Here is a 523,983-nt window from a genome sequence, read left to right as displayed (position 1 = left end):
TTCATTTCATTCAGCTTCTGTTCATGTAAGTCTCTCCAGGCCTCTCTCAAATGATCCTGCTGGTCATTTCTTACAGAATAATAATATTCATATACCACAATTTACCCAGCCATTCTTCAATTGATGGGCATCCACTCAGTTTCCAGTTTCTAGCCACTACAAAAAGGGCTGCAACAAAAATTTTTGCACATACAGGTCCCTTTCCCTCCTTTAATATCTCTCTGGGATATAAGCCCAGTAGTAACTTTGCTGGATCAAAGGGTATGCACAGTTTGATAACTTTTTGAGCATAGTTTCTAATTGCTCTCCAGAATGGTTGGATGTATTCACAATTCCACCAACAATGTATCAGTGTCCCAGTTTTCCCACAACCCTCCAACATTTGTCATTATCTTTTCTTGTCCTCTTAGCCAATCTGACAGGTGTGTAGTGGTATCTCAGAGTTGTCTTAATTTGAATTTCTCTGATCAATAGTGATTTGGAGCACCTCATCATATGGGTAGAAATAGTTTCAGTTTCATCATCTGAAAATTATCTGTTCATATCCTTTGACCATTTATCAATTGGAGAATGTCTTGAAGTCTTATAAATTTGAGTTAATTCTCTATATATTTTAGAAATGAGGCCTCTATCAGAACTTTTGAACTTACAAATCACTTTGTAATGAGTCATAGGACTTTACTAACGTTCTTCTGCTTCATCATGGCATAGATGATGACCCTGATTCTTGAAGATTGTGGCAGGAGAGTATCAAATTATACTGAGCTGCCAAGTCTTTGAGATGTATTAAGCTAGATTGTGTAGCTGGCATTTAAGGGCTATTTAAACTTCTTTTGCAGGAGTTCCATCATCAGAGTATTGACTATTGGTTTTTTGATTGCATCAACTCATGTATAGAGAAGGTTTGATCTGTATTGGTGAAATGGGTGTCTTCCCTGATGATATCATAATCAAAAGCATTTGAAGTAAATAATCACTTTTATAACCAAGAGATTTGGTGTAAATTTTTTTTCTAAAACAGATGAAAATTTACTTGAACTATTCTGATACTGTTCATTACTTGAAAATTTGGCCTTGCTCCTGTAATACACATGTAAGATTTTATTTTCTTAATATGAGAGTATATGATTTTACTTTCTATATGAAACTCCCACGTATTCTTTTATCTTCTATTATCTCTGCTCATTGGCTTGTGCTCTATTCCAGAACAGTTGTGCTCTACCACTATGTATTTCCTTTTAAATGATATACTTTATTTTTAATACCTGTTTAAGACAGAAAAAAACAGTTTGCCAAAGGAGAGGTAAGTCCGATTGTGAATTTAACTAATAGTTTTGTGATGTTTTGATTTGGCATGATAGAAAGGGCACTTCTTAAAGTATAGATAAATTATATGTCACAACAGCATAGCATTAAGAAGAAAATAGAAGTTTTACGAATCCTTTAATAAAGTTACTGATGTTGGCATTATGGGAAGGGAATAAGTGAATTCCAAAAGTATAATTTTATACTTGGGTTGTATTTTTGATGCATTTTTTAAACTTTATAATTTAATGCTAGTGACTCATGTAGTCATTTTCACTTCTTTTACAATCTACCAAAATTCCCTAATTTTTAAATGTCTTGTAAATTTTTTTTATAATTTAGCAATTTTCAAATCAATTTTTTCACCTTGAATATAGAGTAATATTTCATATCTACTATAAACCTGCATGCTAAATAGCCAGTCAGAATAATCAGAAGCAGTTCACCATAGTAATAATAATCTGGATTTACAGATCCAGATCTGTATTAAAATTAGTATTTTAAAACTAATAAAGCTCTTCTCTTTATAACAACCTTCTGAGGTATTTATGTTATCTCCATTTTGTAGATCAGGAAATAGATTCACAGAACTTGAATGCTTTATCTTAGACTACACAATTGTACGATCTTGAGCACATAATCAGGTTGGTGACGTAGTGGATAGAAGACTGGCCCTGAAATCAAGAAGACCTGAGTTCAAATTTGGCCTCCGACACAATAGATATGTGACTCTGGATGAATCACTTCAGCTCTTTGCCCTAATTATTTCCTCTCTAAAATGGGGGTGATAATATCTATCTCCTATAGTTACTGTAAAGGATCAAATGAGAAAATAATTATAAAGTGCTTAGGACAGTGCCTTACAAAGGCAAGTGCTATAAAATTGTTAAATATAATTATGACCTGTTGCTCTTTCTCTAAATCATTCTTCCTTCTGTGTAGAAATCTACTTGCCTCCATGGCTACTCATTCACTAAAATACTTCCTATTCTCTTTTTTTCACTTTCTACCCTCCGGGAGTTGTGCTTTTCTTTTTTAGCATTAGATATGGAAGTCTCAGAAAAAAAGGAGAATGTTCTTTAAAGAATAAGTCACCCAATATTACACAAGTTTCCATCTAGAGACATATTCATTTTCCTAATTATTGTATGTGATGAACTTTTAAAAATCATTTTTATTCTGCACTTACAAAAAAGTATTACCATGTTACAAAACAAAGGTTTGCAAATGAAACTGAATAAATAGTATATCATAAACTCCATATTACTTTTAAAAGTATCCTGTTTTTGCATGCTTTCATCTGAACTTCCTTCTTTTCCTTTTGTGCATTAAAAAAGTATTTCAGGGGCCTTCTTTTCACTACCTCTCATCCCTTCATTAAAACTAAGGAAAGAAAGGAAAGGGGGAAAAAAATCAAACATAATCAAGCAAAGGATGGAGGAAGTCACTACATAAATCTATGTGGTGACTTCATTCAAAAAAAGAAAAAAAATCTTTTTCTTCACTCTGAGTCTATTACCTCTTGGGAAATGGGTAACATTCTTCAACAAGTTCCTCAGGGTACATAGTTACTGCATTAATTAAAGTTAAAATCTTTTGGTTTTGGTTTTTTAAAATAGTGTTGTGCATATATCAATTATTCTGGTTCTGCTTATTTCACTGAGTCAGTTCATGCTACCTAGGATTCTATATAATTATCTCTTTTACTTTTTTATAGCATAATAACATTATATTACATGAATATAGCACTATTCAACTATTCCTCGATTGAAGGATACCACCTTATGTTTCCCCCCATTTAGTATCCCTTTAGCATCAGAAATTTTTTTTGGTTTATGATTATTCCTTTTCTGTTATTATACCCTGTCACCTTTCTTCATTTCTCTGATGATTTTCATGCATTTTTATATAGCAAACTCTTTGCTAACCCTCCTTTGTTTCAGATAAGAATGATTCTTCTGATGCCTTCTTCATGTTTCTATACTTTTCTGCAGTTCTAATATGAGAGATAATAAATTCTGTTCCTCCTTCTTTTCTATACTATTTCTTTTTATTTTCCTTTTCTCAATCTTAAAACCCTCACAATGGAACCATTCTATCCCAAATCTTGTCTTTTTCTTATTTGACTCCCTAAAAATAGTCTTTGAGGATTGTAAAGTCATTAAGGTTCCAAAGGGATGTTTGTTTCTTCTCACCTTTTAAAATGTTACTACTATATTATCTGGCCACTTTAAATTAATTAATCTTTCTCTGTTTCTCTTAATTTGGGTTTGTATTTCAAAAATTTGTATTCAGCCCTGGTCTTTTAGTCAGACATGCTTGAATGTTTTCTATTTCATTAAAGATCCATTGGTTTTTTTTTTTTTCTATAGGATTATGCTCAGCATTTAAAGGTAAATAATTTTTCATTATGAGCCTATAGCTTTTGCTTTTGGGGATATTGTATTCCTAAACCTCCTCCAGGTTTTAGTAGAAGCTGTCAAGCAAGTCTTGTGTGAACCTGACTGGTTCCTTGGTATTTAAACTGCCCCTTTCTAGTTTTTGGCAATATTATTTTTCTTTGATATAAGAACTTTGGGTTTTGGCCATAATGTTTCTGGAACTTAGGGGAGATCATCTGTAGATTCTATTTTTGTTTTGCTCTCTGGTTCTAATAGATATAAGTGACATCATTCATTTATGATTTCTCAAAAAGTAGTGGCTAGATCCCTTTTTTCACATTTTTTTTAGAAGTCCAATTATTTTTAAATAATCTCTCCTTAGTCTGTTTTCTCAGGTCAGTTTTTAAAAGTAGATAGCTTACATTTTATTTTCTTTTATTGTTCTTGTTTTAATATTTCTGTCTTGTGGAGTCACCCATTTCTGTTTTTTCCCCCTCTAGTTTTCAGAGAATCTATTACTTTTTTATCTCCATTTCTTTAAGACATTTGTATGATCCTTGCAGGAAATCAAAATGTTTTCTTTACAATTGTTAGTTATTAGCTCCTTGGTAGTTGGTGTCTTCTTTGTTTTTTTAGAAGCTTTCCAGCTTTGGTTCCTCAATTGGGACTTTGTTCCATGGTCAGATTTTGCCCTCTGTGCCTTAAGAGTGGTGCAGCCAGTTCCTGGGTCCTTCACTGACTTCCATCTCCCTTTCCTTTAGGTCCCCCTAAGTCTTTGAGGTTCAGATCTCTGGGTCTTCAGGGCCCTCTCTGGCATCTCAGGAAATCTTAGGAATCTTGGGAGTCCTGGATCGTCTTAATCTGAGTCCTACTACTGATAGTTTTTTACTCCCAAAGGCTTCAAAGGTTCTATTTTTTTTTTTAAACTCAGGATTTCTAAACATTCCTAGGGCTTTCTAAGGAAAACATTCAACTTTAATTGCCACCAGACACCAAATGTTGCAAGCTATACATGTCTGGCTATGGTGAGAGGCTTTTGACTTGTTCACTTATGCTGGCACTAGCTTTCTTGGTGGCAGATGCCTTTTTCTATTATCCCTAAACTGCTAACTTCTTGGTTAATTCTATAGTGTTTCCACTTTTTTTTTTTACATTTACAATATATAAATACAATACAAACAAAAATACATAAATTACATCATTTAATGTAGATTCTCATTGGATTTCTTGGTCATTATTTAAGTTAGTGCAAATTTCAAGTTTCTGCTTAAATAGTAGGCATAGGGAAGTTTCACAGCCTGTATTCAAGCAGCCACACTGGCCCTAAGTGCTCATTGATAGTGAATAGTGTTGCCTTTCCATAAGACTTTTGTTTGCTTGAATATTTGACCTTTTCCTTTCCTTATAATAAGTCTAAACCACTCCTTTGATTTCTAATTTAATATTTTCAAATTACTTTAAACATATCTAATAAGAGTAATTTTAATTTGTGGAAGAACAATATAGAAATTCTAATCTGACTGATGGTCATTGTGCTAGCATGGCACTGTGTTTATTGAGGGAGACAACGTGTAACATCTAAGTATATACAGTTTACATGGCAAAATAAGGAAAGCTTAAGGAGAAAGAGCACTAGCATTTGCAATCAGAAAGGGACCTAGTATTGGAGATTGTGTTTAAGCTGAGTCTTGAAAGTAACAGATTTTTAGAAACAGGTGAAGAGGGAGGGTTCTACTAGTTTAGAAAGGCTTCAATATAAAAAAAATAATATTTGGACTTTGATGGGAACTGGAGATTCCATGAACAGTGAGGTGGGACAGTTAGCACAATGGCTCGGAGTTCCAAGATAGAAAGTTGTATTTTAGTAAAGCTAAAAGGTCAATTTAGCTGGATGGACCCTCACATGTATAAAAGGGGGAATCATGAGAGAAACAGCATGATACAGAGCATAAGACTCAGATTGAGGAGGCCTTAATTCAGGTTCCATTTGGCACAAGCCCTGTGATCCATCTCTATTTCTGAAACAAAATATTTTATTCATTATCTATATAAGCATATTTGCCAAATTGAGTTAGATTCAGCTGGCCTAAGATTCTGATAATGGCACTATAAAATTCTAATGTAAGGTTGTGTTTGTCATTCTTGATATCGTCTTCAAAGTTAACCCACAGGATGTTATGATGTGTCCTAAAATACCCTAATTTCTAGCATGGTTCTCTCATCTACAAGTTAATGTTAACCTTTTGAGAGCATGATATAGTGGATATTCAACAACATTAAATTCCTGCCTTAGCAAGGGCACTTCTAGGCATTGAAATGGAAAACCATCTGTCCTTAAGAAACTTATATTTTTGAACATGTTTAACCTAAATTAGATTGCTTGCTGTCTTGGGGGAAAGGACAGAAGGGAGAGAGGGAGAAAAAATTGAAATACAAAAGTTTTGCAAAGGTGAATGTTGAAAACTGTCTTTGCATGTATATGGGAAATTAAAGTATTACTAAAAAAAGAAACTTCTATTTTGCTGGGGAATAAGTATGTAAAGAAGTATAAATACAAAACAGTTCGAGGAGGAAGGCAGCATTGGCAGTTATGGAGAATCAGGAAAGACTTGGTTCATGAAACTATAATTGAACTTTGAAAGAAGCTAAGGATTCTAAGATATTGAGGTTAGAAGAGAGTGATCAGGCAAGGGAGATAGGCTGTGTGAAAACAGAAAGAGGAACAGTTGAGTTCTGGTCCAATTTTATTGGAATGCAGATTATATAAAGAGGATTAATATAAAATAAATCTGGAAAGGTAGATTGGAGCCTGACAGGAGGGCTAAATGTGGCTGAAGAATTTGTACTTTACTCAGTGATAGGGAGAAACTGAAGTTTTTTGTTTTTTGTACAAATTGACTTAATTGACTTGCACTTTAGAACTTTTTGGTGGAAAGGAGAATGATGAGTGTGGAGACTAGAAAGGGGGAGACTAGTTAAAAAGCTATTACAGTAGTTGAGCAGAAAAATAATGAAGCTTCTTCTAGGAGGACATAAACTGTGAGTAAAAGGAAAGAGATTGTAGTGGGAGAATCAACAAGAGCTAGAGCTAATTGATATGGGGAGAGAGAGAAAAATCAAAGATGACTTCAAAGATAAGTGGAAAGATGATGGTAGTGTTTGAAGGTTTGGAAACAATAGTAGTTCTGCCTGTCCAATGAATTTGATATGTGACATTGAGTGAGTTACTGAATCTTCTGGTTTCCAGTTTCTTCATTGATAAAACTGATGAATGAAGTGATTAGATAAGTTTGAAGGTCCCATCTACTTTACAATTATATAATTCCTTGAATCTGTATTTTGAGACTTCACCATCTCAAAGCTAATGACTTATCTATTTCGGATCTACTGTGTAGAAAAAGTATTTCTTTTGTTGTAAATTGAGCTCTCAAATTGTAAGGCTTCCCTTCCTCATTGTAGAGGACCTGATAAGACAGTGTTTGTTCTATTTATATAATTCAACATATATTAAAGCTTATAGAGTTTAATAATGTTTCATCTTTGCCATCATCTTTTGGGGGGGGGAAGGTTTTGTCTCTAAAAAAATATTTTAAAATTCCATTTGTGGGATGTGTTGCTACTTATAACAATCATTTATGTCCATTATTTGAAATAGGGTTGCTAATTGTGCTGTACATGAAATTTAATAGGATCTTAATAGTGAGGATCAAGCTTCCTTCCAGTTCTTAAACTCTCTGTATGTGTGCACATTTGACTTATACTTCATTTCTAGATTATATTTCACCTATCCCCAGAAGAACTTGAAATAGTTTAAAGAAACCAGACAAAATACAGTGATAGAATATAAGAGGGTCTTGCTGAAAGAAGAGCTGTTTTAAGGCACTTTATTTGAATGGATGACTTCATCTGACTCTAAGTTTTCTAGCAGGAAAAATAAAAAGGGACATACTGGGTTATAGGATTCTTACTTTCTGACAGTAGAAAGCATACAAATTTGTCTATAGAAGAATTTTTTCCTGGAACTAAGGTAAAGATTTATCTTGTGATTCTTTTATGTATAAAAGACATTCAACAACTTAGCAGATAATCTCTTCAGCATAGTTTTACAACTTATACAGAGATGGTTAACCAGATGGTTCTCATATTGACTTCATATAAAAGTAAAGAATTGACATTAATTTGTGACTATTAATAAAGACTTTTCTTTGAGGGGAGGGGGTCAAGATGATGTTACACAGGTACCTTGCTTTCCTATGTTCAACTATGTAGGAACAGAATTTATAAAATGTTCATGGAAGGATCATTAAAAATGTCCATTAAATAATCTTTGTGAAGTGTCAGATTCTTAAGTGAGCTTTGAACAAGTGTTCATTTAAATTATAGACATTCTAATTAAAAACCTTATCCATACTCTATTTTTATATGTTTTAACTAACAGAAGCAGGACTTAAAGCTGATTTACAGTTGTGTAAATTAGACATGTACAGATAGTGGAAATATTAATATTTCAAGGCTCAGTATGATTTTGTTGGTGTTGATTGATACTCCATTAAGAGAATTAATTACCAAGTTCAAAATTATTATATTTGAAAATATTAAAATAAAAAAGAGATATAATATTGTATTTTATTGGGCCAAGCTAAATGGTGCAGTTGGATAGAGCCTAGGCCTGGAGTCCCAGTGATCTGAATTTAAATCTGGCTTCAAACATTTTTCATGATCCCAGGCAAATCACTTAATCTCTGCCTCATTCCCCTCTTCTATTAAAATGAGAATAATAAGATTATTGTGAGGGTCAAATGAGATGACATAAACTGCTTGACACATAGTAAGTGCAATGCAAATGCTAACTACTATCATTAAATTGCACCTCTTATAAAAAAAAAAAGATCAAAACCCTTTTTCACAGAATAGTTGATTTAGAGAATCTGAAAATTGGTGGGGATATCAATGGCATTTAGTCAGACCTATACAAGAAAGTAATTTCCACTATGACAGACTTGAGTATTTGTCAAGTCGCTGTTTGGAAGATCTCCAAGGAGAGGAAACCCACCACCTCTCAAAGTAACTCATTACTGTTTTGGACAGTTCAAATTTTTAGAAAGTTTTTTGTGTTTTCTGATAATTACCTCTTGCCTCTTAAGTTACTTCCTGATGCTTCTGGTTCTGCCCTCTGAGGCCAAAAGAATAAATTCAATCCTTCTTCCACAATCCATCAAATTCTTGTGATGGCTATTGTATGCACCTTAAATTGTCTCTAGAAAGGTGATAAATTCCTCATATGACATCGGCTCAAGGTCTTTCACCATTCCAATTCCTCTCTTTCAGACAATCTCCATCCTGTCAGTGACCTTGAATTTCAGTCCCCAGAACTGAAGGCAATACTTCAGATGATACCTAATGAGGACAGACTATGATAAGACTATCACTTCCCTCTTCCTAGGAAGCTCTGTTTTTCTTAGGTATTGCTCAATAATACTTTGGTTTTTGGCTGCCACATTATACCGCTGACTTGTATTGAGATTGTAATCTACTAAGCCCAACAGATCTATCATACAAGCAAGCATTTATCAACTTGTACTTGTGAAGTTGATTTTTGTGCCTAAGTGTGCCAAGGAACATCTAGTTGGTACAGTGGGTAGAGCACTCAGCTTGGAATCAAAAAGATTCATCTTCATGATTTCAAATCTAGCCTCAGAAACAAATTGTGGGAGCCTGGGCAAATTACTTACTCCTAATTGCTTCAGTTCCTTCTTTGTAAAATGAGCTGGAAGAGGAAATGGCAAAACAGATCTTTGCCATGAAATCCCAAAAGGAGTCACAAAGTAAGAAACAATTAAATAGCAGTAATGGTAAAACTTTTCATTTATTCCTATTAAATTTCAAATTATGAGATTCAAGATGATTATTAAATCTGTCAAGATCTTCTGTATGTCAACCAGTATGTTAAATATATCTCCTAGCTTTGTATCTTTCATAAATCTGACAAACATATTATCCAAGCACTTATCCAAGTTATTATTAAATAGCATAGTCACACACAGATCTGTGAGGTGCTTCACTGGAGACTTCCTGCCACAATGATGGTAAGCCATTAAGTAATTACTCTTTGAATCTTGCCATCTATCTAGTTCTGAATCCATTTAATTATTATCTAATCCACTTTCTCCACAGGAATAGTATGAATTATTTTGTCAAAAGCTTTGATTAAAATCTAGGTAACTCTCATCCTGTTACTTTAGTAATTCTGTCAGAAAAGTAAATGAGGTTAATCTGGCATGACCTGTTCATGATGAAATTTTGTTGATCCTTAGATCTTCATTAACCATGTCTTTAATTACATATTCTAGAATTTTCCCAGGAACCAAAGTCTCTCCCAACATTCTATTCCAAATAACTTTAAAATGATGCTTCAAATCAACTTTTGGAGTGGCAGAACCAACAAAGGTCAGAGTGAGAAACTTTTTTGGTCTAAGAAAACAGAAGAAGTCAGCAAAACAAGTCTGTGGGATGAGGGCAAGGGTCTGTCCAGAGACCACAAAAGCTATGACAGCAAGAGTAGCAGCAGCAGCAGATTTGAAAGATTTCAGCCCAGAGATGGTGAGAGGTTGGACAAATGGTCAAAAAATTACAGGGGATCCTCTACTGTCACTGGATACAGCTGGTGCTGATTGGCAACTCTATTGCCCATATGGCATTCTGAATTGCAATTCCAGGGCAAAAAGGAGTGCTAGTGGTCAGTCAAAAGGGAGATGGGACCTTGGTTACAATTCCAAGGTAAAGAGGACTACTAGGGTTTGTGGCTGCAGGAGACCTGGGTAAAGACCAAAGTGCAGACTCAAAAAGCGGTAATCATATCTCCTCCAGGATCATATCATCTTGGAAGTACCAAAAACTTGAAGACCCTCAGAACTAGCTCTGAAACAGCAGTATGAAAAAGCCTAAAGCTTGGCACAGAACCTCTACATCTCCCAGGTGAACAGAGCTGAACTTTAATATAAAGTTCAAAGATCAAGAAATAGACTGGAGGAAAGGAGCAAACAACAAAAATGAAAGAGAATTTGACCATAAAATTCTACAATGGTGGCAGGGAAGACTAAGACATAAACTTACAAGAAGAGAATAATGTAAAAAGAAACCAAAAAGCCTCAGAGAAATATTTCTTCCTGTAACTGGTTTATATCTTCTCTAGGATTTTGGATTCTCTACCACTTGGTACATATACATTTAGTAGCCTTACCACTTCAATGTTCATGGTACCTTTCAAATAGATATAATCTCTTTATTTATTTTTAATTAGACATATTTTTACTTTTGCTTCATCTCAGATCAGAATTCCTACGCTTTTTAAAAAAATTTTAATGTTAATTAAATTAAAAAATTAAAATGTTAATTTGATCCCAAATCAATAAGAATTAATGAAAGAGATAAAAAGTGGCAAAAAGAAAAATTTGAAACAGAAATGAGAATGATGTAAGAAAATTATGAAAAGAGAATTATCACCTTGGTAAAAGAGGCACAAAAATACTAAAGAAAATAACACCTTAAAGACATAATTGGTCAAATGGTAAAATAGAAATTCACTGAAGAACTCTTTGAAAAGCAGAATAAGCCAAATTGAAAAGGAGGTACAAAAATTTACTGAAGAGAGGAATGCCTTAAAAAAGCAGAATTAGAAAATGGAAAAAAGTGATACAAAAATTTACAGAAGAAAATAATTCCTTAAAAATTAAAACTGGACAAATAAAAGCTAATGACTCCATGAGACATCAAGAAATAATAAGAAATAGTTGAAAGAATGAAAAAAATAGAAGAAAAATATGAAATATCAGAAAAACAACTGACCTGGAAAATAGATCCAGAAGAGATAATTTAAAGAATTTTTGGATTCCCCAATTTTTGTGGGCAAAGAAAGAACCAAGACATTATCTTTCAAGAAATTATCAAAGAAAATTTCCCTGATACCCTAGAATCAGATGGTAAAACAAAATTTTTTGATTATCTCCTGAAAGAGATCCAATAATGAAAACTCCCAGAAATATAGTCAAATTCCAGAGTTTCCTGATTAAAAAGAAAATACTTCAAGCAGGGGCAGCTAGGTGGTGCAGTGGATAGAGCACCAGCCCTAAAGTCAGGAGAACCCGAGTTAAAATGTGAACTCAGACAATTAACACTTCTTAGCTGTGTGACCTTGGGCAAGTCAATTAACTCCTATTGCCTCAACAACAACAATAACAAAAAGCTGCTGTTAATATTTATTTTAAAAAATACTTCAAGCAGCGAGAATATCATGGAATCACAGTTAGGATCACTCAAAGTACCTTCTATGTTAAAAGAATTGGAGGGCTTGTAATATGATATTCTGGAAGGCAAAGGAGCTAGATACAACCAACAATCACCTCTCCAGCAAAGCTAAATATAATCCTTCAAGAGGAAAAATGGATATTTAGTAAAATATAGAACTTTCAACTATTCCTGATGAAAAGACCACAGCTGAAGAGAAAATTTGACATTCAAACAGAAGACTCAAAAGAAGCATTAAAAAAGTAAACAAGAAAGAGTAATTATAAGGGACTTAGTAAAGTTAAACTCTTTACATTCCTGTATGAGAAGATGATACACATGGGTCTTAAGAATTTCATCATTATTAAGATAGCTAAAGGGAATTTATGTAGAGAGAAGACATAGGAGTTGATTATATTTGAATGATGTAAAAAAAATGAAGAGGTAAGAAACAGATGAATTGTGAGAGGTGGGAGGAGAGAAATAAAATGGAGAAAATTTTCTTATATAAGACAGGTGTGCAAGGAAGAACTTTAACAATAGAGTAATAGTCAGTGCTTAACCTGACTCATAAGATTTGGTTCAAAGAGGGAATAGTACACACACACACACACACACACACACACACATGTTCAGGAATATGGAAAAGGAGAGAAAAGCAGTGATTAAAAGTAAAATAGATTTTTGAGAAAAGATGGTAGAGGGGAACAGAACCAAGGTGGCAGAGAGGAGACACATTTTTTACTGAGCTCTCCCTATGTGCCTCAAACTAACAGCAAATCCAGCTTCTGAACTGGTTTTGGAGTGATAGAACCCACCAATATTGGGAGTGTAACAAATTTCCAGCAGAAGACAATTTCAAATATCTCCAGAAAAGGTTTGTTTCAATTGAGCAATTTAATGGAGGCGGGCCGAGCACAAGCAGGCTGAGCACAGGAAGGCAGTGCACAGTCCCGGGGTGGGGCTCTACATGCTAGAGAATCTACCAGAAGGAATCTACAGCAGTGTTGATTAATCTGTCCTGGTTGCAAGCCAGTAGATCTACAGATTAGCTATAAGACATCCAATGCAAATCCAAAAGGCAAACAATGAAACCCTAAATGCCAGAATTTCATGAGACCTGGTCACACTCATCCAGCATTGGAAGTTAGTCAGCACTGATCAAGTGCAGCCACTGTTGCCTGTAGAGGAAGCTTGGACAATCTCCTCTTTGTCCTAAAAGCAGACCTCAACTTAAAAAAAAAAAAAAGCAAAAAGCAAAAAGAACTTTGACCATAGATAGCTTTTATGGAGAAAGAGAAGAACAGATTTCAAACCCTGAGAGCACTGAAAGCAGATTGTCTCCAGATGAAGCCACAAAATGTGTTATAAATTCTCCATCTCACAAAGCTTTCTTGGAATAATTCAAAAAGAATCTTAAAAGAGAGCTAGAAGAAAAATGGGAAAAGGAAATGAGAACTTTGCCAGATGGTTTGGAAAAGGAAACACAGAAATTATCTGAAGAAAACTCCTTACAAAATTGATTTAGTGAAATGCAAAAAGCAAATAACTCCTTGACAAAATGGAAAAAGAAAACAACTCCTTAAAAAACTGAATTTGTGAAATGGAAAAAAAATCCATAGAACAAAACAACTCATTTAAAATTTAATTGGCCAACTACAAGAACTAAAAAGGTAACTGAAGAAAATAATTCACTAAAAATTAGAATTGAACAAATGGAAATGACTGACTCAATGAGACATCAAGAATCAGTCAAGCAAACCAAAAAAAGTGAAAAATAGAAGAAAATGTAAAACACCTCCTTGAAAAACAACTAATCTGGAAAATAAATCTAGAAAAAACAATCTAAGCCTTATTGGACTCTTGAAAACCATGATAAAAAAAATAACCTAGACACTCACTATCAGGAAAGCATCAAGGAAAACTGCCTTCATGTTCTAGAATCAGAAGATAAAATAGTTATTGAAAGAATTCACCAATTACCTCCTGAAAGAAACCCCAAAATGAAAACTCCAAGAAATATCATAGCTAAATTTCAGAATTATCAGACCAGGAAAAAAATACTGGAAGCAGCCAGAAAGAAACAATGTAAATATCAAGGAGCCACAATTAGGATTATCCAGGTCCTAGCAGCTTCCACCTTAAAGGACTGAACGGCCTGAAATATAATATTCCAAAAGCCAAAAGGCAAAAGGCAGCCAAGAGTAAACTATCCAGCTAAAATGAGCATTATCTTTCAGGGAAGAAGATGGGCATTCAATGATATAGGTGAATTGCATTTATTTCTGATGAAAAGACTAGAGCTGAACAAAAATTTTGACCCCCAAATATAGAATTCAAGAGAAGAATAAAAAGGTAAAAAAGGTAAGAGTTCTTGAGAACTATATCTCTGTTATGGGTATACATAGAGAATGCAGGTATAATTTGATTTTATTGTTATAATATAAAAGAGAAACTCGAGGTGGAAAGGGGATTATACTGGAAAAAGGGGAAAATGGAGGTAAAATGAAGGAAATTACATCTCAGGCGGAGGCAAAGAAAACCTATTATAATTGAGGGAAAAAGGGAGGGCTATGAACATTGTGCGAATTTTACTCTCATCAGATTTGACTCAAAGAGAACATGTTAGATATATTTGGCATCACAGAGAACTTCTCTTGCCTGGTAGAAAAGTGGGAAGGGAAAGGGGAAAGAAAAGGGGGAGGCTACTAGAAATGAAAATAGAAATAGTAGGGGAAAGGTATGAGAAAGGGGGAAGGGTTATAAAGGGGAAGGAGTGCTTGAGGGAAATGGTGTTCAAAGCAAAATACTGGGGAGGAGGAAAAGGGGGAAAGGAAAGAGAAAAGCATAATTTGGGGTAAATAAGATGGTGGGAAATACAGAATTAGTCATTTTTATTGTAAATGTGAATGGGATGAACTCTCCCATAAAAACAGAAGTGGATAGCTGACTGCATCAAAAGACAGAATCCTACAATATGTTGTTTACAAGAAACACATTTAAAGCAGAGTGATATATGTAGAGGAAAAAAGGCTAGAGCCTTTTATGATTCAGGTGAAGTTAAAAAAAAAAAAAAGCTGGGGTATAGATCCTGAACTTAGATCAAGCAAAAGCAAAAATAGATCTAATAAAAAGAAATAAGAAAGGATCTTATCTTGCTAAAGAGTACCATAGATAATGAAGTAATATCAATACTAAACATATATGCAACACATGGCATAACATCTAAATTCCTAAAGGAGAAGTTAAGAAATCTGCAAGAAGAAATAGACAACAAAATTTTCTCCAAAGATCTATCATACCTAACTTTTCTAAAATTCTATTTACCTCCTTAACTCCTTTCTTATTTATTTTGTGGTTTGATTTATCTATTTCTGAGAGAGCAAGATTAAGATCCCCGAATATTATAATTTTGTTGTCTATTTCTTCTTGCAGATTTCTTAACTTCTTTTTTTCCTCACTTTTTTCATGGAACCTATACAAAAATAGACCATATAATAGGACATAAAGACCTCAAAATCAAATGCAGAAAGGCAGAAATAGTAAATGCATTTTTTCAGATAATGATGCAATAAAAATTATATGTAATAAAAGCCAGAGGAAAATAGAACAAAAATTAATTGGAAACTAAATAATCTAATCCTAAAGAATGAATGGTGTTGGAATCTTTACAAACTGCTAACTCATTAGAGTTGATGTTTTGGGCCAGAACCTGAAACAAGGTACTAAGTAGAACTAATTGATACAATGCTTGTGTTCACGAACTTTGTAACTCTGTGAATTCACATCTCCCTTGAAGTTCTTAGGGCCAGAGAGCACTCTGGGAAGAAACCCATAATCCCTCTCTCTCATATCCCACAATTCCTCTCTCTCATTTTTAAGAAACAGACAGAAGCTCTCGGACAGAATTCAGCTGAATACACGGGGAGTGGAGCTGAATTTAGATTGAGAGGGGACTGTCAAGTGAATTCAGCCAGAAGCCCTCTCTGAGAGAGGAGTTTTACTTTGGAACATTGACTGGAGTTGGAGAGGAGCACCTGGGGAGACTGAGAGCCAGAAGCCCCCTCTCAGAGGCAAGACAGATTCAACTTGGTGCTGGCTCTGGAGGCTGAAGAAAGCAGAGGCAGAAGCAAAAGACAAAGCTGCAAGAGGTCTTAGAACGAAGGAGAGAGAGAGATCTCGAAGAAAAGCTAACCAGACTATATTGGAGATTGAGAGCCAGAAGCCCTCTCTCCGAGGCAAGAGAGATCCATTCCATTTTCCACTTGGCTGGCTGGAGGACTGAAGGACAAACCTTTGGATTTGGAGACATTCGGAGGGAGCTCTTGGAACCAAGCAGAGATTTAGGCCTCTAAGCTAACCAGGCTATATTGGAGACAATAAAAGATCTGAACTTTCAGCACCTGGCTGTGTTTGGAGTAATTATTGATCTGAACTGATACTAAGCCTGTCTCCAGAAAACTTCCCCGAGAAACCTGCTTTCTCCCCCAGAGAGAATGATGATTATTATAAGGAAGAACAAGAACACCACAGAATGGGTGAAATTTTCCACTGGGAAAATCAGAAACTAGTATGGAAGAAACTAAGCATTGGTCCACACTTCACACTGCATACCAAGATAAGGTCGAAATGGGTTCGTGATTTAGACATAAAAAGTGATATTATAAGCAAATTAGAAAAACATAGGATAGTTTACCTCTCAGATCTGTGATGGAGAAAGGAATTTGTGACCAAAGAACCAGATATCATTAATGATCACAAAATAAGTAATTTTGATTGTATTAAGCTAAAAAGTTTTTGTACAAACAAAACTAATACAGACAAGATTAGAAGGGATGCAATAAACTGGAAAAACATTTTTATATTCAAAGGTACTGATAAAGGCCTCATTTCTTTTTTTTTTCTTTTTTTTCTTTTTTAATAATTATAACTTTTTATTGACAGAACCTATGCCAGGGTAAATTTTTACATTATCCCTTGCACTCACTTCTGTTCCGATTTTTCCCCTCCCTCCCTCCACTCCCTTCCCCAGATGGCAAGCAGTCCTATACATGTTAAATATGTCACAGTGTATCCTAGATACAATATATGTGTGCAGAATCAAACAGTTCTCTTGTTGCACAGGTAGAATTGGATTCAGAAGGTAAAAATAACCCAGGAAGAAAAAAATGCAAACAATTTACATTCATTTCCTAGTGTTCTTTCTTTGGATATAACTGCTTCTGTCCATCATTGATCAATTGAAACTGAGTTAGATCTTCTCTTTGTCAAAGAAATCCATTTCCATCAGAATACATCCTCATACAGTATCATTGTGGAAGTATATAATGATCTCTTGGTTCTGCTCATTTCACTTAGCTATAGTTCACGTAAGTCTCTCAAAGCCTCTCTGTATTCATCCTGCTGGTCATTTCTTACAGAACAATAATATTCCATAACATTCATATACCACAATTTATCCAACCATTCTCCAATTGATGGGCATCCATTCATTTTCCAGTTTCTAGCCACTACAAACAGGGCTGCTACAAACATTTGGTCACATTCAGGTCCCTTTCCCTTTTTTAGTATTTCTTTGGGATATAAGCCCAGAAGTAACACTGCTGGATCAAAGGGTATGCACAGTTTGATAACTTTTTGGGCATAATTCCAGATTGCTCTCCAGAATGGTTGGATTCATTCACAATTCCACCAACAATGCATTAGTGTCCTAGTTTTCCCGCATCCCCTCCAACATTCATCATTATTTTTTCCTGTCATCTTAACCAATCTGACAGGTGTGTAGTGGTATCTCAGAGTTGTCTTAATTTGCATTTCTCTGATCAATAGTGATTTGGAACACTCTTTCATATGAGTAGAAATAGTTTCAATTTCATCATCTGAAAATTGTTTGTTCATATCCTTTGACCATTTATCAATTGGAGAATGGCAATTCTCTATTAAAGGCCTCATTTCTAAAACACATAGAGAATTGACTCAAATTTATAAGAATTCAGACCATTTTCCAATTGTTAAATGGTCAAAGAATATAAACAGACAATTTTCAGATGAATAATTCAAACCATTTCTAGTCATATGAAAAAGTGCTCTAAATCACTACTGATCAGAGAAATACAAATTAAGACAACTCTGATATACCACTCTACACCCTACAATTGGCTAAGATGACAGGAAAGGATAATAACGAATGTTAGAGGAGAATGTAAGAACTCTTTTTGTTGTTTGCTTGCATTTTATGTGGGAAAACTGGGACACTAATACATTGTTAGTGGAATTGTGAATGGATCCAATCATTCTGGAGAGTAATTTGGAACTATGCCCAAATGGGTATCAAACTGTGCATACCCTTTGATCCAGCAGTGTTTCTACTGGGCTTATATCCCAAAGAGATCTTAAAGGAGAGAAAGGGATCCACATGTGCAAAAATGTTTGTGGCAGCCCTTTTAACAGAGGCAAGAAACTGGAAACTGAATGGATGCCCATTAGTTGGAGAATGGCTGAATAAGTTATGGTATGTGAATGTTAGAAAATATTATTGTTCTATAAGAAATGATCAGCAAGATAATTTCAGAAAGGCCTGGAGAGACTTACATGAACTAATATTAAGTGAAAGTTGCTGAACCAGGAGATCATGCTTCATGAAAAGAGCAAGATTATATGATGATCAATTCTGATGGATATGGTACTTCTCAACAATGATATGATTCAGATCAGTTCCTTGTGATAAAGCGAGGCATCTGTACCCAGAGAGAAGACTGTGGGAACTAAATGTGGATCATAACATAGTATTCTCACTCTTTTTGTTGTTTGCTTGCATTTTATTTTTTCTCTTTTTTTTTCCTTTTTTGATTTGATTTTTCTTGTGTAGCAAGATAATTGTATAAATATGTATGCATATATTGGACTTAACATATTTTTACTATGTTTAACCACATATTGGATTACTTGCTATCTAGGTGAGGGGGTAGGAAGAAGGAGGGGGGAATTGGAACATAGGGTTTTGCAAGGGCAAATGTTGAAAAATTATCCATGCTTATCTTTCAAAAATTAAAAAACTTTAACAAAAAAAATAAAGTACCCTTTTTCTCCCAATATAATTAAAATTGTTGTTGTTTCCTTGAATTATCTTGCCTGCTTCAGCTCATTATATGTGTTATTATCATTGATATAATTTTTCCAGGGTTATGCCATATTCTTAGATTTATCTTCTGTTATATGATCTTACCATATTTAATTGTTGGCGAGCTCCCTGTGTAGCCACTTTAGTTTCCAGACAAATCCCATTTTCCTTTTATAACTTAGTTGTTTTTATGAATTGTTCTTGCTGGAAAATTCATAATACTGTAACCAAATAGATGGCTGAGTAATTCTAGATTTTGCTATGCTTGTTCTCTGACACCAGATAAGTTTTCTTGCTAGTTTTTTTTTTTTTTTTTTTTAAGGACACTTCAGTATTTCCTTATTCCATTGAGTGAAAGACAAAGTAGGAGATGAACAGAACCAGCAAATATTTTCCCTTACTATCAATGAGAATAGTATATTTTAAGGAGGTAGAAAAGTTAATTAGCAATAAAGTATTATATTTTATTATATTTTTATTTTGAATCCATATTTAGTGGATTCTAACATGACACCAAGATAGGTAGATGAAGTTAGAACAGCATTGCTGTTTTAATAGGAGGAAACTATGGTTCACTATGTTGGTTGGAACCAACCACTGTACAAAGAAAGCCTGAGAGAGGGGAAATACTCATAAAGGTTTTTTGTCTCTGAGGGATGTTTGTGGTTAAGTACTGTGGCACGTGTGAAAACTCAGAACATTTCTGAAATGAGGAATCTAAGGACAGCAGACATTTACATATACAGGTGTGAATGTGAGAGATCTGAATTAATCTTATCACTTTGGTTGATTGCCCATGTAGAAATGTCTGAAACTGACTTTATATTTGAGAATAAATGACTTCTACCTTTCTCCTCCTATAAAGAATATTGGAATGAATGTAAGAAAAGGGGCTTTAGAGATCATCTACCATCTCTCTTCTTCTTCTTCTTTTTTTTTTTTTTTTAACAGAGAATAAAACTGAAACTTAGAGAGTTTAAATGGCCTGCCTGAAATTTCACAAATTAATTAGATGTGGAGTTGCCACTGGAACCCAACCAATTAACAAACACTAAAAAGTGCCTGTTATAAGCCATACCCCATAGGAGATACTGCAGATCTAAGTCTGATGCTCAGACCATTTTTTTTTTCCATTTCATCAGATTGTTTTCAAATATGTCCCTAACTTTTTGTGCTTTGTGGAAGAGTTCTATTCAATTTAGAGGAGCTATTTGAGTTGTATCAAGGAGAAAAAAAAGTAAAAGTCCTGATGGTGGAAACAAGTTAAAAATGAGGGAGTCTAGTCAGATCAGTATAGGGAAAAACCAAAAGGGGAACAGGAGAAAAAAATGGTCTATCTCAAATACATAAGCAGCCAAAAGCCATTGGAAAATGAAAGTTAAAAGTTTGTTGTTGCGTAACTTTGTTATATCCTTCATTATTAAAATAGCTTCTATGAGGGCATGTCACAAATTATTACTATTATCATTGTCAACTGCAAGTATCTTTAGCTGTAGGGGCTGTATGATTACACTGTTTTGGAGGAACAGATGTGAAGTGTATGAGACTGGGGAATAGTTAAAGCCTTGGTTTAGAGGAGTTTAAAATATAAAATTGCTTCCATAGAAGAATAGGCATTAAATCATTGTAATGGGCACTCATAGGAAACACACACACACACACACACACACACAAACAAACACAATTTTTTAAAGGCAGATATAAACAATTTCTTTTCCCATTTGGTTGTTTAATAATGCTAGAAATGTCACTGCTCTTCTCTAACCTTAAACCCCAGCACCTCTTTTTTAAAAAGCTAGAATTTTAGAGGTTGAGTTTAGTTGTATTTATTTTCTGTTTTGCATGGTACTGTACAACTCAGCAGTGTTCTCGGAGGAAGGGGTCTTCCTTTAAACGATTGCAAACTTTATTTGCTTTAGGAGCAGGGGAAAAAGGAATCAGAATAAATTTTGCAGAACTATTAGTGTTAAGAAACATCCATTGACAACTGATGGAAAATGAATGATTGAAGCCAGTTAAGTAAGAGGCTCATTTTTTATAATAACATTTTTAAAGCCTTAAATCTGAGTTGGTTTATGTTAGATGCATATAACCTCCACACAGATTTTTATCTTACTTTGTTGCTTTACATTTTTATAGCTGCATCCAGATTGAACAAAATGAAACTCAACCAGCACTATATGGAAACCATACCTATGAAATGTGTCTGCTCTAGCGTAAAAAGCAGCAGTGAAAGGGACTTTGGGGAATTAGGGAAAGAACAAGGATTTCTTGTTTTTCCTTTTATATAGACCAAGAGCAAAATCCATGATATAGCTAAGGGGTCTGAAGACTTTTAAAATATATGCTAGAGAGCAGACACTTAAAAAAAACCACATATTATTTCAGCTTTCTTCTGTCATGTATATGTTGAGACAGTTTGAAAAAAGAGCAAGAATTCATATCAGAAGATTTGGGTTCTGGTCCTAACTTTGCCAACTAATTAGCTGAAGGGAACTTGATCAAAACAGGTAATGTCTTCAAACTTCGCTTTCATCCTTTATAAAAGGAAAGAGATAAGGGGATAAGATGATCTTTGAGATTTCTTCTGGCCTTTAATATTCTGGTGACTTACCATATTCACATAAGTACTTTGTAACACCCAGATTTCCTGATTCATAATTCAGGAACACATCAATTATTGTAGCCTTTCTTCATTCTGAATTGAAACAATCCTGTATAGTCATTCCATCATAGATTTGGAGCTAATCTAACCTCATTTTATAGATGTGAAACTAAGAGTTAGAAAGAGAATGTGACTTGCCTAGTGTCATAGATATAGGATATAGAAGAAATAAGATTGGAGTCCAGATCCTCTGACTCAAAAGAGAATTCTCTTTCTCTATGCCACACTTTTGGGTGTTATTTCAAAACCCAAATCTTGGCTTTATACTTTTTATTTTTTAATTAAGATAAGTAAATACAATAAATAATAAAAATACAAGATAATCTTTTATGCATGATAGGAGTGAATTTTATTTTATTTTATTATTATTATTTTTAATATCTTTTTATTGATAGAATGCCAGGGTAATTTTTTACAGCATTATCCCTTGCATTCATTTCTGTTCCGATTTTTCCCCTCCCTCCCTCCACCCTTTCCCCCAGATGGCAAGCAGTCCTTTATATGTTGAATAGGTTACAGTATATCCTGGATACAATATATTTGTGCAAAACCGGACAGTTTTCTTGTTGCACAGGGAGAATTGAATTCAGAAGGTATAAATAACCCGGGAAGAAAAACAAAAATGCAAGCAGTTTATATTTATTTCCCAGTGTTCTTTCTCTGGGTGTAGCTGCTTCTATCCATCTTTGATCAATTAAGGCTCTCTTTATCGAAGAGATCCACTTCCATCAGAATACATCATCAAACAGTATTGTTGTTAAGGTATATAATGATCTCCTGGTTCTGCTCATTTCACTCAGCATCAGTTCATGTAAGTCTCGCCAGTCCTCTCTGTATTCATCCTGCTGGTCATTCCTTACAGAACAATAATATTCCATAACGTTCATATACCACAATTTACCGAACCATTCTCCAATTGATGGACATCCTTTCATTTTCCAGCTTCTAGCCACTACAAACAGGGCTGCCACAAACATTTTGGCACATACAGGTCCCTTTCCTTTCTTTAGTATCTCTTTGGGGTATAAGCCCAGTAGAAACACTGCTGGATCAAAGGGTATGCACAGTTTGATAACTTTTTGAGCATAGTTCCAAATTGCTCTCCAGAATGGCTGGATGTGTTCACAATTCCACCAACAATGTATCAGTGTCCCTGTTTTCCCACATCTCCTCCAACATTCCCCATTATCTTTCCCTGTCATTCTAGCCAATCTGACAGGTGTGTAGTGGTATCTCAGAGTTGTCTTAATTTGCATTTCTCTGATTAATAATGATTTGGAGCATATTTTCATATGTCTGTAAATAGTTTCAATTTCTTCGTCTGATAATTGTCTGTTCATATTCTTTGACCATTTATCAATTGGAGAATGGTTTGATTTCTTATAGATTAGAGTCAATTCTCTATATATTTTGGAAATGAGGCCTTTATCAGAACCTTTGATTGTAAAAATGTTTTCCCAGTTTATTGTTTAGGAGTTAATTTTAAATGCCTTTATAACAATGTGTGCCTTGAGGATTTTCTTAGATTTCTAGAGAATTTTCACTAGCATTTTATAATAGATTTCCTTGAGGTTGAAGGAAGAGGCCATAATTACCCAATACGTAAGGGAAGACATCATTTCAAATTAAGCAATATTGGAAAGAAACTATTAGCTGAGATTTCAAATTTCATAAGTCTCTAAGCCTCCCTAGTTTGACTTTGCACTTTTTTTCTGTGTGTAATAAAAACAACAACAAACAGTTCATTTTGAGCTGGCTTAAATAAAAGTGTGCATTGTTAGAAAAGACCACTGGATGTCGCTATGGTTTTGAAGATTGAAACATGAATTGCCCAAGTCATCAATAAGTATTTCAAACCCTGTGTAAAAGATTGTTTGGGGATTTCTGTCACATATTGACCAGTTGGGGATTGGGCTTATTTCCCCAAATTCAGTACTAAAAACTCTTTAAAATTATACACATTAAGAAGTAGATAGAAACCTAATTTTGCTTTACTATTAGTCAAGAATACTGGATATTAGCAATTTACACACTGGCTAATTTTATGATTGATCAAATCATTTTAATTTTCTGGGCATTAGTTTTCTTATCTGACTGACCTTGATGAACTCTATTGGAACCACAGGGAGCTGGGGTTCCACTCCATTTACTGTGCCACTCCATTCTGCGTTAAGGAGTCCTTCTCTAGACACAGACATGAAGTTTGATAGGGTTCAGTTCTGGGGAAGCTTGACTTCTAATGAGAAAGGTTAGATTTCCTTTCCCCCACTTTTCAACTCATTCACCATGCGCCTTCTAATTCCTCAGGGACAAATTTGTTTGTAGTTTGTAGTTTGTTTCATGTCTGGAGTTTCTCCCCAAAAAAAGGAAGTAAAAAGACTGTGAGCAATATGAATCCAAGATAAAACACAGATAATTTATTTCCACACACTAAGGAAGTGCTAAGCATAAAAGACAGTGGTCATTAATTGAATGACTTAATACAAGATTTAGTGATTTAACATAACTATTATTTTCTGCTGGAAAACTGATCTTCAAACTTCATCAGAATTTAAAGCAGGTTGCAGGATTGATAATCAGGCATTTTACACTTTACCTCAGTTCTGCACTGACTACCTAAACAATCTCTAGTACATGTTTGCTAGCAAAACTGGGAGTCTTTCTTAGGCTGATCTTCTTGTTGGTAGCTGTCCCTCTCCAAGAGCGCTGGAATAGTTGCTTTAGATTCTTGCTATCACTCAGCTCCCTCCCAATGAAAACTAGCACCTTGACCTTTCAAACTCACAAGGTTACCTCAAAGCTTGGATGGACATGTCCATCTTGGAATAAATATTCATTTACCTAAGATCAGGAGAGGACAAACATAAAAAGAAATAAAGCAGCAAGGGTTACAGGCATAAGCTCACCTAATTCTCATTTCCATTATTAACAATTATATGGGTGAAATCACCATAATACTAGAGTGTAGAGAACCAGCCCTTCCTTGCCCTTCACTGGAAGTCTTGATGCTACTAGATGCTACCTGCATTGTCAAGGCAAGAGTTCAAGTGGTACAGTATGGAGAGGAACAAAAAGTCACTTAGCATTTTCCACATCATACAAAAACACCAATCCTTTTAGTGTTAGTCATTATATGGCCAGAAGTTGGATGCCAAAAGTTCCTACATGGTTGACCAGAACCAGAAAGGGCAAACCTGAGTAGAATTCACAAGCTGGCCCTTGGTTGCTATATGTGTAAAAAAAAATGGGGGTAGACTAGGGAATCTCTTAGCTCCCTTCCAATTTTTAAAATTTCTATAGTACCATCATTTTAAATGATAACTACCATTAATATCTATTATTATTGTGTGAGGCAGCATGATATAGTAGAAATAGCACTTTGGAGTCAGAAGGCCATGAGTTGAAATCCCAGTTTTGCCATTTACTATACCTGCATGACCATTGGTAAAGCATAGAGCTCTCAATTTCTTTATCTGTAAAATGAGATAATCTTTAAAGCCCTTTTTTTATCTCTAAATAAATGGTCCTATAATTCTTTTTATTTTCTGAATTCTTAGAATTGTAAACAGAAACAAACAGCATTATTTTAGTTCTTAGTTATTGCTAACAATTCAGGAACAGTATAAATTGAAATATTAAATCAATTTGAATTTGTTTTAATAATTTCAATTTTAAAAATACAGAAATGATTTAAAATTCAGTCTTTACTCTTCTGTTTCAAGCACTTTTTTTTTAAATAAGGAAAATGATGACGTATACCTCTCTGCTGTCAATGTCGAAGCAATTATAAGCCACCAAATGGCCCATTATTAGGTATGTCTTAGTGATAAAGGTTTCTGATAGATATGATACGACAAAGGTCAAGAATTCTGCCGAGTATAACCTGAGGGGATTTTTTGCATTGCTTGAGTTCTATCCAAGTCCCTCAGGACACAATCAGCAAACTGTTCCCCTTCAATTTTGGTTCAGGGCTTTTTTCTTCATTCTTCAGAGAGGTTCACAGCGAAGACATGCAAGAGAGAATCGTGCATCCCCATCTAATTGTAGCCTCTACTGCATAACACTTGCTATTTTATTCTGCATTCTCTTTGGGTAATTTGTTATAATTACTCATTTGCCTGCTGCAATTAGCATAGGGGCTTTTTTATAGGCACAAATTGAATTTCTTAGCTACCTAATTTTACTAAATGATTTCGAAGGAGGAAGACAAAGAGTTTCCATCTGCATGTCTCTGGTTTTCTTCAGACCAAGGTTACCCATTAAAGAAAACTGTATCTTTGACAATATAATATAGAAGATTTGTGAAAACCCTTTCAAAAGTCAATTTCCAAATTATGTAGTCTTTTTTTTCTCCTGGGGGTGGAGTGGATTTTATTTGCAATTAATTACCAGCTAAAAAGCTGAAAAAACTAAAAAAAAAAAAAAAAAAAAAAAGTAACAATTCTGAAGTGGCACTATCTTATGTTGATTTGCTTTGCATTCATGCTTTTTTCACAGGCTGCATCCCATACCTAAAAGTAGACTGACACCACATTTTTGCATATTGATATTTTTCTTTTCCTTTGAGGCCTCTATCAAGTACCAGTATCATTCCCTGAATCTCTCCTTTTGTGCCTTCCCAGACATTAGGAATCATTTCTCCTTTGAATTGCTTGTGCCTGGACATTTTCATCTCCATTTAAACTTTTATTGTGTATATATCTTATCTCTTCCTTGTCTCAATTCCACAGAAATACAAACTTCTTGAGGCCAGGGAACAGCGTGTGCTTATGTGTATGTGTATTTTTGTGTTGTTTTCCTTTCTGTACTCTCAGCAAATGATCAATGGTGCATCTTAAATGCTAAATTAATTTCCTTGGAATTGAACTGATTATGGAACCTAATTGAAAATTAGAAAAGCCTTTACACATCATCCAATTCAACCTTCTCATTTTACAGATGAGAAAACTGAGGCCTATAGAGATGACAGGAAATGCTTTTAATCACAAATAAGGTCAGTATAAAAGCAGAGGAATTGAAAACCCCATATTATTTATCTATTATCAAAGCTGTCAATTACTAGACTGGTATTAGATACCAGAACCAATTTTAATAAATAAATGATTTTTTCTAATACCAAAAAAAACCCCAACTTATACTGTCAGAGAAAGCCCTCATAATTAGGATCAAATTATAGGGTGTTTAGAAACCCAGAAAACATATTGTTATTGTTGCTGCTTTAAGAAAAATTATACAGTAGGGCAATAATCACACTGGGGCATCTGAGGGCATTACCCCATTTGGGAATGCCTGGGCCCCATTGAAAATTCCCTCAGAATCTTTCCCACTTGAGTTACTTAAATTTTTATATGCCCCATAACCATTTCTGGGGCTCCATTAGTTTAGAATTGCTGCATATAATCTTGATTCACACCAAATTATAAAGGTTCATTTCCTCTCTTGCCCCCATCAAGTATGTATTGCTTTCAAAGCACAAACAATAAAACAAAAAGCTATTTTTAGTCACTTTTCAATCCCTGGAACTGTGTTCCCATTAAAACTTAGTTTGAACGGATTTTTTTTTACAGGATTTCATAAAATATATCAAATGCTCCATTAAAAAGCCATAATAAAATACTGATTGTATTCTATTTAGCCACTTATTCAGTGCTCTTTTAAAGAATCCTTCAGGTTTATCTAGAATAGTATGTTCCTTATTCAGATCAATGTTTATTATTCCATTAGCCTCTCCTGTTTATAGAATTCCCCTCTGAACATTTGTTTCATTGTTACATTACATGCTGACATCAGAATTAATAGTGGATGATGTTCCTGGCACATATATGCACCTACCCTTTTCAGAATAGTTTTACAAAGTTTATTTTATGTCAAAATCTAGATTATATCCCCAAACTGCAAATTATATTTAATATACTATTAAAGATAGCATCGTCAGGGAAAAAAAAACAGTTTGAGATACTGATCCAAATGTTATATCCTAATGCCTAATATTTCTCCAATTGTTGATTACTTAGGAAGAAAGCATGAATATAGTTGTGGTTCAATTCTAATTATACTTATATGTATAACTATGTAGAAGCATTATGTGAAAATATCAGGCTATAGATTGGTACATAGAAAAACTAAAACAATTAAATTCAGTAAATATTTATTAAACATCTGCTATGTTCTAGGCACAGTGGAAAGATTAAAAAGCAAAAAAAACACAAACAAAAAATGAGTGTAGTTCCTACCTTCACTTCCAGGGCCAAAGGATAAGTGTATGCACGATATAGACAAAACAAATACAAAATAACTTAGGGAAAAGGAAGTAGCATCAGAAGTATGATGATAAATGTTTAACACCTGGCTCTCAAAAAATATATATATATGTATATATAATATATATATATCTACAAAACATTTTAGAATTTAATCTACATTAACATTTTCCCTATCATTTTCTTAAGTCTAGAAAAAAACAACAACAACAAAAAAATCAAACCTTAATTTGTAGTATTTGTTGGTCTCTGAGATGTAAATGCTCACACTGAAAATTTAACAATTAGCTGCCAAGGAGAATTAGGTTTAACTAGTTCTGAACCACCCCTAAATCGCATGTCACTGAGAATATCAAGAATGACCCTTTATTCTCAATACTTCCTAACTGTATGATCCTGGGCATGTCATTTAACCCCAATTGCCAGAAAGAAAGAAGAAAAGAGAGAGAGAGAGAGAGAGAGAGAGAGAGAGAGAGAGAGAGAGAGAGAGAGAGAGAGAGAGAGAGAGAAATAAAAAAACAAAGAAACAAAGAAAGACAAAGAGTCAAAACGTAAAGGGTGCAAGATATCACAACAGAAAGTATTCCAGACTTGGGATGTAGCCTATACAAAGATGTAGAGAAAAAAATAATTTGGATAGATTAGTTCTCTCAGCAAACATTGAATATATCTTGTGTGTAGGGTCATACAAAGATGAATGATGGGGACACTACCTTTGAGGGTCTTAGAGTCTGATAAAGGAGCTTTTCAGGTTGTCTGGAGTTTTCAGTGCCAGATGTTAATGGTTCAAATGGTTAATATGCAATTTAAGTAACAGCAGAACCAAAGAATATTCTGCTGTAGTTGCTGCTAGAACAAAATAGTTCTTTACTATACAAAAGAGGCAGACAGGGTCGCATACTCCTTGGACACTGCAGTCATCCAATTCTAGCCCCCTCCCCCCCCCCCCCCCAGCACCTCTTAACTCTGGTATCCACAGCAGCATAACTGTCAGTGATGTGTTTAGTAACTGGGGAATGAACAGGTCAAGTTCAGGGCTGTTGCCTTTGTAGGACAGTTAAGAATGATTGCAGGGATATGAGCTTTCTATATACTAAGTACCATGATTGAGTGCAAATCAATCAATCAATTCAAATGCACTAAGAAACAAACCCAAATGGAGTAGGAAGGGAATAAGCATTTATATAGCACCCTCTATGTGTCAGGCACTGTGCTAAGCAATTTTTACAAATATTATATCTTGATTTTCACATCAACTCTGTCGAAAAGGTACATACAATTCCTGCTTTATGTAAATTTGCATTATACAAATTCAATTGTATGTAAAGAAGTCTGAAAGAAATCCACATTAAAAAAAAAAAAAACCTATGTTAACTTTATTGTACAATACTGTGCACTCTCAGCTCCTACCTCTCTTCTAGGTTCTCTTCCACTTTTCCCCTCCAAAAAAAATCCCTAGGAAAAAAATTCATAAAAACCCTTCAAGTGAATTTGTGGAGAGACCTCCACCTGGCACTGCCCCCATTAAAGCCAGGATTGGGGGCTTGAGATCTCCAGTGGGATAGCAGAAACCTTTGCTCCACTTTATCTGATTGTCTTCTGACTGTCTCAGTGTGTTGCCTGTCCTCTGTCCACTCTACATGTTTGTCCCAATTCTCCATTCCTTGTGTTTCTCCTCATTTTCTCACTTTTCTGTCCCCGTGCCTTAAATATCCTTGAACTATGTGCTGACCCCCTTCCTTCATAGGTTGGCTTTCTTTCTACCCACTTCCTTCCACTCCCCACTTCCTCAGGCCAATGCAAAGTGAGAATTGTCTATTCTATAATTATCCTCATTTTGCAATTGAGGAAACTGAGGCAAATAAAGTTAAATTACTTATCCAGGATGATACAGCTAGTAATTATCTGACACTGGTCTTTCTAACTTTAGGTGCATTGCTTCTCCCACTATACTACCAGCTGCCTTGTTAAAAGGCAAGCATTGCAATGTTTGTATTAGGGCCATTAGGATATTTGGATTTGAGTAGTCACAGCTCTGAAATCAAATCCTGTAGTTTTTTATCTCGTAAACATAAGAGATATACAAGGTAAATGATTATGAAACAAGTTTCCTGATTAATCTGTTATGAATGATTCACATAGTCCTCCAAAGTCTGTGCTAGTTAGGTACCTTGGATAATTACAAGGGTACAAGAAAGATATGTTCAAAAATAAATATAAGATAGCTCCTATTTCTGACAGCTCCTTGTGTACCACCCTTGTGAGTCTGTGGCTATCCACATTTTTAATGTGGACAAAGATGAGCAGTTTGAAGATCTTTAATGGACTGCTTAAGATTATCATATCTATGCTATGGAGGTCATGTCAATGGGCATTCCTTTTATGTCTTCTTAATTGATTCACTATGCCTCTTATTTAAAGAGCTTTCCCAAACCTTTTTATGTCTCCTGTATCTTCTCATATAATTCCCCCACCCCCCCACCCCCGTCTTGCCTGAAGATCTTGACTAAAACTTCATTAAAAAAATGAGCCTTCTACTTTTCTCCTTTTCCTCATTTAATATCACTCAAAAGCCTTCCTTAACTATTTTCTCTTTCACCCCATCAGACATGAAGGCTATTCTTTGTATCAAGGCAAAAGGCATGCACATACACATGAAATTCTAACCCATCCTATATTATTCAGGAGATTGTCTCCTCTTTCAAACCTACCTCTTACCAATATTTTCCCTATCTACTGACTATTTCCCTTCTTCCTCAAATATGTCCATGTCTCTTCCCCCTCACATCTTTCAAAAATCCTTTTGATCTGACATTCCTCTGGCTTTCCTACCCTCTATAGCTAAACTCTTTAAAGAAAGTCATCTCTACTAGGTGCTTCTACTTCCCCCCTCTTGCTTTTGTCTACATTGTCTACAATGTCTACAATTGAGAGCTATGGAGATTGAATATGGATTAAATGATAGTATTTTTATCATTTTGCTGTCGTTTGCTTGCTTGTTTTTTCCTTTTCTCATTTTTTTTGCACTTTTGATCTGATTTTTTCTTGCTCAGCATGATGAATACAGTAATATATTTAGAGCGATTGAATGTTTAATCTATATTCGATTGCTTGCTGTCTAAAGGAAAGGGGAAAGGGAGGAAGAAAAATTTGGAACACAAGATTTCCCGAAGGTGAATGTGGAAAACTATCTTTGCATATATTTGGGGGGAAAATAAAAAAAACTATTACAAAGTTAAAAATAAATAAATTTCTGCAATCTAGACTCCAACCTCATCATCTAACTGAAACTGCTACCTCAAAAGATGCAAAAAATCTTTTAATTGCGGTCTAATTGTCTTTTCTCAATCTTTACTATTCTTGATTCTCTTTGAAGCCTTTGAGACTGTTGATCATCTTTTTTTCTTGGATACATTCTCTTCTCTAAGTTTTCCTGATTATTATTCTATTCTAGTTCTCCCCCAACCTGTCTAAACTTTTCTTTTTTACTCTCCCTTATTAAATCTTCATTTCTACTCCCTATGATGTCCCCTAAGGCTCTGTACTTCTCTGCTTCCTCTATCTCATCTCACTTGGTGATATCAGAACCTATTGATTCAATTATCATCTTTTTGCAAATGACTCCAAGATTTACATATTCAGCCCTAATCTATTTCCTACCCCCTAGACTTGTATCACCATCTGATCCCTAGACATCTCAGGGTTGATGTCCTGTAAACAATTCAAACTCAACATGTTCAAAAGAAAACTGATCGATCATCTTTCCTCTCAAAGTCTCCACTCTTCTGAACTTCCTTCTCTCAAGGTTTCCATCTTCCTTCCAGTTATCCAGGTTTACAACCTCAGAGCCATATTCAACCCCCAAGTCATACTTGCCACAAATATCTGATCTGTTGCCAAGTTCTTCACAACATATATTGCATATGTTTCCTCTCTATTCACGCAGCTACCCCCTAGCTTGCCCTAGCAAGCCTCATTGCCTCTCACCCAAATTATTGTAACAACCTGACCCATCTCTTTTTAGTCCAGTATATCCTACATATAACTTCCAAAATTATTTTCCTATGTCATTCCTCCCCCTCCTCTATTATTCAATTAATCCAGTAATTCTCTGTTATCTTCAGAATCAAATATAAAGTCCTCTGTTATTTAACAACCTTCAAAACTTCCCCCCTTCCAACCTTTACAATTTTGTTACTTTTTACTCTACTCTGAGTACTTTACAATTGATCTACATTACTCTATTTTCAATTCCTCAAACATGAGATTTCATCTCAAGACTCAGTTATTTTTCATTGGCTATCTTCTATGTCTGGAAAGCAGTCTCTCCTCATTTTATTGTCTTCCTTCAAGACTGAACTCAAACCTTATCTTTTTCCTAGTTTCCCTCACAATACTAGTACTCCCCCACACCTCCAAGATCACTTTCCATTTATTCTGTATGTATTTTATATATATATATATGTATATGTACATATATGTATATGTATATGTATATATATAATTATGTGCACATTGAATCCCTCATTAAAATGTTTGATCTTTGAAGATATGGTTCATCTTTTGCTTCTTTGGCATCCTCAGTATTTAAAACAGTGATTAGTACATAACAAATGTTCAATAAATGCTTATCAGCTTACTGACTGTAGTCAGTCTAAGGAATTTGAGAGCTCAGATTATGCCCAGAATTGATCCGTTGATTCCAGAACTCTCATGCTGTACATTGTTAATTTCCTTTCTGATTTAATAGTATGCTGTCTGCCTCTATCTAGAATATCTTATTAAACATAACACACAAACATTTGCATATGTACACACAATATACAAATACATATGTAAATATATGTATTAGATCATGAGATTTAATTGCCAAAGGGAACTTACTGATATGGAAACTCCCTCTAATGATACAAGTTAACAACATGTCCATAAATTACAGTCTTAGAGAATTACCTGAGGTATTGAAGGGCTAACACTTACACACTATTATGTGTCACAGACTAGACTTAAACCTAAGTGCTTCTGACTATAAGATTAGCTACAGAGCCACATTGCTTCTCTAAATATATGTGTGTGGTGTGAGTAATTTTTTTTTAAGTTAGATAAAATTGGGAAAAAGAATAGAAACCTAAGGATGGGGATCAAGCCATAAGATATTTATGAATTATTATGCAATCATCATTTATTTCCCTAAATAGAAAACCAGACTGAGGCATTAAAAGAAAAACCTATCTAAAATCCCCATAATCTTTATTATAAAGATTCTACTGTAAGACATATAACCCAAGGAGACATGGAAAAGAAAAAAAAAACACTTCTATATAGACCAAAATATTTATAATGGCACTTTTTAAATGACAATGAAGAACTGAAAATGGGTAGATGCCACTGATTTGGGGAAAAAATTGGTGGTATATAAATATAATATTATTGTGCTATAAGAAACAATGGATATAATGGATACAGAGAACTATGGGAAGACATAAGAACTGAAGCTGAGTGAAGTAAGCAGAAACAGGATGATAACATATACAACATTCTGCAACAATGTAAAATGAAAGAACAACCACAACAAAACAACTGAGAATGAATGTTGCAAAATTGTGAAGAACAATTTTGTCCCCATAGTAAAGCTATCTCTCATCACTCCTTCACAGAAGTAGTGGTAAAAAGAGCAAAGATATAGAACAGGATAAATATGATATCAAGTTTTTTCATTGTATTGATGATTTTTGCAGAATGTTTATATGCCTTTTTGCCTTTAAAAAAAATTTGTTATTAAAGGATGACTCTCTGAGGGAGGACTCTAGGCAGTGCAAAAACCAGAAGATATGAATAAAAATTTATTCTCCTTTAAAAAAGGAATACCAGTCCCTTTCCTCTATGTTTGTATATTCTTGTGATGTACCTCAGTTATGAGAAAATACAAGTTCTATTCCCTACTTTATCCTTTTTACACTAATGTATTCTTATTTTTTCTCTCCCTTCTCTTTCCATTTTTAAAACCCTCAGAAGAGTACCAATCTACCTGCCCCCCCCAACTCCACTCTGTTTTTCTTAACTTCGTAAAATACCATTTTAAGACTTTAAAGTTATGAAGGAACACTTGTTTCTTTTCCCTCCATATAATATAACCATTACATCATCATATAGTTCTTTCCAGTTGCTCAAATAAATTTACTTCTCTAAGTTTCTCTGAATTCTGTGTTTCTATTTCAGAATTCCTACTCAGCTCAGATCTTTTCATCAGAAATGATTAAAGAGGGGGAGGAGATGGCTCAGTGGGTAGAGCACCAGCCCTGAAGTCAGGAGGACCTGAGTTCAAATCCAGCCTCAGACATTTAACAATTCCTGGTTGTGTGACCATGGGCAAGTCACTTAACCCCAACTGCCTCAGCAAAAAGCAAAAAGAAGAAGAGAAACAAACAGAAATGATTAAAGAGTCCTCTATTCCATTAAAAATCCATTGTTTCCCCTGGAGCATTATACTAAAATTTGGAGAGTAAGTTATTTTTGTTTTTTGGGAACAATGTTGTAATGGGCTGAGGCTTGAGTTGATGCACTGAGGTCCCAAGCACATGAGGCTAAATAGTAATTGGACCATACTCTATTAATATGTAAGCTTGGAGAAAGAATTGCCCCCACCCACTCTTTGTGCAAGTCCTGATGTGTTGTATAGGAAATGACGATTTTGGTGGGTGGAGGCAGGGGAGTGGAAAAGGAAGGGGAGGAGATGGCTCAGTGGGTAGAGCACCAGCCCTGAAGTCAGGAGGACCTGAGTTCAAATCCAGCCTTAGACACTTAACAATTCCTGGTGGTGTGACCATGGGCAAGTCACTTAACCCCAACTGCCTCAGCAAAAGCAAAAAGAAGAAGAGAAACAAACAGCAAGGTCGTCGCAATGGCAGTCCCAAAAGTCTCTCCTCCCCTTCCTTTTCCACTCCCCTGCCTCCACCCACCAAAATCGTCATTTCCTATACAACACATCAGGACTTGCACAAAGAGTGGGTGGGGGCCATTCTTTCTCCAAGCTTACATATTAATAGAGTATGGTCCAATTACTATTTAGCCTCATGTGCTTGGGACCTCAGTGCATCAACTTAAGCCTCAGCCCATTACATCTCCCGCTTTCTTTTGTTTTAGAACACAGGTGATCATGCCATCCCTGACTCTTCAGGGAGGTCAGAGCCCCCAAGGGGAGGTGATCACACCCTCCCTGATTTCTCAGGAAAGGAGGTGAAAGCACCGAAAAGGAAGTGATCACGACCCCCCTGACTTCTCAGGAAGGGAGGTGAAAGCACTAAAAAGGAGATAATCACGACCCCCCTGACATCTCAGGAAGGGAGATGAAAAGCACCAAAGGGAAGTGGGGGTTGCTAGCAGGTTTCTGGGCTCAAGGGTCTTATTATGCACAAACCCATCAGCATGGGAACACATAGCCCATAGCAACAACGCAGAGACTATTAGTGATGACTCTCCCCACAGTCAGTGCAGGCTTGATGTGTTATAACAAACATGAATTATGCACCCAAGTAACGGTATAACAAACAATATAAATCAACAGTATGATGTAAAAGATTGCCAGAAGTCCTAGAAGGAGAGTATGTAAACAGCAGTCACACATACACCTCTTCAGCAGCCAAGAGATAGTCCAAAACCAGTCTATTGTCCATTGCTTCACATATCAGGGAATCCAATGATCCCCCCAAGTTTTTGAAGTCCAGCAAAAGTCTTTTTATGTCTTAGGGAATCCAATGATTCCAGCAGATTTTGAAGTCCTGTAACACAATGTATTGTAAAATTTGTTTTTTAAAAGTAGAAAGTACCAGATCTTGTATAATCCTGACCACAGCATCTTGGTACTTGAACAATTTCTTTCTGGATGCTTGTAGAATTTTTTGCTTTGATATGAGAGATTTTTTTCCCCCCTGACATTCCTGTCCCATTCCTGGGTCTTTTCATTTTGTGCTTCCTTTCAGGTTATTATAGAATTTTCCTATATTCTGGTTCTATTAGAATCCTCTGGTTCTAATAAATCTTACTAGTTTTAATATAGGATTTCTTGAAATATAACATCCAAGCTTTTAAAAAATTTAAATCATGTTTTTTTGGGGAGTCCAGTGATTCTTAAATTGTCTCTCCTTAACCTTTTTCCAGGCCACTTATTTTTGATATCATATATACAGTTTTCTATTTTTCAGTCTTTTAATTTTGTTCTAAAACTTCTTGCAGTTTCACAAAGCTACTGATTTCTCCTTGGTCTATTCTAGTTTTTAGGGATTCTAGTTTCTGGCTAAATCAGACCACTTTCTCTTCTAAAATATTTATACTCTCTTCAATTCCTTTCTCTAGAGCTTTTATTAATGTCTATCTCTTGCTTCATTATTCTAGGTATTTATATGACCTTTGTGGAAAATTAGGGTTTTTTTTCTTTAAAGTTCTACTTGCAGTAGTTAGTTGTTTCAGTTAGGTGTGTAATGGGTTTTTTTTATCCTGATTGGTATTCGGCGTGCTCATCCCTTCAGCTCACTTCCTGAATTAGGACTTTATATCAGAATGAGGTTATGTTGTTTGATCAGAGGCATGCTGATAAGTTTCTAAAAATCATATATCAACAACAATTTCAGAGGACTAATAAACTTTGCTATCCACCTCCTAACAGAGGAGAATTCGATATATAGAATGAGGCACACATTTTTGGATATGGATAATATGGGAATGGGTTTTGCTTGACTATACATATTAGTTACAAAGATTTTGTTTTTCTATTAAATGGAGAGGGGATAAGTAAGAGGGAGAGAGAGAAAATGAACACCTGTTAATTAAAAAAAATTTTAAAAAGCTCTCCATCAACATGGTGTATTGTCATGTCAAAATTATACAAAATTCATGGAAATGTGCAACAACAATTTAGCTTTGTTCAATGACCATGTAATCATTAACAAATAAAGCATAAAACAGGAAGATATATATTTGCCAAAGGTATTCACCATTATGACAGAGGACATACAACATTAAATATAATGGAAATACAGAGTTCCTTACTGTCCTGAAGGAAAATTCAAGATGAAGAAAGATTCCTCATAGATAGTGATGATGAATCTCAATTAAAAGCCTATGTCATGCTATAAAATTTTATCCAATTTACAAGATGTCATACAGAAATAGGAGTATCTGAAAAACCTTATCATCCATAAGGAATCTTTCTTCATCTTGTGAGTGCATGTGGATATATACACAAACATATATACACATTAACATAAATCCTTAATATAATATTTGCAAATGAATTGCTGGATCCAGAATTGAACAGGATGAGAAGAATGGGCTTTTAGAAATAGTGAGATGAAGCAGCTTAGATGGCTCAATAGAGCACCAGCCCTGAAGTCAGAAGGATTTGAGTTCAAATCGGGTCTCAAACACCTAGCACTTCCTAGCTGTGTGACCCTGGGCAAGTCACTAAACCCCAATTGCCTCAGGAAAAAAAAATACATATACACACACATATATATTAAGAGTTCTTTCAATTACCCTAACTTTTTCTTTGAAACAGAGGCCTATCTTTTTAATCTTAATTTTATTGCAGTGATCTTGTATGGGTGAAGATCATGGGACACTGCATTCTCCAAAGAATGATTACTGAGGATCACCCAGAGGGTAGTGAAGAAGCTCATGTTAAGTGTGAGCAGGATGTAACACATTGCAAACAAGGAACTATGAAGAAGCATAGTGGTGGTGTGCTAGCTAGAGTAGGAGTAAGGAAGATTTGATTTCCTCTTCTGGCCATGTAATTTGTTAATGGCACAATTCTGGGCAAGTCACTTACCTATTTCCCCACCTAAAAAAAGAGGAGGATATTTGAACAAATTATGTCATATAAATATACTAGAATACTACTGTGCTGTAATAAATGAAAAAAAAAAAGATAGTTTAGAAGAAGACTAATTGATGTAGAGTGAAATGAGCAAAACCCAAATTTATGCTAAAATATCCATATGCTGCAATGTCCATATAGGGCACTAGGTGGTACAGGTCAAAATGTTTGTAGCAGCTCCTTTTATAGTGGCAAAGACCTGGAAATTGAGTGAATACCCATTAATTGGGAGATGGTTGAATAAGTTATAGTATATAAATATAATGGAATATTATTGTTTTATAAGAAAAAGTGAGCAAGCTGATTTCAAAAAAGCCTGGAAAGGCTTATATGAATTGATGCTGAGTGAAATGAGCAGAACCAGGAGGACATTGTACACAGTAACAACTAGATTATGTGATGGTCCACTATAATGGACTTGTCTCTTCTCAGTAATGTAGTAATGCAATCACTTCTAATAAACTTGGAATGGAAGGTTAAATATGGATTAAAACAGTATTTTCACCTTTTTGGGGGGTTTGTTTGTTTGCTTGTTTTTTCTTTCTTGTGTTCTTTTCCCTTTTGGTCTGAATACTATTATGCAATGAAAAATGATAAACAGATTTCAGAAAATCTGGAAAGACTTATATGAAATGATGCTGAGTGAAGTGAGCAGAACCATGAGAACATTGTACATAGTAACAGCAATATTGTTCAATGACCACCTTTGATAGACTGCTCTTTTCAGCATTACAATAATCTAAGACTATTCTAAAAGACTAATGATGGAAAATGCTATCCAAACCCAGAGAAAGAAGTATGGAATCTGAATGCATATTGAAGCATATTATTTTCGTTTTTTTTTTCTTTTTTGTGGTTTTTTTCCTTTGTTCTGATTCTTCTTTCACAACATGAATAATATGGAAATATGTTTAATATAATTGTATGTATATGACCTATATCAGATTGCTTGCTATCGTTGGGAAAAGAGAGGTAAGAGGGGAGGGAGGGAAGAAGGAAGAAAAAAAGGAAATCAAAATCTTTTAAAAGTATATGTTGGAAATGAGATGAACCAAATCAGTTCCATTTGTTCAATAATGAATAGTACCAGCTACACCCAGTGAAAGAACTCTGAGAAATGAGTGTGAACCACTACATAGCATTTCCAATCCTTCTATTTTTGTCCACTTGCATTTTTGATTTCCTTTTCAGGTTAATTTTACATTATTTCAAAGTCTGATTCTTCTTGTGCAGCAAAATAACTGTATGGATATGTACACATATATTGTATTTAACATATACTTTAACATATTTAACATATATTTGTCTACCTGCCATCTGGGGGAGGAGGTGAAAAGTTTTGCAAGGGTCAATGCTAAAAAATTATCCATGCATTTATCTTGTAAATAAAAAGCTATAATAAAAAGTATATGTTGAAAACTATATTTATATGTAATTGGAAAAATAAATACTAAGTGGGGAAAAGATAGTGCTTTCCCTCCATTGATTACCTCCATTTTAACCAATTTATATTTTGTTTTTACATAGTTGATTATATATTATCTCTCTTATTGGACTATGAACTTGAGTTCAGGGGCATTTTTTCTTTTTTGCCTTTCTTTGAATCCTCAGTGCTTAACATAGTATCTGGAACTAGGATGTTAGTAAATACTTCTTGACTTGATTTGTTTGGGAGGAACAGAAGTTTGGTTCAATTCTGTGACATAATATGGAGACAATTATCTTATACCTTCCATCTGGAACCATATAGTGTTCCTGTAGAAATAGTCCCTGTAACACTTAAGGGCTCCTGGAATCCAGCCTCTGCTTTAAAGAATAAGTGGGGAAAAGGAGAAGTATGGGAATAGAAGGTTTGAAAAATATAGGCACAGATTATTTCTGAATACATGCCTTTTTTCTTCCTTATTCCACTTCAAAGTGGAGGCTAATTATTTAGGATGGAGTTGGGAGTGGATGAAACTCAGATGAGGAAAAGATAGCACCAATGGTGTGCTGTAAATATTTAAGACCAGCTCTTGGGGGGAAAATGTTGGGCAAGTAATACTTTTAAATTTAATTTGCTTTATTTAGATTTTCTCCATCACTTTTTTTAAAAGCCTAAACAATAAAAAAATACTATATCAATCTTTGATTTGTAATGTTTGCTGATTTTCAAGTTGTAAATGCTCATATTGAGAATTTCAAACTATTATGAGCTTACTTCAGTACACTACTGTTGAGTATTCCCTCTAGGAATGCTTAACCTGGTAAAGGAAAAACTTGGAGAAGGAAAATTCATGGAAGTGAAGTGAAGTAAGCCACGACTGCCACCTTCAAGTGTCTGAAAGGCAGTTATAAAGAAACTTATTCTGTTAGGTGTCTCATATGAACTGGGGACAACGAGTGGATCAATTGCAGAAAGTGTGGGTATGATGAAAAATTTGTAACTATTACAGAAGATTAAAAATAGTATGGCTTTATCTTGGTATGATATTGAGTTCTCCTTTGTGGAAGACCTTAAATAGGGGGACGGGTTAATAGCTAGTTTGTCATAGTTGTAAAGTAGTAGTGATAAACTCAAATAGAAACTGATGTCTGCAGGTAATGATTAGAAAACCATAAATTAATATTATCTCTATTATACTGATTAACCACCAGGTAGTGCAGTGGACGGTGTGCTGGGCCTGTAGTCAGCAATATTCATCTTCTTGAGTTCAAATCTGTCCTCAGCTGTGTGACCTGAAAAGCCACTTAATCCTATTTGCCTCAGTTTCCTCATCTGTCAAATGAGCTGGAGGAGGAAACAGCAAACCATTCCAGTATTTTTGTCAACAAAACCCCAAATGGGGCCACAAATGAGTTGGATACAACTTAAATGTTATATCATTCTTTTGTTTACTTTATTCATTTTAAATTTGTTTCAACCAACTTTAGGCAGGTCAATTAATGGGTATGAATTTGATAGGTCTGTTGTGAAGGACAGATCTGCTTAAACTGAAGTTGCACTGTATAGTTTGTGAGTAGGGAGGATAAGGAATTCTTTACTTGAGGTGAAGAAAAATTTCCAAAAATGAGTCTCTCTCTCTCTCTCTCTCTCTCTCTCTCTCTCCTCTCTCTCCCCTCCCTCCCTTCTTTTCCTTTCCTTCTCTTCCCTCTTCTTTCCCTCCCCCTTCTCTCTCTCTTCCTGTCTCTCTCCCCCTCTGTCTCCCTGTTTCATATTTCACAATGCCTGAATTTACCACCATTAGAATTATTCCTTAAGGGATAGAAAAGGATAGGGTATTACTGTAGCTAGGAGGGGAAACAATTAGCAACCTAATGTTTTAGCAGTGTAAGGGATTGTAATGAGAAAATAAATCCCTTTGCACTCAGTGGATAGCATAAGCATATCAAATTTCTAGGAGAAAAGCCCTAAGAAGGATTTGAAAATGATAGAAACCAGAAGAGTTGCAATTAGATTAAGGCAAAGCCTTGTATGGTACAATGCTCTTTCCATAATTTGGTGAACTCTATTGTTCTACCACCTAGTATTAGGGTTCCCACTCTAGCTAATTATTCTGATTCCCACCTGCAAAGTGTATTTGTAAACCTAGTCAAGCTATTTCACAATTGTGTCCATAGGGAATAATTGTATGGTTTAGTACACATCTATTTTCGCTATTGCAACAATAACTCAGAGGTACATGGCAAGGCAGTATCACCATAAATCCTTAAGATGGCATACTCATTTAGTTCTTTGTAGCACAGACTTAATAACATGTAAAAGGGGGACTGAAAGCAATTTCAATTAAACACAATGGCAAAACATTTTGCAAGTAGATTGTAAAAAATTACAGATTGTCTTATTCTAGGGCTTTTTGCCCTAAGAGACAGCAAAATATCAAGATGGCTAGAATGAAGGACCTTGGAGTCAGAAAGACCTGAATTGGATTTAACCTTGGGCACCAGACACTTAGACAAGTCACTTACTCTATTCCCACCTTTGCTTCCTCATCTGTAAAATGGGGATCACAATTGTTATGAGGATCCAATGAGATAATAATTACAAAATATTTGGCACAGTGCCTGGAAAATAGTACATACTTCATAAAAATGTTTATTATCAATGACAAATGCCCCAGGAGTTACCTTATCTTCAGAACAATCATAGCCATCAACTAAAAAAAAAAATACTGTGAAAAGCAGCAATTGGCTGTGGTATGTCCCAAATTCATCAATTTAGATTTGTAAGGGATGTTTGGGGTCATATATTCTAATTCCCTCATTTTACAAATGAGCAAATGGGCCCAGAAAAAATATGTGGCAAGTTCAAAGTTGCATAACTAACAAGTGGTATGGCTGGTATTCAATATCAGGTTTCATAGCAATTAATTTGTAGTCTCAAGTACAATTTTGTTTCTAGACCACTGTGAAGTTCTTAAAAACAAATAAACAGACCCAAACCCCTAAAGTCTTCAAATAATAACAATTAACATTTGTATAGTGCTAACTATGGGCAAGGCCCTTTATAAATATTATCTCATTTGCTTCTCACAACTATCCTAGGAGGTCAGTGCTATTGTTACCCCCATTTTAAAAGTGAGAAAACTAAGATAAAGAGAGGTTAGATGACTTGCCCAGGATCACACAAATAGTAGGTATCTGAGGCTGGATTTAAGTTTTGATTGTCAACCAGTGAGCTCTTATCTGTGCTCATAGGACTCATTTGTGACAACTTGCCTTTGCTCTGGACATGTCCATTCTTCTAGATTTTTCTTTCTTTTTCTTTTCTCTTTCTTTTTTCTTCCTTTCTTCCTTCCTTCCTTTCTTCCTTCCTTCCTTTCTTCTTTCTTTCTTTTTCTTCCTTTCTTCCTTCCTTCCTTTCTTCCTTCCTTCCTTTCTTCCTTTCTTCCTTTCTTCCTTCCTTCCTTCCTTTCTTCTTTCTTTCTTTTTTTTCTTTCTTTCCTTTCTTTCTTTTCTTTCTTTCTTTCTTTCTTTCTTTCTTTTTCTTTCTTTCTTTCTTTCTTTTCTTTCTTTCTTTCTTTCTTTCTTTCTTTCTTTCTTTCTTTCTTTCCTTTCTTTCTTTTCCTGAGGCAATTGGGGTTAAATGACTTGCCCAGGGTCACACAGCTAGTGTGTTAAGTGTTAAGTGTCTGAGGCTGGATTGGAACTCAATTTCTCCTGACTTCAGTATTCTACCTACTGTACCATCTAGCTGCCCTCAGATTGTTCTTGAAATTTCCTTATCTTCCAAGGCAATCCCAATAGATTTTGGATAGAAAAGAATTATGGAGGCTGAATGTAAATCAACAAATGCTATGTTCCCTTCTTTTTTCTGTTTTTTTCTCTTCCATAGTTTCCCCCTTTTGTTCTGATTTTTCTCTCCCAACATGATTCATAAAGCAATGTGTGTTAAAAAATAAATAAATATTAAAAAAAAGAAATTTCCTTATCTAAGCTTGTGCAGCCTCACAGGTTGTGTAGCAAGTTGGGACTGATAAAAAGTCTAGTTTTTCTCAGTTGGAAAGAAAGATCACAAGAGATGAAAGTTGATTGAAAACAGGCAGAGATGAGAGAGGCCCAGGGCCTATGGGTCTCAGCAGTGAGCTGATGTCAAGTGGTGCAGTACTCTGCCAAACTGAATGTCATTGACAGCAGTTGGAAGTTTCTCTGGCTTATTGATCCACTTAAGGAGTGATCTGCCCGCACAGGATTTGCTGTTTACCTGTTTGCCACTCTGTGGGGCAAGGGGAACTTATTCCTTTCTTTCCCTGGCCTCATTGCTGCCTGGCTAACCTGGCATCTCTGTCTTTGGGGGTTTGCTACTCTATTTAAACTTAGTTTATTTGTTCCTATATTTTTAAAAGGGGTTTCTGTTACATTCTTGGTATGTCTTTTCTATAAAGGAGTGGAATATGCAAGGGAGGAAAGGTCAAAAGGGAACTTGAAATTATTTACCTCAAATTTTCCTAAGAGTCAAATTTAACACTGGGTCTCTCTCAAGCAATGCACAAAGAAGTTTCATTTATTTTTCCTGTTTGATTTACAGGATGGTCCCTAACATTCCATTTTATCTGTATTATAAGACACAACATACTAGTTAGTTTCACTTGACTAGGAACCCACCTATTTTACAGAAAAAACTATATCTTTATATGCATCAACAAGCTACCTTGATATGGAATAAAGGATTCAGACGTCTCACATACCAATTATAATAAAATTTGGGAAAATCAAATCTAGCAAGTCCAAAATAGCCTTTTGAATGCCATCACCCACCTCTGAATCTCTAATGCAGAGGTTCTTAACTCTTTGTGTGTAATGGACCCTTTAGCAATCTGGTGAACTTATGGGCCCCTTTCTCAGAATAGTTTTTACATGAATAAAATAAATGGAAGGATATGATAAATTTCCATTTGAGATGAATGAAAATAAAGATGCATCCACTGAAATCGATATACAAAACCTTTGGAAGTCCATCGATTATAGATTAAGAATCCTTATTTTATTGACTGAGCCCCAGGGATATATTTCTTTTTATTTGCCTCTATACCTATGCCTCTGTGTATCTCATATGAAGTCTTGCACCTTCTCTAGTGTGAGTTAAAATGCTCAGCAACAAATACCTATTGTCTGACTTTTTTGTGCTATTTCCTCTAATTCTAAATTAACTAAGAACAAAATGGGACACCACCCAACATCAGATGCCATTTGATACAAACACAAATCTGTGTGTGTCTCTTTCTGTCTCTGTCATCTGCCTTTCTCTATCTCTATTTCTGTGTGTGTGTGTGTGTGTGTATGCGTCTGTCTGTCTGCCTCTCTTTCTCTGCCACTCTCTGTCTCTCTGTCTCTGTCACACACACACACACACACACACACACACATCCCTGCAGAGATTTGCATTGATGAACTTCAGTAACAAAAAACTTGGGGAAATCAATCTTTAATGTCTTTCAAAAAATAATAGGGCAAATATTGTTGTATCCTGCTTTCTAGAGCCCCCAAGTTGGGGTGACAAAATGTGTTGTGCTTTCTAGAGCCCCTATGCTGGGGTGATTAAAAATATTGTGTCCTGCTTTCTAGAGCTCCCATGACAAAATGTACTGTGCTTTCTAGACCCCCATAATTGGGGTGGTTAAAATATACTATTTTAGTAGAGAAGTGATGAGGCAAGACTCCCAAGGATGGTGGAAATATGGAGTCCATTTATTCCCGGTTCTTTCTCCTTTTTATACCCTCATATCCTTATGTAACTAAAATAACACTGGGCATGTGCTAAGTATATACTGTTCACGTGGGACCACATAAACAACTTGCTGTTGTATGTAGTTTGCCAGGTGGTATCACTCTTTGCCACCTGATATCACTCTGCTTCAATCACAACACAGATTGTCACTGCCTCCTGACTTCTCAGGAAGGTTGAAAGCCCTTAGGGGAAATAAGGAACTGAACCTGACATTATTAGCAGGTTCCCTCTGGGCTGAAGGGTCTTATACCTCACCCAGAGTTTCCCCACTGTCTATGACCCTCTACATATAGTCAAAATTTTGTAAATGAATCTAAAATGATGTGATCTGTGTTTCTTATGTCTTATTAAAAATAATTTAGAAAAAAATCAATCAGATGTATAAAGTCCTTAAGATATAGAGGATATTCTGCTGGGTACTGGGATATAAAGACACGGACGAAATATTCCTGGACCTCATGAAGTTTAAATTCTATGTGTGGAAGCAATACACATATAAATAGATAAATGCAAGTCATGTGGTAGGGGTTAGTACATTAGAAATCTGAGGGTCAAGAAAATTTAGATGTAGAAAGGGGAACTGGAGATTAGTTTTGAAGGTGACTTAAGATGCTAAGAGGTAGTGTTGAGGAAGGACTATGTTCTGGGTCTGGGAGGCAGCCTGTACATAGGTACAAAGGTGAGAATTTGAGTGTTCTAAAACAGCAAGTAGACCAATTAGTATGAAACATAGGATGAGTGAATTGGAAAAATATAAAATCTGCCTAGAAAGGTATTTTGGAGACAGATTTGGAAGAACTTAAGTTGCCAGATGAATTTCGTATGTGTTTTATGTCAGAGGCAAGGAAACCAAAGGGAGATTTTTAAACACTATTCATTCTACTACAAAATTATTGGTGCAATTAAGAGGGATCCATCTAAATCTATCTCTATCCTCTAAATAATAATGATGACTGAAATATTCCTTTCACTTGAGGGTTAAGAGTAGTACTTGTTGGAAAAGTAGTAAAGGTGATTCCTGTTCCATATAAAGAAAAGAATAGGTGACAAAGAGGTCTATTTCAACTCTATGGTTCTGTGGAATTCTTCCCCCAGACTAAGAACCACTCCCTATCAACCAAAATCAATATTCACATAAAAATGTTGGATCTGAAAGAGTCTTTAGAAATCATTTAAGTTATCTTTTTGTCTTATAGAACAGGAAATAGATTTAGGAAGCTGAAATACCTTTCTCTCTCTCTCTCTCTCTCTCTTTTTTTTTTTTTTTTTTTTTTTTGCCAAATTGCTCATAGTCTTTATTTTTTTTTAATTTTTTTAAATTTTAATTTAATTTTATTTTATTTAATAATTACTTTATATTGACAGAATCCATACCAGGGTAATTTTTTTTTACAACATTATCCCTTGCACTTGTTTCTGTTCCAATTTTTCCCCTCCCTCCCTCCACCCCCTCCCCTAGATGGCAAGCAGTCTTATATATGTTAGATATGTTGCAGTATATCCTAGATACAATATATGTTTGCAGAACCGAACAGTTCTCTTGTTGCACAGGGAGAATTGGATTCAAAAGGTAAAAATAACCTGGGAAGAAAAACAAAAATGCAAGCAGTTTGTATTCATTTCCCAGTGTTCTTTCTTTGGGTGTAGCTGCTTCTGTCCATCATTTATCAATTGAAACTCAGTTAGGTCTCTTTGTCAAAGAAATCCACTTCCATCAGAATATGTCATCATACAATATTGTTGTCAAAGTGTATAATGATCTCCTGGTTCTGTTCATGAAATACCTTTCTCAAAGCTAAGTGCAATCAAAAAAGCACACTGGGTTTCAAGACCTGAGTTCAAATTCAGCCTCACATAATTAGTAGCCACGCGATTCTGGACAAATCATTAATATCTGTCTGCCTCAGTCTCCTCATCTGTAAAATACGGATAATGATAGAGTCTCCTTTTAGGATTATCGTGAGGATACAATGAAAAAATCAATAATGAATTTTACAAACCATAAAGCACTACATAAATGCTAGCTATTATTATTATGATACATTTAATACTGGATTCTTCCTCACTGTACCAGTGAGGAAACTGAGTCCCAGATTGGGAAATAGATGATAACATCTGTATGTTAAGGACATGGTCCTTAACATACAGATGAATACCTGAAGCAGCATTTCAACTCAGGTCTTCCTGACTCTAGAACTAAAGCCTAACTGTGCCAACAGTTATTATGATCTTAAAACTCTAGTTCAAACAGCAAGTGACTGAAAGTAAAAGCCACAATTATGTCAAGCCTTCTGAATTTTAGATCAGATCTCTTGCCTTTTCACTGGATTTTGAGAGTAAAATATCATGTAGTCAAATCTTTAAGTAGATGACAATCAAATTCTATCCATGCCTGCCCCTCCTGTATGACTCTTTTCTATGCTATTCCATAATGATCATAGTTGGTGGAGAAATAAACCTTTTAATTCACATATGGCTTCTTAACAATGTTGTGTCAATTCATGCTGTGTGGAAATCTCCCTACTGTGTAATCTGCAAGCTTCCGGATGGCATATCTGCCAGCTGCTTGTGAGGTCCAGCAAGGATTTTGAGGTTCCTGTCAATCATTGATGAAATTCAGTTGTGTCAATCAGTTCTGAGTTTACTAAATCATGTTTTGACCCTATGGAAGTGTGTGTGTGTGTGTGTGTGTGTGTGTGTGTGTGTGTGTGTGTGTGTGTGTGTGTGTGTTTAGGAAAAAGAAAGATAAAGAAGAAGGAGGAGGGGAGACAGAGACAGAGAAACTGTAAGAGATACAAAGACAGAGATAGGAGAAAAGACTGAAATATTTGATCCATTTTTGAAAGTTTTATTGTGGAGGAAGGAATGTTAAATCGATACTCAGAAAGAAGAAATATAACTTTGTTCAAAAAAATTTACATTAAATTAATTTCCTAGGCATGAAAAGAAAAAAGGGAAACCAAAAAACAGACACTGAAATATTCAGAATTAAATGGTTGGTGGCTTGCACCTTCCTTATGAATAAAGTTTTCAAAAAGGGATAATAAAACATCTGTCAGTTTTATAATGAAATCTGCTTAACATACAAATTTGTACAGAAAAAGAGTTCACTGAAGTTATGCCTTTATCTTCTTTCACAAGTAAGTGTTCTATGAAATGAGAATTAGATTCTAGAGACCTAAACAGAAGAGATTGAGGGGGAGAGTTTCTTGAAAGGGATGGGGGGGGGGTGGCAGCTGGGAAGAGGGACATTTATGGTAGCTTTGTTTGTATGAGAGTCTCTGGATAGGAATGACCCTGATGATATTACTTTATTAGTCATTGGAGTCTACCTGAAAGTCAATGACAGAAATGAGACGTTCAAGACCAGCCCCATAGAAAAGTTCATTTTGACTTAAATAGTCTTTTAGGCTATTTAGGAGCCACAAGAGTAATATTTTAATGTACAATCCAAGGTAGGGGCCCCTTCTCTTAAAAAACAGCACTTTTTTTTAAAGGTTTGAAGGTCTCTAAACAGACTCCATTTGTTCCTTTCATTTTGGAACAATCATTGTTTATAGATTCATCCCCCCCAAGACACTTTCAAGCTAATAGTAGCAAGCAGGATTCTTAAGGTAAACAGAACACAAATCAGATCAGATTCCTCCAACCCCCAAACAGATCTTTGGGCAGACTAAGCAGCATTTTTATTTCTTCTGTTAACTTTCCCTTAAAAAAACAAGAAAAAAAGGATAGAGTAGCAAAATATATTAATTTAAGTTTTTTTTTTTCCCTAAGAGTGATGGTAGGCTTATTATTCACATTCTAACTAAGAACACCTAGATATATTTTTATACATTTTTTGTATGATGAAGCTAAAGGTTATTGAAAAATATAAAATAGTCCTGGACATTTTCTAAAGATAGAATCCAGAGGAATATGGAATTTTTAGATATAGGAGAGACTTTTATGACTTCAGTTTCCTTATTTGTAAGATAAGGGATATATATGCCTAACCTGAGCCCCAAAACTCCTATTGGCAAAGCTCAGTGTCCTATGTTGGCATGAGGAGCAAAGTGGAGTTGTCAAGAGTGGAAAATGAGTATAATCAAGAGAACATTGTATATAGTAATATTGTTTTAAGAATGCCTTTGATTGAATAAATTATTCTGACTACCATAAATATTCAATTTAACTATAAAGGATACATGAAGAAAAATGCTATCTACATCCAGAGAAAGAACTGACAAATAGAAGTATGTATAGAATAATTTTATATACACATATATGCATACATGCATTCATATAAAATGTGTGTATGTATGGACACACCTATTTGTGTCTAATGGTAGCCATTTCTAGGGAAGAGCTAGGGAAGAAAGAAAAAGAAAAAAAATAAATTTATTTGATAATTTTGTTGCATATTTCAAAGGAATATTGAATTGTACATAGTAGAGCTGCAATTTCATGTGCAATTATCTTTTTTATTGTACTGTGTTATGAAAATGTTTATTTTGTTTCATAAAATAAAAATAAAATATTTTTTGAAGAATCCAGTCTCTTCATTCTCTTTGGGTTATCTGGTTTCTTTAAAGGCTTCTGCTTTATAGCATCCAGAGAGAAGAGGGATTGTATTCCAACCCTCTATTCAAAGACACGAAAGGAGAAAGATCCTGGGAAGAAACTGACGTAACAGGAGTTAGAAATCTCCATCATGTTTTTGTCCTCTGTTTGTCATACTAGACTTGAGGAAATTCTCCCCTTGGATAATCTCTAGGACTCTCTCTATTGGCCAAGAGTATCTCAGTACTTTGTTCCTAATGGAAGAGATCCTTTCTTCTGTGCTGTCAAAGTATATATTCTCATATGCATATCTTCTCTGACTTCTGTTTTATTATTGATTTAGATAGATAACTTCTTGGCTCTATTCTATTTGTGTGATCATTGTGGAACTGGTATTTGGTGAGAAGACTTTGGAGTCTTATAAAACTTGAGGTCCTTTCCTCATTAATGAATATTGAGCAGTAGTTTAACTTGAATGTGAAAACTATATCCCCTGGATTAATATTTAAAATAGCAAATAATAATATTTAAAATAGAATGGCTTTCATTTGGCCTCAATGTCTTGCTTCCTCTCCTGGAAGGAACTGAAGGTTCCTTTAGAGAAAAATGAGGGGGGAAAAGCTAGAGATATGTTGATTTCTGTTTCTCTTCAAGTCACATATTGAGGCAGCCTCATTATATGTGAGATGATTTCTAATGTCTTTTGCAGCTCTAGATTTATGATCCTATGATTCTTATGATTTTTGAAGATGAGGAAACTAGGCCCAACAAGATGAAATGATGTACTCCAAATCACTCAACTATTTAAAGCAGTCATTGGATAATAGATTATAATATAAATGTAGAATTGGAAAAGGTTTTACATATCATATAGTCCAACTGACTCATTTTAAGGATGAGATCCTGAGTGGATGAGTCTAAGGGATTATTCTATGTATCCCTGGTAGTGACTTTGTAGGTTAGTATTACTTTAATTACTTGAAGTTATAAGAGAAGTCACTATGATAGTGTTGTCATCAAACTAAACCAAGAATGCTACATCTATTTGATTCCAATTTAGGAAGTATTTGTAGTCTTCAAAGGACTGGACTAGATCAATGGTTCTTAAGTCTTTTGGTCTTAGGTTCCTTTTATACTTTTTGGTCTTTTTGTGAGGTAATTGAATCAAGTGACTTGTCCAGGGTCACACAACTAGTGATTGTTAAGTGTCTGAGGTTGCATTTGAAGTTAGGTCCTTCTGACTTCAGGACAAGCGCTCTATCCACTGAAGCATCTAGTTGCTCCTCCCTTTATACTTTTAAAGAGTTATTGAAGTCCCCCAAAAGCTTTTGTTGTGTGGCTTATAACTAGGGGTTTTCAAAAATGTATGACACACTTTAAAGTTTAACTTGAATTATTAAAAATATTCAGGGAGAGGAGGAAAGATAGGGCCAAGACGCTGGAGAAAAGGCAAAGATTCACATGAATTCTCCCAAATTCCCTCCAAATTTAAATTAATGTCCTGAAATGAATTCTGAAGTGAATCAACAACATCAACAAAAGGATGAGGTGAAACAATTTTCCAGTTCAAGACAACTTAGAAGGTTGGCAGGAAAGGTCTGTAACACCAGGGTAAGAGTGGAGTGTAGTTCAAAGTAACAGCAGACTTTGTGGCAACTGAATCAGCAACTGCTTCCAGAGTTCTCAACCTTTAGATAGAAGGGGCATTGGACAATTGATCAAAAGGAGATTATAGGGATTCCCTTTGCTGTCACTGGTTATAGGACTTTCTTGAATTGCCAATAAATGGATCAGAATTGCAGTCTGAGGTGATATCTTAGGTCATAGTCTCAGGGCAAAGTGAAGCACTAGCACACTAGAGCTTGCAGCTGCAGGGAATGGGGATTCTGGTCATAGTTTCAGGGTGGAAAAGAGTACTTTGTGGTACTCATAGACCAGAATACAGAATATGAGGGCAGTGACCACACTTCCTTTTAGATCATACCATCTTGGAAGAATTAAAAACCTACAGATCCTCAGAATTAGTCGGAAAGCAGTTGCAAAAACAACAATAACTACAAAAAACCTGAAGCTTGGGATAGTACTTCATCCCAGGAAAAGTGCCTAGCTTTAATATAAATGTAAAAGTTAATAAGTAGACTGAGAAAATGAACAAACAACAAAAACAACAAACCAAACTTAACCACAGAAAGTTACTATGGTGACAGGGAAAGTCCAACATAAACTCAGAAAAAAGACAAGTAAACAATGCTTCAATCAAAGCTTCAAAGAAAAATATGAACTGGTCTCAGGTGCAAAAAAAAAATTCCTGGAAGAGCTCAAAAAAGATTTTAAAAATCAAATAAGAACTATTTGGAAACATAGGTGAAGGAGTTCTTGCCAAATTTCTTTTGTGAGACAAATATGGTGCTGATACCTAAACCAGGAAGAGCTAAAACAGAAAGAAAATTGTAAACCTATTTCCCTAATGAATATTGATACAAAATTTTAAAATAAAACCGTCAAGGAGATTGCAACACAATATAGCACAAGAATATTACACAAGAATCATATCCTATGATCAGATGGGATTTATACAAGAGATGCAAAGTTGGTTTAATATTAGGATAATTAATCATATCAATAATAAAAACAACAGAAAGCATATGATTATCTCAATAGATACAGAGAAAAGTCTTTGACAAAGTACATCACCAATTCCTACTAAAAATAATAGTGAAAGGGGCAGCTAGGTGGCACAGCCCTGAAGTCAGAAGGACCTAAGTTCAAATCTGGTCTCAGACACTTAACACTTCCTTGGCTCTGTGACTCTGGGCAAGTCAATTAATCCCCATTGCCTTAGCAAATAATAATGATAATTATAGAAATAAATGGACCTTTTCTAAAATCTGTTAACAAGTATTATCTATAATAGGGATAAGCTAAAAGTCTTCCCAATAAGATCAGAGTTGAGGCAGGGATGTCCATTGTCATCACTATTATTCAATATTATGCAAGAAATGCTAGATAGAAAAAATAAAAGAAATAGAAATGGAAGGAATTAGAATAGGCAATGAAAAAACAAAACTATATACTCTTTACACATGATATGTTGGTATAGATAGAGAATCCACTAAAAAAACTATTGAAATGATAATTTTAGCAAAATTTCAGGATATAAAATAAAGCCACATAAATCACTAATAAAAATCTAGAAGCAAAAAATAGAAAGAGAAATTCCAGTTAAAATAACTTTAGACAATATAGAAATCTTGGGAATCTACCTTCCAAGAGAAACCCAGGAACTATATAAATTTGAAAAACATTTTTCACACAAATAAAGTCAGATCTAAACAATAGGAAAAATAATAATTTGCTCATGGATAGTAGGTCAAGCCAATATAATAAAAATTACAATTCTACCTAAATTAACCTGCTTATTCAGTGTCATGCCAATCAAACTACCAAAAACTAGTTTATGGAGCTAATAATATTAATAAGATTCATCTGAAGGAACAAAATGTTAAGAACATCAAGAAAATCAATGAAAAAAATAAAGAAAAAGTTATACCTGATCACAAACTGTATTATAAAACAATCTGGTACTGGCAAAGAAATAGAGATGGATCCAAGGAATAGATTAGGTACACAGTACATTGTAACATCACCATAGTAATTTAGTGTTAGATAAATTCAAAGATTCAAGCTTTTAGGACAAAAACTGCTAGAAAAACTGGAAAACAATATGGCAGAAACTAGGTATAGACCAACATCTGTATAGCAAGGTAAGATAAAAATGGGTAAATGATTTAGACATAAAAGATGGAACCTGTCAGATTTATGAATACGGAAAGAATTTTGAATTTAAAGAGATAGAGAATATTACAAAATTTAAAATGAATAATTTTGATTATATTAAATTAAAAAAAACTTTTTACCCAAACAAATCCAATATAGGTTATATATAGACCCAAGAATAGAAGGAAAGCAGAAATCTGGGAAATAATTCTTACAATGAATATATCTGACAAAGGCTTTATTTCTCAAATATATAGAGAAATTAGTCAAATTTAAAGGAATGCAAGTCATTGTATTGATAATGGCCAAAAGATATGAACATACATTTTTCAGACAAAGAAATCAAAGCCATCTATAGTCATATGAAGAAATGCTCTAAATAACTATCAATTAAGAGAAATACAAATTAAAATAACTTGAGGTACCCACCTCACAGTTATCAGATTTCTAATATGTCAGAAAAGGAAAATGGTGGATGTTGGAGGAGATGTGGGAAAACTGAGACATTAATGCAATGTTGGTGAAGTTTTGAACTGATTCAACAGTTTTAGAGAACAATAAGTTAAAACTACCACATACAAAGCCTCAAAGAAAAAATGTGAATTGGACTTAAGCCATGGAAGAGCTCAATTTTTTTTTTTCCTGAGGCTCAGGGTCACACAACTAGGAAGTATAAGTGTCTGAGGCCAGATTTAAACTTAGCTCCTCCATGTATACATATATTGTAATTAACTTACACTTTAACATATTTAACATGTATTGGTCAACCTGCCATTTGGGGGAAGGGGTGAGGGGAAGGAGGGGAAAAGTTGGAACAAAAGGTTTTGCAATTGTCAATGCTGAAAAATTACCCATGCATATATCTTGTAAATAAAAAGCTATAATAAAAAAATAATAAATTAAAAAAATAAAATAAAATAAACTTAGCTCCTCCTGGCTTCAGGGCTGGTGCTCTATCTACTGTGCCACCTAACTGCCCCAGTTCAATTTTTTCTTAATCATATAAGAGGGATACAGGAAAAGTTGATAAAAGAGATGAGAGTGATATAAGACAATCATGAAAACAAGAGTCAACAGCTTGGTAAGCAGGGCACAAAAATACTGAAGAAAATAACACATTAAAAACTAGAATATGCCAAGTGGCAAAAGAAAGCACAAAATTGCACCGAAAACACCTTTTTTTTTTTTAAAGCAGAATTAGCCAAATGGAAAAATATATACAAAAATTCACCAAAAAGAAGAACTTAAAAAAAAAAGCAGAACATGGAAAAGAAAATTCACTGAAGAAACTATTTAAAAAGTAGAATTGCAAGGGTGAATGCTGAAAACTATTTTGAAAATTAAAAAGCTATTATTAAAAAGTTTTTAAAAAGAAAATTGAAAAAGAAGAAAAAGTAGAATTGGTCAAATATAATAGGAGTCATAAAAACTCACTGAAGAAAATAATTCCTTAAAAATTAGAATTGAGCAAGTAGAAGCAAATGACTCTTTGAGGCAAAAAGAAATAAAGAAACAACAACAACAACAACAAAATCAAAACAATGAAAAAAATAGAAGACAATGTGAAATATTTCAGTGGAAAAACAATTGACTTGGAAAATAAATTGAGGAGAGATAGCTTAACAATTATTGAACTATGTGGAAGCCATGATTTTTAAAAAAGAGCCCAGATATTGTCTTTCAAGAAATTATCAAGAAAAACTGTCCTGTTATTCTAGAACTAGAGAGTAAAGTAGAAATGGAAAGAATCCACTGATTACTTCTTGAAAGAGATCTGAAAACTAACTAAAAAAAAAAGAATAAAAGCTGATTCAACTTCACTCTTGGCTTTCAATATTTACCATGTTAGAAATAGAAACTGATAGTTTAAAATATTTATTAATTCATTTAATATGGCAATAACAAAACTATTCTATATCAATATGTAAAATTTATTTCATGAAAATCAAGTACATTTTCCAAAATAAAAAAAAATAGTGAAAAGAATGACATAGCTTTATATATTTTTACAAATCTCTTTTTAATATCTGGCTTAATGGATGATAGCTGGGTTTTCATATCTACTTCTTCATTCAATCTATTGTGATATGCTGTTTAGATTAAAGTGTATGAAAAAACACAGTAAGTTGGAAAAGGGTAAAGTATTTTGATAATCATACAACATTGTTATGAAAATAGTTTTGACCTTATAGACTCTGAAATAGTCTTTTGAGAGCTACATTTCCAGTGAGAGCATTTAATATCTTGGAAATCAGCAAATGTTATAAATCGGGATTTTGTTGTTTTATTTATTATCTGAACTTAAGAAAGTGATGAAGAAAATGGTAATAATGAAGGTTAAACTTGAAAATGTGCCCTGTGTACATTTCCTTCCTCCCTCCCCTCCACTCTTTGTTAAATTTTAGCTTGGGTGTTCTCAATGCAAATTTTGTGATCTGATGAGCTAAATGTTCTCTGAGATTTCATTCCAGCTCCAATAATGTAATTGAAACTGCTTTACTAGGAAAGTCAAAATGCCCCATTGCTGGTCCAAAGCTACTGAATATTGGATATAATACACTACAAACATATTAAAGGTGACCTTATTTTGGGCTGGGGATCACTTGTCTCCAGTAAGTAGGTAGAAAAATAACTGTGACTGGCCCTGGATGCACTGGTGGGTATGAATTCTTGCATAAATCAGGGAAATTCTTGCATTAATCAGGAAAGATGAATCAGTCTGCACTGAATTAAGGGTCTTCAGAGCTCAGCAGAATCTAGTGTCCTCAAGAAAAAGTAGCACCATGCCTCTGGGGTATATAAACAGCTCAGATTCAAGGAGAATGATAAGTAATTGCGAGTTAAAGAAGTGAGTGGGTTGAAAAAGATGGCCAGCAAGTTGATATAATGGTAAGAGCATTTGGATGCCAAGTGAAAAAAGTAATTTCAGTCCTATACACTAGCTATACACTTAATCTCTATATATTAAATCCAATTTATTCACTATACTTCAAAGATCTGTGATTTCCTTATTGGAAGTATTTCTGATGCAAATCCAACCCCTATCTATTTTTCTTATTGACATAGCTTTTGAGAACATATATTTATTTCCATGTCATGATGAGGCATTTAGTAGTGGTCTTTCTCTCTAAATAGGGATAGAAATATTTGTGCTACCTTCTGTGTTGTGAAGATCAAAAGACAGGCTGTTATGGAAAACATTTTGTAAACTGAAAAGTATTATATAAATACCAGGTGGCATTATTGTGTGGGGAGTTAGATCTTTTTGAGCGCCTATGTTCCAACTTGTGGATCAAATTAGATTTAGGATTAGAATTCAGGTCTTCTGATTTTTCAGGTACCTTGAAGCTATTAGAATAATAGCAGCTTTGTATGGAAACATTTTACATAATTTTTTTTATCTCATCTTAGTGTCTAGCCCCATTATCCCCAGTTATCACATAAAATGTTCAAATAAATGAACAAATTCATATAGTGCTTTCATTATTATGTAGCTAGGGGAGTCAGTGGACAGTTTAGGACTTGGAGTCAGGCTTTGAGTTCAAAATCTGCCTCAAACACTTAACTAGCTGTGTGATCCTGGGCAAATGTTTTCTCTCCCCCTTTTTCTTCTTCATCTCTCTCAATTTCCTCTTTGTAAAATGAGGATAAAAATAGCACCTACTTTAAAGAATTGTTGTGAAAATCAAATCAACATTTAAAACTCAAATTCTATGTAAATGCTAGCGATCATCATCCTCATCCTCACCATCAACTGCCAACTCTGAAGTACAACAAGGATTGTGAGCCTCCTATCAATTAGTCTTGAAATTGTGTCAACCAACTCATCTTACTAAACGTTGTTTTGATCTGGGGGAATATTTCATCCCCTTTAATAGAGTGTTCTCAGAGAATAAAAGGCCAAAATAACTGGTAGCAATCCTTCAAGGCTTGGGATGGAGAATGGAAGGCACAAAGAGGGTGAGGAATTACTACGATCCACGAGGTGTCGCTGTGGTTCTACGCAAATAAGATCCTTCACCCATTTCCCCACTTAAGTTTTTGGATTGGAAAAGCTGACTCTGAAAGAAGGTTTCTGGGGACTGATCATTTCAGTGGCCTGGCACGGTTTTAATTGCGATTCCGAAAATAAATAAATAAACAAACAAGTTACCCAAGAAAGCTTTCCTTTAGGAAGCATAGCATCAATAATCAGAAACTGTCCGGGAGGAACAATTAATAGCCCGGAACTGTCCAGCAGGGACGATTATAAGCACATTCAGCATAATATATTAAAGGCAAAGAAGGGGCTTTTAGAAAGGGAAAGCTACGGAGCCCGCGCGAGGGGCGAGTCCTATGCCTTCCGGGCTCCGTTCTGGCGGCTGCCCCTGGCCGAGCGGACGCCTCTCGCTACGCCTGCATTCCTCGAGGCTGGGCTGGGGCCAGGAAGAACGTGACCTTGCAGCACCTTGCCAGCCCCGATCCTTGGTCTCTTCTGGATTCCCTCTTCGCGTGCCTTGCCTTTGGCCCATTAGTTTCCTTCAAATCTGAATATTTCTTTTCATTTTAAAAATTAATGTACAGGACGCCTCGTACAATAAATCGTTTTACATCCGATTGGGTTTAGAGGGCTAATAATTGCCCACCTTTCTTTAGTTCAGATACCTCGGATCTTCTGAACTTTCCACTCATTTTGCTTAGCCCTGAACGAAGGTATCCGAAGATAGACCTGTTAGTAAGCTTCCAAGATGCCCACATCCCGAGACCCGGGACCTGGTTTCTCCTTGTGTTGTAGGGTGATGTATCGCTTTTCAAGTCTGAAACTCAATTAGCGTGGGGAGATAGCAATCTTCACAGACAAATTCGGGACATCTATTGTAGCCCATGGATCCAATTCTTAGCTGGGCTCTCCTTTCTATTCCTTGTCCACATCCTTGAATTTTTTGTCGCCTTAGTGGGACTGTTTCGTGGTTCGCCCTCCAGCCTCCCTACCCTAGGAGGACTCTGGGTGCCACCTGCCCCCCTTTTTCTGATTAATTCCCATAGGGTGTCCAACTCCGAATGCAAACACAATCACTTTCTAAATAAGGACACGGGAAACAAATCCAATTAGCGCTCTCGCTAATGACTACGCTTTGCGTGACGGCAGGGTCACTCGACAATGACTCTCGAAGCCCGGTGGGCGGTGGCGGGTGGGCGATTGGCGGGGCTCTTTATTTATGGTGATTATATGCCCAGCGCCCCAAGAACTAAGACCTCTTGCTATTGGTTTGGGTCAAGGCAACTGAGCTATTGAGATAAAAAACATTAACTTGAGTAAAACGCTAAGAGACCGTGCTATTGTTCCTCTCCCTGGAAGTCACCCAGAGCTTTGGAAAAACTCATTTGGAAAAAATAACTCCTTGCTTGGCCTCTCTTTCCTGCTTTCTTTTTCTTTTTTTTCCTTCTTTCCTTCTTTCCTTCCTTCCTTCCTTCTTTCCTTCCTTCCTTCCTCCTTCCTTCCTTCCTCCTTCCTTCCTTCCTTCTTCCTTCTTTCCTTCCTTCCTTCCTTCCTTCCTTCCTTCCTTCCTTCCTTCCTTCCTTCCTTCCTTCCTTCCTTCCTTCCTTCCTTCCTTCCTTCCTTCCTTCCTTCCTTCCTTCCTTCCTTCCTTCCTTCTTTCCTTCTTTTTTCCCCCGAAAGCATCCATACTCGTATTTCTTCCATATAAAGAATGTGTGGGCCTGGAGGTTTCTTACACAGATGAGTATCATAAGTACCTTTTCCCCCATATTAAATACAGTGCTCTTGTAGAATTCTCCTTTGCTTATTTCAAGCAAATAAATAAATTACACATTAGGAAACTAATTCAAGAAGGGGGAACATTTTCTAGATGTGGACACACAATTGTATTCTCCTACTCATATTTGTGAATACGTGTCTATGTGAGATACCCCCTTAGAAAATAAGCTTCTTTACTCCATATTGTCTTCTCTGAACTAATAATACAACATAAGTTGCTTGACAGATTTTTACTCAGCAGCTCTGTGAAGGAGGCAATAGACACTAACTTTATCATTTTATAGATTGAGGAAAGTGAAGCTTTCAGAGTTGAAGAAACTGAAAAGGTTCAAAGGCTAATAAAGAAATCAAAGCAAATTGGAACCTTGTCTTCTGATTCTAGACTTCTAGGGCTCTTCCTAGTAATGCACAGGGCTGCTCCTTCGTTTCAACTTTTTCCTGCACTCCAGTTTCTTACCCCCGGCACTGACTTTTTGTGTCTGTACACTCTCGCAGTCTCTACTTGCCGAGGTCACCAGCGGTCCCCTTCACTTTCTAACCTCAAAATCTTTCCTGCGCTAGAGAGCGACCTTATTATCCACACCCTTCCAGTGAGTCACTTTTCCTGAGTGGAGTAACCAGCTCGTCTTTGTTGCTTGCTTGGTGGGATGTGGGGTGGAATGGGGCGGTGCAGAGTTTGATTCTGTCAGAAACTGCTAGGTGCTGTCCTCACCTAGGTGATAAATGTATCATAACCCTCTTCCCATCTTATATTCAAAACCATGATTCATTCTTTTTTCTATGAAAGGAATAGCGGCGCTGTTGCAAGACCGTTACTTTGCACTTTTAAAAAGAATGCCTACTACCCCAAACCTTTGCCCTGCCACCTTTGCAAGTCCAGAAAGACTTCTCTGTATTGACCAGTTTTGGTTGAGCGAAGGGTTTGGTTTCGTGTAGTTAGAGACAAAGATCCCTTCTAACCAGAAGATTGAAGTAGTCCCATCTAAAGGAATTAGATTGAGCGCACCCACAGGATTTGGGATGGGATGGAAGCGGGAAGAGGGTTGAGAGGGACTGCAAGTAGCCAGCCACTTTGTTTCAGAGAAATGCAACAAATTGAACTAGTTTGGGGACCAGTCACTTCTTGGGGGAAAAAAGTAAACTCTGAGAATTATTTCCCCCAGTTTTCTCCTTTCCAAACTCTCAATCTCAGGGAAAACCGGAAGAAAAAAAAAACAGACATATTTAGAATCACAGAATATTAAAGCTGGAATAAATTTTAGAAATCAGCCTGTTTAGTCCCCTCACTTTGTATACGGGGAAACTGGGGCCCACCCAGATGTAAAATAACTTGCTAGAATCCACACAGCTGTTTTATAAAACAAACAAAAACATGTTACTTTTTGGGTTGAAACGTCTAACAGTTGAAGGTAGAAGTTGGGGAATCGGAAAGGAACACTGAAGGGGAATTCCTTTTAAGTTTTGAAAGCTGGGGTTTGAGTTCAGGAAGCGAGAGGCCGATCGATATATGAATTTCTAAGACTTATGTACATATCTTGGGAGGAAGGATTAGGAGCGGTGTTCTAGGGACTAAAGTCTCTTGAAACCGGGTCTCCGTGATGAATTATGAATGTGAACGATTGTGTTTGCTTCCAAATATTTCATGAAATGCTCCAGAGTGGGAAAGATGGCCTGGGATGAGGGGTCCCAGGATGAATCGAGGCCTCTTTCCCTGGGGAGTTGATAACTCGGACCAGTAATAGTTTTATGGGTTCATTTCCCCCGTTGGTGGAAGTCGGGTAGAGGAGAGGTTACTATTTCTCCTCTGTAATTCTCTTCGGAATTTGGACGCCTTAGAGGATGCTATAAGTGATGACTTGAATTTGTCCTATCGTGGGAGCTTCGTTTCTTTTTCTTTTCCTTAGGGAAAGACGCTACAAGGCGCTCTGTCTGCTCCTGGGAGAAGTTCCGAAAGACTCCGAGAACTCATCTTAGATTTGGTTAGGCACCTAGTTCTGGTCCCCGCGATCAGCGCTTTCGGATTTCTGGACTGCGGGCACTTCCAGGAGCCCAGCGGCGGATTTAAGTTCATCGCTCACTTGACATAGAGCCCCGGGGGAAATTCTGCTAGTAGTTGAGAAGCAGCCAGTGAAACTGCCCCGCATCCCCCAGGGTCCCAGAAAAGGCGTGGCACCTAGAACCCCTAGCCACCCCCCGCCTCCCCGCCCCTGGGGACCAGTTCACAGTCCTGTAGTTGTAGACTGGCTTTTTTCCACTCTTATTCAGATCTCTTTCCCAGTCCCAGTCTTCACTTTCTCCTTTCCCCCCTCTCTTCTAGATTAGAGGAACATAAGCAAGGAGATTCTGTCCCTAGGTTGCTTAATTTCTCCTCCCTCTTATGAGTATTATTTTTATATAGACTTTGGATAGCTCTAGATTGATGGGTTGAGTCTTGTGTATTTCCTTTTCTTCTTCAGTCCCTGAAATCCCGATATGCCTACTTTCTTCCTCTTCCTTTTCCTTCTTTCCCTTGCTCCGATTCCCTTTAAGCCTTAAAGAAAGGATCGTCACCTCACCCAAAATATTTCCTTTGTCATGCTCAATTCTCCAGAAGTACTCATTCCCCAGAAACAGACTCCTAACATTATATTTCATCCTATACACACTCTCCCCTGGAATAAGGAAAAGAGAATAGGATTCACTATGGACTTGACTTTCACTGCTGAAGTTTCAATAGGAGTAAAAATAATAAGTGAAGATTTTTAGTTAAAAGAGCTGGTCTTTGAATGGGCAGGAATAGATAAGTAAGGGGATTCTTCCCTTCAGCAGAACATTTTTGTTTGTTTCTGTCCGACTTTATTTACTTACTATTGAGGTTAGATATGGCTTAGAAAGTGGCCCAGAGACCAATTTGGTGGGTGTGAAATAAAGGCAATTTAACATAAGGTATACAGTTTGAAAGGAGGTAGAGACTGATGATTTCAAAATAGTGCTTCCCTGAGGGAAGGTGACCAGTTTCCTCCAGGGTACTAGTGACCTGGGAATACTCTCACAACTCAACAAGGCAGGCCAGCTCTGCTCAGCTCAGCTCTACTTTGCTCAGTCATCCCCAGAGAATTCTGGGCTATTGTATGTGTCAGTTGTGGGGGAAGTGCTAATTTACCTATAACTTCTGAAGAAACTCCAAAGGGAAGATTCACAACTTATCAGAGATCAGGCCTTTCCTACATACTGACTTACTCAGGTTGTTCTCCCCTCTTCCCCCCAGGGTTCTTGTCCTTCCTCCTTCTCTCCCTCTCTTTTTTCCTCCCTCCCTCCCTCTCCTCTCTTTCTCCCTCTCTCCCCCTATTTCTCCCTCTCTCCTCCCTCTCTTTCTCCTCACCCTCTTATTGTCATAGATAAAATATTCTCTATGTACATATATATACATATCATACATTTATGTAGACACAGTAAATATCAGTAATTTCATTTTATGGATGCTCTCCGCATCAGTGCAGACTGAAACTTGTCCATATCTTCTCATTCTGTGTGATTCTTGGACGAATATTTTCATAAATCCTCATTAAAAGATCTCTCCAGCATTGCCAGAAGCCTTCTCTATAATTTCTAACATTCTATGGGTATTATGGTAATATCTGGGCAATTCATAAATATCATTCTACATAATTATTTCACCTTTTTTTCCTGTTATATTTCTTGTGTGTGTGTATGCATGTGTACATATACACATATACATATATATTTAGCATATAACATCTTTTATGTATTACAAAAGTACCTATTATACTTTAAAATTTAGAAATTAATTCTACTAAAGCAAATCAGAAACTAGTTTGCAATTTATAGTTTTATTTATAGTTTTAGACAGTTGCCTGAAGAGCACTAAGAGATTTTGTCAGAAGTAGGATCTGAACTCTAAGGTAGAAAATGGGACTTGAAGTTAGAAAGATTAGTGTTCAAACATAGGTTCAAAATCTCAGATTCTTACTGGTTGGCAAATCACTTCAATTCTAAGAGTCTCAGTTTCCTTCTTGGTCAAATAATACTTGAATAACATACTTCACAGATAATTTGTGTACAAGGAAAATACTTGGTAAACCTTAAAACATCATGCAAATGAGTTATCATTACTAACCATACAAGTAAAGTACAATTAATAACTTTCAAACATATTTATTATAATTATTATAAGTAAAGCTGCAGTTGGTGGTTCAATAACCTGTTAAAATTCACAGTAAACAAAGCAATATTTAAAGGTCTTTGAGATTTAAGTCTGTCATAGAAACACTCAGTTTTCTGTCTTTTTGAGTCCCCTTTAGATACTTATTTACAGGGAGAAGCAATCCAGGTTAAAGGCACAAATACCCAGAAGCAAAGCTGTGAATAAATTTGGCAGTCAAGTCTTCTCTGATTGGGGAAAAAAAAAAAAAAGCTTATGAGAGTAAGCTTCTTTCTGTATTAAAAAAAGTAATTTTTCAGGAATTTCTATTATAAAGTAAGAAAATTCCTTTCTCCCTATGAAATTATACAAATAATCACCTCCAAGTTTATCTCTTAAGTTTACATGGGCAGACTGAAGTAAAGAGGACTAGGGTGGTAAAGATTATATCTCCTTGCTTTTTTCTCTCTTATTTCTAGATTGCTGGAGATTTCTTGAGAGCCAATAGAATGTAAGGGTATTGAGAGCAGAAACTGTTTTTTTCTTTGTATCCTCAACCCCAAGATCTTAACAATAGAATTTGCTTAAGAAATAAATACTGACTTGAATTGAGAAACAAAAGGGATATTCTCTGCTGCCTGCCTCCTTCAGGATTGTCCTTCTCCCAAGATTTTGGCATGCTGTCTGACTGAGTCTCAGTCCTGTTCTTGTCGCTTATCCTACGGATCTGGCAAAGGCTTAGAACCTTTGAGTCTTTTCTCCTGGAGTGGCTCCTTTCCCCTAGTGTTAATCATTCAGCCTCAGCAAGATGTCTCTTCTGAGACTCCAGCTGAGAAAGAAAAACAATGCCCTAGCCAGTTCTTGGTATGGTTATAGCCTGGAGAGGAAAAGAAAGCCTAGATAGTCCAGAGCCCTGGGAGCTGTGCAGTAAAGAGACCCAGGTCAATGTTTGCCTGCAGTTAGGACACCAGCAACTAAAAGTCAAGACAATGGGTACTGAACATTGAAACAGCTCCTGGGAGCAATTATTTCCCATACATTCCTGTTTCCCAGGGTCTCAGGTGGATCTGAAAACTCTGGTCTAGGTAATACAATAAGGAGGGGGGAGGGGTATGCCCCTCCTCTCAAGCTGGATAAGTATTCCCAAACTCTGCTCTAGGACTCCCCTGGGGCATGAGAAGAGAAGAAAGAGAGAGGGAAAGAGACCTAGAGACAGAGAGAAAAGGAGACACAGATGGACAGAGAGAAGAGGAAGAAAAAAGGAGACATACAGAGAGAAAAAAGAGAGAACTGCTCAATACTTCTAAAGATGTATATAAATTCTTTTTTAAATTGTAGCCAGCTTATTTATTTATTTAATACTCATTGCTTTATGAATCATGTTGGGAGAGAAAAATCAGAGCGAAAGGGAAAAACCATGGGAGAGATTTAAAAAACAACAACAACCCAGAAATAAGAAATGAACATAGCATGTGTAGATTTACATTCATTCTCCTTAGATCTTTTTTCTGGATGCAGATGGCATTTTCTATCCAATATAAGTCCTTTAATAAAGTTCTATTCTGATGCCTCATCATGTTGGCTGGTAACCCTGGGTTCTAGAATGCAGGCTATTACAGGTGCAATGAAGCAGAAAAGAATCTTAACACAATTATTGACTTTGTATTGTTAAATTCACAATTACATAGTTAGCATAGTTACATTCAGATGAGCTTATTATGAGTTTGGCCATGGAGTGATGAATTCTTGGACCTTTGTGAATGTCAAATACCACTGATTTTGATTGATGGAAGGTGTGTGCATACTAAAGTAACTATAGCTCTTTGAAGTATGAGATTCTTACACCTTCAAACACTCCCCTTAGTGAGTTTCCAGACCAAAAGTTGAAGGAAAAGGAAGTGAACTTGGATTTCAGATCTCCCATTTTATTCTCCAGAAACCAGCAAGGGATGGAATTATTTTTGAAGAAATAATGAAACTCCTGTAAGTCTTCATTGTTCATTTGAAGTTACTCTTTAAATATTTCCCTCTACCACCTGCACCAAGAAAAGATTTTTAACATGACTAAGCTAAATTTAAGTAGAATGTCTTCAAATTAGAGAGGCCAAAAGCAATCCTTAATTGGTGACCACCTTTCTAGGCTGGTCATCAGAGAACAGACGTCTGGTCATCAGAGAACAGACGTCTAGTCCCTTGCCACATGGCCCAACTGGAAGCCTTTCCAGCTTAATGGAACCTGCCAGAAATTGTGCTCTGGTGGCACAACATACTTTGAAAATTCAGGGTCACCTCCAGAGGTCAATGAGGCATAGGGTGAGGGAGGATTTGAGTGGCATATTAGAAATTATATACAACTAACAAAAAATCATGGAGAACATTACAGGGGAATAAAACATTTTACTGCACTAATACTTTTCTCATTCTACTTATCAGTCCCATACATTCGGAAGACTCATTTAGGAGACAATGAACCTCACACTCTTTTTGACATATGGCAGGAGCAGGAGTTGGCGTGGGTTTGTTTATTTTTCTCTTTTAAGGATGGGGGAGGGGGGGGAAATCCATCCACCAAATAAACAAACAATGAAGGCTCATTGTTATGGTTGTTATACTCCAGAACAGTTAACAGGAGTGGGGAATGCTAGGGAGGGGGGAGAGAGAGAGAGAGAGAAAGAGGGGAGGAGCAGAGAGGAGGGGAGAGCAGAGGGTGGGAATGGACCTGAAGAAATAAACTCTCTCCAGCATTTCATGATTCATAAACGCTGGAGATTGCTCAACAGAAGTGTGTGTGTGTGTGTGTGTGTGTGTGTGTGTGTGTGTGTGTGCGCGCGCGCGCGCGCTCGAGTTAGATGTGTGAAATACGCCGGGGGCCAAGAACCCGAAAAACGTGACCGTAAGCCTGGAGAGCAGGCGGCTTTCTTTACCGGGTTTAAAGGAAGCAGCCTCCACGGTTCCTGATACGGTCTAACCACACCACATTCATCACTCCCAGAATTTGCTTAAATAGAAAAGAGTTTTATTTCCAAGAGCATTCAGCTTCGCCAGAGGAGAGAGAGGCAGATTTGACTCACCAAACCCCTTTCCGGCCCCATCGTAGATTCCCCTCCTTCAGTCTCTCTTCTCCTTTGCTCCATCCTCCCCAAACGAGAATACCCTCCATCACCCCCACCATCACCACAGAAAGGACAAGGGGAGAAAGGGTAGGAGACAGGGGAGGGAAGAGGGAGCACGAGGGGTGCGCACAGTCAACTTCGGGAAGGGCAGGCAGGCCAGCAGACAGGCTTGCGCTCTATGCTCCTGTTTACTTTGCACCCGATCCCCCGGTATAGCCAAAGCACAAACCAGCACCCACCGAAGAAAGATGCAGTTTCTCCGCCTCCGAGCGAATCTTCACGGTTACATCGCGAGGGGTGGGCGAGAAGAGAGGGGACTGTGCATATTAAGCATATTTTAGCTAATGGCCCTGATGGGCTTTTCCATGGCAAAGGAAACAGTGTTGTAATTATACCCTTTCTCCTCCCTGAACCCCCTCCTGAACCCTCCCTGGCTTCACTCCCTTACCCCCCCATCCCCACCTCGCTGCACTGCCTTCGTCCCCACCCCCTCCCGCTTGCGGTCACCGGCCTAGCAGCCAGCGCGGTTCGCTCGGCACTTTGGGTGCAACTTTCGCAGATCTCCCCCGAGGTCCAGAGGAGATGTTAATGAGGGGGGTGTTACCCGGCGTGGCGTCAAAGCGGAGCCAGGAACTGCGATTGGCTATGACCGGGCGGAAGGATGACGCTATGCAAATAGAGAGGCGGTTCTGTGAAGCTGGAACCACGCCTCCTCCCCATTGGGGTTAGTGTGCTTGTGTTTAGCTCTGGGGAGAGTCAAACTGGATTCCATAGGGAAAGACTGCAAATCACTTCTATTTTAGCAAGGAAAAAACAGAATCTCCATCCACCAGGGTCCACCCCTCTCTTTCTTTCTCTCTCTCTCTCTTTCTCCTTTCTTTTCTCTCCCTCTCTCCCTCTCTGTCTTTCTCCCTCTCTCTCTTCTTCCCTCCCCCTTTCTCTATCCTTCTTTCTCTCTCTTTCTCTGGTGTCTCTCGCTGTCTCTAGCAACCGGCGTCCTCCTTACCCACACGCTTTGAAAGGAGAGAAAGATCTTTGGTTGGGAGAGGAGAGGAAAAAAAAAAGAAAAGAGAGAGAGAAAAAAACTTGCCTGTTGTCTGTGGAAAATGACACTTGATGTAGCCAAGCCTGCAGCAGCTCCAGTTCAGCCTATTGTTTCTTAAACTGCCATCAGAGGGTTTTTTTTTTTTTTTTTTGCCTGCTTCTTCAAGTGAAGGGTACCTCTACAAAAGGAAACTCCAGCCCCTCAAGTGCTCCACCGTCTTGTGATCACTACAAAAAAAGCAAAACAAACAAACAAATCAAAAAACCAAAAAATTCACTCCTAACCAAAACCAACCGACCCAACAACAACACCCCCAACAATCAAACGTACATCTCGGTTTTTTTTTTTTTTTTTTTTGTCTTTGCATTTTCGTTGGAATTTTTCCTTTTTTTTTTTTTTGTTATTGCTGTTGTTGTATTATATATATAATTTTTAATTTAAAATTTGCTTTCAACTCGCCTTGATCCGGTGTGAGTTCATCTTCTCAGAAAAAAAAAAAATCTCTGGCTGGCGATTTTCTTTCTTTTTTTTTTCTTCCCCTCCCCCTTAATTTTTTTTCTGACGGGAGAGGAGATTTCCCCCCAAAAAAGATTGTTTTCATGTTTGGGATCCAGGAAAGCATCCAAAGGAGTGGAAGCAGTATGAAGGAAGAACCGCTAGGCAGTGGAATGAACGCTGTGCGGACGTGGATGCAGGGAGCCGGGGTCCTGGATGCAAACACAGCCGCTCAGAGGTAGGTAGAAGCTTTTGCAGCAGCATCCGTGGCTTTCTTTCCTCTCCCCTTTCCCTCCGGCGTAGTTTATCTCGCTGTTCTGCGGTGGGCAAAATGATAGCTTCTCCGAAGGGTCCAATTCGGGCACTTTGACCCTCTACCTCTGTTTTTATTTTTATTTTGCTTTGGTACCTAAGAGAAATTTCACCAGAATGTGAGATGCCTGGTTCTTTCTTTCTTTCTTTCTTTCTTTCTTTCTTTCTTTCTTTCTTTCTTTCTTTCTTTCTTTCTTTCTTTCTTTCTTTCTTTCTTTCTTTCTTTCTTTCTCTCTCTCTCTTCTCTCTCTCTCTCTTTCTTTTTCTTTCTTTTTTCTCTTTCTCTCTCTCTTTCTTCCTTTCTCGTCTTTTTTTTTTACTCTTTTTGCTATTTTTCTTTCCCTTGCTCTTTCTTCTTTTTCCTTCCCTTTTTCTGTCTTGCTTCTCCCTTTCACATTTTCCTTTTTTTCTATTTCTTAATTCCCTCCCCTTTTTTCCATCTATCTTCTTTTTCTGTTTTCTTTCTTTTCTCCCTTTCTATTTCCTTCCTTCCCTCCATTCCTTCCTTCCTTCCTTCCTTCTTTCCTTCCTTCCTTCCTTCCTTTCTTCCTTCCTTCCTTCCTTCCTTTCTTCCTTCCTTCCTTCATTCCTTCTTTCCTTCCTTCCTCCCTCCCCCCAATTCTGGACAGTACCAGTTCCCAATCTGAATTTTGACATCTTCTAATTGTCTCCGCACTGTTCTCTTTCAAATCAGTCTGGTCCCCTCTTCCTATTTCCACCCCCAGCTCAGAGGGATGAGAAGCAATGCTTGCAGGCTGGGACCCAAACATAGCTAAAACACAAGCGAAGTTTCCCCATGTCCTTTCTTTGGGATGTTGGTCTCAAGTGAGAAGTGGCCTGCCTTTCCTTTTTTTCTCATTTTTTCATTTTTTCCTCTTTCTTTATCTTTCTTTCTTTCTTTTTAAGGCCCCCAGCCCAGCTCAGAAGGACCTGGCAGGCCTAAGCAGAGTCCAAGGGTGGAGAGGGAGGGGGGATGAAGGGAAGAAGGAGATGGCAAAAGGTAGTTATGCCTAGTCCTGGGAACTTTGTCTTACAAAGCTGTTCCCATTATCTAAGAGGAGTAGATGAGTAGGAAAGGATCTAGAAAAGCTCAGTGAGAGTATGAGTAATCAAGGTAAATTGAATAGGAAACGAAAGTATATTTGTTTATGTATGGGGAGGTGGGGTGAACGAGGTGAAGCTAGAGATACAGAATGCACTCTCCCATATCTCCCGTGTCTTTTAAGGTCTAGTACACAGGAACCTTTTGCTTATGTCTAGGTGTTCCTGAAGGAATCTGAAATTTTATTACTTCAGGAATGTGGGTGTGTGTATTGCAATGGAATAAACTTTGGCAGGACAGCAGTACTAGGGCTCCACAGTCACTTTCCAAATCCTGTAACTTTCTGGGGGTCTATTTTTGGAGACAATTTAATTTGTGTTTCGTGACGGCTCTAGAGAATCAGAATTGGGGGTATGGGGAGAGGAATCACAATTGGATATTAAAAGGGATATCTGTCAAAAGGTAGGCTGATCGGAAATCTGATGTTGGTGAAGTCTACCTTTCTCTTCATCCATTCCCATCTTCTATCAGAGAGGGAAATGGAATGAATGTAGAGTCTAAAGAGAAGGGGAGAAAAAGACATATATTTAAACTTCCAATCTTACCCACAATTTGAGATATGTTCCAAAAAGCTTGACATAAGCCTTCCACTTTTACTTCTTTTTCTACCCCAATTTACATTGAAAGAAGAGTTTTAAAATAACTTTTCATTACAAACATGTACACACACACACACACACACACCCCTTTCATTCCCCTTTGACAAGTTCAGGAAAGATTTCTGAGCCGGCAGAAAACCTGTAGCCAAAAAATAATGCCGAACTCCCCAAGATAAATCCAGGGCGGAGGGAAACTCCGTTTGCAGTCAGTCCTAGGTTTTGGAAGAGGGAGACTGTTTTAGGGATGATGGTACTTATTTCTTCCCTAAGGGGTAAAAGTGGGTAGGTTGCGGGGCATTCACTTGGGCATGTCATCGTGTGAATGTTGGGGGACAATTTTCTAGTGGGCTGTGGGTGAAGATTGCGGTTGTGTCAGACTTGGCTTCGTTCTCTAATCTCTCGGTCTCTTTGGCCACAGTGGGGTGGGGCTGGCCCGGGCTCACTTTGAGAAGCAGCCGCCCTCCAATCTGAGGAAATCCAACTTCTTCCACTTTGTCCTGGCCCTCTATGACAGACAGGGGCAACCCGTGGAGATCGAGAGAACCGCCTTTGTGGGGTTCGTGGAGAAGGAAAAAGTAAGTGGGGCGCAGAGTCGCATACCTAGCCCGACTGGTTGCGTTAATCCTTTTCCTGCCGCATCCCTTATCCCCGTGCCGGAGGGAGCGCCTCCTTCGGTTCCAGAAGCCCCAGTCCAGGAGCCCTCGGAGGTTATATTCAATCCCTCAATGCATAACAGAGTAAGGCCCACAAAGTCTTCCTTCCCACTGTGACACTGTTCCTATGCGAAATTATAAGTCCCGGTAATTTAGTTAAGCGTTCCTTTCAACAAAGTTATCTATCACTTACTCCAAAAGGAGGAACGCGATGTTCTGTTAAAAGGCGATGTCACCTAGTGTATCCTCTGCCTCCCAATACTGGCCAGTTCTGAAACTGTCCAAATAGCCCGAGAAAAAGGGAAAAGGAAAGAAAGAAACGATTTTAGGAAGTCCTCTTTCATTTCCAGCTTCTGAGTAGGACAATTTTGTGCCCTCGAGGCTCATCATTTATCTAGCAGCCTGACCCTTGAGACCTTTACCCTGTTTTGGAAGGTAGAAGAAAAGCTGAAGATGGTGGAGGCTGAAAGTGTGGAGACCCTTGTGTTTGTACCTCGCTTCCCTTCCTTTAGTTCCCCTCGGGTATCTCTCGATACCTTCTCCCGGGTTGACCTAAGAGAGGAAAAAATACAGCAAACGTCCTGGAGTTAGGCAAATGGTTCTTAGTTGTGGTCTCTCACCCCCAACCCCAATTTTTTCCCCCTGTTTGTGCGTCTTGTGGAAATCTAGGAAGCCAACAGCGAAAAGACCAATAATGGGATCCATTACCGACTCCAGCTCCTCTACAGCAACGGTGAGGCCCTCAGCACGTTTCGGGCATCCTCCCTCCCTCCTGTCATTCTCTTCCACCCCCTTCACAAGGTTTCATATTCAGGTCAGGAACCCCTTGGAGCCTGGGAGCCCCAGGAGTAGGGTAGCTGGCCAGAGAAAGTCCCAACCATCCATCAGGTTCATCCATTTAGCTTTCTTTTCTGTTGTAGTTTGCTAAACTGGCCTTTTCTCCTCAACCCCACCTCCATTCATCCCTAGGTCTTTTTACCTAGCTCCAGAGGAGCTTAAGTAAGCAGGTAGAGCTGGCAGTCTGCGGCCAGCCTCTAATTCCCTCCAATCATGCTGGTCAATGAGAGCATTTTCTCTGGAGCAGTTCAACTAAGAGATTACCGAGGTCCGGAAGGGTCCTAGTTTGTCACTCCCTCTGAGCCACACTTCCCTTCCATTTCTCACACCCTGGGGCGCTCCATCCCCCCCAAATCCAAAAAGGGATTCCAGCTTGGGAACCAAGATAATCTCTCTAGCTGCTGGGTCCAGTAGCTCCTCGGGTCTCCAGCCCACCTCTGATAGTCCAGGGCCTGGAACTCTGGTTTTAAAGTCCTATGGGGACTATCTTTCAACTCTCTTTCTTGGTACCAGGTCTTTGACGCCTTGGTTTCCTAGGGGGAATCAGTGGAAAGGAATGAAGATGAACAGTCCTGGGTTTGGGGGAGGCAACAGAGGGGTTTCATGCCCAAACTCTCAATGAGGGAAAGGTTAAGGAAAGATCTCAAACCATTCAGAATAATTCCTAAATCCTTTCTTGAGTTAAAAAGGATAATTTACAGACAAACAAACTTAATTCTGTCTCTTCCCGACCCGCTTCCCCCACTCCCCCATTCCTCTTTTTGGATGTTTCAGGTATAAGAACAGAGCAGGATTTTTACGTCCGTCTTATTGACTCCATGACTAAACAGGTAAGTTGGCTTCTTAATTTTTTGATGCAGGCCCCCTCTCTATACCGCATGCCTCACTACTAAACCGCCGCCTGCTCCTTGATGAGGTCTTGGGCTGAACAGTAGGAAGCCGTGGTTGGAGGGGAGGATGGAGGGATGGAGATGATGGTGATGATTAGGAGATTTCTGGTTAAATTTTGCACCGAGGAGCAATTTATACTTAGCAAAGACAGGCAAGAGGGAGTGAGTAACCTGCTTCTTTCTCTTTCGTCAGAGATCCAGATCTTTCCCTTCAGAAAGGTCACAAAGCTAGATACCTAAGGACTTGAACTTTCCAGCTCTATGTTCCGTCGCCACTTCTCGAATCCCTTACCCCGCAATCGGGGGAGAAAGCTAGCTAGCTAGAGGCGGGGCCACCTGCGGCCACTCGGAGTATCCCACCTGTGGGGAGTGGGGGAGGAGGGCTACGGCAGCTTGAGGGGCAAATGCCAGGTGCAGGTGATGAGGGGGGCGGCAATCTCTAGGGACGTCCAGAGCCCCTCCCCAGAAAGCGCGTCTCAACCGCTTTTAATTAGGTGCCATTAGTTGCCGAACTAGGGCAGCGGGGGGAACGAAAGGATTGAACTTTTTCTGACCCAGCCTGGGCATAGTTGGGGAGCAAAGCAGGGGTTCATCCGAGGGGGACCTGAGGGCCATGTGATCCTAGCTCTCCTTCCGGTTTTGAAGAGAGTGACAGAAAGACATCCCGAGATGAGGGCAGGCATTAGGTTCTTCTCTGCAAGTTGAGATGGGGGAGGCCTGGGAGCCTCAATTGTTCGGGGATATTCAAGGAAAAAAAAAAATCCTTCAGCTCCACGATTGGCAGGAAGCCAGGCAGCATGAGAGAGCTTGTGGTCTTAAAGGTGCATAAGCTGCATTTCTTTAAGTTTCCCAACACGCGAGTGTCAAACAGTCTACATTAAGGCTGAGTTATGGTTTAAAAGGTACAATTATGAGCAGAATCACAAAAGGAGGCCTGGTGTTTTAATTAGACACGGGAGCTTTCTCGTTAGAGAAAAAGTTTTAGTTTCAGAATTAAGCAGCTGGTTCGGTACCAGAGAAGGAGGTTTGGTATCAGAAAAGAAAAGAGAGGGAAGAAAAGCTTTATTTATTTGGAATGGGGCGGGGGGAGCAAAAGGACAAAGAAGAAAGTTATCCAGCTTACATCAGTCACTAGTGTAGTGGGATATTTATCATTTATTTACAGTACTGGTGGTTTCTTTATGGTAGCCTTCTTAAGAGGGAATGTGGATTGCCTTATTCTGTATCCAAGAGTTTCAGATCGTTGTAGGTATGTTTGATGGAGATTGTGTTTTAGACAGAGTACATACCTTGCATGTGTGTTTTATTTTTAGTCTGGTAAGATGTTGAAATGAATTTCAATTATTATCAAGAATCAATTTAATAACATTTTATTTGCTTGACATCCTTTCCCACATAGAAAACATGAGTATAATGTTCTTATCTACACAGTGAATTATTTTGCATTTGAAGCTTTTGTTCATACTTATTAAAATTTATTTAGCTTTTGTAAAATAAATAGATTTATTGAAAATTCAGCTATTACTTGGCTTAGCATAGTAAATTCAACTTATATACTTTTAAACTTGGACCCTATATTCTTTAATTAATTCAAGTTTTTTCATTACATAGGATAAGATGATTTCTTTTTGGAATTGTTTTGTTTTCTCCCCCATAAAAGACAAAAATGTACGCCTAAAAAAAAAAAAAGAAAAGAAAAAAACTCCTCCAAATCCCAAAGCTGCCTTTCAACCATTTAAATTATTTCAATTTTTTCTGACGAAAAAATGATCTCTTTTGAAGTTTTGTTTTTGAAAACTGTCTTTGATACGCCTGAATATCTTTTTCTGACATTCTAACTGCAGGGGCAAAAGAAGGGAAACATGAGACATCAAACATAAGCTAGATATATTCATTAGAAATTAATTAATTACTGACTTAAAAAACTAGTGAGTATAAGGCCTACTTATGAAGCTATGAGCTCACAAATATTAAGCAATATTCAGTGTGACCCTGAGGATCTTGCTTTTTTTATTTCTTCCTTCTGGAAAATAATTTTCTTTGACTCAGAAATAACCAAAACAATAAATAGCATTCTATTCCCCCATTATAGTGTATGACAAACTGCAAATATAAAAAAGTCATTAAGAATTTACCTACATATGATTTTTAGAAATATTATAGCAACAGTTAACTTTGAAACTAGTTTTAAAATGAAACTTTTGATATCTATAGAACAATGAGCCCAAATTCATTTCTTGGCAAGGTTGTGGTGATTAAGAAAAGTCTCTACTAAGGTACTGTTTGACCTCTTGATCTTTCATCTCTAATCTCTAGCCTATTGGGAGAAAGTTAGAGTTTCTTTTGAAAAACTCATAACATGCATATGATGAAGTACTCCTGATAGAAAAATATTCACATGACATTAGAGCTACGAATTAAAATTAAATAAGCTTTTTTTTGGGAGAAACAACAAAAAACTGTAAAATTAATTGTGAACACTTATATTAATTTTCTGAATTTAGTTTATCAAGAAAAAGGCAATTTATAGTAGGGCACCTGTTTGCTTTCACATTGGATACATAAACAACAGTATACTCTTTGAAATTTTCTTCTTAAAAGATAATATCGGCACAGTATCTGGTGGATTGTTCTTTGATTTATATTATAAGAGCAACTATCTTGGAAGCATTTTAAGAATAACAGTTAATGTAATTAGTCTCTAGAAAGTACAATATAATGATGAAGTATAACCTTTCACAAATGTGACAATATAATTTATATTTTAGCTTTAATGAATAATACAGTAAATTTTCATTTACCTTCAAACTATCCAATTGTAATTAAACACCAAGTCTGATTTGATATTTGTTAAATTTTAATTCAAGTTAAATATACAATGGCCCTCCAGTCAGATATTCCATATTCTAATAGCAGACTTTAAATAAGCTGGCTAATTAAATGATTACATTTAAGTTAAGCTCTTTTAAATAGTTTTTTTTTTGATGTTAGAAGCACATATTTGCATACATGATAATATAATTATAATAATATGAGGAATTCTGGTAACATCACAAAGTATCAGTGATCAGGATGACATTCTGACCATCCTCATGTACCTTAATAATTGCCTTGTTTCTCTTGACACTTGTTCACTTCACAGTCGCATTTTTTACGTGTGTGAAGTCATATTCTTGATTCACAAAGTTAAAATGAACTCAAAGAGACATTTTTTAGGAAATTAAATCCATCATTAATCATGCTCTTTTCACATTCACATAGAATGCTTTAGAGCTAGTCTGCTTCCTTGGAGGGATGAAATCAAGAATAAATTCAACCATCCAAGAAGTACTGATATGACACAATAATTCACACCTTTCAAAGTGTCTCATTAAGCTACTTGGGGGCAGAGACTTTAATATTGTAGGGGGAGGGAAAGAGAGAGAGAGAGAGAAAGAGAGAGAGAGAGAGAGAGAGAGAGAGAGAGAGAGAGAGAGAGAGAGAGAGAGAGAGAGAGAGAAATGGAAGAGATAGGATTATTATAGGCCAACAAATATAATGAGACCCCAACTTCCCTCTCCTTGTCATGAAATAGCAATTTTCAAAAACCCTTGCCCTTTCCCAAATAGAAGATACTGGAGAGGGTCACTTCAGGGAGAGTTATTCAAATCGAGTTTAGCAGGACTAAAAATAGGTTGTTTTTTGTGTCATTGCAGTTTTCCGTGTTCCATTAGAGAGCATGCAAAACCCTGCAGGATCCAAAAGTTTGTAGCTGTTGCTCACAGAAACAGCCATCATCTACTGCAGAAGTGCAAATGAACCTTATAGGGGAGGTCTGAGGGTTAAATGTGCTTCATACTTTCATGCTGCATTCTGAAATGTGACTAGGAGAGCTTCAGTAAGTCACTTAGCTTTAAAAAAATATATTTGCCACCCTCACCCCACCACTTCCATTTCCCATCTTGGTTTTTGTTTTGTTTTGTTTTGTTTTTAAGGCAGTGACAATTTGGTATTAACAGATAGTAAGCAAAAACCTAGTGAAAAGTGATGCATCTTAAGAATTTCATCTATTTTGGTTCCCTTTTCTGTGTGCGTATGGATATTAAGGCAGGTGATGAGGTTAAGTTCAAAAAAAGTCCGGCTGCAGTGGGAGTTCCAAGCTATACTAATCAGAAACCCTGTCAGATTTTTTTTTCCCAGTTAAACTATTTTTTTAATATATTTGTTTTGACTCCCCCAGTACTTAAAACTATTGATACAACAGCATTTTTTCTATTGATTGCTTCATTATATCCTGCCACATTCACATAGATTTGATTAACAGCCCTTTCATCACATAGTTCTTCATTGGTTGATAAGCACATTTTTGTTATATCAATAAGTTCTGTAGGAATTCAGTAGACAGAAAAGTTGATTTCAAATGTAAAAAATGACAGGGCAAGTATACAGGGAGCCAGATTTTCGCAGCTTTCTCTTCCCTTGGTGATATGTCAAAAACGCAGGTGATTTTAATTTTCTTGCACATAGAGGAATGAAGAAGTTTGGAATTTTTATGCATGATCAGGACCTGTGTTTGGGAAAATGTAAACTCATCACAGTGGAAAATGTGTTGTTTGGAGTCTGGGGGTGAAAACAAAGCTGATGATTTTGGAGAGACTGCCGGAGCCAGATGGCCTAGTGCATTCCCAGTCTGGCAGTCCAACTGCTCCCTCCTGTATAATATACAGCCATTTGTTCGGGGATATTTACGCTAGAGCTGTTTCCATGTGAATGTTTGAACAGCATTAAAAATGAACATATTAGGAATAATACATTTATTGAGTTTGTATGGATACATTGATAGTTTTACCTATAACAGAAAGTAATAAACAGAGTTTGGATAATGGTGAATTTTGTTTATAGTTGCTGAACAAGAAGCTATTTGGAATTTGATTGTAGATGACATATCACTAACTTATTGTGATATTAGATTCATGGAACCAAGTGGTTATATTAGCATAGATTTAAATATACTTTTAGTATGGATAAAATATTGTTTCTTAGGAAAGAAATTTGGTAACCTGTTAGAAGAAAGACGTTCTTTCCTTCTGGTACTTATAAGATACTTTAAATTTTTTTCAAATATAAATGATAAAATCAATGGCTGTACATATATGTTCCTCTTAAAAATCAGTGCTGTGATATGACTGAACAACTGAATATATCATTCTTTCAAGACTTTGCTAATTCACTTCTGAAAACAGGCCTGCTTAGATGCTAAGCTGAAATTTCGTCTGAATGAGTGTGAGGGAGAAACTTTTAAAATTTTCTTTCCTACGATGGTTGTTGAAAGTATCATCTGAAATTATTGTTTTGGAAAAAAAAATTTGATTTGCTGATTTCTTCTCTGGTTCACAGATCAAGCTGTGACCAGGGTTCTTGTTTCCTTCTCTCTCTATTTTCTGGGCCTGCATTATAACATCTTTATTTAATGATGAACAGAGGAGATTTTGAGGCTGAATAGTGTGGTAACATTGTATATTCATATTGTTTTATGATTAGTTCCCGTTTTTGGTAATTTGCTACCAAAGGGTCATTCATTGGCAGTCTGTGTTCATAGGTTTCTATGATTGACATTTCTGGTTGAATAAGTTATTTTGTACATTTATTTGTGAATTTGTAATTCTATAAAGCGGCAAATGAGGGCCCAACTTATTATAGATGGACTTTTATTTATGTGTATGTGTTTCTGTAGGTGCAGGAAACAAACTAAGACATTCAGTATTACATTTTGACTTAAGTGGGAAATTAGAAACCTTGTTACTATTAGATAGCTGTTATTTACTAATAATTATTTACTTGTTCCTGCTTAGTTTCATGACTGTTTTAAATCAAGCATTTTAATGTAATCGAACTCCAAAGTTAGTAGTACCAAAGTCAAAGGCATTGGCCATTATGTATGGAATAAAAAGAGTTAAAACTATGAGCAATGTAAACAAAGAAAACCAAAGTATTTAACTCTGTATTTCCTTTGGCATTCTATTGAAGTGTGATCCTGGTGTCTATTTGCACATTTATTTTTAGCTCTTCTATGTGGTTGTCTTTACAGACACAGTAACTTTCAATTAACTTTAAAACTCGGTAACTATTTGAGAAGACTAAGAAGGCACCCACTTAAAAAATGTCCTTAAAAACAGCAGCAAGAAGGGAAGGTTTTTTGTGTTGTTTCCATTTATGTCTTTTCAAAGATGCCCAGTTTAATTTATAATTGAGCATTTGAAACTGACAGTATTTTATTCTCTACCTATAAAATAATCAGCCAAGGGAAACTATATGGTTCCGAAACTTCAGTAGTTCTGTGGGGTTTTTTTCCCTGAAAAAAAATTGTGAAATTGATCTGAATAAAAATTCAATTCGAAAATTAGTAACTGAAAGTTCTTTCTCCTCTTCAAACCCTGCAATGGCACTTCTACTTTTATGTCTAATTTTTTGGTGGGAAAAACATTAGAAAGGGAGGGGCTTAATTTTTCTGCCCTCAAACTTGAATCTGCTGTAGTGATTTAGACAACTTAGTGGTTGGTTAAAAGAAATGTTTGTTATTGATCTCAATAAGGTTTCAAGGCTGAAGAAAGCTTAATGGATTAAATTTCATTTTATAAGCAACCCCATTGTTGTCCCGATACACATACTGTCAAGTATCTGGACTTAACATAGTTTTCTTCTTGATTTTGTATTTTCTCTTACAATGCAAGTCTCAACCTGATTCCAAATCAATTGATTTATTTAAAGAAATATTTTAGATGCTTTTTTTTTCTTTTCCAATTTAACAGCAGCTTCTCTACTCTTCACCATTGATTAACAAATTGATTTATTTAAAACATTGTTGTCTCTGTTGCTTTTACTGAACACCGCTATTCTCACTCTGAACAGGAACATGATTTACTATGTAAGATGAATATAAGCCTTCTTCTTTGTCTCTGTCTAGATCCCACCCCAGCTGTCTATAAAATGGCTTCACTTCAGATAGCTGAATGTTGTTTATATGCCTTTCTGATCTTCCAGCTGATCCAACCACCTCTCAAATCTTGCTTCTGCCCTCACAATGAGCATTTTTATCTGGAAAAAAATTCCAAAAAGTTCTCCTTATGTTTTTATCCAAAGACCTTCAGCTCTCTTACCAGGTGTTACCTGGACACTTTTGGAAGTGTGGGGTTAATTTATGATTAAATATTGAAAATAGGAATTTAATTTGTGTGACTGTCTACAGTATGGACAAGTATTAGAAAATTTAACGAACTAAAAACAAAACAAAACAAGATTCATATCTGATATGTAGTCAGAGTTTAGTCTAGATTCAGAGATGACCCATTGAAGCTTATGCACATATCAAACTTGATGAATCCCACATTTATACATTGAAGTTTCCTTAGAATAATGTCCTACAGATTGAGACTTCTAAATGAAACTACCCTATAACACAGTCTGTTTAATCCTTCAGTTATGAAACCTGGATAGGGTTCAAGTTGGACTTTGCTTACTCTGAATTCCATGCTATCATGAACAGTGTTAAATCCAGGTTCTAGTATATTTAAAAGATTCCAATCTTGCCCACAAAATAAAGTGGTAATACCTCCCCTTCTGTCTTAGTCTCAGAAGTCGTAGATACAGTACTTTTTTGCCTTGAATGAGAAAAACAAAAACAAAACTAAATCCCTCAGACTCAACCAAATGCCAGCCCATAGAGAGGGAAAACAGACATACAAACAACTGCATGCTCTCCCCACTCTTCATCCCTTGTTTCTAGCATTTTCATAACTCATAGGATTCACAATCTCAATTGATATTGAAAGTGTCTCTTTTTTTACCATGTCTAATGAAAGTAAAGATGTTTTAACATTCTGTGAAAAAGGAATGTTTACAGGGCATCTGTGGTATTCAGTTGCCAAAGACAAAAACACATTTTCTGGGAGATCAGAGGTCACATATTATGATATTGGAGTCAGGAATATATTTACAATGTAATATACCCAACTAACTTCCTCACTAGTGGAGGGAGATGATAGGGATAAGAATGGGTACTATCTAGGTGCAAAAGATTCAATAAAGTTAGACACTGTGATGTGGACTATGTAGTTTGATGTGGATTTTTATTTAAACACAATAGTCATATTTAAGTGGCAGAAATCTCTCTACCACCTATGTTTCAACTATAAATCTAAATTTTAATCCCTACCTGATATACTTCTTCATCACATATATCAAAGAAAGTACAACTATTGATATTCATGTTATTTTTCATTTGGAAGTGTTTTAACTAAGTAAACATCATGTCATTACAAAATTCCATTGTAATGAAGTTTCGAGATTTTTAAAAATCTAGATGAAAATACATTTGGAAGAAAGAAAAGACTAAGTTGAAAGAGAAGTCATCAAGGTATTTAGGAGAACATATAAATAATTTAGAATCACTAAGATAGACAAAAAAAATCTCAGAATTTTTTTTACGTATGTCTATTTATTTTGTTATCTTGAATTCTATGTACATGTATATATGTATAAAACCTTTTTAAGTTTTGCAGAGGTGACTATAATAAGTAAAGTAGGCAAAATATTTTTCATTTTCTAAACATTTATATTTTTCTTAGTGCATTTAATCTATTTAAATATCTAATTAGGCAGTAAAGAGAAGATGTTTGGAATATAAGATTATAGGTTAATATTAGAAAATACATGACACAGTAATATACTTCAACTTGTTTCTCATTTATTGAAATTTTATTTTGAAATTTGTTTATTTATCATAAAGTACCCTATTGCAATAATCATTTCATTTTTCTACTCCGATGAGGACAGTTTGACCACAATCTGCCATTTATTTATGTCCATACCATCACAGCTTTGAGTTTAACTTTCACATTTAGCTTCAAAAGCAAATCATTTTCTCCTTAAAAATAAGTAAAGAAAAGCAAATGAAATATCTGAATATACTAATAAGGGTACTCGGGTTAATTTAAGTAGTTTTTACTACCATGAAGTTAAAGGTTATGTAAATGTGTAGAAGTGTAATTTTATTGACAATTTGAAGTTGTATTACATTTGAATTATACAGTGATACACAGTTTATTTGACTCAAATTTGTCCTAATACAAAATATCATGAATAGCAATAGCTATACTTTTTTCTTTGGCACAGATATTAGTATGTGGTGAGGAAATGTTGTATAGAGGTTAAAAGAGGGCAAATGTTGTATAGAGGCTAATAGCAGGCTAAAGTCACAAGATAACATTCCTTGTGAACTTAAGCAAAACATCCAAGCCCCAAGTGCTTTTATATAAGGAAAACACTCTGACTTAGAGTGTGGTTTAGGATTTTTGGTTCTGAGATTCAGATGAGAAGAATATTTAGTTGAATGTGGGCAGTCTGATGGCTCTCCCCCATTTCCAACATATGTCAGTGCATATTTCTGTTTGGGTGGGTGAGAGTGTAAGAAATGAAGCAGGTTCTCAGGCTTGTTAGAGTGAAGAAGGATTTCCCCCAAACAATGATTCACATTGATGATGACAGAGTAGTTAAATGGACTAATTTGTATCATCCCCCCCCTTCTTTTTTTCTTTCTAATTCACCTCCCTAGAACATATAATTTCAGGACTGAGAGTGGCAAAGTTGTGAGGCTATCTCATAAATGCATTAAAAAAAAACTTACAAGTATACCAGCTGGTTTAATTTTTTTTCAGTGAATACAATCAAAAAGTTGTCAGACATTCTGATTCTCATCTATTTATACCCTAATTCCTCTCCCCTCCCCCATCATTGGTTTATTTTTATTTTGTAGGGCCAGGGATAGAGATTGAGCTTGTGATTTCATTGGTACAGGGAAATCCCAATTGAGGAATTCCCTCTGCTAAAGCAGGTCAGCGTTTTCTCTGCAATTTACAATCTCTGAGAGTTTACCTGTAATACTGAGAACTTAAGTGACCTGACCAAGGTCCAGTGTCATGTAACCAATGTGTCTGAGGTGCGTTCTACTCACTATTGTAAAGATATTCATAATCAGTCGATTGAAATTGGTTGATCTTCAACAATATATCATGAAGCAATTGGTAAAGTACAACATCCTGCTGAGTAAAGCTTCTTGGCTGACAACAATAGTAAACCATTCAAGTATTTATTGTGATAATTTGTGTTTCTTTTTTGCCATTTGGATTTCTTTTTAACGAAAACTATGCTTATGTTTATAGGCCATAGTATATGAAGGGCAAGACAAGAATCCAGAAATGTGCAGAGTATTACTCACACATGAAATCATGTGCAGGTAAGGATTATCTTGTTTTCTTTTAATTAGCAAAGAAAAGATGAATTTGCATCTCAAATCTGGGTTCAACAGAAGTCTGTTTTAGGGCGTTCATTTATCTTTCTTCCATAAGACAACCTAAAAGGAACAGTTAGATATGAACACTTAGGAGTAAAGTATCAGGCATCACAGGCGTTTTCAATTATTTATTAGATTTCATCTTGAAAAACATACATTTCCATTTTGATATCACAGTATTAATGGGCACAGAATAGCCTCCTCCCTTCCTTTCTTCCAATTGAATAAAATACAATATAATCCTTTTAGTGTTAATATATGCACTCAACAACATTTCTAGTAAAATGAGTAAGGATTCTATTGATGTCAGCAGTCACTTTCATTTTGGTTAGACTTGAAAATTATAGTTCCCCTTTTTAATTCTCCCACTTAAAATTATGACCACTCCTTGCATAGACATAATTTCCCCCTGAACAGAGTGTTGATTTTTCTTGCATCAGGACTGCAAATCTTAGCTATACAGTATATAATCATGATAATGTAGATAGTAATTCTTTGAGGCAATAAGCTTTTGGAGGGATGGGAAGGATTAGCCTCAGAAATATATAAAAATCCATGTTACCTTCCAGCCAGAATTTTTAATTTTGCTTATAACAAGACTGAAGGTATATTTTGAAAACAAGTGTGAATGGCACATTCAATTATGGGTTTCTACAGAAAAACCTGGGGAACATCCATTTATTCCCTGTCTTTGACTTTTTATTTTTATAGAAGTAACACCAAAGGCATATTATTTACAATACATTTTAAATAATTGGATACAGTACAAAGATGCCTGAATGCATCTGTGAAAGATAAGTGATTGATTACCCTGTCAACAATACAACCTTTTATATGTGTCCCATATTAACTGGTCCCATCACAAATTCTGACCAATCCAGTGCTTCTAGAAGTCTGCCATAATTCTGATGGATAGTGTCCACTATTCTTGGACTGGTAGAAAAACTTGTTTTCGAACTCGGAGTAAGCTAGGTTTTTGCTTTTTCATTTTTAAAGATTCTTTATTTTGTTTTCCTGCATTTAAAATGAAAATAGCTTTGTTTTCTCCCATGGCCAGAGAAATCACAAATATTTACTTAACATTTTCCTACTCTTACCAGTCTTTCCCTTTTCTCCCCGCCAGCAACACCTTTCCCTCTATCCCACAGTCTACAACAACAAACTTTTAACATATCAGCCTATTATTATTATTTTTAATACATAGGCATCTAGCAGGTTCTCACCTCCTTGCCTTGTGAATCTGTTAATTAATACAAAAATAGGTTGTTTTTTTTTTTTAAACTCTCAAGCAACAGCTTATGAAGGAACTAAAATGTGGTCCTAAATAACTATTTCTTTTTTCCAATATCCTATTTGGAAAAGATTAGAGATATACTTTATAAACATATATTTTGAAAAGGAAATTGAATTGCATATTTCAGAATTAAACCAGCTAAATGCATTTTGTGATGTAAAACATTAAAAAATATTAAACCCTTCATACTTTTTAGGCCATTTATTATGTTGAAAAAATCCAAGCTACCCTCAATTAGCATGTCATTAATATGGAGTTTCTATATTCCTTTGCCTGTGATTCCAGCCAAGCAGGTAATAGACAGCAGAATGGATCTTAACTAGATAAGCTAATATCTGTATTTCACAGATTTGCATCTTCTATCTGCATGCATTTGGACCTAGATAGAATAATTCCATTCTTGAAATACTTAAAAGATGTATTAGGCCTTTCACATGTAGGCCTACCCTCTATTTATATATTTTTCTTGTTTTTAAAATTCATTGGTCCAAAGTACTTTATTATGCTGGCTCTCTTGCTTTACTACTGGTGCTCTTTCTATTTTTCAAAAACATAAAATAGCAAAAATAAAAATCTCAACCCACTGAAGGCAAATTATGATGTTTGCTGCAAGGCTGATAGAGAAAAGCCATATTCAAAATGTCATATTGCTAATGTTACAGATTACAGTTTTCCTAGCTGCCTATAGATTTGTAAGGGGTGCTGTTTGTTTACCAGGCCGCCATGACCCTATTATACAAATCTGTCATCTATTGTGTTGCTAACACTCTTTTAAATTGCAAATCTGATGCTCTTTAGGGGGCTCAAGGAAAAAAAAATTCTCACTCTCCACACCATTCTATTTCTCTTGATTTCTTGCCTGTTGTAAGTGGAAGTTGGGATGTGCTGAATTTGCACCAGGGGTGCAAATGCAGGCTCAATTATAAGCATAAAATTAGAGTCTGTTCACCATTAATCAGCCCAGCTAATTGCTATGCACTACCATTAGCCATATGGTGTGAAAGACAGCTTGCTCTCCCTAAGATGAAATTTCTTCATTTCAGACATGAAATAGTGAGGGCTCTGGATTTCAAAATAGCTTGTTTTAGATATTTAATTTCTAAACAACTTTCTGCAGTGCTTTCTATCAAGGCTAACTGCACAATAAAACTTTGCATTTATGGCACAAAAGCAGTATATTTATAGTACATTGAAGCCATGGCATAGGGAACATAGAGAATTCCAATTTACGAGGAGGGACCCTGAATGATTTTGCTTTGTTGCAGACAAGACAGTGAGTTGGATCTCAGGTGACTGTTTAAGTTTAAGGAATCCATTGTGCTCTGCTTATGGGAAGGAAAAAAGCCATTTTGCTGGCTGGTTGTAGAACTTAACATCTTTAGATTATAATTATTATCATCCTTAGAAAAATAATCCTTTTGCCGCTATGGTACAGGAATCTTTCTCTGTTTTAATAGGGAAATTTGTCTATTTTTGAATAGACATTGGGTTTTATTAATAATTCACAGTCAAGGTTGAAATGACTATGTCCTATTAAGAGTTTTCTTAAACCAAAGGTCCATAAGTTGGATGCATAAAAATGTGTCATATAACTTGAACTAAGAATCTAAATCTAAAATCAGAGAACCTCCTGGGAGTCTTCCAATTGAGGTATATCAGATGAGGGTTCAAATCTTGACTCCTCCACTTATTTAATAGATCAATTCCAGCAAGTTATTGACTCTCTCTGGCTGCTGCAATTCCTTTGTAAAACAGAGATGATGATATTGGCAACCTCACAGGTTGTTGGGAGGAGAAGTACTTTTTAAGCCTTCTGATGCTGTAGAAACAGCATGAAGAAAGTGAGGCCCAAAGAATTTAAATGACTTGCTCAGGATGACATGATAAGCATCATAAATTGAGGAATAAAAATTAAAAATTAAATTATTATTTATATAAAATTTATATTTATCTGAGCTTAAAACAATTAGAAAGCTAAGATAACCAATCTTTTCCCCTCCCCACATTCCATAACCACACCTAAGAGCCTCCAAATAATACTTTGTCAGGAAAGTCTGAGAAATGTTAGCCAGGAAAACCTGAGTTCAAATACGGCTTCAGACATTTACTAGTCGTATGAACTTGGACAAGTCATCTCTGTTTGCCTTAATCCACTGGAAAAGAAAATTGCCAATCACTCCAGTATCTTTGCCAAGAATATTTCATGGGCAGTATGGGCATGCCGTGGCCCAGAGATCATTTATGACTGAACAACAAGCATAACAAAAAATCCCTTACAGCTCTAAAATTACTTTGTCCTAATATATTCAACAAATATTTACTAAACATCTATCAGATAGAGAGCACTATATTAGACGCGAGGTGAGCTTGAATGTTTAAATAAATTATGGTCCCTGTCTTTATAGGGTTTATAGCCTAGGAGGTAATTAAGTCACAAATTCAGATAATTTACTTTGGTAGTGTGAGAGATCTGGGCTCTCTTTAATATAAGTATCTCCTTTATCAGCAAAGATTGCAACTTAACCAAACCTTCTTGTTTATGTAATTCTCACTAGAATAAAGAAAAGCTACCCAATGCATTGGAGGTTTTTTAATATTGTATGGCTACCAGCCCAATATTAGACTCTTCATATGTTATCCTTATTGCTTGTGTTTTCTTGCTACATGTACCCTTTATATCACTTCTTTGCCTTAAAGACCAATAAATATAACATACATATTTCACAATAAGAGTAATGGAGAGTTGCAAAACAAATGGAATTGATATATGTAATGATGACCTGGAATAGCTTTTGAATATCAAACAGAATTTTGATTGAGCTCAGTTCAATTTTAATGTTATAGGTTTAGTCTTATTCTTTAAATTGAATAAAGTTGGGGAAGATTTTGGGAAAATTTTTGAATGATTTATTTGAATTGAAAACTAATAAATCCATGTATAAAATTGAGAAATAGTGATAATCTAATTAGAATATTTACCAAATCAGAACATTAGATTGTCTAAATATTCTGGAGAAAGAAGAGTTTACTATGTCTCATCTTATACCTTTATTCTCTGAGTTTGGCAAAGAATAAATGCATAGTCTAACCTAAGGACTCAGTGAACCAACAGGTATTTGTTAGATCCCTGCTGTGTGCATTGTACTGTGTAAGGTGCTTTGAGGGATTCAAAGGAACAAAATATCAGAGCTGAAAGGGGCCTTCAAGGCTGGCTAGTACAACCCTTGTATTTTACAGATGAGAAGATTGAGTCCTAAACAATTGAAATGTTTAGAGGAGGAACAGCAAGTTAGTGAGGGAACCAGAACTAGAAGTTAGGTCTCTTATTTCTCACAATGGTATTTTTCCCCTTAGACTGAAGTATAAAGGGTGGCCTCTGCTCACAAGGAACTTACATTCTTTTAAAGGAGATCAGGTGACCTCTCCTGATGAAACTCTGGGAACAAGATTATAAAGCACCCCATTATATAGCAGAAGATATGAGGGGCAATACAGTTGGTCCAAAGTTGGGAGAAATTAATGTGGGATGAGTTTTTTTGTTTTTTCTTTTTAACAAAAGGAAAAGGTTTGAATTGGGTATGATGGGATGACTAACATTTGAATACATGGAAAGAAGGAAAGAGTCTGAAGATTCTGGAAAAAAAAATAGCTATTACATAGGTGACAGTGTTTCTCAGTTCCCAAGAAAAAACAAGGGTTGTTATTCATGAGAATTAAATCTGATTTTTAGAAATTAAGAGATTGGAAACTAAGTATTTCTTCCCTGAAACCATGTAGAATTATATCCTACTCGAACAAATGACTGGTAGTAAAGTTTCAGGCTTCTGAAATAAATACAGACCCCATGATGGGGAAATATTAAATTTTTTTGCCTCATTTAAGGATATCCTTATCAGCTCATTAGAGATGAGCCTCTTGGGCAAGGCTATAAGGTAGAAACTCACTTTTTTTTTCCTTCTGTGTGCAGGATCCCTTGGCAGACACAGGGCTTGGTCAGCAATGCCTGTGCTGGGAATCAGGCTCCAACAGCTGGGATTGTTGGAATTGATTTCTTTTTTCTTATTATTTGGAGGCCCTTAGGTGTGGTTATGGGGTAGGAAGCATTCAAATACTGGGGTGTTGCTTCAATACCATGTGAAAACTATAGGGAGAACATTCTGAAAACTTGCATCAAGAATTTTCTAGGAGAAAGCTTATTGTCATGTATGAGGATCAATAAGAGACAGTGTGATATAATGGATAGAGAATGGCTTTAGTCAGGAAGATCTGCATTCAAGTCCTGTCCCTGTTCCTGGACAAATAATTTAATTTCTCAGAGCTCTCAGTGACTCTTTAGGACTGTAAGTTGCAGAAAAAGCACCAACTTGCTTTCTTTCCTGGGAGGTCTCCATAACAATGACATCCAGTTTTTAATTCTATTAGGATCTATACTTCTAAAATTATTGACGGATAAATTTAAATCATAAAATAATTCATTCAACAAACATGTCTTAATACTATCTTCATAATATTTAGCAAGATACTTGTTTAGATAGAAATTATTTGGAGGATCATAGGTCTTATAAATAGGATCTATAAGGGAGCTGATAGCTCATCTAGTCTACTTTCCTTATTTTACAGATCAGGAAACTGAGGCTTGGAGAGGTTAAATGATTTACCTACTATCACCCAGATTGTAGTGTCAGCATTCAAACATGTTGGCTTGACTTCATATCTAGTGTCCTTTGTACTTCGCTGTAATACTTTATTATTGCTATTGTTGTTACTAGAACTCACATTTCTTATTATGTTTAATCTCTTAGATTTGTATTTGTTTCTACAAAGTAATTTTATATTAACTTATTTAATATGTTGCTTTAGGGAGACCTTATTCTGCATTATAGCTAAGAAGACTTGTTTCAAATCTGATCTTAACTTTAAGTTCCAGTCTGGTCTTAACTGTGTGGCCCTGGACAAGTAACCTAATTTTTGTCTGTCTCAGTTTCCTCATCTATAAAATGGGGATAATAATAGTACCTGTCTGCCAGTGTTATCAGAATAAAATGAGATGGTAGTATATGTCAGAGAAAGGATTTGAACCCTTTGTGTTCTTGAGACTGACTTCCTTTTTCATTTCACTATCTTGACTCTCTACATCCCTATAGCACTTGATACATAATTTTACATATATTATTTGATTAGTGCAACAACTCTATGGAATAAGTTATTTTTTTAATATCTATTTTTGTCATATTGATGGATTTATGCTCTCATTTTGTGATCTGTCCCTCCAACAATACAGCTCACTACCCATTTACACCTTTTCATCTTGTCCATCATCCATAAATCCTTCACTTCAGGTCCACTTGATGTACAAGAGTGCCTTCTTTTAGATTTCTTGATACTATATGGATATCAAAGGAGCACACAGGCTGTTCTTCCATTATCCAGTTCTTATGATATGATTGACCTGTCTTATCAATATATGACAATTGACAGGAGGAAAATACTCCTTTTCAAGCTAGACATCTCTTTTAATATCTTTTATAACCATTGAGGAACAAGTCTTCTTTGATAATATGCTGAAGACTGTTCAAACCCACTATATTTCTCTGTTGTCTTAGGGTGATCACAACTTTACGTGTGAGAATACTGAAGTTCAAGGAAGTTAAGTGATTTGTCCATTTTTGTGTGGCTTAGGAAGTCACAGAGCTGGGATTTAAATGCAAGTTTTCTAACTCTTTCCCCTGTATCATAGTTGCTATTTCTCAGTGGACTTTCACTATTTGGCATTTTGTCTCTTTGGGACTTTGTGGCCATAATGAGATCCTAGGAAAAGGTCTCTTAATATTTTGAGTATATTTTCTAAATGATAAACAAATGCACAGAATGGCACATTAAGTAGATTCTAGGCTCGGAGAAGAAAATCTAGTGATACCCTGAGATTAAGGTAAACAGCAAAATACTCCTATATTCACTATCAAATGTTAGTGTTAAAAAAGGATTTTACTCCATTTTGAGACAGGATGTGACAAAAGACCCAGGGACTCTAAAAAATATTCTTCAATCATTCATTAATGATGTCTTTTTTTTTTTTTAAATAAATCATGACTGCTAACTGATCTAACTCTTTTACATTCTGGTTTGGTTTTTGTTCTTTCCTTCTTTCTTCTTGGCCTCTCCCAATCTGTTTTATTTCCTTTATCATGGTTCTTTTTCCTAGTCTCTCTACTCTTTTATCATTCTTTGCTATTTTTCCTGTTGTTTTCTTCCATTCTCCATTACTTTCTATGATATCAGTTCCTCCTTTCTCCTCCTCACTTTAGTCTTTTTATACTTTTCATTTCACATCAAGATTTTTCAACACATTTCTTATGCTGTTCTTCATATAGCAAACAAAAGTACCATTTCTCATTTCATTGAAATCTTACCCAATTTAATCAGATTTGAAGGGAATGAACTACCATTCTATGGAATGGATAAAGTTCCTAATACAGCACTCTTTGCATAAATGGAAATCATAAAATATTTCTAATGGATGAGTGGATGTTAGATTCTATGACCATGCTCTTGAATTGATAAGTGTAGGTAGACACAGTTAAGCATTGCTTCTCTTTATAGTGGGAAAATCACAGATCAAGTTTGTTATAGAGGTTTTGGGTTTATATATTCTTAGGTTTCCCCATCCCTCTTTTTAAGATATATTTAAACTCCATTTCATGCAGGTGGTATAGAACTCAACACAAAGTAGAAATTTTACAGTCTATAATATGTTCTGCTGTAATCTCCTTGAAGGCAGGGACGATGCCTTAGTAATCTTTATGGGAATAATAATGATTCCTGGAACAAAGGATTATTTTGAGGATTAAATGAGATCAAGTAAAGAGCTTTATAAACCTTAAAGTATGATATAAACTTCAATTGTTATTGGTTTATAACAGTCTGTGTGAATTGAGCATCATGGTAAATTTAACTTATAAATGTGATTCTTAAATGGCCTATTCTCCAAACAAAGAGCATTCCTCACAAATAATGTTTTACAATCCTTTGGAATAAGATAAAATATTGGTTATAAAGAATGCAAACCTCAAAGTCGAAGTTCAAGTGGAATCTGGGTAGGGGGAGCTTACATTTCACATACTTGTTTTGTATATAACCTGATAGAGGGCATCAGTTTCCAGGGTAAATCTTACCATAATATGAATGGCTGTTTATGTTCTCAGAAAATTTTAAATGGTATCCAAACTTGAACACAAAAAGCAGCTGGCACATAAAGTTTGTGGCCTTTCTCTGCTGTCCTCCTTTCACTTTTAGAAATTCTGCGTGTAATTAAGATAGCCTCTAAGGAAACCATTATTTTATGATTTTGGAGTCATTTGATTTGAAGGACACTCCCCACAAAGAGAATAGAGAGACTGCTAGATTTGAGATTACAGGATTGATGTTATTGTTACATTTGACTCTTTCTGATCCTATTTAGAGCTTTCTTGGTAGATAATCAGAAGGAATTGAGGCAAATAAGTTTTTCTGATTCCCAGCCCAGTACCTTATCGTCTTGTCTGGGGTAACAAGACCTAAATGCAAATCTCAGTTTTACTGCTTACTGCTGTGTGACCTTGAGTTATGAGGTTGAGTACTGGAGCCAGAGTCAGGAAAACCTGAGTTCAAATTCAGCCATTATGTGACCCTGGATACGTCATTTAACTTCTATCTTCTTCAGTTTCCTCATTTCTAAAATGGGGATAATAATAGCACCTATTTTCCAGTGTTGTTTTGAAGATTAATGAGATAAAGTGCTTCAGAAAGCTTAGAGTACTATCATTATCATAATATTGGACCTCAGTTTCCTCATCTGTAAAATGAGGGGATTTGTTTAAATGATGACAATGATGTTTTTAGCTCCAACTCCTATTGTCCTATGATCATGGGAGAGGAAAAAAAATGAACCTCTGTCATTATTTCTACTTCTACAAAATGAAAAATAGTCAATCTTCCTATAACCCTGAACCTTTTTTACATTGAATCCAAACGGCAATTATACACATTTTATATAACCCATGAAAGTTGACAGGGAGCATAAAGAATTGGAATCAGAACCTGCAGCTTATAATTATGGGACTGTCACTTAGGCCCCATGTAACCTCACTCAGGATCTCAGTTTCTTGATTTGTAAAACTGTAAGGATTGCCTCCATGATTTCTCAGTTCTCTTCTAGTTCTAACATTCCATGGTATGCTCCTAAGTAGGCTGGTGAATGGGATAACAGTTATTAGGTCCGTAATTCATGTCAGGGGGAGGATCCGTACCCCTGCCCCTCACCCCCCACCTCATGGTTCCTACCCAGCTGTGCCTGGAGAAGTTAAACATAATCATTAACCCAAAGGTGACCCAAATAGAATTTTCTGTCACAAAGATCGGTTGAGTTCCAGGTATGGCTTCATGGTAATTCTACCATATGTAACCCAGCAATTTAAACCTTCTGTCCGCCTAATGATAATTTTACAATGTAATGGTTGTACTAAATCCTTTCACTTTTGCTCTATAGCCGCTGTTGTGACAAGAAAAGCTGTGGCAACCGAAATGAGACTCCCTCAGATCCAGTGATAATTGACAGGTAGGGGCCACTATTCTTTCCTTGAATCCTTATTCCTCATTATAATGAAACACCTGCCCTGTGTCACTAACGGGCAAGGGTTATGGATGTATATGGATGAAATTTGGTTGTTGATAGTGAATTAAGCCGAGCTGTGACTGCAGTTCCCATGAAGGCCATATGGAATGTTATTTGGAGGGAGACCTGTTCCATGGAGGGCTTTGGTTTTGTGTCTGATTCATACTCTGAAAGGGATATTTTTTTTCCCCTGACTTTCTGTGGTTCAATCCTCATGCTGTGCCAGGAAGCTTCAGAAATAAAATAATAATAGTTTGTGATTTATGAAATGTGGTTGGGTACTTATAAATATTTAACTTTTATTTGAAAAATGTTTGAATCATTATCACTTTTAGCTACAGTAGTTCTGTTGGATGCAATCCATCTACATTTTAAGGTTTTTATTTATGCATAAAAGCAGTTAAAAGAGATCTGTGAACTAAGATTTTCTACTATTATTTTCCTGGTTTGATTGCTACTTTTACTGTATTGTGAGTTGATTAATTCATACTGCTTGTCTTAATTATTGTGTTTTTAAACAGATCCATATTACTAATCTGACATGACCAAGTAAATCATGGTAGAACAATAAATCTGTTTTAGTTGTATATTGCCATTTCAAGTCACTGTGCTTACACATTATGCAAAGTTGCATCCCAAATATTCATTTTACGTTGTAATTATTGAAATTCATTGTATGGAAACATATATGATAAACCATTTGTTATGTAGCATTAATCTTTGAGAGTTAAATAGTCTGGAAGGTTTATGGATTCTATCAGTTGTCAGCTAGGAAGAGGAACGTTTTCCACCAACCCACAAAAAGAACCTTGTAAGAAAGAGAGTGACTCTCCCTCTCATAAGGAAGCGCAAAGGCTAATCAAAAAATCTTTTCAGGGTTTTGGCAATTTTTTTAAAAAAAGGTAATGCATCAATTTTATATGGATCAAATCTCCTTTGCTGGATTGTCCATCTCTGGTGAGCAATAAAGCAAAGAAGATGTGTTCTATACATCCAGCCTTCATTAACACGTAACTTGTGTGTTCAATAGCTCATCTCTTCCCTTACTAGGGCTAAAAGCCAAAGCAAATGTTTATTGCCAAATATATGCTTTCAGGTGGCAACAAAAGGAGAATTATTAAAGAGAGATTTCTAGCCTATGAAATAATTTAATATTCAGACCTCTAAAATGTATTTTCATTCTCTGTAAGATGGAATGAAAGTTACATGTATATACTGACTAACCTGACCACATTAAATGGAGAATTAAAAGGCCGTGTCTGTTAACATGTAGATATACACCACACTTTTTCTGCAAAAATATATAAATATTTGAGTTAGGCAAAGATTATAATACACACACACACATACACACACACATATCTATTGTATAGGCAGTTGGCGCTTTGGTACTCAATGTAAATATTGTGTTAGTCTTTTTAAAAACAACATTTTTTATATAAAAAGAATAATTCTGATCAAAGCATGAGTTCACATATTAGGCAAAAACTGGAAATCTCAAACATTCTGTTATGCATACAGTTCAGTTTAGATGATAATATAAACCTTACCTCACCACCCGCAATGAAACTTTTTTTTTTTTTTTTTTTTTTGCTTGTGAATGGGTTAAGCTTTTAAGTTCTTCATTCGGTTTTAAATTGTGACTCTGATATAGAAGGTTGATATGACTGTGGTTTGAATAACATTTGATTTTGACCTGTTCCTGTGGGTTGCAATGGCATAAGAAACTTGACTCAGCAGTGCCATAATTAGCCCAGCCTGTGTTTTTGAAATAGGATTGTGTTACCTGGATTGCATTAGTACGGCTTCTATTGTTGCCGCTTTGCATCTGTCCCAGTAGGGTACTTAAAACCTTTTCTTGGCTGGGGTAGTTCAAACAATTTAGGCAAAATAAGTATGCACTTTATACTGTTGGTGGCTTTAGTAATATTACTCATGACATTTATCCTTTTCATTTTTTTTCTCTTTGGTTTGGAAAGTAGGAAATCATGTGTAGGCAGTGTCTCTCTTAAAAGGAGCGCTTTTTAAAACAGCTGAAGTACTAGAATATCTGCACAAGTCCTAACATATGTTTATTTGCCTGCTGTTATCACTTGTGCATGTGAACCATCTTTTTAAGCTACGATGCCAATTGATATGCAAAACCCCATTTAGCTATTTTTATTTGCATATGAGTTTTCAGAATTTATTTGTCCTTTGGACTGCCAGAGCTTTAAAAAGCCCTCGTCCTGTCTGTGCTGACATGTGAAACTTCCATTTTTTAACAAGAAGAGAAGAGAATAACAGCAACAAAGAACTTATACAAGGAAGGGCTAAATAGAAAAGATTTTTCAATTCCATAAAATTGCTGTGAAGGAAAAATATGATGGCAACCGTGTTTGAATTTCATAGTTTCCAATTTGATTCCATATTACGGATTGCATAATATCTGTGTTACGTGCTTAGAGTTTGATCTGCTTTCAGATTTATGGATGCGAATCCCAGCATATTGTGTAAAATAGGCCACAAGGCCTGCATACATCAGCAATAGTAACTGTTTCTACAAGACATACAACAATGTGCAATTATGGAATTGGGACTGTGATCAATTGTTGTGTTGAGATTTAGCATAGTTTTCATACACAGTCCCCAGTTGGACACCAATAATTTCTAATCAACTTTTCTTGCCCTTCAGATTTTGGAAGGACATTTCTATTTTTATCACTTGAAAGACTTTAAGCTGTGGTTATTCAGAAAAACTATTTATAGGGTAGGTAGTCTTATGACCAGACAAAATTATTCTATGGAGCATAATAAGGTATTTTGTGATTTCAAACTTAATTCTAGTATTTGTTGCTAATAATTTGGGGAAAGCAATGAGCTAGATGTATCTTATCAAAAATGAATGGAATTTAAAAAATAACATCGACTGCTTTAAAGATCTGAACTAGGGAATGGGCTCTCATACTTTACTATAATTGAACCCAGCACAGTGAGAAAAAGAGACCTTAATAATTTTTATACCATTATAGGAATTTGTTTTGTGTTCCCTATAGATAGTCATTATTATAGATGTTTCTAAATATCCAGATTTTGGAAGTTGGTTAGGCATGGCTGTGGTTAAATGTGTTAGTCTGAACAGTTGATGACCAGGAGCTAATGACACCATTACAATTGAGATGATTGGTTGCATGGTAATTATTGTTAAATTTTTAAAAAATATACTTCCTGTTATTAAATTAAGTTCAAGATTGATTTAATATTCACACAGTAACTGGTATTTGAATGTAAAAGGTTTGCAATAAAATTCTTGTACAGAAATTGAATAAATTGTAGTTTTATTACCACATTGAATATCCTTGTGTCCTAACCTTTTTCCTTAGAGTTATCTTAGTTCAATAAATAAAACCTCATTAGACTATTCCCATTTCAACGAGTTTATTAAATTTTGCAGGAGTAATTAGCATAAGCTGTGCTAATTTTTCTGGAAGACTAATGAGAGAGGTTCTTAATTAGGTTTGCTTTGTAAGAATCAGAAAAGATGATAATGACAAAAGTCACATAGGGTAGAATGAAATAGGAGCCCAATTTTATAATTTTTCTAAATCTATGAAGGAAACTTCCATTTCTTGTTATATTGAGAATTTTAAAAAATTATACATAAGCAAATTAATCATTATTAAATATGTGGTTAGTTGATTTAGACATTCAATCCCTATTTGTATTTAAAAAAACAAACCTTACTTTTCTATAACTAATTCAGTATATACTAATCTAGTAGTGTTTTAGATGAATATAGATCATTTTGTAAGCACATTTAGTTCTCTGAAATATAGTATAAAATCCCTTCCATGTAAAGAACTCAAATTTCAGGTCAGATAAGCATAAGATTCCAATAAATCAGGAGGATAGAAATTTTCTATTTTCTTTCAGTACTCTGCCAAATGAGTAAAGATTGAGATTAATTTATTTCTTCAGATCTATGAAATATCAAAGTTTGGTTGTTACCAAATAAAAATGATATTCTTTTAAAGAATATATAGATTTGGTAAATCACAGAATTTTCCCTCATGCAATTTCTTTCTCATGTGAATTCTTTCTCCATCTTGTTCAAGTACAATATAGCTGAATAAAAAAGGAATTTCTTGTATATTTTGGATTCTTCATAATTTTTGTTTGGTATGTGTGTATGTGTGTATGTGTGTTGTGTGTATATGGAAATGTCAGCTTACATACCCATGAAGATTTTTGATTTGCTGGTTGTAATTCACTTATATTGAATATGATGTTTTCTTCCTATTTGTGTCTTTCTCACTTTTAAAAAACATTTCCTATATAGTTTGCTTTTGGCACCTTACCATATAGCCTTAACTATCACTTGACCTATAGTGACCCACACAATTTTTGTCATCTTAAGAACGGACATTATTATATGGAATCCTTTTCTTAACATTCAATTAAATCATTTTTCCTTCTCAATTTTGGCTTTCTAGGTGCCAAGGATTTCATAAACTTCTTGTTGGGATTCTCAAATATAATCCAAATTCATCTCAATTTCATTTATATGTTGATTAGTTGATAGATTATGTGACAATTGTTAGATACGATCAATTAAGAAGACATTGAAAAAATAATTTGGCTTAATTATTTCAAAATTAAAGTCATCTCATTCTACTTCATTGAAAAGGAAGAAAACAAAGTTGAAAATAGGTTTACAAAATTAGTGACTAGATTTATATAGTCTGCACTTCTGAATGTTGTAGGAACTTTCATGTTAAAAACTGTTAGGAATCTTCAGAAGAGAGCAATGGTATGTTACTATAGGCAGATTTTTCTCCACATGAAGTGATATTTTTTTTTAGTGGAATATATTCTTATGCATGTAATGAGAAGTGGGAAGAATATGGAAAGCATTAGGCTTTGGATATGGTTTCACTGTAGAAAAGAATAAATTTTTCCAAGTGTGTGAAGGCATCTGGGACCCTTTTAACACAAATGGGTGTGATATTGACTAATTTATTTTTCACCCATAATCCTAGGTAAAATCCAAGATGCAGTTGATCCATTAATTTTCTGTTTCCTTTAAGATAAACTTTCTCAAACAACATGAAAATCAGTACTACTTTTACCAAATAATGAGTTATTTTCCTATTCCGTGGCTTTCATTATCTTTAATCTAAAATTTTATTTTGGGGGTCTACTTCTAATTTAGGGTGAATTATTAAACTTACTTGACTTGGGTATCATTCATAATGGAAATATATAGGTGTCAGAAATAGGATAACTAAGACTGTAAAGATATCTCTGATTAAAATTTCCCAAAGCACAATAAGCCATTTATATTAAATGATTTCCTAACCTTTAGTGAGCCATGCAAGTGTGCAAAGGTGAATTATTATTTACAAATTACCTACAACATAGATAATTGGTGTTCTCTTTGTTATTTTGAGATATTTTCATTTTTCAAAAGATAAAATTCTTTTCTGAACCACTGCTACTGAACATGGATTCATTGCTGTTTAGTAAATTTTTTGCCTTTAAACATTTGCTTTCTCAGTGGGAATTTTTACATGATCATTAGTGATGGAATTTATGTGAAAATCTATCTTTTTAAAATCCATCACATATTAGAATCCATCAAATATTTTATTTTGAGAATGAAAAAGCCATGTACATTGGTGCTCAATGATTGTGAGAATATTAATTCAATAAGCAAATAAGTCTGAATTTTCTTTGCCTAGCAGCTATTCCCCAATCTACAACTAAGATACATTAAATGTATTTCAAATATGCTGACATTATATCATAATGCAAAGTACTTTGACATGGCATAATACTAATGTGGACACTCCATAATGAATAACAGTGGTTTTCCTGTAAAGGAATTATTGGTAACAACTTCCAAGAAATGTATTTAACTCAGCTTCAGAGAAATAGCAGTTGTGTATATGTGATGTAGCAGTTCAGATCTCACTGTGAGTTTTCATTTTCTAACCCCCTCATCACTTTTCTCTTGTAACAGTTCTGGAAAAGTACAGAAAGTTAGTACAAAGTCTCCTGTGTGTCATATTAGCAACTTTGTGCAGTCAGTTTGTGATCAGAATATATTACTGCATCAAAAATGTTTGCTTTTTCTAAAGGAAGTTACCTAAAATGAGAAAACAAAATTCCTAGAACCACATCTCCAAATCTTTCTAACCCACTATCACCCCCATACCTCTAAGCTTACAAAACTTCTTAAACGAGACCCAGTAAAATGGGAACAAATACTTTAAAAATCCCTTTTGAAGTGTCATAGAAAAAATAAATTCAATGCTTTTAAAAATTCATATGTGATATGAAATGGGTCACATGCAATTTTTTTCTTCCCATGTTACAGTCTATGTAACCATATACTACACTGGACAATATAAAAGTGACCTAAATGCTCCAGTTGCAGCCAGTGAAATATGGTGAACAGTACAGTTTTGTCTCTGGTTGCTTGGTGCCTCAAAAGGTGCAGGCAGATGAAGATAAATCTCTTGAACAAACTATTTCTCCAGTTACAAGCCTTTGTCCAGAAGCAAATAAAGGTTTTAGAGTTACAGTATCTATTGTAATAGAATTTTAATTGTGCTAAACCAGCTAAAATGTGAAGCTCAAGATGTTTGAATTTTGTGGAGTGGGTGGGGAAAGAGGTTAATGGGGTTGGGGAAGACATATACATGCACATATTCCAGAATGCTGTGTTTTCTTCTGTCAGTTATAAAGTCAAGCTAAAAAAAAAAAAAGCTTAATTAAACTAATTAAACTTCTTGAGGGGAAAAGTTACTTTCTTATGAAAGTAATCTTTTGGGTGTTTTAGGACTTTTTTCTTTTGGAAAATGAAGCTTTTGGTTCTAGCTTCAGAAAAGGGAAAAACAACAACAAAAGTGAAAAGAATCAGGACCCCAAAATCCATTTATAATGATTTAACTAAACATGCTGGCAAATCACACAGCTTTCTCTGACATATCAAGCCCAGAGATATAACTATACCATGTAGCTAACTGTTTGAGTCATACTAGTTTTGTAATAGAATATAAAAGTAATAGTGTTAGCTAACACATCTTTAATAAGATATTGGCCACTGCCCTGCCATATGCTACAGAGCAGGCTCTCACTCTGTGGGGCTTTTGATTCCTCTCAATAAGATTATTTCAAATACTCTAATCCTGAATCATTGACATGAATACAAAAGCCTAGTGACATCTAATAGATGCCTCTTAGCTTTGCTTTTCCTCTTGTTCCTCTCCTTTTTCTTCTCTTTTTACCTGACAAAAAGCTTACAGACACTTGGGCTCTGTCTCTCAGTAGCAGCATGGGGGGCTCCTCATGAAATATAAAGGAGGAAAAAGGACTGACACAGGGCTGATAAGCTACAGAGTAAAGGACCATAGATTAAAAGTAAATGCCAGTAAATCCTACCCACTACACTCACTTGTTCTTTTATTGTTTTTTTTAACACTTTCAGTGCCATTGAAGGGAGGGAGGGGGAGAGAGAGAGAAGAAGCAATCCCAAACTCATGCATTGTGATTAGGAATGACATCAACTTCTACATAATATTTTATAGGCTTAACAAGGATCTCAGATTTTAATCTGTGCTAATTTTTTTTTAAAGGTATTGGCCAAAAATGCCTTCTAAAACACACCCAACACCACCCTCCTCTTCTTCCCTTCACCCTCCTCTTCCAAAAATTTGCTGGAAACTTTTTTGTACAAGTGGATTGTTTTGTTGACTGAATATCTATAGTATTTTTTTATCTTTGGGGAAAAGCCTTTTCTAGACAGGTTGACAAATTTTGCCACCTTTACTGTAGAGGAAAATTTCTTTTAAAAATGATTCATTGAAAAATAATCAAAATGAAAGCCCAGGGTGATTGTAAGAAATTAGTGGCTTATCTTTAGTGGGGTTTCTCTGACTGTTAGCATGTGAAAGTTATGGCTTTAATGCACCAATGAGCTCTTCCCAGGCCAAGCTTTTTGGTCTGTCACAAACAGTTCCCCCAACTTATACTGTGAAAAGATGATCCTGGAAATAGCTTGCTGTACAGTTGAATGCCTTCACTAGAGTTTTTTCCCCCCCTTTTTAAGTCCAAAGTAATCATGTTTTGACTAATGTCTTTTATTCTGCAGAATATCAGAAAATACTCTCACTTACATTCAACATGTCTGTTATTTTATAGCTTAAATTTCAGGATTTCTCCTCCCTTTTTGGTTGTACTTCCCGCTAGTTAGGGACTTAGTCTATTAGTAATTTTTAGGAATATATTGTTTCAGTTACAGTTTTTGGTGCACGTAGTCACACTATTGGCTGATATCCCAGAAGAAATCTTGTTTAAACTTCTGTACCTGTTTCAAATATGGCAAAAATTTTTTATAGAAATAGTGGAATGAATGGCATATTTTATGTTCATTAGAAACTCTTTTATTTTGGAAAAAGAAGATATGATTGGGAGTTTTAAAAGCTATCTTTGGAGCCTCTAAGTACAGGGAAAATCTGCTTGTTGTATTCTACCTTTCTTTGTACAACTTTGTTGATATTCCAATTTCAGATTCTAATTTTAGGATAATTTGAAAAAAATTGTTTCCTTGTGCTTGTGACAGTGATGATGGAAGAATATCCTTTGAGATTCAGATATACATTGATTAAATATTAGTATCTAGATTCTAGTCTATGAGCATTTTTAAAAATAGCTTTTTTATTTACAAATTATATGCATGGGTAATTTTGCAGCATTGACAATTGCCAAACCTTTTGTTCCACTTTTTCCCCTCGTTCTCCCCATTCCCTCCCTCTAATGGCAGGTTGACCAATTCATGTTAAATATGTTAAACTATAAATTAAGTACTAAGAGCATCTTTAAAAGAAACAAACAAATATATACTTGAAAAAGTAGTATTTGAGTATTGTGAGGCAGCATGGGTTATGGAGAGAGAACTGGTTTTGTAGTTAAGAACATTTTAGTAGAGTGGAGAGTCAGAGGAGCCAGGTGTAAATTCCAACTCTGCTGCTTAATAGCTGTGTGGCCAGGGCAAGCAATTTAATATTTATGAGTCTTAGTTTCCCCATCTGTAAAATGAAAGGTGGGGGTGGTGGATTAGGTGATTTTGAGGATCTTTTAGTCTTGGCTTTGTACTATAAGCGGCTGTTTAACAATAACAATTAAGTTACTGACCTCAGTATCCCAGACAACTCTCTTAGACTATAAATTACAGTATTAGTTGCCTATAGAACTGGAAGAGTTTCCTCACAAGAACTTCCTCACACCTAACACCTCCTCTACCCCCCATTTTTTTGGAAGTGTTTCTATTTGTTTTTCATAGCAGCACTGAATTAGGTATGGCAGATACTACTCTTTTGTCGTAAATTTGAATTCATGCAGTTGTTGAGTATATTGTTTATTCATTGATGGGATATCTGTGTAACTTAATATGAAGAATATGGTTGCTAAAAGGAATAATTTGTTTTTACTTGTAACACTATTGTTCTTTGATTCCTGCCTCAGTTTCCTTATCTGTAAAATGAAAGATAATAATAGTCATAACCTTCTGTGCTTTGTTATTCTTTCTCTCTCTCAGTCCTCTTAAATATATTCCTTATCCATGTAGTGACTTCCCAGTTCTCCTTGTCATCATACCTGTCCTAGTATTCTTTCATTCACAATTTTGACAATCCTTGTCCCAGCACTGTTCACATTTTGCCACATACCCTTCTAATCTTTAACTCCAGTTGTTGCCTACTCCATTCCCTGCCTCCTTTGTCCTATCCCTATATTGCTGAATATTGTTGGATGAAGGCACAAAATCACTTCAGCTTGGTGCCCTACAAATTCATATTATTGAACCTCAACTGGGCCCTTACTGCTGCACAGTATTTTTTTTTTATTCACCCCTAATAAAATGTCATACTCTCCAAAGACAGTCACTATTTTTCTCTTATCTCCTCAAGTTTCTAATACCATCTCCAAGTCTCATTTCTCAGCAGTTTTAGACATAAGTTATGAGGATATTTGTCTTCCCCTTTCTTCATATTTTAATGTCTTGTCATCAAGCTTCAACATATCTTCTGTCCTTTCTTCTCTTGTTTCTGTTACACAGGAGGAGGAAGCTAATGCAGCTTTGCTACAAGACTCATCTGTCCCTCTACCAATGCCTTTGACTCTATCCTCATTGTCTTTACTCTGAGTTTGCCTGATTTTGCTTTCTTATTCTTTCCATATAAGTTTTCAGCCTTGATCATACTTATTCTCTCCTTTCACTCATTTCTGTCCTTCATTTCTTCTTCAATAGCTCCCAGTTCTGTTCTCTTCTTTCATCAACAAACGTTCTTAGATTTCTCCCATCTTTGAACAGCCTTAATTTCACTATGCTTGTAGTGTGAAGTGATTGCCCATTCTTTCATCTCCCCTTTCACTGCTAAAGTTTTATAAAGAATTGTTTACATTTGCTGCTTCCCAGCTTATCATCCACTCAGTTCTTTGAGGTTTGGCTCCTTATACCACCACTTTAATGAAAATACTTGTTGGAATCCTTTTAATGGATAAATCTGATGGTCTTTTCTGAGTATTCATCTTTCTTGACTTTTCTACAAGTTTCAACATCCTTTTTCTGGTGGATGTTGGTGTTTTCTCTTCTTTTGTTGTTGTTGGTGTGTGAGTGTGTGTGTGACATAGTTTTCTCTGTCTGCTTCTCCTTTTCTTTTGCTGGATTAACATCTAGCTCCCCTGTCTCCTTATTCATTGAAGTGGACATCTTGAGTCCTTTTCCTTTCTCTCTATATTCTCCCTTGATGGTCTAATTTGCTCAAATATCCATGCATTTGACCCTTAAATCTCAATGTTCAGTCCCATTTCTTTCTTAGAACTCAATTCTACACCTTCTACTGCCTGCCACATAAATCTCCTACTGAATATCACGCCAGCTCAAATCTCAAACTCAACATGTTCAAAAGCGAACTCATCTTCCCATAAAAATGTTCTTCCTCCAAACTTGCTTACTGTTCTTGATGACTTTCACCCTGTCAGTCAATCATCTAGCATTTATAAATGCTTATTCTGTACTTTGCACTATATACTAGTACATAACCCAAATGTATTAGTACACTAACAAGTACTAAAAACCTCAGTAGTGTCTTTGATAATTCATTTCCTCTGCACTGTCATCCCAAATCAGTTTCTAAGTTGTGTTAATTCTCTCTCTATTTTTCACATTTATACCCTTCTTCCCACTCATGATCATCACCTTAGTTCAATTCTCACCATCTGAAAATGATGACTGATAATAAAGGTTGTCCCTGCCACCAGTCCCAGAATGGCAACCTATTCTTCACATAACTGCCAGAAAAATCTGATGAAAAGTGCAGGTATGTGTGATTATGTTACTCTTCTTCTCAAAGATCTTGAATAGCTTTCTGTTGCTTCTAGGATAAAATGCAAATTTCTAAATCTGCTTTTTAGGTGTTCTGACATCTGGTTAAAACCTCTCTTTCCAGTTTTATTTCATTTACCTTCCCTCTCACCTGTTCTCCATCCCAGCCAAAGTGGAAATGCTTCTGCACCCACTCTGAACTGGTCATGACATTTCCAATCTCTGTACGTTTTCAAAAGCTGACCTACATGTTTGGAATACATTCCATCTTTGATTTTTCAGTTTTTATCTTTCTTTAAGGCTCAAACTTAAGTTGTGTCTCTTTCATGAAGCCTTCCCTGAATCCTTCAGTTGCTAATTTTCTCTCCCTCCTCACAAAGTCGATAACACTTTCTCTTTAGCTTTCTTTCTCTCCTTGCTATTATACTGTTCGTGATGTATTTCTCTTGTAAAATATAAGCTTGTTGGAATCAGGAACTTTTTTTCCCCCTTTTTGTTTTCAGCATATAGTAGGAACTTAACAAATATGTTCAGAATTGAATTTTCTATCATTTAATAGCAAGTGTAAGGCACTGGAGTATATAAAATATTTAATCAGTATTTGGTCAATGCTCTCTTAACATGAGCTTAGGTTCTAGCACCTGCCTTATACTACCTACCTTACATGGTGGTTGTGGAGATAACGCTTTTCAAATTTTAAAGCATTTCTATAAATGAAAGGCTACAAATATTCTTTGGGCCTTAGTTTCCTCATCTATTGAGTGAATTGTTACTAAGGTCATTTCTGGCTTGAAAATTCTATTTATTCTAGTCTACCACATTGCTAAGTAAACTGAGGAAAGAAATTTCTTATTATGGCTAGGGACTCAATCTAGGAAATTTGCTGCAATTTTGTTAATTATGTTTTTTTTTTTGGGGGGGTATTGAGATGGCTTTATCACAACCATCTAGTAAATAAATGTGAAAAGACAACATTCTTTGAGAAATAGAAACTGCTTTATAGGAAATGGTAAAGCACTGAATTTATTACACTTAAAAATGGCAATCCCTATATGATTATAGTGCAAATCTTCTCATTGCTTAGCTAGTTAATTGACCAAGTAAATCATGATGCAGACATGTAAGTGAAAATCTCTCTTGTTGACATTCTCATCTACACTTTCAAGCACAGGTTCTATTATTAACTAATATTGCTATTACCCACAGTGATATGACTTAAAAAATATCCTCATCCATTGCACTTCTGAAGATATAGGAGAATTTTGGGAATGCCTTGGTTTTACCATGGCAACACAGTTATCTCCCATTATTCTGTCAAATGTGAAACAACTTTCAGCTAGCATATATCAAAGCAAGCTTTTGTTTTACCCAATATGCAAGAGCCTTAAGAACTCAGTATTTTACCTCTCCCAAGCAGGTATTATATTGATGTTCAGCTTTGGTGATTGAAGGGTTAATGAATTGCCACCTCCTCCCAGAAATCCCATCATGTGCCTGGTTGACTCTGAAAGAAGGGGCTTGAAGTTGCCTACGGGGCATCCCTTTTCCCAGCTTTTTCTTAGGCCACCTGGGCAGATGAGATCCTCACTAGCATGTCCCTAGGACACAAAATCCAATCAGGCGCTGCCTCTTCTGGTCTCAGTGACCTGCTTGCTTGGAAAAGGAGGAGAAACAGAGGGGAGCTAATATTTGATAGGCTACATCTTCTGGCTTTAGGGGGCTCCAGTATCTGCACGAGGAAGGAAGTTCTTCCTTCATTTCCAAGATAAGGTGTCATTCATGAGAGTCTGCGCTGAACTAATCAGGTTAATTGAGAGGCACTGAATAGTCCTCATTGAGCTGATCTCTTCTTCCTGTTAAATGCAGATAGCACAGACTGAGAGATTTCACATCTTGTAGTTCTTTCCACATAGCACATGAAATCTGTAAGCCAGCATGGAACTTAGTTGAACAGAATGTTATTAGGGCTATTTGAAGCATGAATTTTCCTTGTATAATAAAGAGCATAACATTTTTAAAACCTTTTTTCTATCTCTAAGACTAAAGCATTTAAGTATATGAGTCATTTGACATGTTCTTCAGTTTGTTTGTTTGTTTTTTGATGTTAAAGTAAATTTAGCATGCTAGATCTGCTGGGAAAAAATTCGTTCAAGAATTCAAAGACAAGGAGACTATTTTATTGGTGATTGATGCTTATTTTTTTATGTCTTGGTCTAGTGTATCATTAGAGACAAGTAGCTCCTCCAATTATTATTTATCAACATCCAGATGCTACTAAGTTGTTTACCTCTCAGTAATTTTATTTCTGACCTCTGTTTGCCATTTTGGAAAACAAGGAATGTTTCTCTTCTTGGAGAAGGAAAGAGTAAATTAAACTTAATTTTGTGACCAGGAAGTTGCTCCTCTTCTTTCTCCAACTCAAACTGATTTGTTATAGTTTAATTTAAATACTATCCTTGTCTATTTCCCCCCTCCCAATTCCCCTTTCTTTGGAAGTTTTGGGAATGACTTTAATTATCTCAGCAATCACATTCTCATTGCTGCCCCTGCGAAAGTGTGTAGTCATGGATTGCTAGGATTATTTTCTTTAGCACTTGGGGATAGAGAAACCGGTTGTTTCAAAATGAGAACCAGCTGGCTTCTCAAAGCTGTCATTTAATGGGGAGCCACTTTTATACACAAAGCCTTAGCCTAGGTTAGTCATTAAGTCAAACCCCAAATCAGCAGTGTTTGGTCTATCACCCTTTATTATATGCTGAGCTAGGGGTGATTTTGTGGATGTAACAGAAATTGCATCTTTAGTTTTGCTATGTGACTAAGCTCTAGCTTTAGGAGGTAGCTGTAATAAAGCAAGTACACATTCCCCTCTCAGTATGACATTTTATTGACTTGCATTCTCCAAATTCAGAAAATAAAATTAAACCCACGATTCAGCATAATGTTTCATTGACATGCATATTAGGTGGCTTAAAGGAATCTATCTATATACCTATAAGCAAGATGCTAGTCAGATTCATAGGATCAGTGAGAGGTCAGAAATAACTTCTGTTATCAAACATCTTTTATCTGTTGTAAAGTAAATACAAAGAGTATATGCCATTTATGCATACACACATATACACATTTATGTTCACATCTTCCTATATATTTATTTTCTTGTTAATTTTCAAATTCTATTTGAAATAGGAAGCATTCAGGAGTTGAGGAAGAGAAAATATATGAAATACTTTGGGGATATTATGTCACAAAAAACTATAAAGCAAAAAAAAAAAAGAGGCAAAGACACATGAATCTATGGCAGATGGTAAATATTTATTTTGAAGATTTGGTTTTGGAATCTAGGTTGTATTTAATAATTGTTGAAATCCAATATTAATTTATTTATTGTATGTAAAACCAATTTCTTAGAAGATAAGGATAGGGGATTGTACTGGGTTTAAAAAAAATGTTATTGTACACATATGAAGATTTATTTTGCTTTGTTTAATTAATATAAAATACCTTGGTAAAAGCATGGAAGATAACATTTTTTGCATCAATGTTAATAAATTACTAAGTATAATAAAATTGTTTTTAAAATAATATTACAAAATCACAATTTACTATTCCAAGTACTCTACTTGTTATTAAACGAAGATAAGCAATAATAAAAGCACATATTTATATATGCACATTCATACGTATGTCATATATATGTGCATATTTCATTTTCATTTGTTTTTATGTTTTCATGTTGAAACAATTGTTGGGCAATATTATATCCAATCATTTTTTGATTTATAAACCATTTTTAATGTGATCTTTTTACTCACTGATTCAAATTCCATTTCTACTTGATAATATGTATATATATCTATCTATATATATTTTAAGGTTTCTTTTTATTTATTAAAAACAAATAACAGTTATATTTCTAGTCACTCAAATTTGGACTGAATTTTACTTCCTGTTTCAAAGGTCAAGGCAAGCTGACCTCAACAGCAGTGTGGAGACTACTGAATTATTCATATCATTGACTTTGTGTCAGCTTCCACATTTGTGGAGAGGGATGTTTTATTCATTTATCTCATTTAGGGTTCTTCTCTGCACCTGTTTCTACCATTAAGTACCCTGTAATTTGCATTTGATGCTAATTTAGTTTCATATCAGCCTGGTCCCCCCTTGTTAATTTAATTTTCTAAGACCCTTTTCATTACAGTAGAAATGTTTTCCTCTTTAAAGCAAACATCTATACAAGTAATTGTATAAACTGCCTTTTAAATAATATCTTTTAGAAGATTCCATCGTTTAATTCCTTAATTCCTATAATTAGCCATGGTTTGATTAATGTTTCAAAGGGTTAAATTAAAATGCAGAGTTACTCAAATGCAGACTTGAATAATTCTTTGCCCACAACAGCTTTTGCATTCTTGTGTTTATTCTTATAATTCTCAGAACAGTATGTCTTAACAGCAGTGATTTTCTTTATTTAGTGATTTGTTTGGTTTGCTAATAGTTGTTGTTTTTCAAATCACTAGGTTCTCAATATTTCTTGTGAAATGTTAGTTTTTCTTTTCTCCAAATAACTGATAGTTGACAAGAGGTTTAAGAAAATCCTTTCTAAAAATAATCTGAAAATACCTAAAATTATCAATCCAGAATTTAAAAATGTCACCATTCTGGAAATTCTATGAATATCTTGTATAATGTTGCTCAGGAAGCAATGTCTTGGATTATTTTAACTTTGGCTGGTGAGGGGTTTAGACTCCATTTCTAGAGACATTTCCAGCTTTGAAGTTTTAAAGTATTTAGTCACATACATCCTTTCTAATTCTTGTCTCTTGGTGACTTGCACAGATCAGCTAGTGGAAAACTTGCTACCTTCCTAATTGTTAGAGTTCTAGAATTGTTTTGGTTTCCATATGGTTAAGGCTTACCTCTTTTCTACATTCTGTAGTCTAGAAATTAAGATCTGGTTGGTTGGAAAGTTCTGTGGAAAGATGGAGATTGTATTGGCAATGTAGGTTATTTGGGGAATGAAAGATGTGGTATAGACACTTGAATGACAACATCAGAGTAATTCTAAAGTCATTTCTAGCATTTTGCCTCGACTTTTGTAAAAAAAAAAATTAACCCCAGAAAAGGAACTTTTGTTGTATCCCTTTTTTCCCCAAGATATTTGAAGTAGGTATTTGATAAAATTGAATTCTTTCCCTGTGTCTGAAAGAATTTTTAAACTTACAGAATATATTAAATCTAACAGGGAACAATTTTTAAAAAAAAAAAGTAATTAGCAAAAATTCTAAAGTCAGTCTCCCCTCTGTTTCATTGGGTTCACTTCTCTAGAGTCAAAAAAAAAATGATAGAATGCTTTGAATTTCCAGTAGGGCAAATTTCCAAATTTAGGGACAATGCAATGGAGTTTTAATATTGCCTCCCCTGTAGCTTAAGAAAGATTAAGTTTAATCTTGAAAACTCCCAAATAGCAATCTGTTTTCTTTAAATATAGAGTAGGTCTCTTTTGCTTGGGATGCTGATGGATTGGATAATTTTTGAGACTATCCCAGTTATATCAGGGTTTTTTTTTTGGCGGGGGAGGGGGGGGGAGAGGGGTAGGGAATACCTGCTAACTCTGTTCATCCATTAAAGTATAAGCTACTTGAAAATATGGGCTAAAGTAGTAAAGTCCAATTCAAAAAGAAATGGAATCCTGGCTGCATGTTAACTTAGAAAACCACAAATTAACATTATCTATGTTGTTTTTTAAAATTTGCTTTGGTAAATATTTTCCAATTACATTTTAATCTGATTCTGTGTTTGTGCTCCTAGTAGCTAGAACAATGAGTTTCATATGGTAGGGACTTAGGAAGTGCTGACTAGATCAAATTGAGATTTCTTTAGCCCTGGAATTCACCTATGTTGCTTGCCTGTAGTTTTATATATATATGGAGAAAGAGAGAGAGAGAGAGAGAGAGAGAGAGAGAGAGAGAGAGAGAGAGAGAGAGAGAAGTGGCAGAAATGGGGTTCAAAATTGGGTCTTCTGAATGAATATAGGATTTAGCATTAATGAGTATTATGGAAAATTAGTCTAATCCTTTCATTTTATAGATAAAGAAATTAAGGTTTACAATCATTAAATGCTTATTCCCATTTTAGAAATGAGAATGTAGTATGGTGGCTATATGTAATAATAATAGTAATAGAAATAATACAAATAAAAAGCTATATCTAGCTTTTATTTTATCATTGTTTTGCTGCTAGCATCACAGCTATCCATTGCCCAGGGATTAAAAAGACCTGGGTTCAGACAGCAATATGGTTTTGGGCCTCAGTTCCTTCATATGTAAAATGAGGGAGTTGGATTTCTTGATCTCTCAGGTGATCCTTCTTCATTTGTATTCTGCTGTCAATCTCTGAGTAACCTGGGATGCATAGGAGAAGCAATTCCATGCTATGCTTTGTATCTGAGATAGATGAATGCTCCAAGCTGAAATCCTAGTCTGGTGCCTTATGGTGAAGTGGATGTGCTCCTGAGTTCTCAAGGGTTAGGTCAGCAGAGTCTCATCTCTGGAGAGAACTATCTTATTGTAAAAAAAACTCGGACTAGAGACTTAGTAATAGACTCCTCATCTTCTGCCTGTGGGCCAAGCTGGTGTGATGGACTGTTACAAAGATCTTCAGCTGAGATTTGGAAAAATCCTGATGCATAATTACTTTGCCTTTTCATGTGATACTGAGAAAATCACAGAATCTCAAAGAAAATAACATTTAACCATACCTAACTAATATTCAGTATTAGGAAGGCTTTCTCACAATTGTTTTCATCTAGGCTTGCGATATTTCATCACTATAGGGGATCACTTGGGGATCAAACTTCTATTGCCATTGCAGACCAGAAGCTCTTTCAAAGGAGTCACCAAAAGGTAGCTATATAGCATAGTGGGTAGAGTACCAGCCCTGGAGTCAGAGGGACCTGAGTTCAAATGCAGCCTCAGAAGCTTCACACTTACTAACTGTGTGAGCATATTTAACAAAAAAAAAATTTTGGATGCAGAGCTTGGCTCTTTATGTCTTTTGATATAAATGATTCTCCACCTAATAAAGACCTTAGGGTATAATGGTATAATTCCCAATCTGACCTTTGAATCTAATAATAACATTTCTATTTTTGACTTGTTTCAGTCATGTCCTACTCTTTGGGTCACCATTCCTTCTCTAGTTCATTTTACCAATGGGGAAACTGAGGCAGAAAGATTTAAATGACTTGGTCAGGGTCCAAGCTAGGTGAAGATTTGAACTCTGGAAGGTGAGTTTTTCTGACTCTAGGCAAGGTATTCTATTTACTGTGCCACCTAGCTGCCCATATCTACTTTAGTTTCAACTGTAAAATCGGGATGATAATAACATTTTCCTCCTAGGATTCTCGCGAGGATCAAGAGATAATATTTGTAAAGTGTTTAGCACAGTGTCTGGCACATTGAAGATGCTTAATAAATGCTTGTTCCATCCTGTTCCCTCTTCTTCCTTTCTTTCCCACCCTGAAATCCAATGAAAATACAAGACAATCCTTTTCTTAAAGATACTTTTGGTTACCTTGTTGTATCTTTCCTGATTGACCTGATAAATTAAATCGTTTATACCGAAAGGATATGTCTTAATTTTATATATATTATTAGACTTCTCTTTTTGGTACCATTAGACATTCTCTAATTAATTTAGGGTACTAGCCTATTACCAAACATTTGCTTTAATATATCATATTAACATAAATGACAACCTTGTGGATAGATTTAACAGTCCATAATATTCTTAAGCAGCTTCCACTCCACCTTTCAATTTTTTTCACCTCAAGTGATTATACTAAACATATAATGGAACATATAAAATTAATTTATATCTATTGTTACTGAACTATTTTAAGTGGTGATTGGCCCTTAGAAAGGTGACTATATGTATACTACAAGGGTAATTGATTCACTTTATTAATGTAGTTTTGATAAGGTGTGGAGAGAGGAAAAGTGTAGCTTTGTAAAATATATGACCTATTTTTTATAGATAAACATGAATATCCAAATGAGATATTAAGTTCCTTCAAAGTCAACATAGGATACCCCCTCTTAGTATGCCTTTAACTGAATATCTGGGCATGGATTAATTCTTCTAGGTTTTCCTTCTGGATTAATCAGTGTAGATATGGCCACACACATTATATATTCATGTCATCTTGCATATAACAGTGGGATGATAAAATTTTATTGATTGTCTCTCAATATAGTATCTCTATGCTTGAAAAAGTTTATGTTCCTGGAGACCAAACAGTTCAGGATATAGTTGGAACTTAGGAAATACTATTGTATGTTTGATGATAAATGGTACCTCTTCAACAAATATAATCACAGAATCTGAGCTGCAAAGAACCTGAGTGTAGAGATGGCACTTTTTTGATAGAAAAAATAAATTGAGAGACAAATATCAGAATTGAAAGATAACAGATTTTTTTCTCCCCTTGAAATTCCTTCTGCATATTCATATATACATATATATATACATACATATATTTATATATACTAACTGTAACATTAATTTTTTCTCTAATTCCTGAAAAAGTAAAATGTGGGTTCAGAGCTAGTATAATTCTGTGAGGATTCCAGGTGCATAACTGGAATTCTGAGGATTTCCTGTTTTTAGTTGTTTCCCTCCATTTTTTATTTTATGTCCAATAAACCTTTAAGCTGATTTGAGTGCTAAGACAAGTCAAACCAACTAGCTGGCTAATATATAAGACATTAATTCTATAGTAATGCCCTGTAAATACCAAATGAAATAGGACTAACCATTAAAAAAATCCATATGCCCATGGAATTTTAATTTAAGTTTATATTAGCAATAATGACCTTTGTTCAGGGAATTCCATGACGATTAATGGCCAACAAGAGGTCACTGGCCCCATGTTACTTTGTGCCAGCAATTTCTCCCAATGTAGAATAGAACTGACCATTCATTCCAAGGAAATGCTCTGAGCAAAGGTCCTTATCCTTTAAATGGCTAATTAGAATTTAAACTCAGTTTTTATGGTATATATTTGGAGTTCTGATATAGTGCTTCATACTTACAGCAAATTAAGGAGTTTATTTTTGCCGTAGTTCACATTCATAATTGTAATTAAGTATAGTTGTTGAAATAAAGCAGATAATTATTTTCTTTTTCTCATGGAGTATATCCATACATTATGTACCTACACACACACACACACACACACACACACACACACACACACACACACACACACACATTTCCATTCTCCCCTCTATTATGTATATATGTATGGGCATACATACAAATCTTCATTCCCTTATATGGTTCTTTCTGTGTGATAGTCTTATGATAAAATTCTCAGCACAGGGTAAACAGAATAAATAAAAATTGGGTTCTAAAATATCTGCAGTTAAGTTCATTTCTGAAAGAGCTTTTGCATTCCACATCAGTGTATCAGTCTTATATCAAAGCAGCAAATACATAAGTATAGAAAATAAAGGGACAGAGGCAAAGTTAAATTAGAGATTTCTTAGGGGGAGGTGTGGGACTTGGGAATGGTGGGGGATGATTGGAATTTACACGCTCTATTTAAAAACAAAAGTTTCCATTTTCTGAGTCGTGATGTTTAGTTTACTGGTTTAGGCAAATTTCCATCTTCTCTTGGCATAAGCATTACTTTTATTGGTCATAGCTCCCCAGGGCTTCTCTTGAATATAGTCAAAAAGACCCGGGACTTTTTAAAAATGGAAGAAAAGCTTCCTGGTCTGCATAATTTGACCAAGACAGCTGTGCAGTTGGTTGTGTTATTTAAATTACAACCACAAAAAAAGATGTACAGGACCTTAGTGACAAGAGGCTGGGGCCAGAAACATGTCATCATTTCCTAAACCTGTCTTGGGTTATTGCCAAATGTTGGAAGTCCTCCTCATTGTCTTCTTATTGACTCCTGATGAGACAATAAACCGTATTTTTTAAAAAGAAAGAAGAAAAAGAGAGAAAAGGGGAAAAAAATCTTTCTTGTCCTCAATCTCCTTATCCATTCCCCCGAGTCTAAAGAGCCATAGTGTAAAATATTCTCAGGGTTAGAGAGGTATGTATTTCTCTGTTCCTTTTTGGGATGGCCAAACAATCAGGAATTTGAAAACATTTTTGGCAGAGTGTTAGGAAGAAAAATGAAGGCGTGGAATAAAAAACCCAGTGGTTTGAATGATTGTCTTGACAGGCTGTGGCTCAGATTTAGAGAGAAACTCCAAACTGCTTTGCTGAAGGTTGAGCACTTGTAACCACAGACCAGGCTCATAGAGGTGATTCATGGGAAAAAAAGAATGTCTGATTGACAGTCTTATTTATGACTTATACAAAGAACCTGTTAAAAAGTTTCATGTATGTGATTTTGCTTTGGGTATGCCTTTTATCGTCCAGAATTGAGTCATATCATCTGAAATGAATCTTTCATACAATTAATTTTCTATATGTTAGAAAGAGGTCATACGCTTTTATATGTAAACATACACACATATGTGCTCTCGTGTATAGCATACCTTTTATATATCCTAATTCAAACACTTAGAATTTACTTTTCTGAAATGATTTAAGTATCAGTTAATTTGTTTTGGGATTTGCCTTCCAAAACCTTCAGATCAAGATGTTTCTTGAAACAACTCAGGTTTTATTAAAATCATAATATCCTTTGGAAACAAGTAAACCCAAACTGAAAAGTTCACAGAAAAGATATTGCTTAAAAGGGGGGGGGGGGGAAACGCTTATATCAATGGCTTTCTTGTTAAATCTGTTAAAGGAAGGAACATTTTGAAGCCCATCGTGGTTTTTTCCTCCTTACATGATGGCAAAAAGGAAAAATAAGCCTTTTTTCCCTTTAAGGAAAGAAAAAATTTATGACAAAATTAATTGAGGAAAACAGTATGTGTTGTGAATTAATGTGGTGTGCACCTCACATAATTGTACCCAACTGCATCAAGGTCCGATTCTGATGGAATCTCAGAACCAGGGAACACACTGATATTTTTCCCCCCTCTCAGTGGTAGCATTGTAGGGATCCATGAATTACCCCTTAGATTAGGGTCTCCTTGCTATAAATCCCAGGCATAGTGCTGAGCTCACTGTGGGCAGTGGAGCACAGAGAAAGGGGCAGGCACTGTTTGTGGGGTTGTTAGCGACACGTAGCCGAGTTCCTCTTGAACGGAAAGGAGCTGGCTCCAGTTTGTCGCCAGTGAAAGCAGAAACATAAGTCGCACATGTGGTGAGAGAGAAGGAGCATTGCCTTAAACCAGGAGATTCATTCACTTGATACAGTATGACTTGGGGCACTGTGTATTTGTTTGGGGAGGCAACGAGAAGGGGAGGGGGAGAGAAAACAGTTTTATTTCACATCTTGGGATAATCTGTGCCTCTGTTATAACTTATTGCTTGCCTTAAAAATTAAGAGAATTTAAAATGTTGCTTCTGTGCTGTGGCATTCCCGTCCCCCTCCCTCGCCAGCTCCTCCCCACTCCCATTTCTCTCTCAGGATATCCCGAATATTTTTCTCTTTGTATGGAATTTTGCAAATTCGTTAGAATTTGTCTATCTCTTTAAGAGGCAAAAATCTGAAGAAATTTAAATGTTAGGGACTTTAACACTTCTCCCCTTTCTAACATTTATATAATTGCTGTTAAGCCACATTGAAAACCCTGGGGCTTGATGATCACTAGGGTAAAGTTACATTTCACAAGCAGAAAATTGAACTCACCACTTAGGAAAATTGGCTACCAATTATGTGTCATATACTCTAAAATCAGACAGGATTTTTGCTAGCATGTAAAATTAAAAAGCACAAGCATCCAGATTTGTTTTTCTCTCTAAAAGACTTGATCAGTGAAGTTTCGGTTTTCTCCCAGGGCCTTTCTGCCTGTGCTGGGCAAAGGTTGGAATTTCTTGTTTTAGAAATAGACTTTTCAGAATAAAAATGAAAAAAAAATTGAATTTTTTTAAGTGACAGGAGTTACCAAATCACTTGATGTTTAGAAATTAAATTAATTCTTAAGTAATTTTGGAGAGGACATTCTTTTTAAAAAATTAACATTGCAGAATAGGTAATCATTTCTGTTTCTCTCTTTAGTTAAGATTTGAGGATGGGAAACTTAGACCCCAATGTTCTTGACATGTGTTTATGAAATTAAATTCTAACAGCAAAGATTTATGAAAGCAGCTTTTCGTAATTCTCTGGGATGTCAGCCATCTAAGGTGATACCCTTGGCTCACCTACTACAAGTCCAGAGTTGATTATAGCAGATCATTGATCATGTCTCATTGACCAGAAAATACCTTTCACCTGGCTAAAAGGCATCCAGATTAGCTTGAGTGAGGACAGTTTGAAGAGGAAATGCTATTTGGCAGCATGGAAGTGAGATGGGTTGGAGTGGGCAGAAAAGAACTGGAAGATAGGAGGGAGGGATGAGTGTGTGTGTGTGTGTGTGTGTGTGTGTGTGTGTGTGTAAATCTGCAAAATGAGCTAAGAAGTAGGCTAGAAGATAGGTTCATTGAGGATTTATGTATTATGCTGTGTTAATAAATGGAGGAGGGAAAGGGTACACAAGAAGGAAGAGAAAAGGGTACATTCTTCATTGTCTCTATGATGCTTTATCTGCTGTAAAGTTCAGTGACTTTTTTTTTCTTTGAGTTTTAATATCATATTTATCATCAGCATCATAATCATCATCATCATCATCTGTTTCATTGCTTGATTTTTTTTCACTGAATACACACTGAATTATGAGTCTTCTTTCCTCCCCCTCTGTTCTCGCCTCTTATCTTTATGAATATTGTGTTTAAAAGTTCCCATAATGGGGCAGCTAGGTGCCACAGTGGATAGCGCACCAGCCCTGAAGTCAGGAGGATCTGAGTTCAAATGTCACCTCAAACACTTAACACTTCCCAGCTGTGTGACCTTGGGCAAGTCACTTAATCCCAATTGCCTCAGTTAAAAAAAAAATTCCCATAATTTTAGGTTATTTCCAGTGCTTCTAAAAATCATTCTCCATTTTCTTTAGATCTTTTGTTACCCTTCCTATTTCTTTATTTTTTTAAGTGTTTATTTCTTTATGTTCTGTATTTCACTAGTTCCCTCCCCTTCATCTTTTCTTCATTCCTCAACTTTGGTCACACTCTCTATTTTTCTTTTATATTCTTCCCTATCCTATTCTTTTCATTGTTTCTTAATTTTATATCTATTCCTATATCCAAATTATCTCTTCCAAGTTATATTTTATTTTCAGTGTGTCAAATTGATTCTACAAAATACTATGTTCCCTGTCCCTTGGGGAGTAAAAGAGAAAGAAATAATGCCTTCAAAACACAGCCAATATGCTGTAGAGTGTTTAATACAGTTTTCTTGCAAGACTCAAGGATACATTTGTATTTGAAGTTTTCCAAAGAGGAGCACCTAAAAATTACCAATGCGATGTGTCTCTTCCTCCACAATGGGATTCAATATTTGATAATTTTGGTGAGAGAAAGCCATTCTCCTCCTTACAGGAAGGAAAAATTTTCAGTGACTACACCTTACATTCCAACTAGACTTCTGGAAAATTTCCAGAACACTCAGGAACTTAGCCTCTTAAGTTCCTATTTGAGACTTTTTGTTTTAATCGAAAAGATTTTTTTTTTTTTTTTGCTTGAGGACCAATGATTATGGAATAGAATTATTTCACCTGGAATAATTAATTTCATTTTAGCATTCTCTTAATTGGAAAGAACAATGAAACTGCTTATGATATTATCTTCTTTCACTCCCCATCATTTATGTCTGTGTGAATGAGTTGGTTTTCCCCTTATACAGTAATATAAGTAGATTTGCTTCTTTAAAATCAAGACTCAGGCATTGGAAAATTATTTTCCCGTCATAACTACATCAACTTGAAGAGAAAATTTTCTAATTTTAAGAATATGGTACATCAGTGATGCTTAATTAGAGTAACATATCAACTAAATATTTTCTTAAATGTATAATTGATTGCATAAGGAAGGAAGAACTGCAGGAGTGGAAATCATACATCATTTCATTATTAATGGCGATGTCTAAATAAAATGCAGACCTTGTCATATTTAATGGATGACTGAGTATGTCCTGCTTTCAAACAGAAACTTTTTTATATATAATAAGGCTTCTACATAGTTTCAGAAGGTTTAAACACCATCTAATATATTTTAAGTCTTATTCTAGCAGTTTGCTCCTCTTTCCTAATAAAACAAAAAAATAAAAATAAAAATAAAAACCGTACCAGAAGAAGAAAAAAGGATGGTGTGTAAACCAGTGCTTTGAAAAATTATGCATGCTAAGTTTTCTTTACCAACAACGCAATTCCCATTGTGGTACAGCGAATGACTATGCCCTATAAAGTAGTAGAGTATGAGTTATGAGCTTGTATTCCACTTCTTTTTTTGTACTGGCTCACATATTTGATTAGAATATGGTGCTAATGAGATTTTGGGTTGTTATTTTAATTTCCATATAAGTTAGTATGTTTACCCTTGGCTAAATTAAGTGGAACAGACCATTCCTTGCCTATCTGTTGTGATTTTAGAGGTTCCAGGAAAGGCTCTGATGATATCCCCCCTAAATTCACTTGCTGCTGGTTCCAGAAATACCCTCATTTCCTGTTGAAACGTACATAGGCTATGGAAAGGGTAACCCTTTTAGCTACTATTCACACATGGGTGGATTGGAGAAGGAAGGATAACAGCTGGAGGGCATTTGGTAGTTAAGGAATGTGGAGCAGACCTTTACTGAAGGGGAAAAAGAAAGGCACATCATGCATAGACTGTATAAAACAGAGCTAAACCTTAACTCCTTCACAGTTTTGTGAAGACCGATCCTCCAAGTCAATGAGCTCCCTTTCCTTTGTTTCATGACCACAGATCCCATTGCAGAGGTGTGCAGTTGGTCACAAAGAGGATCAAGTGATAGAATTTGAATGGATCAATCTTAAGAAAAATGAAGAAATATTTCAAAGTATATGCCCTGTTGATGTGAACAGAAGAGACATACACTGTTTTATTTGAAGACTTTTATTTTAACAATATCTCTGTCTAGGAGTCAATCCAATAATTTTCATAATTTTCTGCTTGTTATTGTGATACTTTATGGATATCGTAGAGTACAATGTTATTAACCTGATTAACTTATTTGGTTTTTCATTTCACTAGTCTTAGCAAGGGAACTATTTTCTCCAGCAATCAAATGAGCTAATGTGTGGCAAAGCAGTTTGAAAATAGTAAATTGCTATATATATATATATATATATATGTAAGAAACAATATTTTTTAACATTCATTAACTTGATTAGTAGTTTTAGTCTCCTGGAACTTCAGGGTATATCCCTTCCTCAACTTATGTCTATTGCAGCTAGAAGAGATTGGAAAGTTTTTTTTTTTTTTTTTTTTTTTGATCCACCACAATACTGCTTTGGCCCCTCACTTCATCAGAAGTCTGTTATATACTTGGGAACAATAAACATGTGTGAGTGCCTACTGTCATTTGGAAATAATGCTCTTTTCTTCAGCTTTATTCATACAGGCAAAGCAAAATAGAGAACTTAATATCTATCTAAGCAAACTAATTAGGATATTTCTGGCTCACTCGTTCTCGTTTTCTATAATAGAACATTTGTGGATTTTCTGGGGGAGGTTGGAATTATTTAATTTTTCTTACTCCTCAGCATTGCGTAGGCATTTTTGATGTGGCTTTTTTCAAAACAACTTTCCTCTGAGTTATCATTTCATTGCAAGCTGAATGGCATTTTGATTCAGTCAGATGACTTTGGGCCTTCATTCTTTCTCATTGTAGCACTAAAGTTTTATTACTGTCATCACTGTAGGTGACTTATTTCTACTGCTATTTGAATCATCCCTTAAATACCTTTAAATTTTCTCCATAGTAAATTCCCAGGGTAGCATATGCAAATCAGAAAAGCCCCCAAACTCACATCCTTTTCTACTTCTAAATAATAATTTTGAATTTACTAAATAAATTTAGGAACTTCATACTTTTTCCTTCTATGTAGTAAACTGAAGCTCAATATTTATTTTAGTAGAATTGAGTATTAGTATGGGTAGAATTAGTAGAATTGAGATCTTTTTTTTTTTTGGTAGGAGGGCAATGTTAAGATAATGCCTTGTATTTTTATTTGGGAAAAAGAGACATACAGAGAGACACATTATTTTTTTGGTTCAATTAGCTTTTAGTAATAAGGAGTAATTCCTATTATTTCACTTGAATAAGAAAGGCATCTAGTTAAGGATTCTTGAAATTTCTTATTTTTTTCATATTATATATATGTATATATATATGGGATATATGTATATATACATATATGTTAAATGGAAATATTCTGGTTATTAAAGCTAAATGCTGACCTCTTTGATGTTGCCTTTTAGAAAGTTAACAATAATAAACCATATGTTTCTTTTTTTTAAGATGACTTTTTAAAAAAAGTATATCTTGCTCTATAATAAAACAGATTAAAGCATAAATAAGTCACTCAAAAATACATATGTAAATATACATTTACACACACACACACATATATTCAATCAATTATATATATTTGGTAGATCCTTCCATTGTTTTATTCTTTCTATTCCTTGGTTTCTTATTTATTTATTTGTTTGTTTATTTAATTTTTTTTAAAGCTCTGTCACATAGAAGACTTCTTCAAGGGGTTTTGTTTAGCAAATAGTTGATTCCTTTATTTTGTGGAAGAAGTTGCTTTAGAAATATGCCAATACATGTGAATGAAAGGATTGCACACATAGACTGAGGAAATATTTTCATAATTATTATGGTATTCAATTAATAACCCATAAACATTTATTTAATGCCTACCCCACACAAATTACCTGCTTTTGGAGATAAAATGTAGTTCCTGCCCTCAATGGATTTAAATAATATTACTAAGTTAACACTTTAAAAATGATTGTCTAAAATTCTTGTCCCACCCCCACTAAAAAAGAAAAAAAAAAGGTAAAAAATTATGTTTCTTATTTGTCATGTAATTGTATTTTTTTGGGAAGAAAGCAATTTATTTTGGGTTAAATGGAAATTTTATGTAGTTAATAAAACTCTTGAATTCTTAGAAGTGTTGATTTTTATAACATCAAATTTCTCATTTGTGTTTAGGAAGAGAACATTGATAGTCTACCTGTTTAAAAAAAGTGTATTAGATACCTATTTATTATCTATCATAATTTTCTATTGATAGAAACTACTAATACATTTAAAATTCCCATATAGCAAGATTTTATTTTCTGCAAATTTAGCTTGGTAATGTTTTGATACTTTTGCTTCTTATATAAAAATCAAGAGATTAAACAGCAGTTTATAATGAATCTTAAAATAGCTTGGTTAACAATAAACTCTTTGAAAGCTGGTATCCTGACTAATATAACCGGAGCTCCATATGGAATATCATCCAACCATAGAGTTGTTCATTCAACAAATATCTGAATATATGCTATGTTCAAGGAATTGATTTAGGTAATGGGGAAATGCAAAGATCTATAAGATCCCTCAAAGATCTTTCAATCTATAATTTTTCTTTGGTTAATAGTGTTCTTCAGAAGTATGGAGTACCAAAGAGTCATTATTATTAACATGAATTATCACTATATTGTAGATAAACAAAAGTAAGGGTAATTAAGGCGTTCCAAAGGATTGAATGCTGGATAAATTATTATCTTATGGCATAGCCTATATAAACTATGTAGGAAATTGGGAGGGAAGATCATGATCTTGTGAACCATTCCATGAGTATTAAATAAATAGATTTATTTATTTAAAAATAAATATATTTCATTTATACACCTCCTTCATGCCAAAATATCTTCCTCCATTTCTTCTACCTGGAGAACCATCCTTTCTAATAAGGAATCAAAGAGAAAGAGAGAAAAAAGCAGTATTGAAAAAGGAAAGCATAGGGGGCAGCAAGGTAGTGCAGGAGATAGAGCACCAGTCTTGAAGTCAGGAGGACCTGAGTTTAAATGTGGCCTCAGACACTTAACACTCCCTAGCTGTGTGACCCTGGGCAAGTCACTTACCCCCAATTGCTTAAAAAAAAAAAAAAAAAAAGAAACCAATTGAATCTGACAGTATATGCAGTGTTCTATACCCACTGAACAAATCCCTCTCGATATCTCTTCAGAGAAAGTATGCTCTTTTCTTTGGGACCAGCCTTTATGATTAGAGCTACACAGCACTTAGAGTTCTTTTGTTATTCTTTCCTTTAAAATTTTTATAATCATTTTGAATATTGTTTTCTGGTTCTACTTAAATTTGCATCAGCTCATATAAATATTTCTGTATTCTTAAAATTTACTTTCCCCCTTTAGGATTCAGTCATGTTTCATTACATCCATGTGTATAATGTGTTTCACTTTTCTACAATAGATGAACTTCTACTTTATCAGTTCCTTATTACTACAAAAAATATTACTATAAATATTTAGATATATAGTCTTTTTTTTTTTTTTATCTTTGACCTCTTAGTATATGCCCAGCAATGAGATTTTTGGGCTAAGAGGAGTGACATTTTAGTACTGACTGTGCATGATTCCAAATTGCTTTCCATAAAAGTTGGCCCAATTCACCAGTTCTCCCAACAGTGCCTGTCTTTCCATAGTTCCTCTAATGTTGACAGTTTCCACCTTGTCATCTTTGCCAATTTGCTGTACATGAAATGAAATTTCAGAATTTCCACAAGTATTTATTATCTCCATTCCATCATAGGAAAATATAATCAAGGGAGGGAGCCCACAATTATGTAGTATTTTATAGCTTTCAAAAGTGTTTTCTTCCCAATACCTTGTGAATGAAGTAGCATAAGTTGTATTATTCCCATTTTATATAGATCAGAAAATTGCAGCTCAGACAAGTAAGGTTAACTTGCTTGATAACACATGATTAGTAAATGACAAGCTAGGACTCCATTTCAGGTCTTCTGAGCTCTCAGGGTTGGGCTTGAAATATGACACCATTTTAACTTTACAGTTTTATCAGTAATAGGGTGACCTTTGGAAAAATCTTTTAATGTGTTTTGTTTCATAGCTGATTCCAGATAGCATTTATTTTTTTTTAACTTTCTTTGAGATATTTAAATAAAAATTTCAATGGAAAACCAAAAATTGTGATGACTTTGTTAGTGAGCTGGATGAAATGCTGAGAAATTGGAAGCTAGTAGGGCTCCACAGCGTGAGTCCTTTTACTGTGTGATTGTGTTTGTACTGAATGACCCAACTCCTGGGGAAGTTGAATTCCAAAATGGAGTGTCTCCAATTTGACTAGTCTTTTCAGGTGGGATCCAGCCAAGATACTCTATCTATAGAACCTTAGACTTCAACATTTCCAAATAAATTGGTTTATATATTTATTTACAAACTTTTTTTTAAAAAAGAAAGATCATGATACTATTGTAAGATATCTTTTTTGTGGCAACTCAAAGAAGGGTGATTATTTTAGGCTCTAAGTAGTCCTGTTGCTGAGGGATAAAAGAAAACAACAATAATTCTCTCTGGGAAAATAGTGATATGATTCAGCTAGGGAAAATTCAATCAAGACTGCCCCTAGCCCTGCCTAGCCTGTTAGGGAGGAAATGGACTGCTTTTGCTTCCCATGATCAAAATGAAAGAATTTCACATGAAAATGAGCTAGTAGTAGCAATAGTTGAAGGCTTATGAATATCCCCAAAGGATCCAAATGTGTGTCTATTGGTTCTTAAACAGAAGATGTTGAAATAAAATCAGTTTGCCAGTGTATGATAGTATAAGACTGGAGTCGTGAGACTTGAGTTGTAGTGTCAGCACTAGCATTATCTACCTCCTCATCTGCAGGTGAAACCTCTTTGAGCCTTAGTTTCCTCATCTGAACAATGGGGACATTAGAGTAAATGATCTCTAGTTCTCTTTAAGATTTTATGAACTGGTCTTTTCTACTACAGTTTTCCCTTGTTTTAGGAGAAGAGATAGAAAAGGGCCAGATTTCTAAATGAACAGGAGCAGATTCAGGTACAGAAATTCTTTAATTCAGACAAGCTTGTTTCTTATTATTTGGCAGTGAGAATAGTTTCCGTGCATGGGAAGAAGTTCTCTTCCAATTACATAGCAGTTTTGTGGTGACTGAGTGCTATAATGGGAATGCTTTGTAGCCAAAGAGATCTCATTCATAAATTCCGCTGTTCCACTCTCTAATTTTTCTCTTTTAGATAGATCAGAATTCTGCAGTCCTCTCAGCCACAATCCTACAAGGAAAAATGAATAGTTAAATGGTATAACAATTCTTGAAATCTTTGAATTATGTGGACCATCTTAGTATCATTTAAAAGTGACACTCAAGATTGTTGTACAGAAATAAATTGATCTTTACTATTTTTTTTTTACTAGTAAAGTCTTTATCCTTTTTTTAAAAAACAAAGTTTTGACACATTTTTTAATGTTATTGTCACTTCCCAATATTTTTTACCTGCATAGAACCTCTTGTAAGAAAGAAGTAAAATTAACTGACAAATGTAATATATATGACAATACACATCTTATTTCATGCCTGTGCTGGCAAGAAGAGAGGGATGTTTTCAACTTGAATTCTGAGGAGTTGGAATTGGTCATTAAACTGACCCAAGTTCTGACCTCTTTTAGTCTTGTTTTCTTTTACATTATTATAGTCATTGCATATTTTTTTCTTGGTTTCTCATATTTTTTTCCCTGCATCAATTCAAACCCAACTTCCCTTTTTCTCAATTTCTTATAGTTGTAATTTCATGGGATGCAAACATATTCCATTTTTAAAGGAAAAAGTCTGAACCACATGGGAGTTCTGTGTAGTCCTTGTTTCCATAACACATTTTGTTCAACCGTTCTCCATGATACACACACACACACACACACACACACACACATACACACACACGAGGAGGCAGTGCAGTAGAAAAAACTTGGTATGGGATGCTGGCTCTGTTATCTCCTGCACTGGGCAAGTCAATTAATATTTTTGTGCCTTGCTTCCCTCAAATGCGAAATGAGTCAGTTGGCCTTTATATCTATGATACTGTGAGTATGGGGGAAAACTGAAAGTGAATATAAAAGTTTTAGTTTATTGACATTCTCTAAAATGGAAGGTATTTTCAATTTGGGAAAATGCCATTGTTGATTATTGCATATAGCTGCATGTACATATTTTCTATCTGTCCATCTATCCACCTGTCTATCAATCAATTTATCTATGCATCTGAAAATAATTGCATTTATGTGTTTTTGCTCTCATATGTGCATATATAAATTGACTATCTAATACAACTTTATACATTCTTATTGTGTCTTTCTGGGATTCACCTTATTTCCTGAGTCTCTCTTTGGTAATAACTTTAACAAATTAAGAAAATCAAATAAAACATAGTCTAAAGGAAATGCATGCATATAAAACAAAGACTACCCAGAGCTGCTTAAAAAAAAAAAAAATAGAGGTATAGTCCCTAAAAAGAGGTATGTCATTCTTTTTAGAGATCATTAGCTGCAGGAAAAGCATATTCCTTTGAATATCTATATACACTGTGTTTTTATATGCATTCAAATATTGTGAACATTAAAAAGTTAACATACATTTTCCAATTAAAAGATTCTTGTGTTGTCTTTGCCATACTGATAGAAGCGATAGTATTTGGTTTTAAGTTAAATACTAAGTGATATTTCTAGCAACTTAAGGTTTCAAGAAGTTGTTCCCTATATTTGCTGCCATGATGGTGATGTCTGGTGTAGGTAAATCTTCCAGTCTACTGAACCTGTAGCATCCAACGCTGTGTTAGTATACGCTCTTAGAGTTCCCTTTGCAGGGCTGACTGTTCCCTTGAAAATATGTAGAACAGAATCTGATTTCAAACAGCTACAATAAACCCTGTTTATTGGTGTCTCTTGTCTCTGGCGTAGTTGCCTATCTAAAGCATAAATTCACATGTATAGAGAGGTCTATTCTCTCCGGCATAAGTATATGTCAGCCCCATCGGCATCAATGAAAGCTGTGTGCCTTCCAAGGGGAGAATAGATTCATATGCTGTGAAAAGGTATGGAATTCTGATTTATAGTCTGCGTTGCCTTTAATGGATAAACCTTCAACAACCACATAGCTAAAAACTGTAAGGTGTTAAAATAAAACATTTTACGGTGCAATATATTGCCTACTTGTTAGTTAAAAGCACTAGCAGGGAGCACATTTTAGCTAAATTTGGCTGTATTAAAAATGTATGTACAGTAGCCTGGTTTCTTTTCCCCCTTCTCACTCTCCTTATTTCTCCTAGGATGGCTTTCCTGTTTTTAAGAACTCACTGCTGAGTGACCCCCAGGGCTCTGAGGGTGGACACTCTGTGTGGCCTGAGACAAAGCTAAGATGAAAGATTAAAGTGATTCTGAAAGATTTCCAGATAGGCCACTCACTGCCAGCCTGACTTCAGAAAAACTAGTTTCTAGGGTCCCCTGTAATCTGGATCACAGCCATTTTTTGTGGCCGCCTCAGTGGATGTAAAGCAGATAGTGCTTTCAAACCCTTCATGCCAGGACTCAAAGCCTTTGCAGAATCGTTTATTAAATATTTAAGCTTTTCCTCTTTCTGCCTCTAAGTCAGCTGCAGAGAAAGAGAACAGAATTTTCTAAGCTTGGTGCAGCACTGCTGTGATACCTCCTAGCACCTCAGTCTGGGAGGGAGTCAGGAATCAGCTTTGTTTATCCCATGCATCACATTGCAGAATCCCCTCACCCATCTCTGACAGATTGAGTTGGTTAGAAATAAAAAATGATCAGGAAAGTATCTGAATCACCTGCCTTTTTTTTTTTTTTGAATGGTTTTTAATTGAGCTAGCCTTGAAAGAAATCCACATTGTTGTTTATAGAATGATTATTATAAATGTTGGAGCAAAAAACAAACAGTATAAAACTTAGACTCACCAAAAGAAAGACTATGGTATATGGTTACATGTATATATTTGTATTTATTTCAGTTTGCTGTTTTAATCTTTAAGGAATATAGGAAATATTTAAAATGTGAAGCATATGTCTCTGGAACCTCTGAGTTGCATTATTGAAAATCTTTTATTGTACTCATTTAGCACTCCCTGTCTTAAATGTTGAACATTCTTCTTCAGATCTTTGAATGACCATGAATTGAATCCAAAGGTACACGATAGGCCCATGGAGACAAGGTGGGATAGGGAGCACAGAGAGAATAATAGTATAAATTGCTTTTAAATTTCATTGTAAAACCACTTTTAATATTTAAGGTTTTTTTTTTTTCTAAAAATGAAGAATTTCCAATAAGAAAACTGTTTGATAGGTAAGTTTCTTTAGCAACCAGCTCTCCTGTTTTTTTTTTTTAACCTTGAACAGCACTAAAATAAAGTATAATGTAATATTAAAATAAATATACCTAGAAACTGTGAAAATCCTACTTCACAGCATTTGTAGGGAAATGTAATGCATGCAAAACTATACAGTAGTTTATACAGTAGTTTTATTTTAACTAGTACAATATAACAACCTGACATGCTGTGAAAAATAAATAACTTTTTGAAAATGCATTTTCCAAGTATGAAAGTAATATTGAAAAATGACTGAGGTAATCACTTTTGTATAGATTCTGAAAGTGGAAGAGAGGGAAAGAATAATTTATGGCTTAATGCATGGAGTTATACAAAGGTATAAAATACTTTTTTTTTCATGGCACTCTTAAGAATATGATGTGCCATTTTGCAAAAAGACACATGGAATATGGATGGAATGAGTGTGAGTGGTTTGGGTATTGGCTATGTTGTGAGTGCTGTTGTTGATTTTGTTTTGTTTTGAGGTTAGCAAAATAGGCTTTCCCAATCTCTCAGAAGAGAAATGTCTTTTGACCACTAACTTCCAACTTTCTGAAAGAGATCTACATCTCAACTCTGGATTACATATTCAGATAAAGAAGCTACTAAGTACTTACTTACAATAATAGAATCACAATATTAAAGTGGGAAGGGACCTTAGAGATCTATCTCAATGTACTTCTTAATTTTACAGATTAGGTTATTGGGGAAATGCCTTGATCCAGCAACCAAACACTGCCAGTCCTAGAACCAGGTAGTGGGTAGAGGAAAAGATCTTAAGGTAGAAAGAACTCTTAAGAAACATTGAATATGACTCCTTCATAGTACAGATGAGAAAACTGAGGTCCAGAATGGTAAAGTAATTTAAAATTGCACAGCTAGTCAGTAACAGAGCAGAGACTAGAGACCAAGCTTCCTGACTGCCCATCTAATTCTTTTGCTCATTACATCACCTTTACTTCCTCTAAGAAAATGGTTAATGCTGTAGTCAACTCATTGACTAATGCTCTCACTGACAGCAAGGTATATAATGGAGGATGCATTTATACTTTCAAGATGCTTAAAGATCATGAAGAACCATTTTATTTGCTTACCTTTGAGTGAGCACTTTGGATAATGAGAAGTTGCAGGTACTTAGAATTTGAACACTTTGTTTTGAACCATTTGTGCCTTGATATCCCTTTTTGGTAAAATAAGGGATATTGTTTCTTGGTTCATATAATTAGAAAAATGTTTAAATAGGAAAGTTATTTCAATTGACTTTGAAAGCATATGAATAGTGTGATGGTGGTTCTACAAATGCCAAATCTGCAAAGTGAGGGTAAATCCTTTCTCCTAGGTTAATTTCCAAAAGCTTCTTGATTTCTTTTTACATCAGGTGTAGGTATTTCAAAGGGAAAAAGGTGAGCCCACTTTGCTATCCAAAATATCAAATCCAAAGTAAAACAAACAAAAGAAATCCTCTTCTTGGGAAGGGGAAAAGTGCTAATGTGGTAAATAGCCAGAATTAACAGAGCTCTCAGGGTAACAGTGAACAACATCCGCAGGAAGGAGGGATGAGGGTGTGGTTAAGGCAAAGTAAGAGAAATTGAAATCTTACCACACAATATTCTTTAAGTACTATGGAAAGTCCTTCTGGAATGGTCCTGGAAGCCAGAATTTCCTGAAGTGTTGGCACAAGACCATAAGCCTAGTCCAGTGCCTTGGCAAAACCAACTTTTGCAATCTAAGCTGGGCATCTTTCCTTGGTTAGCTTTCCTTAGAGTGTGAGAGGGATAGGATAGTACTAAGGAGAAGGTATAATATGCTGATTGTCACTGCTGAGCGTGCCTGGAGGAACTGGAGATCAGCTTTCATTCCCATCTAAGGCAACATGCTTTGACAGATAGGGCCAGCCCTAAGATAAAATTATATGGAGTAGGTCAAGTTTTTCTTTGCAAGTCCCTAGTTTCACTCTTTTTTTCCCCTTTTATTTGTATTTCACCACTCTCTTTTTATTTCTATGCCCATGCTAACCCTCTTCCAAAGCCCCAAACATTAACATAGTCTCCCCTCCCTCTTTCCCCATTCCCCATTTCTGGGCAAAAAGAAAATAGATCTGATAAGTGTGACTTAAGTTAATGTGTTATATTAGCAGGAGTATTTGCCTGTTAAAAGAGGAATCAGGGGAAAAGAACCCAAAGAGATGAATCTTTGGTTATGGAATTTCAGGCACTGCAAAACTTCAGAACCTGCAAATAAAAATATCAATGATCACCTAATCTATAGACCCTTCAGCTTAGATTTAGAACTTATCATTTCATCAGTGTGGGCATCTACTCCATTCAGTCAAGATGACAAGTATTTTTAAATGCTTATTGTGTGTCAGGCACTGTGCTAAGTACTGGGAATGCAAATATAAGCAATAACAATGCAGATCAATGCAGATGCAGCTTAACCAATTGATCAATAAACATTTATTAAGCTCTGGGGATACAAAAAGAGGAAAGGGAAGTCCCTACCTTCATGGAACTTTACAATTGAGTGGGTCAGATAACATATAAACAAACATGCAAAGCAAGCTATCTATAGGATAAATAGGAAATAATTAATTGAAGAAAGACTCTAGCATTAAGAAGTTTTGGGAAAGACTTCCTGTAGAGCAGTGGTTCGCAAACTCTTTTTCTCAGTATCTTTACAGTATTAACAACTATTGAGAATATATCCAAAGAGTTTTTCTTTATATGGGTTACATAATAGATATTTATCACAAATAGAAAAAAAAACTAATTTTGAATTTGTAGACCCTCTGAAAGGATTTCAGAGACCTTGCAGGATTGACTGCACCACACTTTGAGAACTACTGCTGTAGAGTATGTGATTTTAGCTGCAACTTAAAAGAGCAAAGGAGGGAAACCATTCCAGGCATGGGAAACAGCCAGAGGAAATGCTTGCAGTCAAGAGATGAAGTGTCTTGTTCATGAACAGTTAGGAGATGAATGTCAATGGATCAAAGAGTACATGATGATGCATGAGCTCTCAGACTTGAAAGGTAGGAATGGGCTAGATTATGGACAAAAAATTTTGAATTTGATCCTTGAGGCCATAGAGAGCCACTAGAGTTTATTGAGTAAGGAGTGTGCCATGTTTGGACCTGAGCTTTAGGAAAATCATTTGAGTGACTGAATAGAAGTTGGATTGCAGAGGGAAGAGATTGAGCCTCCTTGATTTTAGTGAATTATGATGGTTGAAAAAATTTTTATCTTGTGGTTAATCTGATAATGAACCTCTTGGAACTTAGTTGTTCTGTTCTTCAGATGACAGATACAACACAACATACATCACTGAATTTGTAGGACCTGCCAGAGCTTCCTTTCCCGGAACCTACATAATTTTCAAGAATCCACTGTTACCTCTGTGTCAGGATGAAATGTCAGATTGAAATTTTGGGGAAGATTTATATTCCATATAATAGAAAATAGCTTGCATCTGTAAATCAGGAAAAGCTGGGTTTAAATCTCACCTTTGATGCTGACTAGCTGCGTGACTCAATATGAGTCATGTAACATCTCTTTGCCTCAGTTTTCTTATCTGTAAAATGGGAATAATAATAATTAGTATTTACCTTACAGGGTTATTGTGAGATTCAAATGAAGTAATGAATGTAAAGTAGTTTATAAACTTTAAACTATAAATGTCAAGTGTTATTAATACTAAAACTTTTACAACTACTATGGCTAGTGATAGATCTCAGACTTAGAAATGTCTAGTATCTCTGAGACATGTATGCTTCTCCCATGTGATGGATTGTACCAATGAGAGAATGAATGAATGAGTGAATGAATGAAACACTTATTGAGCATTTAATACGTGCAGTCTCAAGGAGTTCTCATTCTAAGAGAGGAGACAACACATGTGAAAGATCTCAGCTGTAAGTAATGCAAAGCAGATGTTAATGTTTTTTCTTTAACATCATTGATAAAACATTTCACTTTCTGATGCTGAGCCATTTGACATTGCCATGGGCTGTGCAGGTAAGAACTTTCCTGGGTCTTCAATAACTATGGCTGTAACACCTGCAGGGGAAAAAGCCAGGATGCATCTTCACAGGGTTTGCTTTCCAGGAGGATGTCTGAGATCCAGGGCAGGAAGCCTTGCTATTGCCAATGTTCTTGAGCTCAGGGTCCTGAGATGTTCTCATTTAGCATCAGAGGGGATATGGTGATTAAGGTGGTGCTGGCTTGACTTACCTGGCTCATGCCTCCTCCTCTTTCTCCCTCAGGGAACTTTGTTGAGTCACATTGGAAGACTTCCTAGTTTGCCATGGGGGTGGCTGTTGGTTGGCAGTTGGTGGGGCTGGCTGACTTCTTCTCCCGGGGAGCCATTTTGCCAGGTGATGGCTATGAAGGCTGGGCTGAAAGCATCTTTCTGCTCCTGATCAGCAATTTTAGAATTGTGTGAAATGAGCCAGTTACTAATTATATGATCTTGGATGTGTCACTCTCCTCCTTTAGGCCTAAGTTTTCTAATCTACAACATGTTTTGGACTAAATGATCCCAATGATAACCTTACTAGATTTTAATTCAGTAACATCATGAATGGCAGGAAAAACTGAACAAATGTTATTTAAAAATCACGTATTTTTGATTCACTAAGGGAAATAAGGAGTAAAAGGGAGGGGGGATGAACTTATGATTTCATTGATAGGGAATTTCTAAAGGAAGAAATTTCATCTTTCAACGGCAGTTAGGTAGCTCAATGGGTAGAATGCTGGGCTCATAATCAGGAAGATCTGAGTTAAAATGTAACCTCAGAAATATGCCAGTTACATGACTTTGGATAGGTCATTTTATACTTGTTTACCACTGGAGAAAGAAATGGCTCCGGTACCTTTGTCAAGAACATCCAATGGACAGAAGTCCATTGAGTCATGAAGATTCAGACATGACTTAAAATGACTGAGGGTCAGGGTCACAGAGCTAGTATACAACATAATCAGCACTTGAATTCAAGCCTTTCTGACTCTGAGAATGCTGCCTTTACAATTGTACAGAAAGATAAAAAATCTTAGAAATCCTTTTTTTTTAAATTTGCATTTCCTTTGTTATTTCTTTGTTATTTCCAGGCCTTTGCATTAATACTAAATTCCAACAATGAAATAAACAAAAATGAACTGATATAGAAATACATATAATTTAATAGAAGACACAGAGCATACCTATATCTTCTTATTCATTTCCCAGTGGAAAAATGTCATTAATCCCTATGATCTGTCTCATACATGTGAGCCAGAGAGATCTTTGAGCTCAATTTTATTGAATTGTGTTTTTTTTTTTTACTTTGAAAAGCAGCGATGTGAGTGTTGGTCTGAGTGGAAGAGGTAGCAGGAATCACAAAGAGCAAGGGCTATGTGTTTATGTCCTAATGTTTGTTACCTGGGGCTTCGTATCCAGCTCCAGAATGGACTGGAAATCCAATATTGAGGCCAGAAGTAATAGGAAACTCAGGACAAAGACCTCTGCCAGTCAGGGGGAGGTGCTTGCTTAGCAAGGCCAATGCAGAGGGATAACAATGAAGTAGCTTGTAGCTTTCCTTCTAATATGTGTAAAGCGCTGGTACAGGCAAGATGGAGTTAATTCAATAAAATAAATATAAAATACTCTCTTTGCTGTCAGACGGAGCTGGAAGCAGGTCAGAGGTCATTGAGCTGCTTCACTAGAGCACTAATCGATTTGCTGTCAAGGTGGCAGTGCTGGGGTTTCAAGGAAGAGAAGAATTGAGTGCCGCTCTGGCCCAATTTCCATAATTGCTCACTGCCTTTAGTCTACAACCTTTTATGAAACACAAAAAATATATCACTGAATTGTATTGATTAGCCATTGGGCTGAATAATTCACTTAGTATTTATTACCTGACCCTGAGAGGTTAAATAAATCCACTATCTAACTTGAGCTTGTGAGAAATATTACTTATTCATTGAAATGGGAACTGATTATTGCACAACAGGACTGTATCTTTGTTTCTTGATTTTGCTATCAAGGTTAACCCTTCCTGCCTTTTGATGGCAACAAGTATAAAAAACAACAAATTAGTGACTGACAAATTTTCCAAAATGAATTCTGTAAATTCACAATATAATCCTTCTCCCCACCCCGCTCCCACACCAACCATTGCCATTTTCAGAGAATCAGGTTAAATTTCGAAATGACCCAAATGAACTTTGTGGAGGATGGTGAAATAGAATCATAAATCAAGTTTTCTTAGCATATACAAATCTTGTAATAACAACATTATCATTGGTGATTATATCCAAGTCCATTTTTATTACAGTATTTTTGGAAGGCTTCTAAAACTCTAAATCATCCTATCATATTAAACACCCCATGACAATTATGTTCCCAAAGAAAACAGAGGGGATGGGGGTGAGAGAGGGGGAAATAACCTTTTGGTCTTAAGGAAAAAAAAAAAAAGATAAACCAGTCAACCATGGACAGCTCACTGTCATTCCAATGAAAATTATTTCGTGTAACTTGAAATTGTTATGGGATATAATCTGCAGGGCATTTCATGAATTTGTAAACATTGGGGTGACCATTAATTATTTATTGGCCAATGTCATTTGCATATTGCTTTAACTGTGGCTGAACAATAAATCCCTTTTGCTGTGCCATATATCCCAGCCACAACAACATGACATCCAAATCTAATTACTTACTCATTTGCCGTGAGGTCTCATCATCAAGATGCAACCTTGCAGCTGCTTGCAGCATTCCTTCCAAAAATTATTTCCTAACTTTTGTGTAAATTCTTTCTTCAGTTTCCTGACTGCATCCTCCAACATCTCAGAGCATTGTTTTTGAAGTTTAATGGAATTTGTTTTAGGTCAAGAAGAGGAAGCCATGTGAAGCTTTTTTTTTTTTTTTCCATGAAAGGGAGAGGAAAAAGCTTATGTGAGCTCAATGCTACCTTGTGTTTGTTGATCATTGAGTGTGTCTGTATCCAGGATCTAGCCTCACGGTTAGCAGTAGTAGAAACCTGTGTTCTGGGTGTTACAATCAGAAGCTGCTTTTCCTGTGTTTCATAATGGGAGGAAAAGACTGTCAGAAAGCAGGGTACATATGTGCAAAGTTTCCTAAAGTGTGCTCAGGTGTGTCCAACTTCCTTTGTTACATATGTGTTAACTTATGGATTTAAGAATCACTTTCAATTTTTGTGATTTACAAAAGAACGATTTGTTAGATTTTGACTTCAAAATATTCATTCCTTGTATTGGTGCTAGTTCACACACGTGTATATATATGTATGTTTATATGTAGAGGGAGGGAAAGTGCAAACTAAATAACAGTATTTTTTTTAAACCACATTAAAACAATTTCTCTTCTCTTCTACTTCCTTGTCTGTAAGGACTTTGTTAGATGGAGAACACAGTTAACACAATGACTCCATCAGTTCTTGATAGCCACTTGAGATAATTTGGTTGTAAGCATAGAAAGAAATGCATTCTCTGGATAGACTCATTTCAAAATCTAATTGTGCAAATAACATTTTTAAGAAATCCAATGTCATAATATAGTCTGTAATAATTCCAAACAATATATTAGAAAGTAGCTTTAAAAGGAAATCATTAAAAAGGGAGTAAGGCAAAGCACTATATTTATTTCCATAGGGATCTTCCTTAGTTGAACTTAGACTTTGCTGTAAGACAAAGAACTAGGTGTTAAAATAAATGGATAAACAAGACTGCTGAAAATGTTCAAAACTTGTATCAATTTATTTTAAGTTAGCCCTATGTTTTAGATTTAAGGAGACCAGAAGAATGTAGAAGTTGAGAAACTGATCAAAGTTCATGAGGAGGGAGGGGAGTGATTTCAGTCTGAGCTGGCCATAAATTGGCCAAGTTCAATTGGGTAAAAAGTTATACCCTGCTCTCCCTTTCCTACCCACCCCTCTTTCCCTCTCCTCCCCCACTCTGTGGCTTCAGATACTAGTCTCTAAGTAAGGTGCCATTCAGGAAGTCATAGATAATTGAACATTAATGTTCAGTTCCTCACAGGCTAGACTGTTCAGGGTAAGCTAGAAAAATTCACTTTTACTTCAGATGACTTAAAAAAAGAGGTATACTACAAATCAATAATATCAAGTGATCAGTTTTAGGGTTGGTGTGGCTGAGATGCTAAACTTCAACTCTAAATTGAAGTCTAGTTTTGGTGGATTATATTTTTTACTGGATATCATGTAATTTATTCTTATTTATTACTATTTTGCAGGGAGGCAAACAGGGTTAAATGACTTGCCCAAGTTCACATAACTAGTAAGGATCTGAAAACAGAATTAACCTCAGGTCTGGTGTTCTATCCACTATACCACCTAGTTATTTTGCACATCATGGAATTTGAATTGTGTTTTCCTTTGTATTTATTTAATGTATCATATTTTAAAATGGTTCCTAGGACCATAGTCTTAAGAAAGGACTTTAGAGTTTATATAGTCCAACCCTTTCAAGGAGTAAGAAAACTGAAGTTAAATGATTTTTTTTCTAGGAGTGTACAAGCTTTAAGGAATTATGATTTGAACCCAAGTCTTCTGTATCAAGAACTATTGTACCATGATGATTTGATGCCCAGACATGTTAAAAAGGAAGTTTTATCAGGTTTTTAGTTGCACTCCCAAAAGATGGTGATCTTTTTATTTTAACTAAAAGTGCCCAAGATTTCCCAACTGTGCTATTTTTAAAATTTTAAAAGTTTCATTGCAGGGTCAGATTTAGGGCCTGTGTGGGAAACCACGGTTACTGCCAGCAGCAGGGCAGGATCACTGCTGAGCTGTGGTTTCCATGTCTTTTTACATTCCATGCGTTGCTGAACTGTGTATAGAATGGAAGGCTCTAAATCACTTGTACTTTATGTGTATTAGCAACCTTTTGATTTGGTTTCAAAGTTGTTTTATTTTTAAACTGTAGATGTTATGCTTGTGACTATTTGTGCCACAGACTGCATCCTCCCCTTCCCCCCTTCCTTTTTCTCTACCTCGACCCTCAACTTCCCCAGTTAAAGGACCATGGTCAACTTTGTGGCACAGGAAACATTTGGGACAGCTAACAAACAAACCTTAGGAATGATGAGGTCTTTATTGTCAGAATGCTAGCATTTTGCTAGCAGCCATGCTACTCTACATGGTTTAGGCAAAAAAAAAAGCAAACAGTGGGGCAAAGGAGGAGGTTTATTGCTACCCAGAATGAATTGATCTCTTGAGGCCAGATGTGTGTCTTAATAAGTTCTGTACACATAAGGACACACTAGGATATCATAGTCAAAACCATTTAACATTCATATCCTCAGTCCTCATAGAATGTGTATATGTTTCAACACATTCCCACCCTCCACCCCCATGGGACCATCTCTGTTTCTTCCAATATTTGTAGCATTGCTCCACAAGCACAGCCTTTCATCAAGTTGAAAATTAATTGATGTGAGACTACATATTATAACTTGGTTATCTCTAGTAAAATAAAAGATTGAGAGCCTCTCTGCTTTCAGAAAGGCTTCAGATATTTTTCTCCAACCCCAATCACATCAAGATCTCAGTGTGACTAGGATGATATTATTCTCAGCTAAATGGTACCAGGTCTGGAGTCAGGGAGACTCTTCCTCATGAGTTCAAATATGGTTTTAGACACTTACTAGCTAGTCATTCAATACTGTTTGACTCAATTCCTCATCTCTAAAATGACCTGGAGAAGGAAATGGCAAATCCCTCCTGTATCTCTGCCAAGACAACTCCAAATGGAGTGAAGAGTCAGGCTTGATTGAAGTGACTCAACAACAACAACAACAACAACAGAAGCTGTAATTATTTATAATGCTATTATGCCTTACAGTTTCAAAAGTGCTATATTTATCACAACATTAAAAGTTAAGGTTTCTAGATGAGGAAATTGATGTTCAGAGAATTTAAGTGACATAATCAAAACCACGTGGCATCAGAGAAAGTTTTTAGATTCAGATTTTATGAATCTAAACCCAGTATTCTTTCCACTGAATCATTTAAAGTAAGAAGAACATAAGGCTATCCTGATATGTTTTTTGGTTCTAACTCTAGTATGTCGGAATCCTTCCTTCACAACTCTTCACAATGTTCTTGGAAGTTAGAGTTCTGAAGGTCAAAAAGATAGCAGTGTGATAAAAGCAGTAACTCTGATGGTGATGGTCTCTTTCACAACCATGCGTTAAATTGGAAGGGACAGAAAATTGAGGAATGTATAGGCAGTAGCCAGTGTCATAGCATTCTGGCCTAGTCTGTAGCTAGAATGAAACCATATATGTAGCAAATCTGAGCCAATGAGAAGTGTAAATCAGACATATACCCAAGAGTATCTATTAACTTGATATACTTAAAGATCTATATTGCACTTGGTGACCAAGAGCTCTTTACAACTAGAGATCAATTACTTTTTGTGAAAGAATTCAGTTATGAAGTCACTTCCTCAGGAGTTGGGTGAGAGTTAAAGAGGCAGATTAATGTTAAGAAAAACCTTGGCAGTAGCTGGAGATAACCCAAATTAAAATGGATCTGTGGGGTAGTGAGACCTCCTTTATTGGACATCTTCCAATGGAAGCTGGATGATCACTTTGGGATCATTTTGTAGGCCTGTGAATTGGGCCAGAAGGTTTCTGAGAGTCCTTTTAATTCTTAAATCTGTGTAGTGTTGGATAGACTTTGTGTACTCTTACATTGGAATTGTGGCAGCACTGAAAATGGGCAATAATAGTTTAGATGCTCTGGGTTGTAAAGCTAACTAGGTGGAGCTAATGGAAATTAGGCAGCAGGCCCAGACAAAATATAATAGATTTTGTTTCTCTTTTCTACTACTCTTTTGTTTTGTGACTGTCCCACCCCTAATAGCACTCCACCCCTGGAAATGTATGTTGCTGTAGGCAGATGCCTCTCTTCTCTTCTTAGTTTTATGGCTTGAGTTTAGAGCAGAGAAAGTAACTCTTAATGGTTGGGAAAATAAGGGAGTGGCATTTGTTAAGTGAGTATGACCAATGCATATTTTTCAGGTCAAATAGGATTTTGGCAGTCCCTTGATTTTGGAAAATTTGCAAGGCTGATCTAGTAGGTTTTTAATACCTAGGATTGCATTAAGTTTGGCAAAGGAAAGGCTTGGTCTTCTGGCCAGAATGTGTGTAGGCACAGAGCATTGAGTGGAGATTTTGGTCCCTTGTTTAAAGATTCAAATAATAGTGGTAACAGTATAAGGAGTGCATTAAATGATGGAAGAACTCCTGTCCATGTTCCCTTGCTGGTTGAAAAGTCAGTTTTTCTTTATACTCTCAAAGAGTCAAGTTTGGGATGGAAAAATGAAATTTTTTTTTTGTTGTTGTTCAAAAGTTGTAATTCATTTTTTGGGTATATCTAATTGGTTCGTCTATATGTCATCTCCATACTCCAATAGTTTCAAAATGTTCCTGCAATGACCTGGCCACTTTACAGGGTGACCTTGCTGATTTCTGGATATTTGTATTCAGCCTGAAGTGTTCCTTCCCTGACTATCCTCCATAGGCAACTAGTCTTTATTAACACAGGAGCCTGCTCACCAAAATGCTTGCTAAATCTGGCTACAGAATTTGACTTTGTGACCTTTCAGGGTAGTGCATGTCACAGACTGAGCACAGCCAGCATGAAATAATAAACAACAGTGTTGTAAGTTACAGCCTGACGGGCATCATTGAAATTACCTACCCGAATTTCTCCTATTTAATCAATCCAGGCTGGACACTGAGCTAGGAACCTCAGCCTAACATGGTCACTTTCATATTCCTCTTATATTCATGTAGAAACTTGGAAAGCTTTTTATTGTTATACTCGCCAGAGACAACCAAAGATCTTTCCAAATAGAATATCTATGGGGGTAACTTAAAAAAATAATAAAATACCTAAAAAAAGAAAATTACAAAGTTGTTTCAAATGACATTGCTCAGAGTTTTCTCCAAAGGCAAAACTTACTCTAGATATTCAAAAGTATATGTTATCAGTGACTAAAGTTAGCAGGAATCACATTCCATTTTTAACATCCAGACAGACCTGTAGAGATACATTAAGTAGAAAACCCACTGAAAAGAGAACTACCTATAGGAAATCTTGCAGGGTTCAGACAAGGGCAGCTTCATGTGACCTCAAAGATTGGAAATAAAAAGGCTGCTATTAGTTCCATGTCAGTTCCCAGAGTGAACATTGGAGAGTAATGGAGGACGTTAAGCTGTCAAATACCAGCAAGGGTTAATAAGGTTAAGGAAGAAGTAAAACCTGGTCAACAATAAAGCACTATGGATAAATCAGCTTCAATAAATAAAGGATGTCACATCATGTATGCACTGTGAGGGAAAAACTAAAATCATAATTCACTCAGGGGACAGTTGTAGAAACTCCTTAATGGGATAGCACTAGGTTGTTTCCTTGGGCATCTGTGTGACTCTTGGTATGACAGTAAACCTAAACAGATCTTTTTTCCTATCTGAAAGTCAGTTAGCTCTACTCCCAGTAGAATTTCCCAAATTCACTCAGGGAAAAGACCAAGTCCGATGGTAAGCCGCTGTATCTCAGCAGACAATCCCAAGCCAGGGAATTTAACTTTGAGTATCCTTTGGTCTCTGCCCTGCAAAGGGAATTTAGATGCATTTCTTCTTTGCTGGTTGAATTCTGCCATTCCCCACTGCAAGGAAAGAATACAAGAGTTTGTCCACAAAGAGAAATAGGGAAAGGTCTATATGAAGGAACAGCTAGTCATTTTGAAGCCAATGTTCTTGCTTTTATTGTCTAAGGACAACTTTAAAACTAAGGTCATGAGTTTCATAAATGAAGAGGCTTTCCATACTTAGTAGCCCTTGGTCCATAGGATCTGGAGAATATAGAGTATTATGGTAGACTATCAAAGATCTATGAGAAATAACCTCCATTGCCTTCTCAGCTGTGAGATCGTACTTTTAGAACTATGGAATGTTCTTGGTTTGGTGAGTTATTGGGGATCTAGAAAGGAACCTGTCTAAATGAGAATATTGATGTTTGATGTGGTTGAAATCACAAAGTTTTTATTTCTTCTTCTCTATAAGAAGTAAATTTGGGGTGTTTGGTCACTACTTTAACATGCATTAAAATCTCTTATTCACTAATCCCAGTTACAATCAAAAGAAAAAAAATCTGTTTCCAGAAAAACTTTTCATAGGGCTATTAACTACCATACCGGACATGGCATCTGTAAAGCTATGATCCCTTTCCACAACCTCCTCCCCTTTCACCCCCCAGCTTCCAAACAGGATGGCTTTTTTTAGCCAACAAGGTCCGAATGTTTTTACAGGGATTGATTTCCTATCGGTGGAATCTTTGTCATACTTGATAATATTTTATGGTGAGCAATATGTTTAGGACTGTTCTTTTATGATAGTTCTGGCATTCACTATAAATTTGAACAGAATGGGTGGTATAGGAACCAGCTGCTAGAAATTTTGTTTTTCAGAAGGAAAATGCAATGCAATACAGGGAATTAAACAAACTTTCCTATCACCATCTATATGTAATGAATCACATACAATTTGTACTTCTAATTGCATGCATATACCACAAGGCCTAAAGAATTCCCTTTCTAGAGTTAAGTCTTTTAGAGTGCATACAAGAGCATACATACCCACATATGTATTTATTTATTTTGTAAATAGGTTCAGGGAATCTTACAATTTTTTTTAAGCACTGAGGTAGAAGGACCTACAGTCACCAAACCTCCTCCCTCCGCCTTTTTTTTTAATTAAAGTTTTTTATTTTTCAAAACATATGCATGGACAATTCTTTAATATTAGATCTTGCAAGACCTTATGTTCCAATTTTCCCTCCTTTCCCCCATGCCTTCCCCTAGATGTCAAGTAGTCCAATACATATTAAACATGGTAGGAATATATGTTAAATTCAATCTATGCATAAATATTTATATAATTATTGTGCTGCAGAAGAAAAATCAAATCAGATAAAGAAGAAGAAGAAAGAAGAAAGAAGAAGGAAGAAGAAGAAGAGGAAGAAGAAAAAGAAAAAGAAGAAAGAAGAAGAAGAGGAAGAAGAAAATGAAGAAGAAAGAAGAAGAGGAAGAGGAAGAAGAAAAAGAAGAAGAAAGAAGAGGAAGAGGAAGAAGAAGAAAAAGAAGAAGAAAGAAGAAGAAAAAGAAGAAGAAAAAGAAGAAGAAGAAAGCAATAATGAAAAGAGTGAAAATGCTATGTTGTGAACCACATTCAGTTCCCGCAGTCCTCTCTCTGCATGTAGATGGCTCACTTCATCACTGAACAACTGGAATTGCAAAACCACATTTTGTAATATAAATGGCATAGATTTGATGCTTGTAATATGAAATTGTGGGTGTGTTTGTGCATATGATCCAAAGAAAAAGCTGAGCCTTTGACTGAAGGTCTCTTGCACTTTCTCAAAATGAAATATAGTTCTTATAAACTGCCTCTTCCTTTTGTTTGTTTGTTTGTTTGTTTTTACAATTCCCAATGCAGAGAAACAAGTAGATAGAGATGTTATGAAGTCAAGGTTCAAATTCAGGGCTATTTGGCCTCAATAACCAGACACCCTCTCCCCTCAAAAGTTAGAAAATTAAATTTCAGTGCTACATGAGATCATTTAAAATGTCCAGCTTCCATTGCTTGAGTAGCAGGTCCTTTTATTCTAATGGCATGTCTACAGAAAGTCAAGCTACAAACAGAGAAGGCACCCAGTTAGTCAATTTCTTCCTGCTTTTATACCAACCAAAGCAAAGAGTCTTTTGCCTGTCCCCTAATTCCTTAGCCCATCCTTAATTAGTGTTTTTATGGTTAATCCTGACCATATATCTTTGAGAGTTTCACATGACTTGGCTCCCTACAAGTTTTATTGCATTCAAAATAGTTAAAATGGCAGGCTAGCAGTGTGTGATGGTGGGAATATATACAGTCTCCAAGAGGGGGATCGCTGTTTCTTGTAATTGATTGCTCACTGAAGCCTGCCCTAGTACTTTACCCCGAGGCCTGACTTTGCTCCATATGCCTCGTGTCAGAGTTTGGAAGCCAGCTGGTCAGTCAGCTCGTATCCTGTGGGAAGCAGGCAGAGACTAGCAGCAGAGTTAGTCAGACTCCCTGAGCACATTTCCACTGTGTTTTGATAATAGTTCTGTAAGCTTTAATTATGCTGTGTGACAACACATTCATGAACTATCAAAATAAATCCTTTGAGGAGATGGCTGCTAACAAGTTTTGAAGAAACAGCGCTTGTTGCAAAAGGAACACAGCAATCAAATTTTTCAGGATCTCCAGGATTGAAACTGGGTGAAATGCATTATCTTTTTTTTTGTTGTTGGTTGGTTTGTTTAGTACTGGTGACAAATTCACCTTTTAAATAGGTGTCCTTATAAAGTTAACTGCAGACACTTATTGCAACACTCAAATATATCTAACGCAAAGACTTTACAATTAGAGGCAGTAATATGAGCACAGAAGCCATTCCCAATATCGGTATATGATCTAAAGTAACACTATTGGGTCCATTAAGGCCATTTAAAGTTGAGACAGAGTCTAATGGTATTAGATTATTACAGCTATTGCAAACAAAGTATTATGAATGGCTGCTTCTCAGTTAGTTGTCTGTGCATGATCTTTGTCAACAATACAGTACTTTAAGTATATCTCTATTGTTCTTGATAATTTAGACCTAATGCTGTGTACTTTATATGAGGTATAAATAACACCCTGGGAAAAAGGCCAGAAATTAGTGCTTGATTAAACTCAGCTTGGAGATAAATGAAGCCGGCTTAAGCCTTCCCTGATCTCCTCAATTGTTAGTGCCCTTACTTCTACAAATTACTTGTATTTACTTACCTTTTAAAATGAAAGCTAACATTTAAATAATGCCTTTGGTAGTAAATGTCTGGAGTAGAATTTGAATTCAGATTTTCTACTACCCAACTTAGCTTGCCCCACATGTACCCCAAAATATGCCATATAAATATATAAATATTTTATCTTCAGTGTAAAGAGAGTAGATTGTGAGGAGAATGTCAACTCTTTTAAGGAAGGAGCAGTCTTGTTTTTATCCAGTCGGCTAGATGGAACAGTGCATAGATTGCTGAACATGCAGTAAGGAAGATCTGAGTTCATATTGGAGCTCAGACATTTACTAGATATCTGGGTAAGTCACTTAACCTCTGTCTGCCTTAGTTTCTTCAACTGTAAAATGGGAATAATAATAGCATCTTTGTCCCAGTTTGTTGTGAGATGAAAATTAGTATTATAAAGCAGTTGGCATAGTGCCTGACACATGATAGGAGCCTAACAAATGATTTTTTCTTTCCTTTTTGCCTTCCTTGTATGCTTAGTACAAAAACACGTAGGGATTAGTTATTTAATAAATTTTGTTGAATTAAATTGGGGAAATCTCATTTATGCTGTTATTTATTTTTCATATATTATATATATATAAATACATATATGTGTATATATACATAAATACACATATATGTATATATAAATATAGTGCTCCAGATTAGTTTTGATGTAACTTCTGGAGTTCATACAATAGCCATACATTTTCCCAACACAAACAATGTAGGCAGACTAGAGAAACTAGTTTGAAGCAGTTAGTAGGAGTCTAATTTGGTTCTAGGGTAGAAAGAAGGAATTTTTTTCTAGTTGTTAGAAGGAATAGTACTTTATTATGCTTTTCTTCTTTTTCTTTCTTAAAGAGTACAGTTGTCTTTTACAATGTCTGAAGGCTAACTACAAACATTGTAAAAGTTTGTAAAAATTCATTTCAAGGTATTTCAGTTCATTCTCTAGCAGAATCAAACTATAGGAGGATTATGTATTTTTTGTTTGTGCTTTTTAGAGGGAGGTGGGGTAAGGATGCAGATCTATGGTTTCATGGTTGAAGGTACCCTCCTACCCCAACCCAACCCCGTGCTGAGAAAACTCTTTCTTCTTATGCAAATCTGATAACTTCTTCAATTTTTAGTCTTATAAAATTGCCTGAGCATTTATTGGTGATTTGCCCAGAAAAGCACAAGCAGGAAGGACTTTGGCTTGGGGCTTCCTGACACTGAGGCAGGCCCTTTACCCACTGTGCCATATTGTAAGTAGAAATTAGGGTCTGTCCTAAGCAAGAAACTTGAAAAACTTCGATGAAAAAGTCAGTGATTTAGCAATGTTACTCAACTTAGTTAATGGAATTAATAATAATAATAATTAAAAAAGCAGTGACAGGAAAAATCCAATACATAGGAACTCATCTTCTTAGATGGAGTCATCAGCTGATTATTTCAGGGGTCTTAAGGATTCTCTCCCATTAACAATATTGTACTATCGATCATTTACTTAACTAGATACAGTATGTATATGTATACATACATATAATACATATGTATATGTATATGATGGTTCATGTATAATAGTATCATTTATGTATATATTTACTTTTTAAAAGAAAATCATATTTAAAGGGACGATTTGCTTCGCCATACAATTTGTCCTGATCGCTTTTTCAGTTTTAGGCATAGATCGACCTTTGATCGACAGATATTGATTGAGCATCTATAACTCCTTATATCCCCTAAAAAGGGTTAGTCATTGTGAGGGAAACAAAAGCAAATGATCAAAGACCTCTTCTCTGAGACAATTGACAGCCTAGTTGGAGAAATAATTCATGTGAAAAAACAAACAAACAAACAAAAAAAAACTAGAGAACAAATTCAGTGCTAAATTGTACTGTCTGGAAGTGCAAGTGAATTTCAGAAAATATAGACTCATATGAGTTGGAGAATTATAAGAGAACTTAATAAAAAAAAAAGGGAGGGAAGAAAACAAACATTAAGTGCCTCCTATGCATTAGGATATTGGAGTAAATACTTTTTTATAAAGATTATCTCAGTTGATTCTCACAACAGCCCAGGGAGGTAGATAGCACATAAATTAAAATTTGAAGGATAAGCAGGATTTGGGAAAAGTGATGGGAAAGCATTCCAGAAATAGGAAACATGAAAAAAGATATAGAGAGGATGAGCATTATATATTTTGGGGCGCCCCGAAGAAGCTTACCTATCTTCAGCAGAGCTGAGCCTGGTTGCGTAGGTAGAGTGGGCTTAGATTAAGGAAGAATTCGAAAGCCTGGGAGGGTAGTTGGACTTCACATGTTATGCAGTAGAGAGCTATCTAGAATAACTTGATTGTTTAGCTCTTAAATAAAATCATACAAACTGAGAACTAGAAAGGACCTTTCAAATCAAACACTTTCATATTACATATGAAGAAGTTGAAAACTAGTTTAAGTCATTGTTTAGTGTTACACAACTAGTTAATGCTTTGTTAATACTTTATTCCTTTGTTGTCTTACCATGGGGATTTCCTGCTCAAATCACTTCTCTAAGAGAATTAATAGGATGAGAATAAGTTGAAGAAAAGACTTGTTTTGCTTCCCATATTGGATAGAATGGTATGGTGGGTAGAATATTGGGTTGAATCAAAGACATCCTGTCCGTGATTTTCTAGCTGTGTGAGTCTGAGCAAGTCACACAACTTCTCTGAATCTCTTATTTGCAAAATAGAGATAACCACTATATTACTTATTTCACAAAGTTATTGTGATGTTCAAATGAGATGATATATACAAAGCACTTTGCAAAAAGGCTGTAGAACCAAGTGGAAAGAGCACTGGCTATGGAGTTAAATTACCTGGACTCAAATCCTACTTCAAAGGCTTGTTACCTGCATGTGACCTCAAGTAAGTGACTCATCTAGTGACATCCTAGACAGATCTTGTTTTTTTCCTTTGTGAAATGAGAGGGTTGGACTAGATGACCTTCAAGGACCCTTCCAGCTCTCAATCTCTGATCCTACATTTCTGTATCAAAGTCATTTATTCTTATTCTTATTCTCACCTACTTATCAATGAAACAATGACAGTAATTGTGAACCAGTAGAGAATTCAGAGAATTTATGAAGAAGCAAAGAACAAAGAATGGATGGAGTTGGCACCAAAAATGTTCTACCAAACACAGTTTTCATGTAGGTCTTTGTCAGTATGTGAGATACTTCTCAATGATAAGCCTCTTCTCAAACTTTGCAACAAAGCAAAAATCTTTGCAGTCTTTGAAACCTTTCACTTTGGAATTAGCCACAAAACAAATGGGAAAAGCAAACATTAATGAGGCACATATAAAACACTTTGGAGAAAAAAATAATTTAGCATTTTTATAGTTGCTATAGAAACACCTCAGCCCTCACTCTTGCTAATTAGTTGGATTTTACACATTTTATATTTGGAAATGCAAATCACTTTTCATAAATTATTACTTATTTTTTCATTTATATTTACAATACTCTTATCCAGATACACACAGCAAGTCTGGGATATTATTTAGTTATATAACATGACATACTTAGTTATATGAGCATGACATTTATATCCACAAGACATTTCTTAGTTTAAATAGTCTCCTGTTAAATGTTGCAGGAAATTATATAAGATTTATACTTTTTATGGAGGAAAATAAGAAAATGTAAATTATGTATGGACTTAACAAAATATTTTCTCATGGAATTCTGAAAAAAAAAAAGGTATGTGTGTGTGTGGGGGATTGAATTTTCTTTTCTTGTTCTGGTGAGCCCCCAAAATCTTCTTTTGTTTATGGGGGTTAAGGATGGTTTTGCTGTCTTGGACCTAAATGTTCACCATCTGCAAATGTTTATTGAGCTTTTTGCAAACTGTGAGGAATATACCCTAACCTTTGGGTAATATAGCATTTAGATTAGTTATGGTGACTGCCTCTAGAAGCTTACAACCTTTTGGGTCAGACACAAATGGTACACATTCAGTTAACAAGATTTACACTCACATGTTTGGCATATAATCAGTAGGTAGGCGAATTGGATGTGTTTGATATTAATTGTTAACTGTTTTCTCTGAGTTTACATCTGAATCTAAAAGACTCATTTGGAAGAACTGGTGGGATATCTGGTTTAAGAAAAAAATCAATGAAGCACATAGGTGCTTAGTTTAAATATAGGAGAAATTAGAGTGTTTTAAGATGAGAAGTTGTAGTGATGAGCAGTGGAATAGCATTTAGCTCCCATGCAGGGAGAGAAGGCGGGGTAAGGACTGATGGTGAGAAGTCCTGGAAGGGAGGAGGTCACAAGGTCACTGGGGGCTTTGGTAGTCATGATACAGCGGTACTGTGGATCTAAGAGATGTTGTGCACAGAAAAGCAGATTAATTTGGTGATTGACTAGATGTGGGAAGCAAAGAGAGGGAGAGGACATTTCTTTCTTCTTTTCTTTTTAGAGATTGCATTTCTCCTTGTTGAATTATTTGGATAGTGAGATGTTTTATTACTTTGCCTTTTCTCTCTTATGTCTTCATTCCTTTATTAGGAATACAAAGCAAACATGATTGTTTCTGTCATTGGGCAAATTTCCTTCTTTCCTGAATCAATAAGCAAGGAATTGCCCTGTGTGTGTGTGTGTGTGTGTGTGTGTGTGTGTGTGTGTGTGTAGGCTTCCTGGAAGTATGATTAGTAAATACTGTTAGAATAATACTTAAATATAGCTTTTTCAAACTTTACCAAGCCAAACAAGTATTTACAGAAGATGAAAATTTCTGGAGGAGGGAACATTCACAACAGTGAAATCAAGGATCCACTGACCTACAAATATGCCAGAGAACATCATCTCTCTGACAGTGGGGAGAATATGCACAAAAGATATAAATTACTTATAGATAAAAACATTATCTTTAAGGGTGAGCAACTTAATAGAAAAGGTAAACACACAAATGTATGTTCAATACATTATATGAATGAGGGAGGGGGCAAGCAAGACAACCAGGGAGAATAGATGCAATATTTCCTGGAGGAAGGTATCTCCAGTTTGCCATTCTTCCCAATACAATTCCTTTTTGACTTGTTGGGTGAACACCACAGGCAAAGATGATTTTCTGTGTGTCAGCCTTGTTCCGAGGATTAGAGCTACTCCTTGAGGCTCCTGCTTCGGAATCAGGTTTTGGTTGGCTGGCAGAGATAAATACAGGCTTCCTGTGTCTGACCTCAAGCTGATAATAGTGGCAACTCATTCCATGTTCTTGGTCACAGAGCTCATGGAATCTGGGATCTTCAGAAGAGACAATGAGTTCAGAGGTTGTCAGAGTTCACTTCAGGTTTGCTTTCATTTTGATTTAAGATGTTTAACACTTAGCATTACATTTAACATTGTTTGAGGTAAAGAAAAAATACCATCTTTTTATCAACAGACATTGTATAAGAACTTATTGGGTATAAGGTATTCTGTTAGACATCATGAGAAATGTGTAATCTCTAACCTTGAAGAGTCTTGTAGTACTATTTATTTGTATCTATATTATTCTAGGCATAGGTGCTGAACTTGTGGTTTCATTGATACAAAGAATTCCCAAGTGAGGAAACTCACTCTACTGTTGCATGTTATACATTCTCCCCAACCTTGAGTTTAAACAATTGACTAGAGTAGAGGTGTCAAACTTTCCTCAGCAAAACTCCCAAATTCAGTAGAATAAGATAAAAATCTAATTGAGAAATACTTAACAGTTAAGTAAATAAAAATGCAACCTAGCAAAGATAATGTTAATTTGTGGTTTTCTAAATCAATATGTGACAGGCAGTGATCTATTTCTATTTGAGTTTGATGCCATTAATGCAGTAATATATATTAGAGGCAGGGCTTGAACCCAAGGCTTCCAGTTTAAGAGGCCAGCTCTTTAAATACTGTGTCATAAAGCCAATGAGTAAAAATTAATGGTCATAGAATTAGAAATTCATGCGATTATCAAATACTAGAAATAGGAAATAATTTAGATACGATGTCATTCGTGAATAATTTAGTGGTAGAATGTGGAATTTCATCCAGGCATGGTGAATCCCCCAATTGAACTTTCAGTGATCCTAAAAGAATGAAAGAGCCTTAACCAAGACCTATATAGTCAGTAAGGAGATGTCAGTGTGGTGGTCTTGGGATATTGGGGGACGAATGATCTGAAATGGAAAACAGTTTCATTGTGGATGGTACATTTAATTATGTGGAACTCTGTTCCCACAACCATTACCATGATGTCATTTAACTTCAGGGATGCTTCTATAAATCTTGTCTCTATAATGTAAAGCCATATTCACCTCTATTGACTTATTGAGCAACTTCTATGTATTTTGTATTGTACCTGTGAGTGGGATATAGAAGCTGGGTCCAAGACATGGTTTCTGCCCATCAACATGTGAAATGGAAGACATTGTTGAAGTAAATGCCTTTGTCATATAGGAATTCAGAAAACAAGAGTGCTCAATGTGGACTGGAATAAGTTAGTTGGAAGAGGGTTGGTGGGAACTTGACTTTGTAGAAATTGAATTTAGATAAGCAAGGAAGGAGGAAAAATATTTTACTGAGTCACATGACAATATCATAGAAAAAATATGGATCCAATGGTCTGAGTTCTAATCTTGGTTTTGCCATATATTAGCTTTAGGACTTTTCAGGTGAAAATGCCAATTTTTTTCTGTTGCTGAAGAAACTAAAGCCAGATTTACTCAGAGCCACAATTCAAGGCAATGAAAGAAAAGGAACTGACATGTAGGTCTATAAACTCCCATTGTTGGACCCTTACTATCCTACTGCAGTATCTCCTGTTTACTGGTTTCCAATCCTTAGGATAAAGTGGTTTTCATCATTATGGAAACTAAAGGACTTAGGTAAGAAATCATGTAAAGAATTGTTTACATTTCCTCTGGCAAGCCATATATGATTCTATTCCATCTGAATTTATCCAGTGCATGTGTTTCATGTGAAAGTTTAGTGTAAATAGAATAATCATATTTAAATCTAGGTTGCATCTAGTAGTTAGAGGATATTTGGAGTGAAGTCTTTTGTAAAAAAAAAAAAAAAATTAGTTGTGGTCCCTTCAATTAATTTCTTTTTAAAATAGTATTTTCCTATTTCATTAGTTTAAAGCAATGCTACAATCATAAGCCTCTGATTCTTCTCTTTTACTCTACAAACTAATACTTTACAACTGAACAGTCCTGGAGAGAGCCTGCTGGGGGTCAGCATGGGAGGTGGAGGGTCAAGTGGAAAGCCTTTAAGTGTTGATCATATCTAGCAGAGTAAGGGTAGTGTAGTAGATAGAAGCAGGATGGATGATAAGATATTTTCAAACCTATTTGTTATCTCTGGACCCCATTCGGATAATTCAGATCTCTTGCAGAAAGAACACCTTTTAAATTTATTTATTCATTTGATTTAACTCTTTCAGTTCCACACATGGGCCAATCTTCCTAACCCTAAACAAGCTCACTTGAAAATTAGATTAGCTCAATTGAAAATTAGAAAATTATAGCAAATCAGTGTTTTTTGAGACTCAGGCAACAGTAGTTGAACAGAAGAAGCTCAGTGAACTTCCAAATAGTCTAGTTAAAAATTAGATTTAAAAAGAGTGTCAGAACCATAAAGACTGTGAACAGGATATATGGTACACATGGAGAACAAGATTTATTTTTATTTATATTTCTTTTTAACCAAGCAAATCTTATCTATATAGACAGGCTTCTTTAGAAAGCAAATTTTGTTCTTTGTGACATTTGGATTTAATATGAGGAAATACTCTTCTCTTAGCTCTGTATTGAAAATGTCAGTAAACAAACCCAACAGTAAAGGGGGAGGGGGAATTAGTGACAAAAGACATTGTTTCTTTGTGTGCAAGGGTAAACAAAAGCCATTTTTAAAAGTTTCTAAAAATATATTTTTAAAAAAGTTCCATATTTTTGAAACCTGGAACTATATCCCACCTAATTCTGCTGTGTCTAATAAATTAATGTCAATGATGAGATTTATATATTTTTTTGAAACTAGCACCAAAAGTCATTTTCACAAACATATTCTGATTTCTGGGCTGTCATTAGGGCTGGGAAGGTCCTTGCAGGATCACAGAATAAAAATGCAGTCGAGGGCTTCCGGGCAGTCAGCTAACAAAAATATACTATCAGAGGATGCAGCTCACTGCACTGTGGGGCCGACACAGCAGTAAGCCTCAAAGCCTGGGCTTCCGTTTTTATAGAGCTTCACCCCTCACATCTGGTGAAGTTGTGACAATCAGTGTCAGACCATTTTAGAAATCAGATACCCTGGGTACCAGGAAGTTGATTCGCCTTCCACTTCCTTAAGAAAACATGCATTAATATTTAAGTTGGTTTTTCATAAAAGGAGCATTTTGTTTGAGGCATAAAATAAAATCAGGGGGCTGGGAAAATTTCCTCAGATGCAGCATTCCTGCTGTAATTTAAATATGTCCCCTGGATTTAAAAATCCAAATAACTAGAAATGTCCCTCCACTTCCATCCCCCCATTTTATGTTTGTGAGGACTATTCAAGGGTTATGTATCTGTATTTTAAATGAATTGTGTTTTAAAGTACATTTTTTCTCCCTGGAAACAAGAGTAGGAGATCTGTGAAGGTTTCCTTATTAAGCAATCCAAATAAATACTGTTTCTTACACTCCACTTAGTATTGTTTCAAGCATATTTTTTCAATTAGAAGGTCATGTGACACAGATCATCCTATTACTGGGCACATGGCAATTTTTGCTTTCAAAGTCCAGCCTTGTGTTTTTTCTTTCTGCTCTCCTTACAATAGTCTCCCCATGGAGCCTGTGTTGTGATTGTAACAGATTAATAAGGTGCTAGCAATCCTGATAGCACCATCTTGAATTCATTGTGAGATTCTGGAGCATCACAGGAGGAGTTCAAATCACAAAGTTTCATATTCTTCAAGTTTGTCAAATGACTTTTGTTAAGACAAAAGAGCAAGGCAAAGAAATCCAACTCTTTAGGGTGAAAGACCTTTTCAAGATCAGTGTAAATAGTTTACTTTTCAAATAAGCATTTTTAATCACATTGGATTTTTCTGTCTGGAGGATCTACACTAGTAAGACTTTTAAAGAAGCATTTTCTGAGGTTTTAAATATATTTCATTCTTCTCTCAAGCCAAGGAGATAAGTTTGAGAACAATGAAAAAAATCTTCATCCCATGAATGAATAAGTAGTTGTCTGGTTGATGGGCAGGTCTCTGTTCAAGATAATTAACCTAATTCTGTCTTCAGAAGAACTGAAATTACCTTTGTATAGTGCAAAGTAACCAAGAGTTAATGTTTCAGCATCTCATTAATCAATCAACAATTACTCAGAATACTGTTAATGGATCTATATCAGACTGGAAGGAAGGTCTCTAGTGGCATGTTGCAAGGCTCTGTACTAGACCATGTCCTGTTCAACATTTTTAATCAATGATTTGGATGAAAACATAGAAGGCACATATTGGATTTAAGAAGAACACAAAGCTGGAAAGCATAATTAATACATTGAGTAGGACAATCATGGTTTAAAAAAGATTTCCATAGCTGGGATATGTGGATCAAAATGAAGAAGATGAAACTAGATGTTTGTAAAGGCCTGCAATTAAGTTAAAAAAGTCAACTGCACAAATACAGAAATGATAAGGGAAATATGGCTTGATAGTGGTTTATGTTTTTTAAAAAAAAAAACCTTAGGAACTTTATATGACAGTATATTAAATAAAAATCAACAATTTGACAAGATCACTAAATATATCTAATATAATCTCAGCATGTATAAATTAAAAAAGAAAGTCTGTAGTGTCTAGAATGTGGAAGGTGATAGTGCTCCTTTATTTTGAATCAGCCCATCCACATGTGAAGTATTGGATTGAGGCTTAGAGACCATGTCTTAAATGGGGGACTGGCAAATTAGAATGTGTCCACAGAGCACAGACTAGATTGATGAAGCATCTGGACATCTTATGATATGAGAAATGGCTGGAGAAACTGGGGATATTTATTTGGGAAAGGAAAAAGCATAGGTAGGAAGAGAGGAAGGAGGAAACACATTAGATGATGGTCTTCAAGAATTTAAAAGATTAAAGGGAGAAGGGATTAGATTTTTTCTGTGTAAGTGCAATTAGAACCAAGACCAAGAAATCAAAATCATAGGAAGGGATGTTTTGATGTAATAGAAGCATGAACTTTTCAAATAATTAGATACGTTGAAAAATGGAATTGTTTACTCTACTATATACAAGTTCCCCTTGGACACTAAAAATGTTCAAGAAGAACCTTGGTGCTACTTCTTAGGAATATTGTAGAAGGATTTCTTGCAAAGGAGGGATAGGAGTTGGACTCTATGACTTTGGAGGTCCCATTGAAATCTCAAATTTTATGATTCTAAGCATTTATTGATGGTTACTTCATGCCCAGCACTGTAGTAAGTACATGTGGTTATGGGTGTGGGATAAATAGAATAGAGAATAAAGAGAAATAATAAAATATAAACATGGCTTTCAAGAAAATGTGATTGTTTTACAGAAATAGGCAAAGAATCACTTAGGAAAAAATCTATAATAAATTGTTTAAAAATGAATGTTATAGGAGTTGAAAGATAGGAGAAAGCAAAATGGAATTCCTTCTTTTTACTAAGATCCCACTTCCTATGTTAAGTTATTGCTCTTACAGATTTCCTTATTTCTTTCAAGGGCATCATCATTCTACTAGTTATCTAGGTTTGCAGCCTTGGTATCATCTTCAAATTTTCATCTTCCCTCACCCCATATGCTAAATCTTGTCATTTTTAACTCCATTAGAAGGAATACTAGTTCTAGAGTCAAGAGACTTCATTTCAAGCAGTATTACTAATACTTAATGTCTTCGGATTCTAGGGTATTATTTAGCTTCTCTGGTTCTTAAGTTCCTCATCTATAAAATGAGAGTATTGAATTAACTATCTTCTTTAGATCTCTGATTTCATGGACAGAGCTAGATCCTTTTGTTGCATATATTCCCTTCTTTTCACTGACATATCCATTATCCTAATTCAGGTTCTCGTAACTTCTCATCTGAATTATTCCAGCAGCCTCCTATTTGGTCTCTCTTCTTCAAGTTTTTCCTTTAGTTCATCCTCCACATAGTAAAAAAATGATTTTCCTAAGTGCACTATGTCAATCCATAGATGAGAAACTAATGGCTATCTCTTCCTAGTACCAAATAATAACTTTTTGTTTGCTTTCAAAGTTTGTCACAACCTAAATTCACCTTACCCTTTAATCCTTTAACCCTTTAATTAAACCTAATTCTCTTGCTTCTCCATCCATCCCCATAACTTCAAAACTTTTGGGGCAAGTAACTAGTGGCGCAGTGGATGGAGTACTAGCCTTGGAGTCAGGAAGACCTGAATTCAAATCGAGCTACAGACATCTGATATGTACTTGTTGTGTGACTCTAGTCACTTAATCCTGATTGCTTCACCAAAAACCAAACCAAACCAAAAAAAAAAAAAAATTAAAACTCCCATCTCTGTATCTTTGCACTGGATGTTGTTCATTCTTGGAATATACTCCCTCCCCTTCTTTTCCTCTCCAAATGCTTGAGACTCAACTCAAGTATCACATTCTGCATGAGACCTTTCTTGGTCCTACCCCCCTCCCCAACTAGATCATTTTCTATTTTGTATATACATATGTACATGTGTTGTCTCCTTATTAGAATGGAAGTTCCTTGAAGGCAGAGACTGTTTAGCTTTTTTCTTTGTACCCTTCCACCTAGGACAGTGATTGGTTTATAGCAGATGCTTAGTTAATATACATGTTTATGGCAAGGGAACATAATTAGGAAGAAAAAAAATCTACATTTGCAAAAATATGTGTGTGTTTGTGTGTGTGTGTGTGTGTGTTCATGTTCTTCTTCAGTCCTACTCTGATGCTCCATATTTATCCATGTAGATGCGCCCAAGTTCTTTGATCCTTTGCCAATGGAAAGTAGAGTTGATTTTTTCTAAGATAGAAAGACTTCATGTTGCCATAGCAATAGTCCATTGTCTATTGTCTGAGCCCCAAACAAGCTATGTTCAGAGAAGCTCATCACCAGAGGGTTGGCTACTGAATAACCAAAATTTCCAGGTTCAAAATTCATGAACATGGCCTTCTAAGGCATAGAGGAGCTATGAGCCATATGCATGATAGGAAAATGATTATATTTGTGCATATAATAACACATACATACTTCATGAGGAGAGACATCTTGCTTAATATATTCTTTGAGTACCCCATAGCACTCTGTTCATGATAAGGTGCTTATTGAATAAACATCATAATGACTTTCAAAACAAAATATGAATAATTTGGGGTTTAGCTCTGGCTTTTGTTAATGTTTAAAAGTAAGCATCTGCTTACTAGTATCCCATAACATTTAACTATAATTGCCAATTCTGTTACCAAACTTATGAATGACTTAACCACAAGGTGCTAATTCTGTCCTTTTTTCAATAGAGGTATATTTTAAATAAGATCTATAAAACCAATCATATTTTTTTTCAATTTCGTAGGGTTGTTTTGTTTTTTCTTCTTATTGTTTTTGTCTAGGGGGATTAACACTGGTCCATTTCCAAAGCTGATGACATTAAAACATCTTACCCAAATCAGTTGTATCCCTGCTTCTCAGATGAGTTTACCTAATTCTCCTGCCTCTTGCAGAATCTTTGGAAATCCTCTCCCATAACCTGTCACAGTCTGCTGAATCTCTGCTTATATTAATCACTCATACCTAATCAGATGTCAACCCTATCTATCCATACTAATACCCAATCCAAACACTTGTGTACACAAATCCCTGGTTTTAGCACATTCTAAACTCCTCACTCAATCCATATTGTATCCTTTGTTCTCCAAGGATCAGGGAAATATTTTGTTTTGGCTAAAGGGAATAGCAGGAGACTCTAAAATGAATGAAAAAGCATTTATCAGGTATCTATTATGTGTCAGATACTGGGGATACAGATGCAAAAAAAAAGGCAGTCTCTACCCTTAAGGAACTTATATTTGAATCTGGAAAGATAACACATAGGTGGGGGTTGTAGGTAAGAGAGGAAATTTTAATTAGGGTAGTCACAGGAATTGTGAGTGGAACCACAGGGCAGTCATTGTTACCCCTATTCAGTAAAAATGGCAGTAGTGATTTGATTACTCTTTCCAGAACAAGAAGTACAATGGTAAATGTGTCATGGTGGGGCTAATGGCGATAGGTGGGTAGTCCCAAGTTCTCTGCGACCTTCGTCAATCAGTATAGGTCAGTCCTAGAGCTAACCTCCAAAGCAGAATGTATTAACTTTATGTTGGGAGTGGGCAGGGCAGAAGACGTTTATCTTTGTAAATCAGATTCCAGATTATTTATATCTAGTTTAGGAGAAAGAGAGAGTGGCAGTGCAAAGAAATCCTGTTCTTGCTTTTTACTTCTAATGCCCAAACACATTGAAACAGTATGTTAATCACTTTTAGAGCTATATAGGTACCAACTCCATATCAGAGATATAAAATATATTTTCTCATGCCTAATCAAAAACTATTTGTAACTGGTTAGAATGGTTTAGGAGTCAGGGCTCATGATGTCAAGGTCATGGGTCTAATTCCCTTTTGGACCAGTTCACTTCATTCCATGGTTTTACACTACATCCCTTAACCCCATTCTGTCTTTCAAATAATGCATTCCATTGGTCACAAGGGAGCATGGGAAGATCTTCATGAATCTGTCACCACTCTTAAAAAAAAAAACCCAATAACAAAACACTCAAAACCCACAAGCCTGGGGCTTGGAGTTTGAAGATTTGAGTTCAAGTTCTTACTCTGCCACTTGCTCATTATGTGCCTCTAAGCAAGTTTTTCTTTTGCCTGGACTTCAGCTTCCTCATCAGGAAAATGAAGGAATTATATTAGTTCAGGGCTTCTTAAGCTTTTTGTGTTCTAGACCCCTTTGGCAGTCTGGTATCCTATGAATGCCTTTTCAGAATAAAATAAATACAAAGTTTTAAAGTACATAAATGAAGATATTTAGGTTTTTGATTCCATAAAATATAATTTGTACAATTACAAAGAAAACTGATTATATTGAAATATAGTGATCATAATGGAGGGGAGAGTTCATGTATCCCAGATTAAAAACCATTAGCCTAGATTGTTTCTATGGTTCCTTTGAACTTTATGATTCCATAATTTTATATTTACATAGTTCCCAGAGTTGTAAAGCTCAAATGAGATAGATATGGAAGTATTTTGTGTGTATAACATATATACAAGGTGCCCCAAAGGTCTTGATGCAGTTTTTAAGCTTTATTAATTTAAATGCAAGATTAAATACAATATAAATAAAATTAATTGCAATATAAAACAAATATATACAAAGTACATACAAGGTAAGATTAAATACAATATAACTAAAAATTAATTACAATATGAAACAAATATATATAAGGTACATATGATGATGATGATGACGAGATGACAAGTTATTAGGTCATTGTGGAGTAGTAGAAAGAGGTCTGGGAGTTTTGGCTAGGACTCAGCCACACTAATTTGTGAAGTTTTTGGACAAGTTATTAGATAGCTCTGGACTTTGTTTTTCTATTCTGTAAAACAAGGATAGTGGCCTTGATCTTTGAGATCTTTTACTAGTCTAACATTTTCTGTTCTAGAACTCTGTGTTGCTCAAGGATATGATGCTAATTAAAGAGGAAGTTTGCCTTTTTTTTTTTTTGAGATATTAGTGAACTATAGATTTTAATATTTTAGTTCTTGTTCATGGGAATTCCCTCTGCCTTGGTTAAATGGAAAACTGATGAGGTTCCTGAAGATAATTTTGGGGAACTTAACTGATAGGGAGCAGATATGGTTATGGAATAAAATATATCTTTATTGGCCTTATTAAGTAAGGCTTCTATACAAGATAGAGAGCTATTTTCTGGTTTTGAAATTCTGATATTATTTCTTCCTTAGCATTAGTAGAATTCATTTTGAATTCTGATAATTTTCCCCTAAAATATTTTAGTATACTTGCTATTGGGTTCTAATAGGACTCTAAAGTTCCCCAATTCCCCTGATTTCTGTGCTCTTTTCTTGAAAAATGTACAACTCTTATTACATTTTTTTTTTTTTGTGTGTTGGAACATAAATGCGTATTTAAGGTATGAATGCTTCTTTCAAAAATCGATCTGCTTCTTGGCTTGCAAACTTTCTCAGGTGCATGATGGAACACTGACCATTTGGTCATTCATGGGAGAATATATTTGAAAAATGCTTTCTTGACCCTCTTCTAACTTGGAAAAAAGTACATTCCTCACTTTTTCCCAACCAAAGCGAACAAAATTTTCATGTGCAGAGAGTATGTTTTCAGTGGATTAGACCCAAAGTTATGTTGTTTCAGAGGTCTTAGGACTGCTTATATAGTGTACAATGAGCTTTGTAACACAACTTAAATGTTGATCTTAATATATAAACAACCATCCAAGAGCATTTCAGAAGGAATTTCTTTTTAGGAGTTGGCTTAAAAGTGCATTGGATAATGATTTTTCAAGTGTGTTTATTTTTGTGTGTCTTTATTTAGGAGCATAAAGTTTTTCCTTTAGCTGGAAACCCCATAAGGAATTCCTGTATTCTCTTTTTCTCTTTCTGTACCCTCCCTTCCCTTTCCAACTGTTTCTTTTATTCATTTGAGACATTACATGACATTCTTCATTTTGCCGACAATGACTTATTTATATCTAATTGCCTGGGTTTAGTGATTGTTAGGAAACTGTATTGACAAAGATAATTTTCAGTTGCTTTACAGTGTGGGCTGTGAATTAACACAGATTCCAATCAAAACACAGCAAGTGGGAAGCAAAGCCACCACAATTGCATGTTTCTGACATTGTCTTTGTGAAAGTGTTGCATTAATAAGCATGTGACATTCTTCTGAAAAAAAAAATAAAGCATATGTAAATTGGAAGAATTAAAAAAAAATTCTGCAAGCCAGCCTCATCCTCACTGGTTTGCAAGGAAGAGAACAAGGTAAACAGAGACCTTCTGTTAATGGAATGTATCAATGAAAAAGAGAAATCACTTCTTTAAAAAATGTTTTATTTAGAAACTGAACTTTCCTGTGTTGGGTATAGCTAAAATGATAATATAATGCAATAATTCAGTAGTGCCTTGGGGCTAGACCACCTGTGAGAATCCAGTATAAACTTTGTCTTTAAAACTATGGACAGTTTTATGTATTTTTGAGAAAATATAGATTTTTACAACTGGAAGGGAGTTCTTCCCTCCATTGTCTACTACAGTCCCATCCTTTTACAGAGGAGGAAACAGACCCTGCGAGGAGGATAGAAAATAGTAAGACTGAGATGGGGACTCAGTCCTTTTGATTTAAGTCCCATGCTCTTCTGGATAGCATTGAAGGCTTGGGGTCTTATTTGTTCTTTTTATCCTGGATTTTCTAAGAGATATTTTTAGGCTCTACCATGATCTAGTGATTACTACACCTGACATATTTTCCTTCACAGAAAGGAGAAAAAAAAAATTCAGTACTCAATTGTGACTGCTATATTCTCTCGTTCCAGTTAAATGCAACAATCTAGCCTCTTTACCATTCAATGATACCTTCCCTGTGGTTAATCTTTTGTAAAATTAGATTGTAAAAATGGACACAGTTGCCACATTTGTGTGCCAGGGCTGAAGGACTTATGATGTCAGTTAGCCCTGCAAAACTCCTATGCTAAACTCTTCAAAATTCATTTGCTTGGACCATGTAAATAATCATGACTTTCATTTCAGCTCCATCCATCTTTCAGAGGCTGTTACCCTTCCAATTTGATTGTTAAGAACGCAAATTGTCCTCTCTTGTTGGTGAAACAGCTATAATCCTTTCTTTTCTCCAAAGGTTAACTCATCCCTGATCTTGAGTACAAAGACAATAATTTGCAAATACATTTCTCTTATCATTTCTAATTTAATTTTTTCCTTAGTAATCATGTATAACTTTCATAATAGTTCAAGTTGGGAAGAACTGGAGAGAAGGGATAAGACAAGAGGTTTTTGATGTAAATCCAGTCTAAATAGATATAAACTTCACTACCATTCTTTTGCCAGGCTATTGGCATATTGGGGACTTGAGTAGTACAACTGATCTTTGACATTGTCAGGGTTTCATCTTCATTTGAAAAGTTTGTGTCTGTTATAAACAGACATATATTGACTTTAGAATAATGTGATTTGTTGTTGTTTTGTACTACCCTTCATACACTAAATTCTAGTCAAACTGGTCTCTGGTCTAGTTCTTCTGCTTCTCTCTTTTGTTTTTGTTACTGTTCTTCCATGTTTGGCATTGCCCTTGAGCTAAAATTCTGTACCCTTTTCAAGGAATTATTCAAGTGCTATCTCATTCATTGAGCTTTCTTCATCACTTTCCCTTCCCCAGTGAAGGAATTCTTATTCTCAAATTTATCTTCACACTTAGTGTGCTTCCCATCTTTAATATATTCTGATTCATCTGATATTTATTTATATAACTGCAATATTTCTGTATCTCTGTTCTCACCAAGAGACTATAAGCTTCGTGAGGTCAGGAACTGTTATTCACTTCTGTATCTCCATTGTTTAGTACAATATTTTATTCTTAGTAATTATTGACTATATGTATTTTTTTCAAAGATTGTGACAGTTGAAAGAGTGTTCAATTTATACTCTGAGGTCTTGGACTCTGGTTCTGCATATTATTACTTGTGTGACATTGGACAAGACATTTTCTGGGACTCAGTTTCCTCATCTATAAAATAAGGGGTTTAGACTAGTTGACCTCTAAAGTTTCTTCCAGATTTAAATTTGTGATCCTGAGTGTATGAATTAATGCTATTTTGGACCTCTTTTTTCGCATTGTTTCATAAAAAATATATAGGAAAGAAATTCAAGATTGTATCTAAACTCAAAGTTAATAAGCCTGAAAATGAAGATTCAGAATGGTTTAAAATAAAATTTATCTATCTACTTGTCTATCTTTTTGTCTCTCCTTTTAATTCTGCAGGGGAAAAATGAGGAGGAAGATTCCTTTGGAATATAGACTAAGGGCACTTATGTGTATATCATTGCTTGTTATTCATTATATTCTTTGGTCTATAACCTGACTTATCTTTAAGAAGCAAAGAAAGTACCCTGATTTGCTATTGATTATAGGCAAGAGAATGGTAAACATTTGTGAATTGCTGTCGATGATGTTTTTCTCATTGAAGAGCCTGGAGGTAGAGACCTATAGAGTTTTATTCTCTAGTAACGTAAAATTCTAAAGGTGAGTGGTGTTATCAGCGAGGGACACTTACAGAATTTGATTGATAAATTTACTACTCTTGTGGATTATTTTTTCCTTTGTGGAGGACTCTGGCTGAATGTCAAGGCTTGGTCCTGACAAAATCCAGAGAATGTGTCTATATTAATTTACTCTGAGGCACTGGCGAGTCAGTCTTGTTAGACTCTAGGTCACTGTGACATATAAGGCCTGGAGTTTGTAGGATGCCACTTTTTCCTCTTTTAAAACCCTGTATTTCCCACAACTGATTTTTATTATTCCATGACATTCTGAAAGTGTTGCTGTGACTATTTAAGAAGCATAGGCAGATATAATGCAGTAAGCGAAAAGGCAATTTTCTCGGCAGGCTACTTTCTGAAATAGTTTCAGATGGGTCTGGGGGTTCTGCCATTGATTTCAAACAGCTTTACAAAATCTCTGTCAAACTTCTGTGGCCACTCATCCTGGAAAACTAAGGGCCTTAATGATTGAAGTGATTAGAAATACACGCAAATGTATTGATACATATGTATTTTTAGTATATATTTTACTCAATTCTACTTATGTTGTGATATATATGTATGGACTGAATTTGAAGTAAAAATGATACATTAAATAATTTAATCTCTATTTATTAGTAGACATTTTAGGTGATTCCAAATATAAGTTTTGTGGAAAAAATTAGCCAAAAAAAAAAAAAAACTTATAAAAGTATTCGTTTTGTTATCATGTTACCTTCTTAGGGAGATAATGATACATTGGAAAGAATATGAGTCAGAAGACTAGAATTTTAGATGCAAGCCTGTCACTTACTATTTTCCCTTGAACAAGTAATTTATTCTCCTTGGGCATTATTTTTCCCATCTGTATAATGGCTATAACAATCTGCTTTATATACCTAACAGAATACTTGTAATGATCAAATGAGACAATATAGACAGATAAATAGAAAAAAAGAGAGAGAGAGAAAGAGAGAGAGAGAGAGAAGTACTTTGGAAAATATTTTAAAGCATGCTAGGCATTTTTTACCTTCATTGAAACACTCTCAGCATTTAACTCTTAACTGGTCTACCACTATGAGAATAAGTCTACAGGTTTGAAATGTATTTCCCACACTATTAGGAATTAGGGCACCACAAATTTCTATACATTTTGTGCTATAAGAGGATGGTTGGTACTCAGCTGAGCTGTCATTTTAAGAGGAAACCATCCATTGTCTGCCTGCTAGTCCTCAATAATCACCTTCTATTACAGTCAGATTGGATCTTCAGTTGGTGGCATAATGCCAGTTTTTTCTACAGTTTTTCGTTTCCTGTTCTTCCAATGGCATTCAAAATACATCACAATCCAATGCAATGAATTTAGCACATATTGAGAATAAATTATTATTGTCATTAGCACATTACCATCCAAGAAAATATGCACAGGAATAGAGTGCCCAGAGTGCAATGCTGCCTGTTCATCAACCCGTGAATCGCCACCATATGTATGAGGACGTGTTTATTTCAGTTATTTTTTTTTCCACACTAAAGCAAATGTAAGGTGTGTGTAATGGTGGATATTGACCCCATGGCTAACAGGGTAAGCAATGACCTGATTATAAAGATTCTAATCAGGCAGAAAGATAAGGATGCCAGAGCAAGCAAAAGTCATGTGGTTAACTATATGTCATGAAAATGGCAAATGTTACAACACAGTAACTGAGATGTAAGTGTTCTAAGCTCTTTTGACCTAATTGATTCATAGGTGTTTCTTATGAAAATATTCATAATCAGCACATGAGAGAGAAATAGAAAGCCTGTGTTTATTATTTCCACAACACTTTTTTTTCTGCCCCATCCAGCTATAAATTATTGTCCATAACATCTATGTCTTCTCTTGGTTTCTCTTATTTGTGCTGCTGATTATATATGGTCTAGCAAATGAGAAACCATTTCTACTTTACAACTTTCTAAAAGTGATTATTTCATGCTTTTACGTACTTTGTAAACAAACAATAAAGATCGCTTTGAAGTAAATGGCATTTAGGTGCCAACATTGCTTCACTTACTATTATTTTACACATTTAAAAAAAGGTTGAGTCTTGAACCCCAACTAAAATTCCTACCATTAAAAAGTTGAGATTTATTATTTATGTAGAGAAAAATGCACTGTTGATGCTTAAAACTAAGACGGGAAAGTAGGAAATAATTCACTCTGGCTTGAAAAGGGTGGGGATTTCTTTGTTTCTTTTTATATTTATTCAGGAAAAGCTGACAATCGTCCCACATTAATGAACTACACCATCAATCACAGTGCTGACAATGAGCGGAAAAGCGAGGTATATGTCAGGCTGACGGCATATTGCTTTTTTCAGCTAGGGCATGGCTGTTTATAGCACTTTTTAGTTGGCAAAATTCTTGTTGCCCTGGAACAAGAATAGAAAGAAGAGTCATAAAATTAGCCAGTTGAAAGCATCTTATATTTTTGAGTTATTGAAACAATAATAGGAAAAATTGAGGTATGATCATTTTTCTTTTTTTTTTTTTTTTTTGCATTTTAAGTGTTTATCCCATGTAGGGCACAGATGATAAAAGTAATTTTTTGAAAGTAGAGAAAGAAGGGATTATATTCACTTTCCCCTGCTTTCTGGGAGACTTTATATTCTGCCCTCTTTACCAGATTCTTGATAAAAAGGCTTCTAAGGTCTGATAAAAGAATATTGTATAAGCCTTGAGAATATGATTGATTTATTTTATAAGCAGACACCTGAAATCCACATGTATACAGACATTTTTTGCTCTCCCTCTGCCCCTCCCATAGACATTCACTTTATCTGCTGATTCATAATGGAAATGCAGTCTGTGACCTTAGGAAATGAAATAATTTTCTACCCACCACTGGCTAATATCACTACCAATAGCATCATATCCTCCTCTGTTTTGGGAAGAGGAGACTCACAGTGCTGTGTCTTGTTGGATTCAATGTTTGAGACAATGATGAAGGGAGATTGTTATGTGAGTTATATATCTCATGAGGTTAAAGGGCCTTCAGTTCTGATTCTGAAGTGAGGCTTTCCCAAAAGCACTTCCCTTTTCTCCCAACTTCCAGAAAACCTCTTCCAAATGAGACCAAAAATATGAGTACAAGGTAAATGTTAAAAACAAAGATAAAGATATCTTATATCTTTCTGAATAGGGCTGAGAGAGGAAGCTAGTAGGGTTTTTCTTATTAAAAATGCTGTCTTCCAAATGAAAAAAAAATGTAGGAATGGTAAAAAGCATGATTTTTATAACATTTTGGATCACTGAGGCTTTGTTTTCATGATGTTGATTTCAATACTGGAACTTCTAAACTATGTATCTACTTATAAACTTGAGGACCAGTTACTTGGGATCTAAATTTCCTTTAAATGAAAATAGCTCATGTTTCTTCTCAAGCTTGAGAAAGGTGAGTTCAGTGTTAAATAAGCATTCGAGCAGTGTGTCCTATATACTTATTAGTTTAAAAGTCCTAACTTTTGGTGTGAGTGCTCACAAGAAAGAGTACCTCTTTTGTGGAAACCAAAAAATATTTAGATGCAATTGAAAAATATTTACATGTAATTAGATAATAGGTTATTATAATCATTCAAAATTATTTCCATAATGAAGGAATGTTATCAACCATATTTTTTGTCCCTAAATCAGAAATACTTGATTATGGATTGTGCACAGTAGGACTAGAAGCATATGAGACTCACAGTTGTATGTCTAAGTAAAAGCAATCTGAGTGTTTTTGTCTTATCTTTTACAGTTTTAGTGTGAATTCCCTTTCTTTCAAAGAGATCATGAAATGCAGAAGCTTTCCTGTGTGTCTATAAGGTTCATTCACTGCAATTTGAGATGTGTAGTATTTGGGCTGAGTCTTTGAAGTTTCAGGGACAGAGAAATGTCAGATCCCTAGGTTTTGAAGTATTGTTTCTTTTCTTTCTTTCTTTCTTTTTTTTTTTAGGAGTCTTTGTAAGATTTACTATCCATTGTGGATTGGGAATGGGATGTTCTGGGTAATCATCTGTTCTGATCAATAGAAAACTGTTTTTGTTTTTTAGTTCAACTGTATAGAGAATTCCCAGAATGGAAACTGCTTTCATCAGTACAAGTCAACAACTATACTGTAATTTATAGTCATAAAGCGTTCCCTGAAAGAATGTGTATATAGGAATATATATATATATATCCCCCTTTTGTTTTTAACATTTATCTTACATTGATATTTTTGGTCTTATTTGGAAGAAGTTTTTCGGAGGTTGGGAGAGAAGGGAAGTGCTTTTGGGAAAGCCTAACTTCAGAATCAGAACTGAAGGCCTTTTAACCTCATGGGATATATAACTCACATAACAAACATAATCACTTAAAGAGTTATAAGTGATTTTTTTCATAATATTACAGTTAATGTTAGAAGCATGGATTGAATCCAGGTCTTTTTGACTCCAAAATAGGCCTGTGCTGATTCTGAATTTAGCACAGCACCTTCTTGGCATATAGCAAACTCTTAGTAAGTGCTTGTTGATTGACTCTCAATAGTTATTTTCTTTGTATTATATAACTTACCATTTTTCCAAAAAAATTCTTTTTACTAAAACCCAAAACAATATTGACTTTAATATTTCATTTTAATTAGAAGAGACTACTGGATTATCACTTTGAACATCACTTTGAACATGGAGGTAGTGACGATCACTAAAGGGTTCCAGTTACAAGAAGGACAGCTAAATTATTGGTTATACAATAATAATCTTTGCTTCCATTTATATAGTACTTTAAAAATTACTAAGCACTTCCCTCCTAAAACCCCTATGGAATAAGAATTAAGTATTGCTATTCCCATTTTGCAAATAAGGAAAACTGAATTGCAAAGAGAATTGAATGGCTTGATATATGTAGTTAACATTCTTGTAAATAATAGAGTTACACCTCAAACTCATTTTCTCACTTCAATCTCAATGTATTTGCTTTAGATTATTCTGGAAATATTATGTTACAAAATATACTTGTTCTTCATTACCAATTGTTTACATTCTAAAATAATTTTATAAACAATTTATTTAATTTATTCTTGAGCAACAGCTCATTTAAAATTTTTTTGAGGCAAAAAATTAATGTCATAATTCCTTAAATTGAAAATAATTTTCTAAACAATAGTCTTCCTGGTAGTCTTCAACAGTATAAGAGTATAAGAGCTAATTTAAATGCTATATAGCATAGGAAAAATATAGCAAAACTACTGCTCATTTATCAAGAAAGCCTATTAAGAAATTATGTTTTTGCCAATTATTCTCTGTAAGTAATTCTAGATATCTTTATTTAAAAAATTAAAAATAGATATCCAAATGATTAATAAATCCTTTTTAGAAAAATAGCAAAAACACCACCACCACCACCATCACCAACAAACCCCAACCCTCACAAGTTATTTCCAATCAAAAAGCTTCCACAAATTATCAACATCAATTAAAGTATAAGAAATAGCTAGGAATTAATCTGAGAAAAGCACAAACTGTATACTGCTCTTGAAGATCATGATGTCATTGGCGTATAAAAGTGGGATTTGAGAGGGAGAATCTGTTTTGTCCATTTATCTTGAAGTCTAGACACTCATGGACAAAATTGAGCTCCTGAGATTGTATCTTCTTTGCTGACCTGCACTTGACTATCATTAAGCTATAGAATCCAGCATGTTTGTAAATGAACATAGTTCAGATGGATTGCATGTGTCATATAACAAAACTGCTTTGCTTGTATCCCCAAATGCAATCTGAACAATCGTGAGATCGCTTGCCTACCTTCATGGTCTTGGGCTGCCATATCATAAATAAAAGGACTGGCTCGAACTATAGGCTTCATAGAGTATTGTTGGGGCTTTGTGATTTGAGGAGTGTTGAAAATCCCCTTTTCCCCAAAATATCTACTCATAATGTTCAGACAGGTGTCTGGAGTTCCCACCATTAGTCACTTCTTTGACTTAAAGGATTAGGTTACAGAAAACCCCACTTAAATGCAAATATGCTACCTGGTATTGGTAACACACTAAACCATGATCATATAGTGCTCTACATATATGGAATTATACAAGAATAAAGCCTGAAATTAATGATGTTTTATTTATTTAGAGAACTCCCAGGTGAAGTAACTCTATCAATGCTAGTCAGCAACTTCTCTGTGCCTTATAGTGCTTAGAGCATTAAGAAGCTAATGGCTTGTTTAGGGTTTGTAACCAGTATGTTTCAGAGCTGGAACCTTGAATTCAGGTTAAGACTGGCTCTCTAGCTGCTATGCCTTATTGCCTCTATAAGGAACTATACAAACTATACTTTAAAAACAAAAAAATTTTTAATTGATTTTTTGTTGTTGTTGTTGTTGATTTTATATCAGCCAAATTTCTCCCATTATCCCTTCCTGTCTGGTTCTCAGAGAGCCATCTGAACGAATTACTTTTAATGAGTACAGGTTGAGTAAGAAGAGGTCTAGTTTGTCAGGAGCTATGGAGAAGGATGTTAAAATGTGATGGCCTTGGATGGAATGAGAACTCCAAGAACTTGGAATGGGGCAACATCCAGTGGGATATAAAAGTTGTTGAAGAATTCAGTGAACTCCAAAGTTTTGTTCAGAGTAAATACCATTTGAGTCAATATCATTTACTTAATTTCAACTCAATCTAATAGATATTAGAATGTAATAGATATTAGATGTAGTGCTTACTATATTATGTACAAAGCATTGTGGGAGGGGAATGATAAAGATGTATATAATGCAAACTCTGCTGTCCAGGAGTTTATAATCTATAATAGTAAGAAGACAAGTACACAGATATATATGTTGCAGGTGACAATAAGATAAGTGCAAGTGGGAGGTTTGGGCAGAATGCTTTGAAAAATTTAAACAGGGAGAAATCACTTTAGCCTGAGGCAATATGCATATATGCACATATGCAATATGCAATGTACATGTGTGCACATATACATTCATGTATACATAAACATATATGTGGGTAGAGTCTTCTACTAGACCTAAGTTTAAAAACTACACAATCTATAACTATGTAATCTATATTTTCATCTTTGTGTATACATATAAAGACTGTGCGACCAGTAACAAGTTACTGAAACAAGCAAGTCTCAGATAGTTCACTAGATTAGGATTACTTAAATGTTTTCTATTCGTAACCCCTTTTCACTCAAGAAATTTTTATGTGATCCTATTTAGATAAGTATATAAAATATAAAATAAGTATATAAAAAGTATATAAAATACAAATTAAACATTTACTAATGATAAATCATAAAGAAATTTATTTTAAAATAATTCTTTGGGATATATATAATTTTACCATTTATTAAAGATGAAAGCAAATTTGTATACAAATAAGATGGATGTGCTGTTTATTTTTACATAAAGAATTTTCTTTTTGGAATATTTGATACTTTTTACTATTGCCAAATTTTTCATGACTCTCACAGTCAGTTATGTGAATCATATGGAGTTGTGCCCCACAATTTAAAAAAAAACTTTGCCCTGGATGATGTTTTATAACTGTTGATCTGCATTAGTAAAGGGATCTTCCTCATCAGGAGTACCCTATACAAGTTTGAAGATATGTGAAAATCTGTCATTTTAACATAATCTACATTTGCATAATGTATACAGTTCCAAGTATATGTATGTGTATATGCATACATACAAATAAATGTATGTATATATACACATATGAACATATAATCAGGTTTTAATTAGTGAGAATAATGAATTTCCTCATAGTGGTCATATTACTTGAAATTATACTGCATATTTCCATTGGGTGGGATATTTTATACCATTACAACTTTCAGATTGTGTGATTTTTTTGAATACATGTGACCAATTCAGGGGATTCATTATTTGAGCTAATTTGGACCTAACAATATATATGAACTTTGTGTAAGATATTGCTAAATAAACCAGAGAACCAACACTTTATACCTAAAGTCTGAAATTTGCCTTTCCTATCACTTGAGTATAAGAGACTTTAAGGGATCTTTGTCTCATGACTTTTCGAAAAGATCCAGGGAAAATAAACTTTTAAAAAATCAAAATATACTGAAAGTTTGCTAATAAAACAGAGGGAAAGGGAGGGAGATGATATTTGACAGATAAGTAAGTTTCAGTTGATATATTCCTTCAACTTTTATGGTAAAGAAAGCTGGTATAAGGGCAGTCATTAATTTAGTGATCTATAAATTGGATCTGTAAATTCATATTTATATATTTTATACACACACACACACACACACACACACACACACCCTATACATTATCTCATTTGATTCTCATAAAATTCCTGTAAGAGAGGCAGTACCATTCTTACATATTGGAAAGTGAGGTCTATAGAAGGAAGTGTTTTGACTAATAACAAAAAATGAGTTATTGGAACAGCTAGTACTGAAATGAGGAACTATCAAGAGGCCCCAAATAGTGTGTATATATATATGGTGTTTTTTTTTTTTTTTTTATCTCTTTACCCAATGAATAGATAATAATGAGATTTTACTTTTTTTTTTTTTTTTTTTTTTTCATGGCACTCATGCTATTTTGATAGTTTGGGATAAGTTTCGTTGAGAGACGTATGATGTAGTAACTAGAATGTTGACCTTGGATCTAGAAGAGCTTGTTTCAAATTCTTCCTCAGACCCTTTGTAGCTGTGTAATCTCAGATAATCCAGTCTCTTAGAACCTTTTTTTCCTCATTGCACAATAAGAATATTTCCTAAGGATTTTGCAAGAAGTGTTTTGTAAACCTTAAAGTGATATTTGTGTGCATGTATCTATACATGCAGATATGCATATGTGTACACATATATGTATATCTAAGCTTTTTATTATTTTTAAATTTATACTGATGCTAGCACTTGTTGGCTTTTGTCAATGTCCTTTGCAAAACGTAGTTATAAGGAGAAATACTAAAACATTATCAATAAATTGCTCTTTGGGCATGCATATGGTATATATGACAAGTATAATTTTATTCTAATATCTTTGAATTATTGGAGTTCTTTCTTTGCTGAAGTCATTCAGAAGAATACTTATTGTGTTGAGCCAAGGGGTTAAACCCCTGCCACATTTATGCAAACGTCTGGAATGCAACATTCTACTCACTTACACAGAGAGTTTCAAAACTGAATCTCCCCATTGATTTTGAGTAAGTGCTTCCTCTTCTTGGAAGACTAATCTGAGAAGAATGATGCATGAATAAGGGCAGAAAAAACTTCAGATTCATCATTGATAGCTGTAATGAAATATATTGGACTGCTATTTGGAAAAGGGAGTAGACTCATTCTTGTAGATAGGTGGAAAACTGCAAGGAAGATTTTGATTTTAGTCTTTTGGGATGAACATCTTTGTGAAGTATCGAGTTTATTGGTTTAAGTAGAGTTAGTCTATAACCAGGAGTCTGAAAGGTTGTATTTGAAATTCATTTACAAATCATGTGAAGGGATGGCCTAGATGGACTCTAAATCCTTTTCATACTCTGACATTGTATAATTCCTTTATGGGATCACCACAGTGATTTTTACTTCTTGGTTATTCCTTTTATTCCTTGGTTATTATGGATGTTGACTGGTTACATTCTGCTCAGCCAGAAGGGGCTGCTGCTGCTGCTGCTGCTGCTGCTGCTGCTAATGATAATAATAGTAATACTGTATATTTCCTTTGATGTCTATGATGTAATTGTATCCTCAAAACAACCCTGTGAGAAAGCTGACGGAATTTTCAATCTCTATTTTGTAGGTGAGGAAATTGAAGCTCAGAAGGACGTTAAAAGAATTTCTCAAAGTAGTACAGCAAGTTGGGAGTAGGAGAAAAGCTGAAACTCAGGTTCCCTCTCTCTTAGACTAGTGCTCTTTTCACTCCAGCACAGCTTTTTCTAATTGATGTTAAATCTTTGAGGTGAATTTTTATCTCATTGAAACATCAAGGTTTTAAGTAATATTTCTGAGGTCATCCGCTGAAACAGTAGCCAAACTAGAACCTAGCTAGACACATGCTCATAAGTCTTGTTCCATCCCTAACAAGTCTAAAGGAAAATAGTACTCACACACACCCCTTAGTGGAGATAAAGCTTATAAAGTTACATTCAGCTGCAAAATAGACAAGCATAGTAATTTTGGTGCGAAATGTACAAAGCCTTATTTACAGAACATCTCATGATGTTGTTCCCAGATGTCTTTTTAAAGAAATTTTTAGTTACATGCAGAGAAACTGAAAACTAGGAATATAATTGGTAGGAAACGTAAATCTGTCCAAAGAAAACAATTACAACAACTTGATGAGATATATATTTTCTTAGCATCAGCATAAAAGAAAGAACATTCTGATCCAGAAATGGTATGTAAGTAAATAAACTTTAATTGGTTTGACAATGCCCCTTTTCCTGGCAGTGCCAAGAATCCTAGCATTGTAATTACACAGTTCTGGGCAGACATGTGGTTTCCATTAAGAAAGACTTGTGATTGACTGAGTTCATGAGGCATGTCAGAAAAAACACATCAATGTCTTTATAAGAAGGTAAGAGAAATGGATTCAAATTTACTTTTAACTTCTCTACAGACCTATGTTTGTGAAGATCTCAGAAATGGCATATATTTTGTCAAATTTCAATAAATGAAGTTGACTCACAGTGATAAAATCCACTCAAAGTCTGCTTTTTTTTTTTTTTCCTTCTGAATGAGCTCAGTGAAATCTTATGTGTTTCAGAAAAGGGGTACTCTTCTCATTATTTTCTGAATTTTCTTGAGGTCCCTCAGGAGAAAACATTGAATAAAATCTTAGTTCACTTCAGTAACAATTTTACATTTGTAAATATTTCCAATTAAAGAAGAAATTGATTTGAAAGTATTGTGCTGTATCATCTTCTTCATTCTGATAATATACTGAAACTCAAAAGATAGCATCCTAACAGCTTTAAAAAAGAAAAATATTCAAATCTTATATTCTGGAGGAAAGAAAAACAGCTAGTTTAGAGAAGAGTTTTCCTCAAGGAGTATTTTAAACTAAAGCCTAATGACTTGCCTTAATCACCCAAAGTGACTAAAATGTTGAATAGTTTATTTTCTGTCTTAGCATACATACTTTTAAAATGACAAACATTTTTGGATGCTGCCAAATACTGTCATCTCTTGGCAATATTAACATTTTATGCTAGATATATTTTCTTGACGATAAAACAGTTGTTTTTCCCCCCTTGTTCTTGAAATTTTGTTTTGTCAAGAAATGGTAATAAAATTGATGGTAGTATTTTTAATGGAATAACTCTAGGGAAGCATCTTTTATACACCTATGTCATATTTTTTGTTAAATATTTGATTTTTTTTTTAAATTTAGAAAAAAATTTTCATTTTATTTTCTTCATTCAGTTGAGAAACTAAATCTGTTTTTATTAGCATCTCTCTCTTTCACTCTCACTCTTGCTCTTGCTCTCTCTCTTTTCCTAAATAGTATCCTTAATGCTTGTATAAAAACTCAAGGAATATTAGGTTGAATTTTAGTTAAAGTAGGTCCTATATACCAACCATCTGATAGCTTAACCCAGGTTTCTTTATGGGTTCATAGGAAATAGATCTAGAACTGGAAAAGACCTTGAAGATCATATAATCTAATTCCCTTAGGGTAAAATTAAAACTCAAAAAGATTTAAATGACTTTTTCAGGATATCGGTAATAAATAGCAAAATAAAATAGCAAAATACTTGTCTCCATTGATCTTTTTTTGATAATATATCAGATTATAGAAAATAATCTGTAATGGAAGGAAGAAGATGTTCATATTAATTTCTATTTTTTCTTAATAGTGGTGAGAACATAGAATGAACTGAGAGGTGTCACACTGTTTCTCATGTTGAATTTTCTCCTTTATACAAATTGGGCAAATTTCCAGTTCTATTCTATTTAATGAATGTTTATGAAGCTCTTACTATGTGTGAGGCCCTGTAATAGGTTCTGGAAATGTAAAAGATAAAACAAAATAGTTTCTGCTCTCAAGAAACTTTTATTGAGAGTAGGGGTGGGGTATAACATGTACTTAAATAGTTATTATGTACAGGATGAATGAATAGAACAATGGATAGATAGATAAAGAGAGATAGAGATAGATAGATAGGCAGATAGAGGCAATATCATTCTATGGAAAAGTTGCTGAATCTGATATCAAAGGACTTGGCTCTAAATCCTAGTTTTCCTACTTATTACATGGACAAATTATTTAATATCTCTGGGTCTTAGTTCATTATTCTGTAACATTAAGAAGATTTTATTAGAGAACCTCTGAGCTTCCTTATGGTCTAAGTCTGAATTTATGGAACTCTATGATTCTAAGTAAATAAAAGATATACTTAAGTAGAGTAGTAACAGTTGGCAAATGTGATGGAGTAGGAAGAGGAACAATATAAAAAGTTTTTCTGGAAGTAATAGTTGGGCTAAGGCTTGATGGAAGTTGAAGGTTTTTATAGGAAGAAATATAGAGGCAGCTCATTCAAGCAAGGGCAAGAGTAGAAGGGGCAGCCTGGAGAGAAATGGAGTTTTAAGTTCCTAGAACCACAAGTAGACTGATGGAGTTGTAGCATTCTGAGGGACTGTTACACATCTAGTGTTAGTTACAACATAAATGTCTTCTTATATTTATGCAGTCTTTGCAACTTTTGGAAGTATTTCATAAGCATCATCTTTTACTTGGACTATTGAAATCACCTCTTAATTGTTTTCCTTGCTGTCTGTCTCTTTCCTCTATAATTTATATTCTAAACAGCTACTAAATTTATAATCCTAAAATACAGGTCCAGCCATGTCACTCCAATATTCAGAAAATCTTTGATGATTTTATTACTTCAAGGATAAAATGAATTCTCCTTAACCTGGTTTTAACTCCCTCTACATTTTTTCTCTCACTTACTTTTCCCTATTAACTTCATATTATTTTTCTTTCATGAATTCTATGTTCCAGCTATATTGACCTATGAACTTGACATTCCATCTCTTACCTTCATGCTTTTGCAAAGGCTGTCCTCTTGTCCTGGAATATAGGTCCTTATGATCCTCTGACTCTTAGACTATTTAGCTTAATTCCAAAGCTCAGTTCAAGTTCTACAATCCACAGCAGTCTTTTTTTCCGATATATACCTTGTATAGATATATATTGAATATTTGTTCCAATGAATCAATGGGGCAAAGGAAACTGGCATTATCCATATATGTATAAATGATAAGTAAACCAAATCATGCAATTTTTCAATGAATTGCTAAGTTTACATTATTCTGGATAAATCTGAATCCAGAACAAATATAGACTACCAGTCTTTCTTTCATCTATTACATCTTTTAAGTGATAGTTCTATCAGAAATCATAGAACTTTGGAAACTTGGAGGGATTTGAGGGACCATCTGGTCTAACTCTCATTTTACAGAAAAATCCAAAGTCTAAGAGTAAAGGATGAGAAGTGATTTGCCTAAAGTTACACAGTTAAGTAGTGACAGAGCCAAAATTAGATCTGGCTCTTCTATTTCCAGTACAATGTATTCTTTCCATTATACCATGCCTGCAAAATATAAAAAGTTTTTTTAAGCTTGCCAGGATAGTTTTCTTGGAGCCATTACTTCAAGGACAACCATTTCCATGTTGGATATTCTTTAGATGTCATTGGTAGCCTTGCCACCATTTTACTGATTAAAATGCATTCTTGCAGCTTGAGTACTAGGCAGAAATTTATTTATTTATTATAGCTTTTTATTTACAAGATATATGCATGGGTAATTTTTCAGCATTGACAATTGGAAAACTTTTTGTTCCAATTTTCCCCTCCTTCCCCCAACCCCTCCCCTAGGCAGAAATTTTAATAGATTCTCTATAAAATATCTTTTCCTTGGACTTGGCTACAGGACTTGCTCTTTGTGTTTCATCCACTGCTATAGAGCTAATGGGCTTGCTCTTAGCTGCATAGACTTATATAGCCAAGCCCAAGGAAAGGTCTTTTTTGTGTTTCAGTCACTAAATGGTAAATGAAAGACTATTCTCTGTTTCTGTGTTTCATTCACTGGATGGATGCATCCTTTGTGCTTTTGTAAGAGTCAATCCAACTTGTTCAGGTGTGGAGTTAGTCATGATAAGAAGGTGTTCATTGTGTAGGGGATATGTAATTGCCATTCTTTGGGATTTGGTTTTCTATGGACAGTTTCACTCTGGAACAGCTGTGTTGATCATAGAGACCTGTTTGTGTCTGGTTTTAATTGGTGTGGATTATGAAGATCATTGCTATTAAGTACTTGTTTGACATTTGCCAAAGATCCTCATAATCATTTCTATGAACTGTTTGACATGGAGAAGTTTTTGGCTGCTCTTCACTTCTATAAGATGAATCCATTGGTTTTGTGCAGCAATGACATACTAAAAGTCAAGAACTAAGACACATTAGATTTGTTGGTGCATCTTATTCTGAATAGAGAGCCTGAGTTTTGACTTGCAGGCTGAAGAGGAAGGTCACATAAATTGAGCTATGCCTCCTTTCCCTCCTCTTTTTTTTTTTTTTTTTTTCCTTTTTCCTTCTAACATGGGTAGTGGTGGTGGGGAAGCACTGTTGCTCACAGCTATTTAACTGATATTATTTGAGCTGTCCCTGTGGGACAAGAAGGTGGGGATGTGAGTAGAGGTGGCTTTGGAGTGGGGTAGTATATACTACCGTACATTCCTTTAATAAAAAAAAAAAAAAGTTTTGCCCACATTATAACACTTTCCTGTGTCACTCTCCTTCCCACTCTCAGAGACATAGTTTTCTATGTTGTTAGGCTTTAGGGGTTTAGAGAAGGTTATTGTCTGCAATGGAGTCCTATGTTGGAATTGAGCCTAAGGCTACATTCAGTAGACAACCTGGAGGCAGGGATGGAGTAGCAGGAATCCCAAGTAACTTCTCCCTCCCTTTTTATTTCTTATTCTTAAGCCGGAAGGGGAGAAAGTATATTTCCCTTTCTTTATCCTGGACCAGTTTTGCCTGGGGTGTGTGTTCCTGCTCTACTTTTATATTACTATTGATATATTCTCTCAGCCAGATCTCCAAAGAACAATGGGGACTATTTAAAACCTCAGTATTTTACATTAGTATAAAACAACAGCCTCAAACACATGCACAATAAAACGAACTACTTCAACTTATCCAATCATCATCTTCTGCATCAAACACAGATTGATTAGAGGCTAAATCCTCTACAATCTTCAGTGAGCTTCCCAAATATTTGCAAAGAAATATTTCACCTCTTGGAAGTTTTCTCTGTACTTTTGCTTTTTGGATTGTCAGAATTGGTCAAAGTGGAAGAACATGCTCTTTAGTTTTGGAAGATAGCCCTTTATTGCCTTCTGACTTCAAAAGTTCAGTTCAAGTACCACTATGTATAGTAGTAGAATGGAAGCTCCTTGAAATCAGGGATTAGGGACTTGGAAGTATTATATCGTGATTTCCATAAGAAATATTCCCCCAATCTTAACATTTATGGAACCTCAAGGGTAAAGAGCCAAGTTTTCTCACTTTGTAGGATGATAGTATCATGGTTTTTAGCCCTGGCAATCTAAAATCCAACACTTTCATTTTGCAGATGAAGAAACTAGGACCTAAAGATGTCATGTAAAATATGCCTAAAGTTATATAGCTAGTAGTTAGCACAGTCAGGATTCAAACCCAGGCCCTTTGATTCCAAAGTACCTTTCTTTGACCCCCTTCTGCCTCCCTTTTTTGATTCACTGTTTTTGTTTCCAATATCACTCTTTTATCCTCTCCCCCAGTATTTAATTTTTTAAAAATATATTTATTTATTTTAATACACATTGCTTTATGAATCATGTTGGGAGCGAAAAACAGAACAATAGGGAAAAACCACAGAAGAGGGAAAAAAAAAAAAAAAGAAGTGAACCTAGTATTCATTGATTTAAATTCAGTCTCCATAGTTCTTTTTCAGGATGCAGATGGCATTTTCTGTCCAAAGTCTATTGGGATTGCTTTGGATCACTGGATCACTGAGAAGAATCAAATCTTTCATAGTTGATCATCACACATTCTTGCTGATATTGTGTACAATGCATTCCTGGTTCTGTTTGTTTTGCTCAGCACCAGGCCTTTCTAAAATCAGCTTGTTCATCATATACCACAGGTGATTCAGCTATTCCCCAACTGAAGGGCATCTACTCATTTCCAATTCTTTGGAAACAAAATGAGCTGCTACAAACATTTTTGCACTTGTGTTTCTCTTTTCTCCTTTATGATTTCCTTGGAATACAAACACAGTAATGACACTATTGTCCTCCAGAATTGAATCATCTAACTTGTATCTTACTAATATGAATCCATGTCTTTTATTACAGTTATTGTAACATCTTTATGAAAGATTGAAGGCCATAACTGAAATCATGTTGGCTTTGGGATCAGAAGGCTTAAGTCTGAACCCTAATTCCATAACTGAAATCATGTTGGCTTTGGGATCAGAAGGCTTAAGTCTGAACCCTAATTCCATCATTTAATAGCTATATCTCTTTCCAGTTTTCATCTGTGAAATAGATTCAGTCATCACCCTACTTAGCTCATTGACTTGTTGCCTGAAGTAGGCAAATATGAGTGCTTTGTATGTTTTAAAGTACCGTAGAAGTACCTTGTATTTATTTCCATTGTGTCATTTCTCCAGATAAGCTCCCCAAAGTTTGGACCAATATATAGCATTATAGATTTAAAATTGTAAAGGACCTCAAAGTCTGTCTAGTCCAAGCTTTCTAGTCCAAGCTTCTCATTTTAAAAATGAAGAAATCAAGGACTTTTAAGTGTACAAGGACATAAGGTGTAACCTGAATTCCCAAACTCAGTTGTATGGAATTCTCCTCTCCCCCCCCTCTGTTGGTAGAGATCAATGCCCCATGCTTCTTGGGGGCATGGTGTGGAATTTAAAAGTCAGAAGAGACTAGAATCTAAAGCCTTCGTGGGAGATGTTTCCTCTCTTTAATTCTTATTTTCTCTGCCTGGCTTTGTTCTTTCTGCAGCTTGGGACATTCATCTCTACCTATGAGGACACAGTCCCATATCAATGGATTTGGGGGCCTCAGTTGTACTGAAAATTAGCATTGGAGGAAAAAATTAAATTCAGGCCCTTTTACTCTAGAATCATATTCTTTCTCCTTTCCAAGAGAGTAAAACCTACCCTGCTCCTAATCAGTTGCATGATTGTGTTCAAGTCACTGACTATCTTTGTGTTCCAGTTTTTGTATCCATAATACAAGAAAGAGTACTTACTCATGTTCTAGCTCCTTTATAGGATTATTTGAAGATAAAATTAGATCAAGGTTGTTGGAAGCACTTTTTAAAAAGTTAGAAGTGCTGTCTAAACACAAAGAAATATTATTGGAGTAGTGCTTTGCAAAAATGTGTTTCGCTACCTAACTAACCAATCAGTCTTTCCTCAAGATCTCTTAGTATGGGGGTAACTGGGCCCTTGAGGGAAGTATGTTTATTAAGCTGAAAAAGATAAATTTGGAATATACAAGGAAAAGAGGGAAGTTGAAATAGCATGCGTTTTGGCATTTTGTGCTCCTTGTCCTCCAGGGACACTTGAATGAGTCTAACTCAATTCTACCATTTATAGCTATGGTCAGGGAGTTAGGGCTAGGTAATATTAAATGATTTTTTTTTAGACTTGAAAGAGTTTTCAATTCTAGTTTTGCTTGGGATTTAAGCATCAACATTCAGATCTATGAAGAAGTGAGAGATATTCCCTCTCCCCACTCCTATTGCTCTCCCTTCTCAATACTCCATGGAACAGGGAGGAAAGAAGATAAAAGTGAAAAGCAGAGAGAAAGGAAACATATTGTTTTTTAATTAAGTTGGGAAAGGAGACGGTGGCTTGTGGCTCTGCATTTATCACATGCCGGTTATCCCACTGACCCCAGGCCACCTATGCTGGGTAAGAATAGTGTGGGTTGCTTGGAATATCTATGCTAATGTTCCATCTCTTGTGCAGGAAGTTATTGATGAAAGAGTTTAAGTGGTGTGTGAAGGATGCCACTTTAAGAAACAATGATGTGACCTGTAGGATATACCAGGGGAAGGATGTTATATATCATGCATCAGTTTACTGGGTGGAGGGAGAGTGTTTGACATAGGTTAAAGGCTTAGAAGACCAATGGGTAACCCAATCTGGGAATCAAATCTTCCTTCTCTCCTCCTCTGGGAGTAGAAACAGTAGAAAGCAGAACTCTGGATACCCTATCTAAGGCTTTAGACATTGGACTCTGACTCTTTAGTAATAAAAACAACTTTATTACTGATCTGGAAGAATGAGAAAACAGCATGTTAATGACTTTTGCAGATGACTCTGATTTGGGAAGTATCCCATCAGCAAAATCCTGAGGGTATGCTTGGATCCAAAACTTTATGAGAGAGAGGCAGGGTGTAATTAGGTAAAAGAAGAAAAGAAATTACTCTCTAATAAACCATAGAATGTTAAAACTGAAAGGGACCTTAGATTTCATAAAATCTAACAATAGATGAGGAAATAGGGAGCCAGAGAGAGTGAGCAACTCACCAGGAAGGCCAGTATTGGAATAACAATTTTCTGAATGTTTTCCAGTCACTTTTTAAAAATTATACACAACCCAGAAACAGAGAATCTCAGTTGAAAAGGTTATAAGAGGTCATCTAATTGAATGTAAGATTCTTTACAGCATTCCTGACAAGAAGAGATCAAACTTATATCTGAAAACGTTCAGTAACATGGAGACCATAACCTTTCATGATGTCCTGTATGGTGGTAATTATTACAATTTGTTAGGAAGCATCATGGCCAATGCTTAGGTGGATTCATGATCTCATTGATATTGGTACTGTTTCTCTTGGTACAAATTATAATCCCACTACTTGAGTTGTATAGTGACAAATACAAATGTATCAAATGCTGAACTTGGAATCAGTTAAAACCTTAATTCAAGCAGGCCTCAGACTGTGTTCCTCTGTGCCCTTAAGCAAATAGTATGTCTCACAATCTAGGTTGCTCTTTCTGTAAAATAGAAATAAGGTGTTGTGAGTTAAAAGAGATAATATAGTAAGTATTTTTCACACTTTTAAATTATATATAAATATTAGCTATCATGATCAACTCTTGGATAAGAAGAGATTTAAGATGCTTGTGAATAGGACCAGTCAAACACATCTTTACATCTAGTCAATGGAAAAACCCTATGCCTAGGGACAATGAATAAATTTTTGCTAAAGACTTTAAGTTGAAGGAGGGAAATATTAAGTAGTTCTACATCACTAATGATAAGAGAAATACAAATCAAAACAACTTAGATGTTTCACCACACATCCGGCAAAATTTGCAAAAAATGACAAAAAATGGCAAATCAATATTGGAAGGGTTGTGAGAACATAGGTATACATTGTTGGTGGAGCTGTGAAATGGTATAACCATTTTTGGAAAGTAGTTTGGAATAATGCAGATAAAGTGATTAAAATGTCCAGGCCCTTAGAATCAGAGACTACATTGTTAGCCTCATACCCCAAGAAAAGCCATTGATAAGATGAAAGTCCCCCACATACTCTAAAATACTTATAGCAGGACTTTGTGTGATAACTAAAAATTGGAAATCAAGTAGATGCCCATCAATTGGGGAATGGCTAAGCAAATTGCAGTACATGAATGTGATAAGACACTATTGTACTGCAAGAAATGATTTATACAAGGAATACAGAGAAGCATGGAAAGATCTATATAAATTGATACAAAATAAAGTAAATAGAGCTAAGAAAACAGGTAACTACAGAAATGTAAATGGGAAGAAGCAAATCAATAAAAGAAAGGAATCCGGTTATCAGAATAAGTGGTAGTTATTAAAGCTGCATGATGGTGGTAAGATATGGTACCAAGAAATGTATACTGTTAATCTTCCCTGAATAGGTCCAATATAAAGCTTTCTTTTGTTAAGGGGATGACTTAATTTAATCAGGTTATCCTAGTTGATGACAAGATAAACTTACCAAGACAAACTATAAGTCAGGATGCTTGAGCTTTTTCTTCTTGACTCTGTAAGCCTTGAATTTTTGTAAGCTTGTTTAAGTTCCTTAACCCTTTGTGGGTTTGATTTTATTTTTCGGTTTCTCTATTTTTGTTTTTGGATTGGTCTTATAATTTCACTGGTGCACAACACTCTTAGTAAGGAAATTCCCTCTACCAATGCAGAGAGGCAATTATTTTGTAAACATTCAGGAGTGTTTCAGTCTTATTAAAAAGAATTGTTTCAGTTTTAAAGAATTTTTTGGAAGGCCCTGAGTTGTGAGTTGCCCAGAGTCATATAGCAAACACGTATTAAATACAGGACTTAAAGCTGAGAACCAGTGGATGCACTATACCATGCTGAGAATAATGACATTTGTTCCTACCTTAGTGCCATCTTTGTTTATGTGAAATAGTGGAAGTCAGGAAGGAAGGTTTTTACTGTACAATGAATAATGAGCAATTGCTGAAGTTTATGGGATTTGAAACTTCTAACAGAAGCTTTTCATTTGAAATCTCTTGATGATATTACTATCTTTTTGTCATAAGTTCCACAGATAATAACCCTAGCGGGTCAAAGAAAAGGCCAGAAAAGAATAGGATGTGGCAGCAATTTTGAGGAGGACAAAAAACTTGGAGTATGAGCCCAGTGATAGACTGCTGCCTGAGGACTAGCGTTGTTTAATTCAGGGAGGCTTCTCACCTGAAAGTTAGGCATTAGGGGATATTACTTTTTTAATCTATAGGAGGGTGGTACTTTATATTAGTGAAGAGAAAATCTACACTGCTGAAAATTGTGAAATTTTTTTTTGAAATGTTGAAGTAATTTATTTCATTTCTCCCAACCCAAAGCACATTTCTTTTTTCTTTTAGCTAGCAAACATCTCCTATCCCCTTCCCTTAAAGAAAAAAAAAAAACCTTACAAAACTCTAAACAACAATTAAAACATAATACAAATGTTTCAGGACTAGAAATTCTACTCAGAATAAATCCTGAAACACTTCTGGATACTTATGAAATGTACTTAGATATCCTGGATTGTAACTAAAGACAGTTCATAGTCAGAGTTCACATGGCCCTTTAAGAAGTAGCATTTATTTTCCAAATTGCTTCAAAATATTTGTTTCCTATTCCCTTTGATTCTCCAAAGACATTAAACCCAATAGGGAGTCACAGTCATTTGGTCAATACACTTTGATACATTTACCTAAATGGCATGTTCTTCTCCATGTTGTTGCTTCCACGCAATAATTAAATGTGCCTTCAAACGGTATTGAAGGTAGGTACTCTTTGGGCTTATTGCTTAATTAGTGTAGGTTTGTCCTATAGCTTCCCATCACTGCACAATCAATAGCACTCTAGAGAACATTGCACCAATATTGGAAACAGATACCTCCCACCTTTAACGTATAGCCTCCATAGATCTTGGGTTATGCTGTAAAATAGTTTTAGTAGAAATATAGTCAATTATTCTTTCAAGAAGGTTAAATGAATATACGTTTTCAAAATACATGTTTATATACACATGTTTATCTCAGTGTGTTTCCCCAGGTCCTTTTGTTCCTTACCTCTTTCATGTCTCTCAATTATAAGAAATTCAACAGAATGAAAGAAAGATACAGAATTTCAATCATTGCTGCCAAAGGGAGTCCTTGTACTGTTTTACCACCTTCTGTGCTGTTAGAGTAATTTGATTGTAATGAAAAGTCAGTATTCACCTAACAAGTGTTCAGCTATGTAGGATTAAGACTGTATGACCTAAGGTAGGTAGCAGACTAACAGTGTTATTCCTAGTTAAATGTAAGCTCTTTGAGAGCTTCCGTTCCCTTCCCTTTGTATCCCTTTCCTTTTTTCCCCTTTCTTCTCTTTCTTTCTCTTTCTTTCCCTTTCCTTCCCTCCCTTCCCCTCTCCTTCTCTTCTGTTCTCTTCCCTTCCTTTTCCTTCCCTTCCCTTGTCTTCTCTTCCCTTCTCTTCATACCTTGCACTATAAGTGAAACATAATCAGTGTTCTATGAACTCAGTTGAATTATCCAGGTCCTTGCTAACAAAGAGTGCAAAAGTAGGTACACAGAGGTGACTGCTTCTGAGAGGGGCATCTTTTTTTTTTTTTTTTTTAACAAGCTGGCCAAGGGAAGTATACAGATAAGGAAGCCAGCATAGTGTAACTGATAGGACACTGGACTTGTCAGAAAGATCTGGATTCACATCTTGCCTCAGATACTTGCTAGTTGTGTGAAAGCAAGCAAATCACTTACAGTGGGTCTCAAAGTATGGTCTAGAGAATCCCGGGAATCTCTGAAACCCTTTTAAAGAGTCTACAAATTAAAAAATAGTTTTTATTTCCAATATGGTAAATGTCTATAAATATAATCCAGATAAACAAAAACGCTTTGAAGAGATCCTCAGTAATTTTTAATAGGATAAAGATCCTGAAAACAAAAATTTGAGAACCAGAGTCTTAATCTCTCTGGGTTACAGTTTCTTTATCTATAATATGGGCGTTTATACGAGATGGCCACATTAAGGTCCTTTTCATTTTTAAGTTTATGAATATATGATTGTAAGACGAATTTTGTGATTTGAGTAAAAATTTTAGTGTCCCTGTCAAAGTTGTTTGAGAAAAAGCAGAAGCTTCATGCCTGGATTGTTGGGTAGGAATCAGAACTATTTTAAACTATGTTGTATATTTTTTTCTCTTGGGTCTGTTTGGGATACAGAAGTCTGAAGTTGTAGAAATATTATGTTCTCCCCCGACCTGGTGTTTTATTAGAAGCTCCAGTTGGGATAGAAAACCCAAATGTGCCTTTTGGGGGAAAAACTTGGTCCCTAGGAGGTTATTAGCTTTTGGGCTTAGATTGATTTAATTTACAATTATGTTCTAAAATCCACTTACTACTTTTGAACAATTTCAATTAGTTTGTGGTTCAAACTGGTTGTTAATGCCTTTTGTACACAACCTTCCCCCTCAAGCCACACCTTGACAATAAAATCACATTAGATACATTTTATTCTTTTGTGAGCAGAGTGCATTTCCAAGCCAAAACATGAATATAATGTTTCAGATATTTAAAAATGGATTTAAAGACATTATTTCAGCCCTGCCTTCCACAATCATAGGCAAATTCTTTGCTTTTTAGAAGGAAACTCTGCACAACTATACCAGCAGCATTATTATTATTATTTAAAATAATATAAAGTGGTGTTTTTTTTTTCCCCTAACCCAGGCTTCCCAATTATGTAAAGTAACCTTAGTTACCTTCTAATGTTCCCATTGGCCATGAGCTTGCTAATTACATCATCTGTATGACAACAAAATAAACCCTCTGAAACAGAACTCAAAGTACTGGAACATTGGTAAAGTATTTTCTAAATTAATTTTTAATGAGTTCTAATATTTTAATATCACACTGGATTTTAAGTAAGAAAGTTGTTTTTGTTTTAAACAGTGGTATACAATATTACTTCATGGAATAACATTTAATTAAAATACACTAATTTATGTATTTGTTTATTAGCTTTATCCCTAAAGCAGCAAAAATCTCTGCATGATTTTATGAAAAATGTAAATGAGGATTTTGGCATCACTAATAAAGTTAAATTAGCATAGGTTAAAATGTATTGCTTTCACTTTTGCAACTTCATATGAAGAACTCGAAAATGTTGATCTGTCATATAATAAAGATCAATTTTCATTGAAAAGATTAAACTCCTATGGAAATAACCTATTTTTCTAATTTCCTTTTGGCTTTATTAGGTTTACCTGATTTGTTCTTGTCTTAAAATATTTTCCCTTACTCCTCTAATTGCAGGAGTCATTTATGTGTAGGAATATAGCAACAAGAGGGTCTTTTCTTTTTCTTTTTTACATTTGGAAACATTTAGCTGATGTAACAAATGAGAAACACCTTATTGAATAGCATGGGTTCTTTGCTGATTCTACTTATAACCAATTGGGATATTAAGTTCCTCAGGACTAGGGTCTGGCTTTTTGTAACTTTAGCTTTGGGTGTGACCTCTCCTTAGATTCTAGAAATAGCAAGCAATCTGATGTAGATTGATAATAATGATAGCTCACATTTACATAGAACTTTGTAGTTTTCTCTATGCTTTCCTTTCAATAAGTTTGGGAAATAAGTATTCTCCCCATTTAATAGATGAAGAAATTAAGGGACATCATGTTTAATTGTCTTGCCCTCAATTGGTATTAAGTAAGTTACCTTTACATCCAAATGTTTTTTCCACTATAGTTGTCAATGCTTCTGTTTGTTACTAAAGTAAGATTTTATACAAGGGAATTAATACACACTTTTGTGCACGTGCACGTACACACACACATACGCGAGGATTCTAGTTATTTCTCAGTTTTGTCAGATTTATAATGTATGATTGTGTCTCCTTATGAATGCTCTGAATACTTGGGAAATACATTCTTCAACAGAATGATTTTCTAGCAGAAAAACATAACAAAATAGAAATGCATTTCAACTACACTGGCCTGAGATGTTTCTCTCCTCTTCCCCACCCCCTTTTTCCCTTTGTTATTTATATTCACACATCTTCACTTCAGTAACATTCTTTAGTAAACAGCTTGTGGGGTTTTGATGTTTGTTAATGAACTGTCAATAGCACATGTTTGTTTTTTTTTTTTTAATAAAAAGATTTTTTTTTTTTTTGAGATTGTTTTAAAACATTGTTCACGCCATGGAGACAGAGAGAGAAGAAGTTTTGGCTAAGGACCTTAGTCTCAGTATTGGAGTACCACTTGAGACTGTATGGTGAAGACTTAGCCTTTAAGCAATAGGGGAAGTGGCAGATTGTTTACAGAAGGAGTGCCAATAGTCATTAGGAAGGAGTTGTGAAGTGTTTTAAAACAGGGCTGTTAGCATTCTCAACAAAGCAGGAGTTGAAATCACACAAAAGAACAGGAGACAAATGCACACTTTGGGTGCAAACTTTTTTCTTATTGACACTGGAGAAGTGAAAGTGATTCCATTGGCTGACTGATGTTTTGAATAAGAAAAAATAATAACATCTTTGTTGAGAGAAATAGATTACCCCCCCCCCCCCACACACACACACTTCACCCTCTCCTCTTTCTCCTTCCTTCCTTCCTTCCTTCCTTCCTTCCTTCCTTCCTTCCTTCCTTCCTCCTTCCTTCCTTCCTTCCTCCTTCCTTCCTTCCTTCCTTCCTTCCTTCCTTCCTTCTTCCTTCCTTCTTTCCTTCCTTCCTTCCTTCCTTCCTTCCTGTCTCATTTTTGCCTTTCATTTTTTCCTCTTGTTAGAATATCAAAGAGTTTAAGGAAAACCATTTGACTGTAAAAAGTCAGCTTGTAAAAAACTCTTGTAATTTGAAAAAAATGAATTTCCCTTAAAATATGGACAATTTTCAATAATTTCTAGGCAGAAATAAGTGCAGTACTATACCCAAAGCTTAAAAGTGCTGAAGAGACTAAAACCTTGCCTTTCTGTCAGCTTTGAACTTGACTGCAAATTAAACGAGGACAGGTTTTAAGAGAAAGCTTTTATAGTATCCTTAGATTTCGGGGAGCACTCTTTTTTTTAAAAAAGAAAAACTAATTGTATCCCAGAGAAAAAATTTCAGAATTTTAAATAATATTTATCTTTAGAATGCTTAATTTCCCTATATCCTTGTTTTTTTTCCTTAAAAATTTCATGCATTGTTTTGGGGGGGGGGGGGAATCTAGTCTAACTCACAAATGCATCCTTTTTCTCATGTATATTTGATACCAGGCTCCAGTCTAATCTGATAAAGTGCACTTTGCCTGTGGTGTCTTACAATAAGCTGGCTGCATTAGTGCCGGGAAAAATCAATACCGATTTATAATTTACCATCGCAAAAACCTATCACTTTTTATGACCCTCCATCCTGGCTCATTAATATTACATTAAAACACACACACCCACTGCAACAGGGGGGAAATTGTAGCTTGTCAGGTTCGCAGCCATAAAGAAACCTTTAATTGGGCTTTAGTTTGGGAGTTCAAACACTGATTTTGTTTACTTGTTTTATTTTGAATATATGATGTTTCATTTGGTGGATTTTAAGAAAATTCACAGTATACCTATATCTGTCTCTGGATGTATAGCTTTTCTTCTACGCCTCAGAAATATGAAAACTTGTGTATATAACTTTAATAAATATCTTCATTCTGTCTTTTAACATTGTTCTGTTTCCCTATTGCCCAGGGAACTCCTTTTCTTTTCTTTTTTTCTTTTTCACTTTATTTCCCTGTGCTGATGATATTTCTCTTATCTTTTTTGGCTTGTCATAGTTGATATTTATTTGTTCCCCTCAGATCACTAAGAAGCTAAATGCCATCTTTTGCATTGTCTGTCTCCCAAAGAAAGAATGAATATTTGATTTTTCTTCTTCCTTGAATGGAGTAGATTAGGCTGACCCTGCATGGAAACTGAGTGTTTCTCTCAGTGCTTGCTGTTGAACAGCATAGGACTCCAGACATTTTTTTTTTAAGCTTTCAATTCCTTCACCTTAAAGAAACCCCAAAAGAAAAATCAAACAATGCTCTTTGCCCCTCGAAAAGAGAATTAAGCAGCTCTGCCCTCATGTGTTTTTAGACTTATAAGCTCTATATCTAAATTCTTTCCAGATAATGTCGAAAAAAATGATGTCAGTGTTTATGTTGGCAGCTGCAAGGTACTCTATTTATTTCATACTATTCAAATAGTTTCCAGGGAATTTTTCCTGTTAATATCGTGAAGAACCAACCTTAGGAGCCACATGGTTTGCTTCCTTTCCTTTGCTGCAGTAAAGGTTAAGGAATTTATTTATTTATTTTTTAAAAGAAGGTAAAAAATGGAGTAAGAACAGAGAAAGCCAAATAAATAAATAAATAAAACGGGAAATTCAGTGTGTTCTTGAGTGTGCAGTAGATCCTCACTGTGCAGCAAGTACATGTCGTGATTGGGTTTTTAAAAGACGTTCGCCTCCCCCCTGACTGACAGGGCCTATTGATTTTTTAGGTTTCTGCCGTCATCAGTTTTCAGCCTCACAGCGGCCATGTGTCGGGGTCAGGGCGCACCGGGGCTCAGTGAGGCAGCCTTCGCCACATCCCAAAGTGAAGGGCCGCTGAAAGAAAATCAATCATGTCATAAGTGGGAAGCATCAAAAATTTTCCCCCTGTATGGCCAAAGCCCATCAGCCTGTCTCCACTCAGTAGCTAAGGTTAGGCATCTGTCAAGTCAGACTAGGTGAAAAGTATTAGAAATGCCAGTTAACCCATGGGAAGACTGTGTAGGTGCAGCAGCCTCCCTCCCACCTACCCTCCACCCCCATCATTGTCCATCGTGCGTATGACAAGGTTAGCATTTTCCCTTAATTTTTAAGACAGAATCTCTGGGGTTCCCCCTCCTGTCCTTTCCCCGATCTTTCTTCTCCTCCTCTCCCAAGCTAATCTACAGAATGCATTAAGGCTTAGTACTTGCTTATAGAATCAATGGAGAAAAAAAAATCAGACTAGCTGCTCTTAAGGTGCAATCCACTGGGAAGTCAGCACTGTTGTGTTGTTACAAGTCACAAAAATGTATTTCTCCACCAAGTACTACTATTCTACTCTTCTTCCTCTCCCACCCCTCAAGTTTTGGCGATACTATCCATTTACATTTTTAATGAATCTGTTGTCCATTCATTCTGTATATTGACAGGGATTTACTCAATGTTTGTTCTGATGTCACTGACTTGATTAGGTCCTAAATGTTTCATTCCTCAAGTAACTGAGAAATGGCAAATTTTCTGTATTTGGAGATCTAGATGAAGATGGACTGCTAATTAAATTTTTCCCCCTGTTTGTTATACTTTAAATCTATGTTAGATCGTACAGTTTGGTTAAATGATCAATACTCCATGTCTGGTTTGTTCCTAACAGAGAGGAAGCTAAGTACACATGTATATGAATTCTGAAATAATTGATTTCTGAGTAATCATTCAGTCATGAACAGGGAAATTTTAGGTGATGATTACCCATCTTTCAAGACCTATAAATATAGGTCATGTATACTCAGGGAAGGTTTGAGGGAGATCATGATTCACATATTATGTGTGTATTTTAAGCAAACAAGCTTATCTAAAGTGATCTTTAAGTGTATCTAAAAGTGTTATATGGAAAACAATTCTCATTTTAATTTTTTGGAGGAGAAAATGTTTATAGACATTGAGGCAAAAAAAAAAAGTCTGTCATGGTAGGTTTATTTTTCATTTTTCATCCTGGGAGTAGTTCTTCTCTGACTGATGTTGCCACTTTGAACTCTGGTTCTGAAATCTCACGAGAAGAACTCTTTTTGGGAGAACTTAACAGTAGGCCTCAGTCTTTGGCAGCAGGGTCTGCTTCTGAGGTTTTCTTTGGTTGGAGTGGACACACCAAGGGCTCTGGAGGAAAAGGAAGCTGATTGAACTAAGAGCTATGCTTTAACTTTCCATTTCTAAATTGACATTCACTGCCTGAACCAAGATGTATACTCACTAATAAATATTTTAGCTCTCTATGCTTCAGTGATTACACTCGCCATTCCATACAGATAAAAAGACAAAATGTTTCTTTAATCAGTACTGTGATGTGAGACCGTTAAGGTAATAGTGCTTGAAACTATTAGAATCGCAAAGATATTGACTGGCTTGCTTTTGGTGTTGCAATTATAATTACATTTTTAGGTTACATTTTATGGGTTCATACTAGTTATTCTAACATAAAAGAAATTGCTGGTCCAGAATTTTAACAGAGGGGGGGAATGATCTGGGATGAAAACCTCAGCATTACAGAGCATCAGGGACTGCTAATATATGATCTAATTGTGATCAATACTTTCTTTTCTAGTTTCTGTAATGACAATGCTTTGCAATAAAAACATAGCCATCTTTTTTTTTTTTTTTTTTGAAATCCACAGAATGATAAATGATGCCAGCCAACTTGGGGGTGGGGTGGAGTGGGGAAAGTCGCTTATTTTACATTCCTGGTGATTTATTATAGGAGAGACCAATTTTAACTATGGCCGGTATGAAATTATGCTTGGGTAGGGGAGGAAAAGTAACCAACAAAGAAATCTATTTTACCCCTGGATACTTAAGTGTAAGTCCCATTATCATTGATGGGAACTAAGTACTCTCATCAAAGAGGATTATGGACCCTTGAGTTTCCAGATTCTATTTATTATATTACAAGCAGAGGAGAAAAAGTCAACACAATGACTCTACTTTGCTGAATTATGAATGGTCAGGTTAGTCTAGCTCATGTGTTGCTTAAAAGGGGCCAATTTGATCTTGCCTTGACAGTAAGTTAAAGCCAGGTTTTTGAAGATATCCATACTCTTGTCAGCTGGTTTCCCTTGCCTTAGGAGATAATATATTGCCCATGCCTTTGGCTGACAGGCTATTTCAGGTGAAAGAGGAAAATGTAAACATAGCATCAACTATTTTAGACTACATCTTGCTTTCATGTGTGCGGTAGAATCTATTCAACCCATCCTGATTTATGCACTGTATGCTTCTCCTGTTATAATCAAACCCAGCCAGTAGCCCAAATTAGCCAGATGCAACCTATCCATTGCAGGTAAAGCTTTCCAGGAAGCCCAGAAGATGTTTGCAAATGCAGTAGTTTAGAAATGTCAAAAGCATATTGAAACAAGTTCTCTTTTTAAAAAAGTACCCACTCCAATTGTGTAAGCCCAATAGCATTTCTCATGTGGCTGTAGTTAAACTTCTCAGTCTTTCCATTTGGCCCTTCATTTTTAAGTTGCCTGTGACATTTTGCTTGAGGCAAATACTCAACATGTAAAGTTACAACAGCCCAGAAAAGATGTTTTGTTTTGTTTTGTTTCTTTTTTTTTTTTTTTTTTTCTTTTCGTTTCTTTTTTCTTTTTTTAAAAGAGAATGAAGAGGAAAAGAGAGAGGAAGAAAACTGTTTCTTTAAAAGACTTGAAATAAAATAAATAATAGTACTGAAATATTTCCAGGTTTGGGTATGATCAAATATGTGTTCCTGTAATTCAAAAGAATCTCCTTTCCTTCCTCCTTGAGAAATTCACTGCCTTCCTTAGGAAAAGCATTTTGTATTGACTGTAATTGAGCCTCAGTGATCATAAGATCATAGATTTCTAACAGGAAGGGACTTTGGGGTCATCTAGTTCAGCTCTCATTTCATAGATGAGGGAACTGAGGCCTAGAGAAGTGAAAATAACTAGGCCAAGGTCAAACATAAATAGCAGAGTCAGAATTCAAAACTAGATCCTCTGATCTACCACTTTTCAAATAGATCAATTAACAAACTTTTATTAAATACTTAGTGTGTACCAGCCACTATGCTAGCTGTTAAAAGATACAATTGCAGAATTGCCCTCAAGGAATTTATAATTTACTGGGGGATGCAACATGTTCACAAATAAATAAATGTAGATTATAAGCACATACAACATATATCCAGTGAATTGTATGAGAAGCACTAGTGCACCTTATTGCCAGTAATGAGAAATTCTGGGGAACCTGAAGTTTTTAGTTAGCCCTCAGTTACTTAGAATCCTTTTTAGCAGGGGAGTATACATTTATTTTTTGTTGATTTAAAATTTTTTTGTTGTTATATTAATTTTTGAAATTCATTTTGAAATATGTCTTGAGTTCTCCTTCTCCCTTCTAACAAAGAATAATAATAATGGAAAAGAAAAAAGAAAAATAGTTCAGTGCAACCAATAACTCATCAACCAGGTCTGATACTAAATGCAAAATTCCCCACCCATTGGCCTTCACCTCTTCAAAGAAGGGAAGAAATTATATTTTCTAAAGTCTTCTCAGGGCCAAGCTTCTTAATTATTACAATTACACAATGTTCTGCTTTTCTTTTAGTTCATTCTACTTATGTTGTTGTGGTTATTGTATCTTCATATTGTTTTCCTGCAGAAAGGTATTTATCAACAACACAGGTTAAAGCAGGAGTTAATCCTATTCTTTTATGCCTTTATATGCATTGTATCCTGAACCTGATGTAAGTTTTCAATGATGATCAGAAAATTAGTGGAGTAGTTGATAAGAGTTCTAGGTCTAGAGACAAGAAGACCTAATTAAAATCCAGCCTTAGACACTTAGCTATGTGATCCTGGGGAAGTCACTTAAATCTGTTTGCCTCAGTTTCCTTATCTATAAAATGACCTAGAGAAGGAAATGTAGACCATGTCATTATCTTTGCATGTTTGAACGACAACAAATTAGTAGAAAGAAGACTTGTCCCTTCAAATCTGGGCTTTGCTACTAACTACTTTATGAGCTTGTATCTATTATTTCACCTCCTAGACCTTAATTTCTTGATCTGCAAAATGTGGGTATTGGGCTAAGTGAATTCTAACATCTTTTCTAGTTCTAAAATTGCATCTGAATCAGCCTTCCTCTATCATCTTTTAAAGTAGGGACATAGAAGATATAGGAGATTAAGTTGAATGTGGCAGATTTTAGGACTATCTATAGATGATTATTAATTTTTTTCTTCTGATTAAGGCTAGGTTTAGGAGGGAAGTACTTCAGTTTATCTTTTAAAATTCTATTCTAAGGATCTGAAGGACTTCCTTTACCAAGATCCTAATGCACTTTTCAATAGCTGGGCCTTATGGGACCTTGAAACATTAGACATTAACCATCAGTCAAGGTCCCTTGGCTAACATCTCCTAGATGACATTTTCTTCTAAGTGTGCCATTAGTCTATATAATACTAGTGTCTTTTAGCCTTTGGGGCACTACTAAGAAGAGCAATCAAGACTTTTTGTTAGAAGAATGAGCCATGTTTCTATCGGGCTTGGAAGCATAGTTCCTAGCAATATTTTTAGCCCCAGAGAAATAGTAAATGTTAATGGCCCCAGTGAAGTCTTCCTGGTCTCCTGGACTAGAAATCCATTTTTAAAAAGTCTCTGAACATGGATTTATGAAGTACAATCCCAAACCATTATGGACTTTTGGGTAAATAGTTTTAATTTTAAAACATCTTTATAATACACAGTTTAAAAGCTATTTTAAACAAATATTTTTATGATAGATCAAGATAGCTGCTGAACAACTATTATTGTCTATCAGGGAAATAATATGCATTAAGAAATTGTCTACAAACATATTCTCAAATCTTGAATATTTCCAAAGAGGAATTTCTCAGTATCAATAAATATGAGGAAGAAAATAGTACATAAGACAATGTAAATGTGAAAAGCCTATACAAATAGGAAAGATTTTGGTTTCCTACATATGAAAATTCCACCAAGGGTCAGACTGTCTGCTCAGGAGGTGAGGTGAGAAATCCAACTGGCTGGCAGCTTAATATTGGCTATAAGCAAAAGACATCTAAGCTCACTACTGGATACCCTCAATACCCTTTCCAAATTTTGAGTTCAGTGATGCTAAACATATGGGTATTAACAAAAACAAATAATGAAATTCATTTTAATGTTTATTACTATATAAAGAAAATATCTAAACAATTGACTGAAATTTCCATTTTTAAAAACTTTTTTTAGATGTTTTAGAGTCATATAGGTACAACGTTGATTTTTTTAGGCACTTTAAACCATAGGACCCTAGCCAGTAGAAAAAAGGTCAAAGGTTCTAGGAATGGAATTTCCACTAGTGATTAGTGCAGATAACTTTATTCAGAAAAATAATATTTCAGATCAGAGTCCTTAATAATATGTTATCTCGTAATAGCCTTTTGAGAAAAACAATTGAAGTTATGAATATTTGTCATGCTTCTTTACCAGATTCTCTAGGTAAGATGGGGTTTAATAGTTGTCCTTTGATTAGTAAAGACCCATAACATTTGGATCTTTATAGGGATAGATTTACTGGCCAAAAACTCTTTCTGGCTACTTCTAGTAACTGAATCCTGTAGTTCTTTAAACATTGTTTAGTTATTTAACAATTTCTGATGTTCTAATGACTGGACTATTCTTTCATGGATGTAAAACAGAATATATCTTATATCAGAAAAGTAAATGAAATAAATTTTGTGGAGGCTTGGAGATTGAATGATAAGGTATCCAACTGGGTAGGTGAAAAGATACTTTGAGGAAAGAACAACAACTGTGAACACAGACTGAAGTAGACTGGAAAGTCAATAGCTTTTAAACAAAGGTTATCAGTCAGTCTAGGAGAATAAAAATCGACACTTTGGCTATTGTTTAAGTTTATCAGAGAAGCCAGGAAGATGTCTGTGTTACATTAAGTCTTCCAATCCATTTGAGAAAGATGAAGACTCTAAGCTGGTTTTAAGCAACTAGATAAAGACAGCTAGGGTAAAAACTTCTTGAAGATATCTTTCTCTAGAGAGCCAGCTGAAAAAGCAGAGTGGTCCTTAAGCATGATGATTAAGAAATAATTTTCTGTTTATTTATTTGGATACAAACTCCCATTGCTATTTTTTGTTCCTATCTATGTCATGTGGTAAATAGTCTATTAAGCCTCTCTAGGAATAAAACTATATCAAAGCATTGGAACTCCTGAATCCTGGACATTTCTCTTCTAAAGCTTATGTGAGAGTGGAGCTGCCCAAGTATTTAATTCACATAGGGAGTGGAGCTTCTTGATTAAAGAGATAAAAGAAATGGTGTCAATTTGGTTATACAAAATCTCCAAAAATTCTCCACATCAATTATATTTCTAGTATTTGTACTATTTTGGGTCTTCAATTAATGCTTTGCTATGAACTTTTATTTGCCTTTTTTTTAATAGGAAATTTAATACTAATGGAATTTGTTACAGAATTAGACTTGAAACTCTATGAAGGCAGGAACAAAATTTATCTAAATTGTACATCTCCTATTCCCAACACAATAGCACTTTAATATTTATTGAGTTGTTTGGATTTTTAGTAGGCACTTAATAAATGCTGATTAATTGATTGATTGATTTTGACCAAAAATGAAGTTTCCCTGTTGACTGTGATAAATAAGCACAGGGGCAAATCTTCCTTCATTATTTCTCCAGAATCAGAATGAAGATTCCAAACTTCATGAATATTAATCCTAAACCACAGCTGGTCTCATGCTGTCTGAGTGTCTATAAACCTGGGCCAAATTGAGAAATTCTTTTAATTCAAAATCTGCATTGCCAAGAAAAGAGCATAGATAGTTCTGAAAGCAAGAAGAACAAGAGTTAACATTTCCCACCAGTCATATCTTCAGCCTGATACTAGATTGACTTTGATTACTGATTTAGTTAGTTAGAATTATCTAAGTTCATACTTGTTTATTTAAATTTATTTTTATTTGTTTAATGTGTGTCAATTGGCTTTTGTAAGAATTTTTTGGTTTCCATGGAGCCAACATTCATAAGTTTTTTTGGAGAGACTAGCTTAAAAAGATTTAAAATGATATCACATGATATTGCTGTTAAGAATAAGAATATTTAGCATCTGTATGGTCTTTTCAAGGTACTTTTTCAACTGAATAAATTGTTTTTACAAGATGTAGGTTCGACATTATTGTTTCCTTTTTACAAATGGGAGTGCCAGCATTTCATTACTCCAGTGTTATCAATTGAGTCTATGATAATTGTAATTAATGCTGTAATAGAGAGGCAAAGACTGCCATGCTACACTTACTTGCTTTACTACTCTTCACTTCCCTTCAAACTCCACGTTAGAATAGAAGTCTACTTTCAATTTAATTCCCCAACTTCTCTTAATTCCAATGTCTTCCTTCTGTTAAGTATTCCTACTTATTCTGTATATAGCTTGCTTTGTATAAATTTGTTTACATGGTGTCTCCCCTATTAGATTGTAAGCTCCTTGAAGGCGAGCTGTCCTTTGCCTCTTTTTGTATCTCTAGGGTTTAGCATGGTTGATGCTTAATAAATGTTTATTGATTGATTGTTTCTGAGGCTTTCATTGAAACTTAATTTTTTCCATCCAGAATCTGGAATTTTGTGGTCTTCATAGTGAGTATTTCTCCTTATGAAAGGGTTCCGAAAATCAAGGGATAATTCTTGGAACTCGTCCTTCCTTTGAAAATTTTAAAAGAGTTACTTTTCTTAGTAGCTTTTTTATGTGACTCTTAGATTTACTAACAGACATCTGCGATTATGGATTATAGTTGGGACATGAGCTCATGAAATTAGCATTAACTGCTTTAACCCGTAGGTGCTTGTGTTTATGGAATAAGTAAGTAATAATAGCTGACCACAACTGTAAAATCTGATTTGAGTCAACTAAAGGAAAAAAGACTTTCTGTAAGCTCAGATTCTTGAAGTATAAATGATTACAATTTAATATAACAAGAATAATTAATAAGAAGTGTGTCAGTGACCTTGAATATTAATATTGTTTCTTTTTCCTGTAAACAAACTGGGCTATTTTATTATTATTTTTGTGTGGTAATTTGGCATAAACACTTCTTTTCACATAATTTCCCCAGGTGACTTTTGTCTCCTTGGCAATTTCCGGCTTTAATAAAGAAAACCTAATTAAGAAGGAGCTGTTGATTGGTTTGCTAGTGTAATTAACACAGGTGATGCTAATGAGTTTCAATGAAACTAGTGGTTTATGGGAAAAATAAACAGACCGATGTTGCATATGGGCCTAACTGATATTCGCACTTCTGGAAGCAATGATGATGATTTTCAAGCCTCTTGTGAGTGGTTTGTGGGCATGGAGTGGGGAGATAAAATATTTTATAAGATTCATTAGTGGAACTAGACCAAATTGAGAGTGAAAGTTTCATTGTTAGGGTATATTAAAATATCAGATTTCTTTGGCTACAATATGAACTCCTGTTAGTTAGTTCTGGCTTTTTCATGAGCAACAAAGGAATAGTATAGAAATAAAGATTGCTTTTGTTATAGTGTGATTCCTAATCTCTTTATGTGAACTTGCAAAGTACCCACACAATGTTTGTAGGGGGCCAAATAATTTTTCTTTGTGCTCCAATCTTGGATTTACCTAATAATTTTTACAAAGACTTTGATGAGGAGAATCTGAAAACTTATACCTTAAATCAACGAGTGTATAAATCTTAATGCTTCTGATAAATCATAGACTCTCTTAGAATTCCAGTTGGAAGGGACTTGGGAGGTTGCATATTGCAATAGGACTTGTCTCTAAAAAATTTCTAAGAAGTGGTCTCCCAACTTCTGTTTGAAGATCTCCAGTGCTTGAAAACTTGCTTTCTCCTGGGAACACACATTAAAATTTTGAACAACTCTAGTTAATAATTTTTTTTTCTTATATTGAATGGAAACCTGCTGTTCTGTAAGTTCTACTGATTGCTTCCTGGTCCTCTGACAATACAAAAATAATAGAATTCTTTTTTCGATTTGACAGTCATTCAAATACTTAAAGTTAGTTATTATATACCTCTTAAGTCTTTTTCTTCTCCAAATAATAGAATTCTTTTTTCAATTTGACAGTCATTCAAATACTTAAAGTTAGTTATTATATACCTCTTAAGTCTTTTTCTTCTCCATTTTGATAATCTTTAATTTTAAAAATTGGTCATTACCTGGTATGAGTTTGAATTTCCTTACCATTTTGATTGTTCTTTTAGGATCACTCCATCATGTCAATGACTTTCCTAAAACGGAGTACTCAGAACTTCATAGAATAATTTAGATGTATTTTTCTCTGTGCAGAATACAGTTGGACCACCACCTTCCTCATTATGGACATTATGTTTCAATTAATGCAAATTAGGATTATATTAGCCATGTTGGCTATCATATTATTAGTCATTGTTGATTCATATTGTTATCCCCCCAAAACCACTAGATCTTTTCCCATATTTACTCTTGTCTAGGCATGTTTTCCTAATCATATGCTTGTATGGTTGGCTTTTAAACTCAAGCATAGAAATTAATGTTTGTTCCTATTGCATTTTAACTAGATTTGGCTCATCTTTATGTCAAGATTCTTTGAGATTCTAAATGAATGTTAGCTATTCCTCCCAGATTTTTGTCATCCATAAATTTTATAGATATGCCATCTATGTCTTAATCTAAGTCATTGATACAATTTTTGAACAAATCAGAGCCAATGATAGATTTTTGACCTCTCTCCAGGCTGGCATGAATAATCATTCTGTTCAATATGTTCCCAGACCAGTATATATTTTTTTCTATTTTAACCAGAAAGATGTCATTCTAGCCACCCCCAAGAAATGGTTAAGATCACCAATTTACTTTGCTTATCATTTGCAATCTGTACATTTGTATATGGAAATATCTGTCTAAGTCTTGGATTTATGTTTATTTCCTTTGCTTCCCTGCCTACTCTGACAAAATCAGAATTACTTTCAAGGGGCATTTGGAAAGGTCTAAATTAAAAACAACATTTGCTCTCCAAGATGAATAAGACAAGTGATATTTATATATTTTCAAGATAACATCTCCTTTTCATTGCATGCTTTCTTTAATTTAAAATTTTTTTAATAGTCATCTCATTTTTATCATCATCTAGTTAATTCTCTCATTTTCCTCCTACTTCCCCCTCCCCAACCTCAAAAAAAGTGCCTGTTACACTTTGTCTTGTCTATTGCTATGTGACAGAAAAGCCAGAGATGTTCTGTGTCTGGCAGTACACCTCCAGGGACATCTTTTGAACTCTCATAATTTGTATTTATTGCCACCCACTTTGTAAGTTCACAGTTTAATTTGCCAGTAGTGGCAGTGTTAGGCCGACATAGTAAAACAAGATAACGTTAAAATGTCAGAACGAGAGGGGGCATGAATGATGCATTACCCACTACTAGAACTTGCACTTGTCATGCCTTTCCACCAAAGTGATGTTAACTACCTTTTGAGAGCTTTATCTGACTGGTATTACTCAGAAATAGGATCATTAGTTCGCTGCTCTGATTAGGAGACTGCTATGGTTGATTAACTCTTCTTGAACTGGGATCTCAGTGGAAGCACTAAATGAATCGCAGTGGCTTATACATCTAGAACTAATTTATAATTATTTTTTGCAATTATTTGTAGTGGTTGACATGTGTTTTCCCATGACGTGGTCTTGATTAGTTTGAATAAAACTTGTGAGAGAAAAGGCAAATAAGTTGAATCTGAACTGTCCATCTCTACATTAGATGAGGGTATGGAAATGACTTCCTAACACTAATAATAATAATAATAATAATAGCAACAACAACAACAGTGACTCATATTTTTGTAGCTCTTTTTAAGGGTATACACATTTTAGACTAATGTTGTGCAATAGTGCAATATATGCAATATGCAATAGGAAGCACAGATATTACCCCCTACTTCATAGATGAAGAAACTGAATTAAAGAAAGTGAGTGATTTCCACTCCCAGTGGTAGAGCTTTGAATTTGAAACCAAGTTTTCAAACTTGGAGAATCACAGAGTCATAGATCTGGAGATGGGGAGAAGGACCTCAGAGGATGGCTGGTCCAGCCACTCGTATTATAAATGAGAAAATTGAGTCTAAGAAAGTTTAGTGACTTGATTAAGTCACTTGGGGAATAGAAGAAGTAATGCTCATTATATTAGACCACTGATGAAAAGTAAGTCTCTTTTACTAAACTTTTAAAACATGTCATCATGAGAAATTCCCTATGGAGTAAAAAATGTCCGATCTTTAGTTTTCTATAAGATGCTACCATTTAAATTCTCCAGAAACTTATTAGACCCATGTTGAAATACTTTAGCAGAGCAGACTTCAAGAGGACTAGATGATTGGATGAATGCCTGAATGAAAAATAAATGTGCCATTCTTGTAGTGTCCTACAAGACAATCCTGGATTAATATTCTATTGGGGGAGATAACACGAATAGCAGGATCCAGTCTTGAGTCAGATCCTGAGTCCCAATGTTCTTTGGGGGCAAAACACATGTTAAGTCAACTTTCTTCATGTTTATTTCATAAATAAAACTGTAAAGATTTCTGGGGCAGAGCCATTTAATAGTGCTAAAGACTTTTTTTGGAGGTGGAGAGGGGGGAGAACTTTCTTTTCTGGGTGTTCAATAGTTTTGGCACCTGTTGATATAAGTTGCCTTATTCTTTTTCCATAAGGGTTGTTTCTCCAAACTAAGTATGGGAGTCAGGTTGGAAATAGGTCAGGGGACTTATGGGATGCTGCCATTATCATAAAGTAATAGCATATGGTGTTAAGATGGTGTGGTTTTGTTCTGACCTGTCTGCTAGTGGTATTTGGTGTTGGAGGGTCAAGAATAGTGAGCTCCTAGGAGAAGTGTTCCTTTAGGTGATGACTGAGGGGAGTCTGGAAGGAAAGTGAGTATATTGGTATGATTTCAGATGAAAAGGAAAGACACCTCTGCTTAGGTAAGGCACTTATTAAGCACTTAGTAGGTACCAAGCACTGTGCTAAACACTTGGGGTACAGAAACAAAAAAAATCAGGAACTAATACGCAAAGACAGAACATGAAGGGCAGCTGAAGAGGGACACAGGGAGGAGAAGATTACCAGAAAAGGGGAAAGCCAATATACAGATGGAGCAGACTGGTGAGCATGCCCAGTACTCAAGATATGGCTGCCAGGAATCAGCTCAGGGTAGGGGGTGAGAGGTTCAGGGGAAGTGTAAAAGTGGAGCAATCTAGAGAGTGAGCTGAAAGTGCTTTCTCTGCTTTTTTTCCCCTAAAACCCTTTTCAGTTTTTTTTTTTTTTTGAGGTCTAAAATTCTACCAAAGGGCATCCTTTGGTTTAAGATTTTAATTTTCATCTATATATAAATGCAGATGGCTCAGGGGAAATAACATTTTAATCTGTTTGTAATCATTTATACCTTTAGTGTGAATGAATTTCAGAGCTTTTTTTGAAAATAGTTTTTGCTAGGAGGAGGCAGAATATTTCCTACTAAGGGAGAAATGTTTCAGAGCCTGGAGATGGGTAGCTTTGAAGGGCATAGGAACGTAACAGTTTTACTTCTGGTGAACAAAGAAGATGGAATGGGACATACATTACCTTCTAGTACCTTGAATCTTACTCTGGAGAATATTTACTGTGTATTTTAATATTTTTGATAAAGGAATTCCTTGAATTTTATTATTTTAATAAAATACTGTTTTAAAATCTTTTTGATAAAGGAATTCCTTTGTTCTCAAATCAATCTAATATTACCTACCTGAATTCTCTTACTACTGTTATGTAAAAACAGATCTAAATCTAATTTGTTATTGTTAGTACTTAAGCTTAGAGTTATTTAAAATTCAGAGACAGCTCTCCAAATTAATAATGTTACCAAATGTTTGACTTCTTAAAGAAGTCCAATGAAAGGGGCACCAATGGAGATAATGAATTTCCTGTAGTTGGATATTAAGGAAAAGGCTTGTTGATCACTTTTTGGGGATATTGTAGAGGATTTTATGCTCAAGATGTGAATTGGACTAGATACAATGATATTTAATCTTTTTTTTTTTCTTTTTGTATATGTCATGGACCTCTTCTATGGCCCAGTGAAGCCTATATAGACTTCTTATCAGATTAATATTTTAAGTACACAAAACAAGATATATAGAATTTCAAAGGAAACCAGTCATATTGAAATACAGTAATTAAAATATTTTTAAAAATTATATTCGCAGATCCCAGCTTTAGAATCTCCATATTAGGATATCCCTTAACTTCTTTAAATTTATTTTTGTAAATATGAGTAGTTGTATTTTCATCCTGGGACAGATATATAATATGATTCCATTATCATACACTTGATTTGTGACATGTCATTATTATTTTCCCTCTTTTTTTTTTTTTTTGCTGAAAAAACCTATGATCTTTTGGCAGATCCATAGCAAACCACAGGGAATCTGAAGCAAATTTGATTCTACTATTTGGTATTAAGTAAGTAATGGTGCAATTAGGTGGCACAGTATATAGAATGCTAGACCTGGAGTCAGGAAGATCTGAGTTCAAATTCAGTCTTAGACAGTAGCTGTTTGGCTCTGGGCAAGTAATTTAAATCTGTTTGCCTCAGTTTTCTCATCTGTAAAATGAGCTGGGGAAGGAAATGACAAACCATTCCTGTATCTTGGCCAAAAAAACCCCCAAAAGGGTACAGTAAGGATAACAACAAATCAATCATGACCTACTTCCCTGGATTCAAAGAAGAAGTTGAAGCATCCATAAGTTATAGCCATATTTTAAGAAAAAGACAAGACATCACATTCTCTTCTCTCTCAAGCTGGGTAAGCAGTGGGAAATTAGTTAGATGAGATAGAAGAGGCAGATAATCAACGTGTAAGGTCAATGAGAAAATTTGTTTCAAGGTAGATTTTGACTGAGCCACTGTAGGAAAAGAAAAGGATAATATATTTGTCTTGTGCTCTGCTGTCTCTCTTAATTATACAGTATACTATTATATATATGGTGAACCCATTTTAAACAAACAGTTGGGATTTGCTTTCAGAGGAGTGTGTTTTAAATGGGTATCCTACATTAACTAAGGATCGCTGTAATTTGATTTGAACCTTGGTGATTCAATGGGTAAAATAACGGTGAGGAAAAAGTAAGCATTTTGTTCTAGAATAAGAACCATTCTTTGCACAGGAAAAGTTCATTCCTTCAGCTTTATAGGAATAATATTTCATGACATCAGATAAGCCTAATTGAAAATAAATTTATTCTATCACATTTTAAAAAATCCACAAAAAGAAAAGAAAAACAAAAAGGAAATCTGCTTCTCAACATTTCTCATTTCCAAATGTTTTCTTAGAAAAGAAGTTAAATGACAAATTGATCTGTTAAAATAAGAAGATATGAACATTTTCTTCCTACTACAAAATAGAACATGGCGGAACGTTTTTTAGGAAGCAGAACGATGTGACTGTTGTAGAAGATGACTGTAACAACTGAATTACGATTTCTTTTCTAAATCTACTTCCCCACATAACTCAAAGATCCATGTGTCCTGCATTGTCCCAGATAGAGAACAAAATGAACCTACTACCAATTTTGTCTACCTTTTTTGCTCTAAGCCAAGGCTTTGCAGCACCATTAGGATGTAGATTATCATATTTAAAACCTGCGATGACACCGTTGTACCCATCTGAATGATTAATCTGCTCATTAAAAGAGTGCCGATGGGCTAGTCTAATTGGAACATGGATCTTCTTAAAGGACGTTACAGGGTCGGGAATAGGAAATATTACTCATAACATAAAGTAGGGATTAATTATGCTACTAAATACTACTGTATGAAATTTACATATGGGTCTGGTCAGAGACAAGGATTAGTAAGAGAGTAGCACCCCATTTTATAACATTTATGTCAACTTAAAGACATGTGTAGTATATCCTTAAATATAAATCTTAAATCAACATTTATAAAAGCTAGTCAAGCTCAAATGCCACAGGGGTAGGGGAGAAACTCATTTCATCAATAGATTCATTCAGGCACTAAAGGAAAATAAGTTAGTCATAGAATTTTAGAGCTAGGAGAAACTTTAGGGTTCCTATTTTGAGTTCATTTAATCTGACCCCTTAATTTTAGAGAAGAAGAAACTGAAATTCTCCCAAAGGTGAAGTGATTTGGACAAGGTGACAGTAGAGCCAAGAAGAATCTAGGTCTCCTGTGCTCTACAAATTTGATTAAAAAGTATTTTAATATATTAAATTATTTCCTTCATCTATTCTGTCTTAAGGTAGAATTTCTGATGGCACTCAAATGTAGGACTGTCTGATAAACATAGACTACACAAATATAATATCTGTGTAGTATAGTATGCAAATATACAAATACACATTTTGATAATTTGATTTCTTTCTTTAAAAACCTAAAACTGTTTTGATTGGACACGGTGGCATGTTCTGAGATTTGTGGATAGTAGACTTAATCTCTGACAAATTAATATTGTTGTTGTTTTTTTTTAAAGGATACTTGTAAAACTGTTATAAACTGGAAAAAGGCAGTGAAGTCATAACCATCTTTCTATAACTTACTATAAGAAATTATTTAGTTAACAGTTTTGCTACACCTGTGGAAAGACATATTGTATTGTTTTATCAATTACTTGAGCCTTGTTATTTGCCCTCCTAAAATTAAAGCAGAATCATAGAATTTTAGAGCTGGGTGAACCTTAGAAGTTATCTAATTCAACTCATAATTGAATTAAAGAAGTATTTGGAATATTTCCTCTGACATTACTGTTCTTACCTGGATCCAGACATCCTATTGGTAAAATTATACTCTGAGAATTCTAAACCTGGGAAACATTTTATTAGGTCCCGAACATGGGAGTGGACCTGGAGCTGGGCATAGGAGAGACTACACAGATATAATTCAAGACTAAAAAGTATCTATTCTATTTTTAAAGATAAATTTAAGACAAAAATTTTTAATTTCGATAAGTTGTTGTAGTATATTAACACAATGGCTCTTATTCAGTATCTTACCATAATAATTATTATTAAACTTTCCCCAAAGTAAAAACTTAAAAAAACTCAATTAGAGAATCTAAGGAGCAGCATTGTGTACTGGAAGAATGCTGCATACAAAATCGATCTGAGTTCATAATATAACTTTAGTATTTACTTCCATAAGAAGAAATTGAAGTAGAAAGAGAGGAAATGAATTGGCATTGTGCATTTACATAAGCCTTTCCTAGTTATGCATCATTGGAAGGTATTCCCTCCTCATTATTTCTGCCTTTAAAAAAGCTTTTTTTTTTATGATGTTGCTCAGGTGACACCTTCTCTATGAATCCTCCTATCTTCTCACTACCTGCCTGATCCTTCAAGCTATCATCTTAGAAATATGCTAAGATTAGGATAGCATTTATTAAGCACCTACTATTTGTCAAGCATTCTGCTTAGTACTAGAGATATGACTATGAAGAATAAAGCAATTCATACTCTCGTGAAGTTTATATTCTATCAAGTGTATATATATATATATATATATATATATATATATATATATATATTCAGTATATATGTGTGTATATATATGTATATGTAAAGTTTACATATATATAAGTATACACACATATTACATGTATATGCAATACCAAATAAACACAAATATTTAAATACAAGACAGGAAAGGTAGGCACTCTCATAAAATGGGTATTATTGTTGTTCAGTTGTGTTTGACCTTTTTTTGATTCCATTTGGGGTTTTTGTGGTAAAGCTACTGGAGTATCTAACCATTTCCTTTTCCAGCTCATTTTAGAGATGAGGAAACTGAAGCAAAAAAGGTTTAGTGACTTGACTAGGGTCACACAGCTAATAAGTGTCTGAGGCTAGATTTGAACTCTGATCTTTCAGATCCCAGGTCCAGAGTTCTATCCACTTGTCACCTAGCTCCTAAAAAAAAACTTCCAAAGTAGAATGAGATACTTTGGGTAGTAGTAGATAATATTTAAGTAATTCTTATAGTTTGATCAAGTATGAATTGAACTATATAGTTGGCTGAAATCAGTACTGAGGTTTTAGTTTTATGAAATCAAGGTATAATCCTATTTAGCATCTCTGCTTTATGCAGTGACCAGTACCATGCTCTTCACAAGTAAGGAAGCAAATCATTATTAAATGCAGATGTTTTCCAAGAAGTTTGTGGGTGATTTAATAGATCCTATGTTTTGTTTTGTGACTATAGGGGAAAATTATGTTTTATTTTTGAAATATGTAAGAAGGAGGCTGCATTTATGGATGGGCTATGTTGTTGACAGTGTTGTTTACATATTTGGAATGACACCGCCCCTCAAGCTGCTGCTGGCTTTATCAAATCACTTACACTAACTCCCATGCCACCATCAACACAAGTCCAAATCTGTCACAACTGGCAACCTTCAGTGTTTGTTTGAAGGGATGGTTAACAGGTCTATGCATGAGCACAGATGCATGGCACAAGAAAAAAAAATAAGACTTTGCATGAATGCTGCTGATAGTTTATGTTTATAAAAATAGTCATGAGCCTGTTTTTTTTTTTTAAATTAAATATTCTACTTAGAACAAGATTTTGGCTGATCTTTGGGACTGTAGCCCTATATTGCTTTGCCCTTACATTTGTCATCCCATTTGTCATCAGGCAGGTTGTCAGAAAGAAAAAAAAGAAGGTATTTCAATTATGGCAGAGCTTCAGGCAATAATTCATATGATTTCCTTTGAAGCACTCTACTTTCTTTCTTAAATTTAATTTTGTTATTCTTTTTAAATTAACACACATTAATTTTTGATCCTTCTCACATCTTGTCTTCTATCTCAACAATAGAAAAAGAAAAAAGAAAAGAAAAACTCTTATGACAAATATGTACAGTTAAACAACACAAATTCCTTCACTGGTCATATCTAAAAATGTATGACTCATTTTCTCTCTAAAATCTATCATCATTCTTTATCAGGAGGTAGTTTCTCTGGAATCCTGATTCTTTATTTAAATGATGAGAGTTATCAAGTCTTTCCAAGTTGCTTTTCTTTATATATTTTTTATTTTTTGATATAAATTGCTCTTTGGATTATGTTCATTTTACTCTGCATCAGTTTGTAGAGTCTTCCTAGCTTTTTTCTGATACTATCCATCTTGTTATTTCTTATGATTCAATGTTCATCTATCGTAATATGTTCATATACCATAATTCTTCAGGGGATGGGCAGTCACATAGTTTTAAGTTTTTAGCTCCTACAAAAAGAGTTGTTATAAATATTTTTGTATGTATGGGTCATTCCTCCACCCACTAAATTTTAGTTCTTTGTGGGGTATAAACTTAGTAGTGATATTCCTGGGTTAAAGGGTTTGGCCAATTTAGTGACTTTTTGGAAATTGTTTCAAATTGCTTTCCAGAATGGTGGGACTGATTCATAGCTCTGTCAAGAGTGAATTAATGGACATGTTTACATGCAGTCCCTCCAATGGTCATTTCCCTTTTACTTATCTTTGCTAGACTGATGGGGCACTTTACTTTCTAGCTAAACTGATCCTCTTATTATCTGTTCCCCAACTTTGATATTCAGTGTCTTAATTTTATACCTTTGAAGAGCTTGTCCTCTTGCCTATAAGTCATTCTTTAACTTCCTTCAAAGCTTAGCATAGATATTAGAATTTTTACTTATTCTTCCTGTTGGTAATACAGATAAAACTATCCCTCCTTAAATTATTTTGTATTTACTTTCTTGTGTTTATAATGTATTACCTACCCTCCCTCACCTCCCCCAAGTAGAATAAAACTACCTTGTAAGTTGTTAATATTTACCTTAATTCCACCAATATCTAACATGATGGTGGTGCTCAGATACTTTGTATTGAATTGAATTGAGAGAGAGAAATATTTTTTGGGAAAGTATATTTTTCCTTTGTGATTCAAGGTTTTCTTGTGTTTTCTTTTCTTATGAAAATTTCTGTTGTGAAGGACTCTTAAAATTGTTACTCACCTGAGTGGGGTAAAATTACTTCTCCTTCCTTCAATAGGACCATAATATTTGTAGTCTAGTCATTCCTATTGTGGATAAACTAAAACAAGTTGGCTGTGAATCAGCTTGTGTAATGTAAAGATCTTGTATGTCTGCTCTGCCTTAGATGTCCAAAAGGTCAATATTTGTCATTCTTTCTCTGAAAATATCTGTTGGAAATTATAAAAGTGTTTGAATACCAATGGCCCACAGCACTGGGCCTAGAGCCTGTTGTTATGAAAGGAATGGTTTTGGAAACAGGGTTTCTGGTTTTATATGATCCCTCTCATCTGGATTCAAGGCTTGTTATAGGGGATAACAGGCTTTTTTTGTGTTATAAAAATGATTGGGTGACTGTTAGCAAAGCAATAATACCAGTGGGATGTGTATATTAACCTGTCTGTGGGGGGAAATGCTGAGAGCAACAGGCCTATAATTTAGGTAATAGCCTCAGCATACGAAAACCATGCTGCTTTGCCTTGATGCTAATCAGGGAAGGATCAGAAAGACTTTGTTGGAGGAGCAGGGGCAGGGAGAGGAAGGAAGTCAGTTGTCATTGTGTTATATGAAGAAAAAAAATTAGAGGTGAACTGAACTCTGTGATACAGATCTCATTGCAGAGGTGATTCCTGAATTTAAAGGTGTGGTAGTCCAATCAGCACCACAAATTAGAGACATCTGATTTGCATGGATTAACAAGGGAAGGTCGCAGCCTTCTGACAGGTCAATGGTGCCACTGGGGATTTGAAGAAAACTTTGATTCTTCTTTTTTTCCCTCTACCATGAAGTAATCATGCTGTTCTATTGTAAAAGAAGCTCCATTAGTTATAAAGGAAGGCTTGTCATTTAAATTCACCCAACTTAGGACACCGCAGAGCACTGTCAGATGTCAATCACAATACAGCAGGGAAATGTTTTTCAACAGCTTTCTACCTCCTTTGCTCCATAACATGGGATCGTGCTATAAAGGGGGAGGGGCAGCTTGGATGTGGTTTGTAGGAATTTTACAAAGGCAAGATTGAGGCTTTTTTTATTTTATTTTTTTATCTGAAGTAGTGTTTTTGAAGCTCCGTGTGAATGATACTATCATTTTGATGAAGGAAAGGGAAGAATCATTGCTTACAAAGATAACTTCATTCAAGGGTCACCTTCAAGATGTTTCTTTAAGGATTGGTATTGGGATTTTTTTTTTTTTTTTTTTTTTTTTTTGTCTCTGAGGTTCATGGCCATTTGCTGGTCATCTCTCTAGAAAAATGTCATTTGTCATTAAGGTAATTTTGAAACGATTTTAGTGAAGGAACTAGCCTTGGCAGCAGATTGACAAAGAGAAGTAGAGCCTTTCTATCAAGATCTCAGGTTCCCTGGTGTCTAACCTTAGTAACAATAAAAATAAAAAAGTCTCTTTGAACCAGCAGTTGTTAAAGCTGCATAGAGCTATTTAAGTGACTATATCAAGTAGTTGAACTGTAATAACAGGATAGCAGAATCTTGATTAACCAGAGGGGTAACTCATTTGGCACTTCTATATTGTGCCTGATGAGGAGCATCATGGCAGAATATACAGAGAGCTGGTCTCACAGGAAAGAAAATCTGGATTTTAGCCTGCCTTTAACACATACTGTCTGTGTGACCCTGGGCAAGTACTTTCATTTCTTGATGTCCTATACAGCTATAAGTTTCAGAACAGTTGCTTTCCTATACTGTACAAAGAATCTTTTTTACTGGAGTTTTTAACCCTAGTGAAATCATGGGTTTGATTTTTAAAAAAGTCATTTGATATTGTAAGTTGTTTTTTGTTTTTGTTTTTGTTTTCATCTCCTCAGATTAACAACTTCTTGAGAAGAGAGATCATATTTTATACTTTGGATATTTAACAGAAGCTGGTACAGTGTTTAGTAGTTAAGTTAATTCAAATCAACAAATGTGACTTTTAAAGTATCTGTTTATGGGAAAAGCACAGTTGAAGATTCATTTCAAGTCAATAAACATTTATTAAGTGCCCTATAGGTATTGTGCTAAATATTGGGAAGATAGTTCCTGACCTCAAGGAGTTTACAGATCAGAAGAGCTAAAATAGATACAAATAGCCACAATTCAAAATAGCATGCTATAAATGAGGAAGAGGTAAGGGTTCTGAGAATTCAGAAATGGAAAGGCTAGTTTTTGACTAGAGGGATAAGGAAAGATTAATGGGAGAGATGTCATTTAATCTAATACCAATGGGAAGGCTTTCTACCGGAGAGAGTGGTGGTAAAAGTATAACAGGAATTATGTCTAATATGGGGACATCTGACACAAATATATGGACATTTTACTCATTTTCTTAGCATAATCCCAAATTGCTTTCTAGGATGGGTGACTCAATTAAGTGCTATACCTGTGTTAATGTCCCTATCTTTATGCAACTCCTCAAACTCTAATCATTCCCATCTTTTGTTCATCATTTTTGTCAATTTTTTGGTTGTGAGATAAAAATTCATTGGTTTTGATGTATATTTCCTTTATCATTACTGATTTGAGGCATTCTTCTGTATGGATATTATTAGTCTGCAATTCTTCCTTAGAGAACTTTGTTCATATCTTTTGATTATTTATCCAGAAGGAATCTTTTATAATAATTTCATATTTTCTTCTCAGAATTAGTCAACCTCAAATCTTCCTTCTCTGTTTGTATTAAAAAAAAGCTGATAGAAGTCTTTAAACTGTATTAATTGGTTCAACTAAAACTTTTTTGTTTTCTAACCCTAATCTGGTCTTCAATGCTGCAATATCTTTCCATTTTACTCTCTTCTATCCTTTAATGCTTCTACTATCCTTCAATTTTGTCTTTACTTTTCTTATGTCTGGAAGTAAGAGTAGGCATTTAATAAATGCTTATTAAGGAAAATACTATTTAGTGGGAAGAATCACTGGATTTGGAATTTGAATCAGAGGTCCTGAGATCAAATCTGGACATGGATACTAATTATATATGTGATCTTGGAAAGCATACAAGTTCTCTGGTCCCAAATTGCCTCATTTGGAAAGTAAAGAGGTTGTAATAGAGGATCTCTTTGTTTTGTTTTTTTTTTTCTTCTAATTCAAAACAGTATGATCTCTGAAGTGACTAGTTGATTAAACTGTAGTTAAATAAGAGACTCCCTATTGTATGGATCCTTGAAGAAATCCTAAAAATTCTGACTCACTCTTTCTGCATTGTTGTGTACACACCAGAGAACATAAACAAAAAAAAAAAAATTGATGGTTGGAGATGTCTAACAGGATATCAAAGTCATTCGTATGAACATGAAATGTCATTGTGTAGGATCATAGATGTCAAATATTGATCACAGTTAAATAAACCAAAATATTGGGCTGAATCAACCAACGTTTGGACTGAATATATACTGATCCAGGACATGTGATGGAAATTGATTTTTCTAATAAATCTCTGCAATTTTCAATTAAAGTTCTATTTTATTTTATTTTACTTCCCTCTTTTTTTTCTCATCAAAACTTCCAATAAAATGGAAGCCAAATACATTCCCAAATGCGCTATTATTGTAAGAATGGATAGTATTAGATTGCCCTTCACCAGTGCTGAATTAACAGTCCCAAGATAAAAAAGAACTGGGGCATGTGAATGTGGCTTGTAAAATCTTGTGGTACCTCATATTATACAAATGTATAAATGTTGTCTTCTTTACAACAATCATTTCAGGAGGAAATATGATCATTTTTCAGACTTGACATTGTTCAAAAATATTTTTGAAACATTGAAATATTTTGGATCTTTATAGCAGTGGCACATTGAACAAAAATATCATACTAGTGACAACTTTTTTTTCTTGGAAAGAAATTACCAACTTTTGGAAATAGTCAAAAATCATTTAAGCTAAGTTCAATGATAAAGGTGAAAAGGCTGGGAAATATCATTTAGTCAAATCCCTTCATCCTCAAATCATGTAACATGACTTGGACTACTAAATTATCTTAAAAAACCCTTCCTCCCACTAACATTCTGTGATTTTTTTTTTTTTTTTGACATGGCAGCATATACCTGAAATCCTTGTATACGATGAGGTAGAAGCTGGTAGATCATTTGAGCTCAGGATTTGTGAGCTACAGTGGGACTAAGCCAATTGCATGTCCAAGCTAAGTCAGGAACCAATATGGTAAATCACCAGATGGGGACCACCAGCTGTTTCAGGAGGGGTAAAGCAGCATAGGTCAAAAATGGAGCAGTCAAAGGTCCCATGCTGATCGATAATGCGATTGAGCCTACAAGTGACTGCTGAATTTCTTGACGGGTTGAGATAGGAAGGTCTCATTTCAAAACAACTGACAGACAAACAAACAATGAATCTCAGAATAATTTTAAATAATTTTGTAAGGGATTACATGCCTATAAAATAGTTATCTAGTTTCCACTTAAAGACCTCCAGGATTAGAAAACCCATTTTATCTCCTATTGAATATCTAGGCAATTCTAATTATTAGGGAGTTCTTTATTTTTATAATAAGTTCAAGTCTTCCTCTCTGCAAATTCAATCATTGTTTCTATCCCTACCCTCTGACCAAGTCTAATTCCCCTTTTATTTGACAGCTCTTCAGATTATGTTTAAAGATGGCTATTTTTCTTTTCCTTGTCCTCTAAGTCTTCTCCCCTACAGACAAAGTATCTCTGGACATTTAGATGATCTTCATGTGTCATGGTTTCCATACTCATCACTATCCTGGTTATGCTCCTTTGGATGTTTTCCCACTTGTCATTGTCTTTGCTAAAATTTGGCATCCAGAACTGAAAACAGTAGTCTAGGTATAGTCTGATCAGGGTAGTATACAACAGGACTGTCATCTCTTTAGTCCTGAATGCTCTGCCTCTCAAAATAGATTCTGATCTTGTTAAATTTGGGGTGCCATTTTACACATTTTATTCATTGACTATACAGTGCATTAAAACTCTGATCAAAACAAAAACATTCAATGGTTAGACACATTTTTCTTATGTTTATTCTCTTTAAATTAAAAAATCATGAACTAAAAAATCACAAACATTTCTACACACAAAGAAGTCTAGAAAATAGGGATTATATACAAAATTGCAAATCCATTACATATAACTTAGGTGGTGGTGTTGTTGTTTTAATTACAGGGTATCCCCAAAGAGCTTGAAGCTATTAAAGTTTAAAGCTGTATCAATACTTTAGGAACACTCCATATGCATGAAATCTAATGCTACCAATGCCCTGTCTGGTCTTTTCTATGTAATTTTAAAGTATTTTATTTATGCTTTTTTCTTGCTTTTCTTTTTTTTTTTTTTTGTACTTCTATCATGTTTCCTTCTACTTTCTTCCTAAATCTCTCTCTCTCTCTCTCTCTCTCTCTCTCTCTCTCTCTCTCTCTCTCTCTCTCTCTCTCTCTCTCTCTCCCCCTCACTCCCTCCCTCCCTCTCGTGCTCTCTTTCCCTTCATCCCTCCCTTCCTCCTTCTCTCTCTCCTGAGGCAATTGGGGGCTGTCACTTGCCTAGGGTCTAGGAAGTGTTAAGTGTCTGAGAACAAATTTGAACTCAGTTCTTCTTGACTTCAGGGCTGGCGCGCTATCTACTATGCCACCTAGCTGCCCCTAAATATCTCTTCTGCAATAAAGTCCTCATAACAAAACTACAGTTAAAAATTGTTTCATAATGGCCATGTATATAAATGCATGTTTTATTCTGCATTCATAATGCATCATCACATCTTGCCAAGAGAAAGGAAATCTGCTTTATTATCAGATAACTTGTCCAGGGTTTCATACTCAGGTCTTCTGATTCTAGGTTTGGTGCTCTATTCACTGTGCCAACTAAATATACCCTTCCATAGCCATATTCCATCAGGAGTCCCTTCTTGAAAAGACTCAGTAAGATACATAGAATGAAGTTTATTCTTCCTTCTTAAATTATGCTTTATATCTAATCTTATTTATTGCCTATGCTTTTTGCCTTTGCCATCTGAAATTATAAATATTATTGCTGGATGTCCTGTTAGATATTAGTTGCTACAAATAGTCTTCTTAATTTGCAACTATTACTCTATATGTTATTTGGTTTGGAATATGTATTTATTTATTTCTCCTATTATTATTAATTTTTTTATCTTTTAATAACTTTTTATTGACAGAACCCATGCCAGGGTAATTTTTTAACAACATTATCCCTTGCACTCATTTCTGTTCCGATTTTTCCCCTCCCTCCCTCCACCCCCTCTCCCAGATGGCAAGCAGTCCTTTACAGGTTAAATAGGTTACAGTATATCTTAGATACACTATATATATGCAGAACTAAACAGTTTTCTTGTTGCACAGGGAGAATTGGATTCAGAAGGTAAAAATAACCCGGGAAGAAAAACAAAAATGCAAGCAGTTTACATTCATTTCCCAGTGTTCTTTCTTTGGGTGTAGCTGTTTCTGTCCATCCTTGATCAATTGAAACTGAGTTAGATCTCTTTGTCGAAGAGATCCACTTCCATCAGAATACATCCTCATACAGTATCGTTGTTGAGATATATAATGATCTCCTGGTTCTTCTCATTTCACTTAGCATCAGTTCATGTAAGTCTCGCCAATCCTCTCTGTATTCATCCTGATGGTCATTTCTTACAGAACAATAATATAATTTGGAATATTTATAAAGATTCTCTGCTTTCTCCTTCTGTTTTCACTTTTAAGTCCTCTTGATTTAAAAGATTCCTAACAAATCTACTTATTGACTCTTGTTATTTGAACTCTATCACTGATGTATTATTCCTATATTTTAAACTATGGTAAAGAAACTTAATTCCATTCTTAGATAGCACAGTGATCAGGTATTCATTTCTAAGATCTGTTTTTATCTTCTGAAACCTCTAACTCCAATAAGGAGCAGTGATGAAAATTTACTTACATTCCTAACTTCTTCTTCTTTGTACCTAAGACTTAAAAATCTCTAACAATGCTTTCTAGGTTTTACCTTTTAGTATTACTTGTCATCGTGTGTATCATGGAATTTCTCATTCCCATCAAGGTTCAATTCAAATGCTACCTCCTATAAAATAATTAATTATTCCTCCATTTGTAGACCCCACCATTTTTTATATATTTATTTTGCATATATTCTCTATTTACTTATCTTTCAATGGGTTATATAATCTCAGTAAAATGGAAGCTCTTTGAAGGCAGGGATTCTTTACTTTTATTTTCTTATTCTTAAAGTCTAGCATAGTGCCTATGTCATGTGATTAATTAAATGTTAATTAATTAATGGCAGGAATGAACCATGATTATCAGACTTGGTAGCTTGAATCACTTTATTACATACTGGATAGGTGTTCTAGAAGGCTGAAAACACGTCTCTTTATTCTTTAAGTCCAATTGGGATTTCACAGTTTTCTTCATTAAGGAATTATTAGTATCACTCATCTCTCTCTTTTCTAGATGATCTCTTTGCTGGGGGTCTCTGTGGATTCATACCTTCATTTCTTGCAGCACACAAGCATTTACTTTCTCTTCAGTGTTCTCAACTATCCCCTCTAAGGGAAAGAATTTCATACTTATTACATAGGTTTAAATATTCAATGGGTCTCTCTTTTCTTCCCCACAAAGGGTCTATGAATAGATTTCAGGAAATCTTTAAATTTTGATTGGAAAAGATTACATCTTTATTTCAATGTGATTGATTCCCTTTTTAATTTCATGTATTTTATGCATTTAAAAACATTATGCATATCAGTTGCCACTGGCTGAAATAAACCAAAATACAATGGTGTGACTAAAATAATGTGACAGATATTCTTGTATGGTTTGAAAAGTGAAAGACTATTTGCCAAAAGGAACTCCAGAAATTCTTGAATAAAAGTATTACCACTGGAACAAATTCTTAGCCTCCCAAGATAGCTTATAAGAGATATTTCTTATTTAGGTTGGTCCGTTCATAAAAAAAGAAAATCATTACTTTACATTCATATCTGGTCCACTGCCAATAAGCCCACCGACCTTTAAAAAGTTTGTCCTCAATCAGGTGAAAATTAAGTGATTTGTCTTTAGACTCTTTACTTCCTCTTTCTACCTTTTTTTAGCTCCCCTTTCTTCCTCTTGCACCTAGTACTTTCAGATTACTTTGGTTCTTTCTTTCATAGAAAAATAAGCTGAAAAATGAATGCATCCTAAGATGTTACTGATTAAATGTATTGCTCTTCCCAGGAGTTATGCATTTTAAAAAAGAGGACAGTTAACAAGTGAAGGGCTTAACCCCCAAAGGAATGATTTAATAGTTGTGTCATTCTAGGCCCTCGCAGCTGAATTTTGAGGGTAAGTGAGGCCTTTAAATCATAGGTAGGTGACAATTTATTATACCTGTAGTGTATCATTGGCTCTGCCCTTATTCTTGAGACTCTGAAAAGATGAATAGAGAAAAGAGAAGCTGACCCCTTCTACCTCTAGTCTGCGCCAAAAATGTTCTTAAAGTCTGCAGAACTAGATATTAATTCAGTTCAATTCAACACATTACTGTATATTTTAAAAAGAGTAAAACAATTTTGCCTACACCTAGGAATAGGATGAGGAAACATGACATACTCCCTACCTCCAAACATGTAGAGTCTTCAGTGTACCACACTTGTAAATATAATTATAATGGAATTTAGCTGGGTAGTAGATAGGGCACTAGAGTGGAAATTAAGAATTTGAATTCACTTCCTTTCTAAGCCACTTCAGGCTGTGAGACCCGGTGGAAGTCATTAACCTTTCAGTTTCCAGTCCCTCATCTGCAAAAAAGGAGATGATGATAATAGCACTTATTTCATAGGGTTGTTGTGAGGATCAAATGAGAACTTTTCTAACCTTAGAGACTATATAAATGTTAGCGATTATTAGGTTTAATATAAGGACAGAGCCTTTCACATTTCTGCCTGCAATCTACTTTTTCAGCTTTACTTTCTATTACTTCTTTCCATGCCTTCCATGCCTTTCTATCCCTTACTGGACCATAACATTCCATTTGCTCTTGCAGCATTTGCTCAGACTGTTATCCAAGACTGAAATGCATTGCCTCCAAATCTCAGCCTTTGGCTCAGGAGCTATTTCTTCCCTTGGGCTTTAGTGGCCCCAGTTGCTAGTGCAATCTCCTACTTCAAATTGGTTTATGGGATATTGGCCTTATAAATGTTTGGTAACCTAGTAAAGGATAATCTTCCTGAGGACAGAAATGGTTTTTGTTCCTTCCCCCCACCCCCTTCTTTTTATCCCCTGCCATGCTCAGAGTTTTGCTTGTAACAGGTACTCATTGTGTGTGCAATAGGATTATTTTAATACAATGAAAAAGCTCCATATTTGGCATCAAGGGATGGATCTCCATGTTGTATTGCCTGAGTGACTTGCAGAGATTTCTTCACCTCATTAAACCTCAGTTTCCTCATCTGAAAACTGAAGAGGCAGTGTACTTGCCGACCTCTAAGGTGCTTTCTTAATCTCAATCTCTGATTTGAATTGATATAAAAGTATAAATGACAGAGGGAAAGGCGATATCTGGGCAATATTCTAGTAATATTTGAGGAAGGAGAGAATACCTCAAGGTGCAGCAAAATAGGAAGTACTGACCCCCCCAAATAATTCAGTGCAATTTGAGAAGCATATCAGCTTTAACGGGAAAAGTTTTGAAAGTAGATTAATTATAAATTAGATATATGTTCATTGAGTTTGCCTAAATTATATTCTGTAAGGTTGAGAAATATTTGCTGGCACAGTATAGTCTTAATGCCTTTGTCAAGAAACAACTTCTTTGACCCAGGCAAATTTGTAGAGTGGCAGTAATGCTATTTGACTAAATTATGCCCGAATGATTATTTAGAGACACAATGGGTTTTTTCATCAGGCACATACACCCCTGGATAACACCCCTGGATAACTACATCAATTTAAACACTTATGCAGTAGCAGGAAGTTGCATACAGAATGCCCTGAGAATATGAGGGTTAATCATATAGACCATTTTGCCACATGCAGCAACATCAACAGAAACTTAATAATACATAGACACATGCAGACTTTCACTTCCTCAAATCAGGGAAGTGGAGTGTAACAGTGTTGCATGAAGTTTAACATCCTGCTGCAAATATCAATGTAAAAGTCATGGAGGGAAAAATAGAGTAAAATCCCCTCCTCTTTTTTTCTGGTAGAAAGTTGTGCATATATTTCCCTAATTGTGGAAGGTAATTTTCTTTGATCATTTTTAAAACATAAATGCTCATTTTTTCCCCTTAAATAAGAATTAGTTTTACAGTTATACTACTTTGAGGAAAAAAAAATTGTCACGATCATAGGCTATCCTTTCAAAGTATCCTTTGAAGTTTGGGGTCTAGAATGACTTTGGAGATCCATAGCAGGTAGAACCTGAAACAGAAAGCTGTCACTAATAGGGCAGCAGGTGCCAAGTAATTGTGAGGGTAAAGGAAAACCCATGTTCTCCTATGATGAGAATCATCATCAAGGGCTAAACTGACTCTTCTGGCTTTCATATATCCTTGGCTCCAAGAAGGCACAAGTGGAGGCTGATACTCAAGTATAGGTGGGAAGGAAGCCAAAGCTTTGTTTTGCTTCTTCCTTCCCCTTTACTCTTCTGTGTCATAATGGCCAATTATAGAATTATTATCTGGAAGGGTCTTTGGAAGTCACCTGATCTAAAGACCTGAAATATAGACCTCTTCTGCAACATTCCTGACTAGTCTTGCTTGATCAGCTCCAAGAACAGGGACCTCACTACCTTTCAAGAAAATGAGATAGCATTCATCTTTATCTATAAATTCATCTATGGAATTTTCAAAATAGTATTTTTTCTGGTAACCAAAAAAATGTTGGAGGGAAAATATTAAGGAGGGAGAAGCAATTGGAACTGCTTACAACAACCTTAAAATATACTTAAGTAGAGGTTTGTAGGGCAAACACACAATTAAAGCATTAAAGCAAGAATTTGTGATGGATATAAGGGTTTGACGCTCCCAGACATACTGTTTACTGGTGTGGTTAACAGATGGATAAACCAACTGATCACAGATGTGCTGCTTATAAATATAAACTAACGTCTTACTAGTGATGTATGTCTGCAAGTAGCAACAAATTACTTTCTATTTAACTCTTGGCTGTTTGCTGGGGGTACGTTTGTGATAACTACTTGCTTTTAAGAACTAATGGAAATGATAGATTTTTCAGATGATCTCCTGCTAAGTTGACACTAAATTGCTGGGGGAAAGATGTTCTTCGGACTCGGCTTCTCTCAAGATAGACTTTAAAAATTTTTTACTTTTAGCTTTAAAGTACAGATGTCCAAGTCTAATTCTTCAAACTATTTTTATTTTAGATGTTCAAAGCTTCTTAATTTCTTGAAAATGCACTTTGAATCAATTTTTCCTTTTTTAGGAGAAAAATTCCTTTTTAGATAGAAAAATGGAAACCATTTTTGTTGCCCATAATTCTCACAACTAATGAAAAGTAATATTGCTGTTCCTTTCAGATAATGCAATAACAAAACACCTAGTGAGGGAGTTGCATTATATTGTATTTGCTGTTTAAATAATTTAGCTGCAAAAATCTGAAGGCTGCTTTAGCTATAATTAATTATTCATTAATGACATGCTAATTGCACAATACCTTTGAATATTTAACAAAATGCAAAAAAACAGGCTGTGTAGTTATGTTTTTAGTGTAGAGGAAAAATCCTTTAGTCCATCACAGCTTTGGGAGGGGGAAAAAAGCCCTTTTCAGATCTGAGGTAAAGTAGTAGTAGTGGCCTAGTTTCCATTCACTGTCTTCAGTAGGCCTTTGTACCCTGGAATATAATGTCCTTATCTAGACTTAACAATTGACAGGGTGGTAAATCCCTTGACTTTTGTCCAAATGATTTCTCAACAAAAATGGGTTAATTATCGCCTTCCCTAGCTTTTTGACTAACAAAAGGCCCTGGTTCTCTTTTTTCCTTTCTTTCCTATTTACTGTACGGGAGCCCTTTGAAATGCGATAGTTTAATCGGCAACACCTTCTACAGGGGGAATTCTGAGAACCCGGCCCTCAGCAGTGAGCTCATGTTGCTGTGTGAACATTACCGTGGTTAGGAGATATGACCTTTATTATGCTGAAGCCATCCTGGACTTTCAGGATGAAAAACTCTGAGTGCACGGTAGTCAACTCCGTTTGTTTCTCCTAATAAAAGCAGGGGGATTTTTAACAGTGTCTTTTAGTAGGTGGGATGACTGAAGGGCACTGGCATCCAAATGGCTTGGTTGTATTTCATTAATTCTTCTCTTCAAGTCGGGGGAGTTTGCATCTTCTCACTGCTAGTCTCTATTTCTAAACTTCAAAGACCCTTTTTGTCACTTTTAAATCAGGGCCAGGGCTTTAGTTGAGGGAGTGGGGTTGGTTTTACAGTTCAGATCAGGTCCTTTAAACGTTTTGTGTGTATGGGGGAGGGGGAGGGTGGTTGTAGTGATTGTGTGTATGTGTGTGTTAATCTCAAGTTCCAATCTGAGAACCCCTAGATACTCTTTCAGTGCAAGGTAGTGGGCTGCACACACATGCATACTATTATATACCATTGCAGTTGAGAATATATTTTAGGTAGGCTTTTGGGCAATTGTATTTTGAATGCCCTTGTTAATGTGAATAGGCTCTATCGATATGCTTTGGTGAGAGAGAAGAACCCAACCAATTTGAGAGTTGTCAGAGAGAAGGATAATTAGCATAAACTCTGCTTCTAGAGTATGCTGGATTTCATAGCTCAGTAGTTACAAGAGAAACCCTTGTCATAAACTTGGACCTGTCAAGACAAAAAAGGAAAAGTAAAGGGAAAAAAATTGCCTCAAAGTTAAGTCCAGTGCCCACTATTTATACTTGTTCACAATTTGAGGACTTCACATGTGTTTGTGATAAGGATCACTCAACAAAGATTATTGAGCATCTTCCCTTAATGTGTCCCATAGCATTCTGAATTCTGTTTATAGAGTGCAGAGTTAGTGGTCCCTATATTTGTGCTACTTGCCTATAGGTTTTGTGAGGAAGGTGCTTTCTAAAGTATAAAATGCTATGTAAATGTGAGCTCTTATTATTCTGAAAGTCGGTATAACATAGTGGATTAGGATCAGTCAGTTAGGAGGAGTTGGGTTCAAATCCTTTCTTTAGGTATGCATGGTAGTCATGTATAATTTAACCTTTCAGCATCCCAGTCAGCTCTGTAATATTACAAATTAAGATCAATTGCTGATTGCATTGGTGAAAAGTTTCTACTTGGCAATTTGCTACATGGGCAACATCGCAATCGAGACTACCTCATTTCCCTCCTCTAAACATAAAGCCCAGAACATGTTATTTTTACAGAGAAATTCAACAGATCTTTACTGGTCATCTACTATGCCCAAATAATAGTGTTAGATCCTGTAGAAGATATAAAATAAGTGACCTAACTAATGCCCACAAAATGTTAATGGTCAAATGGGTGAAACAGTGATGATAACTCACATTTATGTAGCACTTTAAGGTTTATGAAGTACATTTTTCACAAAAGGTCTATGAGGTAGGCAGAACAAATATTATTATTCCCATTTTATAAGTGGGAAAGCTAAACTTAACGAGGCTAAGGGTCACATAGCTAGCGTAGAGCCATGATTTCAACCCAGATTTCTCTTAACTCTAAGCTTAGTGGTTTTTCCATTAAATAAATCCATTTTGGCTAACATGACAAAAAGGAAAAATAGTGGGTTTTGGAGGGGAGGTGGGAAAACTGGGGCACTAATACACTGATGGTAGTTGTGAACTGATCCAACCATTCCAGAAAACAATTTGGAACTATGCCCAAAGGGCTATAAAACTGCATATCCTTTGATCCAACATTACCATTGCTAAGTCTCAAAGATATCCATAAAAAAAGGGAAAATGACCTATTGGTACAAAAATATTTATAGCAACTTTTTTTTTTTTTTTTTGGTGGTGATTAAGAATTAGAAATCAAAGGCATGCCTGTCCATCAATTGGAGAATGACTAAGCAAGTTGTGGCATATGATTGTGATAGAATATTATTGTTCCATAAGAAATGACAAGCAGGATGATTTCAGAAAAGTCTGGAAGGACTTGCATGAACTGAGGCATAATGAAGTGAATGTTACCAGGAAAACACCGTACGCAGTAATAGCAATATTGTTCCATGAAGAATTGTGAATGATATTCTTAGCAATATAATGATCCAAGATAATCCCAAAGGACTAATGATGAAACAACTATCCACCTTTGGAGAAGAAACCAATATTGATTAAATACAGCCTGAAGCATGCTATTTTTTACTTTTTCTTTCAGTTTTTCCTTTATTCAGTCTTCTTGTACAAAATGACTAATATGGAAATATTAGAGGAGTAAGGGTAAGGGAGGGAAAGAAGGACAAAATTTGGAACATAAAACTTTACACTAAAAATATTTTTAAAAAATCCAACAATCCAGCTTTAGAGTGATGTATAGACAAAAGTTTTTAATATTATTAAGTTAATCATTTCTACTACCAAACTTCATAAGCTCTTTGAGGGAATCAACTACATCATTTGTCTTTATATCTTTCTTGGTATCTTCTGGGAAGCTCAGGTTTCTTTCTTTCCTAATGAATGAAAAAAAAAAAAAACATCAGAAGTATAGTTCATACCATTGGTCACTATGAAATATCTCATTTATCTTTGAACACTTCTCTATGATGGGCAATTTGCTATTTCAGATAAGATTTATATGTCAGATATAAAATTTATATTTTTTGAATATTTTAAAGCATTTATTACACTTATCAAATAATGTCTCTGTCAGCTGGGCATTAAATTTCAGAAGCTGCTGTACCATAGACCACACCCTATCAAAGTGACCTTGAGCTTATTTATCTTTGGTTTTAGTCTTCTTATCTGGAGCTTATTCTTCAGCAATGGGAGGTGAGGATAAATGAATGACTTACAGGGGGGAAAAAGCACATGATAATCTGAGTAAAATAAGTAATATATATATAAGCAAATTTCAGAAGCATTAATGAAAAACTTTAGGATCAGTAAATATAAAAGAAAAGACAATCTATTTTCCTGCTTCTGTCCTTATTGTCTCTAAGGAAGTTACAACGAAATCTGTCATTTTCCTTAGTAGTATTAGGAAAACATCTGTGGACAGATACCACTGTACCCCAGTGGGAATAGCTTAAAAGTGATGTAGTATGAATCTGTCATCTTAAAAACATTGCTGTGGGTACCATAGCCTAGAAATTGGGGAAATAGACACATTCTTCACCATGAAGAATGCAGCCTACTTCAAGATTCAAGGAAGGCCTTTATCCTAGTTTGAATATGTATTTAAAGATTAAGACCCATTGGTACCATCTGAGGAATGGATGCCTAGAATGGAAGAAATGGATCTCAGCATTTTATTTTTGGTCCACATAAGCAATATAGATTTAGAGAAAAATTTAGAGCATCAGATTAGTAAGACTGCAGTTAAATTATCTGAACCATCTCATTCAATAAATATTTACTAAGTGACTACATTTAAAGCACTATTCTAGGCACTTTGAAGAATATAGGATAGAGGACCTGACCTTAGTAATGATCTGATTTTTATCTGATGAATCCTGGTATATGCTGGTGATTTGTGGCTAATCAAATGGAGGGGGGGGGGGGGTCAGTTTCTCCTAGAAAAATGTCTTATGGTAAGATTTTCTTAGAGGAGTCTGAACACAACTCCTTCCCATTTTCCTACAGATAACTGTCTTGCTGAAGGGAGTAGAGTAGAAAAGATATCAAAGGGTGGGGAAAAAGAATGAAAAAGTGAAATCTTTTCAGGAGATTTTAGAAGGGTAAAAGTCAAGATAATCACACTTATCAAATTGGTGTTACCATGCATCGAGCAGAAAGTTTATGCCAAGGTTTGTATAAAATAGAGTGATATGATGCAGTAACTACATGGGTGGGGGAGTGTGGATTGCAGGGCTTCTAACACACAAAAAGCATGAAACCACAAATGTCTTGTATAAAAAGGAAAGGGCCTTGAAATCCATTGGCATTTCCTGAAAATATTCCATGACCTACTCCTGTTGCAAATCTGCCTTTTACCATTGCAGGGTGATAAAATGCCACGATCCAATTCCTGAGTACAATTAAGGGCTTGTGAGATACAGCAGTCGACCATTCCATATTTGAGAGTTTTCATTGTATAATTAAAATAAATTGAGGGGCAGAAGGCAGGAAATGAGGGGGGTGGGTAGGTCCCTTTATACCATATTCAGACATGACATTTTCTGATGTCGATAACCATCAGGAACCTTCCTTCTCTGCCTATGAAGACAAGAATGTCACATGTCAATCAAAGGTAGAATCACTGAGCTGAACTTAAGGAAGGGAACAAAAAATAGTGTCAGTTTAGATTTGGAAAATCTCTGATCAGCCTCTTCCCCTTCTCCTTCCACTCTTTCTGTTTTGTTTTCTTTCTTTGTATTGATATTGCCCACATCTAGATTTGAATGAATAGGGCTGGGTTTCAGGTAGTACAGAACTTACTGTTCCCTTTCAAGGCTGGATTCTAGGTCATAGTAAATCCCTGGGGAACTGATAAAAATAACGCACCCCACAAGCAACCACAGCAAGACCTATATTTTTGAGAACCATTTAAATAGGTTTAGTCCTTATTTTAGCACACATTGGTAATAGTCCTCTACCAATCATGTGATCTCTTTAAAAAAAATATCAAATGCCAAATGGCAAAGCACATAACTGTGAGTCAATTGGTCACTCTATATATATCTTATAGTAAACCAGCTTCCTGTTTTTTGGCTAAGTCAGAATCTTCCATTGGCTTGTGCTTAGACTTCCCACTGACATCATGAGGAGATTCTGAGAAGGGGAGCAGTACAGATGTGTGAGAGCAGCCTGATTCCTGAAGATTAAGGGTTAGTTCACAATGAGTGTCCCAACCTGGGAAAATGCCAGCATTATTTTCTTATCTCTTTTTTCTACCATCCCCCTTACACCCCTTAGAAAAAACTAGAAAGTCACTGTCCCTTGCCCATGGGACTTTGCCAGAATTGGGTTTTTAAGAGTTCTTGCAATTCTTGAATCCTCCTCTGTGTGGGAGAAGGGAGAGTCTAGAAAGTGACTTCAATTTGGAAGTCAATTTGTGCAGAGAAGTTGCTTTATGGGGGTTCTAATTTGGACCTAGATGAACTAATACTTTCAGAGGGTGGATGAGGGGAAGAAGAGAAGTGAGATTATGGACTATTTATAACTTTTTGGTACACTTCCAATTAGGGAAAACTAATTAGTATATCCCTGAGAAAACTATCCTAAGCTTTAGAAATTATGATGGAGAGTATTCATAGCAAGATTATTTCAATTGGTGAATATTCCATGTGTCATAAAATACTGAGGGATGTGATAATGCCCTTAGGAACTTGAGTCTCTTCCTAGGTTGGAAGTTTGAGTCTTCAGGATTATTGACCTTGGAGTTGTCCTTGACTCATTCTTTTTAGAGACTTGGTCAATTACCAAGTCTGGTCGAGTTTTCTTAAATCATGTACATCACCATCTCATGACTGGATTACTGTAATAGCCTCATAGTTTTCCAGATAGACTGAGATAATCTGTGTTTGTTTTGGGAAATCTATGACTAAGCCTTTGAGTGATTTTAAAATTAGATTAGAAGTTGAAGGGAGAACAGCTATGGAATCAATCAGGCATTTATTAAGCACCTACTATTTGTCAGACATTGAGTTAAGTGCTGTAGATACAGAGAAAAAAAATCAGATAAGTCCTCCTCTCAAGGAGTTGATATTCCCTCATAAAATATATTCAGTATGTACATAAAGTATATACAGAAGAAAAATATATATATTATAAATATAAGATAATTAGGGAGGGGTGGGAGCATCTGAGAGGCTCAGCTGCTTCCCAAAGAAGGTAATGCTTGGGCTGAATCTTGAAGAAGTGAGAGATTCTATGAAGTGAAGATAAAAAGCAAGCCCATTTCAGGCATTACTCATGACTTATACAAAAACCCAGAGATGGGAGATGGAATGCTGTGTACCAGGGAGAGAAAAGGTTTGTCTGGTGAGCCATGTATAATGAGGGTGAAAAATCAAAAGAGATGGGTTGTTAAGGGTTTTAAAATGTCCACATGTAGATTTCTATTTTCTCCCAGGGGCAATTGGGAGACCCTAGAGTTTATTGAGTAGAGGAATGTCACTATTAGATCTGTATTTAATGAAAAATCACTTTGATTTCTGTGTGGAAGAAAGACCAAGATGAGAAGAACAAAGAATCAGAAGATTCCATAATAAAGAATCCATTGCAGTAGTTTAGGTGAGAGATGACAAAAGCCAAAACTCAAGTGGTAGTGGTAAAAATAGATAGAAAAAGTCAGGTGAGGAAGATAGTATAAAGGTAGACTTCTTAAGAAATCAAAAGAAAAGTTTAAGTTAGGGGAACTGGCTAACTGCACCTAGTCCAAACTAATCAGGTTTACTGGTGCTTTAAGGCTTCTTGACCCTCCCTTACTTTATATTCTCACTTCTCTAATCCAGCCTACAAGGCCCTATCAGATATGTGTGTGTGTGTGTGTGTGTGTGTGTGTGTGTGTGTGTGTGTGTGTTTAATATATATCTTTTTATTTACAAAACATATGCATGAGTAATTTTTTCAACATTGATCCTTACAAACCTTCTGTTCCAAATTTTCCCCTCCTTCCCCCCACCCCAGATGGTAGTTAGTCCAATATATGTTAAATTATATATTAAATCCAATATATGTATACACATTTATACAGTTATCTTGCTGTATAAGAAAAATCGGATTTAGAAAGAAAGAAAAACCTGAAAAAGAAAACCAAAATGCAAGCAAACAATAACAGAAAGAGTGAAAATGCTATGTTTTGGTCCATACTCAGTTTCTCTCCCTGGATGTAGATGGCTCTCTTCATCAGTGAACAATTGGAACTGGTTTGTTATCATTTCATTGTTGAAGAGAGCTATGTCCATCAAAATGATCATCGTATAGTCTTCTTGTTGCCGTGTATAATGATCTCCTGGTTCTGCTCATTTCACTTAGTATTAGTTCATGTAAATCTCATAGACCTCTCTGAAATCATCCTGTTGGGCATTTCTTACAAAACAGTAATATTCTATAACATTAATATACCATAATTTATTCAGCCATTCTCCAATTGATGGGCATCCATGAGTTTCCAGTTTCTAGCCACTACAAAAAGGGCTGCCACAAACATTTTTGCACATGTAGGTCCCTTTCCCTCCTTTAAGATCTCTTTGGGATATAAGCCCAGTAGTAACACTGCTGGGTCAAAGGGTATGTACAGTTTGATAACTTTTTGAGCATAGTACCAAATTGCTTTCCAGAATTGTTGGATTCATTCACAGTTCCACCAACAATGTCAGATTCGTGTTTCTTAAACAAAAATTCCTTTTTTAAGTTACTGTCATATCTGCTCAAAGATCTTTGAGAGATCTTTCTATCTCTATCTTTCTATTCTATCAAAAATTCAACCACTCTGCATGTTAATCAAGCCCCTCTTCATTATCCAATCTCTACATAATTCAATTTTGGGTATCCCCAGTTGTCTACTATTTGCCAATATATCTTTGTTTTCATCAAATTTCTTATTCTGCCCTAAAACAGCTTTTTAAAATTCTTTCTTTTTTTTGCTCTTTTGATTCTCTCCTTGAATACATTTATAGATATCTTTCATCATTTGGCACCTTCATGAGTCTTTTCCTGACCAGCCTACCCCAATTAATTTGTTTTTTGGAACTTTTATAGAGCTTGTGATCAGCAGAACATAATTTACATTTATGATATTAATTTTGCACAATGTCTTATCCACAATAGGTGCATAGGTAATGCTCTTTGGATTGATTTTCATCCAAAATTGTTTAATATTTTTGAATATATTTTAGCTTGCTCCTCCAAATTCACTCCTTGAATGGACCAACTAAATTTTATATTTCTTGAATTTATTTGCATGTGGACATTCAGTAAAAATATTGCTAATTAAGGAAAACATTTTCCATTTGAGATCTGCCCTTTAAATATGGATGGAGACATGGATAATAATTGATAAGACATATAACACTAGGGTGTACCTAGTTGGCAGTTTCATATGTGTTAAGGTGACAATCTTACTTATATGTAAAACTGTTCACATAAAGAATCAGATCATACTATCTCAGAATACTTTGTTAGAGAAATTCCTTCCCCTTCTCCTCCCCCCATACCAGGAATTTTATAAATGTTTGTTGCATTGATTAGAATTATACACTAGTTTCCAAATTTTTACTATAAGTTCTGGTGATTAATAACACTGTGTATTTGTAAAACATCTTTTATAAAACACACTTCTTTTTTATTAGAAGTTCAAATTTCTTCTCAGAAACCAATGAAGAAGATGTTACCTAGCCAGACTTTGGAGATACATCAGTGCTTGTAGACTCTTAGTAAAGCATTGAGTACCTAGGAAAAATGCCAGGGGCTAGAAAATACAAATTGCTCCTTATAACACTTCTATTGATGGAGAGCAAATTTCTTTCTTATGGGTTTGTAATGTGTTATCAGACTCTTACTGCATGTAGTTTTATTTCAGGAAATATTATTTGACCTATGGCATAACAAAAGGCATGTAATAAGAAATAAGTATTTTGGCAGGATTCAATTGTAAATACATCCAAAGAGTGAATCATCTACTTCTGGCCTTTGGAAGAAGACTCATTTATTGATTTCCCCCCAATCTTAATGGTCAGAATGCCTTTTTCACAAATGGTAAAACCAAGATAGGAGGAGGAGTAGGCAGCTATTTTATTTTCCAAAGCACAGGTGAATCAAACTATGTATTCAGATTTCTTGATCCTCCAAACTCTTTATTCACTCAGACACTTGGATGGGTTTTACATATGGGATGTATAGGATGGGATGACTTTTCAGCATGGCTCTTTCTTGAGGCTAATGGCTTCAATCTAATGCTCTTGAAGGTATTTGGCATTTTAAATTATATTTAGTCAGAGATGTAACTTTTAAAAAATCAAGAGATTTTTTTTTTTGCCTATAAATGTTACTCAAATAGTGATTCTGATCATAATTGATTTTATCCCATACTTATATTATTCTTTCATTTTAATCAATTTTATACCAAAGACACTCTCCAAAAAGGCAACCAATGCACTTTGAGAATTTACTTTTGCATTGGCAGAGAGAATAAAAACACAGAGACATGGGAGTGCCCATTGCATTCCAATGTAGTTCACATGTAGATGAAACTCCTATCTTCCCATCTCTTTCTCAGAATGCTTTAGTTTGGTGGCTTGGTTACATGGCATAGTAGAGTGATAGCATTAGAGTCTAGAGTTCCAGGTTCAAATCTTGCTTCAGATCGTTATAAAGCTTAGTGACTTAACTTTGGGCAAATTAACACCTCCAACTTTTAGTGTTGTCATCTATAAAAAGAAATAATAATAATATTTGTACCACCTACTTTGTAGGGTTATTGCAGGAGGACACTTTGCCAATCTTCAAGTGCTGTTTAAATGTGAATTATTACTGTCATTATTTCCAGTTTACTTGCCTATCTCTTTGCTGTCATATGTTCTATATTCCAGCCAAAGTGGACTACTCTATTTCTAATCAATGTTCTATGCTTTTTTGCTTCTCTGCCTTTTTTGTTCATGATAGTGTCTTATTCCTTTCACTCCACCCTCCTATTCTTATGCCCCACACCTACTTTGTCTGCTTAATTCTTTCTAATCCTTTATTACTCTATACAAAGAGTTAATTCTTATATGAATCCTGCTATTATCTCCCTCCCCCTTGGTCTTTACTTTTGTCTCCTAGATCTCCCATAACATTTTGTTTTGCAAATTTCTAATTGACATATATATGTCAATTATTCCCCATTAATATTCATAATATTTATAATAATAAAATAGTGTTATTTAATAGCACAGTTCTTATATATACTATAGTTATGTGTTTAATAGAATTTAAAAATTAATTATCATAATCCTATATATTTTGAACTTGTAAAATCACCTGCATAATCCTCAGTGCCCAGTATACTACTTAGTATAGGTTCTGTAAAATGTCTGTTGAATTGAAAGTCCCAAATATCTCAGTCATACAGACAAATCTTATTTCCCTTGCAGAGAGGCAGACCTTTAGATGTCAGCCTTGGCTGTTCTTTGGAATGTTCCCCAAACCCAATCGCTCTGGCAGGTGTGTGTGAGACTGAAGTGAACACCATGGACCTGATCTCACAGGGAAGGCTTCCTTTCTTCAATGGGCAGTATGGCTTGCAGGTGCCAACACTGCACCTGCTGGCAGCTGGCTGAGTTGTTTATTTGCCAGTTAAGCCTGCAGCTGGCCAATTATCATTGCAGAAGGAGGTCCAAGGGGAACCCTTCTCCAAATGCCTCTAGATAAGGAGAGAACCAAGTAAACACTGCACAAAGTGGTAGAATTGGAAATTAGCTAGGAAATGCACCAACATATTTAAGTGATAAAACTTAAAACAAATTTGACTCTAGTCTAGATGGTGCTTCAGGATTCCAAATAAGAATTTTCAGCCTCTGTAATTCAAATAGAATCCTATAATCCAAATGTTTGTTTGTTTTTGGAGAGGTGGTTTTGAATAGGGAAGGGGGAAGAGATACTTCAGAGATATGGTCTTAGAGACCTAGGGTAGGATTAATTCTCAGAATCTAATTGAACAAATGTTTGTGATACCCGGTCATGAAGTAGAATTTCTAGGGCATCATATAATATCATCATACTACTTCTCTCTCAGGAAAATGCAAAATGTATCTATCTGTCTACCCATCTATTTATTTTCATACAATATGGAGTTCATTTCCCTATAGAGTAGACTGATATTATGAGAAACCTAAATGGTCACCAAGGAATCTATATAACTTTTCTTGAGGAACAGACTTATTTTGTATTTTCTCATCCCTCATTCAAAATCAATTTATTTGCATGTCATGGCATCACCTCCCTAGCGTCATGAACCTCTTCAAGAATGAAGGACAAACAACAGCTTAACAATAATGTACAGGTTTTGTTTGTGCTTGGGACATCACTAAGCAAAAATGTTAATATATCTAATTTGAATTAGCTATCCAGAAATGCAAAATTATCATAACAAATGTACTTTGAATTGTAAAAGGAGAGTGGTTAACTCTTCAAAATGTAACCTTTAAGCAATAAAATAAAATAAAATGCTAGCTCCTAGAGCAAAGACTTTGACCCTTGAGCCAGAACTAAAAGCACTTCATCAAATCTAGGTTTTTCCTTAAAGTGTCAGCATGCCAGATTGACAACACAATGTCATTTTCGTCGCTATTACCAGTGGCAGCAAAGGAGCAGTGGAGGGTCTCTTCAAATGAATGGGAACATTTCTTGAGTAGTGTATTGAGAACACACAATGACAAAGGAGGGTAGGGAGTATGAATAATACTTTGGGCTTTTGCTAGTAGAGCCCTGATGAAATACAACTTGACGGCATCATTGAAGTGAGGAGCTGCACCAGCCCTGTAAGGTCACCTGTCCTACCCCCTACCCAGGAAGAATTGTTCCTCTCACTATTTCTGAGTGCTTTGTCCACCAGGGCTTTATGTCTCTCAAGTGATGGGGCTTCCACCGTCTCCCTTGGGAAGCTATTCCGCAGTTGAACAGAACCTGTTCTTAAGAAGATTTTCCTGATATTCAGCCCAACTTTTCCTATCTGTAATTACATCCCATTACTCTCTGCTCTACCTTTTTGCATGACCCCAAACAATTCTTTTCCTTCATTGATGTGCACAGAATCTTGCTCCAGGAAAGGATTTGATCCTATGTCCTTTTTGTCATCATCACCGGGCGAGTCAATTCCTATTTGGTGCTCCAGGAATTTTCTTCCTAAGTGGCTCCTGCTGAAGTCCCTTTTAATCCTTTTGACCCATCTCTTTTGAATTCTCACCAATTAGCTTATGGCTTTCTAGTAGGGGACCTGAAATAAAACTGGTCCTTGTTCATGTTTCTCCTGTTTTATTTATTCTTGTCTTTTTGGTTTTCCTCCCTGCCTGCCCCCCCCATTCAAAGTGGGGCTTCTGAAATGAGGCCAAGTTAGGGATGAGGGAAAAATAAAGTTACTTGAAAGTTATAACAGAAACTAATTTACTATAATGAGACTTCTAAGATTCTCTGGGGAAAGTAGTGTGAGGTGGGGAGAACTTGTTTGATTTAAAAAAAGAGATGTCTTATTCAACCTTTTAGTATCTACTCTGAAGCTTCAGCATATGGTTAGAGCAGAGAAATCAGGATTACTAAGTCAGAAACCTATGTTTGATACCTCTCAAACTTTTTGATCAGGTGTGATGGAAGCCAAGGGAAAAAGGAATACCAGGCTGGCAGCCTCATGTAGTTTCCAGGTTTGACACTTTTATCATCTGTCCTGTACCTTATTCCTAGGAATAGAAAGGGAATAAGAGAAAGATGGTGTTTTGTATAATACATATGGCCTATGAATACTCCATAGATATTAATGATGATTATGACATGAAGGGGAAAAGAAAACTACTCTCTTTTCTTAAGATTTATTGAAAAGATACTTTCTCTTGAACACAAACTATTCACAAACAAACAAAAATCTATTGATTTTCAGACAAACTATGTATAAAAAATCCCTGGAGACATGAGGGGAGTGGTTGGGGCCACTTGAGTATTCTTAGCCTAGTCTACACTTCACCAAACATCTAAATGAAAAGTAAAACATATAGCCAGTTAGCTGGACATTTGGAAAACATTTGGATGTTTGGTATCAGTATAAACCAAACATCTGGATGATTATTTTATTTTTATTCAGATGCTTTGGCATTATGTATATGGAGTCACAGTCTCTTAAATAAATTATGTATGTTTGGGATTAATGATTATTCCAATATATAAATGTATTGGACTTTTGAGGTGACTAACCAAAGTAAGAGAGGTCATATAAGCATTTTAATGGAGTTTCTAAAGAATGAAAAATAAAAAATAATTATCTTTCAGTTGATCTTAATTTTTGTGTGTATAGATTTAGTAACTTTGTATATATTTATATAGATATTTGCATAAAATATACATCTCTTTTTGTGTGTGCATGGCACTGTGCTGAAGCAAAAGAAGGTAGGACTTTCAAAAAGCAACCTGCTAGCTTAAAGCAAGTCTATTTTATTTTGATGTGGAATGGAAGAAAATCATGTCCCTATGTAGACAATGCTCCAGTGGTGCTATGTAGGATTGTAGCATGTGTACCTATGACACTCTACAGAAAACACTTAAAGAAAAGAAGTTTCAAAAAATGCATTGGTCTTACGTAGTTCTAGCATGTGCTCTCAACTTCCTTCTGTCCAAATGTGGAATAAAGTCCTGTTGGCTGCTGCTGCCTCACAGCTGGGAGCAAAGCTTCCAATGATAGCCATTTTATTGTTCTCTTCACAGAAATCTTTTTTTCCCAGAAATGGAAGACAAAGCAAAATATAGTAGAGAATATACTAGGCTAGTATTTTGAGATGCTTGGGTTTAAGTTCCAGCTCTGCAGCAGACTACCTGTGTCATTTTGGTCAAGATCTTTGGCCTTAGTTTTTTAATCCTTAAAAGAGGGACTTGGGCTAGGCAATCTCCAAGGGCCCTTCAGCTCCAATAGTCTAAGATCAAGCTCTCCTGGGCAGAACAATGCATACCTTTAATGGAAAGGGAAAGAATGTTAAAAAATGAAAGGACAAGTATAAATGGATCCCTAAATCTCTGGTTCTTCATTTATAAAATGAGGAGGATGGACTAGATTAGATAATATTTATGTCTTTTTTCCTACAAACATTCTGTTCTATGATTCCAGTGCAATTTAATATGGTTTTGAGGGTAGATAGACAAGGGAGACAAATTGAAAGAGGAATGGGGGAAAAATAAGATTGAATAAGAACTTAAATCCAGAGATGTTTCTCATGGATGATATCTTTGCCTCAGGTAACTCCAAAACAGCCAACCTCAGAGCTTTGTCAAACAACCTGGAAAAATGAAATTCTGCCCACACTAATCCAAAGAGTCATGCTAATACATATGCATGTATATGATATAGCTGATATAAAGCAATGGTTGGATAATGAACATTAGCCAAAATGTATGCTGTCTGTTAATATACGTGATATTCCCAGGAAGTAATGAGACAGCTTCCATGAGAGCTACATATAAAAGCAATCACATTTTATATTCACTCTGTGTGTGTGCGTGTCTGTGTGTGTGTGCGTGTCTGTGTGTGTGTGTGTGTGTGTGTGTGTGTGTGTGTGTGTGTGTGTGAGAGAGAGAGAGAGGTGACATAATCAGGATGATTTTTTTTATTTATAAATTTAAATAAATGAACAAAATACCAATAATTAAAAAGCCTGTAATATAAGTACAACTCACCCTTTCCTGTATTTTTACTTTTGCATAAATTTAGTTTCCTTGAAAGGCTACATTCTCAAATTTTCCTGGTTCTCAGGTACTTCCCTTATGTATTATAACAGGTCTCTTTTTTCCTCTTTCTTCCTATCCTTCCCAACTTTTTAATCTAATTCGCATAGAAGAAAAAGAAGAAAAAAAGAGCCACAAATTTTTTCAATGATTGCTTATTTTTTATTTTTGCTTCATTTGCTTTCCAGAAGGTAGGATCCATGTTTCTTCATCATGCTTCCCAAAGGCAGGAATGATTATCATTTTTAGGAAAAAACAAAAACAAAAACAAAACACCAACCTTATTGTGAAATGTTAAGGGAAGCAGTCTATTGATCTGCTAACTTTCAGCTGACAAGATTGCTTGTTTAGTACATCTGTTTACTTGTCTCTATTTTTGCTGCAATTATGTTGCCCTCCAGAGTGATAATAGTGGTTTATTATGTTTCAGAAGTTTTTTTACTTTCAGGTGGACTTTTCTTTTAAGGAATTTTTAATTCTGTTTTTTAATGTATGTATGCAAATTATATTTTATAGTTCTCTTTGGGGAACAAAAGTCACTGAGTGTGTGGGTAGAAGACTCATGTCAAAGGTAAAGAAAACAAATACCAACAACACATAATTCTAAGTTGAATTCTCCCTCTCCCCTCAAAATAAAACTCCCCATCTGTGTAGCTTATCACTAATATTTTGAGCTTAGTCCATGAAACATTATAGCACAAACTAGCTTTATGCTTAATCAATTCAGAAGATGTGGTGTAGTTAGTTGTGGTATAAATGTATAGGCAGAGATATTAGGCAGGTATAATTTATGAACCTTGGCAGTCAATTGGGGAGTGTGTGTGTGTGTGTGTGTGTGTGTGTGTGTGTGTGCGCGCGCGCGTGTGTGTTTAAGAGAGAGAGAGAGAGAGAGAGACAGAGAGAGAGAGAGAGACAGAGACAGAGAGAGACAGAGACAGAGAGAGACAGACAGACACAGAGAGAGACAAAGACAGAGAAAGAGAAGAAACAGACAGAGACAGAGAGAGAAACAAAGACAGACAGACACAGAGAGACAGATACAAAAAGACAGAGACAGACAGAGAGACAGAGATACAGACAGACACAGAGAGACAGACTGAGACACAGACAGAGAGATAGACACAGAGACAGAGACAGAGAGACACACGGAGAGAGACAGAGAGAAACAGAGACATACACACGCGCCCACACACAGAGAGAAACAGAGACAGACAAACAAAGAGCAAGATAGACACAGAAAGAGACACAGAGAGAGAGAGACAGAGATAGCCAGAGAGAGAGAGACAGAGACAGAGAGAGAGAGAGAGAGAGAGAGAGAGAGAGAGAGAGAGAGAGAGAGACAAAGATGATTCCTGGGTTGTGAACCTAAATGATTGGGAGGTATAGTGGTATACTTGTTACCAACAGGAAAATTAGGAGGAAGACTGAAGTGGGGGGGGGGGGACAGAGAAGATAATGTCTACTTTGGACATATCGAATTTAAGATTCATCCAGGTGTGGATGTCTAGTAGGAAGTTGAAAATGTGAAACTGGAGCTCAGGAGAGAGATGAGGGATGGATATGGAGATTCAGAAGATATTGAAATATTGTATCCTTAGGTGAGAGTTGATGAAATCATAGGGAGATAATGTATCGCAGGGCTTTAGTGATGTGAAACAAAGGGATGTAGGGAATGGGACACAGATGATGAATCATCTATAAGGGAAAGTATGAATAACTGATCCAAAATAAAAGAAGAAAAATATTCCAAAGTAGTGTTATAAAAACCAAAGGAGCTGAAAGTACCTAGGAAAAAATGGGTAGTCAATACTGATCACTGTAGAGATGTCAAGAAAGAGGAAGATGAGAAAGATAACTCATTGGATTTAGTAATTGAGTCCTCTTTGGTGACCTTGGAAAAAACAGCAAAATGATTGGAACAGAAGCTAAACTAAAAGGACTTGGGAAGTGTAAAAGGACTTTGGGGAAAAAAAGACAAAAATGAAGGTAAATGAGGATAAACAGTTTTTTTTTTTTTCTGGGAGTTTGACAATGAAAAGGAGAAATATGACTACCTGTGTAACTTTGAATAAATCACTTGATCTCCAAGGGCCCCGTGTTTTCTTTTGTAAAATATGAGACTTGTACTGGGTGACTTTTAAGGACCTTTGCAGCTCTGAATCTATGACATTATCACAGTTAATCACTTTTTTTCTCCAAATGTGAATGGTTCTTTTGGTGCTTACTCTCCTCCTTCTCTTTCTTCCCATCTTACTTTTAAAAAATCTTTCAATCTTGATCACAGACTTTCAAAACCAAACTGACTAGCCATCTTATCTGAAAAAAAAAAAGGTTTAAAAAGTTGTAAGAATTAGAAACAGGCGTGTTTATCACTTTATGAAAAGAGAGATGAAGTTTCTTAGCAATATATGAACATTGGATAACATTGCATAGTACAGTGATTTAGGACCTGAACTATTGCAGCTTTTTGCCTTGTGCATGTTCTGTGTGAAACATTGGCTATAAAATCAGAATTAATGCAGTTCTGAAAGAGATATTCTTTCAATTAATGAATTAAGTAACTTAAAGTACTTATGGATGACTGCATAGCTAGTCTTAGAACTTCTTAGAATTGCAATGGCCTTTGAGCTTGATAGGCCTGAATATTCATGGAATTAATCGATGGAAAATGTTTGGACTGGGTGTCTTTTATTCATACCATTATATATTTTTCTTGGTGTTATCTGGATGAATTCTAATAACATGATATAAAAGCAGTCAAGAGTAGCCTAAATCTAAATTCTGGGCCCCAAGCCAACATTGGCAGATAATAATAATGACACTCCATTTATGTAGTGTTTTAAGGTCTACAAAACACTTAATGCCCATCATCTTATAGGATCCTAATAACAGTCTGTGAGATAGGCAGTATTAATTATTATTATTCCCATTTTACAGTTGAGGAAAATGAGACTCAAAGAGATTAAATGATCATAGTCACACAGATAGTAGTCTGAGGGAAATTTTCTCACAAGTTCTTCTTGTCTCCAAGTCAGCTCTTCATCAGACTTCCAATCTACTATGTAGTCTTCCCTTCAGTATAGAGATGGTGACTTGATCTGTAGGGCAGTCAATTGACATGACCTTTTTCAGAAATAATGGCACTTTTGATTGCTGTGCTGTAATCCTTACCCTATCTTTGCCCAAAGACAAATTCCAGAAAATCTCCTGCTCATTACTCTTGATGGGGCATATCTCCTTCCACAAACCCCTAAGCAACATAGGACACAGCATAGTATAAAGGAAAGAGTATTGAGTTTGTAGTTGAAATACTTAGGTGCTTGCTACATATATGACGTTGGGAACACACTTCACCTCTGCTCATCTATAAATTCACTTAAACATTCATATAACAATGTTCAAGATACTGTGCTAAACTCTAGAGAAAAAAAACAGAAAATGTAGTTACTTTAAGGAGTTTGTTTTCTGGGTTTCTACTCTCTAAAATGACCATATGATATTGACAATTCCCCCAGCTCTAAATTCTATTATTCTATGTCTGCTTGGGCAGTGGTTACTTGTATTATACAATTTTTATCAATATCATGTTAATCAAGGATTCAGTGTTTGCATAATAATTTTAATGGGTCTGAATTAATTTAGGATATCTTTTTTTCTAAATTTTTCCATAAAAAATCAAGCTCACTTATTTTCATTTTCAACCCCCAGCTTTAGAGATAATGTTTAAACTCAGTCTATTAAGGAATGTTTGAAAAGTGGAAAAAAAAAAACCTCAGTCTGTAACTGATTATATTATTTATGCACTACCTGACAATTGGTTTTCCAGATATTTTGGTTATTTGACTTTAACTTGAATCAAATTGTTGGAGAAAAGTGGGATAGTACCATTGCTTCATTCCTTTATTTTATGAGGAGACTCATTTCAGACTTTCTTGTTCTTAAAACATTTTTAGATTTATAGTAGACAACCAAAACAGTTTTTACTTTTGCACTTTTGAAACCAATCACAGTCAAGTTAAAAGCTTAGAAAAAAGTACTCTGACACATTTTTCCCCATTGCGTTATTGGATAATAAATAAGAATGGTAATCTAAATATGTATATATTGAGCATATTTAGACTTTTTTACATTCTTGTACTACAGTTAAGAAAATAGTTGTAGCTAAAGAGCATGAATTATTAAAAGCCAAAAATGAATTTCTTTGTCATTTTGAAAGACCTAAAAAAAAAAAAAAGACTGTGAGAATGATTTACATGAAAAAGCATTAATTAAGTATTTGATAGAGCTTAATGTTAATACTTACTACTCCCCAACCTTCCACATTCTCCCTGACCCCTGGGCTTTGATTAGTGAGCTTTTATTTTATCTAGTTCTGGTCTAAGGTTCAGCATGTCACTTTCTGGCCATTGTCATTTCATACATACCCTCAGCTCTGGCTCTTCTTCTCCTATTACCTTCCTATTATTATGCTATCTTCTCCTATTAGAATATTAAACTTCTTGTTGCTAGTTATTTTCTTACTTATATTTCTAGTTCTTTTCATAGTGCCTGACATACAGCAAGTGCTTTTGCATGCATTCATTCATTCATCTCTCCATCCATTCATTTGTATATAGCTATAAGAGGAAATGAGAATTTCTAACAGCAAAATGAATTCTATATATTCAGTCACATCTTCTTTAAAGGTACAGGTTATATTAGAAATACTACATAAAACTGCTATGTGTGCAAGTATAGAATTGAAGAATTATGTCTAATCCATCAAATAAGCAATATAAGAAAATAGATTCTCCTTCTTCTCCCTCTTCTCTTAAACCATAGAATGGGCTTGTATGACCTAGTGAAAAGAATATAGTCTTTGAAGTCAAAAATGTGAGCTTTATTCCTTGTTCTATCACAAATCTATTATATTATCTTGGATAAGTCATTTCACAAACTCTTAGGATCATGGAATTTAGAGCTAAAAAAAAAAGTATGTTAGATCATCTTATCTAGGACTCTTCACCTTTTTGTGCATCTTGGACAAGGATGCTTTGGTGATCTGGTGGTCTGTAGAACCCTCCTCAAAAAATTGTTTTGCATTACAAATGAAAGCATTTATATTGTAATAATAGAATATTACAAAAACAATGGACCTCAGGTTAAGTGCCCATGATTTAGTCCAATGCTCAAATTTCACAAATAAGAAAAGAGTGATTTACATAAGGCCAATGAAGTACAGATTTGAAGCTGGGTCTTCTGTTTCCAAATCCAGTTTCTACCATGGTTCACTTAGTTTCCCTATCTGTAGGAATGATTGATACCCACTATTATTATATCACCAAGGGGTTATGAGAGCACTGCATGTGAAAAGCATTTTTATGTTTTAAGGGGCCCATCAGCTCCTTAAATTATTTTTCCAGATTCCTTGTACATTACCCTCCCCCCCATATACATTCTGTGATTCAGCTAAACTGTCCTTCTATTTGTTTCTCATAAAAGAATCCCATCTGTCATATCCATTCTTTTACTTCTGCTGGGATATACTACCTTATCACCTCTCCTTCATAGAACTCTTCTTTATCTTCCAGATCCATTTTCATAACATGAAGCCTTTCTTGAGTTCCTCACCATCCAGTACCCTCCTTCTCAAACTGCCTTATAGTTAATGAGTTTGCATTATATGCAAATAGTTGCATTTATTTGTGTTTATCATATTTACATTAATGCTAAATATACTTGCACGTCTTTGTTGTTACCCCCAATAAAATATAAACTTGTGAGCAGGGACCATTTTCATTTATTTTTATTTTTAGCACCTAGCGAAAGACCTGGCACAAAGAAGGTGCTTAAAACCATGTTTGTTAATTGATTTTAATGAACTATTGGTGTGTGTGTGTGTGTATGTATGTATGTCTTCTTCACTTACAAAAACCACAATCCTATAGGCCATTGGTTGTATAAGTGGATAGAGTAGTGGAGTCAGAAAGATTAGATTTCATTCTTGTCTGAAACACATAGGAGCTATGTACTTTGGGCAACTTAATCTCTGCCTCACTTTAACCTTTGTTTCATTTTCCTCAGCTATAAAATGGGACTTATAATAGCACTTATCTCACAGGGTTGTTGAGAGGAGCAATTGAAATATTTATAAAGTACACAATGCCTGGCACATAGTGGGTTCCATACAAATGCATATTTCATTTCCTTTCCTGTTCTCTAACTTTGCATATAGTCTTTAAGAGTTTCAAAGGAAGTTGCATTGGTCCAAAAAAAAATCTCTTTACTATATGATTAACTAGATGATAAGCCTTTGTCCATCTAGTCCAATCCTTGGACAGTAGGCAGGTAGCCTGGAATCCACCCATAACTTAGTAGATGAGTCCTAAGGAGTTGTCTAAGGCACATAATGGTCCAGGTATCTCAGCTAGTAATGAATAGAACTGGGCTGTGAATCTAACGCTTCTTGATTTCAACCTTACAGAGTAACTATTCTATAATATTGCCTTAATTCTTAAGAATGCAGACGTTGCAAATTCATGCATGAAAGTATGTCCTATAACCTAGCATGTTTTGTCTGAGATGAATTCCATTTTTACAGAAAAAGTTCAAAACATTCATCCAAATCAAATGCTAAAAGATAAGTTTTCTTGACCTCTACAATGCTGTTGCTCAGATATATTGCTGCAGCTACACAGTACATGGAATCGTGTGGTGATTAGAAGTCTAATCTTTGCATATTGTGGAAATTCAGATTGAATATCATTGCTCTCTTCACACTGATTCCTCTTGATAAGACTTCTTTCTCCTCTTCCTTCTTCTTCTTCTCTTCCTCCTCCTCTTCCTCTTTCTCTTTTTTTCTCGTCTTCCTCTTCTGACTCCTCTTCTTCCTCTTCCTCCTTTTTCTTTTCTTCCTCTTCTTTCTCATTCTCTTCCTCCTCTTCCTCTTCTTAGCAGATTGTAGTTTTAATTGCCAAACAGAAGAAACTATAAAAATAGTATCTTGCTTTATTTGTTGAAGTATTGTCTTAGGCACACTTATTTGAATTGGCAGATAAAAAGAAAATATGCAACAGATACACCTGACTAACTTGCATTTGGTATTTTTAACACTCAAAAGTACAATGCTTATGGTAATGAATTTTATCTATTACGAGTGAAAACAATCACCTTTGATGACATTATAGAATAAACACATTTAACAGCATGCTGAATTGCTGAAGTATCATTTTCAACGACCTCATTAGTGTCACTTAATTAAAACTTCCTGCTCTTGACTTTGATGCTGGTGCAGGCAAAAACACAGAGGGAATTGAACAAACAACAAAAAAAGGGGGGGGTGCATTTTCTAGTGATAAATCGCAGGGGTTGCTAATGAAACCAAATTATGTACCTTTTTCCTGCAACTCCAATAAAATAATATGAAACACGCAGCAACTTTGCATCAAACAAATTAATCAGCTGTCAGCAGATTTGCCTTATAATAATCTCCTGCATTTATTGATCATTTAAAAGGGGGGGCTTTTTTTCTCTGTACACAAGCATTAGGTTGGTGATAATTAAAGCCTCAGCTTCAGAAATGCCATAATAACCGTTAATTAGCAGGATGCTATTTTCAACATAATTTGCTAATTAGGCAGTGAGCTGGTATAGTGTATATACCTAATTATGAAGGGTCTTGTGCTGTAGACACATGTGACTGGAGTGTAAATGACACCATTATAGAGGGTCCTAGAAGATTTTTTAAAATACAGTCTATTCTAAAGTACTTAGTTCATTAGAGATTGTCTGGAAAAGAGAAGATCGGTTTATGATGTTTTTGTGTTAGTTCCAAAAATGAAAAACAACAACAACAACAACAACAACAAAAAACCCCAACAAAAAAAACCCCAAACCACATACTTATATATCTGGTTCCTCTTATCTGGATTGTGTATAGAACAAGAAAATTCTAAAGATGCTTAGCTTACTGGCACTTGATAGAAATGCTATTTGTCTGTCACACACAAGTCAACCTGGGAATAAGATATTGTAAATTTCCTGATGTTATACATCTACCATATCTGATTTTTCTGCCACATAGACACAGATGACATCTATAACTTGCATTTCCTGCCTGTCTTTGACTCCACTTCATCCACAATGTCACATGTCAGATCTAGCTGTTTCCCAAAAGAGACATTTATTTAGGTTACTCCTTTCCCCTAAAAAGCTAAAACCTCTCTGAAATATTTTTTTTTAAATGAGGAAAAATGCTTGCATGTAAAAAGTTAGGATGAACCCTGATGTAAAATATCAAATTACATGCAGATTAACAATATTTAGGAGTTTAAATTTTTTTTTGGCATGCAGAAGCAACATATAATCATTTATAAATATAAACACACACACATATGTAAACTTATTTCCTGTATAGTAGCTTGTTTCTTTTGAATGTTTTACCTTTTTTTCCAAATAAAACTATATTTCTTTTTTCCCTTTAAAAGAAATGAAAACTTAATTCAATAATAAATGAGTTTCAGAGCAGCACAAGAGTCACTTAACTTAAATCTTTTTGTAGAGGTTCCCACTTAAGCAGCTTGAAAGACAGTAAATCACGTTGGGGAACGGACATCCCAATTTCATTGCTATGCTGTAGAGATTTGAATTAATGGCCATCTCTTTAGAATGTATGGATGTGCTTTCCAGCTGCTGAGCCTGACAGTGTTATAGCTCAATTAATGTGATTTTGATGCAATTGCAGATAGGGAACATAGTGCCTAAAAATTATATTTTTCCATGAGAATTACATTTTATCATCCAGATGTGCATACCTTTCAAGAATGAATATGCTAACTAATAGGTCCTCTATTTTTATTTTTTAATAATGTATTTTAAAAAGAAAGAGAGGCTGAGAAAACTCAGTGAATTGTTGCCAAATGACATTTGGATAAAGGACTCAAGTGTCTTTAATAGGGGTGTTGGTGGCATTTCCCTAACAGCTCACAGCCAAATTCATAAGCATGGGAGGAGCCTGAGAGTTCTGTTCCCAGGGCTTGTTGGGAGTCTGTAAGTTATCATGTGATGGCTGAGTGTAGCTTCCTTTTTACCCCATGTTTTTCATGAGTGACTGACTTTGAGAAATATCTACACTTGGTAGTATTTAACATAATATAAACTCTGTCTACTGTGACTGTAAAGGAAAAAATAATTTGTGCTTTAAAACTTCTCCCCCCTGTTTGTTTAAAAGGCTGATAGGGATGACTTAGATTTGCAAACTTATAGATCTTATTTCCATTGTGTGGTGAGCATTACAGTTTTACTCAAGTTCTGGAATCCTTGTCCCTTGTGGAAAAGGCACAGAAAGATATTCTAAAAGGAACTCTAAATGAATTATACTTAATCAAAGGAACTTCAAATAATGAAATCACACCAATAGCTGAAAAGACATAAAGATTTAGTTTAAACTCCTTATTTTTCAGATGGATAAACTGAGGTGTTGATCAAAATTACATGGGTAGTGGTAAGTGGCAGGAAATAAGAGTGGATATTAGAAAGCAGGAATCAAGTGATTGAAATTGTTTATTTTCCCCAGTCTTTCTTGCATAATTAAGGGAAGTTTACTTTTCTGCTGGCTTATAACCTTGTAGGTAATAACATCCTCTGTTTGTGGGAATATTGACTGACTTACGATTAATAAATTACTAAACTGTGCATGGACAATTTATTAACAATATATTCTATCCATGTAATGTGCAATAAATCCTGTACATCTTCACCACTATGGGTCAATAACTTAATTTAAACAGAATTTTTTTCTAGTAATACCCTAGATTGGAAGGCTTTAATAAATAATAATAACCCTAATTTGTATGGTGATATAATAGTTATCATTAACTTCAGAATCAATATTTTTAAAATAATATTAAATTTCAACACCAATGGGATACATTTATTTACAAAGCAAGAAACCCCATCATTTATCTGTAACTAACCTTGAATAAAAATTTGCTATTAGGCTCAGTTTTACAATTGAAATTCAGCCAAATATTCCTAACTAGCTTTCATTATTTTCTGAGGAAAAAAAGTTATGGAAATGAATTTTTTTGGTAACAAATGTAGCCCATAGCTCATAAATCAGAGATGTGACTTCATAATAAGAAAAACATAAACAAACAGATCAAACAACAACAGCCTGGGCTCATGATCTTGCCTCCTGTTAAACTTCTATCCTTACAGTGTACTGAATAGAATTCTTGATTTATTATTTGTGTCTATTATTTTGCTTCCCCACTTTTTCTCTCAAACAGAAGGGGAATGAGATCATGAGGCTAGACTATATCAGCACAAGTATTACCAGCATTTGTATTAGACTGTAACTGTATAAACGTCTTCTGAGGTGCCATCAGATTTTCTAAGCTCAGCTAAGCTAGATGCTGATGATATTAACATACCTAGAATAGTACAAATGGGTTCTAGTCCTGAGTGCAAGTACTTAGTATGACCTTGACCAAATCACCTGGAATTCCATTTTGCCATTTGTATGTAAAATGATGTAATCATACATGATGATCTTTTTAATGATAAATTCTATTATTTGTACTAGAAATATAATGCCCCAAATAGGCAATTATTGATCATTGAATATATAAGGCATATTTTGTTGCTGTCCAGTTGTTTGTCTGACTCTTGATGGCCCCATTTTTTTTTTGCCATTTCCTCCCCAACTCATTTTATAGAAGAGGAAACTGAGGCAAACAGGGTTAAGTGACTTGCCCAGGGTTACACAGCTAATAAGTGTCTCAGGCTATATTTGAACAAAGATCTTTTTGATTCCAGACTTGGTGCTTTATCTAGTATGCCACCTAGCTGACCTTACGGTTTATATCTTTATTCATTAAGTTGAGAAAGAATTGTGGAATCTTAGAGATGGAAGAAATCTCAGGGATTATTTTGCAGAACCTTTTTATAGAGAGGTAATGACTTCTCCAAAGTTACATAGTTATTTGTGGCATAATTGGAACTAAACCCTAAGATTACATAAGGTGGAATCTTGATAATGAACTTTTATGGTATGGCTAGAAGAGAGAAAAATTTGGCTTATACTCTCGGACATGAAACAAATGTGGTGGACTTACTGCAAAATTCCAAGAAGGGCCTAGACTTGTAATATTGACAATGTGTTGAAAGGTTTGTATGTCATAGAGACGGGATGTGAATCAAATTTAAAGCTTCGTTGTTTATGAGCATTGTACAGAGAAAGGAAGGTCAGCAAGTGTACACAAAGATAAGAGCAAGAAACTTGGATTCACCGAAGCCAAAATTAATAAAAATAATTTGATGCTTTGGCAAAATGGATTTTTGCCAAGGATTGGGGCTGAAAGAAAATTGAGTAAGAGTGAACATGCTACCCAGGCCCCACAATCAAGGTAAAAGGGGAGGCTTTGAGAGCTTTGGGAAATTAAGGAAGTAAAAGCAGAGAATGCTTTCATTGCCTCAATTGGGATAATATTACTAAAACACTTTGCAAATCTCTCAAAGTACTACTCAAGTAGTACTTTATGATGTGTATTATGATAAAACATAAAACAAAATATTCCAACACTCCTGGGGATCTGTGCTCTCGTGTGATTGACATGGATTCTTAAACCTAGTTCTGAGTTCAAGCAGCAAAAATTTTAAATCCTAGAATATTAGCACTGAAACAGAACTTAGAGGCATCTTGTCCACTCCTTCATTTTGTGAATGAGAAGCCTGAGGCCCAGAGAATTGAAGAGACTTGACCAGTCACAAAGCTTTCTTGTTAGTAAAGTAGGTGTGATAGCAGAAGAGCAAAGATCATACGCATAATAGCTTTTCACTTATTAATAGATGCTCTATTTTCTGGATCTTTTTGCAGAAATTAACAAAGGCTGCATTACTTAATCAAAATGAAGATTTTCATTTAATTCTAAATTGGAAAAATGACCTGAGCATCACTTGTCCCTCTTACCCCCAAAACCATGTGAAGTTTTCTTTAAAACTGTCAAATATCTTCTCCTGAAAAGAATTGAATGATCATTTGCATTTAACTTTCTATATAAAAGCATGTCTAGGCTGAGAATACCTGAGAATATCTAGCCTATCCTAGTGGAAAAGTAGGAAATAGGAATACAGGAAGATTTTAGGGATGGGAAGGATGGAAATGCTAGGGTCATTTTAAGTTTGCCTGTCATTTGGATGGAGGTTGTATTCTGGCTTCCCTGATGAGACTTGAAACCTAAAGAATAATGCAAGGAAATTTTTTATGTTTTTTTTAAAGTTCTAAAAGAAAATTCTAGCATGTGTTTTTCTTTCTCTCTCCCACTCTTCTTTCCTCTTTTTCCTTTTCTTCTTCCTTCCCCCCCCCTTTTTTTTTCAATAGCAGCTCTTTCAAAGGTTTCTCCATTTCTTATGAAAAGGTACTCTCATTGTTTCCCCAGGGAACACCTTCCACATTTTAATTGTCTTTACTGTCAGAAAGTTTTTTTTTTTTGCCTGATATTCAACCTAATTGGCTAATTGTAGGCATAGTCATCCACTTGTGACTGCAATTAGCCACTTACATCTTATTTTGCAGATGGAAGTGGCCAATTGAAATCACAACAAACCCACTGTGGATTCACCTATTTGTGTCCACAATTTTACTTGAGCAGATTGTGGCTGGCAAAAAACAAAAACAACCCCGTCCCAAAATACTTGCCCCAAACAGAGGTGCTGAAAGTAATATTCTTCTAAAATTTGGTCTGAAGCTCTGCATATGAGAGGCAGAGGGGGAAATCTTTTAGTCAGCCTTGGAATTCCATGTTCCAGTAATCCATTTCTTCTGTCAGGAGCTCTCCTTTTGGAGATGCTAGTGTAGCAATGATTTACTTCACTGCTGGTTTTAAGCTTCCTCTCTTGCTTTCCATAAACATTCTATTCCTAATTTCTATGCTTTGCTGCACACATTTTAATTGATGATTGTACACATTTGTATAATGTGTATGTGTTAATCTCTGGAAAGCTGGACTAATTCTCAGAGAGGTTCATGAGACCCTGGAGTGTTTTAAGATTTGTTTTTATGTCTGAATATCACTGAAAATTTTTTTTAAAGCCCTGAGCATTTCCACTAGTGAACTCTTAGAAAGCTCTTGGTTTTATTTGCTCTAACAAATATGCTTTATTGATATTGTGGATGATCATTATTGAATTGGGCCCAAACTACCAACTTGGGGTCTGTGACAGATGTATAATACTCAAAACATGTTACCGGTTTTCTTTAGAAGTGAACAATGACAACCAGAAATATCTTTGACAGGGAACTGGATAGAAAGTTCCTTTTGGGGGGAATTCCAGCAAAGAGATGATTGTGACCTCTGATACTCTGTAGTGTCAAGGACAGATGGGAAGAAGGTATGAATCAATATATGTCAACTGCACAGATGGTACAGCCTCTCAGTGTCCACATCCTGATCCCCTATCCCCTGAAACAGAAATTAATAATGCCTTCATTATAGGCAATAGCTGCCAACCAGCTGAAGGATCAGCGCTTGCCTCACTTAGGGCAGTTTTCTGAACAAGATATTTGAAACAGGAAAGCTGCTGTTTGAGTTTTTTGTTTCTTTTCTAAAGAGAATAGAGAGAAGTTAGGGATGCTTGGGATTGTAATGTAGTTTCAAAAACAGGAGAATTAAAAACATGCTGAAGAGACAGGGTCTGCTGATGCTTTCAGTTTTCTAGTTTATATATATATATTTTGACATGGAATCTTCTGGGGTCCATAACTATAATATGCCAGGTTTCAGAGCACAGGGTTTTAAATATCATAGAATAGAAGTATGAAATAAAATAAGCAGCCACAAACCACCAAAACACATATTGGCATATCTGTACAAGCTCTGGCTAGTAATGATGAATTCAGTATTCATCACATAGGCTAATTAATGCGGGATAACACATCCCGATGCAATTTGCAAGTCACAGATTGCATTAGGTGATACAAATGACTCATTTGTGAACCTGAAGGATGACCTTTGGCAGGACTATCTGCTGACCTCAAAAATATTAAAGAAAGGTTATTTCACCTTGCCATTGTCTCCAAATGCCAAAATAGCCCAATTAAAAACCTTGACATGGAACCATAGGAGCAGATGTGAGTCCTAAAGGGCATTAATTATTTTCAGTGTCAGCTGGTTGTATAACTGAGGCCAAATGAGAGTTTGGAAAGCTATTAAGGCCCTGTCTTACATGCATCGGGTCTAAAATTTGAATTCAAAATAAGGTGTAGATTTTATTTTATTTAGGTAAGCTTTGTGGAATTTGTGCTAGCTGCCCAGTTAAAAGTTTTAAGTTAGCACAGTCAAAATGAAGCTCATCATCTCCAATGGGGTCTCCCCTCCACAACCATTCATCTATTTTCCCAAGTCTGTTTGCAGAACAATCATTAGTTGCCATATTGTGAGGTCAAAAACGTAATACATATGTTCCACATTACCTTGCTCACACAAGACTTTCCCCCCTCCATCTCTAGAACTAAATGCCAGTGATCTTGTATGTTCTTTTTCAAATGTGGTGACAGATGAAGATATGTACCCAAGCTAGGTTTCCATATGGCTAATTTCGACATTTGTTTTAACAACACACAGATTTTTAAGCAAATGAAAACACAAAAACTCAAGTAATTGCTTCATTCTTTTTTCAGCATTGTCCTTTCTTTTTCCAGGTAGATTGTTATTGATGTAACATATTGAAATACCTTGATATGCTTTAAAAAAAAAAAAGGAAAGAAAATAAATTTGTCTATGATACACTTAAGATAATTTTATTTGATTGGTGAAAGGCATTTTGTGCTGCTCACCAAATCTCCTTCCAATCACACTTTTAAAACCATTAATTTTTACAGTGAAAACATGCATGCAAATTGTGCACTATAATTATTCAAACAGTGCCAAGACGGAGTGTTTGCAAATAAAGAAGCTAGGGAATTATTTACATTCGACTCCCTCTTTCCTCTCTTGCTTCATCATCATGGTCTCTTTTTCATTTGTATTTTGAAGCCAGCCTCAATCGAAGAAGACAAAAGGCAGCAAGTCCCCAAATTCCCTTTACCTGCTCAACTCTTTTCCCTTAGCTCTCAATGGAAATTATGGGAAAGATTCAAAGGTCACTTTTTTGTCCTGCTAACTTTTCTTTGGGGGACTTCCTTATTGTGAATAATTCAGGGCTATAGTTCTTTTGCAGACCTATAATTTAGCTTATTCATAGCTTCCATATAGGGTTCTGTGGCATCTCTTGCCTAAGAGAAGATCCAGCATTTTATTATTCAGAGAGCTTTCAATTTTAGAAAACAAGAAAGGCCTTTGTGCAAATAAGTTTCTTTTCAACTTAGGTGATTGGTAAAACCTCATTATTCATTCTCTAGGATTTAGGTTAAAGCAAGGTTCTCTTTTTTTCATTTGGGGTGTTTCATTAGATTTCTTCATTATTCACCAGTGCATTTTCCCGAGCCCCTCATTTTTACATATTAGGAATCTCAAGCACAAGATTACATGACTGCTCTGAGTGAGGTTGTTCAGCAAGTAATCTATAGATTAAGAATCCAAATTCTCAGTCTCTGTTTCCGATCTTTGCTGCTTGCTAATAATAGCTCATTTATGTAGCACTTTATAGTTACAAAGCATTTTACATTATTATTTTATTTGGCCTTCACAATAATACAGTACTTTTAGTATTGGAAAGATCATTATCTTCATTTTGCAGATGAGATAAACTAAGGCTTAGAAAAGTCAAATAAATTACTTTGTCATGTAGTTAGTATAAGAGATTGTACTCAAATGAGCTCTTTTCAGTATAGTACACACACTCTCCAGTTAATTAACCACCAAAGTTCATCATACATTAAGGATGTCTTTCAAATATTTTTCCTTCTAGTACTTTAAATGTGTTTCTTTTATATGGGAAATTGTATTTTTTCCTCTACAAAACTGTTACTATTAATTAAACTGGTATTTGTTTCATCTTAATTGCATTATAAGTTCTCATAAACTTTAGCTACTAATGAAAGGGGATTTATTTCTTACTTTGTGGGAGGTGACCACCCAGGGAAGAATGGAAGGGTGTCTGCATATCTTTCTAGGACTAGCAAGTGGTAAACATATGGCGTCTGACTCTAGAGTTGAATTGCCAAAAAGAAAAAAAAAATTGTGTTCCTTTATAATATTCCAGATGAAATTTTAGTATTTGAAAATGACTCATCAGGAAAGAAATGATATTGGCAAGATTTCCATGTGAGTTATATGAAGGACCCCACCATATTCAGTCACATTACTGTGATTTGGGACATTTTTGCTTAAATAAAATTATTTTCTGTTAATATATGTACAAAGTCTCCTCCCTTCCCTCACCTTTAGTGTGGATAAAGTGCCATTCTTTATGTTTGCTTTTATCTGAGCTGACTTTTCCCAAGAGAGCATGCTCTTAGTAGGCAGAATTTTATACTAATTTTGATATGATGCCTTTCAAAGCACGAGTGATACTGCCACTAGGTACACTAGAGAGAGTAATTTGGTTTCAGAAGCAGAGTCAGCCTTGGATTTCATTCAGAAGGGTTTAATTAGTGCAGTACTAAAGGGACCTTAATCATAAAGGATGCTACCTTTAAGGCAATCTTATGGCTTAGTCCTTGATGACAGTATTAAAGTGAAACTTCAAAATATTACTAAATGGTTTTTATACACAAACATTTAAGGTTATTGAACAAGGGTTGGTTGGTCTCACCAATGAAGAGATATTAGATGGAGTCTCATAAAGTAGACAAGGCAAAGACCCCAGTTGTTATTTAAGAACTAGGAATTGCTCATCAAAACCCTTTTGCTGAATTCTCTTACTTTGTTCAGTTTCTCTGGTGCAGTGAAAAAATATTGCTCTTCCAGTTAAATGTACTTATGTATATGATCAAAACTATTCTCAACTGTACCATGGAAAGAACTTCCTGGTCAGTGCTTAACTATTTCCTCTTCTTTTCTGCTTCTTTGTTCCTGTCCAAAGTACCCCACACTGATAGTATATTTTAACATTTGATGTGACATGGAGTAAGTCTCTCTTTTTTTAAAAGCATTGTTATTCAGTTATATATATTTTTAAAATAACTTTTTATTGACAGAACCTATGCCAGGGTAATTTTTTTACAACATTATCCCTTGCACTCAGTTCTGTTCCGATTTTTCCCCTCCTTCCCTTCACCCCCTCCCCCAGATGGCAGGCAGTCCTTTACATGTTAAATAGGTTACAGTATATCCTAGGTACAATATATGTATGCAGAACCGAACAGTTCTCTTGTTGCACAGGGAGAATTGGATTCAGAAGGTAAAAATAACTCAGGAAGAAAAACAGCAAGCAGTTTATTTTCATTTCCCAGTGTTCTTTCTTTGGGTGTAGCTGCTTCTGTCCATCCTTGATCAATTGAAACTGAATTAGCTCTCTTTATCGAAGAGATCCACTTCCATCAGAATACATCCTCAAACAGTATCGTTGTTGAGGTATATAATGATCTCCTGGTTCTGCTCATTTCACTTAGCATCAGTTCGACATGGAGTAAGTAAGTCTCATTGAATTTGATGACTGGGATATTCAGATAGCCACAAAGAGGGGAGAAAAGCAAAGGGAAATTTTTGGTATCTTTAGGCATGTGAAGAGCTATTTGGAGCGAGGAACAAGAGAATGTTAATGGAAAGAAATAGGGAGATTGAAGGTTGGAGTGCGTATACAAAAGACCAAGTGACTCAAAGAGGGTTTTTAATATTAATTTTGTTTTGTGCAGAGGGCCACCAGCTGTTTAATTTTATTTTGGTCTAATAGGGAGTTTAATAACTAAGAAAATCATCAGTTTCTTGTTTGTTTCTTTTATTGAGTGTCAAATAGCTAACAGCTTTTATTGCTACTCTCCCAAGGCTGGGATTGGGCAGTTAGGACATAGGCAATGTAAAGAATTAGAACCTGAAAAAATTCAAGGGAAATTAACCTTACTCTATCCTAAAAAAATAAACAATGTGTATCATATTTTGCTAATTAAATCTTTCAACATGTGGATTTCAACTGCCTTTGTGGGTGGACAAAGGAAGTTGGGAGGATATCTGGGGTGCAAATGCAAAAGCATATTGTCTGCATGCTCAGTTAGAGCAAAGAAACAATGGCTCCAGAAAGAAACCTAATGGCCCTGGTTTAAAGAATGATATGGAGAAGACATGACAAGCTTGGTGGCCAAAAGTGAGTGAGTCAAAATGTAATTGAAAGCAAAGGAAAATATAGTGTAATTAAATATTTCCATTATAAAATGGGATTAAGGTTAGAATGTATCCAAGACAGTATAGTCTTTCCTGATTTATAGGATTTATGTTTGGAAGGTGTGCTCTACATTATGAAAATTTGGTAGTTCTAAGTCCTTTTTGGGGTTTTAGAAAACTCCTCAGTATTATAGAAAATGGAGCTAAACTTGAAAGATAGGGAATGTTGGGGGTCATTTTAGACCTTTTGGATTGGTGAGTTCATAAATGTTAATAGAAGAGATGATAGATGCTTATATTATAGAGAATATTTTACTAATAAAACCACATGAACATAGGTTTATACACAATGGATTTCTATATATGTTATGTTGTAATCTTTTTCAGAAATATCTTCCAGCTTCTCACTAAAAATGTAATAACACTTTCCTCAAGGAGCCATGATTTTGGATATTTTTCCCACCAGTGTAGATTGAAATCTTGGTGCCTTCAGGAGCAACTATGGATATCTCTCTGGTGATTTCTTTCAAACTGAGGTAGGTTGGTCCAAATGTGCAGTTTGTCACTGGACTCCTCAAAGTCAATTTAGCTTTACTGAATTTGTCAGACTTTGTGTCCTGCTGGCACAAACTTTGAGCCCAGAGTCACTTCCATTGAAGCATTAGAGCAGAACTTTAGCTCAGGATGTTTTACAATCCTGGCTAAAATGTGTAATCCCAGAATAGACTGTTTGTTGGCCATTGTATTAGAAATATCCCTTCATAGTTTTCTCTGTGATTTCTGTGATACGGTCTGGAGGCTGTCAGAGAGATTAAATCTACAAAACTATTCTTATGTATCGGAGGTAAAACAAAGTTTATCTCTAGATTCCTAAATATGAATGTGTACTTCTCAATTTGACTTAAAGTTAGAAGGTATAGAAAAACCCAGAAAATATTTCAAGTTGGAATATTCCAAAGTAGAAGGTGGAGGAGTGTGTGTGTGTGTGTGTGTGTGTGTGTGTGTTCCATTTGACTTGGACTTTTGTTGTCCCAATGTCTCTATTCTGGTTATTGCATTATTATTGTTGTTGTTCAGTTATTTTAGTTATATCCTATTCTTCATGATTCCCATTTGGGATTTTCTTGGAAAAGATACTAGAATGATTTGCCATTTCCTAGGGACTCCGATGTTCTATGACTGGGAAAAAATAGCTCCAATATTATCCAAGTGTTCCAGAACATAAATTAGTATCTATGTGCAGTTCTATTTTGGCATCCTGGGCAAAAAGATACTTACTATTAGCAGGTTTTGTAGTATTCTTGGTCTTCTAGTGGATGAATATGATTGCTAGCTTTAATCCTTATTGCTCCTCTCTGATCACTCATGGGCTTTGCATGACAGTTATACTATTAACCTCAGGTAATTGGCTGACTGGTGTAGGGATAGGTGAATAATGGGGAATAATGAGAAGAAGTGAACATAGATGGGACAACTGAGTTGGAGGTAACAGCTTTGAGAAATAAAAGAACACGGAAAAAATGGCTCTCTGGAAATCTGATAATTTCTTTTCTGGCTTTGGTTGGGTTACCTCTGATTTCAGCATAATTGAAGGCTATAGGTCTCTTTGGTGAATTTTGGCTATAGTGTATTGTTTTCCACATCTACTTCTTGAACTGGATAGATAAGATCATGATGGAATTAAGAAAAGGCAATATTGATAAAAATCTCCAAGCCTGATGTATGCCTAGATAGGTCCATTGCATATCTTTTATGAAATGAAAGCTTAGATTAGTCTTCATTCAAAATCCCTGTGAGATGGCCATAATATTTTGCTTGTTTTCCCCAAACTAAGATCATAGACTCTGCATTAGAAGATACATCAGAAACCATTAGTCCAATTCATCCATGAGCAAGAATTGCCTCTAAAACATAGCCTGAAGTAGTTATTTTGCCTTTGATTAAAGACATCTAGTGAGGGGGAAACTCCCATGTCCAGGGGCAACTCATTATTCTTTTCGATAATTGAGTATTAGGAAGGTTTTTTTTTTTTTTTAATGGCAGCTTTCCTGTAAGTTTCATTCATTTTTAGTTCTCTTGGGGCTAGAGCAGAACAAGTCTCCTGCTTCTAACCTTGTGACAGCCTTTCAAACTGAATTTGAAGAAATATACATGTCCCTTTCTGAGCCATCTTTTCTTCAAGCTAACCAACTTCAATTCCTTCAACCAAGACTCATATGGCATGACCCTGATGCTCTTTAACATACTTGCCACCTTCCTCTATATGTTTTACAGCTTGTCAATAGCCTTCTTACAATATGGTCCCTCAAGCTTGACACAGTATTACAGAACTATGACAGGATTGTCACTTCCCTAGCCTTTCTTAATTCAGTCAAAGATAGGAAATTTTATCTCACAAAATTTGTTTCAATGTTCAAGCTGGTTGGAATCTTTTTAGATGTTTACTTTGTTATCTAGTGGGTTTTTCTGTCTCTTCTAGATTTTTGTCCTTTGAAAATTTGAGTACCATGCTATCTATGCCTTCAGTAAAGTCATGGATAAAAATATTAAATAGCACAAGTTCCTGGGTTATTCCACTAGAGATTTTCTTCTAGGTTAATATGGTGCTGTTAGTTGCCATGACACTCTTACTTGCCAGTCATTTAACCAGATTGGAGTCCATCTAAATGTGTTATTATCTAATTAAAATATTATTATCTTTTCTACAGGAATAACAGAGATAGGTTGAATGGTTTGCTAATATCTAGATAAATTATATTACAAATGTTTTTCTGATCTAATTGGGTAGAAACACTGTCAAAAATAAAATGAAGTTAATCTAACATGATCTGTTTTTTCTTTTGAAAATTTATTTTTAATTTTTAAATCACCTTCATTTTCAAATATAATTCTCCCCTTCTTACCATCAAGCTATCACTTGTAATGAAGAATAAAGAAAGAGAGAAAGGGAAAACAAAACCTGTTCAACCAAACCAACCAATAATTCTTCAACTGTGTTTTGTAGTATAGGCAATATTCCATAGCAAGATTATCTTTACAAAGAGGTGAGGGTGATACATTTTCTCAACTCTCTTTCAGGGCAAAGCTTCGTCATAATAATAGCATAATATCTTCTGATTCCTTCCTCCCTTCCCCCACCCTTCCTATTCATATTGTAGTAGTCATTTCACATGTTGTTATTGCAGATTCTGACTATTTCTTAAGTTCATAAAAGTCTTTACATACTTCTTTTAGTTCTTGTCTATTCTTATGGCATAGTAATTTTCTTTTATATTCATGTACTACAATTTGTTAAATCATATGGAAGTGCAGTTGATATACTTTTTGTTTCCAAGTGAACTTTATCACAAAAAAGTGCTTCTATGAATATCTTGGCATATATGGAGCCTTTCTTTCTGTCCTTGACCTCCTCAGGGACTATGTCTAGCACTGAGATCTCTGGGTCAAAGAATATGGACTAGCTTGACTTGTACTTGATGAAGTTGTATTGGCTCTTTTTGATTACCATTTCCTTTGCTTCATGTTCATCACTATCAGTTTAATAATACCATCTTGAATTTTGCTAGTCATTAAAGATTGCTGATTTATATTCCTTTTTTTAAAAAAGTGAGACATTCACCATTCTTCAATCCTGTGGCATTTATCCCATTCACCACCATCTTTGAGAGACCATTGGCAGTGGCTCAACAATCACATCAGTCAGTCCTTTTAGTCCTCTGATAATATAGTTCATCTGAGTTTGGTAACTTGATCTCATCAAGGGCAGCTAGTTTCTCTTATTATCTCCCTACTTATTTCAGGTATCAATTCTCTATTAGTCATTTTTGTTCTTTTCTTTATATCCTGAAGATCATTCTTCTTGGCAGAGAAGTTAGAAGCAAACATAGAGTTGAACAGTTGTGTCTTTACACTGTAGTCTATCATTGTTGTCCTATCAAGCAACATTCCAATGCCTTTAACCCCCTTCTCTTTTCCCTAATGTAGCTTTAAAAAACCCCACAAACCAAACCAGACAAACCTCAAAATAAGCTCTTCAGTGAGAAAGAAGCCTGGTGTAATAGAATAAACATTGGATTTGGAGTGAGGCAACTTAGGTTTAAATCACAGTTCTTTACTTACTAGCCATGTAACCCCGGGCAGGCCATTTCATTTCTTATTCTTATTTGTGAAATGAGGATATTAGACTATCAGCTGTAAATCATAGATCCTTTCCCAGGGTTTTCTTTTTTCTTTTTTTTTAAGATGGAAATGAGTCTCTAGAATAGATGTGTGGCATTGACATATATTTCAACAGTGAGTGGAATGGAGAAGGAAAAACAATAGCAAAACTTTACTAGAGGTCTGTTCTGTTCAGCCAGCATGGTCAAAACTTGTGGACAGATTGTATAGTTAATGGTCTTCACTTGTTCAGCAAGGGCTACAAATGTGTGTGGGCTAGAGAAATGGATGTCTGGGCAAATAGCATTAATTGAGCAAACTGTTCTCTTAATATCCTCCCTCGTGCCTGAATGGGTGTGAAAGTTCCTTCAATGTTAGATGAAGCTTGAATACCCTTCTTCAATGAGTTTTGCAATCAGCTGATGTAAAATATAAAAACAAATATACACTGTTTTCTCTCTGTTCTTGATGTCTCCTTCACTCCCATCCCTGAATCCCAGGCTTAATCGCCTTAAGGGCTAGTCCATGTCCTTAAGATTAGTATGAGAGAGGGTTTTTTTTTTTTTTAAATTGCCTTCTATAAATATCTCATTAAACTAAATTAAATACCTGTTTGTCAGTAAAAACACATTCAAAGATATTCCTACTGCCAATCTAAGGAAATGAACAGGAGAAACAAAGAAGAGAAAACTGAGACTCCCCCTTCCACTGGTGCCATATAGTATGTCTGTGATGCATTACAATAAACTTCATTCCACATGTTTTTGAATTGTCTCTTACATTTATTTTCTGACTATTGTTTCTTTTTGTTTCAGCAACAGCTGGAAATTGTAAATTTGTGCTTTAAGTCAATGTTTTCCATTGCCCTAGCTTTTTAAAAAAAAAATTCTTGTGAGCAGACTATGACAGCCAAGACTTTCAGAAGGGTATCATCCAGGGGGTGCCCACTGCCTTCTGATGCTGTCCCTTTAAATGAGGTATCCAGAGTTCACTTTCTGAAGTTCATTAGCTTGTGTTATCAATAATTTAGGATAATACTCAGTGGTGCCTGAGTGCTTGGCCCGCCCCATTTTCACTGTCAGTTTTCTCATACCCTAGCAGTCCAGTGAACTTGATAAGTGTCCCATCATCCTGTTAATCAAATTACTTATGAACTAAAATTGACAGTTTTCATTAATTATAAAGGATTATTCTAATTGCAATTCAAATTTATTCATTTAGAACAGACGGCATTCAGTAATATTTCAGGAAATTTGCATATTAAATGGAGAGGGTCGTCCATTAAGTATGGTAATGTATGCATATTTCCTTATTTTTAACTTCTGGGCCATATGCACTGCTGCTACTTCAGCAGGTGAAAAACCAGAACATGCTTAATTTGTTCAACAAACACAGGGGCCAGAGCACATCTTTTGGCACTCACCACTGGCGTTTTCCTACCTTTATTCCTCATACTCTTTTCCCCACGTGCACACCTCCCTATGTTCCCCCACCCCCACGATAGGTATTCTTCGAAGAAACTTTTTGATAAACCTGGGTTTTTTTTTTAATGTAGGCACAGCTGGTAGGGGTTGATTGAAATGTTTTGCCATCGAAGCTGTGTTCATTAATTTCTTCAAGATGCTGAAGTAGGCATTAAGGTTGCCGGCTGGAGTCCTTCCCTGTGACATGTGGAACAGCAAGGGGGCTAATCGTCAGCCTTGTAACATCAACTGGTTACCCCCCTCGTGCGGCATGAACCTTTCCCCTCCAGTGAAAAATGAACCTGTCTGAGACAAAAGCACAAACTACGCATGCAATGAGACAGTGCCATTATTCACACCCATATAGGCTGTGCTCAGAGATCATTAAAAATCATATCACCATGATATTAATAAGCACCTTCCTCAAACCAGGTCTCTGGTAACAGAAAAGTATATTTAGAGCCACCCCCACCACCTACATAATCCAAGATCATGAATCTGCAGAAAAAGCATGGAGGATAAAGGGTGACACGCTTGTGTGGAGGGGGCCACTTGGCTTTTAAACAGTTTCTATGTCCCAGGATTCATTGCATCACCCTTGGTGGAGAAAACATTCATGGGTCAGAGCTACATCAAGTAGTTACTGGCGAGTTTTGCCTCAAATACTCAAAAATTATTGCTATCTGGTCTTAATGATTTGAATAAAACATCTGCCAACTCATTCATCTCCAAAAACTCACATTGAGGAGCTCATTGCTCATTTAGCCGAGTTTTAAGTAGGTTTGTTTTTCATTTTCTGCAGTTAAACTAAAAGCTTTGTTGTTTTACATACAGATATTTTACTTGCTGAGCATATTTATTTCAGTCTGTTTGTGTAGTGCAAATGCTTTTTTAGCCATATGTTATTGATTGAAAAGCATACATGAACTTGAATTTTGAATAGGCATTGAATGCTCAAGAGGTGCATATGAAACAGAGGATAAATGCCTATTTTTTTTGATACATCCAGACCGAGACCCTAAATTGTCCCTCAGTCCCAGTCACCTCTACTTCTCCATCCTTGGAAGTAGTAAGTAAATCAGTGAAATTATCAAGTAAAATTTATTTTAATTATTTATATGTTGTTCCAAAGAAACTTAGTGTGACCACCCAAGGGCTCCACTAGCTCCTTACAGGGACGTAGTCATTCCTATTAGAATTAATGGGAGTGATACAAGGGGAAACCTGCTGCCAATGTTTTAGAAGACATTGATGGAGAGATTCTAAGAAGTCATTAAAATTACTGTAGTGTACTGTTCATTCTATTCTATCATCTTTTCCTTTCTTTCCTGAAGCCTTTAAACTATACAAACTTTTGTCTTAATCCTCTTTCTGATCATAGTTAATTTTCGGTACAAATATTTTATTTAATTATATCCTGATTACTAACATGTAATAGTAAAATAGTATAAAAGAATGCAACAGCTGATTAAAGTGAAACACAGTAATATAGGCATTTTAGAAATCCCTGTTCTGTGGTTCTTTAGAGAGAAATATTAAGTTGCATGATATTACTCAGTGGTACAGAATAATAGCCTAAGATGTTATATTGTATTGATATTTTGTAGATTATATCCTGATGCAGAATATCCCTAATGATGAATTTGTTAACAGAGAAGAATGTTCCTGAGTGAACGTTGATTGCATCAGAATGTGGGCAGAAAAGAAAGCCATGAGTAAAAGATCAGGCTCAACTCCACCCCTTACTCCCATCCCCACCTCTTGGGAAATGCTGGGCAGTGATTTCCAAGAATTTCTGTTATGCTTAGTATTTATGATAGTCATACTCTTTATTAATCAATTAATGAACTGATAGAGGCCATTCTGTGTGGCTGCTCCTGTGCTGGGTTATGTGGGAAATAGCAAAAAAGTATAAGAAATATTCCCTGCTCTTAAAGCTTTTCTATTTTAGTTTGTAAGATAATAGCATAATTTTTTATAGGTAAAGTTTATGTAAAACTTTAAAGTTTGCAAAAAAATTTTTTACAGATAACATCTCATTTTTATCTTCAGAATAAGTCTGGAAGGTAGGGTCTATTATAATCCCCACCTTACAGATGAGTAAACTAGTAAACTGAGACATAGCAAGGTTTAAGTGACTTTCCCAATAATTTATCCAGCTAGTAAGTATCTGAGGATGAAGGATGAATTTGAATTCCCATCATCTTGAATCCAGGTGCAGTGCTATATTCATTGTATTGCCACCTGCCTCTACAGATGACATTAATAAGAAAAAAAATGAAAGAACAATGAAAACTAACATATAGCACAGTGCTAACTTATGTGGAAATTCAGTGAACTTACTTTGTAATTGGAATTTGTGCTCTGAGAAGTGATACGATAGCCTGGTATGGGTTTCTTAATAAGGGTTAAAATTATGGTAGATGAACCAGTGGTGGGTATGTAAACAATGGACATCTGGGGTTTTAAGAATGCTGGCACAGATTGAATTCTTGCATATCCTGTAGGAACCCCTTTTCTCTTTTCAAGCCTCTTATCACTTAAAGTAGGAAAATTATATACCTTCTTGAACTTTGGGTTGTTGTAATGCAGTTTCACAACATTTCTTTGATAAACTTAAGACATCATGTCTGCTTTTGAATTCTGGACAAAAGAACTCAAGATATTGGGTTATGGCTCCAGTGAGATACATACAATACATTGTAGTGACTACATTCTCCCATAGATTGGCATCAAATTAAAAGCAGATGCTATTTAAGCAAATATGTAAGTTATTTTTTTGAATGTTCTTCATTGCCAAATGTAATATGCAAGCAAAATGCTGGATTATATAGTCTCTTGTTTACTAATTTTAGGGCTGGACTCTGAAAACTTTGAAAGTCTAAAAAATGTGGGTATAACTCTAGTTTCTATATGAGTGTATTTGTTAAATATTATTGAAAATTTATACCAAGGCAGAATAGAATAAATTGGGTAATGATGGGATGATTTCATTCAATTTTTTCCACTAACTTCTTAGTAATTTTGTTCCAGTCTTTGAATTGGGTGCATGCAGAAAATGGAGCAATAAGGGGGGGACGGGTAAGTATTCATCAGGCCTAGTAGCGGCCAACTTGAGTGAGAGAATAAATAAAATGAGCCATCTAAACTTCTACTTCTGGGGTGAAGGTGGGGAGGAGAGACCCTTTAGATATAAGCAAAGAAGGAGGTGAGAACTATGTGAGATAATGTTTATTTTTTCTCTTTGACCTCTAGTAAAGTTGAAAGTATGTTGAAGTTCTGCTATATGTTCTTCAACTCTTCTTTCCCCCCTCCCCAGTCAAACCCCTCTTCCAGGAAATTAGCTGTGTTTTAAAATACAGGGTTTTTTTTTTTTTTCCATAACGAATTTAAAAATCAGGGATAGTAGGAGTCAATTTACAGGTATTATTGCCTTATAGAATTCACCAGGGCAGCAAATATTAGCTCCACTTGGTAGGTACAAGGCAATGCTGTCCTGCAAATCGATCACAAAGTTCACTCTGGACTTTACTAATGAAACTTAGCAGCAAACTTTTGTTCTAGAATCCAAGCCTTTTGTGTGTGTGGCCATTTTCAAGGAATTGGTCTAGAAAATTGTAAACAGGGGCAGAAACTCAGAAACTCAAGACCATTTGTTCTGTGAAATATTTAAAGATGAGAAAAAATTACCAGGTATTGCTGAGATTAGTCAGAAAGCACACATCAATAAATTTTTTATTGAGAAAAGGAAATCATATCTAAATAAAATATATGGTTTTTAAAAAATCATCTCTGCTTCAGAGATTAAACATACTGTTTCTTTACTCTAGGATCTAATTTCACCAAGGTAATTGAAGCTCACAGGTCTCCTTGAGACCTTGTCTAAGCAGGAGGTGTATTTAGGATTTAATGGTGTGTGTTTTCTTTCTTATTCTGGTATAGTTCCACGAACATTCTAAGTACCATTAATGGAAATTAAACATGTTTTTTTTTTTAAAAGAGAAATATTGACAGAAGGTTATGCTTTTGTGGAAAATAAGCCAACTTGTACTGGGCATTTCTCTAATCATCATTATACGTGGTCCTGACTAGCAGTACATGTAGAGTTATTTCTTTTTTACTCCTTAGGCTAAATCTTTCTTAGTAAGGGATTGCTATCAGAAGCTATTTGTTTCCATTTTGTAGATAGGGACCAAGAAATGTAAAAATTAAATGATTTATTCAAGGTCAATGTTGGAATAGGTAATAGAACACATTCAATTTGATTCAATTCAACACATATTTATTAAGTGCTTTTATTGGCAAAATGTAACAATCAACAATCATAGGATCATATAGAGCTGAAAGGGACCTTAGAGATTATCTAGTACAACCACTTCATCACAGATGAGAGGGGAATTTCAAAGTCATAATGATAATGATGGGAGTTGAATTCAGGAACTGACACAAACTAAATTCCCATATTTCAGTAGTTTACATTATTTTTTATAGATTTTTTTGTATTATTTGTATTTTTAATAATTAATTTTTTGTATTTTAAACATTTGTTTTTTCTCTTACCTACCCCCATATTTATATTAAAGCACAATTTTTTAGCCTTGATTTCAGTTTGGATAATGATTCCTTTTAGTTTCAGATGCCTGCAGTTTGGAAATTTCTCACTTACATATTTGATTACACTAGGAGTTCTCTTTTTAAGAGGCAGTGTGATTCACTGGAAAGATCATTCTTTGGAGTCAGGGTATCTGGGTTCATAGCCTATTTCTTATTATCCATATGACAATGTCACTGGCCCTCAATTTCCTCATCTCTAAAATGAGGATGTAGGTCTAGATGGTCTCTAAAGTCCCACTTCAAGAACTATGATCTTATCATTTTGAAATTTTTCTTTTACCACAAGGACTTTTTCTTCTTACCTAATTTTTTCAAAAATAAAAATCAATTCATAGTTGAATATATTAGATAGAACTGTGAAAGAGATGAGTAAATTCTTGCTGCTCCTTACTCATGATCAGAATATATCCTGAAGGATGTTTTGATTATTTTTAATTTAGGATTCATGGACATGAATGGTAGTGATGGTCATAAAATTATTCCTTCTTATTTAATAGTCAATTGGGATACCTGGCTTTTCTGTTAAGTAGGAGGGTTTTTTTTTTTTTTTTTACATATATCTATTACATACATTGCCTTTTTCTCAAACTTGAAATATATTTTACAGCTTTTCTATAAATACCATTTCCTCTCAACATTTTTGGACTTCATTGGTTAAGGCAGGATTTCAAGCATTTGGTGCAATTTACGACACACACACATACACATCTCACATTTCAGGTTACTCTTCTGTTTGCCATTCCCAACGAGCTTCCTTTCCCGTGTGGCATAATATTAATGTTTCTTCCCGTTGGCTACGCAGCCTGGGGGTCACAGCTCATGTTTCACAACATGAGACACCCAACCATAAATCTCCTTTAAATAATACAGACGGCGGCAGGAGGGGTCACTGCAGAGAAAGCCAGTCAGTCTGAACAAAGTGGCATTGATGCATGGCAGAAGCAACAGCTTGGCTATGGTCTCTGCTGGACAGGTACTGTGGGGGCAGCTTTTACTTAAGGGGGAGAGAGGCGTGTGCTTTGCATTTCTCCTGAAGAGCCAACCAGTTTGGGTTCTCCGTGTGAGCTGGCTGCCAATCATTGAGGTTCCCTGAGAATAACCTCCCAGGCTCCAGCTGGAGCACCTCATTAGCATAATTTGTGTTTGGAGGTGTAAATGCATATCTTTGGTTATAAATCTGCATTTCTTGAGGTCTCCTAGCCATATTTAAACGAAGTTGGGCCCCGCCAGGATGGAAGTAACAATGCACACCTGATCTGAATACTGGATGAGTTGTGACATGGCTGTTTCCTGTTCCAGGATCCAGAGTGGTTAATTTAAGGACACTGAAAAAGCTTGATGAAATGGGAACCTTGTAGCTGGAGTTAATAGGAGCCTCATTTGCAGAGGAGCTCTATGAGGTGGGGAAAGAGATGAGCATTTGTCTGGGAGTTTGTTTTTGTAGATAAAAATTACAATAATTTCTTGTCCACAGAACAAAGTAACATGCTTAGATTATACGTTTGTGAACATACTTTCACATGCAGAGATATACATTGCATGTGCACAGCTTTTATTCAACAAACATTTAAGGACCTGCCATATGCTAGGCACTGGGATACAAAGAAAAAATACATGTATCTTTGTATTTATGTCTGCATCATATACAGCACATACTCAACAGAAATGTACATTGTTTATGCATACAGATATATTCTTTATGTGCACAGATATATAGCATAAATATGTGTGTATGTACACATATATATGTATATCCATATATAATGTATGTACTCAGAGTTGAACTATATATATGTTTATGTGTACATATACATGCTTTCCTTTCCTAAATGCTTGAGATGAATAGTTTATGCCTGAAAAGTGATTTTTGGTATAGATATATCAATATACTGTGTGTGAAATAATTACGCAGACAAAATGTGTTATAGGCACAGAATAAAAATATATAGATTTGGGATTAATGGGTTAATCATCAGTAGCCAGATAGGGGTTTGCCAAATTATGTGGGAGTGTGTCTCTGATTCCACCATATATTTTAGTTTTGCACTTCATTTGGTTTGTTTCTGGCTTTTTTTTTCTTACAAGTATTAGTTGATTCAGGAAAAAAAGGAGCAAAATGTTAGTACTTTTCTCCTTTCTTAGAGCATTGCCCCTCTTGAGGGAGATAGGCTATTTTGTTAGACCTGGAGACCTACCAGATTGCCAATCATTTAGCTCATTTCAGTAGAGTGGTATGAGACATCCATTGTAATACAGATTATACCTTGTAAATGCATAGAGAACAAAAGACCTAATGTCAACTCAGTTGAATATTATGCCTCTTTTGCTTGGTTTCACATTTGAACATGTTATTTTTTATATTGTCAGCATTAATTGCTGTCATAATATATTAATTATCTAGGAGCTAATTTTGGGGGGAACTGTTTCTGTTCTTATTAATTAATATTAATAAATGGCATTGATTTGACAATTCATCTCATAACACCAGGAAGCCTGATTAGCTCATCATTATTTACTTGTATGGAATGGTTTTTTGATAAGATATTAAGCATATTGAACTCTGGCTTATAATCAGTAGATGCTATTAAAATTTTTGCTTTTCCATTGAAAATAACTGTTACAGAGGATGCTGGCAATGATAAGTAAATGTGTTCCATAAAATCCTTTTAAAGATCCACTAAACATATACCAATTCACTAAGAGCATGTATATATTCTTCCACATGTAAGCTGCATGTGGAATTTTAAATTCATTCAGTTCAACTCATTAAGTCCAGATTGAATACCTTCTTTGTATCAAATACGATATTAGACTCTGGGGTTAAGAAAGAGGAAGACCTTCTAGGATGTATATTGACACAGTTTCTGCCAACAACAAGCTTATCATCTTCGGGGAAGATGAGAATTATATAGAAGGATTTGAGTTCAAATCTGACTTCAGACACTCACTAGCTATGTGGCTGGTCATTTAACCCCAATTCCTATTGTTACGCTCCAAATATGAGAATTATACTCATGAAATTGAAGCTGTCTTGGATTGTTTAATTTTCAGTTTTTAAACCAGTAACCCAATTATCTCCTATTTGATTAAGTAAGATAGAGTCCCATTAGATCATAGATTTAATGCTAGAAGGGGTTTTAGAGGTCACCACATTCAACTCCCTCATTTTATAGAAGAGGGAGCTGAGAGAGAGGTTAAGTGCCTTCTTGAAGGTTACACAAATATTAAGAGTCAGAGGTAGGACTCAAACTCTAGTCTTCTTGCTTTTAAGCCCAGGACTCCATTAGCCAAGCTGCCTTGCTTATTTATAGCCGAGACTCGGACACAATTGACTCCCCAGTGAGAAACTCTTATTCAAGTTGATTGCCATTCTTAGGTTTAGAAACATCCAGTAAGAACCTGCACATTGTAATCCTACTCTTTCAAGAACAATGATAGTTTTATTCTACCATGAACCCAGTGAACTACTTCTTCTGGCCTGGCCCAAGACTAGACTCAAGGATGGAGCCAGATGGAGGTAGCTAGCAAGAGTTCTCCTTGGTGCTAGCTAGCCAAGGTCTTGTGGTTTTAATGCTAGTGGAGCACCACCTACTTAGAAAGTCCATGGCCATAAAGCCCTAATTTGAGGGGTCAGAAGCAAGAAGAAATAGAACCAGGGAGTTAGTTACTAAAGTAATAAGTATGAAATATCAAGCAAATGGGGCCCTGGGATTTTTGACAGATAGATATTTGACAGAAGAGATATTTGACAAAAAGGCATGCATAAATGTTAAGATCAGGCAGGAAGAAAGCACAGTGGGACCTGGCTAGAGTTTAGGAAAATTATGTGTACAATATAGTCTTCTAGAATAGAAAAAGTTTACAAAATTTATTATGTTTATTGAGGTAACCATTTTTAACCCCGGGTGTGATACTCACTCTGTCTTCTTCAGTTTCTTCAAATGAACTTCAGCTGTGGACAGCTCCTGATAACTATTGTCCTTTTCTTGGAAAATTTCTGTCTTATGTATTTAAATAAGGTTCCAAATTCCCATGAAGAGATGGGGAATGGGATAGAAATGGGAAAAGGTATGAGGTCAGTCTGATTCAGATGCCCTAAACAAATAGCACTTCACCCTTAGACAATTTGAGATGTAGAAAATAACTCAGTGAACAAGGAAAATGGAATTGCAAACACATTAGTCATCCAGGACAAATTCTTGGTTCTTGCTAGTAGGGACCATATCATATGTTTCTTTGTCACCCCAGGGTAACTAAACAGGGCCTTGAATATAGTGGATATCCAATCAACATTTGTTGATTTTTTTCTCATGAAATGATTTTAAATAAAAGATGGAGAGACGTATAATAAGTATATAATTAAATACTGAATTAAATATAAGCGATGTATGATAAAGATGATAAGAGGAAAGGCTGCTTAAGAAGGGGTGAGGTCATTCTGAGGTTTACATTGCATTAAGTTAGTCTCAAGTTATTTTGTGTGATACATGTGTTTTGATAAAGATTTTTCCTTTCTACTCCCTCACCCCTACCCCAAACCCAAGCTAGTTTGTGAGGCACACCATTTTATCTTCCTTAGAAACTTTATATGACTTTTATGTTATTTCAGTGCCAGTACTGGCAAGGTAAGACAGTCAGGCAGCCTGAATCCAATCAAGTAATCTCTTCCAGGTGGGATAGTGAAACTGTCACTTACAATGTTCTGGTTCAGGATGAAACACGAAACTAGACTATTGAAAAAGGAAACTATTAAAAGGGGGAATATTTTGTATCAATTCTATATCCCCCCACCAATCCTGGCTCATCTCAACTAGGTGCTTTTTATGTTCCCCTTCCTCAGCTATCTCATGTTGTTGGACAAAGTCATAGCACCATACTGTTTGGTTTTGCTAAAAATGAATGCTATGCAACCTGAAGTAGATCCTAACTATAGTATACTAATCCTTTTATTCTTATCCTATCCATCTCCTCTTCCTCATTCATACTGCCACCTTTATCATCCTTCCTTTTCCACTTTTCTTTTAGGGAGAAAGAAAAAATTGAGGCAGGGGCAGATAAAGTGTCTTAATGGGATTTTCTCTGACTACCCAGATGATATTTGGACAAGTTATTTCACTTTTCTGGGCCATGATTTTCTTTCATATAAAATGAGGGGTTTGGAATAGATGATCTCAAAGATCCTTTCCAGTTTTAAGTCTATGGACTAATGCTCTTTAAAATTCTTTTCAACTTTAAATCTCATGATCCTGTGGTTCTGTGAACATTGCAATAGCTTTCTATCTTGCTTCCCTGTCTTTGGACTTTTTTTTTGTCTCCAAATTCATTCTTCACATAGCAGCCAAATTCATGTTCCTTTTTCACATACCATTATCCTGCTCAAGAACTTTCGGTTGCTTCCAATATTAATTGGAAAAAAAGCAAAGTTTTCAGTTCAGGATTTAAAGCTTTCCAAACTCTTGTTCCAAACTATATTTTCAGGCTTCCCTCCTGAATTCTTTGTGCCCTATATGTTCTAACTGGATTGCTAGCTATTCTCCAAACTTGACTTGTTTTCTACTACCCTGGTATCTTTGCATATTGTCTGGCATAGTGAAAGAGTGCTGCACTTGAAGGCATGAAGACCTGAGTTCAAATTCTTCCTCAAACACTTATTAACTGTGGAACCCTGAGCAGTTCAGCTTAACTTTTCGAGTTCTAGCTCTCCCATACGTAAAAAACAAAACCAGGATCTATTACATAGCCTGATTTTAGGGATCAAAGGAGATAATATATAGAGATCACTTTGCTAACTTGAAGGTTTTATTATTATTATTATTATTAATTATTATTATTGCTATTATTATTATCAGACCACTCTCTATACTTTGAATTTATTCCCTTGTTATCATTGCCTATCAGAATCTTCCTCTTAAAATTCCCAGTATAAACATCATTTCTTCTATGAATTTTTCTCTAAGCACCTAGTTGAAAGTAATCTTTCTTTACTCAGATATTCTTATAACACTTTTTTTTCTGGGTTTTTCTTTTACTTTTATGACATTTTATACCATATTTATATACATATTTATACCCAAATCTAAATATATACATACATATATATATATACGTACATATATATATATATATATACGTACATATATATATATATATATACACACACACACACATACACATATATATCTTAGAAATATATTTTTTCTTTGTTTTAAGAGCTGTCATAGTCAAAGTCTTTGTCAACCAGTGGCCAACTTCATTGGGACAAGCCTCTCAAAACTAACCTAGAGAAATCTCCAAGAAGTAATAACAGTCTGTCAGAAGTCCATACTTGAAGCCTGTCCATATTGGTGCAATCTTATAGAATTTGTACTGCTTTGTACATAACAGCTGAGAAACCAGAGTCACTTCCATGCTACCATAAGAAGCAAGGGAGAAATTTTATATAATATTATTATTAGATTTTAACTTCTTTGAGGGCAGGGGCTATATATTTGTCTTTATATCTATAGTACCTGGATATTGTGTCTTATTTATAATAACCCTTGATGAGAATGGCATAAACTTCATGAAAAGAACCTTTCAAAATCATTGTCTCATTTTAACCTTTGCTCCCATATCACCATATATTTCCTGAAGGGACATTCTTAATAGGTTTCTATTCTTTTTTCAGAAGATGGGTTGTGGTGGCAGTTGTAGGCTGGAGAGGGAAAGAGACAGAGAGATAGACACACTGACTCATTGGAGTGCCTTTGAGTCATTAACCCCCCTTCCCTTCTAGCAGCCCAACCTTGCATATTTTAATAATGAGGAAGAAAAATTGTTTTATGGTAGTTTAATAAAAGCACAAGACAAATGTTGCCCCTGTGCAAAGGAACTGAATTACACACTTCATGAACCAAATTAGTACCACAACACTTGGCTTTGTTCGAAAGGTGATACACATTTATGGGCCCATTTTTCAGCAAGATAAATATGACACACGCCAAGACTTCCCTGAAGTAAATATTGTAAATAATAAAAGACTCTGCCAAGGAAAGCTGAGAAATGACTTAATCGTCACCCATTTATATTGCAATTCCAAAATGCCACTGACCGAGCTATATAACAAACTGCCCTTTTAATCAACTTGACTTTATATTAAGAGGAGTCCTTTAATTTTCTAATAATAGTCAATATTCCTCAATTTTGTTTCTCTCTCTCTCTCTCTCTCTCTCTCTCTCTCTCTCTCTCTCTCTCACACACACACACACACACACACATACACACATGCACAGGGACTGGGACATTTTATAGCATAAACCCATCTTATTAATTAAGTAACAAAATATATTTTTAGGGCAGTGGCTTACTTAGGTGTCACCTAAGAGTAGTATTTATATGGCTGGAGGCAAATTTTTGCATTAAGTTTGAATTGTCAGCTTGAATCTGATTTGGATTCATCCCTTAAATTAAGTTCTGACTAAACTGTAAGTTGTGGGTTCTTTAAAAGAAAGACTTTATGTCTCTTCTAACGCTCAGCATAGGATCTCTATCCCATAGAGAATGTGTGATATGGGGAAAAGAATGCTGGATTTGTAACCTGGTGCTAACCTACTTGTGTTATTATAGGTAAGTCCCTTAATTTTTCTGAGCTTATTTTCCTTTTCTGTAAATGGGAATGCAACATTTGTATTTTATAAGATCATCATAAGGAACATGTTGTGTAAATTATAAGGTGTTTTCTAATCAGGAGCAATTATTATTTGTTGAATAAATGAATTGGCTTCAGCAAAAGTTTGATTCTAGCCAGATGGGGAGACTTTCGTTCTTAGTCCTACTTGACTGATACTCATTTTCCTTATGGAGAATAGACATAATTTCCTTGTAAATTGGTAAAAACAATATCCAGAGCATTCTGAAATACGGTTAATTTAGAAGTTCAAAAGATCAGCCAACATCTACTTAAAGGATTCTCGACTTGAAAGGCCATAAAACTGACTCTAATAATAATAATAAAAAGTGACATTTATATAGTGCTTTAAGGTTTGCAGCGTCCAGTACAGATATTCTTATCTCCCTCCCTCCCCACCATAATAACCTTTTGAGGTTGCTGCTCCAGGTATTATTATTCTCATTTTGCAAATGAGGAAACAGACTGAAGTTAAGTGACTTGCCAGGGCCCTAACATATAATAAATACCTGAGTTTGGATTTGAACTTGGGATTTTCTGTAGCTACTACAATAGATCATCTCTTAAAGAGACTTCTATCTAGTCAAAAGTTCCCTGGATTTGGAATCATAAAATTCAGTATTTACTTGCTCCATGTTTTATCTTGGATGAGTTATTTACCTGAATCTTGGCATTCTCATTTGTAAAATAAACAAGTTGGATTAGATAATTTCCTTAGATAATTTCCTCTGTCTTTAGTCTCTGTGCTTATGATGTGGAGGGAAAAGATCTAAACTTTAGAGTTGTGGTCAGAAAAAAGATTTGTGCATTTTAATCTTGAAAGGAGCTAGTAGCAACTGATGGCACAGAAATTAAAATATTGGGCTTAGAGTCAAGAAGTCTTGAGGTCCTTCCAAGCTATGTGACATAGCTTAGAAATTACTTTATTTTTGTCTGCCTCAATTTCCTCATCTGTAAAATGGAGATAAGAGACTCAATCTCTGAGGCTTTGTAGAAAATACTTAGTACAGTGTTTGGTGCATAGTAGATACTATATAAATGCTTATTACTTTCTCTTTCCCCATATATGTTATATACTGGAAAAAGCACTTGACTTTAGTTCTGCCACTAACTAGTTGTTTGGCCTTGGATAAATTTAACTCTTCTATTCCTTAGTTTCCCATCTGCACAAGGAAAAGAAGACATTCCTTTTTGACCTCAAGGACTCTGAGAAAACCAATGAGATATTATTTGTGAACACAATTTGGAAAAAAAAAAAGTATTGTGCTCTACCAAAAAAAAAAAAATCTGTGTTGTTACTATGCATATTTATGTAAAGTATTTAGACAAGAGAGAGTGTACAGCCACTGGACAAGCTTGGCTCACAAAAGATTTAAAAAGGAAAAAAAAAATCCTGCCCTGACATTTTGACTCAGCAGAATGTCTATTTGTAGAAGTGGTTTAAAACCCAGCTCACTTTGAAAATTAATCAGCCACCACTAATGACTGCTAAGTTATCAGGTTGTATTACCAAAGGGAGGCAGTTCCACCCCTTCCTTCCCAGTGCCCCCCATTACTGTTGTTCCAGTCTGTGTGCGGGAGGAGCTCTGCCACTGATGGTGATCTGCTGGCTTTGTAACAATAAGGAAAGAGCTTTAGGGGAACCCCTGCTGTCAGTGCCTTTAACACCACCTAATCAAGGGACTCCAGGAAGGAGCAGCCAAAGCCAGAAGCTCTTTCTAGGTCTGATCTGGAGCAGCTAATTGACACTTGCTACTGAGGGAGAAAAATCCTGACCTGATACAAGGCATGCATGTGTGTCTGTTTAAAAAGAAAGAAAGAAAAAGATAAGAAAAGAAAAAAAAGCAAAAAAAAAAAAAAGAGTAGAAACAATCAGCCACCCAGGAATGACATAGAGAGTCATTTATACATGTAGGCAGTGAGTAATCTTATTTCTAAATGAATGAGCTGACCAGGAGGAGGAGGGGTTTGTAAATTATAATCACAATCAAATATGACAGAAAACCAGGCTCACTAACTAAAGGAGCCTCTCTCCATTGACAGCAAAATATCTCACGCCTTTTTTCCTCCTTATTGGAGATAGCAAAAGCTTCATTTACAGGTTATAGCAATAATGGTAATTCTAATTCGTCCTTATAACATGCTCCTACTTTATCTGAAGATCTCAGCTAGCTTAATGTACAGCAATCAAATAATCCCTTGCAATATTCATTTAATTTTTGTAAGGTCTGTGCTCCAAAGCACATCCTCTTATACATTAGTCTTTCTATCAAACCTATAGTAGCTTCCTGTTTTTCCAAACCAAAGGCCAATCTGATATAATGAAGATACACTAGGAGTCAGGAGATCTGGGTTCTAGTTTTATCTTTGTCACTAGATATGTGACCTCAAATAAAAATCATGTGTGTGTGTCTGCCTGTCTGTCTGTCTATGTCTGTGTCTTTGTTTTGGTTGGGACCTGTAACTTATTTAATAATACAGGTAACTCCCAGCATGTTAACTCCCTCACTCAACACAGATCAAGGCATCTCCTACAGTTTCATCTTAAGAGAATTACCTTAAAGGAAGGCAAATATAATAGAGGTTTGAAAACTGACAGCAAGGAAAAAAATCAGTAATGCTAGGGGAAGGTTTGGCTCCCAAGTTCCACCCAAAGGCTCAGGCAAAGCAAATGGTTTTGCTCTCCACTACCTTCCCAAATCCCTGCTTCCACCCAGTTTCAAGATTGATCCTTTGTGGCTTATTTTCCCTTTGGAGGCTGCACTTGAGAGTTGCGTGTTGTATTAATAGAAATCTTTTATAGTTTACAATGGGCTTTCCTTGTCTCTCCAGTTGGAATATAAGCTTCTTATTATTGTCGATTGTTTCAATCGTGTCTGATTCTTTGTGATCCCATTGAGGGTTTTCTTGGTGAAGATATTGGAATGGTTTGCCATTTCCTTCTCCAGCTTATTTTATAAATGAGAAACTGAAGCAGACAGTGCTAAGTGACTTGTGCAGGGTCATAGAGCTAGTAAGTATCTGAGACTGAATTTGAACTCAGGTTCTTCTAACTCCTGGGACACACCACCTAGCTGTTCTATGAGCTTCTTAGGAGTAGAGACCATTTCATTCTTCATACTTATACTTCTAGGGACTGGCCAAGGGTGGCATTAATAAATGCTTCTGTTTGAATAATTGGGAGCAAATAGTTCAAATATCACCATTTCCATTTTACAGATAGGATAAATTAAGGTTTAACGACATTAAATAACTTCCCAGAATTATAATTGCTAGGAAGCAGCAGAGCAAGGATTAGAATGCAGATCTTCCTGTGCTGGTCTGCCTCCTTTCTCATCTATGGAAGCATTGTGTGATGATGCTCTTTTTAACCCTATTTCATCTGGATCAAAGTGCTGCAGAGGGAGAGAAAGGCACACAGTGTGTCTTGTTCCTGGCTTCACAAACCCTTAGCCATGGCCTGGGGCCCACCCTCTCCTTGAGGAGAAGTTGCCACACATATGTGTTTCGGATTTTGGCATGTCCATGTGAAATATGGCCTGGGAAAAAGATGCCAGGATCCTCTTCTCAGATAAGAACACGCTAATCCCCCAGAGTCCTGAATGACTTGGAGTGAAAAATGGTATCCAGAAGAACAAGGCACCTCATAAACAGTGGAAGCATGTGACACATCTGGAGGGAACCCCAGATACAATGGCCCGAGAATTCTGCCAAAGGGCCAGATGCTGTTGCTGGAAGAAGCTCTTCCACCAGCTTGGCATCTGGTTCTGATGATGCCATCCAAAAAGAAGATGGACCACAAAGTGGGAGAGTAATGAGCAATCCATCTTCTCCCACCCCACAGTTTTTATTGTGTGACATGAAGGTGGTTTTTTTTTTTTTGGATGTTTGCGCAGGAAGCCCCACCTTTCTTATGGAAAAGACTGTCACAATACCCGAGGAATCAAACCAGTAGTCTGTGACAGAGCAGTACCCTTCCCCCCCCCCCCAAACAACTTCCCTCAATAGCAGCTTCCCCACCAAGAGGGATAGGGAGGGAATAAAAAAGCTTAAGCTTACTTGAAAGTGGAAACTATTGTCTTCTGTCAAACTGGAAATCCATGAGAGTATCTTTGAACAAACTACATTTGTGGTTATATTAGTAGACTCCATGTAATGCAAGAATTTGTCCCTTTTAACAGCTTTGGTTTCTGATCTGGACCAAAGCAGATCATTGTGATTCAAGAGGACACCCTGTCTCTTGCCTGTTGCCAAAGCAATTGAGATATGCTGTGTAGCACACTTATGAAAAAAAATGATAGAAACTGGAATGCAGAAATAGTCATATTTTAGACATCACAATTTCTTCTCTTTAGGAATCCCATTTCTACTTGAACCCCCCCTCCAAGTATATAATCTTATACATCAACATGTCAAATATATTTCTCTGTCATAATACCACATGTGTCTTATGTTAAATAAATAGGCTTTTAGAATGATATTCTAGTTTTGATTTTATAATCTTTTTAAATAAAGAAGTAACTGTCAAATACAAAAATAGCCATTTTCTATAATATATGTATGTATCTGAATTTTGTGTACTTATGTACAATGTATATTTGCTATTCATATATATGTATATATTTGACTATAGATCTTTTAGATTTGGGTAAAAATAATATTATTTTCCTAGGTTTGAAACTGCAGATTTGGAACTTAGAACACTTCTTTCAGATGGTTAATTGGACACTTCAAAAATTATTGTAGTTTAGTTGTTTTTCAGTTGTGTCCAACTCTTCTTGACCCCATTTGGGGTTTTCCTGGAAAGATACTGAACTGGTTTGTCATTTCCTTCTCCAACTCATTTTATACATGAGGAAATTGGGACAAATAGGGTTAAGTGACTTGCCCATAGTTAAGTAAATGAGGACAGATTTGAACTCAGGCCTTTCTGGCTCTAGTACCTGAGATTTACCCACTGTGCCATCTAGGAGAAAGTGTTATTTTTCTGTTTTTTACTCCTTGGGTAGTAGTAGGAAAAGTACTGGCTGCTAAGACTGAGGAAACTTGGATTTTATTTCTGGATCTATCATACTTTAACTTCGGGTGCCTGAACAAGTCAGCTTACTTCCCTGTGTCTCAGTTTCTTTATAAAAATGAAAAGACTAGACCAAATGACTTCTAAAATACCTTTCAAATCTAATCTAATTTTCATTATCATCTAATGTTCTTTATTATCAGGTGATTGGTTAATAATTCTTACAGTATTGTCATTGCCACACTATTTGGTATTTCATTATTCTAATATTATCATATATTGTTATTATATGATAATATGATAAAAACATTATTTCAAGTTTGTTATCCTGTTTTCCTGACTAGATTGCAAACTTCTTTAAGATAATGACTCAGATTTTGCTTCTTTATCCTATATCATCCAAGACAATAGTAGAAGTATAATAGACAATCAGTATGTTCTTATTAGTTTTGTTGTTGTTGTTTTGTTTTAGTTTCCTTTCATTTTAATTGATTAAACCTATGATTGCATCAGTATGGGCAGCTCCCAGTAGAAAAATTACTTCTACCAATGCAGAACTCTATGTGCTCTGAAACTTAAGTGTTCTTTTTTCCAGAGCACTGAGCTTGTCTAAGCATGTGACTTATCCAAAGTCTAAAAGACAGAATTGTCAGAAACTATCTTAATTACAAGGCCAATTCTCTATTCTTCATGCCATGATGCCTTAATTATTTACTGGTTGAAAAAAACACACAGAGAGATTCATTGGAGGTTAATAAAATAAAATTTAGTGTAGGGATCAGGAGGTATGAATTCTGATTCCAACTACATCACTGATTTTCTTTATAACTTTGAATAAGTTTCTTAGTTTTTGATGTTTGATATTTGGAAAATGGGAAGAGGATCACTTTCTCCTTCCATATTATTGAATGATAACATTTATTAAATACAATATTATAGAAATACAAATACAAGAAAACAATACAGTCTGTACCCTTAAGCAGCTTAATTCAAATGAGTAAAGCAAGGATGTTTGAAGTATCCATGTAGTGACATGCTTTGGAAATAGCCAGGAAGTAATGTGGAGGCCTTCCTGGCAAGATAAGGTCAGAGTGGTTTTAGGTGCAGAATCCAAGATACTAGTGGGAGGAGATGGAGAAAGTGAAGATGAGAATCAGAGTATAGGCCGCATAGTTCAGAAATGGTTGGCAAGTGAAAACAGAATTTCTTTGAGTTTCTTTTTTTTTCTGAAAGAAATCACATAAATTCATGGCAGTGATGTTTTTGTTGCTTAATGTGTCATTTTGGCACTGGAGGTACTTTTGGTGTCAGTCACCCCTACTATAATATAATGGTTGTGAAGAAGATGGCAAGATAATTGAAAGAGGAATTTTTACCTTTAGGAATTTTTCCTCTATGTATTTCTATTAAAAAAACACACAGGGGCCAATCTTGTAAACATCTACCTTTACTGTCAATCAGACATATCTTTTCTAGTATTTACCAAGTTCCTAACCCTGGACCAGAAGCTATGGAGAGCACAATATTAGTGACAGACTATTGTGTCTGCTGTCAAGGCACTTAGTTTAGTGAGAGATAAGACTCACCAACATGAAACAATGTTGAACAATGCAAGAGAGCCATATATTAGAGTGGTAAATTGTGTGGTACAGGCTGGACTGAAGTGCCATCAGAATTCTGGGAAGACAACTCCTTCAAAGCAAGGAAGTTCTTGATTCTCTAGTTGTTACTGAATGTGCTTTGTTTTTTATTGAATGTTTGAATCCTCTGTCCTCTGTTAGCTTTCTCAATCCATGTTATAATGTTGATACTTTTTTTTATCTTTCCTCCCTTTATTTTATTTCCCTTTTCAGTCTATGTATTAAAAAGAAGCTTTAGAGAACTTGTTAAGTATCTCTGGTCTTCCTTTTTTCCCTTTCTTTTAGGAGCTGAACTCTAAAAGGACTTTGTATTTCTTTTCTTTAAACTTCACTATTTCTTTTCAATCCTTTCCCTCTCCCCTAAAACAGCAGTAAGATAGCATCTTGGGAAAGAGAAAAGCTCCTGTGTTTTCAACAATCCTGGAAGCATAAGGTGGCTGTTGTCAAGGATTTTATTTTTGGAACTTGGGAGTTGCATTTTGACAGCTTTATATGGAACTCAACCTTCTAATAAGCTTATGTGGTGGGTTTAATTATAATCAAAAATGATTTTTTAAGAATTCTCACCTCTCCCCCCACTCGACCAATTTTTTTTTCTTTTCTTGAAATGCAGCCATTTCGGATGTAAAAAATCTAGTTTTATATAACAAGTATTTGTAGAGGAGCAATTCATGTAATGGAAATTTCTTTGCCTAAACCACTCCCTCTCCTGTCTCTTCACTGCATCTAGTGTTCTAATTCCCTTGTAGAATCTGATTCCAAACTCAGTACAGTAGAAAGAGAAATGGATTTGGAGTAGGAATGTTAAACCTTGGGGCTATCACTTGCTTTATCTGTGACCTTTAGTCAAGTCATTTCTCTGTGTTTCATCTTTTAATTTTTAAGATAAGGGGTAGTCCAAATGATCAATGAGGTCACCTTCAAATCTAAAACTCAAGATTTTACATTCTTTAGGAAACCTTTTCTAACTTTACAATCTACTTTATACTCTTCTCTGCTTCCTGGTCTATATTGCATTTTGAGTTACAGGATTTTATGTATCTTAGCTGTTGGTGCTAGAAATTCCTTTATAGATAATGTAGTCTATACTCTTCACTAGCTAGGTGGCATGGTGTATACAGTGCTGAGCTTGGAGTCAAAAAGATTCATCTTCACAAGTTCAAATTTGACCTTAGAAATTTACTAAGCAAATTGCTTAACCCTTTCTGCCTCAGTTTCTACATCTGTAAAATGAGCTGGAGAGGGAAATGACAAACCACTCCAGTATCTTGCTAAGAAAATCCCAAATTGGGTCACTAAGAGTCAAACACAAATGAAATGACTCAGTGACACAACCATCACCCCTCATTTTAGTTTTTCTTAAGTTTTCCTCAGTTTCATCATCTGTGAAATGATGGGGTAGGGTCCTTTCAATTCCACAGTTTAGGATTCTGACTCCAGATACAGTGATTTTTGTATGTTTTCCCCAGCCTAATTACTGGATTGATGATTCTACACTCTGAACTTTCTTTTGTACGTGCTCCTACATAGAAGCTTCAGCAAGACATGAGTTCAAATTTCCTTAGTAGTCATGTCATACTAGGGAAGACATTTAATCTTTGTACATCTCAGGTAATTTCCAAAACCATAGAGGGGTTGCTTTCTGTAATGTTACAGATACATATTTTAAAATCTTTTCTATATTTTTTAAAACTTGTTTTATCAGTTTAGAATGTTTTTGGTGTGGAATTTCCTGTCAAAGAAGATCAATATTTCTTCTCTGTATAGGGTTAGTTGTCTGGGAAGTATTTGGAGTTAAAGTGACTTGTCTGTGGTGATAAAGCCAGTATGTGTCAGAGATGGGACTTGAACTTTGTGTTTCTGATTCAGAGACCAGCGCGCGCACTCTCTCTCTCTCTCTCTCTCTCTCTCTCTCTCTCTCTCTCTCTCTCTCTCTCTCTCTCTCTCTTCTCTCTCTCTCTCTCTCTCTCTCTCTCTCTCTTTTTCTCTCTCTCTCTTTCTTTCTCTCTCTCTCTCTCTCTCTCTCTCTCTCTCTCTCTTTCTCTCTCTCTCTCTCGTATATAACATTGCTTCTCATGTGATCTATAATTTCAACCACATAAAAAACCCATCATTGACTGAGATTTTCAGCTTTAATTTTCTCTATTCTTCCATAGTGCCCTGGGGGATGATGTTTTGAATATGTGAGGCAGTTAGTAAATGATCTTGACTAAGTATAGCAACTCAGAAATACAAAATAAATTTACCCTAGTTGGCATTTGGCTTTGGAAATTGTTGTTTAAAGCAATTTTTTAAGAGGGAAAAAAATGTCTCCTTGTCAGTGAGTTATGTGAAATGATCTCTTAGGAACTTTTTATCTTTAAAGTTGTATGATTCCAATGATTTCTTAATAGGGTAATTCCTACTTTTCTGCCTTTTTAACCTAGAATGCTTCATCTCCTCCTCTCAGCCTTTATAATCTTAACCATCTCTCAAGGCTCAATTAGCTCAAGGACTAACTCAAGTCCTTCTTCTCGATTCATTTAAAAGCTTCCTTGTTTAGATTTTAAAACCCTTTATGATTTTGCCTCAATTTTCCTTTCTCTGCAATCCTTCTCTCTACCTTCTCTCTACCACCTCTATGTCTTTTCACTGGCTATTCCCTTCTCTGGAAATCACTTTCTCCTTACCTCTTAGAATCCTTTTATACCTTCATGATGCCTTCTGCATATAGATAGGAGAAATCCTACCCTCAACATTAAGACTTCTTATCTTCCCAATTGTTATTGACCTCCCTCCTAAACTACCTTATATTTAGCAACTTTATCCTTATTTTCTTTATATTTATTCTGTAAATATTTATATATAGATCTTTGTTATTTTCCCTCTTAGAATAATAAACTTTTTATGAGTATAACTTGTTTCATTTATAATATTTGTATTCCCAGTGCCTAATATAGAGTCTGGAATTCAGTAAGTGCTTATTATCTGCTTGTTGATTGATTTATACCTTATCTATAGAACCTCCCCAACTACTCTGATAAACCTCCCATATGAATATTAATTTTCTGAAACATAGGCTGTGCTATGTGATTCAGCATATGGACATATGTGGCCTTGAATTATTCGTTTTCACATAACCATATGAAACCTAGTATTTTGCACTGGTTGAGGGACAAATGGGTATTACACTTATTTTGTGTCCTTTTAAACACTTAACTCTTACTGGATGTTTATTTACAGATTTATTTTTGACATGTTAAGATATCTAGTCTCTCAGAGAGTCATGAAGTTCTCTAAGAGGGAAGCTATATTCCTATATGCTAGGATACAGAAGAACCCTGTCTCAGGATTGATTTCTGCCTCCTTATTGTTTATGGAGGAGAATTCCCTTCTATTCACTGACCCAGCATGACCCTGCCCAGCTTCAAGAGAAATGAGGGAAGGGGAGCAAAAGCTGATGGGAGCAGAGAACATATTTTATGAATTAAATGAGTTTTACTGTTCTACTTCCCCTCCCCCTTCCCCCAATATTTTCTCTGTGTTTGTGAATATGAAGAGCTTTCCAGAGTTGAGGGAAAAAAATTTAAATGATCTTTCTCTCCAATTCAACAACTACAAATGAGCAGAAATCAGATTATATCAACAAGGGACATTTTCTCCCAGTGTTGCTATATTTTTGCATCAAAATTGCTTAGAAAAATTTTAAGACTGTTTCATTATATAATAAAAGTCCCTGGAAGCCCTGACTGTGCAGAATATATTCCTGTGCCACATTTCTAGAAACTTGGAAGTGATCATCTCAATAAAATGCTAATATTTTTTATTATAGCCACTTTTGGTCATTTGTAACACTTGTAATATTTTGGCCAGATCTACTTAAAGTACATTTTTAATGAACCCTTTAAAAAAAAATAACATACACCTCTGATCATTTTAAATGCTTTAGCAGAGCACTCTGAAGGACACCAAATCTCTGTAACATTTCTCAGATAATATTGTCATATACTTGGAGCACAAGACCCATTTTGAAACAGTAATTTGGTCCCTGAAGAGCTCTTTAGCCTCTGCCTTGCCTGCCCACCTTGGCCAAACTGTCGAGGAGAGCAGCCCAAGATAGATGGGTTGGATTTGTGTAGAGTAATTTAAAGCATCCTGCCTTTTCTTGTCTTTCTTGTGGGGAAATATATTTGGAAATTTATTTTTATCTTAGGCATCACTGGCATGCTCGACTTCATGATTTTGTTTTCTCCTTTCTCTTAGTAGAACCTTTATTAGAATGCTGGTGAACCTTGACCTAGCAAAGGATTAAGTGAACAGATTCTTCAAGTAATAAATCTAAAGGCATATTAAAAGTAAGGAAAAAGGAATTTCCCCCGTGTTTTGGGGGATTTATAAGTGCCAGAGGCTAAACAACTTACAAGAGAAGTAAGATTGTTCCTTTTTCCAACCTGGGACATGTTTGAATATTGTGACATGGTACGGAATTAAGCTGGCTTACTAAGTAGAAAACATGTAGTGTAATTGAAAATGCATAACACAGATAGGAGTACTCCACACAGCCGTGTCCTTTGATAAAGATTACACAGATTTATAGGGAATGTTTTAACTCCTAATCCCAGCCACACAAAATCACAGTGACTTTCTCGTCTTTTATAGCCCATGAAACAAAAAGCAAAGCTTAATAATAAATATTATTAAAACCAAGTATAAAGGTAGAATTAGTGGTCAAGCAGTCTATTTGTTTTTCTTAAAACAGTGCATTAATGAAAATGTTTTTTATTACATTTTGACATGTGGACATTCAAAAAAGTTTAGGTGTCTACTATTTCAGAAATGATGAGTGGAGCTAAATCATAAGATGTGTAGTGAAAATGAATGGCATGTAGAGGAGAAAGATAAGTATTGTGGAACATAAACTATTTTAGAAAAGATCAGAAAAGAACACCGTATTATGCTGGTGGAGCGTAACCAAAGGAATAACCTAATATGTAAAACCAGGTTTGGAAATAGTTGAGATAAAGGGGACCTTGGAATAGATGCTGACAGAGCAGAATCAATATAGCTTGAAATTAAATGAAACAAAGAAGGAAAATGAGAGCAAAAATATTTTATAGGCCATATGATTAGGAATGACCATCTATCATAGGGAGGATAAAAGTAAGAAATTCCAGTAAATTATAGACTTGTCTTAGAAAAAAAAGAAAAAAAAAGATCCATCTCTTATCATGATTCTAACTATTCTGTTTTTGACTTCTTTTTCTTCCTTTTATTATATGGAAACAGTAATAGCATTCATATGGATTTACATCCTTTAATTATAATAAGTAATAATATTAGTAATGAGTAATTATAGTAATGAGGAGTTATGTGGTCTTTAATGTTTTCAAAGTGTTTAATATAGTTAGACATTTGATTTTTTTGACACATATGATATTAAAGTGCTGACTTAATTTTTGTATGTATTTTGGCATATCATATTCCAAGATTTCCTCTTTTTTAAGGTAGTTGCATCATTGTCTTGTGTGATCTTGAGTGTGAGTTGTTAATAGTTGAGGTATTTCTTTTTGGTTACTTAAAACTTTTTTTTTCTAATTTATCAGTCTTTTGATTTTATACTATAAAGTCCCATAGAATTACTGAATTTTTTCTATTTCATTTTTTCTTTTCATGGTGCTCCAATGTGAATAAGGTTTTTTTACCTTCTATTCTAAGATGTTTTTTCTTTTTTCATTTCAATTTCTCCCCTCTCTGTAGCTCTAATTTTATTTTTATTATTATTTTAATTTAAATAATATTATTATTTATTATACACTCTTGGACTTCTTATAGCCAAGTCATTTTTCTCTATGTCTCTGTTCTTGGGAAGTTACTTTCTAGTTTTGAATTTCTCTCTTAACTCATTGTATTTTCTCCATTATATTCAGGGTTTTCTTTTCTTTCTTTTTTTCTTTCTTTTTTTTTTTTTACATGTCTCCAGCCTTAATTTCTTACTTTTAATTTTATTCCAGGGCAAGACCTACCCTCATCCCCCTGATATTTTTGACTAGGATGGTGAGCCATGTTTGCTTCTATCCTCTGAACAATTTGTGTGGTGTTGCCATTGCTACCATCCTGTTATAGATCCAAATAGGGTGACTGAAACTAGGCAATGCTCTCTACTTTAACCTTAGATTTCTATTTCTTTCTCAAAGGGGCCCAGTTTGAGTCCTACCTTTGACCTTTAATTCTGTTTCTTGAAAAAAATCCCCAACCAAGAGTTAGTCATGTTTTCTGCTATGCTTCTTAAATACTCCATTCAGATGTGGGTGATCACTTTGGTCTCAGGTCTCCTGAAAAGTCCTAGAGCAAGCTGGGATAGCCTAGTTTCCCATAGACTTGTTAGCTTCAGGCCCTGTGGAATGGCCATGGTCCTGTCTCTTTGTTCAATGTGACCTTTCAGGGGCTGACTCTGTCCCCTGCTATTGTCCCAATAGGCTAGGACTAAGGCTCTGCTAGCTATAGGCTCTGTTTAACTGAATTCCTGTTGACATCTGTCTCCCCTGGTACTTTCTCCCTCTAAGTGCTGGCAACCAATCATTCACAGACTCTTGGGCATCTGCTTATACAGTTCCAAACTAGTTGCAGTAGTTTATCCCTCTTTGAAAGGATTCTTGATCACTGTTACATCTGGTACCTTTTTAGAATTTTGCTGGGGTGTTTGTAGGACAATTGACCTCCTCTAACATCTTTTACATTTCCTTTCTAAACCAGAAGTAGTTGGCTAACCTCTATAATACAAGAGAACATGAGAAAATCACAAACTATACATGTTTTCATTTTTCTTATTTTTTGGAAGTAATTTTAAAAATAATATTTCATTTTTCCCTAGTTATATGTAAAGTCAATTTTTAACACTCCACTCATTAAAAAATAAAGGTTCCAGATTTTCTTCTTCCCTCCCTAACTTCTCCTCTGGTTAAGACTCTAAGCAATTAGGAATAGATTATATATGTTCAGTCATGCAAAATATATTACCATATTATTCACTTTTATTCTTAAAAATAATTTTTGTTGGAGTGAAGCTTCTACCTTTGAGTAAGTACCTATGAAGTGCATAACACATGAAATGTGCTGGAATTCCATAATCCATGCATTTCACACTTTGGCAACTGGATTTGGTTAAATATTTTCTCACTTATTAACAGTAAGCCAAATATTAGATTTTACTTACTTCTTTACCAATCACTTTCTGGATTTTTGTAAGGTTTTTTATTTTTAGGAGTTCCAGAAGTCAACTTAGGATAATAGCTAGAGATGGTAGAGACCATTGCTGTCATCTACTCCATCCTTAAATGAAAAAATCTGACTCTTGGTGAGGCCAAATGGTTTTACCTTAGTTGTTTAGAGTTAGGATTTTAAGCTCCATCCTCTGGGTCCAAAATGTACTCAATGTATCACAAAGGATAGTATTCATCAGAGCATTTGCTAAGGATGAGTGGCAGCATAACATAATGGAAAAAAGCACTAAGGAGAACCTGAATTCAAGTCCTGCCTTGAGCTTTGTGACCTTAGGTAATTACTTTAACTTCTCTGAACAACAAATTAGAGATGAATAGTGTAGACACTCACTAGCTCTGGCAATCCCTTCTCTGGGATCTAGTTTTCTCATCTGTAAAATGAGGACACTACACTTGATAACCTTCCAGGTTCCTTCCAACTATAAATTTATTATTCTATAATCTGTAAAATAAAGAGAGTTGGTCTAGATAATTTCTGAAGTATTATCTAGTTCTAAAATTATACATGTATGTATATATGCATATTATATATATGAATAATCATACTAAGGTTGAACATTTCCTAACGATATTAATTTCCAAGAAACATATGTTTTCTTCATTGGGAGATTTGACTCATTAAGCATAATAGATGAAGACAGTGAGTGGTTCTCACATTTTGTCCATGGGAAGGATCATTTTGGCTTAGTGACTGGATTGCTGGACCAAGACTCAGAAAGACCTGGGTTTAGATCTACTTGTGAGACTTACCAGCTGTGAGAATCAGCAATTCATTTAAAGCCTTGTTTTCCTCACTGAGAGTGTTGAATTAGTTGGCCTTTAAATTCTAAATCTATCTGTCTGCCTCTCTATCCTTTTATCTACACACATTTGTGTATACATATACACACATACACAGTATATGTATGTATACATATATATGTGTATATATACCTATACATATGTGTATGTGTACAAGCTTTGAGAGAGTGCAAAGTCCATTTCAGACATATTCTTTTTCTCCCCAAAGTGAAAGATCTAGGAATTTAATTCATTATCACATTTAATTCAACACTCTACCTACCTCACAGAGGTGATATGAGGAAAATACACATACACACACACACACACCAATTGTTATTGAGATGGTAGAAGATTGAAAGGACTTGCAAGTCTAGAGCCAGGACATTAGTCCCAGGAAGGACTGGGATTTTGGCAAGGTTTCCAACCCAAGGGAAATTACTAATACTCCGCAGAAAACTAGAGAGATGAATCAAGCCAAGTAGCATGAGATAAGAGATTAGTCAATGCATACAAAGTGAAGTGAAGTCTTAGTGAGGAAATAAGATAAGATCTCTGCTTCAGGAACCAGGCAGACATACCCTTAATGTGATCCAGTGAGCAATATAGTCAAAATGCATGGTTCAAAATGAGAATTTATTTATTATTCAAACTATTATTGCTGCATTATTGAAGATCAAGAATTCACTAGGTATAGCAATCTTGCCACTTCTCTCTATACTTATACTTTCTAAGCATTGACACATAAAGCTATATGCTGTTGACATTAAATCTCAGAACTGAAAGAGGCTTAAAGAGACTTTAAAGTAAGTGTGTTCTAGAGCTAGCTTTTACCACTCTAAGACAGTTGTTAAATTTTTGAGTGAGCATTTACATCTCAAAAACTGTCAAGTGATACAAATCAAAGCTTAATTTGTTATTTTATTGATTGTTCGGACTTAAGAAAATAATGGAGAAAATGATAATAAGGCAAATTCAATATAAATGTGTCATATGAGTTTTTGGAAAACCAGTTGTTAAACATTTGCCAGCATTCTTCTGCTGTAAAAGGTGTATATATAGTCCAATTGATACTGAAAAGAATCTCCATTTGTAGCATCCTTGTGAAGTGGCCATTTCAACCTTTGCTGAAAGCTATCAGTGTTGAGAGATCCTACTTCCAAATTAGCCTTTTCCACTTTTGTACTGCTTACATGACCAAAGATTTCTTCCTCATATTATAATAACTGAAATTGAGAAGGATGATTATTCTTGAAAAATTGAAGGAATTGTGAGCCCAAGTCCTGAGATGATGTCTTATACTATTAAGATGTCAAGTCTGAATCTCTGCTTCTTTACCTGATAAGGGAGTTATTACTAATGAGTTCCTTTCTAGCTCACAGCTGTGATATTATGCATATATTTATTTTGAGTTATTGAAAAACCCATTTTAGACACACCCATAATATTTTTCTTCTGAAGTATAAGTGTTTTCTACCTCAAAAATAAACTGTTGTTCATGAAAAAAGAAAACTGAGATGAGTGATGATAGGTTGGAGACATTATAGAGCAGATTCCAGGTCACTTATGACTTAGACTACTAAGTTGTTCCAGAGCTTTCTTTCAACTCTAAAGTTCTGTGATTTTGTTATGTATGTTCATAAGGATGACCCAATGGTAATAATTTACCAAAAGGACTTCTCAAATAAAAGATCATTATTTCACCAAATTCACATTATTTCCTTCAATGTGGATTCCTTATAAAGCTCTTCACTTACTCTGATAATGCATTTAGTACTGAGAGTATCTCCTGAAGTCTAATTCAGGAACTGTCATGTGAGTGTATAGTACATCCCTTGACTATCTGCCAAAGATGCCAAATCTTTGTTCATTGATGAGGGATTTGTATTTTTGAAACAATAAAAAGTTATTTAGACGTAGAGACAAGTGATTAAGGTTTGGGTGATCATATAGAAGTTAGATTAACTCTGAAGGAAGTGCCCAAAGAGAAGTTCCAGAAATGGTTTTAGGTAATAGTAGCATCATTATGATAAGCATATGTTTTTCCAAAGTGCCTCCTTTGGAAGGGACAGCCTTCTTTTGCTATTTGAATGATATTGCATCATTAGAGTTATTAATGGATGTTTGTTAAAGACTGATTTGTGTTACTTCATAGCTGCATTTTATAGACAAATTAGTTGAGCCGTATCATATTCAATGGAATCTTAGACTTGTCACAGGAATTTCAAGCAATGATAGACAAGAAGATATTGAAATAGGAAAATCATTGGAAGCTCTTTCGACTCAATCTGTATGGATAGAACTACTTGAGTAAGAGGTCACATGTAAATCAAAGGTTGTTTCAGAAACAGGACAATATGATAAACATAGGAAGGAAGGTTGGATTTTTTTTGTTTGTTTTTTAACGGAGAAAAGAAAAATGGAAGAATGAAATGAATTTTTTATACTTGTATATAATGCCAGAAAGATTTCTAGAATGTCAGGAATGAAAAAGATCATGAGAGGGAAAGAAATTGCTAAAGATTGCCAATGAGAATTTACTGACCAAAGAGCTGTTTTGAGCATTAAAAAAATCGAAAAATAAATGAAATGACTTACCTTCCCATCTCTCTAACTCTAACCCCTGAGAATAGGACGGAGAAATATCAATGGCATAAAGATCAGCTCAAAATTGGTAACTAGAAAAGTGGTAGATCTGAACACTGCAAATCTTTAAGACCTAAATTCTGAAATCTGCCAGGGAGATTTATCCTTTGCTGGTAAAGAAATAAGTAGTAAGTTGAAAAAAAAAAACACATGCATATCAGTAAGGAGGAGAAGATTCAGCTAGTCCAAGATATGGACAGAATCTTTCTTATTGTTATGTGAATGTACTTCCTGTTGAAATCAATTTCTACTGCACAGAGACTGTTGTTGAGGGAATTATTTGACTTTCCAGCTTTAACAATGGGCAAAATAGATGCATGACTTCTGAAACTAAGTCTAGTCATGTGTCTTAAACAAACTTTTCTACCTTTCCAAATCAGGAGCTGCATTTCTATTCAGAGAAGCAAATGAGAGTGGGAGAGTAGTATCCCTGGACTTAACTCCTTCTGACTTCAGGATTGCTTGTGTTATCTTAGTGAAATGAAGAATAATGCATAAAGTTTGTCTATAAGTTAACCCAAGGGTGAGGAACCTTTTTTTTTTTTTCCTCCCAAGGACCATTTGGATATTTCTAACATCATTTGGAGGCCATACAAATTTATCAAGTTATAAAACTCAAGTAATGGAAGGTTGTTGTACCTAGCTTTCAGCTTATCATCACCTGTGGTTGCCTTGGCAAATGATTTCACAGGCCTTATACAACCTGTAGACCAAATGTTTCCTACCTCTGGTTTAATCCTTTGAGTGGACAAAAACCTCACTTGGGTATATCTAGTGAATAAAAGGTGAAGTTGCAGTGTGTGTGTGTGTGTGTGTAATTCCTCCCACCACATCAGTGATCTCACAAATCCTGTTTTTTTTCCTTTTCTCTTTCCTTATTTTTACATATAGACCCTCTTTATATCTTTTATAAAATCAAAGAATTTCAGAGTTGCAAGAGACCTCCTTGGCTCTTTAGTCTAATCCCAAACTGAAAAAAGGATACCCTCCCTGCAACATATTTGTCAAATGGTCATCCAGCTTTTGCTTGAAGGTTTCCAGTGAAAAGGGAATCCAACAACTAGGAAATGTAATAAGTGTTAATTTATACTAAGGAATGGTTTCTAGGAATAAGGAGGTGATAGCTCCACTGTACTCTGCCCTAGTTAGACTACATTCTTATTCTACTTTTAGATAAATCTCTTTGCTAGAAAAATTTTCCTTATATTAAACCTAATTTTTTTCTTATGTAAATACCATCCATTGCTTCTGGTTCCATATTCTAGAGTCAAACAAAACCAGTTTAGCTATTTTTCCTTATGAAAGTCCTTAAGATAATGGAAGATATCTAGCATGTCTCCCCTTAACTCCTTTCTCTTGCAAGTTCAATATTCTCAATTCTTTAAACTAATCCTCATAGAAAATGAAGTATTCTGGTTGCTATTCTCTGAAAGCTTTCAAGCTCATCAGTATCCTTCCTAAAACGAGTCTAGAATTGAACTCAAAACCCCAATTGTAGTCTAACTAGGGCAGAGTACAGTGGAGCTATCACCTCCTTATTCCTAAAAACCATTCCTTAGTATAAATCAACACTTATTACATTTCCTAGTTGTTGGGGGTGTAGTCAAATTTAAAACTCCTAATTTTTTCTAGATACACTGTAAATTAGCCATGGCCCCATCTTTTATTTGTGAAGTTGATTTTTTGAACCCAAGTCTAAGACTTTTCATTTATTCCTAATAAGTTTCATCTTCTTAGGTTATTGCTAATATTCTAGAAATTTTTGAAAATCTTGTTTTTACCATTTAGTGGATTAATTACTGAAAATTTAATAAACATTCTACCTATGCCTTTATCTAAGTTGATAATAATATGAAACAGCATGAGATCAACTACAGATCCTTTGAGCTACCCATTGAAAATGTTCTTCCAAGTTGACATTAATGTGTATTCTTTGGGTCTGATTATTCAAGGGGTTCTGAATCCATTTAATTGAACTATCACTTAATAGTTAGCATAAATCCTTTCATCTTATACAAATAAAAAAATCACAAGAAACTTTGTAAAAATGCTTCATTAAAATCTAAGTAAACTATATAGAGGCAAGCATTCCTCTGATCTACCAGTCTAGTAATCCTGTTGAAAAAGAAATGAAGTTGGTCTGGAGTGACCTGGTTTTGTATGCTGGCTTTTGGTAATCAAGCACATTATTAATATTTCTTAGAATTTTGACAGGAATCTAAAAGTCAAATTATAGTCTGAGGATTCTACTCTTTTCTTTATTGAAAATTGGGACAGCATTCTTCAATCCTGAAGAACCTTTTCTACTCTGCAAGATTTCTGACTCAAAAATTCCATCTTTTTCTTTTGTTTCTTTCTGTTTCTGTCTTTCTTGCTTTTTTCCACTTAAAAATGCTTTTTTTTTTTTAAAGGTAGCAAGGTGACTTCTTATTGATTATTGGTTATATCTCTTCATTACCCATTTTAAATTTCATTCTTTTCATTCCAAGGATTTTCTTTCAAAGAGAAAATAAACATAAAATAAGAATTGAAAAACTATATCCTCTTTTATTATAGTCCTACTAACCCTGATCGGTTCTAATCTTTCTTTGATTCTATTTTCTATGCTTTTCAAAATTCTCATATCCATTATCTTACTTGATAAGATTAAATTGAGGGTACTTAACCCAAATTGCTGCACAAAAAAGTGGGGAGGGGCAGGTAGGTGAGCAGTGCAGAGAGCACTAGTCCAGGAGATAGGAGGACCTAATTTCAAATGTGGCTTTGGACTAGTGATGTGACTCTGGCTAAATCACTTAATCCCATTTGTCTCACCAAAAAGAAAAAAAAAACAAGGGTCAAATGTCCTCATTTGACAAATGAAGAGTTCCATATAAATGTGGTGAGAAGAGAACTTATCTGGAATTCAGAAAAAGTATTATTATAGACCAAAGACTGTAGAGCTGGAACAGTCATTGGAGATACCATAGTCCACTCATGATTTTATAATCAGAGGCAGTACAGGAGATAGAATGTTGAACTTGGAGTCAGGAGAGATCCTGCTTCTGAATTTTACTATGTGACTTTTAACCCTCTCTGACACTTAGCTTCCTTTTTTTTTTTTTAACCCTCCCAACTCATGGAGCCTTACACATAACAGACCCATTGAAGTCATCAAAGAGAATGAAAAGTGAATCCTGTGTGAGCACAGAGGAAAGTGCTCTGACTTTGAAGTAAAATGTTCTAGGACTCCAATTCTGCCTTCTTATGTTGCTTAACTATGCCTGTGACTTGGGGCAAGACATTTAACTTCAGTGGGCCTCAGTTTCCCCACCTGAAAATAAGGTGGTTGGTTGGATGACCTCTGAGGCTCATTCCAGCTTTAAGGAAATGTGAAATAAAGAAAGAGTGTTGACTGCCTGGCTTTGGTGCCAAAGGATCCAAATTCTGATTCTGTTACTTTCTATTTATGTGATTGAGCAAATTGGTCCCATTTTTTCAGTTTTCTCACCTGGAAAATTAGAAAATTGAGCTAGATAACCTGGAAGAACCTTACTTGCTGGAAAGCTAGAAAATCTATGCTTAATTAAAAAAAAAAAAAACAGAGTTAACTGTTCTACTCCTTAGACTTTTATCAAGGTACTTTATTTTCTAGAAATATTCTCCTGTCCATTTCCCCTCTTATTTTCTTTTCAATCTACTGATGTAGGCAGTCAGACAGCCCATTGGGATGTTGAACTTTTTTTTCTAAAGTTCATGAGTCTTGGAATAGAAGAAGGCATGCAACATTTTGATATTGTATTTAATGTTGCCTACCTGTTTCTCTCTCCATATGGCTTCTTATTTGGGGAAAAGCCCTTTCAAAATCAGTGAACAATTTTGCATGACTAAGAGTAGAATAAAATGAAAGGAGGAGAGGGGAAATAAAAAGAAAATCAAAAAAGAAGAGAGTTTCATAATGAATGGGGGAGGAATAGAATCTATTGCAGAGGAAGGAGGAGACTATTCTGGTTTGAAATAACACTATTTGAAAACTTTATTCTACTCAGAATGCATCAGTATGGGTTTCATGGTCTCTAATACTATTTGTCAATTTGTATTGGAATTAAGTGAATATATAAATTAGGCCTGGAAAGTACACAGTCACAGAAAATACTCTTTACTGGCCCACTGAACAAATTTAGCACACAGAGCGTGAATTATTCTGTAGCTATGTAGATTTATTATTTTTATTACTGTGGAGTGGGATACTTTTTTCCCCCCTCGGTAACATACACAACATTCATTGAAATCAATTTGGCCAAGTTTCATTTTTATTAGATATAATACACCCTGGGCATCATCCTCAAATCCTCTGGAGTTTTGAGCTGTAACTTTGACATTCATTCCACACCCAAAAGAAAAGAATAGAAAAACAATAAAGGAGAGAAATAAAAATGCACGGAGAGTGAATTTTAAGAGAGTCTTTTATTCTTTCACCACCTTGGAAAAAATGGGAAAAAAACTCAGAAGTAGTGTCTGTCAATATATGTTGCCTTTTGAGACTCTCTTCCTGATCAAATAAATAATTTGTAAGGTTTTGATGACAAAAGGATGTGTCTTCCACTCAGCTATCACCTGCCAGCACTACTCTGAGCAATCTGATTTAGAGATTTAAACAGAGAAGTCTTCCTTTCTCCTGTTTCCCCTGGAAACAGAGAAGAACCCAGTGGAGAGGTTAATCATTTGAATTTTGCAATTCATATAGAGTAAAAACAAAAATAATTTCTCATGTTGGGTGCTGGAAATATGTTGTCAAACTTTTTAGAGCTCAGGGATAGAAGCCCCCTAAATTCCTGAATCACAAGCATGAGATGCTCTAAATATATTGTTTGGTAACACAGTCTCCCATTGAAGTGACTTCCACCATGCTATATAAAATAAAATGGAAATCACTTTCTAGAATATTGAGAAAGAAGGAAAATAAACATTGATGCAAACAAGATTCTTTCATTCGTGAATACTACATTTAAAAAAGGATGAAGAAACCTATATGTGAGGCTAGTCCTTGTGAAAAGTGAACAATCACCCCTAATTTCTTTTGTGATTTGTAATTATTGCCTGTGGTTTTCTTGAAATGATCTAGATGGTCATTTTCTAAAGCAGGCATTATGGGGCAGTAGAAAGACCCCTTGCCCTGTAGTTAAGATATGATTTAAATCTAGGTTCTGATGGTCTCTCCCTGTATTATCTTTGGAAAATCACAATTTCCCTGAACCTCAGTTTTCCAACCAGTTAGGCTATTGGAATTGCTCACTTCTTATGTTTCTTCCAGCTTTAAACTCTATGATAACATAGTAAAAATCCATTAGTGATATTAGTAAGAAAGGGGACAGAGTTATTCTATTTTTTTAGAGAGAAAAAGATCTCAAAATTTCTAGATTGACCTAAAGGAGAGTTCTTCATAATTCTGATCATATACACTACCATCAGGAAAAAAAATGGCATTAAACCTGGATCACAGGAAGACTAGTCATACTATTGACAGAAAGGTAAGTTTGGAGGAGAAGTTTATTTAGAAAGAAGAATGATGAGACTTGCAATTATAGGCTCTATAATCCATTTGTTCATGACTCACCCAAAATGAAAAAGGAGGGAATGGGGCTATTACCAATTAGGTGAAGCTGCCATAGCATGAATTGATCTAAAGAAAGAAGCATTTATTAAATATCTACTGTATGCTGTGCTATCATTATCTTCATTTTATAGATAAGAAAATAGAATTAGGCAGAAGTTGTGACTTGTCCAGGGCTACATAGCTAGGAAGATCAAATATAAAGGCCAGATATAAAAATTCCAGACTGTGTTCTATCCAATGTATCAGGATAGGAGGGAAATAATTCTTGTTGTTGCATTTGTGACCTATTTTTATCAATGCCCTAGGAAGGGTTAGATTATTACCTAAAATCTGTTCAGAAGTGGGGGATGCTGGGAACTTGGAAAGCAAAAGAAGGGGGCAGAATGGAACTATTGGACAATAAGGATCAATCCTTCTATGAGGTTTGCTTATGACAGGAAAGATAAGAAAAGATCCATGTTTTTATCCTTAGCATCTGTTGGTCATATGCGTCCTTGGAGTCTATCCATGGTCACTTTTAGGAATGTCCCATACTTAGGAAACTGTTGTTCTAATGGATATCATCATACACACATATATAAATATAAATAAATAAATAAATAATATTTTCACTGTGCCTTCTTTCTCCTCCTCTATTCCTTCCAAATGCAACAAAACCGTTGGGCCAAACTGGGGTCCAAATTGAATCTAATGTGCTGATTCAAAGAAGAATGAGTCAACATTTAGGATTTTATGCCTCAGAAGTATTGTATAATATATGAGTTGTTGATGAGTATTTCTGGAAAATATGAATCCTAATTCAGAACCTAGTTCAAGTCCTTAGTTTTTGCCAAGGAATGTCATGTCAATTGACATGATCCAGTGCCTATTGTGTTCGAGGTACTAGTCCGCACTAGCTTTCTTATATCACTTAAATATAAAAATAGGAATAATTCAAATGAATCCATTTCTTCCAAGAACTTCAAAATATTTATGTGTACAAGCATGGTATGGTAGAAAAATTTCTGGGATTAGAGTCTGAGAACTTGGCTTCAAAAAGCAACTCTGCCACTTGCTCTGTGACTAAGAACAAGTTACTGAAACTCTCTCAATCTCAGTTACCCCAGTTGTATAAAGGAATAGATATTTTCATTCAGTATAAGAGTTTGGCAGTGCCAGTAATGAAATTGACTTTCTTGACCCATCCCTGTTGAGTTTACTAGACCATCTGGTTTTCAGTTATAATGAAAAAAACTCTGGAGAGAATTTTTCATATTGAGGTAAATCAAATAATTAATGCATTACTAAGCTGAAAATTCCATAAGAGTTTTTGCATGACCCATGTTTCCTAGAACATTACCCTAACCATGTAAACTTTCAATAAATAACTATTGAATTAATGAGTTTGTGGGATATTTCTTTTGGGGTTAATTTAGTGCAGTGGGAAAAAATGCAAGACTGGGAGTCAGAAGAATTTTGAAGACTGGTTTTTTTTTTACTAACTGGTACATGCTCTTTGAATCAGCTATACCAGTTGCTAGAAGTTGGTACGTATGTATTTGTGTTTGTTCATGTGCCACATGCATGCACACATACATACTATTCTAAAAATCTTAGTGCAGTTTTTAAGCATTTAAAAATTGCACTAAGACTTTTGGGATACTATAAGTGTGTGTATTTGTGTGTATATGCATTTAAATTAAAAAAAACACTAATTAGCTTAATGACTCTGAGCAAAGTGATGTCTCAATTTCTTTTATTTGTAAAATGAAGGAATTAGACAAGATTACCTTTCTGGTCATTTCCAAAGCTTCTTTCATATAATTCTTTAATACTGTTGTTGCATGTCCTGTTGTCAGAGACAAAAGATTTACTTCAGTGCTCTTCAGTAGTTTACAGTTTAGTTGAGGGTAGAAGACAAATTCTTATGAACACAATTAGGGACCAATACAAAACAGTACAGACTATGAGTACCCACCATGCAGCACTCCTGATAATTTTAAGTCTAATTAGTTAACATACATGAACTAGTAGCCCAATAGGAACTAACCACCTGCCTGCCCTGAGATGTCATGCTAGCAGACTCGGGTCAATTAGTAATTGTATTTGTAAAAAAATCATGCCATTTTCTCTTGTTGTGTGACTGAAGATCCCCTAAAACTTGGATGCCCCTAATATAAAATCATATGCCAAAATGTACAGGGCTAGAAGAAGTCTAAGAAGGGAGAGGATGGAGTCTGAATTAGTTGGGGAAGTTACTCCTTAAATGAACACAAGAAACACAATAAAAAAATTGTCATGTTAAAAAAAAAAAGATTACCCCAAAGGGAAAACAGAGCTCTCACAATGAAAGTTAGATGCTTGTGTGCCCTAGGGTTTGACAGAGGGAGACAAGGAGGGGTTAGAAAGGTGAAGGGATCAGTCATGCAAAACATGCTGTTCTTGCTTCTGAAAGATTCAAAAAACAAAACTCAGGGACAGGAGTCTTCTGCTTATACATCGCCTGTAAATGGTTATCCAAGGAATTCTAGGCAGTCCAACCCCATGCAATAAATGGCCCATTTTCTCCCTCTACCCTTTTTTGTCCCTTCCACTCATATTGTAAAAACTGCATTTTAAGGATGTAACTAACAGCTCCTTATAAACACAGGACCACTAGCTGCAATTAGCTTTTTTCACAGTACTCTTAAGGCACCTTATTGTATAACTCCAGCTGAGCAATTATGATTATTGCTATCAGTGGAAGATGAGTATATATTGCATATTGCAAAAATGTTATTATAACAAATGAAGTCAATGGGATATGGCTTATTTTGTAGCAGAAAGCAGTGGACTAGGAATTAGGAGAATTGGGTTAGTCCAAGCTCAGCTGGTAGGCAGCAAACCAGGTGATCTTGGGTCAATCTCTATACCTCTATAGGTCTCAGTGTTCTTATCTGTAAAATGAAGAGACTGGATTTGATGATCTATAAGGTCCCATCTATCTCCACACATGGCTTTTGTAGTCCTTCGAAGGACTAAATAATTCCTGTGGTCTTATTTCTAAGTGAGGGAAAGACATAAGGAAATGGATGTGTTTACTGAGTGCTATGTAACCATAATAATCCTATATTTAAGCTAAATTATTATTTAACTTACATGTACTTGCATACAATTTATGGCAAACCATATGATACAGTAAGAAGAACAGTGAATGGGATTGTAAGAACTGGGTTTAATTACAATTACTCATTAACATTGTGATTTGGGGACTAAGCTTTCTAGCCTTACTTATATGGGACCATATTTGCTTTGCCTGCCTTCACTTGAAACAATATGTAGAAATTATATATATATATATGTATATATACACACACATATTGCTGTATAAATTATCCACACACATGTGCATACCAACATATACCTATGCATATAATTATATACACAAATTATATTCATACATAAATGTAAATATATAGCTATATATACATGCTTGTACACATAAATATATATCAATATACATACATGTTTATATATACATACATACACACATATTCATCTAGCTATAGAATAGAGCTGTGTTCTACTATAACATATGCAGATGTGATTATTAAATATAGACATATAAGCATATATGGGAAGTCATTTTTTTCATACTGTTTTGCATATCATGGAATCCTATAGCTTTGCATGACATGATTGGGGATTCCATTAAAAAAATTTCACTGTTAGTTATATTTATCCTCTGAAGTGTTAAATAATATGCTCTTAAAAGACTTGAAATTGCCTACTGCAACTTTTGGTAAGAAAATAGATTTAATTTCCTCGATTTTCATCCAAAATTGTTGCCACATTTATATCCCAAGAATATTTCAGACTTTTTTCTCAGTCTTCTCCAAGCTCCCTAATCCCAGAATTGTGCTTCCAGATTCCATCAATATATTAAAAATCCCAAAGTCTTCCATAGGAAAAATCATTTAGGCAGCCCTGATAAATTCACATGAGATCAGAATATGTATTCCTAATATGGACGTAGAGCATGTTTGTATGAAATAATCTATTGTCTATGTACAGATATGTAACATAATTGTCTGTGTTGCACACTGACCTCCTTATTGGGCAGTTGAACTAGATGACCTCTGAGATCTCTTCCAACACTAAGATTGAATGATACTGTGAATCTTCCCATTGGAGAAGCTGAAAGGAGGCAGTCCTTCTAGCCAAAAAAATCAATTGCTTCTCCATGAATTATTGAGATGTTTGCTATCAGTTTCTTTCTTCTTGTTTAAAACAGGCTTTGTTGGATGCTAGATACTTTCCTTCCATGACTCTTTACCTTGAGATGACATGCAATTGTGGGCGTCTGCTCCCATTCCCCCACTTTCTATAGCTCAGGCTTCCTAGTGTTTCAGTATTTGTGTTTTGCCCAGTGCCTGCAGGGCTTGAAGGTTGGGTATATGACTCCCCAATATATGACAGCCCAGAATGAGAGGAAGACTCTGGGGACTGAAAACCCCGATTCATCTTAAGGAGAAAACACTCATTTTCCCTGCAAGAATGAGCATGACATTCACATGTTTGCATTCAGTAACGTATTGGAGCTTTTATACTGAACTGTGAGATGTTACTAAATGAACATTTCTTCCTCTTGTGTAAATAGATAGATTAATGACGTTAAGTGAAAGCCAAGCTTGCCTGAAATGTTAACTTCCTTATGGGGTTTTGAGTTTCTCTTATTTTTGATAAATGGACCAATCTAGCAATAAAATTCTTGCACAGTAGGTTAATAATGTCATAGCTGAACTGTGAAATAGTAATGTGTGTAGTATCTCTTTGCAAACAATAATCCTTGAAGCCTGATAAATCTATTTCCAGCCCAATTGCACGTTCATTGTTACCAACAGCTCCTTCTTTGCAAGTACAAAGCAGTTTTGTCACATGCATTTGTAAGCAGAAACAACCAAGAAGGAAGGGAAAGTAGGAATTCAGACTACACTGCAAAGAAGGAAGAAGCAGCTAGTTCATTTCTAGCCTTTCTCCCGTCCCCAACTCTGGTCCCTCTCTCTAGGCTGGGAGCCATTCTCAACACCTGCCCCACCCCACTCCTACAGTGCCATTGCCTATAGAAGCACCTCTCTCTATAGGGACTGATGGTGTAAAGCAAGAAGGAATGCAACATTATGGGGGGAACTAATGGTATATCCATCTTTTACTCTTTTTCCCCCCAAGTCTCTCTAACTTTGGGGCATTAAAAAATAAAATAAAACAAATACTTCGGATAAGAGAGGCTAGTTGCAAAGTTGAAGGGGAAAGAGGAGTACCCCAGACTAAGGGAGCTTTTTTCACATTAAATACAGCATTTTCAGGGCTGAGGGCCTAGGACTGGCCTGGTAATTATAGCAGCCTTCATACAGCACCACACAGAAACACCAGTGCACAGACGCACTACAGCATAAATTGGATCGTAAACAAAAGATGACCAAACAGTCCCTTTGCACCAAGGCATTGGTGGAAATAAAGCCTCCCACTTGCCTCTAGTCCCAGGCAACTCCAGGGTAAAATTTACACTGTGTTGGCAAAAGGAAAACTGTATCCGAAATCACCACTGATTTTGAGGGTATTATTTAAGCATCAGTATCTAAGTAGCTCGGGGCAGTGCACATAAACTTGACAAACAGGCTACTTTAGTCCTGCCTGCCTATATCAGCATAATAGGGCAATGAAGCTTTTATTCATTTAAAGAAAGGTTGAGTTTGATTGGCAGGGCAGTCTGCCTGAACACCAGTGCCTCTTTTCCCTAACACTTCACTGCTATCAATTACAGTTTTGAATACGAAGTGTTTCTAATGTAAAATAATGCCAACCTCTGCCTCTATCCTCAGGCCAGAAAGCTTCTTTGTGCTATTTATTCCCATTCTGTGACTGTCTCAGGACTTCCTCTCTCCTTTCTCACCCCCCTTCTTTTCTTTCAGTATCTAAATGATGTAACATTGCCAGTAGAAGTAGGGTTCATGAAGAAAACATTTCTGTTCTTTATTTTAATCAATAACCTCCTGGGTGAGTGACATTTCCACCTTGCTGATTAAAAATCAGAAGACCCGGGGACATCTTGGCTTGCGAATCATGTTCAGTTCTAGGAACAAAAAAGAAAGAAAGAAAGATTTTGGTTTTGTAATTTTGTTATCTGCTACAAGCAATTGGGGCAGTCAACTTCTGTTTAGAAAAATGTGAACAACTGAAATGAATGTAGTTCTTATTGAAATAGGCAAGTGATTTGCTTCAGCTGCCATCTGTTGGCCAGTTAGCTATTTTAATTTGATGTTGGTACACTACCTGGCTTCCTATATTGAAATTTTGATCCATACTACGTTTGAAAAATGTCTGGGGATGAATGGAGGAGTCAGAACAATCCACCAAACAAATGTTTGTGAGGGCATATGAGATACTAGTGTGTGTGTGGGATCTGGACAGCTGTAAATATATTACAGCATATATACATACAGAGTGTTCTTTTTGAACAGACTGATGACAGATCCCAGAGGATTTTGATCCCTTTTCATTTCTAACTGGTCTCGTTCCCTTTAAAAACAGTTACCTTTGTGAGCTGCCAAAGTGATGACAGTTTCCATTGCTGTAAACCTGAGCTCCCAGTTGATCATTTGTATAACTCTTTCCAGCAGGATTCAGGGGCAGGGCCCTTTTGTGGGGGCAGAACAGTGTGGAGCACCTATACAGGCCGAGAAAGTCTGACAGGGAAGTTCTAGGGCTGTTTAAATTATTCACCAATTTTTGGGTTAAGCTGGAGATTGATGATGTTTTCTTTCTTTTAAAAATTATTTTTTTTTGTTGTCAGTATTTTACATCTCTTTTATTCCTTGATATATTTTTCTCCCTCCACTTTATTCTAGAGAATTATCTTTTATAACAAAGAATAATAAAGGGGGAACCAATTCAATTAAACTAATCAACATATCCAAGTTGATATCATATATAGTGTTCTATACCTGTAATTAATTATCTCTGCAAATAGGGGAAGGAAATACATTCTCATAATATTTTGGGGGAGCCAAGCTTTTTCATATGTCTCAATGTAGATTAAAATGTTACTCTTTTTTAACTAATATATAACACACTTGATTCATATTTGAATTTATAATCTACTGACTCCCTCTTTCCTTCCCTCTCCTCTCCTATTCCCTCCACCTCCAATGTTTTTCTGGAAGCCCTGTTTCCAACTTTTATAAATATATGTATATATTCTTCCATTTGCTCCTGCCTTATTTGAACTGGATCTGTGATTTCATCACTGTATGTAATTTCTGGTAAGGAATTTTTCCCACTAATGTAGATTTGTACCTTCTCTGGAGTTTGTAGCATTATCTAGTTGCATGGGTACACTGAAAGGTTAAGTGACTTTCCCAGGATCCTTCAGTCAGAGATGTGACATAAGCAAGACTTAGATACAGATTTTACTGACTCAGAGGTCAGTTGTTTTTGCCCCTTTTTAGACTTATCCCTATCAAATTTCATGTTATTAGATCTGGCCTAAGGGTCTAGACTGGAAAGATATTTTTGATTTTTGATACTAATATACCATTTGTTAATTATTTTCTGAGTCTCGTGGCATCCACAAAGCTGATAAAGGTATGTCTATTACCTTTAAAAATGTTTTTAAAAATAGGTTTTTGTTTTGTTTTGTTTTTTTTACCAAGGCCAAGCACAAATCCCTGGGGCATTTCACTAGAGACCTAATCTGATATCACTCTATGAATGGTGACTCTTTTCTTCTTTTGAGAGTTATTTATGTTCATATCTTTTAGATATTTATCTATTGGGGAATGGTTCCTGTTCTTATATATTTGAGTCAGCTCCCAATATATCTTATTATAGAAACTTTCTTCAAAGACTTTTCCTCATAGTTAACAGTTTCCCTTCTGATGAAAGATTTATCATTCTACTCTCTTCTTATTTGTTTATTATGGAAATTTTTATATCTAGGTCACATATCCATTTGGAGTTTGTCATGGTTTATGTTGTGAGAAGTTTGTTTAAATCTAATTACTCCCAGATGACTTTCCAGTTTTCTTAGTAGTTTTTGATGAATGAGTGCTTATCCCAGTACTTGTAGTCTTTATTTATTCCACCATTTCCTTGTAGATTTTATGTTCTTAAAGCTTTCCACTGATCAACTACTCTATTTTTTTTGAAAACAGTATCAAATAGTTTTAATGATTACTACTTTGAAATATACTCCTAGCACTACTAATTCCATTTATTTCCAAGTTTATTTTTTAAAAAATATTTCATTATCTAAGTTCAAATCTGGCCCCAGACACTTACTAGCTGCAGGGCACTTAACCTCTGCCTCTTTTTTTCTCAACTGCAAGTAGGGAATAATAACAGCACCTACTTCAGAGAATTACCATAGCACATGCTATTTTAAAGTGTTTTCCCCCTCATGTCTCTCAATTCTTGAGGTTATTGGTTTTTGTTGTTGTTGTTGTCCCAGATGAATTTTTTTCTTCTAACTTTATAAAATCTCTTGGTTGTTTGATACAGCACTGTCAAAGTAAATATTTAAGTAGAATTGACATTTTTTTGTTATATGGACAAAGCCCAATATCAAACAATTAATATTCCTTCACCTAGGTCTGTCATTATTTCCATGAAAAGTATTCTGTAGTTGCATTCATAAAATCTCTGTATATGTCACAGTAGATGTGTTGTCAAATATATTATGATATTGCTTATGTTAAATGTAATTTTTCTCTATTTCTTCTTGATGGATTTGTTGGTACTATATTTTAAAAGTTGATGATTTGTATGCATTGATGCTAATGGTGCTAATATTTTTAGTACTAATTAAAATAATAGTGGTGGTATAGACATCCTTGCCTTAACTCTGTTCTTATTGGAAAAGTTTCTAGTGATCCTATGTTACATATAATGTTAGTTAATGTTTTTAATTAGATGCTTCTTTATCACATTAAGGAAAGGTCCACTTATTCTACTTTTAATAGAAACAGTTATATCATTTTCTCAAATACTTTTTTTGCTTTTAATGATATATTCATGAGATGTTCATTTTTATTATTCATTTGGCCTATTTTGTTTATGATTTTCTGATATCGAGTCAAGTTTGGTATTCTTAGTATCACCCCAACATAGCATATGATTTTTTAAAAAATATATTTTGTAGTCTATTCACTTATATTTTATTTAGCATTTTTGCATTGATATTTATTAAGGTATTTGTCCATAGTTCTGTTTCTCTGCTTCATCTTTTCCTCATTTAGATATCAAACCTTATTTTTATCATAGAAGAAATTTAGTAGAATCCTTTTTTTCCTCTTTTTTTGTAAACAGTTTATGATATTAGGATTGATTAGTTTGTGAATGTTTTATTATGAGAATTTTTTCCCCTTTGGATGATCTTTTATGGTTTATTCAATTTATTTTTTTCAGATTGAGCTTTTAAAATTTTTCATTTTTTCCTGTTGATTTGGGTATTTTATATTTTTATAAATATTCATTTCATTTACCAAATTTGTTGGCATATAATCGAGTAAAATCATTTCTAGTAATTTTTTTTCATTTTGGGGGCTTCCATATTTTTATTCTTTATATTGGTTATGTAGTTTCACTCTTTCTTTTAAAAATTAGATAAATTCATAATTTATCTATTTTATTAACTTTTAAAAATTCCCTACTCTTGTTTATCAGTTTAGTGGTTCTTTTGCTTTTAATTTGGTTAATTTTTTCTTTGATTTCAGAATTTCTATTTTTGTACTTAATGGGTTTTTTATTTATTGTTTTTTCTGTTTTTAGTTGTAATCTCGTTTCATTGAACTATTTTTTCTGCTTTTATTTATGAAAATTTTTAGTTTTTCTCTCCCTAGAGGATTATTTTGGTTATATAAAACAAATACTATTTTTAATTTGTTGTCTTATTATCTTTGGTGGAATTAATGATCATTCTATGATGTATTCTTTGACTCACCTTTTCTTTAAAGGCCCCTTATTGATTATAATTTTAAAACATTATGGTCTGGAAAGAATGTGTTTAATATTTCTTTGTTTATGAAATTGCTTATTATTAATTTTTTGCCCTTAACAGACAGCCAATTTTTGTAAAAGTGCCATGCACAGTAGAGAAAAACATTTTTCTCTTGTATTTTCATTTTAGTAATCACCAGAGAACTTTCATATCTAACAATTCTAAATTATTATTTAAGTCCTTAGTTTCTTTGTTGTTAGTCTTTTGAGGTTGTTGTTGGATTTGTGTAAGTCTGAAAGACAGCACATTGAGATTTCTGATCATTATAGTTTTATGGATTAAAAAAATGTCCTTTAAGCAGTTAGATGCCATGCCATTCAGTGAACAAATATTTATACATATTTGTGATTGTTATTTCATTCCTTATAGTGCCTTTAAGCATAATTTAGTCTCTATTAGCCATATTTTTTGGTTGTTGTTTTGTCTGAGGTCATGACAACTATCATAGTTCCTTTAATATATTGATTATTGCCTTTTAAAAAAATCTAGTAATATTTTAATGAATAATTATTAGATATGACAATATCTAATAACAGATATTTTAAAATATTATGTTGAATAAGAACAAAGATACAAGAAAGTCTTCTCTTGTTCTTTCCTGTCTTTTATGGTAATAGTTCTACCAAAATAACTTTGATACCACCATCTCTCTTGGGTTCCTTTGCTTACAATCCCTCCTTTTCTGGCCTGGATCAAAAAAGTATTATGCATATATTTGCTTCTTAGGTTGACCTTACCTTACAAAGTTTGTAAGTATTAAATAATTTCATTATTTTTATAATGAATGAGCTTTTGTGTACAATATTCTCTATAAAGGCAACTGGACAGATATGACTACTACTTTCTAGGAGCTTATAATATAAAATAGAAAAATATTTAATAACATTCCAATAGCAGAAAAGATGTGATATCATGGAAACAATAGAAAATCTGGAGTCAGGGGTCTTGATTGTAAATCATGGCCTGTTGCTTTCTAGCTGTGTGACTAATTTAAACTCTTTGCACTTCAGTTTTCTCCTTAGTAAAATTATACAGTTAGATTAGATCATCTCTAAGATGTCTTCTAGCTCTAAAATCTGTGTTCCTATATTTCCTATAATTGAATGCATATCACATACTGCTTTAGCAGCTGGTTGCCATAGTGGATAGAACACTGAGCCTGGAGTCAGGAAGATCCTGGATAAGTCACTTAACCTTGATTGCCTCATCTTCCCCACCTGTAAAGTGAACTGGAGTAGGAAATGGCAAGCCATTTCTATGCTAATATACCCCAAATGAGATGATGGGAGTCAAAAGAGTGAAAGATGATTGAAAATTTTAAAGATGAGAAAACAAAGGAAAGTGCTTGATTAGGTGGCTATAAGCACAAGGTAACCTTAGGAACCATGATTTGTAAACTTTATAAACTTTGGTTTGTAAACTTTGGGAGAAAAATCATGGTCACAAGCTGTTTTATTTCTACATAAGAGGCAAATTGGGGAAATAACAGGGAACTTGATCAGAGAAGCAAATGTCTTAGTCAGATCCACACTTAGACACCTAGTAAGGTAGGAGATTAATAATGCTCACAGACAAATTGAAACTAGAATTTGATTCTACTCCATCTGAGGAAAATTTCTGCCCTCCCTTCCACCCATTACCTTGCAAATAAAAACAAGATGATGAACACAATTCCTTCTCCCCACATTCCCTTCCTTATACTCCCCCTCCCCCTTTCTGCCCAGTTAAATATTCTCACTGCTATTAGTTGCAGAATGTCAAGGAATTTATTACTGAACAAAACATTATTTGGATTCCACATTTGAATACTTGATCTGTTAGCATTTCTAGGTTCTTTCTTGTTTGTGTATTGATTTATTCAAGCAAACAGTGGTGAGCTTTCTGGCAGGGAGCAATGGCATGCATGAAACCCTGATACATGCAGAATGACTGACAGGGTCGCAGTTTGTTTTACTTATATACAGCAGTGTCACTGGGTTGTGTGCTTTTCCACTGTGACTCAGGAATTGGCATTTGCATTCTATTTCGTGCTGGGTGTACAGGCACCGGAAACCATTATTTCCATAGCGAGTTATGGCAAGCGGAAATAACCTCTCCCTAATTATTATAATAAGGCTCCCTGAGCATTATTTGAGATTTAAGAGGACGAAAGTGTCCACTGCCACAAATTTTTGCTCTGTCAGCAGAAGCTCCATGTCTAAAAGGTTTTCTGAAATTTAATCCAGATTGGGTGGGACTTTTGTGCCTTTGTGTATTTGGTTATAAACTGTTGTCATAACTCAGAGTCTACAAAACCTCACTTTAAAGAAATGGCCCAACCCCAATGAAATGATTTAGTCTCTATTTTTATGAAGCAATAATATTTTTGAACAGTCAGCGGAATGCCTCCTAAGTTGCCTGGGAGCCTAAAGGGCTTAGAAAGTTCGTCCATGGAGATAAATAAGCTGTCAATTCATGATGAAGAAAATCAAACTCATGGTGTTGTTCTTGGCCAAGGAGTCCGTAAAAGTATGAGAGACTTTTTTTTGTATGTGTATGTGGAGTTGTGGAGCACTCCATGTGTTAGCAGTTAGCACTTTTATACCACATTGTGCCTAGGATAGTCTTTCAAAAATATAAGCAGCAACACCAAAATAAGGAAAAAATTAACCCATTCATGTGCTTTTAAATATCAGATCAAACCTTCTTTCCTTGAAGTCCTCAAGAGTTAAGACAGACAAGATCCATAGAGACCTGATATTTTTTTTTCTCTTTCCTATACTTCCCCTCCCTTTTTAAATATGTTTGCAGAAATCAGCTCGAAAATATATAAACTAAAATATGGAGTTGTAGGGGTGGGGGAAGGGAAGAAAGAACATGAAAAGGAACAAAGAGGCAAGATGTGAGGTTTAAAGGAAATTTGTCAGAAATCAATCATTTTATTTAGTTCTTTAATAATAACAAATATTTCTTTTGCCTTCTCTCTTGTCATATAATTTTATGCATGACTTTTTCCTTCAACTTTTATATAAAAAAATCAAATTCAGTATTTCTCTTTCTACAAAGTCTGTAGCATGGAAGAATCTGCTTGTCACTGTCTTTCATATATCAGTATATATTGGTGAATTGTTTGTGTAGGGAACTGAAGATGAGGGAAATTTTTTTCTTTCAGTCAACAAAAATTTATTAAACATTTACTATGTGTCAGGCATTGTGCTAAGCACTTTAGATACAAAGAAAATCAATCGCAAGCTCCCTTACCTCAAGAAGCTCAAATTCTAACAGGATAATAACATACATATAAGATATATATTATATATAATAATATCAGCTAGAATCAATATAAATGGCAGGTGATTTCAGTGGGGAGGCATTAGCAGTGGGAATAACCAGAGTATGTTGCCTATAGAAGGGATGATTTGAGCTGATTTTGAAAAAATCTGGGGAAACTAGGAGATAGTTAAAGAAGAAGAATGGTGCAGACCTAGGATCGAGCTAGTAAAAAAGCACAGAGCCAGGAAGTAGAAGTCCTTGTGGAAGGGTTAGGAAAGAAAACAGGCCATAAACCAATGTAGTTACATGAGAGAATGTATAAAAAGGAATAAAGTATAAGAAGATTGGAAAAGGTAGGAAAGGATCAGGTTATAAGGGCTCAACAAATTTTCAAAAAAATTTATATTTGCTCCTGGAGGTACATAGGGAGCCAGTGAAGTTTGTTGAGTGACATGGTTAGATTTGATCTTTAGAAAGATCACTTTGGCAGATGAGTGGAGGAAAGCTTGGAATAGGAAGAGATTTGCAGCAAGGAGACCCATCAGAGAGGTTTTGTCCTAGAAAGAACTTTTGAGGGTTCAGACTGGAGGAAAAGGTAGATGTAAATGGAGAGAAGGATATGTCTACAGGAGATGTGGCAAAGGTCAAAATGACCAGATTAAGTATCAGGTACATGGGGGCATTCAGAAGATGATTTGAAGATGGTGTTGAGTTTGTAAACCCTGGGGGAATTGGGAAGATGACATTTCCCTTGACTGTGATAGGGAAGTTTTTGATGTGAATTTGTGATTTCATCAGTGTAGGTAGACCTGCCTGCACACTCCTTTCCCAGATACAAATCTTCAAATTCTCTGCAGCTGATAGCCATAGAGAGTCATCCTGGGGCCAGTGAGAGACCAAGTGACGTCCAGTAAGTGTCAGAGGCAGGATTTAAATTCAGGTCTTCTTGACACCAAAGCCCAGCTTCTGGCTGCTGCTCATAAACTATAAAACATGAGGAAGAAAAAAAATGTATTACTTTGATTGAATTTTTATTAGTAAGATAAAAAAGGAGGAACAAAATCTCCAGGAACTGAAAGTTTCCAAAACACATATGGACACACCCTTCAGCTGTTGACTTGCTGATGACCCGTCTCAAACTCTTCTAAAAGCTCTTTCCCATACGTGCCCTGATTATGCCCTATGGTGGAATTCATTTTAAATTTCTCAGCTTCATCATTGAGATTTAACTATGACTTCATAAAGTACAGCTATTTCTGAATGTTTCCATGAGTTAAAGCAATGGCAGAACTTTGAAATTGCAATTAAGCAATTCAGTTCAGGGCCAGTAGATGCTCAAAGTAATATCCATTGGAAAATAGAAACTGAGAATCATTTGTATTTGAGTTGAAATCAATCAATCAATCAATCAATACACCTGCTTCATAAAGTATCAAATAGCCAAAATTCACCAAATGTTTTGGTATACTGACAATTCTTACCATAAATAGATCCTTCTCCACGGCTGCTAATGCCTTGCCTGTGGGTTGGGAGTGGGATGGGATTCTCAAATTTATGGAAAGGGAAAACTCTCTATATACTGACATAACCTGTTTGCATAGTATAGTAGAAAAAGCCATGAGTTCTTTCCATAAAATTGTGTGATTGTGGGCAAATCATTTTACCTTTCTGGGCTTCATTTTCTCCTTATGAAAAATGATTGGATTTTTGACCACATCTATTCTTGATCTTTCTGAGCTCTGACATTTTATGTTTTATAAGCAAAACTAGGATTTTATAAACCTATGCTTATGTTATTATAAACATAAGCAGTCTATGGAATGTGAGGAAGACTTGAATTCAAATTCCGTCTCAGATACTACTTACTACCTGTAAATGTAGGGAAAGTTACCTCAGTTTCCTTTCCTATAAAATGGGGATAATATCATCTTGCTCCCAGGATTGTTGTGAAAATAAAATGAGATATATGCAAAGTGCCATATCAAGTCTAGCTCCTAACTAAATAGTAGTTATACATACTTCTGTATTACTTATTTACTTCGTGAAAGTAAAAAGTTATTGTGAAATTATAAATCTTAAATTCAACTTTAAGAAATTAGGGGGGGTGGTATAAAATTGGAGTATAATTTAAAATGTTGGCCATATTGCAGTTTAAATGGTTATGCATATGAACACTAGTGTTTTCTAGTAATTATGCTTTCTTCTAGTGTAACTGCCATCAGAGATTGTGTATATAAATGTAAGTAAAGATAATGAATGCTATTATCTACAGTATTTGAATTAATGTGAACTCATATCTCAAAAACAACTTATGGTGGTTAAATGAAACTTGATTAGGAAGGGCATAAAAGCCTACATTTTTTAAACATTTTTTTACCTGCTTGAAGTACTTTCCATAATGATGAATTCCTATGCTTGGTCTGTGAAAGGTGTGTGAAATGTACAATATCACTCAGTGGCTAATAATAGATGATATTTGTGTTGCTTCTTTACATATAGTAGCATATTTGTTCAGTCCTATGACTATTATGCCTTTTATTTGATCAATGTAGTGAGTCTGTATTTCAGATATTCCACAAGGAATAACTAGAAATAAATGCTTATTTAATCTAGGACCATTTTGACTTCAATATAGGTAAATACTATCTTTCTCAAGCCAGAAAGGAAGGGTAGCTAGCTTTAGTTTCAAGTTGAGTGATAGAGAGCTGTTGCAATTTTGCTAAGCTAATTTTTTTTGCTAAAATTTTTAATTTTGGATTTAAAATATCACATAGGATCTTTACACATAGTTATGTTAAAAACTGCTCTTCTTGTTACCAGTCTCTTCCCTGTTCCTTGCCACTGGGTTTGGTAGATACTGTCTTCCTTTTTTCTGTGTGTTCATTCACCTTTTCAAAATTAAATTTAAGTAAAAGAAGATTATAAATATCAGGTCTGTTTTTGTGAAATATAGGTGTACTAGGGATCAGATAGAAGCCATGTCTTGAAACAGAACTTGGCCAAAAAGCTCTGTGAATGTGTGTGTGTGTGTGTGTGTGTGTGTGTGTGTGTGTGTGTGTTCATCTATCCATGATTCATTCTGAGGGCTGTTTTAGCCTTCATAAAATATTCATGCTAGTTGTGCATGGTTCTATAATTGCCATCTCAGGCCTTGAATTATTTATAGGTTGTACTGTTCACATAGTCTCATTTACTGATAGAGAAGATAACACCATACAAGAGGATCCCAAACACTCTAATGCCTGTTACTTTGCATTAAGTAGTGGAATTATATTACTGTAGGTGTAAAATGCTGGCCCTTTTTTCTCCTCTCCCTTTAATATATCATTTTTGTATTTATAATATGCTAATTGTCAGGATGCTGTTAAGCCTCATAATTCCTGCCGAGTTTTGCAGAAATCAAGATGTGGCTGAAATGACTTAGCTCTTGATCCCAGAATGATTGTTCTAAAAAACTGTCTTTATACACAGCATAATTTATTGAAATGATGTATGACTTTACATGCATACCTGAGACCCTTTGTTTTGTACTATTGATCAGTTGGCTTGTCTCACTGTTAACCAACACACACTTAGACTTCTAAGGCAGTTATTTACCAAGAATGTTTTCAAGTTGTTGTACCCAATTAAAAGCCGCATCTCAATTCATGTGGGTGAAATGACCTCACATTTTCATTCAGTGCCACTCGTTCATTTTACCCCTTTCCTTTCCAATTTTCATGAATTGTATAATTATTCCATCTGTACTATATAGCCTGTGCCCTAGGCAGGAAGCACAGGGTACATACATTTTTAACTTCTTTTTCTTTCTTTCTTTCTTCTGTTTTTTTTTTTTCCCCCTTTTTGGTTTGTTTGTTTATGGAGTTACATCATTAGTTTCAGAAGTGCTCACTAATATGAGTCAATGTCAAAAGATTAATCAGTCATGGAATTTACTTTTTAGCTGTGTTTTTTTCTTTTTTTTTTTCCAAGATCACCAGGTTCATAGCAAATCATAACACAAGAGCTGATGTACTTTAACGCTCTACTGCCCTAGTGGCAGCTCATACATTTTATGCTGGGGTGGGAACTTCCGCCCCTGTACAAACATGCTTGTGGATCCCCCTGGGTTCCCCCATCTTACAATTTCTATCTTTCTTCTTAACCTCACACCTTTTTCCCTCCTCCCAACTCCTACATAGGGTCTCTGCTTCCTATGTATTTGCTGCTTCAGTTCAAGTGGTGAACAGATGAGCAAGTGCAAGAGGAAGGAGCAGCCTTGAGAAATTAAGGAAGGAAGATGCTCAAGATCCTAAGAAGGGGAAGACAGAGAGTATATTCCAAGTGTTGCTATAGTGCGAGAGGAACATAGGGTATGAGGGATAGTCATTTTTTTCTTTGTTAGAAAGAGAAGCTCCTAGTTAATTCACACACACAATTTTGCATATATGATATATATATGTATATATGTACACATACACATAATTTCACACAGGATTACATGTGCATACTTATACATATATATACACATATAGATATATTAGGGTTTATGTATGTATACATATATACTAGCATGCATGTATATATACACATGTACATATAGTCACATAACATACACACACATATGCAAACATGCATACATTAACAACAACAACAGTAGTCAGCATTTATATATTGCCCGTTATGTGCTAGGCTTTGGCCTGGCCACTTTTTACATATTCTCATTTGATCTTCACAACAATCCTGAGAAGTAGGTGCTCTTATTATCCTCATTTTACAGCTGAGGAAACTGAGGCAAACAAAGGTAAGGTTATTTATTTGCTTCAGGTTACACAGTAAGACTGGGTTTGAACTCAGGTCTTCCTGACTCCAGGAAGCATTCTACACACTAAGCCACCTATTAACCTTCTTAACCATCTTATTGTTAAAAATGTTTCTAATAACTACTACATATCTTCATAAATAACTCATTCCATTCTCATTTGTTTCTCATTCATTCTTTTATTTGACCATTACAACAATGTTATGACGAGCAAAGAAAATAGTTCTTTTAGATATAGATACAGTTCTCTTTAGATTTATAGCTGAAATAGATAAAGAAACTGAGATGCAAAGAGGGAAGTGGCTTGCCCAAGGTTAAGGGGTATTAAGTGGAAAATCAAGTGTTAGAGCCTAGGTTCTCTGAATCCAAATTCAGTACTTAAAATCTATATTTTACAAATAAGGAAACCGATTAGGAATGAAGTGACTTGTTCAAGGTCATGCAGTTAATTGATTAAATAACAAAAAAAGCATTTTGATTCTTTCTGATTGTAAAATCAGTTAATCCAATTTTTGACTTGGTAAAGACAATATAGTGAACACAACTGATTCATTCTTTGAGGGGCAAGCATATTGTAAGGCTCCAAGGTCTATTTACAAACATCAGTGATTGTTGTAAAATATTACATGTATTTAAATTCAATCCAATCCAATAAGCATTTATTAAATGCCCGTTATGTGTAAAACACTGGGTTCTGAGCTGGGAAAATGAACTTTTAGTAAGTGCCTATTATGTTTCTCTAGGATGCAAAGATTTTTTTAAAATGACCTTTACATAAATCATGTTCAATTCAATAAGTATTTTAAAATGTCTACTATATGTAGGGAACTTGATTAGGGAAGTAAAGATTTAAAAAGCAAAGACAAGTCTTTTGAGGAGCTTATAGTCAACTAAATTCAGTTGTATAAAGCACTGTACTGAACATTGACACAGCAGAGACAAAAATGAGATAGTAATTGACTTCAAGGAGCTTGTATTCTACTGGAAAACATATAAAATGTATATAATGCATACTATTAGAGGGGATATGATATCCAGAAAAAACAAATATAATGCAAAATTCAATATGTTGGCAACAATCTCTGTAGAAGTTATAGAAATCATAGTTATTGTAGTCCATTGGCCATCCAATTATTTTTCCTAAAAAAAAAAATCACTTGCATTAGCTTACTTTGCTGTCCTTGGCTGCTTTTTCCTAAAGTTAGAAAGCTAGTGGAAAATTCCAGATAGTTAATTCTTCTTATCTTAGCTTGATTCTGTGTATTTGAAACCTCATTGGGAATTTTGAAACTGATTTGTAGTCAGGAAGAAATGAATTTAAATTCTCTCAAACATTTTCTAGCTCAGTCACCCTAGGCAAGTTATTTATTTTGCTACTTGCCTCAATTTCCTTATCTGTCAAAACAACCTACCATCAGGGGTTGTTGTGAGAAACAAATGAGAAAATACTTGCAAAGAACTTGGCAAACCTTTAAGTAGTGTAGCAAAATAGCTATTATTATTCTAAATGAAAGGTCATAGATATTGTAACTAAAAATAAAAATATAGGGATTATCTAATTCCAATAATCTTACAGGATATCCTTGATACTCCAAGTTAGTTGTGCTATTTTTTTTTTTTTGAAGATTGATTCAGTATAGTATAACAGGGAGAAAATTAAAGAGAGCCAGGTCCTAACCAAGCTTTAGTACGAAACTGTGAGATATACAAGTCACTTAATTTCCCTGGGCCTCAGTTTCCTCCTCTGTACAATGAAAATATTGGACCAAGATGCTACTTGATCTCTGAAGTTCTATTCAGCTTTAATATGTTACAATTAGTTAGTTAAAAGATCTCTTTTTCATGCCTATGACACTCTGCTTATATCCCATATATCTGAATTATCCTATCATAAATAAGACTGCATTTCTTCTTTTATCTTCAAGAAACCAAATGTGGTGTTCTATAAAGCTGACTTTTAGGAAATTTTTCCTATGGTTAAATTAAAAAAAATATATTTATGTTATTATTACTAACACTAGCATTTGTGTTCATATTAACATCTTGCTTCCAGGAAACTAAAAATGTACTATAAGTATTACTTGATAGATGGTGTTATTATTTCTATTTTTGAGAAAAACTTGAATAAAGAAGCTGGAGTGTGAGAAGTTACTGTGATATGAGACTTGGCCTTCTAAATGCCTGATGTTTAGTTTATGTCTCTTAATCTGTTTTTGTGGTGCTCCATCAATCTGCATGCCATAAGCAAAAATTCCACTACTCTTCAAGTGTCTTTGGCAAAACCTTTTCCTTGGAATGCCATTTTTGCCAGATTGTAGTCAGTGGATGGGCAGAAACTGGACAAAAATATGGGGATTAAATACATTCTTCTTGATTCCAAAGTAGGAGCCACTTGAAGACTGTGAGACAATCTTCTACCTTGTGGACATTGTAATATTAGAATGAGGACAAGACCAGATTTTAGGAGACTTTTGGATTGGATTGTAGCTTTCCCTCTAGTTGTATGACTTTTAGCAAATCTCATGCTCTCCCATGATCTTATCTTCCTCATTGGTAAAATGAGGTTGAACCAGATGATCTCAAAGGTCTTTTCAGTTCTCACAAAATAAATTATTTGACTAGGTCTCAGTATGGTTCATTCAGTTTAATTCAACAAACATTTATTTAAGTACCTACTTTGTGCTAAGTATTGTTGATACAAGGACAAAAATGAAAACAACTTTTGTGCTTCAAGACCTGATATTTTATTGGGTCTTTATATGAGGGACCTATATTGTTCTGTGATCCTCTGAACCTTTCCTCCTTAGACTCTGAGTAAACACAAAGAAATAGAATTGATTACCAGTCATGTCATCCTTAATATGAGTTACAAAATTGAAGCCAATTAAAAGACCTAGAGAATAGATTTTCCAACTTTCCAACATTCTATAATGTGAAAGAGTAATGTTATTAATGAGAAAGTATGCATGGTACTGAGGAGTTATGATAATAGGCTAAATTCCCAATAAAAATGGAACAATTGGGCAGAAGGGCAAAGTTTTGAAAGTAAGAAGGAAATGGCGAAATATAGGATTTGAAAAAAATTACATTGCAGAGCCATGAGTCAAAGCCAAAAAATTTCTGAAAAAATATTAAAAAACAAACCCATTTTGAGAACTAAGAAATTCTTGAGAAAATATGTCTATGACTGAGAAACTTACTTGTTTCATATGGTAAAACATTGCAAGGACGAAAAAAAATGACTTTTGTCTCTCTTCCCCACACTACTATCTCTAGAATGGGCTGAACTAGAAAAATGTTTTCCCTATGGGCCCTTCAGGATAAGCAATAGCATATTGTCATGCAGATTTTTCTATTCCATGGGGGATTCATAGAATCTGGGAAGGTCTCTCTTTGCAAGAAATTCAGCTTTTGTGCTGTCTCTTCTGAAATTGATATCTTCATATAGGAGCAGAAGCTGTCTCCTATGCATGCACTGGGAACCACACTTTTCTTATTTATAATGGAAAAAACAAAACAAAACCCCAAAACCTGAGGCACCCCTTCTTTTACCTTTTTGTTTTTCCTTCCTGACCCCTACCAGTGTTACTGCTATTAAAGTTTAAATCTGCTGTACTCAGTGCAGTTTGGACATCACCCCCATCTCTCTGAATACATCAATACTGAGAAAAGTGGAAGTCTAATGATTCACTTTGGGGGTAGTTAAGTTTTTTAATTAAAGGGCATTTCAGCTATTTTTCTCCTCTGGAGTCAAGTGGACTTCAATTCCCTTTAAGTGACTGTTAACTGTTTTTATGAAACTGCTTTGCATTGTTTTAATAGCTGGTCACACATTGTTTTCAATATCAAAAATGTTGAAATATTCTCCAGTTTGGACTATGGTTGGCTCCTTTCCCTCTCTCTCTCCCTTTGCCAGATGCAACCCTCTTGATTCCCTTGACCATTGCACAGTATTTTCAGTGTCTTTATTACCTCTAAAGTTGTGCAAACGGCAAGCTGCCAGGACACCAAGTCATCACTTAACTTTAATTGGTCAACTAGCCTTTCCCGTTGTGCTGTGCATGCGGGCACGCGGTGCGTGACCTTAGACTGCACTTTGAAACAGTTTTCTTCAGCACCAGACATTGCCCAATTATGGGGAGTATAGAGCAGCAATGCCCTGGCGCTGCCTCCAGATTGCCCTCAGACCCATTAGTTTAGATGTGTCGAGTGTGTTAGCACTTGAACAAGAAAACATTCACATACCCCAGGAAAACAAATTGGGAAATGCACTCTCTTCCTAGACAAAGTGCAGCCTGAGTAATTTCCTAATAAAAATGTAATGAAAACATATTTGTAACGCTTGATATTTTATTCTCCTTTAAATTACCTAAAGTGTTGTGGGATATATACGTGGGTGTGTATATACATTCAATCTTAGCTCTTTAACATCTCCAATGTGTAGATCTGGATAGACTAAATTCCTGTCCACACATAAATGTGAAAATCTTTATAAAGCGTCTGGATTTGTAATGTGTGGGACTTAGGGGATTTAAATCTTGAAGCAATTATTATTTGTTAAATGGAGGAAATGAAATAAGAAAATCAAACTTAAAAAAAAAAACCATTTCAGTTTGTTGGACGCTCTGTCTTGCTGGGAATGCTAATTCAAGTCATGGTACCTATGTTTCAGCCAAATCTCCATGCCATATTACTAGGCAAAGAATCTTTAGGTTCTCATGTACCTGAATAGGCAGTCTCTCCTGGCAGAAAGCTTAGTTTCTAAGCTATCTTAGAATAAGATATTTAGGGATCAATTAGATTTAGTAGATACAGTTGAATTAGTGTCTATAAGATTTATTCTTCAGATAAGGATTATATTAATTGACCTTTAAGGTCATTTCTAATTTAGAGATACTAATGATATTATAAATAAGCAAATATTCATAAATGAAAACCAAACAAATGATGACTTTTTTTGGTGAAGGACAAATGAAATATTGACCTTGTGAGAGTACTCTAAAGCTTATCAATGTCAACATTTGGTTTTGAACTCATGACTTTATAGTAAAAGAAGATAGAGAGCCAACAAGAATAAGAAAAAGGAGATATGAGGTTACCATCTTGAAAAATCAGATATGGGACAGAAAGTGATAGAGATATATCCACTACAGGGCCTGTGAAGAACAAGTCATTGTTAGCCCTAGGTGAATACTTCAGTCCTTGAAATTGTTCTGTCTTTTGATCTATCTCTCTCTATATATGAATTTTATTTTTTCTGATTTTCAAGAAAACTACTTGCTTGTCCTTCTGACTATTTGGTACCTTTACTCCTGTGCAAGAGAGTATTTAATAGAGCTATATATGGAGATCCAGATGTCCTTCCTCAGTCTCAAAGCTGCCATGATACATGTAAAGAACAAAGAAAGCCAAGGTTTAAATAACTTTAAGAAAATAAAATTTCCCAGAGGAAGCAAGTCTGGAATAAAATGGAAACATTGAAAACTATTTACACTCCAAGTCTTGGATTGCTTTTTTCCCCTTTTTTCTAATATACACTGGGGGCTTATAAGCAAATTTGAATTATTCATATCCTCTTAAAAATCAACAAATCTTTGTAGCACGCAGATATTATCAATTTTACTTCAAAAAGTTAGTTCTTTAGGTGCTGGTATATAAAATTTTAGGATTCAGTGTTTTAAAAGTGAAAAATGTTTTTGATATCATCTAGTATAATCCTCTTATTTTACAATGAGGAAACTGAGACTTGGAGAAAAAAACATCCATCTCAGTTATGGATGTTTATAATACTCTTTTGTATCAATGTACCATTAATGTTCTAACCAGCAAAATATCTTATTATAATCTGATAAACCCAGTGACAATAGAAATTGTAGCAGATTTCAAAATGGCATTGATTATATTGGTGATGGTCATTGTATCCTATACTTAGACATTGAATTCTGTGAGAAAGAAAGTCTGAGGATGGGGTGAAGATCATATAGCAATTTATAGCAAATTATTCAGCATATTTGTATTGTGTGTCTATATGTATGTGCATGCACTTAGATGTATGTAATATGTGGCTATATATATGTATTACTGGAATCCCTAGTGTATAGTTTATAGTTTGGAAGGAAATCATCCTCCATCATTCGTCACTGCCTTGCTGCTGTAGACTGGGCCAGCACATCATTTGTTAACAGCGACAAAGCCGCACTCATAAACGCCGACATGTTACATTAATTTATAGGCACTGAGTGACTTATTAAAAGTGACGTGTGAAATATAACAGGGCCCTGTATGGATGATTAGGTTTCGGGCTTTGAATTGTTGACAAGGCAGGGGTAATGAATTGCGGGACACAAGCTCATGTGTTTCCCCCTCATTAGTCAGTATTAGCTGCATTAATAGTAATAATTGGATATATTCATCATTTAAAATGTTTTAATAAATGTTTGGACAGCACCTGATCGGGGCTGTCAAATATTAGGCTGGAAGGCTTGTGACAAGAGAAAAATTATGATATTCCTTAGGTAGAGATTTATGCTGCTCTGGAGGTGAAAGTCTTGCCTTGGCCCTCTTAGAAACTATGGGATGAGATGTTATGAGGAGAGGATACAGTTCATGGTAGCCTAGAAATTCAGTCATCCTCTATTCTGTATGAAAATATTATTAAGCAGAGGGGGAGGATATTTCCAAGGAGAATGATTTATATTTGGAGTACCTACAGAGGACCTTTTGTCTATAAATGGTTAGGTCAGTTAGTATTTTTAATGATAATAACAATAACAATGATAGTGACAACAACAATACAAGACTATGTTTTTGTCACAAGAAATGATGGAAAGGTTATCTTTAATAGGCCTAGACTTAATGAGTGATGCATATTATTCAAGGAAATAGTAGAAGCTATATAACAAGCCACTGCAGTTTGTATATATTTAGTGCCCACTGAATACTTAGAAAGATATAATTTGACAGGCAGAAATACACCAAAAGTAAATATCTTTTATTTAAGGATGAAAAATTCCCATACCATAAATGGAGTCCTCAAATATCACTCTTGAAAGTTAAATAAACCTACAGGAAACAGGCGTCATCACAGGCAAAATCTTTGCCCACAATTATCTAGTAATAACATGGTTTCTCAAAAATCTAGGAATCTTTTCAATAGATTCACCAAATGAAATACTATGAATCTTCAAGTTGTGTAGCGAGAAAAACTTTCAAAATGTAGAGTTAGTACAAGAAATAGAAAGAATATGAGAACAGGATGGAGTACCTATAACATTTGTCATCCCTTCCATTACTGAAGTTGTCTTTAAGAGTTCATTGAACCTAAAGAAAAAGCTTACATTTTAATATTTTATCCAACTAGAGAAGTAAATTGATTATTTTATCTATATATGTACTATTCATTAAATATAAAAGAATAAAAGCATTACAGTGATGTCCCAAGACCACTCTTATGTGAGCTCTTTTGAACTAAAAGAGAATAGCAATAACATGAATGGTAATAGTTGACATTAGCACTTTAGGGTTTATAAAGTGCTTTATAGAATTATTTGATTTGGGAAAGCACAAAATGAACAGAATGAGGCTCCTAAGTTTGTTTACTATATAGAACAGTTAGTCTTATCCCATTCCACTGCCTCAGATTGTGCTTTTAACCTTGGCCACCAATCCTGGAAATACCAATCATAACAGTGACTAATAAAGAGGGCATAGATGGATAAACACACATTCATCACCATTATTAGATATATGATTCCAAATGCTTGGTCTTCTTCTGTTTGGACTTCCTCATGGGATTCTCTTCACTGCTGTATACAAAAAGGAGAACAAGAGCAATCTCTCAGGTAACTGAAGAAGCTTAAACAGCATTCTCTTCTAATAGAACGAGAAAAAATAATTATTTTCCTTTTCCCTGACCTTTTACTTAGACAATCAGAATAGACCCTTTCATTATCAATTTTACATTGTATGTGCAACTATCATCTGAGAATTAAGTTTCTTTAATCACTTTCAAAATGATTGGCCTTTTTTTGTGTATGTTTCCAACCTTGTTTTTAAACAATCCTGTTTATATCATTAGTTGTAAATTATTGTCCCTCAAATGAATCTTGTGAATTTCCATCTTTGTAATCTTGAAGGAAATTATGCTCTCTGAGTCTTAGTTTCTTTTTCCTGCTAAATTAAGGTATTATTTAGATCTCTCAGGACTTTCCCATCTCTGACTTATTACTTTTTAACTTATTCGCTATGTCTTTTCTACTTCACTACTACCTTGAATTGATTGAATCTTTGAAAAACTTCATCTTAGTTGAAATCATGAGTAAAATCTGATTATTTCCTTAGGCCAGATGAGTTTTTAGAAATAGCATAAAACAACAACAACAAAAAAAAATAGAGTAGTAGTGATAGTTTTGATAAGCATCCCGTAGTTTTTTTCCTGAGACATATAGACACCTACCTACTCTCTGGTTTGGTTCATTCACTTCATCCAGCTTTTACATGGACAGATCTAGTTTCCCAAAGAAGGATCACCACAATAGAGTTATACTAAAATTCTCTCAGTGTGCTCAGAGTAACCTTCTTAAGGGGGAAATATGCTTCTGATATGTACTGTTCTAGCTTTAGAGCCTCCCACTGATGCATTTCTTTTTATACAACAAGTCATTCACAATAATGATACTTTTAGATGTCAAAAATAACCCTTTATTTGATAACAAGGTAAAAAAATAATATCACAAGTACTTACAATCAAAGTAAGTGCATAAAAAAATAAACATCAAAATCTATACATAAAGCTGTGCTACTCTCTTCTACCAACAAACTCAACAAAGGTGTAGGAAAGCATATATTTATTTTCAGGGAAGCTCATGAGAGAGGAAAAACCAGTGATCTCAGAACAACTCATAGCTCTAGACCACAGACTTTGATGATGTCATTGGATCATTTATGAACATATACATCACATGAAATTCCTTTTTTATTAACTGCTTCCCTCTTGAACATACCACTACCTTTTAACTGGATAAATCCTCTGCTCTAATATTCTCAAACATAGCATTTATAAGCTTTTTCATTATATCAGCTTTAAAAGACCATTTAAAATAATTCTTAATTAAACTATTTACTTGTTTTTGAACTAAAAAAGTACAAAATTCAGTAGACTGTCTATCTCTGCGCTATAGAGACCAAGGTAGTTATTTGGTCCCTCACCAGGATGATAAATAGTTCACTTTTGTCAAATAAGCATACATTTTGGCTTAACTGATCAAGACAAACCAGCCTAGTGTGTAATTCTTATATAGAAAAGAAATAGCCATACTTAGTTTTTACATTTTCCCTCTAAAAACCAGAGGGACAGAAAATTTTCATTTTTTTAATGCTTTAAATGACACTGGAGGGTAGTACCTAGAACTTAAGATCTGGTATAGTAAGGTTGAACCTCTCTTCAGCCAACCAGGAATCACATCGCTAAAACCTTCTACCAGCTGCCTGCTTCTTTGTTGCTCTCTTCAAACATTTCCTTAACCATTTGCTTAAGAATACTCATTCTCTTTAGATTAGTAGCTACTTTTCTTATCGTATGCTGATTTTTCTCTCTTCATTTGCTGAAGTTTTGCTCTGCTATCTAGTACATCTCCTGCAAACTTCTCAAAGACTCTTTGCATTCAATGACTCATTTTTCACTTAAAATATAACAATTCACCAAATTTCCCCAAAGAAATTGGTATTTCTTTTTTAAAAAATTTTAAAATATATATCCTCTTTCATTTTTTAAAGGTTTATCCTCTTCAGTCCTGAAAATTAGATACAAATAAGCTGAAGGATCATAACTCCCTGCATCTCAAATTATTAACCGTGGTTCTTTATCTTGTTTTGAGTCCTTTATTTGTAGTTCTTCACAATCATATTTGTCCACCTTTTAACAAATAAATGTTTGTCTCTGCCTCCTTAAATTATCAAAATGTTCACATACAAATCAGATCTCATTTCAGATCTTTCATAAGATGATTTTAATCAACCAACAATTAGGAAGAATCTATGAAGAGCCTGCCTTGTCCTAGGTATGGAACCTTTATTTTATTGTTCCATAGTTTGATTTCTATCCAGAACACTCACATTTCATCAAAAATTTTGTCTTCTCATATATATTTTAATAGTTTAAAAAAACTAAAGTTGTTTTCTTACTCTTTTTAGTCATCAAAATGTTCATCTATATCAGGAACAATATCTTGTATCCTTAACCATTAATTTATCCCTTTTCCACCACACAAAAATATCTTTTCTGACTCCTTGAGCACTCTACTCTATATACATCCTAAAGGAACAGTATATGAAATCATCATTGTATTCAGTTTTATGGTACATTCTGATATATCATTTTAACAGAGACAGAGATAGAGGCTGGACTTGTGATATTATTAACATAAGGAACTTAAAAATGGAAAAAACTCCCTCTATCAATGAATGTCAGTATCTTCTGAGCAACTTTTCAATATTGAATATCTACCTGGGATACTAAGAAATAAAATTATTTAAAGTCACAGTCAATCTTTGGGTACGATAGGACTTAAACTGAGACTTTCCTGGCTCTAAGAACAGGTTTATCTATTATGCCACACTGTTTCTCGAGTCATTTTAATATTATTTTAACTTCATGTGTTAATTTAAAACCAAGCATGTCCTTGGAAGAGTGGAATATCTATTAATATCTCAGAAATATCAAATGAGAATAAATTATATTAGTATAGTATTGATTATAAACTAGATTACAAATCTTTGCAACTCTAATTTACTTTAGATTCTAGAAATGCTTTTTATAGACTATTACAACTGGAATATGATTTAATCTAATCCCTTCATTTTACAGATTAGAAATTGAGGCCCTAAGTGACTTTGTGCCAGAACTAAGACTGACTTTGTATCACAAATTAGCTCCAAAGTATTATACAAATCTGTTCAACTTATGCCCAGTCTGGTGGTTTTTTAAGGAAAACAAAAACAACTATCCATTTTCATAAGTAAAGGTTCATTTTGTTCTATTGAAGAAGAGTGGGAACCAGACTTTTACTATGGAAGATTACCCATGGCATATCATAAATGTTATACTTTATTTAGAAAGGAGGAGAGTTTTGGAGTGAAATTAATCTTGTGAGTTTCAGCAATAAGGATCCCTAAGGCATCATATGTGAATATAGGTTTATTTTTTTCATTTATATACATAAAGTACCATGTGAAGTCCTACTTATATAAATATGAGATTGCTATTGTTAGCAGGATAATTTCCAAATCACTCTTGATAAGATGAAGTGAACTTCAGAACTTCCAAAAGGTGACTTATTTATCTTTCACATATTTATTAATACTACTGATTTATAAATAATTTGATTTGGTTACTCTTTCTCATATGTTAAGCAGTATGGACAAAGTAGTTGGTGGAAAGGTTGTTTGTTAAGCATCTATTTTTCAATAAAGGCTAAAAATTGACCTAAGGTCAAAGTCCTCTTTGCTATCTAAAATGAATAGGAAAGGTGAAATTGAACATACATTTGATTTCCATTCACTTCCCTAATGCATGGGTATTGATGATCACTATATTGTTGAAAAAAATATCTAGAAGTGAACATAAATTTTTGATGTATATATAATGTAGAGAAAAGAAGGAAGGAGTTCCATGGTATAGAGTGAGGATGAGAAATTGGTTTCTTTTGCTGATTATTTATGCATGTTATTCCCATAAACCATGGGTACCTCTCAAGGCTTTATCCTGGGCCTCTCCCCTTTTCCCTCTACTATCTCAGCTTGGTGATCTCATCAGCTCCCATGGGTTCAATTATCATCTTCATGAAGATGATTCCCAGAGTTATATAACAATCCCTAGTTTCTCCCTGACTTACAATTATTTCTCTCCAATTGCTTTTTGAATATATTGAACTGGATATTGGATAGGCATTTTAAACTCAACATGTTATGCTAAAACAGAACTCATTATCATTTTTTTCATATACACACATATTAGTCTGAACTTAAACCCCAAGTAATATGAACAGTTAGGGACTTACATAAAACTGCAGCTCTCTATTAATTGCAGCTGGCTTTTCTAAGTATATAATAACTTCAGTCTATATAGTTTTCAAAGCTGCTTCTTTCTGAACCTTTTTCTTTTCTTTCTTTTTGCTTTGAGGCAATGTGGGACTAAGTGACCTACTCTGGGTCACATAGCTAGTAAATGTCTGAGGCTAGATTTGAATTTACCTCCTCCTGATTCCAGGGCCAGTGCTCTTTGCACGGTGCCACCTAACTGTCCCTACTCTTTTTAATTTCAAAAAAAGATGCTTCAGTAAGCTTTTTTTTGTTCTCTTTTTTCTTTTCTTCTTTCCTTCCTTCTTCCCTTTCCTTTCTTCCTTCCTTCTTCCCTTCCTTCCTTCTTTCTTCCTTCCTTCCTTCTTTCCTTACTTCCTTCTTTCCTTCCCTTCATCATACTCCCTATTAGAAAAAGGAAAGTCTTTACTTTGTACTTGGCACTGTAGGCATTGCAGCAAAGATGAATGAGAAATGGTCTTTATATTTAGGAAGCTTAAAGTCTAGACAGTATTATATTTATAAGATTAATGGAGTTGTAAAATATGGTATCATTGATCAATATTAACTATCAAGAAGCATCATGGAAGAGTGGCTAGAGCGCTTGATTTGGAGTTAGAAAGACCTGAGTTCAAATCTTACCTATGACATTTATGATCAGAGGCAAAAGACTTATACTCTCTAAGCCTCAGTTCCTCAACTGTAAATAAAGAAAATGCCTACAGTATCTGCTTCACAGGGAGGTTTTGAAGCTCAAGTATGATAGTATATATAAAGCATTTTGGAAAATGAAAAGCACTATATAAGTATCATCTGCTTTTTTTTCTTTGTCATAGAGAAAAAGCAGCTGATCTCTAGAAAAATATCATTATAGACATTGCACTTGTTTATTGCCATGATCATGAGTTACTGAATTTTTTTAAATTGCATTGTGTAGTTTCATAGGATTTTACAATTTTGAGAGTGAAGGAAACTTGGAGCTCATTTAACCCAATGCTTTCATTTCATAAGTGAGAAAATTAAGGCCAAAAGAAGTTAAATGACCTATCCAAATAAGAATACAAATAACTTACAAAAAGCTTCTTGAAATTAAGTTTTCTGATTCAAATCTAGTTCTCTTGCCATAGTTCCATCTTTACATTGTGTCTTTGGTTACCATTTGGAAATGTGTCTGGAAAAAAGCTTTTGGTGACTTGTTTTCTTCCTTCACAAGATTTATTTGTGCTTCAATGTCCTAAGCTTTACATATTAACAGGAATAAATGCAAAGTTCTCTGGGGTAAAAAAATCATTTACATTTATATAGCATGGGGAGAACTGGACTTTGCTGCAATTTACTTGAAAAAAAGACCTGGGAGTTTTAATTGACCCATAAACTGAAATCAGGCCAACACTCTAATGTAGTAAGAAGCAATATGGTAGTGAAAACAATGCTGAGTGTGGAGGTAATGGAAACAGAGGGGTTTGGCTCTAATCTTTGAACTGCTTCTTTTTTGATCTTGGGTAAGTCACTTAAACCTTGCAGGGACTTTCTTGATCTATAAGATGAGAAGATTGGACTAGATGATCCCTGTGGTTCCTTCTCTAAATCTCATGAAAACAATGTTGTATTAGCCTACGGGAATAGAAATATAATGTCTAGAACATGAGACATTAATAGTCATTCTATCTTGTGTGAGGTCATAGCTAGAAAACAGTGTTCTATTCTGAATATACTAGGGAAGGGGAAGGTGACTAGTATGATAAAGGGCCACAAAACTATGTCATAAGCTATAAAACTATGTCATTAAAGGAACCATGGATATTCAATTCAATCTAGAGAGGAAAATATTAAGAATATATGAGAAAGCTATCTTTAATTATTCAGAGAGTTGTCATATGGAAGAGGTGAACTGATTGATTGTATGTGTTCCAGAGAGCTAGAACTGGGACCACTGGAGAGAAGTTTACAGGGAGGCAAATTTAAGTTCAATATGAGGTCATAGATTCATTGCCTTTCTGCTGGCAGACATCTTAGAAATCATTGTATGCCAACTCTTTCATAATAAGGAAAATGGGACTCCAAAAAGATGAAGTGATTTGACATTATTACATACCTATTAAATCATTGAATCAGAATTTGAATCCAAGTCTGATTCCAAGTTCAGTTTTTATTTTTTGAGACTGAGTCTTACTATTTTGCTCAAGTTGGAAATACCACAAATCAAGGGCTAAATCTCATTATAGAGCAACACTAAATTCTGTATTTGACCTGGCCTGATTTTCCCTTCATTAGGCAGTCCAATGGGTCTCTGCTCCTTAGGGCTCACCATATGGGGGTAGATTTAATATAGATACCTGATTATTTTCTCCATCACAACTTAGGACTCCTCAGTTCAGGCTATCCATCAGCTAGTTGCAGTCTTTCAATGGCTAGTATTACAGGCCAGCTTCAGCACATCAAACCCTTCTTATTGCTCTTAATAATGAAAGGTATCTGAGAAATAGAATGATTTGCCTTATGATTTCTCTGGAAATGGGCTTTTAGGGGCCACTGATCACAAGTGCCTGTCAGAGATGCCATAAAAGATTTTGGCACTCAGTCAGAGATTGAACTAGATGATCTTTGAGGTCTCTTCCAACTCTGTGATTCCATGATTTCCTTGGAGTGAAGCAGTCCCTGATCCCTCTATATCATCAGAAAGATAAAGGAACACTTTAGGTACATAAAGACTGTTTCATATCTCTTGTAGTTTAGAAGCTGAAACATACTATCTTCATGTTTGAAATAAACCCTGAGCTAATGAGTTTGATTTGCTCCCCAAGTAACTCTGCAGGAATTCTCTGCATCTGCTACCATTCACCTTCTGGTTCATGAGCATCAGCATGAAACTTTGGCACCATTTACTTAAAACATGTTTAGAATGTACTGAAGAAAAAGTCTGGATTATAGTAATGTGACTTTATAGGACTTGTGTTTATTATTACAGATGAAATTCTGTTTCATAAAAATTGAGATTATTGCCATATAGTGAATAACTAGAGATGTTTTTCATTAGTGCGATTTAGTTTTGCAAAGACTCTTACATATGGTTTTATACAGTGAACCATGATAGTTTATATGTACAATTCACAACTTAAAGATTATATATGCTTCTGGTGCATTTGGTTCACTTATTCTAGATGTCTTCAAAGCACCTGTGGCATCTTGTCATTCACATAGAGAAACATGAAGAAAACATAGATATTTAAGTATTGCAGCCTGTGGTAAGTAGATCTGCAGTTATTGTGTCTAAAGCAGATCCCCCATGAGAATGAAATGAAACTCATTTCATTTGGAATGAATTCAATGTTAGGTCCTGTTCTTTTTAATTGTTTAAGAAATATTGACCTCAGGGATGACTTCTTTCTGATAACATATATTTTATGTGATATTTTCTGTTCTTTTAAGGAAACATAGACATGAGAAAGAAGGGTTACCTATGCTAGCTTTGCCATAAAGCTATGCTTTGATTCAGTCAATAGAAATCTTATGCCTTGATTTATTTTATTTTACTTTAATTTTTACCTATCCACTTTTTTTTTGGGGGGGGGTGTTGGATAACAAGATAAGAGGCCCTAAAGCTCTTGAAACCTGGGTTTTCCTTTAAAATTGACAGTATCCTACCCTCTGCTCCCTGGATAAACATTATATCCTATTAATGCTTTTCCCATGATGGGAATCCTTCCTTTTCCCAACATATTTTTGCTTTATTTTGAAAGAAGAATACATTCTTCATCCTCCAGTATTTATGATAGGATTAAGTTTCATTGCACGTGGTTTCCAAACATGGTATCTTCTTCATTACTGATTGTAACTGAGATATTTCAAGAATTAGTCATTACTAAAACACTCCATAATTATGGGCAATGTGAATTGAAAAAAGTGTGGAGTAAGGGATAGGGGGTTGACATTGGTTCGAATATTGCCTCTGATATCTCTGACATGGGCTAGTTTTGTGATCAGAGGAAAGTCACCTTCCAATGAACCTTTCAGTGTTTTAGAAAACTTTAACTAAGATCTTGCCAATCTAAATTGGTGGAAGTAGTTTCTATTTTGGAAGTGCCTTATGTCAGTGAAATCAGAGATCTAGAACAAAATCCCTGCTACAGGAAGCCTTTCCCAGGCAACCTTAATTCTAATCCCTTCCCCCCTTATTTTTTCCAGTTTCTCCTATAATTTGTTTGTACATAGTTATTGACATGTTGTCTGTCCCATTAAACTGTGAGTTCCTTCAGAATAGAAATTATCTTTTGCCTTTTTTTGTATCTTCAGCACTAAGGACAGTGCATGCCACATAGTAGGCATATAATAAATGTTGAATGACTAAACAAATGGAATGAAAATACAATAGATCTGCTATGTGATATTCATGATTTTTAAAAAAAAATTATGCAGTCTCTATAGGCTTTTAGTGTCAGAACATTCTCAGAGTTACAATCCTTCTTTAAACTTGTCTCAGTGAAGGTCACAGCTCTGTTCAAGCAGTTTGGGACAGCAACTGGTTGCTGGTTTTGTAACATTCAAGTTATATATAATTTTACAAAAATTTCAAAGATATAATAAATTTGAACTTAGCCTAAATTTAAAATTTTGTGTAACCTTTAAGGGGTAGCTGAGAAGTTGTCATATAATCAAGCTATAATGATATATCTGTGTTCCAATGATCAGCCTAAGTTAGGAAAAACGTGTTATATAGTTTGGTTACAAGACAATACGTGTTTTGGCCACAGTCGTTATAAAAGACTATCCACCAGCTTTTAGAGGATGCAATTTATATTAGTAGAGGCAGCATTCTTGCTAATAAAATCATGTAATTTTGAAAGAAAGTACATCAAATGATTGATAGGCCCATTTTTACTTCCAAAAATTTGGGAATTACTTTTTCAAGGCCAGTTACTTTTTTTTTTAATTTAGGATCTTATCATATAGTAAACCATCTATTTACAATTTATTTTTCTTTTTCAGAGCAATTAGAGTTAAATGACTTGCCCAGGGTCATATAGCTAGTTAAGTATCTGAGACCAAATTTGAACTCAAATCCTCCTGACTTCAGGACTGGTACTCTATGCACTATGCCATCTAGCTGTCCTTATTTACAACTTTTAAGAAGGAATTCGTGGTTTGAAGTTTTACTAGCAGAAAAAAATACAAGGAGAATAACTTTTTCAAGGAATTATGTAGAAGTTCTGTTCTTTACCCCATTTAAGAAGGAATTCGTGGTTTGAAGTTTTACTAGCAGAAAAAAAATACAAGGAGATTAACTTTTTCAAGGAATTATGTAGAAGTTCTGTTCTTTACCCCATCCTTTATCATCATCATTTTTTTTCCTTTTGGAAAATGCTAGCATAGGTACTTATTATGGATTAAAAGAAAAACATATTCACAAAAGCCCTGAAAAATAAAATAGATTCAAAGAGTTTGAGCAGAGATTCTATTTGTTACTTTATTCTTGAAATTTTAGCAGGTTTTCTCCCTCTGTTTCTCCTGTCTCCGAAGAACTAGGTTACAGGTTCTTTACAAAATCTCTTCTTTTAGAGAGGGGTTGTGACTAACAGATGTAATTAGCCCAAACTGTTATTGGGTCAAATTCACTGGGGGAGTAAAGTGCAGTGGAGGTAGGAAGTTAACTTAGCCACAAAAATAGCAACTGTGTTTTCAGAGATTCCTTTGAGAGTGTTTATACTCCATCCTTCCAGAGACCTCTTAAAATGTGGTGAAATTTATGGCAGGCTAGGCTAGGATGGAGATGGAAATGATGAAGCTTACCCTTCCCATGTCAGTGCCATGGGAAATGCTCCTTCGTTCTCCTGGTGGTTATGTGTCTGGCCAACAAGATATAGAACAGAAAATATTTCTGTTAATGCCATTTGGTCTTGAAGGTCACCTCCTTCTGCCTTGAAGAATCGCTAAGGATCATACAAATTCTTTCCCACCAATTTGGTAGTTCAATTGTAAGTTTCTAGAAAAAGGCTGAATAGCTTCCACTCAACTCTTTAGTGGGTCTGTCACAGGGAGAGGAGATTTACAGTTTAGGTTCTAAATCAGCTATGGCTGTTAAAGTTTTTGTTGAGGATTTAGTAAGGCTAAAGCTAAAACTGGGTGTCATCCCAGAGGTTAATCCGTTGGGTTCTGGAATGCATCTCGCACTCCCTGTGATCCTGATGCAGCGGAACAGCTGAGGACTAAGGCCTTTCTGCTGCATATGGGCAGGGTGCTGCAGGCGGATGTAATGACAGTGATGTCAGTGTTCTGAGTCAAAAGGCATTTGTGCCCTGAGACATGCGTGCAGTGGAGACAGACACAGGGTGCTAATTAGGCTAGACTGCTGATCTGAATAAGGATTGAAGGGAAAATGCAGAAACCTATCCAGAGTAATTGGGAGAATGTCACCTGCACAACTTGCAAACCATTAAGCAACAACAGAACTCAAGTTCAGAGTCTAAACAGACCACAGGGTTTGAAAAAAGCATCCCAGCATGGGAGTCAGCTGGCACAGAGTTTTCTCATCATCCGTGAAAGTGAGATTGGCCCAGTTGCACCAGAGGGAGCCATGTCGAGATGCCTGCCAAGTCTGTAGCTTGCAGAGGCCATGGAGGGTGGCACCTTTCCACCTGATAGTGGCTTCCCTCCAAAGCCGAGACTAGGCCACTTTGCACACTTCAGTCTCTCATTCTCAGCCTTGAGCCCTGAGGGGTGAATAGGCAGAGCTAAGGAGGCAGTCTTGGAGAATTAGCTTGAATATATTCTGACTCAGCAATGGCCTTGACACAGATTGTGTCTCTTCTGGGCACGACCAAAACCTTCTGGGTCTTCTATCCTTTGGTATGCTTCAAAATGCAATATTTAGTCAAAATTAATATTAATGTGCATTGGGTACTTGATATGTACATGACTCTGCTAGATGCTGGAGGTGACAACAGAAAATCAGATGGGTCTGTAAGGAATTCATAGACTGTTTGGGGAGATGGACATGAAAGCATCAATTTCAATACCTGGCATTATGTGACAAGTGCCCCCATGGGTGGTACCAGGTAGCATGAGAGTATGGAAGAAAGGAGAAATCATTTCTTGTTGTCACCATTGGTGAAAATTTCGCAGAGGGGGTATCACTTTAATAGAGCTAGAAAGAAAAAGTAGACTTTCTATTGACAGAGATGGGAGAAAAAGAGGAGAAAGAACAACACTTGTTTGGAAGCAGAAAAAGGTAAATCATTTTTGTCAGTGAATAGTGAAGAGCCCAGTTTGCCTGAAGCATAGGGCTCCAAGAGCATATTTCATGGGAAAACTATTCCTTAAGGGAAAGGACTAGATCTTATTTCATCTTTATATCTGTAGTACTGAGTACAGGGATTTTCCAATTATCTGCCTAATGTGTAATAATAATAGTTACATAACTTATCTAGTGCTTTGAAGTTTGCAAATCACTTGGGACTTTGGTTTTCTTTTTTGATCTTCATGATCACTCTGTGATATAAGTGCCATTATTGTCTGCATTTTACAGATGAGAAAATTGAGGCTGGGACAATTTGAGTGATTTGTTCAGGGTCACATAACTAGTAAGTATTTGAGGGAGGCCTTAATTCTAACCCTAAGTCCAGATTTCTATCCACAAAGAGTAAGTGATTAAAATGATCCACAGGAGCAATTTTAGATATATTCATTAAGATTATGGTAGAACTTTGAATGAATTATTTCATTGGGAGGTAAAAAGATAAATTCAGCATCAGAGCATCCAATTCTGCTGCTTATTACCTCTAAGATAATAATAATAAGGCAAATTACTTAAGCTTTCTGTGACCTCAGTTTCTTTCTCTGTCAAAAGGGAGGTAGTCACACTATGTGTTCTTCATGGTCCCTTCTAGCTCCAATTCTCTAATCTATGAACTTGACTCAGATTCTTTTGATTCTCTGACAATGGATAGAACTAGGGAGGACAGGTACAGAGTTGATAACATTTCTGAGTAAATAGAATAGGTTCATCTTCTTCCTGTTCTAGTGATGAGGGCTAATGTACCTCAAGGCTCTTTGAACTGTACTGACTCTAAAGAAAGACTTATATGTAGTTATCTCCATAAATATGACCTATTCACCCCCAGTATCATTACATTGATACAACAGAAAACTAGTGGGAGTGACAATATCTACTGACATACTGAGTATATTATGATGGAATTTCCCTTTTTTAATAAAATTTAATCTATGGAATAAAACAAACATTTCTACAACATAGTACAATAAAAAAGATGATTGTATATAAATAAAAACTTTTATGTAAGGATTGGGTTAAATGGCCATTGAGGTCCCTTTCAGTATTCAGATTTTGTGATTTTATTTATTATCTCATGCTTTACCTCTTAGAGGCATTCTGAAGCTCCTTATTGTTCCTCCCAGTGAACCTACACAAGAATAGAACATGGCATCAAGTTTTCACTTGATTACACCATCTTCCCTATACACCCACCGTGAGTGAGTAGGCCCTACAATCTAGCTTTCCACTTTACTGTGCCATTATCATGGTGCTTCTGCCTCAAAGTAGTTGGAGCCACTCAGTTCCTATTTGAGCATCTTTTCTGATCTGGAGCCCAACATCCACTGACCTGAGTACAAATAATTTTCATTCCATTAGGAGTTAAACTTCTCTCTTATCTTTACTACATAATTTCTAGGTCTCTAATGCAAGATCATAATAAACTATATATTTGAAAGCAAAGAGGTCTGGCTTTAAATCCTGGCTGTATATTTGTGTGGTGCAAGAAAAGTCTCAGCCTCCCAATTTTCTCTTCTGTACCATAAAGAATGGAACTAATTGATTTCTAAGCTCTCTTTATGTTCAAATTCTTCTTATTGGGACAGGGAGATGGTCAGTGGATTGAGCGCTGGTCCCACAGTTAGGAGGGCCTGAGATCAAATATGGCCTAAGATATTTACTGGTTGTATGATGCTGGACAAGTCACTTTGCTGATTGTCTCCAAAACAAAAATCCCATGATTCCATGACAAGTATGGATTGAAAAAATTTGAGAATTGCCTTACAGTTCTAACTCTCTGACTCCTCAATTTGAAATAGAGATGTGAACAATTTTGTCTCCATAACAGAGAAAGAAAGGGGAGGAAGGACAGAAGTTCAACTTCTCTTAAAGCTTTAACATTGACTCTTTTATTGCCTTGATGTCTTGCAAAAAGGAAAACACAAAACAAAACAAGCTACTACCAGCCTGTTATGTTAGCTGAAAGTGACTTTATTTTGATATCAAAACAAACAAACAAGACTTACCTCCCCTTGAACACATGGGTGTGAAGAAGCAAAGCGGAAGAAGGAAGTGGGTGTCAGCTGTGACTGATATTTTCTTTAAAGAACTGTTAGTTTGATGCTCCTGATTTTTTCAGGCACTTAAACTAATGCTAGCCTACCAGCGGATAGCAGGTCTTCTAATGTTAGTGTCATATTACAATTAACAGGCATTCTGTTCTCTCTCATCACTTACTCTGAACAGATCTCCAGCTAAAAGATGACATCATTATGGCTGCAAATTCAAAAGCATTGTGCGAACTCTGACAGACCTTGGTGTAATCTTTTCTATTTATTCAAATGGATAAAGTCTAGCATCATAACTGGTACAGAGTTTGTGGGGGAGAATTTTAACACATTTTTTAACATGAGAACATGAAGGGTCAACTTAGGGGGAAAAGTTGTGCTAAGAAAAGTAATTAAACAGAGGCAGAGTGATTGAAGATCAGTGCTTTTGCTGAGTAAATGAGGATAAATTCTGTTAATTAGGTGACTTTTCCCATCCTAATGTGATAATAAAGGACTCTAATTCTGGAGAGGCTTGTCACAATCCCAATGCAAGCATTGATCCTTCATCTTGGAAAGAGTAGGCAGTGACTTATAAAGCTCCTCAGCAAAGAGCAAGAAAATAGACTTACATGTGAGTTATTCCCTTTCGCCCCTTTTCACTTTCAGTGTTAAGTGTAAAAACGGGGGCCTATCATGTGTGAAGATCAAGTGCTCACATAATATTAGATTAAGAAGGAACCTTGGCAATCATCTGCTATAAATTCTTAACTTGAGTTTCAGGAAATTTAAAAAAATGATAACTATTTCAATATAACTTGGTTTCTTTTGTAATGTTCTATTTACAAGTAGTCCTAAGTGATGAGGTGATCAAAGAAAGAGGTTTCTTGTGCTTGGTGTAGTATTCTGATATAGAATTCCAACACTTGATCACCACATTTAAATGTTACATTTGAAATGTTGTGGAAATTCTAATTTCCCATTGCTTGAATATGCTGTAATGCATGTGGATGGCACATGGAAATGGAAGTGGAGGCACAAATTGACTTAATTTTAAAACATATTATTTGTATTTTTGTACTGTATGTAAAATATTTCTCAATTCTATTTTAATCTAGTTTGTGCCACACCCTGGAGTGTTTTGTCACCTTGGGTGTTGTGGACAGAACATTGTCCTTAAAGTTAAAAAGTTAGAATTAGGTTCTGGCTCTGCCAATCACTATATGACCTCAGGCAAATCATATAAACTCTGGGCCTCAGTCTTCTCTTCAAAATAAAAAGAACATCATTTGGACTACATATGCCAGAGGTAAATATTTTGTAAGCAATAAAACCTATAAAATGTAAGCTGTTATTATTACAATAATATAAAAGGTAAGAGGTACATAGCTTAGTGGATAAAATACTGTCCTCCTGAGCTTCCTGGCTGTGTGACTCTGGGACAGTCACAATCCTAGTTTGCTTCTGTTTCCTCATTTATAAAATAATGATAATAATTGAATTCACTTTCCAGGATTATTGTGAGGATCAAGTGAGAGAATATTTTCAAGGCATATATCGTAAGGGCTACCTAAATATTAACTATTATTATTAAGCTCTCTATGCTTCCCCAGACATACACACTAAATGGTAGATTATGAAAGGAGTTTCCCACCCTGAAGAAATCACAGATCTTTTGGTAATTGTGGGAGGGAAGAGGAATTTAGAAAACTGATAGAATGGGGAGGGGGGGGGTAGTGCTCATTTTGAGAAACCAAGAAATGAAACCTTTGCAATTTAAAATAGATGTGTATTTTGCCAAAGTGTTAGATTTTGGTTTGATTTCTAGCTTGCTTTTTAGTAATAAAAATAGACAAGTTGTTTATAGGGGTAGTAGAAGCAGCATGATATTGAAGGAAAAAGGAGTCTACTGGTTCTATCCTGATTCTTTCATTAGACAGCTGTGTGACTTTGAATATATCACTTGACCTCTCTGAGCTTTGGGTTTCTCATCTATCACATAAAAGCATTGGATTAGACTTTAATGTCTCTTCTTTGTCTTCTATTCCTTGGTTCTAGGAATTTTTTTTTAAGGAGTGGGAGAAAAGGTTTTTGAAAGAAAACTTTCAGCAATTTTCCTTTGAGTATCTGAGAAGCCTAAAGAGGAAGTCCTCTGATGAAAGAAATTCCTATCCCATACTTCAGTAACAGTGTACCCCCACCCCCAAACCCCCATGAACAAAACAAGGTTGTACTATTTGGTGAAGTGAGTGGTAAAGCTGCCTTTGGGCAAGCCTAGCTTGTGGTTTGAAAATTATGTGGCTTTTTCCTCAACTATTTACAGAATGAAATGGTAATTTGCCATACCAGCAGTGGGGAGGCAAATTCTGGATCCATCTCTTTGGCTAAGAATCAAAAAACCAGAGTGTGCATAGAAATCTCTTACTTTTCAAGGAAAGAAATACGAATTTAGTTCTCTACTGTGCTTCTGGAAAAACAATTTGAATTTGAATTTGAGAATATCTTCATATGTATCTGAGATCTGCTTGGATCAATCTAGAAATGCCAGGCTATAGGGTGAGAGAGTACAGGATAAAATGTTATCATGTGGCTTTGAGGTTATCTTGTTCCAATTCTGTAACAGCTCACATTTACATCATACTTTGAGTGCTTTTCATACATTCTCATTTAATTCTTATAAGAAACCTGTGAGGTAAGTACCTTTATTACCACATTTTACAGATGAGAGAACTGTATTTCAGAGAAGTTAGTGACTTTCCCAGGATTACACAGTTGGTAAGTTTCAGAAGCTAAATTTGAACCTGGGTGCACATGATTCAAGATTCAGAGCTGTCACAGTTGAAATGAGAAACAATTGGTATATTCTCTCCCACTAATTTTCCATTTTATAATTAGATAACAAGCACTGAAAAGAAATGGATATACTAATTTGAGATAGTTGCATATAGGATTTTCTTTAATCAGCACTTAGCACAGTGCCTGACACATAGAAGGCACTTAATAAATGTTTATTGAATTGAATTGAATATTGACTAGTGTGGGGCAGATGGTCAGTTCAGGAAATAGCTTTCATTTGGAGAATAAAAAGGAGATGTTTTTAACCCCGCTTCCCCAGAAATATCACTAATACTGGGATTATACCCTAAACATTTTGACCTGATTTCAGGGAATTGTGATGTTTGGGACAGAGATCATATATATTAGAACTCTAAGGTACCCTGGAAATAGTCTAGTCTGATCCTCTTATTTGACAGAGAAGGAGAGTGAAGTCTGGAGAGATTAAATTACTTCACGCTTTCTATGGAGGACCCGTAAGAGACTACTCAACAGTTGAGTTGTTTCTTTCTTTTTTCTTTTTCTTTTTTTTAACTATTTAAAAATGTTAAAAGAGTCTGAGAACCAGAAGATGAAAGTATTAGTCACTTAAACTTTCTGTGGCTCAGTTTCTCTTGTTATCATATGACGATAAAACATCCACTTTATAGAGTAGTTCTGATTGTCATTTGAGGGAATAGACGTGAGATCTCATTGAAAATCTAAAAAAAAGCAATAACAAAGGATAAATAACCATTTGGTCAGTAACAATTGCCAAGAGTAGTTTCTGTTCTGGAGTTTTTCTAGGAATTGACATGGCAAAGGTTTTGGAAATGAGTCTTGAGGTGGTATATGGCTGAAAGAATTAAACAGGCATTATTATAATGCTGTTTTGTCCATTACTCATGCTTGGGAGCAGCTGTTTTATGAGTCCAGTGAAGAAAAAATAATAATTAATTACAATCATAGATTGTCTGAACTAAAAAGGCTCATAGACATTGTTTAGTCCAACTCTTGAATTTTGTAAGTGAAAAAAATCATGGCTCAGAGAAAGGAAGTGATTGCTCCAAGCTCACCTGAGAAATTCATGGCATAGCCAGCTAGGTGGTATGGTGGATAGGACACTGGGTCTGAAGCTAGGAAGACTTGAATTCATTTGTGGTTTCAGATGCTTCTTGTGTGACCATTGGGCAAATCACTTTAGCTCTGTTTATCTCAGTTTTTCATCTGTAAAATGGGGATGTAATAGCCCTTACCTCCCATGTTTATTGTGAAGATCAAATGGGACAATAATTGTAACATGTTTAGCACAGCCTCTGGCACACAGTAAATACTGTATAAACATTTGCTATTGTTGAGCATGACTAGGGTCTTGTTTCCTGTTTCCCAGTTTGTGCTCATTCTATTCCACTGCTTTTAGAAATCCTTATTAAGGACTGGTGGTCTACTGGGAACAGGGAATCTTTGAAAAACCAAACCTGCAATCTCCAATGAATTTTGGAAGCTGTACACTTTATAGAAAGTGTGAAAAGGTTTGCAAAGTGGTTCACTGTGTTGGGGAGAGACACCTCAGATGTTTGCCTTCTTTTCAGAACAGCTAATTGGTTGTAAAATGTGAACAGAGGTTGCAGCTTTGGGTTGAATTAAGATCCCTGAAAAATCCAGCTGTGAACAGGTGGGAAAGCAGAGTTTTCTCCCATATCTACATTTGCTTTTTAGCAATAATCTCATGATAGCAAAATACCAGCAACAACTTTCATTTTTTCTAGAAAAAGCTACCAAAGCTCTGAAATTTGAGTATGGCTACACTTGGTTTTCAGTGATTACTTTCTTTGAACCTAATATGATTTATAATAAATACATATAAATATATAGCAAATAAAATATAAATCATAAAGACATATGATATGATTTATAGTAAATACACATAAATATGTAAACATTATATCTAAATACAAAATAATTACTTATATTTGTATAGCATCACAGTTTACAAAGTACTTTTATATAGATCACTTCTTTTGGGTTATAGCACTTTTAAAACAAATATGATTATTCCATTTTACAGATGGTGAAACTAAAACTCAGAAGTAAAGTGACTAAGGAATATGGAAATAAAGTTGGAATTAATCTTAAAGAACATTTTCCCCAACTGAAATCTAGAGAGGGAAAGAGGCTAGCCTAAGGTCATAGAGTTAGAAAGTAACCATACTAACATTTGAAAACTCTGTCCTTGGATCAATTCTATGGTGCTTTAGGTTGTTCTATTTGAGAGGAAATAACCTCTTGCAGTGGAATTCTCAGCAGTTTTAACAAAGGTTCTTAAACATGTTTAGATACCAACATGATTATAACCACCTACAGTCTGGGAATCTGCAAAGGGATTGATCCTTAATTATCCACATTGATGAGTTCCAGTAACTTTAGGATATCTTAGGCCATCATGTCTGACTCTTATGATCATGTCATATAAAGCCTCAGCCAGCCACTTCTAAAGAGCAGCTAGTTAACAGAACCTGGGATATTACCCATAGCAGATTTGATTATACAAGACCTATCATCAATTAATCAACTAATTAACAAGAAATCATTAAATACCTATTACATGTCATACTGGGAAAGGTTCTGAAGATAAATTGTCAAAAGAAAAAAATAATCCTTGACCCTTAAAAGTTTACAATCTAGTGAGGGAAGACATGAACATAGATGAAATCAATCTAAAATGATTTTGTAGGAGGTAGAGTCAAGGAAGCCCAGGATTTGAATCCTGACTCGGATCTATGCTAACTATGGGCATGTAATTTAATTTCTCTCAGCCTCAGTTTCCACAGTTTTGTAAAATATCTAAAAAAATCAACCAAAAATTTTGTTAAAAACTATTCAATATACTGTTGCAAGGTTCAAATGAGAGAGTGTTTGTAAAGAACTGAGCAAACCTTTTAAAAGTGTTATATAAATACTAGCTATTATTATTTTGCAAAGGTAGCATGCTTTGCTAAAAAGACAGAGAGACACAAATCTGAAATCTATTGCTAATTCTACCACCAAAATTCTTTGTTACCTTAGGTATGTCACTTTTCTCTGAATCTGCTTTCTCCTTTCACAAATTAAGAGATTAACCTTCAAAATCTCCAAGTTTCCTTTGAGCTCTATGATTCTGTCTTTGGTGTGATGTTTGGTAAAGTCTGTTTTGAGAAGAAAAGAAACTTCTTTTGAATACTATCATTCCTTAGGAGAATTGATGTAAGTGATGTGAGTGCCTGAAGTACCCTGTAAAATTTAAATGTGTGTGTCATTCATTGTTCAGTATGCAAGGCAGCTTCTGCCACAGCTTTTCCTTATTAGTTTCTTATGATATCTTTAGACAGTACTCTCAGTAAAATCAGGTCAGAATATATTTTGCATTCCCTTTAAAAATGATACATTCCTACTTATATTTTTATGGACTCAGCACACAGACTTATTGGATAGTCTATAATATAAACCAGAATAATTTGGGGCTCATATGATTATCATTAGTCCTCAGTAGATATGGCACTTTCTGGCTATTTTTATTTGAAGGCTAGTCCAGAGCTCTAAATCCAAATTAAGGAGTCACTTGTTTTATTTGGCTTCTGCTTGTGTTGGCATGTTAAGATTCACTGAGATTTCAATGAAAGTCATTGCTCAAATTAAATTCATTATCAGTAATGATGTGTGTGCCCAGGCAATGACAGTGAGAATATGAAAATGCAATGTGGCGAACTCAGTGGGTGTGGTTAAAAAAGTTATTGGACCAGTGAAATTAGTTTAAAAGAGGATGGTCTTCAGTCTCTTAAAGATCCAGATGCATTTGCTGCTTATGGCTTGCTGCAAATCTTTATTTCACTGTTCAGATGCTAGGACTTCATACTTTATCGTAGAAAAATAAGATATCTCTTCCCAAAACAAACTTCACACAATGAGTTTTCTGTGACTGGATTTTGTCCAGTGACTTGGAGGTCTCCTTATTTCTACTTCCCAGATCTATCTCAGTTTGCTAATAGTAGAGTGGGGCTGAATTAAGTTTAGAGAGATTCAGAGATAGTACAAATATTAAATGTGTAAATAAGAATATATCTACATATCTTAGTGTGGTTATATCTGAGTAGGTCTCATTATTCTAAATTCAAATATGAATGATTTAAAATGATCTACCATTTTGGGTATTGTAGACTTTTCTCACTTAGTATACTTAAATGAGGAATGATTAAAGTTGATCAAGAGAATGTCCAGTGCATGCATTTTTTCTGGTCTTTCCCATTTTCTATTAAGCCCATTTAGGAGTGCTAAGTTAATTAAATGCAGTATGTCAAACATATATTGTATCTAGATATACTGCAACATATTCAACATATAAAGGACTGCTTGCCATCTAGGGGAGGGGGTGGAGGGAGGGAGGGAAAAAAAATCGGAACAGAAACGAGTGTCAATATAAAGTAATCATTAAATAAAAATTAAAGAAAACAAAAACAAAAAAAATGCAGTATGTCAGAGAGGTGGGGCATCTTGTTGATTAGTGTTGTTTTCCAACTCAGACCTACTGGTGCATTGTTGTTAACATGATTCCCATCTTGCTAGAAATAACTATTAGAATGGACTTTTCATTCATCAAGAGGGGAAGTTCCATTTTCCAGAATGAGTATACTCTCCCCATTCTCCCATTCCTGCTTCCTTCTTGCAGATTACAAGCTCTTGACATTAAGCTACTTTGTAAGCTTTGGACTCCAAGGCAAATGGAGTTTCCATTTTTTTCATAATTTTTGATAATTTTTTTCCATTTGAATGTAAACTTATTATCCTTAAATTTCCATCCAAACTGACTCTGTTTCACCTCTCTTCCTTCTGTCATCTATATACAAAATTAAAACCAGTTTGACTATCTTTGAGAAAATAAGGATTTTCTCCATTTTTAACCAGAGACATGTTTGTGAATTGTTATAGCTATAAAGACATTTTAAAGGCCATGTTTTCACTCCAATGACTACATGTGGTCAAATAAGTGAGGAGAGAATGGAAAAATTTTCGAGCTTAAGACATATGATTTCATACAAAGTTGCTAGACTGATTTGTTGTTCTTCAGTCATGTCCGACTCTTTATAATCCCATGGTTCATAGTCAGTAGGGTTTTCTTGGCAAAGATACTGGAGTGATTTGCCATATTTTCTTCCAGTGAATTAAGGCAAACAGGGATTAAGTGACTTGCCCAGGAATACAGATTCCAGATTTGAACTCAGATATTTCTGACTCCAAGCTCAGAGTTCTTTACATTGAACCTTCTAACTGCCTCCTAGAATGATTTTATTATTTTTGAAGCAAATTCATTTTGGCAGTGTTTAGCTCTAATAGTACTAAAGTTTGTTTTCTCTCTCTTTAAACATTTTAAAGAGACCCAAAAATTTAATTAAAAGTTCATGTTGAAAATAAAAATCCATAAAAATTAAAAAAATGAGAAATCAAGGACTCTTAAGGAAGTATTACCTTATTCATTCAATTGATTTTATTTTTCATGCACCAGAGATTTATCTATGGCCAAGGTGTTCTTCCTTTAACTGTTGTAACATCACTGTATTAACAAATTCTGGATCACAACTAACAAATATGCTTCAATTTAAAAATATTTATGGAACAACTACAATATATTAGACACTGACTAGGCATGGTAATTAGTCACATGGCATAATGGATAGCAAACTGGACTTGGAGTCTGGAATAACAATAATAGTAAATAGCTTGCATTTCTATAGCACTTCTAGGTTTGCCAAGGGCCTTACAAATATGATCCTCACAACAATCCTAGGAGGCAGGTGCTATTATTATTCCCATTTTGTAAATGAGGAAATTGAGATGATGAGAGATTAAGTGATCACATAGGGAATAAGTATTTAAGGCCATTTTAAAAAGATCTTCCTGACTATTCACTATACTATCTATAATCCTCTGGAATTTCTGTGGTTTTGGTCATATCTGGCTCTTCTTGACCCTTTTGGGGAATTTTCTTTGCAAAGATTCTGGAGTAATTTGTCATTTCCTTCTCCAGCTCATTTTACAGATGAGGAAACTGAGGCAAACAGTATCAAATGATTTGCCCAGTATCACACAATTAGGAAGTGTTTGAGGCCAGATTTGAACTCAGGAAGCAAATTCTTCTTTACCCAGCACTCTGTCCACTGTGTTCTTGCTGTCCCCTTCTGAAATATATAGATTCAAATCCTGAATCAGAAAGTTATTAGTTGTATTTCTTAATCTCTATGAGCCTCAGTTGTTATGAGGCTTAAATGAGATCATGCATAAAATATACCTTTCAAATGTCAAATTACCATATAAATGTGGGCTACCATTGTTGTTGTTGTTATTGTTGTTACTATGAATTGTTAGTTTTAATTTTATCCCTGTAAAATGGGGTGATTATTTTTTCCAGTTTCCTAAATTTTGTGGGTAAGAATAGGACTTAGTGGTTAAAATAATAAAGTCAAAAGGGGTGTTAAGTTAGCTTAGCTCTCTGCCTCCAGAAGGAAAATCATCTAGCCTCTGTTTGAAAATCTCTAAAGGAAAAACTATATAATTTCCCCAGGCCTGCTTATTTTAGTATCATATAAATCTCTAGGTAAAGAAGTTTTTCCTTAAAACTGAACAGGTTCTCTCCTAGTTTTAGTTTAAGATTTTTCCTTTTCTTGACCTTCATCTTCCATGGCTCTCCCTCTCCTTTTTTTCTTTCATTATTGATAGAAGGACTTGCATACAGAGTATTCTCTAGACAAAAAAATCAAAGCTCTAAACAATGTTTTAATTTTAAGTGTAATTATATACCATATATCTATCATTTTAAAAAAGAGTAGTAGGAAAAAGAATGGGCTGAAGAGTTGGTGAACTGAGTTTCCTTTTGTTCCATTTTGATGCAGAGTGTGACTTCATCTAAAGCCCTTTGGATGCTCCATTTTCCCATCTTTGAAATGGAAATAATTAGGACTTATTTTCTTTATTTTATAGAGAAAGTTTTTTAAGGTTTTAGAAATGTGATAATATGGATTTAAAGTATTTTGTTATCATCTGAGATGATCTGTTTTTAAATTATCAGTGTTTGGTTATTGTATATTGTATTGTAGAAAAAATGGTAATATGGCAGGCAAATATGAAAAGCAGTCTGCATGTGGACATCTATAGGTGATATAACATGTGTTTACATATGCACACATATGTTTACATGCATATGCACACATGTGTGCATAGTCACCAATATGTTTGTATACATGTACATACATATTTTAGAGACACATTATCTTTCCTTAGGTATATTTATGTTGAAGTCTCCTTAAGATGCTATTTGTTATTGATTTTTACTCTATTTTCCTCAGCATCAACATTTCTATTGACTCTTTCATCAAAAATAATATTCCTATACTTCTTCATATCTATCATTATTGGTTAATTGCTATATAGATTCATGGTGGATAGGGGTAGGGCGTTTATGTAAGCATGTATATGTGTATACATACATATATATATCTGAAATCATTAAAATATATAATGGCAATGTCTTAATGGAAATGACAGGAATTCTCATGCTGATTTCAAATCTTATTTCAAAGGAGATAAAATGGGATTTACTTCATGGCCAGTCATAGAAAAAGCTATGAAGGTAGTGCAGTTTGTCTCTGTCACTCCTTGGCTCTGTGCTTTTTACTTCCTTGTTCACTTCTCCCTATCTCCTTCAAGAATCCAGATGCCTCTTTGCTTTTTTTTCCGCTCTTATCAACACCTGCTCTGATCCATTTATAGAGCCTTAGTAAATTTTCTATATTTATTTATTAAATGAATTAATGAATTCATACTATAAATGTCTTAGAGTTTACAGTGCTATTCTTTCAGTAATATTTTCATTTGAGTAAATGTATAAAATAAATAATAAAAAGTCTGGGTGTGAAAAGAATGCTTTATTAAAATCAGGAGGACCAAGTCCAAATTCTAGCTAAGTTATTTACCTTTTCTGAGTCTCAATTTTCTTTTTTAAAATGGGGATAAATACATTTGCCCTACCCATCTCTGGGTTCTGCTTGTTATTCCCAAAGTGCTTTAGAAACAGGAATTTTTGTGCTACTAACTGTGGAAATTTAAACATATACCAGGATATGGAGGAAATATTTTCAGGAAGATCTTTCTAGTGTCCTTGAAATAATATCTTAATTTTCACTTAATATAAGGTCAACTCTGTTTTAGTCTTTGGTTGGTTTCTATAGCCTTGGGTTGCTATACTAAGTACACACCATAGACGTCTGTTAGCAAGGGAGAATAGACAGCTGTCATTTGATCATGCCTTCATCTGGATCAACCTGAGGCTTCATAGACTTGAACTAGTGACCTAGAAATGAAACTCTTGGTTTCCCTTTCCTGATCCTCATCCCCAAGGTCTCCAAACACTACCTTCTGCGTGATTCTCATCTGATTGTGTTATTTTTGATGGTAGCAATTTAAAGACAGTCCTCATTCCCCAAGGAGCAGACAAATACTTCAGGTTTTGCTTAGGTTAACTATCTGTCTCATTCTTGATGGCTATGACTGAGAAGACCAACTCTGGGGATAGACTGTGCTCTAAGAGGCTTTGATGTGAAAAAAATTAATGAGTGTCACTGAGCTAATATAAAAGAATCTGACAAAAAGGTGGTGGCCATTTTCTCATTCTGTTCACCCCTGGTTCAAACTTGTTAGAAGTATCCATTGGGTAACAATAAGCAGAAGTAGGAATTAAGAAAGCTTTGTGACTGATTTTCCTTTGTCTTGTTTCTAAGAAACTACTCAACTGATTCTCTTCCTATTAGGAAGTGGTCAGTTCTCACTTTTTTTTCTATTTCCTGACTTTGGGATGGGACTTTTACTTTGAGAAAGCCTATTTACAATGGTCGCCTTTCTTCTGGTGGTGTTTTATTTATCACATTTTTTTTTCTCCTCCCTCTTTTCACTCCACAATGTCTCTTGCTCAAAGAGAGTAAGTACTTTTCAGCTTAATTACAGATCTCTCTTTGGACTGAATAGTTCTTTAAAATGATTAAGATGTTAGAGAGTGATAAATAATATTTTCTATGTTCTTCAAATTTTCTGGTATTTCTTTTTATGTCTAGGTCATATATACATTTTGAGCTTATCTTAGTAAATGGTGTAATATATTGGTTTATACCCAATTTCTGTCATTCTGATTTCCAGTTTTTCCAACTTTTTTTTTTTTTTTTTACCATTTAATGAATTCTTAGCATTTGTTCTACTGACTGATCAGTTATAGGAATTCTTAGAGTGGCACATTGCTTATATCCCTATGATGATTCTCAATTTACTTTTCTCTTTGGACTTCTGAATCAGAACATGTAGGTTTGTCATTTAACTGTTAGCACCTTTGATGGAGCTCTTTAACCCCCTTTTTTCTTGCAATGTGAATGGCAAAGATTGAATCAGGTCCCTTCCACCTCTCCTTTTTTGATACTATTAAATTGTTTTTAACTCAGTAGAATTTTCTTCGTGATGTGGTCTTTAATCTTCCTCATAAAGGAGACCTGTAGAATTTGGATTTGGTCCAACTTGTCTCTAGAACTTTTAGTCCTTGGAAAATGAGGGGAAGTCAGAGAGGGAGTTAGCTTCAATTTGTCCTTCAAGTCTTTCTTCATTCATTATATCTCCTCAGGTCTTCCCAATCTTGGCAGTCATACAGGTATCATATTTTCCCATGGATGAACTGTTCTCAAACAATTTCTCCAATGTATTGGGAACAGACAAGCTTTTCTTTGACATTAGGAATGTGAGATCTTCTCTTTCCAAGTAACTTTTTTTTTCTTTTTCTTCAAAAGACATATTTATTGTAGCAATGGGTAGATGATTCCTGCTTATCCATTCATATAAGAGTTTATTAAACAGCTCCTTGAAGCTCAGCATCTCAGGATAATAATAATAATTCACATTTATATAGTGTTTTAAGGTCTGCAATGCACTCTCCCTATGGTAAACGTGTGGTGAAGTGGGTTGTAGAAATGGTATTATCCACATTTTCTTGGCAAAGAATTTTAGACTCAGAGAGGTAAGGTCACTTATCTATAGTCATACAGTTTGTAAATATTGAAGCTAGGAATCAAATCTGTCTCCCAGCTTGAAAGTTGAGGTTTTTTCAGCATCTCATACTGTCTATTTATAAAGATAGAATGCAGGATGTAGTAGCCCCTGCTATTCTTTTCCCTCTGTTGTTGGAAGAAAGAGCCAAAACTGTTGTCCCTCATTGAAACAAACAACTTCACCACTGAGGTCTGTGAATCGTAAGTCATTTCCCTATGTTACCCTCTAGTTCACTGTGTATGGTGCCAGCCCAAATATCATACAAAAGGAACCCTATGGCTGTCTTGACACAGCTGTTCCCTGTTCAGGGGCCAGAGTGAGGCTCCGTGCTCTGAATATCTTTTGGCAGGATCATCTGCCATGTAAACCATCTGCAGGCATAAGTTAGAAGAGCTTGTAGAAAGTCTCAAGACTGCAGATAGGGTTTTTATGCTTTGGGTTAGGTCTGCTTTGCTTCTTTCCTTTTTAACTTTGGACTTTATAAGAACAGATGAAAACAACCAAACGTGATTTTTCTGAATTGGGATATAAGGAGGCAGAATTCAACCTGCTTGCCTCTGATCTGTAAGAATACTTTGCATCATAATTAATGATGTACAATCTGTTACCAAATTTGCCCTTCAAGTTTTGAATAGCACACGTTTTATAAAAAAATGATTTAATATCTATATTTTCTGATTATGTGTCTTAGGACTTTGGGGATTGTTGCCTAAATTGTTGTTGGTATTTTTATTTAATTATTTCTTTTGGCCAATCACGTAAATTTATGGACTATTTATTAGGTTTATGGCATTATGTTATAAGCCATTTAAAAGCCATATATACAGATATCCATAGTCTCCCAGAGGAATATTATATCTCTGAGGTGTTGACATAGCATAACAGCTTAAAGCTGGAAGATTCCTTAGTGGTCATCTGGTCCTAGACAATTATTTTGCCCTCACACTGGAGGTCAAAAAAATTGCCCAAAGTCATGCATCAAGCAAGTTGCACATCTTGGGCTGAAATCCAGGTCTTCTGAATTTTAGTCGAATATTTTTATCTACCTCCTGCTTTCTGAGATCTAACAACCTTAAAGGGATGAAATCGGTACAAACCTGTGGGACTATCTCCCCATTTCTACCATGTGCATGTACATGTATCAAATGTACAATATCAAATGCAGAAGAAACCTCAGAGGCCAACTGCTCCAATGTATATCTGAACAGAAGTAGATTCCACAACATTCCTAATACCAAACTGAAAACTTTTAGTGATAAGAAGTTAGCTGCTTCCCAAGTAAACCATTCCACTCAACTCTACTTTTTAGGAAAAATTTCCATATATTGACTTGAAATCTGACTCCGTAAATTTAATATATTGATCCTAATTCTGCCTTTTGGAATCATATAAAACAAGTGAAATCTGTCTTCTATGTGATATGCCTTCACATATTTGAGGTCAACTATTAGGACCCATAGGGGCAGCTGGATACAGTTGATATAATTCTGAATCTGAAGTCAGGAAGACATGAATTAAAATCCAACCTCAGACACTTTACTCTGGAAAACTCAGCTTTATTTGCCTTAGTTTCTTCATCTGTAAAATGAGCTGGAGAAAGAAATGGCAAACCACTCAATGATCTTTGCCAAGAAAATTCCAAATGGAGTCATGAAGGACACTAAACAGCAAAATTATTTTCAGGTCCCATCTGGAGCTTTTCTTCTCTAGATGACATATCCCCATTCCATTCAACTAATCTTAATACATTTGTGTACCCTCATCATCCTTTGTGTCCACCTTAGGACACAGATAAGAGGAGATCCCCCTTGGCTATCTAGAACTTCTCCACAGTATCTAGATACAGTGTTCTGAACATATCAAAAGTATTTTATAAATACTTTTGATTGAGTGTTAGATGGATTAATCACCAGCATGGAAGACTGCTTTAACTGGATCAAATTAATTGATTATATCCATATAATTGTATTGTATTACAATTCCATTGTATTATAACTAATGCTCAGTTGTGGAATATGTACTAATATTAGCCCAAGGGGTTGGCTCATGCTTAACATAAACTAAGTACTCATTTCAGGTGATAATACGACTTTGATTTTGTCATCTATGTGTGTGTGTGTGTGTGTGTGTGTGTGTGCATGTGTGTGTATGTGTGTATGTGTATTGACTATATCTTTCCCAATGGAGCAGGTATAATTAAGCCATTCATACTTTAAAAATCTATCTTTTTCTTTCTTTTAGTTCTTTTTTCTTTCTTCCTCTCTTTTTTCTGTTTCTTTCTTTTCTTCCTTCCTTCCTTTTTGTCTGCCTGTCTTTCTTTTTGTCTATCTATCTTTCTTTCTTTCTATCTCTTTCTCTTTTTTTCCCCCTTGAGCTTAATTTCACATTGAACATTAACCAATCCCTCAGACTAAAGTTGGACATTAGCTTATTGTTGCCTGTTGGTTATTACATATATACATGTGTAAGGTTTCCCACCAAAAAAGACTAGAGTTAAAAGGAGTTTGGTCCCTGCTGGGCTGTTTCCTGGAGTTTATGGAACTATGCAGGACTCCATAGGGTAAATAGGAGCTTTGTCCCCGCCCCTGGGTCAGACTGTCACAGTTGGAGTGAGGCTGGGTTAAGGTTCTGCTGACAACACTTTATAAAACACACACACACACACACACACACACACACACACACACACACACACACACGAAATGTTGTAATTCATTAGAGAAATGAAAACTTTTGAATTACAATAATGGGACTTCATTAAAAAGCCTTCTCCATGTTTGGGACCTTTTCAATTGATCAGCAGATGAACATATGTCCCAGTGTTTACAGACGCCTTGCAACCTTAGCCTGACAAATCTTTCCTACATTTGCATGCCAGAGAAGAGTCCTTCTCTCCAGCGGAGATTATTTTTAACTCTTAGATCTACCACCTCTGTGGAATATATTCCTTTAGGGAAAATACAAGCCAAAGGGGTCAGACACTTGGCTACTACTTAGGGGAAAACTCTGAAGAATTCCCACATCCCCCAGGGGTAGAGCCGGCTTTTCCCCAAAGAATATATCGTTCAAAGTGTCTTTGCCACATAAGGGCTTGTGTGAGGCCCTGGGCACCAGTTGACAGGGATGTCTATCCTCCACAACAGATGGTCAGGCTTTCGATTTCAGCAAGCAATCCATCGGGAGAGGGCCCTGAAGGGGCGGGCTCCAAATTCTGCCAGCATTCCACACGGCAGGGGCAGCTTAGGGCAATTGGTATCTAGTATCCATGCCCTTCATAACTTGCATGCTAAATGATGAGTTGCTGACAGGAGATTCATCCAGAGGCCTATCTCTCAAGTGTAAGATCTACAAGTACCTGCATTCTGTTTTTCTTTGGCAAGAATTAATGCCCTATTACTTGTCTTTCAAAATCCATTTTTGGCACTGTTACAGACCTCCTCACGGTGGCAAGTAGTTGTCTGCCAGGGTTTGTGCTGACAGCTCCTTCTACCACAATCTGACTCTAACTGTCACGGTGGAGCTTGGGAGGCTTAGTGAATAGTGTGCACTTGAGATGACCAGGACTTGGAGGGTCCACAAGAAGGGAAATGTGAATGATATCATCCATCATTATTTTAATCTTAAACCTTAGACTCCATCCTTTACTTCCTTGCCCTCATTCTCATCTTCTAATATATATATATATATATAATATATATATATATATATATATATATATATATATATATATATGTTTTTTTTTCCCTGCCCTAAGCTTGAGATGGTGGGCCTTTATATTTGGAATTGTTCCTTCAGTCAAATAGATTCCTTTTCATACCTAAATCCATTAATCTAGCTTAGTTCTAAAATGATTTCTTTAGGAGTATTGAGTTATATACTTAAATCCCTCTTGAGAGGGGTTTGTTGTAAGCCTTTTGGAACTATGGATGAGAACTGTATGCAGAGGCCTAAGCCACCTAATGCCTGTTGTATCCAAACATAGAGGAGAGGGCCCCATGTCTATCCCCAGAACCTTTGACCTTACTCCTCATTGGAAAGAACCTGAGGTAATTAGTCTATCACTTGTTAATCATCTCCCACATGCAAGTGCTGCTGAGTCCACTACACATGTGTTTGTGCCTCGGGTTAGTGCCCACAGTCAGATTTCATTTTACACAGTTAGGTTTCAATGATGCCTGGCCAGTAGTTTATCTTGGACAAAAGGTTGACAAACCTTGGCTCCTGGGGAGAGAGCCTGGAAACTGAGATGGATTATTATTCAAAGGCTGGTTTTCATGGATTGACAGTTGAGTGATGCATAATACAGAAGGAAATATTTTAGTCAAATGTTTACTTTTGTGTGCGTGAATGTGTGTATGTGTTTGTGTACTCTCATAGAAGTCAGTGTCTTTTTTTAAGAGGTATCTTTTTCCTATAGTCTTCTTGCTGTGAACAAGTTGGCAGAAAACATAATGTTTTTCTTTTAGGGAAATGATTTCATTGTTAGAAATTACTTTGACCTTCTTTGTTACTGTAATGCCTCATTCATTAATTTGTTAATGAAAAGACCCCCACCCCATTATTATTTCTTTCTTGAGGTGATAAATAGATGGACATTGTGTTAATTTTTTCCATTAAATTTGGGATTGTATGATACCATGAATCTTGTGGATGTATATGTATTGAAGTGAGACTTTAATATTGATGTCAACTTAAGGATGAAAAGAAAATATTTTCATAAATAGAAAATTACATAGCTAGTATTTTATACATTCTGGCATTTATGAAAAATATTTGTATTTAAAAGCCCTTTTTCTAATCTGCTGAAGCATCTATATTTCAAAGTGCTGGGGGTGGGGGGCATTTGGGGAAACTCAATAGAATTTTATATATAATATATATATTTTCCCCCATTGTAGAGATTTTGGTTCACTTGAAAATGATTAGCTGTGAGTACATCTTATATAGTTCTTTTCCATCACTGCATTCTCTCCTGTCTTACTTGTCATCTCAGTCTTTAGCCCAGTCCATGATACAGCAAAATTAAGCCCCTGGGTTTTACTATGGAGTTGAAACAGGGAAGAAAATGTTCTGAAGGAGGATTCTCCTTTGTTCCAGTTTTCATAGTTTTTGTCAAGAGTCTATATCCTTAGAAATAACATAGGCAAGATAAGAAAACATAGATAAACTGGTTCAAAGCCAGAAGGCCAGTTTCTCCACATGTAAATCCCAATGAATGTGGGGCTCTGACAATGAGCCGAATTTATTCAGTGGAGCTGTTTGGATAAATAGGCTTACTGAGAATTTATATTCATGATGTATATATTTTGCCAAATATTCATCTTTTGTGAAATTAGAGGAAACTATTTTATATTACTAGAAATATTCTGGTTTAGAGAGTTCTGGGAAATTCTTACACAATGAATATCTGTCTTAAATTACAGTGGAATTTTTTACTCCTTGTGAGTTTGGGGCTTATTTTTGCAATTCTTCTGTGAGATCTGTTAGTAGTCCTGAGAGTTTTGCTTTTGTGAAGCTGGTTCAGTTTGGATCTAGCAAAGAGGTTAAAGCTTCTTATGTGAAATATTGGCTGTAACAAGTTAGCTTATGTTTATTTCAGGAAATGCTGAAGGAGAACAGTGACATTTTTTTTCTTTTGTTGCCAAGGTATGAGATGCTGACCAAGACATTTATTTCTCCACAGGTTCTTCCTGAAATTTTTCCTCAAATGTAACCAAAATTGCCTAAAAAATGCAGGAAATCCTCGGGATATGCGGAGATTCCAGGTGAGTATGCCATCTTAAAATTTGACCTCTATGAGATAGATGATTGTGATATTTTAAAGGATTCTTCATCTCATCAATAGAGTAAACCTTGCAACTGTCAAGATTGTAGCCCACTTGTGCTTTCTCATCCTATATGATTCTTGTTCATGTCCTCTACACATTTTCCAAAGTATCTTCATTTATTGGAAGCCTTCATCTTTTTATTTTGCCTGGATCCCAATAAAAACATGTCCATCCTTTGAACTCAATACAGAACCAGGGCACTTCATTTTCTAGTTATATAGTTCTTTGATAGTACTCTTACTACTAATTCTCCTGCACAAGTCTATCATCATTATCAATCATCACAATGATAATAATATATAGAACATATGTACATAGATATATACATATATGTATGTGTAAACACATAGATTTAAAGTTACAAAGCCCTTTATATATATTAACTCAGTTTATTCTCACAACAATCCTATGAGATAGCTACTATTGTTATTCCCATTTCACAGAAGAGAAAACTAAGGCTGAGAAAAATTAAATGAATTACTTAGAATTATACAACTAAGTAAATACCTAAGGCTAAATTTGAACCCAGATCTTCAGGACTTCAAATACAGTGTTTGATCCATTTTGCTACCTTGCTTGCTTTATAAGTAATCTATCACAACTATCACGTGGTTCTCTATTCCTTTAGATGACTCACTATTTTAATTCTTTGGAGGTCATAGTATTCCATAGTTTGCAACAATGTAGCATTATTGGAAGTTAGAATAATGCTTGAGCTTATTAAAAGCACTATATAGTTTCCCCAAGTGCAGTCTTTATGAGTTTCTCTCGGCAGTTCTCAATTGTAGCAAGTTGAAAGTTTTTTAGAGAAGGAGACATTGTTTACTAACTTTCTACTGCCTTGGCCAGGTGGTGCTCAAATAGACAGCCAATCTGGAAAGAGAATAACCCTCTCATTCGAACCAGGACCTAAGTGTTTTAGCTTGACTAAAGCCAAGTTTTAGAGATTTAGAAATTTGAAAATTTCAAATTATATACTTGTGCCTTCCTAGATAGGGTAAGGCAATGATATGAAGTCTTTTTTGATAGCACAGATAAATGATTTGGTCAGCATACTAAAGACCAAAACCAAAACCCTTTGTGGGTTAAATTAAGTTTATAAGCTACTGAAACGGTAGCCTCTTTTCCAGAAATCTATGCCTATAGAAACATAACTTACACTCTCTGTTCTAATGTAGAAAAATATTCTGCCCCAGAACAGTGCAAAAGTTTATTCCTTGAAGGACAGGTAGAGATAAGGAAGACAATAAATGATAGAATTGATTGGTTGATTCACCAAATATTCCTTAAATGTTAGACTATAAGGGATAGACTGTTATAAAACTTGTTAGAGTTTGGCAGAGAGGAAACATATTTAGGAGTTTTATGTCAGATCCCTGTCTTTATCTCTATTCCTCCCCTTTTCTCCCTCATCCCTTCTCTCTCCTTTTTTCTCTAGTCATCTTTTTCTCTCTCTCTTACTATGTGTCTCTTTAATTCTGTTTCCATCTCTCTTTCCTACTGAGTATCTCATTATTGAAGAGATTTTAGAGTAGATGTTGGATCTTCTTGTCAGGGATATAGAGAGATTTCTTGCTAATATGTAGATTGTATTAGAAGATTTCTGAGGTTCTTTCTGACTTAGGGGATTGGATTGAATAGTATATGACTCTAGTATTTGGTATTTAATTTCTCTCATTTTACTGCTTACTTTTTCATGATTTTAGGCCAATGTAGATCCTCTGTTTCTTCATTTGAGTAATGGAAATAATAATCTACATACACATGCTACAAAGAGATGAAGTTAAACTATATTTTGCTAATATTTACTTTGCTTTAGTTTTCACAATGGTGAATGCAAGTGTGTAATCATTGAGAGACTTCTGAAAAGCTTGGCAGTATTCATTGCTTGAATTCTAAAGGAACAAAAACGAATAGGTAGCTCTGAGCAAGTAGGGAAAAAACACTGAAGTAGGAATTAGGAGACTTCTTTTTCTAGTCTTGGTTTTATCACTGATATGCTGTCTGACCTTGAGTAAATCAGTCAGCCACTCTAGGGTACAGTTTCTTCATCTGCAAAATGATCGAGTTGGGCTAGATGTCATCAAATGTCCCATCAGACTCAGGAATTATATGAGTATTTGATTCTCAGGCCCTGTAGAGAAGACTGGAGATATGTCCTCTCTACTAATCCCCTAGGATGACATCTTGCTAATAGCTTTTGAAATCTCAAAAGAATGAGAAGTAGTAGAAAGGCAGATAGCATCTCTCTTAAGTATTTGGTCCCCACTGTGAAGTTACCTTAGTCATTCAGGCTGTTCTCTTAAGATTTAACAGAAGTATCAATCAAGGTACAGGTTTCTGGAAGAAGAGCCCCCTGGTGGACTGTGGCCAAAAATCAGTGCAGCAAAAACTTGCTTTCTATCTTTTAAAGATTAGACTAGGCTCCTGTTTAGCATAGGCCTCATTTTTACTTAGTTTGGTAAAGCAGTTCAAAATACTATTTCCTTTCTATCATTTATAGAATAAAATTGACAAATATTTTGCTAAAGAAATAAAATTGAATTTTCATATAAAACTTCCTAGTTCAGGAAGCCCTTTGTATAGAGCTCACATCTCATTTGAACATACTTGGGGTGATTATAATAATAACAATGATTATAATTAGGATGCTTCAGAAGATGTCATATGTACAACATTGCAGTTTTTTTAAAGTATCTACTATGTATCAGGAGTCTACAATCTAGTATGGAAATAAGATAGGCACATATATAACTATTACTTAAGATTCAGGCCTAAATCATTCACACAATAATTGAATCTTGGTTTATATAGCTATAACAATATAAATTTTAAAGTAGACTTGGAATACCTAGATTATATTGAAATATTTGTTAGGATTTTAAATTTGCAAATATTTTTGAGTGTCTTTGGAATTCTCAGTACTTACAAACTACTTTCAACAGTTACCTTGCCTTCTGAAAATTAAAATAGTCAACTACTCGAAGACTGGAAAACCTCAATGGTTAGAAAATGGTCCCCACCAAGACCAGAAAGCTATCTTATGATTGCATGTCCATGCTTATTTAGAATGTCTAGATAACTTCGCAACTATGTCATGTATTTTTTCCCTCTAAAAGGGTTTTTCTGATAAGCTAAGAAAGATGGAAGTGCTGGAATTTCCTGTCAATTTGGAAAGGCTTCCAAGTGGTGTGTGGTTCTAATGTGTTCTATTATCCAAGAACTAACCTAGCTAGGTTCCAAAAAGTTAGCCACTAGGTAGTGAGTTTCTTTGGCTACTAAAGAATAAAAGGATACTGAAGTAAGAGTCAGGTTTATCATTTAATAACTATATGGCTTTGGGCACTTAAATCCCCTGATGTTCAGAAAACTTAAGTGTAAAATACAAATGATTAACTCTGCCTTGCCTACTTCCCATCTAATATCAAATAAAGTAATAAATATGAAAATATTCTTGACAATAAAGCACTATATAAACATAAGGTCTAATTATATTATTATTGTATCAGCATGCTTTACAACAAGAAGTCTTTAATCTGTGTCATGGATCCTTTTGGTACTTTAATAATAACAATAATGTCATGGATCCTTTCAGCAGTCTGAAGAATGATAATGTTAATAGTACTAATGATAATTATGATAAAGATGATAACTAGCATCAATATAGTATTTATGTGCTAAACATTATGGTAAGTGCTTTATAAATATTATCTTATTGATCCTTATGACAACTTTTGGATGTGGGTGTTTTATTAAACCCATTTTATAGTTGAGGATTGAGACAAAAGAGGCTCATGTTTCCCAAGTAAGTATCTGAGGCTGGATATGAATGCAGGTTTTCCTGATTCCAGGCCCAGTGTTATCCAATAGACCTTTTCTCAAAAGAATATTTTTAAATACATAAAATAAAGTACATGGAATTACAAAGAAAACAACCATATTGAAATGTAATTATAAAAATATTTTTTAAAGTTCAAGTAAAGTTTAAGCCCAAATTGAAATGCTTGTTTTATAATTTAATATATTATCATTTTTATATATAATTTCTGTTGTTTTAGTTATTTCATTCAATTCCTTTGTTCATAAGACTTTTGGCTCATAGATTATGGTTTATAGATTTAGAGCTATAAGAGATCTTAGAGTTGATATAATCCAAATTCATTTTTCCAGTGGGAAATTGAATCCCAGAGTTTAAATTACTCCTTCAGGGTCACATAGGTGGTAAAAGTGGCAAAGCTGTGATTCAAACCATGCTCCTCTAACTCTTGTACCCATTTGTTTGCTTTTTTTATTCTGCCATTTACATTTCTCAATTTTGCTCATTTTGCTACTGCTTTCTTCAGCATAATATTTAGCTTTAATCCATTTTGAACTAATTATTACTATTTTGTGACTAGAACTCTTTGGCCTTCTTGAAAAATTTACTTCTAGTCACAGCTTAGCTCAGATTTTGGAGAAAAGACCCTTGTATGTGAGAAAAATGAAAGCCAAGTAGAAAATGGATAGTAATACATGAATTTTTATACATTCAGTCTAAGGTTGTTAGCTCAATTTTACAGATTTGGTGACTCAGGTCTTACGATATTCAGAAACCTCTTTAAAATCATGTAGGCATTACTGGTATTTCTGTGGCTCCTGTCTTTTCCTTGACCTCAGAACCACAATGACTTCTCATAAAAATGTGTTAGAATCCACCAAGAAGCCAGAAAGGGATTTTAATACATCCCTATTTCTATCAGGATTAACTGATTACATTTTTCTCTTTGTATTGTAAATGGCAAAGTGAATTTAGTTGACGCTATTGACTTGTCTTGCCATGAGAAAACTCCAGTCTACTCTTTATATACCGATAAGAATTTTATAAGTTACGCTGAAAAAACCCAAGTCCAGCAGACATCTGATTGAAAACACATTCTTATGCCTATTAAACATGTTCTCTCCAACTGGAGAACTAGCGCATCATAGAGGCTATCCTTCTTTGACTGCCCATTTTGTATGCTCACTAGTAGCTCACTAGGCTGATTTTCATATGGTAATGTTCATAGCGTGTCTCCTCAGAACAGCAATCAGGAGCTTATGTAGGTGACTGGGGAAGACATGAGGAAGGTTGTTGATCTCTTGACTCGTAAAGACATTCTGTCAAGCAAGCGTAGCTTCACAGCAGTTGAGATTCTAGTGTGTAAACAGAGACTGCTTAATTACACAGGTCATGTCAATTAGTGTGACCTTAGCATTTTCAAGAAATTAATCACTTTCAGCAGAGCCATGGACTGTTCATACTTTAATGCAGTATGGAATTCAAGCTTGTAGAAAATCCATTAGAATCAGTACTTTAAAAAAATTCCAATGGATTTTTTTTGTTTGTTTGTTTTGTTTGTTTGTTTGTTTAAATCCCTAGCCTATGGTTAGGATAGCAAACTTAGTTAAATGAGACACTGGAGCTCCTGAGATTGAGACTTCATTCAATAGTCATATAGGATGGGGGTAGAAAAAGACAGTGAGAAGCAGAATAAAGGTGGAATTTGTTAGGGGGCAACCAACCTGGCACCAAGTCAAAATTCATTTTTCACTCTAATAAGTAGCTCTCTTCACTTTGACATTCAAGAGGCTACTGCCAAAGGACACTGAAATCACATCAAGGGTCTGGTCCTAAACAGACAAGAACCAGGTAATTCAGAGTTAAAATTTGAATTCTTATCAACAGCTTTTGTTATTGGGTCTAAGGGTAGAGATGAAGGAAATAAGATGGTGTATCTGACCTTAGTGCTGCTGTGTTGAACCTTAGTGCTTAATACTGTATTTAGGGAATATAGAACAAAATATTTATTCTCAAACTTTTTTCAAATAAAGTAATATTGTCTATGTCTTGGAAATGTGATTTCATTGATGTTAGGAGCACTTGTTGAAGGTACTTCCTCACCAAATGATATTCTGCAGTTTAAATGCTAGAGGAGCTGAATGTAGGGTTTCCTGATCCTGAGACTGCCTGAGAAATGCTGTGGTGATTTTTATTATATATATATTTCTATATAAATGTATATACATATATGTATGCATGCACATATACATGTATATTATGTGTATATACCCATCTTGTCTATATATACTCACTTGTGAGTATATGCACATGGATATGCACCTATTTACATAGATAATAAATTATTTTATATTGCTCTTTCTACCATTAGGCTTGGTTCAATTATTAGTCTCCTAATTCTTTAACATTAAACAATTAGATTATCAAAAGTAACCCCAAAATTGATGTAAAAGTTAGGGGTTGTTAGTGAATTAAAAAGAATCTATGTTATTTATTTAAAAAATCCACACTCTCAAACCATTTGTTATAATTAGAAGTTTTAAAATACACATTTGACTTCTGCCTTTAATTCTCCATTAGCCTCTGTTTTGTACAAAGTCAGTATTTCCATCACTACTACTTCTCTTCCCTTTTCCCTGCTATTCATGAACTTTTTTTCCTATCCTTCTGAATGGATTTGTATTATTTTGACAAATAGCACATCTAGCAATTACATTCTATACCAACTGAATGCAGTGAGCAGGGGCCCGGTCAACTTACTCATAGAAAATAACACTAAGTTACATCACACTGATTAATTATACTGAAAGCAACCCTAATGATAGTCTCAGAATGCAGGATTAATTCACATAACATGGTAAATACAAAAGGTGGATTTTCAACCTGATATATTAAGCCATTATGGCTTATCGAGTAAATACACATCTTGGCATGAGCCTTATGCTGTGCCCAGGGAGAAAGGATGCATCATAGAAAAGAAAACCTTATGAGGTGTTTGATAAGTGGCTGCTCTGCATCCAGAGTAGGTACTTTTCTATATTAAATGTTGTCATCTCTGTAGAAAATGTAAAATAAATAAAGCAAGCATTGAGTGGTTTTGGTTAGATCAGTATTTCCTAATCCATGAAATACTCACAGTGACTAGATTCTGTGAGAGTAATTAGGGATGGGACAGGAAGCAATAGGATGACAGCAGGGAGATATGGTAGAAAGAACTCTGGATCCAGAGTTAAGAGATCTGGCTTCTTTTTCTGCCCTTGCTCAGTAGAATGTGAATTTCTTGAGGGCAAGTGGCTTGTTTTTACCTTTGTTTTGTATCCCAATGCTTAACATGATTCTTGACACAGTGTAGTTCCCAATATATGTAGTTCTCAATATGGTGACTTACTGAATCTCTAGATCATGTTACCTATGTCAGATAACCTCAATGAAATTCAACTTTTTCATCTTTAAGATGGATTCTAATTAAATGATATTTAAACTCACTTTAAAGAAGAATTATCCATTGTACTAGAGGAGACATTTCCCTCCTTTCTTTTTTTCTAGTTATCTATAAATCTATCCATACTGCTCCTAACAATAGCAATATACAAACCAAATTTTCTCCTCCTTTTTCCTTCATGGATGCCTGCTGATGCACAAAGAGCAAAGGAAACTCAGGATGTCCTCTCATAGCAAAGACACTGCTGGAATGTAAAAAAGTAGTTGAGAAAGAGATTACTAATGAATCATTTGAAGACTGAATTCTTGGTTAAGAAAAAAAAATATTGGAGAGCTCTGATGTTATTTCAAAATGTTTAAATTGATTTGCTCAATTACCTGAACAATTTGAACAAACACTACTGTTACCCAAATCACACTTTTCAATTTATTGTCTAGGGATGGGGTATTTCAACCCAAAGCATTGATTTATCAATAAAATTAATATTCCTTCTCATCCTTAATTCTACCTAGTTTTACCAAAATATTGCTTTTTCCCCTAGCCTAAACCCCTACGTAAACTCTATCCTAAACTCTTTTTACCAGAGTATCTTAGCCTATATCAAATGTATTATAAAAGAATGAGTGAAAGAAAATTGACTGTAAGCACTTGTTCATAAGAATTTTTTTTTACTACAGGGATAAACAATTTGGGGATAGAAATCCTCAAATTTCCCAATATGTAAAGGTCAGGTATTGACTGAAAGGAAGGGAAGCTAAGGGAAGGGAACTTGGTTCTAGAGTAATAAAAGGATAAATGATTCAGGAGAAAGGATGTCAGGAAAGATAATAAATGTAGTAACTAAAACATTGCACTTGTTATGTGCCTGGTACTATGTTAATTGCTTTACAATTATTATCTCTTTTGAGCCTTACAACAATACTGGGAGGTGGATGGGGATAATTATAGCCTATTTTATAGATGAGGATACTGAGATAGAGGTTAAATGACTTGTCCAGGCTCACACAGCTAGTAAATGTATAAAATCATATTTGAGCTCAGGTCTTTCTGATTCCAGATTTGCTCTGTTATCACTTAACTGCCACATGATAGGTTGTGAATATTAGTATATGTGTATGAAGATGGGAAAAGGAAGGTAGGGGTAGGAGATGGACTGAGGTTCATTTGATAACTTCTTGTAATCATTTTGCTCTAAGCTGTTGTTATTATTGTCTTGACTGCATGAGTTCTAAATCCATGCATATATTAAAAGAAATAAAACCCAAATGAGGCAAACCATATGACAGATTGATATTCAGGACCAAATTTTTTAATCTGATTAAGTCCACTATTGAACACTGTATTAGAATTCTATATAAAATATTCTATATTAAAAATCCCTTATATTTATTTATAGTTTTTTCACTAGGGTGAACTCACTCAAAATTGAACAGCTGATATTGTTGAACTTTTTTATTTTGGGAGAGGAAATCAAAAAAAGACATATTGAGGGTGACTTTTTGTGATTGAACTATTGTCTAATATCTGTTACTCCCAGTTTGCAACTTATTATTGGAATGCTAAAAGACATAGATTTTAGTCATTTGGAACCTCTCTGTAATGTCTACAGCAGCATTAAGAAGCTAAATTGTGTTAATGTCATCCTGATACTCGTGTTTGAATTTAGTCACTTGTGTCTGCTGTAAATCTGCACATGAGGTAGAAGTTATGCTTCATGGACCTTGGATAATGTAGTGAGGACATACAAGGTCCCCTGAGAGAGAAGCTGAGAAATGACAAAGAAGGCTAGGATGCATAAGCCTAAAACCACCAAGTGACCAGCAACCAAAACCTCAACACTCCACATTGAACAGGTGTCATGGCTGATCAACCAAACTTTGGGGGGGGTGTGTATGTGTGTGTGTGTGTGTGTGTGTGTGTGTGTGTGTGTGTGTGTGTGTATTGTAGGAGGGTCTTGTCAAGGGGAGAATGGAGATTTGGGAAAGAACAAATTGATTTCATGAAAATTATTTTATTAATGCTAAACACAGCAAACAACCTAAGATACAAATGAATTGTTATACAGATGTGTTAGATTCTTCATGACTATATTTTGGGGTTTTCTTGGCATATATACTGAATGGTTGCTCATTTTCTTTGTAAGTTCATTTTATAGATGAGGAACTGAAGCAAACAGGGTTAATTGAATTGTCTAAGGTTACACAGCTAGGAAGTGTCTGAGCCTGGATTGGAACTCAGGAAGATGGATTCTTTCTGATTTCAAGTCCAGAGCACTATTTACTGAGGCACCTACCTGCCCCTCCAATGAGTACTGTTAACCAAAACTACAGTGGGGAAGGAATAGAATTCATCAAAGGCCTATGCTTCAAAATAACATATAGAGTAAGCAGTATGATACTGCTTTATTTGGAACCAAATGCCCTGGCTTCAAATCTTAGTTCCTTTTACTATCTCTGTGACATTGAGCAAGTCACATAACCCTCATAGATCTCAGTTTCCCTATCTGTTAAATTAGGAGGTTGAAGTAAATTATTTCTAAGTTTCCTTTTAACTCTAAATGTATAATCATATGATTGTAAGTGTCATGTTCAGGATGCTACAGAAAGTCATTATTGGACCTAGGAGTCAGAGGCATGATGAAAGAACTTGTAATTTCTGGATAACTAAACTAGAAATAACAATTGACTTAGATAGCAGATCCAGAATATGATATATCATTTGTAAGTAAAATCTCCAAATTCTCAGAAGGAGACATTGTTTTGAACTTTTTGTTTAATAAAGATCAAGTACCCTCTGAATTTTTTCCAAATTTTAATTTCTGAGATGTGAGTTCTTTGTTGCTAGTGAGGAAACAGTTGAATATATATGTATATATTTTTTCTGTCACACAAATTGAAGATAAAAATAATGTAATTCCAAACCACGGTTATGAGCCAAGGAAGCCTTCAAAGTATGCAGCTAATTTACCATTCCCCTCTTCCCTAGTCCCAAATATCTTCTGTTAGGTTATGAAGATTCAGAGAGGGCATAGAGGCTGGCAGATCAGGGTATAATTCTAAGTGTTCATCAGAATGCAGATTTTAATGGATTGCTGTTAAAGCAAAATGAAGCCCCAAGGTGCTTCATTCAGATAAATGAGGGGATGTCTCTAAATAAATATATTCCCACCAAGTATAATCTCGTTCTTGGATTCAGATTTTAACTTGGGAATAATATTAACTGAAATTTAAATAGTTTTATGGGTTACAAAGTGTGTACAATCTCATTTGATCTTCACAACAAGGCGAATGGGACAAGGATAATTATTCCCATGTGCAGCAAAAGAAACTGACACTAAGGCCAAGTGGTTTGCTCCAGGTCACAAAGCTAGTGATGCTCAAGGCACTCACTCACCATTAACCATCTGGCAGAAAAGAGACTCACAATTCAGTCCTCTAACTCCAACCCTAGGGCTCTGTCCATCACTCCACAACTGTCTAAAGAACAAATTAACAAAAGTGATTTTAAAGCCTTTTTGCTGAAGGCTTTATTCCAGATAACCTTAGATCCTGAAGTTACCTCCTTTTCTCATTCCTATCATTTTTGTGTTGCTTCTTCCTATTTGGAAAACCCCCCTGACAAAGTGAGGATTAGGCATTTTGGGGAGCTTGATCTCAACTCGAACTTGTCCTCTCTTTATGCCATCCACACGTAAAGCTATATTTTGTTGACAAAATTTAGAAGAATTGAAGTTTTGGCCAGCTTGGTTTGTTCCCCTGCTTACAGCAATATGTCAGCACTTCATTAATCTTGCATTAAGCTGTTCTAGGCTTTTTCACAAGGATGGTTCAATGCTCATTCTACATCAACTAGTTTCATTTTATTTTATAATTTGGTCTAAAGAATATATATTTTTAATTTAAGTTATATCTTGATTATCTTCATATTTTAAGGAGAAAGTGGATTTGATTCAATTTAGCAAGCATCTATCAAATTATTGTTAGTATTAGGTAGTAGCAGATTAGTACTGGTGGTGGTGGTGATAATAGTCATAGTTGTAGTTGTAATAGTAGTAGTAAAGAATTATTGTAGAGGAAAAATTGGGGAGATAGGTAACTCAGTGAATAACATTCAGGCCTTTGAGTCAGGAAAACTCATCTTCATGAGTGCCTCAGGTACTAGCTGTGTGACCCTGGATAAGTCACTTAACCCTGTTTGCCTTAGTTTCCTTCTCTGTAGAATGAGCTAGAGAACAAAATGCAAACCACTCCAGTATCTTTGCCAAGAAGATCCCAAATAGGGCCCTGAAAAGTCAGATATGACTGAAAATTGTGGAACAAAAACAAAGAAGAAAAATCACTCAATTCTTGTCTTTGGGGAATTTATAATATAGGTGGGATGAGTCATTGCCCTGTGCAAGTTATTCAACTTCTATAACTTTATTTTCCTTATTTTGTAATATGTGAATGATAATAGCACCAACCTCACAAGTTGCATTAAACAAGATAACATATGTAAAGTCCTGTGCAAATCTCAAAGTGCTACATAAATTGTAGCTAGCTATTATTGCACAAAGAGCTATAATCCTAGCTTACTGTTCAGTCCTTTCAGTCATGTCTGACTCTTTGTGACTTCATTTGGGGTTTTCTTGGTGAAAATGCTGGGGTAGTTTATATTTCCTTCTCCAGCTCATTTTACAATTTACATTGTATAGTTTTGGTCTCAGTTTCCTCATCCAAATAGGGGTAAGTGTTTTACCCAGGGTCACATAGTTAGCAAATGTCTGAGGTCAGATTTGAACTTCCTGACTAGAGTCTTCCTGATTCCAGGTCCAGCCCTCTAATCACTATAGCAGCTATAGTACCAGCTAGAGAATGACTAGCATCATAGAGATGAGACAGATGAAACTTAGCCATCACCTAGTTTAACTCTACCATTTGCAGATGAGGAAATGGAAGCCCATAAATTTATTCACTGATATTTTCCCAAGGTCATGTGGTTAGTAAGTGGCAAAGCCAGAATTCAAATCCCAAGATCTTTTAACTCCAAAATATAATTCATTTACTTTTCTGATTATATCCTATACCAAATATATAAGAGATCTAGTTGAGGCTATGAGAGTTTAATGGAGGACTCATTCCTTGTACAAGACCTTGATAGAAGAGAAAAATAGCAATAGAGGATATATAAGGGCAATTTTAGACAAGAGGAACATTATATGCAAAGATATGGACTAGGAGGGGCAAGGCAAGAATGGAGAAAGCTGTGTAGTACCAGTATGGTTAGAGAAAGAATATGTGGTGGTAGAAGAGTAGAAATCCTGAAAAAGTAGATTGAAAAAAGGTTGTTAAAGCCTTCAGATCTATGATAAATAGTTTCTATTTTCTCCCAAGCAATTGGAAGCATTAAAAGTTTTTGCACAAGGGGTTACAGTTTACACCTATGCATTATGGAGATTAACCTGGAAAGACAGGAGAAGAAAATTGTTGCATCTTCTATATGTAAATATAGAGATCATTTAAAATGGAAATAAAATAGAATGGAACAGAATATCCCAGTCTAAAGGGACCTTTGAGAACATCTCTAAAACATGTTATTTACAGATGGAAAGATTGAGGTTATCAGTGAAGTGACTTGTCCAAGTTATAAAATTATTAAGTGGCAAAGCCAGGACTATAAACCAGGTTTTTTACACCTAAATCTCATGTTCTTTCTGTTTAACTTTGTTGTATATATTTATTTTATATTTATATTTATATATATAATTATAAATTTATATATAAATATATAAATATATATATATATATATATATATACACATAGTAAGTAAAATGTAAAAATGTAAGAATTTTCTGGTCTTCCCTTCTTTCCAGTTATGGTTTAGGCTCCACAGAATGATTAGGCTGGTCTTTTAAGGAGACTAGAGAAGTGTAAAGACCCTGGAAATTTTCCTATATACACACATATTGTTCTTTTGATGCAATGAAGGAAGATGGACAGTGTAGATTATTCTTACTATACCTTGACCTTATCCTTTTTGTCAAATATAAAACTTTAATGACAGTGGGGCCTTTTTAAAATTCATTGAATATATTAAGAATTAAGCTTGTGGTGCTTGTATGATTGTCTTACAGGTGCACAATATTTTTTTTTTAATTTTCAAGACAGACACAGTGTAACCACTTTCTCTATTTCCTGACACTGGAAACAGATACCGTTTGGGATTCCTTTTATAGTTTCTTTAGCTAACGACTCCATTGACCACTTTATTGTGGTCTTTGAAAGACACAGATAGTTGTATTATGTAATTTAAAATGTCCCAAGTAGTTTCTTTTCTGACTAAAAGGAATAGAATAGATGAATTTCAATTTCTTCAAATAATGAAGGTTTTGCAATAATACTTCTGATCTCATTTTTCTTCTTTATAAAAAAGATTAGAAAACTATGATTTAAAAAAAAAATCTGTAAATGAAGAGGCCTTTGATAGAACCTTACTCTATCTGAAGTCTAGTTAGCCAGTCATAAGTGGAGTGATAAATTGCTTTGGAACTTGCTTCTTATACTTACTATCATTTTGCTTTCCTTTCTCTCATGAATGACTTTAGCTGGGATTTGAGGTTTTGTAAATGACTAAGCAGAAAAATCTAGATCCCTGTAAGTGCTCTGAATCATTCCCATAGTATTTTAATATCACAGATTACAACAAAAACGCAAACATTTACTTGGTGGTGCTGTGAACAGTTCTTTCAGCTATTACTGGATGGAAAGCATTCTTTTTGCTATCTTCTCTCAAGTGAAATGTTTTGTCCTGACAGATTTGGGCCAGATCTCTGGGGGCAGGGGATGGAAAAGGGTCTTTTTTAATGTTATACATTTGGTGGGAAGCCTAATAATAGGGTTGACATTCTCCAGGACCAGGCCAGGAACCCAAAGTTTTCTCTTTTGTCCCACTCAGATGATGAAATTGGAGTTTCAGAAAGGTCTTTGCGTGCCCCTCCTCCCCCTTGCCTTCCTTGGCCAATGTAGAGAGGTGGCTTCCTCCCAGAGCTGGCACAGTGTTTGCCAATCCTTGTAAAGCATTTCACCTCTTCAGAGGCGAACGCCTCTCAAAACCAAGAACAATTAAAAGCAAGAGCCTTTCGAAACAACTGGGGAATTCAGCAAAATAAATCAGAAATCCTCAGCCTTCGCTCTGGAGGCTTGCCTCATTATGAGAGCAGATCTATTAGCCCCTTTGCCATTGTCTTTCATTTCTCAAGTGAGGTGATTCTAATTAAATTAATCTGCATGTCAATCTATCGGTGATCAATCAAAGAGCCCGAGGTCCCCCTATGCAGCCGTGCGCTTGCGGCTGACAGGGGCTGATAATGGAGGAAGAAATAAACTGTCGAGCAAAGTTAATTAGTCAACATAATAGGTGGATTAAACAGGAGCTGGCTGATTGCTGTTTCACAAGTCGAAGCATGAGGTGGGAGCTGAAACTGCAATTAACAGACAATTATTATATTTGGTTGTAAGAGGTCGCATGAATAAACATATCTCTGCGGGTTTCAGTTTTAATCCCTTTTCCCATTTAATATAAGGAGAAGTGTAGGTCATTCCTGTTCATTGTTTTAGCCCAAGTTCTTGAAGACAACACATGCTTCTTTCTGTGGCCCCTTTGGCAAACAGGCTCTGAACGGGCTGGTGTTCAGTGGGGAGCGTCTGGGTGACAGCCCAGGAGCTGGGTCCATGCCACTGATTTGATGGCCTCCAAAGGAGACAGTCTGCACCAAGATGCATGTCTAGCTGGAAGTTGTGTTGTTCTATTTGTTTGCTTTTTCGTTTGATTTTATTAGTCAGAGGAAGAACTGATAAAAGAAAGAGACAAGGAAAAAAAAATCCTTCAAAAACTTAACCATCAAAATCTTCTTCAGGAGAAAAAACAAAGCAAAACAACCTCCCCCCCAAAAAAAACCTGCTTTCCCATCCTATCTTTTTCTACTGTCTTTTACATGTTCCCAGACTCCTAACCCTCAAGCTTTGGGAGGTGGGAGGTAGGAGGTGGTGATGAGGTGAATTAAAATGCAAAGATTTTTATTTTTGAGATCAACTGTGATATCTGCTTCAATGTCTAAACTGAAGGGTAATTTAGGTGAAACACAACCACCCTTGTGTTAAAAAAATATGCTAATAAAGATTCTCTTGTTAAAATTATGGTTAACAGTGTACCTTCTGCTGTATAACTATAAACTGTGCAATTTTACTTAAAACTGCATCAAAAGCTTTCCATGCCAAAGACCCACTCATCAATAGCGTCTCTTGTTAGACTTGTACGGCATAAGCACCAGTTATTATGGGAAATAGCTATGCAATTTTCTTCAGCTCCCAGCTGTTATTTATTTAACTTGAGTTTATTACCCTCTATGCTTTTATATTAAAATGTTCATTCATTTCCTTCTTGTGTCTCTAGGTCGTGGTGTCTACGACAGTCAACGTGGATGGCCATGTCCTGGCTGTCTCAGATAACATGTTCGTACACAATAACTCTAAGCACGGGCGGAGGGCTCGGAGACTTGACCCCTCGGAAGGTACGCCCTCTTATCTGGAACATGGTAGGCAAATCATTTTCATTGGTTGGCATTACTACTTTAAATGTGAATTTATTTGGTTTTTTTCCTCTGTCCCTTACCCATTCTAGCTTCCTCATCCCTCCCCCAACCTTTCAAATTTCAAATTGTCCGTCTGTCAAAATTGACATTCTGTTTTTTTTTCTCTTTAGAACATAATGGCCTAGTAATTAAAGATAGGAAAATTTTTGTCCCATTTTCCATACTTACTTTTTATCACCCTCCAAACTGGAAAAGGTTGACATGTCTATCTGTAGGTCTTAGAGGTGAATTATCATATAGTAATATTTATCTTGGACACCCCAGTTTATCAGTGATGATTTTCAAAGGGTAAGCAGAAACTAGATGAAATTTATCTCAAGGAAAGAGAATGCCATAGAAATTCTGAGGTAGATAAGTTACATTTCTGAATCCATATGTGATATAGGAATAACAAACTTTTCTTTTGTCCATTCATTCATTCCACAACTATTCATTGTACACTCATGATGTGTAAAGCCTTATGTTGGGTATTTGTTTCTTCTCAGACAAAATCTGTAACCCCTTACTTGGCTTCACTTTTCTGTTTGCTTCATCAGCAGTGTTATTTGAAAACAAATTTCCATCTCATTTCCTGAGGCTTCCATGGGCATAAGCTGTCCTGATGCTATAATTCACAAGGTAGAAAATTCCCTTTGCTGCCAGCATCCCAATTTAATAAACAAACCACTATCATAATTTCTACCCGATTTTTTCCCACCCTTAAGGAATGTACAATCTGTACCTTTTATTAATTAGCCAGATGTAGCGCTCTTAGGAGAAATACTTCACTACATCTAGTTTTACAGTCTTCTTAGAGTAAACTATCATCTTTCAAAAGCTGTTTTTTTATGGTTTCATTAGGGCTAAGATAGATAGATATTACTTTTTCCAGGAGGCTATTTGGAACACCTGCTTGTGATTGCATTTCTATTTCCATTCCTGTACTTAAAATTATTCTGATCTTCACATTACAGTAATGTTGCCTTTTTTTTTTTTTTAATACCCCTAGAGTCACTTAAGACACTGTATACATGGAGTTGTTTAGGTAAGGTAGCCAGGGAAACCATGGGGAAATACTCAGAACTCCTCAGACTATGTCCAATGGCTTACAAGCTTAAGCTTTGTTTCTTATATGGCTACTTCAATCCAGTGACCAGAGTGCATGATGAAGACTAAGATCAAGACATACATTGGCCTGTTGGTTTTGAATTCATAGACTTCTCCTCCATTTCTAGGCAGTTTTTTTTTTTTTTTTTGGACAAAATGTACAAAGGAGTCTGAGTGAGTCTCTCTGGAAGGATCACTGTAATAAATTCTCACTATTGGAAAAATAACTCAGAGTACCTACCCTATTGATGGTAGAGTCATAATACCATCCTTATGTATGAATAACATATGTTGACATTTGGGGGGGGGAGATATATGGCTATAGGAAAGTCTTTTGATTGCTCTGGCTCAGCTTGCCAATCCATAAAGTGGCCATGCTGCTATTAGCATCTTACTAAAAGAAATAAAGTGCAATTTAGTTACCCATGGCACATTCCAGAAACATGTCTCAGCCACTTATTATATGCAGAGCATGTGGTTAAGGATTATAAATTTAGACAAGACTATTTCTCCTCCCTTAATAGAGGTTACAATTAAATGGGGAATATGTCCCATTCTCAAATAAGTATAATATACAACATCACAATAAATGAACTGAAGCTTTAAAAAAAAGTGTTGTATAAGGTTCCAGGAGAGTGAGTGAATAAGTAAGTAAAGCATTTATTAAATGTTTATTATTTTCTAGGCACTGTGCTAAGTGCTGGAGATAAACATGCATAAAAGCAAAAATAGCCCTTGCTTTCAAGAGCTTACATTCTAATTAGAGAAGATAATACATAAAAGCCAACTAGAAAGAGGTGGGGGGAGGTTCTTGCCCCCATGAATCAGAGAACATGTAATGGAAGAAGTGGCATTGTTCCTGGTACCTGGAAGTGACTCAGTCATTCAGCTAGTGAGCTTTTCTCTTCTTGCATTTTATGATTTCCCTTCAGCAAAATAAGAATTCACATGGTCAGGTCCATATTGCTGATGATAAAAAAACTTTACTTCTTGTACTCTCTGCTGTCTGAATCACCCAACCACACATAGCCACCCACTCATTTAGACATTTCAAGCTGAAACATAAATATCTGTTCAGCAAAGGGTGAATATTGAATTACCATTCTGGAGATGTGTGGGAGTAGATTGGGTGCTTACTGCATGCAGCTTTGGGGACATTCTAATATTCTGCCTTACTATAAAATTTTTCCCTGTAAAATACCATTTTAAACTATATTCTACAAAGAATATAGGTGCCAAACAGTAAGTCTGAAAAGTATTTTCCACCTCTAGATGCTTGCAGGAGTCTTCTTTTACCATTTTTTAAAAAACCATCTCATTCGCAGGTAGCCTGAATTATTTTTGAGCTATTCCACACATCTCTATTTATATCTTGCTTGTCAGACAGTAGAAGGAAAGTTCCCTTCATGGCTCATCTTTCCACATATAAGTAGAAGCAGTGATCATGGTTTACATTCACACACAGCACTCCCTGTGTTACCTAAGGCCTCAGAAATGTAGTGCTCAAATAAATATTCCTACATTTCAAGCATAGTAGTTGACAAAAGGAAATTTGTTTTGTAAACTTGTGGCAGGAGGAAAGTAGAGGGAGGGAAGAAGTCTACCTTCATGATAATAACATTATTTTCATTCATAAATATCTTACAAATTTTATATTTATAGTAAATCACATAAATTGCTAATGTATTATTATTATTATTATTATTATTATTATTATATAGAAACATGTCTAATATAAACTGAAAACATTTAAGTTACTTAATTGTTATTAGAGCTCTTGGGTTGACTTAAAGTGTAGTTAATTAGGAAAGGACTTTTGACCAAAACAAAATTGTCATTGGTCTTAAGGAAGGCAATGATTTAAACTTTTTCTACTTGTGACCTCTTTTCACCTGAGAAATTTTTCCATGACTTCAGGTAGATAGGCATAGTTGGTATAGAGGTATGCAGCTATATATATACATATATATACATATATATATATATATATATATATATATAATATATATATATATATATATATATATATATATATATATAATAGGTATACAAATACAAAAAAAACAACCCTGAATAAATCATGATTTCATGAACTCCACACTCAGTCATGAGATCCCATATGGAATTCTGAACCATAATTTAAGAAGCTGAGGGTTATCTGTAAAATGAAAGAGTTGGATTTGATGGACTCTGAGGTCCCTTTAGATTTTAAACCAATAATTTCAGGGTCCTGTGACCATGTTCAGTAGATGTGGTTCTATAATGCTCTTAATTCAACCTGACAGTCAGAGTTCTAGTTCTAGATCTTGCCAATGAGTAGTAGAATGACCTTAAAGCATCTTGTAAATCTTAGTTTTCTTATCTTTAAAATATGAGGTTGTTAGATTTAGAGCAAAACTAGAATGGAATGACTAGGTTTTAACCATGGCTACTAACCTACCCTCATTTAGCTGATATAAACAACTGATTTTAGCACTAGCATAGCAAGAATCATTAGTTAAAATAGAAATTACCAAATGATGCTTTGATACAAAGTACACTCTTTATTTGTTCACTGAAACTTTGTTTTATTTCCTAGAAGAGGAAATATTTCATTAGAAACATTCAGAAATCCTTTGAAGAAAAACCTACTATCTTCTCCCAGAAACATTTTGTAGTGTTTGCCTCAGGTACCAATATTGCTAGTTATGGCTCTGTTGAAACTATTTGTTGTCTGAGGTCCCTTCTAACTCTGAAATCTCTAAGTATTGCTTGAGGTCAAAGGATTTTAAAATTGAAGTTCCAGTGTTGGTGTCTGCACCCATTTCTTCCTTTTACCTTCCTTTTACATTCTTCCAATGTTTTAGGAGCTTACTACTTTTAAAAAAAAATCTGTGAATCATCATTATTATGATTGTTATTGTTCTTATTACTATTACTAATCATCATCTTTTTGTTTCTTTCTAGTCTCCAGGCATGTTTACTTGAATTTAAGAACAATTGTGGAATCAGTTTCTCTATTTTTTCCCCTGTGGCAAAATTCAGTGCCCTCAAAAAATGATAGTGCAGAGACCCTGTCAGTTTGCATGCTCTAACACTTTATTATCTAATGATCTAATATGCAACAAGGCAAAGTGCGGGGCGCTCATCATCCTGACACAGAATGCCTGAGAGAGGTGACTAAATTACTTTATGTACCATTAGCAAGAGCAGCTACGGTGAACTCACCGGGAGCATTTATGCAAATGTGTGTGAATACACTCAAGTGGCTTTGTCAGGCAGCCGACTGACAAGCAGTTTAAACACTCATTTTTTTTTAAAGGGGCAGTTTTTTTTTCCCTTTAGTATATGTGCGTATGTGTTTCCCTCACCCCCTCCCATTTTGGTGAATAAATCATTTGGATCTTTGATGATGGCTTTGGAATAAGATTGAGAGACTACATGGAGCTGGACAGGTCATGTGGAACAATATGTGTGCATGGTTGGTAAAACTTTTCCAACTAGGGTTTTTAAGAGCCTAGATTCAGAGCCTGAAGACACCTCAAAGAATATCTAATTCAGTCCTCTTATTTTATAGATCTGTCTTCCACATAGTTGCCAAAGTGATTTTTCTTAAACACAAATCTAAACATATTATTCGTTACTAAAACAAACAAACAAAAAACCAAACCCAGAATTCCAGTGGATCTCAGCGCCAAGATAAAATATAAATTCCATTGTTTGGCTTTTAAAGTTTTCACAACTTGATTCCACCTGTCTCTCTAGTCTCATTTTATATCCCTTCCTTTCCTACAAACCTGATAGTCCAGCCAAACTTATTTCTCTTTCTTTCTCACATGTATCGTCCTATCCCTAAACTTTTGGGTCTTTGCAATAGCCATCTTTCATGCCTCCAAGGCACTCCCTCAGTACTTCTGACTCATATAATTACTATTTCTCTTCAAGACCCAGCTTAACTGTTGTTGCTCTCTGTTAGTATTCTGTTTCCCTACTTATCTTTATTTAACTTCTTTATATTTATTTTTAAAAATGTATGTATCTATGTATTTACTTGTTATCATGCTCAATAAATGCGTGTTTGTTAGTTGATTGTTTGACTATTCTAGATTTTTGTAACCCGAAAGCTTCAGGGGTTGTGAATTTTGGCTTGCAATTCTGCCTTCTGAGGTTTCAATGCTGTTACCAAGTACAGTCTGTCTTCTTAGAAAAAAGTCTAAGGCCTTTAACAACCTTATAAAAAAAGAAGAAGTTTGTGGACTTTAAATAATTTGTAGAACAAAATGAATGAGAAAATGAATCATGAATAAATACCTCTGCCAAATATATAGAGCATGCAAAGAAAAGTGAAAATGTTAGGGAAAATGGGGGATTTGATCCAACCCCAAAATGTCAGTTAAAAAAAACAATAACCAACCTCGGGAGAATGGTGAATAATGACTAAATCTAATCAAAACTTCTTCTATTCCATGATTTATACTTTTATGGGAAAGTACTACTGAGCACAGGACTTTCAGATATCATTGATCCTATGTGTTTTTCATTTTTAGAGAATATTAACTATTTTAAAATATCTTTAATTCTTGAATATGTTTGCATAATACTATAATATCTATCTTTCAGCTCTAGTAAATACTTGTCTTAACAACATAAAGAATATCTAAGTTTGAGAGAAAATGGTGAGCAAGAAGGGATAAGAAATAGGAATAAAAGTTTCTTTTTTCTTTCCTTCCCCATCCCCCAGCCCCTTAAGCTAAATGTTATAATGAAGATACACATAATAAATTCACATTGTGTCAAGAAAAGAATACTGAGAATTATACAATTACAAGACTCAGAGTTGGAAAGGATCATAAACCACATCTTGTTCAACCATCTCAATTCAGAGATGGAGAAAGTGAGTCTTAGAGAGAGGAAATTACTTGCTCATGGTCATATAGATTGCACATAAGAATTTGAATCTAGGTTGTTAGATTCCAAGTTGAATATTCTTTCTACTAAACACATCTTCTTTGTGGGAGACAAGAGCAGCCAGCTGTTACTAGCCAGCTGTTCTCACCTTTCTGGACTTCACTTTATTAATCTGCATAAGTAGGTGATAGATAATAACATTTATGAAGGACCCTGTTGTTTCTAAGAGTCTATGATTTGATGACCCAGAAGCTCATGTTGCATTGGACATGGCTGAACACTTCCAGGCTGTCATGCATTTTTGACCAAGGTATTATGTTGTGCTGGGAAACTTTGGATAAATTATGGTTTTATGGAATACAAAACTGACTTGTTTAGATAGTGGATTATGTGATCACAAGGCTACTAGATATATGTCTCTTCTGGCATTTCTGCAGGTGACATGGGACCAAAACAGGTTTTGATTAACTCAGGTTCAATTAAATGTGCTCTTAGAGTCATACAGGCCCAGGGCAAGATTGTTCTGAGTTGGTTATTAACTTGGCCTTTCATTGTTGGGCTTACCAGGATCATGCAGGTGTTTGCTTTGGCTTGAAGCTGTCTGTATGATTACTCCTCAGTCTATCAACAACATATGTATTCAATACTGAAGAAAAATCAAGGACTATGAAAATTTCTTTTCTTGATGGCGTCAGCTAATAGGTTTTTCTCCTTAGAATTACAAAATCTCAAAACTGGAAGAGACTTCACAGACCATTCAGTCTAACACATATCTAAATAAGAATATCTTTGCCAGCATCCCTGACAAGTGGTCATCCTCTCTCTGATTAAAGACCTCCAGGGATATATGGAGATCATACTTTTCAAGGCAGTTCATTCTGCTTTTGGACAATTCCAATTATTAGGAAGTTTTTCTTTGAATTGAGTTGAAATCTGCTTGTAAGCAACTTAAAAACAAATAATTTTCTTATTGGCCTAATTTCTACCTAGAGATTATCTAGCAATCCTTTTATTTCATAGTTGAGAAAACTGAGCAAATGATTTCCCCAGTGGCATACAGGGAGTTGATGATGAAATAGATATACATTACTTGCCTATCTAGGTAGTGGAACTCAAATTTTGTGTGGCCCTAAAAGCAACTGTCAGAAATTTAATCCCCTCTCAGGGGTCCTCAAACTTTTTAAATAAGGGGCCAGTTCACTGTCCCTCAGACTATTGGAGGGCCAGACTATAATACAAACAAAAACTTTGTTTTGTGGGCCTTTAAATAAAGAAACTTCATAACCCTGGGTGAGGGGGGAATAATTGTCCTTAGCTGCTGCATCTGGCCCATGGCCATAGTTTGAGGACCCCTGTGACATCATCATCTTTGTTATCTTTCTCTTTTTCAGGTGCTCTTGTTGGTTGAATAATTATAGAATCATAGCATTTTCCAGCATAGAACTGAAAAGAACTTTAAAGATAAATTAGCTCTTTTTTATTTTACAGATGTGGAAATTAATACTGAGAGAGAAGGTGTTAGTTAATCTCTGGGGTTAATTCATTGGGATTAATCATTGGAATCATTGGGACTGAGTCATATTTCTCACTTCTCAATTTGATATATTTTGATTATACTAAAATTGAAGAATTGAGCATATTTTCCTCACCAACTTCTCTCCAAACCCACTTTCACCCCTCTTCCCCCCACCTCCAAGAAAGACTTGTATGTTAGGTTGGCAATCCTCTTACAATTTAATGCAAGAATATAAGGGTGTAGTAGTGGTCAGATAAGGTAAAATTTCAGGAGATACGCCATCAGCCCCTAACATCAGTTTTCAGTCCCTTTTTGCATTCCTGTTTTCAAAAATGGAGCTTGGACTAATGCCTGCTTGCTGGTCTCTCTGGGAATTACAATGACAAATGAGAAGAATGTCTGTAAAATCACTTGAGCTTCCTGGAAGAAATGCAGTCTCCAGATACAAGTGCAGAGAATGAATGGCACCTCTCTTCAAACTTAGATGACAGCCCTTAATTTGACTGGTGTCAGTGCAAAATTACAGTCAGGCCCACTTAGGCAGGAGAGCCATAGTGAAGAGGTCCAGGTTAAGTAGAAAAATATTGGTGTCATCTTTTGGTTACTGTGGGTGGCATATCACATCTTATTAATTGATTTTTCTACTACAAAAAAAAGATGACAGAGATGCAAGAAGAGAATACTGGGGTTAAGAATATCCAGATGTCATAAAATATAGCATTGAGGCCTCCATTTTCAAACATCAGATCAGGCCTTTTTCTTTGTAGTAGAAAGAGAGCGATTGCCTTTATCCATAATATAAAGGATTAAGGATTATATGCTTACACACATATGTATATATTTACAAACACACACATATATACATACAGATATATGCATATATATGTAATACATATAACACATATATATGATGGTGAACAGGACTTAAAACAAATACTGATTTTCAGAGAAGCCCTTGAAATATGAATAACAGGGACTTGGGTAGCCAGTAAGAGCTCAGCTGAAAGACAATGCTCAGACAACTCATGACAAGGTGGTCTGTATTAGCGTCATTTGAATCTTATCCAAATGGTGACATTACCAGAAAGGAGGAATAGTGTTCAAACTTAGCAATGATACTTAATGACATTTTTCATTTTAGTGACATATAGCATTTCTCCTATTTCTCTGAAGTCCAGCCAGGTAGTACTGACTATAAATTAGGTTTATTGAAAGTTGGGTCATAATACATCTTTTTTAAAAAATCAAACATTATTTGTTTCTTGGGTACAGGAATTATATGTCTGTAAGTTTGTTTTTTAGCCTAGTTTTTTAATGTGGTCCATTTTCCAAGTGGTATATGATATGGTTGAGTGATTTTTTTGAGGCAATTGGGTTAAGTGACTTGTCTAGCATCACAGGGCTTATACATGTCTGAGGTCAGATTTGAACACCAGGGTTGGTGTTCTGTCTACCTAGTTGTCCCAAGTAAAATTTTTAAAGAAGGAAATATTGATTTCATTTATTATACAACTTATACATTCTCTTTAAGACATCATAGTATAGTAAATAGATTATTGGGTCAGGAATTAGCAAATTCTCTATGTTGGTGAATACATAGATCATTTTTAATTTTTTCCATCTCTTTGCTTATAAGAGGACAAATAGATTGTTGTTATTTTCTTTACTTGCAATATTGTTTTAACTCATTGTCTTTATAGAAATGATTCCTTGACTCTAGAGAACTCAGAGTTTAAGCAATCAAAATAATAATACTAGTTCACATTTTTCTATTGCTTTATAGTTTACAAAGCACCTTGCTCACAGCAATCATGTGAGGTAGGTAATGTAGCTCTATCTTATAGATGAGGCTATTGTTACTTAGAAAATCTAAGTGACTTGTCCAGGATCACATAGCCAATTAATTACTGTACATTTTATTCAAACCCAAAGCCTCTGAATTTAAGTCCCATCCTCCTTTCTCTTATACCATAATGACCATCATAGAGGAAAAAAAAATTGTGACATAAGATAATTTACATAATAAAGTTGGCATAAATTAAAGGAACATTTATTAGTATAGGGGTTATTTACTAAAAACCACACTGGAAATAATATTTTTACTGATATGGGATTTTTGGCTATACTATCTTGCATCAACTCTTCAGTGAGGTTGTTGACTCATAAATTGAGTCAAACTTACAAAATTGTGTGAGACTTGATAAATGAGTGATTCACAAGAGACTTGTTCTGTGGGCTAATTAAGCATATTCATAGGAAGTGATAGCTGCATGGCATTATGGACTGAAAGGGCAAGACTTTTTTTTTTTTAGGCACAGTTTTCTATCCCATGTTTAGTTACAAGAGCATAATAATTATGTATGTTTATTTGCATAATTGCCTTCTCAAAACTAGTAGCATCTCACTGCAGCACTTTTTCACAAGTACTAACAGCACTTGAGATTTTTAAAGGCCAAAAAGCCTAGGATTCAAATGATGTGAACATGAAAACAAAACCTTCCATGTGTCATCCAGAAACTTCCCTTGGGAAGAGACATTATGGAACAGTGGTTAGTGGTTTAGTTCAAATCCATTTTGTTTTGTTTTGTTTGCAAAGTTTCAAATCCAGAAATGCAACTTTTCAAAGGAAAAAACAAAACAAAACAAACTTTGCTTATAAATTACCAAGAAAGGTCTTTAGAACCCTGGAACAACTTGAGGATAGCCTTCCTTCTGAATCTGATGTGGAGACTACTAACATGAAAATTCCTTGGGGAGAAAAAAAGCCCATCAAATGTGTTATTTTCTGCTTTGTCCTGAAATTGACCCAGAAAAGGAACCTGTTGGTATGTGCTGATTGCTTCCATAAGGTCATAAGGATTAAAAATACTTCACTACATCATGGATTTTTTGGGTAAAACAGTTATCTGCCCCATCTTAGCATTTAGCATACTTGACTAGCTGAATAATAATTGCACTTATATTGGTCTACATAATTCAAGGTATGCTAACTTAGGCTTGATAAAATATCACTGTTTCTCACAGAGCATACTGCTTCCATTTGTTTTTAATATTAACTTACTTAACCTCCACAAACTATCCTAGGACAACTGAAGAATATAACCACTAAATTAAAGGTCATTTCCATTTGACAAACTTCTCTCTCACACCTTGGACAGCTCCAAAGGGGGATTCCTGGAACCCCATGAGGCATGGAATCTTTAAATGAATTAAGAATACCACACTCCTTTGTGAGACATATTCCTGACACTTCCCTTCACCCAACCATCCCCAATTTGATTCTTTTATTGTGTCAGTTTGGTTATGAGAAATTTTTTTTTCAGGATTTGGTGGGAAAGAGCATTAAGCCTACATGAAACTATTTCAAAAGCTAAAAATTATTTGCTAAATAGATTTTGATAGGAAAAAGTGTATAAATATACCTTTCCTACCTTCCCCAGAGAGGTTATTTTTGATCCCTGCTGCCAAATGCATCAAAACAAATATTCTTTTTAAAGTTAATGATATTTTACTTTGTTAAAACTCTAAACCTCTCCCAAACAAAATAGTCTCAGTTCCTATACAGGGTGGGTTTTATTTTTGTTTTAAGTATGTGAGTGTTAGGGAGAAAAAAATTAGTTTGGAAAGGTATAGACTCCTCTAAGGATCTGGGTAAAAGAGACAAAAAAAGCTAAGGTCCAAACAGGCAACACATTATGATAATATATACAGAGCCAGCCGGACACTGAGAAAAGCTGACATTTTATTGTCAAGGGCACAATTGCTCATCAATTTCAGAGACAGGAGTTGAGTTCGAATGACAGAGAAAGCAGTAACTGTTGAAACTGATGCATAAAAAGAGCCAAGCCTAAAGACAGGAAGTCCTGGCAGCTCCGGAAGGGGTGGCTCTTTGTTTTCTCATCTGGCTCTTACCCTTCCTTCTAACCTTAACATCTGTCAGCTCAATCCACCTGGTCCCTTGCATGATTAGCCCACTGAAGAGGGAGATTGGTGGTGCTAATTTTAACCCCAGAGGGACTAGAATCCCTACCAATGAAAATGGGTCCATTCAGCTTAAAGGAAACATACCCCTGCTTCTAAACTAGCAGAGGCATTCAGAGAGGCTAAAAATAGCTCATCATATGTTCCCATTTTATTCAACTCTCAGTACTACGTATCCACATTGGATATGGAGGACACTACACTAATATTTGAGAGTCTTAGTAGCTGGTGGGACAGTGAGTACAGTATTGAGCCTAGAGTCAGGGATACCTGATTTCAAAGTCTAATCTTAGATATTTACTAGCTGTGTGACCCTAGGGAAGTCAACTTATCCTTCCACCTGCCTCAGTTTCTTCAACTGTAAAATAGGGACAATAATAACACCTGTCCCCAGGAGGTTATGTAAGGATCAGATGAAATATTGATGATTTACAATCTTTGATCTCAGGGAGGTTACACATGTCAGGTTACCCTTTGGATAACCTATCACATTTTCTGCAACCATGTTTTGTGGACTATGATGGTGATTCTGTTAGATGTAAGACTTTATGAGTTGTTAAGACAGTCCCAGTACTCTGGTTCGGACTTTCATTTTTGAGAAAATAAAATCAATACTTTTTATAGAACCACATTTCTCTTAAAACTACAGTTTCAGACTTCTTTTTTTTTTGAAACTATATCTCCCCATCTCCCCCAGGTTGGTGACCACTCATTGGCCAATCCCACTGCTGATTAGCACAGGCACTTTGACTTGTTACCCTCCTGAGCTGGGTTGGTTAATCCATCCTTAAGCAGCCTAGTAGCTCCCTATTCTTGAGGAGCTCAGTATATATCAGTACTAGATTTAGTGCAAACATGGTAGTTTAGCATAACCCAATTTAGAACTCCCTAAATCAGGGAGTTCTAAATCAGGATCAGAAATGCCAGTATTAGTAGTAGTAGTTCTGCATGTAGTAATGCAGAAGCTTGAGTTATTCTGCTTGTGTGCTTGAGGGGTCTAGCTGGGGCATAAGTCAATCTTACCACTACAAAATGGAAAATGCTTAAATTCAATTATTTAATTTCATTTCAATAAGCACTTAAATGCCTACATCAGGCACTAGACAAGGTACTAAGAATAGAAAGATACAGATGAAAACAGTCCTTGCCTTCATGAATCTTATAGTTTACTAGAAGACAGAAGGGAGGTGGGCACACATGTCCCCAGAAAAGAAAATATAAGATATATGCAAAATAATTTTTAAAGGAATCATTAATAATTGAGAGGGGCTCAGGAAAGTCCTTGTGTTGGTATGAAGTGGAAGAATTTTGAATGAAGTTAAGAATTCCATGAAGCAGAGATGATAAAGGAGAGTAGTAGTTTAGACATGGGAGTCAATCTATATAAAAGCATGGAGCACATTATGTTATGTATAGGTAGTACCATGTAAGGCATTTTGGCAGGGTGTAAGATGTGTAACAAGGAGTAATAGAAAATAAATCTAGAAGATTGCAAAGGACTTTAAATGCCAAACAAAAGAGCTTATATTTTTATCCTAGAGGCAATAAGGACTCACTGGAGCTTTAAGAGCAGGGAAGTGGTTAAGAATTTAAGAATATCACTTCAGCAGCTCTGTGCAGGCTGGATCAGAGAAGGGAGGGAATGGAGGTAAAGAAACCATTTAGAAGGTTATTAAAAGTGAAAGAGAAAGGGATGGTTGAAAGATAGGTTGTGGCATGGGGGTAGAATTGAACAGATTTGACAACTGATTGATTTTGAGGTATGGAAGAAAAATAAGCATTAAAGAAGACCTGAGATTGTGAACCTGGATAACTGGAAGAATAATGGTGCCCTTAATAGAAATTGGGAGATTAAGAGAAGCAAGAGGGAGTGGATTTGGGAGTAGATATTATTGGATTTGAGATGTTATAGGACATCCAAGTAGATATGTCTAGCAGGCAGTCAATAATGTAGAAGTGAGGAGATAGATATGTAGATTTGGGAGTCATTTATAAAGAGATGATAATTAAACCAATGGGAGCTGATGAGATATTAAATAAAAGTTTGAAAAAAATCTGGGAGATATAGTGAATTTAGAAGTTCAGTAGAAGTCTGTTGTGTGATATAGAGGCTAATAAAACCAATGTGAAGTTAGGCTGTATTAAAAGAGGCTTAATATCTAGGACTAGAGAAGTGATAAGCTGGCTATATTTTACCCTGAATAGACTGCAGTTGGGATATTGTGTTCAATATTGGGTATCACATTTTAAAACTATATTGGAGTGATAAGAATGAGACATATGAATTGATTGAAGTTACTAATGATGTTAGCCTGGAGAAGAGAAGTTAATCATCAGTTAATTAATTATATAGGGATTATACATAATTTTAAGTTTTTGAAGTTGTGAAAGAAGAATTTTAGTTGTCCTGCTTGTGTCTAGAGGACAAAGTGAGAGTGATATGTGGAAATAGCAAAGAAGGACATTTGGACTTGATATAAAGAAATGTTTCCCAACAATTTTGTGCTATCTCTAAATGGAACAGGCTATTTCAGGAGGCAGTGAAGTTCCTCTCATTAAAGGCTTTCAAACAAAGACTGGATGACCACCTGTATGGTATACTGTGAAAGGGATTCATGTTCAGGTAAGGGTTAGACTAAGTGACCTCTGAGGTCCTTCTAACTCTGGGATTCTTTAATTCTATAACTATTCCTTTTTTTTTTAACTGTTGGGTCTGTATAGACCTTCTCAATGTTGGACTTCAGAGGCGGGAAGAAATTCTCTGGCTATTTGATCCTGTAACACAATATACGCATCAAGTGAAACAAATTGACGGCACTTCTCAAAGGAGAATTGAAAAGCCAGATCAGTTCTAAATCCCCAGAGTAAGTTGGTTGGCATGTGGAATGGTATATGGGAAGGTACTTTTCTGGGTTGAGAGAGAAAATCCTGGTATCACATCACGTTATCAGGTCCCACATCTAAAATGTAGTGTGCCAACTCTGCAACTTGAAATTCTCAGTGGGCAGAAAAGAAACTTTATAGAAATTGGGTGATCATCATCTTTATCAGATGAATATGATGCCATCGGCTTGATTTAGTATCTTAGGGAAATGGGATTTACCTAGCAAGAGGGAGGAAAACAGTTTGGATTTTAGAACTTTAAATCAGAAAACAATGAGGGGGAAAAAAGGAATAATAATAAAAACCTCAATGTCACTTTTCTACCAGCCTGTGACATGCAATCTAGTTCTGAAACAAAGGGCTGAGAGATGACATAGTAATTAAAATACTGGCTAAACTTATGCTGCCAGTCAGTAATAACAGAGGGGCCAACATAGGAAACCAGAGAGTAACCAGAGGAGGGAGAAAAAGTGAAACATAAAAACAACACTCTCACACCACAGCATACAGATATGAATCTGACTTGACCAAAGAAATACCTTATCACTAAGCATAAAGATGGAAATTTGTGTGTCCATGTACACACATGTATGCATAGGTATTTGTATGTGCACATGTATATATGTTCAGAGGAAGGTAAAAAGAACTTCAAGACATACTGATGCTGGAGATTTTAAGGCAAATTGCATTAAAATCACATAAGAAATTAGGTCATCTAATAGTGATAAAGTGAGAGAGAGAAAAGGGTTTCTAATGCATGTCCTTCTGCCTCACATTAGATGTTTGGCATAGTGGATAGGACATGGAGCTTGGAGTCAGAAACATTTCTCTTCTAGAATTCAAATCCATCCTCATACACTTACTAGTTTTGTGACCTTGGTCAAGTCATTTAAATCTGTTTACCTCGGTTTCCTTATCTATAAAATGAGCTGGAGAAATAAATGGCAAAATATGCCAGTATTTCTGCTAAGAAAACTTCAAACAAGATCACAAAGAGTCAGGCATGGCTGAAAATTGACTGAATAACAAAAGCTAAACTTGAAACAACTCTGTCTTGATATTTTAAAATATAGAGAAGTGCTAATATATTTGTAGATTGACATGGTAAAAAGTCAGGATTTCAGAAATAAAGGAGATAGACTTTTTAAGCTTCTTTTATTCTCTTATTTTATTGTTTCTCATTCTGAAAATTTCAAGCAGGGAAATAATCATTTCCTTCTCTTTCCCTCAGAATGTTTTTTGGTCCTAAGATAATTATCTTTACAGGTAGATCTTTACAGGTAGAAGGGATTCAAGATCACCATTGGGAGCCAGAAGCTAGTTGTCTAATTCTCAATAGTATTTGCAAAAAATCTCTCATCCTAGAGAAATGCTAAGAAGGGAAAGTATAACTATTTCAGGTTCTGCATTACCAAATAATTACATTCTAGAATGGGAGGGGACAGCTAGCTGAACTTACTTTCCCCACAGGAATCCTCTTATTTTACAGGTGAAGAAAATCAGATTCTGAGATGTTAAATATTATGCAAGGATTTTGAAGTTTGAGTCTAGCTTCAAATCTTAGCTCTAACTATTATTCAGATTTATGATTTACTATTTCTATAGGTTGACTCAGCAACCCACTTGTGCCTCATGAGAGACCCAGAATAGGTGATCTTTGAGGTACTCTAGTCCTGCTATACTCTTGCAGTTGCTATCCACATGAAATATAAAAAGGAAGAAATTTTAATTATAGAAAGGCAACATTATACAAGTGAAAGAAACTTAGAGAAGATAAAAGAAGTTAATAGGAGACCCGAGTTCTAGTCTCTCACTAACTAGATGTGTGACTTTGGGAAATTTCCTTCTCCCTTCTATCTGTGTTTCTACTTATGTAAATGAGCATAAAATACTTCCATTACTTACCTAATAAAATTGTTGTGAATAAAACTTTTAGAAACTAAGATTTTATTTAAATGTAGCATTTTTAAAGAGTTATAATGCTTTGATACATTAATTGAAGTACTGAGGTCTTATTGTGAGGGACACAGAGAAAATTCAGAATCCACAAATTATTACTTTCCCAAATATTCTTATTTATTGAAAGATTTAGAATCTTCTGATGATAAAGGATGAGGGAGCTTTGGCAGTACATATCTGAGTACAATTCTCATGTGAGCTACAATTTAGTAACATTGGTTGAGAGAAAAGAGGAAAAAAGGTCATGGGTTAGGGCAGTAGCTCCTTGCTTAAATCTCTTTCTCAAGGCAGTTTTACCATATATTTGAGCCAATTGTAGATTCTAGAATTTAGACTGCTATTTTTCAGTGTTTTGGAAAAAGTCCTGAACTTTTCCTTACTTTGATTAGTTGAAAATCATTGCAGTTTTCCTTGCATGTAGTAGGCACTCAAATATTTGTTGAATAAATAAATGACTAGTAAATATAAAGGAAAAATATACCCCCAAAGTTCATTTCCTTCTTTGCCTATAATCTATTTGGTCATCGCTTTAAACTTTTCCTTTCACAGATGTAAAAGCTTATATTGAATGAACATTGTTATGGCTGAATAAAGATGGAAACATGACATCAGATATTTGAAAAATGTAGATTTCAATAGAGGTAGTTTTACCCATGGTAAGCATATACAATTTTAATATTACATATTCAGCTGTTCAACTTATAATAATAGAAAGTCTTCTAAGTCTGACAAATTTACAGCATTTACATCATTCCTGAATCGGAATTGCCCATTTATATTATTGAGTTAGGTTGCCAGGTTTTGCACTTGGACATAGAAGTCTAGGAAAAGGAATTTTTTTTTTGTTAAAATTCGTATGTGGTCCATTGTCTTCTGCAGAATATATCTACAATTAGAAATAGATGCTGATATACTATAAAGCTAATGGACACACACCATACCCTTTATCTTAGTTTGGGATTTCTATGGTCTCAAGGAAATTACTTGAAAAGACAAGTCATATATGATAAATATCCAATTAGTGATACAGAGAAGTAAATGTTATACAGTTAAACATTCCAATAAAGGAAATAGTAGTATGAGCACTGAATAGGGAAATATAGAGTTTGTCGTGGTTATAGAGAGTAGAAAAATCTAAGTAGATCATGTATATAGGAAAAGAATGGGAAACTATAATAAGATAGGCAGATTTGATATAGATTTTGGAAAATTTTGAATATCAGGCTAAGAAATTAGGATTTTATCCTGAAGGCAGTACAAGATCATTGAAATAGTTGTTGTTGTTTTGGTGATGGTGGCTATTTTTTAGCACTCAAATGACATCTGATAATTGTATGTAGGATGGCTTTTAGTATTCAAAATAGATTATTGTGTTAGTGTGTATTTCTCTCCATGTGAAACATCTAGAAAAACTAAATTTATGTAGTCATTTATGAGGAAGCTGCAGACTCCCAAAATGGAGTTAAAATGGAGCTTGCATCCCATATTTTCTTTGCTGCTGTCACGTGGGTGAGTACAGTGATGTATATTCCAGTGCTGGTGACATCACAGATCATCACCACGGAAACATCTGTGCTATCACAAACAGTGGACTGCAGCATCACTGAGTGTATCAGGCAGCAGAGGAAACTGGTTAAAAATGATAAGACTCAATAATACAGCTTAAACTTACTCACACTTGGCAATCTCATCTTTGGATGTGAAAGGAAATGTAGGCAGAATTATGCCTCATAGCATAAAACAGTAGCTTCTGAACATCATGAAATGTTTGGACATGTTGTCTTTGAGAAACACATTCACAACATGGTTCCTCTAAAAGTCATTCCTGATGTTTCCATGCAGTGTGTCAAAGAAAACTATTACGGGGGTCAAGGACTGGTTGTGTATGATCTAGCAGTTTTGCAGGGAAATGCTAAGAAGGGACAGTATAACTATCAGATTTTGCATTATTGAATAACAGCATCCTAGAATGAGAGAGAACTTAAAAGTTCATCTGATTCATCTCCTTACTTAATACAGGGATTTCCTTTGTGATATTAAAATTGTCATCCAGAGGAGCTTTTCTAGGGAGAGGGGGTAAGACAGTCACAGTTAATGAAATCTTATAATTTTGAATTTGGATGGGACTTCATAGATCACTTTGTCCAACTCATGTCTTGAAATAAAAGTCCCTCTACAGATTCCCTGACAAATGTCCATAAGCTTGAAGACTTCTATTTAGGAAGAATTTAATACTTCCTGAAGAAGCCTATGTATTAAGAACTGTAATTTTGTGAAGTTTTATATATATATATATATATATATATATATATACAGAGCCAAAGTTTGCCTCCTTATAATTTTTAAACCATTGACCCTAGTATTGCTCTCTGATACCAAAAATAATCATATAATAAGATTTGATCTGGACGAATCTTCCAAGATCATCTTTTCATAGAGAGAAAATAGAAAGCATAGAAAACAGTTAATTGACTCACCTGAAATTAGGATTATAGACAATGAAGCCAGAATATGCTCCTCCCACCAGGCTTCTCTTCTCAGGGTTACCATTTCTGATCTTCTCACATAGAGTTCTTTTGGCATGATTTCCAGTTCCCTCACACATTAACATTATTGATAATTTAGTGTTGTATACATGACAATGCTAGATTATTGTGAAAAATCATCTAAAATGTAGCTTCCTGATATCAAAGATTTAAAATTCCTCAAAAAGATACATTAATATGATCATGTAAAGCAAAGGCCTATTTAAATCTAATGGATGTTTTTAATTACTTCTTGAAGGACTGGATCTGTATTAGATGCTATGCATATATTGTTGTTTAGTTGTTTAGTCACAGCTAATTCTTTGTGACCCTGTGGACCACAGCATGCTAATATTGTCTGTGGGGTTTTCTTGGCAAAGACACTGTAGCAGTTTGCAATTCCTTCTTTAGTGATTTAAGGCAAACCAGGGATAAGTGACTTGTCCAAGTTCACATAGCTAGTGAGTGTTTGAGGCCATATTTGAACTCAAGATCTTTCTTACTCTTGACCCAGCACTCTATCCACTGAGCCATCTAGCTGACTCTAGGAGACACACAAATACACACACACACACACACACACACACACACTCAGTTCTTTTTTTTTTTTTTTTACAAAATAGTAATTTATTTTCTCCCTAGTTACATTTAAACAGTTTTAACATTCAAAAAAAAAATTTGAATCCCAAATTCTATTCCCCTTTTCCCTCCTCTCCCTTAGATGATGAGTATTCTGATATAGATTATACATGTGCAATCATATAAAACATTTCCATATTATTGGTTAATCCATGTCTTGGATGATTATTTTATCCAAAAAGATGCAAACAAACAAAAAAAGAAAGTGAAAAATAGTGTGCTTCAGTTTATATACAGATAGGATCTTAATCTGAAGGCAGATAGCACGCTTCATCATGAATCCTTTGGGGTTGTCTTGGATCATTGAATATTCTTAAGGAACTTAAGTCTGTTTAAGGAAGATATAACAATGTACACATGAAATAGCCAAATGTTAATGCAAGATAGCATATACGTTTTCTCTGGAGAGATAAGAAAACTGATACTATAGGAATTCTGAAGAATAAAGAGATGTCTGTTGTAGTCAGGGAAAACTTCATGGAGGAGTTTGGATTTTTACTTAAACTTTAAAGTTGAAGTAAAATTTCAAGTAAGGAATAGAAGGAACACTATGTAAAGGCACTGAAAAATGCAATAATGCCCATGTTGTGTTTGGGGATCGTGAGGAGATGGACTGAAGCTGAATTTGTTTTGAGCTGTCATATATTCCATTCTGCAATTTAGAATTGATGAGTTGGAGCATATGTAATTTGGAGAATAGTAAAAGGACTAAAAAAATTGACATAAGGAACAGTCGAAGAAACTAAGCATGTTTAGCATGGGGAAAAGAAGACATTGAAGATATACAATAGCTGCCTCTAACTCTTTGAAGGATTGACTGTGGAAGAGAGATTAAAGACTGATTCAATTTATTCTGTCTTGACCCCAAGAGAAGGAAACTAAGATCAATGTTTGAAAGTTACAAGGGAGTCACATTTCATGTAGTTGTAAGGAAAATCTTCCCAACAATCTGGACCACCCACAAATGGAATGATTTACCATGTAAGGTGATTAGTTATTCATTACAAGAGACTTTTGAGTAGAAGGCAGTTGTCTATTAGTGAGGGATCCCATGGCTGGGATTAATGTGTCAGGTAAAATATTGGACTGACTTGCCTCTCAGGTTGCTTGTACTTGCAGATTCTATAATTCTATAAACTTGAAAATCTAGATTTTGTACCCAGTTTATGAAAGACAGATATCAACTCTGAGACAAATTATGTGGAGGAAAAATTTGAATTCAGATCCAAATCTAATATTCCTTATTTTATTTATTCCTATTAAAACATGCTGCTTCTCTCCCTAGAGTCATACACAATAAGAATCTCCCTAAGAGTGAAGAAACAATTTCTGGAATAATTTCTCTGCCCTTATTAGTTTTAAAAGCAAAAGACAAATATAACTCTATCGAAAGAAATATGTAGTCCTGAATCTAAGCCACTTATATGTCTTCATTTTCACCATGCTTTGGTCAAAAGTAGTCTAGTAAAAAATACTACAGAAAAACAATAAATATATTTTTATGTTTGTGTTTTTCTAAATAAAACCTAAATTATGTGAAGAATTTTTTGAACTTGCCATGAATGGCAACACAAAAAACAAAGGAGATGACGTTATCATATTACTGAGAGCAGACAAGATCTTCTTGGCCTTTAAAATGATGGTAGATTGCTTTAAATGAAGTTTAAAGTATTTTGGCCATATCTCTATCATAAATGGCCATCCTAAATATCTGACAAATTTGTCACTAAATAGAGGAGAACTACTCCTCCACAACCAAAAGTTCTTTTCTCTCCCCTTTCCCTGTCTTTTGTTCTTTCCTTCCCTCCCCCTCTTCCTTGGAGAGTAGCCTTTCAGTTGGCAACATGCTGTATAATATATCAGGAAACCTACCAAAGATCAACTTTCTCACTTCTTGCTGTTTCATGGTAGTTGGTAAGATAGAATTATGCACCAATAAAACACACAAACACACACACACAGTGACATGTCAGTGTTCTTTAGGAGATATTCTTTATGCCCTATATACTACTTTACAAATGTTGAAAATCCAATGAAACTAGAGGAATACAGAGTTGTTTTTATTCATTCTGTAATAACATAAATTATGAAAACATATTTACTTTAGGTGTTTGTGATCAAGAAGAGAAAATTTTCTGAAGCAGTCTCATCAGAATTAGAAGCCTTGATACTATAACTAATTATATCTGTTAAGTGTATTTATCTACATATATCAGTGGCTGTCTGTATCATGACCTCATGAATTAAAAACAAGAAGAAAAATACATATATAGACCCTGCATAGTTTTTAGGTTTTTTAGAAAAACCTAAAGAGAAGTTAATATGTTTGACAATAGGAGGGCAAGCTCACTTCAGCTGATATGGCTAATCAAACACTGAATTATTTGTTTGCATCTGTATTTTTAAGTCTAGAGTTTAGTCATGCTCCTGGGCACAGGAAGACTTCAAATTTTATATTCAGATAAGGAAAGGCAACCTTTGAGAACAGATGGAACAGAGTTCAGCATAAAGGCTTAATCCTATCAGGATGATTCTTGTATGGCCATCTGGATAATCCGGCGCACAAATTCAACGCCTGTTAAAAATATGACTCTGGCCAAGATTAACATCACAGATTTTCCACTAGACTTGTTCATATTTGACTTTATGATTTTTAGGTCTAGGAGGGGCTTCTCTGATTTATAAAAAGAAATCTGAAGGTAAATAAAGGCCTGAGTCTCTATTCTTTGAAGAAACAATTACACACATATGTATATATATATACATATGTGTGTATATACATATGTATGTGTTAATGTATATGTATATATATTTTTTCTTAATCTTTAAATTGCTTTCTCTTTTACACAATGATGGTTCAATTTTGGAAGATGATTTCAACTCTCTTTCTTTCAAAGGTTCGATTTGCTTAACTTTTCTTACAAGAGGACAACAAGAAAAATTAGTCTAAAAATACTTTTTGCTTAGGAAAGTTCCTTATGCCAGGAAGAAAAGAATTATTTACTTATTGTACAATCAGAAGCAAGTGAATTTACTATTGTTGCAACAAATATTACAATATTAGGCATGAATAATTCATTTCCAGGGTCAATTCTCCTCTTTGCTTTGCCATAGAGCTGCTGACAATCATAGCACAAAAAGGAAGAAAAGAAGAAAGGGAGAAGGAAAAAGAGAATAGGAAATAGGAAATCAAATTTGATAGTCATATTTGCTATAAATGAGAGAGAATTCATACTTGTGCCTCATAATTTTGTATTTGAACATGAGACAAAAAAACCTGTTAAAGTACCAGCAAGCCTTCTTGAGTTAAAAAAGTTTGAGTTCCTAGAGTATATTTAACTAAACAATTTTCATATATTACAATACTATGTTGTGTATTATTAAATCAAAAAAATCCTTTAACTAGTCTTTCAAGAGCAATTTAGAAGTTATGGTACATCAAAATATCAAGAATTTTTTCTGTTAAATTGTTAAATCAGTTTGTATCTGGAACCATCTTAGTTTTTAGGATAGCAGATAGCTTCAGAACTCCAAAAATGCTTTGTCTAGAATCTTTTGCATTGCCATTTTGATATCCTTTCACCCCAACCTTCCAAGTATGGTGATGTTTCTATAAAAACTGAGAAAGAGTTTTACAACTTCAAAGTTGCATAAGGAAGTAATAGAGTGACTAGGAAATAGGTTTGAATTATAATTAGCAAATGGCCTCTTTTGCAATTTGGAAGTTGTCACAATAAACTTTAACAGTGTAGAGATTGCAGTCATGCTGCTTTATTGGATTTATATCCAATTTTGAATCTATATCTTTATATACCAAGTATATTTTCTTTTTTCCTTTTGGCAATAACCATTAATGTTGTCAACACAAAAGAAATTACTGGGAAGTACACAATTAAAGTCCTTGAAATTCTAATCTCATTTAATATTTATAAAAATAATTCTATCTAGAATAAAGAAATCTCTGTACTACATTTTAAAAAATAGTGACCTTATGATTCAGGACAATTCCAATAGACTTGTGATGGAGAGAGCCATCTGCATCCAGAAAGAGGACAGTTGGGACTGAATGTGGATCACAACATAGTATTTTCAGCTTTTTTGTTTTTGTTTATTTGGTTTTTGTTTTCTTTCTCATTTTTTCCCATTTTTGATCTGATTTCTCTTGTATAGCATGATAAATGTGAAACTGTGTATAGAGGAATTGTATATATATTGGATTATTTACTGTCTAGGGGAGGAGATGGAGGAAGAGAAGAAACACAAGATTTTGCAAGGGTGAATGTCGAAAACTATCTTTACATATATTTTGAAAATAAAAAGCTATTATTTAAATTTAAAAAACAAAAAAATTAAAATAAAATAGTGGCCTTAAAGGTATGGTTGGGTGAAAACAAACAATCCTAGATATTTAGATAGCTAGATAGATATAGATATAGTTATTGGGTCCAGTGGAATTTGAGCTAAATAATGCATTTGTTTATGTAGGCATATGTATATGATATGTAAGTATATGTGTAGTAATGTATATATATCAAACATGATTTGTTATTAGAATATAGATGCCTTATTGGATATATCAGGTTTGACTTTAAACCCTGACAAAACAAAAATATACTTATCTTGGTCAAGTCAAAGGAAATATAGAAAAAAGAAGAGCATGGCAGCAACATAGTATCAATCGATCAAAATCAAAGAAATATCAGCAGGAGGAATTTTATTTTACTGATAATGATAGGCTGATACAAATTTACCTCAATGGTAAGGGGTAAAGAATATTGAATTCAAAGTGATAGAAGCATTGATTCTTTCACAGCTGATTAAGAATCTATTTCTCTCACTGTTCTGAATGAAGGTCTTGCATGTAATAGGGCCAGGACGTAGGGCGAGGTAGTTTCCATTCTTGGAATGATGTCATAGCAACTGGAGTTTGTCTCTGATGCTTCCAGTAAGAGGATGCCTGACCTAAGAATAGAGCAGCCTCCTGCATGTGGCTTAAAAAGATATAGGGCCAATCTCCTGGATGGGGCCAAACCCCTTCTTTCCCTGTTTCCTGCCCAGTGACTGCTTATTGTCAGAGGTGAAGGGGAAGGCGTTGTTCAGTCTTACTGAGAGAGCAGGCAGGAAAATCATCATTTTACTAAAATAAACAGCAAATACAATTGTTTAGTTTAAACAGGAAGATGCAATGCTAACGGGTAAAATTCAAGTCCAAAGTGTGTGATTTTCCCCCCTAATCCCTAGAGTAGGTATTCCTTCAAGGACAGTACGACTGAAATTTGAAGAGATAAAATAAAATTAGCCTGGGTTTTATGTAGGGTCTGTCACTAGTAAGCAGAAGGAGGAAGCTGAGTTCATGGTTTTCCCAAAATTTTCTGCCAAGTCTCAGAAATTTAGGCCAATAGCATTAGAGTCTTGAGTCTTTTTTCTTCCCCCTCCCCCCCCCCCCCCAGAAAGTTTTCCCTTTGGATGATCAGATTTCACATAAGGCAGATGAGATCCTTTTCCTCTTATACCTTCCAACTTTGAAGGAAGATCTCTGCAAATCTCAATTTATCTGCTCTGAAAAGATTAATTTTAAATCCATCTACTCAGTCATACAGCCACACATGCTAGCCAAAACAAAAATCACCTCAGAAAGTTGGTTGTTACCCTACATATCTTAACCAATTTCAAAAATTAGACTACAATAAAATATGCTTCACAGGAAAGCTAAGGGAAACTTATAGTCTCTAAACTAGATATTTCAGGATCATCCATTTATACATTGAAGAAATACGTATTAACTAAGTATGTAATGTGTGCTTCAATGCTGTGCAAGGGATTTTGTACCTTAAGCCATCATTCTTAATATCATTTTCTCTTACATAGGACATCTATAAAAGTGCAAATTTAATACCATTTCAGATAAAGCCATGCTGGATAATGAAGAGTTTAACATATATTTATATACAGATGAGAAAAAGTTAATTTCTTCTTCATACTTTGTTCTTATGATATTTGTGGAAATAAAATCTAGATTGGAAAAATTCTAAAAATTATTGTGACTGGAAACACTTTACTTTAGTCTCTTTCATAAGAAGAAAACAGAACAAGAAACTTAGGTTTCTATAATAAGGCACCAATAGTTGCAAAACCTCATCTTTGGAATAGGAGAAGGTAGACCTAGAGTTGATGATAAATACTGGACTGCTGACCAGGTCATCTTTACAGTCACTGAAACAAGTCAGATATTAATCATAGCACAAAGAGATTTCAGAAGTAAAAATAAGAGCAGGTCCAGAACCCTGCTGATAGCTGCACACATCACTAATTCACCTCAGTGGGCATGTACCTCTGAGCTCAATTAACCCTTATTCCCAAGGCCACCCATAAACTCTGAAGTAAACATGGCTTTCCTGGCCCCAGTTTTATATCAATGAAATAGATCATTTCTATTGGAGGGTGAGAAGCTGTTACAGCTTATAAATTCAGTTTGCTAATAAAGAGCCTGATGCCTCCAATGTGTGTTTGTAGGTACTTGAATCATATACCATTGATTCTATAAATCAGAAAATTTCAAATTGCTAAGGATATTTGTTATTTCTTCTGTCTTCTGGTGCCATAAGGAGATAGAAATACTCTTAAGGTTGAACAGGTGATGGAAAACTTACCTTGTGCAATTTCTCCACAGAGGACCTTAGTTGTTAAATATATACTGGAGGTGATAAATTTAAAACACACACACATATATATATTTTTCATTCTCTTTCTCTTTTTTTTTTCTCTCTCCCTCCCTCCTTTCTTCCTTTTTTCCCCCTCTCTCCTTCCCTTTCTCTCCTCCCCTTCTCCTCTCTTTCCTTCTCCCCCCTCACTGTTTCTATCTTTCTCGGTCTCTCACTCTCTCTCTCTCTTCTCCCTCCCTCTCTCTCTCTCTCATTTTCCCCACCCTTCTACCCCAACCATTGTTCAGAAGCAAATTGGAAATCTGGTAATTAGGCCCTGACTCATAGTGTAGTATTAGAGTCCCAAGCCAAAGTTCAACACCCTGAAATGAAATTTAAACCAATTAATCTGTTAGATTTTTATCGCTTGTCCGTGTTTTCTCAGCAATTCCCCCAGCACGTGGCCTTTGATCAACTCTCATACAAACGCTAAAATGTGTGCCTGCTGCTAGCGAGATGGGAATGACATTAACATGGCACTCATAAAGCAATCAGAGCAGAGAAGCCCTCAAACAGGCAGGGCATAGTAATATTTAATAAAAGCTCGCACATAATCTTCAGAATTAGCATTTTGTGCCTTGCAGTACCTTTGGGAGAAGAGCTTTTATTTGTGGAGTGATCATTATTATAACAAAGAAGAGCTACCTAATAATTTCCACTTTAACTCTGCAATATGCCATGAGCATTTCAGAACCATTATGCTAAACCGTGGTGGGGTAATCATTTTATTGTCATAGTCTGAAGGGAGGAAAATCTCCTCTACTTTGGTGGCTGGGGGAAATAAAACAAAAGACAACAAAAAAACTTTTATTTTTAATGAGATCTAGAACTATCAATTCTGGGCTTACAATGTGCTGTGGACACCAAAAGTATGAAAATATAATGGTGATAAAAATATGGAGAGAAAATAATAACAACAACAAAAGCCTTTATTAAATCAGAACTTGCCATCAACACAGAATTTAAATGGACTTTAACCCATTGTATCTTATAGAAAAAAGAATCCCATTGGTTGCCCAATTCCTAGATTAAGAAAGTTGTTTTTGAATACCTTTGAGCCCTGAAATTCCAGAACCCATTAACAACTGTATTAACCCCATGCGCATTATTATCTTTGGACTGACTTCTCCCAACCCTTCTCCCCCCCCCCCTTTTTAACTTGTTGTAGAATGAAGTAGAAAGAGTACAAGATTGTGAATTTAAGGTTGAATTCTGCTTTACCATTTCACTGTCTTTTTTATGTTGAACAAATAATATCATTCCCCTGTGCCTCAGTTTCCTAATGTATATAATGTGGGTTGGACTCAATAACCTTTAAATTCCCTTCTTGCTCTTAGTCTCTAACCAATACACTTGACCAATCATACTCTATTTTGGTAGACTAAGAAAATAAAGGCAGTGTCTGACTACATCACATTTAGCTTTCAAAGACATAGCATTCCCCAGAGGGAAAAAATTTGATACACCAAAGATTTGTGAATTTATTCATTTCTTCTCCCTGCTTTCTGAAAGTCAGGCCTAATCTTATGATTTGAGACTTGATCCATTGGTTAATACTTTTTTATGGATGAAGAAGTCAATAAGTGTTATTAGGTGAACAACTTCAAATCAAGAGACAAATTGGTATGGTGTGAAAAGGCATCATAGGTGTCAACATGTCAAAAGCTAGCTGGGTGACTTTGGGCCTCAGTTTCCACATCTATTAAATGAGAAGGATAGACTAAAGGATCTCTGAGGTCTCTTGCAGCTCTTCAACTTTATGATTTTGAGAACTGCAAGGATTATATGCATTTTTTGTAAGATGAAGTGAAGTTTGTTAGCCAGGTTCTAGTATGGTACCAAGTGTGGAGTTAGGACAGACTAAGCAGTGCTTTTTCACAAGCCTTCCCTACAAGGAGATTAAGAAGATGGTATTACACAAGCTTTGACTCATTTGTTTCCCCCACCACTGTTTGTAGTTCTTTTTGCAAATTTGAATCTGTTCTCTCTTTGTTTGCTGGCTTGCAGGCTATTTTATTATTGGCAGGTTTCTTGCAGAGTTTGATACATGAGTATTTTCAAAGTGAAAACTATAGTGAAGGTCTTGGAAAAAATATTTTTTGAAACACACACACACACACACACACACACACACACACACACACACACACATCTACCTCCATAGGACTTTTAAAGGGATGAAGGTAGAAGGAGTCCCTACCACTTCTAAAGCCTGCAGGCTTTAGCTATATTGGAGACTCTCTGCAGCAGACATGAACATATCATTGTGCCTCTTGCATAGTAGAAACTATCAGAAATCCTAAAGGACAACATATTTTAAAAAGATAGTCACATGGAAAATTTCCTTTAAAAAATTGGATTTTAAAAACTCAAAACTCAACACAAAGACTTTTTTGAGGTTGTTGTCTGTTATCATAGGACCACAGAATTAGAAGGTACCATTATTAAAATTTTATCTTCAATAAATATTGCATTAAAATCTGTCCTAACCAGCACTTGTCTTTTCTATTTTGAATATCTGCAAGGATTTACTTTATTCGGGGAGCTAACACATTAAGATTTTGAAGGGGCTAAGGTAAACTGAAGGGATCCCAAGTGATTTATATATTGTGACCCTTTATAACCTTTAAACTTCTTCCATGGCATTGATAAACTACTTGTTATCATAATTCATATTATGTGACTGATTTGGAATTATTCAAATGTTTCTGTGTTTGGTATCAGTGAATCTGTGTTTAAATCCTGGCTTTCCTATTGACCAGCTATGTTAGTAAAGTCATGAACTTCTCTGTATTCATTTTTTAACTCTGTAAAATTGAAATTGATGATTTATAAGACCCCTTCCAACTTTAAATCCCATAATACCAAGAACTATGCTAAAAAAAAAAAAACAAAAAACTTTTAGTCTTACAGAATTTTGATGACTGCAAGCTTCGTGGCATCAAAAATTGAAAATTAATTTTGAAAATACAAATGTAGTGTGGGTGTGTATTTTTTTTCATTAATTATCTCATTTTTGGTTAGAAAAGAAAGGAGTAGCAGGAGAGGGAAAGAATATTTAAAAAGGGCCATTTTGAGTGTAAATGCATCATTACAAATTCAGACAAAATTAAATCATTGGTTTAGGTTTTTCAAAATATTTTGGTGCAATTTTACTAGGTTAACTGAAGTCCAACTCAAATACATTTGTGGGGGTAAATGGTTGTCCCCTCTTTCTCAGGCTAGATTCTAATAGTTTCTTTTGTTTTTGTAAAAGTCAAAGTAGGAAATTATTCAAGATTTGACAATGTGTAGTGATATTTGTCTTTCCAGCAAAATAAGCTGGGCCTTCCATTAATTCAAATAGTAGGAAAATTGGTCTGGGACATTTTGAGGGTTTTGTAAAAGGATAGTCCCATTTTCTTTCCTACTCAATTTCTTCCAGTTTTTAGTACTTTGAGGTATTTATATTAAGTAAGTAAAAATACTTCTGAAAATGACAGGAAAGCTAGCAATATTAAAAATCTGAGAAATGAAGCTGTCTCTTTTAGAACTTCAAAGAGATAACTTCACCATTCTGCTCTTACTAAAGCAGTGGTCCCACAGCAATTGTATTCAACTCGAGTCATGTTCATTCCTGAAAACTTCCTCTAATCTATTCACAACATTTACAAAAAGTTTCTTATCTCCAGATGCCTTTTTCAATGGAAAAAAAATAATATTTAACAAACCTTGTATTGCGGCTTTGGACCGGAAGTTGAAATCAAAAGAAATGAATGAGGGTTTGAGGATTGTGTATAATCTTCATGCATTTACCATTAAATAATTTTACAGAGTTATATAATTTTAGCCACCTTGTTCAACAGAGTTCTCATCTGTAAAATGGGGCTGATGACATTGATTGAAAATGTTATTTTGCTTTAAGCATATCAAACTTTTAGTCCTGTAGTATCAGTAAAGAGGACATGAGATAGGTAGGAGGGAAAATTTACTTAGGTGATATTGTGGGAAAGATTCTTAGCTCCTACTTCCCTCAACTACCTTCATTAATATTTGGTTAAATACTTATTAGCTTTCTTTTCTTGAATACATTTTCTCTTGAAATGAAATTTGTACCTGAAAATGAAGGAATTGAGAGGTTTTTTTAAAGGATAATTTAATCATCGTGTCATATATCAACAACTGGTTGCTTTTGATCATAGTTTCAGCTTTCCTGTAGGTTGAAAAAATGAATTATATTTTTGATACAAATATATTGAAAGCAATGTTTTCTAAAGGTGATACTGCATTCCATATCATACTAAAGCTAGAAAGTATTTGAGATTTTGAGAAGCTTAATGTTAACTGAAAAAAATCTTTAAAAAAAATCAAATATCTAATTATTAAAATTTGGTTCTAACAGCTGAATTCTTCTCTTTTTCATGTGTGTTGAAAAGCAGCTACCCCCTGTATCAAAGCCATCAGTCCAAGTGAAGGATGGACTACAGGAGGTGCCACAGTGATCATCATAGGCGACAATTTCTTTGATGGGTTACAGGTCATATTCGGTACCATGCTGGTCTGGAGTGAGGTAGGTGTTGTCTGAACATTAATATCTCATAGCTTATCTAGTTCTGGGAAATATGTACATGTGCAATGCTGATGGAGCTATATCAAACTCCATAGAATAGCTTTATTACAGTCTAGTTCTGAGTGATGATGACAAGGAAGCATGAGATAAATATGTTTGTCATGAGGCAAACACTTTTTACTGAAACTTCTCTTAATTTCTTACCAATCAGCACCTTCAAGGCAAGGGCTTGGAGTCCTTCTTTACTTTGTTAGCTTTGTAAACTTGCTAGTATAACTATCTTGTAGGAAATTCACTACACACTTTCTATAGTGGTGTGAATGGCACTTAAATAGTGGGAGTATATTTAGAACAATTACTGGTTCCTAGACTTCATGAGATACAGGTTATCAAGTTCTCCTTTAAGAACAACACTAAAAAAAATTCAGGTATAACTCGATTTTAATTTATAAAGCACATTAGGAGTTTGCCTGCTTGAGTTGGGGTGGACATAGTGACTTTCACATTGCAAGTATTTGATATGTATTAAGTTAATGAAATTGAATATGCAAATGAATTGGGGGTCATCCTGTCAGCCCTACTTTTTTTTTAAACTATTAGTCATTTTTGACTGCTTCTTTACTAGCTGAAAATGGCTCTATTCCCACAAAGTTTTCCAAGTAGCTTATGAGTTATTTTAACTCAATATCCTGCTTTTCTGGCAGTGGTCATAATTAGTCCCAAAATATAAACATTACATATTCACAGTAGAATTGTCTTGTAACACTTTCCTAATCTTTCTTATTCCTGAGCCTTAGCTTGGTGTTAATCCTTAGAAAACAAAAGAATTAGGGATAACATGGAAGCATTTGAAAAACTTTCATATGAAATACAGAGTTGAGTTGTTTTGCTTGGCCCTTCAGGGCAGTACTGAGATGGATGGGTAGAAGTTACATAAAGATGTATTTATAAAGGAATACTTCCCAACCATTAGATTGCTCCAAAGGGGAATGGGCTGCCTTAAAAAGTGTAATGAATTTGCTGGAAGTCTTTGGGAAAAGCTGAATGACCTGGTATAGTTGGATTAGATATCCTTTGATATTCCACCTAATTTTAAGAGTGTATAATTAATTCAGTCAATACTGATTCAGTCAATGTCACCATCAACTTTCCTCCACCCTATTACATTCTCTACTGTCTTTTCTAGAATACTAGATTCGGAGCTGAAAGGATCTCATCTAGTCTAAATCACTTGTTTTATAGATAAGGAAACTAAAACCCAGGGAGGTAAATAACAAAGATTTACATACCTAATTAGTGGCAGAGGCAGGACTAGAACCCAGATCTCTTGACTCCCACTTCAGCATTCTTTCCACTATTCCCTATTAATGTATCATTTACAAAGTTATTTTGGTAACTCTTAAGACTCAGATGATATGGATATGCAGAAAGTTTAGGTGATGCTGTTTGTTTGTTTTTCTTTTTCCAAAAGCATCTTTTAAATAAAAATTTGTATCCATTTTGGCTATTGGATGGAATTGGATATTTGTCCATTTTGGGGTAGAACAAAATGATCAAAGTTTAACTGAGAATGGTTTGAGTGTTTTGTTTTGTTTTGTTTTGTTTTGTTTTCAGAATCAGATGATTTTAGAGTTGGGAGGGAGCTCATAAGGCATCTAATTCAATATAGATTTTTAACAAGAATTCTTTCTACCTCATACCTGCCTTTTCCTAAAAACCTCCTGTATCCCACTCCAGGTTATCTCTAAATCTAAGAAAGTTTTCCTTTCTATCAAGCCTAATTTGCTTCTTTGTAGATTATAGAGCATTACTTTTTTTTTTTTTTCCTACCGTTTGGATCCAATCAGATCAAATCAAAACTTACTTCTAAGAGACAGCTCTTTAATTACTTGAGGACAGTCAGCACGTATTTTCTCAAATGTTCTTTTCTCCACCCAGAATTTCCCACATTATAAAGTTGGCATGAATTTGAAGCCCTTTACTTGTGAGATAGCAGTGAGGAGTGGATAAAATGCCAGATTTGGAGCTAGCAAGACTTAGGTTCAGGTATAATCTCAGGCATTTCGTAGCTATATAATCTGACCAAAGAACTCAACATTCTCTGGTCCCTAGTTCTTCATCTATCAAATGATGGAGTTAGGTTCCATAGCCCGTAAACTCTCGTCTAACTCTAAATCTATGATTTTATAGCAATTTTGGATATTCTTCTGTGGATACCTCAATTTATCAATGTTTTTCCTAAAATGAGATGCCTGTAATAGAAGATAGTAGCAAATAGGGATAGCAACAACAATTAAATTTTGTATTGCACATTAAGGTTTGAAAAGCACTTTACAAATATCATCTTGTTTAGTTCTAACAATAAATAGATATGGTGTAACTAAAGCAAAGTACTCTAGGACTACCTACCCTCTCTTTTCTATTTCAGTACACTGTGCTTTAAATCATCTGTTTCATTATTAGAAAACTGATGCATGTCCTAATAGAGAAAACTCATGAAAAATAGCAAAACAATGCATCTCCTCCTCTTCTATTCCTCTCATAAGTTCTTACAACATTTTAAAGCAGAATCTTGGACCCTGCCCAGCAGATTAGAAGCAGTTCTGGGTTAGAGGAAGCTCAGACTTGTTTTTTGTAAGATCCTAAATACATCATTCTGCAAATTAAACCCCAGACCCTTTTTCCCCCTTTTAGTGGGAACCAAATGAATGGTTCTTTTTCCTCTCTTCACCCTATATTCCCCTAGGGCGGAAAAGCCATTATTTTAAAATAAAAATATCGTGACATTATCAGCCAGGTATCTTTAGTGGAACTCTTTAATGGGGTATGGTCTTGATAATGTTCCTGAAGTTTGGAAAAAGGAACTTATGCACTGTTGGTCCTTTTTATTATTTATTTCCTTAAGTAATTACTTATTTAGATTTTAATGTATGTTTTCTATCATACACAGACACACATAAACCTGACTATATTTCACTCTTTGTATGTATAATTATATATTTTATGTATAGATATTTATAGACATCGTCTATTGATCATGTTCCAATGCCTTATTATTGTAAGTCACCAAGCATTGGACTTGATCTTAGTACAACCCTGAATATAAGGAAGAGGAAGTAAATTATAAATAAATAATATTTAATATGTTATATAAATATTTATACAAATTATTTTATATATTATTTCAAACATAAATATAAAATATGCTTGATTTGTTTCTTCTTTATATTCAGGATTGGGCTAAATTCAATATTTGAAGACTTTTTTATCTCTCTAGGACATTTTCCATAGGTGATTTTGTATTTTTCCACAAAAAACACATAATGCAGACCTGTGGGTGAAAGGATATATGCCAGTAGCAAAATTTGAACACAGACCTCTTTGTCTACTGCATTTTATCCATCCACATGGACTGAGGGAGCAAGGTTCATATTTTTCCACCTCTAAGTAGAAGTGGATTTATGTATTTACATATCATTATTTAGCTACATCCATAGACCTAGGAGTAAGAGGGATTTTTTTTCTTATGGCTCTGCTCAGAGTAATCAGGAATATTGCACTACTAATCAGAAGTCTGGATTCTGGCCTTTTATCTACTCTACTCTGTGACCTTAGGTGAGCCATTTTAACCACTTTGGGCCTCAAGTTGCTTTATTTGTAAGATGGATATGATAGGGTCTCACTAAATTGAGGGCAGGAAGCTCTCAGATTATTCTCTCAGATACTTTCCAGTCCCAACACCTATGATTTTAAATAGTGTATCTTTTTTCCTCTTCTCTTTTCATCTCACCCTTTTGTCAAAGAATATCCAGGAATAGCTTGGATCCTAGGTCAGACATGCAGATGATGTTGGAGATTAGCAGATAATGCCGTTATTTGGAGTCTTTTTTAAGTTAAAGGATTTTTTTAAGAGTCAGAGAAAATCGAGTTGACTTAATTTGGTATCATCTGTGCTCTTTCCCAACCCAATCTTTTGTAAATGAGTCGTTCGTTTTCACTCACTGATTGCTCCCTGAGGATTAGGGTTTAGAGTGAGGAAAGAAAAAAGGTAGTACACATCATGCTTCCAATCCCAGAGTTCTCTTGTGCTGGTTGTCTCGGCTCGTTGTCCCACATGATTTGCTTTGTTTGTGAGTCTGGTGCTTTTGCTGCCTTTGCCACTCATCTTTCTCCCTGTTCCCTTTTCTTCTTTCTTAATTTTTTCTATCCATTTTTTATTGTATTTATTTTCTTAATTATCTTCTAGCAAGCCTTAATTTCTCTTCTCTCTTTTTTTTCCTTTTTGATCTGTGACTCCTTTAAGCACATTTCTGTAAGGCTAGTAAGGCACTGAATCTCTATCATTGACATACCAGAGAAAGAAGGGGCATTTCATTGCAATGTAGACCATACAACTTCTACATTTCTTTCAGTTTTCTTTCAAAAAAGTACTTTTCCCACATTGCCAATATTCTGCAGTCATCAATTAGGTCATTAGATAGGCAGTGGATAGAGTGCTGGAACTGGACACAGGATGATATGAGTTTAAATGCTGCCTCAAACACAAGCTTTATGATTTTGAGCAAGTCACCTAACCTATCTAAACCTCCTTATCTATAAAATTTGGGTAAAAATAGCACCAACCTCCTAGGGCTGTTGTGAGAACCAAGTAAGATATTTTATGTAAATTTTTGTATGCTTTAATATATAGCTATATATGCTAACTATTATTTTATCAAGAATATACTAAGCTCTTACTATATGTATATAACTATGCTAAATAAAATGGAAAGTACAATTCGATTTAACAAACATTTTGTATTCACTTACTTTAAGTAAAATACTGGGCTACATATCTAACCTTGCTGTCTTGGGGAGGAGGGAAGGGAGAGGAGAAGGAGAAAAATTTGGAATACAAGATTTTCCAAAAATGAATGTTGAAAACTATTTTTGCATGTATTTGGAAAAATAAAATACTATTAAAAAGGGAAAGAATTATAAAAAAAAAAAGAAAAAAGAAAAACAAAATAAAACAAACAAAAACTACTGTGCTAGTTGCTAGGAAAAGAAAGACAACAAAACAAAGCAGAATCCCCTCATGTATCTTACATTCTTCTGCAGAGGAATAATCACTTATTCCGGAAACATTAAGTGCCTAGTATTATGGTAAACACTTTGCTAAGTCCTAGAGATACAGAGGCAATGATGGTAGATACAAAAAATATAAACATAGTTTCTCAAAAATTTAACAATTCATTTTGGAGAGATTGGGCAAGAAGAGATGAGACTAATAAATGTGAAAGATTAAAAAAAATGATATAAGACATATTAAAGTGCTATGTAATTCAGACACAAAGCATCATAGGACTTCAGGGAATTGAGATGTTATTATGTACCAGGGTAGGAAGAAAAGGCTTTTTGAATAAAGTGGCATCTGTGCTGGATTTTCTGAAAGTAATCTTCAAGTCAAATATCTGAGGTTGGATCTATAAGCAGAAAAAGTGAGTAAAAACTTGCAGAGAGAAATCAGCATGGCATATAGGAAGAGAAAGGAAGAAAACCCTAGCTAGACTGGAACAGCATATTTGTTTTGGAGAGGTATGTGAGAAATGTTGGAGAATGAAGCAGAGTAGATAGCTTCTAGAGGCTAACTTTTAATTCCAGATTTGAAAATTTGGATAAAGTCCTGTGGGTAATAGTGATCTAGACTTGATGAATTCTTGATTCTTTCTGATAAATGGTTTTGCATAAAAATTGTGAAGAATTAAAGGATGCTTCTTAATAAGTATTTCTGAAAGAATCTGCAGAGTGGCTCCAACTCAGGATTACAAATCATGAGGGCAATATAGTTTAGTAGAAAAATCATTTGACTGGGGATGAAAAGAACTTAGTTCTAGTTCTGCTCCTGTTGTTGCTTTATATGACACTATTCTTTACTCTGATTTTTTAAAAATAGGTAATAACTAGTGTTTATATAGTGCCTTAAGATTTGCAAAGTATTATACATATATCCTCTCACTTGATCTTCACAACAACCCTTTGAAGTAAGTTATTTTATTATCTTCAACTTGCAAATGAAGAAACTGCAGCAAACAGTAGTTAAGTGATTTGTTCAGGGTCACACATTTATTGTCTGAAGCAGGATAGGAACTTGGTGCTGCTGGCTCTATTGAAATCTAATGTCCTAGCCACTGAGCCTATGAGATTATCTCTAAGGTTCTTCTCCAGCTCTAATAGTTTATGATTCTAAGAAATGGTAATTTTATGAAATTTAATCTCCTTTGAGGATCCTAAAGAGAAAAAAAATTAGGAAATTTGTCCTATTAGTCTTTTTTTCTTTTTAAATGTTCCATCTAAAGAATATGTTTAAAATCTTTGATTTGCTAAAAAAAAAGAGTATTCTATTAACTTTCATTAAAATTTTTTCATAATGTTCTTATGAACATTATGTTATGAACATAATGTTCTTATGAAAAAATGAAAAAAAAATTTCATCATGTTTTGTTAAAACAATGTCTCCCTATTGGAATATCCGTCTTAGTGAGATTTTCCCATCCATCCTGTAAGCCTTGGATTTGGTACCCAATATCCTAACATAAGCCTAAAGTGTATATCAAAATGTTGCCATATGACACTTGGCTTCCATGTTGGTGATGCAAATTACCAAATTACTAAAAACACACCCTTGACATTCAGTAATGGAGTGAGTGCTGCTACTGTTGATGTGTGGAAATATAGTTTGAGCTATTTACATAGCAATCATTCAGATGATGTCATGCATTTTTAGATTTATCATGCTTTTAATGTTATGAGCCCCAAATGCAAGTTTTCTTCAGGGTTTTTTATTTCATTTCCAGGCTCTGTATACATTACATTAGGTGGCATGTAATTTTGTGGCACATGTAAAATTAAGGATTGCCTGGACCATTTAGCTCAGTTGGGTAGAGCATGGTGCTAATGAGGCCATGGGTTTGATTCTTGTATGGCTCATTTAGGCTCACACAGAGAGAGATTCTGTTCTGTGGTCACAGGCTGCCTCTTAACCCCAGGCAGCTATCCCTCAAATGTAAGTCAATGGTCACAAGGTAGATTAAGAGTATGAATGGTTTCTCATCCATCCCCACTCCTGAAAAAAATATTCAAAGTGCATGTCCTAATGATTTTAGGTCCAAAATATCATCTTAAGCTCTTATTTCTGATTTTTACAAATTTTCACAGATAGGAATTATTATTTCATTCAGGAACTTTTCTCATGAATATAGGTGAGATATCTTAAATATATGCTTATTATTAATCTAAGATCTAAATGGGTTTAAAAGGCAGAAAATCACAGTCTCAGATTTGAAAAGGACTTCAGAGACCATGTAATCTAATTCGTATCTGAGCAATTCTCACTCAGACTTTACTTAAAAACCTTTAGTAAGGAAGAGCATACTTTCTAGCTAGATAGTTTATCTTTCTAGCTGTTTAAGGAAGATTTTTCTTTGTAGTATTCTAACTTCTACCTAATGCTCTTCATTTTGCCCATTCTGCTTCATATGGCAAAACTCATATTTAGGGGAAGAAAAGACATTTTCTTCCTATGTCTTTTCTTCTCCATGTGAAATATCATTAGTTCCTTCACCTGCATCCTTGAATGGCATAGTCTTGAACACTTTGATCATCTTGATCACCCTCCTCTGAACACACTGACATTTTTTAATCTGTTTCCCAAAATGTGGCATCTAGAACTTAATACAACACTCTAGATGTGATCTGTCCAAGTCAGCATACCATGGGACCATCATCTCCCACTTTCTGGGCACGATGCCTTTTTAAAATTCAGTCTGACGTTGCATTAGCTTTTTTTGGCTACCATGTCAGCCTGTTGACTAATATTGAATGTAAAAGCCCTCTTTTTTTTTTCTCCCTGACATAGGGGCTTCTGTCTAATCATGCCTCCCACGTTATGTTGATTTTTTAAAAAAGTGAAATGAAGGACTTTTTATCTTTTTTGAATTTAATCTTATTACCTAGCTGACTGATATCTTGCTGAGATCTTTTGGGGGAACTTACCAATATAAAAATAAAAAAAATTAATAATAATGTGAAAATAATTTTTAAAAAGCTTTTTCTTCCTAATGTTTTTGTTTGTATTTGTTTTTCTCTTAGCAATCTACTTGCTAGGAACCTCAGATGACACCTGTTAGTGTTTTAATCTATTGAAATGGAGAAGTTGAAGGAGATAGCTGGAGGATAGTATTGCTCAGGGTAGGGCCAGGACAATGCTGATTTCAGGGGCTTACATTCCAAGGTGAGACTAGAGTCACAAAGGCAGTTTTCTCTTCCTCTTTCTCTTCCACTCTTCCATTCCCTGTCCCTTATTTGTGTACCCAAATGACACCATTTTTATTTAGCAATGCTGATCTCATTGCCATCCTGCTCTGATCCCTCATCTTGGAAGGAAGATGATCTTGAGTTCTCAAAAACTATATTCACAGGATATATATAAATTTTGGCAATGTCCCAACAAGTTGCAAAGTATTTGAGTATAGGTTTTGTCATGACTTTTTTTGTAATATGATCAGTCTAGATAGTTTGAGAGAGACTTGCCATCATACTGGCCATAGAAAATAGATTTCTAGGCTAAAACAACTCTTGAAAATTATTTACAAAATCAAAGAAAAGTTATGATATTAAAATGATAACCCAAATAGGTGAAATCATGAGTCTTTTTGAAATATCAGGGTAAGATATACCTATATGAATAGGGGAGACCACATGGGATAACTGAATAATTTGAGATCAGATGGTATACATTCAAATTTTGACTCTGATACTATGCATATGATTTTGGAGAAATAATTTCATCTTCCTTATTCTCAGTTCCCTCTATTGTAAAATGAAGGGACTGAACTCAAGTTTAATTCTAACTCTTTGATCCCATGAACTGTATGATACTTATCATTATTTTGATTTTAGTAAACCTCATATAAATTCAAAGGTGTTTCAGCATTAAAGAGACCTTCACCCAATCCCCTTATTTATTGGTGTAGAAATGGAATTCAGATACGATTAAATGTCTTGCCCATCTTCACATAATGAATTAGTTGCTGAGCCAATGATGAATCACATTTCTTCCAATTCTCCATTCAATGTTTTGTTCATAACCCTATGTTCAGTGTATGAATGAATGAATGAATGCTTTTCTTTTTGTTCAAAGTATTTCAGATTTCAACATTATTTCTGACATGGCTGGGGAATCTTAAGCTTATTATTATACACATAGGATCACAGAATTATAGAAAAATTAAAAACTGGAAGGGACCTCATTGGCTATCCATTCCCAATCATGTGTGGAATTCTTACTATTATATTCTCAACCATCCAGCCCCTCCAAGAAAGAGACAACATTCTGGTTCCCTTCCTCTATCCCCTCCACTTTTAATTTGAGGTTTTCTCTCAGGAAATAATTGGTGAATTCTTTCAATTCTATTTACCCTTTTGATCCAAGATATCAGGGAAGTTTTCCTTGAAATATGATCTCTAAGTTTTTTTGGATAATAGTAGTTTTTTAATGGTCAAGTTTTTATTTGTGTTGTTGTTTGCTCATTTTCTTAGCCTGTTTCTTGATTTTGCTATTTATATTATAGTTACCCTGAGGGTGGAGAGACACTAAGCCAAGCTATGGGTTTTTTCAGTCTATAAGTTTTCAGTACTTCTAAAGTTGTGTTATCTGGGAAGAGGTATGCTCATTGTTCTCTTGGTCCTGGAACTGTTACTGGGTCTCCTACCCCACTGCAATCACAAGTGCTAGTGTTCCTCTCATCTTTAGAACTGTGACCAGAGTCCCGGGTCCCTTGTGACTAAGAATTACTTTACATCCTGGATTTGTGAAGAACAGTGTAATTGCCAATCATTACCAGTTGCAACTAATACCAACAAAAGTGACCAGTTGTCTGACTGCTTTACCATATCTGGGCTGAGAGCTCTTGGAGTCTGCTATTGCAGCTGTTGTCACATTCACAGCCAATCACTGCAGCTGTTATCATATTCACAGCCAATCACTGCAGCTTGTGTTGCCACGAAGCATGCTCTGGGCTGATCCTCATCCTGCTTCACAGACATCTTCTACCTCCTTTCTAAGTTGTCTTAGGTTGAAAAAAAAGTGTCTTTCCCTGACTTTTGTTAAATCTGTCACTCCAAAATTTGATTTGAAGAGTTATTTTAAAGTTGTTTGGAGGGAAATGTTGGAAGAATTCAGTTGGGTTTCTGCCTGTGCTCTGCCATCTTGGCTCCCCAGCCTTTTGTTTAGAAGTTTTTCTTTACATCAAATATAAAACTGCCTCCTGTTAAATTCCACCTCATATTTCTGTTCGTTAGATGCAAGAAACAAAACAAAACAAAACAAAACAAGAAAAAAAAACTTAGCAAGTTTTGTTCCATTTCCACAATAACATCTCTTCAAACACTTGAAGGCAGCCACCATATTCTCCCTATACTTGTTCTTTTCCAGGCTTTAAAAACCTGACTAGTCTCTTCCCCCATCTCTCAAGGGCGCAAGGCTCTTTCACCATCCTACTTGCTCTCCTTTATATACTTTCTAACTTATCAATATCCTTCTTAAATTGTTGTTTTTAAAACTGAACTTAAAAACTCCTGATAAGATCTGGTCTCATCCAAACATTGACTCATTTTGAATTTGTAGGTCATTAAAACCTCTAGATCTCTTTTAGGACATTGGGGGTTTTTTGTCACTCACATATTAAACAACAGGTAAATAAGGTAAAAATATCTGTCAAAATCTTTCTAGTGTATATAAACATACTCATATGTATATAGGCTTATATCTAGGGTATTTCAAATGCCTCAGGGCAGTTTTAAGCTATTAAAGTTCAAAACTATACAAATTAATCAATCAGTAAACATTTATAAAGTGCTTACTATATGCCAGGTACACACTGGAAACACTTGAGATACCCTGTGTGTTACATCTATATCTATCTATCCATTGATTTATCTGTCCACATCTGTCCATCCAGTCATCCTTCCATTTATCCATCTATCTCATCACCCATTCTATCTATCTATGTATCTGTGTATCTACCTATGTATCTATGTATTTATCTCATATACACATATAATAGATATTAGATATTCTCCAATGACATATGGGATACATGCAAACAAACCACATTTCAAGAAAAATGATACTCAAATTTCACTGTGATAAAACTATAAATATAATTAACATTAATTTTTATGTATTATTGTTTAACTTAATGATTAATGTATAATAGATTTCTTGCAAAGCTAAATAGATAGTTTTAAAGTCTTTTTTGCTCATATACCCATTATTCAAGCACATTTTTTCTTAGCTGCAAGCCTACAGTTTTTGAGTGAATGTTTGAGTGCCCTACTAAGTGTAAGAATCTATATTATAATAAAAATCTTCATTCATAAGGGAGGAAGGGGAAAGGATAATCTGAATTTATCATATTAGTAGTGAATGGAAATTCAGAAATGTCGGCCAACAGTTTCAATTAAACTTTAACCCTAAGTTATTTTATGGGGGATCACTTCAAAATGCATGAACATAAATTTTTTAAAGTAGATTGAAATATGGTCTAATGGCCTTTTTATATAGCCTTCATCTGGGACAAAGACATGGTCACTTCATTACTAAAATGCTTAAGTCTACATTTATACACATGTAAGGTAGTTGAGAAGACTATTCTCTACACTAATGACTCTGAAATAATGCTCATTATATACTAATAGAATGGCACTTTCTGGAGGAGTATAGAACTTATTCAGGCATTATATGTAAGCTGTGGTTAGAATCATGGCCCTACTATTTTGTAACCACGTAATCTTGGACAAATCATTTTGATCTTGGGCAAATCATTTTATAGTGAGTCACTATTCACCAGACTGTCTCAGAAGGTAGAGTGCTGGGCTTGGAGTTTGAAAGATCCAAATTCAAATCTGGCCTTGGATACTTAGTTGTATGATGCTGGGCAAGTTATTTAACTTCTATCACCTCAGTTTCCTCCCTTGTAAATGAGATTATAATAACACCTACTCCCTAAGATTGTTATAAGGATCAAATGAGATATAATTTGTAAAGTGTTTACAACAGAGGCTGGTCCATAATAAGATCTTATTGCTTGTTCTTTTCCCTAATTAAATGAGGACAATAACTCTTGTATCACATATTTCATAAAATCTTTTTAAATTTTATCTGTATAACTGTATATATGGGGTATATAGTATAAACTGTATAATCTATAAGAGTATTATGTAGTGTGATATGCCTCACTAATCTCTCCAAGGCAGGGACTTTGTCTTATCTAAATTTTCTATCTTCCCCAATTTCTAATAAAATTGTTTATACATGGCAAACATTAAATATCAATTTGAATCAAAGCCCCTTTACAAAAATGATAACAAATAATTTAAATAATTAAATAACCTGAGGCAATGACATGTGAAAAGAAAAAATGTATGATTATAGATTTAGAGCTGTAAGGTATCTTAGAGACCACTGAATCTAATCCTCTTAACTTTATGATGAAGAAACTAAGGCATATGGTCATAAAACAAATATCTACAAGTGAATTTCAAACCAGATATTCTTGATGATAGTACTTTATCCACTCCAACATACTATCTTTTCAATGATATATTATGGATTAAAATATGGCTGTATGGATTACACACAGAAAAAGTACAGAAAGCTCTGGATTTTCATATATTTAATAGACAATAACAACCTGCTATGTAGAACGCATTGGGGTAACTGCTGGAGAACAAAGATGAAAAAATGAATGATCTAGCCTCTTCTCTCAAGGATCTTAAATCTAACAAGAAGGAAAAAGGTGAGATATGTAAACAAATAACCACGATAGATGGTAGTATGAGAGGAAACAGAGCAATCTTCAATACTTCAAGAAAATTTGAGGGAAGATTCCTAACAATTCCATGGATGGCATGACATAGAAGTGGGCCTTGAAGAATGTGAAAAATTATGAAAGGAGAAGATAAAGGGGGAGTATATTCCAAGTAGTGGGGGATACCTTACACAAATGACAGGCATAGAGTTGGAAAGAGATTTCATTAGTAGTCCAATTTAGGATCATAAAGAGTTTGTGTGGATGGGGTAGTATGTAGCAAAGCTAGAATGATATGGGGGCGGGGGGAGGTAAGATTTTGAAAGGCCTTAAATATTAGGAGTTTGTGTTTGTAATTGTATTATAGCCAGTAAATAGTGGTGAGTTTCTGAAGTTTTTGGAGCAGAAGAAAGGCATTGTTAGAATTCAGCATTAGTAAGATTATTTTGATAACTATATAGAGGGTGCTCTAGAGCAGAGAGACACTGAAGGCACAGACAGTGGTAATAAAAGTCCAAACTAGAATAGGGCAATGTAAGTAGAGATCAGACAGGAGAAAAAAATGTAGTGCAAGAATTGATTGACATTGATGTCTGCTTGGATCAAAGGGAAAGAAAAAATGGATAACTAAATTTTTTAAAGCCTAGATGAGTAAAAAGACAATATAAAGATAAAAAAAAACTGGAGGAGAGCTATGTTTGGTGGGGATATGATGAGTTTAGGGAACTGAAGCTAAGAAAACCTCTTCCATGTCTAAATTGACAATCCTTTGTCATCAGCATTATCATCAAAGAAGACAATATTGTCTGTAATATCCTCAAATTTCAGAAGTACAGTCTAGAATCTATGTATATATGGAAAGGGAGCAAGGAGGAGGAAAAGCATTAAAAACAAAACAAAATATAGTATCAAAAAAAAAAACAGTTGTCACAAATACTCCACTAAAGCCATGCACTTTAATTTTAAAGACCTTATTTGAGCCTTATTAACATTTATTTAACATTAAAGTTTTAGTAATCTTGGTTATTTGATTTCATAGAAAAACAATAAATTCAATGTAGCAAACTAGAAGTCCATTTTGTGGATTGAGAAAATGAGAGACTATTAGAGACAGTCATCATTGATCATAGGAAAAGTGATAACCTATTATTGAGAGAAGACCTTGAAATGCTTAAAGGTAGATACAGTATTACGTTATAATATGCTTCAAACAGATGTTTATAAGAATAATTTTTGTTTATCAAAGGAGTTGAGTGATTTTAGTATGCCAGTTTAAAAAAGTATGGAAATGTAACTCCTATTTACATTCTTTAGAAAGATTTCCATCTCTATTTCCCAAAGACATCATAAAAAAGGGAAGAGGACTCACATGTGCAAAAAATGTTTGTGGCAGCCCTTTTTGTAGTGGCAAAGACCTGGAAATTTATTGGATACCCATCAGTTAGGGAATGGCTTAATAAGTTATAGTATATTAATGTTATGGAATATTGTTGTTCTATAAGAAATGATGAGCAGGATGATTTCAGAAAGACCTTAGAGAGACTCACATGAACTGATGCTTAAGTAAAGTAAGTAGAACCAAGAGAATACTGTATACAACAAGAAGAACAAAATAGTGTGATGATCAATTCTGATGTACATGGTTTTTTTTTAACAATAAGGTGATTCAAACCAATTCCAATAGACTTGTGATGGAGAAAGTCATATACATCCAGAAAGAGGACTGTTGGGACTGAATGTGTATCACAACATATTTTTTCACCTTTTTGTTGTTGTTTGCTTGCTTTTTGTTTTCTTTCTCATTTTTTCCCCTTCTGATCTGGTTTTTGTTGTGCAGTATGATAAATGTGAAAGTATATGTAGAAGAATTGTACATGTTAACATAAATTACTTGCTATCTAGGGGAGAGGGTGAGGGAAAGGAGGGAGAAAATTTTGAAATGCACGATTTTGCATATTGAAATGTTGAAAACTAAGTTTGTATGCATTTTGAAAATAAAAAGTTATTATTTTAAAAAAGAAAGATTTCCATCAAATTAGATTAAAATGAAAAAAGAAGTCTGAGCATTTTGAGATAAATCTTCCAAAAAATTAATCTATTTAAAATCACTTTTTTTTATTAATTTATATTATAGTATCACTATCACTACCTACCTATATTATCATTACACTACTACTATCTATATTGTACTAGCACTACCACTGTTACTACTAGTATTACCATCAATTAGCTATGTAGCATTTAAATTGTGCTTTAAAGTTTCCAAAGCATTTTGTAAATATAATCTTTAATAGTCACAATAATTCTTTAGAAGTAGGTGTGTATACATACATACATATAAATTAAATAAAATTGCACATATGTATGAAGCTCAATATCCAACCAATTTATGTTTCAAGCTTTGGAAACCTAGAGACTTTTTTTAAATAAAAGATTAATTTCATTTTATCCCAAACTAGATCATAAAGCTATATAGAATGTTACATCTGGAAGAGTCCTTTAACATCACTTAATGCAATTCTCTCATTTTACATAGGAGGAAACTGTAGTCCAGAGAGTGAAGGTCATATAGGGAATTCATGGTAGATTTGGCATGTTTTCCAGTGCCTTTAGCTACTTCATCATATTTATGTCTTCTTCAGGTTTTCTGTGCTCTGTATTTTTCTTGGTTGATTCTTAGAGTTAAACTTTTCCCAAAGCTTGACCCCTTTTCTACTTAAGTAAATATACATGTAGGCAAGAGGAAACATCTAACTCTGCTGGGTTCCAGCCCTTTTCCAAAATGCATCAAAATTTGAATTTTTAAAGAAACAAACAAGGAATAACACATCAGTGAAAAATGGCTAGAGTGGGAAATGATATTTCTTCTAAGCTGAATTTATGAAAACAAACCATGAGAAAGAGCTCATTTAGTTTAGAGCTTGTATAGCTTCAAACCACTGGGATCTGGCATTGCTGCATCAAATCCTACACTTTTGGAATGTCTTCCTCCTTAGGAACTCATCAGTGGCTTTCCAACTCCCAAATTGTCAGGATGAGATCCAAAGTTTTATGTAGTGCAACTGGCATAGATCGCTTATACTTAGAATAAACCTAAAAAGAAAGCTTTGCTCCCTTTTACTCCCCCAAACTGATTGTGCTAGAATAGCATTGATAGATTTTTTCCCAAAATTCAAAGGACTGTAAAGCTGAGAACTGGAAAACATCTTACAGTTCATCTAGACCAATCTTCTAATTTTTACAGAGGAAATTGAGATCCCAAAATGCTAAATGACTCTCCTAAGATAAAATAGCGAGAATGGCAGGAATAGATGAGATAAAATTAAGGTAGCTTGATGGTACACTGGAAAGAGAACTCAAATTTGAAGTCAGAAGAGCTAGGGTCAAATATTGCTTTTACTGCTTATTATTTGTATGATCTTGGGCAAATTACTTTATTTCTCTCGGTCTCAGTTTCCTCATCTGTGAAATGAAAGGGTTAGGTCAGATGGCCTTTATGGTCTCTCTCTAGCTCAATATCTATAACATGGTGATTCTATTACCTCTGTCCAGTGATCTTTCTACTACATGAGTTCTAGCTCCTTATGGTTAGATGGATTTTATTAGGGGGTCTTGCTTAGTTTCTATTTGATGGGAATGTAGACAATCTATTTTACCAAATGCTTTGTTATTGGACTGAGCTTTAAATATCCACCGGGCAAGAAATTTATTACTTTGAATTGAATAATGCTTAGTGATCATTCTTTTTCCAGATACTAAAAAGGCAGTTTAGTATCAATTCATGGTGTTGTTCACAGCAGTCACCTTCTGCCCTCCAAATAAAATAGAAATATATTATTGAATATTCAAAAACAGGTTTCAACTCTCTCATTTTACTCAGTAGCTGGACTTTAGTTTGACAAATAAAGCATAAACTGTTTGGATATTTATTCATGAATTTCAATTCAGAAAACTTGCACTGCCCCAAAGAATTTACTAAAGTTTGGTTTAAAGCTGCTTTCCTGAGAGAACAAAAGCAAACCAGGATGAAACAGAAAATGACTTACTTGGCTTTCTCCCACTTCCTTTGAGAAATTATGTTATATCTGAAATAGGCAATCCTGGATCCAAAAATCAGAAGATTTTTATTATATGATGAAGAACTCTGATAACAATCAACTGAAATTAAAAAAAAAATCTGGCATTGTCTCATCACCAAGAGACAGCATGGTGAAACTGAACTGAAGCTAGGAAGAGCTGAGTTTAAATTCTGAGACTGACACTGAGCTGTGGCGGACAAACCAGTGAATCTCTTAGTTTTCTGGCAATTTTCTAAGACTCTAAGCCTCAGAGAAGATGCTGACTTGCATTGATAGAAGGAGTTTTCTCAATTAGGAAATCACAGATTTAATTCCTCTCCCTTTCCTTACTTCTTATTCATATTGCCTCAAATTCAGAGGAATAGACTGTAATCACTTCCCAAAAAATTTGACCTCTTCCTAGAAAAGCTTCTTAAAAATAATTTCAATTGTATTAGCCATAATACAAAGAGAAAAATGTTTAGTCTTTAGTCTCTACCACGTGGTGTAATGTCTCTTTAAAAATCGTGGGCTGATTTAGTTTGTTTCAAAGCCTTAATTATACTTTTATGTTACAATTTCCTTATTTAAGTGTCTATTTTGTGTCAGTCACTCAGCATATGGGAATGCCCCCTACCTACCTCAAAGAGATGGATATTATTATCCTAATTGAGGAGGAGGAGGAGAATGCTGTGAGAATTATTAATACATAAATTAAAAAATTAATCTGGAAAGTGCTTTAAAGTCCCTAGAGATGGGGTCTACCAAAACACAAAGTATTTAACATTATTATAAGTGCCCCCATGGAGTAGATAAGGGCTGTTATCATGGCTAGGAGAGGAGGAGGCTAACTGAGGCCTAGTGAGGAGGCAAAATGAGTTAATGGGCAGGCTGTTATTTGAACCTCGGAGGTCATCAAGCAGGTATGGAGAACGGGTATCTCAAAGCCTATCTTTGTCTTTTTACAGTCAGGAATTTCAGTGCTTTCTAGAGACACACATTTAGCACATTTTATAAAAGAACATTTTCTTTTTTCCTTTTTTTTTTAAAGTTAAATTTTCATTTAACCTGTTATGTTTAGGATATTATTTTTGAAGGTGGCAGTAGGGGTAAGGAAGATCAGAATATTAAAATCTGTTAAATTAATTAAAAGTAGTCATAAAAAATTACTTGTGGATTGACTAGTTATCCTGCTTTCCCCGCCTAGTTTGTGACATGGCACTTTAAATTGCATCACTATTGTACATTTGCTACAGAGCACTATTTCTCTCTGTAACTAGTTGAGCTCAGAGATTATTCTCTCAGTTTTACAGATAATGATCCTAAAACTCAGTGAGATAAAATGACTAGTCCAAAATCACAAAGCACAAGTAAAAATAAAACCAAGTTTTGAGACTTGCAAATTGATACTCTCTTCAAAGTTTTTTTTATCAAAGGATAGTTTTGACATTGATTTCAAATCAACAAAATATAGGGAAAAGGGAAGGGACAGAATTAACACTTACATTTCTGCAGGGATCTCCTAAAATGCCAATGCAGGTTGGTACTTTCTCTTCAACTTTTAATTTTTCAAAATTGCCAATGACTACTCTTATCACCTTATTATTAGTATATGATAGGTGTCATTCTTAACAATTTTTTTTTCTGTTCTATTTCATGCCAGAAAGTTACAGGAATGAAAAGAAGTCTAAAACATAGTCTTTGCCCTAAAGCTCATAGTGAAGAGATAAGACTAAAATCTATGAAACTTAGAGCATGTTCTATAGTCAAGTGCAGAATAGTATAGTGCAGAAAATAAATGCAGTAAGAGTTCAGAGAAGAGAATGAAAATAATAACATCTGAGATTTATAGATCATTTTTCAACCAAGCTCAATGGACTTTCACATATAATATCAATCATTTTAGCTTTTTATTTTTTTGAAGGGCCCCATGATTTATTGCATGTATGGATGTTACCTTTTTATCTGATGAAGTAAATGGAACTTCTTGGGAAACTAACCTAGAGAAACAGGGTAGATAGAGTGCTGGACTTGGAGATCAGAAAGATGCAGGTTAACATTCTTCCTCAGATAATTACTAGCTATGGGATGCTGGGCAAATCATTTAATTTCTCTTAATTTCAGTTTTTACATCTGTAAAGTGGAGACAGTATCTAAGACATTTTTCCTCTCTTTTGTTATGAAGATTGAATAAATTAATACATGTAAAGGATCTCACAAATGTTACAAAGCAGCCAGGAATTATAATGTATCTTTTTTTATTACTTAACAATCTCACAATTCCACTTTAGTTCATACCCACACATATGTACTCATTCTTTTTCTTCATCAAACACAGACTGTCAGAGAGATCCCACATTTCATTCCCACCATTTCTATTTCCTTTCACACATACAGCATCTTTTGCTTTGACACAGACTTTCACACTTACATACACACAGATTCGCTCACATACACATACTCCCATGGACTTTCCTCTCTATGTAATCTATCTTGCTGTGCACATAACTCCATTAGTTCATTTCTCACATCCCCATGGGCTGGCACTTATGTTCCATTGGGGAGTAGGGACAGGGAATGTTTTGGCTCTTGCATTGAAATTCTGAAAGGGGTAAAATGCTCACACACAGAGCCGAAAGAGAAAATTGCTTCTCTTGTATTATTTGAGGTTGTAGTAGACTTTTCAGGTAGATTTTGTAAACATTTGAATTGCCTTTTCTTCTTTAATTTTAATATCATAGATTTTAAACATGATTCTGGATTCTTTTGGATCTTAATTTCTCTTGTCTAAGATCTTGCAAGTTGTTCTCTCCTTCCTATTTACTTTTTTCATTTTGATACAGTATATCTTGTCCTTAAATATTAGTATTAAATGATATTAGAACTGGGAGAAACTCCTCTTGGATAGTGATTGTTTCATAGTCTTTTCACCCCAGCATCATGCATGATGCCTGATACATAGGTATTTAATCAATGCTTACTTAATAAATAATTGATTAATTAATTTTAGAACATAAAATGGTAGAGCTGGAAGGTACTGTACTTAAAACATGGAATGTTAAAAACAGAATTTATCCAGAATTATATTCATTATATAGTTGAAGAAACTGATACCCGAAGATGTGACATGACTTGATTTTTTAAAGGTCAAATAGTTAATAGGTAGAAATCAGGATTCAAACTTTTAAGTCCCTTGTTCTTTTTACCATATTTCTTTTCCTTTTTTCTTTTCTTTTCTTTCTTTTCTATTTTTTTTTTTTTTTTGCTGAGGCAAATGGGATTAAGTGACTTGCCCAGGGTCACACAGCTAGGGAGTGTTAAGTGTCTGAAGCCAGATTTGAACTCAGGTCCTTCTGACTTCAGGGCTAGTGTTCTAATCACTGCACTACCTAGCTGCCCCAATTCACCATATTTCTAATGGAATTAGAATGTCTTTCCATACATAAATAATGATATTTTCCAGATATTTCTTTTGAACCTTCCCTGCTGTTTGTCAGGATTTGGATAATTTTTAAGCAACACACACAAACTCCACCTCTTCTGATTTATCTAGTTATACATTACCATTTGAAGTTTATTCATAAGTAAGGGTGATTAAAAACTCCATCTTTTTTTTGGTGGGGAGGCTTTTTTGTTCTGTGTGATTTTGATAACTTGTATCTCATATAGATACTGTTATAATATAGTAACCTTTGTCTGAAATAGCTGTCTTATAGAGTGGTAAATACTGTAAAGAAAATAAGAAGTGACAACTGGCATTATCATAGTAAGTGAGGAGACCACAAACTATAAAAGGTATAAACAAGAACTAAGAAAAAGTACAACTGTAAGGGATCCTTCAGTATAGGGGAAATTGTTCCACATATTTCCATATTAAAGGCATCACTACTGACATCTAGGTAGTACAATGGGTAGCCCTGAGTAAGGAAGGGTTAACTTCGAATCTAACATGAGACACTTATTAGCTACAGGATTTACTAACTTCTGGGACTTAAACTCTGTTTCCTATAACCTCTGTTTTTATTTGTAAGGTGGGAATAATGGCAACACTTACCTTGTATGATTGTTGTGAGCATCAAATGAGATAGCATTTGTAAAAATGCTTAACAGTGTCTGGCACATATTAGGTACTATCTAAATTTTTATTCCTTCTCCCTTTCACTACCATGCTATTGTAACTAAGGGCATCAGCATCAGCATCAGTATCATTTTCACTATCACAATCACTTAGTGCTGAAAGGAACCTCAGTGGTTATCTAGTTGGTTGGAATTAGATGGTGGCCTTTTGAATCCCAGCCCAATTGAGGAACAGTGTATAGAGACAACTTATTAAATGAAGAACCATGAGGTAACATTATTGTAGCTGGTTTTTTTTTTAAGAACAGCATAACATCAGCTTTAGGACCATTAATAATATTTGCAGTTATAAAAATGAAGATAAAGATAATAAAAGTTTTCTATTTCATGGTTTAATCTGATTGCTTGCATGGGTCCAGTCAAACTTCTCTCACGCTGAAAACATCATTGCACAACTGAATAATGATCCTCTAATCCTTTACTACCAACCATCCTCTTAAGTTCCCAGGACTTCTGACTAGGTAAAAGGCAGGTGAGGTGCTCTATCATTTGCCTTTTTCTATTATTGCTCAGGATTTTGCTTTTTTTTTTTTTTTTTTTTTTTTTACTTAACCTATAGTTAGCCATTTTTAAGTAGTGGTTCATGCTTGTGTTCTGAAGCTAGTCTGAGTTCCAGTCCAGTGTTTTGCACAGCTTCTTTTCTGTGTTTTTAATGGGCTCCATTCAGCTCTTCAACAGCAGTTCCCAGGGAGACATGGTAGAGCTCAGCTCAGAACTAGGTGACACTTTCAAGCAAGTGATCTTAAAAAGGTTAGCTTGTTCTGGGTAATTCACCACGGGCTAGGTTTGCTTTTCAAGCCAGGGAGGTGGCATTGCCCACCATGTATGAAAACAAAGATAATGATGACATAGCTAAAAGTCAGAGCTTTTATAAATATTGTCTTTTATATGGGTTAAAATCAAGATTGTATTTAAAAACTGACAGGTTAATTACATGTTTAAAGCTTTGTTTCCCATGAATTGATAACTAATGCTGATAAATAAGGACTCTACTTAGTACAAAGTCAATTTCCTTTCCAATGTTTCCCTTCAGCTGATTACGCCTCATGCCATCCGAGTGCAGACCCCTCCACGACACATCCCTGGTGTTGTAGAAGTCACATTGTCTTACAAATCCAAACAGTTCTGCAAAGGAACACCAGGAAGATTCATCTACACAGGTAAGAAATACAGAGAACTTTATTTATCCATTAGATATGAAATTATGAATTCTTGTGCATATTTGCAACCTCTCTTCCCAACCTCCTAATACTATGAGGATGTTATTTGTCTCCTAATGTCATCATGTGCATTTTTGATAGTGAGATTGTTATTGAAGAATTTATTTGGGTATCCATGGGATACATATGGGTCAGTAGAAACAGCTGGCTGCCTTCATAATGTGGCAACATAGGAAATAAAATAAAGAGAACTACTTCTAAGAAGTAAAAAGGGAAAGTGCAACTCAAGTCTGGCTACTAAACCAGCTGTTTTTGTTTTAAACCAGCTCCTATCCTCATTAGAACATTTTTGACTGTGATTGGTGGCCTCAAATTTTAAGACTGGTGGGTGCGACTCCAATCCCCACCAATCTGCCCTTGGGTCTCTTGGACTGTGGCACTCCTGGGAATTGTCTGAGCATATGGAGTGGCCTCCTGTTGGGATGCTGATTATTGGAATTGCTGGGTGAATCCTTTGTGACAGACTGAATAATTTAACCAGGAGAATAACATTAGACAGAGAGGACCATAGCTCTGCTAGGCGTATTCCAAGTGCTAATAGCATGGACCCAGAGCTCTAGATTACTAGGGATAATTGTTGTAGCATTTCCTGAAATGGCTAAAATATTTGGTTATTCCTTCAATAAAGGAACACAAGGCCCAATTAAGTAGAAATAGGGACTGTGTGCACACAAAGAAATTCCAAGGCAGTCAGTGGATGACTCCATTAACATATTTTAATTATAGCCATACAATTAAGCAAATAAATTTTATTTTGACTGTGACACTTTATCTCACAGCATCTTTTCTTTCTTGCTACTTAATATTAAACTGCGAAGGAAATCAGCCATGTTTCTTAAAGCAAAACACTTTTTCTTTCTCTCTTAAAAAAATAAAAACAATTAATGCATCCTGACCCTTGGAAATGCCTCCCAGCCCTTTAAACAAAATGCAGGTTTGGTGCCCGCCTGACGATTAGTTTTAGTTAATTGAAAATTATAGGATTGACCCAAGAGGAAAATTTTGTTTGCACTCCAATCACTTTTACAAATTAAGGAAAATTACCACAATTTTGTTTAGCTAAGGTTTCACACTGAGTTCAAGAAATTAGCTCAGCCATCCCAACGAAGTCAGCACTTTGTTAGTGAGCACTTGAAAAATAATAGTCTATCTGGAGTTTTGTGGTGTATACAAACGGGGCATAGAAAAAGCTATGATACTTTATAGAAGTAGGCCAAGTGTTTTTAATTAGGCTCATTGGTTCAGTGTAAGTTTTGAAGAACAATCAAACTAGCAGATTAGCTGTTTCTTTTAAAGCTAGGATTTCTTGCCATTCATTTTTCCCATGAGAACTTCCACATAGCACAATTTTTTTTTTACAAGCCTCATTATGGGCCTACAGGAAATGGACCAATTGGAACTTCTGATACTGTAACATTCCTCAGCATCATTCCAATAGATGGGAGTTTTTCACAATGTTCTTCAGTGAACTCAGTGTTCTGGAACATATTACAAAACCACAGAGGCCAAATGTTTTCTCAGAGGAGCTTGGACTCTGTTTTTGGCCGAAAACATTTAGGCCTCACTTGCTGCCTATTTACCCTGCTATTAAGAACAAGAAAAAGAGAAGGGGGGAAGGGGGGAGTGGAAGAGAAGAAAACCCTGGTGTTGTGGGCGGTACAAGTCAGCCAAGCATGGTTTCCTCTCTAGTGAAAATGTCCCTGCCCATTAATGGCACCATTTTGTGGTCAGGTCTCATTTAGTTGAAATTATTTTTAATCAGTGTTCAACAAAATATCCCCCTACCCCCCAAGCCACCTGGCTGCAAACTTAAAACACACACACTCACAACTGTTAAATACTTAAGTTCTCAGGAAAAAAAAATACCTAGTGACTTTTTTTGTTTTGTTTTTTAGCCGTTAAAATATCTCCATAAATTGAAGAAATTGAATCTTGAGTACATAATTTCATCCAAAATTAAAGTCAAATATATATAGAGAAATGCAAGTTTAGTTATTTTAGGAAAAATACATCTGTGATATAGGAATATATATGTATATATGTGTGTGTGTGTGTGTGTGTGTGTGTGTGTGTGTATGTTTCCCATGATATAGGGAAGTCAAATGTCCTATATTTTTTATAAATTCAATAAGGGAGCTAAACTACATTCCAGCTCTAAATTCTATTGAAATGCTATGATAATTTTCCTTTTAGTTTTGAGATCTCAAAATATATATGAAATAAAAAAAATAACCTTAGATTTTCAAAAAAATTTGAAAGAGAAGTTTCCTTCTCTTTGGTAATATTAAATTATGATGTAGTTTGCATCTCTTTGTGTCTATGAATATTGTTGCCTATTAATAATAAATGTGGCAAAATATAATCTATGCTAATTGGATGGATGCATGAGGGTCTCTTTGAATATCACTATTAAAAGGCACCATTATAGAGAGATTGCCTAGTGATTAGTGCTACTGATCCATACATTTGAATCACTTTATTTCTTCATATATTGGAGAAGGCCTGTAGAAGGACCCTAAAATGTGTCCCTTTTTTGTATCCAATAAACTGCTTAGGTGATTTAAAATATAAAATCCTCCTCCTTTCTCACAAACAGATATTCACATTTCATTTTCTTTAACATCTTTAACATTTCAAAGTGAAAGGTTAGTTTTCCAGGTCTGGTGAGCTCACTCCTGTGCTGCTCAATTGAATTCTGCTGAGAGAGGGAGGCAGAAGAAGAAGGTATGAGAATAAGAGAAAAAGAGAGAGAAAATAGGACAGAATATTAAAGATAAGAAAATAGGAATAAGAATAAACTGAAAATACCACTCAAAACAAACTTTGATATTTTTAAGTGGGGAGATAAAGAGGAAAGAGAGAAGAAGAAGAAGAGAATACTGGAACATAGTACATTGAGGAATACATCCTTTTTGGAAGATTCATTTTTGATAACAACAATAATAGTAAAGAATCATATTTAAAATAATCATAGTAATTGATTTTTGTCTGGATTTGTGATTTCATCTGTAGGGAAACTCAATGTGGAAACTCATGTAATTGACAGCTCATCAATAATTTAAAACATTGGAGATGTTTATGTCAATAGAAAAATTAAATGACTTGTTATATAGCTAGTATGACTACAGAATTTGAGTTCAAATCTTCCCAAAACGGCCCACTCTCTACTTATATAGTTGGCTGCTGCTTCTTATTCTTTTTCTTCTTGTTCTTGAAATCATTCTGATTTTCCTCTTCTTACTCTACTCTTCTTTTCTTCCTTATTTTCCATTTCCTACTTCTCGCCATCCTTTTCTCCTTCTCTCTTTTTTCTTCCTTCTCCCCTTTCTCTTTCCTTCTTCTTCCTTCTCCTTCTTCTCCTCTTCCTTTTTCTGTTCTTTTCCCTCTCATTAATCATACTATTATTGCTATGACAGAATTACAATAATGCATAATTTGACAAAAGCAACAATAACAAGACATTCTTTTCTTGCTTTCATTGAACCTAAGGAGGTTAAGCTTAAATCATAACACTTTTATTTATCCTCAGGAAGCAGTTTATTACCTGCATTACAATCCATAAAAAATATATATACAAGAAGAATAGTATAGTGACTTGTGGCAGCCTGGTTCCTATCTGGATCTAATCAAATAGATGAGAATGAGAAAAAATGCAACCTCTAATATTACTAGTAATAATCCTAGATGTATTGATTTATGCGAATTCTATAAGTAAATGGTAGAACATATCACAGCAGGTGACAAAAATCTAGTTCCTACCAAATACTTAAAAAGGCACTACCCAGTGACCAAAATTCTACATCTGAAGCTTTCTTACTCATAAGTTAACATGACAATTTCCCATACTATAAATATAAACTGCAAATTATCCTTGAGAATTAAGAAAATAAACTGGTAAATTAACTGGAGCTAGAGCATTTTCATAGACAAATGGATGCCTACATATAATTAACCCATACAAATTTAACAAAATATTTTTAGTGGATGCTGTCATAGCAGATAGTCATAATCTCCAAACTACTTGGAATGGAAAACTTTCAAAATATAGAGGCCTAGTATGCACAAAACAAAACAAACAAAAAAACCCTCCACCAACAATCAGGTATAGGCATATATCATCATCCCTGTCTTGCCTTATGAGCATAATAACAAAGATATTTTAATTGAACCAAAAAGAGATTATAGTTTTTTTTTTTCAGTTAAAAAGAAGTCATTTTGTCTACCGTGCAATATTCGTGAGGTATCAATTTCATGACTTGCAAAACTCCCAAGTGCTATGGAACCAGATTAAAATATAATTGGGAAATGTACAACAACATAAATAAAAATACAATATAACACAGATAATGTTAATTTGTGGGTTTCTATATCAGTAAGTAGTATGGTTCACAGAACATTAACTATCAATAGATAATGGTGAGATAGTTTGTCCTAGGACTGTTTCCTTCCTAACTCCATTGAAGAGAAGAAGAAGAGAGAGAGACAAACAGAAACAGACAGGCAAAATGAGAGAGAAACAGAAAGAAACACAGAGACGGTAATAGAGAGGTAGAGAGACCAAAAGAGAGAAAAAAAAAAGACAATAAGATACTGTTGCTGTTAACCACAACTGCTAATACCATTTCTATCTGAATTTCAATGGACACAAAGATAAGAACAAAATAATATTTAACACAAAAGACAGGGTAGAATTGATGCAAATAGACTCAGATGTTTTGGAGGAAGTGAAAAACAAAATATTTAAAAAGAGATAGATGATCTCTCCTAAAGCAGGACAACCCTGTGAAGAGTCTCCTGTGCAATCCTTTGCTCTTTTGAATGCATATCCCTGCCATTTGATCCTGAGTAAAAGGAAATCCTGAGTCAGGCTGAATCCCACTTTCCCTTTAACTGCTTGGTGCCCTCAGTTCACATGTATTTGTGGTCAGAGGGGAACAGGATAAAACTCTTAACCAAACAACCAAAAGGCTAGTAGGAGTTCCTCTAGATCTGACTCTACCCTGCCTGGCATATTCTTATGTAAATATGGGTTTGAACTAATGATGTTTTTGTGTTTTTAATGACTTTTAGAAAGTGTTGAGGGGGGAAAGGGGTAAAAAAACAATAACTTTCCAGTCAGAATTATTTTCAAAGCTTTCTTTCTAATCTCATGTCTAGTCAATCAGTCTTAAAGATCATTAGGAGGTGGTTTTAAATCTTTCTCAAGTCTCCACCACCCATCAAGGGGCCTTCACAATACTCTTTTTGTTCTCATAGCCCATGTTTCATCAATTGTGACATCTTTTGGTAACTTGGTTCCTTGTAAGTGTTGAAATCTCTCCTGCCAAGCTCTGACGAAGGAACTTTGGAAGCCCAGTGGGCTTTTAGCTGTCCTCAATCAATTAATACAGAAATAGTATCCTCACTAAGAGATAATCAACTGTAAATGTAGGCACTAATTTCAATCCAGCCTAAGTCTGGAAGGGATCATCCTTTTTCTGGAAGGAAAATAAGTATAGAAATTGTAGCTGGTCAATTTGATAAATCTGCTTAGTAATACTTTTCCAACTCAGAGTACTTCATAGACTCATAGGCTCATAACTTTATAGCTAGATCAGATTCAATGAACTCTTGAGTCTCTTCTATTGGAAGATTCCTATAGTTCTGCATTCTTTAATACATAGTTTTCTCCAAACAGGCTTTGGTAGATTCCTACCTCCATATCTCTGCTCAGACCAAGTCTCTTTTATCTACCTATTGAATTTTACTCACTCTTAAAAACTCAGTTTAAGTTCTTTTTTTTTCTCCACATTCTTTTGTATCCCAGGGCATCTTCCTTCTTTGACTGGTGATAAGATATGTTGCCTAGATGATCCAGTCATAAGTTTTTTTTTTTAACTTATATTTTTTTCATTTGTCTAGGTCTTAACTTTCCAATCAGATTGAAAGCTTCTCGAGGGAAGAGATATCCTTCTTAAATCTTTTTGTATCCCTTTCACTACTTAACACAGTACTATGAACACTGTAAACATTCAGAAATTTTTTGATTTTACACATTCATTGAATTATATATATGGTGTGTGTGTGTGTGTGTGTGTGTGTGTGTGTGTGTATGAGAGAGAGAGAGAGAGACAGAGAGAGAGAGAGAGAGAGAGAGAGAGAGAGAGAGAGAGAGAGAGAGAGAGAGAGAGAGAGAGAGAGAAAGTGAGAGAGAGAGAGAAAGAGAGAGAGAGAGAGAGAGAGAGAGAAAGTATATAATTATAGGAAATGAAAATGGATTTCCCTTTTTGGGAGTATAAAAAGTTTTCATTTTCTGTTTAATGTTCACTGAACAAAACAGTTGAAGCCTCTGTTAAAAGGGGAGGGAGGAGGGAAGAAGGTGAGAAATTATTTTGAAAATGCCAAGAATTGACTATTGGATACCAATAATGTTCACATTTTATGAAGTCAACTTTTCTAAGTCAGTGTAGCATAGTGATCTCAAGAAAGTCTGAATTCTATTCCTGGCTCCTAATCCTAATTCTCTTTGTTGCTTTGGAAAACTCATTCAACCTCTCTGTGCCTCAGTTTCCTTATCTGTAAAATTCAAGTGAATAATAATACCTACCCTGTCTACTTCATAAGGGTTTTGTAATGATGAAATGAGATTCAAACCACAAAGAACAAATATTTATAGGACCTTAATTAAGCACAGTAGTGAGCAGAGTGTTTTTGCTAAACTCACTTAGTGAGACCCAAATTCTAGATCATGAAAGTACTTTGCAAAGGAAGAAGTGTTTTGCTAAAGTAATATATTATCATTAAGGTACCCCATCAATTAAATTGGGGAGATTTGACCCAGGATGGGGTAGAGCAAGAATCTGTTTTCTTTCACATCAGATTTTCACTTCAGATTCAGAAGACTGTCTAATGAACACTTACCTAACAGTTCTGCCTTTGCTGTGTCCTAATTGGAAAAGCCCCAACAAGAAAGAAAAATTAACAGCCTGCCCCTGTCCACATGTTTTGAATATTACTCCAAATGAGCCATTTATACCAAGAGAGAGTGAGAATGCAAGGCAGAAATTCTCCTCTTCCATGTGATAGAAGGAGATGGGGAGGAGGGAAGGTAGTATGCTTCTGCTCTGTGCACAGAGGGAAGGCTTTGACAAAATTTGATCATGTCTGATGTATGCTAATGTGATCACTGAACCCTGGTCCTCTGGCATTTGTAAAGTTAAACATTGTCAGCACGATAATACAGAACAAAAATAATCACTAAAAGTATACAATGTACCTGTATGACATCTGTAAAACGGAAGCAATTACAGCACAGAGGAAAGCCAGCTCTGAAGGCAACATATTATTTTGCATATTTTATGTACACACTTTCCGAGAAATATGACCTTTATTTTCTAGTTGGAGTGGAGTGTAATCAGGATTTGAGCAGCTAGTGTAACAGGATCATTAAAAGGAATATTTTCCCTGACATTAGGGGTCTAAATGGGCACTAACCTTCCTTCACAGCCTTAGCTTTTTCCTGTCTGCCCAGACTTAATAAGTGATAAGACCAGAAGAGAAATAAATCATGGAAATCCCTGTCCAAAGAAAACATATTGACTACAGCCAAGCAAATAACAGACTATAACCAATGGTCCCATTCATCATTCATATAATAGGGATATAAAGTATTTCCTACCTATGAAACCATAGAGAGGGTAAAGGCAGATAAGCTCTCCCAATCTAAGGCATGTGATTTGGTTATTAAGAGACATGAACTATATGTCACATGGCTTTAATCTTTAAGATGTGTTGCTGTTTCTAAACTATAAATTTCTACTAAAGGATTACAAAGCTATTAACAATAAAGGATTGGGACTGAGCTTTCTAAGTATTCTTGCTTGTGTAATGCAATCCTATAAACTCTTGAAACTCTAATCTATTTAGTATGATAGGACATGATTTGCTCTTCAAAGCCAATAAACAATTTGGGGATTTTCTTGTTTTATAACTGGCACCATGATAAATTAACTACTCAGTTTCTCTGAACATAGCTTATAATTGTCCTTTTTCCTGGGGGAAAACAAAGAAATCAACTGTCTTTTTCACTGGTTTTGGGATTTATTTCAAGTTTAGGAATTCTGGATTATCTTCTGGTTAGCTTATCAGCTTTTCAATATTATGGATATTGTTATGTGTCCTGTTAAATGTTTGAAACTAGAAACGTATAATAATAGTACATAATAAGAGTCACTTTATATTGTACTGAAATTATGTTTTAGTTTTTAACTTGATACTTTTTTTTCTTTTGGACTTGTGATTTTATTGGTGCAAGCACTCCCCTTACTAATGCAGATAGGCAACTGCTTTGGGTGATATTGCCAGTGTGGATGAGAAAGCTGTATTTGAGTCCTCATTCTAAGGTGAACCATCTATCTACCATATAGTCCCTGCTTCTCAAGTTTTCAACTGGATAACAGAACTTCCCCATATAAAACACTTCTCTGAATAATGTCAGAGTTAGTGCTTAATAAGTGGATGTTGAGTTGAATTCTCTTGATAAAACTTTGGCTTTTCTGCATACCAAAAAATATACTACATGTGGGACCATTTTTCTTTCTTTCTTTTTTTTTTTAACATAAGATCATACATAGATTTATAGCTGAAAGAGATCTCAAAATCCAGGTACTAAAAACACTTCATTTTTTATGGATGAGAAAACTGTAGCCTGGGGAGATTAAATGACTTTTTTTCAACATCATACAGTGGCAAGAAGGATGGTTGGGAGTGACCCCAGATATGGGTATTGAACTAAGGTCCTTTGATTCTAAGTGCCACTCCCACTATAATCTGTAAAGTCTCTAATATGTTCTTTATCATTATGTTTTGGCACTGATATTATAATGGATACTTATATCATCCATATCTATAATATCTCTATGCAAAAGAGATAGGACTCTCTTAAATTAAGAACTGTGTGCAATAATCAGAGAAAAGGCAGGTGACTTTTTGTATTAGACCCATAATCCATCTTGTACAACAATTTTGTTTCTACTTTTATGATGCTGGGTAAGTTATAGGATTATATAATTCAGAATGATCATGGATCTTAGAGATCATTTAATTTGTGCTTCACTCCTTTTAAAAAGCAAGAAATAAAAGATCCAGCAGTATAAAATGATAATAAATTTAGGAATTAGTTACATATCCCCTGAGTTACTGACGCATCTTTGTATGTACGTGTGTGTGTGTGTGTGTGTGTGCATGTCTATATATTAGGTATATGCACGCATATTTGTGTATGTGTATTTATCCCTCTATGGCTATCATATCGAGTATATGTTGCCTCATTAAGCAAATGTAAGCTCCTTGAAGGTAATAGTAACTATTTTATGTTTATATAGAAAATAAAGGTAGGAGAGGCAATCTATCTATTGAGTCCATAACTTACCTCACTCTACTTAGCCCAAATGCTTTTATCAGATGAGAATATCTTCAATGAATCACTCAGTCCGAGGCATTTCAACTAGATGGAGTATGTGAAGATTAATTGAGAACCTTGGTCCCCATCCAAATAGTTTGGAATCAGGCATTCAAGATCCTGAGGATAGAAAGGGGAGAAAGGCATTCCAGCCTTCCCTGCTAAGGCTTGGGGAGTGAGAAGAGAAGGGTCTTGTTTTAACCTCAAAGTCAGTTTCTTCCTCTTTAGTCAAAGGAGAATTTTGTGAAAAATCACAGGGCTAGAGGATTTGAATTTTTATCAATATTTTAGTACTGTATTAAGAACACTAGTGACAGATTGGGAGATGAGGGCAAGCTAGGACTATTGGGAGGTGGAGGCTTCAAAACTGTATGAGATTTTCTACAGAAAAGCTATTCCATGACTAAGGGGAACTTTGTGAATGCCTCAAGAAGGACAGAGATTTATTTACAGCAGCTAAGATCTGTGAATTATTCTTTTGCCCTGTGTTCTTTCAAAGCTTGGCTCTAATTTGCCCCAGAATCTTTGTACCCAATGAAAAGTGTGTCAAAATCTTTTAGGGGATGCTTTACAGTAACCATTCTTATTTACAATACCTCAGTTGAATAGACCTTTCCTGACTAATTTATATCAACTGATGATAAATGGGAGAACACATGAATGGAGACTTATAAATGATAGCATTAGAAAATTTGCCTTGGTCACTTGATGTCCACTGGGACTTGGGGAAAAGAGTCAGCTTAGCTCTGGGTGACTGACTTGAAATTACCAATGTGAATTGCAAAGATAATTTTGGAGTCTGTATGTGCTACATTTGCCTTTGTGTCTACAATTCCAACATAGTTCCTAGAATTTAATAACTGCTTATTAGTTGATCCTCTAGCTCAGCCCATTAATTTTATAGAAAAGGAAACATCCTCCAACAAGTAAAACGACTTTTCCAATGTCACACTTACCAAAGCCTTCTGAGTACAAATACATGACAATGCACTTTCCACTATGCCTTATTTGTTTGTTTATTCAGTTAATTTATATATATATTGAGCTAAGGTTCTCTGATTCTAAGTGTGTGTATATATATATATATATATATACACATATATATATATGTGTATATATATATATATACTGTCTCATCTACCAGACAGGGTTGTTATGAGGATAATATGAATGAATGGATGAATTAATGAATAGAAAAAATGTATTAATTACTATATGTCAAACATAATTCTAATTAGTGAGCATTCAAATACCAAAGTGAGATACTGTCTGTCCTTACAGAAATTGGATACAAATAGGGGAGACCATAACACATCAGTATAATGGCCAGAGTGGAACATTGTGAATTGGAAAGACACAAGGATATTGAGGAAAGCTATAAGGGAATGGATTGATATGTTCTTTCCAGTCTCAGTATTGATTTGATTCTAGTTCCAGAACTGTAGGATTGGGGGTTGGGGTGGGATTAAAAGAGGTAGGAAGGGGAACAGAGTCATGACAGAGCATGCCATATGTCAGGGCAGAATATGAAATATGTCTGAAGCCAACTAAATAGTGTATCAATGGTTATCCATTCATTGATAGGGAAAATGCAGGCCCCTGGGAAGGTGTTCTAGAATTCAAAGAGTTAAAGTCCCACAGGATAAAGTTTCTGAAGATATCATGTGGTCAAAAAAAGTACAGAATCTGGTGAATGGTAAAATGGTAAAAATCAGTGGTCCAGAAGGTAAAGTATCATGGAGTGTAGATGGTAAGAATGGTAAATGGTAAGAAGATAAAATAGTATTAAGCATATTAAGAATAAATCTGTAACTCAAAGTATAGTTTTAATAGAGTATACTGTTATTCTCCTCAAAGGGTAGAGACATGTCCAACTCATGATAGTTTCCTTTAATAACCTATTATGTCATTCATGATGGTAGCTACATTTTTGGAAGCTATTTATATCTTTAGCTTGCACTGCCTTTTGAGCTAATGAGTTTCATAACTTTAATGTCCACAGTGAAATAGAACTCTATTTTAAATGTACCAAGGAGGGAAGTAAGAATAAGTAGTGGGGAAGGAACATAATAATATAGGAAAGTCATATAAAAATAATATTAAGAGAGCTAAAGCACAGAATAAGCTGAAACCTGCAAGGAAAGACAAGGATTATTGTGTGTTTGTTTTAGAAGAGTTTTAGAAGGTGTGTGTGTGGTGGTGTGGTTTTTGGTTTTGAATAGCTCCATTTGGGGAAAGAGAAGGATTGATGAAAGACAGTATTGCTGCTTGATATGAGATAATGATAGTTTAACAAAAAAAGGGAGACAGAGCTGATCAGTTCCTTTTTTGCCTCTGTTTTCTCTGCCAAGGATCATGGGATCATAGAAACAGACCTGAAAAAGATCTTGGTGGTCATCTAGTCTCATCTGTCCATTTTATAAATGAGAAAACTGAGATAAGACAGGGACTGAGCCAAGATGGTAAGGTTCAAGCTGGAGTGGAGAGAAACATTTGTGATCAGTCACAAGAGAGCAGGGGCCTCCAGGATCAAGAGAAGCACTTGTACTTGTAGCTTCAGAGCCCCAAAAGCCTTTCTGGAGTAAAGACTAGAATACAGATCAGGAAGGTAATCCTTGTCCCAGGGTAACCTTGGAAGTACTAAAAACTTTCAGAACTCCAAAACTGTTGGTGGAATCCACAAACAGCATCACAAAAAATCCTGAAGCTTGGCATAGTACTTCCTCATTCCCAGTTAAACAGAGACCAACTTAACATAATGTTCAAAGTTAAGAAAAAGATCATTAAAAAAAAAAAGTATTATCATGGCAGGAAAGACCAAGACACAAACTCAAAAGAAGACAATAATGTGAAAACAGAAGCAAAGCCCCAAAGAAAAATTCCAAATGGATCTAAGACCAGTAAGAATTCCTGAAAGCATTAAAAAGATAAGAGCAAAGAGGGAAAAATTGAGGAAAGAAATGAGAATGAGGCAAGAAAATTAGGAAAAGAGAATTAATAGTTTAATAAAAGAGAAATGAAAAATATTGAAGAAAATAACACCTTAAAAAAAAAAAGAATTTCCCTAATTGTAAAAGAGGCATTAAAAAAATCACTAAAGAAAAGAACTCCTTAAAGGATACAATAGAGCAAATGGAAAAAAGATACAAAAATTCACTGAATAAAAGAACTTTTTAAGAAGCAGAATTAGCCAAATGCAAAAAAGATAATATAAGAGGTCACTGAAGAAAATAATTCTTTAAAAATTAAAATTGGGCTAATGGAAGCTAATGACTCCATAAGATTTTAAGAAATAATAAAACCAACTAAAATTAGAATAAAATATATAATATCTCATTGGCAAAAACAAGATTGGGAATCTTGAAAAATAGATCAAGGAGAGAAAATTTAAGAATTAATAGAGTATTTTTAAAGTATGATTAAAAAAAGACTCTAGAATCACATTTCATTAAAATATCAAGGAAAATGAATTGATGTCTTAGATCTAAAAGATAAAATAGAAATGGAAAAGATCTGACAATCACATCCTGAAAGAGATGCCAAAATGAAAACTGCCAGGAATATTATAGCAAAATTACAAATGGGAATACAGAGACCTAGAAGGCTTACTTGAGGTTTCACATCTAGTAAGTTAGGGAGGACTTGAAACCAAGTCCTCTTTCTTTTCAGTGCCATTCCCATAAATCTCCTCTAAAAATAAGAACCAAAAAAATGACTAGTAGGAACGTATTACCTAATAAATAAATACCCATAAAAAAAGAAAAGAAAAGATCACAAATTTGATGAATTTGAGTCATAAACTGCTTTTTGAGGTAAGGCAAGAATTGGTAAACCATGTGATTATTGAGATATTGTTAATAATTTTTAAAATGGGAATTGCAAAAACATCAAAGGACAGGATATAACTCTGATTTTCAAAAAAAAAGAGAGAGAATATCTGTAAACTATAGGTTTGTGAACTTGACCTCAATTCTCAGAAAAATTCTGTACGTTTTTATTAAAGAAATGCTTAATGGGCTTCTAGAACGGGGATTGGTGGCCATTGAGTCAGTGTGGATCATTGAGAACAAATCAAATCAGCCTACTTTGCTTACTGTACTGCTAGATACCAAGAATACTTACAGAAATGAAGATGCAAAAGATTACAGAATTGGGGTGCAGCTAAATGGCACAGTAGATAGAGTACCAGCCCTGAAGTTAGAAGGACCTGAGTTCAAGTTCAGTCTCAAACACTTACCTCATCCTAACTGTGTGACCCTGGGCAAGTCACTTAATATCAATTGCCTCAGCAAAATAAATAAATAAATAAATGAATTAAATTAAAAAAAAATTAACATTGGATAAGTTGAAGCTAATGACTTCATTAGAGTTAAAAATAAAACAAAAATCATAAGGATAAAAATGGGGGGAGGGATTGTGAATGTCATTTGTTTAGCTTTTTGATGAGCCTTTGATGAAGTATCTCATGCTATTCCTGTGGAAAAGATGGAGAAAGATGGATAAGATAGTGACAAAGTTAAATGGTTTCAAACCTGGTTGAATGACTAGACTCCAAGGGTAATTGTTATTCAATGTATGAATTTGAAGTCTCAAATTGAGTGTCCCAGGGATCTGCTTTGGCTTTGTGCTGTTTAACTTGTTAATTAATAATTCAGTTAAACAAGTTGATGGAATGTTTATCAAATTTGCAGATGACACAAATCTGGGAGAAATAATTAATAAACTGGAATGATAGAGTAATGCTCTAAAAGGCTCTTTAACAAAGTAATACAAAATCAATTTTATAAATACAAGTTTGGAGGGGCATTAAGAAATGTCTAGCAGGAACATGAAAATTTATAGTGTCTCTTTTTTCCCTTGTCAGACTGAATATGGAATATTATGTTTAGTTCCAGGTGCCATATTTAGGAAAAACATTAATGAAATCCAGAGGAGGGCAACAAGATGATCAAAGGCCTTGAACATATTGTATGAAGAGTATCTAAAATGGAAATATTGGGGCAGCTAGGTAGCCCAATGGATAGACCACCAGCCCTGAAGTCTGGAGGCCCTGAGTTCAAATCTGACCTCAGACAAAAAAAAAAGAATTAAAAATATTTAGCCTGTAAGAGAAGTCTCAGAAGAGCATGATAATTGGCTTCAACTATTTGAATGGCTGTCATGTGGAAAAGAGTTTACACTTATTCTGTTTGGTCCCGGCAGGCAGGACAAGTAACAATGAGTAGAACTTCTAGAGAAGTAAATTTGGGCTTAATGTTAGAAAAACAAACAAACAAAAATTTCCCGAAAGAGTAATTCAGAAATGAGGAAGTAGTAGATTTTTTTTTTCCCCTTGGAGATTTTTAAGGAGAAGCTAGGTGAATACCTGTTTATTTATTTATTTTAATTTTTTGAAGGCAATCTGGGTTGTGACTTGCCCACAGTCACAGAGTTAGTGTTTAAATCAGGTTTAAACTCAGGTCCTCTTAACTCCAGAATCATTGCTCTATTCACTGTACCATATTTAATATAACATAGGTGAGATTGCTTTTTGGTGTGTGATTTGAACAAGGTTGTTATTGATTTTCATTCCAACTCTGTAATTCAATGATTCTATATTTTTGTGAAGATAATAAGTAAATAGAACTCAAATTCATCTAAAACATCATACCATATCTAAAAAATCAATCAAAGCCAATTTTTAAAGTGATAGTTTAGTTCAACCACATTTCTGCCTTTAAAAGCTACATATTCAGATATTTAAAACTCATTTCTGTCATTTTTTTCACATGGTAATTGGCTTTTCAGCTTTTGAGTCTCAGCAGTTTTTATGACCCTCTCTCTCAAACTTCCTCTATTTTTTATTTCCTAGCCAACATATTTTTCTCTTTTCCTTTCTCTCTGGCTCTTTCTTCCTTCTTTAAATTTCTCCTATCTCTTGGAGATGGTCATTTTTATTTTGTATTTTTTCTTTCATTTCCTAACCCAGTTATCTCATCCTCAATCTGAACCTTTTTTCATCTATATCTATATTTTCTTTCCTTTTTAAAAATTTTTATTAAAGTTTTTTATTTATAAAGCATATGCATGGGTAATTTTTCCAACATTGACCCTTGCATAACCTTTTGTTGCAAAATTTCCCCTCCTTCCCTCACCCATATATCTATATTTTCTATATGTAATGAAGTTCTATGGAATATCATAATTTTTTTTTTTTTTTTTTGCTGAGGCAATTGGGGTTAAGTGACTTGCCCAGGGTCACACAGCTAGGAAGTAGTAAGTGTCTGAGCCAAATTTGAATTCAGGTCTTCCTGCCTTCAGGACTGGTGCTCTATCCACTGTACTAACAGCTGCCCAAATTATCATCATTCTTAACCTGAAATCTCTTTGTTTATGGATTGATTATTGAAGTTCCATGAAATTGTGTTAGTGATGATGGAAAAAATGCAACAGAATTTGTAATTCTCCAAAGTATGTAAGATCTAAGGAGAATTGTGCCCTTTCATTACTTAAAAATCTCTCTTTTCTTGTTTTCAGTCATGTGCCATATATAGCTCTTTGTATGATTTAAGTCACATAGGTCCTATGACTTTTTAATATAAGCAAGGTCAGAAAGAAATTATTAACTTACCCTGTGCTAGGAAGGTAGGTCCAAAAGATAGACCATATGAAGAGCACTGGGCCTAGAATCAGGAAAACATGAATTCCAGTCTAATCTCACACACTAGCTGTGTAACTCTGGGTAAGTCACTTCCTTGATCCAATGGAGAAGGAAATGGCAAAGGACTCCAATAAATTTGCAGAAAAATAATCTTAGATAGTATCAGCATTCTGTGGTCCACAGGATCATTAAGAGTAGGACAAGATTGAGCCAACCAAAGCTAATGAAACAAAGAAATATGCTAGAAACTGTGCTAAGAGATGGAAACTCCATTTCATTCCTTCCATCATCACTAACACAAATGATTCAAACATTGTCCTGGAGATAATCTGGAATAGTCTACAAATCTATTAAGGCTTTGACTTTGGACTCATTAATTAACTGTATGCATATTCATTTTGTATAGATTAGCTTAGCTATGATTAAAAAGGTAACCATAGACAAGGAGCAATGATTTTTTTGTAGCAACATCTCTTGATAATCATTTATCAAATTATTGAACATTCTGATCTAATTGTGACAAAATAAAAATTGAAATTGCATTAAATATCTATGTAATAGTAAGTTTATTTGGGAGAAGAGGCACCTTCAAAATTATGTAGAAATCCATAAAAAAAAAATCTCTCCCTATTAAGATGGGGCTTCTGCCATGGAACACAATCAGTGAAAGGATGGTATGTGCTTCCTTCTCTTGTCTTCACTGATGATCTGACCATCCTCCTGAATGTAATTTTTCACCTTTTTCCTGTTGACATCAATTGTGGTTAACCTCTTTACATCTTGAGATGAGACCTGAACTGCTACTTCCATGCACCTGGTATGGCCTTGGTGGTTAGCCTCAGGAAACACCAACTCCCAGACAAAAGGGGTTAATTTAGTTTTAGTTTTTTTTTTTTTAAGAACAGTATATGTATTTATATATCCACAGAATAAGACCTTCACATTCCACTTTATACATTTGTAGCATTTCCCTTTGGTTTAAGCTAATTTCTAAAATAAACAATTTGATCCCATGGATCATTAAGGGGTCGTTAGGAGGTTTGGGGTAGCAGTGAAAATCCCAGGAGAATTTGGTTGGAAAGGAAATGACTAAAACAATCTTGTTTTCTCTATTTAGTTTCTGAAAGTCTAAAACTGAAATATACTTAATAAATAAAAACATATGATAGAAGCAATTGCCAAAAATCATTTCACAAATTTGTTAGACTGGTATTGAGAACTTTGCTAGGTTCATGGGACAAAGAAACTGTACCCATTTCTTCTCCCTAAAGGGTCTCTCTACTCTGGACCCAGCCTTGTAGTCTGGACTGACTTCAGACCTAGAGGAGTCTGGACTAATAAGAAGGGGCTCCCTCCCCACTGTTACCTTTTTTTTTTTTTAATACTCTGCCTTGTTAAAAACCCTACCTGGTACCTTAGGGATAAATTATTCAGTGCATAGTTTTTGGCTTATTTATAGGTCTCCAAAAGCGGAGGGACTAGAAAGGTACTCAGTGTACAGAGTATATAACTATATGGGTTAGGTATTTATAAGTTATTTAGATATGGGTTAGGTATTTATATATCACTAAGTGAGTTAGGTATTTATATCTTACATGCAAAAAGAAATGCAAAGAAACACACAAAAGTTATGGTGAGAATTGAAAGAATGACTTAAACAGGTTTCAGTAATTTAACTTAAAACTATTATTGCCATTTTCTGTGACACTGATACTTAAATCCAATCAAAACACAAAACAATCCATGGGGTCACCAAATAGAGCTAGCCATATTTCATATTACTTCTGAAGCATACACACAGTTTCTAGTTATTTTCCTTTCATTTTTTCTTGGGTTCCAGTCCACTTAATCCATTGTACCCAGGACTTCTGACCTCTCAGACTTACAAGGTTGTCTCCAAGCTTAGATACATCTATCTCAAGAACAATGTTAGATTCTCAGGAAAGAACATAAAAATGAAAAGACAATCAGGGACCCAGGTGCAAAGTTGGCTAGTTAATTTTTCTGTTCTACCTGCCACATAGCTATGGCCTTTCCTCATCCTTCACTAAAAATCTGAGAGTTAGATGACTCCAACAAGAGGCTTATAGGAAGAACGATATAGCTGGAAGCTGGCTTTCCTTTGAATTGAGACAGTTGTCATTCAGTTTTCCTAGGAGATGACCAAAGGATCAATGAGTTTTCTGTGTCATGTCAAAGAGACAGATTCTTTCAGGCTTAACTATCAAAGTAGCTAGAAAATTCTACATTCTTAAAGGGCAAAAATGCTGGTATCTGGAACCTTCTAGGAGAGGCTTGGGCATGTTCTGAGATGTCGATTAATTCAGTAGGATCAAGGCGGGAAGTTTTGTGAACAGTCAAGAGATGATGTGTCATGAAGTTTTGTACTTCATCTTTTCAAGAACATTATTTTAACCTATGGTACTGAAAGATTAAGGGCTTTACCTGTGGTCACACAGCCAGCATATGTTCATACAGAGGCAACACTTTTAACTAAAGTCCAGTATTATTCCAAACTTTTCCTTGAAGCCTTAGGTAGCCCTCTAGATCTCCAAGCTACAAATATACTTATTAATTCAACAAAAATTCATATAATATCTAAGATGAGTCAAATACTATGTTGTTGCATATAAAAATATAAAAACAAGAGTCCTTGGCTTTGAGGAACTAATACTCTGAGTCTTTAAAAATGTACATTTATGAATAAATACAAAATATATATACAAAGTAATTTTAGAAGTACTAGCAAATGGAGATCAGACTTGAATCTATGGCTTGATATTCGAAATGACCCTAGAAGAAAGCATCATATTCTTTTTTATAGCTTTTTATTTATAAGATACATGCATGGGTAATTTTTCAGCATTAACCCTTGCAAAACCTTCTGTTCCAACTTTTCCCCTCTTTTCCCCCACCCCTTCCTCTAGATAGCATATAGACCAACACATGTTAAATATGTTAAAGTATATATTAAATATAATGTATGTATACATATCCATGCAGTTATTTTTCTGCAAAAGAAAAATCAGACTTTGAAATAATGTAACATTCAACATGAGAAGGAAATAAAAAATGCAAGTGGACAAAAATAGAGGGATTGGAAATGCTATGTAGTGATTCGCGCTCATTTCCCAGAGTTCTTCTGCTGATTGTAGCTGATTCTATTCATTATTGAACAATTGGAACTGATATGAAGAGAGTCACGTCCATCAGAATTGATCATCATATAGTATTGTTGTTGAAGTATATAATGATCTCCTGATCTTGCTCATTTCACTCAGCATCAGTTCGTGTAAGTCTCTCCAGGCCTTTCTGAAATCATCCTGCTGGTCATTCCTTACAGAACAATAATATTCCATAACATTCATATACCACAACTTATTCAGCCATTCTCCAATTGATGGGCATCCCTTCAATTTCCAGTTTCTAGCCACCTCAAAGAAGGCTGCTACAAACATTTTTGCACATGCGAGTCCCTTTCTCTTCTTTAAGATCTCTTTAGGGTATAAGCCCTGTAGAAACACTGCTAGATCAAAGGGTATGCACAGTTTGACAACTCTTTGAGGATAGTTCCAAATTGTTCTCCAGAATGGCTGGATGTATTTACAATTCCACCAACAATGTATCAGTGTCCCAGTTTTCCCACATCCCCTCCTACATTCAGCATTATCTTTTCCTGTCATCTTAGCCGATCTGAGAGGTGTGGAAGCATCATATTCTAAAAAAGTAGAGGTGAAGAGTTGCTGAGTGCTATCAGTAAAGGAAATTACTACACCAGGATTTCCCTAAAATGATGAAGTCACAAATTGGGATGAAAAAATGTGGATATCAGAATATTTGTTATTGTTGTTATTATTGTTATTTTAAATAAAGAATAAAGTTTGAAGGTACACCACCAGTGGTTGTCAAGAAATATATTATATAAGGGAATCTAGTTGGTGCAGTGGATAGAACACTGACTGTAAAGTCAGGAGAATCTAATTTCTAATCCAGCCTCAGAGACTTGACACTTACTAGTTGTGTGACCCTACGCAAGTCATTTAATCCTAATTGCCTCACAAATTAAAAAGAATTAATTTTTTAAAAAATAAATCATAAAGACAATTATTTTTAAACAATTTTTGGTATACATATAATTTTACCATTTATTAAAAATGAGAGCAAATTTGCATACTATTGAGATGGGTGTGTTTGTTTAAAAAATTAAAATAAAAAAGAGGCATATATAAATAACAAGATTTTTATTACTGTATCATTCTCATGGCATGTTTGAGTTCTTGTCACAGAAACATCATGAGTTAAACTTAGTTTCATGAAGATTTGGTATTTTAAATTCCTGAGTTGCCACATTTGTTTGTGAGGAAGAGTCAACAGTTCAGCCTTTGTGGAGAAGGAAGTCTGTGGGAATGAAGCATGTCTCGGGGATATGGAAGTCTCATAAAATAAAAGGGTGTGTTGACTACTTGGTTGAACACAGGCTAGAAGACCTGTAGCTATTTGAACTGAGCTCAGCTACATTTACCAAAGCCATCATTGCCCCAAAGTGAATAACAATATTAAATGTTTACAGATCTTACTTTGGGCAGCAGAGACCCTTAGTACATAAAAATTTTACAAATTAGGACTAGAAATTAAAGAACAGAATTTTAAATTGATAGAATTTTGGAGCTAGAAAGAGCCTGAGATTTCATCAGTTAAATCACTTTATTTTATAGATGAGGAAACTAAAACACAGAAAGACTAAAAGAACTTCACACAGCTCACTAGTGGAACAACTAGGTCCAAACCACTCCCACCACCATATTTCCTCAGTCGGGAGGACCAAAAGCTAAGAAATTTTTATCCTCAGGACAAATGATTCATTACTTCTATTCAGTTGCAATATACATATGTAGTTATAGCCCTGTTGCTGTTATTCAGTCATTCAGTTATGTCCAACTATTCATGATTCCATTAACTGTAAATATCCCAGGCCCCACTATCTCCAGAAATCTTTCTTAACCTCATTTTTGTTGCTTCCACAACACTATCTCATCTTCTGTCATCCCCTTTTCCTTTTGCCTTTAATCTTTCTGATATCAGGATCTTGATAGGACATGGAATTTAAGAGGGAAAAGATCTGGAATTTGCTAAGAATTAAAAAAAAAACCCTCTTCTCAAAATAATATGCCAAGGTTGGTTGGTCAGCTCATCTCTAGTTCTAAAGACTGTTTCAAATTATTTTCAGAAGTTGTTGATCATATTTCAAACTGGAACTTAAAAATGGATGGAAATGTCTAATATGCTTGATTTCATGGGGGCTCTTGTTTATATGAAGTAAACAAAAACACACTAACAATTCTATTGCCCTTTCATGTTTAATTTTTATTTTTGACCTGAGAAAAAGTATCTTTTTTGTCTTCAAAGTGACTCTCATGTCCACAGAAAAGTCATATGCCTTTGCCACTGATGATGAAATTTGGTCTCTCAATTTAAGGGAGATAGCGTCAATCTATTTTTAATGTCCATATTAAGAGTCTCCATGGATTACAACCAAAATAGCTGTCATGAAGAACTCATGAAGAGTGGAGGTTCATTTTCACAAGACTCTGGGCCAGGGAGGAACAGTGCAGGTCAACCCCAGAGATCATTGTCTTCATGGTACCTCCCTTGTGTCTGATGACCTTGGTGACTTATGACGATGTTTCTTCCCAGGTCACTGAACAATCACGGTCCCTCAGTTTTGCCATCGATTTCTGTTCTTTGATGTTCCCTGGAGAGATGAGACATTGTTGGCCTCTGTCCTATTTAGTGTACTCCTACTTGGTGGGTTTGGAGAAAAAATTAAGAATCAAATACATTGGAATACAAGTTGAAAAGCTATTATCTGTGTAATATCAAATTTTTACCACTGAAACAGAATGCTTTTGAGGAAAATGTGATAATGGGCTCATGGTATATTTGCATTCATAAAATACTGAGTTATGATATAAGGGTTTCTCCTATGGCTTGCTTTGGGGAGACATACAATTATATGACTATAAAACTGAGGTTTCCCATGCCTTTATAAGATTTTTTTAAAGCTTTTTATTTTCAAAATATATGCATGGATAATTTTTCAACAATGACCTTTGTAAGCTTTATGTTTCAGATTTTCACCTCATCCTCCCCCACCTCCTCCCCTAGATAGCAAGCAATCTAATATATGTTATACATGTTAAAATACATGTTAAATCCAATATGTGTAAGCATATTTATACAATTCTCTTGTAGCACAAGAAAAATCAGATCAAAAAGGAAAGAAAATGACTAAGAAAACAAAATGCAAGAAAACAGCATCAAAAAGAATGAGAATGTTATGTGTGATCCACATTTAGTCCCCACAGTCCTCTCTCTGGCCTTTATAGGATTCTAACAGGACATGTAAGCACTCAACTGCTGGAGAGAAGCAAGACAGTCCAGTTGTCCTGAGTAGCTGAATAGTAATGTATTAAATAGAAAAGGAAAGGACATTCATTTCAGTCTCAAATAGCAGTTAATTATGGGGTAACTGATTTAAAAACAGCCCCATTTAATCCTTTAATGTAATTATTCAATTAAATTCATCCCCCCCTCTGTTTCTCAGAGCATTGCTTTTTATCTCTGCCCTCGCTGACTTACTTATGATGTGTCCACTTGGTGTGAAGAAATACATCCCTGATCTTAGGTGGTAATGGGAAATGGCCACAGTATTTCATAATTGCCTAAATTAAATAATATGCACATAAATGGAAACTTGAGTGTAAATTGTGTGTCTGAATGCAGCAAAGAATTAAGTCTCTATATCCCAATATCTTTTAACCAATCAGGGTAAAGTACTTCCCATTTTATTGTATGCTACTTAGAATAGTTTATTGCATTATTAAGTCCATGTTACAAGAAGCACATTGTTGTTTAAGACTCATTGATTTAAGCAGAAGTATTCTTGTAAAGTTTCGTAGGCTTTTACATAAAACAGAGAAAAGCCCATATAAAATTATAAAACCTTAATGTCATATAACAGCCTATAATATAATATACCACATTTTCTAAAGAAGCCACCAAAAATTTTAATGAGTTTATTAGAGTGACTGTTTGTGAATTCTAAAATGTCATGTCTAATTAGGTTTAATGGATTTGAGTAATTCTCTAATGAAATCTGTAGCTTCATTCTCCAGGCTTATTCCTTGTCCTCCTGCCCTTAAGATGATTTTACTTTATTTTATTTTGGGCAGCATTAAAAAGAAATGAAAGAGGATCATTCTGCCTTACTCTTGGATAGATGTGGTGAAAAAATACAGTTCTTATTATGAAGTTAATGTGAATTATCATGTAATTACCACTGGCTGCACTGTAATGATTATTTAGTTACCACTGAGCATTTTCTGCCAAATAACACACATTATTTGATAGGAAGTGTAGAATTAACTCGAACCATCCCAGAACTCACTAAGGGAATGAACTCAGATCCTTTTTCTTAAATGCAGGACCTGCTAATGCTAACATCTAAATAATCAAAGCACAGAGCAGACAGACAGCAGTGCAGGATATGAGTTTACATAATTTGATTTGCTGATGCTTTAAACACTTAGCAGGAGACAGCTATGGAAGCCAATTAAATCTCTCCAAGGTGCATGGAGTTATCTCCTTTGTGAGAAACAATTTAAGTGAATTGCATTGGCCCTTTAACTGGAGGGGAAGAAAGCATTAGGAATGAAATTTCAGATGCAAAATGCTGATCAATTGGGCCTCCCTTTTGTGATTTTCAGCTTTGTGCTCCTTTGGCTGCTAATATTTTAATATTTTAAGGAATTTGCATTTTTATTTTGCAAGCACAGGATTATTTTAAACTTTTTTTTCTCCATGAAAGTTCCCCTTTTGCTATTGATTATGTTGTGCCTTTAAACATGGTATAGTGCCTAAAAGAGTAAAAAAAAAAAAATCATGTTGGTACATTCAGTACCTTTCAGATACTGCGTCTTATTTAGTGTACCGGAATTCCCAGTTTAAAGTAATCACAAAATTTATGGAGAAACGGATAAAAAAGGTTGTAAAATATCGATTTGGGGAAAATAATAACACAACTCATCTATAATAAGAAGAAAAATGAAGCAATAATTCAGGGGGTATCGAGCGGTCTGCCGCTGGGAGTATTGATCCAATACTTTAGTGTATGAGATCGCACCTGAGATTGGTCTGAAAGAAAGCACTGCATTCCTCCGCTCATTATTTCACAGATGCTATCGTCTTGTTACACAGGCCCTGCAGAGTTTGGATTGTTGCAGCAGGGAGAGTGGGACCCACAATAAAAAAAAAAAATCCCAGAAATCTATATCACCTTAAAGCCATAGTTCCTGGACTTAATAACAGATTGGCTTTGGTCTCAGACGTTCCTTATTGCTTTACAGGAGCTAATGACAATTCCTATGCTGTTTGGCTCATTTGGGTCCCAAACGGATCTTGATCTTGTAAATTGGCAACTTACAATTTGAAAGGATTTCTGCTGTGAGTGAAACATGATGTATCTGCCATTTTTAATTGGAAACCATACATGGACAGAGATCCATTACTTTCATTCTCTACAGGACAGTTGGCTTCTGTCCAAAATAGGGATTCATGTTACATTAAAAACAAAATAGAAATTACTTTTATAAATTAGGTGTGTTAAGATTCCTTTGCAAAATCTTAAAAAGAATATAACCTCAGCGCTGTGATACATCTTCATCTATCTCTAATTTGAGTGACTTGGGGGCAAGAATTTGCATTAATATGATAAAACAACTTGGCAATGTGTCATCACAACAATTACTTAATATATAAGGTCCATAATGTCCTATTTCCAAAGAGGTCCAGACCTTTTCAAAATTTCCTAGTCAATAAAACTTTAAAATGTGATCATTTTTTCTCAAGTAGTTTTTTTTTTTTGGGGGGGGGGAGGAGGACTTAACATAAATGGATTTTGCACATAACCAAAAGACAAACCTTATCAAGTCCTACATGGTCACTTCAGCAGAAATACTTTGGTTTCTAAATATTTAGGGTGTTTTCCTAGTGACAGAGCTGTTCTCTATCACTGCCCAGAAGCTTGGCTCTTCCCAGGCTTCTCCCCTGGATCATTATCTAGAAATATGAGCACACCAGCTGACTACCTTCTTAACAGATCAAGCCTCCTGAAATTTCAATAAACATTGATCCACGTGATAGAACTAGATCCTTGAAATTGTTGTTTCTGTAATATTTCTCTCTCTCTCTCTCTCTCTCTCTCTCTCTCTCTCTCTCTCTCTCTCTCTCTTTCTTTTTCTCCCCTCCCCCATCTCGTTTTCCTCCCTCCCTCCCTCCTTTCTTCATTCCTTCTCTCTCCCTGTCCCTTTCCTCCCAATGTTCCTCTTCCTCACCTTTTCCTCCCTCCCCCCACCACCCTTGGGAAAAACAAAAATCTACCAACAGTGTATGTGAAACTGACACTCAGTGTCTATAAAGGGAATGGGAGCTAGAATGAGAGAGAACAAAATCTCCAGCCAATATGACATAACTCTAGAAATGGATTTCAACAAACTGCAAATCATGCCTCCCTTCTTTCTGTAGAGTAAGATTGAAAGTCATCACTGAGACTTAAACTGTGAATATTGAAATGATGAGATGTATGGTACATTTAGTAAGGCACTGGTGAAGTGCTGTAGTCATCTTAACTTTGTCTTTTAATTTTAAGGATTTATTGTTTGCAAGGAGAGAGAATATTTATATGCATTTTTAGGGATTCACAAAACATACATTTGCCAAACAGTGCAAAGAATGGAAAGAAATCATCATTATGAAGCTGGATGATTCAGAAAATATGGTGATAAATATGGGAGTGACATAATATATTATCTCAGCTCCTTTTTACTCAATGTTTTTGAGTCATGATTATTCAGTGTTGCAGTACATAGACTATGCCAAATCACTTTGAAGTTAGAAGTGTTTTAGTTTTAAAGAAGAGCGACAAAATACTTAGCTAGTACAAATATGATAAATGATATCATGTTATTTCAGCTTGAATATATATATATGTACATATACATATATATATATATATATATATATATATATATATATATACACATACACTTACACATAATATGTATATTATTTACTTCTCCTCTTTAATTCTTGTAATTAAAGGAAACCAGGAAGCAACAAGAAAGCAATAAGTTCTGACAAAAATTACATAGTTTTTGTAACATCAGAATGCAAAACAAACAAAAAAAAAACCCCAACCCTTGAGTGCATGTTTTTACAAAATATTTATTTTTATTTTCTTTTTAAATTTTGAGTTTCAAATTCTCTCATTCCCTTCTACCCCTCTCTCACCCATAGAAAAGGCAAGCAATGTGAAATGATGCAAAACATATTTCCATATAAACCATATTGTAAAAAAATAAAATGGGAAAATTATATTTCAGTTTGCACTCAGAGTTTATCAATTCTCTCTTTAGAGGTAGATTTTTTTCATCATGAGTTTTTTGGAAATGTTTTAGATCATTTTGTTGATCAGAATAGCCAAGTCTTTCACAGCTGATTTTCCTTAAAGCATTGCTATTTCCTGGCACAATAATACTCCAGTTCTCACTTCACTTTGTATCAGTTCATATAGAACTTGCCATGTTTTTCCTGAAACCACTCCTCTGATTAATTATTGTTCAGCTATTCATCAATTTCCAATTCTTTACCACCTTAAAAAGAGCTGCTATAAATATTTTGGTGCAGATTTGAGAGATAGTTCCAAATTGTCTTTTGGATTGGTTGTATCAATTTACAAATGTACCAATGGTATATGTACCTATTTCCTCCTATCATCCCCTTCAGCATTTGTCATTTCTGATAGGTATGAGATGGTACTTCAGAGTTGTTTTAATTTGCATTTCTCTAAAGAATAATGAATTAAAGCATTTTTTAAAATATGGCTATAGAAAGCTTTAGTTTCTTCTACTGAAAACTGCCCATTCATATCCTTCAATCACTTGTCATTTGGGCAATGATTGTTAATTTTATAAATTTGACTCAGTTCTTTACATATTTGAGAAATGAAGTATTCATTAGAGAAATTTGCTATAATTTTTATATCACTTCATTATCTGTCTTTTTTGTAAAATTGAATTTCCCTCTTTATCTCTTTTAATTAGTTTTATTTTTGCTTTTGCTTTATGTGAGATTTTGACGCTATCCCTTCCATATTAGATTTTGCTCTAACCTTTTATTTTAATTCTGTTTCAAGTGTGTCTCTTGTAAACAACATATTATTAGATTCTGCTTTCTAATCCATTCTACTGTCTATTTCCATCTTATTTGTACATTCCATTCACATTCATAGTTATGATTTTGATTTCCCTCATCCCATTTTCTTAGTTTATTATTATTTCTCTCTCTTTTTATCTTATTTATCCTTCCTCAAAATCTGTTTTGCTTCTGACTATTGCCTCCATTGATCCCCCAATCTTTTTATCTCACCAATCCAATCTTTCTCATATGTTCTTTTTCCCTACTGGGTACACTAAATGTCTATACTCACTGAGTTTTTATAGAAATTTACAAAATAGGAAAATAGAAGAGAAACCATTTCTAAAGAGAATCAGGTTTAAATATTGTCTGCCAACCACTATTTCCCCCTCCACTTGTGTACCTCTTTTATGTGATAATATTTTTCCCATCCTATTTCTCCTTTCCCCCTTCTCTCAGTGAAGCCTTCTTTCTTATTCTTTAATTTCTATTGAGATAATTCAAACCTAAATGACTCACACCCACTGTGTATGTAGATTCCTTCTAACTGCCCTCAAAATGATAAAAGTTCTTAGGAATTACATGTATTATTTTTCTATGTAAAAATGTAAACAATTGAACTTTATTGATCTTTTATGATTATTCTTTCATGTTTATCTTTTTATTCGCCTCTCAAGTCTTGTGTTTGAATATCAGATTTTCTATTTATCTCCAATTTTGCCATCAGGAATCTTTGAAAGTACTCTATTTCATTAAATATCCATCTTTTCCCCTGAAGGATTAAACTTATTTTTCCTGGTAGGTTATTCTTGTTTGTAATCCTCTCTTTTGCTTTCTGGAATATCATATTCCAAGCCCTCTCCTTCTTAAAGGTAGGAGCTACTAAATATGATATAATATGATTGAAGGTCTAGGATACTTGAACTGTCTCTTTCTGGCTGCTTGCAATATTTTCTCACTAAGCTTTGAGCTATGGAATTTGGCTAAAATATTCCTGGGAGTTTTTATTTTAGAAGTTTCATATCTAAGATATTAGGGCAGTTTTCCTTGATATTACTGGAAACATATCTAGGCTCTTTTTAAAATCATGGTTTTCATGTAGTCCAATAATTCTTAAATTCTCTTTCATTGATTTACTTTCCAGATCAATTTTAAAAATAATATTTTATGTTTTCTTCTATTTTTTCATTCTTTTGACTTTTAAAAATTTTTAAATCGTTTCATAATATTTCATGGGATTATTAGCTTTCTAATTTGGGTTTTGTTTTTGTTTTTGCTGAGGTAATTGGGGTTAAGTAACTTGCCCAAGGTCACACAGCTAGGAAATATTAAGTTTTGCACTCAGGTCCTCCTGACTTCAGGGCCAGTGCTCCATCCATTGCACCACCTAGCTGCCCCCCAATTTTAATTTTTAAGGAATTATTTTCTTCATTGAGCTTATATAGTTTTTTTCCCCCCTAATTTGGCCTATTCTGTTTTTAAGGGTTTTTTTTTTTTTTGTATGTGTGTGCCTCTTTACCACTTAAACTAATGCTGTGCTTCTTAAGGTATTATTTTCTTCAGTATTTTTGTGCCTTTTTTTCTTTTTATGAAGCTGTTCATTTTTCTGGCAACTTCATTTCTTTCTCCAATTTTTACTCTACTACTCATCTCTTTCTTTAACTCTTCTAGGATTTCTTATTGTGCTTGGGTTCAATGAAGCAATTTTCTTTGAGGCTTTGCTTATTGGTATTTTCACATGATTGTCACTGTATCAGCTTTTTATAGTCCAGTTCTTTTTGTTTGATCATTTTTCTCTCCTATTTCTTATTTTTTAGCTTTATGTTAAAGTTAAACTCTGCTCATCTGGGGGATGGGTAAGCCCTGTCCCCAGCCTCAGACTTTTTCACACTGCTGCTTTTAGAGATAGTTCTGGGAGTCTGCAAGTTTTCAGTGTTTCCAAGGATATTCTGAGAAAAGTGTGGTCCGTGTTCTTCTGATCTGTTCTCTGATATTTATTCAGGAAAGACTATTGCTCTCCTTGAGTCATAAGTATAAGTGTTCCTCTTGGCCCTGGAACTGTGACCAACGTTCCTCTTTCCTTGTCACTTGTGGCTGAGCTCAGTGTTCCTTTCCTCCTGGAACTGTGACCCAGAAATGTTATGAGTGATAGAATTGCCAACCAGCACCAACTGCTCCCAGTGCCAACACAGAGTCTCCTGTAATCTCTTTCTGATTAGTTGACAGGATCCCCACCATATCATTTCTGGACTGAAAGCTTCTAAAGTTCGTACTGCTGCTGCTCCTGCTGGTGCTGGTGCAGCATGCAAACACTTCAGACAGGCCTCCTTCCCAGTGTCACAGACCTTTCCTGATGACTTCTAAGTTTTCTTAGCCTATAAAACTATCTCAATCGGCTGCTGAAAAATATGAATTGAGGTGTTATTTTAAAGTTGTTTGAATGGGAATGTTGAGGAGGTCAGCTGCCTTGCTGCTTCTAATTCACCATTTTTCCAAGATTATTTTAATAGCTTTGATCCTTGTCCGTTTTTTCCTTCCTTCTCATCCTTTTCCTCCTCCTTTTCCTCTTTCTCTTCCTTCTCCTCCTCTTCTTCCTCTTTTCTTTATGAATAGCAGATTATTTGGCTTGTTTGGAAATGTCTCCTCTGTTGAAAAAACAGCTTGTCAAACTGTACCACTTGATTGCTCTGCTAGTTGCTGAGTAGGCTGAAACTCCTGATTTATCAAGCCATTCTCCAATTGATAAATGGTCAAAGGATATGAACAGACAATTTTCAGAGGATGAAATTGAAACTATTATCACTCATATGAAAGAGTGTTCCAAATCATTATTGATCAGAGAAATGCAAATTAAGACAACTCTGAGATACCACTACACACCTGTCAGATTGGCTAAGATGACAGGAAAAAATAATGATGAATGTTGGAGGGGATGCGGGAAAACTGGGACACTAATGCATTGTTGGTGGAGTTGTGAACGAATCCAACCATTCTGGAGAGCAATCTGGAATTATGCCCCAAAAATTATCAAATTGTGCATACCCTTTGATCCAGCAGTGTTTCTATTGGGCTTATATCCCAAAGAAATACTAAAGAAGGGAAAGGGACCTGTATGTGCCAAAATGTTTGTAGCAGCCCTATTTGTAGTGGCTAGAAACTGGAAAATGAATGGATGCCCATCAATTGGAGAATGGCTGGGTAAATTGTGGTATATGCATGTTATGGAATATTATTGTTCTGTAAGAAATGACCAGCAGGATGAATACAGAGAGGACTGGCGAGACTTACATGAACTGATGCTAAGTGAAATGAGCAGAACCAGGAGATCATTATACACTTCGACAACGATATTGTATGAGGACATATTTTGATGGAAGTGGATTTTTTTGACAAAGAGACCTAACTAAGTTTCAATTGATAAATGACGGACATAAGCAGCTACACCCAAAGAACGAACACTGGGAAACGAATGTGAACTATCTGCATTTTAGTTTTTCTTCCCGGTTATTTATACCTTCTGAATCCAATTCTCCCTATGCAACAAGAGAACTGTTCGGTTCTGCAAACATATATTGTATCTAGGATATACTGCAACATATCCAACATATAAAGGACTGCTTGCCATCTAGGGGAGGGGGTGGAGGGAGGGAGGGGGAAAAAATCGGAAAAGAAACGAGTGCAAGGAATAATGTTGTCAATATAAAGTAATCATTAAATAAAAAATAAAAATTTATTATTAAAAATTAAAAAAAAAGAAACTCCTGATTTATGAAATAATTGTCATAGGTTCATGCATGCTGAGCCCTTAGTGCACAAATTCTTTCTACCAATGCAGATTAGTAACTGTTCTATACCATTATGTCATAGGATAGTAACTCAAAGCTGAAAGGCCACCTAATCCCATTCCCTTATTTTATTCAAGTCCAGAGAGATTGTGATTTCCCTAAAGTCACAGTAAGTAGTAGAGGCAGAATTCAAACCCAGATCATGTAACTGCAGAGCCAATGTTCTTTCCAGTTTACTAAGCCTTTTGGGAGGATTTCTTGGAAAAACTTAACTTTTTACTTAATTTGCTTAAAGATATACAGTGTCAGAGGTTTTTGGTTTTGAGGTTAACATATCATTTGACAGCTGGCCCAGTCAAAACTTAAATAATCCTTGACATCTCTTAATTTGAATTTGGTTAAAGGGTGATCAGCAGAGTTGTTGATATTGATGTAACTTGGGAGATGAATTATTGGAGAGGAGAGCAGTCAGAATGCAGCAGTGCTTCCTATTTTTGATGAGGCCCTTGGTAAAATGAGGACAATAGGATTTTGTGGAATGACTATGATTATATTTTCCATTCCCTTCCCTGCTTCTTCATCCCATCTTGGGCTATGGCCCTGAAGGTTAGACACTTATCAGGGATTATATATGTTGTAGGAAGCAAAAGGATGAGGAATTGTATGAGGTAATATAGTGGAATAAACACCTGCATTTCTAGTTAGGAGACTTGAGTTTGAATCCTTACTTTGACAATTACCTTGTAAGTCATTCAACATCTGAGCCTCTGTTTCCTTATCTATAAAATTGAGATAATAATACTTGTACTACCTTTTTTGTGGGATTATTAGGAGAAAGATACTTTGGAAACCTTTAAAATTTGGCATAAATGAGTGAATTCATTGATGTAGGCATATTAAATACTTGGTATAAAAACTGCTTCTATTATTACAAATAAGCCAGTGTTCTGCCTCTCAGTCCTAGAAAGTTGCCTGTGACACTGTATTAAATGCCTTGTCAAAGATTACAAAGCTACTTTGCATCAGAGATGAGATTTAAATATATAGATCTTTTCTGATTCTGAGATTGGTTTTCAACCCACTATGTCACACTGCCTTTCTTGATGTTGTAATAATAATATAAACAAGAACAACAAAAATAACTATCATTTACATAGCACTTTAAGATGTGAAAAATACTTAATACATATTATCTCATTTGATTTGATTCTCACAGTAGTCCTATAAAGTAGATGCTGCTATTATCCCCATTTTACAGATGAAGAAATTGAGACTAAATACTTAGCCAGAGTTGGTAAGCATTTGAAGCAGATTTTGAATTCAAGTCTTCCTCACTTTAAGTCAATCTTTTTAGATGTCTGTCTCCAATCAGTATTAAAATTAAAAAATACATATATATATTAAATATATAATATATATATGTGTGCATGTATATAAATATGTGTGTATATATATAATCTACATATAAATACAGATATAAAACAGAACAGAGAGACAGAAAGGGAGGAGATTAAGGATAGTAATATATACTAAGTATGAGGTAATCATTAAGCACACCAAGTTTCATGTGGCCAGTCTCTCATCATTGTTCTTCCCTCTTAAAAAAAAACAAAAACAAAAAAAACAAAACAAAACCATCTGTACCTCAATGAGGAGAAACCCTGTGAATTTCATCTGCTTGTAAGTTGAAGTGTTTTGTGAGAAGAGGTGAACCTGTGGTAGCCAATTGCCTCCTTGTGAGTGAATCTCCCAGCCTACTGGGAGCACGATATAAAAAGGGGGGAAATATTGTCAATCTCAGTCAATAGATTCAATCACTGGAGTCAATCTGACTGTCACTAACTATTTATGTGACCTTGATCAAATAATTCAGTGTCTCTGACACTCAGTTTTCTAGCCTATGATATTTGCACAATTTGCACAATCTACCTTACATGGTTTTTGTGATGATTAAATGAGATTGCGGCTTCACAATGTGTTTTATAATACATCTAATACTAAATAAATACCAGCTAGTATCATTTCCTTTGGCCCTTGTATCTCTTTTAGCTTTAAATTTTTGTGAAATTGGTATACTATTCTGATGGTAGCTTACAGCAGGGATGTTGAAAGATTGCCAAAATATAGTCGTATTCTGATCATACCCAGGTTAGCTTCCATGTCACTAGATGACAGGAGCTATTTTCATTTTTTAACCGAGTCATTGGTATCATCATTGCTCTTAACAATAGTACAGAGTGAAGTAGTTGTTCATGAAGACAGTGCATGGAAAAGAATGAGAAGACCCTTTCTCCTGCCTCTTTTGTTTAGATCATGTTATTGGAAATGATCTCTTTGAGACCCTTCTCCATCATTCGAGACTCTGTAAGAGTCTGTCATTGTGAACTGGGAGGTGAATCACTCCAGTTGCTTTACTTTTGATAATCCAAGGTAAAACCCTCACTGTTCTCATTTCTCCACCTCTTTCCCCCCCTCCCCACTTCCTATAATGGAGAATGAAGCTCTTAAGCCTTGGGAAGGAGAGTGATAATAAGACCTGAAAACAAACACAAAATATCTGAAGTCTTACTGCATGACATTTTTCCATAGGTTTAGGGTTGGAGATTAATAAAGTGAAAGACATGAGTCTACTGAAAACCTTCTTTAGTTTGCTGACAAGCAATCATTCTGCAAGCTTTTATTAAGCACATATTATATGTCAGGTATATATCTTTGATCATTCAGTGTCAGCTTGAACACTTCTGGTGAGTTTACTATCTAAAAAGGCAAGCCTTTCCATTGTTGATTCCCCATGATTCTTGATTTTAAGTTAAAATCAGCTTCCCATTTCTAATCCTATTCTTTCTATTAAGGCTTTATTTATCTTTTATATTAATGTAGTTTTTTTCTTTTCCTTCTTCATTTAAACATCTGGTTCCTTAATCAGAACCTCATCAAACATGACTTGAGTCTTTTCACCATCTTCCTTGCCTTCCTCTTATGAGCAAACACCTAATCTGATAAGATTCTACCAGAAACATAAGAGCAGGAACTGAAATTTTAGGCTTTCTGATCAATACCAAATATTCCCTTATTCTGGACACTATGGTTCCATAATAAAATCTGAAATTGTATTAGTTTAGTTTTTTTTTTTTGGATGTCATGTCTTATGTTGGCTGATAATTGAGTTTGCAGGCAACCTAAACTGTTAAACCAACCTCAGTTCTGGAAGTGCTTGCATTTGGGTTTGATTGTACTCCATTGAGATCCATCCTCTTTCCCCATTTTTCTGTTATTGATTTTTATCATGTTAGGTAGTGGTCTTTGTCTGAGTGAACTATTATGAATCTTTACTCAAGGAAAGGAAAAACGTTCTCTACCCAGTTGACTCCATGACAGCAGATCATGAATTGCTGTTTAACTATATCTTCTCCATCCTGAAATTGTATAAATGATTTCTTTTTTAACTCAAATGCACTTTTTATCTTGGACAAAGCCCATTGTCCCAGGACAAAATTTTTTTAATCAATCAATCATTTATTAAATACCTGTTAAATATCAAGAATTGTGCTAAGCATTAAAAATACAAAAAGAGGCAAAACAATCCTTGCCCTCAAAGAGCTTACATTGTAATGGACGAGACAACATGTAGACAAAAAATATACAAAACAAGCTTTATATAGGATGAATAATAAGTAATAATTATCAGAGGGAAGGCATTGGGATTAAAGAGGGGTTAGGGAAGACTTCCACTAAAATATGGGATTTTAGTTGAACTTAAAGGAAGCCAGGAAGGTCAGTAGTCAGAGTAAAGGAGAAAGAGTTTCTCTGGAAAACATGAAGAATAGTCAGAGAAAATCTTGGGATCTGAGAGATGGGGAAATTTTATTTGTGGAAAAACCAGGAGGCAAATGTGACTGGATGGAAGAGTATATTATGATGAGGAATAAGGTATAAGAAGTGTGGGAAGGTGGGTGGGGTGAAGTTTAAAGGCTTAGAATACCAACTAGACCATTTTGTATTTGCTCCTGGAAGCAATAGGAAGTCAGTGGAGTTTATTGAGTAGGGGAGGGTGACATGATCAGACCTTGTGCTTTAGGGAAATCATTTTAGTGGCTGAATAGAGCATGGAGGTTCCTTTGAAATCCAGCCTTCCTTCCCTCTCCTTCTTATTGATCTTCAGGGAGTAAAGTGAGCAGTCTTTATGTCTGAGTGAACCTGAACCTCATTCATGAATCTTCACTCGAACTGCAAGAAAAACCCCACCCCATCTATCTGTCACCATTCTCTTTTACCTCTCAATTAGGATTTTTCCTTCAGCTCCCCAGAATCCCTGAACAAGTGACTTCACAAAATAACCTTTTGTACTTTTATTTCAGTCTTTGGGATTTGAGTGTTTTTCCCCTCCTCATCTCATCTTGACTTGAAAGAATCAGAACATTCCCTTGAACTCGATTTTGAGGAAGCAAAGCTGCTTTTAGGGTATTGGAATTAGTGCAGTTTCCCATTATGCTTCCTTCTGTGGCATCCAGGAGTTTCCTATGGAATTTAAGGCAATCATTTTAACTTAGCAAAAATTTTCAAGATCCTTGCTAAATAGATGTATCTGTCCCTCTTTTATAGATGAGGAAATGGGGGTGTGGAAAGGTGATCCCTTTGGTAAGTTGGTGAAATTGTGACATCTCAAATTCATGAGCTTGAGATCATCTCTGTCCTCGGCTCTAGGAGACATTGTCAGGAACTAGCCTTTGGCCAAAGTAAAAACTGTGGTCAGTGAATTTCTAATCACTGAACTTGGGGCTTTGGGGACCTGTAACCCAGCTCTGCCACTTAATAGCAATATTGGAAACATCACTAACCTCTCTGATCTTTAGTTTCCTTATTTGTTCAATGTCTACTCACAAGTTTGTTGTGAGAAAAATACTTTGCAAATCTCAAGGCATCCAGAAACATTGGATAGTTGCATAATTTCACTATTAGAGATAGTGAGAATGGGGCAGAATGGCAAAGTATACTATTTGCCAGCAATAATATTTATTGACTTTACGGGGAAAAGATATACATATATACAACTTCCAAACCCCATAGAGTAAATTGTGCTTGTTTGGATGTCTTCATTGTGATGTTCTGAGTGACAGATTTTAGTTATAGTTTCAGATAGTTGCATATAAAAGACTATCTATTTACAATAGGTTTGCAATTTTGATGATTGAAATTATTTTCCAATGAGTAAGAGTGCCAAATCCCAGTTTAAGTACTAGGACATCCATTTGCCAGAGCACTATATTTTAACAGTCTGAGATATTGGATCCTTATTTTGTTAATCCCAAGTAAAGAGACTTGTTTGGAAAATGTGTAAATGAATACAACATTCTACCCAACCCAAAACCCAACAACTTAATGTTATGTCCTATCCTGCTTTTAGGGGAGGGAAGTAGCACAGTGAATAGAGTGTCTGGATTGGGATCAAGAACACTTACCCTCTGGTTCAAATCTGGTCTTGGATGCTTACTAGCTGTGGGACCTTGAGCAAGCTATTTAGTCCTCTTTGCCTCAGTTTCCTTATCAGTAAATTTGCCCAGAAAATCTCAAATAGTAAGACATAACTGAATAGCAACATAATGTTTTTTAATAGAAGAACTGCAGTGGTTTTACTCACAATCTATTTAGTAAGAGTAGTCCCTGTGATCTCCATAAAATAGCCAGAAAAGAAGAATTTTTGTTATAGTGGTTATAGATTTATATCAAAGGCTGCTGGAAAATCATAGACTATGGGGAATTAGGAGAATTGAGTTCTAGTATTGATTCTACTTAATTCTAGCTTTGGTCAAGTGATTTTTACCTCCTTAAGTTTTAATTTCCTTATCTATAAAATGTGATAATTTCTAAGACCCCTTATAGATCTAAATTTTGGTAATTTTCCTAAGGAAAAGTTGAAATGGAATCTAAAGTCTAATTCTGTCACTTCACTGATGAAGAAGCAGAGGCCTAGTGAGGTAAAGAGAGGAGAGTTGAGATTTGAACCCTGATACTCTAACTTTAAACCCATTATTTATTCTTCTGAACTATGCCCTTTGTAACAGTATATCCACTAGAGAATTTTATCATTGGAAATAGTTTGGATTAATTCCCTTATAATTTAAATAATTCACTTAACCATAACTTTACCCATCTAAAACTCCATTGATTCTACAAAGCATTTGAATTTAAATTTTAAAAATCTATCCAATGACAAAGCAATCATCATAGAGGAAAAAAGATGGATGTAGCTTTTCATTCTCTAACTGGTCATGGTAGTAAGTATAAATGAGTTTAGTTTCTTTTCCCATTCCAGCAGATGCTTACTGTGAACCCAGTAGCTTACGTCTATTTTTGTGCTAATGAAGATCATCAACAGAATATAGATTTAAAGTTGAGAGATACCTTGGACTTCAATAAGTGTTAAATTTATGGAGAAACTGAGGACCTATAGAGTTAGGTGACTCATCCAAGATCACAAGTCTGCTAATTAAGTCCAATATTCTTTTCAAGATGACTATGCTTTCAGTAGTGTAATGCTTATGGAAATCTATTTAAATACCTTCAATAAGTTATTTTTAATAGTTCTTTTCCATTTTACTGTCCTCTATGGCAAAGAGTATTGGTAATGTCTGCAGAATTTTCTTATTAAAGGATTTCCTGTTACACGTACAATCAGGCTGACTCTCTTATTATTTTGTTGGGTTCTTTTTTCTTCCAAACTTTAGTTAGCTGGAGTACAGGAGGAAAGACTAGCTCAATTGTATTATCCTGTCAGTTTGCTTAAAGCATATTTAGACAAAAAATTACTTTTTTGCATTTCTTGCTCTATTTCATGATTCTCCCTTTTTAAAGCATCTTTTCTAAATTTTGTGCTTTATTATTCTTGTGATGTTGAAAGAGAAAAAACAAACTCGAGTCTATAATTCACTTTAAAGAACATACTCTTTCTTTCTATTTTCTTGTTAAAAACCGAATTGTGTGCAATTTATAGGAAATTGAAACCACATTTTTCACTTAACTTTCCAAAATTAAAATTTATGGGGGAAAAGAAGCAATAAAGCAGTTACAATCTGGTCATCTATAATTATCTGTGTGGTTTGAGGAGTTCCACATTTAAAGAGAGTGACAGCAAAAATTTATCAAGCTTTTATAAGTATTTCACTTCTCTCTTCATGCTTTGTAGCCAAGACCTCCCCCAAAATGATGAGAATATATGCTATGAATTTAAAAAATTAACTATGAGAAATATTGTCAGAATCCACAAGAAGAAATAGATGGTATTTAAATTAATCTTTTCTTTTCACTATTCACTCCCTGAAATTCATTGCAATACACTCAACCTTATAAACCATGTAAGTTTAAATTGGTGTCCCTTGACTTCAAAAGCATTGACGTTTCTTCCTTTGCATGGTAGCATGCTATTTTGGCCTTACCAACAAGACTTATTTTATGGATGATCTCTTACTGGTTCATATCATGTGATGTTACTCTTCAACCATTTTCCATTGCTCCTCACTCCAAGTGTTCCCCCTCTATATGCATTCATTCATGTTATATATATGTGTATATATATATATATGTGTATATATATATATACACATATATATATGTATATATATATACACACACACATATATAAATGTGTATATATATATATATATATATATGTAGAGTGCCTACTGTATACAAACTCCTGTGCAAATTATTGTTTAAAAAATTAAAGAATAAAATATTAGAAAAGACATGCAAAACACTTAGCTTTTACTTCTGGTCTTAGAAAGCTACCCATCTACCACTTCCTTCCCCACTGACCATCTTAAGGATTCCCAAAACACTAGGGTTTGTTAGGAATCTAGAAATGGCACCGATATTTGTGCAAGATAAATTCATGTCAAGTTAGACAATACAAACTGTAGAAACTTGCCCATTTTCAAAGAAGCACAATTCTATACAGATGGCTAGATGAATATTGCCTGAAGGTAGACAAAACTATTCAGAAGATGTTTAGAGCTATTTAGGAACATTAACTCTGATTTGCTAAGTGAGACAGATAACCTTGGTTCACAAGTACTTTCCAGGGAATCCATTGTTTGTGTTTATTGGAGTAGTTTAGTTAGCCAGAGCCATTTCAACTTTTTCTTCCTCAATCTGGATAAAAAGGAAACAAGTAGGTAGAAATAGCCAGAATGAATGATGGGTCCATTAAGTTTGGCCCCTGACACCACAAGAATTTAGTTTTCTTTTAATCCTTATCTGACCTACTTGAGGGGTAGGATGGGTGTGTGTGTGTGTGTGTGTGTGTGTGTGTGTGTGAGAGAGAGAGAGAAAGAGAGAGAGAGAGACAGAGAGAGAGAGACAGAGAGAGAGAGAGAGACAGAGAGAGAGAGAAAATGAGAGAGAGAGAGAGAGAGAGAGAGAGAGAGAGAGAGAGAGAGAGAGAGAGAAATCTGCTTACCCTATTATAGATCCATAAAAGTTATGGCATATATAGCTTTTTCTCTTAGGTAGTAGTGAAGCAGGGGGTCACATTTTTAAGATTTTTTGTCCATTAGACTGGTTTGTAAACAATAGATACATTCCATAGATGTAGTATTTGAATGTGAGACTATTTTTATGCCTTGGGTTAGACTTATTCTATAGATATAAGCCAGAAGTAATTTTATATTTGTTTTACTATAAGTCTTCTCTTTACTCCAAACATGTTAAATATTTTGCTTTTGAATGGCCCTGAATGGTTCTATTCATTTAAATAGAACTAATTTGACCACTTATAGGTAGTTTCTATAAACATATAGACATATATCCTTATATCCTTAATACAAATCATCAACAAAGTGATTCTACTGAAGGATCATTCCTTATAAATTAGTGAATGAATGAATGAACAATGAACAGATATTAAATTTTGAGTGATTTATTTTTATTTTGTCAATTTTTATTTTGAAAAGACAGTGATTTCTGACAATCTGCTCCTTCCTGAATATTTTAAAGTATTATTTTACTGATCTTCTCTGTAGATTTTTGTTTTCTTTTGTTTACTTGCTTGAGATAATTTTTAAAATTTAATTTTAATCTTTGCACTATAAAAATTGCCATAAAATTTAGAGCAGTGGAAATAAAGATGTGTACAGATGTGTACAGATGAACCCACATTTAGCTTAGAAAATTATATCTAGCTATAAAGTAAGCATATTAAAGCTGTCTTGTACATATTAATACAGTCAACCATACTTGTTTAATGTATTAGTGTTTAATCTATCAGTGTCCCTTTCTTTTTTATCACCCAACTGCAAACTGGATTCATTTTGGATAATTACCTTTGCTACTAAATGTATATTATCTGCCCAGTTAGGAAAGAGATTGCAGGGAATTCAGAAATCAATAGTAATAAATTAAACACAGAGAATGGAAACTATTTCCTCTCTTGCTATTTTTTTGAACGCACTCTACTAAAGACAAGACTCTAGGATAATGGAACCTGAGCAGAGAGAGGAGGAAAGGGCACAGGCAAATTTTATGGAATGGGTTTTCTTTAAAAATTGATGGGATACTTCATCAAAATGCACAGGAGTTTGAATATGAAGCCTGAAGACAATAATGGTCACAGAAAACTTCAACTTCTATTGTCTGCAAAATTGTTTTGCTGTTCTTTTCTTGTTGTAAATTTTATGAGGAAGCAGAGTAAGGCCAGGGTTGAAGAATGTGAGAAGGTAGATTGCTAAACTTGGAGTCAAGACATTGTGTTCACATTCCAACTCTGACATCAACTGTATGATTCTTAAGATGCTGTTTAATCCCTCTTAGCTTCAGTTTCCTCAAGCAAATGAGGATAATAATATACTACCTACTTTGGGAATACTGTGAAGAAAGTCTTTTGTAAATCTTAATAGCACTGTAAACAGGAGTTATTACTTCACTTATGAGTTCTTCATGCTTTGATCTATAAGAAATAATTTTTGAGAGAGGACAGAGTTTTGGTCCAAAGCACAGGTATGATAACAGTAGGCATAAATAATAACTACAAATATTTATATATTGTTTTGTTGATTGACAAAATAGTTTACTAACTCATTTTAATTGATTTATTCTCCAAAAGAGCCCTTTATTTTAGTCAGGATAAATATTTTAATCCCATTTTACAAATGAAGAAACAAGTTCAGAAAGGTCTAAATGACATCAATTACATTCTAATCACAGTATGAAGCAAAAAAATCATGTCCTAATTATGTTAAATATGTGAAACAATCTGCAGACTTTCTTAAGTGTTATTGTGGCAAGAGCATCATACTTTGAGTAAGACACTTGGGTTTAAATTTTGGTTTTTAATACTTAACTAGCTATAGGCGGCAAATACATTGCCTGTGGGCTTCATCAACACTTGAGTGAAATTTGACCCAGATTTAAACATAATTGGAAAATGTTTAGCAAAACAAGTAAAAAACAATAAAACATAAATAATGTTAACATGTGGTTTTTTAAGTCAATATGTGGATCCTTATGTACAGTTTAGTGATTCCTGGTTCTATTTGAGTTTGGCATCCCTAAGCAACATGGTCCTTGGGCAAAGTGCTTCAATTTCAAGTTTAATTTTCCTCTTCTGTAATTTATAGATTCTGAGAGAAGGGTCTTACTGTTATTATCTACAAAGTTGTTTAGAGAAAAATGCTTTATATACCTTAAAGTGTATCCCTAAGCTACTTCTGTTCTGGAAAGGAAACTGAGCACTCAGCTTGAGAGAAATCCAGAGCATTTTTCCTTCTGAAAAAATTCAGATGAGTCCAGAATCTTGCTCAGGCTCCTGAGCATTATTAGGACCATTTATTCCTATGTGAGAAACCAGTGCTGGTGAGACAGAGAGAATTGGCAAGTCCTTGGTTCCCAAGCTGATGTTCCCAGTCTGTAGCCAAGAACAAGTTTCCATGTTAGTAACCTCACGATTGCTCTTACTCAGTGGGCTCATGTTACATTATTAATGTTTTTTTTTTCAAAAAAAAAAAACCTCTTTAGAAGGTTCTTAGCTTAGGTCATGCATGGGCTCTTGAATTTAATACTTCATACATGCTGGAACCTCACATTAAAATTGTACTCTATAGGGTAGACACAGAGGGTTGGTTTAATTTGAATTCCATACAAAGACCTTTACTTACTTAAAGAACCTCACTTCATTTAATAAGGTCTCTAAGTGTGGTCTAAGCAAAATATTATTTGTGTACAAATATCACAAGGACATATGACTTTTCAAAGTTTCTGCCGTAAAGATTCAAAGTTTATTTCCATGTACAAGTTGTTAAGAATAAAAGCAAGACTTCTTTAATGAAGGTGAGGTTAAAGTTTTGTAGAGTTAAGTATTGTATTAGAGTTAAAATTGGAAGAATCCAAAACCAGGATTCTTTCTACTGGGTCATGCTGTTTCCCAATGGTTCCCACTGAAAATATTTCCAAAATGATCTCTAATAATAAAAATTCATATTTATATTCTTTTTTCAAAAGTTTTTGCCTTACAGATTTGTGAAGTGCATGCTAGAAGTATTGTCATTTCATTCGATAGCTGAAGGAGCTGGACCTTACACAGCTGGAGTAATTTATCCAAGACTACTCGCCTTGTTAAGTAGTTAGGTAGGCGTAGAAGATAGAACTTGGATCTGGAGCTATGAAGGTACATTTTTGTGAATTCAAATCTGGCTTCAGACATTTTCTAGTCATGTGACCCTAGATAAGTCACTTATATTATTTACCCCAGTTTTCTTGTCTGAAAGATGAGTTGGAAAAGGAAATCGCGAAACATTCCAGTATCTTTTGCCAAAACCCCTGTGTCAGACATGACTAAAAAAAGTATTTAACAACAACAAATACCTAGCAAATAGAAGAACGGTGTATAAAACCTACAGTTTTTTTTTGAGGGGGGATCTAAGTTTAATATTAGTTTTTTTCTGTTATGTAGCTTCCTGCTATATTATAGGGTACTTAATAATACCATACTTCTACTTCAGATACTACTAGGTGACCCATAACAAATCACTTAATCTGGCCTCAGTTTCTTTAAAATGGGGATAATATTATTTTCTACCTCACAAGATATATAAAGCACTTAATAATCCTTAAAGAACAGCCCAATTGTTGTGATTGTACTTTTGTTAAAGAATCAGTTCTTCAACAAAGACCCAAAATTATGTAAGCATACTAGATTTAAAGTACGAAATCATCAGCAACAGATATTATTGATTTTCTTTAATGAAAAAGTATCTCTGTTATTCCTGTGATATCTTTCCCATAGATTCACTTTAAGATCAAAGGCAAAAATACCTGGAATATGGGGAAGGAGTACATTAAGACTTTGACTTCTGACATCACATATGCTTGGAGAAAAATGTGAGGTCATTTTTAATCTATTTTTTCTGCCTTTGCAGATTTTTTTATTCAGATTTTTTTTAAGTATATGACATGGCTTTGCATTCTCTAGTATACACGTTTAAAGTCTGCTTAAGTGGTATTCTAGGGACAAGATGGCATCACTTGACATTCTTCTGCAATTGGCTCGGAATAATAATCTGATGGTATCAATTTAGCAAATACTGGTGAATAAGAAAGCTTGCTGGACACCCTTCTTTCCTTGCTGACCTCCATCCCCAGTGCTGAACCTCATATTCCTTTGAGCATAGTGCCAACAAGATGAGAAGCCAGGAAGAGACTCTGTGAAAATAGGCATTAATGGTTTGTGAATCTGAAGATAGTTAACTGATCTGTGCATTCAATTAAGATTAGTTTTTCAGTTAAAAGACTCCCTGGGAAGAAATGAGTTACTTTCATTTCTGGGAGTATGAGCACTTAATGAAGAAAACATATCAGAATTCTATCCATGCTACTACCCAGAATAGCCTCAAGATTCAGAACTGTTTTCAAGTTATTTTATTACGCAAAGCTTGCTAGGTGAGATTAAATGAGAAAGAAAAAAAAAAAAAGAAAGTGCAATGTACATACCATTTTTTCTCATATCACCCCCCCCCACCAAATGGCCATTGAACAGTCACTGAAAGTGGGTTTGTGCTAAAATGCATGTTTCATTTTGAAAACATCTTCTCTTTTTCTGTGTCTTTTTTGAGTGAATCCTTAATTTCATTCCAGATGAACCCAATATTTATGGTTGGTGTTCTTTTTTGATTGGTCACCTTATTTCCTTGCATTTTATCCTAAAAAGAAAGATCTCTAGGCAAAAATCAGGCCTTGTAAATATAAGAACTTGCTGTTTTCACCATATAAGAAATGAATGTTCTTACTAGTCCATCGATGGATTCCTTCCAGGCTTACTATATTGGAGGCTGGGGGGACTGGATAAAAGAGGTTGATGCTTTCTGAACATGTTCCATGTTTCTTCCAGTGTTTCAAAAATAACTGCCTTGTTATCTATAGCCCAACAGCCTGTAGCTACATTATTTTATTTTGTTCTTTAAATGATAGTGATGTATAGCTTCCAAATGACCACAAGTTTGTTTTTACCTAATAAAATAATGCCCCTGATCCACCTGGTATTGTTTTCCCCAATGTGGTGATAGATTTAACTGATTCATCTCCATACCTTTCCAGATATACCTGGTGAACAGTGATGCATTTGTGTAAGGTATCTGTTCAATTGGGGCACAAATTGAAAATAGCCCATAGAGGGTTTAAACCTATAACTTTGTACTCAATAGCACTGTGTCCTGAACAACCAAGCCAAAGAGCCACATATAATCTTTGACTCAAAGACCTTTATTTGGTTGTCACAATATATTAAGAAGTCTCGCCTCTATGGCCTTATTAGCAATTAATTACCAATATAACTAGATTATATTAATATTTTGATTGTTAAGACAATTTTGGCATAGGAATGGGGTTCCCTATGGAAGCAATAGAATTTGAAATTGTGAAATCCCACTTTCAAAGGAGATTAATTTATTAGTTATCTCACTAAGAGGCCAAGGAATGTACATATCTGCAATCATCTAGAGTTGCTTTGATCCAGAAAACATGATTCTTGTCTTTTCCCAGCTACTACTCAATTAGTAGATAGATAGTAGGTAGTGTAACAAATCATTGGCAAATCATTGAGCCTTAGTTTCTCCTTCAAAAGTGAAGAAGTAGCAATGAATGCTTTCTAAGGCCCTAGGATTCATTGAATCTATGTATTTTTGCACTTCTGAACACAGAAGTGGGATCAGTTTTAGAATTATCAACCAGATTAAGAATATAGTTTTCTCTCAAAGTTCCCTTGATAATTTTTCAGGAATGAAATCCTGCCTATTATTTGTTTCTCCTATCCTATGATAATCCTAATTTTTGCCCCATTTTGCAAACTAGTCAGAAATTTAGTATTAGTGATCTTTAACACTTGAAGGTATCATCCAATCCTCTGAAAAACTCAGTGATAACATTTGACATAATGGCCTCAGGCAGAAATAAATTCTATAATTCAACTATATGCTGAGTTAATGACATATTTTTGTTTCTTTTAAATTTACAAGGCTCAAATGTGGATTAGGGCAGAAGTCTAAACTCCTTAACCTAGATTTCAAGGATCTCTACAATTTAGTACCTTCCTACATTCCCAGTTTTACCCAATACTAATTGGCTCTAGCTACAATGAATTACTTGCCACTTCCCATACATATCACATATGTCCCTTTACACATACATTTTCATTTCCTATTCCTGGAATATTTTTTCTTTCCTTCTTCCCACTTCTAACTATCTTTGCTTGTTAGTTCATATGCCTTGTTGGATCATAGGATTTTGAATTGAAAAGACTTTATCCATATTGTGATATTACATGAAGCCTTTTGGGATTCCACCAGATACAAATAATCTTTTCCTTCTTGGACCACTCTAATGATCCTTTGTAACTCCCATGGTTTATCACAGGGGTCCTCAAAATTTTTAAATAAGGGGCCAGTTCACTGTCCCTCAGATTGTTGGAGGGCCGGGCTATAGTAAAAACAAAAACTTTGTTTTGTGGACCTTTAAATAAAGAAACTTCATAACCCTGGGTGAGGGAGATAATCATCCTCAGCTGCCGCATCTGGCCCGTGGGCCATAGTTTGAGGAACCCCTGTTTTATCATGTTCTAAATTATAGTACCTAGCTTCCCAGTCCTGTGGGCAATAGGGAACAATTGAAGGGTTATGAATTAATGTGGTTAGATCTTTGCACTCAGAAGATTATTTTTGGGAGGTCAGTGGGAGAGCATTGGCCCTGAAGTCATGAGGACCCAAGTTCAAATCCAGCCTCAGACACTTATTACTTCCTAGCTGTGTGACTCTGGATAAGTCACTTAACCCCAATTGCCTCAGCAAAAAAAGAAGAAGATTATTTTGACAATTGTGTGAAGGGTGAATTGTAGACTGGAGTAAATAAAGTTAGGGAGAGGAGCACTATGAAGATTCAGGAGAAAGGCAAAGAAGGAAGGAAATTAGGTAGTGGTTAACAGTAGGAGCAGAACACCTCACAGGGCAATGAGAGAAAACTTGGAGTTTAAGATTGACAGGATTTGGTAACTGAATGTGTGGAATGAGAAAAAAGAGGAGTCGATGATTTTGCTGTGGAATTATTGGTTGTGGAGTGGGGGGTGGGGTGAGGAAGATAATGAATTCTATCAATGCATTATTAGTTTGCCATGCTGGAGGAACATCTGGGTGGAGATTCTCAGGCAGATGGTCAGGAATCTGCCTTTGTCTCTAACGCTTCCCATCTTTGTGACTTGAAGTAAATCACTATACCTCTCAAGGTCTCACTTTCCTCATTTATTAAGTGAAATTGCACTAGCTGACCTCTGGGGTCTCTTTCAGTTCTATATCTATAATTTTATTAAATGCAGGCAGAAGGAGGTGAAAGTAACTTTGAAAACTCAGAAAAATTGCACAGTCATCAACCTTCATCCTTCTGAAAAAAACATTAGAAATAGTTGAAGTGAACATAGGAATATAAAAATATTTATTAAGCATGTCCCATATGCCACAGAACTGTTCTGAACATGAAGATGCTCAAGGAGCTTCCATTATAATTTGTTGTTGTAATTTTTTAGTCATGTCTCACTCTTCATGACCCCATTTGGGGTTTTCTTGCTAAGATACTGGAGTAGTTTTCATGTCCTTCTCATTTTACAGATGTAAAGGCTTTCTCAGGGTCACACTGGCCTCTGACTGAAGCCATATTTGAACTCAGGAAGATGAGTCTTCCTAATTCCAGGCCCCGGATGCAATCCTGGTTACCTAGCTGCTGTTCATTATAATAGGGTCAAACAACTCATATCAAGGAGTGGTAATCCTGTGTTGTGAAAATCAAAATGGAAAGTGTCCCACAAACCCTACAATAGCAGCGAACATAGGTTTGACAACTGACCCAGGTTCACTCACTGCTGTTCTTGCCCTCATTCTTTGCTCTTCAAGCCAAGATCAATCAATATCTTCCAAAGAAACCTAGCTAAGATTTGGGGGTGGGGGGAGAAATATGGGAAGAGAGGAAAGTACAGAAAAAAAGGAGGGTAATGGAACAGGGATAGGTTCTTTTCTCTTTATATTGATAGACTTCTCAGGGTTGTTTTCAAACACATATTGAAGACAGAACTCTTTTCCCTTTTTTTCCTCATAGTAAAACTCATTCTCCAACTAGAACTCATATTCTTTCCTTTTCCTCTATGTAAATGCAAACAGACAAACTTGTGATCTCTAGTGTAAACAGAGAAACGTAATGCAGTGGTACAATGGGGAGGGGATGCATGATAAATTGTGTATGTAGATTAAGCACTGACTGTTATATTGACCCCAAATTGAAGAGAAAACCAGAAAGTTCGGGTAAAAGTGGAGGCTAGTAACTTGTATGTACATTCTCCCTGGCTTATAGAGATGTTTTAGGGATTAATGGGATAAATTCTTCAAAATGATGTTAAAGAGAGGCTCTGTCAAAATAATATTATTTACCAGGCGCCAGTAGATTTCAATGTTTCACTTCAAGATAGTCATTGCTAGTTTTAAATACAAGGAAAACATACTTTTCTAGTTTGGCGTATCTCCTGGCTTTATTGTCACAAGAGATTTTTTTACCTGACCAAGAGGTAATTACACAGTAATTTTTTATGTGGTGCTTTATTAGTTGCTTTTAAAAATTGGTTTCCAGCTTATCATGAGCTAATAGCAGCAAACGTGTGACTGTAATGTTCACTTGGTCGGGAGACCCAAGGTTATTGCGGAAGTGGCCAACATACCAGTTGCCCACACAATAACTGCTACTCCAAAATGAGTGAATTACTTATCTAAACATCTATTGATTGGAAAACACTGGGGACTCATATAGAAGTACACTAACATTAAAAGGGCAGATTCAGTTCTGGTTACGTATAACATGGTACCTTGTATAAATGTTTAAGGGACAAAAGAAGCATTTTCTCTCTGGCTGCAGGATAGAATCCTGCCCAGTTAGGAGAGAGAGATGATTTCATTGTGCCATATGCTGGAGATGGTCTCTTCCCACTTCCACTTCATTCTGAGCATGCATCCTACTGGGGACAGTATAAAAACAAAAACCCACTAACAGAAAATGTGGTCCACCCCATGGAGACCAATAGTTATTGACCAAAATCAAAGATAAACAATCAATGGAATCAGGACATTGTTCTGAGATAGGAAAAAGAATGATGGACTAGGAGATAAATCTTGGTTTTAATATGTAATAGCTATGTCATCTAGACAGTCTACTTTATCTTTCCAAACCTCAGTTTATTCATCTAAAAAATGGAGATAATAATATTTGAATTACTTATCTCACTGGGTTGTGGTAAAGCAAATTTAAAAACCCTGTTGGGCTATAAAAATGAATTATTATGACTACAATGAGGTGGTTCAACTACATGATTGCTTAGGATTTTTTTCTTGATCTGATATTCTCTAAGTCTTTGATTCTATGACCAATAAAATGTAGTGATCCAGCTGAAACTGTAATGAGTCTGAATTGTATGTAGGGGTCAGGTATTCTCTTAGCATTCTTTTCTTTGTTTGGCTAAGTTACAGTTAAGCAAATTACTTAGTTATCAAGGCTTTATTGAGTGCTAACTCTACTGTTGGCACCTATAGAAAGATACAGTATTTAAATATGGTAATGGTGTTTGTTGTTCAGTTGTTTTTCAGTTGTATCTGATTCTTTGTGATTCCATTTGGGATTTCCTGGCAAACACACTGCATTTCTTTCTCCAGCTCATTTTACAAATAAGGAAACTGAGGTAAAGAGGGATAAGTGACTTAGCCAGAATTACACAGCTAGTAAGTTCCTGAGGCTATATCTGAACTCAAGTCTTCCTGCCTCTAGGCCTGCACTTTTTCCATTGAACCACTTATCAGGCTCATAGTAGGTACTTGGTAAATGTTAATTGGTTGATCTCATAATCCTAGGTTTCAAGGAATCCTTGGTTCCTCTGTCTCTTGCTCAATGGAGTTTCCATAATGGTCTGTAATTCAGTGAAATCATACTAGGAGCCATGCCTTCTTCCAATTGTCTTTTTCTCTTTCAATATTACTGAACATTGGGCTGATCTAGATTCTTTAAAACAGAGATTCTTCACCTTTTTTTTTTTCTTTTCTGCCTTGTAAACTTCTAGTGAAGTCTTTGAACCCCTTCTCAGAATATTTTTTCCTAATTCATTATTCCATTATTCAGTTGAATTCAGTAACACTTATTAAGCCAACTAGATAGCCCAGTGGTAGTTCTAGGGTTGGAGTTAAGAAGATCTGGGTTCAAATGCAGCCTTAGGTACTTACTAGCTGTGTGAACTTGGGCAAGTCACTTAATCTTGTTGCCTTTGAGGCAGCTTGATGACTCAGTGAATAGAGAATTGGGCCTAGAATCAGGAAGATCTGAATTTAAATCTGGATCTCAGATACTCACTTGGTGTGACCTTTAACTTTTGTTTGCCTTAATCCACTGGAGAAGGAAGTGGCAAACAACTACAGTATATTTGCCAAGAAAATCCTAACGTGGAGTTATGAAGAATTGTACATAATTGAATCAACTGAATAACAATATACCAGGCCCAGTGCTAATCACTGGGGATACAAATTAAAAAAACAAATAAAAACAACCCCTACCTTCAAGAAGCTTACAATCTAATGGAGAAAGATAACCCACAAAAGGAAGCGAAAAGCCAGCCTCTCTCCCCTCCCACCAGGATACCAGGGGGTTCCCAGCTTGGGACAGTTTGTTCTATGGAGTTCAGTGTTCAAGGTACAGGTGGGGCTTGAAAGTGAAGACCAGTAACTGACAGAGATTTTTGTCAAGTACATTTCTACTTCCCTACTTACTAAATAAATGTCTGTGGCTCCTTATTACACATAAAATAAAATATAATTTTTTGTTGTTGTTGTTTAGAATTTAAAGCTCTTCATAAGCCCTTGCCTATACTTTCGTTTCCTCCACATACTTTCATGTTTCAGTCACATTGGGTGCCTTGCTGTTTGACACACTGAAACTTCCAGCTCCATGCCTTTGCTCTGACTGTCCCCTTTGCTTTCAATGTTCTGCTGCCTCACCTTAGACTCCCCCCTTTCCCTGACTTCCTTTAAGACCTGGGTCAAGTACCATTTTCTACTTTCCCTCCGGCTGGTGACTTTCCTCAGATTACCTTATTTTTTACATTATATGTATCTTATATTAACATAATTATTTGCTTGTTGTCCTCACTATTCTAATACAAGGTCCTTTAGAGCGGGGACTTTGTTTTTACTAATATTCAAAACAGTGCTTTGCATATGGTAAACATTTATTAAATGTTTCTAAATTGGAACTCAGGTTGTCCTGTCAGGTTTGACTGCCACTAATTAGTTATGTATTTTTGGTCAAAAACCTCAGTTTTGCCCTTCACTCCTTATACCATTAAAGACTATCCTTAAGAAGGAAATCATTTTTTAAATCATGAAGTGCTATAGAAATGTTATATTTCTTAGATGTGACTGACATTACTTACTATCTGTTAAAGTAATTTACCTGTAGCCAAATTGCCTATTTATTCCACGTCTTAGCGTGATTCTGTCCTGTTTGCTTTCTTATCTTGTTAGCAGGATTATTTTCTGGTTTCTCTTTTCTCTGGTTATTTCTTGAATCCTTTTTGACTGTCTGTGGAATACTCTAACTTAATTAGACAAGTGTCCTGAAACCTGCCCATCCTGGCTTAGCGGAAATGACTTGTGAGCAGTGGGACCCGTTTGGTAGTCATCTCATAAAATGTGTCATTAGCAATCACAAGTAGGACAATGGCCTGGGAGCCTGTGCTTGGTTAGGGCTAGACGTCAGTTAAAAGGAACGCTGCATCTTTAGACAGACTCGGGGAAGATTTTCTTAGCGATTGAACCTGACTCTGTGCTCCCCCCTGCTGTGAGCCATAAGTTGCTTGTAGGCTTGTTCTAGGAGAGTAATAAGTATTGTTGTTTAGCAATTGTGTTGTTGAAATTCAGCTCCACTATGTCTGACAGTATTTATCTAAAATACTTTCCCTGGTGCGCGTTCAAGTTCCAGTAAACCGTGTCTTATTGTGCGACCTTTTCATTTTCCAGTGAAAAGGGATCAGCTCGTCAGATAAAAGCTACAAGCTGGAGTACAGGAAAAATGCGTGCTCAGAAAATCCGAGCATGATTGAAAACAAGATGTGTTAAATCAATGCGGTTTATCGCCTGCCTATTCCCGGCAATTGCTGTTCTAAGCTCATTCTGAGCACACACTAGATGATAAAAGTATACTGTCACAGCACTCACTGGGGTGTGAGGGCAAGAAAACATGTTTATCAGACAGGCTGGGGTGATTTTTTTTTCCCTGATAACAGTTATTGTCAAAACTCTTTGGGAAGAAATCTGAAGAACAATTACAGAAAGTAATATTACTCTTGTTAAATCAGAAGATATGCCAGGAGGCTGGAGAATTATAGATTTCCCCTTAAAACGTTAGAGAAGCAAGACAAACTATGCTGGCCTTCACTGCTTAAATGCAGTCATCCATTATATAGTTAAAATCATCCTTCTCCTCATCCAAATGAACAAACCTGGGATTGTCACCAAACCAGGGACAGTCCAAAAGGGGAGGGGAATAGAGATGAGCTTATGAAAGCCTATAAACTACTGTTTCCTTGAGGGATTTCATATTAGTTTTACTCTTGGATTAAAGATTGAAGACCTAAATTAAATCTGGAAGGTCAAGCTGTTCAGAGAATATCATAGTTGATAACATGATAACTTTTTTCAGGAAGTTTATTACAATTATAGGCCAGTGTAATTTTTCATAATTATCATGTATTCACCTATTTCCCATTTTAGATAGAAATTTAGCCTCCAGGGCAGCAAAGGGACCTGTTCAGGAATAGATTGTTCCACTTATTCCACCAAAAAGAAATGATCCCCAAGACTTTTCCAGAAAATACCATCTGGTGGTCGGATGAGCAGCATTGGTTTTATGTGTCTCTTGCTGTGCTCAACAGCATCAACCATTGTTGCCCCTAAAGGGAAATCAATATTTGAGAGCTCAGTTCAGACCTATCAGTCACACAATAACTCCTCTTGGTCCTCAGAAGACTGAACAAGAGGAAATGGGCTTAAATTAAAATGAGACCTCATTTGGACAGAAGAAAAGAAGAAAAGAAATAGATATTTATATATGTGTGTGTGTATATATATATATATATATACATATTTATTATATACACACTCTATATATATGTATGTTTGTATGTATTTATTATCAGAGTGATAAAAACATTGGGATGGTTTCAGAAAAAGATAGGAGAGTCTCCATCCCAGGAGGATAGGGAGCAGAAGACTACGGATGATTTATTAAACATTCACCTCTCTGAAGGCAGGGGTGGGACTAGATGTTCTCTAGAGAACCCTGCCAGCCCTAGTATCTTATGCTTCACGTAGGTTTAATTAAAATGTGGCTGGCTATTTGATTTGCTATGAGGACTTATCAAGATGCTACCAAGTGAAATGCGTGTAAATAATAATAATAAAGAATTACTCTGGGGTAGTAATTGGACCACTACAGACAAAGGAATAGGTGGAGAGAAAGAGAGAGAATATAGAAAGATCTTAACTCCAGCTATATTTCTGCTACTTTTTTTTTTTTTTTGCTGTGTGACCTCAGATAAATAAGTTCACCAATTCTGTGTTAAAGGTAATAACTCTTGATAACTTAGGTCAAGAGGATTTTTTTTAATCAATGAAAAATTGTCTATAAAGCACTTCCCATATTATTGGGAAAGTATCTTATGTAACTTCAGAGTATATTTAATGTAACACTTTTCTTGAACAAGGCATTATTGTGATAAATTAAAATTTATTTTTAAAAAGTGCAAGGAAGCCACATAGCAGAGAAGTTAAGTTGTTAACATTAGGAAAGTTGAATGACATTTTCTTTAAAAACAAACAGCCATTTTTTTTCCTTATTCCTCCTCTTCATTGAATCCTCTTATACCTTAAAGAGTTTCCCCTTTGCAAGTATCCATCTAGCTCTTCCATCTTTTTTCCTGGCATTTGAGCTTTCTTCCATTTCATTCCCCTTTCTTGGAGAGCATTCTGCATGTTGTCATCCCAGCTTCTTTTAAATTTTAACTTGTTCCTCATGTTCTCTTTTTACCAGTCTATATAGATTTTATATTTGGACCACTTTCTTAAAGCAATCTATATTTAGACTGCTGTTATTTGTGTAGTTGAGGTAATTTCTTTGTTGAAAGATTTATACTGATTGTAGAAATTTAGGGAGGTCATCTTCAAAATAAAAGTACAAAGAACACCATGAAAAATGAGGCACATTCAATGCAATTCAATTTGATATTAACATTTGAAAATTTTGGAATTTAGACCTGTGATAAATTGGTACAGACAACTCCTAACATGTAAACATTTTTTCCTAATGCATTTCTCTAATTTTACTGCAATTTATAAATTTAAAGAGTTTCCACAATCCATAAGACTTTAAATGGTTACCCCAGTATCACAAGCCATTAGATAGCAAAGAAAAAACTTGAATTCAATTTTACTTCTTCTTTTCATCTCTTTATAGTTTTCTAATAATCAACATTTACTGATTGTCTGTTGTGTTAGAACCTGATGGGAAGAAATGTGGGGAAACAAATAAATAGGAAGTAGTGCTGCCTTCAAGGAACTTACAAGGGTGAAATGGCACATGAATACACACACACAAAAAAGTCAAAATCAAAAAGCTTCTAAGAAAAGTGCAAAGAGCATTGCCAAATTTTTATACCCACTTTTGGCATTCCAAATGAGTACCTGCATCCTTCTAATACCATTGCATTTTCTAGAGGTTCAGTCAGCTGACTCTTGAGATGTACAGGGGCCCCCGAGCTTTAAAAATATGTCATTCTTAGAGTGCCTCCAGATAATGTTTGCAACAATTTGATATTGGATTTATTTGGGGTACAGTCTTGTTCTCCTGAGATGATGAGACACACATGCCATGTGCTGAGTGCCTGGGCAAAGTAATAAAATACCCATGCTGCTGGGAGTACAACAAATCCCTCCATTTACCCATATTCTTGGATTGCACAGAGGTGTCTGGTTGACATTTTAGGTTTATGTACTTTTAAGTCAATTTTAAAGATAGGATAAAAGAGATAACTTGCTGTTTTATTGTTTACTTTTGGATGTTAATTTAGTGACTAGGGGAAAAATGAGGCTATTATGGGGAAAAATGACTTTGCATAACACATATGCAATAATGTTCATGACAAGAATGGATCTGCCTTGGAGCAGAATGCTGTGCAGTTGTTTCTTCAGTTCAAATGGAGAGCAATCACTGGGGAAGCACAGAGACCCAGGTGCTGGTTTCATCATTGACTCTGTGCTATGAGGCTTTATTTATTACTTGGCATGGAGTCTGGATATTTGTTTGGACATTAAATGGCAATAGAATATAAATATTACCTTCCTTAATATCTGCATTTCTTTTTATTTCCAGTCAAAATGACATCATGTCACACAAGTATTAAAAAAAAGGAAATTAAAACCTCAGAAATGTGTTATGGCACCCAGAACACCATCCCTGTTGTTCAAGCCCCCACCCTCTTTCAATTTCCATTGCTTTTGGGAATAAGTATGCAATGAGTGAAGGAAGTGGGGAGTGAGAAGTATTAAAAATGAAACTTTGCAAAGAGAATAAACCAAGCAAGAATACATCTTTTTTCAACTTAGATTTTGCAAAGAAATCTCCTTGAAAAGAGTTTTCTTTATTTTATGCATTTGTGAAGTAGATTTTAAAAAATAAACCAAACGCAGAAAGGCCACAATTCACATGCATGTTTGATTAGGAGATATTCATTATTTGATATATCTAAATTGAATTTTGTAATTTTATGATTAGCATTATTGCATAAAAGCAACTGTTATTATTCTCAGAATATTCTCCGTATGTAGCATTGCCATGTGCTGTTGTGCAAGAAATATATTTGGCAATGTCTCTTCTACATTAGAAACTCCTCTGACATTCAATGAGTAAATATCCTACAAGGAGAAAGGCATGGTAAAAAGATTTAGTCTAAAGTCGAATGTTTTAGGAATATCTAATAAAACCAAGTCCAAATAGTTTATGAGGAATACCTTCTCCAGTAGTAAAATGATGTTAACTTATCTCCCCTCCCATTGACTTCTGCTTTCAATAATTTGAGCAATTAATTAGATACATCCCAAAATGATATCAAAATGGAGATATGATATAATCACCAGACATTCTATGCATCTCGTAAATCTCTAGCTAGTGATAAATGAAGTATTCTTAAACTTCAGCAGTAAACTAAGTTTCTTACATTAATCCATCCTCTTCTCAATGATTTTCCCCTTCCCTCTCATAGCTTTTCAGACTTTCTAACTTAAATCAGGATTGGAAAGCCACATGGCAAGACTAGGTAGCCAACTGATACACATCTGTTGCTCTAATAATTACTCTCCCAACTAACAAAAATTCATCAATTACTTAGGTCACTGGAACAGTCTCAGAAAATATCTTTAATTGCATGTAAGATCAAATTTGTAATGAGGACCTTATTTCTTGACATTCACCTTCTTTACTGTGAAAATCTATGGACAACTGTTAGCACTTTGGTCCTTTGTTTCTTTCTTGCCTGAGTTCCCAATTGTCTATTAATAAAGTGGAAGCACACTGGGATCCATAATTTCTTCCTATTGTACTGTTTACTTTCAATATTCCTGAATATTGGGTTTATCTAGATTTTTTTAGAGTAGAGAGTATTAACTTTTGGCCCTATACCACTTGGCCTTTGACAGTCTGGTAAAGTCTATATACCCCTCCTCATAATATTGTTTCTTTATAAATAAGATAAATACACATAATTACAAAATAAAAGAATTATATTGAAATACAGTTATTGAAGTATTTTTTTTAAAAACTACCAAATTCATGGATGCCCCTGTCTTTGGTCCATGCTATAAATCTCTGTCTATATCAAATTTTGAGATACCCTAGAATTCCTTCATTTCTGTTTGAATTTCAGTATATTCCAGAGACATTATGAAATTACATATTTTTATAATTTGCTAATTATATTATGAATTATATATTATAAATAGTAGCTATGTTACTATTTATTTTTGCAAAACCTGTTGCTTCATGTGGAAAAGGGAATAACTTAACTTTGCTATAACTGCAGAAGGCAATACTAGGACCAATGGGTAGAATTTACAAGATGATAGATCTTTGGGGCATTATAAGAATGACTTTTTTTTTTTTAGCAATGCGAGCTGTTCAAAAACAAAATAAATGTAGGGAAGTAATAGTTGTCTCAATCAGAGGCCTTCAAGCAAAGGCTGGATGACTTCTAAGTGAGAATGTGTTAAGGAATGGTTGGATTTGTGAACTCTAAGAAGCTATGACTACAGCTTTTGAATTGAGTGGGGGCCTTTTTAGGTTCCTTTGTAATTCTTTGTTACATATGGGTCACATTTCTTTAAAAAGAACACCATTCTAAATAATAAAAATTTCTAAATCTTTGTCAGTAGATGGTTCACTTATTTTAAGCAAAAATCAGTACAATCAGAGAATGTCGATTCATTTTAATTTGTTGTCTCGAGATTTGATCTCTTACTCTGATTTGCAATCCTGAAATACTGAGTGTTTTTTTTTTTGTAATTTTATGTGCATAAATGGGGGAGATTTGGGTATGGATGGCAGGCAGTTTGTAGGTTAACATGGCAGAAAATATGAGCATAGAGCAAACATGAAGTTATGGAAAATAAATCAAAAGGCTTTGTCTTAACGTCTGAAATATTCCCTTTATATCATATTGTATGTTTCTCTATGGTATGTTTATTTTTCTTTGAATAATGATGTTAAAATGCATATAATTCAATTACTCTTTGCAGCAGCTGAATGAGTTTCCCCTAGTAAAATGTGCCTTAGACTTCCCCAAGCTATAAGTTCCATATGATATTTGAACAGGTTCTTTTAATTGCTGATATTAAGTGTCGATCATTCTGCTCTAAGTTGGCAGTCTGGCCAGAGAAACAAATTCCTCTCTAAGATATATCAGACAATCATCCAATTAACAACCAAAGGTTTGTTGACACAGTAGGAACTCATTATGGGAAATTAAAAAAAAAAGAAAAGAAAACCTCAATCATCCAGACTTTATTGGCCTCTTTTTAAAACAAGAATCTGAATTTTGAGAATCTTAAGATATTTTAGTTATTAAAATGATCAGTTTAATTACTAAAACTGTTGTATTCATGGTTCAAATATTTTGCTAAAAATATAAGATGTATTTTGCTGGCAATTAGCTTATAGTGGTGGAAACAGGAAAATAACATACACCTGGGTACTCATTTCCATCAAGCTTGTGTATTCCTTGATTAAATGCCTACGATTTTACGAGTAACAGCTTTGCTGCATAAAGAGCTCCATGGCTTTTTCTCTGCAAGTCTAATTTGAAAAAAAATCCTCCTCAAGGGTTTAGAAAGTAATTCATAAAATGGGAGGAATAATAAATATTGTGCCTTAACTCATACACTCTTATAGATAGACAGATTTGGTACACCTGGGTGTAATTTTAGTTAATTTCCACAAGAGACAGGTTGAAAGTTTACTGTTTGGAAGGTGGGAAAATGGATAAATCTCATATTTGCAAAAATGATTACATTATCTTAAATGAAAATGCTACTCTATTAACAATTTCAATAAGCATCACATTTGAAAAAAAGTCTTTTTAATAAAAAGTTATCTGAAGTTCACTCCAACTTAAAATATATAAGTGAAGAAAAAGTACTTACTCTGATTTATGTGTCTTTTGGAGGTGTAATTATTGGCTTTTTACTCACCTATGTAAAACAATGTACTTTTGTAAATGGATTTCTGACCACTTTATGCTGCCTTTTTTTTCTTTCCTTTTTTTTTTTTTTTTTACATAAAAAGTAAGCACTGTCAATCAAGGAATTTTAAGGTTTATTTCCTCTTTAGAAATGATTGATAGCCTTTTAGATTTACAAGTTGACAAGTTAAAGGGTTCTATTGGTATAATTATGTACTAAATTCACAGTCTTTCAATTTAAATGTCCTTTTAAAACCACAAGATTATCATACCTGTATTTTGAAAAGTGGGCCAGTCAGTTTGGGTTGGTATACAAATTGCTTCCATTAGCCTTGGGACCTATTTGAATTTAATACAGTTTTTAAAGTTGGTAGTACTTTCAATAGTACTTTTAAAATTTAGGTTAATGGAAATGCATTTTAAGTACAGCATATAGTAACTTGTTTTTAATGTATAGATGGATGTCAAGAACACAAATAATGCCTCTATATTCAGCATGAAAAAACACCATGCTGATTGCTTTGGTTATAATTTTAAAAGTTTTGTGAGAAGAAAAAAAAAAGAAACCATTTTTACTTTGTGGGGGTATGATAAAGCAATGGAGCCTACACTCTCTCCTAGTCAAGGGGTTCAGTGTTTCAAGGAGAATCAAGGTGCAGATAATATAGTCCTATTCTTTGTCCACATGAATAATGGGAGAATCCTAGTGGGCCAGGTCAGCTTGATGTTCAAACTAGTTACAGGTAGACACCAAGATGAGGTGCTCTTTGAAGATGCAACCAGGCTGAATGTCTAGCCATTGGTATGGATAGAACAAAGCCCATTGTTCCATTTAGTAAGCGACTCTGAGTTTCTTGAGAATCAGCCTTCACTCAAAAAGACTATTAAACACTTTATATAATAAATAGAGGATTTAGAGGATATAAACTGTGGCTTTTAGCAAAAGTTGGATTTTTCCCCCTAAATGACAAAACCATAGCAAGCTTATGATTCAAAAAAAATTTGTCCTTACAATGCATAAGAGGGTTTTATATATAATACTTTAACAATATCTAGCAACATGAATGATTCTTTTGCATTTGCCATACAGTTTCTAATCAAAAAGGACTTCTATAACTCAAGAATGTTGGGGAGAAAGGGTGCTAAGTGTTTTATCAAATAATTCCTGCCAGGGATTTTGCAGATAAACAATTGTCTAATTCTAGCATTATTTACAAAGTCCCTACACTTGCAGAAATGCTATCATATATGCCGGAGCAGGTGGGGTTTAGTATCTGATTAAGCCAAATCCTCACATCTCACCTCAAACTGTCTTTGAACTCAGCCTTGATGCTAGGGGCTCATCTAAGATAAAAAGAGCCAGCCAGGATTTTTAGCTGCCATTGTTGTCCCCTCATTGTCAGTTCAGAAAACCAAGTGCTTTGTTTTCCTGCACATGCTCTAATTGTGATTTTTCTCTTGCAGCTCTCAATGAACCCACCATTGATTATGGTTTCCAGAGGTTACAGAAGGTTATTCCCCGGCACCCCGGTGACCCTGAGCGCTTGCCAAAGGTCAGAACACCTTCTAGTGTTTCGCTTATGATATGTCAGAATGTGGACTGTTCAAGGTGAAATTCACTGTTGATGTCAGTTTGTTCATAATAGCCAAGTAAGAAGTATTCAACATGCTTTTATTCTTGCCAAGCACTATGTGCCACTTTATTGTGGTATACCAAAAAAAATATGTTTTGACCTTTTACCAGGAGCTCACAATCTAATCACTGTATAAAGTAGAAAAATCTTTGCATAAGAATGAACTAGAGACCAGAAATGACTATAAAATGTCAAGTCCAACATATTTTTACTGTTTTCTCATACTGTCCTTCCCTCCAGTCCACAAATAGCTATTGAGCATCAACTAAACAGCATCCGACACAATGACTGCCTTATGCAAAAGGGACATGGTATTCTTCCTTAAGAACTTTAAAATAAGTTTGTGAAGACAAGACAAACATGGAAAAATACAATAGAAAACATGACAGTTCTGTATTAAACACTAATTGCTTTTGGTCTTCATATAAATTTTCAGTGATAGTATCTAATAGAGAGGGATAAAAGGACCAGTACATATTCCCTCTTTGTCTACCTCAGTTTACATGTTTGAGAAGGTTAAACTTCTAAACGTTCTAATTCCAAATTTATAAACATACACCAAATCTATGACTTCAAAGTAAAGTTCCCACTACCAACCCGTGCAGAAATTGGATGTGAAATGCATTTTGTTTAAGTTAAATTAAGATTTTTTTTTTCTATTTGTAGGGCACATCTAGAGATAAGTTATAACTTAGATATACCAGCACATTTTAGAGATAGATTTAAAAAATGAAATTGGAAGCATTCAATTACAGTTAATTTCCTTAATTTAGAAATCTTTTAAATGTATCTATTCCATTCTGATGTTTTAATGCTTGCTGTTTTTAAGATTCATTGTCTTCCTTGAGTGCTGGACATCCTTGGTGAAAAGAACTATAAAGGTCAGATACTTCCTCTGGCCACCTAAAGAATATTGTCTTTTTAGAAGGCAGACTGTGCTTGACTGGTGGCATAGATCTGAACCCCCTAGCCTTCACACAGTATTATGGCATTCCTCTTGTCTTCTCCAACCCTGAAGACATATTCTTTTTTTTTTTTTTCCCTTTCAGAGACTCAGTTCTTTTCACTTAGGTGGAACTCCTTGAAAACATTTTGCTTGAGAAAGTCCTAATTTTGATCTGTCAATTTAGTTATAGCTTTTCTTTTAAAAAGGTTTCCTCTTTTTATGATTCCTTCTCCCCCGACATTCTCAGTGAACAATTAAATAATCTAATTTATAGTTCTGCTAAGATTTTTTTTCTCCATCACTCAGATATGCAGTGGGGACATTCATCTTTAGCTCTGTCTGGCCATAACGTGTTTCAGTGGATATCTTATGGGGAAAATTAAAATAACTTATATTAAATTATGGTGATCCAAAAGCTTTTATATTTATCCCAGTGGTGAACAACTAATCAAATGAAAACTGTATTTTAGGATCACAGATTCTGGGGCTATAAGGGTCCTCAAAGGCTATCTAATCCAGGATTACCATTTATTTACATTTCAGGAGAGGCTCTTGCCTGATAGTTATGAATTTTTTTTTTTTTAGGTAGGACCTAATGTCCACTCTAAGACTTTATTAGCCAGTCAGATTTAATTAAAATGGTATGGCTGCACTCAGAGATGATTAAGCTTCTGTAGGCTGGGATTGGATGGTGACACTAGTTTATGTAAATTATAGCTGTCATGGAATCACATGAATATACTCTAAAACCTTAGAATCAAGGACAGGATCTTTTACTTACTTTAAATTGCCTCCTCCTCTTCTTCCAAGCTAAATGGAAAATAATTGAGTTCACTGGTGAAAGTATGTGAAATCAATGAGAAGCACCTAGACCAGGGGGATGGATTTCTTTACTCCTAAATGAAAATAAGGGCAGAAAAAGGATTATGAGCTTTGGATGTTGTGAATTATTTTTTTTTAATAATTAAAAATGCCATTATGATGTGACTCTTGGTTTCTGTAATAGAATGCAGAATTTGTGCTCTTTTGCATTAAAGGTCCTAGAAATTCAGGTCAGGGCTTAAATTTTTGAGCATAAAAATCAAGGGTAGACTGAATCTGCATATTTTACTTATGGGCACACTGCAGCTCATATAAGGCCTTTTAAATAGTCAAGTTTTTTTCTTTTTAACAAGAGGCTATTCTTTTCTGCTTCCCCCAAAAAAGATCGTTGACCTCTTACTATTGAGAGAAGGATAAATAAGCAGGGAATGGAGCAATCATTAAGAATCTGGAAGGCTTCAAGAAGTTTATACCTTTACCCTATCATTTTTTGCTATAATGTTAAGAATGAATTCAACCCCTGCCTTCCAAAACAGGCACATTAATGTTAACTGTCAGTGTATGGGAAAACAAGTGTGCTTTAGTAGTTAGAAATAGATTTGAATAACTAAGATTTGTGGGGAAATTGTTTAGGGATCAGTGATGATAGAATCGCCCCTGTTTTATTAAGGGGAAAGCTAAATTAAAGATCAGTATATCAAATCTCCATCATCAATACTCATAGAATAAGGAGTAAAATATTAAATTTGGAATTTAGAAGATTCTAATGGAGGTTCATAGTCTACCTCAGACACTTATAATTTGGTAACCCAGGCAAGTCTCTCTATACCTTTGCTTCTTCATCTGAAATTAAGAAGGTTATATTCACAAGTCTTAAGGTTCTTTTCAGCTCCAGCTGTGATCCTACATTTACCACTATAACATCTTTATGCAGTATTTTATACGATTTATCAAAAAGTTTCAAAGAAGGGTAAATATCATCATCCCCATTTTATAGATGAGAAAACTATAATTACTTTCTCATGTCAAAGGCCTAATTCCTTCGAAGTCATCCTAGCAAACATCTGTTCTACACATACAAAGATTATATAATTATGCTAGGTCTTAGTAGAGTGTATGATTGTACACAATACAGGGTATGACAGAGATTAGAAATTATACCAGTCATAATTTTTCTTCCGCCAATCACCAAACGCCTACCTAGCATGGCGGAGAAGAGTATGTGACCAATTTCAGGGGGAACATTGGATATATTTCACTGTGGTGCTGGTAGAGGTCTGGAGGGAAGGTTCTCAGAAACTGTGCAATGTCAACACCTGAAGGATATGTGATGATCCCTTGCAATTTGGTAAGGAGATATCACTTTTCTCCACCCACCCCCACCCTACCAATGAAGACCGGCAGCATCCCTATGCCCTTTCAGGAAAGTATCTTTGTAAATGAGTCTCTCAGCATTTGCACAAAAGTCCTGAGCTTAAGGATACCCTCAGCCCCGAAGTGGAATCTGTTAGTGGAGACTTGGGGAGGAGAATAACATTTCTATCTCCTCTCTCTCCTTGGCTGAATATCGGGCAGTTCCTTCAGCTCTCCTCTTCTGGGATGAGAACTTTAAAGTATCATCAGCTCCTCTCCTCTCTGACCCATTCCCTCTAGGCTTCACCCTACTTAACATAGTCTCATTATCTCTCTCCTATTTCACCACAGGGAGGGGTTGAGATGGGGGTAGAGGAGATTGTATGGGGAAGAATTCAACATGGTAAACATATTTCTTTCGAGGAGCAGTCACTCTTTTAAAGAAAATAAAGCAGTTTGAGGAAAAGTAACAAAGGCTGTATTTGTGTATTTTGCTTTATGGGGCTGAAAATATCTAGTAAATTGATCCTGTGGGAGTAATAAATACACATTACTTTATCTTGTACCTCATGTCCTATACCCCAGAGCCTTGATAGAACAACACCACTTAATAGACTTAAAAAAAGAGTAATTACAGTCATTGGTTGTGTGATTTTTCAGCCCTTCCAGCCCTGCCTGACCTTCTAATTTAGCTCACCGTATCTAACTAATGCATTTATATTCATCTTTTATGAAGCATGTGTAGTACAAAATTGACTTTACAGCCTTTAGCAAGCTGTCCTACCAGGTTTGAGGTTCGGTTAGTAGTAAGTAGAATAGTAGCTACCTATCTCTATATATGTATATATAGATAAAGCACATAGGTGGCTCAGTGCATTTTTATCCTTTAGGGAACATAATAAAAAGTATTTATTGCATTTTTTTTTACTTTAAAGCTTTTATACATTTTAGCGTTATTTACAGCTAAACACAAAGGCAAAAGATGCGAGTGTTTTTTTAAATGATTACTGTTAATGTTTCTGCTTGTCAGAAGTGCTTAAATTTTCCTGCACTTTGTCTAAAAACTTAGTACCGTTGCCTTTTAAGAATAACACATTTTAAAAGATCTTGCAAGTCTGATTTGCAAACACCACTGACAGTTTATGATGAGCGACGATACAAAATTTGCAACATGTTTGTCATTTCTTTGCTCAATGTATTAAGGGAGTGGATTAAGAAAAAAAAGAACTCAGTGGGAAAAAAAAAATTAAAACAAAATAAAGAAAAAAAAATCAAAGCCAAAAAAAAAAAAAAACCCACCCCCAAACCTTGAGCTAAAGAGCACACCAGAATATCTCATTCAGTCTTTCTCATGACTTCTACTCAGTTCACTCAGCCAGTAGAACACAATTGTTCTCTATGCATTTTTTCTCTCACCATATGGTCTCCTCATTACCATACACTAAGGGTCCATATGGGGAACTTGTGAAGTGAACTGTATTCATTTTAACTGCCAGATGAGCAGCCTTTTGCTTTGCAAGCTTAGCTTAAGTCATCTGCTGTCTTTATGTTGTTATGGCAACACAGTACCAATAAAAAATTCTAATCTACTGTAAGTGATCACAGTATTTTAAGTGGTTGCCTGTAACTGCCCTCAAAGCAATGGGGCTTGGTCTTTGGAAATGACAAAGGGTTACTGTCAGTTCCAGCAGGTGGCAGTAAAGGAACCATAGTCTTGATCCACAGAGAAGGGGAGATATGGATGGAGAGTTTGGGGTTTTGTGTTTTTTCCCATGTCTGTTTGATGGGACAGGCTGGGTAATGGTTAGACAACACGCTCGTTCCTTCCTCCATTCCGTATAGCTATCGACTGATATTCTAGCTTTGGGAATAAAATGGAATAATGAAATGGAAGGCTAGAGAAATGAGAACATCCTCCCCTTCTTCTCCTGTGTTCCACAACCTCCATAGCCACTGGGCTGTTTTGCCTGAATTTCAAAATTAGTCATTTCAAATACCATTCTAATTAAGAGTACCTTAAAATAATGAAAGTAGACAGCAACATCCTTAAATATAAATCATTTTCACCTCCACAGGCCCCATGATACGTTGCATCTCTGGTCTCTCTATCTGTATTGAAAGTGAATGTTTATAGTCTCAGTTCATCAGTTCACATTAGCCTCATGCTGAATATTTAAACACAGAACAATTTGAACACACCATGAAGGAAGACAGTGACTGCACTTTCATTTGGAACAGCAAGGGCTCATCTAATAATAATTTAGTAAATCAGCCATTTAGTGGCTCAGTTGTACCCTGCATTGTGCCAAATATTATTCAGTTCGACTGTACACTTACAAAATTGAAATTCAGGCCGGAGTCACAGAGAACTCCTTTGCTTAGTGAAGGAGATGAAACTGAAAGCCACCCTCCCTCAAGAGCATTGGTGCTTGGTGATTTATCACAAATGCAGTGTCGGGGTAAAATAAAACAGCTAGCGATATACAGGGTAGTCTAATTATTCTTTTATTGTTTTTATCTTCTATGCAAGAACTATCAGTGGTTCAGACTGGCAGTGACATTAGTGAAAACAAAAGCAAGAAAATCAGCAAAAGACCATGCCATTCACAATTTATGGTGCTTATGGGTCCCAGGAAAGAATCAGATACCCCTTAGATTAAAGAAGATGTAGACCCCTATCTTTTTTCTTTAATTAGATAAGAATATTCAAACTTTGAACATGACATGCACATGAGTTCTACTCTAGAGAGATGAAGAACAAGGGAGAACATGTTTTGTAAAAATTTTCTGTGTGAATCAAATTAACTTCCAAAAAAATTGTTAATCTTCTTTCTCCTATTAAAAAAATTGTATAGTTAAACATATTTTCCTCAGGCTGCCATATAACAAATAAATTCAGTGCCCAGTTGTAGTGATAGGTTTGATTCAAGTGACTTGTTGTTCCCTCTAAATGTCCTCTTTTTTCATTTTGTCCTAAAATATCTAATTTTGAAAACCCTCCCCCACCCCAAGAGAATCACTTTTAAGCTAGTGTAAATCTTCATTGAACTAAGAGAATATAAATCTTAATTAAAACTCTAAGAACATATAATTTTACATATGAAACTTGACCCTTCTTCTTCCTTTCATATTATTATTGAATTCTAGTGGTAGGATAATTTGGAAAATGGAGAATAGTTTGAAGATTACTTTTTGCTTTGAGTTGGTTGTGAAAGCAGTGACAATCAGAAGATGAAGTCAGCAGTCCAATTATTAAAGCAATATAATTTTTCTACAGAAGTATTTTTTGTTCTAGTATAAAAGCTCTTTACATGAAAAAAGAAGTATATAACATTCTGTATGTGGGAATATTTAATACAATTAATAATGATTTAGAAGTAATAATAAGGAGCATATGTGGAAGAAAATTCAGACTTTATAGATGTAAGAACAATATAATACACCATTTGATAGAGCTATTCCCCATTTTTAGTTCAAGAAAGCAAAATTTAAAGAGCTGAGGGTAAGTGGTCTTCTTCACTCTTAATTCACTATTCTAGGTTTGAACAACATAATAATTCAGTAGCTGACAGCTTTCATTCAAGTAGGTACCAAGTCCCAAAAGATAGAGTGCGTGGAATTTGCAAGTTTATAAAAAATGGTCAGATATTTGAAAATCCAGAGGTATTGTGTGACAAAGTAGGAAAATCACTGAGTTGGGAATTCTAGTACCCAATCCCAATTTCTATCTCAAACTCACTGGAATCATAGATTTTTGGACTGCAAATTCTTCCTCTGTGAAATAAACAGTTTAGATTCAGTGATCTCTATTGTCTCTTACAATTTTGGTACCCTCTTATTGAATCACATCTTGGGTATGATAAAGGCTTTGTGCATTCTCTTTTTCTTTCCTTGGAGATAAGCAGTTAAAAGAGATGAGATAGAAAAACATTCAGTTCTGGGATGATGAACTTGAATAAAAAACCACAACTCACCGGATTCCTCCTTCTGATCTCAAGCAAATCTAGTACTTTTGTGTGTATGTGTTTGTGTGGCATGGGGGAGGAATCTAGCTCAGATTTCCGTTTTCCAATGATAACGATGCCATTTAGGAGACAATAGTAGAAGTACCATCCCCTAAAAAAAAGCCATTGTCATAATTCTTTTCAGGAATATCTAGTTTTACAACCTATACTTAACTGTTGACATTTGAAAAGCCAACTCTTTTGGTAAAATGAATCAAGCCATAATGTTTCTTTTATGAGATCCCCTTACAGAAAGGGAAGGCTTGGCACCTCTTGGAGATCAAGACTGGTGATCCATCATAGTAAAGTCAGCTGTCCTAGCCAGCTTCTCAGAGGTCACTCGATCGAACCAGCAGCTCTTACAACTATATTATTGCTTATGGAACAGTAATTGAGGCACCACAGATAAAAATTACCTGGTCTAATAGGCAGTGAACAATTTTCACTCAATAAAATTATAAGCCAAATCATTCATTTCATAACACTCTGACTAATTTATTTGTTGACCTTTTAATATCCATAGCTCTTCAGTGGTATTAACTGCAACTCAGACAAAATCTCTTGTTCATTTTACTTTCATTGATTTTTCCCCCTTCCATTGAGGCAATAACAGTCTGTTTGAGAACAGCCTTTTCTTTCCTTGGTGAAAGTCAATCATGTAAGTTAGTAGCCTTATGTTGATATAGCTGCATTAGCTTACAACCTGCTCTAAGTATGACACAAAGCAATCTCACGCTGTCTTTGTAAGCAAGACTAAGCTTTTCAGATTGACTTGGTGAAGATTTCAGCCTACATTCATATTCCTGTGTGAGGATACAATAATAGATGCAAGAAGAAAAAGGGCTGTTCATTTAAGCTGAACATAAAAGCAAAATGGAAAGCAGAGAAAGCTTTTGAGGTTGTATCAATAGAAAATGTGGTCATTCAGCTTTTGGCTGTATTAATTTCTGAAAATTTCAGCTATTGGTATTTGGTGGGTTACTTCTCTTTTTAAATACATGGATAATCACCAATGTGCTGTATGGTAGTTACAACTTCCATAGAAGCTCCTAGTATAATAAAATACTATAAAATCTTTAGAATGTAGAGTTATAAACTATAATTGTTAACTCGTTTGTCATTTTATGCCTTCCTAGAAATAACTGCTTGTTACCTGCATCTAATCTATGCTCCTCCTTTTCATTTCAATTTAGTTCAAAGTGGCCCTTAGTTATAATGAGAATGTCACTTTCAAGAGAAACACATTTAATTACAACCATCATGGAATGTAAGTGACTACTCAGTTATAGGGCTTATGAGAAGTGTTTAAAATCTGATACTGAGACATTTTCATGTTTGATAAGCTTTATTTTGAGCAGTTTAGATTATTAGAATAATGCATATTTGGGGAATTCCTCTCTTGACCACAAGTAAAGTGGCACTGAAATGGCATTTTGATTATTTCTCATACATTTCTCATTGTACCGATTTTTTTACTATGAAAGAGTTCTATTCTGAAGTATAGCTAGAATATTGGATTTGAAATCATAAGAGCAGGTCTTTTCTACTAGCTTTGTCCTTAATAGTTACGAGACTCTGGGCAAATAATTTTTCTCTCTCTTCATTTTAATGTGCTGATTTAGAAAATGAGGGTAGGGGAAGGGGGTATTAGTAGTGGTGTTAAGGGGTTTGGATGAAATAATGTAGTGGTCAGGGCACCTCCAACTCTAGAGACTATGACATTATGTGGATAAATAAGGCAAGGAAGAATGAATCTCATTTGGTTTAACAAATATTTTTGAATACATATATATATCCATTCTACACATATATTTTGAATACATATATATATATCCATTCTACACACACACACACACACACACACACACACACACATATATATATATATATATATGTGTATATATACATATATATATGACTGAGCCAAGTAGATTGTAGAGTGGATAGAGAACTGGATAGTCAAGGAGTTGTGAGTTCAAATTCTGCATTAGTCATATGCATTGCTGGGCAACTTACTTAACCTCGAAGGATTTAGAATCAATAGCTTCTAAGTTATCTTTCTACTCTCTATAATCTTAGGAGATACCAAAAAAGGAAAAATATGTCATTCAGGGAAGAGTTGCTTTAGAACCAAGGAAAGACCCCTCAATTTAGATTTGACACTATACTATCCCTGAGTAAGACACCTAGTTCTTCTTGGGCACAGTTTCCTCGTCTGTAAAAAGAAAAGATTGGGCTAGATGGCTTAGGAAGTCTTTTTCCAGTTCTAAATTGATGATTATTGGCCTGGAGGACCTATCATTACATCATTCAGATATTCAAATACAAAGGGAAGGAAATCCATAGTCCAAACTCAACTTCCTGAAAGATAGCATCTATGCTTACTATTGTATTCAGTTATTTGGAATCCCCAGGAATTATGTATAAAATGAAACACTAAAATGTTAAATTCTAAAATCTATTATATATATATATAACAAGGAAGTCCATGCTTTCTAGCCCTGGGAATAAATTAAAATGCTGATTTCTTTATCAGCAGAACAGAATAGGCTGTTGGAATATAATCAGAGTACCTAAATCAGAATTAATCCTCACCTCATTTTATATGTGTGTGTATGTATATACATACATACACACACATATAAAATGAAACAAATATTATATATATAAAATGAAACAAATATCTAATATGTACAAAATACTATGCTAAACAAAAGAGGTATATTGATACATCATTGCTTACATTTATAAAGTGCTTTACAATTCATAAATATTTTCATCACAATTACTTATATCCACTTTACAAAATGGGAAACTGAAGCTAAGAAATATTAAATAATCTCCCAATAATGTAGTTAAAAATTGTAGCAGTAGGAAGAAATCTCATGTGTCCTGACTCCAGATGAAGTGTTCTTCCTAAAACATCATAATCCCTATATAACACTAATCTCAAGATGGGGAGCTAAGATAGGCATACCAAATATTAAGCAAATTATATATCACAAAGAAGAACATAATAAGTAGATAAAAGAAGTACAAAGTAACACAAATCATCCTACTATATTAGTCTTGAAGCTTTTTTTAAAGACAATATCTCATCAGTATACAAAATTTTGAACACATACCCCAAATATACAAATATATACATGTATATGTACCACTGTACTAAAAAGTCTGCACATTATAAAAGTTACACAAAATAGAAATTTAAAGAAATGAAGCAATATTCTAAAATAATATTTTCTTAAAATTACAAAATATTTTGCTGTTTAAAATTTTAATGATGATTTTTGTGAGATCAGTATGATTAATGTGCTCTTTAAAAAACTGACTTGAATACTTTACCATATAATGATTTGAAGGTCTAGTTCTAAGTAAATTTGTCTCAATATTCAGTTTCAATATTTGTCACACATGAAACAGATATCTCACAGAAATACAAAAGACAGAAATGTTTTATAGGCTCTGCTCATTTTTCAGTTTTATCCTTAAGTTATATAGAAGATTTTTGTTGAATTGTGGCCAATAAACTTCTTTCTTTTGAAGTCAACTAGTTCTTCTTGAAAACTATTCAGATATTTTTCCATGTTTTTTTTTTTTAATACAAATTACTTTAAAACCCATTGAAACTCTTTATTTGGAAGCTTTTTAAACAGAGTAGAAAATTCTGCTATCAATTCTTAATGTGTGTAAAGATGAGAATTTTTATATCTAACCCACTTACATTATTTTGAGCAATGCAGAGAGGAGAATAAAATATCTTTCCAGAAGGAGAAAGTAGTAAATAGTGTCAAATGATGCAGAGAGGCAAGAAAGATGAGGACTGAGTACATAACTTGAAGAGATCATTTGTAACTTTGAAGAGTTTCAGCTGACTAAAGAATGGAAACTAAGTATGAAATTATGACCTTGGAGATGGAAGGAAAATAGGGCTGTAGGCAAAAATAGGGAAGTTCAAAAGAAGCATGAGTTTGAAGAGAAAGATAATATAATGAAATCTGTAATGCTAATCACAGGCTATCTGTATATCCTCAACCAAGACAGTTCTCTCTGTGCTACTAAGAAATGGAAAGGGCAGTCACTGTCCTGGAATGTAGAGCCTGCTCTTACCCACTCAGGTATTGTGCTGCTGACACAAGATGATCATGTGTATGGGTAAAATATTTCTTGTATACCTGTTGCTGGATTAAAGTTAGTATAGCTACTGTGAAGGATCAAGATGGAATACAAAGGGGAAAAGGTTGGGAATCTGCACAGCTCTGGGAGCCCTCATTGTTAATCGATTGGATAAAAAAAGTTGTGTAACAGGACCCCAAGGGATAACCAATAAGTGTGGAAAGATGAGTGTATGTCTTATCTCACCCATGATAGCCAGTCATAGAGAGGACTATCAAGAGCAAGGTATGTTGTATACTCATCTTTTTCACACTGGGATTATCACATAGTTCCAGCTTGAGACCACTGATCTAGGTAATGTTACATAGATAGTTGAGTTATGTTCTCAGCTGAATCTGAAGGATTTCAATTATTATGAAAGACTTACTTGTTTTGACTTCTATATGAAATCAGACCTAATACTATCCATATTTTGGCCATTCTCAATGTTTAATTTGTGTTCTTTCCCAATAACTCCCAGAACTGTGACCTATCAAGCGAAAAATAAGCTAGAAACTGTTCCTTCACCTTATGGTGGGATTCTCACTATCCAAATATCTGATTTTATAAATCATATACTATATGTAAATGCAGATGTTATTTATAGGTTGATTTATTTATCCTAAGAGAAAGGAAAAGGTTAAATATTTGTATAGTGAATTTTTGAACTACCTAGACTGTGAATCCAGATAATCTTCAGGATTCAAAATACTGAACTAACTTTTTGAATAGTTTTATTTTAGTTTAATTTAGTTTTTTGAAGAATTTACAATCACAAATAGTTTTATAACATTTATATAGTTTTTTATTCTGAACATATAAATTTGGATAATAAATACACACTAATTCTTAACAAAATTGCCATCAGAAATACAATAGACCAATATACTTCCTGATATCCATGTTTGCTTGCTTTGTATTAGAAGGTAAATGGTCCATTGAGACTACAATAGATTACAGTGGAATACTAGGAAGGACCAAATAGTTAATTCACAGTTTAGAATCAGGCATTTGTTTTCTATAAGGGTTGTGGCTTTTTTAATGTAAAAATTATTCAGGGGGACCTAGAGTATAGTTAATATGACTTGATATTCATGTCGAATAGCCTCTTCATGACATTGTTACTATAAGAATCAAATGAAATAACACAAGTAAAGCTCATTGGAACTCCTAAAATGTAATATGATTGATAGCTATTTTTAAGATATTGCTATTATGAAAGTAGCGTATAGATGAAAAACACCTGCACCAGAAAAGATTAATTATATTAATAACAAAATCAAAATTTAAACATAAGCAGAAATGAACATTCATCCAAGAATGGCATATGGTACAATCATGGTGCTCAAAATTAAACATGTTGGGTTTATATTTCAAATTGAACCAAAATTTTGGGCCAAATGGAATAGAGCCAAAGTAAAGGTTTTTTGAATAAAAAAAAATTAAATGGTTCTCTATGTGCAAACCATTTTGCTAAGTAATGATGATAAAAATAGAAAAATTGACAGTCACTTTTCTCAAGGAGTTTATACTCTGAGGAAAGCAACATATTAAAGAGTATTCTACATTAGGGCAGATTGAAAGGACTGGAAATCCCAAGAGTTCAGAAGTGGAGTAGCAAGACCCAATAATCATTAGGCTACACCAGAAGGTTAGAAGGAGCTACCATGTACTATAGATCATAGAGGCAAAGTTTGGAGGACACTAAAGAGAGTATTGAGCAGATATTAAATCATAGTAGACCTCCAGCTTATTGGAAGATATAGTTTTGCCCTCTGAGAAGATGTTTTGCACTTCTAGTCAGTACTAAACAGTAAAATGCAAATTATATACTTTTTATTGTTCTTTAATTCTTTGATGCATGTTATTTATATCCCTAAGCTTATTATAAGTTTTTTGAAGAATTTACAATCACAAAAAACTTATTGAATGCCTCTCCTGTCCTTAGCATCATATTTGGCACTATAGAAAATAGAGAGAAATATGAGACATGATCTCTGCCTTCAAGGATGTTTCAGTCTAATTGGAAAGAGAAAACTAAAATATGTGGGAAAAGCAGTGATTTATATGAAAAAAATATATTATTGATTTCTATATATTTAATTACATAAAATATACTATAGGAATCCAGAGGAAAATGAAATTTTAATGCATTAGAATATTTCATGCAGGAAGTGGGACTTGACCTACACATGGAAGTATGGGTATATTTGTAATATCTGTAGGAAAGGGGGGAAACCATTCCATATAAAAGTGACAATGTACATAAATAAATGCATTAATATTCCAAGTAAAATAAAAATGTCTGTTCATGATGAAAGGAGATTAGACTTATGAACAAAGAGATTTGCCAGTGGAGAATAGTGAAAGATAAGATTGGAATAGGTATAGTCAGAGGATGTTGAAAGCTTTTTTCTCTTCTGTATAGCACTTAGCATAGTACTAAGAGAATATAAATGCCTTTCAAGATACCCCTGTAGAATCTTACTGAATCACTTATGTCACTACTCACCAAGTCACAAAACAAAGAAGATAAAACTTAGTGAAAATATATATATATAATATAGTCTACACGATTTTTTATTTTTCATATTAGAAACATATTTATAAGATAATTTACTATTTCAAAGCACTTGAAACACATCAATGGATTCTTAGCTTTTCCACAAGAAAGATAGTATAAATATTACTCCCATTTTACAGATGTGGGAGCTGATTTCAAAAGTTAAGTGATGTACTCAAAGTCATACTACTAGTTAAGGTATTTTATATGAATATCCTGTGCTTTTTCCATTATATCATGAACATTTAAATAAAATTTAAAGACATAAATATATATTCTCATTTAGAACAAATATTGGTTCATAAATGACAGTGAATCACTTTAGTGTAAGACATTTTTCTTTGCTTGTGTGTGTGTGTGTGTGTCTGTGGAGAAAGAAAAAGAGAAAAAGAGGGGTGGGGAGGAAAGGAGTAGTGATTGTTTTGGAGCAATTCTTTACTTTCATGCTTTAGATTATATTCACAGAGAGATTTGGTTAAATTTTTTTAAAAGAGGAAACTTATCGTGAAAAGTAAAATGCTATACAAATTAAATATTAGAGTTAGTCAAGTATTCTTTTCAGCTCTTGAAATTGCAGATCAATATACAGGAGTTTTTATATCTTCCCTCTTAATGCCAAAAAAATAAGAATTTAGGAACAATTTTAGAGACAAAAGACTATATGAGATACCTAGCTCTTCTCTTCTGGGAAATTTCTTTTCTAACAACTCAGACTCAATCATTTTCCAATGTGAAATTGCAGATATTTTCAAATTACCATATAAAACTACAAAAAAATTACACTCATGACCATAGTAGAGATAGCATACAGTATCAATTTGATTTTAAAAGGCATACATCTTTTTTATTACCTGTCATTTTTATAATACCTTTTACAAATTTAATCAATACATTTTAACATTCTATATACTTTAAGTGCAATATACAATAAATATTCAAGTTTCATCTTAAACATGCTTTAGCCTTTAAATTGTTAAAACTGCAGTGCCCTTTCAATCTACTTACATAATGTCATAAAATATACATTTCAAGGTAAATGAAGTCAGCTACTTCAATTTAGTCCCTCAAACTGGTAGTAAATGAGAGGTTAACACTATGGTGCCAAACCCATTATTGAGTAAATTTAGCACCTTGGACAGCTCTGTAAAATCTTTATTGCTTTCCTGACCTGCTCGTCATGTTCTGTCTGTGTGTTCAGTGGCTCTCAGCTCTGATTGAAAGGCAATATATTAGATCCCGAACACAAACACGCTCGGGGGCTAGTTCACTGGGAGCGTAATGACATGGAGGTGAGAGCAATTTTCTGGTCATCGCAATCCAAGCACCTTGCAAGGTCCATTGCGCTAACTCATAGAAGGCTTAGGAGCTCCTCTCTCTTTCCTATAAGCTAGAAATAACTAATATCACCAGAATAACTTTGGTGAATCTGAGACCAATTTAGACTCTCCCTCAAATCCCAAAGTTAATATTTCAGTGAAGGATATCCTACCCTTTTAAAAATATTATTTTAAGGTAGGGCTCTCAGCAAGACTTATGTAGGCTCTCTCTGCTTAAGAATGCTTGCTGGCTTCAGCTGATGCTCTGTTGATGACCTGGTTATGTAATATGTATTGAATAGGAAATATGTTTTAAGCATCATGAACCCACAAAAACTCCTAAAGTTAAGAACTTCAAGGGGGCAAAACCTTGAATTTTTCATGTTCAACTGATAAAATTGAAGAACTGAAATTTCTAAAATAGTTAATTTTAATTTTTGGTTATATTAAAAATACCTTTCATCAATGAAATTGTGACATGGATAGCATCTTGTGCTCTGATAGTAGAATGCATTTCTTACTGTCATGCATCTCAGAGCTAAAATGAACTTATCTCTTTCCTAGTTGTGGATTCAATGTAGATAAGAGAAGAGTCATTGTTTAAGTTACTAAAATGTAATAGAATCCATTTTTATAAGTTCAAGTTCTAATGTATATACTATTGTATTTAGTCAAACCAAAAACATGTTGTTGTTTTTTTCTGAAGAGTAAAAGGAGAAACGTACGTGTGTGTGTGTGTGTGTGTGTGTGTGTGTGTGTGTGTGTAAATTTCTGAAAGGCTAAATGCCAGCGTAAATATTTATTTGAAAAAAAATGTCCAGAGAGCTAAAAAACACAGATTTTAGAAAACAAACTAAATTCATGCTGTTTTATTTTAATCTTTCCTGGGAGCCAGATAAGGCAGCAGGCTTTAGGAGAGCTCTGTGAAAGCATCACAGACCACATTTGATATGAGGATAGAGTTTAGTGCATCCATACCCATAGTGAATTATTAACCAGTGTGGTCAAATACCACAACAAAACAACAACAAGAAAAGAAAGGCAAATTCTCTGGTAAACTACCTTTAATATTAAAAAAATTTGTTTCAGATGTATTGATTAAAAACTCATTGATTATATGGTGCATTTCACTTCATGTGTAAAAAAATAACTGAAATGTGTTTTGTGAAGAGGGCTAGAGCAGCTTAAGACAAGCATAAATGTTTATTGAGAACTCCAAACCCCTCCATCTCATTTTTGAATTTAGGACATTATATATGTCATAAGTAGTTACTGCAGTATGACAACTATTTTATCTTATATTATAGAGAATTTAAAATTGGAAAAATGCTAATATGGATCTAAAAGCTTGTCATTTCAAGAGTTTTTCAAGGATTTTTGAAGAGCCTATGGTGACAGCGAAATGAATGCAATTATATCCCTATTTTCTGATCAGAGTCTACGATCTATGACAACTGAGAATCACAGCTCCTTTTCTGTGTAGAATATCTAGTGTGGAAAATATTTAAAGTTGCACTTTTTAAAAAAATTATACATACCCTAAACATCTTATTGTAAATTATTTTCAACAACTTTGTTATACATTTGTGTTTCTTTGCAATGCATATAATTCTTAGTGAATTAATTTTTTTTATATTTGCTCTTTATGATTTATAAAGTGAATGGATTTTTAGGAGCTAGTTATAAAAATGTGTCTAAATCTTCAGAATATTTGGTCAGAGGATAGATGGTAGTAATCATGTTGAGTTATTAAAACAAACAAAAAGGACAGTTTCTACCTTGTTGCCAACACTTTTTTCCTCATGATTTTAAAATTTGTTTTCTTAAACACTTAAAAGCAGATAAGACTAGATTTGTCAATGGAGTGTGAGGATGAAGCAAAAAAAAAAAAAAAAAAAAAACAAAAAACAGAATATTCTGGAGATTTCCATAAGGAAGATCATAAATAAGGGGAGTAAAAGATTGATGAAATTCTAGTGAAATTTTTATAAAATAAATGTAGTTCCAGCCTTGAAAACTGGTTTAAAGTGAGCCTGAGGGTTTGGGGATAGGGAAAATTATGCTTAAGACTGTTTGGAAAAGAGGAAGAATCACATTCCTTCATCATGTGGATTGACTTCTGAGCACTCTTATATCATGGTTCTGACATACAAGAGAGAGAAACAAAAGTAGTTTAATGCTACATGTTTCCAGTAGCTGAAGACTGATTGGAAATCTCTTGAAAATGACCTGTCTGATAAGGTCACAGTTCCTGGAATAAGCAATTAAGTACAAAATAAACACATCTTAGGGATTCATAACATGCACTGAATGGCATCGATTGTAGTAATCTAGTAAATGACCTCAGAATTGTATTCTGCAATAAACGTATGAGTGCTTTATCCTGCAGATGGCAGACAATTGACTGATGTATTTTATCTTGCAACCCCAATGACGCTCACCTTTTGACTCGATTAAGTGTATATGTGAACAGGGATAAACTCGTGATTTAACACCATTCTGGAGGTCCTTCCCAAAGCAGTTCTGTTTGAGGACTTCCTTGGAAATGAGACTGGGAGACTGTAACTGTATGAAAAGATTAAAGCAAAGTCCCTTCACTATTATCTTTTCTTCACTCAAAGGAATATATCTGTTTTTGTATTGGCAGGAAGTAATACTCAAACGAGCTGCTGATTTAGTGGAGGCTCTCTATGGTATGCCACACAATAACCAGGTAAGAATGTTTTGATTTTACAACATTAAATAGTCTGAGAATATAAAGCTTATTGCCCTACTGAGAGGGAGGTAGAAAGAATATGAACAAGTTTAGAGATCATTTAATTCATATTACTGCTTTGGATTATTCAATTATTCTTCTCTTTTTATAAATCTTTTATTGCCTTCCCTCATTATTTACTTTAGATAGAAAAGAACTTCTATGAAAAAGTAGAAAGTATTTCATATAAGTGAATGGAGTTATTTCAATGTAGTTCTTTTTCACTCCTATTTCTACGAAAACTTTGGGACAATGGAAAAAGGGGCCGGCATTTTTGTCCTAAAAGGAATACTGACATTTGCTCAGTGTCATTTGCTTGCTTTGACCATTGTTTAGTCTACAGGAGACCCAGCTCTTCATGACTCTGGAGGGTTATAGTTTCTTCTTCATGCCTTTTGAATTAGTATGTAATCCTGCCCCCAGAGTCATGAAGTGGTTTGGATGCCATTATCATAGATTATGGTATCAACAATGCTGGATTTAGTGTCTGAAAATCTGATTGTAAACTACCACCATTATTTGACATTGATATTTATATAATACTTTAAAGTTTTCAAGTATTTTATATACATCATTTAACTTGAACCTCACAATGAATTTAGAAGGTAGGTTATGTAGAGATCATCCTGAAAATACAGATTAAGAAACTCAAACTTTAAAAAAAGTTTGTAAAGTCAGATGTTTTGCCTTTGGTTATATAGCTGGAAGCATCAGAAGTGGGATCTGAACACAGGTTTTTCTGCCATGTCTAGAATTCTATGCACTATATTAATGCTGTCTCCACAAAATTGTGTCAAGCATCAATAAGCAGTACCTCGCCTGACCTAAACAGTAGCTAGCAATTACATTGCATTTTCATATGCTAACAAGCACCCTGGAGAGAGATACTACTATCACCTCTATTTTACAGATGAAAAAAATGAGATTGAGCAAGTTAAATGAATTGCCCAGCATCACACAAGCATGTAAGTCAGGATTTGAAATCAGATCTTCCAGATTCTATGCTCAGCACTCTAGGTGTTGCATTAGTTGCATTTTGAGAACATGTTAGTTCCCACCAAAAGAAAGATAAATACTACCATACTAGAAGAAAATAATTTGAATGTTCATTTTATTTTTTAGGAAATCATACTGAAGAGGGCAGCTGATATTGCAGAGGCACTGTACAGTGTTCCTCGTAACCACAACCAGCTTCCTGCTCTTGCTAACACTTCTGTTCATGCTGGAATGATGGGAGTTAATTCATTCAGTGGACAACTGGCAGTGAATGTCTCAGAAGCCTCACAAGCCACCAATCAGGGTCAGGAAGATCTACCACCCACATCCTATTTTCTCTACTTCCTCTCCCCCTTTCCTAATTATTTTTTCAAATAATATTTTCTCCATATGACATAATCAGCTCTAATGTGAGTTATGTTATTTTATAACTTAGTTTTTGGTTGTCACCATTACTGGTCAAGAACTGAGATTGGCATGGAAGTATGAATTTTTTATCTATGTGTTTGACTGTCACATAAAAATATAGGTGACAGATGACAAAAGAGGGCAGAATTAAAGTCCCAAGGGCCAAAGGACAGCATCAGCTCCTGCCAATGGAAGAGAAACCTGTTAGCTTCATGGTACAACTCCTTAAACTGCAATTTATTTCTGTGGCAAAGTCATAATTTACAGAACGTGTGTTCCTAATTTCTTCTAAAGAAAATATGTATCCCAAGGATGTAGCTTTTTCCCATTTTAATCACAGAGCTAATGACACTAAAACCATGTATGTGACTGTTGGCCCACTATCCATTGAGTTGCAGGGGAGAGTTGGAAAGGGAGAATAAGAAGAGATCTTCATTTTCTTATCTCACCCAAAGGTACCAACCACTTAACTCCCTTATTCTGGATTGTCTCTACTCCCAGGTTTTACTCGAAATTCAAGCAGCGTATCACCACATGGGTATGTGCCTAGCACCACCCCACAACAGACCAACTATAACTCTGTTACCACAAGTATGAATGGATATGGCAATGCCGGAATGTCCAATTTAGGCGGATCCCCAACCTTCCTCAATGGCTCAGCTGCCAACTCTCCCTATGCCAGTAAGTAGTGTTGTTCTGCATTTCTGCACGTTTTCATCAAATGGAAATGGAAACTCACTCTGCTGCTCAATATTTAGTTTCTATTTTAGACCTCAGAAGCTCAGCCTGGGTGCTACTCTCCGCTCCCAAGCCTGAAGGGTATGCAATTAAAGTCACCCATGATGTGAACCCTTACTGTCAAGATTCTTCAAAAGCTAAAGCCAAATTCCCTTTCTTTAAAAATATGCTTTCCCTTGATTTTCTCTTTGTCTCTGATTTTTGTTTAAAGTTAAGTTCACTTGAGAAGATGAAGAGAATTAAACAAAAAGAAAGAAATGTGTAATGTTCTTTCTTGTCTAGCTGAGTTCAGCTTCAGTGATTTCTAGACAAATAAATTATAAACCAAATGCATCTTTAGGTCTATATATCTTATTTAGAATTGAAGACTTTTAGTTCAGGTCTCTCATTTTACAGATTAGAAAACTGAGGTCTAAGTAACTTGCTCTAGATTGTGCAATTATTAAGTGAGAAAGATTACATATGACTCCAAGTACAGTGCCCTAGGCCACAACTTTAAAAGCATGCATTTCTAAATAAAATCACTATGCTTATACAATCTTAGGATAGTGAGAAATTTAAGAATTCTATGCCAAGTTTATGCTGCAGAGAATATATTTTGATGTCAAAAGTCTTGCAAAAATACCTTAGCGTTGAAGTTGCATACAGAAGAAATGTTCATCCACCCTATCTATTTAGTAATGATGATTTGGATGTGTTTAAAATAATTTTCTTTTTCTTAAATTAAAAAAGTGATCTATATCTTTCTATATATATAAAGTTAATAATTTATCATAATTTGGCAATGTCCAAGGGATGTGAACATGAATCTAAGAGGAAACTGCTGCTTTTTTTTTTTTAAGATTTCAAGAGAGAGAAGATATATCTTGTACTGCAAGAACACTTTTTTCTATAGATTCTTAGATTCCTCCCTTAGTGCAGTGAGGCTTTATAAGTATAGAACTTCTTAGTCATTGAAACTAGTGAAAAAACCTATTCCTAGAACTATGTGTACTAAAGAGTTACTATTTGAGGTCAGCCTTCACTCCTCTTACTTTTTATTTTGATCCATCAGAAGGTTGTCTCTGGTAGACCTATCATTTCACTAATACCTAATCCATTCAATCAGAAAATGTTTCAATCATGACCTGAAAATTAAAAGGTGGCATTCTTAATTAAATCAATAAACTAATTGCTGTATAGTAGCAATTCAATTTAGGCACTTTGATTGCTCAGCCTTCTTGAGTACTTGCAGACACCAAGTGACTTCAGCCTAAGATTGTATCTGTCAGACTGTGAAACTTTGAACATTTAATTTCCATTAATTGATTTCCTCAGTGTTCACAAATATAGTATCAGATTCTCAAATAGGCACTCAGATGGGACGATTTTATCTGCATAAATGCAAATAAAATAATAACAGAAAGCCCAAATGATTTGAGATTTTTTCCTCTATAACATTTAATTATTCATAAGCCACTCATGTTGAAAAATTCCAAATGGGATTTTAAAAAATAAATAAATAAGGCAAATCTTTCTACTAGTGAATGCCCTTTCTGGTGTGGTGTCTGATAACCAATAATATTGTAACAAATGGAAGTGTTTGGCTGTATTTCAGCCCTCCTTCTTTGAGATTCCCCACCTCTAAACACACATAATGATCACATTTGCCAAAGAGATTAATTGCCTTCTTCAGTGAAACAGCGGGACTTCAAATCTACGTATATTTAAAAATCAAACCTCCAGTACAGGAATTTTGCAATTTAAATAGGGATTATTATTGAGCGCATTTTCACATTTATAAATCCTTGGAGAGGTATAAAAATGCTACCCTCATTAAAAGAAAAATACAGTTTAGAAAATATATCTGTGAAAATTCTGAAGACAGCTCTGTTTTCCTGCTATAGAAGCACCTGATAGCCTCATATTTGGCTTTGAATATTGCTTAAAATTGATCAGGATCTGCAAGTGAAGTATTGAGGGACCAATTCTGCAAAGCCTGTCATCTCATTTCAACCATCAGGTGACACAAACCTATCAGTTGCTATCCATGTAAACTTGCCAAAGCCTTAGACTCTGATATAAATATTAGCCAAATAGCCCATGTAGTGCAGGGGACCATTCATAGAAAAAGTGTTTTCCTTTGCAATTAGCAATGAATAAGAAAATTTTTCTGGGATTTGACTCAGAGGCTTAGAATGTCATATTGTGCAGCTAAAAGTCAAAGTGGTAATGCCCATCAGTCCACCAAGGACAGAAGAGAGTGTGAATTTGTGTGAACATATGGCTTATGGAGAAAAGACTGAAGATAGCCTCTCAGCAGAGAGAAAATCAAGTTGTATGTGGGATGGCAGGACTCTCTAGAAAAGATGTGTTTATTGAAATAAACAAGAGCTAAATCACTAGTACCAAAAGATTAAAGACAAAATCTAAAGGAGATGTTGGCTGGTGGAGAATATACATCTGTCCCCCATATCTGGGGGTCTCCTGGGATATTTCCTGGGATATCCCAAGGTTTCCTGGTCAGCTAATACCCTCTCCCCCAGGACTGCCAAATTTTTCTCATTGTTAGTCATCATACAGATTCTGACTGCCAAACAGTATTTAAATATCATGGGAACATGTGTGAACACAAGGACATGCTTTTCTGCATGTGTGTGTATGTATAACTCATAAGAAGGACAGTATGGCGTAGGAGATAGGGAACTGACCACAAAGCCAGAACGACTTAGATTACAGGCCCATCTTTGAGACCTATTAGCTGTATGATCCCACAGAATTCAGATAACATCTCAGGGCTTTAGGCAACTAAGACTATACATTATGGTGAAAATAGCCTGCATTGGGAGAAGAAATTACCTCTTCTTTCTCGGTACAGTTTCTTGCACCAATGAGAACTCAGGTCCAGTCATAAATACTGTACTAGTACTATGAGGGATCCAAATAAGCTTGTTGAAATACATGCTTCTACTTCTATATCTCCCACAGAATCTGGTATTAAGTAGGTGCCCCATAAATATTTCTTAATTGTTAATAAATCATAGCCCCTGCTCTCAAAAAGTTGGCTGTCTGCTTAGGAAGACTGGGTCACAAATATCAAAAGTCAGATCAAGCAAAGAGGAAAAGGCAACTTTAGGTTCTGGTGAGGTGCATGAGAAGAATTTGGAGCTGAATCATGAACATAACTAAAACTGCTCAGAGAACCTCAAAATTCCCAATAAAAAAGTTGGGTTTTTTCCCCATTTTTCAGTTGTGCCATCAAGTCCGACCATGGCCTCCTCTACAAGCCTCCCCTCCAACTGCAGCAGTTCCTCTGGGATCTTCTCTTTCTCACCAGCCAACATGGTCTCAGCAGTGAAACAGAAGAGTGCTTTTGCTCCAGTTGTGAGACCACAGACTTCCCCGCCTCCCACCTGCACCAGCACCAATGGGAACAGCCTGCAAGGTAACTGGGGTCTACAATGGGGCTGGCCCTACCCTCTTAACCTTAGAGGGACTGAGCTTACAGGCCCTGGGCCCACCCTTTAATTGTTGCCAAAGTGACCCATCCCTATCTCTCCCTCTCTCCCCTCCTCTCTTCCTTTAAGTATTAACCATCTTTCCTATGCCCTTAACCCTACATTCTGGTGCTGCCCAAGGAGCAGCCTCATCTCCATCAACCTCCACTAATTCTGTTAAAGGGAAATGCCACTTGTAAGTTCAGACTCAAGTGTTTTGTTCAAAAGTACTATTTCCTTTACTAATATCATCCTTTTTCTTTTCTCCTCTCTTATTCCCTGTCGTCGTCATTATCAGACCAGTCTTTTGTGGACTCTAGCAAGTACTCCACTGCAGGGTCTCTCCAGGGACTGGCCTTCTCCTGAAGTACGTCACTCAATCTTCCCTTCCTTTTGCTTTTGTCACAATGTACGTGTACAGAATCCTCCTCACTTGGGAAGGGACTGTTGTAGGGGATTGGAGCTAATGTGTTGCTGTGAAAGAATAACACAGGTCCCTTGGCTCTAGGTATTTTGGGTTTATCATGAATGCTGGTGTGATTGTGATCAAGTTGACTCTGATTTTGGTTGTACTAAACCATTATCACAAAAAAACCATCACTTGTGACAACCATGTGAACTGCCCCAGTCTATTCTGGTTCAATCCTGCCACAGAAAGTCAAGGGTGAGACTTCACTTGAGAGTAAAGAGACTTTTAGGAGTCACTATGTTTGTTTCAATCTTTGTATTTTCCCCCCACTCCTGCCTTGAAGTTTCAAGATCACTTAAAGAAAAACTTGCACACATTTTGAGGTGACCCTCAAACTAGAATTCTAAGCAAGCTAACAATTTGTGCCCTGTGTCAGATTCCCTATTTCTTTAAGATTTCTCTCAAATTCTGTATCTTCTTATGTAAATCAGGATTAGCACTTGTCTTATTAGGTGGTTATAGAGAAAGTGTTCTATAAACTTTAAAGTGCTAGGTGATAGAAATGTAATACTTTTTGATCAGTTGACAAGCTGATCAAATTATTAAATACCTACTATGTACTAGGCACTTGATGCTTTAGTAAATCTGTGATTCATTAATGTGAGTAATTATTATATAATGAAAATATATTAACTATAGAATATTATATCATAGAATAATTATGCAATGAGAATAATTTATTTTCTTGACAGGGAGCTTTGATTTGTTGAAAAAAACAATAGGTAGGCGTAAATGCAGTCCTTCTATTCCTCAATTGGATTTTACTCCAGCACTGAAATTGGCTCCAAAAGCTATAACTTTTGCCACTTTTGTAGCAATGATAATATCCCACATTCATCCAGTATAGAAATTCTTCACCTTTTTGTTCATGTGCCAGGGACCCTTTTGGCAGTCTGGGAAACAAAATGACATTTTAAAATGCATTAAATAAAATAAATAAGATTACAAAGGAACCCATTTTTATCGAAATGTTTACACATATATGTTTATATATATATATATTGTTTATAAATATCATCCTTTTATATATATATAAACAGTTTATGGATCCCAAGTTAAGAATTCCTGATCTATTACTTTACAGTTTGCAAAATACTTTTATCACAAGTCTGTGAAGTAGTAGCATATACAAGCATTATTATTCTCTTCCCATAAATGAAGAAAAAGTAGCTCAAAGAAAGTCAGTGATTTGGCCACTATTCCCTGGTTAGTCAGCCTGGGGAGAAACTCCTCTCTTTTAGGGTTTTTTTTCCCTTCTATGTTTTTAATTCTCTTTTGCCAACCATCATGTTAAAGCCATTCCTGACTATCATTCATGACTCAGGCAACCCTACTGGTCAAGGTTCTTCCTGATTCATTTTAGATACTCAGTTTTCTTGAAGGGATAGGAAAAAAACCAATCTGACTCTAAAGTGATGTTTTAGTAGCATTATTCATGATATAAAATACATACATCCACACAGGAGAATGACTCCATTCATAAAAGCCTGACTCTCTGATTTTACTGATTGCTAAAAATAAGTCAACATTGTACTTAGTGTACTTTCAAATTGCAGACCACGGATGTATAATCCTTAAGCTAAAGTCAGTTGTAAGGAGTTTGAATAATAATATATGAAAAGTAGAAATCTACCATTCTTGAGCTGTCAATCAACTGGCCTTGTTAGAAACTAATCTGACGTCAGAAACAAAATATAATAGCTGAATGGTAGTATGTGAAGGAAAGTAAAATATAACACTACCTTTCAGGACTAAGAAGTCAATTTGCTGCAATGCTTGTTGTCCATGCTTCTAGCTAGTACTGGATTCAAGTAAGGATAGAAAGCAGTGTATCAAGTCTTAGGACTAGAGCATCAAGCTCAAGTACCAGCAAGAAAAGTGATTAAAAGTTTTAAAAAATGGGCTAGATTTTGACATTAGGACTGAATGGATCTCTGATTCAAAGGTAGAGTCTTTGTTGAGAAAGACTTAGTAAAAATGACTGAAGAAAAGGTTTATAGACCCCATGGCCCATTCAGTTTTGACAGACCTAGAAAACATATTGATCTTTTCTTCCACTTTTTATTTGTGGGTTTTTTATAACAATAATAGATAATAACTTTATTTGCAAATCCCAGATTCTCCAAATTGAAATATATTTCAGAGTTCATCTATTCCAACCTTTCCTAGAACTTTCCAAATTAGAAATCATTCAGCCTTTATTTAAGGGAATTCACTAACCTCCTGCATTTGTCTATTCCACTTTGGGATAGCCCTAATTATTAGAAAGATTTTACCCCATTTATGTCAAGGTAGAAAATTGTTTCTCTGTAGTTTCTGTTCATTCCTCATAGTTATATAAAAAAGTTCAAGTGAACAAGTCTAATCCCTTTTTCAAGTGACAGCCTTTCAAATACTGGAAGACAGTTCTCATGCTACTGCCTTGTCAAGTTTTCTATAGATTAAACATTCCCTAGGTCCTTCAGCAGATCTCAATATATCATGACTTTTAGGGCCTTTGCTATGCTGCTCAAATTCATTTGAATTCTCTCCAATTTATCAATATCATTTGATACTTATCAATATCAATATAGTTTGACTTCTACTTGGACCTGTCAATATCAACTGAATAGTCCATATATGGCCTGACTCATCTTGGATACCACTTCTCTCAGTGCATCCTATGGTAGTAATGTTGATTGTCATAATACAAATCTTGAGTTTGCACTCCACCAACCACTTCCAAACCCATATATTTTTTCAAACATCTAGCCATCTCTTTAGGTCATTTTTTAACTCAAATTCAAAAATTTATATTTATTTATATTAAATATCATTTTATTGGATTAAATAAATATACCATTCTTTCAAGAATGTTTTAGATCTTGATTCTTTCTTCTACCATATCACCTATGCCCACTAGCTTTGAGTCTTCTTTTAATTTAATAAGTTTATTCCTTCTAGGCTTTCATTTAGGTCATTGATGAAAATGTTAAGTGGAATGGGGAAAAGTACAGAACACTGTGACACTCCACTAGAGGACTGTTTCCTTCTTGACCACTCTTTGGGCCTGTATTATTTCTAACCAATTTCTCTTCATCCTGACCTCAAGAATAGCACGAGCAACTTTTTAAAATAATTTGCTAATACCTTGGTAAATCATATCTATAGCATACTATAGTCTAGTAAACTTGTCACTCATGTTTACTATATTGGTCTGAATAGAGAGCATTATAAAATGTGAACATATTGCCTTTTAGGTTAAATTGATTTTGTATTCTTTTGTGCTATTTGTGTCTTTCTCTCAAATGAATTTCTTTTTTTGGAGGTTTAGCCTATATGCAAAGAAATTCTGTGTTCAAACCTATGTGGTCCTTAACTATCTAAACCATTTTGTAACCTTAATCTCAGTAACTCTGTCTTCTTTAAAATCATATGATGGCATTTCTTTAAAAAAAAACAAATATTTCATAAATTGATATTAATTCTCTTTCTCAGTCCAAATTCTTGTAGTTTTATTTTCCTTGAAAAAAAAATCCTTACTTTAGAAATATTTTAGTCTTGTCTTTCAGTATCAGAGAAGGAAAAGATGTCAAGAGACCTTGTTACTGAAGGTATTCACTTAGGTGATATAATTCCTAAATCTTGACTCTGACCCTTCCTGGATGGTTGCTTTGCCAGGTGAAAGGGCTGGAAGTAATATTCTCATGACTTATAATTATTTTGTCAGTGGCATGTTGTTTTTCTTCTTCTTGGCTGGAGATATTAGTCTTAAAACCAACAACAAGGCACAGTTAACCTTGATCACTCTCAATATACTGTTTTTATGAGGTCTTGGGGACCCTAAGGCCTGTTCCACAAGGCTATAGTGATAACCTTTCCATATTGTAATTTTCAGTACATGTCTATGGTGGTATCTGAGGGAAAAAAATTCTATCATTTCCCCACTTCTCACAAATCTACAAGTCTCTACTTTGACAAAGTTTTTATCAAATGCCCACAGAAATAATTAAGTTAACTTAAATTGTAGTGGATTTCAAACCAACTTACTAATACTGCTATTATTTCTCTATAACTATCTTTCACTCCTTTCACATGGAAATCATCCTTGGACAGAGTCTTATCATCTTTTATCCAGACTCTCTCTATTCCTTATCTTTCCCTTCTCTGATCTATTCTCCAAACAACAACATCAAAATAATCATTCTATTGATAAACTGAAAATTTTTCTTTAAGAATCTTACATAGCAACTTATTACTTCTAGGATATAATATGAATGATTCTATCTGGAAGTTAAAGTCTTTGGAAATCTGGTGCCAGCTTTAATTCAAATGAAGTTTTTATTAAATATTTACTTTGACTCCAAATACTATACTACAGACACATACAAAAGCAAGACAGTTTCTTGCTTCTAGAAGCTTACATTCTGATAAAGGGAACCAACACATGTAGGGGAATGGTTTTGGTAGAGGAACATTTTGTTTAGCAAATCCTAACAATGGTGAGTAAAGTCATTGGGGAGTCTATTAATGTATCCTTTCTATTAGCAATGACTTCTAATTTTATTATTGTTATCAGTGGAAAAAGTAAAAACAAGGGGACAAGAAAAACTGCAAGCAAATAATAAAATGATTGGTATGGTAGAATGTGAAGTCTGGCTGGAGGTGGCTGAATAAGATGAAGACATATGCGTTTGGGTTCTTAAACTCACCAGTTGGGATAGGGAGGATAGGCAGGTGATTGGGCAATTTCAAAGCTAATTGGATTAAATCCTCTATGCAATAATCTTTAGAGGTATAGACTCTCTTTAATACCTCTCTCACCTTTGTATGTTGGAATATAGAGCATACAAAATTCATTCTAGGTTCTGCTATTTATAAAAAGCCTTTTCTGAGCCCCTTTCTATTAGGGCTCACTCTTCCCAAGTTAACTCATATTTATTTATCTGTTTACATAATATATCTGCTAATAAAAATGTAAGTTCTTGAAGACAAAACTTATTTCATTTTTGTCTTTGTATTTATAAAGCTTAACATCATGCTGTACATGGATTCAACCTTAATGAATGCTTGCTAAATTTAATTGAGTTCCCCCTGGAGAAAGAGTCCCCAACTAGGGAGATAATAGGATCAGAAATTTAGATTAGGAAGGGACCAAGGGCGTCTAGTCCAACACTATCTTCTTTTAGATGAGAAAACTAAGAACAAGAGATGTTTAGACTTGTCTAAGGTCCCATGGGAAGTAGCAGTCAGGATTTGAACCTAGACCCTCTAATGCCAAACCCAACAATAGAAGCATTGTTATATGTTTGAGCTGATAGCAACGTGGGATTTAGTGTCCTCAGGTGAATCTTTATATACTGAGTGGGCATCAATAAATCTAAGTGCTGTCAGTATTGTTAAATATTTTAATTGTGTGCCTCTCACCTCATCATAGACAATATTAGACTGCTATATGGTAGCAGACATACAAAAATATATGACTGAAAATATATTTGTGGAGCCTCTTAGTTGCCTTTTTTCTTTTTTTTTCTTTTTTTTTTTTTTTGGTTGAAAAATGAAATCCCTTTAAAATGGGATCCAAGGCAGACTAACTTGATACCTGATTCCATTTTATATTGACAAGTCTCAACTTTGTTTTTTGTTAACAAAACTGAAGTAGAGTTTTGTCTAAGAAAATGAGGGACTCAAACTAGATACTCACTAACATCCTTGGGGACCCTAATTTTGTTAGCAGAGATATTTAAAACATATAGTTCAGTCCCCAAAACCTACTTGAGGCTTGGAACTCATGGTTATCTAAACACGATCATTCTTTTTTTTGGCATAAATTATATGTTTTGGCTATTTCTATAGACCACATTAGTTATATATTTGTCAAATCCCTGCTTGCTTTGCACTGGGTTGATGTAGTCAAAATTAGCTATGTAGACACATGTATGTATATACTGGGATTTCATTTTAACACTAACTTTTTTAGAGTAGGCTTTGAGTGTAAAGAAGATTTATCCATGAAGATGCTGGCTATCAATCTAACTTTAGACTCACTTTACAAAAGATGCGTCTTTAATATGCCTGAACCCATTTCAAGGATGAGAATAGGGAATATATTTCGAAAATGTCATGGAGTATACATATTATGGGTTAAAGTTCCTCTAAACAAAGTACATAGCATGGTTAGATGTTATATTAGAAACTTCCATTTATTGGGGGGAACTGCAGTCCATTTCACTACACTTAATAACAGTTGAATTCTCAGATTCAGTCAAATCTGAGACCCTCTTGAATCTTGGGGGGTCTGAGTTTCAAAATGGATTCAAACCTTTGGGGGTTTAAGTTGGTCTGCTCTTGGCAAAAAACAACTTCCTGTTTCTAAGAAAAAAGGCTTAGGAAGGCTTATGAAAAAGACTCCGGGAGTTGTTGGATTGCAAACAGTTCTTGCAAAACAACATTTGGATGATTTACGTGTAAATGAATCAGAAACATGTGGATTCAATTTCCCTGAAAATACAGATGGGTTTAAAAATTAACGGAAAAAGTGTTTGACAAAATACATTTTTTTTTTACTTTAGAATGTCTTGGGGGTGAGGAAGGAAAGCTTGAGAACCTGAAGCTGGCTGGGCCAGGCTCACCCCCAACTTTACTTGAGTTGTTTTTTAAAAATATATATATCTCACTGATATCAGGTTCTGGCCAGGAGAGCTAGGAGATGGAGAAGGTAACTTCTTGAGAATAATCCTTTCTTTAAATGTTTGATTCTCAAATAAAATTAGAGACTGTTTCATTTAGTTGTTCTCTAGTCTACTAACCCAAGAGTTCTTTTATTGTGCTTCCTTTCATGGGTCAACCATGCCAACAATTGCCCATCATTCCTGACCAATTGGAATCTTTCCCATCATAACTTATTTTGAAGTGACTAATTCTATGCAATTCTAAGGGAAAAATGATTTAAGTATATGCTATATTTCTTTCTAAAAGAGAAAGTGTTACATAGTAATTCAAGAGCTGGCCATGGAGCCCAAAAGAGCTTGGTTCAAATTTTCTCTTTGATATATTTCTACTGATTGCTCTGGGCAAGTCACTTAATTTCTCAGTACTCAGGGTCCCTCCAGTATTTATCTGCAGAGAGGGTGACACCTTATGTTGATCAAAGGTGCCTCTTTTTAGGATTCCCTACACAAGAAAACCACAGGTCTAGTCCCCATTTCCAGGTTTCTTTTAAATACAAGATTCATGTCCTTATGATTACTTGCTTGGTTGCCATCAGCTTTTCCTATCTCCAGTCCCATCCCAATAATGACACCTTACTTTTGTATAGTGCTTTACAGATTTTCCAAGTGCTTTCACATGCATGATCTCAAACGACCATTAGAGAGCCCTGAGAAATAGGTAGGATTGTAGCATTCCCATCTGACAGGTAAGAAAACAGAGATCCAGATAAGTTGACCAAAGCTACAATGAATATTTGATACATCAAAGATCACATTAGCCAAGATTAAGCCTCAAACTTCTCATCCTTCTACTTCATGGAGTCTTTCAGTATTCTATTAGGCTTTGCCTGATGTCTTCTTGGCTCTACATTTTTCAGGAGCTAAATAAGGCTCTGGAGGCTCAGTTTGAACCAATGCCCCAATTTGGAAGACATCATCTTTTTTTTGTGGGGGGTAAAGGAGGCCCATTAAAATTGGCCCTTTCCTTCTCTTTATTTATTTTCTTCATCTACAGAAAAAAAAACAATTTATCCACAGTACATAATATAGACTGGGACTAGGAATCTCTCTCTCTTCCCAGACATGGGCATGGAAATGAACTAACCATAGAATTGTTTACAGCCAGATACCCCTAGTGTTTGTGTCTACAAAATGCAAAACGCTATATAGCTTTCTGTGTAAACTACTGGCAGATGGGATTATGTTTGGCCATCTTTGTGGGGGTGGGGGAGGAGAGAGAAAGAGTTACTAACATTGAAAATTCTCTCTATATTTTGCAAAGTTTTAGGTCTCAACTTTCCCAGCGGCATTCAAACTATGTAACTTTCCAGCTATGTTTTAAAATTGAAATCAGATTTGGAGAAGTGTTTAGTTATTTTGTTACACATATATGTTATATATGTGTGAGTCGATAAAAAAAAAAGTCCCTGTTTTATAACAAAATCAAATTACAGAACAGATGAGCACACCCAATCCCATATTGTGTTTTTCTCCTCCCAGCAAGAAGTTTGCATTCAAAAACATTGACTCCTTTTTTCCCCCTTTTCTTTCAACAGCTATATCTGGCATGATTGTCCCTCCCATGTGAAAGAATTGCCTTGAAGAATTTTATTAATGAAGAGGTTGGATCCTGCTACAGAGAGAAATCTGATACAAGTCCCAGAGTGGAACTTTTAACTCAGGCCTTTTTAAGAGGAATCACAATAACTGCAGATTTTTAAACAAACAAAATCACCGACCTTGCAAATACTGAAATTGGAAGGAATCTGCAAGTGCAGGGTGTTGGTTAAAGTTGTACATCCCAAGTATTTGGGAGATATATTTATTCTGTGTTGATAAAAGAAAATCCACTTTTTTTTAAAGCTTAACTCAACAATCATTTGTCTTTTATAAACCGTAAAGCTATATATGAGGGACACTATAAATAAGACTCCATGTTTTAATTTATGATGTTTTTAAAGCTGTGTAAAAGGGAGAATGAAGCAGTGACATTTACAAAAAAAAAAGTTTAAAAAAAAGCTTGTATGGGACAGAATAGGAATGCCAGTTAGAGTTTTCTAGAAGACTAAGGGTCGGCTCTTACGCCTTAAATGCATATCAAGTGGTAGTTTGCTCATACAGTGCATTTTCAGTATCTAACTTAACCTGTCACCCCATAGGAGTACAAGCTTATTGATCTCTTTTTGTATCATTGTCTTAAGTAATCATGTAAATAAATGCAACCTGGAAAGTTAAGCGATTTAAATGATCACATCTTTCTCTTCCACTCCAAAAATTCAGTGCCTCTAGATAGATTGCTGAAACTGCATATTGAAACCTGCTGCCATTCTCTTTTGCTAATATATCAGAATCTTCTGAAGTCAGTGGCCTCCAGAGAGTTTGGTGTAATAGTCTGTATTCATGTAAAAATCTCTTTTGAGATTTCATGGAACAGGGTCCAGGCATATAACTCTAGACAACACGGTTGTGTGTTTTCAAGCCAAAATCAATCCTCTACCCCTCCTTTTAAAAGGAAAAAAAAAATAAGTATTGCAATTGACTCTTCTCACTGGCCGACTTCTCATCATTGCAAGGAACTGACAAAAGGTGCAATGCAGGAATTTCACCCATGTCCCACTCAGATAGCTCCTGTATTTGTCGACCCTTACTGTTTGTAACATAATAGATTAAGCAACAGGTTAAGTGCTTTGGAATAAATAGTAAATGGAAACGTGAAACTGGGAGGGGGGTGGGAGGGGGACGGATCAAAGGCTGAAACCTCCAAACCATAGCTTTTTGTTCTACAGGAATTTTGCTATCATTATCTGGGAAGTGTTCTTAAAAAATAAGAGTCAAAGATGCAGCAAAGTTCTGAGGATGCATTTACCTGATATTTTTCTTTGCTGTTGTGTTTTTGTATGTAGTTATAAATACTGTAGATTTTTTGTGATTTTTTGCCAAAGTTGTTGTTCTATTTATACATTTTAATGTCTTAAGACAGTTTTTCAATATCACAAAAGATTTTACTGCATATTTTGCAAAGAGAGCTCACTACCTTTAGCTTGCACATACTTGCAAAATTAATTAAAAAAAGCTTTTTTTTTTGTTTTAAAGGGGATTTTGTAAAATATCCATATAAATAATGTATTTATCTTTGGAATTTGTACATTGCTTTTTCCCTTTCCCCTCCCCACCCCTTTGTTTATTTTATTGTGTATGTTTGCTATGTGAAAAGTGCTGATTTGTTTGGTCACTTACAGTTGTATTAGCTGTTTCAATGTGATTTTTGAACACTTCATTTATAGTTATTTTTAGTATTGTTTTAAACCCTGCTTCCATTTTTTTATTTCAACCCAAAAGCCATTGTCTATTTTTGTATTATTTGTAAGTTAAGAAGTTTTTTCCAATATATGGCAAAAAAAGTAGCATATTATTCTTGTAGCATTTAGTTCTGTAGATTTAAGAAAAATGTATCCTTTGCTTTGGAAGCTTACAAAAAAAAAAAAACCTAATGCTGTTTTACTCTATTAATATGCATGGAATCTCTCCCCTTTGGAGTGACGCATTTTGTGCATTAAATTTGGGGAGAAACTTCATAGAAATCAATGAAAATACTTTCTTTCTTACGTCTGCTTGTATATTTCCTCTGTCTTTCACATAAATATAAACCAGCAGATTGGATGCCTTAACAATGCAAATCATATTCATTTCACTTGTACATTGTACTGTGCACCAGAACTGTCAATCATCACTAACATTCTAAGAAAAAAAAAAAGAATTGAAAAGCACAAAAGAACTGTTTTGTTACCTTAAGACAATGTAACTTTTTACAAGAAATCATTTACAACAATGCTGCAACTGTGCATGCCCCCTGTATGGATTTTGCAATGGTTTCCACTAGACTGTCAGAGTGCGATTTTTATGGGGTTCGGGGGAGGGGAGGGAATCCAGGGTGGGGAAGGAAGGGAGGAAGGCAGATTTTTTTTTCATGGTGAGAAAGGAAAATAAAATGTTTAAAAAGAACTGGAAAATTTAAGTGACACTGACGCTTAGCTTCTCGGTACTCAGAAAGGTTATCCTAATTCACTCGGTAAGCGCTGGCCTGGAGATGTACATGATTTAAAGCCATATTTTGTCTGGTGAGCCCCTGAGCTGTTTGTGAACCCTCATGCAGCCTAGGGGGGGAGCCCCCTTCGGACAGCAACGACAGACTGCGCCCATCTGTCAGCCATGTGCAGTACGCTTAGACCTTTTCTTCAAAATCCAAAGAGCCTGTAAGATGTGTACACTTGGTGTTTTGTTGCCGCTATTTATAGGGATTGGATGATGGGAAGTTCAGGCCCTTTGCCCTGATTCCAACAACATAAAACTCCTTTTACAAGGTTAAAAGATTCCCCTTAAATACAGAATATGGCTTTAAGTGGAAAATAAAGAAAAGATCATTCTAATTTCAGTTTGGAGAAAAAGGCAAAAAAAAAAAGGGAAAAAGGGAATATGCAGCTTCTCAATGACTGGATTGCATAACAGATGCCCCGGCCTCACAGTTGTACTAGGATGCAGGTTAATTAAAACAAGTCATCTCTAAATCTACTAACCTTTCACCTTCTTATCAAAACTTTTTTGAATAGACACACACTGTACAGTTCTATTGTTAGAGAAACTAACTACTGTAGAGATTGTTATAATTTTTTTGCAGAAATTCAAGCTGTAAAAACTTTTCAACTTTCACGATATTTAATTAAAGTTACTTCCTGTCTGTGATGACAGCTCCTAGTTGTGTATTTATTTCTACTTCAGATGCTCCAAAGGGCAGCATTACTCCAGAGGTCCATGTTCCAGGCTATTCAGACTTCCTTTGACATGCTAAGAAGGAAGAATAGATGGCTCTCACAATTAGGGCAGCTTGAGACACCCTGTTTCTTTGTTTGATGCTCTTTTGGGCTGTTGCTAATTTGGGATGCAAATTGGTATGCAAAGTGTACTGCTGCCCTCTGCTGGCAGCAGCCAGACCTACATGTGTCCTTGCTGACCTACAGAGGAGGTAGCCCTACTTCACTCATGAACCAACATGGAGAGAGGTGCCTGGCCATGACTGATTTGTCATTTGGGGAACTGGCCATTTTGGAACTCTGTTGCATCATGCTATATACACTCACAATTGCAAATTAACTACATGGAAATTTCTAGTTAGTGGATTACATTCCATTGCCTTTGAAGAAATATTAGATTTCTAATCCTTGCGCCATTTTCTTTTTGGTCATGTACATAGTAAACTTTTTTTCTCTCAATGCAACAAAATTTACTTGTAGTCATATTAATAAGTTGAGAAAAGGATAGATTATTGAAATAAATTTCCATTTCCCTTAATTTCTATTTTTTGCAAACAAGATCTTGATCCTATGAGTTAATTTCCTCCCAACAATAAATATCTTTGCGAGATTAATCTCTTAGAAAGGTGTTTTTAAAGTGGATGTTTAATAACTCAGATGTACATATTAGAACTGATACCTGAACTTTCAACCTGAATTCTCAGGAAGTTGATACTGATTCAATGTATCTTCCAGTGTCTGTTAGTTGCATTATTATAGCAAGGATCCATGAGTCAATGAGACAATTTCTCTATAATTAGTCAAGTCAACAAGCACTTATTAAGTGCTTACTATGTGTCTGTTTTCTGGCACTGTTTTGTGAGCTAAGGATCCTAAGAATGGCAAAAACAACCCATGTCCTCAAGGAGGCCACAATCTAATGGAGAGACAGCATGCAAACAACTATAAATAAACTATATAGATAACAGGATTAAGTGGAAGTAATCTCAGAGGAAAAGAACAATCATGAAGGAATAATTGCTATTATGGGAATATTTACTTTTCCTTTATGATCCTCACTACTAAGATTTCCACATTTACAACGGCCAAGACTTGCTATAAGTGACCTTGAGAGGTTACATAGTTTATCTCCTTGCTTTCAAAGATGATAATGTATAACCAATCCTCATTAAATATAGTCCCACTCTCCTTCTTAAATCATTCTCCTACATACTTTTTGGTAAAAGATAACTAGGTGGCTCAGTGGATAAGAGTGTTGATCTGGAATCAGGAAGACCTGATTTCAAATATGGCCTCAGACACTTATTAGCTGTGTGACCCTGGGGAGGTCCCTTAACCTTGTTTGCCTCAGTTTCTTCATCTGTAAAATGATCTGGAGAAGGCAATAGCAAATCATCCCAGTATCTGCCAAGAAAATCTTAAATGAGTCACAAAGAGTGGGATAAAACTATATGACAATAAATATACAACACACACCTTTTTCCTTTTTTTTGTAAAGGCCCTCTAGAAAAGAAAATCATGAAACCCTCTTTAGTCATTAGAAAATATAATTTAATTTCAATCATAACTTTTCTACAAGAGTGTGATGAATTATGACAGATAATAATGAGGAAAACTGATCAAGTACCAAAATGGGGCAGAGAGACTTCTATACATTAAGCAGAAAAAATGAAGAAATATGTGAATTTAGGGAAGTTTCTTTGTTCTGAATCTGTTTCTGTATCTGCAAAATGGGGAGGAAGGGGAGTGTGATGAACTCATTGTTACCTCTGCTCTATTCCATATGGTTTGATGCCAACTATCTTGAAAAAAAAAAAAACAACCTTCACTTCTTAACCCTTTCTCCAGTTATTTATTTGTAGTGTTGAAGACTACAGCCAATTGCTGCATCTTTTTCATTTGCTTTCTCTCCCCTCTCTCTGTTATCATCGTCTTCTCCAGAGGGTATTATATTTATGTTAGGAAGAAGATTTAGTTTTCAAAACTGAAAACATTTTGTTCCTTAAAAAATAAAACTTAAGTATCAAGCATTTTTATCTCTGTTCTCTGGAGAATTATGCTACACTGGGACTGGTTTTTATCTACTTAGCACACTTTTATTCAATGATTGTAGAACTTCCACAGCCTATGTAAAATAGAACTGGTTACTTCAAGCCAATAGTCCCCCAACTTCCAAAATATTGACACTAGCTTGTATATTACCTCTCACAAGTACCTTCTGTGTTGACAGATAAGATAGGACCAAAATAATGATATTCTTTCCTCTCTGCATGGCTGCCCCTACTACCACCAACCAATATTCCCAAAAGACCAGAAAAACAATATCTATATAAAAGGATCCTTTTAGAATTTATCACCACAGATGTAACAAGGGGAAGGAAGAGACCAAACAAAATAACAGAAGACTAGGAAGGGAAGAGATACTAATAGGGAAATTTGAATTCTGATATATTTTACTCTTCTCTTTAACATATTAGGCACACACACGCATTCTGGACTCACAATCAATTCATTTTATGACTTCATGGATAGAGGCAATGTCTACTTTTTAAAAATATCATTCCTTATTGATTTATTATAATAAACATTCTGTGTACATACAGATTTTGAATTAGATAGAAGTATCAAAAAGAGAAAACATTTAAATGTCTACATTGTTAGTTGCTTTTTGGGTGGTCTCCAGCACTATGTTTAGTCCTATGACTTATGAAAGAAACATGAAATATGTTCTATACACAAGGAGATTTGCCAATCATCTATTGTTGTGTTTGAATAGAACACAAAAGTACTGAAGGAATTAGAATTTTTGTCTTAAAATGTCATGTGAGAACATGGTCTCATCATATAGTTAAGTCATTTCCCCTTGAAATGATATCACTTCTCTCTTTGTCTGTTTTTCCTATCAAAGTGGAGGTTAGGGTTAAACTTCCAAGAAGTAGAGATAATTAGTTGTCAACAACCTTCCTGTTAAAAACACCTTGTTCCATTTCTATGCTCCCAAAGGGTAAAATGACTCTCTTTAAAAGAATTTGAAGTATTCTAGCTACCATATCTTAATGAACAATACTATTCAGAATCTAACTCAACTGGAGAATGAAACCTGAAAGTTGTTGTTTGTCCTTTGTTTTTAAGCTGTAGGGAGCCTGGCATGGTGGAAAGATCAATGCATCTGGGATCAGAAAACCTGGTTTGGGAACCCAGATGAGCTATTTATTCATTACTAATATGGCTATCATTTCATCTCTGTATTTCATATGTATTACATATAAAATGAGAAAATTTATAGAAGCATAGATATAGGTAAATATAGAACAGAAGGTTTGTAATCTCAGGTCTTTTCTGTTCTAAATCCTATTCTTTAAAGAGGGTCTCTTTTTGTAAAGCACATCATGCAGTAGCCAACAGTATGTATTTGAGCAAGAGACAAAATTGTTTTGTTGTCAAAGAAGGAAGGAAAAGCAAAAAGGTATTGAGTATTTTATAATGGTAGACATAGACAATGTCGATGCCTATTTTCCATGTCTTCCCTTCTGCTTTTTAGTCTTTTCTTGTTTTCTTTTGGGGTTTCCATTGTTTCTTCTTTTCCCTATGTTGTTATTAAACCCACTTGTTAGTGTCAGGGCTAGAACTGCCTAAAGGTATCCTTATTATTCCTCAATTGTCTGCTATGGTCAAAGTCTAAAAGACACTGTGTTCCTTAGGTATTAGTTCATCCTCTGCTTATCAGATAGATCTTATGATGTTCCATTTTTAATAATTTTCTCTTAACTAATCAGGATTCATTACAAAACAGAAAGTTGGACTCCCAGAAACATTAGTCATGATCCCACTAAAGTGATGTCAACAATATTATCTTATGAAATGCTTTAAATTCTATTCAGTTCAACAAGCTTGTACCAAGCACTGTGCAAAGTAGAAAAGACACAAAACTAATAATGGACACAGGACATCTTCAAGGATCTTGCATTCTAAGAAAAGGAAGTAATATCTGTACAAACACATAAATGCAATACAACACAGAATAAATGTAAGCATAGGACCTACAATCTATTGTAACACCTCAACATGAAGTATTTTATTAGGGAGAAAAGGGCAAAGAGGACACAAGCATCGTCATGGATACAATACTTTTACAAAACCAGGAATTTACAACCATACCAAAAATATCAGTTGTAACTCTAAACAGTTCATATCAAGAAAGATAGGACAACATGTATGAAAGTCCAGAGAAAGGTAACTTAATTAAGAAGACATGATTCTTCTTATTGGAAAGACAGATCTATTGCTCATAAAATTATGGAAAAAAAGATGAAGAAAGCAAAAGTGCTTATTCACAAATTGCTTAATACCAGTTAGTCAACAAGCATGTATTAAGCACCTATTATAAATCAAGAACTGTAGTAAATGCTAAAGTTACAAAGAAAGGCAAAAAACAAAACAAAACAAAACAAACAAATAAAAAAACAGTACAAAGAATACCCTAAGAAACCTGAAAGGAGATGATACAATTAAAAGGCTATATTATTTAGAAAATTAAATTAATCCTCTTTCCAAGAGTAGGTACAGACTGAAAAACTAAGTATTATCATAAAAAAGTTTAGATATTTGATCCATCTTAGAGCCTTGACAGTTCTATAATATTTGAAATTCACTTTTAAATGAATTACATTTTTCCACTTCTCTGACCCCCACTTTCCTCATTTGTAAAAATGAAACAACTCAATTAATTCCCAATTAGATAAATGGGAATGTTTCTTTTCAAGCTTTACAACTGGGTGATTCCATGGGCCCTATTTCCCCAAACTCTTTAATATTGACATCAATTCACCCAACTCTGCCACCTTTTGGTAACCTTATATGGGATAGACTAAGGATCCAAACTAGAGAGACAGTTTTGATATTATTACGATACAATTACACATATTTCTTTGATCTTTTCTCTGTGTTGAAGATTCTAATACCAATTCTAAGAAATTCTGGGAAATTCAACAATGATTTGCAAGGTATTGTTCTATGTGCTGGAGGAATAACAAAGATAACAAGGCCTGCTCCCTATCAAATACCCCTATTAGTGATTCATAATCTAGTAAGTTGACTGCAATCAAAGTTCTTCAAACAATACACAGTTATTGTAATTGCACTTCATTTGGTTTAAATATGAGATGCTATTTAAACTGTGGGAAATGGAGTTCAGTTTTTAAATAGACATTATCAACAATTTAATATATTGGTTCTGTATAACAGATCCTTCCTGATCATTTTTTTGGGAAGCAGGATAGTTTCCCACATGAGAATTCCTCCTGCCTGATAGACATGATAATATAGGAAAAATGCTTATATTACTTGAATTAATAATCAGTTTAGCTTACTAAACTGTGAAGGAGATATATGTTATAGAGTTAGACAAAACAGTAACAAAATTTATTTGAAGGCACAAAAAGTTTAGACTTTTAAGGAATATAAGAGAAAAAAGTAAGATTGATGGGAAAATGGTATTTTCAAATGCAAAATTTTTTTTAGCTAATAATCATCAAAAACTATTTGGCACTGCTTAAAAATAGAAAAGCCAAATCAACAAACATTTAATAAGTAACTACAATGTTCCAGGCACTGTGCTAAGCACTGGATATATAACAAAAAAGCAAAAAAAAGTGTCTTTCTCTCAGACAGCAATTGAATGGAAAAAAACACAGAAAGTATCTCTAAGATATAGATGTAGTGGATGAAAAATAATCTCAGAGGGAAAGACAATAGTAACTGAGGAGGTCCTTCAGAAGGTAGAATTTGCTCTGAATCCTGAGAAAATTAGAGAAACTAAAAGGAGGAGGTGAGAATGGAAAGAATTTTATAAATGGCAATCAGCCAATGTTACACAGGTCTGATGTAGTCCACACTCATGGATGTGGTCCAAATCAGATTAAAATGTAATTTGGAAATGATTAGTAAAATAAATAAAAATGCAAAACTTTAAATAATATTACATTATAAAACTAAGTCAATATTCAGCCCACAGAAGTTCTTATATATGGATTAGTGATCCCTACTTCTATTTGAGTTTGACAACACTTCTGTAAATAATGGAATAGACTCAATAAGCAAGAATCAGAAACAATCAAACTCAATAAGTCAGCCTTTCATGAACTTGAGAAAATAAATTACTTGGGAAAGAATTATCTATTTGACAAGAACTGTTAGAGAAAATAGAAAACAGCTTGGAAGAAATTAGACCAATCTGTTACACCACACACCACAAAAAGCTCAAAGCAGATAACTGATCTGAAAATAAAAAATCTTATTATGAAAAAATGATACTAAGTATCTTTCACAAATAAGGCTAGGGGCAGAATTCCTAACCAAAGAAAGGTTAGAAGTATTAAAGATAAAACAGACAATTTTCTCTATGAAAATATTTTGTATGAACAAAATGCAAATAGAATAACAAGAAAGCTGTCAATTGAGGAAAATATTTACATTAAAAATATCCTATTAATGTATTATGTCTGTCATACAGGAACTGACCCAAATATATTACCTAATGGGCAAGTAATATCTAAAGGAAGAACAAAATGTTCTCAAAAAAGACTTTCACACTATTAACAATCACATATAAAGTTTATCCAATCACCTATATAATAAGAGAAAATGACAATTAAAATGACTCTGAAGTTTGGCTCCACACCCAAAAAAAAATGGCAGTTATAATGAAAGATAAAATGGTTAATTTTGGAGAAGCTGTGGAAACACAAACACATTAATATGTTATTGATGGAAGATCCAACCACACTAGAAATCAATTGGAATTAGGTAAAGAAAGTGCCTAAAATAGTTTTAAGTGATATGACCAAACGATGGGGAACAATAATTTTTTTTACAATTCTCATGAACTTTCAAAAATTCCCCACAAAGTGGAATTATACACCAGAGGAGAGAACAATAATAGCTATCTCCATAGTCTAAGAAATTCAACAATGGAATATGCATATTAATTAAGAATGAGGAATGATGTTATTTAACATACCCATTTAATAATACCCCTATTCCCTTCAGCTTCCACACTCCAGCAGGGAGTATCTTCTAGAACATATTTAGTAAATTCCCTGCTATTCCTGCATTTTCTGCCACTTGTCCTTATCCTACTATACCTTGGCAATAAACAATGAACCATAATTCTGTTCATCTACTTGCTGAGGAATGGAGGTACAGGCAAGTGAGAGAACATGCTCTTCCTGCCATGGTTACACTTAAATGCCTAAGAATAGAAAGGATTGGGCCTATGGACTAACATGTAAGGCTGCTCTGAGTTTGAAGGAAATCATCTACCTAACCCCCTAGAAGTCACTTGAGACTGTGACTGGGACTAGTGAAAAATTAATTCCTAATTGTGCAAAGAGGCTGGGATTGCTTTGAAGTTTATTCTCACTGGGCTAACTCACAATTAAGGGGGGGAAATCAGAAAAGGGGGCCGTAAGAAGAAAAAAAAGACTAAACTCAAGAAAGATCACAGTAGGAAGAAAAGTTGGCAAAAATATCAGTTATAAGTAGACAAGTCCATTGGGAAGATAGTAAGATCAAAAGGAAGATGGTGACCAAAGCACCTGAAAACATCTTAAAATAGCTATTGCTGATGAAGGAAATTGAAAAACACAGAATCATATAGATTTTGGAAATGCATAGCAAAAAAACCTTCAAATAGAAAAGAAAGAAA

General features: G+C 35.0%; 1 protein-coding gene across 2 annotated transcripts; it reads left to right on the top strand.

The window, feature by feature from the left end:
• Positions 1 to 67,931: 67,931 nt before the first annotated feature.
• On the top strand, positions 67,932 to 516,210 carry EBF1 (EBF transcription factor 1). Of its 2 annotated transcripts, none has more exons than XM_051978810.1 (16): positions 67,932 to 68,204; positions 70,398 to 70,554; positions 71,302 to 71,365; positions 72,244 to 72,299; positions 82,556 to 82,629; positions 92,505 to 92,573; positions 351,670 to 351,751; positions 367,505 to 367,646; positions 398,299 to 398,429; positions 420,509 to 420,635; positions 480,611 to 480,699; positions 498,587 to 498,652; positions 499,817 to 499,994; positions 500,600 to 500,779; positions 504,066 to 504,260; positions 513,027 to 516,210. In XM_051978810.1, exons 1-16 carry the CDS (start codon positions 68,071 to 68,073, stop codon positions 513,056 to 513,058), a joined length of 1,776 nt encoding a protein of 591 aa, XP_051834770.1. In that variant the 5' UTR covers positions 67,932 to 68,070; the 3' UTR covers positions 513,059 to 516,210. The 2 variants fall into 2 exon arrangements, with proteins under 2 accessions (XP_051834770.1, XP_051834769.1); XM_051978809.1 differs by having other exon boundaries at positions 398,296 to 398,429.
• The last annotated feature ends 7,773 nt before the right edge of the window (positions 516,211 to 523,983 follow it).

Source organism: Antechinus flavipes, chromosome 2 (assembly GCF_016432865.1).
Source record: "Antechinus flavipes isolate AdamAnt ecotype Samford, QLD, Australia chromosome 2, AdamAnt_v2, whole genome shotgun sequence".
Lineage (NCBI taxonomy): Eukaryota > Metazoa > Chordata > Mammalia > Dasyuromorphia > Dasyuridae > Antechinus > Antechinus flavipes.
This window is presented reverse-complemented; position numbering and strand designations above follow the sequence as displayed.

What these genes read in the sequence shown, in the direction of transcription:
- EBF1 (XM_051978809.1), top strand. Translation starts at nt 68,071, where the DNA reads ATGTTTGGGATCCAGGAAAGCATCCAAAGGAGTGGAAGCAGTATGAAG. An exon ending in GCAAACACAGCCGCTCAGAG is followed by an intron (nt 68,205 to 70,397) that starts GTAGGTAGAAGC and finishes CTTTGGCCACAG; the next exon opens with TGGGGTGGGGCTGGCCCGGG. An exon ending in GCCCTCTTATCTGGAACATG is followed by an intron (nt 367,647 to 398,295) that starts GTAGGCAAATCA and finishes TGTGTTGAAAAG; the next exon opens with CAGCTACCCCCTGTATCAAA.